Here is a 576,716-nt window from a genome sequence, read left to right as displayed (position 1 = left end):
CCAGATGAGAAGGCCATGGACACACGATTGCATTTTGGAAGTGGACAGGTTCAAAACAAAGATACGACGGCAGTCGCAGCAAAGGTTTCTTCCTTGATGTCTTCTACATTTTTTTCAAGTGCATGCTTTTTTTTTTTAAGACAAGGTTTCATTTACCTTAGGCTGACCTAAAACTCAGTAAGTAGCCAAGAAATTCAAGGATTACAGACCTGGGATTACAAATATAGGTTATCACACCCAATCAGATCAAAATCACAGATAGATGTGGAAGTTGACTAGAAGTGACCCCCATAGGCTCCTGTGTTTGGATGTTTGGTTCCCAGTTGGTAAAACTGTTTAGGAAGGATTAGAAGATCTGGCCTGGTTGGAAGAGGTGACATACAGGGGGTGGGCTTTGAGGTTTCAAAAGCCCACCTCAAGCCCAGTCTCTCTGTCTCCCTCCCTCCCTCCCTCCTTCCCTCCTCTCTCTCTTCCTCCTTCTCCCTTTTTCTGTCTCCAATTTTCAAATCAGATGTAGGCTCTCGGTGTCTGCTCTAACCACACCTGCCTGTCGACTGCCACGCTCCCCACCATGACGGGCATAGACTCACCCTCCGAAACTGTAAGCAAGCCCAGATTAAATGCTTTCTTTTATAAGCTGCCTTGGTCATGATCTCTCCTCACAGCAATAGAACAATGACTGAGACCGGAGACCGTGTGGTTTCATGTGCCCAATGCCAAAGGCTGGCAATCGCAAATGAGGCAAGATGGGAACACAACATGCTTAAGCAAAGGTGATGCGGACAATTGCTCCAGTTCAGCGGGGCAGGGCAGGGGATTCCAAGACGTTATTGCTGTGAGGTAAGGGAACTCCATACCAGAGACTGGGTGAGGCAGCCCCAATTGCCGTATAAGGGATGAGTCTGGCATTCAAAGGCAAATGTCACCAAAGAGGGACAAGATAGAGTAGGCAGCAGAGACTGGGATTTACGTGCACTGACCAGGCCAAGAGACCGACCCGGGCATAATCTCATCCGGTTAAATGCTGAGGTTGCAAATTCAGGAAACTAGAGATGCTTATATCGAAGCCTCCCTCCCGTGGTACCCAGTTATCCTCCTGGGAAAAGAGATGTGCCAGCGAGCTTTTACTTAGAAAAGGCTACATTAGCATCCCAACCACACACAAATTTAAAAAAAAACAAGTATTTACAACAAATAGTTCTTCCCTGGGTAACATGCTGGAGAGAATAAGGAATTCTTAGCAGAAACTGCTCTAATAGCAAAAAGAAATCAGCATCCAACTCACTGCTGCCCTCTGCCGGCGGACTATGGCGTGGCTGTGGCGCTGCTGCGCGCTCATCAGAATCTCTTTCCTCCTGGGACTTGGACAGCTGTGATTGAGTTCGTGCTGTTTGTGATAGAGGGCAACCTCAAGAGCAAGGACAGACCACATTACGGCTCCTAATTCTCTGCTCATAACTCCTCACTGACAGGGCCACTCGTATTTTATCCACCAAAAAATAAGTCCATGGTTTGGTCTGACATCCCTGGGATGGAGAAAAGACTGCCCAAGCCACAGGGCACCAGGAAGGGTGTGGAGTCCTCTTACCCAGAAGAGGAAATGAATTATTGAGAACAATAATTCAGTCTACGACTAGAGGCCTGGGGAGATGGGATAACAGCCCTAATAATGGGAAACCTGAATGTCAAGTTGATCAAACTTGGATCCTGAAGAGAAGAATTAGCTTTGAGAAACCACCAGGTAATGTGAATAGTCAAGACTGAGTGACCCCTGAACTCCACTCCAGTCTAAGGCTACTACTTGTTTACAGAGAGAAAAATAACAAGATCTTTGGAGAAAGTGGTGTCCACTGTACATCAAAGAGATCTGTGTAAAATTAAACTCTGTTTCTTCTTGTTTCCTGGGGAAGCAAGAACAGAGAAATTGCTGAAACAAAAAGTTAGGGTAGGGATGGGGAGCAAGGTCATCTGAACGGAAAGATGAGAGGGAATGGCAAAAAAAAATTCACAGTTTTGTTATCTGCACTTAAAGTGAACGCGTGGCAGAGAAATAGTCAGCCACCCACATTAACCACTGGGGGGACTGCTTTTATCTTTGCCGGCAGCTCATAGCTGGAAGATCAGGGCAGGCGGCTGTAGGGAGCAAGGGAGAGAAGAGAGGATGAGGGAGAGCTGTCTACAAAAGCCCCAGCCTCCGGAAAGAGAGAGGTGGTTTGCTGAAAGGCCATGCAGTAAAGACTGACTCCACACCTGGGCAGGGTGTGATCCTCTGGTTGTCAGACTACTTACTACATCTAGGGAAGAAATACATCTGGGGAGAAATGCACCAGACGTGGCTGTGGGACCCAGACAGCTCTACCTACCAGGTGACCCCAGGTTCAACTAAGGTTAAGAGCCCTAATCCATGAAATCTAAACCCACCTGAGAGATGATCCTCTGGGAATGCCATAAGGGATTATTTGACTATGTTCATTCATGTGGGAAGACAATTCTTAACTGGTGTTATCACCCACTGGCCTGCAATCTAGGCCCGTATGAATACAGAAAGATTAATAGTAAGACTTTTGGGAACTGTAGCTGAGTCCTTCCCCAAAGGGACCTGGCCTCCCCTCCATATGTGGCGCTCTGTTTCTCAGTGGTACCGGCATATCACCAGCTCCTGCAAACTTCTGCAACCTCCCTGCCACAGTGTGCTATCACCTGGAACTATGACCCACAATACGCCCTCTCTCCCTGAAGTTTATTTGGTCGGGGTATCCTATCATAACAGGAAAAGAAACTGTGGAAGTACCCACCCACCAGAGCTGGAAAAGGCTTCTCAGGAGCTTCCAACATCACCATGCCGCTCCAAGGGAGTCAGGTCCTGAACAAAATAAAACGATGCAGAGCTGGTGAGCAGCACAGCGTTCGGACTCGAAAGGCTCCAAATGTATACCTCGTTGTGCTCCCAATGGAAGATGGTAAACTAGCCTGAGGATTGTTGCTACAATGATGAGTAGACAGAGTCACACAAGAAATAACAAAGGGAAAAGCCGGGACTCTGAAAACAACACTTCCTGCCATGGCGTGTTCACAGACAACTTGTTTAAACTCTCTAGCCCTGAATCCATCTCAAATGAACTAAGGATAAAAACTGCAGTCTTCTAGATAAGACTTCTCCTTTACATAATCTGCAGAGTTCAGTACAAAGTAATTTTAGTGATTAGGCTCATTGCTCAAAAAACATCCTTATTTCTTTTAGTTTTCTTTTTATTTATTTCTTGCATCTTTTACATCATACATCTCAATCCCATTCATCTCCCCGTCCCTTCGTATCTGCCCACTGCCCTTGCAATCTCCCCTCCACAATAAAACTTAAGAGAAAATAAAGAGAGTGAGAAGAAAAAGGAAGAAACTCTCATCTCATCAAGGAAGCCGTAGTGTAACTCCCTGACTCACAGTGTACGCTTTTGTCTATATAGCTTCACTTGCAAGTGTTCATTGCAAAGAGTCAATGGTCTGGTTCAAGACCTCCGGTTTCTACTTCATCTAGATACTGGGCCCTCAAGGGGGGCTCCTCTAGAATATCCTGTTGTTGGCCTGTGTCGTGAGATCCTGCAGCTTTGGATCTACAGAGATGCATGTTCCAGCAGATCACAGATGGGGTGGATATTGGGGTGGGCCAACACATAACCCTGATTCTGGGCCTGGGTAGTTACAGGGTTGGTCAGCCAGCCAGCTCCCCACCCCACCCCCGTCCTCACCACCAGAGTGAGCTCTCCCGCATTGCCCCAGCTAGTTCGCCCTATGCAGCTATGCGCAAGGGGCAGGACGGGTTCTCCAACTTTCACGCCATCACGGTTGCCATCACCCACACCTGCACCAGCCGGGTCACACAGCTCTACTGTGTTGCCCAGATAAGGTGCAGGGCCTGCTCTCCCTAGTGCTGCAGTTGGTGAAGGGCAGGGACAGGTCTTCCACTCTTATGACCTCGGGGCCAGCTCTCTCAACTGCTACAGGCAGCAAGGTGGGGAGGACACCTCTCCCTTTCCAATGCCACCATAGGGCAGATGAGGGGTGGGGCCAGATCTCCCAGGCTCACCAGCACCCTATCAACAGGGTCAGCTCTATGGTGCCGCCCAGGTGAGGTGCAGGACTTGCTCTCCCAAGTCCTGGTGAGGGACAGGATCAGTTCTCCCTGGTATTGCAGCCAGTGAGGGGTGGGGCCAACTCTGTACAATTCTATCCTCTCTGCTTTTGGTGGTACCAGGAGCCATGGACATCACGACAATAGGGCCATGAACACAGACATGGGCCCAGACATCACCACAGCCCTGAGAGGCAATGAAGCCACCCATCTCAGGCCACTGTCACCTCTTGCAGATATGTCTCTGTTCACAGGACATGTTCTGTCTCTGTTTCCCATGCAACGCCGTAGATTTGCTCACCAGAGTAATGCCTGACTGCCCGGCATCACCAGGTAGGCGGGCCTACGATTTCTCCTTGGTGCTGGAGCAGACTGCCCTGGGCATGGCTGTGGGTCTCCTTGTCCTCCTCAGTCCATGATGGCACTGGCACTGAACAGAGCCGTGCTTAAATCATGGTGACTTTACGCATGACAGTAAAACTCCCAGGCAAGTGTGGAGCCCTTTAAGCCTTTCTGTATTGGGGGGACGACATTGAGTGTGTGAATGTGCTTCTGAGTGCACGAAAATGTGTGTGTGTGTGTGTGTGTGTGTGTGTGTGTGTGTGTGTGTAGTTGGAGGAGGGTTTGCAACCACTAAAGCCACCTAAACATTTGGATGCCATCTACAGTGAACTCAGAGCAAACAAAGCATTCACGGCACATGCAGTCCCACCTACCGGAGGCACTAAACACGCATACCCTCCTTTTTTACTCTAACCATGGCCTCTTACTCTTCACACTGCAATTTGAACATCACTCCCCAGAACAAATTTTCTGCCTCAATCTGAGCTACAATGGACCTGCTATGCTTCTTCAACCAAGGAACACATCATCTGGGTTTGGTTTGGTTTATCTCTCTCACTACAGTAAGAGCTGAGAGAAGACAGTTACAATCCCCACTAGAAAGGGGAAGGAGGGAGAGAAACAGAGAGAGAGAGAGAGAGAGAGAGAGAGAGAGAGAGAGAGAGAGCCTGCCCGAGGGTATCTTGCTCACCATTTTGAGTCCAGTGATGATTACACATTAGTGGTACACCGCCAGGGCTTAGTAGATATGAACTTCATGAATTAGAGACAAAATCTGATGGAGTCCTATCGGGGGGAGCCACTGGCTGTCTGCTGTAAGATTAAGAATGAATTGTGCCAGGCAGCAGGTTTGGAGACATGAGATGTAGTCTTCTCTGGTTTCCGCTGACAGCAGCAAACACCAAGAGAGAACAGAGATGGGATGAGATCTATGTCTTTCTCTGAAGGGGGAGGGAGTCTGAAAGCTTTGAGTCTGGGAAGTGAATTATCATTTCAGACCAGCTACATTTATATTTCAAAGACCTCGGTTCGAGATAAGAGAGGAGGCAAAGGAGAAAGCTGAGGCGCTGAGACTTTTATCTTATAAAGTTTCTTGGTTCTGCCTTACATAAGCATTTAGCATGAATGATTTTAGCCAGGGGAGCCTCGCTGTTTCCCATTCTCTACTGAGAATTCCCTTTTCATCAAAATACCCGCAGCGAGGAAGTCATAATAGCCCGCATCTAATCCTTTTAAAGTTAGATTTATGTATGCTCGCGGAGTCATCACCAATATTACTTATCAAAGCAAAGCAGGGAAGAAACAGACCACCCAGAGGCTGCACCTCTGATAAGGGCCAGCCTGCAGTAACACAGTAGGGAAGTCATCTCCAGCACTGAGCCCCTACCAGTGCAATAGACACAGCCTCGCAGGAGTACCCCCTGCTGACCGTCTGTCTGGACACAGAATGAGTTGATGTGGGCTTCCCCTCTGTATGCTGTGATTACCATTAATGAATAAAGAGAGACGCCATGTAGCCCCGCCGGAGACAGACATAGGAACTTTAGCCACATGGCCATACACAGATAAATAGAAATGGGTTAAATAACTATCTAAGAGTTAGCCAATAAGAAGCTAGAGCTAATGGGCCAAGCAGTGATTTAATTAATACAGTTTTTGTGTGTGTGTGATTATTTCGGGGCTAAGCAGCCAGGAACCAACAAGCGGCTCTCTCCTCCTACGATGAGTTGCTGTGGTCTGCAGTCCAATTCTGTACCTACTTCACGGTGAGAAAAAGAAATGCAGACCGTACTCTTAACATTGGCTTGGTTTTCAGTTCTTCCTTATGCCACTTCCATACGAGCACATCATGGTGCTTCGCCTACATTCATTGCCCATCATCCTTCCTTGCTCCCCCACTCCTCACACTGCTCCTTCCTGTCCCTCTATCTTCATGTCGTGTGTGTGTGTGTGTGTGTGCGTGCGTGCGTGTGTGTGTGTGTGTGTATGCGCTGTGTGTGCGCGCGCGCAGACGCTGGAGGGGAACATCATCGAGTGTCCTGCTCAACCACTCCCTGCCAATGCTCCTTTGAGACAGGGTCTCTCACTGAACCTGGAGCTAGGCTGGCAGCCAGCAAGCTCCAACAATCCTCCTGTCTCTCCCCTCCACAGTTCTGGGGTCACCAGTGCAAAGGGCCACACCCGACCCTTTACCTGCATACTGGAGATGCTAGCTCGGGTCCTCATACTTGCATACTCTCCACAGCTAAATAATACTCTTTAGTGCACGTATGCCACACTTTGTTTACCCATTCATCTCTTGACCAGCATCTGGAATGGTAGTTCCCAACCTTCCTAATGCTGTGGCCCTTTAATACAATTCCTCAAGCTGGGGTGACCCCCAATGGTCAGATTATCTCATTGCTACTTCAGAACTGTAATTCTGTTACCATTATGAATCGAATGCAAATATCTGATATGTGACCCCCAAAATGGGCCACGACCCACAGATTGAGAAACACTGATCAAGAAAGATAAACTACAACACTCACTTTATTGGAAGTGCTCTAGGAAAAAACTGCAGACAAGAAGACTCTATTATCATTGCCAGCTCCCTCTCCCCATCCAAAGCCTCCCAAACTTTGCTTCCATATGAGGCAGACACATCAGAGAAGCCACCCTGAAGCTCAGATCAACGATCCCGGCATAAGTGAGATTGATGGCGTCTACAGGGTGCATGATGGTTCATCTTGATTGTCAACTTCACAAGGATCTAAAATGAACTAAGAGACATACCAAATCTACAAGAGCATCTCCAGGAAGGATCAAGTGGGGAGAGAGGACCCTACCCCGTGTAGGTGACCTCCAAAGAGATGGCCCAGATCCAAAGGGATCTGAGGGGAAATTAACGCTGTTTGTTTGACTACCTTCACTTCTTGCTGTCAAATGCATCTGTCCTGTTGTTATTGTTGTTGTTGTTGTTGCTGCTGCTGCTGCTGAATCTTTGAGTGGTATCAGAGTCCAACCTTGTTAGCCTTGCAATTGGGCCTGGGCTAAGCAGCAGCCAGGTTCTTAGCCTCTGCAGCACGGTTAGATTATTCAACCCTGAATGTGTAGGTCTCCTTTTATAACATGTATACATTCTATTAGTTCTGTTCCCCTAGAAACCCTACCTGGTATAGTGTAGGACCTAAGAAAACAAACATCTGTCTTCCAGAAACTCCCCCCGTGGCATTTGTGCTAGGGGTGAAAATTCTACCCAAAACCTCCTTCTAAAAAAAAGGGTAGGTGTTCTGGAAGTCACAGCGTGGGGTGGCATAGAAACATAAAATATTTTCTGGCCAGCTCCATATCACCCTTGACCCTCTTCAAGCTGCCAACCCCCAGTTGTCCCTCTCTCTCTCTCTTTCTCTTTCTCTTTCTCTCTCTCTCTCTCTCTCTCTCTCTCTCTCTCTCTCTCTCTCTCTCTCTCTCCCTCTCCCTCTCTGTCTATCTGTGTGTGGGTATGTGTGTCCGTACTATTTCCCGCAGCAAGCTAAGTTCTCCTCGAGCATCCTGACAGCCACATGGACAAACACTAGGGTTATGGGGGAGCCAGAGTGTCACTGAATAAAGGGTATGTCAGTCAAGTATAGAACAAAAGCCATTCCATGGTTTCCATGTACGGAGAGTTTAAGGTAAGGAATTAGGGTAGATGAAAGATCTGTGGGAACAAAAGTCAGAAGTCATTGTTTAAAACCTCAGCCTACAGCACAGAACTGCACACCTTACGAGACACTCAAGATAACTTCGGGCTTCCCCATCTTCATCTGGCTCGGGTCTCCTGAGGAAAGCAATGGCTCCTCCCTCTTCTACCTTCCAGTCCTCCTCTCCCACAGAGTGCCACCCGGCTTCTTACAGAAGTGGGAAAAGGATTCTGGGAAACCTGTCATCTGTACCCACATGGAGACAGGGCTGGTTCCAACTTGACAACAGGCCATCGAGCAGGAAGGACAGAACCCAGGGCCCTCTCTTCATTCCCTTGTTTAAAAGCGTGTGTAATGGAAAGTATCCTCACCCATGCTTTTTGTTTTTCTTCACATCTCAAATGACGACCTTTGAAAGCCACCTCCCAGAGGGAGCTGACATCATCCCATCTTTGGCAGTTCTGATGAGAAAGTCCTCAGCTTCCTCTGCAGTCAAGACAAACATTCATAGACGACAGCACCCCCAAACCACCGTTTCAATAAAATGTTGGCTGTACATTCAAAACTGGGCTGGAGTGCTTGTGGAAAGCGGACCCATTCGGGATCGTTTCCACTAGCAAAGAGTTCCTCTGAAATCACAGAATTCAAACCATGAATATCAAATACCCTTTGATGTCTTCGGTTTTCATGACTGAAAAATTCTGTGCCTTTTCTGTGCTACATTAAATAAAAAATGGGAAGTAAAGTGGCTGGATGAATGGGTGCATGACGTTTTTCTTCACTCAGCACGAACCCACAGACACCCAGAAACATACTAAGTCCATCGGATTAAAAAGAGACTGACCTCATTAATGAGATGCTGAGTGACTGGCCAACTAGAAATTCACCTCTTAGATCTTGCAAAATAGAAGTTCACCTACAAGGTCTGCTTTTGAGCACAGTGTTTCCTCCACGGGATAAAATGAATGCCATTGAAACAAGGACATCTTCTTGCTGGGGTGCAGCCCTGACTTTAACGGTGACTCAGGGCAGAGGGTAAATAAACATCTGCCTGGAAGACAGACAGCAAAAATACAGATGATCCATGGAGCTCAAGGATGGAGCAGCCACCAGCCACCAGATGAGCCGATAGAATGGGAGAACTGAAACTAAGCCCATCATTTAATCTGTAAAGAGACCTCTAATTCATTCACACACACACACACACAGAGAGAGAGAGAGAGAGAGAGAGAGAGAGAGAGAGAGAGAGAGAGAGAGAGAGAGGAAGAAGAAGAAGAAGAAGAAGAAGAAGAAGAAGAAGAAGAAGAAGAAGAAGAAGAAGAAGAAGAAGAAGAAGAAGAAGAAGAAGAAGAAGAAATCACCCCTATGTGACCTCTGTCTGCTTACTTCCCCTCAAATAGGGAAAAAATCATAAGACAGTAATTGAAGCCGGACCTCCTGCGGTCTGCTACCTGCCTCTGGCGTTCCCTGACCACACTCCCCTTTTTCTCAATGAGAAGGTTCACTGTAAGCAGCAGCCAGCTCACCCGTCGTTCCATTCAACAAGTTTCTGTTGGCTGCTCCTCTGAAGCTGGTCCTTGTGTTGGCTTTAAGGGCACAGGTCAAATAAATCCCAGTCTTATTTCACAAAGCAAAAGAGAAAGCCTGAATCGGTGCCCACCTAGAATCTTAACCTCCTGGGGACAGTAGTGCTGCTTCTACATCCAAAAGACGCAGGGGCAAAGAATACAGCCTAGTTACTAGCGTGCTTGACTGGGGTTCACAAAGGCCTGGGTACACCTATAATCTCAGCACTCAAGAGATGAAAGGAAAAAGGAGGGAAAAAGACTCAGAAAATGCTCCTCTCCTCTCTATCACATGTTCTGCTGATTCTTATACCTCTGCCAGTCAATCCATCCAGGAGTGCTGGACACCTGGTCAACCCAAACCAACCAACTGACATCGTCTCTGTGGTCTTCCTCGCCGACATCAGAAAAACTCTAACCCTTCCTGAGAATAAAAGTGGTCAAATACTTCTTGAACTGTCAATAGCTGTGTTTCCCAATGCAGCTGGGAATGGTGAGGAAAAAAAAATAAAGTCACATTGGTAAGGAAACATTGGCTGGGCAGAGAGAAAAACATGGTCTTATGGTGTCTGTCTGTCTGTTCATCCGAAGGCTTTGGAGCACATGTGTTCTACAGTAGTGACAAGGATGGGGGAAGCAGGGGTCAAGCATGAAAGTCTTTATGTCTCGGCTAGGACTTGCCTTGTCTTAACTGGAAGGAAAGCAACACCCATCAGAAGGGAGGATCTGTCACAGCATTCTATTCCTGAAGTTTTGACCCTGGGAAGAACAGTGTTTACCTCTCCATTCGGCAGCTAACTCTGTCTCCACCTATTGTTACAGCTTGAGTATTGGCAGAGCTCACATTAATGCTTTTAGCCTGGCTGCATAGTAGGTCTTCTAGGCCTTCTGTTTTATCAACTCGTTGCTAAGACTGCACCAGCTGAGGCAGTTAGTAAACTGTAGAAGTAGACTATGTACCAGCAATCATGCTAAAATGCCCACTTTATTATCACTTAGCAGATAATTAACAGGACAATTGACATTTTTTTTCTCAAGCAACATTGCTTGCAAAAAATACCTCCAGCCCTCCTTCCCACCCACCCAACATCCTCTTTCTTCCAACTAGAAATCTGCCTCTGTGTAGAAAATCTAGAACTAAGAAGAAACAAGAGCTTCTCTTCGGTGTAGAATCTGGAGCCGGGGAGATGGCTCAGTAGGCAAAGCAATGCTGTGTGACTGTGAGGACCAGAGTCTGGGTCTCCAGAACTCACCTCCAGCCGGCACTGTAGCCTAGAATCCCAGCCCCCCTAGGACAAGATGATAGCAGCAAGAATCCTCAGAAGCCTGAAGGCCAAGGAGCCTAGTGAACACAGGTGTGAACAATAGAGAGCCCCTGACTCAAAGAAAGTGGAAGGCAGGCCCCATACCCTGCGCTGCCCTTTGACGCCCTCATTATTTAAATAGAATCAAATGCCTACATAATATCTTCTTTAGTCTGTGTGTCCATTAACATGTAAATAGGTAAAGAATATATGAGCCGGTGGTGGTGGCACAGCCTTTAATTCCAGCACTCAGGAGGCAGAGGCAGGCGGATCTCTGTGAGTTCGAGGCCAGCCTGGTATATGAAGTGAGTTCCAGGACAGACTCCAAAGTTACAGAAAAAACCCTGTCTTGATACAAACAAACAAAAAAAGAAAAAATAAAAAGAAAATATGGTTAGGCTGGGGAAAAGCTCAGTGGTAAAGCACTCATCTGGCATGAATGAAGAAATTTAGGCTTGAAATCAGCACTCTGGGACATTTTTGTGAATAAACTTTTATACCCATTGTGGTAGTTGGGGTTTCTATTGCTGCGAGGAGACACCATGACCACAGCGACTCTTATAAAGAAAGATTTAACCAGGGCTGGTTACAGTTCAGAGGGTTAGTCCATTATCGCCATAACAGGAAACATGGCAGCCCTCATGACAGACATGGTGGTGGAGAAGTAGCTGAGAGTTCTACATCCAGATCAGCAGGCAGCAGGAAGAGAGTGAGACACTGGGCCTGGCTTAAACACATGAAACCTCAAAGCCCAGCCCCTGTGACACTCACTCTGGCAAGGCCACACCTCCAACAATGCCCTAGAAGTGGGGGGGGGGGGGATTTTCATTCAAACCACCACAGCCATTCTCTCTCTATCAACATTATTAACCTCAGTGCTACACAGAGCAGGAAGGACACCAGCCATCTGTCCCATCATCAAACCTTGAAGAAGCATGGAGTAAACTTTATAAGTTTTTATTGTGTTTTTCCTGTAATTGAGAGCAATTTCCCACCCACGACCTGCGCTGTGCACCCTCAGTCCCTCGGGGATAATTTCAGGCTGGAAACAGAAAGCCACACCCAGCCCTGGCTCTAACAGCTTCCGCCTCCTGGCCTGTCCCCTCTGTCCTCTCCCTGTGGGAGTGCCATTCTGGGTGAGGTGTCTCTTGGCTCAGCTTCCTGACTTTTTTCCAAGGCTATAAAGAAATAGTCCCAGCTCCTGTTGGCACCCAGCCTTGCCTTCTCTTCCCCCACCCGCACCTCATTTTTCTGGGCACCTTCTTTTAAACTCTTACCCGAGGAATGACTGAAAATTCCTAAGAATGAAACTTATACAAAATGTGAACTGAAGGTTTGTGCAGAGCAGCTTCCTCTGATGGGGATAGGGGAGGATTCATAAGATTCCGGAGGTAAACAGTGCACTCCATCTGGCAAAGCAGAAACGTAGAGGGTTCTGGAAGGTTCCATCCAAGTTTTACAGATGAGTAAAGAACTGGTGGAGGAGGAAACTCTGACCAACCTCACTGTAGTGACATCTCTTGGGCCTCTTGAACTGCTTGCAAGCAATACAGAAAGCTCCAGGGACGCAGCTTTTGGGAGTAGCCATGGTGGGGTAGGCTTTTCACTGAGGCAGCTGCTCCTCTAAGGAAATCTTCCCCTACACACTTGCAAGTAAACGCAATAAAACTCTTTAGTTCACTAAGTTGGACTTTGGAACAATCATTACTTTGGTCTGTCATGGTTTTCTGGAGAGAGAGAGAGAGAGAGAGAGAGAGAGAGAGAGAGAGAGAGAGAGAGAGAGAGAGAGTGTTCATGGCCAGAAGAAGGCATCAGATCCTCTAGAACTGGAGTTCCAGATGACTGTGGACCTCCATGTTAAGTGCTGAAACTTGAACCTGAGTCCTCTGCAGACAAGCAAGGTGCTCTTAACCACGGAGCCATCTCCTCCACCTCCAGGCTCAGTCACTTCTCTGAGGAGCCCCGCAGAATCTGCGTGTCTTCTACTTCTCAAATAGAAATATAATTAAGTGTCCCCCAAAGCACTCAACACCAGCTAACATCTTTAACAGAGGGTAGCGAAAGAAGGTTCTAGTTCATTCATTAAAGTCGTGGTTGGGTTTTTCTATTATCAAGAATAAACGTTTGAACTAACATGTTTTATCTTCGTTTGAAATCATGGCTCCCGGAGGAATCAAGGAAGAGTTGGATGAGTAAACCCAGGCTTCCAAAACTTGCTGCTCGGGGGAAAGAGCCAGGCTCAGTTCATAACTCCATGGGCAATGAGAACAGCCTTAGCTTACCTAACAATCTTTCCCAGAAGACATATAAATGAGTTTTAATTCGTTAACTTACTAATTGCTCTTTGCCCTTGCTCCTGTTAAATCAAGATGTATGGATGGTATCAGCATTCCTCAACCCCAGCAGGGAACTTGTGCTAAGCCTGCTCTATGCCCAACACATGGCTACTAGAAAAAAGAAAGTACGGGATGACGGGATGGCTCAGCAGATAGAGGCGATTGCAGCTAAGACTGACACCCTGAGTTCGAAACCAACTCCCACTAGCTGTCCTCTGATCGCCACACACTCCCTGAGCACATGCACACATATGTGTGAGTGTATGCACATACACTACAAATAAATACATAAATAGCAAATGTAACACATAGAAAAATTAAAAGGAAGCAGGTCACGTGAACCAGAAATTCCCACCCAGCTTCAAAGCAAGGTTTTTCATAAATCTCAAGAAATTTCCCCAGAAGACAGTCTTTCATAGTCCTCTAAAATGTCACCATAGGTATCTCAGAGTCAGGCCACCTTGGCATTTAGAAAGTTACTATTATCTAGTGTGATGGTACACACCTTCACACCCAGCACTAGGAAGGCAGAGGCAGGCAGAGCTCTGTGAGTTTGAGGCCAGTGTGGTCTACAGAGTGAGTTCCAGGATAGCCATGGCTACAAAGTGAGTCCCTGCCTCAAAACAGAGAAAGCAATTTTTGAAAGGGTTGGAGGGAAGAAGTTACAGCCTGGAAGAAGTCAGCAAGTACTTGAACTTTGACGACAGCTCATCTGGAGGCTTGAATCCAGAACTTATGGATCGAGTTCTGGGATGAGTTGTCAAATTCCCGCACGCTTAGGTAGTTAAGACGGCCCCTCGGGTGAAAGCACTTGTCTCTCAAGCCTGATGACCCGAGTTTGAGCCCCGGAACCCACCTAGTGAGTCAGATGCGAGGCCGGGCATGGAGATGCAGGCTTTTAATCCCAGGACTCTGGAGTCAGAGACAGCAAATTCGAGGCCAGTTTTGTGTACATGGTGAGGCCCAGGACAGTCAGAGCTACATAGTGAGACCCAGTTTCAAAAAAAACAAAAAGTCAGAGGCAGTGGTGCACATCTGTAACACCAGCATGCTTGCGGCATCACTGGTCTCTCTCAGAAGAAGCTTCCAGATTGTTGGACTGAGCAGCTCCTGGGCTTCCTGGCTCCTTAGCTTCAGGTGACTGCTGGGAGACCACCTTTTGATCCTGACTAATGATTACATGAACATGTTTGGTTCTGTTCCGGTGGACAACCCTGATTAATAAATCCTCAAGAAGTTCATGCTGTAAAAGCACATGATATAAGGAGAAATATTTAAAGTGGGGGGGGGAGATGCTGTGTCTGACGCCACACTTAAGCCTTGGCCACAGAGAGTAGAGGATACCAGGCTTCATTCCACAGGCAGAGAAGGGTTTTGAGAATAAAAGGAGGTGACTGGAGAAAATGATGATGGAACAGTAGGAAAAGTCTAGAAACCAATCGTCTTGTTAGAAGGTTACGGCAGTGTGTCAAATGCAGGGTGATGTCGGTCTGCAGTGGATCAATGATAGCAGGAATGATTTGGAAAGAAAAGATTCATTTAGTGGTAAATATAAGGGTGTGGTAGAATGGTTTGAGAATTCTGGTCCAGGGCTGGGGATGGCTCAGCTAATAGAGTACTTGCTTAGCATGCACCAGGCCCTGGGTTTGATCCCCAGTACTGCCCAAAGTCAGGTGGGTATCAGAGTACTCAGGAAGGGGAAGCAGGAGGATCTGAAGTTCAAAGTTACCTCTAGCTACATACATACATAGTTCACAGTCAGCTTGGGCTCCATGAGACTCAGTCTCAAAGCAAGCAACCTTATTTCAGGTTCTGCTACCTATACTTTAGGGAGACTGTGTAAGAGAGACGCTGATCCATGAGCAACCTGTGGGATCTGAAGCATTGCAAGTTCAATCCCAGATCTGCCCTGTACTAGGAGTTTGAACTTGACCAAGTTACTTAATACTGTGTGCCTCTTGGGGTTTAAACAAGTCAATAAAAAAATAAGGAGACTAGAGGATAGCACCAGGTCAGTAGTGCTAGCTCTCTTCCATAGTGGGAGCATTATTATAGGTAGCCTCGCTAGTATCAATCCATTTGGAGAGACCTGAGATCATAGGAAATCCGTGCTCAGGGAAGATTGAGACAGAAATGGACAGTGATACACATGGTTGGCTGAGTATAACCAGAGAAAGGAGACTAGCCAAAGGTCGCTGTAATTTAAGGGAACACTTGAGGTCAGAGCTCTCAGCTAAGGCTTGAGGAGACGGATAGTCATGAGCGAAGACTCTGCAGAGACACAATGAGCCATTCATCCCCTGGCCCATGATGGCTGCATGACTCATAGGCTCTGTGCATGTCTGTCCAGGCACGGGGAGGCACCACCTCTGGATTCAGATTGTCTCTGCAGTTACATGCCCTCAAAGCCTAAGCCCTGTGGTTGTTCTGTGTGTAAGGGATTCACGGTGCTAGGTGGTTCTTCATCAATCACAATGTCGCATGAAACCAATCACTTCATCAATTCTGATTTCTTCATGACAGTGAACTGGGGTCCCCAGGGACCTGAACAGGCCAGATTTCAGCAGGTGAAAGTTGAGACTTAAGGTACTAGTGGGGAGTAAGTCACATGGTTTAGGATTGCAAAGCCCCGCCCCCCCCCCAATATTTCCTCTTAGAGTTTACGCCCTGCTCAGAGTTCCTCGGTCTCAGCACTATTTCCGACATTCAGACTGAGCAATTCTTTGTTGTGGGAGACAGTTATTCCACCTTAGACCATTCAGAATATCCCCTCCACTCGCTGCAAACAAGTTGACTCCCAACCCAACAGTGACACCCCAAAACATCAACAGACAATGCCTATCTTCTGTAGGGCCAAATTGCCCCCAGGATCTGAGCTATCATTACAACTGATTACAAATTTTATTGTTTTTCCATTCAGTGATAAACTCACTCAAAGTCCCAGGTTTTAAAACACAGGCTTGGGGGTAGGAAAGATGGCTCAGCAGTTAAAATCATGTGTAGCTTTTGCAAGGGACCCAGAGTTCAGTTCCGAGCACCCACATGATAGTGCACAACCATCTCTAACGCCAATTCCAGGGAATCCAATGCCCTCTTCTGCCCTCCACAGGTACCAGGCATGCACAGGGCGCGCTGACATGCATGCAAGCAAAATATTCACATACATAAAAATAAATACATCTTTTTAAAATGTCAGATGAATAGAATTAGATATTTCTCGCTTGGCTAATGATCATATAACAAATTTTATCTGCCTTTTCATTGGAAATGGAGCTAGCAACTAAGTACATGAAATCATAAGCTCATTTTATACCCTCCCACTTAAGGGCCCAATTGAGTGTTCTGAGCAGAAAGAGGAGATGTCTCCACTTTGTGTCTGCTTCTTCTAGTCTCCCATTCCCCTCCCCACTTCTTGCCCACAGCACAAAAGCCTCCACCTGCCCAGGCTTCAATCACAACCATCAAGGCAGCCTGTCTTTCGGGGAGGCCTTTGCGGTAAATCTTTCACCGTGGAAGTTAGCACTGATGTTTGGTCAGTGACTCCTAAGGAGTATCAGTTCATTTCATTATCGACTAAACATCATCCTTCTACGCCGACTCCCAAAACACAAGGGCAGAAGGGCAGAGAACTGTAAGATGTGAGACAGGAGGGAAAATGGCCTCCAAGAGACCTAAGTAAAGGGCCTGAGACACCATGTGGTTGCTGGGAATTGAACTCAGGACCTCTGGAAAAGCAGGCAGTGCTCTTAACCTCTGAGCCAACTCTCCAGCTCCCTTGGGGATTTGGGAATTTTTAAGATTTATTTTATTTTTTGTATATTAGTGTGTGTTTCTGTAAGTGAATGCATGTGCGTGCAGGTGACTGAGAAAACCAGAAGAGGCCATCGGATTCCCTGGAACTGGAGTTCCTGGTGGTCATGAGGTGTGAATGTGGGAGCCATACTTTGTTCCTCTGGGCCAGCAGCAAGCACTATAAACTGCTCTCCAGCCCTAGTTTGGGTTGAATTATTTGCCTCTTGAGTTCGTTGTGGCAAAAGTTACAATTTTACAGCAAAGAATGGAAGGAGGAAAACATAATTTTGAAGCGAGACTGCTGCTACTATATTCATTTTATGAAGGATGCCTTATGGCCATTTGCATTCTGGGGTGAAAAGCATGTGGCGTGTGAGCTTTATTTACTTAATATATTTTATTGTGCAGAAAAATGAAATTCAAATAAGAAACCACATCCCTTGAAAAAGGAGAACATGATGGAGATGGTGACATCTGATATTCATTCTGTGTGTGTGTGCGCGCATGTGTGTGTGTGTGTGTGTGCACACGTGTGTGCGCCTGTACATCATGCGTATAAATGCTCACATGGAGTCCAGTGGTGTCACTCTCCAGACAGGGTCTCACTAGCCTAGAACTCAGCAGCGATCTACTTCCGCCCCTTCTCCAGCACTGAGAATACAAACAGGCATCCATCTTGAGATCCCCAGGGAAATACCAACTTCCTGGTGTGCGTTGCTTCTGGAGGTCAAACTCCCGTCTTCATGCCTGCCTGGCAAACACTTCCCCGACGAAACTATTTCCCCAGCACCTGATACTCGCTTCTAAGGGTAACATTTAACTTAGTGTTCAAACTGCATAGAGCAACAAAGAGAATTGAGCAAACCCGCTCCCAGCTGTAAATCCAAACAGCGTGACCAAGTTCTAACCAGGTTCATTTAAATTAAGGGCTAGAGGTATACAAAGCTAAGCGGTAATGGACAAAACACACGGCCCAGGCATCTGGCTGGCACCAAGCACCCAGGTTTTCCCGTTTCCCAGCACGAGACTCCTGGAGATATTCCAGTTTCTTGCGGGTGCACTGATTCAATAGTCTGATAGCCAAAGGGAGGACCCCAAGTGTCTCTTTAGAGTATCTTCATTTCTGCCTCAGAATATCTTCATTTCTGCCATCACAGGTACAAGAGGAGAATTGCTGTCCACAAACCAGCTCAATTCCACTCAAATGGTTAAGAGAAAAGGAATATAGAACTAGAAACTCCTTCCTCCCCGCACCCCAACGTGGTTGGTAACATCTTTGGGATTATATGCAGGTCTACAGACTAACATCTGAAGACAGACTCTGAGAAGGCTGGGAAATAGATTTTAATATATGTGGTTTTTAAATCTACTTTAAAATTTGCACCAAGCAAACATTAAACAGCAAAGTAGAACTAGAGGTCATTTATAATCAAGGATATAGAACAGTTAACTACCAAAAAAAATGCATTTTAATTTGCCCTCCCTGTCACAATGAACAATAATGCAGGAAATCATCGTCTTCGGGTATTTTTTTTTGCGAGTTGAGTGGCTTACTAATGGAAATTATTCTTTCAGCCGCTGGCTGTCTCAACAGCATAACAACTATACATCGAATGAAAGACAAAGTTTCCTTGGTACTCAGCAAACGGCAGGAGATTTGGGCAATGCTGAAATGCTCCGATGCAATTGAGACTAATACTCGGATCCGCCAGTAGGGGGCGCGCAAACCAAATTTAGCAAGAGCTTCTGACAAGGGAGTTTATGGAAGGAATGGATTAGGAAACAGAAAAAAAATGAAGATCAAAGTCAAATATTCAGAGTAGAGTTTCTGTCGGTGCAAAAGTACGGACATCAAATGTTCAAAAAGAAACCTCCATGTCACATATTCTGGTAAAGCTTGTGTGGAAGAGCACGGACTTCAGGGGCAGTTGTGTGTAGAAGGAAGAGAATCCGTCTAACGCCTGTATAGTTATTTATCCCCTTATTTCTGCACTCCATTTTTGCTTGGGTTCTTTGTTTGTTTTGCTTTGCTTTTTGCATAATGCTGGGTGTCTGTTTAAAATACAAGTTAATAAGCACGTTCCTCATGTCTCCGTACACCGGACCGCGGTTCATGATTCCTAGAACTCTTTGTCCTCTGTCCCCTTCCCCTCCCCGCCATGTTGTTAACAATTAACTCATAAGCATGTTTACTTTTTTCTTTTTCAGGCAAGGTCTCCGGTACTGTGGGAAAGCTTCCAAGAATGACCCTGAATGTCTAAGCCTCCTGTCTTTGCCTCCAAAGTGTTAAAGTGTTTAGTTAGATTGCAGGATTGAAGGCTTCACCGTGGTGCTGGGGATGGAACCCAGGGCTTTGCGCATGCTCCATAAGCACTCTTGCGTTCCATTTCCCCACGCCCACTCTTGTAAAACTTTTTTAAAAAAAAATCTTTTGCTACCCAAATCATTTGAGTTTTACAGTAGGTGAAACGTGATGCTTCACCCTACTAGTCAAGTAGAGATTTCTTTCCCTTGAGATCCTCGAACTTCAATCTCATTTAAAAAAAAAAAAAAAAGACACCTTCCTCTGTCTACAAGTCACAAATCCCTGTTTTCAACAGAGTCCTTCCAAAATTCTGCACCAGCTTTTCTCCCAATAAACAACAGGGCTCGGTCTCTTAAAATAGTGTGGGACTGAGGGATGGCGCGCAGAGCGTACCAAATGCTGCTTTTGAAAATGCTCTTTTTGCATACCTGAGAACACAATGTTTAAGAACGGATGCTCTCTGAGATACCGCAGTATTTGTCTATTGTCAAGCCACAGAGAAAAACCTTCAGAATTGCTTGGAAACACTCTTCACACCCCCCAAATGCTAGGTTCTGATAATAACTCAAACTTGATGACTAAGTGACTTTAGAATTATCCTAATGTGTTGATGTATATCCTGTATAGAAAGGACTCATAGTTAACTACCTTTCTGAGTTGTTCAAGAGAAAGGGAAAAGAATAGGTCATCTTTACAGCATATAGAAAAATGCCTGGTAAACTGTTATTCATCATGAAATAGAAACTAAAGTTTATTTCATCATGGACATCCCTAACCCCTAAAAAAATACCTCAGCTAACATATCCCCATTGTACAGATGGTCAAGAGTCTTCTTTCTAAAGTTCAGAGTTCAGGGCTGTGCCATTCGGTCAGTCCTTGCCTGGAGGATACCGAGAGCTGGCTCTGTCGTCACCACCCTGCCAGAGAGCTGAAAAGCTGCTGTCTGGGTGCAGAAAAGATGAGACCAGGGAGAGAGTGGGCTCTGGGTGTCTGGAGCTGAAAACAGAACAGACTGAAAAGGTGGAGATGAGAGATCAAAATGAGCTAATAACAAACTCTAAGAGACACAGACGTCCTGGGGAAAAGAAAAGGCTTTGTTTTGATGCTCGTGGGTATCCACGACAGGCACGCGCACACACACACACACACACACACACACACGCAAGCTCTCTGAAAAGGGAGTGGCCAGAGAACAGAATCCCAATGCAGGAATAAAAGTCAATCTGTTCTTGTAAGAATATACTTGAAACTGGGTGTTGGTGACGTACGCCTTTAATCTCAACACCCAGGAGGTGGGTGGATCTCTGACTTCAAGGTTAGCCTGGTTTATAGACCCAGTTTCAGGACATCCAGGGCTACACAGAGAAACCCTGTTTTGAGAAACCAAAGTAAAAGAGAAAGAAAGAGAACTAGAACATTCATAGAGATAAAATGAAGGCATTCCATCTTTCTTATATATAACACACAGAAAAAGAAAGACAGTCCACAATACCAGAAAAAAACTGAGCTCCTATACAAGGAAGTCGCCAACTAAAGCACGACAGGCTTTGAGCCATCTCTCCTTTAGAGGGGAAAAGGAAAGAGATACCAATCGCCCTTTTGCTTTTTTGGGACAGGGCTTCTCTGTGTAGCCTTGGCTGTCCTGGAACTTGCACCGTAGACCAAGCTGGCCTCAAACTCAACAGAGATCTGCCTGCCTCTACCTCCCAAGTGCTGTGATTAAAGGTATGTGCCACCACTGCACCGTGGGACTTTTTTTACATTTGCTTACTTCATTGCCTCTGTCGTATGCGTGTGGGCATGCCCTGCACAGTACAGTCAGTGGATGGATTCGCTCCTTCCACCATGTGGAGCTCAGAAATGTAATTTGGGCTCCCCAGGCATGGTAGTGAGTGCCCACTGAACCATCTAGCAGCTCAATGTTTTTTTTTTTTTGAATGCTTTTATAATTGGATCAACACCTTGATTCTAGACTAGACAATTGATTGTATGTAACTACATATATGTTTTACAGCTTCAAAGTCATAGAGTTAGCCTACATAAAAAGAGTGAATACAATCCATAGTACAATCCAAGTATAATCCACAGAACAAAATGTAGTTATTAACTTTGTAAAATTAATGGAAAGATCTAGCTGACAGAGATTAAAAGTAAGAAGGCAGGAGCAGCAAGATGGCTTGGTGAGAAAAGGTACTTGCTGGCTGCCAAGACCGATGACAGCCGTTGGGACCCACGTGGTGGCAAGAGAGAACTGACTCCCACATGCTGCCCTCTGACTTCCACAGGAACACGCTGGAGTGCATGTGTGCCCACTCACACACACACACACACACACACGTGTACACAGCCCTCTGACTTCCACAGGAACACACTGGAGTGCATGTGTGCCCACTCACTTCCCCCCACACACGTATGTACACAATAAATAGATAAAAATATGACAAAAATTTTTGAAAGAAGAATAGTAAGTCATAGAGGATAGGAAATGTTTCTGGGTTCCCCTTACATAAAAAGTCACCCTGCCCAAGAGTCAAGGGTGAGATCCACCCCCAGAAACCACTTCTGAATTCCCAGTTCTCAGAAACTGGTGGCATAGAAGTTTGTTATTTCCAGCTTTTAAACTGTGGACTAATTTGTTATGCAGCGGTAGACAATTAATACAGCCTGCTCTCCCAAGAGAAATAAAAGCGGCTGAGAAACCATCTTTGCAACACTCAGAAACTGAAAATAGGAACTGAAAAGCCCAGGTTCTAATCTCAGGAGCACTCTGGCGACCGGTCCCTCTGATCTGTTAATTGTGTTTTCAATGACCCAGGGTTCAATCTGAATGAATGAGATGCCCCCTCGCCCAAGATTTTCTATTCCTCTTTATGGGTCACACCCTCTCTAACACACCCAAGTCTCACAAGTCTACTGTGGTTTGGATATGGCTGGTCTCATCAAAGATCACCCTGGTTCTTAATGTCCCAACGTTGTTGTGTTGTGATGTGGGGCCTTCTAAGACAGATTTGTGACCTTCTTTCAAGACTGGATAGGTTCCTTGGGGAATTCATTCACTCTGGAGAGCTCTGGTCATCTTGGAGTGGGCAGTGTCTTATCTTTAACACAGCGCTCCTTCTAACTTCCTCCGCCTTCTCTTCTGCTCTCCTGACACGCACAAAGCCATGTGAGCCCCTTATCAGAAGCCACAGAGGTACAAGAGTCATCATCTCAGAGTTTCAGAATCACAGCCAAAATAAACCTCTTAAGGTTGGCTTATCTCAGAGGCAAGCTCTTGCCTAGCAAGCAAAAAACCCTGGGTTCAGTCCCAGGCAGTGAAAATAAATTTAAAAAAGACAAAATAAACCTCTTTCACTTCTAGAGGAGGTGGAAATAGGAAGGCTGGAGAGATGACACTGTGGTTAAGAGTGTATATTGCTTTTGCAGAGGCCCGAGTTTATTTTCCAGTGCCCATGTCAGCTGGCTCACAACCATTTGTAACTTTAGATCCAGGAGATCCAATACTTCTGATCTTGGCCAACACTGCCCTCACATACACACGAACCCACACAGAGACACACACATACACAAGTAATTATAAAAAAAATCTTTAAAAAAATAAGTAAATTATAGTCATGGGGAAGCGCCCACATACTTGGGTAGATTCAACCAAATTTAGATTGAAAACATTTAGGAGAAGTGGATTGCCTCTGCCCTGAACAGCACACACGTTTTAGCCCTGCCATCATGCCTTAAACAGTATAACCTAACAGTTATTCACATAGCATTCACATTGCAGTACAGGCTTGTGTGTATTGAGAGTGACTTAACACAGAGGGGAGGAGATGTATAGGTTACATTAAACGTGCCACTTGATCTAAAGGACTTAAGCATCCACAGACTGTCGTATCTAAGGGTCTTTGCTACTTCCTCATCAGTGACACCAGATACCTGATAAGAAGCAACGTAAAGAAGGAGAATTTATTTTGTTCAAGGCTTGAGAGGACATCCTCCATTGTGGCAGGAAAGGAACGGCAGCAAAAAGCCCCTGGGTCCACCGCCGCCGGATGCTAGCATCAGCCAGAGAGCATAGAACTGATGTCTAGCTCTTCTTGCTATCCTCCGGTGAAGCCCCACCCCCTAAGGTCTCCTCCACCTCCCATAACTGCGCCACCCTCTGGGAACCAAGGGTTCAAACAGGAGGTGGGTTTTGCACTCAATCCATAAGACCATGGGTGGCCCTGCCAGCATTCTCCACGAGGTACTGAACTGGACCAGGTCCCAGATGCTCTGTTATAAGTATATGAAAATAGGCCTTCGCCTGGTTTACCCACAAAATAGAGCCCAATCACCACTCTGAAGTAGCCAGCTTATCAATGATCAAGAGCAAGAGAGGGCAGAGATGGCCACCAAGAACTCCACCAATCACATACATGATCACATGTTCCTCGGAACTCCCCCCGGGGGAAGAGAAAGAAGCAATTATCTGTTGGCTCCGCACAATGGGTCAAGAGCTGCCCAGTGGGGCATTAACTCGCCAGTGCCAAACAGAACCTCACAGGCAGGGAAACTACGGGAACTCCAGGCAGGAAGTGGGAAGTTCGCCGTGCTAGCCTAAGGGTGCTGTCAGGTGCAAACGGCTGGGCCGCACGAAGCCTGAGTGAGAGGAGCAGGCTGCCAATGCTCTGGCGAGAATGCCAGAGGTGGCCAGCGGGCTGGGAAGTCCGGTGTAAGAGGATGTGCTCAACACAACTCACACCCACCGCCTGCCAAAACCTGTTTTACAACCGTACTGCATCCATCTCCTCTTCTCCATTTTCACAGCCACTTCTCTGGGCGCTCATTGCCTCTTGCAACAGCGAACTGGTGAGTGTGTGTATGTGCATGTGTGTGTGTTGATATGTGTACACATATACATGTGTGTGTATGCAAGCTTTTGAAGGACTGAAGTCAACCTCGGATGTTCCTTGTGCACATTTTGAGACAGAATGGCTCACTGGCCTGGAATTTGTCTGGTAAACTTGGATGGATGGCCGTTGAACCTGGAGTGTCTGCCTGCCCCTACCTCCCCAGCTCTATGACGTCTCAGGTACATAGCACCATGCCCGGTCTTTTAACAGTCTCTGGGGCGCAAGCTCAATTCCTAGGGTCCACCAATCACTTGACAGACTGACGTCTCCAGAAGGCCAGACACCCAGATAGACGAGCTCCTGGTGTTAGTTCTCAGTCAATTCTAATCACTCCGGATCAGAAAGTAGTAATGAGATGACCATGGGGAGTGGCATGTGACTTTAATCCCGGCACTCCAGAGGCAGAGGTAGGCAGATCTCTGTGAGTTCAAGACCAGCCTGGTCTACATAGCGAGTTCCAGGATAGCCAGCGATACATAGAGAGATTTTTATCTCAAAAAGCAAAATAACAACAATGATAGTAATAATGATATGAAATTTTACAAAAGAAGGAAGCAATGGCTGTGCTCCCCGCCACCTCTCGATGATGCCACCCAGAGATGAGCTGCTCTGAGGACAAGGACAAGGAAAATGATTTTTCTCTCCTGGACCAGCCTGCCAAGAGATGGATGTACTATCATCTGCCTGTCTGTCCCTTCCGTGGCTACAGAGGTGAAACTTTTATACTTCTGGAACTAGAAAGAGACTTTGATGAATTTGGGTCAAATAGAGAATAGCTTTATCTCTAATTCACATGAGTTCAAAAGCATTTTAACGTTTCCAAAATATAATCTACTCTGTAACTTCAAAGTTAATTGATTCCGTGATTGGTTCTGCCTTGCCTGGGGAAATTCATCCCCTTACATACTCTGTGAATTAAAATACTAAGCAACTTTCCATGATGTAGTTTAAAAGCTGATGATGGATCATTAAAAAGAATTTTCACGGCAGATTTTTTGGCTCAGTCCGGGCTTATGTTATGAACACGTTCGCTGAGTCTGAGGCAGCTAGATCCAGGTTCCTGCCGAGGTTAGTCTCTGAATACCACAAAGCTCGTCTACCTTAATTACTTGTAATTAGTTGTATTGTAAGCTCATGTCTGTTTAATTCATCCTAATTAGCCTCATCATAAACAGAATGGGCGACTGTCACAGGTTGTCTTGTTACGCTGATGGAAACATCTGGAATGGATAATAGCTCCAACGACAAACGAACTTGGGCTACAGGCTGATGTGAGTAATCACTTAGCCCCCTTGCCTTTGGGAGAAGCCAGAGACTAAAGCATAACACAGGGTCAGAGTAAAGTCAAGTTGCCTCTTCTATATAGTATGATAATAGGAACGAGGTAGTTTTTGTCTTATTGATGCTATCCCTGAAGGGACAGATCTGGGTGTGTGTGTGTGTGTGTGTGTGTGTGTGTGTGTGTGTGTGTGTAAGAACATAGCCACATATACCCATTTATATTTCCATACATGTGTATTTGTGAATACACCATTTATGCATTTTTAATTGTTCTATTTTACTTATGAGCATGTGTGTGTGCATGCCTGCGTGTGTGTGTGTGTGTGTGTGTGTGTGTGTGTGTGTGTGTGTGTGTGTAAATACCTTTGGAGGCCAGAAGAGAATGTCTGATCCTCTGGAGCTGGAATGAGAGGCAGCTCTGGGAACAGAACCTGGATCCTCTGGGAAATGAGGTCTTAAGTTCTGAGCCCTCCCTCCAGAGCCCTTTTGCACACTTTTTAACTCCAGCCGTTACCTTTATTGACACCAAACTACACAAAGTTCACTGGTGCAATTAATAAGGGGTTACCAGGACCGACTAAGCCTCTAAAGAGGCATTCTTCCAATAACCTTGGGGTGGAAAGGGGTGAGTTTTGTTGTTTCTTCTTCATTTCTGAGAATGACTGTCCTTGGAGGCACAGACTTCCTTTCTGGGTAAGTTTTGGCCACTAAAATCCCACAGAGGGAGAAAGAGGACTTTAGAATGTTAAGTGGGAAAAGCAGAGCACAAAACCAGACTAACTGCAGCCCCTGCTATGTAAACAATATGTGGAAAGAATTGCCATGAAATCTGCAGCGGCATGAGAGTGCTCACTTCTGGAGGAGTTTTCCTTCAGCCATGGAAATCTTGATTACAGAGCCACTCTCTCAAAAGCCACATTGACGGGACGGAAAATGCCAAGGTTATCGCTTGAGAAGCATTCTTTGTCTCTGGGTGGAAAATTGGAAATTGGATTCATCTGTTGTTGTTGTGGAACCTGAAACCCTATTTGAAAGATAAGGATGCAGAATACGTGGCTTTGCACTTCTGCAAGAGCTACTTCAGCAACGAGGACGCCATTTCTTATTGGTGAGAGTCTTTGAGGTTTCGCAGCGTAAAGATCTGTAATGAATTGAGGCTTGAGGGGAGAAAACCTCAGAAACTGTCTGGTTTCCCTCCGCGGTGGTAGCAATAATAAACTTAAAAGCATTTTTATAAACTGGAAAATGTTCTTAAAATGTCGTGGTAAAGGATACAGGTGTATCACAGACATTTTCACTTTATTTTACAAATTGGGGAAGCCAAGGCGCACAAAACTTCTGTGATCACATCACTTACCTTGGAAAAAATTTGAAACGACCTATATATTCGCCATCAACAATAAGCAAATGAGTTATAAAAATAAAGCAAAGGATTGGAGAGATGGCTCAGTGGGTACGAGCACTTGCTCTTGCAGAAGACCCAGGTTTGGTTCCCAGCACCCACACAGTAGCTCACAACCACCTGTAACTCTATTTCCGGAGGATCTGACTCCCTCTTCTGGCCTAGACAGGCAGACTGCATGTATGTGGTATATAGACATGCATGTAGGCAAAACACTCAACACCATACATAAAATAAACTTTTCAAATAAGATACAGTAAAATGAATTAAAGCTGCAGAGATCAGCAAGAATAAGCTCCACACAGAGATTTTATTTATTTTTGATTTGCTGTTTTGGGTTTTTTTTTCTATATACGGGATTTCATGTAGCCTTTAATCCCAGCACTCAGGAGGCAGAGACAGGCGGATCTCCATGAGCTTGAGGCCAGCCTGGTCTACAAAGTGAGTTCTAGGACAGCTAGGGCTGTTACACAAAGAAATCGTGTCTCAAAAAACCAAAGAGAGAGAGAAAAACAGAAAGAGAAAGAAAAAGAGAAAGAGAGAGAAATATCTGAGGCTGTTTCTCTCAGTTTACTAACTTTTTTGCCTTTTCAACAAAGAAGGGAAAAAAACCTTGTGTTTCTGTTACTGCTTCCTAAGTCATGTTCCGATCAAGTCCAGGCAGCACGCATCCCCCCACAAGGAACAAGGCATAGCTGCATGTCTGTCCAGAAAGTGGCTACTTCTACAGATGGTCACAGCCTCCTCTCTTTGGTCAAGACTTTTTATCACACTACTCCCTGTCTGTGGTTTTGTATATTTTTGTTTATTTTGTTTGGTTGGGAGGAATGAATAACTGGCCTTGAAGTGGGGCGGGGGGGGGGGTGTAGACTGCATGACACGGTTCCATGTCTGGTTCATGACCTCAGCCTGGATCACACTGTCCTTTGAAGGACAGCAGATTTTAAGGGTCTGGAACCACAAAGACCAACAGTACAATTTATAAGTCCTTATCCTCCCCCATCACTTTGACCAGCCATTGGTTGGCCCTTCTAGGTCAGAAAGAACAGAGTTAGGTTTTATTGCTGCTGTGACATTACCACACAGAAGGCCTATTGTACAAGGGTGTCTGGTGAACTGGGAAGCCTGACTCCTACATAGCGAAGTCTTCTAACCACTCTGTTTTGACATTACTGAAATGCCATGGCTGGGCCCAGTGTGTTCAGAAGCTCTTTGGAACGCATGCCCACCACATCCCAACACACACGTCCTGTGATGGTACCCTTGGCTCTACCCCCTAGCGTTAGGTAAGTGTGAAGAAAGAAAGGCTAGCCCAGGCATTTCTCACATCGACAGCTGAGGGATCTTCATTGTGTGCTAGGTAGCAGGGTGGGCCCACCTCTCTGAAACACGGAAGGTGGTCAGGATGAGTAAGTCCATCCAGAGTTGGGGAATGAGACACACAGACATGGGTCAGCCTCCGCAGCAAGTGACCTCTGGAAATCAAAGTTCAAAGCAAGGGGAGTGGGGGTGTGGTTACCCCATCACTAAAACTATCAAGACATGGAATGATCGATCAGTGCCTCAAACATCCTCCCCTGGTGGGACCCAAGAGACCTTTATGTCACAATCATAGGCTGATCTGGGAGGCTCAGCACTTCTTAGGGCTCACATCTGTCAGGCGCTAAGCCTCATGGGACAAGAAAGTACTCTATCACAAACACTACTATCACTTCATTTCCTAGGAACCAATACGTGTAAAACGCAGCAGTCTTTACTTGTATATGTATGTGTGTGTGTGCTTATATGTGTGTGTGTGTGATTATGTGTGCATGTGAAATCCAGAAGACCTTGAGTATCATTCCTCGGGTGCCATTCATATTTTCTTTGCTTGGTGTGGGAGGTCCTTCTGTCTATGTGTTGCTTTAGTTGGTTAATGAATAAAGAACTGACTTGGCCTATAGCATGGGAGGAGGAAGGTGGAGTTAGACAGAGAAGCCATGGAGCTGCCCCTGGAGATACAGACATGCTGAAACTTTGCCGATAAGCCACAGTCATGTGGCGATACACAGATTAATAGAAGTTGGTTAAATTAATATGTAAGAGTTGGTCAATAAGAAACTAGAGCTAATGGGCCAAGCAGTGATTTAATTAACACAGTTTCTGTGTGATTATTTAAGGGCTGAGCAGCTTGGAACAAACAAGCAACCCTTCTCCCAATATTTGCTTTTCTTTTTTTTTCTTCTTCTTTTTCTGAGACAAAGCCTCTCACTGTCCTAGAACTTGGAAATAAGCTGACATGGCTGGACAGCAAGCCCCAGATAGCCACCTGTCTCTGCCTTCCCAGATAAGGGATGAAAAACACATGCCACTCTTTTTCTAGAGCAGGGACTGGGGGCAGAAATCAGGTCCTCATATTCACACATCAAACGCTTTGCCAACTAAACCAATCCCACCCCCACAGACTCAGCCCCTTTATGTTATTTTTAATCCCTCACAATTCATTCCTTTTACTTATCTTACAAGAAGGAAATTGCACCTCTGAGAGACTGGGCGCTGGCGTTGCCAGAAATGACTTCCTCACCTTGTCTCTGCGCCCGCTCTGTGAAAACACATCTGTGATATGCAGGCCTCTGAGCAACCTCCTCACCAACCGCGGGGATCCGTCCTGCCCCCTCCGCTTCCCAGGCGGCTCCCACACCTCCCTCATCACTGTTTGTCTTTGCTCACCTTCGCTCTCACCAAGCGCTTTATCCAGGTCACTAAAAGGCATTTCTCACTAAGAAGGCTGATCTTTATTTAACTACACACGGATCACAGAGAGAAAAAGAAAAAAAATCATACAAAAATATGGAAATCAACAATACGATGCAAGAAAGATCTCTTTGTATCACTGCAAAACCATTTTGCCATTAGGAAACTATTTTATTTCATTTTTGGCTTTTTTTCCATTTTGATAGTATATGTTCAAAATACATTGCATTGTATTTTGAATACGAGGACATTTTCACACACGTATACATTGTACACTGGGCACAATCCTCCTCATATCCTCTCTCCCTTCTATCAGTCGCCTTTAAGAAGCTTATTCTGATGGCAGTGGACAGATGGCTCAGTGGTTAGAAGCCAGTACTGCTCTTGCAGAAGCCTGGAGTCCAGTTCCCAGCAACTACAGTAAGGCAGCTCACAACCACCTGTAACTCTAGCTCTAGAGGGTCCACTGGCCTCCTCTGGTCTCTACAGGCACCGGTGTTAATGTGCACAAACCCACACACAAGCACACACATGAACACCATTGAAACAAAAGTAATAAGTGCTTACAAACAAACAGTTATGCACCTGAATTAAACAATATGCTGTGTACCATGTAGCAAGACCAATGAGTCGTATGTTTGGTCAATGGAACCCTTGATAAAACGTTCAGTGATGGAGAAATGAGTAAAGCGGTCCTCATCTTACTTCACTCCGACATTTGATTTTTGTATCTCACATAGCAGCAATGCAGAATGGAAGGAAGGCATCACTGGAGACCTGGTCTTACTTTCCAATTCCACATGTTAAACATGAAAGCACCATGCTGTGGAACAATCTTTTTATACACTATGAATATGTATTACTCTCATTGGCTAATAAAGAGCTCACTGGCCCGTAGCTGGGCAGGAGGGGGTTAGGCAGGAGAGCCGGACTAGGAAGATGCTGGAAAGGAGAAGGGCAGAGTCTGAGGAGTCACCAGCAGATGCAGAGAAAACAGGATGTGTAGAAAACGAGGTAATGAGCCATGAACCACATAGCAGAGGGTAGATAAGAAATACGGGTTAATTTAAATGTAAGAGTTAGCTAGTAACAAGCCTAAGCTATTGGCTGAAAAAATGTAATTTATTATAAATCTCAGTGTGTTTATTTGGGAACTGCTGGCAGGACACAGAAACTTCCTCCTATAACACCATTTATAAAATTTTCTTAGTAAATTTTTATCTTTTTTTTTTTGAGACAGTGTTTCTCTGCATAATAGCCCTGGCTATCCTGGAACTCATTCTGTAGATGAGACTGGCCTCAAACTCACAGACATCTGCCTGCCTCTACTTCTCAAGTGCCAGGATTAAAGCTGTGCACCACCACTGCCTGGCTTTAAACCATTTGTTGTTGTTGCTGCTGCTGTTTTTGGGTTGGGGGAGGGTTTTGTAAATTTTCATCGTTATGCCTCTCAGTTACCTCAAACTAATTGGGAAATGGCACATCTGTTTTTAAAATATGTATTTTTAATTATGTACATGTATGTGTTTCTGTATAGGGCAAATAAATGTGACACCCGAAAGAGGGTGTCAAGCTCCCCAGAGTTGGAGTTACAGATGGTTGTGAGCCACCTGACACGGATGCTAAGAACTGAACTCAGATTCTCTGAAAGAGCAGCGAGTGCTCTCAACCCTGAGCCATTGTGCCGCCCCCTCAGTGTGTATTTTTAATACACTGACTCATAAGATTTGTGAAAGTGTTCATTTGGACAATTACTTCACAGGCTAGAAATTTTTGTAAGTGGGGCTGCTGATGTGGCTGGGTTGGCAGAATAAAAGATCCAGAGTGGCTGGGACACGGCTCAGGTGGTAGAGCACTTGCCTAGCATGCACCAAGAAAGCCCTGGGTTCCGTTCCCAGTACTGCATAACCAGGCGGGGTGCAAACCAGACCTAGGGATGTAATCCCAGGCCTGGGGCAGGAGGAGGCGTGGAAGAGGAGTGGAGGCAGGAGGATTCAAATCTCAAGATCATCTCCAACTACATATTAAATTCAAGGCCAACCTGGACCACATGAGACTCAGATCTGGGCGGGGTGGGGGGCAGTGTGGAGGGAGAATGGGAGATGGGAGATGATCCCGCAGCTACAAGCACTTGCCACTAATCCAGCCAACCCTATTACACAGGGAAAAGAGAGACCTCACCCTCCAAAGTCGTCCTCTGACTAACTCAGGTCACATGGCATGTGCACTCACATACGTGCACACACAGGAAAGGAAGGATGGAAGAAAGGTTTGTTTTCAAGTTTAGGTGCACAGAAACTATAATTTTATTTCTTAAAAGTCTGATATTTGTTCACACTTGTGTGTGAGTGTGCACACAGTATGTGCACATGTATGTGTACAGGTGTATGCACCCTGAGAAGAGCAAAGGTGTCAGGCATCTCCTTTACCATTCTCTGCCAGTTTCCACTCAGTAGATCATGAGACAGCTGACCAATCCATTGTTTCTTTAAAAATCACAAAAACAAAATGGGTCTATAAAACGGTTCAGTGGGTAAAGGTGCTTGCTATGAAGACTAACAACCCGCATCCAATCTCTAGATCTTACAGGGTGGAAAGAGCGAACTAATTCCTGTAAATCTCCACATATGTGACACGCAACATATGCGCTGCATTCCCATATATACAAGTAAGAGAGAGAATCACAAAAAGGCCTCTATAGGAATCACACTCTTGTTTCCAAACAACAGATTAATAATAATAATTCTTCTTCTATATTCAAATGAGCATCTGCTGGCGGGAGAATAAAATGCAAACCGGATGTTGATACTCATTAACAGGGAAGACTAAAGTTTTGCTTTCAAGTATAAAAATGAACTTTAAAGGGAACAGAGCCTATCTTGACTATCAACCACCAAGCACTATAGAAATTACATTTTCTATGAGATCCCTTCTCACAGACTAGATACATAACCATGTCTCCAAGACACTGGGAAGGTCGCCACGCTGCTCCCTATGACCTTGTTCCCAAGGAGGTGCACCAGCATGAGTTCCTGTGAGATCTGCTCTGTACTGGCTCCGCACACCCTGGTCCCAGTCCTGTGGACCCATCATTACTACTTGGCAGCACTGGCATATAAACCTTCAGAGTCCCAGCAGTTTGGGCTGATCCCAAAGTTCACACCCTATCTGTAAGAGACAGCCATTCTGCAGGCTGCATTATAGACCGGTCCTTTCAGAGACAAAGTTTCCTTCCTCCATATCTAGAGACCATCTGAATCCAGGGGTACTACTTCCTCTGCTACCTCTTCACCCCCTGAACTATCTAGTTCCCAGCTCCCTCTTCTTCGTCTGTGACTGTGCAGGTGTGGCCAATCCATTTCTCCATCATTAGCATTCTAATCAAAATCATCTAGAAATATTCTCTCTGGTCCAACCAAGTGCATTATTATTGTATGATACACTACGTGGTCCTTGTCTTCATCCTTGGGGCCAGGACTGTGGTATACGCCCTACGTTCTGGCCATTGGATAGGTCTTTCCTATCAGTCAAGCTGTAGGGAACAGGAGATCCTAAATGCCAATGAAGGATTAGACATCATGGCACTGATGTGGATATCTACATGGTACCACTAGGTACCTAGAGAACCCAAAGTAAAGCAGTGGTGTGACCCGTTATGTATCTATTTTCAATAAACTGCCACTTTGGGGTGAGTTGTGTATAAATATGTCTTTGAGATCAGAGGCAGGTATCTCTTTGCTCTCATCTCTTGCTTTCTTCAATCGACCTGTGTACCAACCTACATGTGCATCTGTGCTTGCCTGTGTGCAGCCCGTGTGTACCAGTGTGTGCCTGGGTATCCCAGGTCAATGACAATAAAGTGGTTACCTTAACGTAGTGAAGATGGAATGGTATCTATTTTATTCACAATGTGAATTACTTTTTCTTGTTCTTCAGGATAGATATTAGGGCAATGAGAGAAGTCAGAGGAAATCAGTTCTCACTGACACAAGCAGCTCTTGCTGTTTTAGGATCCCCGAAAATGAGCTGAGAAAGAAAGTAGTCCTTGAAGTGGAAAAAAAAAAGGTAATAAAGTTGTACCTGTCTGAGACTCCGCTACTATTCCTCCCCAACTTCTCTGGCCCCTCTTCCCTCTCTTGGTTTGATCTCGTGTTTACAGACAAGCTTTCATCCAGCTCAGGCTTACTTCAAACTGGCTGCAAAGCCAAGGATGACCTAGAAGTCCCAACTCCCCTGCTTCTAACAGGTGTATACCATCTCCACTTTTAGGCAGATACTAGAGGTGAAACCCAGAGCTTCGTGTATGCTGAGCAAGCACCCTGCCTACTGAGCTGCCCACACTCAACGTCTCTGCAGTAGGGAATTCCTCTCCCTATCACAGTTGGGCTCTGCTCTACAGATGATTGCTAAGGCATGTTATCATGTTGTGGAGCAATGCCTGCACTACGGGACGGTTCGCAAGTTGGGCAAGGAGCTGGAGATTGAAACACATGCATACACAGACAGAGACACAGGTCATCCTTGAAACAAGAATGCCCCCTTTATTATGTTCCAGGGCAGCTTATATAGGGCTCTCCTTGATTAATGGCCATGCCCCAGCTCTCGGGACTTCTCAGCTGCAAGCCCACCAGAAACTCCCCTGCCATCAGGAACTCACGAGGGTCCGTGCTCAGAGCAGCTGCAAGCACAGGAAAACAAGTTGTTTACTCCGGCAGGCAAGGGGGTCACAGAAAATTCAGGGTCTAAGGGTCTGCAGGCCCCAACACATATTTCTATGCAAAGTTTTCCTGGAAGAATCCGAAGAACAGAACCCTACTGTGATCAGCTCCAGAGACAGAGGTTTTCTTCTCCCCGCTGGCCCAGACCCTGGTTCCTAAGGCTTAAGGATGTGAGTATCGGAGGAAGGACAACTGAGCAGTTGTTAAACCTCTGCTTAAAAGGCTTTAAGTCTCTGCTGTAGATGGGATAATGTTAAAGTCTTGACAACAAGGACATTTACCAAGACACTTGGGTGATATAGGTATGAATAATTTGCATTAGTATAGATTTTGCTTTATTTATGGAGATTTAAGGTCAATTTTGTTATATGTATAAATGTTTCTGATGTAACTTTTACTTGATAACTGTTTTGTTATATGTAATTTTGCTAGGTTGAAGTTAAAGCCTTTCTTTTTTGTTTAAACAGAAAAAGGGGAAGTGATGGGGGAGTGTCATATGTCAATCTGTTGATTTCATTGACTAAGCAATAAAGAAACTGCTAGGCCCATTGGATAGGCCCACCCTTAGGTGGGTGGAGTAAACAGAACAGAATGCCGGGAGGAAGAGGAAGTGAGCTCAGACTCCACAGCTCTGCTCTCCGGAGCAGATGCCTTCAGAGAGACGCAGGAGAGACGCCATGCTACCTGCTCCAGGGAAGACGCACGCTATGAAGCTCCAACCCAGGATGGACTTAGGCTAGAATCTTCCCGGTAAGCGCACCTAGGGGCGCTACACAGATGATTAGAAATGGGCCAGAGCAGTGTTTAAAAGAATACAGTGTCCGTGTAATTATTTCGGGTAAAGCTAGCCGGGCAAGGCAGGCGGCTGGGGTTTTGGGGACACAGCCCCGCTGCCGCTCCTTATTACTACAAATGGCGCCCAAGTGATGGGGGAGTGTCATATGTCAATCTGTTGATTTCATTGACTAAGCAATAAAGAAACTGCTAGGCCCATTGGATAGGCCCACCCTTAGGTGGGTGGAGTAAACAGAACAGAATGCCGGGAGGAAGAGGAAGTGAGCTCAGACTCCACAGCTCTGCTCTCCGGAGCAGATGCCTTCAGAGAGACGCAGGAGAGACGCCATGCTACCTGCTCCAGGGAAGACGCACGCTATGAAGCTCCAACCCAGGATGGACTTAGGCTAGAATCTTCCCGGTAAGCGCACCTAGGGGCGCTACACAGATGATTAGAAATGGGCCAGAGCAGTGTTTAAAAGAATACAGTGTCCGTGTAATTATTTCGGGCCATAAGCTAGCCGGGCAGGGCAGGCGGCTGGGGTGTTTGGGGACGCAGCCCCTCCGCCGTGCCCCATATTACTACAAATGACGCCCAGACGTGTGGCTAACTGAGTCCACAAAAAACTTGAGAAGGCTTAAAAATAAGGGAGAGAGAGTTTAACACAGATTTTTGCTGTTTGTTGGTGGCGTGCTGTAGAGAGATTTCCTGATTCGGCAACAGCAGCAGAAAAAACGCTGTGTCATTTCAAAGCGTGGCTTCCTGGGGCTGTGCCGCCAGTGCAAACTCTGGCTTTATGTTTGTGTTCCCGCTTGGGATCGGAAGGAGAGTGCTCTGAGACCTTGACGATGACTCAGAGCTCCCCACCTGCTCCTGGGCAGAAGGCAGAATCAGGCTTAGGCAGGCGGAAGAGCGTGGCGGATTCCTGCCGCCATACAGGGACGTGTTTTCAGACTGTGCAATGCTCTGCGTGTCAGATTTGGATGTAACTTGGATGAAAAGAATTTCTGTGCTGCACGCTCAGTCTCAGAATTAAAGTGCTGAGTGTCGCTCCTACCTGGTAGCCCCAAGAGGCTTCCTGACTCAGCTTTAGCTGCAAAAGCCTGCAGCTCATTAAGAGGTCCTGCCACGAAACACTTAAACGGTGTTGACGAAAAGCTGAACACATGCTTTTCGGTTTTCAGCCATAGCAGGAAAAAAGCTGCGCCGTTTAAAAATGCCGGCTTTCTGGGCCATCCTGCCAGGGCAAACTCTGACTGTTTGAGGCAGGAGGGCCGGCTACCGAGAGAGATTTTGAGTGTTGTCTGTTGTAGCTCTCTGGCTGGCAGGTACCTTGAAATGCCAGTTGTGGCTATAAACATGGCTGCAGCCTGTATATCAGCCATGAGGCTGGAAAGCTAAGGAATGGGCTACATCTAGCCCGCAAAGCCACGGCTTTAATTCTACTGATATTGCTTGCTAAATTAAGGACTCATGTGGTCAGAAAAAGAGAGATATACAGTAAAGAGAGATTCAAAGACAAAGAAAAATTTTAAATGATTTACAGTGTTAAAATATATGCAGACTAAAAGTTAAAATTCTTAAAGCAAACCTCTGTGACTTCAAGGTGTGGTAGCACACACCTTTAATCCCAGTGCTTAGAAGGCAGAGACAAACAGATCTCTGTGAGTTCAAGGTGTAGTAGTGTACGCCTTTAATCCCAGTGCCTAGAAGGCAGAGACGAACAGATCTCTGTGAGTTCAAGGTGTGGTAGCACACGCCTTTAATCCCAATGCCTGGGAGGCAGAGACAGGAGGATCTCTGAGAGTTCAAAGACAGCCTGGTCTACAGATGTACGCTCAAAAAGCAAAAAGTTAACTTAGGAATGTCACAGCTTAGATTCTTAAGCGTCTAGTGATTTAAAGGCGCAAATCAAAAGTGCTCCTGGATAGTAAAAAATTGCAGATTCACAATAGGACAGATTCAGACCACTAAATGAGACACACTGTTGGATGAATGTACGTAGGCTTGGGAGAGAGAAGAAAAAGAATATAGAAAATAAAGTTAATGTTAAAAAAAAAAAGTAAAGTCTTTAAAGAGACAGAGTACAGATAGTTATAGATATAAATAAAAATAAGCCGCGTAAAGATGGAAAATTCACAGAGAGTCTGGATTATGTACATTGTGTTTTCTTTAAAATTTTTGACTGTGAAGGAGCTAAGTACAGGGAGACATTTCATTACATGGGCTGTCAAGCTAAACCAGAATGGATATAAGGGTATTACGATTTCAGAATTTGGGTCTAAGGATATGATGCTTTGGAGAGAGTCTTCTTTTGTTTTCACAGAGGATGAGACTCTATGGATTTCTTCTATTCCGATTTGGTATGATGGACCACGTCCTCCTGAAGGGTTGCTGTGAACATCTTCAGAAAATTGCCTTGCTCAACTGCCAACTGAGATAAACCTGGCACACAGGTTACACCCTAAATAATCTGATTAACGACGCCCCCATTCAGCAGGAAGCAGTTTGGAGAGAAAAAACTGCGCCCATGTTCCCAAATATGGTTTATAAACGTTCTTTTACATTTAAAGGGGGATATGATATAGGTATGAATAATTTGCATTAGTATAGATTTTGCTTTATTTATGGAGATTTAAGGTCAATTTTGTTATATGTATAAATGTTTCTGATGTAACTTTTACTTGATAACTGTTTTGTTATATGTAATTTTGCTAGGTTGAAGTTAAAGCCTTTCTTTTTTGTTTAAACAGAAAAAGGGGAAGTGATGGGGGAGTGTCATATGTCAATCTGTTGATTTCATTGACTAAGCAATAAAGAAACTGCTAGGCCCATTGGATAGGCCCACCCTTAGGTGGGTGGAGTAAACAGAACAGAATGCCGGGAGGAAGAGGAAGTGAGCTCAGACTCCACAGCTCTGCTCTCCGGAGCAGATGCCTTCAGAGAGACGCAGGAGAGACGCCATGCTACCTGCTCCAGGGAAGACGCACGCTATGAAGCTCCAACCCAGGATGGACTTAGGCTAGAATCTTCCCGGTAAGCGCACCTAGGGGCGCTACACAGATGATTAGAAATGGGCCAGAGCAGTGTTTAAAAGAATACAGTGTCTGTGTAATTATTTCGGGCCATAAGCTAGCCGGGCAGGGCAGGCGGCTGGGGTGTTTGGGGACGCAGCCCCTCCGCCGTGCCCCATATTACTACACTTGGGAAGGAAAATTTACCAAAGGACCCGACTCATTGATATGAGAAAACTGGGAGTTCAGGGACTTAGCCAGAACACTGAGAAATCATGAACCATGCCCAGGACGTGAGAGCTGAATCTCCCATGGAAAAGGCACCCAAGCTCTTTCCAGCGTGGCAGATTAAAAATAGAGCATGCCCCCAGCCTCTCCTAGCCAAATTCACAGGGAAGATAGCCAGCAGTTACTACAGTATCGGGAAGGTCAGCCTCTGGGCACAGCCCAGGGCGAGACTGGGTGGTAAGAGAGGCCAAAAACAGTGCCTCATACCCGGAACCACCAAGCCAGCTGAGGGCCAGTCTTTGATGCTTTCATGGTTCCTCAGGCCAGTCTTTGTCCATGGCAGAAACAGAAGCCTCCTCACGGTTGGAGGGGTGGGCTACTCTCTCTACTAGCTCCAACATTTGTACAAAACTGCTTGCTTCCTATGTCCACAGGGAATTGCTCATGCTTCAATAAATTCATTTTAGCGGTGAAACCTGAATATACAAACACCATAATAATCTCTATTTTTTTCCATTTTTGAAATTCACCTACTCCAGAAAAGGAAACTCTGCCGATTCAAATGCAAATGTCATTGGTTTAAGACACGAATTATTTTAGAGAACATCAAAGTGGTATCAAGTACTCAGATGTTTTCAGCTCAATACCACAAATATTTATTGAGCAACCAATTGACTTTAAGGCTTTCTGGGAAATTCAAAGATAAATCACAGATGGTGTCTAGCCCTCCCCCCAGGAACGGTAAGACAGCTGTCTGAAGACAAACTGTGATATATGTTCTCATAAAGATTGCTTGGTTCTCAGAGATAGCCTCTGGGTACTTAGGAGAATTTGAATATGGGTAGAACTTGGATCAATGGAGTTCTAAAAGGAACGAGGAGCTGGAGGGGTACTTTATGTTGTGGTCTAAATGTTTGCCCTTTAACATTCGTGTTGACATTTGATTAGCGCTGTGACGGTATTAGAAAGATGTGCTGGCTAGTTTTACATCAACTTGGCACAAGCTACCGTCGCTGGAGAAGAGGAAGCCTCAATTGAGAAAATGCTTCCATAACATCAGGCTGCAGGCAAGCCTATAGAGTCGTTTATTAATTAGTAATTGATGTGGGAGGGCCCATGGTGGGTGGGGCCATCCCCGGTTGGTGGTCCTAGGTTCTATAAGAAAGCAGGCTGAGCAAGCCATGTAGAGCAAGCCAGTAAGCAGCTCCCCTCCGTGGCCTCTGCATCAGCTTCTGCCTCCAGACTCCTGTCCTGTTTGAGTCCTTGACCTGACTTCCTTTGATGACAAACAGTGATGTCCCGAAGTTGCTCTGGTCATGGTGTTTTCATCACAGCAATTGTCACCCTGACTAGGACAAAGGGGACACTTTGAATGATGATTGGTCCACAAGGACCCTGATGCTACAGCAAGAAGACTTTCATCAAATTCTGGCAACACTGATCTTGGATTTTTCCATTCTCTGGAACTGTGAGCCGATAAATTTCAGTTAATCACAAGGTATTCATCTGTGGTATTCTGTGTCTGATACACAAATTGACTGGACTTCAAGTACAGGAAATATCTCTCTAGTTAAACTGCCTTCTCAGATCAGGGTTTCTTAACTCAGTGACTTTAGCACTACTCAGATGCAAAATTTGAAAAAAGAAAAATGGCAAGTTCTTTTTAATTAATTTTTTATTATTTTTATTGCGCTATCCATAATATGGCAAATTCTAACTTACAACAGTGGCAGTATCTATCTCAGAATCTCAAATTAATAAGTACACCTCCCCCGGCAGAACTGCAATCGCAGCTCAGACTCAGTGTTCCTTGTCTAAAGTGTTCCCAGTGCCAAAGGCCTACATGACTCAGACACAGTTTTGAGCTGGCTTAAAACTTCTGAAAAAAAGAAAAAATCTTTCCTGAAAGACTTTCGCCATTGTGCAGAAAAAGGGGGAAATTGGGCAATTTCATTTATTTTAGCTCCAGCTCAACACTGCTCCAGGGGGCAAAATTGCAAAAATAGACAAGAGTGAGAATTGAAAGAATTGAATTTTCCATGATGGTTGTCAATCCTGTCATGAGAATTTATGGGAGAGTAAAAATTATTAAAGCCAAAGGGAGCACTTAGGAGGATGGAGTCTCTTTATTTCCATATGATATTGCCATTTCAAACAGTACCAAATGCAATCAGTGCCAAATGCGTGGTAATGAAAATGTAATTTTAAACATTTCTCTTCAATCTTCAATATTATGCTTCCAGACTGTTCCCTCGGGCATGGTCCCCTCCGAATGGTATCAGTTATTATACTGCAGGGCGCCCCTGCTGTGCACCAGCCGCCATCCTAAGTGCTTAGAGAAATCCTCCTCATCCCCCACTTAGCTGATGGGGAAACTGAGACACAGAGGAGAAACCTGTGTAAGGTCGCTCAGCATCTAGGCTGCTAGGATGGACAGACTAAACACAAAGTGCCCAGATGAATTTAAATTTCATGTAAATAACACATATAATTTTAGTATAAGCATTTTCCACAGTTTTTAGGGAATGCTTCGACTAAAAGGTGTTTGTGTGCTATTTGAAATTCAAATTCATCTAGGAAGTCTCTATTTTTACCTACTAAACCTGAGAAGTCGTAGCTAGCCACAAGCAGACTCAAAGGACATCTAACTAAGAGCATCAGGGAGCTCTTGAGGCCACGAACTTAGGGGCACATCATAGTGATGGTAAATAATGACATTAGTTTACTGAACACTTTCTTATCGTGTGTCCCCAATATAGACATTTCCCTCAACCCTACCAAACCGTGGGGATTAATCTCCATTGTCAACTCAGTGAAAACTAGAGTTACCTAGGAGAACAACCTCTGGGCATCCCTGTGGGAGACCCTCTCCCTTAGGTCAATAGAGTTGGGAAGACTTTCCCAATACAGTTAACACTGTCCCCCAGGCTGTATAAAAATGAGAAAAGAGGCAGGGCTTACTGGCACACATCTTTAATCCCAGCACTCAGGAGGCAGAGGCAGTTGGATCTCTGTGTATTTGTGGTCAGCTTGGTCAAGTTCAGCTTCGTGAGTTCCAGGACAGCCAGGTCCATACAGTGATATTCTGTCTCAAAAAAATAAATAAATAAGTAGTTAACTAATATTCAAAGCAAATCCAAAAAAAACCAATTTCTCTGCATCCATATTCTCGGTTATCCACCAGTCTTTCCATTTTCAGTGGACCAGAAACCTCGAAGCTTCTTTCTGGCTCTACTGTCTCATCTGTTGGACCAGATCTTGCTGTTTTGCTCCTGCAGATAATTTACAGATGGCATTCCATCCTCTCATTCCTGTTTCCTTTAAGTTCGTCCTGGCATAAATTACTCGAGTAGACTCTTAGCTGGCCTCCTTGTCTTCTGCACCCTCTTGGTTTTATCAGCAGTGAAAAGCCTTCCTTCTAGAGTAACTCACTGCACTTCTCCGCAGAGCTGGCAAGAGCATCCTCTCTGCCAGAACCTCCTCTGAGACCCTCCAATAAATCATGGAACTCACAAAGTAGGGTAAGCTTCCTTTTTAAAATATAACTTTTAATCTTTTATTTTGATGTGGCAGGGTGTTCTGCCTGCATTGTGTCTGGGCACCACATTCATGCAGTGCTCTCGGAGGATCTAAAATGGGTATCAGATCTCCTGTGACTGCAGTTACAGACAGCTGTGAGCTGCCATGTGGGTGCTGGGGATTAAACTCAGATCCTCTGGCTGAGTGGCTGGTGCTCTTAGCCAGTGAGCCATCTCTCCAGCTTCTAGTGTAAGCATCGTGAATAAATGAAAGTTGCTAAGGCCTGAAAAAAATTCTATGGAGGATGTAGTCACGAGGTCAGGGGTGTTTAGAGAAAGGAGAAACGTCAGCAGTGTGGAGAAAAGCATTCCAAGAGAATGAGAAAGGGAACCAGCCTGAGCGAAGACTGGAAACCTTCAGGGTATTTTCAAGACACGTGGGGAAGCTGGGCTGGCAAAGATGGAAGGGGGAAGCTGTGTAGACAAGCAGAGCAAGCCAGGAAGAAGTTAACTGCTGAGCTTAGAGAAGAAGGTCACAAGTCTAAAGCATGACAGGTAAAAAAGAGTACTTGAAGATGAAGTTGGCAATTTGGGTGAGTTCATAAGGAGCCACTGAAGACTTTGGAACAACACAAGGAAGCCGTCAAAGCACTGTTTTGGGGTTCTGAGGCCAAAGACCAGACTCGGCGTGCTACCCTAGTAGCACGTCAGAAGTCGTAAAGCATGCTGGTTAATGCTGTCCAGTCCTCGACAGGGAGGAAACAGAGGCAGGGAAGACAAATGGGAACGAAGCAGAGTGATAGAAGCAACAGACTGCATAGGAAAGGGCTCCGACAAGCAGGAGCTTGGCCAGGCCACATCCTCATCAGCACCTAGGCCGTTCTGCGGAGGAGAGCAAAAGCCGATGGGTGAAGATACACACACTAGTAATACGCCAGCCCTAGTCCTGTAAAATAATAACAGGGCTGGGGCGTTGATCGGTTGGTAGCATTCTTACTGAGCCTACGCAAAACCCTGCGTTCAACCCCAGCCCCGCAGGACCCCAGCTTGATAACAAACACCTGAGATCGCAGAGGCAGGAAGATCGAAACTTCAAGATCAAGGTTAGTTTTCTCTTGGTGGTGGCGTCAGGGGCGGGGCGGTATTTGACTCATGGTCTATCATGGTGAAGGCACGGTGACAGGAGGTGACATTGCATCTGTGGTCAGGAAGCTGAGACAGATGCTCAGTTCACGTTCTCCTTTTCATTATATCCAAGACCCCTCCCAGCCCAAAGGATGGTGCCACCCACAGTTAGGGTGGGTGCCCCACCTCAATAAACCCAATCTAAAAAAAAACGAAAGAAAGAAAGAAAGAAAGAAAGAAAGAAAGAAAGAAAGAAAAGAAAAATCCTCTCAGACATGCCCAGAGATTTATTTCCTTGGCAACGTTAAGCCTGTCAAGTTGACAGTATCATTATCAACTGTCAAATATCGCCGGCTACGCAGGGAGCTGAAGCCCAGCCTGGACCATGTGGAACTCTCTCTCAAAAATGAAAACAAACAATGACAATAGTAATACTAGCAGAAACAATCACTTACATCAGTCCTCTGCTTCTAGGGTGTCCTAAGCTACAATGAAACTCAGCTGTTAAACTACTGAAATTCACCTATGCGGACTGGCAAACAGCCAACTTCCTGCGCTCTCTTAGGGTTCCTAATGTCCTCTTCTAGAGGCTTTGGTGTCCTGCCCTCAAGAGCTAAAAGCACAAAAAGGGCCTTTAGGACTCCTGCCCTATGTTATAGTCAGTGCCACTGATCCCACTAAATATTTAGAACCTTGCCTCTTATCTCGTCCATTAGGCTACTTAAGTCTTACGCTATTCTTGTATTCTGGGAGAAAAGACTAAGACTCGAAAATGCCAGAGACTCCACCAAGGTTCCATCTCCCAGGCAGCTGGATACAGAGTTGATGGCCTACGGTCCAAACCCCTGGTCCTCCAGAAGGGGAGATTTTACGCTGTAGAGTGTGGGACCTAAGTTTGGATTAGCTGGCCACACTAAAGAAATCAACCCAGGAAGCAGAATCAGCAGAAACCTTCTGTTTTCATGGCAGAGAAATGTACTGAGGATGTTAGGCCTTTTAGTGTGCAGTCCATGCAGACTGCTGAGCATCTGCGGAGAGCAGCAAGTCAGAGGGGACATTTAGAGGGGACTGCCGTGGCTTCACCCTTCAGAAAACTCAGCTCCTTGCATTTAACGGATCCCATCCCAGATGCCATTGTTATTCGCCTCTAGCTTCCAGAACAAGAGCAACCCAGCTAAGCCATCTGTTCCCAAGATGCCGCATAAGAAGGTCAGCCTCCCCATCGCCTCTGCCCCTCCCAGCAGAAAGCTAACGAAACAGAAAGCGGTTGGTCGGGTAGAGGTTTGTTCACCTTCTGGTCACAAAAGCAGGGTCAGAAAACAGGATCCCACTTAGGTTGGTTCAACATATGACTAAACATCTAATAAAGGACTTAGAAAAAGAACAACTAAGGCCTAATGAAAATAAGAAAGGGGGCTGAAGAGATGGCTCGGAAGTTAAGAGCACTGGCTGCTCGTCATTCAGTTCCCAGCATCTCCATGGCTGCTCACAGCTGTCAGAAACTCCAGTGACACACCTACAGCCTCCAAAGGCACTGTAAGCTTGTGATTCCCAGACACCTATGTATGCAAAACACCCATACCAATAAAGTAAAATAATAGTGAGTCTTTTAATTTAAAAAAGGAGAGATAAAATAAGAAAAAAAGGCAGAAGTTAAGGAATTTTTAAAATAGATTGATAATAAACCTGGCAACAGTCTATATAGAGACCTATAAATGGGGGGAAACCAACAAAGGGTCTTTTCACCACTTCAATAGATCAATATAGAAGATTCTGAGCTGGGCGTGGTGGTGCACGCCTTTAATTCCAGCACTTGGGAGGCTGAGGCAGGTGAATCTCTGTGAGTTCGAGGCCAGCCTGGTCTACAAAGAGAAGTCCAGGATAGCCAGGGCTACAGAGAAACCCTGTCTTGAGAGAAAAGGAAGGAAGGAAGGAAGGAAGGAAGGAAGGAAGGAAGGAAGGAAGGAAGGAAGGAAGGAAGGAAAAAGCTCAGCGAGGGAGTAGGGGTGCTGACTGGGTCCCATCCCTTCCTGGAGATTTATTGGAAGCTCGTGTTTGATAAGAAGAGACTGAGAGTTTCTTGTGTGGCGGAACTGCTCCTGTGAACGACCATAAAGAAACTCATCGCGTCATTAAAGAGGGAACAAGATGACTCAGGGGGTAAAAGCACTGAGGTAAAGTTCCACTCTAGAAACCCCCATGGTGGCGGAGAAAGTGGATTCCAGTAAGTTGTTCTCTGACCTCCACGGGTGCTCCATGGGGCACACACCCCCAAAGCCTAAAATAAATAAATGTTAAAAAATGTCTTCAGACATGAAATAGAAGGGAGGTTAGTTGGAAAAAGGAGGTCAGTGGAGTGTGAGGGGGACCAAGGCAGGTGGTCAGTAATGTGATCAAAATGCCTTATGTCCATGCATACGTGTGTCAAATGAAACTCATTTTTATGTATGGTTAATATATGCTAAAAAAAAAAAAGCTTACAAAATGCTCATTGGGCCACATTCCAACAGGCACTGGAGAAAGTGTGGTGTTCATTCTTGCTTTTTTAGATAGATATTGATATATGTACAAATAAATAACCAAGAGGCTATTCATCAAAATGTGAGCCACATTTATGTCTGACTGACAGATTTGAGGCGCTTTTTTCTTCCATTTTTTGCACTTCTATACATTTCCTGAATTGTTCACGATGGGTATCTATCATTTTTATAGTCAGAATTAAAAAAAACTCTAAAGCCCTTTTCATTTTTCTGTCCTCATAATGATCAAATATGAGATGAATTAATGCACGAAGGAGCGGCATAAGATATGCTAAACAAATCAGAGCTACATTTGCTCAAGGGAGCATAAGCACCATGCGTCTCGTGCTACCATAGAAAAAACAGAATTTGCCAAGTTACCACTATTCTCCCGTCAGAGTGTGTCCAGAGTATCATCACTGTCGTTGCACGGCAGCCCCACCCCAGTAGGTGGGTGAGTTCAAGAGTGTGAGGAGCCAAACCAGGGATCCAACGTCCCAGTTAAAGCTGGAGGAAGCTCTGTCTGGGAGGCTTGACAAAGTTCTGTGGTTTCCGTTCAGTCGCAAACTGGCAGTCCCAGAACTGGGTTTGGCCCATAGAAATATGTTGTTTGGTCTGTATTCGGTTTCTGTAAAATTCTTTTAGAAGCTTGCATTTGAATGTCGTGAGCTGGGAATAATGCTGGCTGCAGCAGGTACAGGCTTTGCTTATTGGAATTCATTAATCCTCCAGAGAACACTTGTCAGGAGCTTACAATATGCCAAGCGCTATTTCAAGAACTTTATGTGCATCGGCTCACAAAATGCTTCCACAACCCAACCTTCACATTGTCTATGACCAAACCAAGGCAGAAAGCATGGAGAAATCTTCCTCACTGGGGTTCTGAAATTAGGGGATGGGAGGTCACTGGCTCAGTAAAGTGCCGGCCACACGATCATGCGGACCTTGGTTCGGATCCCCCAATGCTCCTGTAAAATCTGAGTGTGGTGGTGTCATTGCTGTAGAAGCAGAGGGACCTGGGAGAACGGAGCTAGTAGACGAGGCAGACTACAGTCTCATGCAATAGCCAACTTTAATACTTAGAGTATCGGACAATTTATATGCTGAGGGTTAAGCAAGGTCATATGAGCCAAGTTCACCTGAGTTCAAGCTGTATACCATCATATGGATAAGCCATGCATGGAACACTCTGCATGACAACAGTCAGTGACAATGGATAATCTGAATGAAGCAAACCCACTCCTATTTGCTACGCCTGGGAGGGGCACAAAAATACATCACAAGAACAATCCCATGATTTGGAGCAACTGAAGTCACAGGACTTTTGTCCTGCTTTCTTGGAGTTTTCTCACAAGAACTGAGAATTCTCTGTTGGGGACGCAGCCCCGCCGCTCTTATTACTACAAATGGTGCCCAGCGTGGGGCACGAACCCACGACCCTGAGATTAAGAGTCTCATGCTCTACCGCCGCTCTTATTACTACAATTCTCCTCACACAGTTCCATTCCCGGACCGTGTTCCGACATGGTGGCCTGTGCATCTTGACTCCAGCAAAGGAGTTGGCAGACACAGGAAGCTCCCTGGAGTTCACTGGCCAGCAAGTCTAACCTAAGTGTCAAGCCCTAGATCCAGGAGGAACCCCTGCTTGAAAAAAATCAGGTGGAAAATGACCAAGGAAGACACTAGTTGGCTTCGGGTCTCTGCGTACACTTTCACACCTGTAGGCGCATGTGCACATCCCCGCATGCACATCCATGACTTATACACAAAATAAATATGGATTATCTGAACTCAAGACTGCCCAGTAGCCATCGTGTCATAGTTGCGCCCCCAGCTGTTTCAAATGCAACTGAATCCACACGTCTGTACTTTCCTGCCCATTCTTGTCATTGCTGTGTGCAGGCATCATGAATCTGAGAATGGGATGTGTCTTCTGTTGGGTTTTAAGCAGCCTCCTTGGGACCAGAAGGTCAGATATCCTTCCCACGGCACTCAGAAGCCCTCATATCCATGTCTAGTTGTTACAGTGGGAGAAGAAGAGGCGCCCTATCGCTGACCACCTGACACTTCACACTCTGACAGGGTCGACACCTCACCGGACACTCAAAAGACATCTGCTTTACACAGGCAGTGAAAGGAAAGTAAACGGGGTCTCATCAAAACAGAAAGGTTGGGGCTAAGTAGCTCAGTGGGTAAGTGCTTGCCTAGCATGCCCTGAGTTGGTCCCCAGCACCACACAAACCCAGCATGGTGACACGTGCCTGCAGTTCCAGAACTGGGAGGTAGAAAGGGGAAGGTCAGAAATTCAGGTTAATCCTCAACTACCTAGCAAGTTTGAGGTCAGCCAGAGATATACTCCAGAACCTGACTCAAAAAGAAAAAAAAGTTTTAAGGTCTTATGGGCTTAGCCATATAGGTCTATGACAAAGTGGTTGGTTGCATACCAGACAGGAGGATGTAGCTTCCATTTCCAGAAGAGAAAGAAAAAGAGAAGTTTATGTGCTACTAAACAGGTTTTTTAAATCTCACAATTAATATCATTCTATTTAAATTGAAAACATATTTAAAGAAAAATAACACCAAATGAGAAAATGTTTGCAAATTCTATCTCTGATTTTAAAAAAATGCAAAGAATACATAACATAAAGAAAGAGCAACATCCCTGGATAAATGGTTCTGCACAGAGCCCCAGATAGCCAATGAGCCTGTGATGGGTGCCCAGCATCACTCTTCACTGGGAAGAAGCCAATCAGAATGAGACACTAGCTCACATGTGTTAGTCTGGCCACCGGCAAGCACAGAAGAGGATGTGCTGAACTGGAACCCTCGTGAATTGCTAGAGAAGATGTCAACAGGTGTGGTAGCAGGAAGGAATTTCATGATTCCTCAAGAAACTAAAACAGAGTGTCCATGTGGCCCAGCATTTCCGCCGTGTCAATACATACAAGGAGACACACCGAGCAGCTCCGGTACTTGAATACAAAGGAGCCATTCACAACAGCTGGAAGGTGGAACAACTCAAAAGTTTAGCCACAAAAGCAAGGGGAGAAAATACCCAAGTCTGTTTTTTCAAGGGGAAGTAAAGTAGCCTCATTCACATGGATCTAACCGAAGAACACAGTCCCCTAATCTTAATTTCAGCTAAAGTGTGTCCTGGGCAGCACAGTGTCCTTGGCAGCTCTGATCCTTTGCAGTGGGATGACGCAGAGACTGTAAAAATCTGACTCCGCTCCTGAAGCACCCATTAGAGAGCAATATATTTGAATGGAATGAGCTGCAGTTCCTTGGTGACACAGCAAGGTCCTGGGTTATGTATCGCTCCGTAGCTCCGTCTCCTCAACTGAAGCATTCCGAATCCTCCCAACCCGTTAGCTTGGCCCGCGTTAGGTTAATGGATGTCACGGGAGTCATGACACCATGGAAATAGTGGTTTATTAAGAAGGAAATGAGATCCAGTACCAGGATGTGTCATTAAGTTGCTGGATGAGAGCGGGCAAGCCCCTCAATCTCCCTGACCACCAATTTCTTTTGGTGAAATTAAAAGAATGGACAAAATACCCTCTGAGATCTCCTTAGCATGCTATAAGTCATTCTATTATGTTTTCTTCCAAGGCCTTTCTTTTTCTTTTGGCTTGGCTTGGTTTTGCTTTGACTTTTGGTTTTCTTTACCAAATATGTCAGTGAGTATTCAAATTGAAAGATGCATTTGGGTTTCTTTGTTGCTGCTTGTTTGTTTGTTTGTTTGTTTGTTTGGGGGTGGTTTTGTTGTTGTTGTTCTTGTTTTTATTTGGTTGGTTTGGTTTTGAGATATGGTCTTTCTATATAGCCCTGGCTGTCCTGGAACTCACTCTGTAGACCAGCCTGGCCTCAAACTAACAGTGATCTGCCTGCCTTTGCCTCCCAGGTGCTAGGAATAAAGGTGTGCACCACCATGTCTGGCCAAGATCCTGTTTTATACACCTTCTACTGCTATGACATTCATCCCATCTCACCAAACCTACCCGTCTCTCATCTCTGCTACCCACACTATCAAATGCAAAGGGGAATTCTAGTCCCTCTCTTTGCTGGTTTGTATGCATCATTTCAGGCCAGAAAGAATTTAAGATTATCTAATTCCAGCAAGACATGGTGATGCAAGTCTTTAATCCCTGCACTTAGGAGGCAGAGGCAAGTAGTTCTCTGTGAGTTCGAGGCCAGCCTGGTCTACAGATCAAGTTCCAGGACAGTCAGAGCTACACAGAGAAGACCTGTCTCAAGAAAAGAAAAGAAAAGAAAAGAAAAGAAAAGAAAAGGAAAGGAAAGGAAAGGAAAGGAAAGGAAAGGAAAGGAAAGAAAAGGAAACGAAAAGAAAAGAAAAGAAAAGAAAAGAAGGAGCTGGAGAAATGGATCAGTGTTTAAGAGCACTGACTGCTCTTCCAGAGGACCCAGGTTCAATTCCCATCACCCACATGGCAGCTCACAACTATCTGTAACTCCAAGATCTGACACCCTTACACAGACACATGCAGGCAAAGCAGCAATGAACATAAAATAAATAAATTTAAAAAAAAAGAAAAGAAAAAAAGATTATCTAATTTCACTCCTAGAAGAATTCAAATTTCTTCTGTACATATTCTATGTATGCATAATCATATTTTAAGACCAAGGTCTTTTCCAGAAGAACAAGAAAGAAAAGGAAAGAGAGCCATGCCTAACAATGTTTACCCGGGTATCTTTTCTTTTGAAACAGGACAGTGGCATATGTACGAAGGAGGCTAAAGACAGGAAGACAGGATGTGGGTTATGTCCAGCCAACTGCTGCCCTTTCTCTCCGGCTGCTCGGCCGGCCACAGAAATACGTCCCAGAGCTGTTCTCTCCAAGAATGCAGTAGTTGCTACCTCAGCCATCTTGGGTGGAGAAACCTGCGTCCCACCTACAGCAGCTCGAAAACAGAATCCAGAGGAGCAGAGAGGCTAAAGAAATAAATAAAAACGTGGGGATGAAAACCATCTTTCTCCAGTCTGAGCCTAAGAGGAAGCTCTGGGCATCCATCACTGGGAGGAAAGTCTATTCTTCCGTGTAAAAAAGAAAACAAAACAAACAAACAAGCAGTTGGATAGCTTTAGCTGTCTTCGGTTGGGAGTGAGCCATCCACTGTGGAATGCACTCCCTGGCACGGCTTCCATCACTGGTCAGGTCAGCAGCACAGAGGACGGACATGTGCCCTACAGAACTACATGTCTCCCTGGGTTTTCTTAATCTAAATGGGGTTTGTGTTTTATGAAACTTTAAAAATGTAAAGATCTCAGAGTTTTATGGGCATCCAGATTTTATAGAAAATTTCTTAAATGTACGTTCTAATCATTTTTCACATTTATTAATTGTGGTGTGTGTGTATGTGTGTGTGTGTGTGTGCACGCGCGCATGACGTGGCACACACATGGAAGTCAGAGAACAGCTTATGGGAACTGGGGCTTTTATTCTACTGTGTGGGACCTGAAGATCAATTCACTGCTGGGCCATCTCACATACCTTTCAATGGGGGTGGAGGACCTCATGTAGACCATGCTATCCTCAGACATACTGTGTCGCTGAAGATGACCTTGAACTTCTGATTCTCCTTCCTCTGCCTCGCATCGCTGGTGATCAAACCTGAGGCTTCATGAAGGCTGAGGAAGTACAGACCAAGTGGGCCATATCCCTAACCCTTGCAATAATATTTTAAATAGTGAAGACTGGAAAGCCAGGGCTATGGAAAGGGGAATGTGAGGCAAGCAGGGCTTGGACCACACTGAGACATCAAAGGTAAAAAGAAAACCCACTAATGTGACTCACACATGTATTCAAGAAGCATGAATAAGCAACATCTCTTAGAAATTATTCAGTGGTGGCCCACGCCCCTAATTCCAGCACTTGGGAAGCAGAGGCAGGAGGATCTTTGTGAGTTCAAGGCCAGCCTGGTCTATAGACCAAGTTCCAGGACAGCCAGGACTGTCACACCGAGTAACTCTGTCTCAAAAATTAAATTAAATAGGTAGTTAATTATTCGAGGCATTATGGGGGATCTACAAAGCTTAAAATGATCATACGCTGTGATCGTATAGAAAGTGTTACCAGAGAGACATGAAAGCACCGTCCTGTTCCCTCTGAGAAGAACAGAGCAGAGATTCTGGTGACCTGAGAAACAGAGATGATGTCATAACTCTACTCATGCCCTACGAGGTCAGGCCAAAGCAGTCTTTATGAGGTCTCAGACTCAGAGACAGATAATTTAGGGCTCTGGCACTCTGCCAGGTATGTGGCTGGAGGATAAGGTACACAGGACCTCTGCACACAGAATCAGTCTTTGGCTATCTGCTCCAATCTACCAAAAAGCCCCAGAAGCTGGGAAATGTGATAACCTCAGAGAAGTCACTAATAGAATCAAGACAAAGAGATTCAGAGCTGGGGAGATGGTTCAGTAAGAATGCTTACTCAACAAGCATGAGGACCTGAGTTCAAATCTCCTGCACCCATGTAAAAAGCCAGGCATGGCTTTGAGAACCTGCAATCCAGCACTGAGGGGTGGAGACAGGCAGATCCCAGGAGCTGGATAACCAGCCAAAGAGTTAAGGAGTTTCGGGTTCCCCAAGGTGTCCTGTCTCACATCTGTAGAACAGCAAGTAATAGAAGTGGGCACACATGGTAAATGCCATACACTTAAAAAAAAAGGAAAAGAAAATAATCTTCCTTTACCCTAATCAGGAGACTCTCAAGCCCCTCCCACTTCAGAAGCACGACGAGATCAGGGTGTAAACTGACCCTGAATTGAAGAAAAAGAGGAGCAGGGCCCTTGATGAGGGAGAAAAGCAGGAAGCATTGAAGGGAGCCGGTCTTCTAGAATATTCTGACTTGAACTGTGGAAAGAGCTACTACACACAGGAGAGGTAACAACCCACGATGCTCATGAGTGTATCAATAGCCAAGGACAGAACATGGATTTTTTCAGGCAAAGTCATGAACAAATGGCAAGCACACCCTCTTGCCCTCAGAGCCGAAGGATGTGTGAAAAAAAAATAACATTGAAAGGAAAGAAAGGCTTCCAAATACCCTGGAATCACAGACCCAAAGTCAGGATCACTGTGTCCCAAGGATCTGTGATGCTTGGCTAATACCACCAAATGGATCCGCAACCATCCATTCTAGGGAAGTAGATGATGTCTGTCTCCTGGGACATGACCCCGGCATAGATGCTCCCTGTGATCCAATCTTACTCACCCTTCCCACATCCCCACTCCTAAGTCTTTGATAGAATCACCAGAAAATGTTATCAAAATAAAATTCAAAAAAAATGTTTAAGATATGACTCAGACATGTATGCAGATAAAGAACAGATAAAGGTCAGAGGCATTGCTCGGCTCATAGGCTATCGTGCTTAGAGGAGCTGGGTCCTTCAAAGTAACTCAGTGTAAGATCACAATGACAGGCTATACCCCAGACTGGGTAATGGAACAGAACAAGATGCTATAGCCTTTAAGGTCTTTTTCTTCACTAAGCAAAATGTTTGGAAACAATATACATGTTGAAATATATCCTCCGTACACGTGGAAGTATTAATTAACAGCAGAGATTGTGCCTCACAAGGTTTATTCTCCTGCCTACATAATAAAGTACTCATTCGGGAGGCCTGTTAAAATAAACCCCATATGATTTTTAGGGGGAGTTTTGGTAATAAAACCCAGGGCTTTGGGCCTCATGTATCCCAGGTTAGCCTTCAACTTCAATATGGAGCCGAGGATGACCTTAAACTTGAACTTGGGAATGGACCACTAGCCCCACTGTGAGGTGCTGGAGGCTGAATTCAGAGCTTCGTAGACACTAGACACACACTCACTCCACAAACTGAGCCACATTTCCAGCCTTCTCCTCCATATAATCCTAAAAAAAGACATATTATCTGTTTTTATCTTATTTCCAAGTTCTAAATATATTCAAACACCTCAACACTTTGAAAGAGAGGTTAGGAAAAAAATCACGTTAATGACTTCAACTAGAGGGATGCGTCTTGTAAATGCTTGAAACAGGGACTTCTGCACACGCTGTTCACCTTGGCCTTGACCCACTGGCACAGAGGAATGGGATGTGAGGGAAGAAGGCATTGCTGGTTGGAAAGGTCATGCAGATGGTACCAGGGAACAGCAGAGTCCCTGCCAACCTCAGCCATCTGTCATGCCGCCAGCCCCGCCGACTGTCACAGTGAAGTCTGCTTTTCTCATCTCCCTGGGCCAAGTGAACCACCTGAGTGGAGTTTTCTGGAATGGGAATCACTGCCATTGGAAATCCAAAGGCACCCCATGAGGAGACAGAGCCTCCCCAGGCGCACGAAGGCACAGACTCCCCTCTAGGGCCCCTAAAAGACAACAAGAATCTGGAATAGTTGATGTGATGGCTAATCTCAGTTGTCATCTTAGTGAGACGGGGTCACCATGGAAACAAATCTCAGGGCCTACCTGTAAGGGATTACTTAGATCAGGTTAACTGAGGGAGAAGACTCACCCCGAATAAGGGCAGTACCATCCCATAGGCTAGATTAGACTGCATAAAATAGAGAACGCAAACTGAGTGCCAGTGTTCACCTCCCTATCCCCTGGCAGGGGTTGCAATGTGACCAGCCACGTCCTGATCCCACCACAGTCCCCTCCCTGGTGCAATGGACAGTGGGATGCCTATTCTTGGTTGTCAGCATGACTGTATCTGGAATGAACTACAGTCCAGAAATGGAGGGCGCACCTGTGATCCAGATCTCGAGGCTGGAAGACACAGACTTTTGATCCAGATCTTGAGGCAGGATGATGCATCTCTAATCTGGCCCACACCTTCTGCTGGGAGCCTATTTAAGGACATGGGAGAAAGAAGGGTGTGTTCTTTGCCTGCTTGCCCTCAACTTGCTAGCATGTCCATTCCTTCACTGGCCTTGAAGCCTATTTCTTCGGGATCCCAACATATACAGAACAGAAGACCAGCTGAGACACCCAGCCTCGTGGGACTGAGAAGCCACTAGATTCTTGGACCTTTCATTCCCAGCTAGCCATTGTTGGATTATTCAAGCTGCAGCCTATAAGTAATTTCAATAAATTCCCTTTATATATACATAGAGAGAGACTCACTCCATAAGCTCCGTGACTCTAGAGAAACCTGACTAATACAGACAGCATTCTCTGGAACCATAAGACAAAATAAACCTTTCTTCCCTCAATGACCTTTTGTCGAGTATTTATTTTACCAAAGCAATAAGACAAGTAACTAAGGTCAACAAGACGGTTCAGGTGATAAAGGCAAGTCTGACGACATGAGTTCGATCCCCGGGTCCCATGAGAAGAGAGAACCAACTCCCAAAAGCTGTCTTGGGCTTCCAAACACAAGTAGTAGCACACACACACAAACACACACACACCTACACTCATCACACACACTCACAATACCTTTTTCAAAGACAAGTAACTAATATGATTGGTGTGGCCTTCAGGAAAGGCTTGACCAAGAGGATGAAGCTGGCATATCCAGCCCCACAGAGAAGCAAAACCTCAGAAGGAACGATACAGCTCCTCTTGCTCTGTGACAATGAAAGCCATTTCTCTCCTTTAATCTTGACTTTCATATACTTTTTATAGCATGTGAAAAAATAGGGTCCCCTAAGAGAGAGTGAAGTGACTGAAATACTTACACCAAGGTTCTAAGTTGGACCCTAGGAATGGATTGAGACTGGCCAGGGGCACAGAGCGGGGAAGTAAGAGGAGAGCGACAGTTTGAATGGATTCTACTGAAGAAGTTATCTAGAATAAGTGCTGGCAAGGGTGGGGAGAGCTTGGAGCGGGCACAAGCTGCTGGCCGTGCAACTGCTATGGGAAATCAGTTGGGTGGTTTCTCGAGAAATTAAACCTCAAATTCCAAGCAACCTAGTTATTCTGCTTCTGGGGCATATACCCAGCTAAAGTCAGGCATTCAAAAACTTACTTATACATAAATATGAATGGTGGTCCTATTCATATACGCCTATTTACATAAGTGGAAACTACAAATCCATCAGCAGCTCAACGGATAGACTGTGATGTGCACTATACTATACTCACGGTATAGACCAGGCTGGCCTCGAATTCGCAGAAACCTACCTAGGTTTAGTGGTGCAAGCCACTACAGCCAGCTATCTAGATGCAATTTAATGGCATATTATTCAACTATAAGAAGCAATGAAGTACCAATACATGCTACAGGATGGATGAACTTTTCAAAACATCAGGCTAAAGTGAAAGCCCTCAGACACAAAAGGTCATAGTTAGATTACACTATAGAAATAGCGGGAAAGCCTGGTGGTGGTAGCACACACCTTTAATCCCAGCACTCAGGAGGCAGAGGCAGGAGGATCTCTGTGTGTTTGAGGCCAGCAGGGTCTACAGAGCAAGATCCAGGACAGCTAGAGCTACACAGGGAAACCATATCTCAAAAAAGAAAAAAATAAGAAGAAGGAGAAGAAAGAGAGGAAGGGAGGGAGGGAAGAAGGAAAGGAAGAAAAAAGAAAGGAAGAAAGGAAAAGTCAATTATTACAATTATTCCACAGATATGGAAAGATAACAGTGGCTGCTTGGGGCTGAAGGGAACTAGGAAGGGGCTTGTTGGGAGCAGGGTTCTGACACTTGACAGTTGCTGTAGTGAAGATCTTAAATGGCATGAATGATGCACTCAAAAATGATTGATTTTATGTAATGTAAACTCTACCTCAATTTTTAAAAAACGAGACAGAAAATATCAGCAATGGCAATAATAGTACCAGCTTCCCATAGCACTGGGTCTCACCACTGCCCCCTGGCCTTTGGAATGTGAGGAAGTCCACAGTAAGCCTGTTTAGAAAGAAGAAAGACTGGAAACACAGAAATGCAGACTTCATGCGGAAAGAAAACAGAGGTTTAAAAAGCACTCTGATTTTGTTTCGAGAATTATGTCACCATGCCTCTTCTTAGATGAGTTCCGTCTCTAAAAATAGAAAAGACTATTTTTAAGAAAAAAATCCCAGCAGTAAGGAAGGAGCAAAGAAGAGTGAGACTTCATAGTTTAAAGGCTTGACCTGAACATAAAGACCAGAGACTTGAGGGTATTCTCAACCTCACAGGTCTGAGCGGGAGTTAGCAGGAGCCTAGCTGATGAGGGAATGGTACCCACTGCAAAAAAGAGCTCTCTACTCCCTCTCTCTCCCTCTCTCTCCTCCTTCCTTCCCCTCCCCCCCTCAAATTAATCTTTTCCTATAAAATCACATATGTGTGCATATACCTAATTGTGTGTCACATTCGTACAGGTCCTTGTGGAAACCTGAAGCTGGAATCACAGGAGATTGTGAGCCACCCCTTGTGGGTGCTGAGATGGGAGCGGGGGACCTCTGTAAGAGCAGAACATGTGCTTGACCACCACCCCACCCCTCCAGCCACTCTAGCTGTATTCTCGTTGTTCTGCTTATTATGCTATTACTACTAGTCCTCCTGTTATTGCTGTTCCTTTCTTCTTGACTTACACAGCTAAAACAAATTCAGGTCTACAGCAAATCAGTTCTGCAAACCCCTCCTCAGCTTTTGAGCATCCACAGTCAAGGAAAACATGGTTAGAATAACATCACTATAGGAAGAGTTAAGAGAAGCTCCCCAGCTGAGCAGTGGTAATAAACGCCTTTAATCCCAGCACTCAGGAGGCGGAGGCAGGCAGATATCTGTGAGTTCGAGGCCAACCTTGGTCTATAAGAGCTAGTTCCAGGACAGGTTCCAAAGCTACAGAGAAACCCTGTCTCAAAATAAAGCAAAGAGAGAAAGAGGCATGCCACCCATGCAGTCTGGCATGCTCTAAAATCAGTAAAAGGAGGAGGCCTCGTCTTGGCTCCAGCTCTGGGACGTGATTCAAGAGACTGTACAGATAACCTGGGTATCCACTAATGTCAGCCCCTGGACCTGCACTCCTGTGAAGATGCCATCTTGCAGATCCTCCTTCCCAGTCTTGGTGCTCATCCTTCAGGTGCCAATCAGACCATTATCTCAACAAAGACCATCTCCACACCGTTAACTTTCCATATGCCATGTTCTCTAAGTAATGAACACAAAGAACATCCTCGTTATACTCTCCACTTCAGAAGGGAAGAAACCCAGGTCCAGGAAAGTCTAGTCTAGCAACTGTCTCTCATAACGAAGTGGTTGAGCCAGGCTATGAACTGGGCCATCCTACAGACAATTCCCTGATCTTTCTTCTGCATTAAGCATATCTTCAGGGCTTACCACAGGTATGCTTAAGGACTCAGCCCCTAAACAAGCCATTAACTCACCGGGAACAGCCTTACCAAGCTACCGTGGAAGGTGGGGGAGTACCTTAGGGGCAGAGGTCAGCAAGGTCAAGGCTCTGGGCCAGATTTCACCACTGCCTGTTCTTATGAATTCTTACTGGACCCCGGCCACACCCAATTACTTAGGTGTCATCTATGACCGTATGTTTGAGGTGGCTTTCACACTCCCTGGTAGAGTTGAGGAGTTGCGACAGGGATTGTAGGGTTTGCAGAACCTAAGCAATTTCATAGGTGGGGCTGGAAAGATGGCTCAGAGGTTAAGGACACTGACCGCTCTTCCAGAAGTCCTGAGTTCAATTCCCAGCTACCACATGGTGGCTCACAACCATCTACAATGAGATATGGTGCCCTCTTCTGACATGGAGGCAGAACACTGTATTGAATATGTAATAAATAAAATCTTTAAAAAAAAAGAATTTCATAGGTGACCCTTAGCAGGAAACCTGTCGCCTCCATAGATCCACACTGGTCTGGGAAAGCATCCCATTACCCCACGGGCAGCACTGGAATCACTGTGTGAGAGGAGCGAAGGAAATCGTATGTTTCTATAAATGCATATTCCTTACCACAGCTATAGCTTGCTGCTTTTCTCTCATTTGTCATAATCATCATCTCTAGATTGTGCTATCCCACCTCAGAGGCCCAGTAACCACTGTATGGTTCTCCATTGCGGGGTAGCAATTCCTCAGTCACTATAAGAGCTGCTGTATGGACACTGGTTTCTATTTTATCTGTATCCAGGGACATGACCACTCCCTAGGGTGCAATTAAATTTAGCAGGACTGTAGGTCAAGGTGCCCTGCCCTCCGTCAGCCAAGATGGCTTGAGAGGGGGACAGCTCAGTCTCCTCCCCCACAATTTCATGTCTAGCGTACAGCGATTCAGAGAGAGACGTTCCTAGGGGTCGGTGGATCCTTTAGCTCTGCCTTTTCAGACACTCTTTCTGCTCCTCTGATGATTGCCTGTTTCAAGTCACAGGTGAAGTCCCTGTTAAATCCCTTTGAAAGTGAAATAAGCCAAACCAGTGTCAACACTTGTAACCAGAGCCACCTGACAGATCTGACCCAGAAAAACCTACAAGCTGGGAGAGCTTGAACCTAAACCGTTTTATTCCTTCTGAACATACTGAGCTTAGGGGAGGAAGTTCTCAGCTGAAAGGATAAATCCTAGAAATTCGATGTTTTAATGCTGGAGATACGGCTCAGTTAGGAGGATTCTCGACTAGCATGCCCAAGGTCCTGGGTTTGATTCCAGCACCACATAAACTAAAAGGCAGAATCAGAAAGAAAACGTGTTTAAGGTCATCTTCCATTGTACAGCAAGTTCTAGAACAGCCTGAACAACCTAAGTCCCCATCTCAAAAGCAATACAGAAACATATACGTCCATAACAGAACAGCAGGATCACATCTTGCAGATTTGAAACTAGCGCCAATGACTGATGTCCCGTGGATTATTTTTGTTTGTCTGACCTTATTTCTCTAGTATCTTTTTTCTAAAGATACTAATGTGACAATATGCTACCTTTATCGTGAAACATTATTAGCCAAGCCCCCTTCCCCTACGCCCGCCGCTGCCCCACTCCTCGTGACTTCTGCCTAGCAGCATGTGTTAGTCTGTATTGAGGAAGGTACAGTGAAGTGCTCTGATGTCTCCAACAAAGAACTGACAAGCTAGCAAAGCCGAGCGTCTGACCTGGGACCTAGCAAACAAACCAGATGGTGCTGCGGAAACCTAGGAGCCAGAAACCCAGGCAACCAAGGAAAACAGTACAAGAACTCCGTTCTGGATGGATAAACCACAGTTGCAGGTCTCTCAACATCAAGTCATCCATCAGGCATGGAAAAGAAACGGTTCTCCTAAACCACAGAGGAAATGAAGCATACTCCTGCAGGGGCAGAACCATAGGTGAGAGAATCCTCAGCCACCGTGGACACCACCAGACATCCCGACAAACCCATGGCTCTCGGGATAATAGGCTGGATCCCCTTGGTGATAGTGAACTCTCGGGCAGCTCGCTTCACAGTTAGGCTAGTACCAGTTAGAAGTCTAGCAAGGCTCACCTGAATGAAGTTGAGGTAAGACAGAATGATTGGAAATTAAGGGGGCATGAAAAGGGAAAGTAATCCTTCACCCAGACCTTGTTGTCTTCCCTGCTGAGCAGGAGTCGGGAAACTTCAACACAACCATAGAACCCAAATGCCTACAGAGCTGTAGTTTCTGAAAGGCATCTCAAACAAGACGCTAAAAATATCTTAGGACCAGAAAGCCTATGATTGTGTCTTACTCTATTAGCCTTCCTCTCTCATCCCCAATCTGAATAATTTGCCTCCTAAGTTTCATTTACAAAACCCAGGCGCTGGAGTGATGGCTCAGTAATTTAGAGGACTTACTGCTCTTGCAGAGGACCCCAGTTCAGTTCCCAGCAGCAGTGCGCTGGGCAGTGACAACTGCTTCTAACTTCGGCTCCAGGGGATCTGATGCCCTCTTCTTGCCTGCCCTGGCACCCACACACACACATGTGCACATACATGCACACATACACACAAACATAACATAAATTTTTTTTTAATTTCATTTACAAAATAAAAAATCTTTAAGATAAGAAAAGTAAGCTGAGCCGGGCAGCGGTGTCGCACGCCTTTAATACCAGCACGAGAGAGACAGAGGCAGGCGGATCTCTGTGAATTCGAGGACAGCCTGGTCTACAGAGCACTTTCCAGGACAGCCAGGGTGACACAGAGAAATACTATCTCAAAAAAAAAAAAAAAAGTAAGCCAATTCCCACATTTTTACTTAGCTTTCAAACCTTGACCTAAATTCTAAGCTTGATTTTTAAATTTTGATACAAATTACATTGAGAAATTTAACTTAGACAGCCAAGGATCATATTTATAGCTAATAATGCAAAGATACCAAAGCAGGACTCTCCCACGTCTTGGAATGGTGCTTCCTTTCTATACAGGACTATCCATCTGAACGCTTACAATCACTGACTTTATTTCACGGTGACTCTTCTTATAATTCTTTTCTGTATAGTCAAGGACTCAAGTTTACAGAACAGAAGTCCCCAAGGAAGCAGGGAATGTCTCACTTTGGCTGCTTCTGTGCTAGACTGAAGGCTTCAACACCACCCACCACACGTCTCAGGCTTCCTGCGGCCATGCCTTTAATCCAGCTGAACTTGAGTTAGCCTGTTTCAAAGAAGTCACCTTGACCCTTGACCTAACACCCCCAAGTGTTCCAAATCATCTTTCGTGTGATTTGAGGGATTTTTATTTCCCATCTATAGATGTGTTAATTATGTCCTGGCAGGAAAGAGGTAATATCTGGCATTTTTTGGTGGCCACAGTAAAAAAAGAGACTACTTGCATAAGCGGGGTGTAGGGAAGCAGAGAACTGCACAATTCTGCAAGCTATTGCTGCTCTAGGCTTAAAGGAGCAAGGAAAGCAGTCAGTGGGGGCTTGGGAGGTGGCTTCTCAGTTAAGGGCACCAGTTGTTCTTCCAGAGAATTCAGGTTCAATTCACATCACCCACAGAGTGGCCCACAGCCGGCTGTAACTTCTGTCCCAGAGAATTTGTTGCCCTCTTCTGTCTTCTGGTGTCCCTGGGCATTTCATGCACAGACATACATGCAGGCAAAACATAAAATAAAAATAAAGTGAGAAAAATAGGGCTGAGTATGGTAGTGTGCACCTTTAATTACAGCACTCAGGAGGCAGAAGCAGTTTGGATCTCTGTAGTGCCAAGGTCAGAATGAACTACATACTTCCAGGACACCCAGGGCTACATCTAGAGAGACTCCGTTTCAAATGTGTGTGTGTGTGTGTGTGTGTGTGTGTGTGTGTGTGTGTGTGTGTGTGTGTTTAATTTTAAAAAGAAAGTAGTTAGCAGCATGGGGAACTGGGGGAGGACCCTGATAGAAGTCTCAACAAGCAGGAACACCAACTATGAAGAGATAAGAATGAAAACTCAGTTCAGATTGACTTCATCAACCTGGATCAAGACTTCAGGGAGTCTCAAGCTAGGTAGTTTGTTCCCAACAAATTTAAATACAGCATCATTTGGGGAAAAAACAGTTCCTGGTACAATACAATCCCCAGTACACAATGAAGCATAGGTACATCGAAACTTGATCAGAGTATTTGTCATTTCTTCCAAGAAGATGGCGACCATCTTCCATAGAAATAGACTACCTGTACTAGCTTAAAGGCCAAGGAAGGGTCTGACCTGATCTTGGTCATACAGATAGCATAAGATCATTTGAACTTCTAGCCACCTCTGGTCCTGGTTGTAGGAGCTTGGGTAGCCCCTGGCTATAAGGGTCATTTAGATTACTAGTCATCTTCAGTCCTGGTTGTAGAAGCTTAATATGGCCATGCCCAACAAGTAATGCAGATCACCAGGCTATTAATCACCTCCAATTTCCAGATTTCTAGATGGAAGAACAGATTTTTACATCTTTTCTACTAGAAAGACAATGCTGTATGCTAAACCTTCCAAGTCTCCCCAGACCTGGAGTTGTATGCACACAAGAACTTTCAAGCTATGCTCACAAACTGGGAACAAGCTGAACTGTGCACAGAGGGGTGCCTGGCAGGAACTGTGAGCTTCAGAGATGTGGGATGGCCTTACAGGAAAAGGCTGGTGGGGAGAGCAACACCCTTCCCTCACTCCTCTCCTTGACTTTAATCTGCCAGAACTCTCCATTGGTCAAATGTAGGTGGAAACCTGAAGAAAGGGAGCCAGTTACTGCAGCTTGTAATCCAGCCCGGAGGGGCATCCTGTCATGTCTGCCCAGGGAGCCTTCTAGTAACGGTGCTCAATTTTCTTCTGGGAACTGCTTTCCTTCTCTCCTGTCCTATGATTTAAGCAAGGGTGACTGCATCACCACCTTCGGGAAAAGTCATATGATTCAAGTCTGCCCGAAAGCCTCTGATTACAGTCACTGGTGCAGAGATGAACAACCGGTTAAGGACAATGAGGAGCAAGGGAGAGGCAGGATAGCTTCTAGCCTGAATGGAAGACATTTGCTGGAGCAGCTGGAAGCCACACTGCTCTCTAAGTGAAGAAAAAAGGGTTGGCTCAAGTAGAAGAAAAGCCAGCGGAGAAGAAAGCCACACCCTGCTGACACTCTGATCCTTATTACGCTGTCCTGAAACCCATGACAGCAACTCTGGCCTGAAATGGAAAGTGTATTGAAAATATGTTTCTACAAGATAAAGGGGGATGGAGAGATGGCCCTGGCTTTAAGAGCACTGGCTGCTCTTCCAGAGGACCCAAGTTCAATTCCTGGCACCCACATGGTAGCTCACGACTGTCCGTAACTCCATTTCTGGGGGGTTCTGACATCTTCACACAAGCATATATGCAGGCAAAACACTAATGCACATAAAATACACATAAATAAACATAAAATACAAATAAATATAATTCTACACGACAAAGACAACTGTTGGGGTGTAAGTTCAAACCCTGGCTCCTTTAGTTAGTTAACGGTTAGTTAACATTGGGAAATTGCTCCCCCTTATGAGAGTCGACCTTGAACCAGAAATTATAATGCCCTACCAGCCCTTCTGTAACCACTAAGGAAGACCACATAGTTTAAAATCCCTGAAAGGCATTATGCAAATGTCACAGATTCCTCCTTGGGTAATTCTCACCTTCGTATGTCCCACCATCAGGACAGCGTGTTCTACAGTCAGGAGCACACAACATTCTAAAATTACATCCAGGGTTGAGTAATGACAGATTGAAGAGCAGCTGTCAGGAGCCATGGCCATTTCGACATCGCCAAATGGAAAAAGAAAGAACGAGATTGACAAGATTGGCTTTATTTTAAAGAAACGGGACGGAATTCACATCTAAGAAACAGAATAACGAGAAAAAGGTTGCTAGATCAAAAGTGATACCCGAAACAATGTCAGGGCTAGAAGATAGGGGAAACTCAGAAACGGAGAGAAAAATAGCCCATGCTGGGGACACTGTGATTCAAGCCACAATGTCACAGCAGGGAAGCTGCAAGAGTTGGTGTGAAATACAAGATCCAGTGCTCCCTCCAGGGTGAGGAATGACTAGAAAAAATAGTCCAGGAGACACTGAGGAAAAATGAGAGCAAAGAAGCCTAGAGGAGAGCCGTCGGGCCAGGCTCAAAAACGCAGAAATAGTAAAGACCCTGGTGCTGACCCCGAGAGCAAGCAAGGAGCCAACACAATTTACCCAGTGGCCAAGCCCGTGTGGAAATTTCAGGACTGGAATGGGAAAAATCCACTGTGCAGCTAGGAAAATGTCTTACTGCGAGGCGGGGGAGAGAAACCCATGTGCAGAAGGCCTTGGCGTGCCTGTCAGAAGCTTGCCTTTCAGATACGAATCCCAGACTTGGATGGGCCACTGGGTTTTTTCCTGATCCAACAATTCAATTCTGCAACAGACAAGAGCCAAAGAGCAAAGGAAAAAGTGTTTTTGAATAAGTCATGGGCACGTAGAAAACCCTGGGTTCTGTAACACTCTGCTATGCTGCTGAGCACCGAACATTTTTATCTTACAATGTTTGCAGTGGTTTCAATGAGAAATACCCCCTATCGGCTCATGTATTTGAATTCTTCGTCCTCAGTTGGTGGAACCAGTTGAAAATGTTCTGGACATTGCTAGGGAACCGTCTCACTGGGGGATAGGCTTTGTTATAGCCTCACCTTACTTCCTGTTCATTCTCTCAGCTTCCTGTCCCAGCCACCTGCTGCAATGCTTCTCTCACCAGTACGGACTCTCCCTTGGAACCAGAAGCCCAAATAAACTCCTCCTCCTGTAAATTGATTCTGGTCACAATGCTTGCAATGGTTAGTTTTATGTCACATTGACCCAAACTAGAGTCGTCTGAGAGAAGGGAGCATCAGTTGAGAAAATGCCTCCATAAGATCCAACTGTAAGGCATTTTCTTAATTAGTGATTGAGGACCCAGCCCGCTGTGGGTGGTGCCATCTCTGGGCTGGTGGTCCTGGGCTCTATAAGAAAACAGGCTGAGCAAACCATGAGAAACAAATCAGTAAGCAGCTCCCCTCCATGGCCTCAGCATCACCTCCTGCCTCCAGGTTCCTGACCTGTTTGAGTTCCCATCCTGGCTTCCTCCAGCAATGACCAGTAATATGGAAGTGGAAGCCAAATAGACCCTTTTCTCCCTAATTTACTTTTTGTCGTGGTATTTCATCACAGCGACAGTAACCCTAACTAAGACAGTGTTTTAACACAAGCAACAGAAAAATAACTGATACACTGTTCAGTGTGTGTGATACTCTTCCCTCCCACACTGCACCTTCCTCTTACTCAGCCAATCAAGTCTTTGCATATGAACCCCTCCCCCCACAGAAGTCCTCCCCAGTTTCCAATAGAATTAAGTCTCAAAGCATCTTCAGTTTGCCTTTATTGTATCTGGTTATTTATCATGCACACTTGTTCCGTGCTGTTTAATGTCCCACTCCCTGTAACACTAAAGTGGGAAACTTCTCTTCCTTTCTCTGCTACACAGTCAAGTGAAGGAATATGCATGGTGTTGAAACAATGTACAAAAGAAAGCCTTTCTGCTCCAAACACCTCTGATCTAACAGACACAAATGAGTAAGAAACAGAATGAGTCAGATATAAAAAAAAAAATACTAGTGAGCCGGCAGTAGTGGCCCACACTTCAGCACTCGGGAGGCAGAGGCAGGTGGATCTCTGTGAGTTCGAGGCCAGCATGGTCTACAGAGCGAGTTCTAGGACAGGCTCCAAAGCTACACAGAGAAACTCTGCCTCAAGAAACCAAAAAACAGAAACAAAAACAACAAAAAAAAAACCAAAACCAAAAATAAACAAAAAAACCTACATGTGGAACTGGCAGGGATAGTGACACATACCTAAAATTCCAGCATTCTGAAGGCAGAGGCAGGCCTGTCTCTGAGAGTTCAAGGCTAGCTTGTTCTACAGAGTGAGTTCCAGGACAGCCAGGGTTACATAGTGAGATTCTGCACCCCCACCCACCAGAAAGAAAGAGAGAGAGAGAGAGAGAGAGAGGGAGGGAGGGAGGGAGGGAGGGAGGGAGGGAGGGAAGGAAGGAAGGAAAGAAAGAAAGAAAGAAAGAAAGAAAGAAAGAAAGAAAGAAAGAAAGAAAGAAAGAAAGAAAGAAAGAAAGAAGCAGGCTGGGTGTAGTGGCGTACTCTTTAAATCCCAGCACTCGGGAGGCAGAGGCAGACAGATCTCTGAGTCTGAGGCCAGCCTGGTCTACAAAGCTAGTTCCAGGATATCTAAAGCTATATAAAGAAATCCTATCTCAAAAATCCAACAAAGAAAGAAAGAGAGGAAGAGAGGGAAACAAGGAGAAGAGAGAGAGAGAGAGAGAGAGAGAGAGAGAGAGAGAGAGAGAGAGAGAGAGAGAGAGAAACAGTCTTAGGGTTTCTACTGCTGTGGAGAGACACCATGACACAGCAACTCTTACAAAGGAAAACACTTAATTGGAACTGGCTTACAGTTTCAGAGGTTTAGCCCATTATCATCATGGCAGTGTGCAGGTAGACATGGTGCTTGGGGAAGGGACCAAGAGTTCTAAATCCAGATCAGCAGGCAGCAGGAAGAGAGAGTGACACCGGACCTGGCTTGAGCATCTGAAACCTCAAAGCCCACCCCCAGTTTCACACTTCCTCCAACAAGGCCAGAATATCTAATCCTTTCAAATAAGACCACTCCCTATGACCATACGGGGGCCAATTTCATTCAGACCACCACAGAAGGAAGGAGGGAAGGAAAATAAGAGAAAGAAAAAAGGAAGAAAGGAATCACACATAGAGTAGATGGTAGCATGAGTGCCGTAGACTATTGAAACCAAAACCCAAGCACCATGGCTTACAGAACAGACAGAAGAGATGAGCAAGGATGTAACTCATTTGGAGAGCGCTTGCTGATTATCCATGAAGTCCTGGCTCATGCATTTTTCAATGAACAGTTTTTACAATAAATGGTTTTTGTTTCACAAAATACTTGCATAGCGAACAGAATCAAATTAAGTTGGTGGTTTTGATTGCTTCAATTGTTCCCTTATAACTAACATTAACAAAGAGCTTCTTAAAAAGGAGTAAGTCGGGGCTTTAATTTTATCTCAACAAAGCACTGGGAATTAGAGGTCTGCCGTGAAATAAAGCCGTGAAACGGCAGAGATTAGGTTTAAGGTAGTCTGCACTCGGATGTAGTGCACACTTGTGAGGTGAGCGGTCTGTCGGCTTCCTTAGGACAGGTGGTGAAGCGCTGGTGAGATGGTACTTGGCACCAAAGTTGACGGCTGGAGTTTGAACCTGAGAACCCACGTGGTGGAAGAAGAGAATTCTGGGAAGTTGTCCCTGATCTTCGGGATACCATGGCCTAAGTGCACACACACACACACACACACACACGCACGCACACACACACACATACACACATGCTCTCTCTCACACACACATGCTCACACACACACAAAGACACACACACGCACGCACACACACATACACACATGCTCTCTCTCTCTCACACACACACACATGCTCTCACACACATACACACATGCTCACACACACACGCTCACACATACACACACACAAACACACACACTAAATATTAGGAAAAAAAAAGTGGAACTTTTTAAATACAGAATCGCCCATGTTTAGTGACATGGAGCATCTCTGTCTATGTGATAATTTGCTCCTATAATCCTAAAAATGTCCTTAATTCAAAACACAAGCACCGTGGCTAAAAGCCTGGTTCCGTGACACGCCCTGTAAACAAACTGTCTTCAAAGACTGTGCGGGGACAGAGCATGGCCTCACTGCGGATGGGACTGTTGCCATGGTGTGACTTCACATGTTTCCACTTACAGAGAGGTCAGACTCTGAAAGACCACCCAGGAAATCTGGGGACTCTGAGGAGCAGCCTGCTGTTGGGGACGGGAAGGACAGACACACTGCTGTGTGTCTCGGGCAAGTCTCGGTTTTCTTCACGTCTCTAAAGTCCACAGCTGTGAGACACGCCATCCAATACATTACTCATGTCTTCTGTAGAACCCAGCCTGGGTCTGGACCTTGGGATCAGTTATACCTGCTTCCTTACAGACGCCCAATGCCAGTGGCAGCTGAGGTTGGGCATGGTGGCTCACACCTGCAATCCCAGCCCTCTGGAGGCTTAAGGCTACCCTGAATGCCAGCCAGGTCTCGCAGGGCACCGTGCTGCACACACTGCGGGCTGGGAGCCAAACTTAACGTTCTCTACAAGAGCAGCAAACGCTCTTAACCACAGATCCATCACTCTGTCCACCCCCAAGAAAAGACGCCTCAATAGAAGCCAGCATTTAGAAGGACACACAACCCGGCGTGTTTATACAGCTCGTAACAGGGACAGTGGCACCGTCCATGTAACCTTTGAAATACTATAAAGGTCAGTTTACCTGTTTGTTGATGACACTGTGGAAAGCCTGAGAACAGAGGCTAGAAAGGTTCTCATTCTCAAGTCTGGCACAGTGTCAGGAGCCATAATCAATAACAGCCATCACTCAGGACGGCAGGAACTCGACAGTTTTCCAGTCTTCTGGGGGACCTTTTTTTTTTTTTATTTTATTTATTTATTTATTTATTAAAGATTTCTGTCTCTTCCCTGCCACCGCCTCCCATTTCCCTCCCCCTCCCCCAATTAAGTCTCCCCACAGCCCGAAAAGCAATCAGGGTTCCCTGTCCTGTGGGAAGTCCAAGGAACCCCCACCTCCATCCAGGTCTAGTAAGTTGAGCATCCAACCTGCCTAGGCTCCCACAAAGCCAGTGCGTGCAGTAGGATCAGAAACCCATTGCCATTGTTCTTGAGTTCTCAGTAGTCCTCATTGTCCGCTATGTTTTAAAGCTATTTTGCACTTCCGACTCATCTCTAAATCATTCCCTTGGCAGCCAGAGGAGCTTTACTGACATTTCCTGAGCTTCTCTGAGCAAACTGAAGACCACGTGCGGTCGCCATGGTTTTTCACCTGACTGTAATGGGGCTTAATATTGTTTTGAAAAGTTTATCTGCATCTGCCCTACTTGCATTTACTGGGCTAACAGAAAGGCCCTCCGTGAAGACTCAGCTCTCGAAGTTAATTTGGTAAACATCTGTGCAAAGAAAACGGTCCAGATGGCTTCTGACACGGAGGGATAATAAATAAGGGAGCTTTTCCGCTCACTGTGTGGTGTTTGCTGTGGTTGCTGCAAAGAGATGAGGCTTTTACAGGACAAAAGAAAAAAATCACTCAATCCCATGGCCATCCAAGGCCCATGGGAACAAACACATGTGGCTCGTGTGTCTAAAAGCAGATCACTCTTTATAGGTTCAAAGGGGTCCTGGTGCTAGGGGTACCACTGGGGTGCTGACCTCTGACCATCCTATCTAATTTAATCTTTTCAACAAGCCTACATTGTGGGTATTATCATTATTCTTATATTCCACGTGAAGAAATAATTCAAGGACTCAGCAGTGTGGCTCCACAGGCAGAGTGCTGAACATGTGTGATGCCCTGGGTGCGGTCTTGTGATCCCAGAGCTCAGGAGGTAGAGGCAGGAGGAGCAGAAGTTCAGGATCATCCTAGCTACGTAGGGAGTTCGAGGCCAGCCTGAGATATGAGACCCTGGTGAGAGGAAGGAAGAACAGGGAGAAGAAAATTGGGGAAGTGAGAGAAGGTCCAAAATCATTATCTCTCTCTCTCTCTCTCTCTCAATCTCTCTCTCTCTCTCTCTCTCTCTGTGTGTGTGTGTGTGTGTGTGTGTGTGTGTGTGTGTGTGTGTGTTTTCAAGACAGAGTTTCTCTGTAGTTTTTGGAGCCTGTCCTGGAACTCACTCAGTAAACCAGGCTGGCCTCAGACCCACAGAGATCTGCCTGCCTCCGCCTCCCAAGTGCTGGGTTTAAAAGGCTTGTGTTTCTTACATTTACACTCTCCACCCCAATGGTTTGCAGGTGTCCACTACCGCATTTCGTTCCCAGCCTCTACTGTCCAGGCCTCCTTCACCTGCAGAGTTGTAAATGGGACTGACAGTCGCTGTCACTCATCTCAATGCTGCAGTGTGTTTGTCGCCTGCCTTCTAGTTCCCAGGTACTGTAACAACATAGAAAACTTCTACAGGCGTGACAAGGGTGCCTCCCCTAGCCTGTGTCCTTTGTCCCTATCATGCGTAATCTTCATGGTAGCTTGATGGGATTTAGAGACACCTAGGAGACACACGAATGGATATTGTCTGGGAGAGTTTCCAGAGAAGTTCAGCTGAGGGAGGAAGACCTACGCTGAGTATATGCAGAACCACAGGCTGGATCTAGGGCAGAATTGAAAGGATAAAGGGAACGTGAGTGAACACCAGCAGGCCTCTCTCTCTCTCTTTCTCTCCTCAGGTCCTTTTGCCATATCCTCTCCACCACGATAGGCTATCACCTTAAACTGTGACCAAAAGAACCCTTTCCTTCCCCACATTGGGTTTTTTGTCCCGAACAGAAAAGCTATCCCAATAATCGTTATCCCAACATCTCACAGAATGTCTCCCGAAACATCGTCATCTCTGCTTCTCACCTCTCTCTACCTGGGCTATTCCAGAAGACCACACTAAGATTCTCTGTTTCCCTCCGCAAGGGGCTGAGGTTTGCAGCATTCCTTTGTTCGATACCTACTAGCAACCCGATGTCTGCAAACTGAACCAGGGAAAGCAGGCTCCAACATACCAGAGAAATCATACTCAGATGCTGGGAAGCTGTGTTTATCAAAATCCTTTCCACGAAGGGTGTGCCGTGTGGTCGGGAGATAATAAGCCAGTCGGAGACTGTAAGCAAAGTTGTATGGGGCATGTAAAGGTAACCAGCAGAGATTGCTGAAGGATTCTGAGTCTGAATGGAGCCTGTGTATGCTTGGATGGGGAGTGGTCAAGGTTGGGGCTAGAGAAGAAGTACCCCAAATTGAAGAGACCTGTCTGGGCTGGCTCTGCCTCTCCCACAGCATGTTGAGACTTTCTCCTGCTGAAGAAGCACAGACAAGTCCTTACAGAGAACACCGATCACACTGCCCCAGAGCACAGACAAGTCCTTACAGAGAACACCGATCACACTGCCCCAGAGCACAGACAAGTCCTTACAGAGAACACCGATCACACTGCCCCAGAGCACAGACAAGTCCTTACAGAGAACACCGATCACACTGCCCCAGAGCACAGACAAGTCCTTACAGAGAACACCGTCACACTGCCCCAGAGCGTCTAACACAAGGCGCAGAGACAAGTCCTTACAGAGAACACCGTCACACTGCCCCAGAGCGTCTAACACAAGGCGCAGCCTGGCACTGCCTCCCATACAACTGTCTCAAGAAAAAATTAATTTTCCTGAGTTTAATTAGTTTCTGATTGTTAAGGTTTGACACCCCTACTTTAAATAGGACCTCAGGCACCGTTACTAGGCACACACACACAGAAAGCATCAAAATCAAGGAGGGGTTAAATGAAACCAAAGTCCTAAATACAAAGCCATTAAATTACATGTCTTTATGTAAGGGAAGGCTAAAGGACGTCCGTGGGAAGTTAAAGCACAATTGATAAAAACTCAGAGACAGAAATTGGGGTTCAACCTGAAAAACAAAACAGCCAGCTCCTGCCTCCAGGAATCTCAGAATGAGACTGCGCCTGAGAGCTGTCTCCTCCCCTTTTAAAATCCTCTCTAGTTCTGGGATTAAGGGTGTACACCACTACCGCCTGGTTTCCACGGCAACTAGTGTGGCTACTGGGATTAAAGGTGTGTGTCACTGCTGCCTGGTCTGTAAGGCTGGCCAGTATGACTGTTTTACTTTTCTGATTCTTAAGCAAGCTTTATTTATTAAAATACAAATGAAATGCCACTACAGGAAGTACATAAAATACACACGCAAACACACCACTTTGAGACAGTTCTTGGCATAATCCCCACCTTCCAGGTGAGGAATCTGAGACCTAGAGATGTTAAATAATTTACCCAAAGGCCCCAGTTCACAAGGGCAGAATTGTTCACTGTAAACCAATATGAGAAGCAGACGTTCCGGGAATATTTGGGTAAATGTGTCCAGGAGATACCAGTTAAGCAGGGGGTGAAAAGGGAGCCTCAGAGGTGAACAAAAAGAGCCTGCAGAGAAGGGGAAGAGTCACTAGAGGTAGTACAACCAGACAGAGACCAAGTTTAAAAAAAAAAAAAAGGTCTGGACCAGGCAGACCCATGGCACCTATAATTCCAAAAGTTGGAGAGTGGGGAGTTGAAGGCTTCACCACCAAATGGCCAGACTGGACTACGTGGGACTGATAATAACCAGTACCTATGAGGCACATCTAGCCCACCACCAGTTTTTATACAGCTTACTTTTACAAATTAAAAATGACTTTTACTGGGCCAGATAGATGGCTCGGTGGGTAAAGCCATCAGCTGCGGGGTCTGAAAATTTGAACTCGATCCCCAGGACCCACATGGTGGAAGAGAACTGATTCCCAGTTCCTACAGGCTGTCCTCTGTCCTACACACACACACAGACACACACACACACACACACACACACACGCATGCATGCACATACACACAGACACGCACATAATAAATGTAATAATAATCATTTCTAAATTTTACTGTTTCAAATGATTGGGGCAGAAATTAAAACAAGAAGATTGATGTCGTGACCCCATAAACCATACGTGTCTCAGCATCCATAGCTGAGGTTCTGGTGAAACCATAGGCATCTCAGCATCCACAGATGAGGTTCTGGTGAGTTACAGTTGTTTTTTCCCCTCACCACTGCCCATGAGTATCTCCATACCTCCAAGACAGACCCAAGAGCTATGATGGACACACAGACCAAATCCCAAGAGTTGTTTTCCCATCCTTTACCAAAATCTTAGTCAAGAGTTGGGCTGAAGTAGCTTTCTCTCTCAAACATCAGACAGTGATGAATTTGTTTGACCAGCTCACAGAAGAACACGAAAACCAAACCAAAAGCAGCATGACGTCTCCACGGGTTCGTATCCTTTAATGCTGGGGTACAGAGTAGCGCTGAGTCTTATCAACTGCTGTTAGCTTGGATTGAAGTCAAGTTTTTCTAGAGAGAAGCTGAGTTCATTCCTCAAATATGGCCCCAAACCATACAGAGACCACCTGGATTAAACTCTCTCCCTGACCTTTGATGAATCACTTGGTAGACTCAGATCCCAGTGACCACAAGAATGTGTTTGTGGTTCCAATTCAGGGAAGCTTTTCACTTATGACTCCCACCCAGAGCCATGTTGAAATCATCAAGGTTTCTTTCTGAATTGCTCTGCATAGACCCTTTCTTCAGGGCACCCACACAGCAGGTTACAACCATCTGTAACTCCAGTACCAAGAGATCCAACACCCTCTTCTGGCCTCCACAGGCACCACGCACACATGTAGTGCACATTCATACATACAGGCAAAACATTCATATGCATAAAATAAAAAATTAACAAACTTCTTTAAAAATAAAAAATATTCTTGAAGCATTTAATAAAAAAAAAAAAGAAGAAATCCTTGGTGAAGACTGGGGTGAGTGGCTGAGTAAGCGCTTGCCAAGCATTCACAAGGCTCTGGGGTCAATCCCCAATGCTGCGATAAATACATATCATTTGGTAATGTATGAAAATTTCACAATAAATTGCTAGTGAAAGGCCATCAAGATGGCTCAGCCGAGAAAGGGCCGGACAACCTAAGTTTGCTCCCTGAGACCCACGTGGTAGGAAGGAATTGACTCACAAAAGCTGTCTTCTGACCTCCATCCGTACACATGCTATGATGTGCTTGAGTGGTTAAGAGCGCTTTTTAGCCTTGCAGAAGACCTGGGTTTGGTTTCCAGCATCCATATTTGATGGCTCACAAGCACCTACAACTCCAGTTCCAAAGGATCTGATTCCTGTTTCGGCCTCTAATAGTACATATGTGTGTGTGTGGTACACACACATGTACTCAGGCACACATATATTAAATAAGTAAACAAATAAGCCAGTAATAGTGGCGCACCCCTTTAATCTCAGCACTCGGGAGGCAGAGGCAGGCGGATCTCTGTGAGTTTGAGGCCAGCCTAGTCTACAAAGCAAGTTCCAAGACAGCCACAGAGCAGTTACACAGAGAAGCTCTGTCTTAAAATAAATAAATAAATAAAATTTTAAAAGAACATTTAAATGTAGAAACTGCACTGGGGACATAGCATAGAAGGCTTACCTAGCACACATCGCATCCTGGCTTCAATCCCAAGAATTACATAACCTAGGCACGATGATACATACTTCTAATTCCAGTACCAGAGAAGTACAGTCAGGAGGATCAGAAGTTCAAGGTCATCCTTTGCTTCATCCCAGTTCTAGGACAGTTTGGGATGCACAAGACCCTATATCAAGACGGGGGGGGGGGCAACAAAAGAATAAGGCAAGGCCCCCTACTAACATCCTACTGTTTTGCTCTATTAGAAATTAAAAGAATGTTAAACTTAGCGTTTTCAAGTCCTCTGTATTTTATTCTTCAATTACATTCTCCTTGCCCTCTGTGAGAGTCTGCTTCACAACAGAGAGAGAGAGAGAGAGAGAGAGAGAGAGAGAGAGAGAGAGAGAATGCAGACATTTGAACTACACATGAGGTTATTTTCAACTTTAAGGGGTTAGGAGTGAGGAACAATCTTTAGAGAGTAGGGGTGCTTCTTCAAATCCTGACAACCTGAATTTGATTCTGGATCCCACAAGGTGGCAGGAGTGAACCAAGCTCCATGTGCTGTAGAACACACAACTGCATACACACACAATAAATAGGATGGATGGATAGAGAGAAGGGAGAGAGGGAGAGAGAAAGAGGAAGAAAGGGGAGGAGGGAGGAAGAGAGAGGGAGAGATGGGGAGAGAGAAGGGAGAGAAAGATGAAGAGAGGAGGAGAGAGGGGGAGAGAAGGGGGTGACAAAGCAAAACGAGGCTTCTGATCTTTCCAGAATGGTTCAATGCCCCTCCTGTCTCACCTCTCCTGCTCAATTAATCCTCCTCTGAAGCAGCAGGAACTAAAGACACTTCTTTACAAGTAAATATGAATGACAAGAGAGATGGCCTACAAAATGGCAGAAGGGAGAGTCAGCATGACGTGGCTGAACACAGCTGAGAGGAAAGGCGTGTCCCATCTGTTCCTCTACTGTGAAACAGTCAAACGAGGCAAAACACTACCGTTTAATAAAGCTTAGAGACTGAGGAGTAGCTAGCCTTAAAACCGGACCTCCTCTGACGAGCCTGCACAGTTCCCGTTCACAGTGGCCTGGATCTCTGTTGCCCTGGAGAAACAAGTCCAAGGAAAAGTTTACATGCTGAAAGACAGAGAATCTGGACAGCAGCAAACCTGCCTTCTCTGTGAGTCTAGAAACATCCTCCAGCCCCACAGAGCTCTGAGACAATGTGGCCCCATGCTACACACTTGAGTGGAGAACGAGGAGCTTCCTGGGTCCCATGGAACTGTCCTGATAGAAGATACTGTGGAAGAAAGACATTTGCCTGACTGTGATGGGGCACACCTTTAATTCTAACACTCACGAGGCAAACAGCAAGCTGATCTCCATGAGTTCAAGGCCAATCTGGTCTCTATATTGAGTCTGATGTCCGTGTCATTAGGTAACATTTCATCCTTCGGGGGTCTTTGATGAAATTGAAGACTAAGAGCCGGGCGGTGGTGGCGCACACCTTTAATCCCAGCACTTGGGAGGCAGAGGCAGGTGGATCTCTGTGAATTCGAGGCCAGCCTGGTCTACAGAGCTAGTTCCAGGACAGGCTCCAAAGCCACAGAGAAACCCTGTCTCGAAAAACCAAAAAGAAAAAAAAAGAAATTGAAGACTAAATAGTTACAATTACAGTTTTCCTTAGTTATGATAGAAAGTAAATTGGCTACAACACTTTGGACTCATCAAGGTAAGATAGATAATGGAGTATTTTCTCTGATTTTGTCAAATGCAAATAACACTGGGAATTGTTAATGTAATGTTAATGAAATTCTTGCCTTATATATTTGCATATAGTTTTACTATGTCAGCTAAAACCTTCACTTTTTATTTAGACAAAAAGGGGGAAATGGTGTGTGATATTTTGATTGTGTTCTGACAAATAAAGCTTGCTTGGAGCCATTGGAAAGAACCAGTCACTAGCTGACCACAGAGGTTTGGAAGACTGTAGAGAAGAGACAGGAAGTAGTTAGGTGAGGCTGAGACAGGATCTCGGCCCTTCTGGATGGAGGAACAGAAGAAGTTAGAAGTCACTGGTGGCTGCTCCCCTGCTTCTCTGATCTTTCAGGTTTTTACCCCAATATCTGATTCCTGATTTTTATTGATAAAGATTAATTCAATTAATGCTTCAAGTTCCAGACCAACCAGGGATACCCAGTGAGGCCCGGCAGGAGGGTAGGGGCGCTATCAGACAATTATTGATTGTCTCCAAGGAATCCCATGTGAGAGGAAGGGAAAAGCAAAAGCTGCAATACCACCCAGAAGAGGAAATTGCCTCCCAGGAAGAGATTTCACATAGTTTTGACAACTTGTCAGACCAGCTCGTAGGGACCAAGACAGTGGCGGGTTAGTGACTACAACTGCTTAGTTATAGATTCCTCTTGCCCGCTACATAAACCTAAACTTCACATCAGGATAAAGACAGACTCAGGGGTCACTGGACCTCTTCTTGGTTTGTTCCTCTTCCCCATATGGTCACAGTGAATAAACCTTCCTCAGCTTTTCAATAGTGCTCATCTCTTTAATCTGTTTTGGACCGGTGGCCCGGCCCAGTCTATTATAGAAACTGCCAGAAGTCAGGCTTGACTCTAGAAACTCTGGAGTCATGGACTGTGAGAGACAGAAATGTTTTCTGTTCATGCAGCTACATGTTTGAGACAGCTTGACCCACAACAATCCAGACGCCAGTGAGGACTGGCATACTTATTTGATGGATTAGTCTTCGTTTCCCCCGACTCTAACAAATCTCATAATAGCTTAATCATACGTCAAGGGCATTTTCTCATGTTCATCATCCGAAGCTCAGACAAAGGACCTTTCACCAACTTGCACGGTCAGAGACTTGGCTGCAAGATGACGTCTTGCCTTCCCCAGAGAAGACTTTCAAGATAAACGGTACCTTCAAAATGAGACATAGAAAGAAATCAGCTATTCTGAATCAAATTAGGAACATAACGTACTCAAAGGTTGCTGGTAAGGGAGCCAAAAGGTGCCACCTCAGAGAACCGGTTAATAGTGACAGAGACAAAGAAGGGCCAAGGGGGTGGGGGTGGGGGGAGCGGATGGGCCTCGACCTCTCCACAATGTGCCGTGCTGCCACTAGATGGCAATAAAGTTGTATCATGCAATTATCGTTTGCCGGTTGACGTTTACTTTCAATGAATGTCAAAAAAAAAAAAACTAAGGAAATTCTTACTTAATTGCTTAGTTGACATAATTTTTAAATTACTATTTCTATTTGGGAATTAAAATTAAGTTTAATGTATTGATTTGTGGCCAAAAGTCATTTTTGAAAAAAGGTGAGTGTTAATGTGTTTTTTATTTATCTTAAACATTGACAGCCTAGAGTCAGTGGGATGGCTCAATGGGCGGGCACCTGCCGTGCAAGTCTGGGGACTTAAATTCAATCCCTGGAACCCACATAAGTGTGGGAGTCGAGAACAAACTTCACAAAGCTTTCCTCTGGCCACATAAGCACATGCACCATAAACACCCCCCTCTCTCTCTCTCTCTCTCTCTCTCTCTCTCACACACACACACACACACACACACAAAATAATAAGAATTTAATAGCTTTAAAAATATCTGAATCTCTGCACTTCATAAGCATTCACCAGCTATCCACAATCTTTAATTTGGGGTAATTTTAAACGGAATGAGGCACATTCATTGTCACGGACAGGTCAAATTAGGAGAGTGTGCCCGTGATTTCAGCTCGCTTTTCCTCTCTTCCAATTGTCCTGGCTATGAGGTCATCTAGTTTAATAATTAAGCACCGGTCCTCAGGACGAGGTTGGGTAGCTTTAAATCCTATTTCCACTTCGAGCTGTGTCTCCTTATCCGACTCAAAAGCCAATGCGTTTTTAAAATGAGCTCGTATGCGTGCAGAAGTACCGGGAGTGACACTTGTTACTTGGACATGCGGTTTAAATAGTGAATGTTTTTATTTGCAAACCCAAGGTACCGGGTACTATGGAAATCTGTAATGAAAACTGCAAGCATGCACCAATCAACAGAATCAAAGTCCACAGATAAAGAGGCAAACCGAGTCGATGTGAATTGGCCCTTACTGTTGACAAAGAGGACACCCTCTCCAAGAATAAAGTAGAACACAGGCCTTCCAAATCTGAAGTCGGTGAACTTTCACCCCATAACGGCAAATCGCTCTTATTTATTGACTGAGGAAAACTCCCCCAGGACAAGCAAGTGGCAATATCAGCGCAGCTGAAATCCTGAACCATTAGCACACACCGCCATCCATCTATTTTATTCTGGTTATTGCCACCCAACAACTCAACAACTCAACCTTCACCACCCTAGAGAAGGAATGACCACCAAATTCGGGGGGGGGGGGGGTATCTTTGAAGCTTAGGCTCAGGGCAGTAAGATTTTGAGGTTTTGAGGGAAAGTTCACAGCTTCCTCTAGTCCCAAACAACTCAAAATCATTTTGCTATTGGAGAAAAACAAGGGGATTTGAAAGAAAAGCACAAAGGGGCTGTGTTCACCATGGTCTACCAGTCACCAGTAAGCTCCCAAGAATGGACTCTGAGCTCAGGGAAAGGGATAATAAAACGCCGGAGTACGCATGGAACTTCTAGAACAGAATATTCAGCCCCACTGCAGGTGGGAGCCGAACGCTAAAGGACTCCTGAGTTCAGCAGCTACCAGAGCAGACGGATATCAGCGTGGTGTACGGCGGCAGATGGCTCCGGGAGAGCGCCACAGAAGTTCCCGGAGCCACGAAGTAGTATGGTGGCGGCACATGACTGCCAGAAATACAAGATGAGCCCGGGTCTCTCCCGGTGCAGCTGGTGAAGAAACGGTAGAATTTTCCCAGCAAGAGAAATATCGCATCGGAGGCTGAGAGAAAAGCCGCAGACAGGGGGAAAAAAGGCTGGGCCCTGGGAACAAGGGAGGGTGGGGCTGGGAATACCCTGGAAAGTGGGTGTATCCTCCAGGAAGTGGTTTCGGCTGTTTTCAGAAAGATCAACCAAACGAGACAGAAACAAACGAGTCATTTCTATGACCTGGAAGTTCAATGCAGTAGGGGCCCAGCTATGGCCTAGTTTGCTTTTCTGAGTTAAACCCCTTGACCAAAAGTAACTTGGGGAAGGAAAGGGTTTCTTTCAGCTTACACTTCCAGGTCACAGACCATTCCTGAGGGAACTCCAGGCAGGAGCTCAAGCAGGAACTGGAGCAGAAAACTTAGAGGAGCCCTGCTCACTGGCTTGCTCCCAGATGTGGTCAACGACCTTTATTATCAGACCCAGGCCCATCTGCCTAGGGATGGCACCACCCACAGTAGCCTGGGCCCTCCCACAGTCACACCCAAGGGCCAATCTGACTGAGTCTTCAAAGAGACACTCTCTTCCCAAGTGTGCAAGTTGACAATCAAGATTAACCATCACAAAGGGCTAATGCTGCCCTGCTCCAGGACCCCAAGACATCCAGGAGCCCAGCCTGCTGATGCTTTACTCCTCTGGTCCAGAATATTACACTGCACCCTTTAGAAAATTAAGATGGTTCAGTATTGTCACAGCCCCATTCCAGCCTGGGAAGAAGAAGAAGAAGAAGGAAGAACGCAAAGCCAAGGACCGGCAGGAGCCATTTTATACTGTGACCATAAATACAGACTTAAAACACTAAAGTTGTAGTCCCTTATGAAATCTTAACAGATTTTGATTTTGCAATCGTTGCAATACAGCAAAATTTTAATAACATCGTCAGCTACATTTAAATTTTTTCAGTATTAAAAAGAGTTCTGGCACATATATTTATTCTTTTTTATTTCCAAATTCCTATGTAATTTATTCCCCAACTTCTTTCTCCAGATGGTTAAAAAATGGATACAGAGGGCTGGGGTGTAGCTCGGTTGGTATAAGCTCGCCTATATGCATGCTGTCCCGGGTTGAAGCCTTGGCACTGAACTAACCAGGCACAGAGGTGCATACCTGCAATCCCAGCACTTGGGAGGTAGGGGCAGGAAGACCATCCTTAGTTGTATATCCAGTTCAAGGCCAGCCTGGACTACAGAAGACTGGGTCTCAAACAGTAAAACCAAGGATTAGAGAGATGGCTCAGAAGTTAAGAGCACTGGCTCCTCTTCCAGAGGTCCTGAATTCAATTCCCAGCCTCCACATGGTGGCTCACAGCCATCTATAATGGGATCCCATGCCCTCTTTTGATGTGCAGATGTACATGTAGACAGAGCACTCATATACATAAAATACATAAATAAATCTTTAAGAAAGAAAAAAAAGCAAGATTAAAACAAGCAGAAGAAAGGTAGTGGTGGTGGAAACAGATTCACAAGGGCAGCCCATTCATACGTAGGTTATGGTCTATGAGATAGCTTGAAGTAAATACCTGGTTTAAACAGCAACAACGATGATAGGTTTACAAACAAAAAATAGGGGCTGGAGAGATGGCTCAGTGGTTAAGAGCGCTGGCTGCTCTTCCATAGGACCAGGATTCAATTTCCAGCAACCTATATGGCAGCTCACAACCGTCTGCAACTCCAGGGGATCTGACACCCTCACAGCAGTGGACATAAAATGAATTTTTAACAAAAAAATCAGTCAGATTATCCCTTGTATTTGTTCCTTGTCTGTTGCTGTATGACCAACACAACACAATGAGGCATCCATGTTGGCTTATGGCTCCAGAGAATTAGAATCCATAATAGCATGGCAGAGGCAACCGGCAGGTATGAAGCTGGACTAGGATGCTGAGAGCTCACATCTTGAACCAGAACCACAAAGCAGAGAGAGAGAGACATGCTGGAAATAGTGTAAGGCCTTTGGAACCTCAAAGCCCTCTCCCAATGACACACTTCCTCCAGCAATGCCTAGACCTCCCCAAAGAGCCCTACCAACTGGGAACCAAGTGTTCAGATGCCAGAGCCCATGGAAGGGATCTCTCACTTAAACCAACACATCCCTCTGAAACATCTGACCTAGAAATAGACCAGAGAGACTAGGCTAGGAGTAGAGAGGGAGAAGCAAAGGCAATCCCACTGCTGAGCTGTGAGTCAGTGGCCAAGGTCACCAGCAGGCTGCAGACTCTCGGTAATTGACTCTGCCGCACTGCCCCGTTTCGGTGAAGTCAGCCAGTTGTCTGTTCTCGCCAGTGAAGGTGAAAGAAAGGGCAAGCGAAAGTCAAGGTCGGTGAAACGGTCCTCTGGCAAGCTGCCAGCTTCTCAGACATTAGCATGGAGGTGCTGCAGATGGAGGAGTGTGGGGGCTCTGAGGGGGCGAGCATCCCTGCCGACTGAATACAAGGAAGAAATATATCTCATGCGTGAGTTTAGAGTTGGTCTATTGGGGCAGCTAGCGCTTAACTATATAACACAGCAACAAAACACTTTGGTGTCTGCAGACTGTAATTACTCTCATGATGGTAGCATGGTAACATGTAGTTAAAGAGAACCAGTCAGTCAGGAACTCTGTTTGTACCTGATGTTTGCCCAAACCCTGGCATTGCCCGCACCATCTCGTAGGATAAGCTTTTCACATCTTGCCTTGTTTAAGGAAAATTGCATATCTTAAGTCCTTCAACTTAACCACAAGTAACCGCTCTTAGAAGTATAAAATAGAAAGAGGCAAGAGAGATGGCTCAGTGGGTCAGGGCACTGCCACCAAGCCTGGTGACCTGAGCTTGATCCTGTGTACCCACACAGTGGAGAGAAAGAACCGAATCCCACCAAATGGTCCTCTGACCCCCTCACGTGGCCCACATGTAACACCTGCCCCCTTCCACATGCGCACAAAGGAATCAAACTGGAAGGAAAATTTTAAGTCAAACATATAAAGAAAGGGGTATAAAATGTAGTTTTAAAGATTCGCTTCTTTTATTTTATTTTCTGTGTATGTGTGTTTGCCTCCACATCTGTATCTGGTGCTCACAGGAGGTGGAGGTGGTCCCCTGGAGCTAGATGGAGTTACAAGTCATTGTGAGCCATCGGATATGGCTGCTGGAAACCAAACTCAGGCAAGGACAGCAAGTGACCTTAACAGCTAAGCTATCATTCCAGTCCATAAAAAATAAAAAAAAGTTTCTAGGTGATGCTTTTGTCTCTGCCTCCCATCCCTTCTCATTATAGGAGAGCTAGGATCGCTACTGCATCCTGCTTTTTTTTTTTTTTACAGGCTTTCTCTGTGTAGCTCTGACTGTCCTGGAGCTCACAGAGATCCACCTGTCTCTGCCTCCCCAGTGCTGGGATCAAAGACACCACCATAGCATTTTTTTCATTTACAGTGTGTGACTTCCAGGAATCAAATTCACCAGGGAAATATTTCTCTTTCTCATTCGCTGCTATTTATTCCCGGCTGAAGATCTATAATAAAAGTCAGGTCAACAAAAGAAAGGCATACAAACTGTGATTCCATTTTCTAGGTCTAAAGAAATGAGGCCGCTTATGAATTTTAAAGTTCGACAAAGTGACTGGTGGTGGAGAGATATGATTGAGTAAACAGGTTTGTCAGGATCCCATGACAACCTTCAGAGTATTTGGCCACACTGGCTAATCTGAACCCTTCTTTCTATCCTCAGCCGTCGGTGATAAGAATGTCCCTCTTCTCTTCAGTACAGGGGGAGCACCTTTCATGTAAGGATTTCATGACCTGCTTCAGAGGAAGGCCGGAGAATTCGCTCACGGCTTGCCTGAGAGATGGGGAGAAGGTCGGAGTCCTTCCCACTTCTGGTTTTTCAAATGACACCATGCTGCATATGGCCTCCATCATCAAAACCATTATATCAACAGATAAGATCCAAGAGGCTTGCTCTGTACTGGGAGCAAAAAAAGACGAGGCTGGGGAGGTAGCTCTGTTGGCACAGTGTTTACCACGCAGGCTAGAGGAGCTCGGTTATGTTTCCAGCTTGCACGTAAAAAGCTGGGCATGCTTGCCTATAACTTTGGCACTAGGCTAGCTAGCTAGGGAGCCCGGGTTCCAGTGAGAGATTGTTCTCAAAAAGAAGGGGGCCAGCACTCGTGTGCACATGCACGCAGGTGCGTGCGCGCGCGCGCACACACACACACACACACACACACGGGGGGGCGGGCAGGGGGGCAAGATTAAAAGCTTAAATATGGGAGAGTAAGACAAACTCTAGAAAAAAGAAAGTGGTAGTCTTTATGACTTAATTTCTAAGTTCAAGGAACAAAGAGAATTGTAATGTGTTTAAGCAGATGCTTTTACAGCTAGATATTACTTTGTTTCCCTTTGGTTTTGTTTGTTTGTTCTGTTTAAGATTTATTTTACGTGTATGGGTGTTTTGCCTGTGAGTATGTCTGTGTATCACATGTGTGTCTGGTTCCCGGAGGAATCCAGAAGATGGTATTAGATGTCCTGGGACTGGAAATACAGATGGGTGTGAATCACCATGTAGATGCCTGGAATCGAACCCAGATCCTCTGGAAGAACAGCCAGTGTTGTTTCTTAACCCACTGAGCCATCTCTTCTTTCCAGTTTGCTTACTTTGAATTACAGCATTTCAATCCAGAGGCTCATCTTCTTTCCTAAAAATTAATCATGCCTATTTTGACTTGCATGTCACTTGGGAAAATCTTTAATAATTGCAGTATATTTCATGTGTACTCCTGAAATTAAAATCTTCAGCTCTTTTTAAAAATATTTATTTATTTTTCATTTATGTGCATGTGCGGGTGTATGAGTTTATACATGTCACACATGTGTGAGTATCCATGTAGTCCAGTGGACATGGAATTCCTTGAAACTGGAGTTACAGGGAACCTCATAATGTGGATGCTAAGAACCAAACCTAGGTCCTCTGCAAGAGTTGTGGGCACTCTTAACCACCGAGCCATCTCTCAGCCATTATCATCATCATGTGTGTTTGTTTATATGGTGTGTGTGTGTGTGTGTGTGTGTGTGTGTGTGTGTGTGTGTGTGTGTATACATACTTCAGAGATCAATTTACAGGAGTCAGGTTCTCTCTTTCCACTATGAAATCAGGGCATCAGACGGGCATCTCACTGGCACAATGTGTATTTCTTACCCAGCTGAAAGAAGAAATTATGTAGTCACTAACCTGTATGTTTTTTGTTTATTTCTCTTAGGGGTTTAGCTTGTTTGATTTTTGAGACTGGGTTTCCTGTAGTTTAAGCTAGCTGTGTAACTGAGGATGACCTTGAACTTTTGATCTTCCTGACTCTTCCTGATGGGTCCATAGGTGTGTGTCACCCTGTCTGTTTTACACAGCACTAAATTCAAGCCCAGGGTGGAGGTCTCTGCATGCTAGGCAAGCTCTTGTCAGCTAAACTGCACCCTAACCACAACTTGCTTGTTTCAAAGTTGCAAATTCTGTCATTTTATTTGCTCTCTGTTTCAGGCTAAAGTTTCTCTTCTACTCTCTGTGGACTTACTGCAGTTCTTTTTGTTTGTTTGTTTTTTGATAAAAGGTTTCTCTGTGTAGCCCAGGCTGTCCTGGAATTTGCTCTGTAGCCCAGGCTGGCCTCAAACTCAGAGATCTATCTACCTCTGCCTCCTAGGGTCTGGGATTAAAGACATGCACTACCCACGCCCCAGCTATAATTCTTGTAGCATCATAGAAAACGTATGTTTCATTTTTTATAAATTCAAATGGCAGAAATAACTAGCCATTTATCTTCTCTTTAATTTTATTTTTATTTCATGTGCACTGGTGTTTTGCCCACATGTATGTCTGTGCAAAGGTGTCAGATCCCCTGGAACTGTAATTACAGAGAGTTGTGAACTACAATGTAGGCGCTGGGAACCAAACCTGGGTCCTCTGGAAGAGCAGCCAATCCTCTTAACCACTAAGCCACCTCTCTAGCCTCTCATCTACTTAGTTTAATATTCAGTTATATATAAAATACAGCCCTTATATTTAGTGCTAATCATAACACAAATGCTACTTTTGCTAAATAATAGAGTCCTGAAGCATAAATGTACCCTCTATTAGAGCTGCCTTCCCAAAAACTAAAGCCAGAAATCAAAAAAATAAAAAGTTTAACATGGCACTAGAAATTGTATTTTAACCAATAAAAGAGCAGAGCCACTAACTTCTAGGGCATGACTTGATCTGGAAGCTGAATGTGGGTCAAGGTATGCTCTTGAAATGGAACTCCCAGTACAGTGTTTTTATATTGAAAAATATGATTGAACAACCTATAAAGGTTCTATTTTTCCTGCCCATACAACACGTTTTTTTGCTTTGTTTTGTTTTGTGGCAAGGTCTCCTGCATCTCAGTGTCTTAGTCGGTGTTCTATTGCTGTGAAGAGACACCATAACCAGGGCAACTCTTATAAAAGAGCATTTAATTGGGACTGGCTTACAGTCTCAGAGTTTTAGTCCACTGTCATCATGGCAGGGAGCACAACAGCACGGAGGCAGAAATGACGCTGGAGAGGAAGCTTGGCGCTCCAGCTCCATCCTGATCTGCTCGCTGACACTATTCCTCAAAGCCCAGCCCCAGTGACACACATCCTCCAACAAGGCCACACTCCTAATCCTTTCAAATAATGCCACTCTCTGGTAACCAAGCATTTAAATCTATGAGCCTATGAGGGCCATTCTCATTCAAACTTACTAGATAGCCATAAGTGACCTTGAACTTCTAATCCTCCTGCCATCACCTCCCTAGTTCTGGAATTACTGTCCTCCACTATGCTCAGGTTGAATGCAGTGTTGCAAACGTATCCCAAGATTCCATGCACCATAAACTTGCACCCTACCCATCTAAAAACAGAAATTCTAACCTTCTTAAGGTCTATGAAACCCTAGCAACTGACCTGCTCGTTGAGTTCTGTCCTCAGAACTACTCAACTATTTGGTTAGACCAGAGTTGTTTATTATTATTATTACTTTTATCATTATCATCATCACCATCATTATCATTACTTATTGTCATAGTTCGGTTTCTATTGTTGCAATGAGACAGGATGACCGAAAAAACAAGTTGGAAAGGAAAGGGTTTATTTGGCTTATACTTCTGTTCATCACTGAAGGAAGTCAAGACAGGAACTCAAATAGATCAGGAACCTGGAGGTAGGAGCTGATGCAGAGACCATGAAGGAATGCTGTTTACTGGCTTGCTCTCTATGGCTTGCTCAACATGCTCTCTTATAGAACCTAGGGTCACTAGCGCGGCCCCACCCACAATGGACTGGGCCCTCCTATATTGCGAATTTAAAGAATGCACTAGAGCTGGATCTTATACCGTTCCATATATTCTCAATGGAGATTCCCTCCTTTCAAATGATTCTAGCTTGTGTCAAGTTGATATAATACTAGCCAGGACACTTACTAATCTTTAAAAGCATTAGAAAAAGCCAGGGGGTTGGTAGCACACGCCTTTAATCCCAGCACTTGAGAGGCAGAGGCCTATATGAATAAGTTCCAGGTCAGGCTCCAAAGCTACCTGACCCTCAACCCCAGTGGCAAATGGCTTGAGCTGTTTCATGTAGGACGAAGGTTAGCCATGATGCTTTCCAACTAGTATGCAAGGTCTAAGGTCACTAATGTTTAGTTGGAGCCTCAGGCTTGCCCCTGCATGGGTTCAGGAAGCTGTCTTTCTCTCCAAATCCCACCTGCTTGGAAAGTCTCAGAAGAAAGAAAAGGCACCAAAAAGCCAAGTTCTGAATTTGTGCCAAACGCCCAAGTCATCACCTAAACACTCAACTTTTGACCATACTTGGACACAAACCCATCCTGTGGCAGGCACATCACCTCTTGCCTACAACCTATAAAACTTTCCTGCCCTGGCCTGGGCCTGCAACTTCTCTGGCCTTGATCACCGGTGAGTTGCTTTGCTCAATATACCTGCTGTTATACTTTTTCAATTCGACTTGATCTAGCCTACTGCATCAGTGTAGAAACTTATTATTGGGTGGGGAGTGGGGGAGGGGGTGGAGAACAGAAAACCTATTAATTTGTTGTTGTTGTTGTTTTGGTTTTGGTTTGGTTTTTTCGAAACAGGGTTTCACTGGAGTAGCCCTGACTGTCCTGGAACTCACTCTAGAGACTATTGCTTTTATCTAAGTTGTTCTATTTACCAACAAAGACTCCTTGGGAGTCAGATGTTGGGGTGAAAACCTGCTAGCTCGGAGAACCTGAGAAGCAACCAGCTGACCTTCCTTTTTGGCCAGAGAGCCAGCAAGAGAATATCTCTCCAGCTATCCCAAACCAAAAAGGCCCAAGAATCTCTAAGTCCCTCCCTACCACTTCCTGTGCCACCACCACAAATCGATTTGTCTTCCTAGGTACCCCCTACTCTCTATGGCTAATCCTTCTCAACTAGTTGCTAGCTTCATTTGATCCAAGGTTAATTTTATTAACACTGTCTCGGAGTTTCATAGTGCCATCAAATACCATGAAAGAGTAGACCAGGCTGACCTCGAACTCACAGAAATCCACCTGCCTCTTCCTCCCAAGTGCTGGGTTTAAAGGCCTGTGCCACCACCACCCAGCAAAAACCTATTAATTAATCAATCGTGTTCTTTGATAATATGGTTGACTGACCTATGAGGTCTGTAGGGGAAAAAAGTCAGACCTTCACATACCCAGTCACCCCAGGAATGTCAAGAATGGATCATAAATAGGTGGGGTGAAGAAGTCATCCCAAGAATGGTGAGGATGGATCACATACTGGGGACAAATAGCTGAGATACCTATTAACATATCAAAGTGGACACTGGTGCCAGGTTCTACCAGCATCTCTTAGTCCCCACTTGTTACCGGGCCATCCTGCTGGTGTACCCAGGCCCCCAGCCCTAAACCTCTGCAGCCTAGGGACTGGGCTGTGCTTTCCCATCCCCAGCTTCTCTGGACCCTATATTTCAGTCATTTGGGCTACACCAGTCTCCTGGTCCAGGCTGCCCTACTTTTTCTTTTGTTATTTTTATTGATTTTTTTTGAGCTATACATTTTTTTCTGCTCTCTTCCCTTTCTCTCCCCTCCCAGGCTGCCTTTCTTGGTCGATGGTTTCTCTCTTGCTCTTCCTGCCCCCCCCACTCCGTGTCCTCACATGGCCCAGCTCAGTCTGTTCATGTTCACGCTGGACTTTTCCCAGATGCCTCTAGCTGTATTCTCCCTTATATTATTTATAATAAACCTTCACCATACCTAGGAGCATCATGTCCTCCTTTTATTTCTTCTTCAGAAATCACTCCTGGAACGGTAAGGATGAATCTCTCACAAATGAGATCATCCCAGGAATGGTGAGGGTGAATCACATATAGATGAGGTTACCCCAGGAATGGTGAGGTTGGGTCTCACATGGATGAGGTTACCCCAGGAACGGTAAGGATGCATCACACATAGATGATGTCACCCCAGGAATGGTGAGGATGGATCACACAGAGATGAACTCCCCCCAGGAAGGGTGAGGATGGGTCCTACCTAGAAGCAGCTTAGGGCATTTGCTGAAAACCCCTGTCAGTGAGATCAGAGAAAACGGAAAAGGTTAAATACAGAAAAGGCTTTCAAAGGTCACCTCCCTCCTTGCATGGAAGAGGAAGCCAAGGTCCCAGAAGGCTGAGTATCTCTCACGGAGAGCATTTACAGAGAAACACACAGCCAAGACTGCAGGCGCCTTCTGCAGTAACAGAAATGGGAAGAGAGAAAAGAAAAAAAAAAAAACCCACCACTGAGTGAGTCAGGCTAGTGGGGACACAGTCTCCCTTCCCCCTCCCCGGGCGCGGTGGCAGGCAGCCAACTGGAGCTTGCTGCATATTTAATTTAAACCTTTGTCTGCCCCAGCAAGGACAAAGAACAATCTGTTTTATGTAAAAAGTCTTCCCTGAGGAAAGCCTCAGCCTCCAGCTGCGAAACTGATTGATGTTCTTAAAACCCCCAGGAGCCTCTGCTGGGATCCGAGGTTGCAGTTTCCAAAAAAAAGAGTTGGGGAGGGGAGGGAGGATAGGAAAGCACTCCAAACAAATAAACAACAACAACAACAAAATTTCCTCCCTTTTGTTGTGTGACTCTCACCACGGGAGAATTAGCCAGAAACTGGAGGGAGAAGCACACAAACAAGGCCTATATTTTACCAGCGGATTTCAGAGCCCCAGATGGGAAGGGCTGAGAAGGCAGCCTGCTGGCGAGACTGAACTCAGCTTAGAAGCTTCCTGTGCATGACAAGCCGTCCCTTCGATTGCCTGATCCGATCAATGAAGACACCAAAACGTCCTAAAGATGGTTTGAAGCAAAAGCATTCGTGCCAAGGAATACCTCCGTCAGACAGATTCACAAAGTGTTTGATGGAGATTAAAAATCACCGTATTTTGAGAGGTTTTTTGGTGGGTTCCTGATAGCCTGTCTTCAGAGACCCTGATTTGGTGGGTCCACATATCTAGCAAGACCAAGGTTCGTAGTGTCATAACCGCAGTTTGGGGTCACTTCCAAGTGTTCCTGGACCTTCTGGACTTCTGCCGTAGCCCTTGTGACCTTGGCATCAGCTGGAGTCCAGTGCTCAAAGGTTAACACGGAGTACGTGGGCGAGGTGTGCCCGAGACCCAAAGAGGGCAGAACCGCTCCACCGGTTCAGGGTCGAACTCTGCTCCCTCCCACTGCCCCCCACCCAGACCCCGCCCTGTGTCTCCGATTGGAAGGAGAGTAGGGTTAAGGGCAAGGACCTGCCTTCCCCTTCTGGCTCAGGAGCCAAACTTCATCTTGGAGGCAGAACAAAGCCATGGCCGGATCAGACTGAGGAGCTCGAGCCTGCTTTGGGACAGAGCCAGGACCCAGAAACCATTGCCATGAGCCACCAGCTGGCTCTGGTCCCGGGAACATGTGTAGCCGCTGCACAGGCCAGACTGGGCCTGCACGCTGTCACTGCGCCAGCCCCTCCATTAGGCCTCACGGTCTCTGCTCTCACCAGGCTCACACCCAACGCCCTGTGTACTTTGGCATCTTCCTGCCTTGAGGTGTGTCCTGGGACAACTGAGGAGTCTTCAGAACCAGCGAGTGACCTGCCTTCTCTTATCTTTCTGGGCTTCACACAGTAGTTCGGAAACTCCTTGTCGAGGTCAGGGTAGATGGCTCCAGGCCCCTCTGAAGTTCATTGGTCTGATGGAAATGAGGACTGAGTCATTTCCCTTAACTCTGTGTGGTCTAATTTAAGTGCCTGTCATTAGTACTTCTAAGGAGAACACAGGCGCCCTGGCCCTGGAAACAGAAATCCCGCTCCATATGCCCTCATGGTGGGGGCAAAAATCAATGAATGGCCATATTCACAGCTGTCTCCAGAAGTGTTTCCTGGTTTCTTGGGCATTAAGCTTCGGTAATAAAGTTAACAGCGGTACAATCATACTGAGGAAAGGTCAAAGAAGGGAAATCGGTTTTGAAAAAGATCCTGCCGTTCCTTTTACACACCAGAGATTATCTCTGTGTGCACAGGGATTTCTCAGCAAATGTTCCCACTGACCCACGGTTATATGATCGGAAAGATCTGCCTTTTGCCCCAGTTGGGTTTTCTCCCAAACTTAGGAGTCCCTCTCCCCCTTGAGTATCAGCCCAAGCAATCTGATAGACTATAACATGTCATTTGTAAATGATTATCTTTACTTCCGTGCATGTGTGTATGCATGTGTACGTGACATGAGCACACACACACATGTGCACATGTACATGCAGGTACCAGCAGAGGTCGAAGGGAGTTGGAGTTCCTGCAGCTGGAGTTGCAGGCAGTTGTGAGCCACCTGGCATGGGTACTGGGAAATGAACTCGGGTCCCCAGCAAGAGTTCTTAACCACTGAGCCATCTTTCCAGCTCCCCAAGGCTACCTTTAGAATCTCCAGCCATCAGGCAAGGGTCCACAGGCATCCAGTAAGCCTTGATCTTAAGCATACTACCTGATATAGAATAAAAGTCAGAATGCCACAATGGAGCCAGCAGGATAGAGTCCCCATGGAGAGACACCCAGGAGGGCCGGAAGCACTAAGGACATGAAAGACAAGGTCCCTATGCTCAGGAAACTGGCAATGTAGGGAAGACCGTGGCTATGCTTCTTAACAAGGTGATAAGCACTTGCTAGCAGTGTGAACCAAGTGCCTTGGGAACCCAAAGGAAGCGATGATTAGTTAGGATGGGTATGTGGATTAGAGATCTGGAGTGCTTCCCAGAGAAAGTAACAGTTGAGTTGAAATGTAAAAGATGAGCGGGAGTCGGGCGATGGCGCACACCTTTAATCCCAGCACTTGGGAGGTACAGGCAGGCAGATCTCCGACTTGAAGGCCTGCCTGGTCTACAGAGTGAGTTCCAGGACAGCCAGAGCTACACAGAGCAACCCTATTTTGGAAAAAACAAAACAAAAACAAAATGAGCTGGATTCGATCTTGGGAGAAATTTAGTGGGCAGAGTTGTCGGCAAGATGCACTCAGGAAGAGGCAGGACGAAAAGCCTTCCAGATAGTGAAGTGCGATGAACCATGGCATGTTTGGAGCACAGCAGGTCCTCTGGAATAGCTGGGGTGCAGGAAATAACAGAGGGTGTGATATTTATCAGGCTACATGGTGACCGTCTTGGGAAACAAACCCCCTGGACCTCATCCTAGAGGCACTATTCAACCACATGGAGAATCTTAAGCAACGGACTAGGTCAAGGGATTTAAGCATGTTTGACAAACAAAACTGGCCACAAAGAACGCTGGAGGTCACTTGGCTGTGTGAACAAGCCAAGTGGAGCAAAGGCTTCCCATCTCCCACATGGGAGAGGCTTCCCTAAAGTGAGACTTCTACAGTGCTACCAGGTTTTCCCCAACCCAACCAGATAAACCACAATTCTCCCCAAATCTTGAGAGCTAGAAAGCTTGCTTTCACAGACAACTCCTCAAAAACAATTAACACCCAACTCACAGACTGCCTGGTGGTACCCTAACGTCTGTCTGTACCTATCCCCAGGGGTAACAAACTGTCTCCTCACACTCTTTCCATAGGGAAAGTGATAGAAGGCAGAAACCTACCCCTGGAGCACAACCTGCCTTGTTCTAGTAGATAACCTTGCTGGAGTGGCATTTCAATAGTATTTCAATAAATAAAGCTTGCCTGGGACGGAGAGAGTAAAACAGTCACACTGGTCAGCCTTACAGACCAGGCAGTGATAACACACATCTTTAATCCCATAGTCACACTAGCTGCCATAGAAACCGGGTAGTGCATGCCTTTAATCCCAGCAGTGAATGCCTTTGAGCCCAGAACTAGAGAGAAATATAAGACAGAAGGAGACAGCTCTCAGGCTCAGGCTCATTCTGAGATTCCTGGAGGCAGGATTGCCATTTTGGATTGAGGTAGAAGCAAGAGCCAGGGATTGCCTGCTTTGCTTTTCGGACCTTCAGACTGAACCCCAATTTCTCTCTCCAAGTTTTTATTAATCGTGTTTCACCTTGTCTTGCATTAATAAACAAGCTAGATTGTAGAAGATTTCTCATAGTTTCAGGTATTCAAGGAGGCCCTACGAGGGGCAATGGATCTCCTGGAGCTGCACTTAAAGGATATTGTGAGCCATCTGATATGGGTGCTGAAAACAGACCTGAAAAAGCAGTATGTACTTTTAACTGCTAATCCGTCTCTCCAGGACCCTGAACAGTTTTTTATTTTATTTTTTATTTTAATAAAACTGAATTCTCTGGGTTGTTTGTTTGTTTGTTTGGTTTCTGTTTTTGTTTAGAGACAGGATCTCTCTATGTAGCCCTGGCTATCCTGGGACTTGCTGTGTATACCAGGCTGGCCTCAAACTCAGAGATCTGCTTCCCTCTCTCTGCCTCTCTAGTTCTGGGATTAAGGGTATGCACCATTATGCCTGGGCTTCTCTCTCTCTCTCTCTCTTAGATTTTACTTTTAGTTGTGTGTGTGTGTGTGTGTGTGTGTGTGTGTGTGTGTGTGTAGTATGTGCACCTGTGTGCATGAGCCAGTGGAGACCAGAGGATTAAATCCCCTGCAGCTGGAGTTAGAGGCGGTTAGTTGTAAGCTACCCAGTGTGGGGGCTGGGAACTGAACCTGGGTCCTTTGGAAGAGTAGCGAGCACTCTTAACCGCTGAGTCAGCCTTTCTTCCAGCCCCAAATGGGTGTTCTTAATGAATGGGTATTCTCCTGGGAGCCAGAAGCTCCGGTGGTGGGAAACAGAAAAGAAAGTCTGCTGGAATCTGGAAGATTCAGAAGTACCTCACTTGGGGGTATCCAACTGCTCAGAACCCAGTTATCTGGCAGTTCCTTTGGCTCATCCATCCTACGTCCTCTTTTCAGTTAAAGTTAGATCAAAGGGACTTCTGCCGCTCACCATCAAAGCCACCTTAACTTACATAGCTTTGCCTTTCCCAGGATATGGCTCCGCTAGGAATAACTCTGTTTGGTCTGCCTTGGAAGACCCATATGTTTTCCGCTGAGTTCCTAGACTCGACTCTCACAGCAGGCGCACACTGAGCTTCGCTCCTATCTGGCACAGCATGACAAGGCCTTGGTACCGTGTTCTTACATTTTGTTGCATAGCTTGAAAATGCTGATGATTTTTCTAATAAATATTCTGGTTTGGGTTCCTTTTCTGCATATGAATTAATGTCTCTTTTAAAACATTTTTTTTTTGTAGTATTATACATGCCACAGTGTGTGGGGGGAAGTCAGAGGACAACTTTGGGACTTGGTCCTCTCCTTCTATCTTCATGTGGATTCGGGGACTCGAATTCAGGCCACCAAGCTTGTGCAGCAAGTGTTTCCCTCTGAGCCATATTGCTTATCCATTCATCCATACCACCCCTAATGAATCTGTGTGTGTGCACACGCACACGTGCGTGCACACTCATGCTTGCCCAGGTATGTGAGAGAGAGTCTCACAATGCAATCCTGACTTGGGCTGGCCTCAAACTCATAGAGATTCACCTGCCTCTGCCTCCCTAGTGCTGGGATTAAAGGCGTGCGCCACCAAGCCCAGTCTAATATGCCCTTTTCAGAAAAAGAAGTTCATATGTTCTCTTTAACTGTCTATTGTTCAATTAAAAACTATTTATTTGTATAAATGTTTTGCCTTTATGACCATATATGCACCACACATGTGCCGTGTCTAGCGCCTGCCCAAGGTCAGAGGAGAGAGTCAGATCCCTTGGAACTAGAGTCAACAGAAGGTTATGAGCCACCATGTAGGTGCAGGGAACTACACTCCTAATCTCTGCAAGAGTGAGAGGTCCTACCTGCTGAACAATCTCTTCAGCCTCCTCTTGTTCACTTCTTTCAAATGAAGTTGAGTTTTAAATATTTCTCCCCCCCCCCCAAACTGAATTACTGGGGCTGGAGGGATGGCTCAACGGTTAAGAGCACTGCCTGCTCTTCCAAAGGTCCTGAGTTCAATTCCCAGCAACCACATGGTGGCTCACAACCATCTGTAATGAGGTCTGGTGCCCTCTTCTGGTCTGTAGGCATACACACAGACAGAAGATTGTATACATAATAAATAAATAAATATTTTTTAAAAAAACTGAATTACTGAGGAAGCAATTTCTTTTCTTTGACATAAAATGTGCTTTCAGTCAAACGTTAGCTAATAGCTCCGCTATTTGGAAATTAACAGGCCTAATCAACAAGAACAACCATCCAAGCGTTTATCACTCATTTGCCCCTGCAAGTTCATTGTGACAAAAGCCAAGACTCTCTTTATTGGCCTAATTATGCATTACCGGGAGTGCTTCATCTTCATCTACAATAGTTTCCTTTTTTAAAAAAAGAAAAAGAAATCTTAATACTACCAAACAACGAGGGGGGGCAAGTCTTACATGGAACAAACATGACATCACACAGGGAAGTGAGTCACCGTGCATCACACTGGTGACTAAAATGACTCACGCCTTTCTGAGCCAAGAACCAATTCTAGGCCTATCTTTCTGGAAAATGACTCATTTACTACCTCGATTAGCTCCCCTCAAGATCAAATCAACTGCAAATTGAAGTAGGTCTCCTGAAACTCAAAGGGTTCAGCTTGAGCTAGCACACCCCGCCAGCACACAGCGATCTCTCGCTACAACTGGAGTTAACTGATTCTTTTGGCTGGAGAACGTAGGCTTAGCCTTGACAGCAGTGTGGTACCCTATCTAGGCAAACCACATCTCAACACTGGAGTTGCCATTATCTTGGTGGCCTCTATGCATAAGCACACAGTGTGGGGGAGACACAGGGCTGGTTATCTATCTATCATCGCTCCTGCTCTAATGACCACTGTTGACACTAATCTGAAAGACCAGACCCAGTAAGGACTTTTGTCAATAGAAAGCCAAAGTGCAGGACAGATAACAGGTCTCTCGTTTGCCCTAAGGTTACCTCTTCGAGCAAACAGCACAACAGACAAATGGCCTGGGAAAGGGGAAACTGGAAAAGATGCCAGACTGAGTTAGAGCCCCCAGCCCCTGGCGTGCGGCTCAGAACTTCTCAGAAAGCACTTTGATGAGGACGGCTGGGTCCTTAATACCTAGAAGTCTGCGGTGGATTCTTTTCAGTGCGGCTAACCAAGTCACAAACGAGGAGGACTGTCACATAAACACTCATAGTTTCTGACATAACTGGGGCCACCCTCTCGAATAACAAAAATCTGTTAGGAGAGAATCTCAAAGCATCAACCGCCCCCTTTAGGAGAGGACATTGAAATTCCTCTCCAGTATTTTTCAGGTCTCTACAGTCAAAATACTCCCATGTGACTTAATCAGGTTAATTTCACCTTGCTCATTTGATACTGATGGGCACCTGAATTTGCAACCTCTGATAAGTAGATTCCTAGGGGGGTTGGTTTTGGTGTGTGTGTGTGTGTGCGTGCATGCGCTATCTAAACACAGCACTCAAAAGTAGAAATGCTTTTAGTATAAATACATAAAAATCCTGCCAGTGTGGTGGTTCCCCGCTGTAATCTCAGCACAGGGAAGGTGGCAGTAGGAACATCAGGAATTCAGTGTCATCTCTGTGAACATAGGGAGTCAACCTGAGCCTCAAGACCTTGCCTTAGAAAGAAAGAAAAAAAGAAAAAGGAAAAAAAAATAAAACCAAAACCATTTTTTTTTCTTAATTTAGGTGTGTTGTGTATGCCATGTGTGCAGGCCCCACAAAGGCCAGAAGAGGGCATCAGATCCTACAGAGCTGGAGTTAAAGCAGTTGTGAGCTTTCTCATCGGGAGCCTAGGAACCCAGCACAGGTCCTCTGGAAGAGCAGCAAGGGCTCTCAATCACTCATCCACCCCCAAACAACATTTGGGGGGGCGGTTGAGACAGGGTTTCTCTGTAGCTTTGGGGCCTGTCCCGGAACTCACACTGTAGTCTGGGCTGGCCTGGAACTAGATCCGCTAGTCTCTGCCTCCTGAGTGCTGGGGCTAAAGGGGTGTGCCACCACCACTACCTGGCTCCCTTCCCCAAACAATTTTTTAAACTTAGTCACATTGTATATTCCTTGTTCCCAGTTTCTCAGAAAGGGCTCTCTCCACTAAACATGTGCTAAACACATTGTCTCTGGGCGAGGTGACACACTAGATGCTTACAGAGAAACATAAAACATTTCTGTCCTCCCATGGCCTGTGATGCAAATGAACAAGCCACAGAAGTAGGTTCCTTTCAAAACACACAAATAAGACCGAGGGACCTTCTATAACTTACCCCATGTCTACAGGAAGTAAAGCTTTATCTTTCTTAACCCGTGGACTTCTCGCTCACAGTCATAACCCTCAGCACCTAACGCTCAGGAACACTGTGTTCTGAGCACCACAGGGCACGATCATTAACCTCAGGAAATCTATAACTACAAAGTCACTGAGCCAATAATTCAAACCCTTGACCACACATGACAAAGCTTAGCAGCGCTCTGAGTGCCAAGTACTGTGCTCAGGGATCACTTCCTCTGTGGAACCTTGAGGCCGAAGAGATTCTTGGGTAGAAATAATCCCTGACTTAATGATTTTAAGCCTCCAGAGCTGAAGAAGAGTTGAGGCTTTCCCCCAGGAAACCCACAGCATTCTGACTAACGACAGCAGGGAAGTTGAAGCAGGGAAACTGGGGGGATGACAGGGTGGGCGTGGGGAGGGGAGAGCCCAAGAGGAAGGAAACCAGAAAGTCCCAAAGGGAGGCAAGCTTAAGCAGACACTGCAAGAGCTGAACTCTATCACGAATGAGCCTATCCCTGGGGTTGCTGCCCTTGCTCTCTGAGTCTGGCCTTGGGTTTTTGCCAGTAATGGATTAAGAGGACTCACTGTACAAGATGATGTGTGTATCCTGAGCCTTGTGGCTTCGTAATCCATTCCTCTCCTCACCCTTTATTGTGTGTGCCTGCCTTCACGGCCCTACTGTCTATCCCACGCCAGTCTCCTTCACCTCCTTCAAGGGGCTGCTGATCTCAAAAGTTTGTCCTTTCTTCATCTCCAGTGTCCATAATCATCCTTTGAGATGGGCCAGTGGGCTTGAGGATGGAGAGAGAGGAAAAATCAGGGCCATTTTGGGTTCGGGGCCTTATGTTCATCTTTCTGTTGAGGAGCCTCCGCCTCCCAACATCACCATCGTCATATACATAACTCCTGCATTGAATTGCTTCTCTGGTACACACTTAAAGAGGTTTCTCACTTGGTCTTGACTGATGAATATATACATGAAGAATTGATACGTTAAAATGGTGACTTTCTAAGTAGTACAGTCGTGACATTCAAGGGTGGAACACAAAGCCAGGCCGTGCTGGTGTGCAAGCCTTTAATCTCAGGACTCAGGAGGCAGAGGCAAGCAAATCTCTGTAAGTTCAAGGCCAGCCTGGTCTACAGAGGGAGTTCTGAGTTCCAGGACAGCTAGGGCTGTTACACAGAAAAACCCAGTCTTGAAAGAACAAAACAAAAAAGATTGGAACAGAAATGTTAAGTCTTGTCTCATCCCTACCCCAACAACGCAGGGATCGCATAGACGATGATCCAAAAAGACCTCTCTCTCTCTCTCTCTTCTTTTGTTTTGTTTTTATTTTGTTTTCATTTTCAAGACAGAGTTTCTCTGTAGCTTTGGATCCTGTCCTAGAACTCACTCTGTAAACCAGGCTGGCCTTGAACTAAAAAAAATCCGCCTGTCTCTGCTTCCTGAGTGCTGGGATTGAAGATGTTTGCCACCACTTCCCGGCCCAATTCAAAATTGTTCTAAGAAATTTTTTTATTTTTAGAGAGAAAAAAAGGAAGTCAGAAATGACAGAAAAGACAGAACAATAAGAGCCAGCTCATGGAGGTCACCAGTGTGACTGACAAAGTGATCAGTCCCCAAGATGAAACACAGCACAAACAGGAAAGGCAGAGGCAACCGAAGGCGGAAGCAAAAAAAGGCCGGTTCCCCTTAGTCAGGACTTTCTCATGGCTTCACAATACAGTGGAAATGCCCACTGTTTGGGAAATCAGGCACTCTCGGAAGAGTAAGAATTTAATATCGCGTTTCACAGTAAACAAAGCTGTACTCGCCAATTAACCTTTATAAACTCAAATTCAAATATGGAAAGGCTTTCTCTTAGTATGTAGAGCACTGGGTGTTCACGTGATATATTTCTTTCATCTCATGTAAAACAGGGTTTCTCCCTTTCCAGCCTCCATCCCGGACCCTGCAGCTGCTGCGATGTTGATGCCCAAGAAGAACCGGATTGCCATCTATGAACTCCTTTTTTAAGGAAGGAGTGATGGTTGTCCATATGCCCAAACACCCTGAGTTGGCAGACAAGAATGTGCCCAACCTTCATGGAATGAAGGCCATGCAGTCTCTGAAGTCTCGAGGCTATGCGAAGGAGCAGTTTGCCTGGAGACACTTCCATGGTCCCTTACGAATGAGGGCATCCAGTATCTCCGTGATTATCTCTACCTACCTCCGGAGATCGGAGATCGTTCCTGCCACCCTGCGCCGTAGCCGTCCCGAAACTGGCAGGCTTCGGCCCAAAGGGCCAGAGGGTGAGCGCCCAGCAAGATTCACAAGAGGGGAGGCAGACAGAGACACCTACAGGAGTGCTGGGCCCCCTGGTGCTGCAAGAAAGCTGAGCCAGGGTTGGCTCAGCCACCGAGTTCTAGTTTAGAGAAGGCTTTGGTGGTCAGCGACCACAGTGAGCTTGAAGACTGTTGTTTTGAATAAACTTTAAAGAAAAAAAAAGACAGGGTATCTGTGTAGCCCTAGCTGTCATGGAACTTGCTTTATAGACCAGGCTGGCCTTGAACTCACAGAGATCTGTCTCTCCCTCCAGAGTGCTGAAATTAAAAGTGTGCACCACCACAGCCGGGCTATCATCTCAGTATTATTGATGAAATCTTTCTTTATCTTGTTTTCTTTTTTTGAGATAGGACTTCTTTACATAGCCCTGGCTATCTCAGAACTAGATCTCTGTAGACCAGGCTGGCCTCAAACTCACAGAGATTTGTGGAATATTCCTTTAAACTGTGTGAATATACGTTGGCTATGATTGTTTTAATAAACAAGCTTGCCAATAGCTGAACAGGATAAAGTCAGGTGAGAAAGCCAAACTGAGAATGATAGGAAGAAGAAGGGTGGGGTCAGAGAAGTCGCCAGGAAACACAAAGGGAGCAAGACATGCTGGAGGACAGGTCAGCCACAAGCCATGTGGTGGCACATAGATGAATAGAAACTGGTTAATTTAAGTTGTAAGAGCTAGTTAGTAACAAGCCTGAGCTATCGGCTAAATATAATTTCTATGAAGTCTCTTGTGGTTCTTTGGGAGCTACTACCAGGACACAGAGAAACTCCACTTACAGAGAGCCACCTACGTCTGTCTCCTGAGGTGCTGGGATTAAAGGCATGTACCACCACTGCCCGGCTATTGATGAAATTTTTTTATAAATCATGTATATATGCATACAAAATACATGCATATATATAAAATTTATACTAACCATAAATTTTCTAAGTCATTAAAGCAATTCTTTTATGGTCCGTCTTTTCAGAACCTGTTATTTTATGACATATGCACTCACACATACACACGTACACACACTCTTTCTCAAGACACTTTTAAATAAGCCTACTTTATTGATAAGAATCTGGCTGAGTTTTTTAAAATCCTATATATTCTCCTTATCATTTCATGAAAAACAGAATAAAAATGTAGGCACTTGCTGGAAATGCAATAGAAAACAGCTGCTCCTTTTGCATGGCCCTGCCCTAAAAATAAAGGCTCTCAGGACAATTCCCACAGCTGGCACACTCCATGTGATGGGCTCATTACCACAAGTAAATAAAGTCAGTAAATTACTGGCAAAGCATGGGGCCATCATGAGTCTAGGAAACAGGCCTTCCATCAGACTCACTGCACTTTGTATACTGCCTGGGCGAAAAGCAAATAGTGATGATCAATGGGGAATTAATATTTTAGTCGAAGAGGAATGCAGATGAATGCATACTATAAATTATTAACCAGTACCTGAACTCTATCCGCTTGGCACAGCATGCAGAAGGCTTCTAAAGAGACAGGACCCATATCTTCTACCTGTCTTGTTATGTTTACTCTGACCCACAAATCATATCCATAAAGATACATTTCTCCAAGACATTCAAGAGGGAAATTTATACCCAAGTCTCTCTTTCTATAATAGAATGTAAGCAGAACATAAATATTTCTATGGTTATATTTACATAGACATACATGTTTCATGTTCTATGTCTATAACAACTATTTACCATGCAGTAGCAAGAAAGTGACTGATGGATCGGGAATGGAGATCCCTCAGTTATCACTTGACACTGACTGTGACCAGCATTGACACCTTAAACTCTCTGGCCTCAGTTTTGTTTTTTTTTTCAACTGTAAAATAAAGATCACTGGTGACCTTGAAGAGTACATTCAGAGGTAAAATTCTGCACAAGAACCTCACAACGAAGGGGATATAGAAAAGATGGGGGGGTGTTACGATCAGGGCTCTGACACAAAAATGAAAAATGAATATTAAAAATATGCTCTGTTCTCTTAATGACTAAAATATATAGTGATACAAGAGTGACCGTACGTGTCTATGATCGTATGCACATACCATCGTCTGTATCTATGAGTTGCTGCTCTCTTAATGAAAAACATAATTACTAACCAGCAACTGTACATGTGAGCAAGGAGCCTTACATCTGCACAGTAGCTTAGTGTACGAGTTACATAGGAAATTATTAAACAATTAGCATAGAAAATGTGCCACTGGAAATACTATATGATCGTAGACTCGCAATCCCCTGGTTTTGCAATTTTTATAAGCAGAAAGGAAGGCAGGCTCTTTTTCCAGTGCTCAGGGTTGAATTCAGGACCTGATGGATACATCCTACCACTGACCCACACCCTCAGTTTTCTCTACACACTCGAAGAGACCCTAAAATGAACAATTAGGTACCTCTTTGCCAAAAACCCACAAGAGGAAAGAAGAGAGCATTGCACCTTCATACTGAATGAATGAGGTCGGAATGAGGGAAGGCTGCATACAGGGAGGTGTTTGCAAGCCAACGGCAGCAGCACAGACCCAGGAGAGTTGGGAACTATACAGATGGAAAGGGCTACAGTCATTTGGAACTTGTTTTGAAGATGACAGAAGTTTCTGGCCTGGCTATGCACCTTTGGAAAGAACCTACTTAGAGCTCTCAGAGCTAAGAGAAGTTCTATTTCCTTACTTTGTAGATGAAGGAGACCAGACAGGGTTTGTACCTGGCCCTGGACCGAATACTTGTCAAGAGTCAGTTTTTAACTCCCAGCCCAGCCTGTGCTTCACTGCTTCCCAGTCCTGTGCAGGGATCCAAAACAAACCTTTCCCTCCCTGACTTTCCGTGCTGGTCCTCCAGGGGTGAATAAGAGCTTCTGTTACCTTGCCCTCCCTGAGAAGGTCCTCCAAAACCATAAAGTTTCTCCCAAGCTGACTCATGCTTTGCGACAGTCCAATGATGCTTTTTGAGCCATCATGCTAAATACCGACTCCCAGCTGAGCCCTCTAAGTGCCAAGTCAATGCTGCTATCCTGCAAGGAATGGACAGGAGGTGAGATTCAAATTTCTCTGTGATTTACTTGTTTCAACTGTTCCCTGGGCAGCTGGAGGGATGACTTAGCAGCTAAAAGTACTTACTGCTTTTCCAAAAGACCCAAATTTGATCCCTAGTACCCACTGCCAGGGGATTTACCACTCTCCTCTGGCCTCCAAGGGTACCCATATATACATGGCACAAACACACCCATACACACACACACACACACACACACACACACACATAAAGTCTTAAAAAATAAAAAGGAAATGAAACTGTTACTTAAGGGTAGGATTGTCTCTAAATTTCCAAGAGCACAAAATCCAGAAAGTTATCACCAGTATTTTTAAATCTTATTTCATACAAACAAATTCAATTCTACAAGGAGGGAGTAGGCATTCTGAATTATCTCTCCATTTAACAAGGATGGGGGAGGGAAGAACCAGAAAGATTCTGATATGCTCCATGTGCTCACCTAGATAGTTTCAGATTTGAAAGAAGAGGCACCCTTTCGCATGCTGCCTGCCACTTTTGTTCCTAGGCTGTGTTTGCCCTATTCTGAGTGCCACACGAATGTGACAGTCTAAAACATGCAAATTAAATCTGCCTAAGACACAAGATGGCAGGCTGCTACGCTGCCAAGACAGTGTAGCAATTAATTTTGTCCCATGTAAATTTCATGGGTAAAGCCTTACGGTGTAATTTCAGACACAAAGATGGCTTGAGAATCAACCTAACCATTTTGAGTCGATCAAGCTGGGTCATGAAGAAAGAGGAAGCCAGTAAAAGGAAGAGCTGACGGTCCAGAAAGTTGCTTTGAAGTGATAGAAGCTCCCCAGATGCACAGGAGTCTGAGCTCTTCCTCTCCCATCCCTCCATCTCCAAGGGAACCAGTCAACTCTGTTCTTTTCACTTCCACACAGGTCACCCTGACTTCGGGTGACTTTGTAGAGATTGAATTCTGCCCCTAATCACCCGGCAAGGCAGAGATGAAAACAGCGGTTCTCCATCGGCTCTCTCAGCACTGGGAAGTTTTTGATAGAGGCCCCGAGGGCTGCTTCCTTCTCAGTCACGGTTGCCACACTCTCTTGTGGTATTGCCTCTGTTCCACAAAACCCCACCATGCTCTGCAGGGAAGGAGCTTAAAATACTTCAAGTGGAAATCAATTCCAGAGGACACATGACCCAGCTGGGCTACTGGAGGGAGAGGGACAAAGAAGCTAGAAAGAGCAGGGTGGAGGCCTTCCTTGGTGTTTCTTGGAAGCCTAGACTGCATGAAGAAAGACCTTGAGAGAGACCAGGAAAAATTAAAACTTCTCCATCGTAAGCAGGGCTTAGAGGCCACTGGTGTCTCCTGGAGTCTTCCATGGACAAAATAACAGCACTTTTTTTTTTCAAAGTAGTGAAAAGTTTTTTTCCTTGAAGACGAGAGTTATTTCACAGACTCAAAATCAGACCACACTGAAGCTCTGCCTGCAAAAATAATGGTTTTTCCTGACATTTTAAAACAGCACAGTTTAACAACTCAATGTTTCATTTGACATTTAAGAAGTCATCCGTCTCCAAGAAGCTGATTGGCAAGTCTTCTCGGTTCCAGGAATTAGCAAATACATCGTGCATGAGAACAGAGCTACCAGGGTCCAAAACACTCTTCAAAAAGCAAGCCCAAGATGGGATGAAGAAGCCAATTATTACCCTACTCTGAGCTGGACCACTGCTTAGCTCGGGTCCTGCCAGCAAGCTCTCTGTAAGTAGTAATTCTGGAAGGACTGCACCATCATCTCAGGCAGCAGAAAACCAGGTATTCACGAGCAGGGCTGCCTGAGTTGGAATTGTGGCTCCTCTCTCCTAAGTATAAGCTGTGTGACTTGTCCACACCCCTTAACCTCATTAGTGGTTTCCTCGTTTCTACAGATTCAACAATGTTCCCTCTTATCCTGTTGGCGGGAGATAGTTGAGTGGGTAGGGTCTCAGGATGACCCAAAAAATTTGAAAGAAGGCACAGCGGAGATAGCGTGGTCAGTAAAGTGCTTGACGTGCAGGCATCAGGACGCGAGATCAATCCCCAGAACTGGAGTGAAAGAAAAGCTGGGCATGCTGGCACACACTTGTAATCCCAGGGTTAGAGAGGCCGAGAAAGGAGGCTCCTGCAGTTTATCGACTGGCCAGCCCAGCCAAACCCCTGAGTGCCAAGTGAAGGTGAAAGGATCCGGCTTCCTAAAACAAGGTAGGTGGTGTCTGAAGGAATAACACCCGAGGTTGGTCTGGCATGTGCGCACGAGCACACACACACACACGTGCAATAGTGGCATAAGCCTTTAATCCCAGCACTTGGGTGGCAGAGGCAGGCCGATCTCTGTGAGTTCGAGGCCAGCCTGGTCTACAGAATACACAGAGAAACCCTGACTCGAAAAAAAGAAAAGAAAGAAGAAATACACAGTTATTAACTTTTTTTCTAGATTGTCTAATACCGATTTTCTTTACACATGAGCCACATCAAAGCCTATCAATGTATCATACTTCTACTGATGCCTATGATACAGTTTCAGTTAGAGGCAGCAGGGCTCCAGGAGTTTGTTTCTGGGAAAGACATAAGTCTTTCCTTTCGGACCTGACTCCTAAAGGAGACAGCCTAGAACTTCTATGACCATCTCTCAAATCTCAGAGAAGACCCTGGATGAGAATAAACCAAGCAGAACAGACCCAGGGCAGAGAAGTCACATTCTGTTGACATTTTAATTCCTGGATCATGGAACTTCTGAAGCCGGGTCTCCTAGATTTCGCAATGGCATTGTTCATTTTTCTGCAATTACTTTAGACTCAGAGAGTTTGCTGTTTGCTTATGAATCGCTTACTGTGTTTCAACGCCCACAGTACATACGATGGTAGAAATGACCAACACAGTCTGCCCTGGGGAGTACAGAGCTGCCATTCCAGTAGCCATAATAATAATAATTAGTAATAATAACAATAAATAATAGCCCCATCCATATTGGAAAGGTCTAATTTGCATTATTAATTCTTGTCAAATCATTTTATTTTTACTTGTCTTTACAAAGTAGGATTCAATCAGGTTGTAATGCTTTATACCTTTAGTCCCAGCACTAGGGAGGCAGAGGCAGGTGGATCTCTATGAGTTCGAGGCCAGCCTGGTCTACAGGGCTAGTTCCAGGACAGCCAGAGCTATACCCTGTCTCAAAAAAAAAATCTTTTTGGACTCTAAAATTTTATGAGGATGCATAAAATTATCAGTTCCTTGGCTATCTTTAATCTGTCTCTCCCTAAAACAAGGTCTCATGTAGCCTAATCTGGCCTCAATCTTACTCTATCACAGAAGATGACTTTGAACTTGTGATTCTCCTGGCCACCCTTCCTGAGTTCTGGGGAAACAGACAAGCATCACCACAGTAAGGTACATTGCAGGGGTCGAACCCACGGCTGCATGCATGCTAGACAAGTATTCTACCAACTGAGCTACATTCCTAGCTGCCGGATTTCTCTTAAACTCACCTTCTTAGCTATCAGGCTAAGAAAAGTAATCTAAACTGAACGGCTGTTTTTGCTTGCTTATTTGCTTGTTTGTTTGCTCGCTCTACTTGTTGGGCATTTCAGGGCAGGATGGCGGAGCACTGATCTACTGCTGACTTCACATCCTTCAAACAGCTCCGCCTCACTTCGTACATCACAGCTATAGTTGTGTACACCTTCTTTGGTGTAGGAAAACCAGATTAGGTTTAAAGGCACTACAGAGGCCTTGTTAATCCAGAGGCGAGCAAGGTTCATGGCCATTCTCTGCTGGTGACACACTTCAGGCAGTATCTAGGTTCCTCTTCACCTTTGTCCAGCACACCCTATGCTGCCCCACAGTAACAGCTATTTCACGTAAGCATTTGCAGGGAATGGGGAGGGAAGGCCAGAAGGCTGTGCTACTCGTATAAAAGATACTTATAAACTAAAAGCCGGTGGAAATGCCGCTTTAGAGACCCCTTGGGTGCTGTCCTTAGTCACTCAGCACACGACGGAGGTAGAGGGGAGAGGACGGCCTCTGATCGAGCTAGGTGTCTCTTCAGTCAAAAACTAACCACCGTGCACATGGTCCATCAGAAAGATCTCTGAATCATCCCGTATGACTTCAGTCATGATTCTGATGAGTTGGTCTCTTCATTCCCCAGGAGTGGTCATTTCCTAGGGTGTGGGAGTGGGTAGCAGAAATGGAGCCAGTGGGCAGGCAGCGCAGAGGAGAAAGAAATCTAAAGACAACTTCAACAGTCCTCAGAGACGCTTGCTGGGTGAAGGTGGGGCGCACACTTTAATTCCAGCACTCGGGAGGCAGAGACCTGATCTCTGTGAGAATGAGGTTAGTGAGGGTAAATGGTGGGCACATAGTGTTTTATTTTTATTTTGTGTATGCATGCAGGTGCCTATTCCTCGTGTGTGTGTGTGTGTGTGTGTGTGTGTGTGTGTGTGTGTGTGTGTGTGTGTAGGTTGCAGCATTGGCTGTCATCTCCCAGACACCATTCATTTTGTTTTTTGAGACAAGGTCTCTCACTGGCCTAGAACTCATCAAGTAAGCTAAGCTGGTTGACCACAATGCCCGAGGGATCACCTTGTTTCCACTTCCCCAGGATAACTGTTCCAAGTGTATATCACCAAGCCTGGTTCTTTTCAGTTTTTTGTTTTTTAACTTGGGTCCTGAGGTTGATTAGTCAGGACTTTTTTTGTTTTGTTTTTGTTTAATGAGATGGGGTTTCTTTGTGTAGTCCTAGCTCTCCTGTAACTCACTTTGTAGTGGCCTCGAACTCACAGATATCAGCCTGACTCTGCCTCCCAAGCACTGGTACTTGATAGCAACGCTACTAATAGCATGCATCCTAATATTATTTGACCATTAAAAAAGATTAAGTCTCTGTGAGGAATATGCAGCCCAGTTGATAGAAAGCTTGCCTAGGCCCGGTGGTGGTGGCACACATCTTCAATCCCAGAACTTGGGAGGCAAAGGCCAGCGGATCTCTGTGAGTTCAAGGCCAGCCTGGTCTACAGAGTGAGTTCCAAAACAGCCAAGGCTACACAAAGAAACTCTGTCTCAAAAAATAAAAAAGAAAGGAAAGAAAAGAAAAAGAAAAGGCACCTAACTTGTACAAAGCCTTTGGTTGGACCCCCAGCACTGCAGAAAACTGAGCATGGGGTGTACATCTGTAATCCCAAAACTCAGGAGATGGAGCCAGGAGGATCAGAAGTTCAAGATCACACTTGGCTCCACACTGAGTCCCAAGCCAGCCTTCCATACATAAGATCCTGTCTCCAAATTAAAATAAATAAAGTAAAATCTTCGTAAATATAAGGGCACACACCTGAAATCCCAGACACTCTGAAGGACTTCGGGTTCAAAACCAGGCCAGGCTACTTAGCAAATCTGTCTCAACAAACAATGAACACGAACATAGAAAAAGCCTGATTCTCCCTTCGTATCAGATGAGGAAAACAGCAATGGTATGGTCCAGACCCCTTTTATTCTAAGATGCAAGCTTTATCTTGACTCCCTATTAGCCTGAGCTTACCCCAGAAAGCTAATAACAGTGGAACAAACCCCACAGACACTAAGTCTCACAAAAAGTTGCAACGAGTTTGGGACTCGTTCGTCTTCTGGTTATAGACTGATGGCCACCATCAGAAGTATTTTTCTAGATAAAATACTAAAGTCACCATATTTGGTAATACAAATCCTTAGGTTTGGAGTATGAGAATGGAGAAGATGATTTAAAAAAAACTTTTAAAAAAGTTTGGCTCTAGTCATCTATTTATGGAACAAATAACTTCTTGGAATTCTCTGGAACACTTTCATTGACATCATATTTACACCATCCCTTTTACTTCTGTATCGAATTTCAACCCGAAACCACTAATTGTGGGGTTGGCTTTATTCAAAGTAGGAATAGCTCGTGTGTGTGTGTGTGTGTGTGTGTGTGTGTGTGTACACAAGAGGGGGAAAAGGAGGGAAAGAGGGAGGAAGAGGTGGAAAGGGAGAAAGAGATGGAAAAGGAAAAAGAGGAGGAAGAAAGAAAAGAGGGGGAAAGAAACAGACAGAAGGGGGGGTTACATTGTGTGTGGCCAAAGCCAGAACCCTCTGCTTCCTTGAAGGGAATATCAACAGTGTGCCTGCCAAGACAGCAGCCAAAGGAAGCAGCCAGTACTGACTATAGACTCAAGCCAGAGAAAGCAGAGCCAAAGACAATCTGGCTGAAGGAGGAGAGTCGGGAAGATGATGAGGCTGGTGAGTGTCCAACACCAAGAACATTTAACCTTTCATTGTCGTCTCGTCACGTGTGGTTTTCCTGTGGACTCTTTTTTTTTCTTTAAATTTTTATTTACTTATTTTGAGTCAGGGTTCCAAGTAGCTCAGACAGGTTTTGAACTCAGGACTGCCATGTGGGTGCTGGGAATTGAATCAGGGTCCTCCAGAGGAGCAGCCAGCGTTCTTAACCATTGAGCCATCTCTCCAGTCCTGTGTTGATACTACTGTCAGTCTCTATTTTCTATATTTACTCTCTTTAAATTTTTATTTCTTTAATGTGTATAGATGTATAATTGTCTGTGTTTATGGCCCACATTCATGTCTGGTCCCAAGGACATTGGATTCCCTAAAACTGGAACATGGATAGCATATGCTACCATGTAGGTGCTGGTAATCAAACCTGGGTCCTCTGGAAGAGAAGCAGAGCTCTTAACTGGTGAGACATCTCTCTAGCACCCATACTGACTTGGTTTGTTTTGTGTTTTGTTTTTCGAGACAGGATTTCTCCATGTAACCTAGACTGTCCTGGAACTTACATTGTAGATCATGGTGGCCTTGAACTCCATGCGCGTACAGGAGACTTCAGAGGCCAGAAGGGGGCATCAGATACCCTGGAGCTGGGGTTAGAGGCCTTGTGAGCTGCCATTATGTACTGGAAACTGAATCCAGGTCTTAAGCAAGAGCAATAAACTTCTATAACCATTGAGCTATCTCTTTGACCTCTGAACTTTGAAGCCTTAACCTCAAGTGCAGAGAACTGACTTAATTATAGCTTTGGTTTCACATACCCTGAAACCATTAGCCCATGCACTGTGCTTCTAACCTCCCCCACCCCCTTTTCTCCTTAGTGTTCCACGTCCAATGCCAACCCCAACTGATTGCTTTGATAAACATATTTTGATGTCCACTTACTTCTGTGAATACATTGTTTGTGTGTATATTGTACATTGTGTTCATGTATACGTAGCATTTTTCTGTAAGACCACATTTTCCCCCACTAATATATTGTAAATGTCTATTCCCACTGCAGTATGTTCATGCAGCATTTAATAGTTGGGTTACCCACTCTTTGGGCCAGTCCCCAAGATTGCAACACCACTACTTTCTACAGCTATCACTTTAAACGAAGCCGAGATAAACATTCCCACCTTGAACTGAAGTTTCCACACAAAGCCACACCCATGTTAAAGGTTCTCCAAGACTGACAGATTAGAATGTGTGATTGTGGACCGTTGGAATGTTGCAGGTCCAGAGACAAATCACCCCAGGCTTATCTTTACTTCCCTTAACAACCACTTGTTGCCCACTTCAACGTCTAACCTAACATCTTCGTGGCTATTAGACAAATTATTTTGGAATGTGATAACAGACTCTTAACTTCCACACCCAAAAGTTAAGGGTGTCATCAGGCAGTGTCTGAAACGCACGGCAGAGAGCTCCCCTGATTTACCATAACCCACTATGATGGTTCAACTGTCAACCTGCCACAGCCTAGAGTCACAAAAGAAGGGAGTCTTCATTAGGAAAGATCTAGATTTGACTGACCCTTGAGCATGTTTGTGGGTGGTTGTCTTGGTTATTCATTGATAAAGAAGACCCAGCCCATCATTCCCTAGACACCATGGAATCCCAAACAGTATAAGAGAACCATCAAGCAAGCAATCAAACCATGCCTGTATCCTCTCTCTGCTTTTGACTGTGGCTATGATACCATGCCCCTGCCTTGACTTTCCTGCAATAATGGACCATGACCCAGCCAAATAAATCCAAATGAACCCAACTCCTTTCCTCTCCTATATTGCTTTTAGAAAGAATATTCATCACAGCAACAGAAATGAAACTTAGGACACCCACCCACCCGATGTTCTAACCAGTGTACTCGAAAAGTGATTTGCTTTCATACTTTCTTTTGTTCTGTGACTATAAAAACTTCATGAAAACATTTCCACATGGAACATGGTCTTTGGGATAATCTGAAACCATATTCTTGGGCAATGATTATGCATATTTGGCTGCAGAATAAATTATTGCTTATTTGTTTTAATGTAAGAATTGTGTTTTGTGCTTATCTGTTGTCTTTTAAAGTATCAAAGTAACTAACTATATATGTATATACATATATACAAACACACATAAATGCATAGACTATATACATCAACTATATACATAGCACTATATACATACATGTGTGTGTATAGTGCTATGTATATAGTTGTAGCTATGTTATTTACGCCCAGTCTTCATTTGGAGGTCACAGGACAATTTTCAGGAAACAGTCCTTTCACCATGTGGGTATCGGGGTTATACTGAGAAACAGCTTTTACCTGCGACCCACTGGGTTTCCTTAGGGTTACTCACCGGAGCATGAGTGACCTGCCAGTAGTCACACCACTGAAGAAGATGTCTCTTCCTCCTCCAGCATCCATTAACTGTCCATATTCTCAAGGAGAGGCAGGGTCTAGTGAGCTCCTCCTTCTCCATGACTTGTCCACGGTGAAACGTTGATGGGCAAACCCAGCCTTGCACAGGTACTCACAGCTACTGAGTAGTTAGGAATGCCACAGCTGTGCTTCTTCTTTGAGATGGGATATCCTGTAGCCCAGGCTGGCCTCAGAATCCTCTGTTCCATCTCGTTGGTCCTGGGATTAAAGGCAATACCACCATGCTCTGTTAATGGGTGCTAGGGCTCGAACCTGGGGCTTTGTGGTTGCTAGGCAAGCACTCTACCAACTGAGCCACATTCAGCTCCATCACAGACACTGTAAGTGGAGACTGAAGTGGCCAATTCAGATAATCCGATGAACTATTCCAGAAATCAAATTTCTGAACGTGTTACTAAGTTCTAGTAGATGATTTTTTTAAAGGTTAAAATTGCATCTAAGAGGAACTTGGCATCTCTGCACATAGACACACAGAGCATGTAGCTGGGTGGAGACTTGAAAGCCAGAATGTTGAGAAATAACCCACACTCACCTCAACCCAGTGATGTGCCTTCCTACTTTTGATAGTAGTCTCCAAAAGGACAGGACCAGTATCTTTAGGGAGATGTTCTCTGATTCTGAGCTCTATCACTGGGGAATGGCCCTATCTGCTGTTTGGTTTTGTTTTGAGGTTTGTTGTTTTTTATCTTCTGCTTTAGTTCTTGAAGAGGTTTTGGAAACCTTGGTGGGAGGTAAAGGTGATTGAATGCAAATATCTAGGTCCCATTGGGTAGGATACTTGACTCTGAAGAATCACACATTTCTTAATCAAAAACCAATGACCACTCTGGCATGTAACAGACAACAGGAAGAATATTAACTTGCCCTTGTTTTTAGCCGATGTCAATATATCTCATTACACATGATAAAAGTGATTTCAGTGTTTAATGCCACATAAATTACAAGCAATGAGGCATGTGTTTTATGTGCTATATGGGTTCATAGTTCACTATTTACTATTAGAACTTGAGAGACAGCGTGCATGACATTATGCAGACACAGGTTCACAAAGCTTAGGTAAGTTTTATGGTCAGTGGGAGTTATGGAATATCTTAGGTCATGTTAAGGCAAGCTTGGAAACGTTATTAAGTATATTTCTGGTAAACTGCTGAAAGAAATCTCAGAGCAAAAGAACAGGGATCTTTCAACTTCAATCACTTGCTGTCATTCTTTTTCGGTTCTAAATAAATAATCCATTTTCTATTTCATTTGAATCTGGACCTCTAGGGCAGGGGACGGAGATGGAGATAGGTGGATCCCTAGGCTGGCTAGGCAGCCTATCTCGACGTTCAGTGGTCAGCAGGTTCAAAACTAAGGTGGAAAGCGACATGGCGAAGACACTCAACATGGACACACAAGGGTGCAAGCATACACACGTGCCACAAATAAATATGCAACCACAAGTGGAAGTTTGAGCAGCTCTGAAAGATCCTTTCTAACTCTGAAAACCATTTCATCAAATCTATTTTGCCAGGGAGGGCTGGGATATGGTTCACTTGTCTAATGTGCACAAAGAAAGCCCTTGGTTCGATTCTCAGCACTGCACAATAGCACACATCTCTCATCTCAACACCCAAGAAGATGGGAGGATCAGGACAAGGTCATCCTTTGCTATACAGCCAAGGTGGGGTTAGCCTGAGTTACATGATACCCTGCTGAAACAAGAAAGAGAGGGGAGCTGAAGAGATGGCTCAGTAGTAAAGAGCACTGGGTGATCTTCCAGAGGTCCTGAGTTCAATCCCCAGCACCCACATGGCAGCACAGCACCCACATAGCAGCTCACAACTGCCTGTAATTCCAGTTCCAGAGGATCTGACACTGTCTCATAGACATACATGCAGGTAAAACACCAGTGCACTTAAAATAAAAATTTTGAAAGAAAGAACGCGAGGGAGGAAGAGAGGAGAGAGAGAGAGGGAGCTCATTATACAAAGAAAACTAAAATTAGGTCTTCAAAGCCAGGCGGTGGTGGTACACGCCTTTAATCCCAGCACTCGGGAGGCAGAGGCAGGCGGATCTCTGTGAGTTCGAGGCAGCCTGGTCTACAAGAGCTAGGTCCGGGACAGGCTCCAAAGCCACAGAGAAACCCTGTCTCAAAAAACCAAAATAAATAAATAAACAAATAACAAAATTAGGTCTTCAGTAATGTGAATAGTTGTGCACCCACCAGTCAACTAAGTATTTATTTTATGAATATAAATGAGTAAATAATGTCTTACCATTAGGTATGCTAGTATAATACCACTATAGACCTCAACTCCTTCATAAGGACATGACACCCACACAGATGTATGTATGTAGGCATTGATTAGTGTTTAGACATGCTGAACTTCACTATGTCAGTACCCAGAATCATCCATTCTGAAAGAGGAAGAGGCATTGTTACAGTCAGAAGGAGGCCAACTGAAATCTCTGTTCTAGAAAGTCTGAACAAACAAGGCTTTTCGGGGAAGTGGGCGAGAGCTGGTTTTCTCCTGAGCTTAGATGTTTGACAAAATTAGAGAATGTTTTAATTGTGTGGGGGGGGGATCACAATGCAGTTTAGTCTTCAAATACAAAAACAAATCAAAGACTGAACATGTTCTTCTTGTATAGTGAATTCCACAACCTGCCTTGGTCTATGGGACAGGGGAGTTGGGTGTTGGAAGTATGGTGAACTCAGGAGGAAGTCAGAATTCCCTGAATTCACAGGGACCCTAGGAAGCCATATGAATTCAAATTTATATGTTTTAATATGGTCAAGGGCCAGACCCTTGGTCCCATAACCAGATGGGGCAGAACCAGGGCTGGACCCTGTGACCACCAACCTGGCACAGGTTCTTCTGTACTAATTTGTGCTGTGGACCACCTAAATTCCTCCCTTCCTCAGGGCACAGCTGGAAGCTTATCCCACAAGATTAAACCCAATGACCCATTTGGTAATAAAGTTATTTCAATTGTAACTGTGGATGTTGATGCTAAGGGGCTCACTCTACTCCCCAGTTGCCAGAGGCTGCTCATTCATTTCTGACCACCTGACTCAAAATAACCACACAGAAAAATTAATTATTGTATTGTTTGGCCAATAGCTTAGGCATATTTCTGGCTAGCTCTTATATTTTAAACTAACCCGTTCTATTATTTTATATTTTACCATGAAGCTCATGGCCTACCAGCAAGGTTCCGACTAGTGGGCTTGGTCTTTCTCCTCTGGCAGCTCCCTGGCTTCTCTCTGCCTTCTTTCTCCCAGCATTCAGTTTGGTTTTCCCACTTAGCTCTATTCTGCTAAGCCACTGGCTAAAACAGCTTTCTTCATTAACCAATAAAAGCAACACACATACAGAAGTACTCTCCACACCACTCCCCAACAGCAGGAGCAGGAACCGCACTCTCTCCTGAAGCAGGTCACAGCGCCTTCATTCCAGAGGTGTCTTTCTTTTTTTTTTTTTTTTTAAATATTTATTTATTATGTACACAATATTCTGCCTCCGTGTGTGCCTGCAGGTCAGAAGAGGGCACCAGATCTCATTACAGATGGTTGTGAGCCACCATGTGGTTGCCGGGAATTGAACTCAGGACCTTTGGAAGAGCAGGCAATGCTCTTAACCACTGAGCCATCTCTCCAGCCCCCCAGAGGTGTCTTTCTTGTGCCCAAAGGAAAGGAGAATCCCTAGCTGTCAAGACGCAGACACTAACAAAAGTCTAAACAAGCAGGTCTGCTGCATTTCCCTTAGTTTGCAAAACTACATCAAACCTACTGAGCATTAAAACACAGAGGCTTACAGCTGGAGAGGCAGCTTAGCGGTTAAGAGCACTGGTTGGTCTTTTCAGAGGACTTGGTTCTGGTTTCCAGAGACCACATGGATCGCAACTCTCTGGATCCAATTCCCTCTTCTGAACTCCACAGGCATGCACATGGCGTTCAAATGTACATGCAGACAAAACACTCATACACATAAAATAAATAAACCTAATTTTTTTGCCATTTCTCCCGAGGCTCCTGTGTATGGGAAACACGTTAAATGGATGTATGGGCTTGTTTCCCATTTGTTTGGCTTTTGTTACAAGCGTCTCAGCCATGAAGCTTGAGAGAAACGATGCAAAGCGACTATCACCTTTTCTTCATCACATGCTAAGCTAGACAAAGTAATCCAGGGACTCCACTGAGGTGGGGAAATTAGATCCACACACATACGCAGTAGTAGAGTTCTTGCCTAACGTGAACAAGGCCCTGGATGGAATCACTAGGACCACACAAAAAGGAAGGGGGATGATTGGCAGGTCGGAGGTAATGATAACGTGCTTGAGCAGTGCTTGAAGGAATGGTTCTCTGTAAGGAACGGAATGGAACACTGCTGCAGACTCTCTGCACCTGCATGCACAAAACAGTCTCACATTCGTGAAGTGGAAACAGCTAAAGCTTTTCAGGGTATAGTGGCACATGCTTATAATACTAGCTTTTGGGAGATGGAGGCGGCAGGGACATCAGGACTTTAAGGGGTATCTGGGCTCCACGAAACTATGTCTCTAAAAACAAAAAAGAGAGAACAAATAAAGAACTAAAACTTTAGATGTTCAGAAGAAAAGTAAGGAAGTGTGTTCATGACATCGGGATGAGGAATGGATTCTTCAGCAAAACACACAATCAGAAATCACTAGGAAAAGATCTATCGATTAGCTGGTTGATTAATTGGTTTGAAACAAGGTTTGCTGTAGCCCAAGCTAATTTCTAACTTGTGATATAGCCGACAATGACCTAATTTCTCATCCTCCTACCTCCAGTCCCCAAACTCTGGGATTACAAGACTGCTGGAGAATCAAACCAAGGGCTTTGTATGTTCTAGGCAAGCGCTCTGCCCAGTGATCCATCCCAGCCCCAGGAAACGTTTATTAACTCCACTACATTTTAAAAATACATGGAAGGACACACACTTATATAATTATGTTCATTCACAAATATGTGCTGAATTGTCTCCTTAAGATTCATACCAACTCTGTGTGTCTACTCTACTTTCATTTAAAAACATAAAATAGACAAGGATATGAGCAGACAAGCCACAGAACAGGAAACCTGCATGGTCGCCGTTCAGTCTCGATGGTCACAGGCAAACAAAGTTGAAAATCACGAGGACGTGTTTTACACACATTTGATTAGCAAGCGTTAGCACGTCTGGCAAGACCAGAAACTGGTAAGAATCTGCAGTTCCGGGAACTTTCTACCTTAGTAGTAGAAGTCATAATTATTTAAGAAAAATTGGGTCAGGATAGCGGTGGTGGTGGTGCTTTAATTCCAGCACTCGGGAGATAGAGGCAGGCAGATCTCTGTGAGTTCAAGGCCAGCCTGCATATAGAGAGTTCCAGGACAACCAGGGCTGTTACACAGAGAAACCCTGTATCGGGGGGAAAAAAAATCAGATCAAAAAGTGATAGTGCAAACAATAGGATACTTTGTAGCTGAGAAAATAAATAAGCCAGACTAACAGCACCAGCATGCATTGCTTTCACAAAAATATTGTTAGGACTGGCAAAATGGCCCAGCAGGTAAAGGTGCTTGCTGCCAAGTCTGGCAACCTGACTTCAGCTACCATAACCTATGGTGAAAGGAGAAAATTGACTCCTGAAGTTTTCTCTGACTTGCACAGACTAAGCATAGCATGCAGCATGTGTGCCCTCCCCAATGCTCCCCTGTAATGCAATGTTTTACTATTTTGGCTTTTTGAGGGGCCCACCACCCAGCTCTCAGATAAATCAGACACAGAGACGTATTCTTAGCTATGAGTGCTCAGCCTTGGCTTGGTTTGTTTCTTGCCAACTTTTCTTTTCTTTTGGTTTTTAGAGACAGGGTTTCTCTGTAGCTTTGGAGCCTGTCCTGGAACTCGCTCTGTAGATTAGGCTGGCCTCAAACTCACAGAGATCCACCTGTCTCTGCCTCCTGAAAATGTTCGAATTAAAGGCTGGTGCCACCACTGCCCAGCTATTGGCAGCTTTTCTTAACTTAAATGATCCCAACTGCCTTCTGCCTCTGGGCTTTTCCTTTCTCTATTTCTGTAGATCTTACTTTCACTCTTATGCGCGGCTGGCCGAATGGCTGAGAGGTTGGTCCCTGATGCCCTACTTCCGTTCTCTCGTTGCTTGCTCCAGCCTCAGTTCTTCTATTTATACTCTCTACCTGCCAGCCCAACCTAGTTCTCTCTCCTGCCTCACTATTGGCCAGTCAGTTCTCTATTAGCCCATCAGATGTTTGAGACAGCTTCACAGAGTTAAACAAATGCAGCATAAGCAGAAGTCACCAGCTTAAAATAATACTCCACAACAGCCTGCAACTACCACCCACCCATCGCCCCTTCTCTCGCATTCTCTCTCTCTCTCTCTCTCTCTCTCTCTCTCTCACACACACACACACACACACACACACACACACGTACTATAATAACTGAACTTTAAAACCAGAAGAGAGGAAATTCCAAATCTGATTCTGGATTGTCTCCTGACTTTGCCTTCACTGGGAGTTTATCAGAACCCTTTTTTGGAGTCAGCCAGCCAGGATGTCACTGAGGAACATTGGGCTCTCAATGACTGGAACCTGGGCTGGACATGGGATAGGCTGGGTGATGGCCCTCAATCAGGAATGAGTTTATAGTCACTTGGTATTTCTATCCTCACCTGTCCTGCTGGGGGTCACGAGTAGGTCCTAGCAGAAGATACCTGCGGGAGAAATGAGTGTCCTCACATAACCCCACACTGAAGGGAAGAGCTCGGGGCCTCATCCACACTCGACTCATGAGATCCAAGTGCAAATCGACTTTGTGCCAGGCTCACCCAGTCATTTTTAGTTCAAAATGTTCATGACATATGTGTCCCTTGAGTCAGATTGTTCCAATCTGCGTTCCTACGGTTCAGGAACTCTTTTTATCATCTTGAAAGAGCAGTCAGGCTCCTGCTGTGCTCCGCGAGGACAACAGAGGTCACATCCTAGCAGTACAGACTATAAAAAGGACTTAAGGTATAGGCGGAGGCTGCTCATTCATTTCCTGGCCACCAGACCCAAAATAATTACACACAGACACTGTAATAATTGCAATACTGTTTGGCCAATAGCTTAAGCATATTTCTAGCTAGCTCCTACATCTTAAATTAACTCATTTCTATTAATCAGTGTATCGACACTTAGTTGTGGCCTACCAGTAAGATTTTGTCCAGTGTCTGTCTCCTGCAGTGGCTACATGACTTCTCTCTGACTCCACCTTCTCTCCCTTCCTCTGTCTGCTTGGAATTCCTGCCTTGCCCTATTCTGCCCTGCAAAGGCCCAAAGAAGCTTCTTTATTAACCAACAGTATTCACAGCACACAGAGGGGAATCCCACATCACTAAGGCTATCTTCTTACAAACCCTATTCAACTGTCAGCCAGTCTACTTCCATTCAGTCCTGATTGCTTTCTCTCCTTCATCCTCAAGACCACCAGTTCTGAGCAGTGTCTGGTATAAATCCAGCTGGTGAGTGATAGCTAATATTGGTGATCAGCTTCACAGGATCTAGAATCACCTAGTTATGTGTGTAAGGGAACTTCTAGACTGGGTTAACTGAGATAGAAAAACCCACCCTAAATAAGGGTGCACTATTCCATGGGCCGGAGCCTTGGACCAAATAAGGAGAAAGTAAACGGGGCACCAGTGTTTACCTTTCTTCTAGTCTATAGATGACAGGTGGCCAGCTACCTCTGTCTCTTTCTGGGCCATGACCTCTCCCTCCCCGAACCCCTTCCATGTGTTGTCCCTTCAAACTGTGAGCCAAAGCAAACCCTCCCTTCCTTAATTCCAAGAGTTTTCCCCCTCTATTGACATTCCAATTCTTTTGTCAGGCATTTTGTTACAGCAACAGGGAAGGTAAGACAGTGTACAACTTCCCCAGGCATCTAAGTAGGACTTGGCTTTCTTGGTTTTATTTATTCAGCCCCGTTCACACACATACATCAGTTTCAAAGATGCTGTTCTCATGGATTCCTGTTGGTGGTTGAGAAAACACAAACTAAGCCTAAATGATCAAAGAAACCAACTAGGAAGAGCCTGAAATTAGTATTTTTTCCCTTCGTGTATTTCAAGTGGGAAGATTTGAAGGGCTGAAGTTGTATTTATGTTCAAACCATAAATATGTTTACATTTAGTTCTTTATATTCCTTTGTTTTGTAAACATCACATGGTTGATGAAAAAGCTGAGATGCTGCTCTGTAAGGCCTCATTTTGCCTCTCATTAATTTTTTTTTTTACTATGGCTAAACATGGCAGAATTAAGTTTGGAAGCATTAAGTGAATCCCATCTCTTTCTCTTTTACTTTCAAGAACAAGATTCTCTCTGAGTGTGGTGGTGCACACCTTTAATGCCAGCACAGGGCAGACAGAGGCACACAGATCTCTATAAGTTCCAGGCCAACCCAGTCTACAGATGGAGTTCCAGGACAGACAAGGTTGTTATATAGAGAAACCAAGTCTTAAAAAACCAAAGGAAACTGGGGGAGGGGGAGGAAAATGGGAGGCGGTGGCGGGGAAGAGACAGAAATCTTTAATAAATAAATAAATTTAAAAAAAAAGGAAAAATAAAAGGACAACATTCTCTTCAGAGGGTTGATATGATTTGTTCATGAACACTGATAACAAAAGTATAATTATATATAAGGTGTGTGTGTGTGTGTGTGTGTGTGTGTGTGTGTGTGTGTGCGCGCGCGGGCGCTATGGTTTGAATAGGCATAGCCCCCATAGGCTTATATATTTCACTGTTTAGTCATTAGGAGTGGCCCTACTTGACAGGGATTAGGAGATGTGGCCTTGTTGAAGTAGGTGTGACCTTATTGGAGGAAGTGTGCCACTGTGTTTGGGCTTTGGGGTTTCCTTTTTTTTTTTTGTTTTGTGTAGCCCTGGCTCTCCTGGAACTCACTTTGTAAGTAGACCAGGCTGGCCTTAAACTCACAGAGATTCACCTGCCTCTGCCTCTACCTTCAGAGTTCTGCTCAAGCTAGTCCCAGTGCTTTTCTTTCCCTAAATGCCTGAAGATCTGGATATAGAATTCCCAAACCCCTCTCCAGTACCACATCTGCTGGTACGTCCTCATGCCCCCCACCATGATGACAATGGACTAAACCTCTGAAGTATAAGCCAGCCCAGTTAAATGCTTTCTTTGATAAGTGTTACCATGGTCATAGCATCTATTCACAACAATAGAATATTGACTAAGGCATTCTTTTGCTAAGAGACTTCAATCTTGGGCTGGAGAGATGGCTCAGCAGTTATGAGCACCAGCTGCTCTTGCAGAGGACCTGGGTTCAGTTCCCATCACCTATACGATAACTTAAAATCTTCTATAACTCCAGTTCCAGGGGATCTACAGCTGTCTTCTGATCTCTTTGGTCACAAGGTACATGCATGGTATACATACATACCTGCAGGCAAACATTTATACACACAAAATTAAGATAAATATTTATGACTTCAATCTCATGCTTTTTTTTTCATAGTTACACTAAACTATTTTCTCAAATAATAGTAATGTGTCTGGGTTTTTTCCTACTGCTGGCATTCAAATTTCTTTCATTTCTTTTTTTGTTTTTTGTTTTCTTTTTTGAAATATGGTTTCTCTGTATAGTCCTGAAACTCATTCTGTAGACCAGGCTGTCCTCAAACTCAGAGATCTGCCTGCCTCTGCCTCCTGAGTGCTGGAACTTAAGGCCTGAGCCACCACTGCCTACCATAGTCATCCCTATCAAGAGAAAAGGCGCGTACACACATAACTTAAGAGAGTCAACCAGCCTGAAACTAGATGTGAAAACTCTGTGCTGTAATAAGTGTCAAAATGAGAGGCCACAGGGCCGACTCTCCCTGGTGGGTTGACCTGACTCACTCAGGTGGCAGGGTCAGCAGCAGAGCGCAATTCGCAAAGAAGGTCCGGGTATGTCACCTCTCTGGATAATAGCTCTTCCGTTGTCTGCACTGTTCTTACAGATGTCTTCAATTTTCCACTCACTTACACATCCATTCCCCTGGGTGATGTGTGGCAATATCCCCTCTGATTTTCCTCAGCGCCTTGGGAACGTGGCCATTGCAAGGATACAGGAAGTGCACCCCCACAAAAGGACTGGTTGTGCAAGTTCATCTCCTTAGGCAGAGATGACACCCTTCTTTCCTAGCTGACCCATGTGCACAACAGCTCCTGAGGTGATTTTGCCTTCACTGTGAGACTTCAGGAACAGGGATTCGGGCAGAATTTTCAAAGCTAAATAACTAAATAGAAAAATATTGATGTTTTCATATCCCAGAGGTTTCTAACTCTGCCAAATAATTTCATTAAAATGGTCTCTCTCTCTCTCTCTCTCTCTCTCTCTCTCTCTCTCTCTCTCACACACACACACACACACACACACACACACACACAGAGAGAGAGAGAGAGAGAGAGAGAGAGAGAGAGAGAGAGAGAGAGAGAGAGAGAGAAATGTTCTGTTTCTGTTTTTAAGACAGGGTCTCACTGCAACCCAGGCCAACCTCTAACCCACTATGTAGCCAAGAACCACCTTCTCCTGATCCTCCTGTGTCTACCTCCTGAGATCACCAGCAAGGGCCACCCTATCTACTATACGCAGCGCTAGAAATGGCACGCAGGATTTCACGCATGCTAAGCGAAGCACTCTACCAACTGACGGGCATCTCCGGCCCTGAAAAACCACTGCGAGTAAACAAGTGTTGCAGGCTCGCTCCAGCTATTATCCTCTCTCTTTCACGCTGAAAAACACCGTAATGCTGCTTGCTCATTTTCACGCCAGAAATCCTGTAAATGCTTGCAATGTGAATGAGCAGAGAGAACAAACTGAGGCAGATTCCTTTTCTTTTCAAGACAGGATCTAACTAGGCATGGATGAGTTCCACTTTGACACTCAGCCAGAGTCACGCTAGCCTCAAATACACACCACTCTTTACCGACTGTAAGTAGACTTATATACGCACTGGGGCTGAGAATCCAGCTAGAACCGCAAAGAAAAGCCATAAGCCAAGTCGGGAAGGAACAGATGCTGAGTTCTGGGCTTTCTCTGCATGGTGTTCAGCACGACGCCCCAAACTCCATCCTTCTCCTGGGAATGGAGACAACATTGTTTTCACAGCAGCCTTAAACCCAGGGTAAAGGAAAAAGAAAACCGGTGGCCCACACCATGTGATGGAAACTGTATCTGAAACTCCTACGAGAACGCAAAAGTCGAGGGGAATACCTAACACCGTTATTCTGCTAAAGGAGCACAGCGATCAAATGACTCCTAATGAGACTGCTATACCTCATCAGTGCCTCACTCAGCCCGCCTCAGAGAAGCTTCTTCTTGCATTAGACAGAAACAACACAGAGGCCCAAAACTGGACAAGGAGAGGGAGAGATTTTTCTGGGTGCTCAGTCCTAAATGGAATGTGTTCATCAGACTCCTCCCCTCAAGGCTCAAGGATCTACCTAGAAGAGGAGGCAGAAAGATTGTAAGAGCCAGGGGTAGTAAATGACCCCTGGGAAACCCTGTTTTCCAGACACAAAAAGACCAGTACACACATGAACTCCAGGAGGCTGCAGCACTATGCATAAGACCTGAACAGGTTCAAGCCAGTGTCCCAGCACTGGAAGGGGACAGGAGACACAGGCTTCGATGCTTACCCAAGAACCTAACTGCAATAGGTACCCGCTAGCAAAGGGAAAATCAGTTTTCTCCAGTGGAGAGTCAATGGGTTTATTAGACACATTTCAGGGTAAGTCCCATGGACCAAAGTAGTTGGCCAATATGAAATGAACTCAGTGGAGTTTTCGTGGACATTTTTTTGTCTCATATTGCTTATTGCTTTATTTGGGCATTTTTTTTCTTTTGCCTGTTTGTTTTGATTTTCATTTTTGTGGTCTTGTAGGGTTAGGTTTTTTTTTTTTTTTGGTTTTTTTAGGTTTTTGCTTTTTTTAAGAGAAAGAGAAAAACAATAAAGGGTAAATAAGAAAGTGGGGAGAATCTGAGAGGAGTTGAGGGAGGGGAAATTACAATCAAAATATAACATATGAAAATATTTTAATTAGAAATAGTTTTAAATTGTTGGAAAAAAGAAAAGGAAAAAAAGACAAAATATGGAGTAGATCTGAGGATGTGGCTCAATGGCATAAAGCTTGCCTGGCTAGCACAAGGCCTTGGGACAGATTATTATCTTTAAAACAAGTTTATCTATTACATTAAAAAAAATATGTAGGAGTCGGGGGAGACACTTACCATGGCTGTAAATGGAGGTCAAAGGACAGCACGCAGCAGTCAGTTTTCTCTTTCTGCTGAGATGGAATTCGGGTTGTCAGGCCTGGCACCAGGCTCCTCCACCCACTAGGCCATTTCACGAATCCGGGTCATCCCCATTTAAAAATAAGGTCTTATATGGAAAGTTTCAAAAAGCATGGACACTCACAGGGACACTCTAGAGTGTGGAAAAAGCTGGCCACGTCAACTGCTTCCCATGGCCCTGCCAGAGTTAAACCTCTGGAAAGATACTGATAAACGTCTAGGTAATTCCTACGACGATTTCAATAACCCGGAAGGTGAGAAAGGCCAACTTCAGCAGCGTGAAGCGCGCAGTCCGCCTTAGAGACTCGCATACAATGCACCTTCATAGTGTCTTTATTTGGGTGCAGCTATAACCTTTTCTGTCAAAAGAAGCAAGGCGCCTCTAGACGCAGGTCCGTCCAGTCCACCACCTTTATGCTGCAAGCTGAGTAGGTCCGTATGCACGCCTGTCAGCCATCTTTGCTTCTTTTTCCTTTGTTTTTGGAGACAGGGCTTCTTTCTGTAGCTCTGGTTATCCCGGAACTAGCTCTTTAGACCATGCCGGCCTTGAATTTACAGAGATACACCTGCCTCTGCCTCCTGAGTGACAGGATTAAAGACACGCGACACCACGCCAGCCAGCCATCTTTGCTTCTTAAACTGAGCATGCGTGCAAGAACCCGCAGTCTGCCCCCCCCCCCCCCGCCCCCCAGCTTCCCTATGTGAACGTCTGTGAACTCCGTGCACAAAGCCCCCGAGCCTTTCTTTGTTCATGAGGACTCTGCTTTGGAAACGAGTCCTGCACCTCCTCACCTGCTACAGTTTCTCACTTTTTGATTTATTGGCTAGGCCTGTTTTAGCTTTGTACTGTGGAAGCTTGGTTTAAAAACCTTCATAGGTCGTGCGACAGACACTGTGTGACGCTTCTACAGAGATGGGTCGGCCACGATGTTGCAGTCTTACTGTGTTGAATAGCATTCTATCAGCAGTTTTGAAAACAAACCTAAAGCCCTGTTTAGTGTTTCTATGGCTACAATGAAACACCATGACCAAAGAGCAAGTTGGGGAGGAAAGAGTTTACTTGGCTCACACTTCCAAATTTTGTAGTCCATCACCAAAGGCAGTCAGAAAAGGAACTCAAACAGGGAAGGAAGCTGGAGGCAGGAGCTGATGCAGAGGCCATGGAGGGATGCTGCTTATTGGTTTGCTCCTCACTGTTTGCTCAGCCTGCTTTCTTATAGCACCAGGAGCGCCTACTCAGGAGTGGCTCCGTCCATATTGGGCTGGGCCCCATCAATCACTTATTAAGAAAAGGTTCTACATGCTTACCTACGGTCCCATACTACGGAGGCATTTTCTTAATTGAGGTTCCCTCATTTCCGATGACTTTAGTTTGTTGACATAACACTTGCCTGGGCAGGCCCAAAGTACACCCCTAATCCAACTGAAATGGATAGGGAAATGTGCCAAGTCACTTTTTGCAAAGAACACCGTGCACTGTGTAAGCAACACGGGTAAGTATCCATGCTTCCTCAATGTGTCTCCTGTTATTTTATAAGAACACGTTCTTGCGATTAGCATAACAAAACCCACTGCAAAGGACAGAGGAGGAGCCTAAGGAGCCCCAAGCTTTGGCTTCCTTTCTGCTCTCAGTAACACCAAGGCTGTGTGGACAAGCCCTTTATGCTCTGCATTTCTAAACTGGAGTTGCGGTTCCTCCCTCCAGAGAATTATGGGGCGATGAATATCGGTGGCAGCGCCTTGAGCCGCAACATAAAATCTGAGTTATTCTTATTTTTAGTTCAGAAAGCTTAGAAATAAATCCCATATTGTCCTAATAGTTCTATGACTATCATTGGCCCAAATTATTTTGTAGTGTGGGACTTTTATTGGGCTCTTTGTGCAAGAGGTAAACAATAAGAACCAAAAAAAAAAAGCCACGTGAAAAGAGAAACGGGGAGGAAATAAGGGAGACAACTCTGATTAATATATGATGCTAAAAATGACTTCAAGAAATGGAAGGGCGGTGCTAAGCCAGATCGTTCCAAGACGTGATGTTCCCTTCCCCAACCATTTCAGACCGAAGCTGCAGAGAATAGATCTAAACAAAGAGCACACGAGATTGTAGAAGTGAAGACACAGAAAGGCATAAGTCAGTGGACCCATTGTCTAGAGAGTCTAAGGGACCTCCCTCACGCTGTGGGACAATGCTTTTGTACCCTGTAAAGATTTGTCACTCGTATTGGTTTAATAAAATGCTGATTGACCAGTAGCAAAGCAGGAAGTATAGGTGGGGCAATCAGACTAAGATAATTCTGGGAAGAGGAAAGGCAGAGTCAATCACCAGCCAGACACAGAGAAAGCAAGATGAGAATGCCTCACTAAGCGAGGTAACCAAGTCACGTGGCTAAACATAGATAAGAATTATGGGTTAATTTAAGTTGTAAGAGCTAGTTAGTAATAAGTCTGAACTAATAGACCATCCAGTTTATAATTAATATAAGCCTCTATGTGTTTTGTTAGGACCGAACGGCTGCAGACAGGCAGGACAGAAACTTCTGTCTATACCCTTAGGCTGTTTTGCTCTCTCCTGATTCTCTGTCAGAGTAAGGTGCTAAGCAATACCAGAAATCTGTGTCCCTTAATCTAATTCTTAAATTTTTGGTGCCCTGGGTAACCACTGAATTCAATGGTCAGCTTCATTTTCTCTCTCAGTGGTTCTCAACCTTCCTAATGCTGCAACCCTTTAATACAGTTCTTCATGTTGTGATGACTGCAACCATGTTTCAGGGAATCCAGCACCTTCTTCTGATCCTCCACAGGCACAGGTGCATGTACACATACATGATAATAAAAACAAAATGAGCCAGGCAGTGGTGGCGCACGCCTTTAATCCCAGCACTTGGGAGGCAGAGGCAGGCGGATCTCTGTGAGTTTGAGACCAGCCTGGTCTACAAGAGCTAGTTCCAGGACAGGCTCCAAAACCACAGAGAAACCCTGTCTCGAAAAAGCAAAAAAAAACAAAAAAACAAAAAAAAAAAAAAAAAACAAAAAAAACAAAAACGAAGAGGAAGGGAGGAAGTGGGAGGAGTAGTGCATCCTTGAACGGGCAGGGAAGGCATTTCTAGACAGTTAGATTCCTCAGTTGTGACCCAGTGATTGGATTCATCAGATGAAGGCTGTGAAAGGTGGGGGAGGGGCCTAATTGGAGGTTGTAAGTACCCGGGAAACTATAGCTTGCGGTGTCCTCCTCTGGGACTCTGCTTCCCACCCACCAAGAAAGTGATAGCAGGCTCTCTGCCACATGCTCCAGCCACCACGTGCTCTGAAGACCGCCAGGCTGAGCGGCCACAAGCCCAGTCCTCTGAAAGCTGGAACTGAAGTGAGCACTGCTTTCCCTTCAGCTGTTACGTCAGGCATGTCGGTCCCTGCTGGGGGAAATAACTAACACAGCTGGAGGGTGGCTGCAGGGGTGGAAAAGGATTAGTCGGCAGTTTATTCTTAGACATTTGCGTGTGTCGGGCTCTTTCTCCTTAGAGCCAAGTGATAATCAGAACATCCACTTCAAACATGTTCTTAGAAGCAGGGTCTGTGGATCCAAGAGATGCATATTTGAAAACTTTTGATTCTATCCCAAATTGCCCTTCCAGAAAGATTGCGCCGACTTTGAGTCTTGCCGGCCATACACAGAGCCAGCTTTCCGGTACCCGTCCCTTTGTGGGGGGTGGGGAGTGTCATTTCCGTTCTCCATTCCGTCAGAAGTTTCCTAAATTGTGTCGAAAACAGTGTTCACTGTTGTTTTAATTGTCACTGGTACCATTACTAGTGAGACTGACTGTCTTTTGATGATAGTTGTCTGATGCTGTCAGGCTTCCCATACCTCTATAGCTAATGGCTGCTTCTTTAGAGGAGCTATATCTACTGATAATTTAATTTGGGGCTCACAGCTCCAGAGAGTTAGAACTCATGACCACCATGGTAGAGGGTTTAGAAGTAGGCAGGCAGGAATGGCGCTGGAGCAGAACCTGAGAGCTTACATCCTGCCCACAAACAGGAAGCAGGAAAACAGCTGAGAATGGCGTGGGCTTTTGAAACGCATAGCCCACCCTCAATGACACAGGCCACACCTCTTAATCCTTGCCAACAGTTCCACGAACTAGCGCCTATGCATTCGAACATATGAACCTGTGAGGGCCATTCTCATTCAAACCACCACAACTAGGAAGAGCAGATTGCTTGAGCCCAGAATCTGTGACCAGCCTAGGAAGCACAGTGGCCCTCTCCCTCTCTCCCTCCCCCTCTCCTCCATATGTCCAAAGTAGATTGCCATCCTTTTAAGGGAGTAATGTTCTGTGGGAAGTCTGGTGAGCAGGTTTCAAGTGGAGAGAGATTTTAGGTCAGACAGCATTTTCTAGTATCTAAGATCAATATGGTCTTAATTAAAACACCAGCCTCCCAAGAAGACTCTGAGAGGCAGTAAACAATACTAAACTCAGCTGGATCAGAGCCCAGAAAGTCAACCAGACTTGTGCAAATGAAGACACATACAAGCACACACACACTAAATTCACACACACAGAAAGATACACACATGCGCGCACACACACATGCATACCACATGCATCATACACATATAGTTAAAGCTTTTAAAAGCAACAAAGGACATAGAAGGGGGAAGGGCAGGGAAAGGAATGCAGGAACAAAAGAAAATTGCCAGTTTGCATCCTTTTGTGGGCCAGAAACCAGGCACAGCCACAGTGGAAGAATCCGTTCAGGGCCATTCTTCCAGCTGCACAGTTGAAAGTGAGCAGAGGTAAAACAAGGCAGTCTAGACAAAGCAGTCGCCTTGTCTGGCAATGAGAGCGCTTAAGGAGAACAGTCAGCTACAAAGCCACGGCAGCCAGACTCAACAGACTCTTTGGGGCTGTGACTGTCCCCAGCTTCCATGATAAATACAGAAGAGTTAAGTGGGGGGGGGGGGTGGCTCCACCCTTTGGATCTACTTCATCAGAATCCGATGCCAGTTGGAACTTGTGAGGCCTGTAAGGGGCTTGGCATTAGGCAACTGCAAACATGGAGAGGTAACAGAGAACTCAGTCCGGATTAGATTCAGCACACATTAAAGTGGCCAATCTTAAATCTGAGATTTGAGATTTATTAAAAGATAATTGGAGCTGAGAGATGGCTCCGCAGTTAAGAACACTGGCTTTGATTCCCCGGCAGCTCACAAGTGTCTGCAACTCCAGTTGCACGGGATCTGATGTCTTCCTCTGACTTCAGTGGGCACTTTACACACAAGACACACAGACATACATGCAGGGAAACCATCCAGACACACTCAGTTACAAACCACTACAGTAGGTACATCATAGAGATGGCTACAGCAAGATCGTGAATCTCTGGGCTGAGGAGATGGCTCAGTGGTTAAGAGTAGGGACTGCTCTTCCAGAGGACCCAGGTTCAATTCCTAGTACCCACATGGCAGCTCACAACTGTCTGTAACTCCAGCTCCAGGAGACCCAACACCCTCACATAGATATACATACAGGCAAAAAAAAAAGAAGAAGAAGAAGAAGAAGGAGGAGGAGGAGGAGGAGGAGGAGGAGGAGGAGGAGGAGGAGGAGGAGGAGAAGGAGGAGAAGGAGGAGAAGGAGGAGAAGGAGAAGAAGGAGAAGAAGGAGAAGAAGGAGAAGAAGGAGAACATAGTGGTACAAACATTTATCCCTAGGCTTGGGAGGCCTTGGGAGGTATATCTTTGTGAGTTCGAGATCAGCCTGGTCTACATATAAAGCTCTAGGCCAGGCAAAGCTACACAATGAGATCTTGTTTCAAAAACAAAAGAAACAAAATAAAGATGGTGGCTCTCCTATAGGCATCAGATTCTATCTGAAGAGATTAAGTCTCTCCGCAGGTGAGATAAAATCAGACCAGACCGAATTAAAAGTCCAGGTTTAAAGAGTAAAACAACTCCCAGGTGGTGGAGAGCGTGCGGGGGGGGGGGGGGGGGGGGGGAACGACACGGGGACAGGGACACGGACACGACCCACAAGGGAGAACCACTTGGCAGGTGGGGGGCGTGTCTTAAATACCTTGTAGGCGTGGTCTTGAGCATCTCAGATGGAAGAGCCACTGATTGGCACTCTTTCTCAGGGGCGGGGTCTAGAGTGGGAGGAGCAGGGCTGGGTGGAGCTTCCCAGCAATTTTTATCTGTTACAAGATGTTAATTCCAAAGTATAGGTGGGCAAGGCATAGCTGTTCAGGGAGCGAAAGCTAGCCGGAGATAAGAGTCTGGACCTGCATCACCGCAACCTCTCTGCATCACTGTGGTTCTAACCAGCCCATCAGTCTTTCCAAAGGTTCTTGTTCACAGAGCAAAACATCAGAATTGTTGTTTATTGCTCAGGCAAGGTGCCCCACTGAACCAGCAAATCTGCTCCACCCAGCTATGGAAGAACCGGGCTGCTGAAATCTCCATCGGGTTACAGCTGCCTTGTTGCAAACACGCGGCCTGGGGGGGGGGGGGTGGAAGGAGAGGGAGGCACCGGGAAATCCCACATGTGCCAGTTCAGCTCCTATTTCATCAGTCGGGCTGAATCCCTTGGCGCCTTCCGACCGCTGGAGGTGGAGAAGTTCTGTGTCAGTTGTGCCTGGAAGGGGAAAGAAACTGGATATGGAAATAATTTCTGCCACACCCCATTCCCAGTGATCTGGAACTTTGGATGATTTCCTAGAACAATGGAAGGCTCGGGAGAAACAGACTTCCAGAGGCAGAGCTAAGGCTTCATAACCGGAGGTGTAAGTCATGCGCTGAGGTCCGGTGCCAAGCCGGAGTCTCTGAGCAAGGAGGTTCAGAGAGGGCTGTAAACAAGTAAGAAAACTAGTGGCAGAGTCCTAAGAAAGTCCTCATGTGGCCGAGAAAACCTGTCAGAGTTTGCTTTAGTTGGCTTTGTTTTCCAAAGTAGCACCTTTTCCCCAGGGAATATTCCGTGTGTCCCTTGACATCTGACACCGCCCCGTCTGTTCTCCATAGCCTATAGTTCCTACATCACGGGGGAATAGAACTATCTCTGAGGGTTTCTCAGATAAATGCTTTACTGGGTCTCATCCAAGACTGGGGAGGTGGCTCCTTCAGCAACGTGCATGGAGCGCAAGTATGAGGACCTAAGTTCAAATCCCAGGTACTCAGAGAGAAACCAAGTGTGGTGACATCCCAAGCACTGAACAGGCAAATCCCTAGAACTCTCTAGCCGGTCAGCCTAGCCACATCAGTGAGCTCTAAGTTCAGGGAGAAAACCTATCTCAAAGAGTAGGGTGGAGAATGGTAGTGGAAGACACATGGCATTGACTTCTGGTTTTCTAGTTTATGTGTGCACACATTTGCACATATGCCTCACACACAACACTACCCATGTGGACACCATATCCAATACCATACACAAAACAGAATCTCTGAAAGATCCAGGATATTGATTCGTAATAAGGGTCTCTTAGGGGATTCTCCTGCAGTCTCGACTTGGGATCTGGTTTTAGACTTTCCAGGACCCAGGGTGGGTCTGAAATCTGGCCTGGGTTTGGGTCCCTGGTGAATCCCTGTAGCGGCTCATCATCAGATGGTCTGTGCTAGGACTCTAGAGGCATGTGGTAAGGTCAGAGCAAGGCTACATGGGGACTGTCTTCTGTGAGGAAGACTTGGAAGCTTGGACACTGGGCTGATTTTGAGATCCTGTCTACCAGTCCTGAGGAAGACTGGTGGAACACAGTTACTTGGAGCAGAACAGTTTGTCGGTAGTTAGCTATGGGGTTGGAAACAACAGGGATGGAGCTGAGCCCAGCCCCTGCTACTGAGCTTCTAACATCTTGTTTATAATCCTGGCTTAATTCTCTTCCCTTTATGGTGAGCCTGAGAGAAAGAACTTCTACCGACTACCATATGGAGTCCACCCCCTCATATGAACAAAACTGTGGCTGGAGTTGGTGGCACATGCCTTTCATCCCAGCACTCAGGAGGCAGAAGCAGACCAATCTCTGTGAGTTTGAAGCTAGCCTGGTCTACAGAGCTAGTTCCAGAACAGCCAGTGCCACACAGTAAAACCCTGTCTCAAAATCAAAAAACAAAATGAAACAAAAAAAAAACCCACAAACCATTGTGCTTTCTTCCTGTACTGTTTTCTGTCAATCTAAGATTTCCAGTATCCCCTTTATTTGGGTATTGGCATTTCAAATCAAATTTCTAGGAGAGGGGATTTTATCAGCTGGGTTCGTCATTCATTTTTATAAGCTGTGGTTGTTTTTAAACTCTCTGGCACACTCATGGCTGCCTTCCTTCCTTTCTTCTCTCCTGCCTCTTTATCAAGTGTTTTATAACTACCCTACCATCCCCTGGTATAGACCTTTCTTTCATTTAAAAAAAATGTTTCCAATAGCCGTGTCACCTCAAAGTTTACACTAAGAGAAGCTATCTAAATATAAACCAGATAAGTCACTGGCAAAATTAATTTACAAATACGGGATAGGATTAGAGCAGGCATATGCTTGTGTTTAAGAAAGTGTGTCTGTCCAAACACTTGGGGGAAGGCTGTGTAGAGAAGGGACAACTAACTATCCGTGAGCAGAAGAGGATTTTCCAGGTGTTACATAAGCAGCTGGAATTCTAGAATGACCTTCAACATCTTTGGCATACAGAATATCTTCGAGTAGACGCCTGGAGTTGTAAACAATTGGTGTGAGATGGGTAAAAGAGAAAATCAATGCCATTTAGTTTCCTACCTCATTTATTTCTGGAACACAGCAGACGAGTAAAAATAGTCCATGTGGTGTCTCAGCATGGGGGGTGGGCAGTGTCTTTATCTTTTCAAGGCTGTCTGTGGACATTGGTATCAAAAAATCTCAAAATCTGAGAGACTGTAACTTTTCTTCAAGGAATTATCATAAACTACATTAAAACCAGTGTAGAAAACAGATTGTTCTAAAACGTGATTTTGTTTGTGTATCTGCATGAGTAGATGTTCATGTGTGTATGTGGGTGCCTAAAGATGCCAGCAGAGGGCACCTGATCTCTCACAGCTAGAGTGGCAGGCATTTGTGAACTGTTCAGTGTGAGTATGGGGATCTGAACTTGAGTTGGGACTGAACAGTAACCACTGAGCCACCTCTTCATCCCTCCTGCCCTTGCCCTTCCTCCTCTCCTTTGAGACAGAGTTCTTACTCTGTAGGCCTGACAGGACTTGAACTTGTTATGTGCACCAGGAATGCTTAGCTCTTGTGGTGATGCTCTGGCCTCTTCCTCTCATATACTGGCATTAAAGGCCTTACCATCACACATACCAAATCATTACCATGCTTCAAACAAATAGAAAGGAAATATATACATATATTTATATATTATATATATTTATATATTATATATGTATTTATATATCTCATATATATAAGATCCCAAGCATGAGGTCTTGCATTAAAGCAAAAATCAGCCCTACTATGTTAAATAGCAGCCTCTCACATAGTTTCCCCCTTCTGTGAAGGTCACCATTTCCAGTTTGTCATCTCATCCATTGTGTTGATAATTACCTGAATTGTTTCTCTAATAAAGGGCAGTGAGTCCTCTTCATGCAAACTGCAGAGTCCTGGTTGGCTGGAGCTCTGCTGTCTGGAAGAGCTATAATGGAAATTGTGACCTCTGACCATGTTTGGAGAATGGCCAAATTAAGGCAGAAAAGTCTGATCTTGTTAAAGACCATAAGGAGAGTTCTTGGCAAAATCAGATGAGAAAACAGAGTTCACGAACTCCCGCTGGTGACGTCGTCTTTAACCTTTGCCCCTGTCCCTTATTTTGGAAACCCAATTGGAATTTGTATTTTTAAAAAAAGATTTATTTATTTTAATTTTTTAATGTATATATATGAGTGCTTTGCCTGCATGTATACCTGGGTTAGGTATGTGCCTACATGGTCAGATCCTCTGGAACTAGATGACTGTGAGCCACTTTGTGGGGTCTGGGAATATTCTTTTTTTTCAGTGTAGAAAATTTTGGACCTTTTTATGTTTTTTTTTCCCATGACTAATTTGATGGTAGAATAATTTCTCTACTAGGAGCCAGAGACTTACATCTTTTTTTTTAAGTAAATTAATAAAAATACTTTTTTTTATAATGGAAAATATTAATGACTCTTTTTGATATTCATCCAGCTTTGAGAATCCTAACCACATGAAGATGGTTACAGAAATACACAAGTGGTCAAAATGCAAAGAACAACTGGCTGAGGGGTTCCTATTCCCAACTGATACATCTACAACACAGTCCTTAGATCTAAGGCTCAGGGAGTATCAAGGACAACTAGAATAGTTACTTCAAGAAAGTCTAGGGAAAGAAAGAAAGATGAAGCCATGGAGCCATTGCCAGAAACAGACGTGCTGAAACCTTGCTGATAGGCCACAAGCCTCATGGTAGAATATAAAACAATGGGGATGGGTTAATTCTACATGTAAGTAAGAGTTAGCTAACAATACACTTAAGTAACTGGCCAAGCAGAGATTTAATTAACAGTTTCTGTGTGGTTATTTCGGGAGTCTTGGCAGCAGGGAAACCATCAAGCAGCCTCCTTACTACAAACGAAGGAAGGAAGGAAGGGAGGGAGGGAGGGAGGGAGGGAGGGAGGGAGGGAGGAAGGAAGCAGTTAAGAGCACTGTCTTCTCTTCCATAGGACAGTTCAACTCCCAGCACCCACATGGCAGCTCACAACCATCTATAACTCCAGTCCTAGAAGACCTAATGCCTCTCTGACCTCCACTCATGCACATAAAATAACATACAGATGTGTGTGTATATGTATATGTGCTCATATGTATATATGCCCACACAAAGCTTATGTATTTCAGTCTATTCTAGTTATTATCCTTGTGGTTGCTGCAGCCAATTCATCTTTTGCCTGTGGGAGGTGCTTCAAATTGGCCGCTGAATCCTTCTGATGTGCTCCTTGTAAACCTTTATATCTGATGTGGCAAGATATTCTGAACATATCATGTCTCAGTCTGGACTTGGAATTGGCCATCTTCCTAGGGACCTCTGATCCCTTTCCATGGGAAGCACTCCTCGAGATGACAGCCTGATTACTGCATGTTCACTGACACCAGTTGGGACGTTATTTTTAGGCCTTAAAGCAGACAGAGAAAGAAATGATTTTACGATAGAACATATTCCCAGCACAGAGAAGAGGGGCACTGGAGATGGCCAACTCCTTGGGCTACTGAGCCATTTGAGAAAAGATGGGCCACTCACACTTGAGGGCAACGGCACAGTGTCAAGTCAAGGTGCAAGTCCAGATCAGCCTGGAAGGACAAGATTGATGAGTGTCGGTTATACTCAGGGTATGGATTTCCAGACAGAATCACATCAGGTGAGAGGTGACAACAGGCATTTGCTGTTTCCTTCCTTCCTTCCTTCCTTCCTTCCTTCCTTCCTTCCTTCCTTCCTTCCTTCCTCCCTCCCTCCCTCCCTCCCTCCCTCTTTCTTTCTTTCTTTCTTTCTTTCTTTCTTTCTTTCTTTCTTTCTTTCTTTCTTTCACAAGGTCTTACTGTGTATCCCTGGCTGGCCTGGAACTCGCTTTGTAGGTGGCCTTATCGACATATCAGCTTACCTCTGTCTTCCAAGTGCTAGGATTAAAGATGTATACTTCCATTTCTTTGTTTTTTATTTAATCATGTTTATGTGTATGGGTGTTCTGCCTGTGTGTTTGTCTATGGCCCACATGTGAGCCTGGTGCCAGAGGAGGCCATAAGAGGCTCCCCTGAGAACGGAGTTAGACAGCGGTGAGCCACCCTGCTAGTGCTGAGAATCAAACCTAAGTCCTCCGGAAAAGCATTTCTTGAGCTCCTATTTCTCTTTTTGTTTGTTTGCTTTGCTTTTTGCTTGTGTTGTTGTTGTTTGAGAGACAGTCTCACTGTGTAGCTCTGGCTGGCCTGGAACTCAAGATGTAGAATAGCTGAGCCAAGAGCTGGAATCAAAGGCACACACCACCCTCCCTGTGGCATTTTTAGCTGAGACACCAAGAAGCGGTGAAAGCAGAGAGGGGGCACCAGGGTAGCGGATTTGATGGAAAAACAAGCAAGCAAACAAACAACAAAATGAGTATTCGTCTACTGTGCGTGAAGCTTCTGCCAAGGCCGCACTGTTTCTTGGAGAACCCAGCTCACTCCTTTATTTATAGCAATGTATCCTGCAGCTCCCAAAGTGCCTGGAAGGGAAGAGAAAGGCTGCTCAGAGATCCTGTTCTAGCCTTTGTCTCCTCCACCTTGACCTTCAGCAAACTTTTCAAGTGCAACCAAATGATTCTCATTTTCTGGAAATGTTTCCTCCCTCGTGTTTCCTTTGGCTTTCTCCTTGGAGCCTACTACAGATTCATGAGGCTTGTAAAGATGAGCACCAAAGAGCCCATCGGGTCGCGGAAGTGCTTCGTCTTTATAGCATTTTGACCCGTGAAGAGTCACTCACGGTGTCCCTTGGCAGTCTTTTGAAATCAGTGGAGCAGATCTCCACATAGGCAGGGAAGAATGGAGTTGCAAGAACCAAGAGAGTGCGTAAGAACACAGGAGTGGGAGGGGATGCTTCCATGTCCACTCAGTTACATTGTTTGCCGTACAGTGACAGAGAAGATGTCAAAGGTGACAAAGAAGCCCAGTGACCAAGCATCGCCGGACACACTCCAGTATGAATGCTCTTTCCCTTCTCCTGGTGGACACTGAGTCCTAGTTATGCCTTTGCAGAGCTGATTGGTTGACACCACGATCTTCCCAAATGTCATCTTCTGGCCGGTGGTCCACTCCTGGAGCAGGGTTGTGGGATCTCTCCCCTACCGTTCCATTCCCTAGAGAAAGAAGATGGCCCCCAGGTAGCTCTTGGCCTGGCCTCTGTCAGGGGCCAAGGCCCGGTGACTACCGTCTGACCAAAGAGTGGGCCTTCCCAGGCTCCGGAATCAGCCCAAATAAACACTGCGAATCGGGGTACAGTGCACCGCAAGTTCAATGGTGAATACATAATAAACCCTTTCCTCTAGTGCCAGAGAGCAGATGGTAGAATAAATAAATAAGATACAACCAAGACTGTCTCCATGTTATGACTGTGGAATTGCAGATAATTCCATTAATCAGCCATGCAAAGAGTTGTGTCTCCTTGGCGCCCTGACCCAGAAGTGGGTGTCTCTCTCCATGACTTTCAGAGTCCTCTGGTGATAAGAGGCTTCTGGTGTTGGGGAATATAAATTTACTTTTTATTACTGAATTTTCTGGCAACAAATTCATGAAGGCCTCTGGGTGTCATTTCACCGGGCCACCACCTGACATTTAAGGGTGGCTGGAGGACTTGGGAGAAATTAAAGGGGAAGAAAGGGAGTATCATTGTTTTAGTGAAACATATTTCTAAGTAAGCAAACTCATTAGAATTCAAAGGGAGCTCGACTTGGACTGCAGTCTTTTGCAGACTGCACAGCATTCTTTGTTTTCATTTCCCTGGCACAGTGGGATGGTTCAGCAGGTTGAGGTAACTGCTTGCCAGGTGATGACCTGGGTTGCAGTTCTAGGACCACATTGTAGGAGAGAGCCGACTGTTTCCAGTTTCCCTCTGACCTAACACACACACACACACACACTCTCTCTCTCACATTTGCTCATACACCTAAATAAATAAAATGTAAAAAAAAAAAGTGCTGGTTGGGCGGTGGTAGCTCATGCCTTTAACCCCTTTAACTTGGGAGGCAGAGGCAGGTGGAGCCTGGTCTACAGAGTGAATACCAGGACAGGCTCCAGAGCTAGACAGAGAACCCCTGTCTTGAAAAACAAAACAAAACAAAACACAGAAAAAAAAATGCACTACTTTGATAAAAACTCCGATTTAAGGACTCAAGGCTGAATTTAATCGAATGTACCATAATGTTTAGTTTGAAAATGGTAACAAAGACAGCCTTCTAAGGCCAAATAAGGCCATTAAAACAAGGAAGCTTATGGAGCATTCGCAATTGATGGGACTTTAGGATCCCCGGTTATTCAGTCAGCTGGCTCTTGAGGCAATAGTTAAGGAATGATCTAAGATCTTAGTATAATAAAGAGTGGTCAATTCTAGATCAGAGGTTTCAAACAGCAATACATTAAAATTTAAAATCGGGAGAGAGAGGAATAATTTTAACTTTTTGATGCTGCTGCCAGCCAGATGGCTTTGAGGGTAAAAACATTTGCAGAGCAAGCCTCGTGACCTGAGGTCCATCTTTAAACCCCAAATAAAGGTGGAAAGAGAAAACTGACTCCACGAAGATGTTCATAGCACACATGTCCACACCCACTCATCACATGCATGTGAGCGCGCGCGCGCGCGCGCACACACACACACACACACACACACACATAATGATGAATACAACAAATTTAAAATATTGATTTGATTTTAGCATTTACCGATCATGTGACCTTAAGCTTTCTGAGCCTTAATTTCTCCCTCAAATAATGGTTTGTTTTTTTTTTTTTTAGAGAATGAGATACAAAACTGAACGTAAGCTACCTTTCTTCTCTGCTCGGATGACAGCCAACCTTAAGAGCTAAAGAAAAGAAGGCTGGATTCACACAACCTTGTTAAATATGTTGATGAACCAAATAACACAGTTCTTTCCAACAGTCCACCAACTACTTTCATTCTCTCTACATATATTTCAATGATTAGCATGCCTTAGTAGGGTCTTTGGTGAGAGGACAGATGTGACAAAGGCCGGCCACACGGCAAGCACTCAGCTACAGTTTGCTGTTCGCAATGACCTACTGTGCTTTACTTAATATTGTCGAATGAAGCAGTTGAGACTCTTGTTTTTTTAGGGTAAGCAAATCGTGTTTTCATCCTACAGAGTTTGTATTGTGCGAAACGCTTTTCCATGGAATGCAAAGAGCTCCAGAGGGCATAATTAGTAATACTATAAATCTACCAGGCGATCTCTGTGTGTGGGAACAAAATTATTTGAAGGGCAGAAAACAATGGACTTAAACCCAAAGATACCCTGTATGTCACTAAGGAGGGAGGAAGGGAAGGACAGCGCCTTCTGTCAGTCAAGCAAAGGCATTGACAAGTTCCCTGGTTTCATATTTGATGCCAGCCTTCTTGTCTGCCCTCTGCATTCTTCAGACGCCATCCGGGAAAACATTCGGAAGATCAGGAGCGATATTAGCTGCAGGTCCACACTTCAGTTCCATTTCTGTTTTATTGCTGTAGAAGGTTGGATCAAGCCTACCCAGGAAAGAAACAAGCCGGAGTCCTTAGCCATCAGATCAGCGGACTTCCTGCCAAATGGATGTGACCAGAGGCCAAGGGGGAGCCTTCCGATGAGGAAGGCGGCAGAGGGCGAGATGACACCGGCTCTCTTTACAGGCTTGCACTTGATTAACAGCGCTGTTGGAGATGTAAAAAAGAAAAAAAAAAGAGGTTGACTGCTACAATGATGTCATCCACTTAGGAGTAAGAAGCAGCTTGCAGCCGTACCTGCGGTCAGATCAAGGGCACGGTGCACAAGGCAGATATCTTCTGTGACAAGGGAAACCTCACACTTCCCTCGAATATTTAATTGTGCAAAAAATTTAAAGCTATGTGGTCTCTGTTCTGTTTCTATGATTCTATAATCCCAACTGCTTGTCCCTTTTTGAGTTAATGAAATAAAATTTTTGAGAAAAGAAGGGATTTTATTTATTTTGTCTTATTTCTTTGTTTGAGGTAAGGTCTCATGTAGTCCAGGCTGGTCCCTAATTTACTACTTAGCCGAGGATGACCTTGAGCTCCCACCTCTAGCTTTCGGGTCTGGGGAACATAAGTGCATAAAAAGTGATTTTTTTTTTTTACTATATTCATTGATTCAGTCGCATCTCCTCCACCATCCAAACCTGGGTCTTTTAGACGGAGCTCGATGAGATCACACTTTATGGATCAGATGGCAGATGTCCAAAGATACCAGCTACATACTGAGCATACAGTTGGTGCTCAGGATGGCTTGAAGGTGTCTTCTAAAACTCCTGCACTGCGCATCTAATCCCATGTCCAACAGTATTGAGAAGTGGATCCTTCAAGAGACAAATAATACATGAGGTCTCTGTTCTTAAGGATTCGTGTCCATAAAGCAGACGTGGATTTGGTATGCAAAAGTAGATTTGTGGGGCAGGCGAGATGGCTCAATGATGTGGGAGTGATTTCTTTTTAATCTGTTGCTTTTGTTGGTTAATTAATAAAGAAACTGCCTAGGTCCATTTGATAGGCCAACCCTTAGGTGGGTGGAGTAAACAGAACAGAAGGCTGGGAGAAAAAAGCTGAGTCAGGGAGTCGCCATGATTCTCCCACTCCAGACAGACGCAGGTTAAGATCTTCCCTGGTAAGCCACCTCGTGGGCTATACAGATTATTAGAAATGGGTTAGATCAATATGTAAGAGCTAGCCAAAAAGAGGCTGGAACTAATGGACCAGTCAGTGTTTAAAAGAATACAGTTTCCGTGTAATTATTTTGGGTAAAGCTAGCCGGGTGGCGGGAAGCAGCCCCGCTGCTCCTATTACAACAGCTCAATGGGCAAAGGAACTTGTTACCAAGCCTGGTAGCCTGAGATGGAATTCCCAGGACCCACAGGTGGAAGGAGAGAACCAACTCCTGAAGGCTGTCCTCTGATCACCACATAGGGACTGTGGCTTGCGCACACACACATGCACACATACAATATAAAAATAAAAACAGGCTGGAGAGATGGCTCAGGGGTTAAGAGCACTGGCTGCTCTTCCAGAAGTCCTGAATTCAATTCCCAGCACCCACATGGTGGCTCACAACCATCTATAATAGGATCTGATCCCTTCTTCTGGCCTGTAGATATATATGCAGAACACTCAAACATAAAATATAAATCAATTTTTAAAAATGAAAACAAAGAGCAGATTTGTTCTAAATGCAGTCTGCATCCTCCTCTCGTTCTCCTCTTTCTCTTCTACCGTCGGAAAACACAACACTAAGGCCCTCAACAGAAGTGGGCCTTTGACCTTGGACTGCCTAGCTTCCAGAAGAGTACAAAATGAACCTCCATCACCTCACCCCGTCTCAGGTATCGTGCTATGTCAGTACAAAGCAGACAAAAGCCTAACACATTTGTTGGTGAATTAGCCCATAAGCAGACGAGGAGAATGATGTACCTATTGGTCGGTACTGATTACGAAAACACCCCAATCTCAGAGTCAGTGAGGGAACACATCTTGCAGACAGTTCTAATGATGAAAATGTATTTAAACCATCGTCTTTCTATGATTCAAACTGTTGTCCTAGATCTGCTCTCTGGGGAACATTTAGCTGCCATCTTATCCGACACAATCAGAGTTGGTATTTGCTCATTTAGGGGCCTGTGAGAAGGCTCAGTGGGTAAAGGTACTAACCACTAAGCTTAAAGACCTGGGTTCAATCCCTGGGACCTACATGGTGAAGGAGAGAACCGGTTCCTGTAAATTGCCCTCTGACCTCCACACATGTGCTGTGTCATGCATGTCCCCATACATAGCCGCACCTACACACAAACTAAAAGAGGAGCTGCATGAAACTTTTCAAAATTCCATTAGCAAGGTAGGTCTGGTAGCACAGGGCTTTAATCCCAGCACTCAGAAGGTGAAGGCAGGTAGATGTCCATGAATTCAAGGGCAGTCTTGTCTACACAGTGAGTTCCAGGCCAACAAGGGCTATATAGTGAGACCCTGTCTCAAAATAAACAACAACAACACAAATTCAGTTAGCAGAAAAGAATTCAGTCTACTAAAGAAAAAGGTCATGGGTTGAACATACAGCCCAATTAGCAGAGTGCTTGCCTAACGTGCACAAAACCATGGGTGTCATTCCTAAAGCGCATAAAGGGCCATGGTCTCCATAAATTGTGGCCATGTGACTATAATCTCAGTCCTTGGGAGATGGAGGCAAGAGGACCAGCAGTTTAGGGCAGTTGAAGTTTACTTAGCAGTTTTGATGCCAGCCTGGGTTACATAAGACCCTATCTTAAAAAAAGTATAAATAGCCTGCAGTGGTGGCGCACACCTTTAATTCCAGCACTTGGGAGGCAGAGGCAGGTGGATCTCTGTGAGTGTGAGACCAGTCTGGTGTATAGAGCGAGTTCTAGGACAGCCAAGACAACACAAAGAAATGTTGTCTGAACAACAACAAAAGACCTTGACCAAAGCGACTTGGGAACGGGTGTGTTCCAGTCTACAGTTCCAATAGAATGAATTAAGGCCTGAGGTCAGTAAATGAGATTTCTCCCGTTTACCGTATTGTCCAGTAACACCCAAACCTGTTGAGGGGAGACAGTATTGCTTTTGAGACAGACTCACTTTTCCTTCCGAGAGTGTGTCAAAGCCTGGAAGACTAAAGTGAAATCCAGTTCATTGGGAGGGTCTCGTTTTTCATTAGTTGCTTCTCTGGGATTTCAGAACCTCTCTGGAGTAGTTCTCCATTCCATCACAGAGCACCTTGAAGCTGGGATGGAGGACCCTTGTGTGACTCTGGTTAGCTTTGAGGGTTGGCGGAATTGAGGGATAGTGTCATTACTGGCTTGTGATAATGTCTCATTCTGTTAGCTCGGAGGACACATTAAAAATTAAAGGGCTATTTAAAAAGTCAACTCCATGAAACATCCCTATGTAGGTCAGTGAATAAATACAGGAGAATACAAAGGGGAAAAGATGTTCTTCTCGCCCGCCCTGATTCATTCCTGGATTTGGGTCAGTCCTCCTTAACAATGCTAATGACCTTTCTTGACACTCAAGGTGAGAAATTCAGAAATCAGAGGGAAAAGCATAAGAACAACCCTTGAACCATTTAGTGTGAATTTGATTTAAATTTGTTCCACCAAAGGGAAGCTCCCTTATTAGCAAAATGAACGAGCTGGACACCCCCCCCCCCCCCCCCCCCCCGCTTCAGAACCTTCATAAAGAACTTATCTCTTTACACCAAGTCTGGTAGCACACAGCTGGGAGAGAGGCAAAGGCAGGTAAATCCCTGTGAATTGGAGCATAGCCTGGTCTGTATTGCGGTCACCCAGTAAAAAAGACTGTCTCCAAAAATAAGCAAATGAATAGAATTCAGGCTAAAACATTATACCAATATTCAGGGCACTTTGTTTAGGCTGTTTTGGTTAAAACAGGGAGGGAGGGAGGCTCATTCTCTCTGATAATTACACCCCAAGGACTCAGTGACATGGTGGCATTTGCTGCTTTTCTCTTCCTTCCTTCCTTCCTTCCTTCCTTCCTTCCTTCCTTCCTTCCTTCCTTCCTTTTTGTTTTAAAGAATATTTACTTATTTTTATTTTATATGTGTGTTTTACCTGTATGCATGCATGTATGTACGTGTACCATGTGCATACCTGGTGCCCTTGGAGGTCAGAGCCCCTGAAACCAGAGTTATAGACAGTCATGACCTACATGTGGGTGCTGGGACTGAACCCCAGTCCTTTGAAAGAGTGCTCTTTTCTGCTGAAGGCTCTCTCCAGCCCTATTGGTTTCTTGAGATACTGAATTGCAGGATGGATAGAAAATAGAATGGAGAAAACTCCAAGAGAAAACAAGGTCCTAACCTAGAAGATTCTTGCATCCATCGCGCAGGTGAAGACCCGTGATACAGATTAAGATGCTAATGTTAGCAGTAGCCGAGGCAAAAGAATTTGCGCTAAACCTGGGAGTCAAATGGAGAGACTGGTCTGCTGTTGAATTCTGTTCAGGGGTTCGGGGAAAAAAGGAAATCAAACACGTTCTTGGGTCTTTACCAGAGCTACTGATCAAAGTTTAGAGAAAGAGAGAACTAGTATATGAGAGGGCTAGAGTTTTCTCTTTCTTTTCTCTTCTTCTTCTCCTGCTCCCCGCTTCCTTTTGAGATAGGGTCTCACATAACCCAGGCTAGCTTTGGCTTCAAATTTGATGCGTTACTGAAGGTGGCCTGCACTTGTGATCTTCCTTGTCTCTGCCTCTCAAGTTCCTCTTTATAGTGAGCTGGGGATCGAACTGAGGGCTGCATGCATACTAGGCAAGCACCCTACCACCTGGGCTACATCCCCAGCCCCTAGCTGTCAGTCATCCAGCTGAAGCTGGCTATTAGACTCGGCACTGGGGGCTGAAGGCTCAGCCACATTGAGCATGTAGACTCTCAGCACACATTCAAATCCTTATCCATGCCTTTGTGGCTCCGGAAGAGTCCTTCACACATGAGTGTTTGAGGTGCAGACAACAGGGCTAGTATTTCCTGTTTCTGACTGCCTACTTGCTCGCAAACCGCAAGACCTCTTAGAAACACCTGTCTGGGAATTCAGCCTGGCTGTGGGGTGTACCTAGATCCAACCCCCAGCTTCTCTGATGGAGGCTCTGGGTGCTATATAATTACCCAGAGAACTTGGATGTTTCCTGAGTCCGTGTCTGTGCTTCTCTTCCTCCCCTGGAAAGCAGGGGAAGCTGTCGGATCGCTCTGCACAGCAGTGTGTTTGCTTCCTTATCATTTGGATAACTAAAATTCACACCTCAGCCTACTCCTCAGGCAAGACTGTCCCCAGTGAGCATCCTCTCCATCTCCGTCAGCATTCCACCAAGGCTGAAGCTGCTACAAAACACCCAGAGTTACCGACAGCCATGGATGGGCTGACTTCTAGGGCTTATGTCCTGCTGGCGTGTCAGCTTCTACCCAGTGGTCCTTGGCCAAAGTAGGTCACCCAAACAATTCTGAAAAGTGATTGTGTGGGCAGGCATGGGAGTGCACACCTCGCCTTCAGTCCCAGCACTCCAGAGGCAGTGGCTGGCGGATCTCTGTGAGTTTGAGGCCAGCCTGGTTGGCTGTCCTGGAACCTGCTCTGTAGACTAGACTGGCCTGGAACTCACAGAAATCCTCCTGCCTCTGCTTTCTGAGTGTTGGGATTAACTGAGCTCAATGTCTTAAACCCACGTGGTAGAAGGTGAAGACCAGCTCCTGTAATTTGTCCTCTAACCATGACACTTGGGCTGCATACACACACACACCACACATTACACACACATCACACACACATCATACATAAACACACCTCACACATACACAACACACACATCACATACGCACATATCACACCACACACACACACACACACACATCAATAACATTTCTTTTAGGGAGACAGAATCTCACTATGTAGCCTTGTTGGCCTGGAACTGTCTACGTAGACCAGCCTGGCCTCAAACTCAGCGCTCTGCCCACCTCTGTCTGCCAAGTTCTAAGATTAAAGGTGTGTGTCCCCCCAACACCATTTAGATAAATACTTTCCTTTAAAAGAAGCCTCCCTTTGAGTTTTCCAGAAGAGAAGTCATTTATTTTCTAAAGGTTGATTTTATTTTTAATTATGTGTACGTATGTGGGTGGTGGTGGGTAGCAGTGTTTAGCTCCGTGAGGAGACCAGAGTCAATGGATCTCCTTGGAGCTGGACAGGCGGAAGCCGTGTGGGCTCTGAACCTCTGAACCATGTCTCCTGCCTCCAAAAAGACAAGATTTAAACAACCAAGCTATGGAATTCCCAATCTCTGTGTTAAGACCCTAATCAAACAAGAGTTAAGATGGTTTGTAGATGAAGAATCATTTCAATTAGTTATTGATAGTGTTCTAGGAACTCAGCCTACACGTCAAAACACAAAACATCTTTTGGATCTTAGTTTTCCTTTCACAAACTGTCCTGATGTTCTGGGGAAGGGACGCTGATGTTTCCTTTGTACCAAAGAGAGTAAATTCTGCAGCTTTATTCATCGGAGAACAGGAAATTACGTGATCACGAATTTCAAATACCAGGATATTCACAGCCAAAGCCTCCTAGGACCTAATGTCTAATAAAAAATTAATGTCTAATCAAAATGTGCCAGAAAGTTTTATGACGCCCTTCCCCATGTTTGCTCACTTCTACCAGGAATCCAGGTTGACAAAATTTAAATTATAAACTCATTTTCTGTGCGAGCACCCCAAGATATAAAATGTGATCCTCCTGTTGGCAATAGCTGAGAGCTCTTGGCCCTGCGTTGTACATTTCCAGCACTGGCGAGGCAGAGACGGGCGGCTCTGAGTTTGAAGCCAGCCTGGTCTACAGAGACAGTTCCAGGGCAGCTGAGGCTACATACTGAGATCCTGTTTCCAAAACAAATAAAAGACCAAACAATGAAGCGTTTGTGAAGGAATTAACAAGGAGGATACTTGTATCTTCTTTATCCACGTTGTGGGTGCATGTGGATGCATGTACGCCATGAACACGTGAAGAGCAGAGGACAAATTTCCGTTCTCTCTAAGGTGGGGTCTAGGGATTTAACTCAGGTCTTCAGGACTGTGCAGCAAGAGCCTTTATCCACTAAGCCATCTGCAGGCCTCAGGATCTAAATGGCCAATGGCATTCCTCTTTATTAAATTTTATTTTATATCTTTTGGGTGATTCTTTTGTTTTGTTTTATTTGTTTGTTTGTTTTATGACACAAGCTTTCTCTGTGTATCAGCCCTGGCTGTCCTAGAACTCACTTTGTAAACCTCAAACTCACTGAGATCCTCCTGCCTCTGCGTCCTGAGTGTTGGGATTAAAGGTGTGGGCCACTACTACCCGGCTCCTTTGTGTGATTCTTCAAACCTGTAAGTGTATAGTTCATTTCATTTTAATAGGTAAGATAATAGGGCCAGAGTAGTTCACCAGCCTTGTTTCTTTGAACAACTCAAAAAGCTACTTAATATATCCGAAAATAAGAGGGGCCTGTCATTTTCTGAGGTGAGGGGCAGACAATTTTCTGAGATCTCTCCCAGCTAAAAATCGTTTATTTCAAGGAATTGGAAAATGTAAATTATGGGGTGGAGGTTCAAGACAGGTTACTTTCTTTCTTTTTAATTTGATTTTATGTGTGTTGGTGTTTGCCTGCATGTATGTCTGTGTGAGGGTGTTAGATCCCTTGGAACTGGAGTTACAGACAGTTGTGAGTCACCATGTAGGTACTAGGACTTGAACTCTAGTCCTCTGGAAGAGCAGCCAGGGCTCTTAACTGCTGAGACATCTCCCCAGTCCCTTGTGCATCTTTTATGTGCTCTGAGCCCCCATCCCTTTATATGAACTGCCATGAAAGGTGGAACTTGACCTTGGTGAAGAACAGCTGGCGCTACGGCCTGCCTGCTGGATCCCTCCATCTGCGTGGGACTTGCATCTGTGGGCAGCTGATCCAACACCAACCCCTCTTCCTAGGAAGCAGCTCAGATTCAGCTGTCAAGTGTCGTGTTGTGAAGGACAGGCTTCTTGCCTCACTTTAGGAAAAAGATGAAGAACTATCTCAGCCCAAGGCTCCTCGTTGGGAGACAGCTGAGCCTTTGGGTAGAACTGCATTGAGGTCCAAATACCCACTCTTCCCAGCCTGAATCCCTTCCCACCTTCTAGATGCTGTTTCTGAGAAACTTCTCGCAGATTCTGCCTAAGAGTATTTTCTTGGAACTAAACCATCCTGTTGTAACACGAGAGGACAAGAGAGTAGATAAGAGGGGGCTGGAGAGATGGCACAGAGGTTAAGAGCACTGCCTGCTCTTCCAAAGGTCCTGAGTTCAGTTCCCAGCAACCACATGGTGGCTCACAACCACCTGTAATGAGGTCTGGTGTCCTCTTCTGGCCTTCAGGCATACACACAGACAGAATATTGTATATGTAATAAATAAAATATTAAAAAAAAGAGAGTAGATAAGAATGCTTTGAAAACTGCACAGTTCCAGGCAACATTGGATACTGTTTATTGTAGTATATTGAGAATTATCTAGACGCTACCTAAATTGAGTTCCTCCATAGTCAGCCATTCTACCACCACCGCCCCAGCAAAGGAGCTTGGAGACTGGTGTCTACTGCTTTCCCCTTCTGGGCATGCGATCTATGTAGGGAGGTGATGAAAACAGCCATATGGGAAACTAGGAACTTCGGGACTAGCAGGAGGTCCTCTGGGAACAGGCAGAGGGAAGCTGCAGGACAGAAGAAGGTCCTTTCGCCTCTTCTGGCTAGAAACAATGATCGATTGACTGGTCCCAAAAAGGAGCCCAGACACAAGAGCCTAGCTGGTATACCTTCTCTTTGGCTGATGCCTCGAGACACTGGGGTGGCTCAGGTACATCTCCCCTTCTTCCAACAAGTTAGAGAGCAGGATACCAAGGGAAGGGCCCTTTGCAGAAGCGGGGGTGGGGGTGGGGCAAGAACTCTGTAAGGGCAGCTGAGTACCAAAGCCTGCTGAAATAGAGTCAGCCTGGGAGAGGCACTGAACCTTGTGTGGTCAGGGAGGAGGAAAGCAATGGTTGAATGCAGCAATGTTAACACGTCTTATTTTTAAAAGCAATTAGTAAAACCGAGATTGATAAATAAGTGTGAAGTGATTTATATGTTGTTGTTGTTGTTTTGATACAGGGTCTCTTTATGTAGTCCTGGCTGGCTTGGAACTTGTTTTTTGTAGACCAGGCTGACCTTAAACGCAGAAAGATCTGCCTGCTGAGTGCTCAAATAAAGACACGTACCCAGACAACTAGCCTGATTTAAATGTTCTGTGATCTGTTCATGTTCATGTCTAGCCTGTGCTGGGGACCAAATGGAAGCCCTGGTTCATACTAGAGGACAGGTGTTCGAGTACAGTTCACCCCGGATTACATGAGACGCTGTTTCAATAACAGGGAGACTGGAGAAACGGCTCAGCAGGTGAAGGCACTCGCTGCTAAGTCTGAGCAATCTACGAACTCACTGGTTGGGAGGAGAGAACAAGAGGGCAGGTATCTCGATAGTTTGATATTTCATTGAGAACAATTTTTGAAAGCCTGCTTTAAAAAAATAACTACGGTAGTGATATTTTGTTTGTAATCTAACAAATAAAGCTTGCCTGAAGATCAGAGTGGTATATCTTCTGGTCATGGTGGTAATATCTTTCATCTTGGCACTCGGGGGAGGGGCAGAGAATGGAGGATCTCTATGAGTTCAAGGCCAGCCTGGTCTACACAGTAAGCTCCAGGCCAGCCAGGGCAAAGAGGAAGAAGGAGAAGAAGATGAAGACCAAGATGAAAGAAACAGTCAAATGAAACCATGAGGTCACACTGAGTCTTGACATGTACTTTCTATTTAAACATAAACTCAGTGAAAAAGTATTAGCTTTACTTAACGTCTCTCTAAGAATTTATTACGTGAAAAGCGTGTGTGCATGTATATGTGTATACCCGTGTGTGCCATGATTTCGGTGTGGAGGTCAGAGAATAAAGGAACCGTTTCTCTCTTTTCACTGTGGCTCCTGGGATCGAACTCAGGTCCTTAAACTTGGCAGCAAACTCCTTTAACCCCTAGACATGTCACCACCCTTTGAGAATCTAGACAAATGTGTAGAAAGTCACAGGAAAAACACATTACCAGAACAAAGTGCTCTCGGCAGAGCAAGAACCTAGGAGACTTGTTCCCTAGAGCTGGCTAATTTTTATTAGCCCTTTGTACTTTCTTTCTGTATCATCTAACTTTCCTAAAGGAAACATAACATAACCAAGATAACAAAGCAGGAATGTTGACGATGAGCTTGACATGAGCCGTCACCGTATGCACTTGGAGGAATTAATTTAGTAAGAGGACAGAAAGGCAGAGAGGAGGAGACATGGAGCCCTGCAGCCACAGCCAAGGTGGAGATCTCATCCTGGAGTTCTGTGGATTAAGAGAGATATCTGAGTCAACACAGATCCCTCTTTTGGCGATCACAGGCACCCAATCCGCTGAGCTCTGAAGGAGAAAACTGATGTGTAGCACAAATTATTCCTAATAAAAACCCGGAGTCAGATACTAGGGGAAAAGCTGAGAGATCAGAGAAGCAAAGCATCCAGCCACTAGAGAGACCTTTTACCTCTACTGATGCTCAGACGGAAGGGACGATCCTATCCTCAGATGGCAAGCTCGGACTGCACTCAGACTGGATCCTCAAACTGCAATGTCTCCTCCCACCTTATATTCCTCTCTCTGCCTAGCCATATCACTCCTGTCTCTACTTCCCTAGTGCTGGGATTAAAGGCATGGGATCCCAAGTGCTAACTCTGTTTTTCTTATAGACTGGATCAATTTCATGTAGCTCAGGGTAACCTTGAACTAACAGGGATCCTTCCACCTCTGTCTCCCAAATCCTTGGCCTCTAGTGGCTTAGCTCTGCACTCTGATCTTCAGGCAAGCTTTATTTGTTAAAACACAAACAAAATATCACTACAATTATGGCTATGATTATTTTGTCCACAGGGAGTCAATGTCTTGGGTCCCGTGATCACCTCCTTCTCTCTAGGTCAGAGCCAGATGTGTGCCAAGTTGTTTTTCATCTTCTGAAGTTGATGGCCACCCCACCCTGAAAGTGCTCCACTTCATCTGAAGTGAGATGAGGTATCGTATCTAGGGCATGGCATCGTGCCACAGCGAGAGAATATAAGCTCCAAGTTCAGGGACATTTGTTCTCTCTGGGGTCAAACTTCACCAATGGCAAATGGAGGCAGCAGAGAGGCAGTCAGAGCCACACACACACACCCTTGGATCTCTTTGGACTAATCTGAGTTTCATTTCCTCCTGGTAATCCTTCTAGGGAAACCCCCTGGCTGCTGGCTGCCCTGTTGTCTGGCAGACTGCACAGAGCAGCTGCTGGCGACAGTGTATCTTTCTTTCTGCACTCCGTCCTTACCCTCTGACCTCCAGGCTTAGACCTCCTTGGCAGAGTTTCCCACCTTCTGCATTTCACAATAGCTGAACCAAGGCCACCTTGATGAATATAAGGATATCACTGCTTGGCGGGGGTAGTGAGTAGAGATATTTAGAATATGATATTGGTCCCAATTTGGTGGCTGACCTAATATGTGAGGAGTGACTTAAACAATTTGATGGACACCCTCTTGTCACCCACCAGCACTTGTAACAAATATGACGGCCTCAGTGAATATTTTTAGAAGAATGTAGGATGGTTCCATCACAAAATGAAGACCACAGAAAGATTTGCTTGTGTATTTAGAGACAGGGTCTCATCGTGTAGCCCTGATCTGGCCTAAAACTAGACCAAGCTGACTTTGAACTCACAGGTGATTTTTTTTTTTTTCGTTTTTTCAAGACAGGGTTTCTCTCTGAAACAGTCCTGGCTGTCCTGGAACTCACTCTGTAGACCAAGTTGGCCTCAAATCCTTAGAGATCTGCCTGTCTCTGCCTTCTGAGTGCTGGGATTAAAGGCGTGTACCACTGCCCAGCTAAAAGTGTGTTTTTTTTTTTTTAAAGAACAACAACAAAATAAACAAAACAGGGTCTCTCTATGTAGTTCTGGCTGTCCTGGAATTTACTACGTAGACCATGTGATGATCTGTTCTGTCTCTTTAAGAGACAAGCCAAGTTCCCCTCCTCCACCCCCAGGAAGGCAGATCTTCCTTCCAGCTTGCAGCCTGAGTCTCTTCCTTTTCTGTCTCCCTCTGGAAGAAGCAGCTTCTGCCTCTCCCCATTTCTCTCCCCCGCCTCCCTCTCTGCCTCTTTGCTCTTGTCCCCTTCCCTTCCATAACCCACTAAATAAATATTCAACCTCACCCTGCATGGTATGCCTATCCTTCAGTCTCTCCCCTGCCGTGTGGTTCCCTGCCCGGGACCAACAGCCTTCAGAGACCTGCAGCATGGTCTTGTGGCATGCCCATCTGTCTGTCTCTCCTTGTGGCCTGCTGCAGCCGCTGGGGAACTGTGCTGTCCCTGCCTGGACTGGCTGCTCTCAGACCTGCTGCCTGCTGCCACATGGCCTGCTGCCACCGCTCAGGAACCTGCAACATTTTTTATTTAATCCATTTCAGACCAGACTAGCCTCAAAACGAAGAAGAAGAGGAGGAGGAGGAGGAGGAGGAGGAGGAGGAGGAGGAGATTGGATTGCTTCTCTTGTCTTTCTAGTATTGGCAATAAAGGCATAATCCAGCAGGCTGGAAGAGTTTTTTTGTTTTTTTGTTTGTTTTTGTTTTTTAAGGTTATCTATGTTGATGAACATCAAGGCTCCAGTGCAGGCTTGAGATTATAGTTCAGTTGCCATATTGCTTCCTGAATCGTGTGGTTTTTTTTTTTTTTTTTGTTGCCATTTTATGTTAACCACACTAGCTTAGCATTTCGGAGGATCAGGATTGAATCCCCAGTGCCACAGTCATCTGTACTCACAGGGCTCCTGAGGCAGAAGCAGAAAGAGCAAAAGTTCAAGCTAGATAGATAGCAAGTTCAAAGCCAGCCTGAGCTACAATGATTAAGGTCTTAGAAAGAACGGGGGAAAGTTTGGAAGAGTGGGGGACAGGCTGCCGTGCTAGAGTTCAAGGTAATTTTATTCTGGTCGAGTTTAAACACGAATTTGACTGTTGCAAATAACGCAATGGAGCTGCAAACCATTCTGGCGTGTGTGGGGGGGATTCAGAAGTAGCCAGGCACCTGGTGGGCACTGTGCTAAATTCTGAACCTCTCAATTTCGAGCCATTCTTATGCAAAGTCACAGTACCAGGCAGCTAAGAGGATCTTTCAGAGATTATCTGGCCCCTCTCCCCAGGTTCCAGGGATGATCTGGCACGTAGGTTTAGAAAAAGTGCTGGTATTTATTTTACTTCTTTTGTAGAGCCAACGTTCAACTACCAAATAACAATATTGTATTACAGAGCCGCCGGCCAAGAAAAGCTTTCGGAACTAAAAAGCAAGAAGCACCCTTTGTTCGGCTGTAATAAGGGGGTGACCTCTTGCAAATCTAGCTTTTTTTTTTTTTTTTTGGCAAAGCTAAGGATCTTTTAGCCCTAAACAGTATTTAGTGTTAAGCATACATGCTAAATCGGAAATAGCTGTAAAATAACTAGTATGCTTGGAGCTAAACGTGAGATGGGCTGGAAGCACATGAAAACACCATCGCATAGGAGAGACATAAGAAACTCAAGTTATAGCTGGAGCTGGAGGCGATGATAGCACATGCCTTTGATCCCAGTGTTTGGGAGGCAGATCTCTGAGTTCGTGGTCAGCCTGGTCCACAGAACAAATTCCAGGACAGCCAGGACTACACAGAGCAACCCTGTCTTGAAAAACCAAACCAAACCAAAAGAACAACAAAAGACCTTTTAAGCTATAATGTCGACAAGGGAGGAAAGTTAGGGCCAGTCGAATGGTTTAACAAAAGCCTCCTGACCTAAATTCCATCCCTAGAAGTCACAGTCCAGCTGACATTCTAAACTCCAGGCACATCCTATACGCACGATGCTAAATAATTTTTATGGAACTTAAGTACAGTCAAATTTGTTTCCTTCTCCCACTCCCTGAACCCCTCTAAGCCCAAGAGGGCCAGAAACTCTCTGTGTAGCTAGGGATAACTTGAACTGATCCTTCTGCCTCTAACGAGGATGTACTGAGATTACAGGACTGTGCCAAATCGGGGTTATGCAGTGCCGGGTACAGAACTCCAGGCTTTGTCGATCCAAGGTAAACTCTCTACCAACTGAGCCACATTTCCGGTCCCTCACCAGTTACATGTTAGAAATGGTGACAAGGAAGCATTAGTCAAATATTTGAACACTTAGTGCGGGTACTCAGGACTCTGGTTTTTTATTCTCATAGAAGCCAGGAAGACTTGGGACCTCTCCCAAGTTGGACACAATAAGCTTTGCTTGGTATCGGTTGGTGAATAGGTTAGCAGAAGACAGGGCCTATTTACCCTCCCTTCCCTGAAAGGGTGGGGTTGAGGGAAGGCCTTGCCTTAAAGACTGCATTAATCTGTCTGAACTAAAAAGGACCACCTTTTATCATTATTTTCTTCTTGGTTGTGATTTCAGTTTTGCCTTTCCGGCATCCATCCCCCCACCCTGCGACTCCTCTGATTGTCACATTTGCGCAATGACCAGGGATGTTATGTCACCCTTAAATAAAAATCTGAGGACAACTTTATGAAGGGCAGCTTAATCAAATCGAGTGGAAAAGATTTGTTCATATCGTAGCATCCGATAGACGCAGACTTTCCGGAACAGTTCAGAACCCTTGGCGAAAACAGTTGTAGAGCAGATCACCAAAACGGCTCACAAACGTCACAGGGGCGCGGCCACCCTCCCACGGCACACTTCTCCAGACAAGCTCAGGTTTCGGAGAAAATGGAGAGGCTGCTTGAAGTTCCTCCCTCTTTGGGTGATGGAAGGTTCAGGAGGAGAAGAGGACCTGGGACCAGAAAGGCCTGCCTTTGAAGCAGGAACCAGAGTGCAAAGGGAGGAGGGACTCAGCTCTGGTCTCAACCGGTCCACAGCGAGTCCTCCTCCCCTCCCCTTCCCAAGCGTCCCCGCCGGCCCCTCCCTCTGCCATCACCTCCCGGGGAACTAGGGTTGTTAAATCCCACGCGGTGGGCTGGTCTCCAGGGCAGCCTACCGGCACGACGCCATCACCCCAACCTCCCCAGGGCAGCTCCAGTTACTTCCCACCCCAGGGCCCGGGCCGCTTCAGATTGCTCCCAGAGGTGGGACGCCCAGAGCCTCAGGCATCTGGAACCCGGCTGCGAGATGAAGGGACGGCCTCTCCGGGAGCCCCACCCCCGGCCCTGGAACATCTGGGTGCGGGGTGGGTGGGGGTTTAGCACTCCAGATGTAGTTCGCAGGCCGCCAGCTGTGCGCGCTCCCAGTCTTGGGCAGGCGGCTGGCGAGTCAGGGTGGACGCGTGGGAGGGGCTGGGACTTTTCCCTGTTAACTGACTTAAACGGGGGGGGGGGGGGGGGGGGGATCTCAAGTCCTGTTCCCGGCGTGGGCCTACTAACTTTCACACACACTTGGTCTAACTGGCCTATCGTAGGAGTTTCTAACCAGCCCCCACCCCTCTCCGGGCACCTCTTTAAGCTTCCCAAACCAGCGCAGGAACTTTATTCCTATAAAATAAATCCATTATCTTCTTCTGCCGACCCCTGGAGCTGGCTTTGGAACTCCAGCTGTGCGCCAGGGAGCTCCATTTGGGTAGGTGGAGTGGGGTTGAGGGCTACACCTGGAGCTTGCCCTAAAGGGCCTTTTGACCCGAAGTGGATTCCACATTTGAAGTTGGGGGTCTGATCCACCCTACACTGGCAGTTCAAACCGGGAGAAAGTCCTGTTGAGCCTTGTGACTCAATCCCCCTGGAATGTGCCTGGAATAACAATGGGGACTTGAAAGCTTTTTATGGCCGAGGTATCTGGTGGAGAACAGGCTGGTTTGGCAGCGCTGGCAGACTGCCGAGGGGGCAGCCTTGCCTAACGCTGGGCTGCGCCCCCAGAGCATCTGGTTTGAATCAGCCCCAAAGTATTTCTATCGGCTTAATCCACCATCCCGCAGACCCGACAGAATAGGATAAGCCAAATATATTCCGGGCACTCCAGTAATAGCTAAACCCAATCACGTTTTACCGTTGGGATTTCCAACTGCCCCAACGTACAACTGTTATTTTATAGATGTTGCGAATTTAACTTCCTTTTCTGAGCTTGCGGGTGGGCATGTGCAAGCAGGGTTCTGTTACCCTTCTTTTTGTATGAGGCCTTGGAATAGTGAAAAGGGTCTGAGGCCAACATATGTGTTGTGTAGCACTAAATATATAGCCGCATTTCTCCTCAACGCCCTACTCAGAATTCCAAACGCAAGTTGGAACAAAGGCAAACGTGTCTGAGTGTAAAGGGTAAGTTTGTGCCAAGAACTACAGTCACAGGGGTAAATAACCTTGTTTTCTCCTTCAGCAGTGGCTACCAAACCCCGGTTCTTGGAAGGTGGCCAACTGTCTGTCGGGTGGAGGGTGCAGCTAATTAGAGAGTCCATAAACCTCTCTGTCAAAGAGGGCATGTGACCTTCCCCCCAAGTCTAAACAATAAAGGCAGCTAGCTGCAGGGATTCAGCACTGCAGCCCTGCGGGTTCCCTAAATAGGAACAGGATGAAGGCCGGACTGATGGGGTTACCGCGGCACTCCCGGCTCACACCAGGAGGAATCGGTCACTCCGCTTCCCAGTATAACTTGCTTCAATTACTCTCTCCAATCTATTTAGAGGATGCGGTTGCAGAGAGCACGTTGTCTAATCTAAATGAGGAAGCAATTATTCCTCGCTGCTGTCAGACGCGCTAGGAGACAGTTGGGTCAAAGAGCAACCTGCTGTCACGTGACCTTACTCCGCACTTGCGGAAGATCAACTCTTACAAGCTTTGCTTTTCTAAAGCGCATTTTCCCCTTCTCACTCCTTCTTGACTTTAAGTTATTCTAAAGTAAACACAATACCTCTGCACGTGGCTTAATGGTAAATATTAAACTTTTGTGCGGGTTTACAGGCGTTTTCTCAGAATATTGCAAAATGGGATTCTTTTGTCTTCCCGGCTTTGTCTAATTTCCCTTCCCGTGGGCCTCTTTGCTAGCTTGAGTTTTATGCAGTATGTTGTAAAAAGTATAAATAACACAGCTCTACTTTCCTAGAGCACAGCATAAGGAAACTGTCGCCTGCTGTGCGTCCCAACCGCAGTTTCAATTTAAAGACCGAATAAAGTTAACCCCCTGTGTGAAATGGCGTTGAACCGTTTGTGTGTGTGTGTTTTATTAGTTGAAACCGGGTATGGAGGAACACCAGGAATTCTTGGTGTTGGGAACAGGGCCCACAAAAAGGGTTTACAAGGTGTGGTTTGAAGGGAGGGAGGCCAGGAACAAACGCTGGCGGGAGGGCCTGGAGGAAGGAAAGCACTTCCTGAGAGGATGCTCCTCTCAAGTAGCCGCATCCTCTCTTCAGAGGCTTCCTGTTTGGTCTTAGCCAATAATTGATGTGAATTATTTTTCCTATTTACTTTAAAAGCATCTTCTCTCTCCTCCCTAAAGCGAAGAGCTAAATCAATGATTGAACCTAACAGCTGACTCCACTTAATCTTCCGATAAATATATGAAACTTCTGTTTTATAAAACCATGTCTAGGTTAACTATTTTCAGTATTGTGTGATTCCCAAAGTAAGTATAATGAAGTCCAAAATCCCAACTATAGGGCCTGGAGGTTATTCATGGGATTGGTTGATGGGTTGGCGAAGCAGGGTGGTACCTTGGCTGACAGCAAGAAACAAAGGGGCATCAGAAGCTAGCAAGGAGCTGCTCTTTTTCAGCATTGGTTACAGCATCCCCTTCTTTGTAGGCTAACCAGAGCTGAGACTTCTACAACCAGAAGCAAGGAAATGGCTTTTTATTTTAAGGTGCAATTCATTTTTAAATTTAATTATATTATGATGGCTACTTCAGGATGTCAAGTAAGGCTAGACCACTGTGCCTATTTAAGACTACTAAAATGTCTTTTCTGTCTATCCTTCCCTATTGCTTCCATTCTTATATCGACCAATTTTCTGTCTATCTATCCATCCGCCCACCCATCTATCTGTCTGTCTACCTACCTATCTATTTATAGGCAGAGTCTCACTCTATATCCCTGGCTGGTCCTGAACTTGCTATGTAGACCAGGCTGGCCCAGAACATCTAGAGATCTATCTGACGGTGCATCTTGGGTGCTGAGATTAAAGTCATGTACCACACTACTCCTGACTTCCATCCTTATTCTTAGCATGACGTTTGGAATCTTCAGACTCTCAGATTACACCCATGTGGGCGGGGCCTAATCCAAGTCAGATGAAAAGGGAATGTGGTTAGCACCATGCACCTGCACATGTCCAAAAAGTTAACTCTTCCATTGCCAGCCTACAGGGCTGCCTTGCAAAGTTTAATCTTGCCAATCTTCAGAATCGTTTTAGTCCATGATGTAAAACAATCAATTGATGGATCTATCTCTTCATTTTTCTAATGGTAGTGTTTTCCCGGTGAACTCTGACTACTCTTGATTCCTGGTGGAACCATGACTTTTTATATCACTCAAATTCTGAGTAACTTAAATGAGGTGTGGTACAGATGATTAATCCAACCCTTCTGAAGTAGTCTGCGACGGTACACCACAGGAGAAAAGAATCCAGCCATATTCTGTCCTCGCTTATTTTCTCTAAACCTTGGCAACTGGAAAAAAAAATAAACTACCACCCTGGTGCCCAAGATCTATCTCTGATCGTCACCCCCTCTTCCCACAGCCTTCTCTGTTAACAATCCCCAAAGGAATCAGTTGAAAACAACTGAAACTCACAGACTCGAGGACTCGACCATTGAGTGACAGGAGAGTGAAAACCTCCAACGTCACTGGAAACAATGAGATGGTTCCTCTGCTTTTGGGCCAGTCAGTAAATATGGCTTTCCCTGAGCCTAAGGACCTGGGTTCTGTTCACACCACCCACATGGTAGAGAGGACAGACTCTCACTATCTGTCCCCCCTCACATACACACACGAGAACTGAGTGAGATAGTCAGATTCAGAACATGTTTTGAAAAGTTAAAGGATTCATCACTGTGTTGGATGGTAAGAGGTAAAGGCAAGAAAAAAAAACCCACATAATTCTTTAATTTTTTTGGCCACACCAGACATGGTAGCACATGCCTTTAATCCCAGCACTTGGGAAGCAGAGAGGGCAGATCTTTGTGGGTTTGAGGTCAGCCTGGTTTACAAATCAAGTTCCAGGACAGCTAGGACTATTACAAGGAGAAAACCTATCACGGGGAAAAAAATTATTAAAGGATCTATTTACAAGAAACCCCAGAATAATACAGATATTTTGATAACAGTGATTCACTCTTTGAAAACAAGAACTCCCTTACATTGTTATTCTGTCTTCTTAGCTAGGCTGTGTTGAAAGATAACCATACTACGGTACAAACTGGGCAATTGATGCATGTTACTGGATCTATAAAAAGGGATGGTAACTTGATTAGCATACAACAACAAATACCCTACTTTATTTTGAGGGTCTTACCATGCAGTCCTGGCTGGCCTCTAGTTCACAAAGATCAACCCACTTCTGCTTTCCCAGTGCTGGGATTAAAGGTGTCTACCACTATGCCTGGCCTTCTTCCCTTTCTTAACATGACACCCCTGGGTAAGCAACGACCTGGCAACTTTTCTATTCTTTTTTAGAAAATTTACTTCATGTGTTTAATTGTTTAGCCTGCATGGACGTATGCACAGCACGCTGCATGCCTGCTGCCTGCAGCTCCTGCTGTCCAGCACAGTTCTTTAGTAACCCACAGACAGGCAAAAGTATCAAACTCGAGCTTTAAAACGACAACTTGAAGAATTGTCTTTAAAAATGCAATTTATTTATTTGGACGTGGCCCTGGCTGGTGTTGAACTCAGGGATCACCCTGCTTCTGCTTCCTGTGATGTAAGGGGATTAAAGGCATGTTCCACTTCCAATAGAAATTTAAAAAGATTACCTGCTCTGACGCATTCAGAGGAGGCTTCCAGACTCTCAGCTACACATACGCAGGTAAAAGAGCAGTGTTTTCCAGGAACAACACGTCTCTGGCATGGCTTTTGTTCCACACATCTCTGTAAGATCAGTTAACTACTACAAGGGTAAAATAAAACCCCGAGGAAAAAACAAGCAGCATTGAAGTCCTTCACAGGTTCACTGTGTTCTTTTGAGTTTCTAGCTAACTTTATAGCCCTGTTTGGTCACGGCAAGCATATGCCTCATCATCAGGCTGAAAACTGCAACTCCATTTCCAACGCTACCTTGAAACCGCTTTAACATACACTGCACCTCGTAAGGAAGCAATGGAAGGGAGCTTTTCAGGAGGGTTCATCTTTAAATGTGAAGCAGACAAACAGACTCTCAAACAGACGGAGCTCCAGAACACTTCCCCGATACAGAAATCGGAATTCTCTGTTAGACTCTACGCTGGAGACAGCCAGTCAGTCTATGGTGACAGAGTTCCTATGCCATTTTCCCTGCTTCTCTTCCTAGCATCCAAACTCCACAATCCGGGACACTATCCTCGCTGGTGACGAGCTTTACAGAAAGCAACAAGAGTTGTGACTTGCTCTGTTGACATGTCCGAGGGACATGTATGTTGTCTGGTACTAAATCAAGACATGTTGAGTAACAAAAAACATTCACAGAGTTCAACACAGGGATGCCCACACATAAAGAAATACCCAACTGCCCCTAATATAATGAGTTTATTTTATTGTAAAAATCCCCCAAATATACTTGCAGAGTCACCCACGTACAGGGCTTGAGGACAGCTTTAACAGAGATCTTACAGAGTTATTTTTGCTTAAAGTATTAAAGTACACAGAGTTAAAAAATATTACAAGAAAAAATTGTTAAGTCAGGGTCAATGCTAAAAAGGGTTGATATACAATATTAAAAAGGGGTCAATCTGCAGAACACCCCTAAAAGATTACAAAAGCACTTAGAGAAAGAGACTTTCTTTTCAGAAAACGTTAACCTTAGAGTATGTTTCTGTAGAACTGCTACAAACCACAAAGCAGCAATCTTCTCAAAATTTACCCAACTGTTTAACAAATAAATCAACCTAAAAAAGGAGAGGACAGAGGAAACAGCTTTGGAATCTGTATTCAGAGTTCTATATTTAGATCTATTAAGATCTCCTTAGTTTACCCAATGAAAACACTAAATCAAAAATTAGCCTATTCCAATTCAGAAAAAAAAAACATTTATAGTCAATGTAAGACATTATAGTAATACCATAAAGGTTCAGGCATCTCCCCAAAAGTACAGAAAAGGAAGTAGTAGAAGCATTTAACCAATGTTTGACATAATTTTCGAGTATTTACATGCTTTATAACACTGTGGAAGTCTTTGGTGGTGACACACGGAATAAGATCCCTGAAAACACGCGAGTAGTTAGTTCTGCTTCACCCATGCAGTGATCTTGCCAGCAGTGGTGGTCGGATCTCATTATTTGAGCCATAGAAAACACACAGCGATGTGTGTGTGTGGATGGCATCCGATGGGCGGAGTGGGGTGGGCTCATACAATTGTGCATTTAGCAATCAGATTATTTCTGGTTCGTTTTTGTTTTCCATAGGCTTTTCCTTATTATAAATTATGGCTATGTATGCATATCCATGTGCTGGTATGTTCACACATGGGTGCAGCTGCATCTGGACATCATAAAGGGTATCCCCAGGAGCTGGAGCTACAGGTACAGGGCTGAGAGCTGAACCTGGGTCTTCTGTAAGAGCAGTATGCATTCTTAAAACATTGAGCTGTCTGTCTCTCCAGCTGTACTTATGGCTCCTTTTAATACCATAAAGGAAAAAGAAAAGAGAGGCGTAGCAATTCTATAGAGAACTGCAGCAATTCTCATGCTTAAACAATAGTTAAGTGTGGGGATCAGTTTGGTATTAGTGATCACAGCGAATGACTGGATAGTCAGATAAGATACTAGTAGGCTGTGATTTTTGGACAAAAGCCAAAAGGCAGAGAAACAGTGCCCTAAACAGGTGTGTGCATTGCATGCGGGTGCCCCAGTCGGCAGTGGGGTTAAGTCAAGGCACTGTGGTTTAGGAAGAAATTTACATCTTTTAAAAAATCAGCAGATTCAAAAGCAGAGAGAGAAGTAAACCAGACCAGCTCCACCATCAAAGAAACAGAACAAAAAAAGCCCTTTAGCTCAGTATACAAAGTCTAAGGACAAGGTTGTACTATGTATGACGCATGACTGTGGAGGACAGAACCACAGCATGAGAGGCAGGACAGACGGCATCAAGTGCACGAAGCATGTCCACTGCTGTACTGTGCCCAAGTATGGGCTGGGAATGAGAAACACAGGACGGCCAGCATTAGATCGGAGTCACGGCGGCACCTTTGTTTGGGCATTCCGATTCTACAAGGTAGTAATTCTGCCAATTTGAAAAGCCCATGAAACATGGTGTGGTGGTGGCACACACCTGTAATCTCAGCACTTTGAAGGCTGAGGAGTGTCCACAAATTCGAGGCTAGCCTGGGCTATATAGTGAGTTTCAGGCTGGCTAGAGTAAAACTTGGTCTCAAAAAATAAAATAGAATAAAATAAAAGCAACCAACCAAACAAAAACCACAAGCTGGGTATGGTGGCTCCCACCTTTAATGTCAGCATGTGGAAGGCAGAGAAGGCAGAGGCAGGTGGATCTTGGGGAGCTTGTAAGCCAGCCTGGTCTAAATAGTGAGTTGTAGGACAGCCTGGTCTACACAGTGAGACTCTGTCTCACAAAACAAAACAAAAAAAATCAAAAGAGAAAACAAATAGTATATGAACTCCTTAAAGGATGGGTAAGTTTGTTCTAACTAATTGTTTTTTTTTTTTATTCTGGGATTGAACTCCAGGCCTTGCCTATGTTAAGCATGGCATCTACCAGTGGCTCCAAAGGGCAGGTTTAATGCAGACACTGGACTTTTAAAAGATAAGATGGTGCCAACCAGTCCCCATGGAGACAGAGTAACTTACTTATCCAATTGCCTTATCAGGTAAAACTGCTTCTGCCCGGGAAACCAAGCAGGAAGCATGGCGTTTATACAGAGCAGGACAGGGCCAGGCCAAATAAATAACACTCTTTCCAATAATTTATTATGTGATTTTATAGATGTTTGAATAGAAGTCTTCTGGTAACAAAGACGCTATGAGTCAAAGCAAAGTAAATTAAGTTTTGAAGAAAAACTGAATTTTATTTGGTGTTAAATATTTGGTGTTTAGGAAATACTCAGAGTAGCATCAAGAGGTCATGTATGAATGACACTCAGACACCCCCAAGTAAATATTGTTTGATTATTGAAATTTTGATTATCCATCATCCCAAATCTACTGATTTAAGGTTCATAGTGCAGTTAGTAGGGCAACCTGAAATGAACCTCAGAGTTCAATCCCTCTATATCTCTCATATTAAAAAGGTGATCTTTTTCTGGGAGCCTATGCTATGTAGCATCAACTGTTTATATTCTATCTTGACACTCATCTTCAGGGAGTAAACTCAGCCAGGAAGAAGATTCAAATGACTTTAGTCACCACCAGGTCTCTAAACCAGCATCTGCATCTGCCAAGCTTGAGAAAGGGGTGTGGTTACTGGGCAGTTCCATGAGTCAGAATACACTGAATGCAGTTGGGCGGTGGTGGCGCACACCTTTAATCCCAGCACTCAGGAGGTAGAGGCAGGTGGGTCTCTGTAAGTTCAAGGCCAGCCTGGTCTACAGAGCTAGTTCCAGGACAACAAAGGCTACACAAAGAAACCCTGTCACTAACTGCCCCCCCAACAGCCAAAAAAACAAAACAACCCCAAACAAACAAACAAACAAAGAAAAAAAAAGAAGAAAGCAAGAAAGCAAGCAAGCAAGCAAGAAAGAAGAAAACACTAAGTGCTATACTGGTCTTGACTCTCTTCCAAAAATCTACATTTTAAAACATAAAATAATATAATTGTTGCTGATAAAAACACATCCAATTCAACTATGGAAACTGGTTAATGTTAATAACTTCTTAGATGTCAAGAATATAATTAAAAAGCAGTTAAAATCAGTCAGGTGTGATAATATACACCTGTTATCCCATCAACAGTGTGGTGGAAGCAAGAATAGGACCGGGAGTTTAAGGCCACCCTTGGGTTACAAGAGACCTTATCTCAAAAGACAAAAATCAAAAAGAAAAAATTTAATGAGTGTTAGCTATGTGTCTCTACTATAAATCAAATGAATTTAACAAATAAAACAAACACATAGGAAAAGGAGATGATGCATTTGAAGGCATAATTTTGACATGTCAGAATATAAGACAACAACAACAAAAAGACAGCATCAATAAAATTTAAAGTAAATGTACAGTCATAAAATAAGTAAACAATTTTCAAGTGTGCAAAACCAGCCAGGAAAGTGCTGTGTGGACATCTGGTTTTCAAACATTTGTTTCAAAAACTTTGAACTCATGGTGGAACGATTCCAAGGCTTATGTAAAGGACATGTCACCACCTTACACTACGTCTTTGTCACGACACTGGCTGCTCAGTGGCTGTCACCACCCTCCCGTGACAGATGTGGGCGGCATGGATGGGTGGGTGTAAACATGATGCAACACTAGAAAGGCAAGTTGTATCCTGAAGGAGAGACTTTTCAAGTATACCCTGGGTCTGTGTTTTATCCTTAGATCCCAGACACTCAGTGTTGCTGATGAAATCAGATAATGTGATTCTCTGTAACTGCTGTTATAGACATGTACATCAATAAACCTTACATAACTACATTTAGCAGTTAATATCTAAAAGTAATTGTTAAAGAAACACAAACTCTTTAAAATTATTAAAGTAAATCCCGTCCTTGCTGCAATCAGAAGAATTAAAGTGTAAGTCCTGAATGCATCGAGTTAGAATATGATGTTGATTTGTTAGGGTTATTTGTCTGGAGATAGGTGAGGTGTAGACACTAAAAATACACCTGTGGTCTCTTCTTCACTTTATATTTGAGTGAACCATACCGCACCTGAAGAAAGAAAAGTGTTAGTATTAACAACAGGTAACCCAGTCAGGTAGTGGTGGTAGAGGTGGGCGGATCTTAGTGAGTTTGAGGCCAGTCTGGTCTACAAAGCGAGTCAGGACACAGAAAAACCCTGCCAGGAAACAAACAAAAACCACCACCACCAAAAACCCAAACCAAACAAAAGATAACCTAAAGTAACTACGTATTAAACTATGTATTAAAAATGCCATAAGGATATTTGTTATTTTGTATACTAGCTAAAACTAATCTAAACTAAAACAAGCAGAACTAAACAGTCTGACTGCTCTTTTAAACTAAGCAGGCTTTTTGTTTTTTCTTTATTTCTTTTTTTTTAAAGATAGGCTTCTCTGTGTTACAGCCATGGCTGTCCTGGAACTCACTCTGTAGACCAGGCTGGCCTCAAATTCACAGGGATCTGCTAGCCTCTGCCTCCCAAGTGCTGGAACTAAAAAGTGTGCGCCCCATTGCCCTGCTAACTAGGTAGGATTCAATACCTCATCATCATAATAATTGTTTTATTCTTCTGATATAAAAAGCCAACTATCTTAGAAGGCCAGACAGGAGGACTGTAAGTTCAAGCTCTACTCTGGCCACAGAAGGAGCTCTGGGTCAGTCTGGGCAACTTATTGAGACCCTGTCTAATATAAATGTGCTGGGAACGCAGCTCAAAAGTATGGTGGCTGCATTGCCTCCACGGGGCCCTTGGTTCAAAGGCCAGCAGAGCACCGAAAGCAATCGGTCATCGAAGCAACACTCTTGCCAGTTACAACCTTACTAAGAACACCCACAGAAATGGAGCTGGTGACACAACGGGTGTGCGCAGTACACAGGACATTCCCAATCCCAGATGAAAACACCGACTTACTATTTACGTCTTGCTGAGGACGCAGTCGGTCAGTGAGTCTTAGCACAACCACACCGTGTGACTGCAGGGAAATGTCTACTATTTACTCATCGTGTATGGCTCGCAGAAAGCAACACTATGTAGCTGATTCTGTTAGCAACTTTCCTTGCCCATGTAGAAGGCAGCAAGAGATAGAGAAACTGTGGGGTTTGCTAGACGGGAACGCCACTGTCTACAAAGAGCACAAAATAACTTTCCTATTTCAAAATTTCCCGTGTGGTGGTGGTGGTGGTGGGGATGCCCTTAGAGCCCCCACCACACCCGCTTTAATGACAGGTTTGAACTACCATGCTGCCCTCTCCCTCAAATCCTTCATTCACGGGTCGTTTTCTATCGGTAACGACAAAGCAGAAGGAAACCCCTCACACGGGATCATCAGGAAAACAATTACCCGATGCACACTGACCTCTTTGCGGCCTTTGATGGTCTTGACAGACTTCATGCTCTGGGACCGCCGCAGCCCCTTGTGAGTCACCATCTCGTCATCCGAGAACGGCCCCTCGGCCTCTTCGTCTGTTTGCTCACCTCCATCCTTCACTGGAATTCCGTAGGCTAAACAAATGGCCAAGAAGAGCATGCCTTAGACGGAGGCCACAATTAGCCTGCCTCTTCACCTGCCTGACATGAGGGTCTATCTGGGGTCGCTCTGCCTGCTGTCTGGAAAGTGCCCCCCGGCCCTTCTCAGTGAACTTTTGCTTTGTGCACGATTGCAGATAAGGATCAGAGGACTCATTTCTGCCATGAACTTCTCCCTGACAGCTTTTATTCATTTGCCTACTTTTTTTTTTTTTTAGATGAGTCTTGTTCTGTAGCGCAGGCTGGGCTGAAATTCACAGTCATGGCACCATGGCCAGCAGTCCATTCTCACTATGAACAATAAATCAGAGGGCTCGGGAGCCAGCTCAGTGAGTAAGAGCACTTATACAGAATACGGTGAGGAGAGAGGAGCGCCCACTACACAGTCAGACATGACACACACCGGTGGCATCAAGAACTCAGGAAGCAAAGAAGGACTGACCGTGTCTAAGATCTGCCTGAGCTAAAGGTAAGACCCCCTGTCAAAAGAGGATTGGCCAGGGGACTCAGCTTGAGTTTGAGAACGCACGGGAAAAGGCCCTTTGACCTCTAAGTGCACAATAATAATATCTAAGATTTTAAAGAGCCAAATCCAGGCAGGCTGTGGTGACACATGTCATACATCCTTAATCCCAGCACTTAGAAGGCAGGGGCAGGCGGATCTCGGAGTTTGAAGCTCGCCTCATCTACAGAATGGGCTCCAGGACAGCCAGAGTTACATAGAGAGACCCTGTCTCTGAAAAACCAGCCAACCAACCAACCAAACAAGCCAAACCCAAACAACAAGAACAAAGCCAAATAACACCAAAAAACCCTCGGCTCTCCTAAAAATTTCCAAACAATGAAATAACACCCACATCCTGTTAAAAAGAAAACAACCCCCCCCAAAAAAAAGGCCCTCAGTGAAAAATAATTAGATATGTTGTAAAGTTTCTTTTCACTCCCACATGAGTTGCATAAAACCCAAATGTTGTGTTTTAGGGTGTCATTTGTGCCTTTGATTTTTTTTTTTAAATATTTATTTATTTATTTATTTATTTATTTATTTATTTATTTATTATTTATACAGTTTTCTGTCTGCTTGTATGCCTGCAGTCCAGAAGAGGGCACCAGACCTCATTACAGATGGTTGTGAGCCACCATGTGGTTGCTGGGAATTGAACTCAGGACCTTCGGAAGAGCAGGCAATGCTCTTAACCGCTGAGCCATCTCTCCAGCCCCTGTGCCTTTGATTTTAATCAAAGCCCCTCCCCTACTTGTCACATTGTTGGTCAAATGATGAGGGAGCCCAGGAAAGATGCAAAGGGGCCGCAATCGGAAAGGTGAGTTCACTGGGGCAAGGTTACAGTGCTGATCAAGCCAGGACATTTCCGTTGACAGAAACCACCGGCCATGAGACAGGTGTTAAGAGGAGACCTTCAGCACAAGATCAGCCAGTGACCATAGGGCCAGCTAAGTGGCTGTCATGTGGCCCGATAAATACTCATTTCTGTTCACTATGCAGGCACCCAGGAGGGATGGCTATTATAAGAATCCTAGTAGTACTCCAGGTTAGGAGTCAGGAGCAAGAGCACCCCATCCCTGAAGGCAGGGCCCTCAGACTCTAGCGTGTTTAGCAGGATAACGTGTCAGTACACATCGCTGGGCCCCACCCGTGGAAGCTTGTGATTCAGCAGGCCTGGGGGGAGGGCAGAGATGAGCATCTCTAACAAGCCCTGGGAGATGATGACCATAGTTTTGAGAACCAAAACCCAAGGCTCCTGGCGAAAGCCAGACAAGGGCCAGTCTAAGGCAATGAAGACAGGGGTGGGGGTGTGTGCGCAGTTGCGTGGCCCTAAGCAGTTTTTTTTTTAATATTTATTTATTTATTATGTATACAATATTCTGTGTGTATGCCTGAAGGCCAGAAGAGGGCACCAGACCCCATTACAGATGGTTGTGAGCCACCATGTGGTTGCTGGGAATTGAACTCAGGACCTTTGGAAGAGCAGGCAATGCTCTTAACCACTGAGCCATCTCTCCAGCCCCCCTAAGCAGTTTTAAAGCCCTCTCTAATAAAGATAAGGAGCTCATGATAAGGGCCCAGGAGGAAGCACGGATGAAGTTTTCCATCAGGAAAATGGTGTGGAACAAATGTCTGTCAGTCAGCTCACCCAGGACACAAATAATTTGAGACTTACCATGCAAATTGTGAACAGTTGCTAATATGCTTTTCACTCTCATAATAACATAAATGACGTTAATTATATATTAGGCAATAACAATTTTAGGCTGCCAAACATCTAGGCTGGAAATCAGAAGGGATTTGGAAGCAGAATCAGACATTATTTTGGCCAGAATCCTTTGTTTTACTATAGTAGTCAAGAGTAGCACATTCCAGGCGGCACCGAGTGTGACCGTGGAGGGCTGGGGCAATGGAGGCCGGAGGCTGATGGGAGGAAATTAAAGGAAGTAGGGATATGTTCCTTATTTAGGGTAAAATGAAGCCATATTCTCTCTCTCTTGGAAGAGGTGTCAGGGGTATTTTGAAGGGATTTATGTTGTTGTTACTATTATCATCATTATTATTTTGGTTTTTCAAGATAGGGTTTCTCTGTATAATAGCCCCGGCTGTCCTGGAACTGGCTTTGTAGACCAGGTTGGCCTCGAACTCACAAAGATCCACTTGCCTCTGCCTCCCGAGTGCTGGGATTAAAGGCCTGGGCAACCATGCCCCAGCTATGCTATTTTATTTTTGGATTATTTTAATTTCATCATGTGTATGTGTACGTGCATGTACGTGCAGGTGTCCACAGACGCCAGAGGAGGGTCCCCAACCCTCTGGAACAGGAGTTACAGGATGCCTTGTATTGACCAACATGGATGCTGGGAACTAAACTGGGGTTCTTGGAAAGAGACGTATTTGCTTTTAACCATGAAATCATCTCCCTAGTCCTCTGCCTTCTCTAAAAAAAGTTAATTTATTTAAGTGTGCATGCCATGCACAGACACATGTGCTTTTCAAGGTCGCTCTTGCCTTCTATCACTTGGGTCCTGGAACTGGAACTAAGTCATCAAGCTTGGTGGCAAGCTCCTCTACTCACCCAACTGAGCTGTGCTGACAGCCTCCAGACCATTATATGTCACAGGAAGCAGGCTTTTATATAATTTCAATTTCTCCTTTTTTAAACTGCCAAGTAGCTTCTTAAAAAATTATTCTTGTATAATGAAGAAAATAAATCAGAAAAAAAATAGAGGCTGTCATTTCTTGAGTTTTCTATTGTATTTTTAATTTTTTTTCAAAATAAGAGTATTAGCCAGGTGGTGGTAGAGCACGCCTTTAATCCCAGCACTTGGGAGGCTGAGGCAGGTGGTCCTCTTTGAGTTTGGGCCCAGCCGGGTCTACAGAACTAGTTCCAGGATAGTGAAGGCTACAGAGAGAAAAACCTTTCTCAAAAACAAAAACAAACAAACAAAAACCAAAATAAGAATATTGTGTTATTTCTGATTGAGTAATGAATTAAAACTAAACAAACAGATAAACAACAACACCCTCCCAAGCAAACAATAGAACACACACAAAAGAAAAACAGAAAGCCCCACTACATAGAAGTAGACAGTGCTAACCTTTTAGAAGATCTCTGGATTTTCTAGCATGTAGAGACACCGAACAGCTTCACACCTCTTAATCCTGACCACCAACTACAACTGCCACGCCTCTCCACCCCGCTATCTCACTGACCTATTTCTCCCCCTCGGAATGGGACACCGTCAGTCTTCATGGTAATCAACTGTCACTGTAGGTGCTTGGCTTCTGTTATTGTGAAGGAGAGGAGAGGTCCTGGACAAACCTCTCTGAACACTTGTCTGGCAGATTGTCATCCAAAACGATCAGTTCATTTTGAACTCACAGAAAGTCCAAGAGGCTGGCTCAGGGCTTTCCCCCTCCCCTTCAACCTTCCAGGCTTTTGCAGTTGCCTCAGTCACCACCAACAGCGCAGTGAAGGCACCGAGTGGGATTTCTGCCAGTGACTTGTGGGAACCGCAGCTGCCAGGTGACTCCTGCGAGTCCACACAGAGGGGACACAGATTAACACCTGCTGCTTGGCTTTTCCAAGGCTCTGACAGGGACGCGTGCGAGCCCTTTGGGTGTGTGGCTCCAGTCCCAGCTGCTGTTGGAGCACAGCTGCATGGGACCCTGAACAGAATTACTTTGCTTTGCTGAGCCCAGTCACCCCTCATTCTGAACAAAGGGACTGTGATTGTTTGAGGAAACTGGAGGTTTTACAGTTGACAAGGGGAACTTTCTTGTTTGTTTGCCCCCGCCCTCCACTTCCTCCTCCTCCTCCTGACAGGGTTTCTATGTGCAGCTCTGGCTCTGCTGGAACTCACTTTATAGAGTGAGAGCAGGCTGGCCTTGAACTCAGAGGTCTGTCTGCCTCTGGAGTACCGAGATGAATGGCGTGTGCCACTCTGGCCAGATAATGAGAACATTTCTGATGGCTTCCTTTTGTCTTCTTTGGGATGCAAGATGTGTTCTTTTCCTTCCTGTACAGTAATTCTCATATTCTCTCTCTCTCATATTTTTTTTCTCTCTCTCCTGTTTTGACCCAAGGTCTCACATAGTTCAGGCTGACCAAAAACTGCTAGGTAGTTGAGGCTGGTCTTGAACTTCTGATCTTTCCCGCTTCCACCACTTTTCAAATCTGAGCGCTTGGGTTACAGGTATGTATCACCAAGCCCCGTTTATGAAATGCTGGGGATGGAACCCAGGACTTTCTGTATGCTAGGCAAGCACTCTACCCACTGAGCCACAGCCCAGCCTCAGGTCTTCATTCTTAAAAGTATTACATTAACCAATGGTTAGTTTGATTATAACCTTTTAGACACTGGCCACCATTTTAAATATTATTCATTCTGGGGAGAAAGTGGAAGAGTTACTTTTATTATTTTTAAGTACATGTATGTATACACATACATACATATCTGTATGTGGGCATGTGCACGTAGTCCAGGTGCTCACAGAGAGTGGCAGAGTTGGGAGTTATGGCAGCCGCGAATAAACACTGGAAACTGAACTTGGGTTCTTTCTAGGAGCAGTGTTCACTCTTAACCAACGAGACATCTCTCCAGCCCCTCTCTTTGAAGAGGAACTATGGCTAGGTGGGGAGCTAACATTTGGGAAGCTGAAGCAGGAGAACTGCCAAGAGTTCAAGGTCAGCCTAGGTTACAGTACAAAACTTGGGTCTTTAAAAAAGAAAGAAAAAAAGGAGGGGCTGTTACTTTATTTTAAAAATTAGCTTGAGCTATTATAATCATTTTCAGCCTGTCTCTTAAGAGAATGAAGTTTTTAAAAGACTGATTAACACCTTAATAAGGAATGTCCTCCAGAGGACCCGAGTTCAATTCCCAGCACCCACATAGCAGCTTACAACTGTCTGTAACTCCAGTTCCAAGGGATCCGACATCCTCACACAGACAAAAATGCAGCCAATAAGCAATGCACATAAGAAAAAGTTAAATAAATTAAAGAAAAAAAGTAATGTCCTCAGCATCTTAGCTTTCAGCCTGGATGTGAAGGAAGACTGCTACAGACGAGCCACGATGGTGAGAGGACTCTGCTTGTTTCACACCTGCTTCCAAGACCACACCGGTCCACTCCAGGCACAAGACACAGCAACTCCGACAGGCTCATCATCTCTGCAGAATATGCCGACAAGCTAGCTCTTGAACTGGAGTGTGCGATCTCACCACAGTGCCCACTGGAGTAATCTTATTTCGGTTTTGAGTCATAGCTCGTCATCCGCTTAAGCCTTCTCACCTGTGAGTCAACGTCCCCGCTTGTTCACAGACCTCGCAGAGTGCTGCTTACCCATGGAACTGCTCAGATGTCAGTCCACAGTCTGAACAGAGAGTGCTGGTGACCAGTCAGAACTAAAGCACGGGTTGAGCTCTGACCATGCCCACAGCCCCTAAAACCTCACAGGTGCTTTGGGAGGCCACAGCTCTGCTTTTAGTTGCACGATCAAATGATCAATCTTCCTTTCTTCCTTTTTTTCCCCCTCAGGGTTTTTCTGTGTAACTTTGGCTGTCCGGAACCTGCTCTGTAGACCAGGCTGGCCTCGAGATCACAGAGATCTACCTGCCTCTGCCTCCCAACTGCTGGTACTACCAGTGTGCACTACCATACCCCGCTGGCTTCATGAATTCTGTCGGCAGCAAAAGGCCAAGTAGCAGTTTGATTTAGAGAAAATTTGGAAAGAAAGGGCTAGGGGTAAAACCAAAGCTCAAACTGCACAGGAAAACAGACTCAAAAAGACATGCTTGGGCAGGGCATGTGGTTCGGTTGGCAAGAGAGTGCTTGTCCAAATCTCTGGATTCTCTCCCTAGGGTTGCATTATATCAGATGTGGGGCTGCACACCTGAGCCCAGCACTTGGCCGTTAGACACGAGAGGACCAGAAAGTTCATGGTCAGTCTTAGCAAGCTTGGGCTATGACACCCTGTCTGGAAAACAGAAAGACAACACACGAAATAATAAGCTCCAAAATATATGTTTAAGAAAAGTAAATTTTGCTGGATGTGGTCATTCACACCTATAGTCCTAGCACTGGGGCGGTGCAGGCAGGATCAAGAGGCTGAAGACAGCATAGGCTACACAAGACTCTGTCCTGACAAAAATGGTATCAATAGCCAAGTGAGCTCTGTCTCCGGACCCATGTGTTATATAGTAGCCACCCTGAACTCTAGCCCTTTTATGAAAGACCCGTGCATATTCCTACACATAAGCATACCTGCTGGTTCACTGGCTTGTTTGCTTCTCCTCTTTGCTTCTGGCAAAGTCTGGTAGGGTCTCTGTCCCACAGGCTCATCACCTTGGATGGCTGTCAAATCATGCATGCTGAAACTCCGCAAGCGCTCCGTTATTGCGCCTTGGCTCTATTTAACAGAGACGCGATAAGACCCGAGGAAAAAAAGATACTTTCAAATACTTAATATTCTTCTATTTGTCATGCAACATGCTACAACATTTAATTAAGAAACACAGTAATATTTTGTCATATATTAACATCCCTATACATCTTACTTTATATAAAAAAGCACTTGGAGCAGCTGACATCTAGGTGAATGCCACACACTGTTTATACCTGCTTTCTGATATCTATAGCAACATTAATCCATTTTCCTTTTTATGCATCTCAAAGTATGCCATTATATCAATACATTATATTCCAGGCATTTCAGCATTATACTAAACTTTAAGATATGTTTTTATTTTATTTTTTAATATAATGAAATTAACTTCAGAGCAAATAGCAATATAATTCTGAGTTGTGGCTCAGTATTCTGGATTAGTAATAGTAAAACTAGCCTGTTGGGGCTTAATACTTATGATGTAGAGAAGTTCTTCAAGGAAGGACAGTGTTTTAAAACAAGTGTAAGTCACGAATGGTAATAGCTCGAACTGGAGGTCGGTGGAAAGAGTTAGGAGGCAAAGAATTTTGGATATGCAAACATCTTCACACAATGAACAATCCGGCCAGACATGTTCATCACAGGATAGTTCATTTCGTCTTTATAAAAGGTATATTCACTTTTATTTTATGTATATGAGAAGGTGTCTGCATGTATGTATGTGTACTACAGGGATGCAGCGACCTGCCAGGCCAGAAGAGGCTGTCTGATCCCCTGGGACTGGAGGTAGAGGCAATGAGCTACCATGTGGAAGTTGGGAAGTAAACCAGGTTCTCTGCAAGAGCAATAAACACCTCTAACCACTGAGCCAGCTCTTAAGCTCCTACTGTTGTCCTAAAAATATGACAGACACAAGCAAATATTTAAATGCAAATTAATTAAAAAGGAAAACACATTTTTTTTTGAGACAGGATATCTCTGTGGAGCCCTCGCTGGCCTTGAACTTATAGAGATCCGCCTGCCTCTGCCTCCCCAGTGCTAGGATTCAAGGCGCGTACCACTGTTGCAGAGCTGAAATGAAGTTCCTTACTTTCACTAGCCACATCTAAGATGTCTCTGGCTGCCGGCGACTGCAGCGGAAAGAGTATGGCCAGCACGGAGAGCATCCCCATCACACACCGCATGCAATGGTTTTCATCACCACTTGGCTTTCATGGGGATATTCACCTGAACTTTTAAGACATGTCTCTCTAAACTGTGAAGCTTTGTAAAATGAAAAAAAAAATCCTAAATTTACCCACTTTAAATCTGCATAGCATACGGATGATTCATTGTTTTATTTATAGCTGGGCTAAAATTACTTGTCTCAAGGCGTTTACACTGATGATTTCTTCCCACACACGTGAATTTCGGATTGCCTCTACTTCTCACATCACCATGGAAACTCACCCGTCATGCTTCATCTCTAAACTTCAGCGTTAAAGGTGTTACAAACATTTGGGCGTTTCTTTTCACGTGTGTTTTACCCTGAAGAAACAGCTCGTCGATTCACAAGTCATGATTCAGTACTCTAGCTTACCGATACCATGTCAAACCACACGCTGTGTCTACTGCCTAGGTAAGGTTTGTATTTCTGCTACGCTTTGAATTGTGCGAGAACGCTTAAAGTTGGGGCTGGAGAGAAAGCCCAGTGGCTAAAAGTTCTCATTGCTCTTGTAGAGGACCTGGGTTCAATTCCCAGCACCCACACAGTATATATCATTTGCAATTCCAACTCCAGAGGACCCAATACCCTCTTCTGATCTCCTTGCATACCAAGTGTGCACATGGTACACATATATGAACATAAAGGCAAAACACTTTAACATAAGGAAATATATCCAAGGAAAAAAGGGAAAATGTTTAAAATCCATTTCCCCATTAAAATAGTGGATATTACACATTTAAAAATTATTTTTGGAGGGATGGTGGTGCACACCTTTAATTCCAGCATTTGGGAGTCAGAGGCAGGTGATCTCTTTGAGTTTGAGACCAGCCTCATTGACAGAGCAAGTTCCAGGACAGCCAGGGCTACACAAAGAAACCCTGCCTTGAAAAAACAAGCCAATCAACCAAAAAAAACAAAAAAACAAAAACAAAAAATTAGGTTTTGATCCAGGTGTAATGGCTCATATCTTTAATCTCAGCACTTGAGTTTGATCCCCATTCCCCATGTAGGAGTGGAGGGAGGGAGTCTACCTCACAGAGCTGTGGAGGGAGGGAGTCTACCTCACAGAGCTGTGGAGGGAGGGAGTCTACCTCACAGAGCTGTCCTCCGCACACTGCCTCTCCTCTATCATGCACACACAATAACACATTTAAAAAGACTCTTGACAAACGTAGCTCATCATATTATTTTCTGTTGAGCAGATACATAGCACTGACTTCCAGCAGAGATGGGAGTGAGACACTGTAGAGGTAAAGGTCACGGAAGGGCTGTGCTCATCTATCTCCTCAGAACTGCTCGTCATTTTCTTTACTGTGCCTTGCTCTTTCTGTAAATCCTCAATACTCCTGGCCTGTTCTTTCCATCCCATACCTACATACAAATGGCATGCAAGTCCACATTTTATGACTTGGGTTTTAAATAGATCTGTGTGTCTATCTAATCTATCTATCTATCTATCTATCTATCTATCTATCTATCTATCTATCTATCTATCTATCTATCTATCTATCTATCTATCTATCTATCTATCTATGCCACCTCTCCACCCCCTTGAATACAGTTTCCAGGGCTGGTTTTAATGAGGTACAATGGCACTGATTGTTGACTGGGTTAATAATTGTACCATTGCAAGTGGTTTTAATTGGTGCAATCAGTAGAGAAAGCTTACCTCAACAGTGAACCAGAGTGCTGTTGTTGCTGTATGATGTGTGTTTGCTATAGGAGCTAGGAGCAAGATTTTAGGAGACCAGAGACAGGGTGAATCTTAGGCTTCTGCCCTCCTAGACCATCTAGAATGGTCTTTTGTTGTTGTTGTTGGTTTTATCGAGACGGGGCTTCTCTGTGTAACAACCCTAGCTCTCCTGGCACTAGCTCTTGTAGACCAGGCTGGCCTCAAATTCACAGAGATCCGCCTGCCTCTGCCTCCTGAGCATTGGGATTAAAGGCATGTACCGCCTGGCTTAGAATGGTTTTATACTGAGCAGGTCATTAACATGCACACTTAGTATTCTTTTTATGACTATTCCCTGCCCCCAACCTGACATAAACCAGAGTTATCTGGGAAGAGAAACCTCAGTTGAGAAAATGCCTCTATCATATTGCCTGTAGGCAGATCTGTAGTGTATTTCCTTAATTAAAGATCAATGTGGGAAGGACCAGCCCACTGTGGGCGGTGCCACCCCTGGGCAGGTGGTCCTGAGTTGTATAAGAACTCAGGCTGAGCACACCACGGAGACAAAGCTGTAAGGAGTACTCTTCTATGGCCTCAGTTCCGGCCTTGGGTTCCTGCCCTGACTTCCCTCAGTGATGGCCTGTGGAAAAACAGAAAGTGGGGCTAAGGGCACAGCTCAGTGGGCAGAGCACTTGCTTAGCATGAGCCTGCAGGAAGTCCAGGATGCCATTCCAGCATGGACTGAACAGGGCCTAGTGATGCATGTCTGTCATCCCAGTGATCAGGAGATGAGGGCAGCAGGACCACAGGCTTAAAGTTGTCCTCAGCTACAGTGATTCTGAGGCCAGCTGGTGACACTTAGGGAAGACAAATGGGGGAATAGAAAGGGGGATATAAGCTGGGTTTTTTTTTTTTTTTTTTTTTTTTGAGGACTCTTGACACTTCAACAGTTCTTACTACCTTGGGAAACTGGATTTCCCACTATATAGTTTTTTTTTTAATAGACAAAACCACATCTAAAATGAGAACAGAGAATAAGTGTAGCACTGTAAAGTTGAAAACATTCAATATGTTGTAATTATCCAATGTAACTACTTCAAAGGAGAGAAGTAATTACAAAATAACCATATCCGAAGGGCAACTTGCTCACTCTGGTCCTGTTCACATCCATGATGAAGGGATTGCAAGCCTGCAGTATGTGGGGAAATATGCAAAATGAGGACAGTATAATTAATGTTTAGGTAGATGAGATGGGTGATTGATTTTCTAACCCTTCAAATTTTTCTCTAATATTCTGAATTAATGATTTTATTTAATAAAGTTTAAGAAAAATCTTTTTAAAAGTTAGCTTTAAAATCCGTATTCCAAGTGAAGGGTTTTGCTACAGCATTCTCAGCCACCTTTGTCCTTATCTGTCCTCACGCTGGCTTAATGGAGACCTGATTATAGTAACATGCTACACAATAACAATTTCTGCTCCACTGGTCACTAGGGTTTTTGTATCTAATGCTTCGCTTCCTATCATCAAAAGAAACACAGTTGCAGAGTGGCCAGGAGATGGAGGTAGGCCAGACATAGTGTGTGGCCTTGCCTCGAAAATGAAATAAACACAGAAGAATAAAAATAGTTTTTCTGCTATCTTGAAAAAAAAAGATTTGTTAAAAAAAGTTTTAAAAAAAATCTATTTTTACTTTTTAAAACTGTGCATGTGCCTGGGGGATGGGTGGGTGTGGGGGGGGGTTGGTGTGTGCATGTAAGTGTTGGGGCGTGCAGCAGCCAGAGGCTGTAGCTGGAGGTTGTAGCTAGAGGCACACAGTAGTGAGCCACCCAGTGTGGTGCTGGTAACTGAACTCCAGGCTTCTGCAAGAGTAGTACGTGTTCTTATCTGCCAAGCCATCTCACTAGCCCAGCTTCTGTTTTGAGGGCAAAGTAGCAAAGCCTACTCATTTATCACTAATAGGTATTTCTGCTTTGCTTCAGTTAAATGTGTGCCCCTCCTCCTCTATTTGGCTTGCACAATATTAAACAAAAGGATAAGACAATTGAGGCTAGTCTGTGTAGAGTATAGAAACAGCACTCCAGTCAGGAAGAAGGAAGGGGTCACCATTGGCAGGGTACTGCATACTCTAGCACTTAGAGTTCATTCATGTCAGAACTATATGGTAGCTCACGTTTGTAATCCCAGCCCTTGGGAAACTGAGGCAGGAAGGTTCTGGGTTCTAGGTCAGCCATACAGCGTTAGATCTATATATAGCCATACAGTGTTATCCTATCAAGCTTTATCACAGTCTATGCTTTTCTATGGTAATTCTTACTATCCCATTCCGTTATGACCGTCACTCAGCTCTACTTGTCATCTGGGACAGGTGTTACATTTAACAGTTGCTACATTTAGTTCTCATTGTTGAGGGATAGTCGATAAAAGCATCGATGAAGTCCAGGGTGGATCTAGATGTATTCCCACTAGGTGAATGATGTATCTTAGTGTTTAAGATTAGAGATGGAAGAATAATTACTATACATAAAAAATTTAAAAGGAACTAGAAGATCAAAATGACTTGTAATCATTTCCTAAACTTCTTATACATGTGTGTATGTTCTTTTAGTTTAGTCGTGTGTCCTCCCCTCCTCCGCCCCTGCCCAGATTCAGTACACCTTTGAAGCAGGGTCTCTCAACCTCAGTGCCACTGCTCTTCTGCACTGGAAAGGCTTTGCAGTGTTTCTGCCCTGCAGGACAGTAAGCTACATGCAGGACAGTAAAGCTGCATCCCTGACACCTACTTAGGTGTCAGGAGTGGGTCCTGGTCACTTGTGAGGACCTAAAACGGCCATTTTGGTGCGCGTTGGAGCATAAACCACTTCCAGTTGAGAGCTGCCGTTCTGGAGATGCAGCAGGTTTTAGATATCAATTGTCTGCCCTTCGCTTTACAGACAAGAAAAGTGCTTAATTCTTACATTAGTGTAGATGGTTTTTTATTTTTTTTTTATTTTTTTTTAATTCTTACATTAGTGTAGATGGTTTGCCTACAGTCTTGTGGACGATACATGGCAGAATCCAAACTTAAAGAGAAAAAAATCCAGACTAATTCGGGTGTTCTAGAACTCAGTGTCAGCTACGCTAACCTGCTCTGTGGACTGTAGGAAAATGGACTGGATTTTCTCTTCCCTACAGAAAAGGGGAAGAATCTGTAAATGAACATTCTCAAAATCCTTTCACAGAAAGCCATTAAAACAGATAGCAAGGGGTCAGGAATTTGAAGGTAATAATGGTGGCTTTAAAAGTCAATTAGATTTCAGCAGTTTTACCTGCAGAGCTCTAATTTCCTTAAGTTTTTTTGGGGGGGGGGGGTCTATTAAAGAGACGTAATGAGAAGAGGCTGCCAGAGTGAATGCTGAGGTGGCCCAAGGGGCCAGCGGCTCTGCTCTTCACCTGCCCTTCATCGCATGGGTGGCGGGCAGCCACAGCAATGCCACCTGCATCTCCGCCGTGGAAGCAGGGTTGCTTAGCATCCTCAGCAGAATCCTTGAAGGCCCTTCATGTATTTGTGCTTTGCTCAGCCAAAATAAACTCGTACACTGACCTTGTGAACAGATGCCTGGTAATGAGGCCAGAGGACTGAGTAACATTTTTCAGGGAATTGCTTTATGGTGTAATAAATGTTCTGATTAGATTCCTGTTTCCATCTCTTACACGCTCAGGTGGTTCAACCTGGGGATCCTAGGCAGAAAGTCGCCATCGCCTAAAGATCATACAACGAGTGCAATAACGTTTAGACTGAAAGATATTTCTAACAAACCATGCTTTCATATATATATATGTATATAAAAACAATGCATAAATTTTGCTATCGTTTTTCTTTCATTTTCTCTTTAATCCTGACCTATTTCCCAATTTGGCTCCAATTTACTTGAGTATGAAATGCCTGCTTCAGTGAGTTCTTTTGTGACAATACTTTTTTTTATTTTCTTTTTTTTTTTTGGTAAATGTCTCCAGAAATGAAACTGATTCCAGCCACTTAGAGAAAGCACAGTATACGTTGAGGCTAACAGAGCTAGCATTACATAGTACTCAACAGTTACTATTTCTAACAGACACAACAGCACCAGGAATCGAGTGTTCCAGCATTCTTAGAGTCATGAGAACATGATATGACCACACACACTGAGACTCTTTCGGTTAAACAACCACGACACCAGCAAGCAGGGCAGTGAGCTTCAGTGGTGGGCTGGTTTCCTGCCTGGGGGTGGGGAGTGGAAAGTTGGTTTTGAGTTGTTAAATATAAAAGTGAAATCCATGAATCACAAAGGAGGAAGTAGATACGGGATTATCTTTTGTGGCATTTTTTTTTTTATAGAAAAGTCTTGCTGTGAGATAACATTATTTAATATCAGAGGGTCTTAGCAACCAAAAGATACATTGGCTGCAGTTGGAAGGTAAGGCGCCTCCGAGGCCACAGGGCCAGACTATCTTAGACTGCATCTTAGACTAGGATAATGGAGAGACGTCAAGTGTGCAACAGATAGCGTGGTAGGCTGGTAAAAACTGATGAAGGCAAATATGAGATAAAATAAGGGAATAAGGATAAAATTATATTGTGAGGGTTGCTGACTTCCCATGAAGCAATAATAGGCTTAATAAATATAAGTCATGATACAGTAAATACCCCACAAATAGTTATATAACATGGTTAGGAGTTGGAGAGATGACTCAGCAGCTGAGAACACTTGCTGTTCTTACAAAAGAAATGAGTTCAGTCTCCAGCCCCCTTAGAGTTCACAACAACTATGGCTCTAACTACGGGGACCCAACACCTGCTTCTGGCCTTTGGGGCACCAGGCATGCATATGGTGCACATATACACAAGCCAGACAACACATTAGAAATATGTCTAAGTGTTAAACTGAGAACCACTGGGGTTTCTTTCTATGTTTACTAAAACAACATCCTCAAATGCGTTTTCAATGCACGTTCAAAGTTGAAATTGAATTTGCAGTTTTCTACACAGGATCACGTTAAATGATGCTTTTTAAATAAGACAAGTTCAGAAATGTCTTTGAGGTGTAAATGAATGTATTCACTTGGCCTGCATGGTCAAACAATGCTGAGCTTAAACGGGAAGGAGCAAACTCTTTGTGGTCACACCCCTCTACACGCAAGCACAATAAGATAAACCCTCTGACCTGTGCCCCGAGAGTGAGAGCTTTCTCTTCCACCTCCATCCCTCCTCCCCACCCCCACTTCTCAGCACAGCAAGAGGACAGTTGTTCAATTCTTTGTGTTCTTCTTACTGCCTGGCTGGGCCAGGTTCTGTTATTGTACATTGCTTCTTCTTGTTGTTTTGTTTTTTTGAGACAGGGTTTCTCTGTGCAGCTTTGGATTCTGTCCTGGAACTTGTTCTGAGGACCAGACTGGCTCTAACTCACACAGATCTGCTAGCCTCTGCCTCCTGAGTGTTGGAATTAAAGGTCTGTGCCACCACTGCCGAGCTGTACTTTGCTTCTAATAAAATTCTTGTTGTTTTTTTCCCCCAGAGTTAATAATTGCCTTTTTAGTTTTCATTTGCTTAGCTGTCCTACCCTGTGCATAATCCCCAATACACTTTTCACAGTGCTCAGGTCTGTGTGTATACAGGTACGCATGGTCTGCACCCAATAAGTTCAAAACGTTGCTGTTTTAGCGTCTATTCATCTATTTTAATGAAAGAAAAGCCCATTACAGGCCCAGGAAGAGGAAGGCTATATAGCAGTAAACACTGTAGTTTACTTCTCTACAGTAATCAACAGCCATTATCAATACAGTTATCTACATGTCTACGAATGACTTTCTGCTTAGCCCTCACTACAATATGGCCAGGAAGAACATCAGAGTTCTCACTTTTGCTTACATGGACTCTGAGGTGAGCCAGCCGAAGGCTCTGAGAAGTGAATGTGCTCTCAAGCGGCCTATAAAATCACCCCTAACTGAACTGCAGTCTTCCACAGCGCAGCGCAGCCACAAAGAGCCCGACCTGAGCTGGGGAGACGGCTCATAAGTCAGCAGCTCTTGCTGCTCTTGCAGACGACCCAATTTCGGTTCCTAGCATCCACATTAGGAGGTTCACATTGTCTGTAACCCTAGTACCAGGGAATCCTATGCTCTGGACTCCATGGGCACCCACACTCACAGGCATTATACCCACATCGATAGATACAGATATGCACGCTTGCGCGCGCATGTGCGCGCACACGCGCACACACACACACACACACACAAAATTAAAACAAAAATAAATCTTAACAACAAACAACAAAAGAGTCTGACTGGAAAGTAGAATACTAATTGCCCACATTTTATCTCATATTAGTAAACCATTTGCCTGAAATTGAGGATCCCTGGTTCCACTGTGAGCAAGCACAGTGCTCTCATTGTATGCTCAGAGACATGTCACCCTTATTCTACACACAAAGCAACCAAGGCACACACAAATTAGCAAACAGCTTATGGTGACTTCAAAAGTCACGGTCAGCACTTTTTGGTTGTGACGTCTGGTTTTTCTTTTTCCCATGTACCACACGCTAAAATCAGTTGTACTATGCTTTTGAAAATAAGCCACACCAACTACTACATGCAAAGGAGCCCAAGAGTCATGGCGTCAGTCTCCAGAGAAGGCTGTTCCATCAGTAACTCGGATGGAGAGAACAGCTATGACATTAGTGACTCAGCACAAACTTTTTACATGCTTTATTTTGAATAACCAGTTACCTCAAATTGGTTGAAGTAGAGGTGCAGAAGGAAGCCAGAAATCCTAGCAAGGCAATGCCAGAGAGAGAAAGAGGGGGGAGGGGGGAGACCAAAGACACAGAGAAAAGAATGGTCATCTTTACTTAATGTGATTTATCAAAACTATTTCAAGGTTAAAAGGGGGGGGGATTGTATCCCAAAATGAAATTTGCAGGTATGTTTTATTTATTAGCTACCTCTAATTTCATAATAAATTAAGAGCTTTGAACTCCCAAGTAGCATAGAAAATGAAGTGTTAAAATGTCATTAAATTACTTATTTGTTCATTCAAGTGCTAGGATAAATATAAAACAGAGTTCTGTCACCATTTTCTACTGACCTAAAAGGAAGGTGGCTACTTTTCTGTATGTGCTGACTGGAAAACCCAACACAGCAAAGGGAAACTCACCTTCACTGCTGCTGTGACAGCCGCTGCAGCCGCTAAATTCAAACCCTGCCGCCCGAAGTTCACCATCGTCTCATAGCCTCTTTCCTTTGCTTGGACAATATAGTCATCGATTTCCTGGGGGCAAAGAGCTCACAGTCAAATCAGGTGTGTGATCCCAGTAGTGAGGGAGGTAGGGGCAGAAAGAGCAGACGTTCAAGGTGATCTTCAGTTACAAAGTAAATTCAAAGCCAGTCTGGGCTACATGAGGCCCTGAGTAAAAAAATAAAGTAATCCAGAGGGATGTGGTAGTGAATGCCTTTAATCCCAACACTCTGGACAGGCAGATCTTTGTAAATTTGAGGCTAGCCTGGTCTACATAGGGAGTTCCAGGTCAGCCAGGATGATACTCTGAGATCCTGCCTTAAACACACACACACACACACACACACACACACACACACACACACACACACACACAAACTGGCCAACAGAAACAAGAACACATCCATAGATGTTAGTTTATTCAGGTTTTTGTTTTTTGAGATGAGGGTCTCACTATCTAGCCCTGGCTGGCCTGGAATTGGATAGGTAAACCAGGCTAGCCTAAAACTTAGAGATCTGCTTGCCTCTGCCTCCTGGGGTTGCACCATTATGCCCTGCTAGTTTGTTGTTGATTTTTTTTCCCTGTTAGTTTAAATTATAATCAATGTTAAAAGGCCTCTCTTCATAACCCCGGGTAGAGCATGCACTGACAGACGTTACCAAAAGACAGGGTGTGAAAATAACTGAGATACCTTACCCTTTCCTTTGAAGAGAGAAGAGGATGAAGGAACTTTCTGTATATTAAACTCGCCCCTCTGGTATAGGGGGACAGCAGCCAAATGACAAAGGCAATCTTCAGCTCATAGTACAGGGGAAACCTAACGAGAAGCAAAACAAAGAAATAATCAGAAAGAAATATGGTAAGAAGCAAAACAACAAATAACACAGATCGCAAACTTGCCATGTCTGTTTCCACGCGTGGAAGCTGCTGATGAGAGAAACGATCACGATGGAATTTATTGATGAGTTCATATCGGCTAAATCATAGATGAATTGACCAAGGACTGCAAGGGTCCTTGCAGACACCTTGCAAGAGACATCACCTGAACCGACTGCCGCGGCTCAGAAAGGATGGAACTAGCATGTAGCCAGGGCATCTAGGGACTGTCCCAGAAGTATGTGACACCTAGAGACACCAGGGGACACCTTCATCTGTCCCGTGACACATCAGTTTTCTCTCTAAATTCCAACTGCAGATGAGGGTATAAGGAATCGTCACAAAGGCAGACTGGAAACTAGTCAAGTGCCCATGTCCAATGTGGTCTTTTCTGTGGGTGGAGTTACTTCCCCAACCCGGGACCACGTGGTTTGACCGGTCAACACAAGTGAATGTGACAGAGTCCTAACGGCTCGGCTCTCTGACACTCTCGTCCAGTTTCCCCAAGCTTTTCCTAAAGCTTCTGCCATGAAAACACTTCCTTCCGCAGCCTTGGTTCTGAATGAAGACATTAGTGGAGCTGAGCCCAGCAAAGCAGCAGCCAAACCCCTGCCCTGAGGACAGGTAAGCAAGACGCGGACGTCTGCTGTTCTGATCCTCTGTGCTTTACAGGGCTACCTGCTGCCACACTAAGAGCTAATTCATACAGTGTGCGAGGACCACAGGGTGCCAGGATATAAGCCCTGTGTCTGAGTTTTTGTGGTAAGGCAGACAGGCAGGGGCCAGTGAGGAATGACGGCTGTATAGTCGGCAAATCATCTCTGCCACAGCGCAACTTTACTGAGTGCGTGGGCTCTCGGGATTGAACAACAGAAACAAAAACAAAACAAAACAAAAAAAACAAACTAGGATTGTGTGTATGCAGGCAAGTGTGGATGATGGATGGGTGGGTGCGAACGCCAATGACATGTGTGGAAGCCAGAGGACAACGTTTAGAAGTCAGTTCTCTCCATCCACGCTGAGACCCAGATTGAACTCTGGTTGTAAGGCTTGTGCGGCAAGTACCTTTTCAGAATGAATCACCTGGTCAGCCCAACCTTTAACATCTAGCATTTTCTACATTTTTCAATGCTGTATATAAACTATGTTTGAAATTAGAAAAAAAGTAAAACAGTAAAAAGAAAAAAAAAGAACTGTGGGGGCTGGGGATGTAGATCAGTTGGTGAAGGGTTTGCCTACTAATGCAATGAAGGTCTGATCCCCAGCAATGCAGAAACACACACACACACAAATGGTGGTTCATGCCTACAATTCTAGCACTTAGAAGGTAGAGGTAGGAGGATCAGGAGTTCAAGGTCAGCCTTAGCTCTAAGATCACGCCTCAAAATAGACAAAGACAGGCTAGGCGGTGGGGCAGCACTCGGGAGGCAGAGACAGGTGGATCTCTGTGAGCTCAAGGCCAGCCTGGTCTTCAAGAGCTAGTTCCAGGACAGGAATCAAAAGCTACTGAGAAACCCTGTCTCGAAAAAACGAAAAAAAAAAAAAAGGATGAAGAAGGAAGGAAGGACTTTGAAACTCAAGACCCCTCAAATGGCTAAGAATCTTTGTTTTGTCAGTTACAAGCTAAGAGAAGTTGGGAGGGAGTCGCGCACATCTTCAATCCCAGCACTCAGGAGGCAGAGGCAGGAGGATCTCTGTGAGTTAGAGGCCAGCCTGGTCTACAGAGTGAGTGCCAGGACAATCAGGGCTACACAGAGAAACCATGTTGTGTACTCCCCCCACCAAAAAAGCCAAGAGATAATTCTTCTCAAACATCTAGTCCAAAATCAACAGGAAAGGAATAGAGATAAAGAGAAGGAGATATTATGTGTGTGTATGTATGCATGTATGTGTGTGTACATTTGTGCACCTGTCAGCCTCAAGGAAAACATTTCAAATAAGAACAGAAAAATGGAGGAGGGCAGGGCCTGGGTTCAGAGTATGTATTGAGCACCTAGGAAGTCCTGGGCATGGTGGTGAGGGAGAAGAAAGGGAGAAAGAAGGAGGTAAGAAGAAAGCAGGGTAGGGGAAGGGAGGGAGAGAGACCAAGAAGTGGGGGAAGAAGATAGGGAAGGATAAGAGAAGGAGATGGGGGGATAGATACTGATTTGAACTAACTAGTGAATAAGGGATTAAAAATGTTTAAGTCTGGTCAGGTATGGTGAGACATGCACTCAGGAGTCAGCCAGGCTGACCTCTGTGAGTTCTAGGTTATCCTGGTTCACGAGCCAATTCCAGGCCAGCTAGTTATATAGTAAGACCTTGTCAAAAAAAAAAAAAAAGAAAAGAAAAAGAAAGAAAGAAAGCAAAATAATATTGAAGTTTGATGATGTATATTTTCCCTACAAACCAATGTGATGATATGATATAATGTTCTATGAGAATATAAGACTGGGAATGGTGTAAAGCAGGCATAAGAAGGAATAGATAGGGATGGACCGCCAGGTTCAAGTCAGTATCTCTAGGTACCGGTTTGATCTGTCTGTCTGTCTGTCTGTCTGTCTGTCTGCCTGCCTGCCTGCCTACCTACCTACCTACCTATCTATCTGGCTGCATTTAGTAGCTCAGGTAAAGAAAAGATAACTGAGATACCTGGGTTAATTTCAGCACCAGTCTATAATGCATGGGAAGTGGAAACACTGGCAAGATCTCAGGTTTCCATTTTTAACAAGGAGACTTCCCTGGTAGCACTGCTGGATGGGAAGGTACCCTGAAACACCCCACGAGGAGATCTGAGTCCTTAAGTATGGGTCCTCTATAAACTGTGAGCTCAATGAGGGAATGAACATGTTGTAATCACGCCCCGTGTTGCTTTGCTAGAGCCGCCAGGGAGCTGCTGCCGAGTGGGCGGGCGTCCACGTGGTTTCTGACGAGTAGTCTCAATGTGCCTGCCTCGGAGCTTTAGGGCTGGGAAAGTAGGGAGGGCCGCGACCAGATGCTGCCAATTGGAGAGGAGTCATTTCGGAAGCCATCGGGGAAACAGTCTGAAGTCATGAGTGTGGAAAGCAGATTATGACAGCCAGGTTCTCTATTTTAAGATGCTGGTGGGAGTGGGAGGTGGGCAGGGATGAGCACAGTGAGCTGCCTTCATGAGGGCGGGCTCCACAGAAAGCGCTGTTGTCACGGGGAAGACAGAGGAAGAAAAAGATGCGGGGAAGACAGAGGAAGAAAAAGATGCCGGGTAATTAAGTTGCTTGATGTATTTCTCATGGTGAAAAGCAAGAGCGGGGTAAGAACTCTGGATACCTGAAAATGCCCGAGTCCCTCGGAGGGGTGGAACTTACCATGCCAGGGTCTGATCGGACACTGTTTCAATCACAGTATAGAGGGCGAAGACGATCCAGTACATCATCCAGCGGACCTGGAAGCCATAAAAGCACTCATGAAACAACTGGCTATGACGACTGCAGGGCCTGGGGCCTCACACCTGAATCTCAGCATCTGGCACACTCAGACAGGAAGATCCTCCACAAGATTAAGGCTAGCCTGTGCTACACAGTGAACTGCATATCAGCCTGGGTTCCAGACTGAGACTATGTTTTTAAAAAAGAAATTACTTGTTCTGAGCAATTTTATATAAATACACGTGCATCTTGGGATATACACCACATAGGGTCCAATGTAGAGGACGATGGTCCAGTTCTCAAGGGGTTTTATGGATGGGTTAATGGGATGACTACAAGAGTCAACCACAAATCTCTGAGGTCTGATGGAATGTAACTCAGTAACCACAATCAAATAATCACGTAATAAAACAGCAATCACAAATAAAACAGCACAAAATACGACAACATCAAATGCTCATTGGTCTTTAGAATTTTGCATTTATTGGGGCTGGAGAGATGGCTCAGCGGTTAAGAGCACTGGCTATTCTTCTAGATGGGCTGGGTTCAATTCCCAGTACCCATGTGGCAGCTCACAACTGTCTCTAACTCCAGATCCAGGGGATCTGACACCCTTACATAGACACACATACAGGCAATACAGCAATGCACATAAAATAAAAATAAACTTAAAGAAACTGCTGTGGGACAATGCTCTTAGACACTCTAAAGATTTGGCACTCACATTAGTTTAATAAAATGCTGATTGACCAGCAGCCAGGCAGGAAGTATAGGAGGGACAATCAGGCTAGGAGAATTCTGGGAAGAGGAAAGGCAGAGATGTGGTCATCAGCCAGATGCAGAGGAAGCAAGAAAATAATGCCTTACTGAGAAAAGGTACCAGGCCGCAAGGCTAAACATAGGTAAGAAGTATTTAAGCTGGGTTTTTTTTTTTTTTTTTTTTTTTTTGGTTTTTCGAGACAGGGTTTCTCTGTGGCTTTGGAGCCTGTCCTGGAACTCCCTTTGTAGACCAGGCTGGTCTCGAACTCACAGAGATCCGCCTGCCTCTGCCTCCCGAGTGCTGGGATTAAAGGCATGCGCCACCATCGCCCAGCGAATTATTTAAGTTGTAAGAGCAAGCTAATACTAAGTCTGAGCTAAGAGGTAAAAAATTTATAATCACTATTATAATTATATATTATATAGTTATATATAATATATATAAATAAAAACATGTGTGTTTCTTTAGGACTGAATTGCTGCCAGACTGGGCAGGACAGTAACTTCTGCCTACAGAAATAAAAGAAATTAAAACAAAAAAATAAAAAGTTACATTTACAATTTTTTGTTTTGCATTTATCTGTGTGTGATGATGGATGTCTTTAGGGCTAGTACCAGCTAGTCCCTCACTCTCAGCTGTCTTTTGGTACTGCGTTCTTTTGTAGGCAGTTGCTAGATCAGTACCCTTAAACTCATTACCTCTCTCAGATTTACACCTTTTCTTCAGTGCCAGCAAACACTCTTTCACATAGGTCCAGTTTTTTTCTTTTTTCTTTCCCTGCTCAACAACATAAGCAAACAGACAACCCCACACTAACCACTGGACTTGGGACTGCTAAATACATAATACAGCAATAAAGCCTTTAACCCCTATAACAACACTATGAGTTGGGAAATGCAATTGCTTCTGCCTTAGGCAAGGGAATAGTGGCGGAAAGGTAAAAGGGCTTTCTCAAGGTCACTTTGCAGGAGTGTGGGTCCAGGCTATGATTCTGGGATAGGCTAGCCAGCTGTCCCATACACGGAAGGAAAACTGGAGGAGCTCAGGAAAACCACCATTTCCTTCCTTCTCATTCACATCAGTGTTTGGAGAGGCAGCTAGAATAGTGTACTATGTAAAAAACATTTTTAAAGTCAGCTCACACAGTAATGGGTCACACTCTGGCGTGGCCGGTCTAATATGTCCTCCTTAGCTATTTAGTTTTTAGACAGATGCTTGTTTGGCCATTTCACAGATATCAACCTGTGACTCAAGGCTAGGGATGCAGACAGTGGTAGGAGTCCTTGCTCGGATGTGCACACTACAAGCACAACAGTGTCTCTGGAGCTGGAGGTACAGAGAGCTGGTTGTAAGCCGCCTCGAGGGTGTCACCACTGAACCAGGTCCTCTGAAGGGAAGTAAGTGCTCTTATCCACTGGGTCACCTCTCCAGCTCTATGTCACTTTTTTTTAAAAGAGGAAGAAAGATATTTCTTTGTAGTTAAACTAAACTATCATCAAATGGCAAACTATGTCATCAATAGTATATCCCAGACATTTTCCCCTGTGGTACTGAATGGTGTTGTTGTTGTTCTTCTTCTCCTCCTCCTCCTCCTCCTCTTTATTATTACTACTGTATTACTAATTTTAGATCTCACTCTGTAGCCCAGCTTGGCTTCACATTGTGACAATCCTCCTGCCTGGGCTTTCTGAGATTACATGAGTCCTCATGCCTGGCACTGGCTATAATTTTATATACACAAAATCCCATGGTTTGAATTTGTCTTTTGAAAATAAATTCCTTTACAATCTGCTCTCTTGAATGTAAGAGGTTTTGATTCTTATTAGAAATATGGACCGTAAATGGAACCGAACTTAGGCAATAATTAAAAGTCATTCGATGAGCATGTGCCGTTCACGGGAGCAGCCACAGAGAAGGTTAACCTTGGAAATGTACTGTCTTACTTTAACGATAATGGATCTGGTTAGGATCTTACACGAAATGATGACTCAGAAAAGCTTCTGTTTAAGGTTTTTCCCAGAGGAACTACTAGAAGTCAAGGTTAAAAAAAAAAACCAACAGCTCATAAAATTGTAACTAAGGACACAGGAAGACAAAGACCCAAATAGTTTTCATATCAGATGAAAACACCAATAATAAAATGCAGCATTAGTATTAATATTGATGATTTCTGGGAGAACTATCACCTTGACAGTCCTATACGTGTAAACAGAACCTTCTGTGTCTGAAGGGATTGTCCCTCAAACCCTGCAACTACAAAGCCTGCCGTCACGCACGTCTCAACTATCCAGTGGCTTGATGTTTACCAGTAAGCAATGCACATCCTCCTGTATCCATTAAGTCACCCCTAGACGACTCATGTACCTAATGCGATGCAAATCCTTCCTTCCTCCACTTCTCCGCAGGCTCTTGAACTGCTGACCTTCCTGCTACATCCTTGCAAGTGCTGACATTATGGGTGTGTCATAATCACTTCTATATACCCCACTCACCACAAAAGGAACAAACTGTGTCTTTGATTCCTAAGAAATAAATTCATGCAATATAAGCACTTAGTTGAATACACACACACACACACACACACACACACACACACACAGATACACACCTCTGACTCTTCTTTCATATAAAACATAATGCAGTTAATTCTTAAGGACTGAGGTGCCATCATTAGCAATGACATGAACTGATGCAACTGTACCCAGTCTTACTACCTATTTGTCATGGGAAAAGGCTCAGGTGTGCGCTGGCGAGACGACTCAGGAGCTCAAGCCTGATGACCTGAGTTCGATCTCCGTATCCACATGGTAGAAGGAAGTGACTCCTTCCTGCAAGCTGTCCTGTCGCATGTGCTCTGTGGCACAAAAAGGAACAAGTACACACATATGCACATAAATAAATAAGTGAAATTAAAAAAAAAGACAAGAGCCAGGGGAGTGGTGGTGGTGGAGAACCCCTTTAATCCCAGCACTCTCCCTGAGACCTCTGTGAGTTCGAGGCCAGCCTTACATACAGGGTAAGTTCCAGGACAGCAAGGACTACAGAGAAACCCTGTCTCTAAAAACAACAAAAAACTTTTTTGTTTTTTTTAAAGCCACACACGACCACTCCTAACCAATGACCAGTCCTCGGCCATGAGCAGAGGAAATGCTCTCCTTCCTTAGCCCTCTTTCCTATTTCCCCACATCAAGACGACTTCTCCACACAGCCAAGTTTTCCCTTTGTCCTTAAACAGGATGCACGCTTGCTTCTTCCTTGGCAGCTTTTCTTATATTTACCGTCCTTAGATTATTATTGTCTTTCTCATCTGATACTGATATTCTCATAATTTCAATATCATTGTCATCTCATTAAAATCTTATAAACCTGTGGACCAAATCTGTATCTCTCTCTTTTTTCTTCCTCCCCCCCTTGCCCCCGCCTTTCAGTTTTTTAAGATAGGATTTCTGGCTGTCCTGGAATTCACTCTCTATGCAAGGCTGGCTTCGAACTCTCAAAGACCCACCTCTGCCTCTGCTTCCTGAGTGCTGGGATTAGAGGTGTGTGCCACCACTGCCTGGTTTAGAAAAGTTTTTTTTGGGGGGGGGGTAGGAAACGGTGCTACCTACGAAAGGCTGGATCAGATTTTGACCAACGATGCTTCATCTAAGTCGAGCATCAGACCAAGGATGCTGTGAGGTGTCTAGCGAATGAAGGGGAGGCTTAGTGGCTGAGTGTGAGCTGGAACAGTGGGTGTATACCGCCAGGCTTTCTCTTCTTCCTCCTAGTTAGCAGGGAGCTGAGCAGCCTTGGAGGCTGTGTGTTGAAGGTGAGCGGAGTTCTTAAACAATTGTAGGATGAAGGCTCCTTGCTGAAATAAAGGCCTTGTTTCATACTGAGCTGGCACAGGACAAATAAATCCCCATATTCCTTCTGTCACCACATTCTTTGTGGTGTGTTACTTACACTCACAGCAGCTGGCTCCCATTCTAATCTGTGGGAACTGGGAGGCTGGGGCCACCATAGAAATGGCTCTAGAATTAGCCATGCACCCACCAGGGAGCTATCATGGGTTAGCCGGGACACACCTAAAGCCTGGGTAGTGGTGGCTGGTGCAACCAGCTGCCGTGATGGAGACAGAGAGAAGTGTTTTCAGGGCTCTGCTTGAGATCTCACAGGGGCTAAGGAGGATTTGGGAAGCACCTGGAGGTAGGAAGAGTGACACAGCCAGAGGAAAGCAATCCTCCTGGTGACTTAATGCCCTGGAGGTGTGGCTGCTGACTTTGTTACCTTTCAGCTCACGTGACTGCAGCAGCATTGCCCTCCCCCCCCCGCCCCCCCCAGAGCCGTGTGAGTCTGCAATCCCAGAGCTGGCGAAGCAGACATAACCAGTTCCCTGGGTAGGCCAGCCAGTCTGCCTGAACTGGTGAGCTGTGGGTTTGGAGAGGGACCCTGTCTCTAAAATAATTTTTGAAAGGCAGAAAGGAACTGAGGAAGGCAAGCCTGCTAATCCTGAGCCACATCATCAGCCCAAACAGAACCTCAAAATCATCCAGATATCAAGGGAAAGTCATTTGCCAAGGAAATAAAGCCCCTAATTAGGCAAGTTCTTTCAAAGCTTAGAGAACCGCCTGTGACATGAAGCCACAGCAGCTAAAGTGACATTCTGGTTACACAGCGCACAGGCAGACGTCCCTTGTCAGCGAGCCAGCACTTGCTTTATCATTGCTCCAACTCCAGAAGGTTTTGATAAGCCTTAGCATTTCAGAAATCCAGACAGTCACGTGATGGGGAGCTCCGAGCTCCACTCCCCCAGAGGAATTAGAGGACATTTAAAGCCTGAGCAGTTTCGTAAAAGGAACATGCCCAGAGGCAAAGTGCACTACAGAGGGCCCAGCTCCATTTACTGGGAGCTCATTTGCATTATCCAGATGCCAAAGGAAAAGTGCGCTCATTTCATGGACCTTTTAACATTTTTCAACAAAAGAAGTTTTTATGTTCTACATCCTTAAAAAAAATATGATGATCCCAGGATAAACAAACACAGCAACTCTGAGTGTTGTGACTGTTTAGACCTCTCTCCCAGAGTTCCACGGTAAAAACCGATAGCAGGAATAACGAGACAGACACACAAGCATGGGCGTGGGGTGGAGATCACCTTCTGGCTCGCAAGCACACGCTGCGGGTGTTAAGAGCCATGGGTAATGGTGAGGGCACAGTCATTAAGAAATGTTTTCCCTAAATTGCTCCTTTACATAACCTGCTCTTGTTATGGCATTACTAAAGCGATACTATAATAGCAACGACGGTAGAATATGAAACGATACAACTGTACTAACTTACAGCGTGTGATTAGAGAAACCGACTTGATAGGTTAATTTGACAGATAATACCTAGGGCCTATTGTGCACAAAGCCTCTGACATAAAAGAGTCATAAACTTATGGCAAGGTTTTCCTGCTCCCAAGGTATGAATATAAGAAGATATATAATTAGGATAGGCAGTTTAATGCACATATAACTACTATAGCTTTATATACTATGTGTTATTCACTGTTTTATTTGAATGAAACTTACTTCTTAGGGAAAAAGCTTTCCTAGCTACTGCCCCCAACCCTGAGCAAAGGTCAAAGGTCGTACATGAATCTGTTCGTTGTGGTTGGTTATAAAACACCTGCTGCCTCAGCCATTTCTCTAAAACAGTGGGAGGCTGAAACCTGTCCTGCCCATCATGTTCCCAGTACCCTCTGCGGGGAAAGCAGGCGCAGAACAATCCTACTGGACAATCTCCATACTCTGGGGCACAGTCTGCAGGCCAGGCTGGCAAGGAGCTCTACTATGTGTACAAAGCCAAGGAGTAATGGCAGCCCTCCTGAACACTGGTATCACAGGAGCCACCAGGCCCGGTTACTTTATTTTCTATTTTTCTATTGTTTTTTCAAGACAGGCTTTCTCTGAGTAATAGCCCTGGCTGTCCTTGAACTCACAGAGATCTGCCTGCCTCTGCCTCCTGAGTGCTGGGATTAAAGATGTGCGCCACCACCGCCAGGCCTGGCCACTTTTCTAAAATGAACAGAACAGGAGTCCAGTAAGAAGGGAAGGCCAAGTGGGTACAGTACTTGCCTTGTAGTGCAAGTCTATTTAATGTCCTGAGTTCCACCCTGGGAATTCACACCACGGTGGAAGCAGACAACTGACTCTACAAAGTTGTCATCAGAACACCACATGTTCACTGAGGCACACACGCGTCCACAATACACAAATCATGTGTGTGCGTACAATAATAAGAAGCAATATTCAAAAGAAAGTAAGCTCTCAATGCATAAGGCTTAAACAATTAACTATCAGTTGCAAGTGGCAGTTTATAGCATACAGAAAGTCATTATTTTGTTATTTTCCACATTACCAAGACATTAGGAAACTTCCTAACCTTTCTCAACTACAGATTCATCGAATCACAAAGCTACTAATGCTGGTCTTAAAAAAAAATAATAACAGAAACACCAAACAAGCCATGAGCCTTTCCTCCACGTATGCCTAATGATTTCAATTATAACCACTGGGTAAAGCCAGATCATAGACGCTAAGATATGCTTCAGTGGGAGAGGGGGGGAGGGGGAGGGGGAGGGGAGGAGGGAGAGAGAGAGAGGGAGAGGGGAAGACAGAGAGGGAGAGAGAGAGAGAGGGAGAGAGAGAGGGAGAGAGAGAGAGAGGGAGAGGGAGAGAGGGAGAGGGAGAGAGAGGGGGAGAGAGAGGGTGAGAGAGAGGGAGAGGGAGAGGGGGAGAGAGAGGGTGAGAGAGAGGGAGAGGGAGAGGGGGAGAGAGAGAGAGAGGGAGAGAGAGAGACTTTGCTGAGTCTAAAAAGAAATAAACACTGCTGAATTTCAGACCACCCAAAGAGAGCTTTATTTTCTGGCCATTGTTGGCTGCTCGGTTGAGTCGAGTCTCCCAGATTCTCCCAGAGCACTGTGTACACCCCGTTTCAGAGGGGATGGAGAAATTCTAAGATCAGGATTCCTCGGAAAGCAGTATAGAGTTGAAAAAGATTTCTTCTGTTTCATGAACAATTATGCAATAATTTGGTTATTTCACAACAATTTTCTCCCCCCAGTAAAACAAAGAGGAACAAAATGTGAGAAATCAAACAGAGAAAACTCCCTCCTTTATTCAACCCAGATGGCTCTGCTATGGGGTTTTTCTCAGAGCTGTGCCAAGTTAGAGAGGCATGGTTGAGAATAAGCAGTTAGATTTTATGTGGGCAGAGTCTGAGCTGAAGACGTGGAGCCTGTCCTCTTCACTCCTTCACGTGGGCTCCCGCGATAGAGCTAAGTCACCTGCAAGGGCATTTACCTGCTGAGCCATGAACACCGTTTCTGAGCAGAATGCGGGTTTACAAAGGTTAGGGTTGACCTGGGCTCCGTCTGTTTAGAGGTGGATCTCTGCCTGTCCTGTCTCATGTGTGTGCTTTAATTGCCGCCGCTCACCTTGATTCCTGTGTTTCTCATTGAACTCAAGGCAGCAAGAGGAACCTGCAGTTTCTGGTTATCACTGCCCCAGCCTCACAGAAGCCCCTGATGATTTGAAAGATGAAGCTGCATGTAATACAGACGCATCTGGAGCCCAAGTGAATAAGACAGACCCAGACGTTTCTGTCATCCGATTGCACTGGCCTCTCCAGGTCCAGTGAATTACAGGACCCCTGTGTGCTTCATCCCCATCCCCTTAGAGTCTGAGAAACTCAAGAGCAGGAAAAGGTTTCAAAACTAGATGACAATTAATTTAAAAAGTGTTGAAAACAAGATGCAAACTTCAGAACGGCTTCAGGAACCTGCTCCCAGCAGCACATGGGAAGCGAAGGATGGCTTCTCAGCCCCAAGATAACTCGTTCCATCCACGCTGGCTGGGAATTCACACTTCACTTTTTTTCCCTTTGTTTAAAGTCTTCTTGACTTATTTGGAATAACATGTATTTATAAAAGCAGAGACACCGCTCTGTACAGAATTTCTTAGGGTTTTTAAATGGGGAGCAGCCAATCCCACAGAGAGGAGTGGAGAGAGCCATCTGGCCATTCCTGGCTCTCATGTAGGCTGTCACCCCGTGCTCCTCTCTTCCTTGGCATCCTAACATCTTGGACCACTACTCTTCTTATCTGAGTCAGCCGAAGGGGTGGGGGTACTCTATAGGCATTTGTAGCCCACAGAGATTCAAGGAGCACGCTGGAGCGGGGCCAAGACTCTAGAGCAGTGACTCTCAACCCTCCTCATGCTGTGACCCCTTAATATAGGTCTTCGTGTTGTAGTGACCCTCGACCATAAGATTATTTTCGTTGCTACTTCACAACTGTAATTTTGCTACTGTTATGAATCATAATATAAATATGCTTTCTGGAGACAGAAGCTTGTCAAAGGGGTTGTGACCCATGGTCTGGAGGCCACAAATGCACCCACAGACATTGAGGCCAGCCTCAAAACATGAAAACCAGGGGGAAGTCTGACTCAATTTGTACTGTGTGGTTAACTGTGTTAAAATAAGTTTATTATATTCCGAGTTGTTAATCTAGTCACACATTTGTAAAACAAATAATTCGTTAGTGCCCATTTGTACATATGAACTTATTATAGCTCTAAGAAGCGCAATTTGGGGACTGGCACGTGGTGGAAGGATGTCTACAGCAACACCCTTTTAAAAAACTGTTTCATTGAGATAGAAAACAATGGGCTCTACCATGACATTGTCATATACATGGGTATTGGGCTTTGTGCACAGACTCCTATCAGCTCTGTCTCCTCTCCCCTAACTTCCTTCCTCAAAAACTCCTTCTGTTTTCATCACTCCCACACAGCTAAATCTAGATTCCGCATATGAGAGAAAACATGCATAGCTACATGTCACATTTTAAAAATTAATAGTCCCCCCCTCCTCCTGCACTTTAGATTAGAATCTCTAGAGGAAGGGGTTGGAGAGATGGCTCAGCAGTTAACAGCACTGGCTGCTCTTCCAGCACCCACATGGCAGCTCACAACTGTCTGCAATTCCACTTCCAAGGGATCTGATACCTTCACACCAATGCACATAAAATAAATTTAAATAAATTACAACTAAAAAAAAAAGAACTTCCAAAGTGGATGGTGAGGTGGTTTAGAGGGTGAAAATGCTTGCCATGTAATTCCTAAGGCCTGACCTCAGTCCTAGAACCCATGTAAGAGACCAGATGTGGGCATGCACCTATAACTCAGACTTTCTAATGTCAGTTAGGAGTCAGAGATGGGAGAATAAGCCACAGAAGCTGACAGTCAAGGCCAGTTCACAGCTCAGTGATACAAACAAGAGACCCTACCTCAGGAACAAAGTGGAAAAAAAGAACCAAGCTAGAGAAATCCTCTGACCTCCACATGTCTCACTCACACCCTCCAGCCACGCAGACTTCTAGACCCTCCTCAGTACAATATGGGGGGGGGGGGGGAAGCGAGCGAGCCAGGTTTTAAAAAGCACAATCCACATATGCTTTGGACGTGGGGTCAGAGTTCAGCCTATGCACAGAGCCCTGGCTTTACTTGAGAGCTGGCTGGAAATGCAGAATCTCCAGTCTAGGCCAGAGCTACTGCATCTTAACAATGTCCCAGGGGGGATGCGTGCGGTCGTTGAAGCCTAACAGCACTACCGTGCGAGGCAGTTCTCAGAATACCAACTAGAGCAAAGGGCAAAGAACGCTCTCTGTAACACTGAAAGAAGGTTGGGAGAAAGGGGAACATCATTTGGAGAGGTAATTAATGCACTCATTTAAAACGCAAGCAGACTTTCAGAACATTATTTATGCATACCATCGTTAAAATAAAACGAAAAGCCAGGCAGGGTGACTCACACCTGCAACCCCAGACTCTGAAGCCTGAGGCAGAAGTATATCTCCGAGTTTGAGGCTAGCCTGGGCTACGTAGCTTACTATGCACACAGATTTGGCCTACAGGTTAGATCCTGTCTCAAGAAAAAAAAAAAAAAGAATTAAGATAACCACTGTTATAAGGCTCAAAAAAGTAGGAGAAGCCTTTAGCCTGCCGTCCAGTTCTCAGGGGGACTGTGCATGGCAGCAGTCAGCGGACAAGAGCTTTGCAGAGTGGGGGAAGGGCAGCCGGTCGGGTTTCTCTACTCCAAGTCCATTAAGAATATTCTATTGTCTCTTCAACTGAGAGACATCCGAGTAGTCCAGAGCTATTTGGAGGTAGACAATTGAAGAAGGTCCCTTCCCAGGGAGGAAGTCCAGGGCTGCAGACAGAACTTACTGGTACAGTGCTTGCCTAGCATGCATGAGGAAACCAGGAGTGTTGGCTTATGCCTGTGACCTCAGCACTTGGGAGGCAAAGGCAAAGTTCAAGGGCATCCTTGGCTGAGTTTCAGACTAGTCTGGGCTATTGAAGCCCTCTTCGTCCCCAAATAAATAAAACCTGCTGACATCAGATCTTCCTTTGAAAGAGACCTCTTGGAAACCTTTGGAAGCCACGGCGATTCAGTGAAACACAGATTTCTCAACTCAGTCCTTTTTGTCTTTTTTTTTTTTTTTTTTTTTTTTGTTTTTCGAGACAGGATTTCTCTGTGGCTTTGGAGCCTGTCCTGGAACTAGCTCTGTAGACCAGGCTGGTCTCGAACTCACAGAGATCCGCCTGCCTCTGCCTCCGGGCGGTGGTGGCTCAACTCAGTCCTTATCTGTAGCTTTCTCCTTTTACTTGTGAAGTCAGGATATGCGGTGTTTTTTTTTTTTGTTTATTTGCTCGTGTTTTTAAAGTGATTTCTTTGGTTTTACTTAACTTTTCTTTCTTTCTTTCTTTTTTTTTTTTGAGATAGGATTTCTCCATGTAATGTTTTGGCTGTCCTGGAACTCACTTTGTAGACCAGGCTGGTCTAGAACTCACTAAGATCTACCTGCCTCTGCTTCCCTAGTGCTGGGAGTAAAGGCGTGCGCCACCACCGCCAGTTCTTTTCTTTCTTTCCTCCTCCTCCTCCTCCTCCTCCTTTTTTTTTTTTTTTGTGTTACTCAACCATTCTGATTGCCAGAAGGACATGATTTAAGGAAAAACATATTTTGGTATGTTTGAGATTTTGGAACGGCTGTTCCAAAGGATTTCCTCTTCTGACTTTCCCATTCCCATGATGCCTCTCGTGTGTCCTAGAAGCCACACCAAGGACTTGGTCTTAGAAGCAGCTCAGGCTTTTGTGTTTTTTAAGGACCTTTTGCAACGTCAGGTCCATCTGGCTGAGAATCAGATTAACTGCAGTCATAGTTATAGACTTGGTATGGCTAAAAGAACAGAAGGAAGCCGGTGTCTTAGTATTCAAAACAGGATCTGGTGTTTGTGTAGAAAAAAGTTTTATCTCATAAATAATGTGACCTTCAGCTGAAAAAATAGAAGTCAGGTACATATAATGCAATTAGAAACTATCTCATTAAAAAATAGATTTATTTTTATTTTATGGGTTTGTATATTTTCCCAGCATGTCTGTGTTCCCCCATGCATACAGCACACACAGAAGCTAGAGGAGGTCCTTGGATCCCCTGAAACTGGAGTTATAGATGGTTGTAAGCTGCCACATGTATGCTGACTCTCTGGCGCCCACACATCTCAGCTTTTAGGAACAAAACATTTCTGTAATAAAAATTTTAAGCCGTTGAGTGTTTTCCAAATTTCGCACATCTTTTTTTTTTTTTTTTGGTTTTTCGAGACAGGATTTCTCTGTGGCTTTAGAGCCTGTCCTGGAACTAGCTCTGTAGACCAGGCTGGTCTTGAACTCACAGAGATCCGCCTGCCTCTGCCTCCCTAGTGCTGGGATTAAAGGCGTGCGCCACCACCGCCTGGCTTAATTTCGCACATCTTGCTTATGCTTCTTTGCTTTTTGTCAATCCTCTCCTGGTCTTTCTATCTCCCCTCTTGCAAGGGTTCTTCTTATTGTTTTGAGAGAAGGTCTAATTATGTAGCCAAAGCTGGTCTTGAACTCACGATTCTGCCTCAGCCTCCCAAGAATCACTTGGCACGTTCCGCTAACCCAGGTTCTGCTATTTGCTTTATTAAGCCTATGCAAGCCAACAATCCTTAGAAATATTAATTCCCCGGATTTTATTCTTTTGTTTTACTGTTTAGCAACAGCCCGCTTTCCTTACAGAGCCTTTTATTTGCTCATTTATTTATCTAATTAGAGACAGAAGGTTGCCATGTAGTGCAGGCTTTCCTCCTGCTGAGGGCTCCTGAGGGCTGGACAAGCATGAGGCTTGTCGTCAAAGGCATACCTTTTAATTTCTGATATTTTTTACTTTGTTAGTTGATATTTGTCTTTTTTTTTTAAAAAAAAAGTGTTTCAAAGTGATCATGCTGAAAAATAAAAACTTGTGATGTTTATTACCATTTCTGATTTTAACCAGTCTACTTCACTCCATCTTGTTCTCTCTCTCTCTCTCTCTCTCTCTCTCTCTCTCTCTCTCTCTCTCTCTCTGTCTCTCTCTCTCTCTGTCTCTCTCTCTCTGACTTATGGTCTTCTGGGGGGGAGAGAGAGAGACGGTTTCGGAACAGAGACTGGTAAGGCAGGACACTGGTTGCCTTTGAATCTATTTCTCCCCAAAGTGAGGGTGGAGGCAGAAGTTTCTTTGGTCGTTAGAGCTTTTGTGATTTGAAAGTATTCCATCACTGGGGATCAGGGTGGAGGTGGCTAGGCCTCTCTCCAACTTCTTAGCAACATTTCCTTTAATGGAAACAACTGTTTCTGTCTCTGCTCTAAAGTCCGTTTCCACTGACGGGACAGTCGGTAATGTCCTGCCTGCACAGCAGGGAAATGTGGCCCAGCCTCTAGTGCACAGTGGCTGTAGGCACTGATCTGCCCCGGCGCCCAAGAGCGAGGACAGTCTGCAGCCCAAAGGGCGTGGGAAAGCTCAGTTCACTTCACAAAGGCCAAGAGTTTCATTAATTGGCATTCGAAAACTGTAGGAGAAACTATCTTGGGTCTTCTGTGAGAGCAGTAAGTGTTCTTAACCTCGGAGCCAATGCTGCAGCTCCCGTTACAGAATCTTCACACTTACCAGTGGTCATGAGTATAAGACACTTGATTATGACAGTATCAGTGACATTAGCAGAGAAGCCACAAACACACACCTTCATATATAGATTAATATACATATTGATAAGTACTATACATAAGTAAACCTGACACACCAAAACTTGAGGTTTGAAAAGAATAACTGTCATATAATTTAAATAGATTTAATTCACTGAAGGATATTGGGCTGTAACAAGTTTACTGATACTGATTTATTTATAAAATCTTAGTTAATACAGCAGTGTGGTGGTGGCACATGCCTTTAATTCCAACACTTGGGAGGCAAAGGCAAGTGGCTCTCTGTGAGTTCGAGGCTAGCCTGGTCTACAGAGTGAGTTCCAGGACAGCCAGGGCTACACAGAGAAACTCTGTCTCAAAAACCCAACAAAACAAAACCTTAGGTGGTGTGGTGGCAGAGTTGCTCGTCTAGCATGTGTGAGACCATGGATTTGAGTCCCAGCACCGCAACCACAAACAAGCAAGCAAACAAAAAACTAGATTTACACACCAGTCACGGTTATGCACACTGTTAGTCCTAGCATTTGGGAGGCAGAGGCAGGCATGCCTCTATCAGTTTTGAGGCCAGCATGATCTAAAGAACGACTTCCAGGACAAGCAGGACTATACAGCGAGACTCTATATCAAAATGAAACCAAAACAAAGAACAAAACCCCCTAAAACTAGACTTACATCTAAAGATAGTCATTCTAATAGCTAATCTAAAATTTAAAATAATTTTCAAGGGTTGAAAAAATAGTATGTGTTAACTTTAGTCCAATTTCCTAACAATTGATACCTACAAGTGAAAGCTAAGGATGTGTCTTATTGGTTTACCACAGAGCAGTGGCTCTCAACCTTCCTAATGTTGAGACCTTTAATATGGTTCCTCATGTTGTGGTGACCCAAACATAGAATTATTTTCATTGCTACTTCATAACTATAGTTTTGCTGATGTTATGAATTGTAATGTAAATATCTGATACGTGACCTCCATGAAAGTGTTGCGACCCACAGGTTAAGGACCATTGTCAAAGAATAATACAACAGCAACAACTCAGTCACCAAGCCAACTTGAAAATCTGGGTCAAGATGTTAGAATATACATTTAATTCTCATCCCTCTGAAAAATCTTAATAAGAAAAAAAGGAACCATTTATTTATTTGTATGTGTGTGTATGTGTGTGTGTCTACCTGTCTGTACATGCATGTCTGCATGTGGAAGGCTGAGAACTGGCGGGAGCTGGAACTCCCCTCCCACAATGTGGGTCCTAGAAAAAGAATTCAGGTTGTCAGGCATGGCAGTGAGGGCCTTTACATGCTGAGCCTTCCTGTCACCTCCAGTGGACTAAAAGTAAGAACAAAAAGTAGATTAGACTGGGCCTGATAGGACATGTCTTTTGTTCTTGCTACTCAGGAAACTGAGGCAGGAGGATCAGAGTTAGAGGGCAGCCTGAACACAATTCTAGGAGCCCATGCCTCTCCTTCTCTGCCAAAAGGATACAACAGAATATAAACAGAGAAGCACGTGACTGATACAACCAATTTTCTCTTAAAAAAAGAAAAAAATCTGCCTTAATCAGTAGGCTAGTCTTGAAACTTTCAATACTCAAACCATTGAATCAAATGAGATATCAAATCCCGAGCTTTGTCCACGCCAGGAAAGCTGCATCCTTTCCCTCAAATGAACCTCTGGGCTCGCAGCGCGAGGCACCCAGCACACTTGAGTGGGTCAGTGGGATTGGTCTGTGCCTGCTTCACCAGGCAGAGCACCGGGAACGTGAGTGAAGGAGCTCTTGAGTATGTCTCCCCCTTTAATCTCTAGCCAAAACTACGAGGCAACTTCAGCTGTTACTGAGCTACAAGAACTCTCGAGCTGGCCCTTGGTCTTTCTTCATTTCTATCACCTAAGTATTCAGCTAAAAAATGAGGTCACTATCAACAACTCCATAGAACTTTAGAGTCGTTTCTGGGCCTTTTAATGAGTCATCTCCCACAGGAGTGTCCCTCCTTTGTTCCCGTCCACAATAAATCTCAGGACCAAACGTCTGATTTTAACTGTCAAGTATTGTTCAGCCTGTCTTTTCATTGCCGCTCTCTCCAACATTCTAAGAATAAGAACACTGGCTTCCTAGAAAAGCTACAGCAATTACACACAATTTGGACGTAAACAGTCTTATTTTCAAGTCTTAAGATGTATGAGCCTGGAAAACTTTGCAAAAAACCGTATTAAATCTCCGGTACGCTTGCATTTCAATTACTGCAAGACTGCGAGTGTCTAAGTAGGCCATATCAGCCACACCATACAGGAAATTATATCCCAGGAAAGCTCTGCTTTAAAAATAGGCAAAGGAAGACAGGAACGCTGCCAAAATCCACAGCGCTCTCCATTTGTTTTGATTTGCACACGGCATCTGTTTTATCAGGTGCAACCTGCCACTTGCAGGCTTTGGGGGAAGGGCAGCAGTTAGGGTGGGAAAAGTAAGTGAGCCTAAAATGTTTGCTTTTAGAAAATGCGTTTGAAGTAGATATCAGCAGAATTTAGGTCAGGACTAAGTATCACAAAGACACTGGGACTGGGGATAAGTGTTGAGAAGGAATAGGTTTGCACATGCCCTAACCCAGCAGCACCCAAACCGAGGAACCAGATCGGTCCACCTAGGAACACACAAGCTCTTGCAAGCACAATTTAGCATTTTGCAGGCACTGAGAAGCCAGCTTTTCTGTCACACAAGTTCATTTATTCAAAAGTTCTGAAGAGTTACTGTATACCAGCTAGGTACAGAATCGTACAACTGAAGTAACAAAACCGTTCCCTGAGGCGCTTCTTCCAGTTGGAGACAGACATTAAGGGATATAGCACCAGGTCGTATAAACAGGTATTGAGGTTATAACAGAGAAATGTAAATAAGGTTAACACTACCAGGAAACGTCCACACAAAGAGAAAAGTGAATTGGACAGGATTCCTTCCCAGTTTAAACAGATAGCTATGTTTGCTAAAATTCAGGTAAACACAAGAACACTGTATCAAGTCCCCTACATCCCCATAAGGAAATACTTAAAGGACTGTTAGGACTTTAAAAAATTTTTACAGGACTTCTCATTATTACGACTACTACTACTATTATTGTTGTTGCTGCTGTTTTTTCGAGATAGGTTTTCTCTGTAGTTCTGGAACTTACTCTGTAGACCAGGCTGGCCCTGAACTCAAGAGATCCACCTGCCTCTGCCTCCTGAGTGCTGGGATTAAAGATGTGCGCCACCACTGCCCGGTACTCTACAGTTCACAGTTGATTAAAGCAAGGACTACCTCACTGTCCTTGCTTTAAAAACAGCCAAATTGCTGTGGCCACCAAAGTGTAATCAATCACAAGAATATTAAGTGACAGCAGCCTCAATGTTTCTGTGAAGCTAGACTATCACCTATGTTTTAAAACAAAATTAAACCAATTTATTTACATGATTTTATGTGTATGGATGTTTTATCTGTATGTGTGTGCACCATATGTGCCTGATACTCTGGGAGCTCACAAGAAGGTATCGATCCTCTGGAACTGGAATTAGGGATGTGAGATGCCAAATGGCTGTGGGAAGAGAACTGAGGTCATTTCCAAGGGCAAGTGCTTTAAACCACTGAGCCACCTCCCTAGCCCCGTTGCCCGTGTTGTAACAGGAGCATTGTAGGGGCTGGGTGTGGTGTGTATGTCTTTAATCCTAGCTCTTGGGAGGCAGAGGCAGGTGGATCTCTATAAATTTGAGGCCAGTTAAGTATACACAGAAAGATCCAGGAAAGCCAGAACTACACAGAGACTGTTTCAAAAACAACAAAACAATAACAATAACAACAAGCACAACAACAATAGAATAAAGGAAGCATTGTGGAACTGATTGAACAGAATACTAGCAACCAAAATGCTTTGGTACCAATGCTGCATCCCAAGGGCCCTCACAGGTGAACTGACAGTAAGAATGAGTAGGGATATTACTACTGGGGTTGACAGAATCCTGCTTCCTTCCCTTGGAAAAGGTCCATGTTTTAATTCTGAGAAAGTAAGTATGTTAAGTTATACGATAAAGAGAAAACAAGGAGGCAGACAGAATTAAGGCCAAACTTCGGACAACCTTGAGGGGTGGGCCCAGTCATTCATAAAAGACCTTACAAGAGGAAGGTGGAGGCAGAAGGCCAACAGCCCAGTGCTGGCAGCATCCAAAGATCTCAGCCCTGAGCTGTTGGCTGTAAAGACACAGGGACTGAGCCTGAAGCCAAGGAATGTGGGCAGCTTCCAACTTGGAATGATGTGGATCTTCCATCAGATCAGAGTCTCCAGAGGGAACACAGCCAGGTGGACACGTTTTAAATTTCTGAACTCCAGGGATGTTTGAGAATAAACATTTTGTGACTTTATATCTAGAACAGTGTGGTAACTGGGAGGAGCAGAAAGCAGGCATGGTACTCTGAGATGCATGGGGAATAATGAGCTGTACATGCGTCGCTCTAAGGAGCACACACAACACCTCATACTTGGTTTCTCAGAGCCTTGCTGTTAGGTAAGTGGGTCCCTGGGAGGTCTACAGTGTTCTTAAATTCCCTCTCTCCTGGGTCAGTGCCTGCTCAGTTTTGATTTTAGCACTCAGTGTATTTTCAAAGTAGACTTGATTACAAAACGATCAATGATTAAACCTGACCCAAAAGAAAGCAAAACTGATGCATAGCGAAAGTGGACTAATCTTTTTTTTAATTATTAGATCGACATCTAAATAAATAAAATTTTCTTCTTTTTTTAAGCATTCATTTACAAATAGAGGTGATTTATTTATACTTAATACTTTTATATTCTTATTGCTGTCCATTTAGGTTGCTTGCATATCTGTTTGCCTGTGTGTATATATGATCTGTCTGTCTGTCTGTCTGTCTATCTATCTATCTATCTATCTATCTATCTATCTATCTATCTATCTATCTATCTGGGACAGGCTGTCTTCTGTCTGTCTGTCTATCTACCATCTGTTTATCTATCTCTGTCTATCTATCTATCTATCTATCTATCTATCTATCTATCTATCTATCGTCTGTCTATCTACCTACTCCCCTGTCTACTTGTCAATCTATTGATCTGGACAGGGCATCAATCTGTCTACCTACCTATCTATCTCCCATTTGGGACAGTATTTCTTTATTCTGTAGTTCAGGCTAACCTCAAGTCCTCAGTGATCCCCCTGCCCCATCCTCCCAAGTGCAAGCATGTCTACACTTGGCCCTGGAATGCTTTAGAGGTGACATGAGTGCCCAGCTGAAAGGCCTACCGTCCGGTTCTTCAACTGCACAGTCACTAGAGTAAGAAAAAGCCCACTGAATAGACACTGCCTTATTAAAGTCTGGCCGGCAGGACACTCCATGGCTCGTATTTTCATGCCATTTTAGAGATTATGGGTCATGCATATCTTTTTACCATTGGAAAGAGAATTCCAAGTAAAGAATCTCACAGTAGAGCAGTGTTGTCTAGGGAACTGTGCAAGGCTGTGGTATGCTTGGCTAAAAGCATTAAGTTGACGTTATTTCACGAAAAGCACTAAGTTGGTAGCATTTCATGTCTATGGAAACAAATAACAACTCTGGTGGTGTATTTCCCATGTCTCTGATGGGTTCAACATCTTTGTTTTACTAGTGGCTTGATTTCATTTTATTTTTACAAAAGTAATGGTAAATAACTCCCAGGAGAAACAAAGCAAAATCGCTCTACCCTCGGCACCACAGACACACAAAACAAACACAACCAAGCAGGGCCTTCACCGCAGGCAGCTTGAGAGGCGATGTAAGTGGAAAGCAAGTGTTGTTTTAAAAACTAACATACGCCAGCACTATAACACAGTACTTGAAATATTTATTACAGCATATATTGAAATATGTCCCTTCAAGCCACGTATAAAATGAATTTAAATTAGTATGACTTAATATGCTTCCATGTCTTAAGACTACTTTCCCAATCCTAGATCCAAGAGATCTGTATCATAAAAGGATTTAAAATGTCCGGAGTGCACCCAAGTAACTTCTCCACCTCTCATAAATGTATTTCACCATTATAACTGGGATGTGTGGGTCTATGCATACATACACTTCATTACAAAAATTGGCCTTATATGAAAGAGAAAAATGACTATAAAAGTTCAATAGGTTAATTGCCAAAGTTCCAGCCACTGCTCTATGCAAACTTAAATACCTGGAAACAGACTCTCAAGAAGAATCAAGATTGGATTTCTATCTTTGTGATCGCTTGAAGAGTTAGATGACAGGCCTGCCAAGCAAGGTCCCTTACAAAGAACCACACTTATACACCTCCAAGAGCCCAAAACAGGCACTTAAGCAGATGCTCATCCGGGCGTGTTTGTGCCAGCATTATTCATAACAGCCAAAAGACAGAAGCAGAACAATCGAAATGTCTGTCAGCGCACGAGCAGATAAACAACCCATTGTTTGGGTTTCCAGTACAATGGAGCATTGTTCCGGCCATCAAGAGGAACGAAGCACTGAAACATGTGAAAACATGGATGAACCTGAAACACATTACGGCAGGCAAAAGAAGCCAAACACAAAAGGTCACTTATGGCAGGATTCTGTTTATGGGACTGTCTCCAGCAGGAAGGCGTGGGGGAGGAGCACCGGCCTAATGAGCCTGGTTTCTCTTCAGATGGAGAGAGCTGGCAGGAGACGGATGGTGTCTGCTGTCTGCACAGCACTATGCAAGTACTAAACGCAACTGGATGGCCTGGATGGCTCATTGGGAAACGACGTTCTGGCTCCTGAGTGTCACCCCATTTATTATTGGTGTGAGTCATCTCAGTACTGTCTGTTAGTTTCTTTTCCTTAACTGCCCAGGGTATACTATTGTTATTCTCTGGAAATGTGCTCCAACGAAATAGGAAGCTACGCCAGGGCTCACAGGTAAGAGAGTGCTAGCTGGCAAGTGGGAGGACATGAGTTCAGAGCCCCCAGAAAACACAAGATGCTGGGCACTATGGTACATGCTTGTAACCCTGGGATGGGGAAGACTGGGAAGGATGGAGATCCTGGGCTCTTTGGCTCCCTAGCTTGATTGAACCAGTTAGCTTCAAGTTCCCAGAGACATCCTGTCCCTAAAATAAAAAGGGAATACATTCTACATACCTCTGGCCTCCATATAGGCGGGCACTAAGGTGTGCTCCCATGCACGTGAACACACACACACACACACACACACACACACACACACACACACAAACATGCGCGCGCAAAGCAAAAAAAGCCACAACAAAAAACCAAAACGTTGTAAAGTTTGCTTTGAGCCTGCCATTGAAGAGGAGGTTTTGTGCAGTAAGACATACTCTCAGCGTATCTGTAAAATCACAAGACTAGAAAACGACAGCCTGTCCTCAAAAGCTGCAAACAAACAAGCAGGCACACAGACCTTGGTCCACGGTGACTCAGACTGTCAGGTGCAGCCCATCACTCCTTCACGTGCCAGCGCTCAGCCAAGGCTATCTGAGGCTCTGGTGTCAGCTGTTTTCAAAGTCAGCTTTTAAACATGATTATTTTCATAACAACACTCCTATCACCTTTTGGCCCCAAACATCCATCCAGCTCTCTAAAATGGCAGCAGTTCCCCAGGGTTTGTGTACTGCTGCCATGCTAAAGGAGAATCACGGAAATCTACTTACATATTCCTTGACATTTTTCGTCTTCACAGCTTTGTAGGAGTAGTACGCCGGATAGAGCATTCCAAACACCAGCCTGGAAGGAAAGGGGTGGATTAATTCAACACGGAAGGCTTCTAACAGCTCTAGACTTAACTCAGGAAACACGTGACGATGGTGAATTAATGTGTCTATAAGTAGTGATATTTCATTTACATTTTAATAAATAAAGCTTGCCTGAAGATCAGAATGCAAAACAGCCACACTAGTTAGCCATAGAGGCTGGGCGGTGGTGGTGCATGCCTTTAATTCCAGCCCTAGAGAAGATTATAAAGTGGGATGAGACGGGAACTCACCCTCTTTTCAGTCTGAAGATTTCATAGAGGTAAAAGCTCTCTAGTGGTTGGCTGCTTTGCTTTTCTGATCTTCAGGTCGAATCCCATTATCTGTCTCTGTTTTTATTAGTTGCGCTACACTATAAAGTCATACAGAAACCAAACCTACTCTGAGAAACAAATTCCAAACATATTCTTACATAAAAAAGAGTATATTAGTACTTTAGATAGCAGCTTTATGGCAATGAAGCTTTTGTCTTTTGAAAAACACAGCCAACCAACCAACCAAACAAACAAAACAAAAACCAAAAAAAAAAAAAACGTTCCAAACTTTTAAGGTATCCTTTTTTCATTACCAAACAAGGTTTTATTTTTCTTTTCCTGAAGACTACAAAATAAAAAATAATAGGAAATCAAAAATAAACATTGTCCCAACTCTACCTGTTGTAGACAACCCCAAATAAATTTTAAAAATTATAATACAAAGATCCTATTCTTCCATTAGATAGCAAACTCAACACACAGACACAGACACACACACACACAGACACACAAATATATTGTGGTTAAAAAAAACCCTCAAAGTTTCACTCTCCAAATTACCATCCTGAGCAGCTGACTTCTACACATGACACGGCTGTGAAGTGGTACTCAATATTGCTATGATATACATTACAATAACTCTGAGCATGGGGAGAGGGATGGACCTGGGAGGAATCAAGAGGCAGAAGTGTGTGTGAGGGTGACAGGATCAAAATACATTATATACATGTATAGGAAATTCTCAAATATATATTAAATACAACTCTAAGCATTTATAAAATTACTTTAAATCACCAATAGGACTCGAATGTATATTCATTCATTCACTGTTTTTCAAGACAGGGTTTCTCTGTATAACAGTTCTGGATGTCCTGGAACTCACTCTATAGACCAGGCTGGCCTTGAACTCACAGAGAGCCCCCTGCCTCTGCCTCCCAAGTGCTGGGATTAAAAGCATGCGTCACTACCACCTGGCTTTGGATACATTTATTAACACCAGAACACAAATAAAGGATAGGAAGACACGTCACAACAGAACAGGGCTTACAGTTAATTTTTGTGTTTTAGATGGAATGTATGTCCTCAAATGTCACTCGACAGTACTATCCCCAAGGTCACAGATTCCCACAATATTTATACACTTTGGTTTCTCTCTGAGCATTGCTATTGCAGATAATAACACTGTGGGAAACAGTTCTCTGAAATTACCCTTCCAGAAGTAGCTTTCACCTACTTCAGCATCCCTCCAGAGAGATCGCTTCATTATGTTCCTACATATTCAAGTCATGCTTGATTAAAAATAGGCCATAAAAATAAGAAAATAATAATAACAACAGTAAATCTGATTTTTTTCAAGTGTTTACTAGCATTTTTTTTTCTTTACCCGAGATAGGGTTTTTCTGTGTAGCCCTGGCTGTCCTGGAACTAGCTCTGTGGGTCAGACTGGCCTTGAATTCAGAGATCCCACCAGTGTGCCACCACTGCCTCAAATTATCTCTATTGTTTTAAACGGTTGTTTTAGTTTGTAAGTTTTCAGAAAAGTTAGAAAGTGTATAGATAATTCCTATATATCCCACGCACAGTTCCCCATCATTATCTTACACCGGGAACATATACCTCAGCCCAGGCTTCCTTTGGACGCCCTCTGCTCCAGGCAACCAGCCGTACAACACAGGGTACTCACGTGTCTTTACAGTTTTCTTTGGCCTGTACATTTCCTACTTTCCTTGATCTTAAGGTCACTGTGACAGCTCTGAGTATTGGTTAAGTATTCGTAAGATATTTCTCTATTCAAGTTTGATGTTTTTTTTTCATGATTAGCCAGAGATATGGGTTTTGTGAAAGAGACTACAGAGGCTAGGTTTCATTGTTATCATATTATATCAAGGGTGCATATTATCAACAGAAATCATTAGTGTATATGTTAACCTTGATCAGTAGGCAATGGCACACATCTTTAATCCCAGTAGCTGCACTAGCTTGCCATAGAAACCAGGCGGTAGTGGTACAAGCCCTTAATCCCAGACCTAGAGAGGATTTTAAAAGAGGAGGAGACAGCTCTCAAATTCAGTCTCATTCCGAGATTCCTGGAGGCAGAATCACCATTTCAGAATGAGGTAGAGGTAAGAGCCAGTGGCTGGCTGTTTTGTTTTTCTAACCTTTAGGTTGAACCCCAATTTCTGTCTCTGAGTTTTTAATTAATCGTGCTTCAGTAACACAGAGAAACCCTGTCTTAAAAAACAAACAAACAAACAAACAAACAGATGGCGGTCTTGCTATGTGGCCCAGGCTGGTACACAGCAAGCAACTGAGCATGCAGTCTTGAGCCTCCGCCTCTGCCTCCCAAGGGCTGGCATTAGACGAGTGCTATCAAGCCTGGCTCAGACAGATGGCTGCTGTTCTTTATTCTTAGACTTATTTTATATCTAAGCACGTGCATGTGTGTGTAGGTGTATAGGGGTCAAAGTGTCCACTCAAGTCAGGAAAAGACACCAGGCACTGGGCACTCCAGAGCTGGACTGACAGAAATTGTGAGCTACCTGACAGGGGTGCTGGGAATTTGGGCCCTCTGCCAGAGCATAACAAGGCTCTACTATTGAGCCGTCTCTCCAGCCTGCCTTTCTTCTTCTCTTGTGATACTGTGGATTGAACCTGAGGCCTTTTGCAAGTGTCCCATTATTGAGCTATAGTCCTGGTGGCTAGATCTTTCTTTCTCTGAGTAAATATTTACATCTCTATTTTTAGCTCCCTCGCAGCTTTTATATGTATTTATTTTGAGCCGGGTGCTTTCCTGGTGGTTTCCTTAGGCCTTGGTTTGTGGCTTTATGTCCCCAGGTCGGAAGAGAAATGGCAGGTTCTCTCCTGTTGGGGATTTTTTTCTTCAGCAACTGGAAGCCACACCCCTGAGAATTTCTGCCTCACCCAGCAACAGAACCCCGTGATTGTCACCTACCAGTCGTACAGACCTCGTCTGTGGTTCTGGGACTTTTAGCTGTGCCAGAGTCCAGGGCTTTTAGTTTAGCAACAAACCTACAAAGTGGACCCAAGTATAAAACAGAGCTCGATTCCCAGGGGGCCCTGTGCAGATCCTCACTGTTCCCACGAGGCACACACCTGCAAATTACCAGCACAGCTGTCTTTTCCACAGTCACATAGACATGTTTAACCCATGTTGTATTTCTCTTCAGACAGTGCACAATATCACGGTGTTATCTTTCTCATTGCCACATAGTTCAGTATCACCAAACTGGAGCTTAATGCAGCAGTCTTGGTGCCTCTCTATGGGTCTGTCACCTCCTGCCCCTAGACCTTACGTACAATGCGTTCCCGGGCCTGTGGGCTCTTCCCTGGTGAGAGCAGATGCACCTACTTTTCCTGCTATGTTTTCAAGCTCATACTCAGGGCCAGAAAGATAGCTTAGTAAGTAAAGGCACTTGTCGCCAAGCCTGAATTCAATCCCTGAACCTACAGTACAAAGAAAGACATGATTTCAACAAGTGTTCTCTTACCTCCACACTCTCACTGTGACACACACACACACACACACACACACACACACACACACGGATACATATACAGACACACACACAGACATACCACCACCGCCACCGCCACCGCCACCACCACCACCAATCTCATGGCCAGAGTTCATGCCACCCAGCTGACATTCGGACCAGTCCCAGTACACTCCTGTGTGCTGGCAGGTTAGTTTCTGATGGACCTGCTGCGCCACTGTGCTCCAGGATGTCATTAGCTGGCTGCCCCAATCCCTTGCTGATCAGCCTCTGTGGGGACTCTTCAAAATATAATTTGGAAATCACTGCCTCGTACAAACCATCTGCTCCACTGTGGACCCTCACGATGCCTCTTAAGCTTCTATGGGTCCTGAGCATAGCTTCCTGCCTGGGGTTCATCCTTCTCTAACTTTGTCTTCCCAGATTTCTTTTCTTTCTGTTTTGTTCTTGCTTGATTACGTCACGCAATTCCCCCCAAGCTCTCATCTTCTTATATGGAACATCTGAATCACGGTCATTCTGAATTTTACAGAAATCTTAGTCTGCCTTAGTCATCCTGTATTTGGTATGATAATTTTAGATGGCTTAATGCATTATTTAGTATATAATTGGTTTCCAAAACAGATACTTTTCTCAAATATAGTAAAATTTGGTGTAGTCGACTCTTCGCATACAGGTGCTTTGCCCTTATTTAATTTTGTTTGTTTGAGACAGAGTCTCCTTATGTAAACCAGGTTGTCCTTTAAGTCAGATATCCTCTTCTCTGTGAGTGCTGGGATTAAAGGAAACTGATTTGTCCTTATTTTTAAATCTCTACATTGAACAGAGAAAAAAAAAATCAAACAAGTAGATGATCCCTAACGCTTTTCTCCTCATTGCTCCTCATTTGCAACTTGGGGAAAAAAGAGGAAGTATCTTTTTATAAGTAGTGGGGTGGGCTTTAGGGACTGAGTCTTTATTAACCTGGCAAGTTATTACTGTCCAATGTGGACATTGCTGGGTAACTAATCTATTAGTCACATTAGCGATGCTTTCTAGGGGCTGATTTTGCCCTTCAGTGGGGTCTACTGTGAATGTTTGTAACCAGGAGGTCGGGCATGGAGCCAAGGAGGGCAGTTATAAAACGAAACAGTGTTTTAGGAGGCCACCTACAAGATCCACTTAAGCTTTATAAAGGGAATATTTAACTCCAGATAAAATCTAACTAGAAATTTGAATTGTTTTGAAAGTTATACGGGCAGAAAGAAATAGTTACTCATTTCCTCTTTATCCTATTTCCACCTAAAGAAAGAGAACTTGGTCAAAAAAATTCAGGATAGCCTACACTTCTAGTAAAGCAAAATGGCTCCTTGAATTGTATGAACAGAAAAATGGACATGGTTAAATACCCCCCCCCCCTGAACACCAATATATTTAACTTACCAGAAATATATGAGAATACACATTGAATTGAAAGAACTGTTATTCCTAGCTATCCAGGGTGGTATATACTGGTGGTATATATTTCTTACTGAAAGTTTGAGGTCAGTCTGGGCTATCAGTCTCAAAAAAACAAAACAAAACAAAAAAACAACAACAAAAAACAAAACAAAACAAAACAAAAAAACCCACAACAGAACAACCAAACCAGCCAAACAAACAGGTATGAAAATAATTTTGAGATTAATGTTATGTATGTGCGTGCTTTGCCTGTGTGTATGTATGTGTACCATGTGCATGTCAGATGCCGTGAGAGCTCAGAAGAGGATGTTAGATTCTCTTGGGGGTGCAGTTAAGACTTGGTTGTGAGCTGACATGTGGGTGCTGGGAATTGAACCCAGGTCGTCTGCAAGAGCAACAAGGGCTCTTAACTGCCAAACCAAGTTTCCAGCCCCCAAAGAAGTAGTTTTTAAAACAAGATAAACAGGGTCTGGAGAGATAGTTCAGTGGTTATGAGCATTGGTTGCTCTTGCAAGAGGACCCAGGTTTAGTTCCCAGCAGCCACATGGCTCCAGTTCTAGGAGATCTGCCACGTTCTTCTGGCCTCCATGGGCACCAGGCATGCAAGTGGTATACATAATCAGGCAGGAAAATACTCATACATATTAAATTAAATAAAATAAATCTGAAATAATCTGAGGAGTAGGATAAATATATGGATTAAATAGTCATATAGTCACGTCTAAAAAAAGAGACCAATAAATATCACATATAACAGTTGCCTTCATCATTACATTCCATAATCTGACACTATAAAAAATTTGAGCCACAGACTGTTAAAACATATATAACACATAGTTAATCTAATAAGCCTACATATTTTCAATGTATATTTCTTGACAAATTCTTGTTTCACTCCTTTCAGAATCAAACAAACACATGGTTTCTTATTAAAGGACCAAACTAAACAAAAAAGGAAACCTCACTGAGACTAGAAGTAATGCCAAATAAATGAAATCAACTAGAGTATCAAAAATCAGAAGGACGGAAGACAGAAGCACCGGGTCTGGAGGAGTTGATACAATCAGCATCCCATGCTTAGAAGGCAACACAAAGTGAAGCACCCTACACCACTCTCAAAGAGGAATTAGTCTCCCAGAGATGTGATTTGCCTGAACACACGTGGGCTGGAGCAGGGATGACAAACTGCAGGGGTCCCTCCTCCAATAGACAGGCTGGAGCAGGCATGGCCAACCCACAGTGGTTCTTCCTCCAGCCCCATTCCTGTGGTAAAGACAGGCCACTAGTCATTCGCCACATTCAGTTCTGTGGTGCTGCCATGGCTTCTCAGCCTCACACCTAGCTTCTGAAGCTATAGAGAGCTGCCCGTGACCCTTAGTGCTTTGTTCTAAAATCTTTATTCCTCCAGGAATGGTCATCCTAACACTGGATCAAGTGTGATCACCAGGTTATACCCTAGGTTACTTAGCCCCTTTGGGAGAAAAAGTATAACTTTTTTTTTTGAAGCATAGAAATGGCTGTGCGCCGGAGGGACAGCGTCAAGGGCAGGTGCACTATGCTTGTACCCTTACATGTGAAATTTCATGTGTGAGGTTTACACAGGGAATTGGTACTACAACACAGTGCTTAGTGCTCCCCCTCTCTATTTTTCTCTCTTTCTCATAATGTTCTTAGCCGGGCAGTGGTGGTGCACGTTGTTAATCCCAGCACTCAGAGAGGCAGGAGGATCTCTGTGAGTTCAAGGCCAGCCTGGTCTACAAAGTGTGTGGAAACGGAGAAACCCTGCCTCAAAAAACAAAAACAAAAAAGAAAAGAAAAATCATATTCTTATTTCTATCTAATAAGACCATATCATGCCTTTCCTTTTCACAGATTGCCAGGAAACTAAGAATCAAATCTGTTGTGGTGGCACATAGTACTGACGTATTTGTATTTTATTCACGAAATTCCTTTGATTTGCCATTCTCTTCCGAATCCTCATATTTTTATTCAACATATCCACTTGGTAAAAAGATTACTCAAATCGTCCGAAAGAGCAGAGGAGAGCAATGCAGTCATAATGCGGCAGTTGGTGTGGTGAGGCACGGAACCGCTTTCAGGTGCTCAGGAGCAGAGGAAACAGACCAGAAGTAAGGTCCTTCCCTCACACTGCCTCTCAAGCAGAAGACCGACCTCTGATTCCCAGAACCCAGTGAACAGATGGGTGTGGTGGTCCGACTGTAATCTCAGCAATGGGGCGCTGGAGACAGGGGATTCCTAGGGTTCAATGGCCAGCCTTCCCAGCCTTCTTTGCAAATTCCAAACCAGTGGGCAACCCTGTTTTAACAAACAAGAACCACAACTACCATGATGACCACGACCACCATCATGACGACCACAACCATGGCTGCCACCGAGACTTTGGGCCTCCACACAACCACGACCACTGTCGTCAAGTCTTTTGGCCTCCACACACACCACGCACCCTTTCCTTCTGGCACGCACACACACAAACAGACAGGACACAGTTTCCATAATGGAACCATGAGTATATAACCTCAGCTTAACCACACGAGCATCACCGAAGAGCCTCCTTATAAACCATCGGACGTACTGTTGCTATACACTTAACATGAATGGGTATTTTAGGTAGAATTAGGTGGGCTGGAGAGGTGGCTCAACAGTGAGGAGCACGAACTATTTTCCGAGGACCTGGGTTGAGTTCCCAGCATCCACACGGTGGCTCTCAATTGTAACTCCAGCTCTAGGGGATCCAGTGTCCTCTCCTGACATCCGTGGGTACCAGCCACACGTGCAGGAAAACCACTCATTTACATAAAAAAGGATAGAATAGTTAAAATGCAAAGCAAAAGTCACTTTGAGCGTGCAGACAGTGTCTCGGATGCTCTTTTGTTTGTCATGGTGGAGGGAGCCCTGGAACTCACTTTGTACAGGAGTAGGTTAACACCATGACACCTGTGTGCTGCTCCCTGGCCACAAACACACACACACACATTTAAGAACTCCATTACTAATCTACTTTACGACAGTAGCTTTCAGATTTTTTTGTCTCCCAGGGAATAATCTTTTTGTAGAGTCCCTCCCCTAATCTTACACACACACACACACACACACACACCACTTTCTGAAGGCCCACTGAACTAGGAACGCGAGCTGAACTTCCGCATGCCGCGTCTTCGAAAGCAGCGTGCTCACTCTCATTGTGGATTAAAACTGATCATGTGGAAATTATAGGGTGTCAGCATGAGTTAAGTCCTAACTGGATTTACTATTAATTTTTTTGGGGGGAGGGGAGACAGAATCATGTAACATAACCAAAGCTGTCTTAAACTCATGACCTTTCTGCTCCAGATTTCCTATTCCTGGAACTTCAAGGGTATGATTACACCCCGAGTTTAACCCAGCGGTTCTCAACCTGTGGGTTGGGACCCCTTTGGCAACCGGCAACCTCCAAAAATATTTAAATTTTGATTCATAACTAGTGAAACTACAGTTATGAAGTAGCAACTAAAATAACTTTATGGTAGGGGTCACCACAGCATGAGGAACTGTATTAAAGGGTCGTACATTAGGGAGGTTGAGAACCACTGAGCTAACTAGATGTAAAAGTTTTCTTTTGAGTTTTTTTTTTTTTTATGTGTACGGGGATTTTGCCTGAATGCTCTTTATGGACCGCGTATGTGCAGTGCCCCTGCAGGCTAGAAGAGGGCATCAGTTGCCATATTCTGACCACAGCTTGAAGGAATCCTGAAAGGAATTTGTTATCTTGACTTTTGTAAAACTTGATTCTTGACTTAAGAGATTGTAATGAAGGGCTGGAGAGATGGCTCAGTGGTTAAGAGCACTCCCTGCTCTTCCAAAGGTCCTGAGTTCAATTCCCAGCAACCGCATGGTGGCTCACAACACTCTGTAGTGAGATCTGGTGCCCTCTTCTGGCCTGCAGGCAGACATGCAGACAGAATACTGTATACATAATAAAAAATAAAATCTTAAAAAAAAAAAAAGAGATTGTAATGAAGTAAGTTACATGGTTAAACCAAAATAGCAGCTTGCAAACTTTTAGGCAGGGTCTCAGTACCCCTCAGATTCACTCAGGGGTCAAGGATGACCCTCAAGACTGTGGTCTCCCTGCTCGCTGTAGTCCAGCGCCCAAGTGCTGGAATTACAGGTATTTGCCACCGTGACCGATTTTATGTGATGCTGAGGCTGGACCAGGGCTCTGTGGGCACTAGGTAAACACTCTGCTAGCTGAGCCACACTCTCAGCCCACAACTTCCCAATCTTTTAAAACAATCAATTTATGCTTTCCTAAGAACAGCATTCAATAACTAGTTCAAGGTCAAGTGATACAGTGTGCTTTGTTACAGTCCAGTGATGAACTTTGATCCCTGTCAAAGCAATGTGTGACTTCTATCCTTACAGAGGTTTGCTGATAAAAATCTCTGCTACAAGAGTTTCTACCAAGAGGCTATAGCCCAAAAGAAAAACAGCAAAGGAGAGAAATAGAGCCTGTGCAGAAAACATCCCCTAAATCCTGACTTCTAGAATGAAAGGCTCAGGTTTAAAACTGTCAGGGACAGAAAGAGACAGCACCATTCCTCGGGGAGCCTTCCTGCACATTATCCAAGCTGCGAAGCTTGGAATTTTCATGTTGCCAGAGCTAAACTCTAATTTTATGCAGAGCTCCAGATTTCTACTCTAAAAGGAAAGAGAAAGCTAGAGGGAAAAAGAAAAAAAAACCACACACAGCACATCACTTCTCACCTCCCCCACTGCCCACTCCCTCCCCACCCCCTCTCACTTCCCTAGCTATGCTGTGCTCTCACTCCTTCCTCAAGGGTCTACTGTTCGCAAGGGTCTACCATGCGGTAAACCCCAGCCCGCGGAAAATGCTTCTAAGAACACTGAGGACTTGGTAGTGTAGCTTAATGGGTAGAGAGCTTGTTAGCATGGATGAAGCCCTGGGTTCAATCTCCAGCACAGCATAAATGGGCATTGAGGGAAACCAGTACACACCCACAAACCTAGGACTGGAAGAGGCAGGAGAGTCAGAAGTTCAAGGTCATCCTTAGCTATTTATTAAGTTCTACACCAGCCTGAGGTACCTACAAGGGACCTCAAAGGGAAAAAAAAGGTAGGAAATATAAATGTTATTATGTTATTTCTACAAATGACAGAAGCAAGGTTCAGGGAGACTAAAGATTAAAGAGTTTAAGAATGACTCACTCGGGGCTAGAGAGATGGCTCAGTGGTTAAAAGCACGGGCTGTTCTTGGGGCCTGGGTTCAATTCCCAGCACCCACATGACAGCTCACAACTATCTGTAATTCCAGTTCCAGGAGATCTGATACCTTCACATCAATTCAGATAAAATAAAGTCAAATAATTAAAAAAAAAAGAATGACTCATTCAGCAAGGAAGAATTGAGTCTGAAACATAATAAACACAAGACTTCAAGACCTCTGCTTTTCTATACCCCAAACAAAACCCAGACAAAAGTTTGCATTACTTCCTACATTGTAGCTCACCTTTCCCATATTAGCAGATGAAATCAATATCTGGAAGATATATCTGAGTCATCACAGCTGTGATCTGCTAATAGAAAACTGTCCTAAAGAGACCTGATACCCATTCTTAAAGTGGTATACCCACAGCGCTGAAAGGACGGACCTAAACTTTAGCCATTATACATCACAGTCCCCGATTCCCATCGAACCCATGAGGGAGTTGGACTCAAAGTGGTCACGATTACTCATCATCTGGCTGACTCCTGACTCCTGAGTAACTTCCCTCAGGAACTGCAGGCTTTATTTAGCTTCTTAAGCACAGGATCTGTAAAACCACACTTACCATTATCCTCCCTGATTTACAGAGAAGTTAAGAGTTGTAACCCAAGATTAAAAAAAAAGAAAAAAAGAAAAAAAACAAAACACAGCTTCTGGTGAAGAAGAAAAATCACATACAAACCAGTTCTGAAAATGTTGAGAAAATTTCCTTTCCTAAAATATACCCGACTATGCAAATAAAAAGGAGCCTAGCGAGGCAAGCCATATGCAGGGATCGTGGTTTGCCGAGCAGGAGCTCCAGCTTCCCAGAATGAAGTCAAGTCTAAACCTTCTGCCAACACTTCCCAGAAAACACTCACTCCTACTGCCACCTAAGCTTTGGTCCCCTCCAGTCACCCCAGAAATCTCTGCAAGGGGTCAGCCAAGCTGAAGTGAACTTAGCAATTTGTTTTCCTTTATTATTATTATTGTTTTTTTTCTACTTCTGAGACAGGGGCTTCTCTGTGTAACAGCCCTGGCTGTCCTGGAACTCAGGCTGTAGACCTGACTGATCCTCCTGCCTCTGCCTCCTGAGTGCTGCTGGGATTAAAGGCATGTGCCACTATGCCTGGCTATTTTTGTGTTTCTTAAACTACTTCATTCATTTGCTTAGATCTGTCTAGGGCCTACAGTGTGTCTCCATCGTGGTAACTTTCCCATGCCACTGTCTTCATGTTGAGAGCATTTCTCCTCTCAAACTCTTTCATTGACAAGGTTGGAAGACTTAGGAGCCTCATTTCGTAGGGCAGACCATAGTACAAATTATGTTATCAAAATAAATAGTCAGACATAGTGATCAGACGCTGTGAAGGCATTTTAAAATGCTCTTGACATTTTCTTGAGCCAACCATCTAACAAAGGGATGCGTAAGCATCTCCTTTAGTACAGGAAAACTAGGGAGGTGGGTACATTCTTTTCTATCTTGGACAACTGAACAGAAAAAGACACGAACTGGCCGCAAGAACGAGCTTAGTCATTACAGAGATCAGCGTGCTGGCTGCTTGGCACCACCAAGTCCTCTCCTCTTGGGAAGCCCTGTTTATGTGTTAGGAGGGAAGTTTGGATGACACCACACCATGACCCTCTGAGGAGATGGGGCAGTCTCCCCCATTCCTGACCTTCCTGTAAGAACCCTAGAAAAGCAATTAAATAAATGGTAAAAGTAAGCCAAAATTCTTCCGTATGAGGGGTTGTTCCATGTTAATTCTCCAAGTATGAGATTTAGGCATTAATTTCACTTACTTAAAAAAAATGATTTTTTTTTTCTGAGCAGTGGTGGCACAGGCCTTTAATTCCAGCACATGGGAGACAGAGGCAGGTTGATCTCTGTGAGTCTGACACCAGTCTAGTCATAGTAAATTCCAGGACAGCCAGAGCTATGTAGAGAGACCCTGCCTCACCTCCCCCTGCAAAGATTTTGTGTATGTGTGTGTGTGTGTGTGTGTGTATCTGCTACAAGTAGGTACCAAGGTATCATAGAACCTATAGGCCACTCTGAATCACCACCTGTGGTGCTTAGAATCCAACTGGGTTCTCTGGAGGTGCAGCAAATGCTCTTAGCCACTGAGCCATCCCTCAGCACCGCCCCTTCCTCATCTACGTGTGTGTGTGTGTGTGTGTGTGTGTGTGTGTTTGCCTGTCCATCAATCAGTACCAGAGATTAAGGCATGGTAGGCCAATACTCTACAACTGGACTCTTTCCCCTGGCCTGTTACACATCAATTCTAGATATTTTATTTTGTAAGTTTTACAATTTTTAATGTTTTGAAACATACCTAATAATCTCTGCCTTACCTAATGATACCCTGTGGTTGCAATCTCTTCAGAAGCACTGGCTTCTGGGATTTTTATTTATTTGTCTATTTTTTTTTCTGTACTTAAAATATAATGACACCATTTTTCCCCAAACCCCTTACCCGTATTAGATAGTTGCTACTCAGCCTCTCTGAGCTAGCCTGGGTTCTGTTCCTGGTACCACATAATCAGGGTATGGTAGTGCATGCCTGGAATCCCAGAACTCACAGCACAGAGGAGGTAGAGGCCGGATAATCATGAGTGTAAAGTCATCCTGGGCAACACAGGGAGTCTGGAACCAGCCTGCGATACATGAGACCCTGACTCAAACATGCAAACTACACCAGCAAGATGTGGTGTGTTTTGCTCATTTTCGGTAAGGTCCACGAGCCACAGCTCTCCTTTTGTTTTCAAGGCTGCTGGAGACGGGTCTTTAAGCAGAGCTCTGTGTTTACATTTTCAGAAGCTCTGTTCTAAAAGAGACATGCAGAACGGTGTGAGTCAGTCTCTCACTTGGCACTTCCAGGGCTGGAGGTAGTTGAGAGCAGTTCAGAGCTCCCCACAGCTAATACAAACGGAGGTGTGCATCCCATAGACCACTGCTTGGACAGACAGAGCACCTAAGGCCTTCAAGTCTATGGTAAAAAGAATAAAAAACAAAAACAATCCCAAACCCCAAATTTTCATGCTCAAGAATATATATTTTTTTTCTTTAAAATGCACAGCCAATTATTTTTTGTTAAGGTCAACTTTGAACAATCTTGATTTCCACTTGATTGTAAAGATTTAATAGTTCGAAATAAGAACTCCGGAAGCTTTAATTCTTTCTCCAAATATATGAAGAGGGACTGAAATATGGTTTGGCATTACATAATGTTGCCACCTACTCCCGAAACAGAATTGAGCTCCTAGCAACAGCAGGGGGTCATCTCAGGAGAGCGCTGATTGCTCACTGGAGCATTCGAGACACAGATGCTTTCCTGAGCTTATCCTGCCCAACCCTGCGGAACACAGGCTGGGTAACCTGGGTCCCGGACTACCCTGTGAACACTATCTTCCAAAGGCAACAGATAACTGATATTCAGGGTGGGTCTTATCACATCTCCTTTACAAAAACTCCAAACAAACAGTGAGGCCTTTGAAGAAAATAGGCGTCCTTTACCCAGCATCTGTTTTCCCTCAGGGATATATTTTTAGATTTGTATTTATTATGGTTGTATGCACGACACGAGTGAGCGGGTGCATGAGTGTCACAGCACACGTGGAAGTCCGGTGGTGACTTTGAGTCTGTGCTCACCTTCCACCTTCAAAGGCTTTTCAGGTTGCCAGGCTTGCCCAGTAAGCCCCTCCCCCAGGCTGAGCCCTCTAGCTGGCCCCATTGGTCTGCCTTTCTTTCTCCTTTTCTCTCTTTGTAAAATGGTTTTTCTAGACAGGGTTTCTCTGTAGCTTTGGAGTCTGTCCCTGAACTCTCTCTGCAGACCAGGCTGCCCTCAAACTCACAGAAATCTACCTGTCTCTGCCTCCTGAGTGCTGGGATTAAAGGCGTGCACCACCACCAGCCTGGCTGGTATTTCAAAATGGGAAGGGTCACTACTTTTCTTGGTGTTAGTTTTCTGAGTCTAACAAATGCAACAAATTGAAGCATGACTCTTACACTAAGACACACTGAAAGTGCCCACATGTTGGAAGCTTTTCTTTTTCCTTCCTTCTTTCCTCGTTTTGGAGACAAGGTCTCACTGTACAGCCCCAGACCAGCTGATGGGTCCTGAGAGCTGGGATTAAAGGTGTGCACGCCCAACTTCAGATGCTTTTCTTAAACTTAAACTCATGCTCAAGACTAGACTAGAGACCCAGGGTGCTCTGGCTCCCTTTGCAAAGACATGGAGAGCAGGAACACATGTCAGACAGCACTGCCACCGTCTTAGAGAGGCACATGCTTCCTGTGCTCCTTGGCTGTCTTCACGCACATCACTCGGGATGTAAAATGCCCTGTCCATGTGTCTTTATGTGTTCTGAAAATGAGACATAGCTTTCTCTTTTTTTTGTTTTTAAGGTAGCAGCTTTTATTAGGTTTTATTTTGTACGCACATAGAGGTTTGTGAGCGCACATGCACCGTGGTGGAGGTCAGAGGTCAACTGCAGGAATTTGTTCTCTCCTATGACTTGGGTAACCGAGAACTGAACTCCAGTGGTTGGGCTTGGCGGGAAGTACCGTGACTATTGAGTGGTCGTTTTTTGCTTTGTTTTTTCTCCTTTTATATACTACTAATATTTTGTTCCACTCTGGTTTCTTTTCCACTCTCCACGGTGACAGAGAAATACACAACTGCAGTCTATGTCAACTTATCATCACCAGCCCTTCCCTTAGAATGAATGCTGCTGGCCCTGTTTGAGCGCCTTTCCCTGTCCTCAAGTCGTTAAAGACACTTTTCGATAACTAGATGCTTTACTGTTTTATTTTTGCAACCACACTGGAACTGGCTGTGTGTGGTCTGAGATGGAGGCTATGATCAGCAAGTCAGGGATATGTAATTAATATAGGGTATCATTATGAACCGCCATCTTTCCGTAGCGCTCTCTACGCTGCACTGCCCCCACCTCCGTGTCTGCTCCTGCCCCATGCCACACCGACTCCTGTAGAAGCAGCAGCTCTCATACTGGATTGCGTCCTTTCTCCCAGGGGTGTAACATGGTCAAAAGTGCCACTATCCTACCACCGTCATCCGCTTTCCTGCTGCCGGACTGCTCGGGTCGCCTTGACTTACACATCTCTTCATACTTAGATAAAACTTAGCACCTTTTCCTTGAAGTTGATGAATTCCCTACGTTATGACATCATGCAATTTGTTTATTCCGAACATCCACAGCCGACCAGTCAAACTGTCCTCTCGCTTTCTAATTCTAAAGAACAAATTCCAAGTCTAACCAACGCCGCCACCCTGGCCCACGGCACCATTCCTCTTTACTAGTTTATCACAGAGCCTAAATTGGGTGGTGGCGGCGCACACCTTTAATCCCAGCACTTGGGAGGCAGATGCAGACGGATCTCTGTGAGTTCAAGACCGCACTGGGTTATTCTAGATTGATCCAGTCTCAAAGAGAAACAGAGCTAGGCTGTGGTTGTTCATACCTTTAATCCCAGTACTTGGGAGTCATATGCCTTTAATACCAGCACTAGGGAGATAGAGACAGAAAGGGACATGGCTGGGCAAAGAGAGAAATATAAGGCGTGAGGAGACGGGAGCTCACTGGATTCAGTCACACACTGAGGCTAATTCTTAGTTAGCAATGCCTGACCTTAGCTTGCTTTGTTTCTTGCCTACTTCTCTTAAATTATCCCTGACTACCTTTTGCCTCTGTGCCTTTTCCTTTTCTTACTTCTGTATACCTTACTTTCACTCTTACTCCGTGGCTGTCTGGATGGCTGACTGGCCTGTGACGTCCTCCTCTCCTTGTTCTCTTACTGCGTGCTCCTTCTTCCTTCTTTTTCTTTCTAGTTATCCCCTCTGCCTGCCAGCCTGGCCTATTCTTGCTCTTGCCTCGCTGTTGGCCATTCAGCTCTTTATTAGACCATCACGTGTTTCAAAGTATCACAGCTTCTCAGAGTTAAACAAATGCGGCATAAACGAAGCAACACACCTTAAAACAATCCTCTACAATAATTCAGTCTGAGGATTCGTTGGGACAGGATTGCCTCTCTGGTCGGAGGATGCAGTAGAGGAAAGAAGCGGCTGCTCTCCTTCTCCGATCTTTCAGCATTAACCCCATATCTGACTCCAGGTTTTTATTTAATAAGACTAATTAGGATTGTGTTACAGTATGCTAAATACTACATAGTGACAGATGAAAGTCCTTTGCTGACCAGAGATCTGTTTTCTTTCTTTCCAGTGTGTGGAGGAGAACGATGTAAGTTAAGTGGCCTTGGCTCTAGTGAATTAATCTCAACAAATACTTACACAAGGGAAGGGCACAACTCCTTGGAATCTCAACATGTTGGGGTGCGTTCCTGTGGTTTTCGGACCGATGGTCATCTCTCCCATCAGTAGTTTGAGCAGAGACTACATTTAAGCATTTAACTTCTTCTAAGTTTCTTTGCTTCATTAAGACAATTCCTTCCTGGTTTCTCACTAAAGAAGATTTACCTTTTCCTGCTTCTCTTTTATTAGTTTCCATGACAACACATTGAACCACATTTTAAATACCATATAGCTTTTCTTAGACTCTAGGGGAAGGACATACAAGAGAAGTTGGACATAGTCCAGGAGTTTCTTTTAGGGCTGCACACACATACCAGCTACACAGAAATAGGATCTGGAAAATGAACACCCACTCCCAGTATCACTGGCCGAAACTAGCATCCCGGCAAGCTATGTGTGCTCCTAGCTGTCACTCAGAAAACTCACGACTCATGAGTCTACTCTCCCTTACCAAGTATTTGAACCTTGTAAGAGTTATTTCTTTAAAGATTTATTATTATTATTTACTTTTTCATTTAGCACAAGTCTGTGTCTGTGTGTGGTGATGCTGTGGATCCTGGAAGAAGGTGTTGGGTCTCTTGGAGCTGGAGTTTCAGTCAGCTGTGAGTCACCATGTAGGTGCTGGGGATCAGACCTGGGTCTTCTGCAAGAGTAGCAAGGGCTCCTAAGCACGGAGCCATCTATCTCTACAGCCTTGTAACTTACAGTTTTAAATTGTGGCTACTTTAACAGGGAGAAATTGTTTTGATGAATTTGCCTACGAGCATAAGGCTCCACACCCAGGCGTGTGTTACAGACGACCTCTTGGAGATGTGGCATAAATGTTACCGCAGCAGGTGGGCATGTAGAGGGTGAACAAGGCTAGGACATCTTTTAAGACAAATTCTCATATAGTCCAGGCAGGCCTGGAACTCCTGATCCTCCTGCCTCCGGCTCTCAAGTACTAGAACTACAAGCATGTGTGACCATGCCCCAGTTCAAGGTTGGGAAAATCTGTCTGCCGGAAAGTTTCAGACTTGGTTTCCTGGATTAACATGTTAGCAAAACATAAAGACTGACAAAACATAGCAAAGTAAGAATCCGACCAGCACTAGAGGGAATCTAGGTCATTCAGAGCCCATATGGAGACAAATTCTCTCCAAGCTGAAAAAGCTACATTTGCAATGTTGTGTTTACTTCTGAGTGACTGCTGCATGACTGGGGTGGGGGTGGAGTGTAGAGGTGACTTTTAAAACTCCAAACCAGCCATCCTCAAATTACACATCTTTCCAGAGAGAGTTGATGTCCCACATCCGGTCCTGGATCCTCTGATGCTCTCTGTATGTGTGTGTCATTCACTGACCAAATGAGCACAGCGCGGGGAAATGAACAAGATCAAGGGACCAGTCTAACAAGCCAAATAAATCCTGGCCACCAGAGAGTGACAGATGTCTTAGAGCATCCCTACAGCAATAGTGACCCCCGGGAAAGCACACACCCCTTCATGTTCTCTTTCTTTCAGATAGAGAAAGCTCAGGGTGGCCAGGGAGTGACTAGCTGCAAACCATGATTCCTATTTGTGTCAGATGCCTTCTTCCCCTGACAGTTCAGGGCCACCCAGAGCCCACTGCTAAGTCTTCCCTTTGGCATCCCGTGGGATTGCTCTAAAACACGTGTGCTATGTGGACTCCCTGCTTGCAGAGATGGGGACTGAACCCCAAGACTTCATGCATGCAAGGAAAGAACTCTAACACTGAGCCACATCTCCCACTCAAGGTAAACTACTTTTGTGGAAGCACTGGGTAGTCACAAGCAATATAAGATTTTTGGCTACAGTCAGTCAATCAAAACAGACCAGCCACAGCATTAAAACACAAAACGGCCACTGAGTGAAGAACATGAGTCTGCATTTTAGTATCCATATTATCTCTCAGGGCTGGCCACGGTAATTCACACACTTTTAAATGTGAAGTTACTTTTTATAGTATGTGCTACATATCAAAGAGGTAGACAAGAGGGTAACTCCTAGGGCTGGAGAGATGGTGCAGCGGTTGGAGGGCTTGAATGCATGGGTAGGGACTCGAGTTAGGATCCCATGTCTGCAATCCCATAACACCTACAGTGGGATGGGAGGCAGACACTTAAGTCCCAGAAGCCCAAAGATCTGTTAGAGCAAACAAGAGACCCTGTCTCAAACAAGGTGGAAGACAAGGACCGAAATCCATGTGATGTCCTCTCCCTTCTATACCGACGTTGTGACACTCATGTCCCCTCCTCAATATTTAAAAAAAAATTAAAAAGCACCCAACTCTGATCTGACAATCAATGGAAATAAACAGAGAGAACATTGAACTAGTCACTTATGCATCTACTTCTAGAACCTCAAAAACCCTTTGGATAAACTTGAAGTTGGACATCCTTCCCTGGACTTATACCAGCTTTGAGAAAAAGGACAAGAGACAGCCTGCTCGGCAGTTTCTCAAAGGTTCTGGCCTTCTGTTCAAAGACTCATGATGACAGGTGCGGCTCCTTCCCTACCTCCATCTGTGGCCTGGCGTGGCACTAGAACCGGCCCTTACACCAGCAAGAACATATGGGCTGGGCCAGGACCAGCCTCTCCTTCCCATGGTATCTGCTCCCCGCTTGCCTCAGCTTGTCCCTTCAGTTACCGCAAGTCGCTCCTAAATCACTTCAAGTGTCAAACGTGTATCCAACTTCTATGTTACATAGCACGATAAAGAGAATTACATGAATCTGTTGCGCTCAGGAGGAGAATGCTGTAATACCAACCTCGAAATCTCTTGCTGCGTTCACAGCTAACCCCTATCCTAAAGTTTGTGCCGAACACTCACTTTTCTGAGGTTGAAAAGAAAAAGACTTGGCACACACATGCAATTTAACTATCATAGTCTTGCCTATGTGGAGACATTTAAAGATGGTGTCATGCAATCCACAGTCAAAACTGGGTTGCTTCATACACAACACTGTAATTCTCTGAATACTCCCCCACAGGAAGGCTCACTCCACTCAGTTTCACAGTCAGCATAACACTCCATTGTGTAAATATGCATCTACTCATTCTTCCTGTCTATGGAAACTGCTATCTTCAGTCATTTTTTGCTTTACATAAGCATCCTTGAGATGTTTCTTGGTATACGTATTTAATTTTAGGGTATGGAACTAGCTATGGGATTGCTGGGTGATCAATGCTGTCAGTCAGGGCAACATCTTTTAAGTCCAGCTCCAGAATCTTCTGTTCTTATTGGCATTCTAAGGAAGACATGGCTGCTACACGCATCCTTGCCAACACTTGATATTTTCAGAGTTCTTAATTTTTGCAATCGAGTAGGTGCTAAACAGAATGTCAATATGGTCTCCATTTACATTTCTCTGTACATGAGTGAGTCCGTCCTTCTGTACATCTGTCCATCCATGCTGGTTCCTCCTAGGAGATGCCATGCATTTGCCCATCCTTCTCTTAGACTTAAGGAGCTCCTGGCAGATGCAGGACCATTACAAGATGTGCATTTACGTGTCAAAAACCCATAATTCGGTCTAGCACCAGCTTTTCCAGCACTACTTCCTCCCCTCTCCTAAGCTAGACAGGAATTGACAAAACTATGCTCCCAATTAGTTTAAAAAGTGTGTATACTTAAAAGGCTGCTGAAATGATCGCAGATTTTCCCACAGAGATTGGCAGAGATAAAAATTATTGTTAGGAATGGTGAATGAATGTAAAGTTACTTATTTTTGGACTTTTTTTTGTGTGTGTGAGATAACTAAGCCACCATAACAACATCTGTGAAATTCTATATACCTTCATTTTCCCGGTTGATCCTGCTTTAATTGAGACTGGGTATTGCTATACTGTCCTTCAATTCCTTGGCTCATAGGATACTCTTGTCAGCCTTTCAAGAAGCCTGGATTGGCAAGCATGTACCACTCTGGCTGGCTGACTTTCCCGTTCGTTTCTTACGGCATACTAATCTTTCCTGAGCGATTCCGGTGTGTGGCCTGCCAGCCAAGCACCCCCACTGACTCTGACTTCCTTCTCTGTCCCATTAGAGCTCCACACTTGCCTACAATAGCTTCTGTATTCTTTTTTGAGTTACATTAAGTCTAATGCCAGCCAATCACAGCAGGGTGAATCTTCCTTTTTCTCAGTGACCTTACCAATTCTTGGGCTACTCTGAACATGACACAGTCTACTAGGTTTGGTTACAGTTTGGGTCCCCAGTCTGTAGTGCTGTGGGTACGGCTCTTTGGGCCTATTGTTTAAATGGCCTGTGGGTTTTTCCAAGGATAAGAGTCAGTTTCCTCACTTTAGAGTTTTGAAGAAAGCACATTCCAACTTTTGGAATCCCCTAAAGTTTTGTAAAGTATTGTAGAATATTATTTTAAGGTGTGTTACATTTGTTTATGCTGTGGAACATTTGTTTAATGATGCAAAGATGTGTTGCATTCTTTTCTGCTGCACTGTTTTAACTCTGTGAAGCTGTGTTACTTTGTCTGTCTAAAATACCTGATGGTCTAATAAAGAGATGAACCACCAATGCCAATAGCAAGGCAGGAAAAGGGATAGGCGGGGCTGGCAAGCAGTGAGAATAAATAGGAGTAGAAAAGAGGGGGGAGGGGAGAGACAGAGAGAGAGAGAGAGAGAGAGAGAGAGAGAGAGAGAGAGAGAGAGAGAGAGAGAGAGAGAGATCAAGGAAAAAAGCCCAGAGGCAAAAGGATGGGGATAATTTAAGAAAAGCTGGCTAAAGGCAGGGCATTTAGAAGAAAGAATGAGCCTCCGTGTGTGATTTATCTGAGAGCTGGGTGGCAGGTCCCCCCAAAAGCCGAAAGAGTAAAACAACCAACAACAGCAAACTTTGGCCAGATGTGCTGGTGCATGCCAGCAGGAGGAAAGCAGTGGCAGGAAGATCTCTGTGAGTTCAAGGCCAACTTAGGTCTACACAGCAAGTTCTAGGACAGCCAGGGCTACTTAGAGAGACCTCATTTCAGCTCCACTCCCTAAAAAAGACTGGTTAAACTTGAAGATGAAAAGTTTCCTGTTATCAGTGTCTTTAGCATAAGACATGTCATTTTAATGTCAACAGTGATGATATTCTTGTAATAAAGCAGACAAACAGTACAGTCAAGCTCTTCACTGGGGCTCTCTACTGCCTTCTGGTCCCAGTGGGGGACCACACGCTTCTTTCACAAGGCCGGCAGTTAATGGTGAACAGTTTTAGAGGTTATAAAATTGCCCTTTACGGGCTGTCAAGTTGGTTCAGTGGGTGAAGCGCTACCAGTGCGAGCAAGCCTCATGACCCGAGATTGATCCCTGGTACCCACATAAAAATCTGGGTGTGTCATGGTGGTTCACGGCTAGCCGTAACTGGATCCAATGTCCTCTTTCGGCCTCTGTGGGCATTAGGCACACATGCACATGGTAAACAGACATGCATGAAGGCAAAACACGCATACGTATTTTTTTTTTTTTTTTTAAAAAAAGGCAAGCTGGATGTGGTGTGGAAACAGAATTGCCCGGGAGCTCTTGGATCAGCTAGCCTGGAGTACATAGTGCATGCAGCAGCAACCATGGAGACCCTGTGTCAACGAGGTGAAAGGTGAGATCACATACGCTTGTCGCCTACAGCTTCCCACACCCACTGTCAGTTCTGGCTCGGTGATTTCTCAGGAGAAAATTAGCACCCTTCCCCCTACAGACTAAAATCATATTGAGACAGCTATTTTGTTACATTTCCCCTTTAACCCAGGCCCTAAGATAGTTCTTATGTGGCTGCCTGTCACCCTCTCAATGCCTGGAGATCACTGTGCACCGCTGGGGACCAAAGCCCTACTTTAGAAGGTGACCTTATCTGGAGACAGGGTCTTTAGGGGGATAATCAAGTTAAAAGGAAGGCATCATAGCAGGCTATGACCCAGTGAGAGTTTGGACAGCACACCGACACGCATCTGTGTGAAGATGAAGGGATCCAAGATGGCTCGCAAACCACCAGGAAGCAGAAGCTCCACAGAGGCCGCCTCAGCCCTCGGGAGCTGACCTGTTGTCAGCTCCCATCTCAGGCTTCTGAAGTGACCTAGTTTGGTGCTCAGCTGCATCAGTGCCAGCGGGCCACACTTCCCGGAAATGTGACATGATAAAAGGTTAATGAAGCTGTCGACGGCAGAGCGATGGGTTTTACTTAAGCGTGCACATAATTACTTCCTAAGACGGGAACACCATTACCTGGGAAACATCAACACATTCTATATGAGGATATCTGAGTACTTCCTGAAATGACTTTCTGAATTACTACTGGTCAGCACAAACCTGTATCTAGATTCCTCCCTTGGCTTTCACTTACTCTTTCCTTGCCAGCTCTGGTTTTGCCATGTTGCTGACACTGGCAACATAACAGTAACCTTCAGCTTCATATTTCTATTTTTTGGGGGGAGTGGGGTGGGGACAGGGTTTCTCTGTGTAGCCCTGGCTGTCCTGGAACTAGCTCTTGTAGACCAGGGTGACTTCAACCTCACAGAGAACCTGCCTGCCTCTGCCTCCCAAGTGCTGGGGTTGAAGGTGTGCGCCATCTTATGTGGAAGGGAAGGAGGGAAAGGAAGAGGTAAGAAGGAAAGTACAGCACCATGAAGGGATGTTGTGAAATTATGTTTTAAGGGTGTGTAAGAAATCATAACACATGTGTATGCTTAGAAGAAACATCCGGCAGAGGGGTAAAACAGAACACGCTGGAAAGAGGAGGGGGCATTTCTAGAGCCTAGACAAAAAGTGTACAACTTTATCTCCAAAGATATATTCATGAAATATAAAAAAGATGATGAACAAGCTGATTAGCTTTAACAATCAACTTGGCCCAACCTTAAACCACTTGGAAAGAGCCTTCATAGGGCACGATCCACATCAGGTCGGCCTATGGACACGTCTATGGGCGGAATAGTCATGACTGTTAACTGGTGTAGGAAGAGCCAGTTCACAGCGGGTGGCACCATCCTCTAGGACCCGATCCCTCTAAGAGAAGAGAAAGCTAGAGGAAAGCAAGCCAGGACCAACCCCCACCCCAGCTGCGGATATGATGCCTATGTTCCTGTCCTCATGTCCATGCAGTAACGGACTGCCGCCTGGAATTCTGAATCAAAATAAACCCTTCCTTCCCTACGTAGCTTTCTGTCGGGATATTTGTCACGACAACAGAAATGAAACTAGAACAGAGTTAAAGGAAGAGGAGGGGAGTTTCCTCACTACTGCCATTTGATGCAATCATGGTAAAACAAAACATAAGAAAGGAGTTACTCATGAAAGAAGGAAATAGGGAACTCTCCATAATTCAATTCTATATGACAAAAAAAGTACTTATCAAATATCTGGATTTATATAAAGAAATCACAAAGTAAAAAAAAAAATCAAATTGTTTAAGAACTGGGGATGTAGTTCAGTGGTAGAACATCTGACTAGTGTGTACAAGGTCTTAGGTTTGTTCTGCAGCACTGCCCGAATAACCAAGGGCAAATAAAAACAAATGGGAACGTTACTATAGGGTGGGTAGATAGAGCACTTGCTCTGCAAGCATGAGGACCTGTGCCCAGACCTCCAGGACCATGGTAAGAATCTGGGCACAGCAGATGCACCCGTGGCTCTAGTGCTTGCACGTAGAGACAGGAGGATGAATCTCTGAGGTTGGCTGGCCAGCCAGACCAGCCAGGTGGTGAGCTCCAGGTTCAGAGAGGATAAGTGGAGAGCCACAGAGGAACACACTTGCCGTTGACCTCTAGCTCCACATACATGTGTTCCTGCCCACACATGCGCATACACATGTATACACACACACACACATACACATAACACTAAAACTATGAACTGTATAGCTAAAAATAACATCCGGAAGAGAAGTAAAACTAGATTAAAACATATTTCTAGCCAGTATGAAACAGTCTGAGTTTCCCTGTCCAGTAAGGAGTTTAGGGAAGACAAAGAAACATCCAGAGGTAGGGACTCGGACATGCAGAGTGTTTGCACAGACATTAATAAGTAAATAATTAGGAAACAAAACACCAGTATAAGTATGCCAGGCTGCATCTTCTTTCTTATTTGTGTGTTTTTTTTGAGACAGGGTTCCTCTGTGCAGGGAGCTCCAGCTGTGCTGGAACTGTCTCTGTATACCAAGTTGGCTTCAAACTCACAGACATCCTCCCGCCTCTGCCTCCCGAGTGCTGGGATTAAAGGCGTGCACCACCACCCTCCCGTATGCCGGGCTGCATATTGTGCTTGCACAGAAGACATTTGGAATAATTTTCTTTTTTTGGACAACAATTTGCTGTTTTGGACCAAGGATCATGAAAACATAAAAGTCTGATTCATATATACTTGTCATGTGCTTATCTTAAAGAAATCTTCAAGACAATATATGAAGGATATCTACTGCAGAACTGTACCTGCATTATAGCATCCCCTATAAAGTGATATAGTACAAACTTTTGTATGTATAGCTTTGTAATCTAAACACAGGCTCGGAGGGGGTTAGAAAAGGAAACATAAAATAGTCTAAAATTCAATATATTGGTACTGGGAGGGTAAGTGCTTCCTTGATGCAGCCTGGCATACTTACACTGGCGGTTTATTTACTAATTATTTACTGGCACTTATAGAATGATTACCACCCGTCACATGCTGCATGTGGGCATTATATGTAAGAACGCATCTTATCTTATGGGGTGAGTCACTGTCGCTAAGTGACAGAGCTAATATTTAAATTCAGATAAGCTGGTTTGAGGTTTGATTTTGTGGACAGTGCTATAGAACATGACCTAAGAAAAGTTAGGGAAAGGGGGTAGGTATTTCCCTCAATTCGTGAGTCATGCTTTCAGATTTTGAGGTATAGGAATTTAGTATTATGTGGTACACTCATGTTACCATCAAAAATTGCTAACCTGGGGAGCTGGCTCAGTGGTTAAGAGCACCCGGTGTCTCCTGTGGGGGGGGGGCAGGTTTGGTTCCAGCACCCACATGGAAGGGATATGACACTGTATTCTGACCTCCTTGGGCTCCTGCAGAAACATGGTACACATAATACATCCATGCACACATACACAAACAGATAAATAAACACATTAAAAATTGCTAATTTGTTGGTCTTGCAGCAACATTTAAGTGAGTCGATTTTTACAATAATCATGTTAAGATGAGGAGACCATACCTGCTGCTGAGTCTAAGTTCCTAGTTCAATCCCTGGGACTCACATGGTGGAAAGAAAGAACAGACTCCTGTAGGTTGTCCTTTGATGCATATCCCCAAGAATACCCCCCAAACAATAAATAAATCCTTTGTCCCTTACTGGTGCCACTAGAGAAAACTGTCAGATCTTGTGTAGGACCAGCTGGCTCTTTCAGTAGCCTAGGAAGAATGTACATAAAGAAATCCCACTGCATGGTTCAGAACATGTGCCTAGGTCTGTGTGGACAACGGGACTGCTTTCATGTTTAGAGACAAACTCAAGAGCAGAGGGAAGCACACAGACCACTCGGGGTCTCTTACCAAGTGTGCTTCCACTGTGCTGGGTCTAAAGCCCAGGAAATACATTTCCTCACTCTTGATTAACACCTCTCTGAAGAACCCCTTTCTCCTTCATCACATCTTCCTTCCATCCCACCGGGTGACAAAGCAGGTGTGCACGCTTTCTTCAGTGAGGTGCCCTCCTCCACTGGCTCCACTCACAGTCGCTGGGAATTACCAACTCTTGAGACAATGGTGACGCTTTCTCTCTCCCTGTAATCTACCTGGGCTCTGGTTTACAACAATCCGCCTATCAGAAATCTCTTTCCTTCTTCCTCTTTGGCTGTCTAGCTTAGGTTTGTTCTTTAAGATCTATTTTGAATGTAATCTCTCTTGCCTTCTTTGATGACTCTCCAACCGCATATAATCTCTTCCTTGTCTAACACTGGGTATTACCCTCATAAGGCTTGACATTCTGACCTGTACAGTAGATATCCGAGAATATGCAATGTCTGTTCCAGTAAGATCTCCTACATGGTACTGACCTTTGTGTTGGGGGCAGCACTAGGAACATATTCCTTTTTAAAAACAAAAACAAAACTTTCGTGAATGCAAAATCTGTCCCATAATTTTTCCATCAGTAGAAATGGTCAAAGAGATCAAAAGACAAATACTTTTTTTTTTTTAATGGGGAATTTAATTTCAGAGCTTGGGCAAAGCAGTTGAGAGACTTCTGGTAGCCTAGAGTCGACTATCCTTCCTTGGCAAAAAGTATGCCTGGATTATGTGGAAACCCAAAGATTGCCCTGGAAAAGGCTAAAAAACAATTTGAAGGCATCCGTGGTATAACTCTATTTATTTTGGGTTTTAAGATGAACGCAAAAAGTTCATAGACTTCAAAGCTTGAGGCGTTTTGCAAAATGACAAATTTTGAATGCATTGCAAATTAGGTTACCTAGCTCACTTCCAAATGAAATAAAGCCAAGCTAGATAATTTAGCTACTCCGTAGTGAAGAGAGGAAAAAAAGCCCAAGTAATGTTATTTTCTCCCTTCAAATTATAAGCTAATCAGCGAGGCCTGCTACCTCATATAAACATTTCATTAAGGTACTCAGATGACATTACTCCTACATGAATAATGAATCCCCATTCCCAGGCTCAACCTAAATTACCGCAGTTTACTTGGTGACTTTCTTTTAGAGCAGAGAGGGCTAAGGTGGAAGACGGGGGAAAGAACCGGTTTAACTTGTATTCAAATACCTTTGCAGATTAAACAACACAACTTCCAACTCCCTTCTTCCAGACCCGCAGTTCTGGCAGGTATCGCAATAAAGTGAAAAGATGTGAACAAAGGGGGACAGACACCTGCGCCTCCTCCATCGCAAATATTGCTTCCCAAACAGGGCCCGAGGGAGGGTTTGGCCGACCTTTCAAGTCTAGGATCCTTCCTGGGTTAGCGGTCTACCCTGGGACCCCTGAGCAGAGCTCCGCAGTCAGGGCTCTAACAGCCATCTCTCCTCCTACTACACGTGACCGCGGGGCGCACGGCCGCCGGGGACACAGACACCGCAACGCGGTAGACCTGGTGACAAAGGCTCGGGCGCATCCGGAGCCCCGCCGGCCTCCCGCGCTCAGCGTCGGCGGAGCCTGCGCAGGGCGGTGCCGCGCAGCGCGGGCCGCGGGAGCGGGAGCCGCAGCCGGGAGCGCGCCGCGGAGCCGAGCAGAGCCCGCCGCGCGCACCGCCGGGCAGTGGAGGAGCCGAGAAGCCGAGGAGGAGCCGAGCAGCGCCCGGCGCGCAGCCGACGAGCCCAGGAGCGGAGGAGAAGCCGAGCAGAGCCCGCCGAGCGCCACGGAGCCGCTCCACGGAGCAGAGCCCGCCGCCCGCCCGCGCTCTGCTCCCAGCGCCGCCGCCGCCCCGGAGCCCCGCAGCGACTCGGACACGGGTGAGCAGCAGGCCGCGCACGGCCCGTCGTGCTCGGCTCCTCAACCGGGCCACGAGCGCTTCTTTACCCCCCGACCCCCCAGTCCCCTCCGGCACTTACACCACGGCTCGGGAGATCATCCAGGACACCATCTTTCCGGCCGCTGGGCCGCTGACCGCAGGCCGCGCGCTCCCCGTTCGCGCTCCCCGGGGCCGCGCTGGAGCCCTCGGGAGCCGGCCCGGTGTGTGCGCGCGGCGCCCGGAGCCGCCCGGCGCCCGGTCCCCCGCCCGCCCCCGCCCGCGGCCCCGCGCCCCAGCCGGCCCCGCCCCTGCGCTCCGCTGATAGGCGGCGGCTCCGGGACCCCGACGGGCGCTGCGCTCCACCGACCTGCGCGGCTACCTCGCTTCCCTGCGTCGGGGGACACCGGTCGGGCGGTGAGACTGCGTGGGAGCCGAGGCCGGGCGCGGGGAGGAACCGGGCTGGGGAAGTGCCTGGCTAGGTGCGGCTCTGGCGCTCACGGAAGCCCGGCAGCCAGGGCCTAGCCCAGGTCTGGGTTGGGGATCTCGAGGCTCGTGGTGCAATGCAGGGGCCAAGGGAGAGCGTTTGGGGTCATGTTTGGAGTGCTGGGCAGCGGTGGTGGCGAGGCCGCGCTGGGCCCCCTGGGGCATCTTTTCCGTCGGCCACAGCCAACTCCTGAATTGCCTGCCACATAACCCGAGTAAAACGTGGACCCAGGATTTCCGACCGGTGGTGCTGTTTACAAGTGTCCTTATTTTTTTTTTCCTTTCCGGTGTGTGTGCGCGTGGGGGGAGGGGTAGATTACTGCTTACACGGTCTAAAATTTGAAACTCCTGAGTTTTGGGTGACAAGTATCAAATTGGGCAAATGACCTTTAAGTTACTGGTGGTGTTTTTCCCTTAGTCCCCCCGGTTGAAGCAGTAGTAAAAGTTCTACTAAAGCTGGGAAGTCTGTAATGTGGGCTTGGTGCCTTTAATTAAAGTGCTAGAAAATATGATGGCTCATTTTGTGACATACTGTAATTTAATCTTTTTGTTCCCCAGTTTCCCCATAATAAAAAGAGGCTAATAATACTGTAGCTTACCTCTTGCTTTTCAAGGGTGATGTAAGGTATCGCTAATTAATGTGTTTAGGAAGGTCTCGGATTTGCCTGGAATGGTATCAAGGGACAGGGGTAGATTATCCTCAGTTCCTTTTAATGAATGAGGTCTATAAATTAAGACTTTGGGTTAGTAAAGAAAGGCGCTGGCGAGGCCTGATGGCGAAGGCCTTGTGATCCCAGCACCCTAGAGGCCGAGGCCTGCCCCAGTCCATCCGCAGAACCAGGAAGCAGAGAATGCAAGCTGCCTTCTGCTCTTAGGTTCTTTCTGCTTATTTACATTTAAGAATATGGACTTTTGTTTCAGGGGCTGCAATGATAATTTGTGTTTGTCCTGAATATTTAGTTTGGCCATTATTCAGCGTTATTGGGGAGTCATGTTTGCATCTAAGCCCCAGGTTTCTGGTATACTCAGTGTCCTTGGTATCCTTCTGTGGGCACCGGTCCTGTAATGTCACGGCAGCCTTCATCCCTGACCCCTAATATGCCATCCCCCACCTCTCTTCTAGGAGCCAAGCCGTGTTTTCATGCCTTTGACTGCATTTTTTGTTCTTGAATGCTTTATTCCTATTCTCTACCTTCCTGACCTTGATTTTCCTGATACTTGTTCCCCCCACCCCCACCCCGTGAGCCCCTAGTAACTTATACCTTAAATTTCTGGACTTTTCTCACTTTTACTCATTTAGTTTCTTTTAGTACCTATCAGGCACTGATGTTTTTCTGTTCTTGTTTGCAGGATACAGCCCCCTTGTTCCTATTTCAAAAAGCCAGGGGTTGTAAACCACCTACCCTGTGCTGCTACAGTGTTGTTGAGTCATCCCCACACTCCAGACAGCCCTGGAGTGTTGATTCTCTTTGATACCATGGAAACGGAGGTTTAGAGAACTTAACTCATTAGCCAGTGATCGCATAGTTCATAGGTAATAGAGCTGGACTCCAATATTGTGATTCATACCTAAATTGGGTGGGAGCTAGTTGGTCCAGGGAGGTTGCTCTCTAGGGGGAAATTAGCAACCCCCCCCCCCCTTAGTGGTTTGTAATTGGGATTAACCACTAACATGTGGTGGATGGGGGCGGGGATGCTGTGTGCGGGACATGCTGAACAAAGAATGTTCCTGTGTCCTTCATGGCTTAGGAATATCATGCTTGACATTCCTGTAATATTTGTAACTATCTGAGCCTGAAGTTTCCACTTTATAAAGTCATCGTTTTAACCAAGAGTGAATTTTCTTGTATCTGTGTCTGTCCATTCCTGTTGTATAGATTAAAGGAAGGGTTGTTTTGTTCACAACTTGATGAGCAATTGTTTATAGTTTTGGATCATTGCATCATAAGCAGTTTTGCAGTGCAGTCATGTCCAGTTCCTAATTATTTTGTCCCAGCGTTCAAATGTTGACATGCATTTTTTTAATGTAACTTATTTTAATTTCCCCTTTTCATTTATCATTTTATTTAGGATAGATGGATTATGTTTGAAATTGTTGGTAGAGAGCTTACTCGTTTTCATTTCAGAGTGGTAGGTAGAGTAAAAATCGCAAAGTGTTTGACGGATGGGCCACATAGAAACTGATATGGTTGAGGACTATTGACCTAAATAAGCGTCAGAATATCCAAGGAGGAACCTCTTGTGGAAAGTGCCCAGCTTTTAGAGGTGGCTGTTTCGATTACTGAATCTCAGATCTGCTAATAGATGGCCATTAGATAATATGCTCCACTGTGTAAGATGAGGCTTTGGGACTGTGTGAGAAAAGGAAATACAGTATCTTCTGCCCAGATGCGTGCGTGTGTGTGTGTGTGTGTGTGTGTGTGTGTGTGTGTGCGCGCGCGCGCGCGTGTGCGTGTGCATGTACGTGTACATGTGCAGGCACACACGTGAATCCCAAGGCCAGAGAGTGGGGGGGGTGTCAGACCTCTGTGTTTGTCTTATCCTTGAGGCAGGGTCATTCTGGACTTGGAGAGTATATGTTTTCAGCTGTTCTGTTACCCAGCAAATCCTACTGATTCTCCTGTCATTGCCCCTTACCACACACTAAGGTTAAAGGAACATGGGTAACCAAGCCTGGCTTGTGGGGGTTGTGTGGGGGTGCTGGGATAGGAACTCTGGTCTTCTTGGCTGAGGATCAAGCACCCTTAACCACAGCCACCTCTCTAGCTCTGAGGAGCCTTTGACCATCTTCCTTGGCATGCTTGCCATCATTCCATATAGAACAAACTTAAAGCCCTTGTTTTTGTTTTTATACATCTCACCACTGTTTGTGTATTGTGCGTGGCATGCTTCCTGCCTTGGGTTACGCAAAGATACTTTTCTTCTGTGGCTATGGAGTTCCGTTTTGATGGGAGGCAGTGTATGTAGGGCAGAGGACACTTTTCTCAGGAGACCTGCTTCTCTTACCAGTACCGAGGTGTGGTGAGTCAGTGTGTTTTGTTCTGAAGGAATATGTTAATGGGTGGTGATTGAATGCAAAGGGTTTTAAGACCCACTTCAAAGACTTGCTTTCACTACCAGCATCTTCACTTAGTGGTCCTAGGAGATAGTGGAATGCACTAGGAGATAGTGGAATGCACGTCTTTTGCTTGTTAAGGGGGCTGATTTATTAGCAAACCAACAGAGGAGGAAAGTACCTCAGTCAGAGAGAGATCCCATTATATAGAGCAGAATTACAGGGTACAGAGAAGAGATAGTGTCTAGTCATGTAATTATTAATGAATATGCTAATGAGACTGAATACTAGGTCACCTTCCCATTTCTAATAGGAGAGTGTTTTTAAATAATTGAAAATACTTTCATTTGTAAAGAGTCTCAAATTACCAAATTACCTTCGCACTAATTTAGAGAACGGCAGTGGGGGAGACCGACTTGGAGGAAGAAACTTCATCTTGCTCTGTGCTGCAGATGGGCACCCACCTGCCTGCCCCTTTCTTCGCCAGTCTCTTTGGGTGTTAGATCTGCGGCAGAGGTAGAGTTTGGCATCCAGCATGGAAATTGGCTTATACAGAGCTGTTGCTGAAAGTCCGATGAGATCGAATTAGAATAGACAGATTAGATTTGGAGTTAGGTAATCAGGACAGGTATCGATAAGAGTCGCTTACCAGCTCACAATAGGGAAAGCAAAATGCATTGGATGGCTAGTTCTTGGAAGCCTCGCCGGGAGCTGGCATTGTTTCAGGTCTTTACATTTAGGAAAGAGCCTCACTTGAACCATGGATTAAGACCAAAGAGCTTTCTCTGTCTTCCTGGTTAAAAACAAACCCACTATGTTAAGTGGCAGAGACACATTTGATTGAGGCCCTCTCGGCGTTCCTTTGAAACACAGTAGATTAAATCACAGTCCCTCATTTTACCATTTAGATTTGTGATTTCAGAAAACTGGGGTTTGCAACCTAATTTTCAGAAAGCTAAAATACTGGACTATCCAATTCTATGGCTGTTTAGCCTTGAAACAGAAAATGTAAAAATATGTACTGATGTTGTTGTGTTGTAATTTGAAACATAGCAAGTGAAATTGAAAAGTGAAATGGAGAAAAATCGAGTCTTTTTGTGCCACTGTCTTCAACCATCATCTAATTCCCTTCAGAAAATCTAATTTTTGTTTAAGTTCTACCAAATACTAAAGGAACAAATTGCCATCTTTTTTCAGAAGATAGAGGGGCTTTTGTTATATCCGTCTTCTCTCTCTCTCGAGCACACATGCCAGATTTCTGAAATCCCTAACCTCCTTCTTGCTAATAGCTTGAGGACCATTCCTAGGTATAAAGTGATTTAACGGACAGCTGCCTGCCAAGAAAACATAAGGTAAACAAGAGACCACCATTTTGTAGACAGAGATGCAAAAATATTTAATAAGATACTAGCAAACGGAGCCCAGTAATATATGAAAAATTATACTTCGTAACAAAGTGGGGCATCCCAGGTGTGAAGGGCCGAATTGGCAGTTAGAATAATTTTATCACATCAACAGGCTAAGAAAGAAAAACAATATGGTCATATCAGCGCACACAAGAAAAGCGCTTGTCAAGCCCAAGACTAGTTCATTATGAAAAGTGTTCACCAAACAGGGATAAAGAGGGGCTTGGTTGGTTGGTGAAGAATGTCACCCAAACTGTAGATGATCGTAGTGCATGGTGAAGAATTGAATGCTTTCTTGCTAGGGTCAGGAGCGTGAGAGAGATGCCCCCATCAACATTGCTTTTTAGCAATGATTACAAACTAGGCCAAGGATCTCAAGTGATGCCTCTTCCGGAAGGAAGAATCTATGACAAGTAAGCACGTGGAAAGGGCCCAACCTCCATCTGTCACAGGTTGACAAGGTGGGGATGCATTCCACACGTGTTAGGGTGACTCAGTCCAGAGCACTGGGGCAGCAGTGCGGGCTGGGGTTCAGGGCACTAGGGGGGCAGTCTAGTGAGGATGTGCACAGAAGGCACGGCCAGATTGAAAGGCAGCTTCTCCCGACTCAAGCGTGTCCGTAACTGTTGAGCCCTGTGATCTCAGACCCTCCCGTGCTGGCTTAGGTTACAGGGAACCCTGCAGGCGTCTCTAGCAGCTTTATTCACATTCGTCAGAGTTCATGTGTGACCAAGATGTCCTGCAGTAGGGAGTAGATAAACTCTAATAAGCTTAGACAGCGCTGAAAGAGAGGAAGCAGTCAAGTCCAGGAAACCTCACCCTACATTCTTACGAAAGAAACACTTCCTGAAGAGTCCGAGCTCTGTGTGCACTGTGACTTCAAGCTTGTGACCTGAAAAGGCAGAACCGTGCACAGCAGAAAGTGACTCTCCTAGTTGTGGGGTGGGTGGAGTGGAGAGGCACCGAGCAGATCTGTAACACAATAAAGCGTCTCTGTCCTTGTCCTGCAGTGATTCACAGGAGGGAGTCATGATACACGTGTTAAAATCTGTAGGATGTACAAGCCCCGTGGGGAAGCTGTGGAGGGTGAGGAAAGCCAGTCTGTGTGGGGCGTTGATAGCACCAGTGCACCGCGTTAGCCACAAGGGTACTTCTTTCCTCCTCCTCCTCGTCCTTCTTGCTGCTCTCACAGGTCAGACCCAAGCTTTCTTCTTAAATCCCAGCCTTTAAACAAGAAAGTTACTTCTCATTCACGTTTCTCACTTTCCCCTACATGATGTTGACCAAACTAGCAAATCCTTGCTAAGAAGGGAAGTTGATGGGGCTGGTGAGGTGACTCAGCCGGTAGAGATGCTTGCCCCCAAGACCGACAACCTGGGTTTGATCCCCAGACACAAGTGGGAGGAGAGAACTGACTCCAAAGGGTCCTAGAGTCCTCGGGAGCGTGCTGAGGCTTGAACCTAGACACACAGCGTGGATGCACAACAAATAATGGTGGAAAGAAGGGGAAGTTGAGTGAAGGGTGGAACACTGCGTGTGCTCACGTGTTAGTGAACTTTGTCAGCTCATATGACAACTTTCCCCCTCCCTCCCTCCCCCCTCCTTCCCTCCCTCCCTCCCTCCTTCCCTCCCTCCCTCCTTCCTAAGACAGAGTCTCACTGTGTATCTCTGGCTGGCCTGGAACTCACTATGTAGACCACACTGGCCTCTAACTCAGTGAGATCTGCCTGCCTCTGTCTCCCGAGTGCTGGTGTTAAAGACTGGACCATTGTACTCTGCTCCAGTGTCTTGGTTATTAAGGAAACTAGATAAAAGTTGCTCAGCTGCCACTTTACCCCTCAAATAACTATATTGCTGAGAACGCTCTGATACTCACAAGTTGTTTGTAGACGATGAATTCAAGCATCTCAGAGGACAGCTTGCCCGCGTTTTCCCATTGCCATGGGTGCCAGGCCTGCAGTTGTGCACTCCTCTCTTGAGACGTGGTCTGGGCCTGTTGTTTCACACTGTGTCTCCTATTCTTGTGCCTCTCCTTTGCATTTTAAAAGCTGACTGTACTTGCTGTGTCTCAAACTCACCTGTGGTGCTGCCTGAATCCGTTCTGTGCCTGCTCTAGCTTTCTCATAGTTTCTAGTTTGGGTTCAGAAACTTTGGTTTTTCTCTGTGTGGCTTGGTGCCTGTCCTGGAACTCACTCTGTAGACCACGCTGACCTCGAACTCACAGAGAACTGCCTGCCCCTGCCTCCTGAGTGCTGGGATTAAAGGTGTGTGTTACCACCTCCTGGCAGGGGATTCAGAAACTTTGAAAGCCAGATCATTTTAATTAGAGTGTAGTTAGTTCTATCAGAGGATCATCGTGGTTACTATAGACTTTTAAGTTTGTGAACTTCTGTCGCTGCTGAAGTTGGCCGAGACCTTGACAAGGTTAGGACACCAGCCCGTGGTTCCTTGACTTTCCATTCTCCCTACCCTGAGACTTTGTGTTCGCACTCCCACCTGCCCATTCTGAGAATCCCTGCAGAGGCCTTTGATCTTTTGCACGCCTTTCTAGACGCTCTACACGCCTTCTTGTTTTCTTTACTTAATACTAGGTTTTTGAGGCTTATTTTTACTTGTAAGCCTGGCTCCTTGATTTCTTCTGCTGTGTAGGATTACCACTGTTTGAGTATATGTCAGTTTAGTTTCTCTTTTCACTCATTGATGTTTTGGATGTTTGGAGCATTTGTTTCTTTGTTCTGTTTTGCCTCAGCCAGATATGTGACTGTTTATGGTATGTAGCACATGTTCCAAAAGCTATAGGGGAGAGTCTAGTAGTAGACTCCACACTGAGCATGTCAAAGACCCCGTCTTAACTCCCAGAAACCCAGACATAAAAGAATAAAAATATACTGTCAACACCTTGAATGGTTGCCATCTGGGTTCCGCCAGCTGTCACTGTGACAAAATACTTGAAGAGTTACCTCAAAGGAAGGTGAGGGTCAGAGGTCTTAGCCAGGTCACTTGGCTAGGTGTTTTTCTGTGCCTGCCTGAGGCAGAGAGAGCGTCGTGGCTGGGCCCATGCTCCCAAGAGCTGTCATTCACTTTTCCACTTCTTGGGAGGAGGGGAAGAGGTAAGCCAGGGTCACAGTACCCTGCTCCTCAAGTTTTTACCGCCTCCCACTAGTACCAACAGCTGGAGATCAGGCTCCAACCTTGCTAGAACATTCCCGATCCAAACATAACACCATTCGTTCTAGCAGATGTTAGCCTTCGTGACAGCAGGATGTGGCGCACACACCCCAGCTTGCTTTGTTTAGCTGTCCTCACAGTGGGTCTCTAGGTGTCACTTCAGTTCCTCTTTCTGGAGATGAAAGCAGAACCCTTTGTCCGTTGTATAATGTTCATCTCATGTTTACGAGAAGCTCATCTCAGGTCTGGAGCAAAGGAATAATCAAATCAGCAAGTCCAGTGAAACGGAGAAAGGCAGTTATTCTTTGAAAGATTAAGAAGAGACGTTTTCTGGGACAGATCGGTGCTACTGTAGTGGGGCTCAGTGAGTGGTGTGCTGTTCTGAAAGGCTTCCCTAGTAGGGAGGGCTCCGGGTTGGAGTCCTACTTCTGGGTTAGCCTGGAAGGCTGGGCTTTTGATTACAGGTCCAGCACAGGGCTGGTGTGTCCTCAGCATAGGGAATTATTTATAAATCACCGAGAGAATTGAACACGGAAGTGTATGAAGTCTCTTCGTACGTGTTACACTGTCATGGAGACGTGTGAGATGTTTTTAGATTAGTAACGATCCGTCGCACATTTCCAGACAGCTTTTGCAGTGGAGAGACCATGGGATTCGGGAGACACATACTTTCACTATAGAGAAAAGAACATATGTGCAGCCAGTGACTACTGTTAGGATACTGTGCCACATATACTGATTAGAAGAAATTAAAACGGCAGGGAGAAATTGCTCTTTTTGAAGGAACAAACCTCAGCTGTTTCAAAAAGGTGACTCGCCGTCAGGTCTCCCACGGCAGATAAAGAGCACTGAAAAGCGTGGGAAGAGGGAAGGCACAAAGGCTAGACCCAGTCAGCTCTGCAGCAAACACAAGCCAGACGTCTGCTGGCTCAGTGCAATCATCGGATTGCACAGGTCACAGGCCCAGTGTTAAGATGCTCCCTTCACCCTTTCCGGTGCCAGTTGCAAGCCCCGGGTTCAGTTGCTCGTGTCCTTTCTTCCCTTTTTTTAAATCCTCTCTCTGCCTTCCTTCCCCTGCCTGTCTTGTGTTGGGGATTGAGTCCAGGGTCTTTTGCCTGCCTTTGTGGCTTATATACCCCCAAGATATGCCCCAGACTCTACCAGGTTTTTCCACGGCTCAGTAATTTGCTCTAAGATAGACGAAAAGAGGCATAGGGTAAGGTAAGGGAAAGGGCAGCAGCTTCCTGGCCCTTCTGGGGGTGTGCCAACTGAGGATCCTTGTGCCGACAATCTGGAAATTCTCAAGAGCTGTTCCCTTTGGCAACTTCTTTGCATCATCCTGTTAGAAGCATGGACAGCTATGTCAAGATGTGCTCACTCACACAGCCAGTTCCCTGGCAGTATACTGCGTGAGGACCCTGCAGGCCTGCCTGCTCCAGAGACTGTCTGCTTTAACCTTCTTGGCTGGCTGTGCTTTATTTCTTCTCAGGGTATGGGTGGGGCCTCTGCAGAGAGGAAGGCATTACTATCCACTGTAGGAAGGGGCAGGTGAGAGGATTTTATGAGCAGCTAAAGGCAGAAAGGAGAGGGAAAGATAGAGTTTCTGTGGTCTGCCTTGGGGCCAGAAACCATGGATGGAAAAAAACAAAATTATGTATCACGATGTGACATCATTTCTCGTTCTCTGTCATTAAGTTTTACCTTTCTGAATCAGTGCGGCTTCTCAACCACCACCTCCCTACTGCCTGGCTCAGCAAACAGCATGGAATTTCTGGTACCTAAGTGAGAAGACATTGCTGTTTACCCCTTTCCCCCTACCAGTGGCTTCTCCATGCTTTGTGTTAGATCCCACCTTGACCCACAGAGCCCTGTGTGCACTGATCTTTCCATGTTTCCAGAATTGATGTGTTACTATCTCTCTGTCCTTTTCCTGTTCCTTGTCAACATGGCATCCTATTATTTCCTCCCCTGGGGCCTTTGCCGTTCCCTGTCTCAGAATGAACACCTGGCAGGTTCAGCTGGAGACTCAGCGACTCAACATTGCTCCCCAGACTGCCTTCATAGTGTGGTCCGGATTCCAAGGCAGCTCTGTCATCTCTTACCCAATCTCACCTGGCCTGCCATGGATTGTTTTACTCTGCAGTAGTTACCGTTGGCTTCTGTCCTTAGTGTCAGTGTGCTGGTCCTCCAGGTATGCTGGAAGTTGTTAGTGCAGGAATGTCGTCTGTCCTGCTTCCCTGTTTCGCCCAGCCTTAGGATTTTGAGTGGCTAGTTAACACCTAAGAAGGCACAGAGACAGCTTGTTTGATCCCATAGTATTTGTTCTCAGGCTGCAATTTTTTTTAACCAACCAAAAAGTGTTGAAGAGACCTGAAATCAACCATCCTAGAATGACCAGTCTGTTGTTGTCTTGGTTTGTAGCAGTTCAAGTGGAACTTACCAAGGAGGTGTGCTAAGGAAACAGGCCTTAGCCTGGGAGCACCCCCTTAATCAATTTCATAATGATCTAGAGTTCAGAGAAGGAGAGTAAGTACTTCCTGGAGATGTTGATGAGGTTGAAGGAGCGAGAGGCCCAGCTGCTGGCTTGACAGAGGGCAAGTTAGTCAACAGATAACCTGAGAATTAGACTAAAGATGGGAGGAGCTGAGCGAGTGGGAGAAAGAACTGCTCTGGGTTGCGCCGAGCAGCCACACACCTTGCACACTGCCTTTGTCTTGATGGAAGTTGCCGAGAGTTAAGTTGCTTAGGCCCTCTGACCAGGAGGAGCGGTTGTGGCGTTGGAGCGTGGGGTGTGGGATGTGGAGGGCAGCTGAGGGTTTGAACAGGGACTGAAGGGCGGGTGGAGCACTGTTGGGCAGCACTCTGCTCATAGATCCCTGCACATCCCTGAGGTCATTCGGTCCATCGTCTTCCAGACTGCTCACAGAAAAGGTCTCCTAATTGTTCCCCGCTCTGAGCCCTGCATCACAAACATGCCTTTTTGTCAGAGACCTTTAATTATTAATGCTTTCCCTTTTGTAAGCCCAAGATTGCAATTAGAGTCCAGTTTGCTGTCTACACTGAACTGACCTAAGTTGAACTAAAAGCCCTAAGCCTAAACAGAACCCCGTTCTAGTTATGGCCTTTAGACAGCTAAATGGTTAGCTCGTGTGGACTTGTGAAGAGGTGGGTGTGGGCTTCCGGAGCGTGGCTGGTGAAGGCTCACACTCATTTCTCAGGCCCTCTGGCTTGAGTCGCTGCCATCTAGGAGCTGGGTTTGTTCATTTAGCTTTTCCGACCCAGTCCCATTTGCAAAATGCATGTAATGGCCCTGCTTCATTGAGTGACTTTGAGTTCTCGTTAGATAACAATGCCTTTTAGCTCTTGGCTTATTGCCTGATCCATAATCTGTGTGTAGTAATTATTGTCTTGTTCTCTGAATTATCTTACAGAATTTGGAATTGAACCTTTATTTAAAGTCTTACTTATTGCAGAGCATAGGATCAAACTCGGGGCCTTGCATATGCTAGACAGGAGGTCAATTGAGGTGAGATGGCTAGGAGGAGGTTAAGAGGTGGAAAGAGAAACAGGAGGAGCCCCTTTCTGGGGAGTTAGATTGGTTCCCCACCCCCCAGCTGAGAATCCAGTGCACTTACCAGCATTTGCTGTGGAGGTTGTCTGCAGCGACTTTTCAAGTCAGGATGTTGAAATAGCTACGAGCTATGCTCAGGGCCCCAGCGTTTGTGACCTTTGCTAGCTGTAAACCTACCGTCTTCTAGGAATCAAAAACTCTGTTTACTGTCTTGTGCTGTACGTGTGACCCTGGCTTTGCCTTATCAGGAGGCTAGCTGTAAACCTACCGTCTTCTAGGAATCAAAAACTCCGTTTACTGTCTTGTGCTGTATGTGTGACCCTGGCTTTGCCTTATCAGGAGGCTATTCTCTTCTGCACAACACCTCGGGCACCATCCTATGATCCCACTGGCCCACCAGGGGGAAACGTTTCTTCCCAACACTGTGGAGTTGTAACTTGAGAGCCAGAGCCGTCGGATCCTATGGGCGGCTACTGTTAGGACACTGAGATCCTTTGAGAAGCTCATAGCCACCCTTGGCTGTGATACATCTTTTTCTTACTATGAGCCTTTAAACTTAGATCAGTATTGAGTTCTCTTCCTGAAGAACATCTGCTTCTCTCAGTTTTATCCTGAAATTGTTTTCTGTAGTAAAGTCAAGAATCCCATCTTCACCTGACTGAAGTGTTTCTGCAAACAACTCCTTAGGCCATTGCCCATGAGCTGGTGGTAGCCTGTGATAGCTGGGGGTAGCCTGTGGTAAAACAGAGCTTCTTTGCCAGATACTGCCACTATCAAGTGAACATCCCAGACACTAATGTGTTTATTTCTAAAATTTGGTTCTCTTTCCTTGAACTCCAAAACAAAGTTTAGCAAAGATTGTTTGGGCAGCTGTGGGTGGAGGGAGCGCTGAAGGGCTGGCAGGCTGTGAACGCTGACGTCCTATGTTAAGAGCAGCGCTCTGTGTTCACTGTGCACGGGGTGCTGGAAGAGGCCTTCGGTAGTTGGTGGGGTGCTGATGTGTAGTAATGAGCTGCTAGTGGTGTTTCGGGGGCACCGTACATGGGTGTCTGGGGAAAAAGGGATGAAATTTACACTGTGATAAATGTATAACAGTGGTTCCGACCTTAAGTATCTTTATGTAGTTCACATTTTTCATTTTGTTTTCTTCGAGACAAAATGTTTCTCCGTCAAACAGTCTTGACTATCCTGGGACTCAGTAGGCCAGGCTGGCCTTGAACTCACGGAGATCCATCTGCCTCTGTCCCCGAGTGCTGGGATTAAAGGTGTGCGCCACCGTCACCTGGCGCAGTCCACATTTTTACAACACACTTCACAGTTCATGTTTATCTCAAAGTGAGTGTACATAAATGAATAAAATGTTCATTGGCAGGCATTGGCCTATTATTTCAACACAGGGAGTAAAACACTTCCCTTGGAAGGTATTGCTCACACTGCTTGCTATCTGTATTTCATTTCCTTCTCTTTGCCTTGTGTGCGCGCAGGCCGCTGCGCCACACTGTATCAGGACAGCTCGGAGACCCCTTCTCTCTTCCTACCATTTGGGTCCCAGGATCAAACTCGAGTGAGTCACCAGGCTTGGTGCTTTACCCTCTAAGCCATATCCGGGCTTCCTATTTAATTTTAGAAAGAAGATAAACTTGCCCTGGTGAGTAAGGCTCCATGGGTAAGTGTTTGCTGCTCAAGTGACGTGTGAGTCCGGGAACCCATGTGCAAAGAGAATGAACTCCTAGAAATTGCCCTCTGCCCTCCACATGCGTGTGCCGTACTCACACAGTACGCACACGTAGCAGTCATGTGAAGTTAACCACATTTGAAGTGCCAGTGCGCTTTCCCGTCTCCTGCTCCGGATGACCGCAAGTGTGTTAGCAGGTGATTTTGTTGGCAAGTGGAAATTTGATGGAAATGTACTCTCTGTAGGAAAATGAGTTAAGCTTGTATAAACCCCCAGATTTAGTGCCATTTAGAAGGAAATAAGATGGGCAGGAGAGATGGCTCAGTGATTAAGAGCACTTGCTGCTTTTGCAGAGGACCAGGTTCATATCCTAGCAGGGCATGGTAGCTCACAACCACCTATAACTCCGTTTCAGGAGATCTAACACTTTCCTCTGGCTTCTGTGGGGAGCCCCCATCAATAAAAAACAGAGTTTTGAAAAGAAAGATAAGAAGATGTGGGAGAAAAGTCTGAAAAAAAAATGTGACACAAGTTTTGGGCTTGATGGTACATACCTGCCTGTAATTCTAGTTTCCTCAGAAGCTGAGGCAGGAGGATTGCTGTGAGTTGGGAGGATAGCCTGTGGTCTCTTCAGAGTTCCTGGCTAGTCTGGCTTACAGAGTGAGACCCCGTCTCATCCATCCCCAAAGAGACACGGGTAGCAATAGAGTTCATTTTGTCAAGTTGTGAGTAGATGTAACCTTAAGTGAGAATTGTAGAGTCCAGTCTGCAAACTTGGAGCAATTTGGGTGAGTTTTCATCCTGACATACCATTCAGAGGGAATGTTATTTGATATGCATTCTCTCTCTCTCTCTCTCTCTCTCTCTCTCTCTCCCTCCCTCCCTCCCTCCCTCCCTCCCTCCCTCCCTCCTCCTCCCCCCCTCTCTTTTTCTGGTTTTTTCAAGACAGGGTTTCTCTGTAGCTTTGGAGCCTGTCCTGGAACTAGCTCTTGTAGACCAGGCTGGCTTCGAACTCACAGAAGAGATCCACCTGCCTCTGCCTCCCGAGTGCTGGGATTAAAGACGTGCTCCACCACCGCCTAGTGAGATACGTTCTCATAACTTGGCATCTGGTTTTTAAAATTAAGTTACCGCTTACAATTGCAGTATTCTTTGTTGTGGCACCCCAATGATGCACAAATTAAATGCCTCTCAGGGGATTATCTGCATTTGCTGTTAGTGAAACCTTAAAATAGGAGTAACCAGTCTACTGAATGAATGTTTAAAAACATCTCTGTTCAGGGTTGGAGAGATGGCTCAGTGGTTAAGGGCCCTGGCTGCCCTTGGAGAGGACCCAGGTTTGATTTCCAGCGCCCACGTGGTGGGCTCACAACTATAACTCCAGCTGCAGGGGACTCCTCTGACTCCCACAAGCACCAGGCACGCAGGTGCGGCATTTGAAGATATGCAGGCAAAACACCCATATAATAAGTACATTATGAATTTTAAAAACTATAATGTCATTTAAAAAAAATCTAGGTAGGGAGTAGACTGCAAAGCAGAAGTCCTTAAGTTCTTTGTGAAGGTAGGATGAGAGTCATGTTACAGCGCATAGCTCCTAAGACAAGCCGTTCAACAGTAGCTCCTCGGTGACAGTATTCCAACATCCCCCTTCCTCTCTAAATGCATTTCTAAGTTTGCTTTTTAAGCATTTTCATAAAATAGTAGCCCTGAGGTTCATGTGCATCATTGTCAGATGAACAAGACGAGTGTCTGAGATTCTTCCCTGGTTTTGATTTATTTTCCCCTCAGTATTTTCCCCAGTGTTTGGATACATGGTAGGCCTTATAGTGTGCCTAAAGAATTTCCTTTGATTTTTTTTTTTAAACTTATTTTTCCATTACACTTTCGCTCTTGAGGCTATTAAAAATGTGTTTTCATTTGATAGGAATGCTGTGATTTTCTTCAATAAATACCTTGGTCTTCTTGGTCTTTAATAAGTCTGTCTCACACATTTGACTTAAATTTAGGGTTGGGACTGGAGTTGATTGCCAGGGGCCAGGGTAGAGGAAATTCAGATTTAGCTAGGCAAGATGATTACTGCCCACGATTCATACATCAGGTGCTTAGCAGTAGGGCTGACGTGATACTGTATACTTAAACGTGTTGAGTAGGAGGTTTTCTTGTTTCATGAAGCTCGCTGGAGTTTGGCACACACAGTATCTCTGAGCCAGAATTGAAAGACCTTCACCTTGATGCTCAGCCTAATTTGCAAGCTACTTCTCCCGGATCAGAAGGTTTTCCTGGGCCATGTTCAAAAGCGAAAGTTTGTCTCTGGAGTCTACAGTGGCTTTTCAACCAGGCAGAAAGAACTCAGACGTTATTATCAGTGGAGAGAAAATGGCAGGCAAAATTGAGATATCCGTAAACAGAAGATATTTCTGGCTTGAAAGGAGGTGGTTATCTCAAGGGGAGATCAGAGTGAAGCAAGAGGCATGCCATGCCAGTGACCCTGCGTTTTCTTTGTGTATCTGCCCCAGATGGGATCCTCTGAGAATGCTAGAATAGGGGGTGGCGATGACAGTCAGTTGGGCCTGTAATCTCTTAGCCTCCCCCTTGTTCCTGTCACCATCGTCATGCAGTAGACTAGACTGTGCAACCGTCATTCTGAACAGTTACGTATGACGGGAGTTCTGGGATACGTTCTTCTACTTTGTGGTGTTGGGGAAATCTTCCACACTTGTCACCAGGGATCTGCCAGGGATGTGCAGTTCGAATGACTCCGTTCTACCGATTTGCTTTGGTTTGAGCTGAAGGCAGTAGTGAGTCTCAAGGATTCCTGTGTGCTTTGGAAGCTTCAGGCCTGAAATGATACACAGTAACTTGGAAGCATATAGACAGAAGTTTGAGTAGATTGGTTAGAATATAGAATAGATTTTCTGCCTTTCAGAAACTTGCAAATAAAAGGAAAAAGTATTTTAATTTTTAATAGCAAGTAAATGATAGAGGAACTGATTAAATTACATTTTTTTTTTTAAAGAAGGTAGATCTCATTTTCAGGGTTCTTACCACAATAAAAAGGAAAAATAAACTAGTAGCTTAAGCATTTAAGGGAATCTGAATAACATCTCTCTTTCAAAGTTTTAAGTCTCTATTAGCATATCCAACAGACACCCTGGGTGTGGACCAGCCTAGCTGCCCCACAGCCATTTTCTCTCTCCCCACGCTTCCCAGCTTCTCCTGATGATGATACTGTGTTGACGTCTGCTTTGTCAGGTTTCCATCAGTGAGAACACGCTGTGTCTTTCTTTCCGTGTCTAGCTTATTTCATTTGAAGTAGTGTGCTGCGGTTCCATCTGTCTTGCTGTTTGTGGCTGAGCACTTGAGTGTGCGCATTGATCACATTTTCCCGTTCGCTTATTCATACAGCTTAGCTGTTGTGGACAGTGCAGCAGCAGCAATGGGCTTGCAGATATTTTATTAGCAGTGGTTTTCAGGAACCTTCATGTTGTACACACATAGCACATTGTACTGATGTATAATTGGAATAGAAATCTCTTGATTATCGAATTGATACCTACACAGTGTACAGTCTGAGTCTGTGGCAATCTGATAAATTATGTGTTAGGACCTTTTCTACACTGGTCGTTACGGATGTCTATTGTGCTCAGTCTAACCATGGCTTCATGGTTATTTTTTTTTTTTGCCTCAGAAAAATGCTTGCTTTGCTATAAGCCTTATCAATTAAATATAGAACAGGGGCTTATGTGTATTAATTTAGAATTGTTAGTCAAAGAGGGTGTGGCATTTGTACGAGGCAGACAGAGCACCTCGGTGGATGTATCTGTCAGCTTATCTGTAGGTCCAGACAACCCCCGCTCGACCTCAGTAACTTTTCAAGGTGTTGCCATGCAGTTGAAAGTGATGGCTTGGTGAATTAAATGCACAGAAATATAGTTTATAGTCTTTCGGAAGGATTAAATGTTGGCATCCTTTATTTCAGTAGTGAAATTCTGCTTAATACTAATGGGGATTTCCCCACATATTTGAGGCCTGACTGAGGCTCTTGTCCTACGGATGAGAGATCAGAGGATCATGGTTGTTCGTCCTCCCCTCCCCCCCGTTTTCTGAGACGGGGTTTCTCTGTGTAGTTTTTAAGCCTGTCCTAGAACTCGCTTTGTAGACCATACTGGCCTCGAACTCACAGAGATCACCTGCTTCTGCCTCCTGAGTGCTGGGATTAAAGGCGTGCGCCACCACTGCCTGGCAAGGGTGCTCTTTTACACAGGCCTTGACCCTTCCACCTGCCTCAGACCTGGTGCCTGTAGCTTCGTTCTGAGTTTTCATCGGATTAAAGCCTTGCCGTGCGTCGGGTCATTTCATTGACATGTTGGAGGAACAGCCCCTAATGTTTCACTGTGCTTTGTACTTGTGGCATTTCCATTATGGAGACTTCATGCCTGTCTCCTTACACTGTGCTTTCAAATTCCATTGTCAACAGTGTACTTATGAGCCTGGCCTGTCAGACACGGGCCTTTAATCCCAGCAGAGGCAGGTTGACCTGAGTGTGAGGGCAGCATGGTCTACAGAGTGAGCTCCAAGATAGCCAGGGCTATATAGAAATACCCTGTCTCAAAACCCACCAGCACCACCACCACCATCAAAGTGGTTAAAGCAGCGTAGTTTAGAATATGAGGTTTTGGGAGTGGGACTTGAGCTGTTCCAGTCCACTTCCGCATGCTGATAATGGACACATGCTTTGCCATCAAGGGCTAGTTAGCTCCTTCTTGAATTAGTGTTTTAGTGGCTTTAGTGTAAGGCCTGGCAATGGTGTGTATGCTTTTTATTATTGCCAAACTTTGATTGTCTGGTTTCCTCAGTTACCTTGTAAACTTGGGCCTTGTTCTTGCGAGCCTAGCTCTTGTGCATGCAAAGTTATCTTTACTGAATTGATGCATTTATTTCAACTGCTTGAGGCCTAGAAGATACATGAGCTAGTCGTTTGGGCAGAAATTAGAATTTCTGTCGTGGGAAGCCAGGCGTGCCAGCGTGAGTCACTTTATTGGTGTCTTCAGAGTGCCTTGACTCTGCTCTCTTCACTCTTAGTTCAGTATGTCGCGTCCCTTCTCGTCTCCTTTCCTCTCCCTTTTCATCTTGTTTGGGTCTCCTGTATCCCAGGCTGGCCTCAAGCTGTTCCTGTCTCCACCCTGAGTCCCACGCTTACAGGTGTGAACCATCATAATAACTAGTGTATGTGGGGCTAGGGAGCGAACGCAAGATCCACCTGCCCCTTGCAGGCCTCCCTCCCAACCCCCTGCAATTAAAGATGTGCGCCTACCATAACCAGTTGTTCACACTGTATTTAAGTGTCTGTTAGACGGTTTCTTAGATCCAAAATAATGACTGTTTTTCTTTATTAAAATAATTTCTTCTTTGGTTTGGAGAGATGGCTCAGCGGTTAAGAGCGTAGGCTGTTCTTCGAGGACCCTGGTTCAGTTCCCAGCACCCACATGGCAGCTCACAACTGTTTTATGTAACTCCAGTTCCAGGGTACCCGGCCCCCTCATGTAGGCAAAACACCAATACACATTAAAATAATTTAAAAAAAGATTTCTTCTTTATACTTAATTACTAAATTTTTTTTTGTTTTGTTTTATTTATGTATTTTCTGACACGAGGTTTCTCTGTGTAACACCCTGGCTGTCCTGGAACTCAACTCAGTAGACCAGGTTGGCCTTGAACTCACAGAGATCCGCCTGCTGCTGCCTCTTGAGGACTAGGGTTAAACTTGGGCCACTACTGCTGGATAGTTTTTTTAGGTAGGGGAATTTTCTTTTCTTCTACACTGAGTCAGAATCCCCTCCCCCACTAAGGAGTAAAGGGTTTATTTTGGCTTCTAGTTCATTATGATAAGAACACGGCAGCAGGCACGGGAGGCACAGTGGCAGGAACAGGATGCAGAGTCCAAACAGGAAGGCCTACCCCCTGTGACTTACTTCCTCCAGCAAGGCTCCCCAAAACCTCCCCACACACAAACCACTACTAACTGTGGGTTAGGGGACATTTCACGTTCAGATCCCAACACTCTGCCTCTGACCCCATAGGCGTCCGACCCTCATGATGTGAAATGTGCTTACCAGCTTCAGAAGTCCTCATGATCTTTAGGGGAAGTCTTTTGAGGCTAAAGACGTTTTCTTCACTGTGACCCAAGTTCCAGCAGGAGTTCTGACCGTGATCATTGGGATAGACATGGCAGTAGACAGGAGGAGGGCATGGCTGTAGGAACCCAAAGCCATGTGTTTTTCTTTTGAGACAATCTCCTGTCTTATTAACTCTGCCATGTGGGATCAGGTTGGCTGGCATGGCAGTAAGTGCCTTTTTTATGTGTTGAGCCATCTCACTGGCCCGGAAAATACTCTTAGAGTTATCTAGGGGACATTTCTAGTCTTCCCATCCTTTTTCCTGTCTTTGTGTGAGTTTATCACTTCCATTTATAGTGACCCCTTATCAGGGCTATAAAAACGGCCGAGGCAGAAATTAATTTATATGTGAAAGTAGAACACGTTTCTCTCTCTCAGGTGCTGTTGAGGATTATTTTAATAGTATGCACCTTTTTTTCTCCTTAAAAATAGCCTCTAATTTGACCTAGATTTTAATAGTATCACTTAAGTTTTTCTGCTGTAAATACATTATTAAAAGGCTGGCGTAAGGTCATGAGTATAACCTCAGCAGAACTGCCATGACCTTAGGGCCAGGATGCACTGCATTGTGAGTTCCGAACCAGCTGAGACAACAGCAGATTAATGTATTACTTCATGTCTCCAGCCCACGAGGAGACGGTGAGGAAAGGAAGACCGGAGTTAAGAAAGAGAAACTGAGAGCATCGGCTTCCTTTTCTCTTCCGAAATAGAAAGCTAGCGCTCTTATGTATACCTGAAAGTGTGACCAGCTAGCCTGGCAGCAAGGGGCTTGTGACTGTTACGTCTTGGAGCTAGCTGTGCTGGGCTTTCTGGGTTGCTTCGCTCTCTTTCATCTTCCTCATATTGAATGTAGCACCTGGAATTTCTTGTAGTTTTCCTTCTTCTTACATTAAAAAAGGGTTATTTTATGTGTATGGGTATTTTGCCTAAATGTATATCTTGTGCACCACAGTGGTACAGTTTCCACGGAAGCCAGACGGGGGTGTCAGATCCCCTGGAGCTGGAGTTAAAAATGGTGATGAACTGCCATGTAGATGCTAGGATCCAAAGCTAGATCCTCTGGAAGAGCAGCCAGTGCCCCTAACCACTGAGCTGCCTCTCTGCCTCCCTTTCGTTACACTTTAAAGGATTATTTCTTATTTATCTCATTGCATTCTTAGCTTCGTTGTAGGTTAATGTTTTTCTTGACCATGACTAATTTGATCATGGTTTTGTGTCTGAAGGAGCCTCTGTTTGGACTCACTCACTCAGCTTGCCTCTCAAAGAAAACATGATAACTATTTTATACGGGACTTAAAAGAATCTCTACAAGGACAAGGAATTTCTGCTAGATTGGGTTCCCCTTATCCCATTTAGAGTGGATTCTCTCTTTGACAAATAGCTCGTTCTGAACTTGGCGATGCAACTTCCTCTTGGGACTCTTACAGAAGGGCTCTGGCGACTGATTGGTGCCTTGAGCTTTCTCCAAGTCGCCTTATTTGTCTTCAGAGTGTGGAGCCCCAACTTCCCTTGTCCCCTGAGGCTAGTGGTAACTAGAGTTGATCTGGGAACAAATCTGAAAGGCTCCCCAGTGACTGAAATAGAGCAGTGCCTGCATAGACATCTTGACTTTACTCTAAATCAGGGTTTTCTCTGCAGTAACGGGACTCTTTCCGGTGAAGATAGGTGTAAGTGCTGGGCCTGGTGACACATGCCTGTAATTACCTCCAGTACTTGAAAGGCTGAGGCAGAAGGATAGTGAAGTTGAGACCAGCGTGGATTACATTAAAATAACTCAGTGTTTTTTGGTTTTGTTTTAAAGGCTTGTGCAGCATTTATACCCCTTCTCCTCTGTAGGTGATGGAGACGAGAGGAAAGAGAAGCCCAGATGCTTTTCCTTTCTCCCTTTTCTGTTTATTCTGAACAGTTCTCCATCAAGTGAATGGCCCAAGTGACTGTACAAGAACAGAGAGACGCTCAAGACTGCAGTACAGGCTCCTGCTTATATGGGAGCATTGTAGCACTCTTTACCCTACATTAAAGCAGGAATATTAAATCGTTTTACTCCGAAGTTACTGTGAGTCAGATCAAGTGGAAAGGGAGGAAATAGTTAAAATAACTGAGGAGGGAGGGCGAAGGGAAAGTGGTGATGGAGGAGAAGGCGGTGCCAGCTGGGGGCTGTTGATGATGAGCTCTACTGGTCTGGGAGGCTGCCGCTCTGCTGTGCGAAACAGGGCTATTTCATCAAAGCAAAGGTTCTTGTATCCTGTCCTGGGCGGTGGCTGTAGAGTACTGGGACCATGTAGCCCGACTCATTCCTATCTCCCCATTTTTATAAAACTCACGGCCATTTATGCGTCAGTTCACAGAAGCAGGGCTTGGGAGTGAGATCATTCTGGAGTGCATCCCAGCTTTGCTGCCATTGTGTAACCTCACACGCTGTTTCACCCCTGTCTCGGTGTCTCCATGTTCTACATATCAGAATAGTAAACCTTTCTTATAAATGTCAAGCGTGGAAGAAATGAGACGATAAACGTGAAATATTCTAGATCCTGCTTCACTCTTAGGCATCTGCGGTGCTTGCCCCGGGGCAACAGTAAGAAGCTGCCAAGGTCTCTGTCTTCTGCTTCTGCCCTAATTCAGCTCAGCCGCTTGTCCTTTTGGATTTGTTTCCTTTCTGAAGCAGTACTTCCCTCCCTCGATATCCTTCATGTTTCTTGGCACGTAAGGCAGAAAGCCTGACCTAGCATGGGGGACTTTGGAGGTTGACCCATCTGTAGCCAGTGACTTCCCGGATGGGTGCACTTTGACTTTGCAGCCTGTCCGCTCAGCAGCAGTGCCCTCTCGCTGCTGAAGTGCCAGCCCTTTGGCAGCAGCAACACAGGGTCCACTTTGTCCTTGCTGATATATTAAATTTTTGCATTTTCTACCTTCATGGTCTGTTATTGTTATTCTGATGAGCATCTTTGGATCCCTCCTCCCTCTTGCCATGCTTGGGAATCCAACCTCAGTCACACCAGGTTTCTCTTTAGCACTGCTGGCGTCCAGGAGGAGGCTGTCCTTGACACTATGCGATGTTCTCCAGCATCCCGTCCACCATCTACCGATGCCTGTAGGCAGCCCTCGTTCTGAAGCCCATCCCTTGTTGAGGGCCGCTAGTCTGCACCGTCTTCGCCCTTTGCATCTGCTCCAAGCAAAGTTCACAGCTGGGTCACAGCTGTTATGAACACACCTATTTCTTTCTGTTTTAATGGGTCCCTAACTTTGCCTGGCAGTCCTTTAATATTTTATTGATTAATGCTTCTATTTTTCATGGGGTTATTTCAGTCTTCTCCTCAAAGTGTCAATTTCATTTTATTATATATTTGTAGTAGATGGCCTTTGCATCAAAGGTAAAATAGAGGCTATTATATCTAAACTTTGTGATACCAGCCATGAATTTGAATCTTTGGTTGGCATTTAAGACATTTTGTGGCCGTTAGCGAGTTAGCCTGTAGCCTCATTTTCTTTGTCTCTGTCATGACTATCACAACAGAAAAAGTGTAATGTGTGTAGTTTCTTGTTCATAGGGTCAGCTGGTGATGGGCACCGTGAATGGCAGAACTGACAGGAGGGAGGGGTGCTGCCTTGTGTAAAGTCAATCAGCCATGTTAGGGTAATCCTGAATTCGGGATCTGAAGAAACTGAGGCATGTGCCACACAAGTTATCTGGGGGGAAATGCTTTCAAGTAATGTGGTTATAATATAAACTAAGAGAAAGGAACTGTGTGGGACATACAGTGAAGGGGAGAGAAGATGGGCTTCATGTTTGCAGGCAGAGAGATGTGCACTCTTTGTTTTGTTGGATTTTTGAGACAGGGTTTCTCTGTGTACCCCTGGTTGTATTGGGACTCTGTAGACCAGGCTGGCCTTGAACTCACAGAGATCCCCCTGTCCCTGCCTGGGATTAAAGGTGTGCACCACCACTGCCCTGCAAATGTGGACTGTTTTTGAGACAGGGTCTCACTCTAGTCCTTGCTGCCCTAGGATTTGCTTTGTAGACCAGGCTGGCCTCAGCCTCACAGAGATGCATCTGTCTCTGCCTCCCGCCTCCTGAGTGCTGGGATTAAAGGTGTGCGCCACCATGCACAGACATGCACACAGTTTTAATTGGATGTGTAAATGCCATCACGGGGTGGTATTAAACTTGTAAAAGTGAGAGATTAAGTTAATTAATTTCAGCAACCTCTTCACTATTCCTCTTACTCATTTTTCATGCTGTAGGCAGATTTACTGTTCTAAGTGGGAATCTCATTCCTTTAGTTTCAATTGCTTCTGCCCTTAGTCTGGAGTTCAAGCTCGTGAGATTTGTTTAACTTTGTGATGATGCATCAGCACCAGCGACTGTGGCCATCTTCCTTCCCTTTTATTATCACTCTTACCTGTACCCTTTCTCCTGCGTCCTCAGGTCCCCTCTTAGCTCCTGTCCCACCAGCTGTCTCTCCTTCAGTCCTCCCCCTCAGTTTCCTGTCTTCAACATGGCTCTTCCTGGGGGCTGGAGAGGTTGCTTTCTGAGAGGGCTACCCTTAGGATCCTAGGACCCACACCACCTGGAGTTAACTCGCTGGGCCTCATGCAAATATTTGTAACCCCAGCCCCCAGGGATTCATTGCCTCCTCCTGGCTTCTGCCCAAGCATAGATGTGCCCCTCCCCCATGCGCATATCCTTTGACAGACATGAGCACAAGCATCAATACATTTTTAGAACAAAGCGAGCCAAGGCAGTGCTAATGAAACCTCCTGCTTGTTGCGTTTGCCTCATTTGCAGGCTTTAGCAAGACCGCAACTTCCCTTGTCCTGGGAGGCCAGAAGAGAAGGTGAAATCCCTTACCGCTGGAGTCCCAGGCAATTGTGACCTGCCTGGTAGGAGCCAAATTCAGGTCCTTTGGAAGAGAAGCAAGTGCTCTTACTCATTGAACTGTCTCCAGCCCCCTAAACATCCTTGACTACTAATATTCCATAGGTGTTTCTGGAAAAGTCTAAAAAGTAGGATGGTTTTGTCAGCAGGTCACTCTGGAGAGGAAATGTTTTTCCCCCGTGACATTACCAGTTATTTCACTGTTTTGCCCCCCAAATTCTACATATAGCAGTTTGATTGATTTCTTTTTTCTTCCCCTCTATATCCATGTTTTTGTGTGTGGTGGTGGGCCAGTCCTGTCTTTTCCAACTCAGTTTGTATTTCTTAGTGCTAGGTTCATTGTTCTCTGTTCATAACATAGGCTTCTGAGAGCCTGAGCTTCTGCTATAATGATGGTTTATATGTTGCATGGACTGCTTTTGATGAGATCACACAACCTGTTCATGCCATGTAGGACTTAGCGACAAGTAAGAAAGGTCTCCACCCAAGTGGAGTACCGGTATGGGTGCAGAAGAAGAAAAACTCTCCCGGTAACAGTTCACTGCCAGTAAACCCTGAGGATCTTGTCTGTCTTTCCCTCCCAGCATCTGCTAACCACCTCATATAACTGCTAACTGCTTATATATAAAGACCATGGGGTCTTGGTAGCTCCTTGCCCAGCATCCTCAATTGTCTTTAACTCCTTAGGGAGAAGAGGTCTGCTCCCCTCAGTTGTTAACCACCCATAAGTCCCTGTATGGAGTGGAGTTTGACGAGCCCCTTCCCCAGGTAGTGGGGAGCTTTGTGAGCATCTCCCTCCCAGCAACTGTTAACTGTCTACAGATCCTTGGTTATGGGCAGAGCCTCATGAACCCCACGTCCTAACCAGTTGTTAACTGTAAATCGTTGGGAAGGAGGGGGCTAAAGGATCCTCCCTACACCTTGGTGGGAAGTTCGCAGTGGACTTGGTCAGCTCCCCGATACAGTCCGTCTCCTCCCATCAGAGTCCAAGAGGGCAGCAGCCGTGCTATGAGAGGACAGCATTCCACAGCATTATCTTTTAAGTTTCAAAAGTCCTTAGTATCCAGGAATATGTCCAGAAAATCCTGAATATGTTATCACCGTGTTAATTTCCATAGACGTCAACAAGATAACATGGTTTAGTAGTATTGAGAGAGAAAAAGAAAGTGAGGTTGAGAAATAGACCTCAGCTTTGGAAGATGGCAGACCACCAGTTCATTATTCTGACATAAATAACAAGAAAGAATCAAAACCTTGTCCTGCTTCTCCTCTAAAAACTCATTTCAAGGTCAGCAGATGGCAGATTGGTGCTCTCATTCTTGCTGCATTTATTTTCAACAGTTGACTTCCTTCCTGTTATGACACTTGTTTTACCTAGTTTTGTCTCCTTGTTTCTATTTGATTGTGCTTATGATTCTGTGCCTGTTAGCATTCATAATTATTTTAAATTCCTTGACTGGTGACGCCAATATTTGGCTTGTCTCTGGGTCTGCCTGTTGGCCGTGTTTCTCCCCATGACGACTTGTCTTCATGGTTTGTTTTGGATTTCAGCCGTTCCGGGGGAGAATGAAGGAAAATGGTATTTATTCTGAGAAGTGGGTGTGGCTGTGACTATTGCTCAGGTTGTTGGGCTCACCTGGAGTCATGAGGGATGAGGGTCTCTGGGTTTGTTTTTATGGGTCTGGTTGACCATTGCCTCAGCAATGGGTGTTGATGTGCTAGAAGGTTCTGATGCAGCCCCTTTAGTCTTTCTTGAACTTGCTTGCTCATTGGTATGTCAGAAAGGCTCCCCCAGGTTTTGTTCCCTCCTCGTGGTAGAGTACCATTGCGTACTTGGAAATGTTTAGGTTTGCTGTGTGGAATTGAACCCTCTTGTTGCTCTCCACCAGTGTTGGATTTCTGCAGGCTGCATTCCTCTCTCTGGAGTCTGCTTCTCCTTTCTTTGTAGGAGACCTCTGTTCTTCCCTTCCCGGATAGTAGTTTCCCGCAGCAGTGGATATTAGTAATAATTTTGAAGGAATTTAATAAGAAGCATTTTTATATCCAGTATTAAAACTAATGGGTTCGGAATCTTTGACAACTACATGAACTTTTCCAAGTCGAGTTTATTACTTCCGTGAACTTCCTGACATTTCTTATTAACTACTAACAGTTTTCAGTTAAGAAAATGACTAAGAATGGCTATTTCTCTACTCTCAAGGAAGTTTGTCTTTAGGTGCGGGGTCGTGATAATAAGCCCCAAATCAGTTCTCCATGTAAAAAAGGTGTGATTGGATTGCGTTCTCGACTGCGTGATAGGAGGTCTAGTGTTAGAGGCGTAATGAAGCCAAGCCTCAGAGGTGGAGGTAATGAAAGCTCCCAGGTTGTAAGTGATATTCATACAGTTTTATTATAGTAGCAAGTGTGGCAAAGGAAAGAAAAATTGTTCAGAACTATGGGCACATTACAATATTCACAATTATTTTTGATTATTTCACACAAGTGAGCCATCACTTGTATAGGACATTTCCAGGGTCCTCACACCATAGCCCAGCGCTATCCCAGGTTTTATTCACGTTCGTTGCATTTATTGGCATTAGCCCATTTAATTCTTCACAGTTTCCTATGCCTTCCCTCTGCCTGTTTCTTTAGATCATTAGACGGCAGGCTGGCTTCACTGTCTGACCCCCAGCATCACCAGTCGCCATTTTCCATTTTGCTACAATTAAGACGTTATTTTCAGACTGTCCGTGATGGCGTGTCAGTCCCAGCACTGGGGAGACAGGCAGGCGGATCTCTGAAGCCTGGTCTACAGAGCGAGTTTCAGGACAGCAGGGCGGATAGGAGAGAGGCCCTGTCACAAACAGAAAACTGTTTTCAGCTGGGTCGGGTGCGATACACCTGTAATTCCAACTAGGAGAGGCAAGGTCAAGAGAATCTGAATTCCAGACCAGCCCAAGCTACACAGCTGGTCAACCTGTCTCTCTTCCTCCATTCCCTCAATCTCCCTTCCTCCCTTTTTCCAAGAAAAGAACCTTTATCCCTGCAGGCAGAAATGTAGAGTACAGCCACACAAGAACGGCATGGAGGTTCTTCAAAAAGTAAGACAGGACCACCATATAGTACAGCTCCCATGACTGGGTTTGTATCCAAGCAAAGTGAAGTAGACACACAGGTGAGATACCTGCATGACCAGGCTTATTCTCTCGCTTGTCACAGTTGCCATGTAGAATCAGTCTCGGGTCCTGGTAACAGAAGAACGGACAGAGAATGCGATATACTTGCTGGCATTAGTATTTGTCCATAAAGAATAATGAAGCCGGGCTGTTTGCAGGAGGGTGACTGGAACTGGAGCACCGTGTTCAGTGATCTAAGTCAGACTCAGAAAGACTGTGGAAACTGGAGGCAGAAAAAGGTGACTTGAGAGTGGGGAGTGAGACGAGCATGATTGTTATACAGTGGTATACGAATGTTTGGAAGTGCCTCAGACTCCCGCTAAGTTACAAGTCAATAGGCATCATTAATAAAAGACCTGCTTCTGGGCTGGCATCCGCCACTCCCAATAAGTAATACGTGCATTTTTAAAAAGTCTATGAAAAGAGCCTGTTTAGTTAGGAAGTGTGGGTCTCTGGTATTAGTATGAGCGTAGTAAGAATCGCTCTGTATCTTCTGTGAGCCACTTGAGAAGAACGGATTGGGCAAGTGTTACCTGGTTCACGGCGACTTTGACAGATGAGCAGGGTTACTTTGTCAGTTTGGGTTTGGAGTTGGCATGAGACAAGCGTATGCTTTGCAAATTGCTGAAGGGCCCAGAAGCCTGAGAAGTAAACTTTAGGGAATGTTGCAGATTCTTTCAGCCTGTGTTTAGAAGTGATGACCTCGAAGAGCAAGTTTCCAATAGCTGGTGACAGATGGGGTCCAGATTTCCTTGATTTCTATTCTTTCATTGTACAACATTATGTTAGTCTTGTTTCTAGTTTGCTGTACTTGGGATATACACCTTAAATATTACCTATCATCCATCCCTCCCACCATCCATTTATCCATCTGTCATCGATTCGTTCTTGAGGCAGTCTCTCTTTAAATAATCTGACCCTCCTGTATATAGATTAGGGTGGCCACAAACTCACAGAGATCCGCCTGCCTCTGCCTTTCAAGTGCTGGGATTAAAGCCTGCGCCACCACACCTGGCTACATCTTCAATATTTTTCTAAGTGACTACGGAATGAAGTGACCAGTTTTTCCTAATTGGAGGCATAGTTTCTTAAAGATGATACTGTCTATTTAATATTAAGTAATATCACAATGTGCTCCCTAGTAGCTAAATGTTAACACATATGTTGATTGGATTGAAAGTCTGTAGCAAAGGAAAAAAAAAATCTATTTTGAGGTCCAATAGTCATTCCATGCCAAAGCAGTCTAAAGTGAAACCCAGGCCTTCCAGGTCCTGGCTCCTGGAAACACAGGCTCTGGAGGTGAAGTCTTGTCTCCTCTCTTTAACTGGATAAATAAATAACCTGTAGTGGCAAAGCACACGTGGAGCTGGTAGACCCTGCTTTCCTTTATGTGGAGTAATTCATTTCTATTACATATTTGTGTTTTGCAAGAGGTTATAAATCTTACTGTATGTCATCACTTGGCTTTTTGGGACTGAACCGAAGGAAGGAAGGAATGGGTGAAAATGACCATATTTCACTGCTAGGTTTTGTTTCCTCGAACTGGGTGCCATTCATTTGAGCAGTGTACCTCAAAGTTTTGTGATCCTGAACACAAAGGGCCTTCGATATGTAAAATCCCATCTTATCTGGAGAAGAACATTGATGGGGTAGTTAATATGTTGAGATTTCTGAGTTATTGTAGATTTTTTTTAAAATTTAGATTTATTTTATGCGGGGCTGAAAGTTAAGAAAACCAGTGCTCTTCCAGGGGTGCTAAGTTCAATTACCAGCAAACACACTGACTCACAGCCATCTGTGGTGAGATCTGGCGCCCTCTCCTGGTGTGGAGTGCAGGTGTACATACAGGTAGAACAGTATACACATAATAAATAAATTTAAAAAAAGATTTATTTCATGGATATTTTGCCTGCATGTATACATGTGCATGACTGCTGTCCCCAGAGGCCAGAAGAGGGTGTTGTGTTCCCTGGAACTGGAGTTACGGATGGTTGTGAACCACAGTGTGTGAGCTGGGAATTGAACCTGGGTCCCTTAAACTGCTGAACTGTGTCTTCAGCTCTTTTATAGCTTTCCTATAAGCTCTCAATGCAGTGAATTCTCTAGTGTGGACAGAACGGGCTCAGGACTGTTACTAACACAGTCAGGTCAAGTGGAGCTTGTGGGTTCAATAGGAATAAGGCTCTGGTAGAACCTGACCTATTTGCAAAGTGAGAACTTGCATGTGGCTTGTTTAAGTGACAGTTAATAGTTTAAACATTTTTGAGAGGGGCAGTGGGCAGAGAACGTTAGAACGTTCTGGAAGACATCCTACATAATTGCTTAGTGTGGGCTAGAAGGCCACTTTCCATTTCTTTGTTTCTTGGGGTTTCTCACTGAGTAGGAATTTTGCCTTGTTATTTATATAGTCTAAATTTCTAGTGCTTTATTATTAAAAGGCAGATCTAAACGAGGAGAAAGTTGAGAAGCCGTGGGTTCCTATGGAGCCAGACTCTAAATATAAAGTGACCATCAGTATGCACAGTTAGAAGGTTTGGGAGAGATTGCTAGCTGGTGTTGTTCTTTCCTGCCCCCCTTTTCCTTTTCCTGGCATCATGAAGGCAGCGATGAGACTTGTATGTTGCCTCTGTCAGGTATGAGACTGTTGTCTTTGGAAGTCTAACACTAGGCAGGTGTTTTAGAGTTTGTATCAAATTGGTAGTTTGGTAATGAAATGACTGCTTTGCTTGGAAATTGTAAATCTTTATATTCGTTCTATAGAAATTCCCTTGGAAAAGCCTTGCTTTTCTTCTTTATCGTGTGATTGAAGACACTCAACACTGCAATCTGAGGAGAAATGGGATTCTGTTGCACGGCGTTACCATGAAGGCAACAACTGAGTGTGTAGGCAGAACAGGGACTGTGATTCATTACTCCTGATTTAGAAGTTCTAAGTTCCCTTCTCTTTGGAGTAAGAAAAGATAGCTGTGTGGGGTGGTATATTAACACTAAACCCAGTATTTAGGAGTCTGAAGCAGGGGAACCCCAAGTTGAGGCTAGACTGGGCTCCACAGAAGGAGCCCTTGTCTCCACAGAAGGAGGCACAGAAGGGGAAAATGCGTTCTCCTGTATTCTCCATTGCTCTTCTTACAGCAAGGGCTTGTGGGTGCGGGGAGCACAGGTACATGAGCATGGTGAGGGCAGACTGGCCCCGTCCTTGCCCTTCTGGAGCTTGTACCTCTCAGATGAGACAGGTATAGAACCATCAGTCACACGAGTGCTCAGACGCAGTTGTCCTAGGTGTTAGGATGAATAGGACACGTTTTGAGAATCTGTAGTTGAACAGTTTGTCTCAGTCTGGGAATAGGATTTGGATTTTTTTGAAGAACAAACATTGGAAGTTATTATTATAAGTATGATTAATTCCTTTTAAGTATATGCTTAGGAAGTTAGCTAAATACAAACCATTTAAAGTTTCATGATAAACATGATACTACCAGTTTACCCTGTGTTTTAGTTTTGGTTTTCCACTTGCATAGTTATTTGAAATTGTTGGTTCTCTTCCATATTGGTCTCCATGGTTTCTAGTTGTGTTTGTATAACCCCAAGTCTTTATGAATGAGTCCACTCTTAAATTTGACAGCTAATAAAAAAAATCCCAAGTTCAAACAGATGTGGAAGATGTGAAAAATGCATTAAATGTGTCTTGTATGACATTCTGTTGATACATCTTGGGTTTTTTCCCCCTTTAAAATTATTTTATGGGTATGGTTGTTTTTCTTGCATGTATGTCTGTCTGTACACCATGTACATTCTTGGTGGCCATGGAAGCCAGAAGTGGACATTGGATCCCCTGGAGAAGGGGTTACAGACAGCTGTGAACAACTGTGTGGGTGCAAAGAATTGAATCCTTAGTCCTAAGAATTGAACCCTGAGTTCTGGAAGAGCACCCAGTGCTCTTAACCTCTGAGCCATCTCTCTCTCGTCTTGAGTTTTCAGATAGGCTTTGAGCTTCTCAGACCAAGGGTGCTGTCTACAGAAGCTTTCAAGATGTGAGAGACATAATAATACTAAACAAATGTTGAACAAATTATGACTAGGCCATGCTACTAAAGAGTAATCAGCTGGTAAACCTTCCCATTTCTCTTAAAGTGTCTTTTTAGTTAATAGCAGGTTCCCTTTGATATTACAAACCTGGTTTTAAAAATTAGTTCCTTAGTCTGGTAGTCATGACACACACCTTTAATCCCAGCACTTGGGGGGCAGAGGCACGTGGAAATCTGTGAGTTCAAAGCCAGCCTGGTCTACAAAGTGAGTTCAATGACAATCAAAGCCGCACAGTGAGACCCTGTCCCAAAAAACAAACAAAAATTAGTTCCTTCACTACAGTCTTAGGCAAGCTTATGAAACCTCATTTTCCCCATCCTTAAAATAAGATTACATGTGTAAAGTGCTTAGCCTAGTGCCTGACGCAGCAGGTGTTCCATAATATAGTAGAAAAATGCCAAACATGTTTTTCTTTGATGTTACGTAGATTCCCAGGTATGTTTAAAGGTAGAATACTTACCTGCCTAGCCCCTGTCCTCCCAAAATGTGACAGACCTTTATAGTGGTATAGAATACTAATGTTTATGAAAGCAGATAATTTATCCTCTTGCTGATTATACCAAACCAAAAAGTTGAAAAGTGTTTGCTAATTGAAACATGACCTGCCAATCACCAATAATTGAGTAGATAATCATGGCTCCTATCATCGCAGTAATTCAATTTTCTTCCTTTATTTTAGTTTTTAAAATAAACCAAGTAAGGTGTTGCTTTGTTTGAGCCCAAGCGTGCCGCAGATTTGCTTTGTGTTCAAAGATAACCTTGAGTCCCCGATCCTGTTGCTTCCACCTTCTGTTTTGGAACCACAAGCAAGTCGCCATGACTTTAAAAAGCAGGTATAATCTCCTAGTGTGTCTTTTATTTGGATTAACATTTGTGTTTGATGTGTGAGGCTTGCTTGAATTGTTGTGTATGTGCAGACATATTTAAGGGGCGTATCTCCATGAATGATAGAGAAAGTATAGACGATCTGAGTGGTATTTCTAGTTTTCAGCTTAAGTACATATCTTCTGCTACCCTTTTTGCTGGCATTGTAAAAATTCTGGCACCTTTTCTTTACATTATTGATAGTGCTATTTTATGAACATCTTTCCTTTTTATTTTATTTTATTTTTTGAGTTGTAACCCTGGCTGCCCTGGAACTTGCTGCAGAGGCCAGGCTGGCCTTGAACTCAGATTAGCCTGCCTTTGCTACCCGGTGTTGGGATTAAAGGTGTGGCCACCTTGCTTGGCCTGCGCGTCTTTAAGTAGCGTACGGAAACTCACAAGTGAAACCTCTGGTACGCTGTTCCTTCTATTGCTATGACAAACACCAAGACAGAAGCTGTGTAAGGGAGACTGGAGGGGGGTGGAGACTGTTACGGGTACATAGTCCATGGCATGGTGGCCAAGAATGGCAGGAATGTCAGGCAGCCAGGCAAATACAGTGGCAGTGAATGACTTAACTCATCTCTCTTCCTTTGCTTGGGCTAAGACCCCAGTTTGTGGGATCCTACTGCCCACAGCGAAAATGGGTCTAATTACCTCAATCTAGTTAATCCCTCCCAGGCATGCCTCGAATCCATCCTGCTAAAGTGACAGTCAGTATTAACTGGTATACTAAGGTTCCAAATCTGATGCTAAAATTTCTTTCAATTCCATATTGTTTACAGTTAGGATTTGCTAGTAAAAATTAAACAATACAGATACTCCTTAACAAAATTAGATGACAGAAAAAAAAAAACCTAAAAAAAACCCAAAAGATAAAACAATAACAAAAACAAACCAAAAAACCAAGAAATCAAAAAGACTTCAGGGTCTTTTTCTTTTTTGAAGATGAATTTTTTACAAGTTTCTTCAAAGGCAAAATAGCCACAGCTTAGCACGAAGCCTAGATATTAGCTATAGCTTTGTGTTGTTGGAGACAGTTTGGGATATAATTCTAGAAATGCGTTAAAGCTGGATGTGGTGGCACACACTGTAATCCCAGCACTTGAGAAAAGCAAAAGGGCCCAGCAGTGGTGGTACACACCTTGAATCTCAGCAATTGGGAGGCAGAGACAGGGGGATCTCTGAGTTTCTGGACAGCCTGGTCTACACAGAGAAACCCTGTCTCAAAAGAAAAGCAAAAGGATGAGTTCAGAGTCAGTCCGTATTACTCAGCAAGAAAAACAGCTGTGGGGATACATGGCCCGTGAAAGCACTGTTTCTACCGGGAATGTGATTTTTGTTGTATTTCCATGCTTTTTATTGGACTGCTTTGCCTGCAGTAGGATATCATTGAGAGTTAGGAATCAGTTTTTTTTAAAAAGCAAAACCAAACCCTTCACCCACACTGGGGTCCCTCCAAGGTCTTTCTTTGGAGTAGCTAGACAGGTGCTTTGCCACCCATTCGCACCTTCTGTCCCCAGCCCCAATTTGTCCTTTGTACCCCAGGTTAAAAAGCAGATAGATCACTGATGGTTTGGTATTTGATATGAAACTCCTTTTAAAAATCTGTATATATGCTGTACTCTTTTCATTGGCTTATTAGGTTTGTTAACCCTAATGTGGGAATAAGTCCTGAGAAATCTGAGCCGCCAGCATGCAGTTTTGTGCATAATTTTCCTTTATGCATTACAGTTTTGCTTTTCTTTAGACAAGTAAAATTAGACTGCTCAATTCAACTCAGCCTTGTAGTTTCCATCGCTTATATACCCAGTGGCTGTTTGCCACTTTAACTGCTTGCTTCGAATGTTCTGTGGATGGGGAAGAGTCCTTTGTGTTTATTATGCACACGCAGCGCTACTATAAGGCTTTGCAGAAACCTTTTTTTTTTTTTTTTTTTTTTTTTTGCGGAGTAGTAGTTTAGGAAGAGATTTTTACTGGAATAGATACATTTTTGAAGTTGATAATCACTAAAAACGGCAGGTTGGATTTAGATTCAAAATTTCACAAACGTGCTTTAAATAAAATAAGCCTGTAAAGGATGTCCGTCTTCAAACTGCTCACTGGTGTCTGAAAGGGAGCTCTGATCCTGAGAATTGAGGCGCGACCAGAAGAGGAATTCCTAGCTGTCTTTGTCTGGGTTATAAAGTCCTGTTGTGATTGGACGGGAAGTAAACATCATTTATTTTCTTCAAGTGTGATTGGCCACGAATCTTTTCTTTCCATAGTCTTTTCCAGTAACTGACTCTGGAGCTTTCTGTTTTATTACTCGACTGTGTTCTAGTACGCTGAGTACTCGTCTTGGCGCCGAGACAGTTTGTGAAATTTAAGGACGTCGGTAACAGCCCGCGGTGGAGTGTCTGGCGTTCCTGTAAAAAGGCGGCACTAGGTGTAAATCTCCCAACAGCCCCAACGCGGAATTAGACTCGCAGCCGGGAGGAATGCTGCTTTAGAGCCGCGGGCCGCCGAGCGGGCACGGTGGGGTGGGCGGCGCGGCTCGCCGGGGACGCGCGGGGATTCGGGCTCCTTGACGACGGCGCTATGTGTCCGCAAGGACGTCGCTCCTGACATGCGGGCCACCGGGAGTTTGCTTTGCGGCCGCGCGTGGCAGCCGAGCCCTTCCCCGGCAGTCGCCCCTCGGAGGGGGCGAGGAAGGAGCGGCGGAAGCAGCTTAGCCTCTGCCCGCCGTCCCTCTGCAGCTGCCGCTCGGTGCCGCAGCGCAGCCGGTGGGGCGGTACTACTTGGCGGCGCCCGCCGACCCCCGCCCCCCCGCCCGCGGAAGGACACGCGCCGCGGCGCGGGCGGAGGGGTACTGGCCGCGGCGCGCCGCTCGCGCCGGCCGCGCGCACATTCCTGTCAGTTTGCCTGTGGGGCGCGCGGGAGGACGGGGCCGGCGCGGCTCCTGGTGCCGTAGCGTGCCGGGGCGCTCTCGCTCGCGGGCCGCATCGCCTGCGGTCGGCTCCTCGGCATGGGCGGCCGGTAGGAGCGGGCCGCGCTCGTTCCCGGCGCAGAGGCGGCCATGGCGGTGGAGACGCGGCCGGAGCTGGTGGGAAAGCGGTTCCTGTGCGTGGCGGCCGGCGAGGACGCGCGTCCCGAGCGCGGGCAGAGCGGCTGCGGGAGCGGCTGGCGGGCCGGTGTCATCCGAGCCGTGTCCCACCGCGACAGCGGCCACCCGGACCTGGCGGTAAGAGCGGCCGGCCGGGTGGCCCGGGGGCACGCCCCTCTGCGCGGGGCCGGGCGGGGAGCGCAGCTTGGGGGTGCGGGGCTGGCGGGCGCGCGGCAGGTGGGGCGGGCGGGCCAAGGACTCGCGCGGCAGGGCCCCAACTCCTGCGCTTTGCCGGTCGCAAACCCGTCCGGCTTTTGGCTTTGTAATCGGAAACGATGGGAATATTTTTGGTATGAGGAGTAATGGAAACCTTTCTCCATCACTTAGTACTTTTGTTATTGTTGTTCGAAATGAATAGTGCTTTAGGGTTCCCGTTCCTGAGTTTTATATGGCTTCACAAAGGGAGAGATAGAATAAATTAAGGTTTCGAAGGACATTTAACACTTCTAAGTAGCGCCCACCCCCATTTGCCACTTACACAGGACACGGTCAGTGTTATCGAATGTGTATGTATGATTTTGTGCCAGCCAGGAAATGCTCTGTTAGTTACGTATGCATTCTCATTAGGGAATGGGAAAGAGTAGAGGCAGGGAATTGACTAACCCTCCTTGCCTTGTTCAGTAAATACAGAATTTGTGAAGTTCATAGCGACTTGTGTGATTTATTTTCTCCTGTAAATTAAAAAAAAACTCCTTCGTATTTAGATTCAGTTTCAAATCCACCGAAACATGCAAAGTATTTACCATTTTGATAGAGGTGTTGGAAGACTCGATTGTGTTCTTGCAAACCATTCCTAGCTACAGTTACTGCATGTTACCTACACATGACATTTATTATTTAACTTAGTCGTGGAAAATGTGTTTAGTTTGCTAATAGTTACTTATGAAAGAAAGTAAGAATAGAGGCAATTTACAAAACTCTGCTTGGTTATTCTTTGTGTAAAAATTGAAAAAGAACCCTTTCTTCATCTTAGTGATTTCTTTTGGTAGTTTTACTTAGTCATTATTGTGTGTTTGTATAAAGATGTGCTGAACTAATTTCTCCTTTTTTCTGATATGAAAATTGAGGGTTTTACCTGGAGGATATTTGGGTAATGGTTTAGACACTAAAGCAAACATGGAGCAGAATTTTTGTACCATACTGTTACTAGTACATGAAAATTAGGAAATGATTTTAGGTTAGGTAGTATTAGAGATAGCCAAGGTCTATTGGAAATTGTCATACAGGGGGAAATAGCAAGATAGTAAGCTGGTTAATTAAAGGTAAAAATTGTCAGGCAGTCTTGGTTTGAATGCTTCTAGAAGTGATGGAGGAAGTTCAAGGTCAGGTGGGATTACCATCAAGATCCTCTACCACAGGTGTAGTAAGAATTAAGTTACCTGTAGATCAAAGCAATTGATTGGAAAGAAAAGAAGGAATTTTCAGGAGGTGATATTGTTTTTCTGTCTCCTGACTTGGTACACACATTCAACTTTACCTCTTAATTATTGGTTCATACAATATATATCTATAAATTAGTTGATATAAATTTTACTTAATGGATGAAAATTCACTCTGACCTGCAACAGTGTGACTTTTTGCCTTCCTTTAACAATTTGAGAATTCATTTGTTACTGTATAATTTCCCTTTTTTCATTCTAGAACCTACAGTTTTTATAATTTTCCCAGTGTTCCTTACATATTATTTGAAATGAATTTAGAATACTTTAGCAGCAATGTTGTATAATTTTACTTTCAGCTATATTAAAAAAAATGCTCACAGTTGGTCTCCATTATGGTGTACCTACTGTATGTTACTAAGGGAGCAGAACTGTCTGTGGTAAACACTGTGACTACTTTTATTTTAAACTTTGTTTACTCTTTGGGAGTTTCGCATCATGCACCCCAATTCTGCTCACCTCTGGGTTCTCCCATATTCTCCCGTCATCCTTGCCATGACCCCCCACAAAAGGAAGTCAAAGTAAGCAAGCAAACAAAAGCAAAACAAAACAAAAAAAAAACAAAGCAAAAAAGTTGCCGTTTCTCCAACACCTCTTCATTTGTCCTGGTAGCAGCGGAGGCTTCAGTGTTCTGTATGGTATACCTCTTTGTCCCATCAGTTTAACACTGACTTCTTCATAATGTTTTTTGGGGATGACAGAATACAGATTTTTTTTTCTGTTTTTAAAGATGAAATTTTGCCTAATTGTCTGTGCTGTTCTTGAACATCTGGACATGAAGAGCACTTCTTGTTTCCACCTCCTTAGCAGCAGGAATCACAAGCAGGACAGTGATATGATACTGCCTCCCTCTTGGGTTTTTGAGGTATAGGCTATGATATTACATCTCGAAATGATGGAGTATACATTTCTTTAATCACTTGAGGTTTTAGTCAGTAATTTAATTTTTTTGTGAGTGTCTAGTTCAAATGACTAAAAGTAAATCAAATAACTAAGTGATCATAATGTTTCTTAGCGTTTTGACCCAAAATGCAGGGAAGAATGCAGTTATGGTAGTGTGTCTATTTTAGCAGATACATCTGGAAAGGAATAGAGATATGCTTTCTTGTATGTCTGCTTCATTAAAAAGTGTATTATTGACCTAGGGTGATTAAATAAAGTCTTTAAAGTGCAGTTCATGCATGTAAATTGAAAACTTGAGTTTGATGCCCTCCGAATAGACCTAGGTAGAAACAGGTGTGGTGGGGGCACACTTGAAATTCTAGCTCTGAGGAGGCAGAGGCAGACATGCAGCCTAGCTAGCGCCACAAGTTCCAGGCCAGAGAGATTCTGTCTCAAAGGAATAAAAGAGAAAATGTGACCAAGGAGATCTCTGGATAGGCTAGGCTGCAAAAGCACTTGCTGTGCCAGTCTGACAACCTGAGTTTGGTCTTTGGTCCCAGGATAGAGGGAGAGGACCAACTCCTGTGAACTGTCTTGTGACCTCCATACAAATTCTCCCGTGCATGAGTGAATGTTTTTGAAAAGTCAAGACTTTAAAAACAAAAGATGTTATTCTTGAGGAATGACGAGTGGGGTTGTCCTCTGGCTTCCATTCATAATGCACACGTGTGCTGTCTGCACAGAAACGCACTTATTGAACTCTGGTGAGGTGATAGAAGTGTATTGTTGAGTTTTTTTTTGTTGTTAGTGATTGCTAATTTGACAGATGAGTGTCAGGTATGTGATCTTTAATGTTGCTGTGAGTTGGTTAGTGTCTATCTTTAAAGCGAAGCTTTTGTAAGAGTAACATGAATTACGTAATAAAAAATTACCTTAGTATACCAATTCTCTAGATTATTTCTTTAGATTCTCTATACGTGAGGAGTGTATTTGCTGTTAATTGGTATGTTCATTACTGTGTGTGTGTGTGTGTGTGTGTGTTATGGCATCTTTTTATGAACTCCTGACTGTTCTGGAACTCTCTGTAAAGACCAGGCTGTCCTTGAACTCAGAGAGATCCACTTGTCTCTGCCTCCTGAGTTAAACGATTTAGGAATTCTTATTCTACTAGATTAAATATCCTGTATAGATATTGTTGGGTTTTGCAGAGTCTCACTCAATCTCAGGCTTGCCTGGAGCTCACAATAACCCAGGCTGTTTTAGAACTCAATGCAGTTCTCCTGCTTCTGATTCCTCAAGTACTTGGATTACATAGATGAGCCACCATAGCAGATTTAGGTTGCCTTGTTTCCTTAGTTTTCACTTATGTGTGCATTTTTTTTTGTAGTTTTTGTATCTGCTCTTTGAAACTAGTGTCTAAGCACCCATTACTAAAATATTCATGTTTGGTTTATAAATGAGAGGCAAATCCTTATAAGTTATAATGATCTTAAAATTTATCTATAACTTCAATATTTTAACAGTGATGAGTCTGATCATTTTTTAGGTTTATCATCTAATGTGTTATGAACGATTCAGTCACCAGATTCAGAATTATTCAGAATATTTTAAGGATTTGGTTTTAGTTCAGTGGTAGGGATTGTGCTCCATATGTATGAGGCCCTGGGCTTACTCCCCAGCCCAGATAGAGTAGTTTAGAACTCAGCATTACTCTTGAGTAGAATGTGAGGTCAGAGTATCATACAGTTAGCACTTAGAGGAGATAGGAAGCTTAAGAATGATGAGGACCTCTCCTTCTCCTGTGCTTTTAATTAATGTTGTGGTTTCTTTTGGTTCATGTAAATGGTAAGTGGATTTAATCTTTCTATATGGGAAGAGAAACTACCTCCTCATGGAGAAAACCCTGGCTGTGCATCTTAACCGCTCACTAGAAATTTTCTAAATGTGTACATTGGGTATTTGCAGTCCTACAAACCTACTGAGAATGAAGCGTAATGTTCAATTTGTAGTCACAGCTCTGATTTTATGAACTGGGTAGAACATTTAGTTCTTAGATCTTGTAATGTTTGTTGAGCTTCACAGATAGTAATTTATTAGTCTACTAAATTGAAATGGTTAAGAGATAACGCTGTGAAAATGGTTGGTATTTTAAACTTTTGTTTTGAGACATGGTAACACTTAAAACTCCAATTACCCTGGAACACACTATGTAAACAAGGCTGGTCTGGAACTCATAGAGATGTACCTGCCTTCTGTTGTTAGGGAATATTATTTTAAGGTGTGTTATTTTTGTTTATGCTTCATTTGTTTAACACTGTGAAGCTATGATTCTTTGCCTGTCTAAAACACCTGATGGTCTAATAAAGAGCTAAATGGGCAATAGGGAGGCAGGAGAAAAATTAGGTGGGACTGGCAGGCAGAGAGGATAAATATAAATCTGGGAAGAGGGAGGAGCAGAAGAACAAGGAGAGGAGGACAGTAGGGGCCAGTCACCTAGCCAACCATGGATTAAGAGTGTAAATAAGATTATACAGAAGTAAAAAAAGGAAAAAGCCAGAGGCTGTAGTAGGAGGCCGCTTGTTAGTTCCTGGCTGCTCAGCCCCGAAATAAATCACACAGAAACTATATTATTTAAATTACTGCTTGGCCCATTAGCTCTAGCTTCTTATTTGCTAACTCTTACATCTTAATTTAACCCATCTCCATTAGTCTGTGCATCACCACGAGGTCGTGGCCCACCAGCAAAGTTTCAGCATGTCTTCTCTGTCAGCGGCTTAATGGCTTCTCTCTGCCTCCTTTCTCCCTTTCAGTTTTCCCCCACCCACCTAAATTCCCTGCCCAGGCACAAGACAGTTTCTTTAGTAAGCATACAAAGGGGGAATCCCACATCAAGAGGCAGAAGGTAGTCAGGATAACTTAGTTAAGAAAAGCTGGCAAGAAATTAGCCAAGCTAAGACCGGATATTCTTAACTAAGAATGAGCCTCCATGTGTGATTTATTTGGGAGCTGGGTGGTGGACCCCTCAAAAGAGTAAAACACATCAAACATCACTCTACCTACCAAGTACTGGGATTAGAGGTGTGCGCCACCATGCCTGGCATGATGTCTGTCTTTATTTTTTTTAAACCTCTCAAAAATAAAGGAATTTGAGAATTTTGAAACCCCCAAACCAGAAAGTGTCAGGGCAAGAATATGAATGTAGGTTTCTGATTTCATATCTACCATCCCTTGATACTTTGCCATACTGCTGTTTCAAATGGCTTGTAGTTTGTGAACTTTCAAAATAAAAACAAAACAGATCTTTTAATGTTAGTAAGTGTATGGGGATTTACACTGAGTCTTTTTAGACCTAGCTACTATTTTATTTTTATAAGTGTTTCCTTTGCCTGTGTTTGTGCATCATGTTTGTGTCTGGTGCTGCAGAATTCAGAGGAAGAGGGTGTTGGATCCCTTGGAACTGAAATTACAAATGGTTTGTGAGCCACCACATGGATGCTGAGAATTGAAGCTGTGTCCTGCAAGAGCAACAAATGCTTTTAACATCAAGTCATTTCTCCAGCCCTAAAACAGGAGGTTGATTAGTCTGGTTTAGAATTCATCATGTTTCATAGGCTGGCCTTGAATTCATGGCCAACCTTTCTGGATAACAGCTGTGAACCAAGGTGCTCAATGTCCTACATTATTTCTTAATCTTTGTTCCTAGATTCTGTAATGCCACAATTCAAGTCCTTTTGAACTGTTATTTTTTTCCTTAACTATAGTTCACTTTTAATTTGATAAGTGAGGTTAGTCCCTTGCCTGCTTAGTTTGGCTTTAAAGATTTGTTTTTGTTAATCTACCTTGTACTTTATGTAGGTTATAGATATGCCATTTAGACATTGGTCATTCTTCAGTCTCAATGTATTACTACCTCTTCCTTGCATTTGGATCTAATACCTGTTGTAATAGAATTTAATTTACTGTTCCATGAAATCAATTGCTTTTTGAGACTTCAGTTGAAGTAATTTGCAAGCTCACTCGACTGTTAGTATTTATTTGTTGCTGCACATCTCTTTCTCCAAATTGGGAGAGACCTTCAGTTTGTGCTACTGCTAGGTCCAGACCTTCCTTCTCCCCAGCGTTCACTAGAGTATTCACAAATCTGTCTATAACTGCTCCCCCCCCCCCTTTTTTTGCTTTGGTCTTCTGTTTTTTTTGTTTTGTTTTGTTTTGTTTTTTGAGAAAGGTTATCACTAAGTAGCCCTTCCTGGCTTGGAACTTACTATATAGACCAAGGCTGGCCTTGAGCTTGCAGAGCTCCAGAGCTTGGCTTAAAGGCATGAACCACCATGCCTAGCATTGTATGCACTACTTATGTTTGACTCCAAGGTCGATTTTTTACATGTTGTATCTGAAATTAAAAATTACCCTGTTAAAATGACATAAGTATCAGTAGGCAGATTATCAGTAACAATATACTGATGGGTAGTTTACCTGTAAAACTTTACATATGTGTAAGTTTTCATTATCCTTCTTTAAAATATTGAGGCTTCTTTTAGGCTTTGATATTTATGGACTACACCTCTTTATATTTAGTGTTTTAACCCTGCTTTTAAAGCATTAAAACATAGAAGTACATCTTTTCTTATCTATTGAAAGTGATACTAAACTATTGATATCTTGTGAAACTTTTATTCACAGAGAAGAGAATGAGTGAAAAATAAAATATCTTAATCTTAATGTTTTATTTAGATTTTACTTACCTACTTAATGACTTTTTTTGTTTCCAAAGGTCTGCGGTGTTAGTATCTATTATTAGGTGGAACTGTTTTACATTGGTATCAAATGATGAATGTTTGAGTTTGGCTTCTTTACCATCATCTCAAAGTTCTTTTATTTGCTATGTTAATGTATTGTTACAGAAATTATTATATCGACTGCAGAGAACTACTGCCCAAATGCCAGAGAGCTTTAGCATTGTAGTAGAAACAGCCAGCATTCCTAGAATAGATGGAGGTCTACATGACTAATTCCATCTTGTGAAAGATGTTCCTTAGCCTGCAACATCTGCTCCATCTGTGTAAGTATCTTCAAGTTCAGAGGAATAGCAGAGAAGGAAGCATAGTGTGAGTGTATGGATGCAGTTATGCACTGCCATTTAACATAAGACAGCTTTGAGGATATTTAGCATCGAATTTTTTATTTTGTTTTAATCCATAGGTAGAGCCCTAGCATCCAGACAGCACAGTATTCCCTGAAGGATTTGGGAGACATTTTAGAAGTGGCAAACTGTTCTCTTTTTAGTGTTTGTGCTAATTATACCCTACAATAATTTGGGTTGTTAAAATTCTTTTTTTTTTTTTTTTTTTGGTTTTTCGAGACAGAGTTTCTCTGTGGTTTTGGAGCCTGTCCTGGAACTAGCTCTTGTAGACCAGGCTGGTCTCGAACTCACAGAGATCCGCCTGCCTCTGCCTCCCGAGTGCTGGGATTAAAGGCGTGCGCCACCACCGCCCGGCGGTTGTTAAAATTCTTAACAGGCCTTAGAGACCATTTCTGTTGTATTCTAAAGTGTTTTATTGATTTAGCTTTTAATATATCTAATTGTAATGTTAAATTGAATTCTTTTAAGATAAGCCAATTTATTCAGCATTACCCATCTGAATAAAAACAGTGGTGGACGTCTTTAATCCCAGCACTCAGGAGACAGAGGCAGGTGGATCTCTGAATTCAAGGTGAATCTGATCTACATAGTGAATTCTAGGACAGCCCTGGCTACATAGTGAGACTTTGCCTCCAAAATAAGTAAATGAATGAAAGAATGAATAAATGAATAAATAATTTTTATCTTTGCAATAATTCTTAAGTATATAACCATATATACTCGAACAACAATAACAAACCCTAAATAAAATAAAATGCCCCTCCCTTTTTCCTATGTCTCACACCCAGATACTTTGTTATTGTTTAGTATGGAAGACCCAAGAATTGGTTTAAGATTTGCTAATTGGCTGGGCGGTGGTGGCACATGCTTTTAATCCCAGCGCTCTAGTGGCAGAGGCGAACGGATCTCTATGAGTTCAAGGCCAGCCTGGCCTACAAGAGCTAATTCTAGGACAGGCTCCAAAGCTACAGAAAAAACCTGTCACAAAAAACAAAACAAAACAAAAAAGTACCAAAAAAAAATGTGAAAAGGGTATATCTAGAATTATCTTTTTCTCTTCGTTTATTGGGCACTAGTGGGAATTGAACTTGGGTTTTATATAAGATAAGCAAGCATTTTACCAATGAATTATATCCCCATTTCCTTCCCTCCTCTCTCTCCCCCTCCCCTCCTCTGCCCTCCCCTTAATATGCAAGACATATTAAGCACATTCAGAAAGCAAATAGGACCACTACATGACGACCAGTAACCAAAGACAACATCAAAATGGAATATTGAGAAGTTTCAATGCTGCTCAAGCTACTATGAAGCCTCTACACTAAGTAGCTTAGAAGCCTTTGGAGACTTTCATCATAGAAAAGAAGGATTGCTATAGACACTACACACTTTTATGAGTAAGGGAAACTAGTTAGGCAGTTAGGTACCTACCTACTAGAAACTAATTAATGGGCTACTAGAACCAGTTAGAAAGATAATGGATGATCTAGGCAAAATATAATGGTGATATTAATTAGTATTGTAACAAAAAGGTATGATAAGATGGGATTGTCTATAGCAATAATTTTCTATGATCTTTTCTTGAATTCTTTGGGATACATTAATAACAAAAAACCTAATAAACTCAGTGAATTTTGTAATGTTCATGAATGAAATCAGGAAACTCAACTACATATCTATATATGTGTATATATATGTATATATATTTGTTTATTTTTAACAAAGCATGCTTGAAGATCAAAGTGCAGAGCTAAGCCACTATAGGCCAGGAAGTGGTGGCACACACCTTTAATCCCAGGGTTGGGAGACAGAGGCTGAGGGAATCTCTGTTAGTTCAAGGCCATCCTGGGCTATACAAGATGGAATCTATCTAACACAGAAACAGAGCTCTTACAAAGGTGATTTGAGCACTTGGGATCCCACGCCTTTAATCCCAGCACTAGGGAGGCAGAGACGGGAGTGATATGGGTGGGCGGAGAGAGGATATAAGACAGGAGACAGGAGCTCAGTGCAGTCTGAGGTTTAGTGGAGACAGTTGCAGTTTGAGGATGAAATCTGAGGACAGGATTGCTCCTTTGGTCTGACCAAAGGAGGTAATAGAATTCTCTAGTGGCTGGCATCTTTGCTTCTCTGATCTTCAGCATTAACCCCTATATCTGACTCTGGGTTTTTATTATTAAGACCAATTAGAATTTGTGCTATATATATTGAGTCTTAGTAAAGGTGTTTGAATATATAAATACTAAAAGTTATTAGTCAACAAAGTAAACTCTTCAGTGGTACTTAGAATGAAGAAAGATGATTAACATATTTAGCCAGTATCTACACAGTTGTGGCATAATAAATATATATATTTGTTGTTAGTGTTTCTAATGCAGAATACTGAATACTTTGGGCATTTCTTGAGATAAAATGGTTATAGGAGAATCTTGTTCTATGAGAAGACCCTTGGTAGGCTTCTACATAGTTTCAGGATAAGCATTGATCATCAGAAGAACCACACCTTGATTAGAAGTTCTACTCTGGGCTGGAGAGTTGGCTCAGAGGTTAAGAGCACTGACTGCTCTTTCAGAGGTCCTGAGTTCAATTCCCAGCAGCCACATGGTGGCTCCCAACCATCTGTAATGAGATCTGGTGCCTTCTTCTGGCCTGCAGGCATACATGCAGGCAGAACACTATATACATAATAAATATATATTTAAAAAAATAAAGTTTTTTTTTCAAAAGAAGTTGAACTCCCATTCTTACTTCATAATTCCTGAAGCATGGGAGAGGGGGTAGAGGTAGTTCATCCTCAATAGCCATAGTCTTGACCTGTGAGAAAGCTGCTCTTACAAACTTCTAGATGACAGGTGGGCTTGGGAAGCTCCATGTTGAAAAACCCAGTGTATTGAAAGGATGAGCATAATGGTGGAAGGCATGGAAATACTCCTTGTTCTTTGTTTCTTTTAGTTGACAGTTACTAGATTGTATTTTTTTGTAATAAATCAGTAATAGTAATTACTTTCCCAACTTTTGATAATTGTTCAGTAAATTAATAAGTAAATCAGAGAAGGGAGGTGGTTGTGGAATTTCTTATTTTTATAGCTAGTAATTGATTGCAGAGATGTTTGAGTAAATCTATACTTTCCTGTAGTATCTAAAGTGAGTACAGTACTATAGGAGTAAGCTCCCCCTATTTTGAATTGGAATATCAGTTTTATAAAAAGTTTCCTATACATGAAAATTCCATTGCATCCCTTTAAGATGTAAATGATAATTTTCACAAGACATTAGCATGAAGTTAGTCTTTCTACACAAACTCTCAATAGTGTGTGTGGTGAGGACTGAGCTTTTATCCAGTGGAGTCTATCCGTAATTCTCGATAGTTAATTGTCAGAGAGTAAAAGAAGTCATGTCAGAGAAGGTAGGAAATATTTTGTGGCAGGAATGGGAACCATCCCAAAATTAAAGGTTCTTACTACATAATAATATGTAGTTACACTTGTGCTGTAGCTATTAAAGGATAGTTAGAGAAGCATTGCACTACTTTTGCTGACAAGGTGACTTAATGGCCTAGCACATAAAGAGCAGGCAAGAGTTGGACCTATCTGTTGATTGGAAGTCCAGCCAAGACTGTTTGGCACTTCAAAAATTTCTGTGCCATTGCTTTCTTTTTACTCATCTATTTATTTTTGTGCCCCACCATATGTGTGGAGGTCAGAGGACAACATTTTGGAGATGGATCTTCTACAGTGTGTGTTCTGAGAGTCAGATTGTCAGTCTTGGCAGCAAGTGCCCTTACTATCTGAACCGTCTTGCTAGACTTGACATCGTTTTGTTTAAAGTCCTCTTTTTATTCTCTTTAGGTAACATTTGAGTTACAAAGCTCCTATTGATGTACATCTACGTATAGCATGCTACTAGATGATTAGAAGTTACAAATATCTTTTTAAAGAAAATTTAAATTTAATTGTTTCTTTTCATTAAATCCAAAAGAACAACATGAAATATAGTAGCACGTGCCTGTCATCAGCTCTTGGGGAGATGAAGAGGATTGAGAGCTCTAAAGAACCAATACAAATACATGTACACATAAAGCTGTCTTTATATATTTTATGTATGTGATCTAGCTGAAATCACATTGAATGTTTTCTGTGTCAGAGCTTTACTAAGAGGAACTGACAGTTTTATGCTTAGTGTGAGGGTAAAATTGGGAGGAAATTATATAGTTAGTCCTCAGATTGATTATTTCTCCCTGACGTCTTAGGATATGTTACCTTTTACTTGTTTGCTAGCAGACGAGCTCTTAATGAGACTAGTCCCTTGGATCATTAGTATTTTTGTTTGCTTTTTTCTTTTTCATCTAATTCTTTAAAATTATTTCTTCCTGTGAAATATCTTACCAGCTGAAGTGACCAGTCAGTCATTGTGCACATTTGTTATAACGTACAGGTAGCATTCAGAGCACTGCTTAATAAATAATAGGTGCTGTTAGAAAAAGTATTCTGGAATATATAAATATATAAATTTTGGAGACATTTCTGTATTTAAAATTTAGACTGTAGTTCTGGGTAGTTGCCCATACCTACTCAGGCATCACTAACTGAACTAAATGAATTTACCCCTCCAAAAAATGTAAAAAGAAGACAGGAAAGGGATGTGTTGAGAGTGATGAGGTGAGAGTGGGAAATGGATTTAATCAAAATGTATATGTATGAACTTGTCATATAATAAAATTATTTAATAAAAAATAGAAACACAATACTAAACATAAAAAGAAGTGAGTAGAGTAGAATATTAAGATTAAGGTGATAAATTATTTAGGTATAAATAATTTGAAGTGATTGAATATGATGCTGAAAACAAAGGAGTTAGGTGTGGTTATAAAAACGGTCAGTGCTCTGTCTTATTACCAGGGTATGTTGACATTAACTCTTTATTAACTAGCTACTGTGTGAATTTTGTGAATGATGATTAGAAAAGGAATATTGCATAAAAATGGGAGGAATGTATGAAAATAGAGTACTGACAGACATAAGAGAATACAAAATAAAATGATTAGGCAGAGGATTTACAGATGTAAGGTGAGAAGGCAGGGAAGGAGGGTCTGTGTATATAATATATAGAGCACAGTGGTAGAGTGCATTCATGCAGGGACCAGTCCCCAGTGCCAGTACCAGAAGAGGGAATAAGAGCAATAAATGCTTGTAAACGCCAAGCTACCTCTTCTCCAGCCCATCACCTTTCCTTCCTTCCTTCCTTCCTTCCTTCCTTCCTTCCTTCCTTCCTTCCTTCCTTCCTTCCTTCCTTCCTTCCTTTCTTTCTTTCTTCAAGGCAGGGTTTCTCTGTAGCTTTTGGTGCCTGTCCTGGAACTAGCTCTTGTAGACCAGGCTGGCCTCGAACTCACAGAGATCTGCTCTCCTCTGCCTCCTGAGTGCTGGGATTAAAGGCGTGCGCTACCACCGCCTGGCCCATCACCTTTTCTTTAGTGAGATTCCTATGTGAGAAAAACAGTTTGTGTTAATAATTATTATGAAAGTTTAACAGATGTACATGACATTTTGTGAGTCAGTTTAGATATTCAATGCCTGTGAATTTCTATTTGGAGATTAATCTAAAAGCTGTAAATACCAAAAAAAAAAAAAACTATGCTTATACCCATATGAGGCTTTTATTTTATTTTTGAGATAAGCTTTCTCTGTAACAGTCCCATCAATGCCCAGCGGAGCTTTGTAGTTTTAACTGTGTTATAAAAACTTGGATCTGATCGAAGTTTTCCTTTTGACTCACCTTTCTTTAGTTTATATGTTCAGGTATTAACATTTCTTCTTAAAGCATTTAGAGATATTTCAGTTAGAGATTGAGTATGAATGTATTTAATCCAAATTCTAAGTACAGTAGTTAAACGAGAGAAAATTTTTGTTGTCATAGAAAGTCCAGAAGTAAATAATTCAAAGAATTGGTTATGACAATGTTGTTCTCTTGGTCTGTCCTTAATAGTCAGTGACAGTATAGAACAATATAGCTTGTTTAGCTGTTCAGAAGAGAGGGATTAGAAAGGGACCGAAGCCTCACACTGTCTTTTGTTGCTAGCTAATGAGTGCTTTAAGAGTTTACCCAAAGTCATTTCCAGCATTATGTCTTCTCTATCTTTCAAACAGTGTTGGTTTGGTATAAAAGCAGGAACAAAGTTTCTCTGTGTAAGAGCCCTGGCAGTTCTGAAACTCAGTTTGTACATCAGACTGACCTCAAACTCACAGAATTCTAACTAGTCTTCCTCTTGATTAAAGGCATGTGCCACCACCGTCGTGAGTTCATAGTCAATTTTAAAAATTTTAAATGAGATACAGCATTCCTATATCACACAAATAAGATTAATATTGAGCCTGCCTGCCTTCCTTCCTTCCTTCCTTCCTTCCTTCCTTCCTTCCTTCCTTCCTTCCTTCCTTCTTCCTTCCTTCCTTCTTTTTTCCTTTCTTTTCTTTTTTGCTTTTGTTTTTTCGAGTTTCTTTGGAGCCTGTCCTGCAACTTGCTCTGTAGACCAGGGTGGCCTCGAACTCACAGAGATTGGATTAAAAGTGTGTACCACCATAACCCGGCTCTTTGTTTTCTTTTTAAAATTTATTTTTATGTACATGACTGTTTGGCCTGCATATGTTTAAGCACACCAGGTGCATACCTGGAAGTAAAAAGAGGGCACAGGATACCCTGGACTGGCGTTCAAAAATGGTTCTGAGCCAAGTTGTGGGTGCTGGGAATTGAACCAGGCTACTTAGCAAGAGCATCATGTGCTCTTAACTGCTGAGCAATCTCTCCAGCCCAAGCTTGGTCGCTTCCTCCTGAAGTTGCAAACAGTCACTTATTTCCTACTAATTGCTATTTGACATAGGGCCTTTATTTCGTTTTCATTATAAAAATATTGAAGGCTGGGGAGGTGACTCAGATGGATGAGTAAGAGCCTGGAACCTTAATAAAAGTTGAAAGCAGAGAACCAACTTCACAAAGCTGTTCTCTGTCCTCTACAGTTGCTCTGACAATCGCATTTATCGTCAGTCTTTTTTCTCCACAGTAAATACACATACACACACACACACAGTTGTGAAAATTGGTGTTGGCAATTAAGTTTAGTGCCTCACACATACTAAGTATGTGGACATTCTTATATAAAAAGACATTTCAACTCTTTTTTTTTTTTGCAAAACATACTTTTTATTTTGTTGATGGAGTTTAAAAATATAAACTATTTTACAATGACACATCAGTGGTATCTTCTGGAAGCAAAAGTACAATTAGATATTTGTTTATCTCAATACTTCTAATAGCATTAGAGAGCTAAAATCATTTAAAAGACATTTCAACTCTTTATAATTATTCTTGTAATATACTTACCAAACTTTTATGGCAGTATATTTAGCTATATATAGGGGATAGTTTGAAATGTATGTGAACTTTAAATTTTGTCTTTAATGTAACATCTTTAAAAAAAAAGAGCCAGAGGTATGGTAGAGCACACCTTTAATCTCAACATTCAGGAGGCAGAGTGAGGTAGACCTCAGTGTTTGAGGTTAGTCTGGTATATTAGAGGGTTCCAGGACGTTAGAGCTACACAATAGAGACCCTGTCTACAAACAAACGAACAAAAACAATAAACAGAAAAAGAACCAGGGGCAGTGATGCATGCCTTCATTCTTAGCACTTGGTAAGTCAGAAATGTGGTTCTTTGTGAGTTGGAGTGCTAGTGCACTGCAGAGTAGCCAAGGCTACATAGTGAAACCCTGTCTTAGGGGGTTGAGGAGGTCAGCCTATTCTGGGCTATATAGTGAGACCATGCCTCAAAACATACACACTCCCTGAACCTGTCTTAGATTGAACTTGAACTTTAGCTATTTGTGTTCATTCAGTTATCGTTTAAATAAATACTCAGATTTTCTGAGTATGGAATGTTTGTAGGTATTTTGAGCAATTTTTAAAAATTTGGGGACAGTCACATTAAAAATTATTATTTATGTGTTTGTGTGCTTATGTGTCTCATGTGCTTGCAGGAGCCCCCAGAGGCTAGAGTAGGGCATCAGCCTGAAACTTGAGTTGTGAGTGGTTGTGGGCCACCTGATAGTAGGTCTTAGGAACCAACCCAAGTCCTTTGCAAGAGCAGTAAGCTCTCCTAACCACTGCACTGTCTCACATCCCTAATGTCAGTCTCTGATCACAGAAAGAAATTATAACTGTTGCTGCAAAAAATTTACTTTTTTTTTTTTTTTTTGCTAATACTGCTTTCTAGAAATTCAGCAAATGTGAATGAGCTGCAGAATGCATTCCAGTACATTCAGGAACAAGCTATTAGCATGTATTCAAATTTGTAAAAACTATATTTATTGTTAAAATTGTCTTAAAATTTCATGAGGACCTATTGTACTTTTTGTAATATAAAAGTAAAAATCAGTTTTTACCAAAGAGAAAAGGTACAGTTTTTTATAATATTCATACTTTGTGAACACAGAAAACATAATTTTAACTTAAAATACAAATAGAAGTTCAGAAGTGTTCTCTAAATGTGTGAATTCTTTGCTGAGAAAGCATTAGATTTTGCTGTAATTTATTACAAAGCCAAGTATGCTCTGTCACTTACGTAAAATAGTGGTCTTTGTTTAGCTTCTTAGAATGCTAGGAGAACTGTGTAGTTCCATTGATTGGTTCCATGCAGTTGGAAATCTGACCTTTAGCAGATGTTTGAGAAATTGCCAGCACAGCATGATCAACCAGCTAGACAGTTTCCCCTTGTTTTTGACAGGCCTTTTATGGTTTAGTAACATGCCAAAGAATGTTCAAACTTTTTCTCATAATATCTAAAACTTTGTAAAATATTAACAAAACACTGTAAGATATGGATAAAATGAATTAGCCCCTCATAATGGATTAAATCCAGTAGCTTAAGAGACCACTGTTCAGAAATCTGTATAAAAATGTTGTTGAGTAGATAATATTTTGAGATGTTTTGGACTGTGAAATTGTTAAAGGTACCTGTATATGTCGCGTTTACCTTGCACAGTGTAGATATTATTTCAGGTTTCTTATATTTTAGTGTTAGTTTTAGGCACCTTCATTAGTTGAGTTTTTTAAAAATAGTAACTTTTCAATGGGGGTTGATTTTAACCACAGAGCAGATATTCTGTGTAAAACTTGAATCCACATTAAAACTTGTTCTCTGAAAGACTGTTTTTAGGCCAAGTAATAGGTTCAGCTGTGTAGTTGTGTGAGCTCAGCAAGAACACTGTAAGCTCTGTGTTCTTAAAGCACAGGAAGGGAGAGGAGGAGTGCTTTAGTGTTTGAGAACTGAGTGATGAATGAACAGGCCACTCTTGCCAAAATGCATCTTTTCCTGCAGGTGTTGATTTTCCATAGGGCTTTGCAGTTGCTTTTCATTGTGTTAGATATGGTAAGAAAGACTGTATTTTAAACAACATTTGAGGAATATATTCTTGTATGTTTTGCTGTATGGGTTTGTAGCCATTTTTGTATCTTTAGGCTTATAGAGGTAATTCTTCCAGAGAATTACAATTTACAGTGTTGGTATACATATGGACACCACTTTTCAGCAGTAAATGCTTAAATCAATATCAGGAATTATAAGAATATAAAATGGAAAAGATTGAACATGTTTAATACAGTTTTGCTAAATATACATTGACCAAATAAAGGCTGATAACCTATTGCTTACAAGTGAGAATGAGTTTTATATGTTCTTACATAAACTAAATAATTGCTGTGCTAATAATTATCCCATTATTAATCTTTCATATTAGTGTTTACAAAAGGTCCATGTAGCATTTTATTAGATGAGGAGGGTTATGTGATTTAGAAAACCTATGGCTTAAAAAAACATGAATAGGTTTAAGCCCCCACACAACAGTACAAAGAAAAAGTAGATAATGATAACAATTTATGTTAGATAGTTGCTTTTAAATAGATTGTTTAACAGAAAGGCTAGTTTTTTCCCTCTACCAGAGGCTATTGTTTTGGTTTTGTATTTTTATTGACACCAAGTTATTCTCTGAAAAAAAAATTCATTCTGAAGTAGGCGGGTTTTTGGAACTGTTTATTCAGTTGTTGTACCTTTTGATCACAAGTATTTCTGATGTCACAGTCATTCTTTTTGTTCTGTTGGGAGTTGCTTGACATGATAGCAAGATATGTATATAGAAAAATTTATAGGTCCAGTTTTTTTTTTTCTTTCAACACAGGGTCTATCCTTGGAGCCCAGGCTGTCCGGAACCTGGAACACTCTTTGTAGACCAGGCTGGCCTTGAATTCAGAAATCCACCCTCCTCTACCTCCCAAGTGTTGGGATTAAAGGCATGCGCGCCACGAGGCCCGACAGATTTTAAAGTAAAAAGGAGAAAACGCTAAGTGTAGAATCACAGATATTTTCACATATCCTTGCAGTGAATCACTACTAAGCTATTAAAATGATTTATTATAGGGCTGGAGATGACAGCGCTGGCTTTTCCTGGCAAGGACCCAGATTTGGTTCCCAGCACCTACAGCTCAATGCTGTATCTATCATCGGTTCTAGCAGATCTGCTGCCCTCTTCTGGCCTTTTTGGGTACCAGGCACAGATGGGATTCATGCAGATACATGCAGGCAAAACACGATGCAGTTAAAATGAAAAGGATCTTTTTTTTTCCCGTTTATTTATTTATTAAAGATTTCTGTCTCTTCCCCGCTACCTCCTCTCATTTCCCTCCTCCTCCCCCAATCAAGTTCCCCTCCCTTGTCAGCCCATAGAGCAATCAGGGTTCCCTGCCCAGTGGGAAGTCCAAGGACCACCCACCTCTATCCAGGTCTAGTAAGGTGAGCATCCAAACTGCCTAGGCTCCCACAAAGCCAGTACATGCAGTAGGATCAAAAACCCACTGCCATTTTTCTTGAGTTCTCAGTAGTCCTCATTGTCCGCTATGTTCAGCGAGTCCGGTTTTATCCCAGATTTTTTTAGACCCAGGCCAGCTGGCCTTGGTGAGTTCCCGATAGAACATCCCCATTGTCTCAGTGTGTGGGTGCACCCCTCGTGGTCCTGAGTTCCTTGCTCGTGCTCTCTCTCCTTCTGCTCCTGATTTGGACCTTGAGATTTCTGTCCGGTGCTCCAAATTGGGTCTCTGTCTTCTTTCATCGCCTGATGAAGGTTAATATTCAGGAGGATGCCTATATGTTTTTCTTTGGGTTCTCCTTATTTAGCTTCTCTAGGATCACTAATTATAGGCTCAATGTCCTTTGTTTATGGCTAGAAACCAAATATGAGTGAGTACATCCCATGTTCCTCTTTTTGGGTCTGGCTTACCTCACTCAGGATAGTGTTTTCTATTTCCATCCATTTGTATGCAAAATTCAAGAAGTCCTTGTTTTTTACTGCTGAGTAGTACTCTAATATGTATACATTCCATACTTTCGTCATCCATTCTTCCATTGAAGGGCATCTAGGTTGTTTCCAGGGAAAAGGATCTTTTAAAACATAAAATGGTTAGTTGATACTGTTTGTAGCATCTAATAGATACCCTATGAGAATAAATAGATCTATTAGAAATTTCCCAAACCCTGCAAATTAGACGAAAGACAAACGTCATAAGCAGTGTTATTTTGAACAGGCAATAGTTAAAAAGTTAATTTATCATTTCAACAAATTGAGTTTATGGTGTAATTAACTTTTCTTGTTTGTAACTCCCCCCACCCCCCACCCTTCGAGTTGGTTTAAAGCTGATCTTGCTTCCTCTATCCTCTGTAAACTAAAGAATCACAGATGTGTATCACATAACTTGATCATTATGATTGCTTTTCCGAACTTTTATGTCTTAGAATTTGACTTAGAATTTATGGGAAATGGAATTGGAGATTGGAGATTAAAAATTAAATTTCCTTATAGTTTTCAAAGCTTTATATATTACCTTTTAGAATTTGATTGGGAAGTTGTAGACAAACATGCCTGCATACCTTCCTGCTCCTCCCCAATTCCCCTCTTTCTTTTCCTCCTCTTTTTTTCCCCACCCCTCTGAGATACAGCTCAGTGTCAGAACACTTGATCTAAAATTCAAAGGCCCTGGGGTCAGTTCTCAGGCAAGCACTTTTGGGGTCTTTTGTTCATGCTTCGTTTCTAGACCTATGTTGATTTTTCATATATTGTACTTAACCTCTCAAGAGCTGCCTTTCCGTGTGCGCATTTCTGACTCTTAGTTCTGGAAGGTGTTTATTTGTTCTATGACCCCCCCCCCCCCCCGCCCCAACATGGCCTTTTCTGAAACTTGTATAGATTAATGAACCATTTTAACTAAAATGTTTTTCTCCTGGGTTTTTGTTGTTGTAGTTACTGTGAAGTTCTCAGTTTCCTTTTTAAAACCTTTTTCCATAATTCCTATCATAGTTTAATTTAAAGTCGACTTTAGTTTATTTTGATAGTGACTTTCTGTTGTTGATTGTGTTATTTTTCTCTGATCGCACCGACAGTATTAGGTGCATATTGCTTTTGACATTTTTGTGATGTGCTTTCTTCCTTTTTCTGTGCTTTCTTCCATGAAATAACTTGTAGATTTGACTACTTGCATTTAGTAGTAAAAAAGGCACATCATGAGCTCTGAGAATGCTGGAAGTTAGTGTGGTGATTTTTTTTTTTTAAATCTTGAAAACACTTAAAATTTCCCAGAGAAATCTACTGTTGTCTTGACAGAAGACTTGGAAATAAGCTGGGCAATGATGGCACAGGCCTTTAATCCCAGCACTAGGTAGGCAGAGGCAGGTTGGTCACTATGAGTTCAAGACCAGCCTGGTCTACAAAGTGAGTTCCAGGACAGCCGGGGCTACACAGAGAAACCCTGTTTCGAACCCCCTACCCCATCCCTTATCCCTAAAGACTTGGAAATAAGTTTTTGGATTTACTTTAGTTTTATGTGTATGACTGTTTTGCATAACACATGCATGTAGTGTCTACAGTTGCTGGTCCCTTTCCTTCCCAATTTTGAAAGTTGTAACCATTGATTAAAGATTGAACATGGGAACAGATGCTAATCCTGGATAGATTTTATTTTTGAAACTTGTCTAACTGTCCTTTTCAGGACACATTTTCCACCACTTCATTGACTATCTCTATTCTAGAGACCCACTGGTAAACTTCTCTAGGGAATGAATCTCTTTTAGCAGAATGAGAGTGTTAGTCTGGGATGGAAAAGGCACTGCTTAAACACTGCTGCTAGTATAAATTGTACTCGGTTTTTAATATCAGCTATACTTTACCCCAGACAGTTTTTTAACTTGGGGGTGTCTCTGTGGTAGATGGTTATTGGAATTTCCCAGCTCTGGGTTTAGCTTAACTTCCTTTATTTCATTAAACTATCATTGCTATTGTTGTGATTCTACTATCTAATTATATGCATTATACTTATTCATACATTATACTTATGCATTTATTAATATAGGATTCTAATATTCTAGTATCACTCAATTCTGTTCTTTTATCCAGTCTTATTTTTTTCATGGAATCTTTATAATCTATCAATTTTGTTCACTTTACAGTTTGGTGTATATCTAATGAGTCAGGATAGGGCTCTGTGGACTACATTGGAAGACATGGTGCTTTGGATTTGTTTTGGTTAAGACTGTTAAGAGGTTTATCTAGCTATTTGCTGTATTAATATGCTTACACCTAGACATTTTGCTCCTAAATATATTTTTAGTTTTTTTAATAATATTTTCTCTTTAAAAATGTAGATACTAGTTACCTTAATCACCTAAACAAAGGATTTTAATTGATAATGAAAATTTAACATTAATCCTAGTAAGATAAAATTAGCTCAATATAAACATTTTCAAAAATTTTTGTACATGTACACATGTTTCTCTATGTGTGTCTAAAGTTTAGATTCAGTGGCTCTTAACCTTCCTAATGCTGTGGCCTTTTAATAAATTTATTCATATTATGACCACAACTATAAAATTATTTCATTGCTGACTGTAATTTTGCTACTGTTACAAATTGCAAGATAAATGTCTGGTATATAATCCCCAAGTAGGTTGCAACCCATAGGTTGAGAATATTCTCTAGAAGAACCTTTTTCCAGACTCTAGAAGATAGCATTAGCATTGGATTCCCTGTGGATGTGAGTTGTGGGATGTGGGTACTCTGACCTGAGCTAGGTACCTCTACAGGAGAACTAGGCATTCTTAACCATCTTGCCAGCGCTAATGCAGTCCCTTAAAAAGCAATGGTAAGCTGCCTTGGAAATATTTTTTTAAACCGTTTAATTTTATGTGTAAGTGTTTTGTCTTCATCTATGTATGTTTATCATGTATATTCAGTGCCTGCAGAAGTCAGAAGAGGGCATCAGATACCCTGGAATTAGGTCTTAACAACGTATTAACCACCACAGCACACTCTTTATTTACAATTTACCTTCGTAATACACTATTTGGCACATGAGCCACATCTAAAAAAAAAAAATTGAGGGGAAAGGTGAGACAAGGTCTCACTGTATGGCCCTGGCTGCCTGGGACTTGATATGTAAAACAGGCTGGCCTCAAACTCAGAGAGATCTACCTGCCTCTGCTGAGTGCTGGACCTGAAGGCTAAGACCCATGTGGGTCTTGGGAATCAAAGATGGGTCCTTTGTAAGATCAATAAATGCTCTTAACTGCTGAGTCCTTTCCAGTTTTGAGTTTTTGGATGTCTGATGCGGTTTGATGGCCTTAGATCATTGTAAGCCTTCTCTCTCTCTCTCTCTCTCTCTCTCTCTCTCTCTCTCTCTCTCTCTCTCTCTGTCTTATGTACTTTTAAAATCTGAATCCAGACACTCTGAACCTCCATTTATTGTAAAGTCTTAGAGATTGAACCCAGGGACTTGAGCATGCCAGGCAAATGTTCTACCAGTGCACCATATTACCACCTATGTGCCTACATTTGTTTATTCACCTACTCATCTTTTCATTTATTCAGTTCACTAACATTTATAAAATTATTTACATATATGAGGCCCTAGAAAGCCAAATAGTGATATAACTTTTCCTATAGAGTTCATTCTTTAATAGGGAAGTTATTCTCCCACATGTTATTAGAATTGTTCACATCTGTATAATCAAAGTATAATTTTTGCATTTTGGTCTCTTAAACATATTAATGATTAATGCTTACTTTTAAACTTAATATGTGGCGTTATAAAAGTTGACTCCAGGCTGGGGGTAGTGGTGCACACTGTAATCCCAGCACTCAGGAGGCAGAGGCAGACAAATCTCTGTGAATTCAAGGCCAGCCTGGTCTACAGAGTGAATGCCAGGACACGCTCCAAAACTACAGAGACATTCTGTCTTGAAAATGGGGGGAAAGAAAGAAAAAGAAAAAAAAAAAAACCAAATTGATTCCAGCTTGGGTTTCGGCTCTGCCATGTATTAGTTATATAATGCTGCTGGGCAGATTGTATAACCTTTCTGGTTCTTAGCCTTCAGGTCCAGCACTCAGCAGAGGCAGGTAAATCTCTCTGAGTTTGAGGCCAGCCTGTTTTACATATCAAGTCCCAGGCAGCCAGGGCCATACAGTGAGACCTTGTCTCACCTTTCCCCTCAATTTTTTTTTTTTTAGATGTGGCTCATGTGCCAAATAGTGTATTAAGAAGGTAAATTGTAAATAAAGAGTGTGCTGTGGTGGTTAATACGTTGTTAAGTTAAAATATGGTACAGCTGGTAGATAAGACACACTGTGTCTAAATAGATCAGTGTGTGCTTGTGCTTCTGTTTTCCAACTTCTGTTTTTAAGAGGATGTCATTTAATAACATACTGAAAGTTCATAATTGTCTTTCCTCCAAATGCAAAGTATGGTGTGGAAGCATGCAGGGGCATGCCTTTTTATCTCAGCACTTAGGCAAAAGGGAGACAAAGCTCTGTGAATCCCAGGGAGGCGTAGTGGTCTGCATTAAAGTTCTAGGTCATCCAGGGATACATGCTGAGTCATTGTCTAAACAAATGAGAACCTACTTGTTATTCTGTATTCTAAGAAGTTGGGATATCAAGTTTATTTCAGAAACTCAAAAAAAAATCAATGATTCATCTTTTTTTATCCAGTTTTATGGAAACCAAGCATTAAATAAAGGGAATTTTCACTAAGTAGACCATAGTCTATATGATGATGAAGGAATGATATATTTAGAATATTGCCATTTTGTAGATTTGAGGGATGTATTGAGTTAAGATAATAATCATTGGCACAAATACATCATATGTATTCAGATAGTACATGTCTTTTTTTGAGAGGTGTGTTGATAGAAGATATTGCTGTATTAGCTAGGGTGGTCTTGAACTTGCCATCACCTGCCTCACCCTCCTGTGTGCTAGGACTGATGGAACTACAAGTGTCTGCCACTGTGACAAACTAGTGTGTATTAATATACAGTGCTTTTTGTTTGGTAGTTCTCTATTCATCCTGAATTTGAGTAAGACCATATTGAACAATTACAGGAGGTCAAGGACAGAGACACACAATTAAACAAAGCACATTGAGTAGTCAGCAAAATATAGATAAATGAAGACTATAAGGAACTAATGACTTGATTTCTTTAGTAATATAATCACAGCAGGAAAGCATTAGGTGGAAACCTTTAAACAAAGCTAACTTGAGAGGCATGTCAACTAGTTGGAGTGTGTGGACCTTTGAACAAATGAAAGTTAACGATAGTACGCACAGCAGTTACTGTCCCTCCCCACCCTTACCTTAGGTAGAGTACACGGCAATAAGACTGTGTGCCAGTGCCCTCTGTATGTTTGTGGGATGGTGCCAGTATAGCTGAGCATGGTAGTTCATGTCTGTAAGTTCAGCACTCAGCAACCTGAATCAGGAGATTGTGGGAAATTTAAGTCCAGACTGAGCTACCTTGTTAAGTACAAGCCCTCTAGGGCCAAGTAGCTAGATTTTATTTATCTGAGGGGAAAAAAAGTGTTCTTAGTTTATCTGAGGGCCTGGGCTGTTTTCTAGGATTTTATTATTATTATTATTAATAATAATAATAAAAAACTTTGAACTTGAAAAAAGTAGGTTTTATATCTGAAACTCCTAGAACACCAGATTGCCATTTAATTTTGGATCACTTCTGTTAATTGTCTTTCCACTTAATTTACAGTATTACCATTTAAATTTCATCTCCTTTGAGTCTGAGGATGAGTTTGTTCATTTGTAGAGTGTAGCTGACTTTCTTCAGTATCTGAGGTTCTGCATGCTTGAGTTCTGTGGTTCTTCATCACTAAAAGTACCTGTTCAAATTATTCACGTATGTTTCTGTGCTTCCTTTCCTTTTTTTTTTTGTTTTGTTTTGTTTTGTTTTTCGAGACAGGGTTTCTCTGTGGTTTTGGAGCCTGTCCTGGAACTAGCTCTTGTAGACCAGGCTGGTCTCGAACTCACAGAGATCCGCCTGCTTCTGCCTCCCGAGTGCTGGGATTAAAGGCGTGCGCCACCATCGCCCGGCTTGTGGCATTCTTTTATTGATTTTTGTCGTCTTTTTTTTTTAAACTTTGTTTTCAGTCTTTTATTACCATTTTGTGTGTGTGTGAGCGTGTGAGCATGTGCATTCGGGAGTATGTAATCGGTTGTTAGAGAGCAATTTCTGTAGTTGGTACCCTCCTTCTTCCACCCTTATGTGTGTTCCAGGTATTGAAGTCATGTTGCCAGGCTTGCTTGGTAAACACCTTTATCCAATGGAACATCTTACCAACCTGGTATTCAGCTTTAAATGAGGTAGTTTTAGAAGTCCAGTTTCTTTTTTTGAAATGGTTTTGGCTTTTCTGTTTCTTTGTACTACCCTGTGTATATTTTAGAATCTACGTAAAGAAAATACTGTTGGGATTGTGATTGGGATTATACTGAAGCTGTGAATCAATTTGGGGAGAATTAATTTTAATAACAAAACTGAAACTTTGAATTTATGAATGTAGTAGTTTTATTTATCCCGTGGAGCCTTGAGTTTTTCCATTATCATGCAGTGATTTTCACCATACATGGCTGTAAAAATATTTTGTAGCTGACTCCACTATGTTAGATTACTTCTTGTTTTCTACTTATTTTTATGTTCTTGTACTGCTTTCTCATTCTGCAATAAAATGCTTGACAAAATCAGCTATAAGGGAAGGAAGGGTTTATTCTGCCTCATAGTCTAATCCACCCTGGACGGGGAAGGCATAGTAGCATGAGAGTGAGGTTCACACTGCGTCCTCAGTCAGAAAACAGAGAGATAGCAGTGGTGCTGTCTACATTTACTGTGGCGTTTCCCACCTCAGTTAACCCATTCTGGAAACCCCTTAACAGTTTGCAGTCAATATTAGTCATCACAAGACAGCCTAGTGTTAGAAACAGAGCCTGGAATATACCCAATTAAATATGCTATTCCAACGCAGGCTTCAGAAATCAACACCTTTCTCTTGAAGGTCTAGCTTCTGCTGCAAATTATCGCTTGTGCAGATGCCAGTCTCTATTAGATCGGCCCACTGGCTCACCCAGCTGCAAATCGTTCTCTACATGTTAATAATTGACTCCTGTCAGGGTTTATAGATATGTCTATTCAGTACTTATAAACCAAAAGGTATAGATTGCTTTATGTTTAAATGAAGGCTATTTATGTACTTTTCCTTCAACTTTAAATTAGCTCATTCTTTTATACTTGATATTAATCAAAAGATGACTCTTTTGTCAACATAAAAATATTTTTAATTGCATTATTTTATCAGTATGGGTGTTTTGCCTGCCTGTATCTCGAGTCTTGTGCCTGGTTCCCATGGAGTACAGAGGAGGGTGTCTAATCCCTGGAACTGGAGCTACAGATGACCGTGTGCCTCCATGTTGATGTTGACAATCAAATCTGGGTCCTCTGGAAGAGCAGCAAGTGCTTTTAACTGCTTAAGCCATTTCTCCAGCCCCCATGGTCAACATTTTTAGAAAAAGATCATTTAAAATCACTACCAGAATGGAACGACTGTTTGTTTGTTTTTTCTTTTAATTTACTATCATCATGTTCCAAGGTATTAAGTACATCCTATTAATTGTGAGTTTTGGCAGTCTAACAGTATTCAGTATAGCTGTTCATGTCTGGATGGTTACATAAGAATTTCTCTATCCATCTAGGGTCTGCAGGCTCTGCATGTTAAGTGAGATGCCTTTCCGAGCACTATCATCATCTGAAGTTTTTTGTTATGGTACTAGTATATATACTATCTCAAAAAGTAAATTCATGCTAAATTGAACACTTTTTCTGAAGTGAATTTTAAAGATATATTCAGAAAGAAAATTGAAGTTCAAAAATCTTATCTATTAATTAAAAGTTGGAGCTTGCCATCCTTGTCAAGCATGCTACCCTAAGGTAAAAAAAAAATGTGGCAAACCAGATGTGGTGCATGCCTTTAACCCGAGCACTCAGGAGAATAGCCCTGTTTATGTAACAAATGCCAACTAAGTCTTTTTAAAGCTTATTGTAAGGGTGCCATGTTATTTGCCATTCCTCTCCTGTATTCCACCCAAGATTAATAAAGGTGATTTTAAGGGTCTGAAGAGATTACCCAGAGATTAAGAGCATTGGCTGCTCTTCCTGCCGTCCTGAGTTAAATTCCCAGCAACCACATGGTGGCTCACAACCACCTAAAATGAGATCTGGTGCCCTCTTCTGGCCTGTACACATGTATGCAGGCAAAAACACTGTATACATAATAAATAATGTTTAAAAAAGGTAACTTTTAAGGGTTATTGCAAACCCATTGTAGTTATGTTGCCCGTATATACCAATATATATTGTGTTCTATGAGAATTATGGCTTGGAGGTTGCAAATATCATTTGGACTTCATTTGAGCCTCAGTTCTTTTGATGTTTTGGTTAAGTACAAAAAAAATGTTCAAATGTTGAGATGCCAAATTATCCTGTTCTGCATGCATCTGTTCTCTGTCCTTTCCTTCTGCAGTGCTAGAGATCAGGTTCTTGGACATGCTAAACAAATGTTCATTACTGAGCTACATCCCTCGCTAGCTTGATTTGAATTTTTTGAGCATCTGTTCATAGCAGACCCTTTTTATTTCTTCTTATAAAATTATTTATGTAGATCAATACATAGATGAATCTTACAGCAACTATCTTTCATTGTTTTCTAAATTTCTTTCTAGAATATTTTTCTTAGTATTTCAGTAGCAAATCAGAGAAAACTTTATGGATAAACTCAGTGGTGGTGGTGATGATGTAGTACAATGAAACTACTAGTGAAGGAATTAGATAAAAGTTGGGTGTTTGTTACTTAACATTTCATGACTTAACATTTTCTGGTGTCTATTTTATAAATAAGAACATGAATATGATGATTAAATAACACATATATATAGAGGGGAATGGTAATATAGTCTAGCACATATATCATTGTATATCTATTTATTGAGATAAGGATCTCATTATATATCCCTGATTGTAGACCACATTGGTCCTTAACTCACAAAGATCTGCTTGCCTCTGCCTCCCAGTACCAGGCTTAAGGCTTGCTCCATGATACCAGGCACCTTATTTTTAGTATGAAGTATTTTTTGTGGTTAAACAGCATTAGGATGAGGTTGCTATTTGGTTTTGAATAAACCACAAGACAGATTTCTCAAAGCCATGCAGTTCATTTTCACTTCATGTAAATAAAGCAATATGAGGTCTATATTTATACCAAGTGGGTATAAAATACTTGCAGTTATTTACACTAAGTTTAAAAAAAATCACTAAATAGCAAGGTATGGTAGCTCATGCCTGTAATCCCAGAACCTGGGAGGCGAGGCTGGGGTTCCTGTGAGTTTCAAAGCTAGTGAGGTTAAATTACGAGACCTTGTCTCCAAAAATAACAAAAAGATTATTACAGCAGAGTGTAGTCATCTCAGTTACCAAGGGGCCAGATCTTAGAGTTCATTGTTCTGATATCTCAGGGTGTATTTCTTTTTTCTTTTTTTCTTTTTGGCTCCCCGTCAGGGAATCAAACCCTGGTCTTCCGCGTAACAGGCGGGGATACTCATCACTATACAAACGAGGATCAGGGTGTATTTAAAATATGTTCATTATGAAATAATTTCCAATTATTCTTTTATCTTTAATCTTGTCATCACATTAATAGGCATGATTGTTCAAGCAGCCCCCCAACCCAAGTTCTTCTGAATTCTTAGCATCCTAGTGATTAGTTTTTATAAAGTTGCAAATGTTTGTATAGAATGGAATCTTCTTTTTCATTTCTTATATAATCATGAACACAATGTTTAATCAGCAAAAAGAGCAGCTATATTTAAGCATACACATACTTATCTTTTCTTAGTCATTTATATTGTTGTGATATAGTTTACACAGAAAGTTAGTGACTGCTTTAGTTTGCAGGTGCAGCAATTAGGCAATATAAATTAAAACAAGTAAAAAAAGAAAACACACTAATTCTTGCCTCAAGGGGTCTTATAGTTAATAAAAAAAAAAAACAGCAATAGCCGTGAACAGAAAAAAAAAATCTAGCAAGCAAATGGAATGACCTAATTGCTCTTTAGCTTGCGGCTGCCCTGCCTCAGACTATAGAATATAGATATCATTGTATGTGCCACCACGATCTGCTGCTTTGTTGTTGCTGTTTTCCCATGAAAGATTATTAAGTTTTTCCAGATATGTTTTCTGTATCATTAAAAATGTATTTTTTCCATACTCTATTAATGTGGTTTATTATGTTGATTGACTTGTATATTATGAGCAATTTTCTACTAACTTTTGTGAATAATATTTTATGCCGATTTCAGTTTATATGTTATTTGTTTACCTCAAGGATAGGATGGTTTGCAAAGCCTAATGTATTTTGTTTGCCTTTTCTTCTTTCTAATGATGAGATTTCAGGGCCTTTTGTATTGAATTATATACTCTAAACTACTAAACTGTACCTCTAGCTGCCTGTTTATTTTGGAAAATGCTTCCCAAGCTGCACTATTAGAATGGTCAGTTACACATAGATATTTAGTGTGTATTTCAGATATGCTGGCTAATATGTGCTGATCAGCATTTTTGAATTACTTTTCTTACCATGTAGTCCTTTATGATTTATTTCCTTGTCAAAGTAATAAGTAGGATGCTTGCTCTAAGAGAACACTACAAAGCTCCCGCAGTTGGGAAGTAAAAACAGGAGGATAACAAGTTTGAGACCACTTTGCTCTATATTATACCAAAACCTCATGCCCCAAACCTCAAAAGTTATGTTAATAATGTCTTATCTAATTTTTTTTCATGGGTTAATGTCATTGCTGTATGTTGGTCATGAAATGGTATGTTCTTCTTTTTCCATAGGTGTATGTGGAATTTGATGACCTTGAATGGGATAAACGGGAGTGGGTTAAAGTTTATGAAGATTTTTCAACTTTCTTGGTGGAATACCACTTAATCTGGGCCAAAAGAAACGACCCTAGCCAGACTCAGGGATCAAAGAGCAGACAAATTCAGTGGCCTGCACTGGTAAGATATGTTCATGTTTTATTAAGTGTTTTCAATTGTTTGTTTAAGATGAATAAGCATCAAATGTAAATTGAGGTGTGTCTGGCCAGCTATAGTTTAAATTCCTGAAAATTTTTTGATCTGGCAGAAGTTTCAAAGCACTATTATAATTAACAGCTTTGTCAGTTTGATTAATATTTTTCAGCATATAGTTCATAGTTTGCTCTATCCAGTTAGGTAAAAATTAACTCAAATAGTTTATAGGCCACTTGAGAAATAGTCATCTAGATGTTTTCTGTGTACTGTTGAGTAGCCTTGGTGAAAGAAACTTCAAAGTGAAAGAGAGACACTTGAATTACAAAGCATTCAACGACACATAATTGTTCTTGTTTACAGTGATACATGTTTAGTTGGTGGGTTGAATTCATTTATATCTGGAATTGGTTTGTTTAAGAAAATATTTTAATAAAGTTCTTATTAGTTTAAAGATGTCTTAGGGTTTCTGTTGTTGTGAAGAGTCACTGTGATCACAGAAATGCTTATGAAGGAAAATATTTAGTTGTGACTTAAAATTTCAGAGGTTTAGTCTATTATCTTCATGGCAGTCATGGTGCAGAAGAAGAAGCTGAGAGTTCTGTCTTGATCCACAGGCAACAAAAGGAACCAGGCCACACACTGGGCATTGCTTGAATAAAGGAGATGTCAAAGCATACCCCCACAGTGGCACACGTCTTTCAACAAGGCCACACCTACTCCCACAAGATCACACCTCCTAAATAGCACCACTCTTTGTAGGCCATACCTGTTCAAACCATCACAGTTTTAGAAAACAAATATACGAACTAAACAAGATTACTAAATTCTGTTAGGAAAGCCAGGCATGGTTGTATCTAACACCAGCAATTTAAGAATTAAAGCGGGAGGATTGGGTCAGGAGTTCAAGATGAGCATCATCTACAGAGTGAGTTTTAGGCTAGTCTGACATCCTAGGAACAAAAGAAAATTCTTTTAGGAAAATAACTGTTAACAACTATTACTATTTACTGGCAAAATGTACAGCAAATAATGAGTAGGCAGTAATTCCTTTAAACTATCGTCATAGTAGCATTGTGGATATCCTTTAAAAATCATTAAACTGGGCTGGAAAGATGGCTTATTAGATAAGAGCCTCTTCTAGAGGACCTGAGATTTGTTCTGAACACCCATTTTGGGTTCTCAACTGCCTGTAACTCCAGCCCTAGGGGATCCAAAGGTCTCCTCTCACCCGTGGACACCTGCATGCGCATGGCATGTTCACATAGATATGCACACAAACACACATAAATAAAAAGAAAGCAAAATGTTAAAAAAAAATCAACAGTGATTTGGGTGTCTGATAATAACTGATGAATAAGCCATGTTAGGCACTTTCAATCCCAAACCCTAATATTGGGGATTGAATCTGGGGCCTCATCCACACTAGGCAAGTCTTACTAATGAGCCAGTCTCTAGCCTCTCAAGTTTTTAAAAGCATGATTTTCTTACATATTTTATAGCTAGTTAACTCTTTAATGCTTTTCTAAATGTAAAATAGAAATTTACTTCATCTCTTTTGACCACTGCTTTTAAACAGTTTGAAGACATAACATGATTTTAAAAATAGAGACTAGGATGTAACTCAGTAGTAGAATAATTGCGTAGCACCTACATGTTCCTGGATTCAGTGTGAATAGAATAAGTAAATAAGACAAAAGGAGTGAATGAAGTAAGTTGAGTCAATAGCATTATAAAAGAAAATAAAATACTGAAAATGATTTCTATGAACTATAGTTTTGGATAAAATCTTCAAGAAACAAAGATACTCATTTTGTTCACGGGCATAAACAAACTTATTAAATGAAGATGTCCCAGCATTAACAACAACAACAAAATAAACCAGGTATGTGTACTGATACACCTTTGATACCAACAGTTGAAGCTGGGTAAGTTCCAGGCCAGCCTGCTCTACATAGTGAATTTCTGGCCAGCCAGGACTACATATTGAGACCTTGACTAAACTAAGTTTCATAAAGTTAAATGTGGCACAAACATACTGACATGGATCAGCAACAACAAAAAAGCAATGCTAACATACTTGTAAAGGGTTTCTGTACCCCAATATTAAGTCTCTCCACTGACGCAGTAATATGAGTCAAGCCGAATTAAAAAAAAATTAGGTTTATTGGTAAAATGCTCTTGTGTAATTCTCTGGCCCCCAGAGAAGAGACCAAAAAGAAAACTACCTGGCACATCTCTGGAGGGCAGTTTAAACACCCCATAGGTGTGATTTGAGTATCTCTGGGAGAGGAGCTGCCTTTTTGTGGGGTTTCTGAGATGGGACATGATTTGGAGAGGGAGGGAGGGAGGGAGGGTGGGTGAGGTGGAGCTTCCCACCAGCAGTTAAATTACTTGTTTGTTTTTAGATTTATATCACTGATGTGTGTGACTCTAGAGATCATCTAGTTCCTCCTTCTGGGAATGTTGTAGTTTTTCAAGTACTTGTTATCTAATACACAATGTGATATACTAAGGTTAGATTTGGAATCCTGACTACTATTTACTATGGGTTTATGGGCTAATAATACCTACTTTTAAAAATTAAGCAAGAAAATATATAGCTCAAATTCAGAATATCATTGGAATGAGTTTTGCCTTACATAGTCTTTGAAGGGTGTCTTTACAAGAACATACTTGTTTCTTTTTTTTTTAAGGGGCTTACCAGAACCAGCTGGGGTTTGATAATTTCCTGAAACTCATAGAACTTACTGAAAATTAATAAAACACTTAAGCCTCAGGCCGGTGGTGGTGGTGGTGGCAAACACCTTTAATCCTAGCACTCGGGAGGAAGAGGCAGGCAGATCTCTGTGAGTTCGAGGCCAGCCTGGTCTACAAGAGCTAGTTCTAAGACAGGCTCCAAAGCCACAGAGAAATCCTGTCTCGAACCACCACCCACTTCACCCCACCCCATAAAAAACATTTAAGCCTACATTTGCTATTTGGAGATTTTCAGCTAGTTTGTACTCCTAATTAGCTAAAGAACTATTTCTTCAGGGAAAGTGAAGAGCCAGAGCAAGAAGGACAGAATGTCATAAAGTCCACATGGGCAGGCAGTTAGAAACCTGTCCAACCACCTCATGTAAAAGCAGTTTATTTTCTTGTAGTATGTGTGTGCATGTATGAATATGTATGTGCAGGTGAATGTGAAGGCCTAGAGCCTCAGACTCCCTGAAGCTGGAGTTGCAGGTGGTTGTGAGCCACCCGCATTGATGCTGGAAACTGAGCTCCGAGCCTTTGCAGAGAGCAGTTTGTATCTTAGTCTTCAGCCCTCTAAAGCAATTTCTAAACTGCTTTGTTTCTGTGTGTAAATGGGTACACACGTGTGTGGAAGTCAGAAGATAGTTGTCACAGTTCTCTCTATCTACTCTGTGGGTGCTGGGGGTCAAATTCATGTTGTCACACTTGGTAGCAAACACCTTCACCAGCTCAGCTGTCTCACAGGCTCTGATTGTGAGTTAAAAGCATTGCTATATTGGTAATAAACATTTATATGTGTTATAGGTGTTATATATGTATTTGTATTTTGTGTTTTCTTTTGATCTTTTAGAAACGTTTTAGTTATGTGATTATCTGTGTATAGATTTGTACATATGAGTACATATACCAAAGGACAGAAGTGGTCAAATCTGAGGTAGCTGTGACTTATAGGCAGCTGTGAACCACCAGCCATGGGTATTGGCAGCTGAATTCAGGTCTTCTAGAAGAGCAACTATGTGTGTGCTGCTGCGCCCCCCTCCCCCAATTTTTTTTAAAGGTCACGTGTTGCTGTGTAATACTGGCTTATAGCTCAAGGTCAGACTTTTAGTGGTCTCGTGTTCTAAGGAAATTGTGTTTATCAGTTTTCAGTGACTTCTACCAAGACATCTCAGAGATAGTCTTTTTGTCAAATGTCAAAACTTTGTGGCTTATTGATAACACTTAAGTGCTTTTTTATCATTGATAAGCATCTTTTGGCAAATGGATAGTAGATGGCTTGAGAAATGGCTCAGCAGTTTATAGCACTATTTGCTCTTGCAAAGGACCTGAGTTCAATTCCCAGCACATGAACGCGCGCGCGCGCGCACACACACACACACACACACACACACACACACACATACACACACACACACACACATTAGCTCTTTATTCATAATCCCAGGGGATCTGGCAACATCTTCTGGCCTCTTCTGACACCAGGTTCGCATGTGGTGCGCACACAAACATACACACACACGCAGGGAAAACACATACATATTAAAATTCCAAACTAAACAAAACATGGGTACTATAGTCATGTTCCATATATGACTTATTTACTGTGTGAATTTTCTATATTATAGTGGCCCACAGAGATTATAATGAAGCAGAAAAAGTCATGGCACTGTATAGTTTTGCTACACTTTTTCTGCATTTGTTTTTTTAAATTAAGGTGATTTTAAAAAGTAATTTATTTTATGTTCATTGGTGTGAAGGTGTCAAATTCCCTAGAACTGGAGTTGCAGACATTCGTGAGCTGCCATGAGTGTCCTAGGAATTGAACCCAGGTTCCCAGTCTTCTTAACCTCTGAGCCATCTAGCCCCTTTTCTGTTTTTTTATGTGCACAAATACTTAGCTTTTGTTTTAGTTGCCTGGGTAGTCAACGTCATAATATGCTTTATTGGTTTGTAGACTAGAAACTATAGTGGTATATTATTTGTGTTTTAATGAATAAAGCTTGGCCTGAAGATCAGTGGGAAAAGCAGCCATACTAGTCAGCCACACTGGCCAGGTCGTGGTGATACACACCTTTCATCCCAGGACTCGGGGAGACAGAAGCAGGTGGATTTCTGTGAGTTCAAGGCTACCCTGGGGTATACAAGATTGACTCTGTCTAAAAGAGAAACAGCCCATCTCTGTAAAGGTGATCCCAGCACTAGGGAGGTGGAGACAGGAGTGATGTGTCTGGGCAGAGAGGAATGTAAAGGGAAGAAACAGAAACTCAGTGGAGTGTGAGGATTGGTGGAGACAGGGTCTTGCCCCTTCTGTCTGAAGACTTGGTAGTGGTGACAGGTCTCTAGTGGTTGGCTGCTTTGCTTTTCTAATCTTCAGGTTGAACCTCAGTATCTGTCTCTGGGTTTTTATTATTCATGCTACAAGAAACAATGGTCTAGGCAAGTAGGCTTATACTTTCTAGAGTTGTGTAAATGTGTATTGTGTCATTTGTAAAAGACAGAATTGTCTACTGTTGACACTTGTTAGAACATGCCCTATAGTAAATTGATATACAACTGTACTTAGCACATGTTTAGCTTTTAATTTTTTTAAATTTTAATATAAAGTTATAATTGTTTGGGGCTAGAATTATGGTTTAGCAATTAAGAGCTCTTGTGGAAGACCCAGTTTGTTTCCATGAAACCAATGAAGTAGCTTAAAACCATATGTGACTCCAGTTTCTGCGGATCTGGTTCTGCCTTCTGACCTCTGTGGGCACCAGGCACAGAAGCAGTGCATAGACATGCTTCCAGACAAAAGACAAAAAATAAAAATAAAACGTATCTTTTTTTAAAGGTGAAATTGTTTTTGACACGAACTTTAGGATACCTATCTTAATTCATATTAGTAGTTACTTTATTGTTTTTAATGACTAAATTTATTTATTGAGAGTTTCATATATTCCAAGTTTCCCTGAAATTCACTGTTTAGGTGAGGATGGCTTTGAAGGTCTAATACTACCTCAGCCAGGATTACAGATGTGTCACCATATCAGTCAGTGATACTGGAGATGAAATCTAGGGAAACACCATTAGCAGCTGACTTAATTACTGTTCTGTTGCTGCCAAGAGACACCATAAGCAAGTCAACATATAGAGAAGGAAGTGTGAAACTGGGGTCTTGCTTACAGTTTCAAGCATGAGTCTATGACTATCATAGGGGGAACATGACGCTGGGAGGCAGAGTTGGCACAGGGCCAACAGCTGAGAGTTTACATCTGAATCAGAAGCATGAGGCAGAATATAAGAGACAGTAGGCCTGGTGTTAGCTTTTGAAACCTCAAAGCCCACCCCTACTCCTCAGTGACACACATCCTCTAACAAGGCAGGACCTCTCAATCTTTCCAAACCTTCAAATCCATGAACTCATGGAGCCATTCTCATTCAAACCTCATACTATCCTATGACTGAGTTTATAAGTAGAAGAAAAAGTGTAGAGTACAGATTTTAAGTACTCTGGAGGTAGAATCAGGAGGATCAGTGGAGATCAAGGTACCCCTGAGCTACATAGAGAGTTTGAGGGAAGGCGGTGTGATACCTTGTCTTAAAAAATGTTGTGCCAGATGGCTTGGGTAAGGCACTGGTCCCTAAGCCTAGTGACTTGAATTGTGTCGCCATAACCAAATGAAAGGAGATAATTGCCTTCTTCAAAGTGGCAAAGAAAATTGCCACTTGACTTTACCTGTGAATGATAGGGTTCACAGGAATGCCAACCTCCTTCTGAAAATATTAATAATGTAATTTAAATATTTAAATCCACAATCAAAGGCATTTTAATTAAACTAATTTATGTTATAATGTGGAATGATACTTTATTAAAGCTAGCTTCAGGGCTGGGGTATAGTTCAGTGCTCATGCTGGCTTCTTGTGCTAGAGACCGTGGGGTGTGGGGGCACTAGATGCAAAGGAGAGGAGAGATCAGAAGCTTACCTTGTCAGGTGTGTCTAGTGTAAACAAAACAAAACAAAACCCTATTCATACATCTTTTGGCACTGCAGCACAACGTCAGCCATAAATTCATGCTCTGTGTAGTTGTGTTACAAAAAAACCCAAAAGACAAAATAAGAACTCCTGCCCACAAAGCTTATATTTAATCAATTTTACAGTTTTATGTTTGGTTATTTTTATAGCTATCCTTCTTTAGTGGCATATCAGCTGTGGGCCACAGGTTATACACACAAATGTTATTTAATGCATAGACTAATTTATAAGAGATTATTTCTGGAATGTTGTTGATTTTGCACATTTGGAGAAAATCTATATTTACTGTACTGCCGGTCATGATCTCCCCCCATCAATATATGTCTCCATTTATTTATTTCTTAAGTTAAATCTCTAGATAAAGTTGAGTTTTTCTTCCCTACAGATTGAAAATCTTGTTCATTAATCTTGTATTCAGATGGCGTTAGTTATTTATTGCTGGTACAGGTAAAATCTTATAGAACACAGAGAAATACAGTTTTTTGTATAGTGAATTTTTTCTTTGCCAGTGATTTTTCTAATTTTTTCAAATGTTCACAATGTTGATTAAAACACAGATGAGTTTTGTTTATAGTCATTGAAGTCATCATTATGTTGCTGAAGGCAAAATAATAACTGCTTTGAAAGAATTTTCTAAATTAAAAAGTACACGGAAGGGATTGGAGGTGTCACCTTGGTAGGGTGTATGCTTAGCATACTTGAGGCTCTGGATTTAATATCTAGTACTAAAGAACAGGTCACTATGACAGTACCTTTTCAGTTTGTGCTGTAGCACACGGAAACTATAATAAGCATATGGCATAATTAATTAAATAAATAAAGGTGGCTTAGTAAGTATCTGGGGTTTCCTTGAGTGTTATGCCCTTCCCAGATACTGTAAAGCTACATAAGTAAAATTCTGGGACACTACCTTGTTCCCTATTGGATTCATACTAATTGGAATTAACTGGTGTTATGATTTACCTTTAAGAGTAATGTCATAAATTTTTCATAGCTTCTTAATTATAAAAAGTTTCAGCTTTTATTCTTATATAATACTGATTTTAAAACTAGATGGGCTTATCTCCTCAGTACAGACACTTGTCTGTGAATATACTTTACCTCATAATTATCTTTACAAGGGGAAAACAAAATAATTGAATCATTAGATGCAGATAATGAGTCCCTTTTAAATACTACTGAGGCATCTGGCAGATTTTTTAGTGTAGACCATATACTGAGTTCCTCAGAGAGGATAGGCCAGTCTCTAGATTTCTACCTCTGTCTTTTAGAAGTAAGGTCAAGCAAAACAGCTCTTTGGCATGAAGTACATTCTCTTAGTTGACTTGACACAAAATGGTGATCAAGCCCAGGACATTAAAAAAATCATCATAGATCCTTTCCTCTAAATAAAAAGATAGAGGCAGAGGAGAGTTTGTTTGTAACAGACCTTCGTGTATTTAGTGTTTGAGTCAGAATCTGGTTTGATTATTCTTTAGATCTGTTACAAGACTGTATGTAAACTTGAAGTTGTGTTTGTTTAATAAGTGGGGGTTCCTTAATTAACAACTATATCATTTGTTTCCTATATCCCTGGTGTTCCCACCTCTAGCTGTGCTCTGTCATTAGGTGGGACTGGCCATGAGATGCTTCTTGAGAAAGGATACTTGAATGGCACATTTTAAAAGTATGCATGTGGACTTAATACTTTGGAAATACAGCTTCTCTGATTTTAAATGTAAATCTTTGTGTTGGAATGCTTCCTAGCCTGCTAATCCAGAAACCCGATGACATTTTATTTTCTGACCACCCCCCCTTCTGTGGTTGTTGGTTTTGTTTTTTTGTTTGTTTGTTTTAAGATTGTCGAATGTTCTCTTTATACCCAAGTTTCTGAAATTTGATTGTTATGTCTCTTTGAATTGCAGTATTAAAGCTTAACTTTCTTCAGTCCTGGGAAATAATTCTCTTCTCTCCTTTCTGTTTTCTGTTTTCTCTGGTGATAGGCTCCCTGTTTTTTTTTTCCTCTCAGGAAAGAATCAGTCTCTGATCAGTCTGAGTCTGTCATGGTTCTGGGTACAAAGTAAGGGGGAAAGATTGAAAGTCTCAGTCTTTAGCTGTAAATCTGCAAATTTGTTTGATTTTGATCAAGCACAGAAGTGACTTTGGGTTATTCCCTAGAGGCCTTATTATTGTTGTTTTAAGTTATCTCTATGTATGTGTGAGTGTATAAATGATGGAACTTGAGCTTTAGACTACTAGCCTGACCTTCAACTTCCTTCTGCCTTCTCTGCCTTGAGTGCTGGTATTAAAGGCATGCACCACCACCACCTTGCCCAAGAGAGGTGGTCTAAAATACATATAATTACCTATCTAGGTGTTGTTTAAGCTTTGAAAAATAAGGTAGAATGCTTGACCACAGTGCGTCCTCATCTTGATGAATATGGTAGTTGTGATGAACGATCATCATTATCAGTTTGACTGGGCTTAGGATCACCTGGAAGATATACCCTGAGATTGTCAATGAATTTTTAGAGAGGTTTCACAGAGAAGGGAAGACCTGTCCTGCATATGGACAGCACTATTACATGGTCAGTGTCCAGGGGTGAATGAAAAGGGAAAAGAAGATAAATGGGTGAGCAGATCATTCACCTGCTTTCCTTCCCTATGGTTGTCATAGCTACCTCATACTCCTGCCACCACACCTTTCTATAGTTACAGAGGACTGTACCCTCAAACCAGGAGCCACAGCACACCTTTCCTTGAGTAGTTTTATTAAATATTTTGCCGCAGTAACAAGAAGAGCAATAAATCTAAAGGTGAGCCCTGTAGCAATTAATTATATTTACTCCAATGTTTAGGTAATATATTACTTCAATAGTAGTATGATATTAATAGTTATTATTATTTAACATTCTTACAATTCTATAGATTGAAAGATGGATTTAATAATTATTGAACTTGCATACATATTTTCAAAATACTTTGGATTTTGTTGTTGTTGTTGTTGCTTTTTTGTTTTTGGTTGGTTTTGGGTTTTTGAGACAGGGTTTCCCAGTAGCTATGGAGCCAGTCCTGGAGCTTGCTCTGTAGACCAGGCTGTCTTCGAACTCATAGAGATTCGTCTGCTACTGCCTCCTGTGTGCTGGGGTTAAAGGTGTGTGCCACCACTGCCCAGCTATATTTTAGAATTTTTAAGATAAAAATGCAGAATAAGCATTATGTATTAAGAAGAATATAGCCTCCTCTCACACATAACCAGTCTAAAGTTTGAAGATCAAAATGCAGAAGCTATAATGATCCAAGAATATCTAAAATTAGTGTCTCACATATATTTCAGTGTAGAGTTGGGAGCCGAACCCATTATCTTGCATATGTTAGGTAAATGCTCTACCACCAAATCATAGTCCCAGCCTTCATGGAGGTATGTGTGTGTGAAGTGCATTATTACCTGACCACTTACTGTTGAAACACCTAATGCTTTTTATATACCATTTGTATTGATGGTGTTCTCTGTTCTTTTTCGTCCTTACTCTTATTGGGGATCAAACCAGTGCTTGTTCCTGCCAGGCAACATTTCAACTACTTTGCTGCAATCCTAGCCTGTATATTATCTAGTTAAACATAGCCCATATACAGTCTGTTCATTATCTGAAACCGCATCACTATATGTATGAAAGAGGTAGTACTATAATAGCCTTAGTTTATGTTGAAAAATTGAAACAAAATGAAGCAGAACCTCTGTCCTTTTCCCTTCTACAATATAATTCTGTAACTGAATGCCCTACGTATTGGAAGCTAAGAATTGTTCAGTGTGAACTTTTTTTTTTTTTGACTTTTCGAGACAGGGTTTCTCCGTGGCTTTTGGTTCCCAGTGTGAACTTTTTTGACAGTGTGGGGAACCATCTCAAGATACTGATCACAGATGACACAATTCTTTAATAATCTATTCATTCATCGTTCATGCCTTTGTCTGTATGGGTTATCCAGGTTCACTAATCTTTTTGTATATAACTTTGATACAACTGCTTCTGAAATTACCATAGAGTAGATGGTGAGAATTTTTTACCTTACCCTATATTAAATATGCATTAAAGGTTTACAAATAAAATATTTAGTAATAAGGCTCAAAGAAATTTTCATTGAAACAGTTCTTTGGTTTACTTACAATTCTAACATTTTATTGAAGGGGAGTGTAATTGTTAATACTAATGATAAATGTTAATTTTTTACATTGTCATTAAAATACTCTCTGAATATTTGATACTGCCAGGCAAAGAGTATCCTCAGCATTTTTCAGAATTGTGATTGATATTTTGATGAGATGATTGTCAAGACTGAGAATGACACTTTTGAATAGATACATAATAACAAATGGAAGAAATATGTTTAGGGCCTTTTCAAAAATTACTGGAAATTCTGCCCGAACCCCAAGCCAAAGTCATCATATAACATCCAACTGAAACTCAAATGGCATTTTAGGGGGCAGGGATTCAAGACAGGGTTTCTCCATGCAGCCTTGGCTATCCTGGAATTTACTCTGTAGACCAGACTGGCCTTGCCTCTGTGAATTTGAGGCCAGCCTGGTCTACAGAGGACAGTTAGGGCTATGCAGAGAAACCCTGTCCCAAACAAGCCAATCAACAAATAGAAAAAAAAATGCTGTGTATACGGGGGGGGGGGGGGGGGAAGCTAAAAAGTAAAATAATTATTAAAACAAAATAATTATTAAAATCCACTTAAGTTTGATTATAGTCAGTATGAACTTATTTTCAGACATTGTCGGAAGCATGATTCTCAGAGGAAATCGTACTAAAAGTCTCAGGACTAGTCCATGGAAGAGTTATTTTTATGAAGGGGATCCTTTAAAGGACTCTTGATACATACCTTTATATGCTGTAGGATATGTAGCTAAAGAAATACACACATTTATGTATTTTAAAGTTTGGCAGTAACATATATTCTCAAATGGTGGAAGTGGATTTTGGTTTTGTTGTTGTTTAACAGATTAAAGGGACTAAGAAATTGCTGTCTATGATTTCTGGCTCTATTCCACCCATTCTAAATAAATTCTCAGTGGTCTTACTATATAGGCTAGCATCATAGTTAGTGTTCTTGTTGTAGCAAATGGTACCAATAATATGTTTATTTTGTATCTTAGTCAAAAGAACTTGACATTTAGTTTCCTGCACACCTAGGAAAAATCAGTTTACTAATACAAATGATTAATTAAAAATGCTATTTTTATTATTGAATGTTCCTATTTTGAAGTAAAGTAGGTGATTTCTTTTTCTTTATTTAAAAAAAAAACATTCTGGCTGTGGATCCTGAATTCTCATTCTCTCAAATGTAGCCAGCAGTCTGAGAACGTCTATGTCTGAAAAACAGAGACAGCCTTATGCCCAAACTTCTGTTACCAGTGCCTTTTGATATCCAGTATGAATTGTTTTGTTTAAATTTCTGACAGTGGCAAAGGCAATAGCTAAGTATTCACATTTTAAATAACTTTCAAAAGCTGGAAATCTGTGTAAACTTTTTTGTGGGGACTCTCTTTGGAGTCTTGAGAGAACTATTTGTCTCTGCCTCTCTATCGTTCTGTCACTGTGCATACTGAAGCAAGGAGGTTGAGAATTCAGCTTTCTGTAGTCTGCATAGCCAGTTCCAAGTCAATTCACGGAAAGTAAAGCTATAATAGAATATTATTTTTAAAATATCAGATATAAAAGTACTTGGGTTTGGTTTTCTTGAGTGAGTGTCTGACTTTCTGTCCCAGGGTGGTGTGGAGCTGGTGATGACTTTCTTTTTAGAGTCTGGTACAAGTGCTGGGGTTACAGTTGTGATCACCCTGTCCATCTTCAATGTAAATTTTCTTTTTCAGCCTTTCTTTGTTGGTTGTCTCATTTCTTTTTTTCTCCTGGTAAGGTTACTTGCCTGTGTAACTAAAACTGTAGTTGAAGTTTTTTCATCCCAATTTTACCTATCAAGTCTATAAACCGAGCTCCTTAACTGTTCAGATTTACAGTTCTGTTCAGCTTTTTTTCCTTTTTAAAATTTATTTATTTTTGCATGTAGCAGGATATAAGCATAGGCCAGTGGTCTAGTATTTTTAACTTTACAAAAAGATTACAATAATATACCTTTTGGGGAAATATTTGTCTTACTGAATTTTAGTTAGGCGTGGAGTTCTGTGCTGTTTTTTTTCTCAGTAAATGTTAACAAGCCAACAAAACGATTAAATAAGATTTAATCAAGAAAGGTGGAAATGGTGCTCAGTTGGTATAAACTTGCTGAGAGTGTACACAAAGCTCAGGATTCAATCTGCAATACCACATGAGTTAGTATGGTCGTGCATGTCTATAATTTCAACACTTGGGAGAGGGAAATAAGGGTTGTTGGAGGGTCCAGATCACCCTCAGCTACATAATGAATTCCAGGCCAACTTGGACTATATTAGACTCTTTCTCAAAATAAAAGAAAGTTTTGTTTGAGTATGGTGGTGTATACCTTTAATCCCAGCTTCAGAGGTAGAAGCAGGTGTATCTCAGTTCTAGGCCAGGCAAGGCTCCAAAGTGAGACTTTGTCTCAACAGCCCTCAAATCCCAACAAAGAAAAAGAAAAGCATCTATAAGAGAAATATATGAAAATGTTATGTATTGGGGTTTCTGACAACTTTTTAATCTTTTCCAGTTACATGTTAGATATGTCTATGATGCACCATGTAATCTCTCAGAACTTCTGTACACTGTAGTGTTCAAATCAGTGTAGCTTTATTTCATGTGATGAAAACTTCAAAAACCCTTCTAGCTGTTAAACAGTAATATATCTGGGCATGATGGCATACATTTAGTCCCAGGATTCAGCAGGGCAGGAAGGTGGATCTCCTGAGTTCAAGGTCTGTCTGGTCTACAGAGCAAATTTCGGGACAACTAGGGTTACACAGAGAAACCCTGTCTTAGGAGCAAAAACACAAAACAAAACAAAACAAGAATACATGGCATTAGCCTCATCTCTTGTCGCATTACTGTACCATAAGTCAGTCATCTGGATGTTTTATAAACTTTCCCACACTACACCTCCCCAGACTCCTATAACCACCATTTTTATTCTCAACTTTTGTGAGATCAGCGTTTTCTAGATTTTGTATCAGTTGAGATTTTGTAGTACTTCTTTTCATACTTCTTTTTCTGTGCCTGACTTGTTGAACTTACTGTAGTCATAATGACCTCTATTTCTGTCCGTGATAGAGCAAATGGTTAATCTTTAGTCACTCTTGTTTTTGTGGTTGAATAGTATTGTACTACTATATCTACACATCAGATCCCTTGGAACTGTAATTACAATGGTTGCGAGTTGCCACGTGGGTCCCAAGTATCACAATCAAATTCTCCAGAAGAGCAGCCAGAGGTCTTAGTCTGAGCCATCTTTCCAACCCCACCCTTATTTTTTTGGATGTATTCCTTTATCCTCTTAAGTCCCCTCTCTTGAGACAATCTCATTTTACCCAGTCTGGCCTCAACTCCCTGTGTGGTAGAGATAGTCTTGAACTCTTAATCCCCCTCCTTTCACCTGCCAAGGGTTTGGATTATACTGGGTCCTTTCCTTTTACACCACTATTTAAGCGGCACATCTCATTAATAGGTGACAGAATTCACAAGAATCTTTTAGTGGCAGTTATTCAAATTTTTCTCTTTGTAACTTGCATATGTTGGCTATTTTCCAGGAACTATTGACTGAATCTTTTTTTTTGATTGAAGAACTTAAAAACCTGATGGAAGCTACTTTTACTGACCGCCTTCTAGAAAAGAAAACACCCATGTTAAAGAAATGCTTGCAGATAATTACAGTGGGTTTCTGAATTTAAAACAACCTGTTTAAAAAATGTTGTGTGTGTTTGCATACACACATGTATTTGTGTCTCATGACAACTCAACAGTAGTTCTCTTTCGTTCCATGGCTTCTAGGCATTGGATACTGTGGTCAGGACTGGTGATAAACACCTTTATTTGCTGAACCATCTAGCACAGTGGTTCTCAAACTGGGTTGGGAACCCTTTCGTGGCCGAATGACCCTTTTACAGGGGTCACCTAAGAGCATATGCATATCAATTTCATTAGATTCATAACAGTGGCAAAATTACACTTAAGAAGCAGCACTTGGTAGGCAGAGCCAGGAGGATCTCTGTGAGTTCGAGGCCAGCCTGGTCTACAAAGGGAGTTCCAGGACAGGCTCCAAAGCAACAGAGAAACCCTGTCTCGAAAAACAAAACAAACAAAAAAAAAGAAGTAGCAATGAGGGACTGAAGAGATGGCTCAGAGGTTAAGAGTTAAGACTGTTTTCCAGAGGTCCTAAGTTCAATTCCCAGCAACCACACTATGGCACACGCAGCATACGTGCGACAGAACACTGTATACATAATTAATAAATAATAAATCTTACAAGAAGAAATAGCAATGAAATAATTTTATGGTTGGGGGTTTGTCTTAGTTAGGGCTTCTGTTGCTGAGGGACACATCATGACCAAAAAGTAAGTTTGGGAGAAAAGGTCTTACACTCCCATGTTGCTGTTCTTCACTGAATGAATTCAGGACAGGAACTTAAGCAGAGTAGGTTCCTGGAGGCAGGAGGTGATGCAAAGGCCTTGGAGGAGTGCTGCTTACTGGCTTGTTTTATATGACTTGTTCAGCCTGCTTTCTTACAGAACTCAGGACCACCAGCCCAAGCATAGCCCCACTAATCATGGCTCGGGCCCTCCTTTATTGGCCATTAATTGAGAAAATGTCCTACAGTTGGATCTCATGGAGGCATTTTTTCCACTTAAGGGTCCTCCCTCTCTGATGACTCTAGCTTGTGCCAAATTGTCAAGTTTACACACAAAACCAGCCAGTACAAGGGTTACCATGAATGACATGAGGAACTGTTTTAGTGGATCACAACATTAGGAAGGTTGAGAAACACTGATCTAGCAGGTTTTGTATACTTGGGGAGGAGGGGAGGTAGGAATGCTGTGTCCAAGAAGACCAGAAGAAGGTGTCAGGACCCCTCTCCCCCCACTAGAGTTACAGATAGTTATAAATACCTGGACTGGGTGTTGGGAACTAAAGTTGGTACCTTCTATAAGAGTAGTATGGGTTGAAACATCTCTCCAGCCACGTTTTTGTTTTTAAATCTGTGATGTAGAATAAAATGGATAAAAAATTTCCCAGTATATAAAGACATAATGAAAGCCTTAGTTGAAACATTCCTAGTTCTTTTAACTGTTTTATATATAAATGGATCTTTATTGTGTAAATCATTGTTTATATCCTAATGTCCTGGGATTAATTAATGAAGTTTTATTTTCATTTAAAATGTTTTCAATATTCTGTCATGTTATTTTACATAATTGAAATATATTATCTTTAACATTCACACCAGCCTGAGATTACAGTTAGTAGGAAAGCTGTTGCCCAGCATCTATGAGTTCACTGCCTATTATGGGGTGGAGTTGTGGCAGTTTATACCAAAGAAATTTTATCTTTTACATAATTTTTGGTTAGTTTCATTTTTGCATCATATATAATCTTTGTGCCAATGCTTTACAAGCTGTGGATGTCTCAGTTAATGTATGTTGGATGAATTGCTTCCTAATCCTTTTTTGCATCTGAAGCTGCCTAACAGGTTTGACCACCTCTTGTTCTAATGTGAGCCTGTGGGGGTGGGGTATTGCTCCATACTTGAGTAGTAATCTTTTGGAATCCAAACAGGACATTTGAGGGTTCTAGTGTTAAATTTAATTATACAAGAGCAGTTTTAGATAGTGCTTATCTTAAGATGACTCAGTCTACTTTTTCTAAACTTTATAATAATGTGAAAGCAATATGCATTCTGTGGAAAAAATATACTTTGAATTTTGAGTTTTGGTCTTTTCTTAGAGGCTAAGGATATATGTGGAAGAATACTCTTGGGATACTAGGCAATAGAAACAAGTAGCAACTCTATGTCAGCCTTGAATTCCAGTGGGTGAAGAGCCCAGTACTCCACGGAGACTGCCAACCACTAATGAAATTAGTTGAGATAACTGAAACTTTAGCATAATAATAGTTTGTATTAGATAATTTTGACCAACTTGTACATATTTCTGATTGCATTTAAGAAACACCAAGCAGTCAAGCATTGGTGGCGTACACCTTTAATCCCAGCACTCAGGAATCAGAGGCAAGCAGAGCTCTGAGTTTGAGGCCAGCTTGGTCTACAGAGCGAGTTCCAGGACAAGCAGGACTGTTTCACAGAGAAAAAAAAAACAACAACAAAACAAGCAAGAAAAGAACAATCTTCTGGGCATGGTGATACATGCTTTTAATCCCAAAATTTAAGGTAGGCAAATAGATCTCTGTGTGTTCAGACCAGATCTCAGTGCATCTAGAGCTATACTGTGAGACCCTGTCTCAAAAAAAGAATAAGTGGCTTTGGAGTTCTTCAGCACCATACATAAATTGTGATTTAGATAGATTCTTTTTCTTTATTTTTTTATTTTTATTATTTATTTATTTATTTATTTATTTATTTAAGATTTCTGTCTCTTCCCCGCCACCGCCTCCCATTTCCCTCCCCCTCCCCCAACTAGGTCCCCCCCCCAGCCCGAAAAGCAATCAGGGTTCCCTGTCCTGTGGGAAGTCCAAGGAACCCCCACCTCCATCCATGTCTAGTAAGTTGAGCATCCAAACTGCCTAGGCTCCCACAAAGCCAGTGCGTGCAGTAGGATCAGAAACCCATTGCCATTGTTCTTGAGTTCTCAGTAGTCCTCATTGTCCGCTATGTTCAGAGAGTCCGGATTTATCCCAGGCTTTTCCAGACCCAGGCCAGCTGGTCTTGGTGAGTTCCCAGTAGAACATCCCCATTGTCTCAGTGTGTGGGTGCACCCCTCGCGGTCCTGAGTTCCTTGCTCGCGCTCTCTCTCCTTCTGCTCCTGATTTGGACCTTGAGATTTCAGTCCTGTGCTCCAATGTGGGTCTCTGTCTCTGTCTCCTTTCATCGCTTGCTGAAGGTTAATATTCAGGAGGATGCCTATATGTTTTTCTTTGGGTTCTCCTTATTTAGCTTCTCTAGGATATGCAAAACCAAATAGCAATAAATTTTTTTTTCAAGCATATAACAGTGAGTAGTAAAATGGTTACTAACTAGTGTTGTTCTAGTATTTGAAAACTGGCTTTGTTGATGCTGAGTATTATTAAAAATCATAATGATCAGTAAATTAATATTATAAAGTACATATAATTAAATCAAATTATGTTAAATATATTTTGCAAGCATCAAAATCAGGATGCTTTCGTCTTTCAGTGATGGCTGTCTAAAATTTTGTCCATATGACTGAAAAACCTGGAAAACTGTTATTGCTATTGCTCTTTTCATACAAATAAATACACAGATACACTCAAATAATACATTATATATATTTGGGAACTTGCTCTGCTGTCAACTTTGGAATCTATCTTATTTTATGATGCTGAGTTGGCCTTGTTCAAAAAATGAAGTTGGTGTTCTAAAAACATTAACTTTTTATATGTTTTCCATTTGTACAGTAATATGCTGTTAAATGTAAGATCTTATCTCTGGGGTTGATATAGAAACTAATAAAGTATTCCCTAAATAATGGAAACAACAGTACAAACCTTTGGGTACATAGCAATTCTGGGGGTAACATGGGATGTATAAAGATTTGTCATGCTCATCCCCAACTCAATCCCCCCTCCCTCCCAAAAGGACTAGAGATGTTGCTTAATGGTAGAGATGAGTACTTAGTGGGCTAGCACTGCAAAAAATTATGCTAAATGAAATAAAACCTTACAAAGAAAGATAAATACTTTATTATTTCACATATGTGGAATTTCAAAATGTTGAACTCATATAAACATAGCAAAAAGGCTTGGAGAGTTGGCTCTGCAATTATGTTTTTTGTTGTTGTTGTTGTTGTTTTGTTTTTCGAGACAGGGTTTCTCTGTGGCTTTGGAGCCTGTCCCAGAACTAGCTCTGTAGACCAGGCTGGTCTCGAGCTCACAGATCCGCCTGCCTCTGCCTCCCGAGTGCTGGGATTAAAGGCGTGCGCCACCATCGCCTGGCTGGCTCTGCAATTATGAACTCTTACTGTCCTTGCTAAAGGGCCTGTGTTCAATTTCAGCACTCACCCACATTGGGCAGCTGACAACCTCTATCTGGTGCCCCCTTATGCATACATGTGCTATACACTCTCCTCTTCCCCATACATATGTACAATTCAACAACAACAAAAGAACCGGTATAGAATGGTGAATCCCATTCTGACAGATCTTAGTCAAGTTTAGATTTTCAGTTACCTTGAGTAAGTTGTAAGCAACTTCTTTATAGCCTGATGACCATAGTTAACAATACTATCATCTATCACATATATTTGTAACTTCCTAAGAAAAGTAGATTTAAATTTTTCTCCTCATACACAAAAAGTAGCTAGTTAAAGTGGTAGATGCTTAACGAACCTGATTGTGGCAGTCACTTTGCAATATGTGAAGTCATCACATTATACACCTTGAATTTATTTTGGTACTAATTACGTTTCAATAAAATGGAAAAAAAATGTGCTGCAGTTGGTAATACAAGATTAAATATTGTAGTTTTAGTGCTTCTTCTCCTTTGGCCACAGTCTTGAGCCAGCTTGTTCTGGGTTCATAGTTCATGTGACCTGAGAAATTTTTTTTGTAGCTTCACAAGCAGTTTAAATCAACCTTGAAATCTTTTCTTGAATGATTAACTATGCTTCTGGCTCTTCAAATCTTTTCTTGAAAAACTTCCTCTTTGTTCCACCTCAGATAGGGATCAGAGATAATTAAGTCCTCATCTGTTTAAAGCTTCCAGGGAAAACTACCTTTGTGTTCATAGTGTTTACAAATTGGTTTTAGGTTTTCTGTTCCTATGTAATTTGGGGGAGGAAGCATTGCCACTTCTCCAACCTGCTATTTCTGCCGCTCAGTATTTTAGGAAGGAGAGAGCTCTTTCTGAGAGGATATCTACCTGGGATCAGAGTTTCTCCTTTTGCCTTAGGGTTTTCACACTTGTTAGAGGACTTTTTCATGAGTCCCAGCTCTGCACAGACAATGGCTTGCTTTCTCATGTATGTGTATTTGTAATGTATTTGAAGATTTTTGTGGTTAATTAAGAAAGAAATTAGCCTGGCGGTGGTGGCGCACTCCTTTAATCCCAGCACTTGGGAGGCAGAGGCAGGCGGATCTCTGTGAGTTCGAGGCCAGCCTGGTCTAGAAGAGCTAGTTCCAGAACAGGAACCAAAAGCTACAGAGAAACCCTGTCTCGAAAATAAAAAAAAATAAAAAAAAAAAAAAGAAAAGAAAGAAAGGAATATTAACTAAGCAAAGTAACCACTGCCAAGAAAATGTCTTAAATCTTGGACCCTGGTGATCCGCTCTGAGATGTATTCTAGATCAAGTTTGTTCTTTAACTAATAAAAGTCACAAAAAGTTAGTTAAGAAAATTAGTGAGGGGGCTGGAGAGATGGCTCAGTGGTTAAGAGCATTGCCTGAGTTCAATTCCCGGCAACCACATGGTGGCTCACAACCATCTGTAATGAAGTCTGCTGCCCTCTTCTGGTCTGCAGACATACACACAGACAGAATATTGTATACTGTATACATAATAAATAAATAAATATTTAAGAAAAAAACTCTTTAAAAAAAAAGAAAGAAAATTAGTGAGGCCAGGCGGTGGTGGCACATGCCTTTAATCCCAGCACTCGGGAGGCAGAGGCAGAGGCAGGCCGATCTTTGTGAGTTCAAGGCCAGCCTGGTCTACAGAGGGAGTTCCAGGATAGGCTCCAAAGCTATAGAGAAACCCTGTCTCGAAAAAACCAAAAAAAAAAAAAAAATTAGTGAGGTTGATACCATGTCTAGTAAGTAGTCGGGGTGGCCAGAGCATTTGTGATAGAGTAAGTTTCCCCAGCTGACAGAGCCTTAGATTCAGCCATGGAATTTTTTTAAAAATAAGGATTCCTGGGCTCCTCATACTTACCATAAGTTGGGGAAAGACTTAGAAATATACATTATTTGAAGGTTTTCCATATAGTCGTGGAACTGGCTAAAGTTGTGTCTCAAAGTATTAAGTGTTGTGTATTTCTGGGAAAGCCATAAATAGAGTTTATCAAATTCTCAAAGGGTCAGTGTTGTCAATTACGCTAACATTAGAATTGCCTAAGGACTTGTTAAAGCTTAGGTGTCTGTGTCTCCCTTTTAGGTTCTGTGTCTGTAAGTCTATCGCATGCCCAGGAATTTGCATTTTTAACTATTAATAGTTCTTCAGTATGGTTGATGCTACTAGACACAGGAGACTGTTTTGAAAAACAAGTCTAGGCCTTGGCTAAGGGTATTGTTTCGGCCTTAAATTCTGCCGGCAGAGTAACCTTTCAGTATGCTTATCAATTAATAACAGTAATAAATAGAAACACAATCAACTCTAATTGTCACTGCATGAAGGTAAGGAAAACTTATTTTTGGCAAAGGAAAATCAGAACAAAAGGCCACAGGCAGTTTTCAGAGTTGACCCTGCTAACACACTTAAGCTTCATGAAGAATTACTTCTACATACATACTGTAGAAAGTGGTTTCCTGCTTTGTAAGCTTGAGGCCATCGGTTGGACCTCAACCTCAGCCAACACTCATGCTTTTGAGACCGATATAAGCAATATAGCATGTAGTCCCTCAACGTGTGTGTGTGTCTGTCTGTCTGTCTGTCTGTCTGTCTGTCTGGGGGGATGTAGGGGGAGAGGGGAAGGAATAGCTTTAAATCTACAGGAATCCTTGCCTAGTGTATCTTACAGGCTATCTGAAACTTTGAAGAAAACTAGAGCTATGGAACAAGTCTTTATTATAATCCATGAAATATATGATTGTGAAAATTTTCTCATTCACAGAGAAATAAACTGCATCATTAATCTCAACTTTCTCCTTTTCCACTTAGCTCTGAGGACCTACTTACTTAATCTCTTTACAAGGGAGTGTAGTTGCTGAAAGTGCTTAGGAAGCCAGGCATGGTGGTTGGTGCCTGTAATCCCATGACATGCAAGGCTGAAGTACGATAATTGCCAGGAGTGTGATGCTTGCCTGTCTGCCCACTAAGCTCAAGTCAACTGAGTTAGGGTGAGACTTTGTCTCAAGAAAAAGGAAAAGGAGTGAGGACGGGGTCAAGTTAATAAGTCCTTATTGCTTTGTGGCCTTTGTTTAAAGGAAATGAACCTTTTTTTTTTTTTAAAAAAAATGAGAGTTGAGATTCAACTTGTTTGTTTTTTCTGTGCTTTTTGTAGCACATTTCCTAATGTACAACGTGTTAGAAGGAAAGTAAAGGACATTTTACTTGAATCATTACTGTCTTATAATTGAAAGAATCAAGTGTCTATTTAGCTACATAAAGTACTTCTCTTTTCTGTTACTTTTGTATGTCAGGACTTGGAATTTCATGTTGTAGAAATATTGGCATAGGTGGTAAATTCTTAAAGGTACATCTTTAAATTTTGATAGCTTGTTATTTTTTTTTACTGTTTTCAATCTAAATACTGAAAATAGGCAATCAATGTCATCTTAAATTTACTCTTTTAAAATTAGAAATAACTACTGCGTCATATCATGAAATAGAAATTGTGAATTCTCTTTTCATTGAAAAGTTCAGCTTTGCAGACTGTTGCTAATATCAGTTTTTGACTATCCCAAGATGGGTAATAGGAAATAACTGTAAAGCCTTATTGGCTTTTACTGCATAGGAAACAAGTATTTGCCATGTGGAAAGGAATTAAACTGGTAAATAAATAGATGTCTTAATGCAAACCACAGTGAAATGATTGGGAAATTTGGAAAATGCACTTTAGTGATAGTTTTAGACTGAGAAGAACAATGAAATTAATCATATGTAAGCATAATGACAGATGTCCTCTTCTGAGGATGTATACTTGATAAGAATCATGGCCATTTATTTGAGATTAACTTCACTTTATTCTGATTTCGTAATTTTTTCCATTTTTAAGGATAATTTATTTATTTGTATTTTATGTACACTGGTGTTGTGCCTGCTTGTATGTCTGTGTGAGAGTGTTGGATCCCCTGGAACTGGAGTTACAGACAGTTGTGAGCGTCCGTGGGGGTACTGAGAATTGAACCTGGGTTCTCTGGAAGAGCAATCAGTGCTATTAACTGCTGAGCCATCTCTCCAGCCCCCTAATTATTACCATTTTAACATATGCTTTACACGTATGATTGTATTGATTTGTATAGATTTGTTATTCCTACAAATTATAATAGTTTTTCATTGCTAAGAGATGAAAGATGTGTGGATCATGGAGATCTCATCCTGCAAACTTTCCATGTGGTTTTGTGTCTGTTACTTGAAATAGCCTTTATTTAGCCTCTATTTATTAATACGTTTTGAAATAGGATTGTTCTACTTTGTGTTCTGCTACCATTGCAATATATGAACATGCAGCAACCTTTCCTGCTCATTTGCAGTAGCAGTACTTTTGCAACATTTGGTTTGATGTTAACTGTACTCTTAAAACATTATGGAATTTGAAGAAGAAAATAATAGAATCTTAAAATATTTTATAAACAAGTCCCCATCTGCATGAAAACTGTGATATCTTTTGACTTTTGAGATGAGGTCTTTCAGTGTAGCCCTGGCTGGTCTAGAACTGACTGCAGATTTGACTAGCCTCACACTCAAGAGATCCACCTTCCTCTGTTTCCTATTACTGGAATCAAACGTGTGATCCACCACACCCACTTTGTGTATGATTATTAATGATTTTAGAATTTGATTTTTTTCCTTCTGTCTCCTTCACTCACATCTATTGGGTTCTTAGTCTGGAAATCTAAGATTCTCTTGCCTTATACTTAGGTTTGTGAAATACGTAGGACGTAAGATTTTCTTCCTCCATTCCTCCTTTCCTTCCTCCCTCCCTAACTTTTTATTTTTACTTTTTTGAGACAGGGTCTCACTATATAGTGTTGGCTGGCCTGAAACTTGTTATGTATGTTAGACTGTCCTGTAACTCTTAGAGATCCACTTTCCTTTGCTTCCCATGTGCTGGAGTTAAAGGTGTATGCCATCTTGTCCTCAAGGTTTTCTTTCTTAAGTTTAGGTATTAATTCTTGTTCTAGTTATTCTGGTTTAGTTTTTGAGAAAGGTTACTACTATACTCATTCTGGCCTGGAACCTAATAAATATGAACTCAGAGTTCATACGCCCTCGTGTCCCATCCTTCCAGGTGCTGGGATATTCACAAGCATCTGATCCCATGCCCAGCTCTTAGCATTTGTTGGCTTGAAGATGGTTATGAGATTGATGAAGGGTGCACATCCCTTATTAACACTGCTGGTAGTCAGTACCTGTAGAACTGCCATGAAGCCCATAGTTCATTGACTTATCCTTTGCAAGATATGCTGATAAAAAATATGTTAAAGTCAGGCTTCCAGTATCTTAATATCATATTCCTCCATTTAAAGTTCAAAGGTTAAAGTTTAATACAACAAATGGCAGAATACTTTGCTCTCTGCCAGCCTATGCCAGCAATCATGAAAACAATATAATTTCATACTGTCTTACAGTGTAAAAACCACTCCACCTTCAGAGTACTGGAATTCTTACTGCCATAGCCTACAGAGATATAGTGAAAGGAAATTCGTAAAGATTCACATTAGGAGGCAAGTGGACTAATCTGGGTTAATTCTGAAAGAGCAGTCTCAGGTGAGAAACTTGTAAACAATTCTAGAGTTTTAGAGTGTGTCTCATCAGTATAAGAAAGTTTAGAAAGGACTGGGGATAGAGTTCAGTGAGAAAGTAAGAAGGTCTACGTTTGATTTTCCAGCATCTTAAAGAGAAACAGAAATTTAGATGGTAAAGATTTTTTAAAATTTTAAATTCAGCTGTAATTGTAGAATTTCAAAACATTAATTTAAGCAATTGACACAACATCTGCAAAATGCTGTTATCAAGAATATAATGAGAATGAGAGAGGGATACTAATTCTTCAAGTTAATTTTTAACAGTTAAAATTTTATGTTATAATAACCAAGGTTGTGTCTTCCCTAAAATACCATAAATTGTGCCAGGAAAATGGCTTGTCTTTAATTCATCTTTTTATCATCAGAGCAAGCAAACAAGACCCCACGTAGATTGCTTGACTGAGTGTGCTTCTACTTATGGGAGTGAGTGAAGTGAGCTTCTGTTTTGATTTTTAAATCTGTGTGTGTGTTCACATGCATGACTGTGTAGAGGTCTGGGGTTGGTGTAGGAAGTCTTCCTTGATTGCTTTTCTGCCTTATTCTTTGAATCAGGGTTTCAATCAAACCCAGAGCTCGCCAATATGGCTAGTTAGACTTCTCTAAGTATCTCATCTCCATCATCAGAGCTAGACTTACAGGGGAACTGCCACATCCTCCTGCCCTTTACTTACATGGGTTATAGAGATCTGAACTCAGTATCTCTTGATTTCTTAACAAGTGCTTTTTAAATAGCTGAGCTAACTCCCCCTCTAGAGAGAGGAAGCCAGAAGACGAATTTATATCTTCTAGAAATAAATGTAGAACTCAGTCTAAAGGCATAAAGCTATAATCTGCAGCCTTTGCAATGTATGCAGGATCTGTATATATTGAGTAATGAAATATTAGTCCTTTGGGTATTATCATGATGGAGGAATTTTGTACTTAAATATTTTCATAGATAATACAGAAAAAAGTTCACTATGCTATAAATATTTGCCAGAATCTAGTTAGACATATTAGGCCGTGTCTAATTGAGGTCTTATGAGTGTTTGTCTATTTTTTTTCCTGTTAGTATGTTTTTGTTTGTTTGATTTTTTTTTTAAATTTTTGTTTGTTTGTTTTGTTTGTTTTAGAGGCAGGGTCTCACTACATAGCTCCCTGTCCTGGAACTCACTACCTAGACTAAGCTAGCCTTGAGCTTACAGTGATCTACTAGTCTCTGCCTCCTGCTAGTATTATCTTTTAAAATAGTCTGTAAAAACTAGGCGATTGCACACAGGAAAGCTTTATTCCCTAGTATTTTCCCTTTGATTCTCTCCCTGACCGAAGTTTTTGTTTGTTGTTCTTGGAGTTTTTCTGGTCTTTATTGTTGGAAAGATCCCAAGGATTGCACTCTTCCATATGTGTAAAGGTGTAGGATTTACATTTATAAGCCAAACTAAAATATAACTAAAATGTCCATTTAACCCCTAATTGCATTTACACCTTTCTTACATTATTGGAAAGAACAAATTTTCTTTGGAAAGCCAGACAGTGTTGCCTTCCTTTTAGCTTCTGTTTACTTTCTCACCTCTGTTGATTTATTCAGCTTGTAACCTGGAAACCAGCTAAAAGGGAAGGAAGTAAGAGATGTGTATTTCTGGTCAGTAACTGGAGTAGTTTCCTCTTCCTCTAGCAGGATTGAGCAGCTAGCAAAGGCCTCTTAGCCTTCACCAGAGGGCAGGGCAGGGTGGGGGTTGATAAACTGCTCCCTTTCTCTGTCTAATCTGAGTTTCCCATTCCTGATAAGCTTTACTAATAAGAGAATTAAGAAGACTTGGTAAGACTTAGCAACTTTCTGTATCCTCACTACACTTTTTGTTTGTTTTTTTGAAACAAGGTTTCTCTTTGTAGGCCCTAGCTGTTCTGGAACTCTCCCAGTGGACCAGGCTGGCTTCAAAATCTCAGACCTGCCTACCGTGGCCTCCTGGGTACTAGGACAAAAGGTGTGCACCACCACCGCCTGGCTACTTCACTGTTTTTATGTGTTCGAAACTTGTTAGGATTACAATAGCAAATGTATTAATGTATTTACCAACATGTCAAAAGCCAGCTCAACATTTAAAAGTATCCTGTTGCATGTCACCAGCTGCTTGTATGTATCTCTATAAATCTTTGTTTTGCATCAAGAATTGTCTAGCTAAGTGTTCTACAGACACCTTTTTACTTTATTTCGGCATTGATATAGTTTGAAGTATGTTTAAGATGACTGTTTGGTTCCTCGCTAATGATCTTAGTTATTTTGATTTTATCTTAAGGCGCACGAATGGATGACTGTGACAGTTGGGTTGATCCTGTGGTTCTTTGTGCTGTTGCTTCTGTTGGAGTCTGATAGTACTTGAGCAGCATTTGAAAAGTCTGTTGCGTTTATAATCAATGCTAAGTATATGGTGCATTATTATAAGATTAATCTTGAAAAATACTAAACTTAGACTAATATGTATTGTACATTTAGAAATGTAGTATAAAAAGGTACTTAAAATTTGATACTTAAATCCTTAGGTATATGATACATTTGGTCCCTCAGAGTTATTTGGGACTCAGAAAGAGATTGATGTATGAGTCTATTGGTTGTCCTTTGTAACATATATATAACCGGTTTTCCCCTTCCTGCGTATTTTCTATGTTGTAGGAATGAGTTATTATGATTACATATTGTGATTTTTATTTTTTCTTGATAGCATTATTTAAAATATTTTATGCTAAAGCAACATTTTAGTACCATCCATTGCCTATAAATTATTTTATTTTAGTACCACCTATGCTCTATAAAATAAAACCAAATAAAAAAATAGAGTGTATTTACTTTTATACTTAGGATAATCATTGCCTATCACTTTATCTTTACTCCATGCCCATTCTTGGTTTTAGGGTACGGTTTCAGTCTAGCCCAGGCTGGTCCTAAGTTTATGCCAATCCTCCTGTACCAGCCTCCCAGTCATGAACCACCACACCCAGTAAAGCTTTATTTTCACATTTTTATTGCATGTGTTTATCATAAGTATGTTTCTTCATGTGATTTCTTAAATGGAACTGAAAGCATTCAGGTAAATATTAACACTGAGGTCTCTGTGTCAGGAGCTAGTGTTTTATGTTGTAAAGATTTAAAATTTGATTGTTCTGACAGATGAGTAGATATGACTTAATGTTTAGCATGAAGCCAGAAATCATGCTTTGCATCTCTGGCCCTTAGGTTGTTGAGTGGCTGAAGTTAATATTTCAGAATCACATAAGCCTCTATTTATAAAATAAGAAAACACTGTCTTGGTCTAGAAGAAATAAATGAGCAACACATGTAATATGAAGCCCTTTAGTACTTTCATTAAAAATTGAAAAGCAATACACAGGGGATTATAATATTAACCAATATAACCAAAATGTCATTTTGATTATAATCAGTGTGAATTTATGATCTATCTTAGCGTGCATTTGTTTTGTGCAGACAACATACATCCCACTTCAGAGAACTACATTTTAGATGCTACATAGCCACACACTTACTTCACTTAATATTGTGTAACATAACCCTCGAGTTATGACTAGCCTTCCTTTTGAATAGGGTGCTTCTGAGATGGTTGTTTATATCATTCTATTTTACTTTATTACACCTATTTAATTTTTAAAATTTTTGTTTTCTTGAGATAGCATTCTGCTAGCCCTGCTGGCCTTGAACTCACAGCAGTCCCCTCATCTCCACACGTGTTGATACTATAGGCTTACAGGCTTGTGTCAAATGAAGTGCTTCTCCCCTCCCCCGCTTTTGTTTTTGGAGAGACAGGGTCTTAGGCCAGGCTTTTCCTAAACCTCTAGGTAGCTGAAGATGATCTAGAACTCATTATATTTCTACTTTTCAAGGAAAGGAATGAACCATGACACTCAGCTTCACAATTTTTAAAATTGACTTTTCTCTTGAGTTTTTTTTAAAACACCTTAAGACAAAATAGCTTTTTACTTTTGAGATTATACTTATGTTTCTCTTTTCCCTTTTCATTCTCCAAACCCTCTCATATTCCATCCATCTTCCAAACCTTATTGCTATATTTCAAATTCACGACCTCTTTTTTAAAATTGTTTTTGCATGTGTGTATATATGCATATATATGTATTCCTAAGTATAATCTGCTCAGTCTCTATGTTACATAGCAAAATAATTTTTAAAAGCCCAAGCCACAGGTTTTAAAAATAGCTTAATGATACTCTTTATTTTTGCCAACTTGATATTATACATTTTTTAGATTCATTTGCTTTCTCGCCTTGTTAATTCTGGAAAACAAAAACTTTGTATTTGCTTTACGAAGGAGACAGTAAACTTGAGCTCTTCGTCTCGCCACTAGTCTGTCTTTGTTGTTAAAATTATGAGCCAGTCTCTATGGCCGCAGCCAAATGAGTAATCACCAGTAATGTGACTCGTGCTGGAAGTGACTCCATCAGCACCTGTGACGGGGGATTAGTTACAGTTTACAGAGCACCGCCTCTTCCCTTCTCTCAGTGCGCCTTAAGCCAAGTACTCGTTCTCATTTGGGTGTCTGTGCTGTTGGAAGCGACTGCAGTGTGTTTCCATGAAGACGGTACAGTGGGAAAGCTTCCTCTAGCTAATGGATGGCTGTTCTCTTTATTTGGAGTATCTTACTGGTTATGTAAGCGACCTCGGGAGAAATTATCCTGACCCAGATCGGAGGATGCAGTAGTGCTTCAGTTGCAGGATTTCTTCGAATCGTTAACACCACAGTGCTGATGACAAAGAGCAAGTTGTAATCCTCATCACTGCCAGGGCTGAGCCGGGCAGACAGAAAAATCGTCATTTGCTGCTCAGAGGCTTGTAAGTTACAGCCTCTGCTCGGGTTTGTGGTCTTGGCTTTTCTTCCTATACAATGACGGCGCTGCAAGTGAGCTCCGAAATGCTTAGTTTGAAAGCCATTTGCCTGTGATTGTTTTTGAAGACTAAAGAAGTATTTATGCTTGATTAAAAAAATACAGCTCAAGAACAGAATGAAATGTCAGCTATATTTACTGACCTTTAAAGCCTTGGCTTGGATTGCTGAGATTTAAAGATACTTTAAAATTCTCAGGAACTAAGTACGGTTTGTATTTTTCTGCTTCCTTTTTCTTTTGTCTTTATTACATTTGGTTTTGCTTCTTAGCCTTAGGAATTGAGGTCATTGCCTTTTATAGTTCTAGGCTCAGCGTTCTTAGTTTTAAGATTTCTAAAACTATTTAGAAAGAGGTTTACTGTGTCGCTGACAATTTAGTAACACTAAAAAAAATTAATTTAAAAACTAGAGTTCAAATGTTTTGAGTATTTGGGCAGACGTGTTTAGACGGCAGTGTTTTAAGGGAAGTAGGAGTATTTGTTTTGTGGGGGTTTTTGTGTTGTCTTTTTTTGTGTGTGTGGTGGTGATATATATTCCCTTCCCCACCCCCAGCTTGTTTTCTAACAGTATCATGTTTTCAATAGACCTGCTTGGGTGGGAATTTGGACTTTGTTCTTTCAAGCAGTTCCAGTCCTTTTTTTTTTTTTTTTTGAAATTTTGTAGGCTCAACCTTGACTTAAAATGTGGCCTAGATCATTTTCAGTTTCAGTATTTTCCTTTGTTGAGATTTAAACTTGTATATTTGTAGTTAATGAGCTTGGTTTTTTTTTTTTTACTTGAAAAAGGAATTGTTTAATGTTAACCGGAGATTGTTAGAAACTCTTGCTGCAGACATAAACCCCACGAATTTCCTGTTAAGTAGTAGATGGTGAGTTTAATGTGTTTGTCTGAGCAGCTGAGCTGTATTTGAGAACTGTAGATGATTTATTTAAAAATATTTTTCGGGGAGGGCTCATCTGTTGGCCTCTTCCTCATGTGAATGGAATGCAGTGCAGCATGGAGCCCCAAACAGGACACAGTTGTTCGAGCATTCTTCCTATAGCGTGGTAGGCCTTTCTAGAAATATAGGTTCTCAGCAGGGTTTATTTTGGCTTTAGACTATTTTTAAAGTTTGATTAACACTAACAGATGACATTAAGAGAGTTCTTAATCCACTAATAAAATGGAAAAAATGTTTTGTTTCAATTAAATGTTAAGTTTTAAGTTAGTGTCTTTCATTTGGGCTTCCAAAGATTCAAGTCCTTTGTGATTAAGGCCATATTCTACTGGGTTTGCTCCCCCTTAGGCTGAGGAAGTACCTCATAGAATGTCTTTAGAGTGTTGAATTAGTTATGCATGAGTTCTAGTTTCTGTACATTCCAGTGCATCTACAGCAGAGACTTTTGCTGTGGATTCATTATTAAAGCTACAGAATCCATTTGTTTACATTTTAATATGAACATGTTTAATTTTTGATGTATTAGATACATCAACTGATTTGACATCTTAAAAAAAGCATAGTATATATTTTAACTGTATTTTTCATGTTTGTATTTATATTTTTAATAAAGTATTAGCTTTAAACTGGCACAGTTGGTAATTTAATATTATTTAATATTTCTTTTACAAGCACTATAAAGTGTTTCTACTTGTTGAGGGTATATTTGTATTTTAAATGTAATTAGACATGGTATCATTTGTAAATGAGCCTTTCTATTGTCATACATTACTTGCCACCCACATTTTATCAAAGGTTTTCAATTAAATACCTTCAAATTTGGAGAAATTATTTTATCTAGAAATTGAACCCTTTTATAAGTTAACTGAAAGTAATTTGAATTATGTTAACTAGCTGTGTTTTATGTCAATACCTCTGGTCTACCTTTAAAATGAGAGCTCTTGAAGATCTTCTCAGGAATGTTTTTGATATTATAAAATGACTGGTTCTCAGGAAATGCAAAACACCTGTATTATTTGCCTAAGAAAGAGGCACTTAGGACTAAGTTTACTTGTGTCAGATCCTACTAAATTGAATTGTGTTTTCAGCCACTTAGTTAGTAATCTTTTGTGTATCTTTTTTTGTTAACCTTTATGGCTTGGCCTGAAGTGTTTGGAAAAGAAACAGATAATGTCCAAAGATTGAAAGTCCTCTTGAGAATGAGCCAGTGTTTGTTTATTTACCAAAGCTAAACTAATAGGACTATAACATGAAAACTTTTCTTTGTAGAAATAAGGTAAATTAATGGCTCTTCATGTTTACATATTTTATATAACCAGATAGCACATACTTTTTAAAAAGTGAGTAAATTCTATTAATAAGTAATGATAGGATTTTATGAAATAGTAGTTTTAGGAATCTAGGCCCAAGAAATTGAAAACAAATTGATTATCAGTGAACAGTGATAGATAACCAAGTAATGTGGAAATTTTTTTATTGTGAAAATGTATTTTCCCACACAAAATATTTTGATAAATATCTAATACTTGAAAGGCTAGGCTGGAACATAGTAGAACATTATTGTAATTAGATTTAATTATAACAAATGTTAAAAATAAGCCCAGTATGCAAGAGAGGGATTTTGTTTATTTTTATAGTTTTTGGATTCTTGTACATGCTAATAAATTAGCATATGCTGTTACCCCTTGTTCTGAAACTTTTCTGTATTATTTCAATTAAAGAAAATGTTACTTGCTCAAGTTCATTATAGTATAAAATAGAGTAGAAATGAGGTGTGCTTGAAATATTTGTTCTTGTGTCCTTAGCTAAAAGGTTGTAGATTGCAGTGAATCCAAAGTCCTGTTAGGGATTTCTTAAATGTAGAAATTAACTCTTTAGTTTTAATTTAGTTTGACTTTAAACTAAAAGTCTTGGCTTTTTCCCCTCAGAGTGTTTTGTGTTTAAGATTTAATGACCACAAGTGGATAAACACAAACACCAGCAGTTTTAGGGATGGGGAAACATTTATTTGTCTCTGGGAGAAAAAGCTTTGTTTTGTGTCCAAATGGTAACTCATATTGCCTTGTAATGTGAAAAAAATCCCCCCCCCCTCTCTCTGTCTCTCTCTCTCTCTCTCTGTTTAGAAGCCCAGTTGGTCAATTGCAGTTTTCAGATTTTTATTCTTTCATGGGAAAGCCACAGTATTTTTTTTAAGATTAGAATTCTGTTTTTATTGGAAAGTTTTGGCATAAACAGTAGTATAGATATAGATATATATAGTATATAGTATAGATATAGATATGTGAGTGCATTTCATTTTTATTGGAGCTGACTACTAAGAATGAGAGTGTGGTGATATCATTTAAGAAGACAAACACGGTGCTCTTCCTTCCTTCCTCTAGCTTTCCCACCTCCCTTACTGCAGTGTGGTCTCAACAGGAGACTGCTGCTGTGTAGACTGTGTGGCCTTTCTTGCTGACCTCTTCCCGCTGCCCTCTGTTTTCTCACTGAAGTAACTAGATCTGCACTTGTTCTTGGAGCAAGGCAGGGGTGGGGTTAGATCAGATGTTTCCTGATCAGTATTAAAATTAGATAACTTCTCTCTTGATGGTTTAGAAAAAAAAGAGGGTAAATGTGTTTGACTTCTTCAGAAGCAGTTTCATTTTTTTAGTGTTAAGCAGGAACATATACATGTATGTTTGGTAGACCCTTTTCAGAAATACATAATGGTTTAATTCAGGGTAATTTTTAGCTTATTTACACTGGTTGTACTTAATTCCTTTTTACTGAATACAAAATAGTCTGTGGTTTGAATAAAAAGCATTATACAATTGTGACAATGATATTTAAACATGTACTCATGTACCCTTTGAGTATACAACCAGAAAATAACCATTATTTTTTTTTCTTTTTGACAGACCTTCAAACCATTGGTTGAAAATAGTATACCTAGTTCGATCACTGCAGTAGAATTTCTTATAGATAAGCAACTGGATTTTTTAACAGAAGATAGTGCCTTTCAGCCATACCAGGTAAGAAACTGTACACTACTTTGGGGGAAAGTTACTTGTTCATTAAACTTCATTCATATTCAGGTATTCTTAAACTTAACATTCTAGGTATATAAGAAAGTGAATGCATTCAATATATTTTGATTATAACATAATTTATCAGTTACTATGTGCTGAGACTTTCCCATCAATCAGGAAGGTTCTTGCTGTTGCTAGGATTACCGGCATGAACACAGCAGTCGTTATATTCTGGATGTTAGAGAAGAACTGTCTAGACATTAGTGTTGCTTTTGTTCATCTCCAGTTCTCTAGAGCTGAGAGGCTAGGTCTATACATGTGTTTGAGATTAGTATTTACTATGTAAATACATCTCAGTTTTTTGTTATCTACCTTCTTTTGGGGGGTGGGGTTGTTTGGTTTTGCGTTATTTAGAATCAAGCCCTGGGCCGCGATGAGGATAGTCACTTGCTTTCCCTTGAACAATACCACCAGTTCTTTTTTTCTTAAGAGGAAATTTTAAGTTGTTATAACTGAATAATTCAATAGCTTAAGTAAATGCATTTTTAGGAAATATGTTTTCCAAAGGACAGATTTAAATTATGTGAGGTAACTCATTACATTTATTTACTGTTTGAGGTGATACATACCTATAATCCTACCACTTAGGAGGCTGAAGTAGGAGGATCTCTTCAGGGCCAGCCTGTGCAACATAGGAAAAACAGAAAAATATACTGTGGGGCGGGCAGTGGTGCTGTAGAGATGTGTCAGTAGCTAAGAGCACTTGGGACTCTTGGTGAGGACATTAGGCAGGCAGGGTCACAACTACCTGTAATCCCAGCTCTAGGGAATCTGATGTCCTGGTTTGACTTTTGCTGGTGTAGGCATTTGGAATATATACACAGAGGCATGCACATACAAAGATAGGTAAAAATTAAATCCTTTGTCTTTTAACAAAGGAAAAGAGAATAATGTAGTTTTTAATCTTCTAGCTTATTACAGTTTTTAAATTAAAAATGTTTATGTTTTCATAATTGGACTTTACTTTGAGTATTTTAAATATATACACACATTGGTTGCGATATTTTTTCTAATGAAATGTTTTAAGTAGTATTATAACTGCATTAAACAAAAAAATGAGGGAACTACGTTATTTTATTCCCCCCTGGGAAGTAGTAGAAAGTTAATTGCTGTTTCATTTCAGACTAGTTGCTGTTATTCAGTATATGAAGTATAGAGCTGATGTCTTGATGGGAAGAACAGGGTTTGCGTTACTGATCAGAGTTGTGCTGAAATTGTAACATTAAGGGAATTATTCGAGTAGTTCTTTTAAGTTTGTGAAAATGAGAGCTGTTCCATTTCTGTAAACATTGTTTTCTAATTTGAATCTTACATAAATTTACATTTGTCTTTTACTGTTATTTCTCTCTCTTACATAGAGTAGTTATTTTATTTTGTTGTTTGGTACTGTGAACTTTTATTCTTGGCTTACATTTATGGCTAAAATTCACAGCAAATCCCAATTTAGTGACAGAGGCATTGAAACTTTTCCCTTGGATTTTATTTTGTTTTTGTGTTGTTTACTGTAGGCCTCATTATCCTTTGTAAAGTCATTTAAATATCCATATAGGTGAGATAAAGGGTATCTCCAATTCATAGTGTTTTTGTCCTGATTGCTTTATTAGCACTATGGCAATTTAACTTGGATCTGAAGTGTAATAGTTATATACGTACTACTTTTAAAAATAAAGTCTCAGTGGTCTAACTGCAACATAATTGCTAAGAAGAGTGTGCTAACAGTGGAGGGTTGTGCTGCCCTGCTCCCTAACACTTGGAAACGTCTTTCAGATTCTGGAATTTTTTTTTTAATAACAAAAGCATAGGATCTAAAATTTTATGTAGTTTGTTGAATTGTGCTTGTTCACAAGTGATCTAGACTGCTTTTCTAATAGATATGTATGTAAATCAGCCTTTGGCCTAGACAGATCTTGTATCTCTGAGAAGTGAGGTGACTCGTTGAAGTGGTCCCTTAGTTGACATTTAATAATTTATGTTTGCAAAAAAGCAGATTTTAACCTAAGAACACTTCACTTTTAGAATTTCTTAGTTTATAAGAAAGTTATTATTTTACAAGCAAGTGTTTAATAAAATAAAAATGCATTCATTCATTCACTTATTTTGAGATAGGACCGTAACCAATACTGTCATACAACCTGTGAACCTCATGTTTTAGCCTCCCCAGTGCTGGTATTACAGGTTGTGTGCAACCTCACCTGATTACAAAACTTTTTTATATGTAGTTTTTTTTTTAAAAAAATTGTTATAAGTATCAACACGCTTCTTCCAGTTTTATATGTTTTTAGCATGCTGAATAGACATGTGACAGATGTGTAACGCGGTTTAACATCGTTTTTATAATTATTCAAATTAATATGAAATATAGACACATTTGGAGAAAAGAAAAAAATACTGGAGTTTCTTTGATCAAAGAGACTTAATTCCAGAATTCTTTTTGTATTCCATCGTCCAAGTAGTACCTTAAATTCCTTGGCATCTTAAACATGATATGTGTTATTTCCTTGACCTCTCAAGTGTAGAAGGTAAAATTGCATTAAGTCAAAGGAGTTCTGATACTTAAACTAGCCTTGCAATTTATTGCCACATCTTTTCATGCTCTAAATTTCATGTAGCAATTTCTTTGTAATCAGGTTGGTAATTGTCCCTTTAATAATGACTTACTTAGGTTTGTAGGACGGGCCTTATCTCTTTAGAAATTATTTTTTGCATGTAATTTTTAGCCTATAGTAATGAGACTTAAGTTTCATTTAAAAAAAATCCCCAGAAATGATACTCTGTCATCCCAATCTCTGAGTTCTCAGCATTCCATTCTGTAGCAGTATGCTTTGCAGTTGTACAATCTAATTTTTTTCAATTAGTTTTTTTTTTTTAAATAAGTATAGTGGTTGTTTTGCTTTCAGGTATGTATGCACCAGTGTTCATGCACTGCCTGTGGAGGCCAGACGGTGGTATTTGATTCCCTAGAACTAGAGTTAAAGAGAGTGCTGGCAATCGAACTTCTGCAAGAACACACAGTATCAACCACTGAGTCATCCTACCAGACCCTTTGAAACCATCACACACACACACACACACACACACATCAACTTTGAATGAGAACATAGATACAATATAAAGAAATGTTTCCGAAGTAGATGATTTCACACTTAATACAAGTTCTTTCACTTTAGGCCATTGGTTTACATTCTACCCTAATAAATGATTTCAGTGGATCTAATATCAGATTACATACATTAAGTTATTTGCTGTGATCAGTTTTTAGGTGACAGGAAATTGGATGTTTTCAGTATTTTGGAAAAAATTTTGACTGGGGAGAAGAATTGAACCAGTACTTTACACAGTACAATTAAATCGATTTTCATTAGGTTACTGTAGGAACGAGCACCTTTAGCATTGTTAATTTTGTTTTTCTTTTCCTATGCACACAAAGGAGTTGCTTCCTCTCCTTAGTTTTCCTGATTATGCTTAATTGCAGTTAATATTCTTTGAAGCAGAGATGGGGGAAGGGGACAGAGAAAGCAAATAGAGAACTCCATAACTCTACTGCTTTTTTTTTTTTTTTTTGCTGGGGATGAGGGTGTGGGGGGTGAGGATGAGGATGTCATGTCATTTCTTCTTTATTTGAAGCCTTTGGTAGTGTTATAGTTGATTTTGCTTCAATTGGGAATTTGACATAGAAGTAGATATTTTCCCCATTAAATTTGATTGATCAGAGTTTAAGTGATTAAAGTCAGAGCATTCAACTTTCAGCATGATTTTGAAATTGGCTTGTCCTGCATTTGGTGAGTAGCCATGCACACACCTGCAGTTTTCAGGTTGGTTGCTTCATACAGGATATAGAAGAGATTAGTTCTTGCCTGAAAATTATATATGACTCATCAGTTGTATATGGTTTGATCTGCTTCGATAGTCCAGTCTTTTCTAGGGAATCATAATCCTGTTTTTTTCTTTAATTGAAAATTTGTTTTGTTTCTTTTCTTTCTCACACAATATACCCTGATTACAGTTTCCTCTTCCTCTTTTCTTCCCAGTTTCTCCCTGCCCCCCAGCCCCCCAATCTGGATTTACTCCTTTTCTGTCTCATTAGAAAAATAAACAGGCTTCTAAAGGATAATAATAAAATAAAATATAACTGCCTCATCTTCCACCATGTTGCTTCCTGAACCCTGAGGGGAGGGATTTGATAAACAGCTCCTTTAGAGCTGAGTTTCCAAGGTCTCATTCTGCAGATTATATGTCAGTTCCCATCTACAACAGGAAGAAGATACTCTGGTGATGGCCAACTAGGGCATTGGTCTATGAGTACAGCAGAATGTCATTAGGAATTATTGCTGCTTTTTTATTTTTGGACTGTGGTATTTGGGTTTACCCTAGATCCCTGGACTATTTAGTCCAAGGTTCTTGGTCATATAAGCAGTGTCACAAGCAGTGCTGGGTATGAATTCCATCTTATGGGGTGGGTACTAAGGCAATTCATGTTGGTTGGTTGGTTGGTTACTCCCAGAAGCTTTGTGTCACCATTGCACTAGCTTATCTTACAGGCAGGATACTATTGTAGACTAAAGGATTTGTGGTTGGATTGGTTTAATGTCACTCTTTTGGTAGCATGCAATGTCCTTCCTGTGTGGGAGTGAAGCTCAATGTAGGAACCATCGTGACTTCTCCGGGTTCAATGAATGTATAGGTGTTGTCATCAGCAATGCTATCAGTTTGTGGAGAGCAACATATAGTCTTGACAACAGCCTGGGTTGGTTGGGGATTCCCATTGGACCCCTTTGGCCAGCAATTCAGTTAGATGCAACCCAGTCCCCAAACTGGAAGCTTCATTTGGTGACAAGAGATAGCTAGTTAGTTGGGGCTCTGACTCCCTCATTATTTGATGATTTTATTTAGATCACTTTCATAGCCATATATTTTGGAAAGCTGCTTTTATTAGGTTTCCATATTGTCTCTCAAATGGCCCTTATTTTTAGCTGTCTCTCCCCATATTCCTTCCGTTGCTCCTTCCTTCCCCCTCCCTACTTGTTTTCCCATTTGAGTCCCCCACCCCCAATCTATCCATAGCTGTCTATTCTATTTTCCTTTCATAGGGAGAGCTGTCTGTCCCCCTTACTCCCTCACTCTATATTTAGCCTGTGGTTCTGTGGGTTATAGCTTGGGTATCATTGACTTAACAGCTAATAGCCACATATAAGCAAATATATACCATATTTCTTTTTATGGGTCTGAATTACCTCCGTCTGGATGATCCCCCACACCTCTGGTTTCATCCATTTGTCTGCACATATCATTGTGTAGTACTCTGTTGTGTAAAGACACCACATTTTCTTTGTCCATTTTTTTTTTCTGTGGAGGGGAATCACATTTGCTCCCAACTTCTGCCTATTATGAGTAGAGCATCAGTGAACATGGTTGAACAAGTATCTTTGTGTGAGGATAAACTGTCCTTTGGGTACATGCACAAGGGTGGTATAGCTAGATCTTGATGAAGATCAATTGATCTTCCTGAGGAACTGCCATACTGATTTCTATAATGGCTGTACATGTTTCCAGTCCCACTTACTCCACATCCTCTCCAGCATGAACTGTCACTTGGGTGACATCTCAGCCATTCTGACATGTGTAATCTTGATTTGCATTTCCCTGATGACCAAGGATGCTGTATAGTGTGTGTGTGTGTGTGTGTGTGTGTGTGTGTGTTTCTCTCAGCCATTTGAATTTCCTCTTTTGAGAAAATTCTCTGTTTGATCTGGCCCCCATTTTCAATTGAGTTAATTTGTTTTCTTGATATCTAGTTTTTTGAGTTCTTTATATATTTTGGATATGATCCTCTTATTGGATTTATAGTTTCTGCAGGCTGCCATTTGTCCTATGACAGTGTCCTTTGCCTTACACATGCTTTTCAGTTTCATGAAGTTCAGTTATTAGTTCTTGATCTCAGTTTCTGTACCAGTGAGTTCAAGACTTATTCCTAACTTTATCTTCTATCATGTTTAGTGTATCTGGTTTTATGTTGAGGTCTTTGATAACCATATGGAGTCGAGTTATATGCAGGGTGATAAGTATGGATTTCTATGAATTCTTTTAATTGGTTTGAACAGCACCGTTTTTGCGAAGATGTTCTTTTTTCCCCAGTGTGTATTTCTGACTTTATAAAAAAAAAATAAGGTGTCTGTAAGTGTGTGGATTTATGTCTGGCTCTTCATTTGATTCCATTGATCAAAACACGTGTTTTTGTGTCGATAACTGTGATGTTTTTGTTGATATAGCTCTGTAATGCAACTTGACATTGGGGATGTTGATACCTCCAGCAGTTCTTTATTATTCAGGACAATCTTCTGCTTTTGAGTATAATAAAAGAAAATTAGACAAAGGATACCAGTTAAAATTCCTACATTTTTATAAATAATTTGCTTCTCCAAATTTATATACCATTTTTGTCTATTGATTTGAATATGTATTTTAATACTCAGATATTTTTCCTCGCATAAGGTATAGTCATCTTAGAATTTAATGGTTATGTTTGAATTTAAAGCTTGGATCATAATGAACTAAAAGTTAGTAATGAGAATTTTAGTGGCACTTTGTAGTGTATAAACATTGAATCATTGCACTCAGTAAGTAGAGAGAGTACTGCTGTGGGTGATTGGCTGGCTATAGCAAAGTACACTGGCTTGGGTAACCTGAGCACTTCCACAGATTTATTTGTTTGTTTGTTTGTTTTTTTTTTGTTTTTTTTCGAGACAGGGTTTCTCTGTAGCTTTGGAGCCTGTCCTGGAACTAGCTCTGTAGACCAGGCTGGTCTCGAACTCACAGAGATCCGCCTGCCTCTGCCTCCCGAGTGCTGGGATTAAAGGCATGCGCCACCACCGCCCGGCACTTCCACAGATTTAGAAGAGTATTTATGTGGTATTTATTATTTGTATGGGTGTGCATGAGCCATGTTATATGTGAAGGGCAGAGAAAGAGAAGTTGATTCTCTCCTTTCATCATGAGAGTCCTGGAATTTTTTTTTTCTTTCAGTGTGTGGAGGGATGAGTTCTGAGATAGGGTTTCTTTGTGTAGCTTTTGGAGCCTGTCCTGGAACTCTCTCTATAGACCAGGCTAACCTTGAACTCACAGAGATCTGCCTGCCTCTGCCTCCTGAGTGCTGGGATTAAAGGCATGTGCCACCACTTCCCAGCTGAGTTCTGGAATTCTAACTCAAATTGTCAAACATGGTGGCAAGTGTCTTTTATTGAGCCATCTTGTCATGAGTTTCCCACACTGGAATGCAAGTGTTTTTCTGTTTTATTCTTCTTTTATACATTACATCCCGGCCCCAATTTTCCCTCCCTCCTCTCCTTCCAGTCCATGCCCTTTTATCATATCTTTTTATGTTTGTTGGTGTTTTGCTTATATCTGTATGTACCACATGTGTACCTGGTTCTTCTGGAGGCCAGAGGAAAGCATCAGATCCCCTAGATCTGAAGTTAAAGAAGACTGTGAGCCACCATGTAGATACTCGGAATCAAATCTTAGTCTTCTGCAAGAGCTTTCCTTAACTGCTCAGCCACCACCCATCAAGAATCTACCTGCATATGTGTAATTGCTCTATTCCTTCAGTGTTTAAAATTATTTTCTCAGAAACTTGCAAATGCTAGGCAAGCACTGTCTACCAGTGAGCCTATAATTTCCCCACCATTGATTATATAAATATATTGACTGAGATTTTAGAAGAATCTTAAGGTAATTGTTACCCAGCACAATTGGTTTACGAAAAATAGCTCAAACAATTGGCTAGGATAAATTAGCATTAGTTGAGGATGTGTTGTATAGCAGAGACACACAGTTGTTTCTTAAGAATTTTTGTCACTGTCCTGTGGAGTTTGGTTTTGATTCATAACCAGGAGATAATTCAAATAAGGTAAAAAAAAATATATAGCCTCTGGTTAGCCAAGGGGAAAAGTTAGCTCGTGGTTTGGTTAAAACTAGGCATGCTATACTTTCTTGATTTAAATAATTAATATAAATGGTATACAGACAATGAAACTCTTAATAATTTGTTTATAAGCTGATCTTTCCCTCAACATCCTTTGGTTTTGTTAGTAGTTTACAAAAGAAAGTAAACAAAATGTTACTATTGCTTTAAATGGCTAAGGAAATGACATGCTTTTTCAAACTTAATTTTGTTTGTTTATAATAATAATAATTTTGTTTTTTCAAGATAGGGTTTCTCTGTGTTGCTTTGGCTGTTCTGGAACTCGCTCTGAAGTTTGTGGTTTCAAACTCAGAGATCTGCCTTCCTCTGCCCGGGTGCTGGGATCAGAGGTGTGCATCTGCATGCCTGGCATTCCTTTTTCAAACTTAAAAATACTGCTGGTCCGATTCATAGTACAGACATACTCTTTTGAGCAGTGGTTTTCAACTTTCCTAATGCTGTGACTCCTTAATACAGCTCCTCATATCGTGGTGACCCCCAACCATAAAATTCTGCTTGTTGCTACTCCATAACTGTAATTTTGCTGCTCTTATAGTTTAAGTATCTGATATGTAGGTGACCCCTGTTTAAAGGGTTGTTTAACCCCACAGGTTGAGAATTGTTGTTGCTTTTACAGTTTTGGGTTTTTTTTTGGGTTGTTGTTGTTTGTTTTAAACACTATAAACATTCCTGTGAGAAAGAGGATTTGATCTGGTGAGTGTGTGTGTTTGTGTTTGTGTGTGTGTGTGTGTGTGTGTGTGTGTGTGTGTAAAATTCATTTTAATATAATGACAATTAGAGTTGGGAGTTGGTATCAAAAGTTGTATTTTATTAAACTCACTCTTTCTGTTTTGTAGACTCTTGTTATGTTATCAAAGTTAACTTGGAATCTTCCCACCTTAGCTTTCAGAGTCCTGGGGTGGCAGGTATGCACCAGCACAGGTGTGAAGTTGAGACCATCCTGGGCAATAAGGAAGGCCTTGTCTCCCCAAATAAAAAGATATTCCTTGAAGTAGACTTGATTAAAAGCGCCAACAATTCCTAATGAAGGTTTCAGGAATATAAAGCCAGTAGAGACTAAAATGGTTTAAAGTCTCAGGGAGGAGGTGAAACTAAGGATGAAAGTAGACAATAGTGTCAAGATTCACCAAGTAATCAGTAATGTAGATTTTGGAAACATCCAGATATTACCAGCTTAGCTAGGAAAAAGGTTTGTGTTTTTAATAATAGACATAATACTAGATCAGATAAAGGAGGGAAAAGATTGTTAAGTACACTTAATCAGCAAGTATGTATGTAGTATAGAAAAATGTGTATTAGTGGTGGTATGCTGGTTGCAGTTTCATCAAAAGGAGCTGATTGACTGGCCCTAGAAATTGAATATAGGCACAAGTGATTAACAGCAATGATTTCTATGTCTTTCTTGTCTGTCATGATTTAAAATTTGACGTGGGAAATTAGAAATTTTTACATGAACAGCTTTTACATCTATAAAATACAGGCAGTTATATATACAGGTTGTTGGGGAGAGTAAAATGAAATGACCTATTAAACAGTTCTCACTTGCTTAGCAAGGCATTAGTTTCTCTCTTCTCATAGAATAGTGTGCTTAAGTCTTGTGAGTGGTTGTTTGTAACTCCTGCCATTCACACACTTGTTAGGTCTTCCTTCACCTGGGACTGTTCATATTTTAATATTTTGTCTTCTCTACCATTGTTTCTCCATCCAACAAATTCTTCAGCTGCTAGTATATACCCCTTTATAAGTGTCTAATTCTAAAACATATTTTCTACAGTTGTTTTTGTTTCCCCTTCTCTCCCACTTTCTTACAGAGGCATATTTAGGTAGGACTTCCTGACAACTACACAACAACCCCCCAGAGTGGGGAATCAAATTCTGTTTGCTGCTAATACTTGTTATCTTTCCAAAGTATGTTTTGTGCTTATCGGGTATTAAACAGTGCTCTGCCTTAAAAACAAGCCTGTTTGTGCATGTGGGTAGGCATCAAACCTCCCCCATCTTGTTCCAGTGTATGGGGAGCCTTTAGGAAGGTAATATCTTGGCCTGGGGAAATCCTTTAAATACTGGATGAAGTAGTTGTACTCTGACCTTTGGAGTTCCTTTCTAGCACTTCTGTCAGCTTCCTTAAGGTTAAAAAAAAAAAAAAAAAGGCAAGCAGCCATTTCTGAACAACAGTCTAGCAGTCAAGTTAAAAACCATAATTGGTTTAATCTGAGAGAAGAAGCATCTAATCTAAAACTGGGCTTATCTCAAGAAGGAACTTTTGAGTTAAGGAGTACTAGATACAAGTGAAATTATCTACCAAACTAGAAAACAAGACTGTTTGGATTAAATAGCACTTACAGAGAGCTTTTAACCCTGTTTTTCTGTGTCTGTTTCTAAATTATATTTAGGCATTTAGTACATTCCCTAAATTTTCTTAAGCAATTCCCCATGTTCATTTCCAGTGTGCATTCATGTTTGTTAAATTTCAAACCCGGGACTAAAGGCTGAGGTGCCAGGTTCCCCCAGCATTCCTCAGGCCTACCTGTTAGAAGGTATGGGTGGATAGCAGCACACCCACCCCATCCTCCACCCTGAACTCTCCAGCTCACCCCCTGCAATTTCCTGTATAATACAGAATTCCCTGCTCTCTGTACTTTTGACTTCCTGGCTGACACACCTAGTTCTTTTCTCTCCCTTCCCCCTCCCTCTCTCCCACAAGGCCCAGCTCAGCCTGGTCAAATCTACTCTGAACTCTCCCAGATGTCCTTGTCTTTGATTATGCCCTCCCACGTGTCTATAATAAACTTTGTCTTCCGCAGAGCTCAGGAGCAGTCATGTCCTGTCCTTTTTATTTCTTTTTCATTCAATGTTACCACTTGAATGAAATTTAGAAGTACTTTTCTAAAACAAAGTTAAGTTGAATCAGAACATTGAGGCTATGCATGCATATTGTGCCAAGAATGTGAAAGTTCAGGATCATAACAATAGCTGTGAAATGACTACTGGTGCATTATTGGCTTGGTAAAATGAGCATCCTTGAGGAGGCATGGCGGGGGGTTGGGGGGGGTGGGGGGTGGTTTGGATGAAGCCAAAGCAGGCAGCAGCTCTTCCTGTATAGTTCTTGGCTTTATCCCATTTCTACTCAAAAGTGACAGCTTGCGATACTAAAGCCAACCTGAAGCCTGGATAAAAATGGACCTTAAAAACAAGAGAACCAGCTACTAAAATGAATTATTGTACTTCCTTATCTAAATGGGGTATGTGTGTAAGAATTTTTATGTTTTAACATTAATTTTGGTATGCTATTTTTTTATCATCCACTTACCCAATTTTATAAAGTCCTAATTTCAATAGTATTTCTGAAATAGTAAATTTCAATAGTAATTATGCTTTTTAACGTCTCACAAGTCAATATCAAGTTAAAGCATGATTGTTTTAGTCTCTTAAGAGACATTAAGCCTAAAAATTCAGTTTATTTCAACCAGCTATTCTAATACATACATGCTGCCATTTAAAAGTTTATTTGTGACTGGGCAGTGGTGGCTCTCACCTTTAATCTAGCACTTGAGAGACAGATGCAGGTGGAGCTCATCTTGGTCTACAGATGTCTTTGGTCTTCCAGGACAGCTGGAGCTGTTATGCAGAGAAACCCTGTCTCAAAAAGCCACCACCACCAACAGAAAACCCCAAGTTTATTTGTGAAGACTGTAAAACATGGTTTGTTAAATATGCATCCATGGAGGCCAGGGACAGGTTTCTTGGAAAATAGCCCAGAGTGTGATGACCTGCAAACTGTAATACTTAGAAAACTAGTCACACTACAATAGCTCTCTCCAGGTCTTAAATATGTTATGGTTATCACGTCTCCTTTTATTTATTTTGTGGCTGCTGTAAAGAATTTAAAGTATATGAAATTATGCATGTAGGCATTGGATTCCAAAAATTCTACACCATCACTAGTTGGTGTTTGAGAAAGAATTTTCTGGTTTCTTTTGCCAGTCAAAATAGGATGATATTCTTTTTCCCTTATGCAAAGTTTTACTAAAAGCCAATTATATTCTTTAAAATCAGTTCATTTGTGATGTTTATATTTATAAATTTATATTTTTAAAAATTCGAAAGCATTTTTATGTAATATTTATGTTAGTCATATAAGAGACTTCAGATTCCATCCCCTGGGGAGAGGAGAAGAATATGTGGAATCAAGCATACAAAGAAAAGAATGGTGAGGGTCAGAAGTTTGTGACAGTGGTGTGTAGGCTCACACAGCTAGCAGAAGCAGAAACTCGCTCTAAGGCTCTGCTGTTTTCACTGCACCATAGTGAGCAGCCACATGGGAATTATCCTGCATTTACACCATTTTCTTATATTCCTTATAGCTGATTTCTTTCTTAATTAAAGACCGTCTCTTCCCCCCCCCCCCCCAGTTTTTGTCAGCACAATATCTCTAGACTTTCTACATAGACATAGTTATACTCTAAATCTGTGCTTTTTGTTGTTGTTAAGATTCATTTATTTTCCATGCAGAGAGCCTCACTGGGTTAAGATGTTTTGCATTTGTCCTACTTTTTTCCCAGCAGTTCAGTTTTCTTTGTGGTAATTGTATTATTTTGAAGACATAAAGTCTATAACTTAAGGAATTCAAAGGTGCATAAAGGCAAAACATTGTGCATACCACTAGACACCTGGGAAGTCAAAAGAAATTGTCTTCAGTTGTCTTTGTCTTAGGCGGAATGTAAATTAGCTAAGCCTGTATGTAGGACGTTAAAAGTTTGCTAAATGCAGGAAGTGGACCATTCAGTATGTGCATTCAGCCTGCTCATTTAACTTCCTGCATTTAACGTCCTCCTGTGGTGGTATAGTGGTGATGAGGGGGTTGTTTTATTTGAGACAAAAGTCTTACTGTGTAGTCTGGAACTCATCTTTGCAGACCAGACTGGCTCCAAAAGTTCACAGAGAACACCCTGCTTCTGCCATCTGAGTGTTGATGTTTACTGCCACCCTCAGCTGAAAGGGGATCTTTTTCAAGAAAGTTTCATTGAATCTGCCACCTTACTGGTTTCAACCTCTTTCCCCATTGCATTTGGTCAAAAGGACAAAAAGCAAAGCTTTTAACCATTAAGCACAAGATTCAGTGGTACTAAAGTACTTTAACAATATTGTACAGACATCACCACTGCCCAGTCTCACAACTTTTTCATCGTCCCTTAGAGAACTTATGTCAATTAAGAGTTAATTCCCTGTTTTCTAATTTCACCTGCTCCCTCCACCTTTTACTTTCTTTGTGTATTGCACATAAGAAAAATTATACAGTATCCTTTTTTAATGGCTTGTTTCACTTACTTCAGGTTTTACCCAAGTTTATAGTATGCTGGAATTTAATTTCTTTTTATGCATGAAAATCTCATTGTTTCATACATTTTATTTTTCATTTTCGGCGATATTTGGACTTCTCTCTTGGCAATGGTGAATAGTGCTACTGCGAATAATTTCTGTCTTCCCTTTTAGTTTTAGTTTTGTATATAATTATACATATATGTACATACTCACACACATGTGTGTGTGTGGAGTTGTGGAAACCTATGGAAATTTTATGTTTAAAATTTTTTGGAGCCAACCATGGTCATACACACCTGTGATGCCAGCCAGCATATTCCAGAATTTGGGAGACTGAAGCAGGAGGCTTGCAAGTTTGAGATTAGCTGGGTCTATACATTCAGTTCTCAGCTAGCCTGAGCTACTACAGAGTGAAACTGTGTCAAATATGTTCTCATTCATTCAAAAAAGAACAATACACACACACACGTACCACATTCACACCTACAACCAAATTGTTTGAGAAATAGCCAGCTCTTCCATGCTGGTGTCATTATTTCATTGTGTCTATCAAAAATGCACAAGAGTTCCAGTTTCTTTGAATTATCAATGCTTGTTATATTCCTTTCAGTTTGTATGGCAGCCATTCTAATGAATATAATGTGGTTTTCACCTGCATTTCCCTATGATTACTGACAGATAGCTTCTCATCGTTTGAATAAGAATCATTCTTTAATGTTCTTTGCTCACTAAAAAAAAAAATAAAAATCTTTTTTGTATCAGGAACATCCAGAGTACCTATTAGTCCTTATTTAAGTACATGGCTTGCAACTTCTTTCACCTTTCTGTTGATTTCTTCTCTCCTGATAGCATGCTGTGATGTACAAATGTTTTTATTTAATGAAATATGAGTGGTCTGCTTTTTGTTAGATGTGCTTTTGGAAAACAGATATTTATTATGTATACAGTGTTCTGTCTGCATGTATGCCTGCAGGCCAGAAGAGGGCACCAGACCTCATTACAGATGGTTGTAAGCCACCATGTGGTTGCTGGGAATTGAAATCAGGAAGAGCAGCCAGTGCTCTTAACCTCTGAGTCATCTCTCCAGCCCTTATTTATAGCTTTTAATTAAAGTGTTTGATCTCTTTTAATTTTAAGAAATGGTATCATCTAAGGGACCAAATACCTTATTTTATTCAGTATTATTCGAAAGATTATCTGTTACAGTGATTGTACTATAATTTGTTTCTGTAATTTTTATTCTAGTCCCTTGGCCTATATTTGTCCTTGACGACGGAAGTTACAAAATAATCCCACACTAGTTCAGAATTATGTATAATAAAGGGTTATTTATTTAGGGGAGACTCACAGATCACTGTCCTAGATCATAGTCCTCTGGACGAACGGGGAGCAGGAACAGAGTCTAGCACCTGGAAGTAAGAGAGTGAGTTTTTGCTTTACAGCTGCATTTATAGTATAAGAGATCACGCCCAAGTGGCTGGTATCTTAAAGGCTATTGGCTGAAGGAGCTGAAGGAACTTCCACAGCATGTCCTCATGCCAGTGCCATATAGTTTCATTCATTAAGGATTTAATTAGATAGGATACCAGTCTCTTTTGCTTACAGCTACATAATTTGTTCATTTTGATTGTCAAGTCCAAAATAACTCACGTAACTTATTTTGTTTTGTCATTGAAATTTTATTAATGTTCCATAACTCCTATGTAAGTTAGTGAGCAATAGACTAGAACTTCGCAGAAAATAGATGTTTGAAGTTTGAGTGAAGGAACGATCTGGTGGTTGCTGAGGTATATAACATGCAGCCATTTACTTGTTTGCTGGCCGCTCACTGGGATTGTAAGTTTGACAATACTAAAATAAATTTGAAAAATACTAAAATCTCTTTCAAGGTAGGGGAAGGGGTACACATCTAATTACAGAATCATACCAGTTCTAAAATAATAGTTTATTTATACTGTTTATAGACCACCAGATATGTGTGATTTAGAAATAGGATTCTACTAGAAATCAAATGGGGCACTAGAGATGTGCTTTGGTGGTAAAACATTGGTCCTAATGCTCAAGGTCTTGGATTTGATTTTCACAGCACTAAAAATAAACAGAAGTAAGATGGGAGAGAACATGTAAAAGACAGGAGTGTTTCCCAGTTGGGTCTAGTATTTTAGGGTTCCCCTAGGGACAGAACCAAAAGAGTGAGGGGGCATTGGCTCATGGAATTAGGGGATACTATAAAGTCTAGAATCTACCTAGTAGGCCAACCTTGAGCTCAAAGGCAGCTTGGAATAGAAGGACCAGTCTTCCTTAGAAGGCTTCCATCCTTCTTAAGACCTTGAGCTGACTGTGGTTAGTAATCTGGTACTCAAAATCTGAATACTTAATTAAATCCAAAAAGTACTTTGTGGAACCATGTAGACTGCATTTGACTCAACACCTGGACACCATAATGTAGCTGGATTCACATAAAATTGCCACTGGTACTGCTGATACTTTATTTTGTCTTAAAGGGCTGGTCACTGTGGCTCTGAATGTAGTGAATGCCTGTGTCAGTTTCTCTTCTCAATTGCCAAACCTTCTTTCTTCCTCTTTTACAATGTTCTCTAGTCCACAGCATGCTTAGATTGTAGGTTTTTTGTTTGTTTTGTTCTTTTGAGACAGGGTTTCTCTGTGTAACAATCCTGACTGTCCTAGAACTCAATTTGTAAACTAGCCTGGCCTTGAACCCACAGAGATCTGCCTGCCTTTTCTTCCCTCTGCCTCCCTAGTGCTGGGTTTAAAGGCATGCACCCCAATGTCAGGTAGCAATCTTGGACTGTAGTTATAAAATAGTTGAGAGAGTAGAAGCCTTTAAAACAGTATTGCCTGGTTAGTTTTGAAATTATCAGCTGATGATAAAGTATATGTCCTGTTAAGTGCTTCCAGAATTCTAAATGTGAGACAGTATATTTTTCTTTTCTTTTCTTTTCTTTTCTTTTCTTTTCTTTTCTTTTCTTTTCTTTTCTTTTTTTTTTTAACCCTCCTCTGTTTTTGGGATCATGCCCTGGGCCTTGTACTTACTTGCACTGCTGCTGAGCTCCATCCCCAGACCCTAATTTAGCTTTTGTGTATCTTGGTTCTCAGCCATTTCTCCTAGCTGCCTGAGTCTTATTATTATTACTTAGTCAGTTCAATTCTGTGACGCTTGCTTTACTCTCTGATTTCCTGGGATTGCTAGACCTAGCTGTTTGGTAGAGGCTACTTAGTATAATGTGCTATTATTTTTGTTCTTAAATAGGAGTTCTTATAACCCAGTAATCAATAATTGGTATAAAATAGTAAACTTTTGTTTTAAATGAACTATGTCCAGATGCTCTCTGGGAGGCAATCAGTACTACACCTAAGCCTGCTTCACACATTCTCATTATACAATGTTGAACGTTGAAGGAAAACACTAATGATACCCCACATTTCAGATGAGCCCTTAATTTCTTCTGCCATTCTGTTGTATGCTTCTGTGGACTTGTATTTCCTTACACGGTTACTCCATATTATCATCACTGTACTAAACTTCCTTCTTTTCTACTAGTAGATGACCTTTCTCCTACTGCACAGAGGAAATTGAGGTTACAAGCAGGAACCCCTTTAACTTCCTGTTCTTAGACCTATTTTTGTGCCTGCTTTTTTTTTCTTGTCTCAAAGATAAGTCCATTCGGTGTTTCTTTGGTTTTTCAAATACTTCTTGTTTGCTTTCTTTACTGCTTCTGAGTATGAGAAGGAGAGTGAAGGTGGGTGGGGTTGAGATTAGTAGGTTAGAAGAGGTCCGGTGAGATGGCTCAGCAGAGAAAGAATGAAAGAGCTGCTCTGATTGGAGTCTGATCCTCAGGAGAGAAATGACTCCTATAAGTTGCCCTCTGTCATCCACACGCAGGCACACCGAGTAAATATAATAAAGAATTTTCAAAAGCAAGTCTATGTAAAGTAAATGAAAGGAGCTAGAAATCATCAGCTGGAACAGAAAATGGAAAATCCATAAAGAACATTCAAAGAATTGAAGGTTAGAAAATAAGAGATAAGTTTTAAGGGTATTCTGATGGGGCTTAACAGGCTACGGTGAAGACTTAGTTTTCATTGTAATAAGTTATTTTATTCTGTTAAGTATATGGGTGTTTTGTCTGCATGTGGTGTTTGCACACCAGAAGAGGGCATCCTACGGGACTACAGTTACAGACAGTTGTGAGCCATTATGTGGGTGCTAGGGATTGAATTCAGGACCTGGAAGAACAGCTAGTGCTCCTATCTACTTACTGTTGAACAGTGAATCATTTCATGACCAATATTGTTTCATTTGTATTCACCTCCCATTTTAATGACTTTCTTAAGATTTATTTTTATTTTTACTTTGAATGTTTTGTTTGCATGTGTGCCTGGTGCCCTTCGCGGTCAGAATAGGGCTTTGGCTTGTCCAGAACAGGAGTTACTGGTGGTTTTGAGCACCATGTGGTGCTAGGAACCAGACTCAGGTCTTCTACAAGAATTGTAAGTGCCCTTCCAGTTGAGCCTTCCCTCCAGCCCCATTGTATTTTTTTGAGACCAGGTGTCATGTAGCCTAGAGTGTCTTGGGCTTGACTGTATCTTAAAGCTAGTCTTGAATTGATGATCCTCTTGACCCCATCCCCCAATTTCAGAATTAGTTCTTTTGAAAGTTTGTTGTATTTGCATAATCGTTCCTTTCTTTTTCTTCCATTTCCTCCCTTATACACACCATCTTCTCTCACCCCTCAAAAACATGTCTTTTCTAAATACATAAATAAAACCTTTTCAGTCTTAGTATTACTTGTATGTATATGATATCTGGGCTGAGCACCTGTATTGGATAGCTAACTTCAAGGTGCTTCCCCAATGAAGAACATCTTATCCACTCAGCACCCTTAATTGCCTATATATCATTGTCTAGGATTAAGGACCCATGAATATACCCCTTCAGTGCTAACATGTTCTTTTTGTGTTGCCATTGTTTAGGTCACTATCTTGATGAGACCTCATGGGTATAGCTTCTGATTTCTCTAGAAGACACAATCTCACAGTAAACTTCCTGTTCTCTGGCTCTTACAGTCTTTAAGACCCCTTCTTCTACTCTTGAATTGCTATAAAGAAAAATCTCATATGTCACATTTCATCTCTTTTTGTTGTTACTTTTGAGAAAGGGCTTCTTTGCGTATCCTTGACTGTCCTAGAACTTGATCTGTAGACCAGGTTACTCCTGTCTCCCAATTGCTGGGATTAAAGCATTTCACCACCACCGCCCAGCCTCTGTCCCTTTTTATACATGTGTATACTTATAAATACTAAATAAAATAACTGTATTTCTTGTTTGCATTAAACTATTTCTCCATTGTAGTTTTAATATTATGCGGCTTCCCAGTTTGGTTGCTTATTATTTTAAAACTTACCCTAAGTGATGTCAAGTTTCAACTGTTTTTTTCTGTGTTCTGAATAAAATTCTAGCTAAGACCTCATAGTCTAGCACTTAATTCATAACTTTATTTAGCCAATTAATTATATGTGCTTGGTACTTCCAAGATAAATTCTTGTTCTCATAGAGCTTAGGTTCTCTAGGAGCTATGGTGAATAATTATAATAAGCAAACTCCACCATGATAAACATCTTAATAACTTCTGTGACAAAATGAAAAAATCTTGAATTGTTAGAGTCGTTAGAAAATCCTGGATGGTGGCACAGTTTTGTAATCCTAGCACTATGAATGCAGAGAGGCAGAGGATTATGAAACAATATCGTGAGGGGGAGGGAGAGTCTAGAGAATTCAGTAGAATGACAAGGCTAGTTGGTATCATTGAAAAGATGAGAACTCTATTATACTGTCTAGTGTAGTTGGTTATTTTTTTACTCTTTGGCTCTTTTACTCTTTTGAGGGGGCCACTATCCAGCTTCCAAATAATTACATGGAGGCTTATTCTTACTTATGAATACTTGGCCTTAGAGCTTGGCTTATTTCTAGACAGCTTTTCTTAAATTATCCCATGTACCCTTTGCCTATAAGCTTTTATTTTTTCTTTACTTTTCTTCTTACTCCATGGCTGGCTTTGTAGTTCGGTGGCTGGCCCCTGATATCCTCCTCTCCTTTTGCTCCTTTTGCTTCTCTTGCCCTGATTTCTCCTCCTATTTATTCTCTGCGTGCCAGCCCCACCTATTCTTTTTTTCTGTCTTGCTATTGGCCATTCAGCTCTTTATTAGACCAACCAGGAGTTTTAGACAAGGCAAAGTAACACAGCTTCACAGAGTTAAATCAAATGGAACATAAAAGAATGCAACACATCTTTGCATTGTTAAACAAATATTTCACAGCATAAACGAATGTAACACATCTTCAGCTAATATTCCCCGTTGTGATTCCGCACTTTGTTTTCCTTTTTGATTGTTCTGAATTCAATTGCTGGTTCTTGACTCATTTTCATTTGGCTGCATTATTTAAAGAGCTCCCTATCTGCATTTAGCCCACACGGATGCACTTACAAGTTCTCTAAACATACCATACTGTTAGATTCTTCTGTGTTTGCATGTGTGTTTTAGTTTGGAAAGCTTTTTTTCTGCTTTCCTGTACCCAGGGCAAGTCCCTTTTTCATTTTTGAAGATCAACTTAAAAAACTCATTCTTTTTTCAGTTTATGAGAGAACCCTTCTCTCTTCTATGGTAACCTGTCCTGTTGTACCTAGTTAGCTCTCCTCCAATCCCTACTAAAATATTTTTTGAATTCTGTGTCCTAAATGAAACTTACTTTCATTATGTCTCTTCCATTGGACTTGCAAAGTTCTTGCAAGAATGCTGTCTTGTATGTGTGGTCAGTCCTTTGACATAGTCATCACTCATCACTAGGTTTTCAAATCTTGTGGAATAAAATATATAATAATAGTAAATTTTATCAGTAAGAGAACTTCATAGTACCACAGGCAAAGAGGCATTTTCAAACATAATTAGACAAGCTGTCTAATCCAGTCTCTTGTACTAAAGAATATATGAAGCCAAAGGAAAATGTTTTAAAAGTGGTAAGTTTGCAGCTTGATAGCACAAGAGGTTGTAGAAGAAAGTAAAAAACAAGTTACTACTTCATGATTGAACCCTGGCATAGTAATCAGCAGTAATGAGTCCTGTGAGTACTTATAAAAGCTTAAATTATGTTTAGTGACCTATTTAATGAAAAAGCTCACACTTCCATAGAATTAATATAGTTTGAGTAAATTCTAAAAATAGCTTATTAAAAAACTAGTATTGCTCTTTTCCATCTTCCTCTCGGAGAGGCAGCTTCACTTCTGCCTCTCTTCCCACTTCTCTGCTTCCCCCCTTCTCTGTCTCTTTCTCCTCTTCTCTCTCTCTCTCCCCCTTCTCTCTCTGTCCCCCCCTTCACCCTTCCTCCTCCATAACCCCCTGAATAAACATTCAACCTCACCCTGAAAAAAAAACAACTAGTATTTTCTCTGTGCTAGAGATGGAATGAATCCCTGTCCTCCTCTTACATGCTCGCATGTGTTCTGCCACTGAGCTATACCCTGAACCCAAATATATTTTCTTCCTAGAAAATTATACAAGCATTTTAACATGGTTTGGTCTTTTCTCCTCTATTTTCACCCACCACTTCAAACAGGATCTCATTGTTGTCCCTGTTTGGCCTGGAGCTCCCAATATTGATCATACTGGCGTCAAGTTTAGGGAGGTTTGCCTTCCTAGTGCTGGGATTAAGTTATACATCACCATGCCTCCCCCCCCCCCTTTTTTTTTCTTGAGACAGGGTTTTTCTGTGTAAATCTCTGGCTGTCCTGGAACTCACTTTGTAAACCAGGCTGGCCTTGAACTCACAAAGATCCTCCTGCCTCTCCCTTCTGAACGCTGGGATTACAGGCATGTGCCACCACTGCCTGACTCCCCCTTTTTGTTTTTAATAAAGGATTTCTTACCTATATTAAACACCACTTTAACAGTAGAAGTGTTGAAAATCATTGTCAAGTACATCGTGCATGCTATCATTCTTAATAAATACTGTGCTTTTGAATTGTTTTATGTTTCCCTAAAACTAGTTTTATGTCTCCCACACCACCATTTGTTTGTTGTTGTGTGTCTGTGTGCACGTGTTTGTGTTTTCCTAGTCCAGGTTGGAGTGGAATTTAAATTTAGCCCAACATGGCCTTTTATTATCTAATCCTCCTTCCTGCACCTGGGATTAGAGGTGTGTCCAACCCTTTGTTACTGATATTTTTATAACAGCACATCTCATGTATTTGAAATTTTTCCTTATAGGTATCAGCAAACAGATTTTTAATATGTTATAAAAGACTAACCCCAGGAATTGCTTATCATGCCAGTTTGAACTAGATTTCCCTTTTAAGATATATTTTTATTTTCTATATAAGTATTTTGCTAGCATGTTTACATGTATATTTACTATATGTATGTCTAATGCTCACACAGGCCAGAAGGTATCAGATTCCCTGGAACTGGAGTTATGGGCAGTTGTAAGCTACCATTTGGGTGCTGGGAATTGAGCCCAGGTCTGATGAAAAAGCAGCCAGTGATCTTAGTCATCTCTCCAGCTACTGTTATCATCCTTAAGAGGAACGGTGCAGTAGTTCTAAAGTTACATACATTTATCCTTTCCCTAGAAGTATGAAGAAAAAGTGAAAAAGCAGCTCTGGAAGTCTGTAGCATTGGATTAATTTAGAAATTATATTCATTATACTTTATATTTTAAATGAAATATTTTAAGTGAATGTTCATTTTATGCAAAAAGTATATTAAAATTTCAAATTTGGTATGTAAGAGTGAGGAAAGTCATAGGCAGAATTTTATATATACCATATACCTTAGTCTTTCTATTGTTTCAACAGAATACCATGACCATGAGGAAAGGGTTTATTTTGCTTACACTTCTACTGCACTGTTCATCATCAGAGAAAGTCAGGACAGGAACTCAAACAGGGCAAGACCTCGGAGGATGCAGAGGCCATGGAAGAAGAGTGCTGCTTCACATGGCTTGCTCAGCCTGCTTTCTTAGGAGAACCCAGGACCATGACCAGTTCAGGGTTACAACCACCTACAGTGGCCTGGGTCCTCCCCACTGATCACTAATTGAGAAATTGCCTTACAGCTGGATCTCACGGATATATTTGCTCAATTGAGTTCCTCCTTTCAGATAACTCTAGTTTGTGTCAAGTTGACAAAACTAGCCAGCACACCATCACTTACTGTAGTTTATATCCAGGAGGTTTTAGAAGACTACTTTATTCAGATTTACAGTTTTACTTAGGTTGAACTCCTGTCATGGATTTTTTTTCTTTTAAGCCTAAGGTGTTCTGTAAGAATATTTTCAGTTATGACTTTAAAAAGCAGTCAACTAGGTCTAGTTTGAGGAAGGTGCAGCAGATGATGTAAGCTGGTGACTCAGCTGTGTACAATACTTGTTAATAAATGGCTTGAAAGAAAATTGCCTCCTGACACACCACTATTCTCTCTCCCTCCCTTCCTCTCTCCTCTCCCCACCCCCTGCCCAGATTGTCTTCACTCTGGTAGACTAGACTGACCTTGAACTCAGAGATCTGCCTGCCTTGGCCTCCCTAGGGCTGGGATTAAAGATGTGCACCACCAACCAGTGGCCTTTTTAAAAAAGTTCACCAGTATTATTTAAGATAGCAAAAAGAATATTAGTGTTTTCCTTCTATTAGAAAGAAAGAAACACATTTTTTAATGACTTTTTTTTTTATGACAGGATCTCTTGCATAGCCCTGGCTGTCATAGAACTTACTCTATAGACCAGGGCAGTATCAAACTCACAGATATATCTGCCTCCCATAGTACTGGGATTAAAGGCTCACACTAGCTTTGGTTTTTAAATATTACTGTTTGCTCTGGTGACCTAGAAGGGAAAACTTTATTACTAATGATATTTGGCAAGTTGTTAAAGTGCAGAAGTATTACACATCTTTAAAATTTTCTTTTCAAAGGATTTCATTTTGAAGAGTAATTAAAAAAAACTGAAACAACAAAACAAAACTTCTGTGGATTATTTGTACTACTTACCTGGCTGCCTTCCTTCTTTTATTTTCAAGGCAGGATCTCACTCTGTAGCCCTGGCTAGTCTGGAACTCTAAATGTGGTTAGGCTGGCCTCCAAGTCACAGAGCTCTGCATGCATGCCTCTGCCTCTTGAGTGCTGGAAATAAAGGCAAGTACCACCACACCCAGCACTGCTGATACCTTCGAAGGAAGATATCATTGAACTGGGCACTAAGCCTATTTAGTTGTTTTGTTTTAATAAATTTCTATGTTCATACTAAATTGCTGAGGGTTATGTTAAATTCTATTTGTTAAATTATAATTTTCTTGATAATTAACTTAGAATTTTCCCATTTTATGAAACCATGATAAATTATTGTAACCTAGCAGAGATCTTTGAGAATTTTGATTCTACAAGTACATGAGTCATTGAAGGAAAGGTAGACAGTACTACATTGATTTAGTCTTGCTGATTTACTTTCCACCTGAACAGTTTGGGGAAAATGACTTAATTTGTGATTATGGCTTTTTCTGTGAAATAGAATGAATAATTATCACAGTTATTGCTAGGATTAACTGAGATTAACTGGCTGGGATGGTGTTCACTCTTAGAACAACATACTTAGCTGCATGAGGGGTCCTTGGATTCAATCCCTGGCAGGCCCTGTTCCCACCTCCTGAGATTATCCTTGGATGAAGGTTCTTGGGTTATGACAGGGGGCACACTCACATGCCAGAGCCAGCTTGTGGAGGTCAAAGAACAATTTAGGAGAGCTGCTTCTCCTTCTGGCATGTCAGTTCAAGTTGTCAGGCTTTGTGGTAAACACTTTCACTTGCCAGTCTGTCTCTATGGTACTTATTTTGATTTTTTAGAACATTTTTAGACAGAATTTTCTCTGTGTCAAATAGTGGGCAGCGTGTCAAAATAGCAATCTGTAAAGACTGGAAATTAGTTTATGCTTTGAATCACTTTCAGCTTAAGAGGCCGTATTTACATTGTGTTGAGATAAAAGTACTCATCTAGCGTAAATTTACAGTGATGACCCTAGTAGGTCCAGAGTGCTAAGCTTTTAGTGTTCATGGTGCTGCTGTCTTTGGAAAAGCCCAGCCAAATATCTTAGAGCCCCTGCTCAGGAGAGCTGTGTGTGTGTGTTTAAGCTTTCTGTTGATAATTGTAGATTGACTGCATGTTTTAAATATTGTTGGTGTGCGTGTGTGCACGAACATGTGTGTCATCAGGGCCTTGTGCTACCTGTACACCCCACCCTACCTTTTTTGTTAATATCCTACTTGACATACATATCAGTTGTGAAGTTTTGTCTGGCGTTTTGCAAGTTTAAAGTCAGTTATTTAAAAGTGTGTATGTATTTTCTTGTTTCAAGTAACTTTATCTTTGAAATAGTGAGTATATATTTTAGAATGTTGTGAGAATGTGGGCTTAACTCCCTTAAAAGTATATCATGAAATATACATGAAAAATTAAAAAATATAAAAAATCCATTGAACAGTAAAGAAAATAGAATTCCTCTAGCTTTGTTTTAAATTTTATCATTTAATGTTTATTTTTAAAATGTTACAAAATTAAACTTATTTTTGTGATTAGCAGTGTGGTTTTATAAGAACTTTATTTCAGTAGTACCCAGTACATTTGTTATTATATTATAGTAATAAAATAAGTTTTTGTAGTTCTTTTAACTCTGAGGATTTTTGTTTTATTTTGTTCTTTCATATGTATGATTTATCTTTTTATTTATTATTGTGTGTGCACATGTAGAAGCCTTTGGAGGCCAGAAGAGGGCTTTAGATTCCCTGGTGCTTGAGTTACAGGCTGTTGTCAGCTATTGATGTGGGTGCTGGAAATCATGGGGCTCTTCTTACCTGATTAGCCATTGCTCCAGTCCCTTGTGGGTTTATGTTTGTTCTGTTCTGTTCTGTTGGTACTGGAACTTGAACCCATGCTTCCAAAGCAAGCACTTTAACTCTGGGTTTAATGGAGTTTTTATAAATAAGTAGTTTTTATCCTAAGGGAAGTGTTAATGACACACAAAGGTGTTTTTAAGGGTTTCATCAACAAAATTTCTAAACTAGTTCATTGTTTTTTGTTAGCTAAATTTAAAGTTTCTTTTGGTATTTTATAATAAAGTAAGTTATTATTAGCCTTTTTGGCATCAAAGTTTTGTTCTTTACTTTTTCTAATATAAAAACAACATGTGGTCATTATAAAATAGTTAAAACCAGGGGTGGAAAGGTGGTTCAGTGGTTAAAACACTGGTTGCTGTTCCAGATGACCTGGGTTCAATTTCCAGTACCCACATGACAGCTCACGGCCATCTGTAACTCCAGCTTTAGCGGATCTGATGTCTTTCTTCTGGCCTCTGCAGGCATTGTACTTGTATAGTGCATAGATATACATGCAGGCAAAACAGCCTGCTCACATAAATGAAAACTAAGTATTAAAATAATAATTTTATATTTAAAAAGACCTATCATAAAACATGAAAAAGCATAGCAAAGTTAATTTATCTGTAGACTTTGAAGATGACTTGGAGGGTAAAGTTGTTTGCCACCATGCCTTATAACATGCGTTTAATTCCCTGGACCCATCCATGTGTTCGTCAGATTGTCTTAGCATCCACTTACACACACATACATATACACACACGCTTGCACATTTAAAACATGTAATTTGGTTGCCAATTAAATACGTTATGTTTTGCATGTATATTACACTTTTATTACTTATCTGAGTTTGGTTCATATTGTGGAGGGAGAGAACCAACTCCCACAAGTTGTCCTCCGACCTCTACATGTATACTGTGGCACAGATGGCTCTCATGTGCCCACACACACACACACACATAAATAAAAACATTCCAAAGCAAGAACATATTTAAGGACGGCAATAAGGTTGGAGTAGTAGTTTAGTGATAGAGCACTTTATATTGTTATCAGTCCTGGAGTCCTACTTAAGACAAAATAAGAGGGTGGGTAGTACTGTGGCAACTGAAGAAAGTTTGCCTTGAGAGCCAGATGACATTTGTTCATAACTGTTAGTGAATCTTCTCATACTTTGTACCTTATTTTTGTCATCTCTAAAGTTATTCTATGCTGCAGTGGTATATTGAGGATGAATTTCATAATAAAGGCAAAAGTTTTTGCACGGAATTTGTTCTATAAAACTCCTGTGATCACAAAATAAACTGCAGACAAGACTTTTGAGTGTGGTTTAGTAATTTTTTTGAGCTGGAAAAACAATGGTGTAAAAAAATGTGTTTGTTATCTTTTCAGCCAAGGTGCGGTGGGTTTTTGTTGTTTGTTCATTTGCGTTTTGAGCTGACTGCCTCTGACTGACCTGGAACTCACAGAGCTCCACTAGCCTCTGCCTCTCAAGTGCTGGGACTAACTGCATGAATGGCCAGGCCTGTCAAGACAAATATTTTCAAAAGTCATTGCTAAAGCAGCTTTCCTTTGGGGAAGGTATCTTATTTTCTAGATAAAAATTTTGACCTATGAGAGAAAATCATATTAAAGTGTTTGCATTTTTATCATTACCTTTTGTTGTTGTTGAGTTGTTGCATTTTCATTTCATTATGGTTGAGCTTAAAGTTTGGTTTATTTAGTTAAAGTTTGTGTCATTTATTAGTGTCTTTTTTTTTCCTGTGTCAGTAATCCAGTGTTTAAGAGTGGAAAGGTTTGTTGTATACAAGTAGAGTTTAAGGCAGTGATGCTGTTTCTGTTGTTCCACACCCTTTAAGGCATTCAGCATGACTGGAATGCCATTGCACAAACACTGTGATTATTCTGTTAACACTTCGAAGAGAACTTTAGATCAGAATCTCTTTTCTAAGCCATAATATCAAAGTTAGCTAAGAAAACAACTCAAAGTAGTTATTGAAAACTACGAATACTGTAGGGTGTTTTTTTTTTTTTGTTCCTTTTTCAGTTTATTACATAAAGTTTATAGTAACATGCTTTTCTGTTGTTGACATTGGTTTGTCAAATAAATACTTGAATAGTAGCAAAGTTTTAAAAGTAAATGCAAAAAAATAAAAGATGAACACTACAGTTTCTTCAGTAGTAAGTATGTTACGTGTATGTAAAAATCTCCTGATAAAAATGGGAATCGGGCTGGAGAGATGGCTCAGCCGTTAAAGACTAGGCTCACAACCAAAAATGGGAATGGGGGCTGCAGAGATGGCTCAGCAATTAAGAGCACTGGGTGCTCTTTCAGATGACTTGGTTGGGTTCAAGGCCCAGATGACCCAAAGCCCTCTTCTGGTGTCTGCAGGCACCAGACCCATATGTGGTACACATGCATGCAATACACATACACACAAAATGGGAAGCAGATGTTTCACGATGTCCTAGTTTATTTTGTACCACATAGGCAATTAGTTTGTTTCAAAGAAAGATAGTACTACAAGCCTGAGACTTTAGAAGTTAGAAAACATCCACTCAAGGTGCAGACCATGCTGTCCTTGAAATCAAAGAGGTCCACTTGTCTCTGCCTCTCAAGTGATTTCTTACATTACTAGATTAAATATCTTGTATAGATACTGATTTTGGCAGTCTCACTTAATCCCAGGCTTGCGTGGAGCTCACTGTAAATCAGGCTGTTTTAGAACTCATTGCTGTAGTTTTTTTTTTCCTCCTTTGTCTTTTTTTTTTTTTAACTCTTTGATTTTTGGGATCCTGCCACCCAACTCACAAATAAATGGAGATTTATTCTTACTGTTTCTAACCAGCTTTTTTTTGTTTGTTTTTGTTTTTCGAGACAGGGTTTCTCTGTGGTTTTGGAGCTTGTCCTGGAAGTAGCTCTTGTAGACCAGGCTGGTCTCGAACTCACAGAGATCCGCCTGCCTCTGCCTCCCAAGTGCTGGGATTAAAGGCGTGCGTCACCACTGCCCGGCTCTAACCAGCTTTTTTAAGTTTAGATTTATCCTACCTACATACTGTCTCTGGGCTTTTACCTTTCTCTATATGTCTGTCTTTACTTACTGCATTGCTAGATGGCTGACCCTCCTCCTTCTTTTCCTTTTCTTTTTCTCTTATCCATTCTCTCTGCCTGCCAGTCCTATCTAGTTCTCTCTCTCTGCCTAGCTATTGTCCGTTCGGCTCTTTATTAGACCAATGAGATGTTTTAGACAGACACAGTATGACAGCTTTACAGAGTTAAAAAAATGCAACACATCTTTGCATCATTATACAAATATTCCACAGCATAAAAGAATGTAACACATTTTAAGCTAATATTGCACATACAGAGTAGTTCTTCTGCCTCCATTTCCTTAGTACTTGGACTACATGGATGTGCCACCACAGCGGGTTTGAGGTTGGCATGCCAGGAAAGTGCTCTACCACTTTGATCTGTTCACTGCCTCGCTTCCATATTTTCTGTTTCTGTCTTAGTTCCTTTCTTGTTGCTGTGATATAGTGCCCTTGCAAAACTAACTTAAGGGAAAGGGGGCTTATTTCTTTCTGCTCATATTCCATGGCAGGGAAGCCAGAGTGCTTGAAATAGCTGGTCACATCACTTTTTTTTTTTTTTTTTGGTTTTTCGAGACAGGGTTTCTCTGTAGTTTTGGAGCCTGTCCTGGAACTAGCTCTTGTAGACCAGGCTGGTCTCGAACTCACAGAGATCCGCCTGCTTCTGCCTCCCGAGTGCTGGGATTAAAGGCGTGCGCCACCACCGCCTGGCTCACATCACTTTCATAATCAGAAATAGAGAACGAAGGGTATATGTTACTCTTCAGTTCACTTTTCTCCATTTAATACAATTCAAGATCTAGACAATCATATGGTACCCAGGACAGGGAGCTGATATTTTTTTTCCTTTGTTAATGCAGTCAAGATAAGTGCCCCAGGCATGCCCAGAGGCTACTCTCCAGGTAAATCATCTGTCGGGGTGACAGTAGTAACTTTCACTCTTCTTGGGAGAGTTTAATTCCTAGGGGTTATAACTGACATTAAACAAGATATAGGTTATAGAAAGGGGGTGGTCATCAAGAGTGTTTTTTAATACTCGAGTGACCTGCTTTTTGAAAAAATATATATTACATTAGCAAAAATGAAAATCTTATATATGTAATTTTAGTTGGTTTTTATAAGATATGAAAAGTAGGTTTTTTTTAAAAAAAAAATACTTTATTAGGCCAGATGATGGTGGTGCACGCCTTTAATCCCAGCAGTAGAGTCAGGTGCTAGTGTCAGGTAGATCTCTGTGAGTACAAGGCCAGCCTGTTTTACAGAGAAAGTTCTAGGACAGGCTCCAAAACTATGTAGAGAAACCCTATCTCGAAAAAAGAATTTTTTTTAATTATTATGTTGTGTGTGTGTGTGTGTGTGTGTGTGTGTGTGTGTGTGTGTGTGTGTGTGTGTGTATTTGCCTGCCTACCTACTTGCCTGTCTGTCCCGGATTCCTTATGCTCTGTAAGGTCAAAAAAAGACTTTGAGTCCCCTTGGAATGTAGTTGCAGGTGGTTGCAAGCCGCCATGTGGATGCTGGGAGTCCAACCTGTGCCTAGTCATCTCTCCAGCTTTCACTTTACCCCCCCTTTTCCCCTTTCTGCTTCCTTTCTTCTCAACTGTGCAGACCCAATTGGCCTATACTTTGGAACCATCTTTCTGCCTTAGCCTTCTAAGTGCTAGAATTGTGTGATTTACTACATCTGACTTTTGCTTGCTTCTGAGACTGGGTGTCTGATAGTTTTGGCTAGCTTTAAATGTTTTAATCTCTTGCCTCCTCTTGGGTGTTGGAATTGCATATATGTACCACCATTACTTTAAGAATAGAATGTTTTATGAAAAATAGTATCATTACTTTATAAAGCCTTATAAAAGTCTGTCAAGATAAGTGGCAGATATTAGAAACTGCCTTATAAATAAGGAAATTGATAAACAGAAATTTGAACTTTAGACAGTCTGAATAAAGAGATTCACAGCAGCGGTTTTTGTTATTTGGTGCCACTTTTGAATACGTGGTAGTAATTATCAAGGATCAAATTTCACTACAGAATAATATGCTGTATTGTTATAGTTGCTAAGGAAACTAGCTTATGAATTTATGCTTTTATATTAAGGAATTTACTAATGTGCTTAGAACATAGAAGACACTAAGTTACAGCACTGTTGTTGATGGGCTATTCTCTTTTTATTTGTAATTTCAGGACGACATTGACAGCCTAAAGCCTGTACTCAGGGACAACCCACAGCTGCATGCAGAAGTGAAAATCTGGGTGAAGGAACAGAAGGTTCAGGAGATTTTTATGCAAGGTACCTATTTTGAAGTTACACATCATTTTTGAAAATAAGCCAACTTATTTTCTATTTGATTGCTCAATTTTCTGCAATCTAATAGTTTTAAATGCAAGTAATATGACAGAGTATAATTGACAAACCATAGACATTTTGATAATGTTCTTAATTTCACTGATTTATTTACTGTACATGGAATTAAAGCTATAAGTTATTTTGTTGATAGGGAAATTTCCATAATGTGATGTATTCTTCCTGGAAAAAGAAGTACTGTTTGCAGTGGAGTGCTGCTGCCCAAAGTCTTAACTGATCTCCTTTGAAGAATGCTGTTGGTATCTGATAAGTGTCTGTGTACCTTCAACAGCATTTACCACAGTAAAGCTTCAGTTCTATTTCCTTTTTTTAGTAAGTTACAGAGTTGTCTATTAACATGTGATTTTCAAATCAGAGCTGCTTTGTAATTCCTAGTAATGTGTTTCAATGGCAGTAAAATCATATGATAGATGTAAAGATCTCTTGAAATTGAACTGAAGCTAAGATAGATGTCTTGGACTGTTGATAGGCTGCTGAATGCAAAGAATACAATTATGTTGTCAAGTTCCCATAATTATCTCAGTCTCTGAAATTCATGCACGTCTTTAATTCCATTACTTTGGAGTAATTTTGAGGCCAGCCCGGTCTACATATTAAGTTCCAGGACAGTCAGCACTACATAGTGGGACCCTGTCTCAAAAATAAGAAGAACCAAACAAACAAAAAATTCCTGTCATTAAGTATTAATAAGCAGTGCTCTTGAAGATGTAACTGTTTTGTTTTGTGTTCTTATGTGCAACATCAGATCATCTGGGTGTTAAACACTTAGTGTAGAGTGCTTTTTAAGCTCTTCTCAGAGAGACTTTCAACATAAAACTCAATAAATAAGCTGGACTTCACTTGTCTCCTAGCCAGTCATGATCAGACCTCTGCTAATCATGTCCTGTCCAGTAGTCATCACCTTTGTTCCATCCAGGTTTTTTATTTTTAATGAAGCTTCCATACTGTTGCTATCCTGGAATGGGTTGGGGAAGTTTCTTATTATTAAATGCAAGAAAGGAGATTTAAAATTCCATGTGTTTAGTAATGACATTTAAAGAGATTTTTAAAATATTTTTTAAAATTCAGAGATCCAGAAAAGATCAGTTGTGGTTAGATGATGTTTCTGTGATTTTTACTGTCCCTTCATACTTTATAGTTTGATGACATTAATTTTTTTTTAAATAACTTTTTATTTACTTGCATCCTTAGGGAAGAAAAGAGTAAAATATTAATATCCCTTTTTATCTTTGGCCGACTCCAGATTGTGTTCAGTGTGGGGTATGAGCCCATTGTTTACAGCTCAGTCTTTTCTAGCTGTACCTTTAATCAAGTTGTAAATTACTTTCCCATCTCCGGCATATAAACTCATTTTTCCAAAACTCGTTAACTAGTTTTGCACCCTTACCGAATTGTAGACCACTGTGGCTTTACATTGTGTTTATGATTGCAAAAATATTATATGTGTAGCAGTGTCTAATGGTTCATGTTCTGAGATAAAAGATACTTGTCTTCCAAGACATTTTTAAAACAGATTACATTTAACCCATCTGTCACAGAGCATTAATGCTTTTAAAAGGTAATTCCTATGTATACCTAAATAGGAAATGTCTTCATTTAAGATATCCCTTTTGGTTTTTTGTTTTTTGTTTTTGAAGGTCCTTATTCTTTAAATGGATACAGAGTGAGAGTATATAGACAAGATTCTGCCACCCAGTGGTTTACTGGCATAATTACTCATCATGATCTCTTCACCCGCACCATGATCGTTATGAATGATCAGGTAAATCATTACAGTTTTGGTGCTGGGGATCAAACTCAGGGCTTTGCACATATTAAATACACCTTCCGTGTGTTGAGTGCATGCTATTCCTACTCCCCAACCCCAGCTTCTCAGTTCTTTGGAAAAGATATTTTAATAGGTTAGTAAACACTATACCAGGTTTCTAATCATATAACTCTATTAAAGTTTAAATGTATATGATGTTATATAGAAACCACATTAGGTCAGGAAGTGATGGTGATGGATTCATTTCAGTACTGACAAAAATTGGTCCCTAATTGATTAGCTTCCCCCCCCCCCCAAATTTAGACTTAACTTTCTTAAACCTTCAGTTTTCCTTCTCTCTAACAATAAATATTTCCCAAGTAGTTTCTTTTACATTTTCAAAATAGATCATTCTCACATTACATTTCATTGTTGATATTTCAACATAATTTTAAGAATTATGATGATGAATGTAAAAGGGAAAAGGTAATTTTATCTTTTGCAGTTAAAATTGGTTATGTAAGCAGGTGGTATCTTACCAATTTGAATTCCAAAATTAATTTGTAAATATTTCAACTAAGTAAAAAAATTGTACTAATGTTATGCTGGTCAGTTTATTAGAGTTAATGTTTGTTTTGTGTCATGGATTAGGTACTAGAACCACAGAATGTCGATCCTTCTATGGTTCAAATGACCTTTCTAGATGATGTCGTTCACTCTTTGTTAAAAGGTGAAAATATTGGCATTACATCACGACGCAGGTCTCGTGCCACTCATAATACCAACACTGTTCACGTATGTATGTTATTAGTAATGGAGTTTTATAAAATACTTTTCCTTACACAATTCAAAATCAAATAGTAATATAATCATTGTTGATTTATTTTTAGGGTCATTATACACGTGCTCAAGCAAATAGTCCCAGACCAGCAATGAACTCTCAAGCTGCTGTACCAAAACAGAATACACACCAGCAACAGCAACAAAGAAATATTCGTCCAAATAAGAGAAAGGGCTCAGATAGCAGTATACCTGATGAAGAGAAGATGAAGGAAGAAAAATATGATTATATATCACGAGGAGGTAGGCAAAACTTTAAAAGAAAAGGATATTAAGATATCCTTTTCAAAGTATTACTTGAGAGGATGGGGTTGGGGGGTTAAAAAATTGATTTTGAATGAGAAATAGACAAGGTCTCACTGCACATCCCTGACTGTCTTGGAACTCACTGACCAGGCTGGTGTCGGACTCAGATCTGTGCGATGAGTGCTTGTAGGAAAGGCATGTGCCGTCATGCTGGCTGAAGCCGCACTATTTTCTCATAATTAAAACTACATTAAAGTGTGCTCATTGATCATGAAAAATAAAACTCTTCTTTCTCATCTCACAGAAAATCCTAAAGGTAAAAACAAACACGTGGTGAGTAAAAGAAGGAAGCCCGAGGAGGAGGAGAAGAGAGCTAACACAAAGAGGTTTCGGACTGACAACGCTTCAGATGTTTCTGAGAGCAGTGACTCAGAAAATTCAAATAAGAGAGTAAGTGAGAATTCCTCTGAGCACACACCAGAGCTGAAAACTAAAGTCACCTCAAAGGTAAATGGAGCAGAGGGAAAATCCCAGATTGTTGAGAAGACAGGAGGAGAGACCTTAATGGATACTCAGCCTTCCTGGGATCAGGTGCAAGAAGATAAAACCCGTGAAGAAGGGGAGAAGCTGAAGTCCATGGACAGCCACATTCAAGAAAAAATGACTCTCCGTTCATCAGAGCAGGCCACAGTTGCTGACCATAATCCTAATGATTCAGTTCTTCAAGAATGCAATATGGAAAACACACACACAGTGGAATTATTACCAAAGGAAAAGTTAGTATCCAGAACACCGACACCCAAATGTGCTGTGGATATCAAAAATGACACCCATCCAGAGAGGGTGGCTCAGGAAAACTCAAATACGTTTGGCCTCCAGACACTTGAGAACATGGATCCTAATGTCAGTGATTCTAAACATTCTAATACTAAATACCTAGAAACAGCAAAGCAAGATTCTGACCAAAGCTGGGTCAGTGATATAGTGAAAGTGGATTTAACTCAATCAAGTGTTATAAATGCTTCTTCAGGAAATGATCACCGAGATGTGGATAAAGAGAGAAATCACTATGTCTCTTACATGTCTTCATTAAGTACAGTTTCTGTCACAGAGGATCAGCTACATAAGAGAAGTCCACCCCCAGAAACTGTAAAATCTAAACTAACTACTTCAGTAGATACTCAGAAGACAAAATCCAATTCTTCTCCTGAAGTTGTTAAACCCAAGATTACTCATTCTCCTGATTCTATAAAGTCTAAGGCTCCTTACGTGAATAGTCAAGCTATTGGTGAGAGAAGGCTGGCAAGTAAAATAGAACATGAGTTATCCAGATGTACTTTTCACCCAGTTCCTACTCGAAGTGCCCTGGAAACTACAAAGAGCCCTCTAATCATTGACAAAAACGAGCACTTCACAGTTTATAGAGATCCTGCTCTTATTGGATCAGAAACAGGAACTAATCATATTTCACCATTTTTGAGCCAGCATCATTTCCCTCTTCCTTCGTCATCCCATAGAACCTGTTTAAACCCAGGTACCCATCACCCTGCCTTAACACCAGGATCCCACTTACTAGCGGGGTCATCTAGTCAAACTCCATTACCTACCCTTAACACTCACCCTCTCACTAGTGGTCCACACCATTCTGTCCATCACCCTCATTTACTTCCCACTGTGTTACCTGGAGTGCCTACTGCCTCCTTACTTGGTGGCCACCCACGCCTAGAGAGTGCGCATGCCAGCAGCTTGAGCCATTTAGCGCTAGCACACCAGCAGCAGCAACAGTTGTTACAACACCAGTCACCTCATCTTCTCGGACAAGCCCATCCTTCTGCTTCATATAATCAGCTTGGACTTTATCCAATTATTTGGCAATATCCAAATGGCGCACATGCATACTCAGGACTTGGTCTACCTTCTTCTAAGTGGGTTCACCCAGAAAATGCAGTTAATACTGAAGCTTCATTAAGGAGGGTAAGTGACACTGTTGTTTGCCGCAGAACATTATTGATTTGTTAATTAGCCTCTATAGGTACTTTAAAACTATTACAGATATTCAGTTGGTTATCTTTGTAGATGATTATTAACCTCACCAGACTAAATTTTTTTCAAGACAGGGTTTCTCTGTGGTTTTGGAGCCTGTCCTGGAACTAGCTCTTGTAGCCAGGCTGGCCTCGAACTCACAGAGATCCTTCTGCATCTGCCTCCTGAGTGCTGGGATTAAAGGTGTGCGCTACCACTGCCCGGCTAACATTTTTAGATCATAGTATCCATTTGACTTTGATTTTTGGTATATATGTTAGTAGTGAAAGTAGAGGCTTAAAATTTATGTGTTTTAAGTTTTTTTTAAAAAAAATACATTACTAAATTTTTCTTTAAATGAAATTATATTAGCCCTTGGATTATGTTCACTGGCTATTTCAGAGTATGACTTAAAGTGCCTTTTGTGCTTACAGCCATTCAAAGTTAGAGACTCCTGGTATTTGGCAAAGCTGTCAGTACGTAACATTGGAAAAGGTGGTGGGTTGGGACGCACTATTTCATGCAATTTTCTTTCACCAGCAAATGGCTGTGCACTAATAGTAGTGCCACATAATCAACAAGAAAGTAAAGGAATAGATAGTCCTGTTAAACTCCTGCCATGAAGCAACATTGGCCTTTGTGCTGCCCAACATACTCTTTAAGTATTGCCTCAGGACTGTTTTAAATACCACCTTGCTTGCTGTAAAAGCAGCATTAAATTTATCATTTTCAAGCTCTCAATTCAGTAAGTACTGTCACGGTTTTCAATCTTTTACATTCATTTATTTATCCATCTATCCATCCACCCGTCCTGTGAGATGGTAAGCCATCAAGTGGAGTTCACAGGACAATTTATTGTGGGTGTTGGCTCTCTTTCTGCCATGTGACATCTGGGGATCTAACTCAAGCAGCCAGGCATGAAGGCAGGTTTCCTGCAGAGCCTCTTTGCAGCATAGGTAGCTACATGTTTACTTTCAGGTTCTATGTTTTTTCTGCTTTTGACACTTGATATAAGTAGATTCACTTACTATTTTTCTTCTTATCTCTCTTACTTTGTTTAATATGACTTTGAAGTTTATCTATATTGGCACATGAGACAGACAGGTGCCCTTTTTATTTTATTTTTTTATTTGTTTGGTTTTTTAAGACAGGGTTTCTTTAACAGTCCTGGCTCTCCTGGAACTCACAGAGATCCACTCCCTCTGCCTCTCCAAGTGCTGCGACTAAAGGTGTGTGCCTCCACTGCACAACTATTAGGTGGCCTTTTTAAAGGCACCATTCTATTTTATTTCATGTGAACATAGGTAGACAAACCATTCATTCATGCTGGGACCTTATCCATGCTAGTCAAGAGCTTTACCACTAAGCCTGCCACATTTTATCCATTCATTGTTAGTGGACATTTGAGGTATTTTCACTACTTAGCTTTTGAGAATAGTGCTGCCATGAAGATGGGATGTACTTAACACTTTCCATGCCATGTTCTGAGCAAGATCCAAAATATGTTGGGAGTCATATTTGGTGCTGCTTGACTTCTCATTTATTTCAGGATTAGTATTATGTATATTTAGCATCGCATTGGAAATGACAGTAGACATGGGTTGTCGTCATGGTGTCAGAAGTTGGTTAGAAAAGCTGTTGTAATTTTAGGTGGCAGTAATGAGGTCACCAAAACAACACTGGCACATTTAGTATTGGTAAGATTTTGATTCTAGAGTTGTGTTTCCATAATCACAAGTATGGATGTCTTGTTTTTGCTTCTGAGATGATGGGGTTCTGAATCTATTTGCGTCTTTGATCATGTATTATTGATCATGTATTCTATTAAGTCCTATTAAAATGTAGAAATTACATAATCTAATTCAAGGAAGATTGCTAACCACATTTTTCACTTCAGAATTTAAAGCAAGCCTGGTGATCCATGTGCCCATTGCACTCACACTTCACTCTTGTTTGTGTGTCATAAATAGAGTTAGAACTGCACAAATAGGCTAGAAGAACACAGAATCCAAGAGGCAGCAGATGGGTTTGACTCTTCTTCCATAAATTCCAAACTCTGTAAAACAGATCTAAGGACTTTACAAACTGTTCATAAAACCATAAAATTATGTAATGCTAGTCAGGTTTTTATTTATTTATGTAAAAATATAATGCAAAATAGTAAACTAAAATAACATTTTAAGCAAAAGAAAGATCTCTTAACATGTCTGTGATTAGGTGATGAGACAGTGCAAGCCAAAGCCGCTAGGTCAGGAGATAACTTTACTTCATAAGGTGGAAGCTCCCATCACTGTCACAATACTGTGACTCCAGACTTCTGAGTCTTGTATAATTACGGCCTTCTCTGTCATTTTATATTTAGTGTTCTGTCTGTGCATCATTTTGTCCATTATTCTCCTGTGAGATTTAGAGCTATAGCTTACCATTAAGCTATCTTCATGATACATGCTACCCTTATGTTATTGTTGTGAGTTAAAAGATTGATTCCTTTTAGTCAAAATAACTATGGTTTGAATTTTCCTGGTATATGACTCACCCTGATGACAGATTTACAGAGTTATATTGAGTCACAGTATAGAAAACAGCTTTTAAACATGTAATCAGATGTATGGGATATAACGTGTATGTTGCTGTCACCGTATAAACACCAACTTACCAGAAGGCAACATACTGTCGTGGAAGACTATGTTATGCTTCCACACCTTCAACTATAGTGGACTAACAGTATCAAGCTTATAGAATACAGTGGAACACATTTAGACCTTAAATGTAATGATCTGGGAGTTGTGCAGAAACTCTTACGGAGTTTTTATTCTTTGGAAAAATTGACAGACAAACTTGATTATAATTTCTACTTCTAGTAGAATAATGTTTTAGGGCTAACATTCTGGTTTTTCTGTGAACAGCAAATTCTGTTGTTGGGATTATAGGAAGTCAAAATTAGGTCTGTGAACATCATTTACAGTCAACTGATGGTAGTTTTAATATCTGCTTTTCGTGAAGAAATATTTCTAGATGTTACTAGTTTAATGCTATTTGGTTTTCAACAGAATATGAAAAGTTTGTATGCTTAATGTTGGCTAAAGAATTGAGTATTTCTCACCAGATTCCTTTTCAAAAATGTCAGGCTTCACATAAAAATGCAGCGGTCAGAAGTTCTATGAAACTGAGTACTGGAATTAAGTGCATGATACCATACTCAGCACAAGAATTTAGCTTTTTTTTTTTAATAACTAAAATCTAGGCCTTTTGTTTTTGTTTTTTAATAGAATTCTCCCAGTCCTTGGTTACATCAACCTACTCCTGTGACCTCAACAGATGGTATTGGATTACTTAGTCACATTCCTGTCAGACCTTCTAGTGCAGAGCCTCATCGACCTCATAAAATGACAGTGCATTCCAGTTCACCAGTGGCAAAAACCTTAGTAGATCACCACAAAGAGTAAGTTCACCAATGTTTAAAACTTAACAAAATGGTTTTGACTATCATGAGTTTTCTTAGTTCACTTATTTAGATAGTTTCTAAAATTGGTATCAAAACTAGACTTTGAAGAGATAATTTTCATTTTGTTTTGGCTTGTTGAATCAGTTTACCATCAAACTCATGCAATCCTCCTGCCTCAGCCTTCCAGGTAGTCTACTATATGGGGCTGTGTTCTTTTCATACTGGTCTACCTTCCAATTTTAAAGAATGAACAAAGCTGTTTTCATAATAGAATAACATTTGATTAAAAACTTTCTTGTGTTTTGTATGAAAAAGTGATTATAGAAATCTTTTCTGTATTTTCTTTGTAGAGAATTGGAGAGGAAAGCTTTCATGGAACCATTACGGTGTAATGCATCCACATCAGTGAAAAGTGACCTGGATCTTAATAGGTCACAGGGAGGAAAGGATTGTCACTTGCATAGGCATTTTGTGGGTCCGAGGCCACCTCAGGAGACTGGAGAGAGACTGAACAAATACAAGGAGGAACATCGTCGGATTCTTCAAGAGAGTATTGATGTTGCCCCTTTTACAACCAAAATCAAGGGGCCTGAGGTTGAAAGAGAGAATTACTCCAGGGTAGCATCATCATCTTCTAGTCCTAAAAGCCATGCCATCAAACAAGATAAAGATGTGGAACGCTCGGTATCAGAGCTTTATAAGATGAAGCACTCAGTGCCTCAGAGTTTGCCCCAAAGTAACTATTTCACTACATTATCTAATAGTGTGGTCAATGAGCCACCAAGGTCCTACCCGTCCAAAGAAGTTTCAAATATTTACACTGAAAAACAGAATAACCTTTCTGCAGCAGCCAATCCGCAATCTCTTTCATTTATACCATCTCTTTCAAAGCCTCCACCTTTGATTAAACACCAACCAGAAAGTGAAACTTTAGTAAGCAAGATACCAGACCATCTTCCCCATCAGATTGCATCTCACTCAGTAACAACATTCAGAAGTGATTGTAGAAGTCCCACCCATTTGACTGTCTCTTCTACAAATGCACTTCGCAGTATGCCTGCTTTGCATAGGGCACCAGTGTTCCACCCACCAATCCATCACAGTTTGGAAAGAAAGGAAAGTAGCTACAGTAGCCTTTCCCCTCCAACTCTGACCCCAGTGATGCCGGTAAACGCTGGCACCAAAGTTCAAGAATCCCAGAAGCCTCCAACTCTAATTCCTGAGCCAAAAGACTCCCAAGCAAATTTTAAGAGTTCTTCTGATCAGAATTTAACAGAAATGTGGAAGTCTAACAACAACCTCAGCAAGGAGAAGGCTGAGTGGCCTGTGGAAAAAAGCAATGGAAAGTCACAGGCTGCCGTGGCATCTGTCATTGTCCGTCCACCATCTAGTACAAAAGTTGATAGTGTTCCATCAATACCATTAGCTTCTAAAGATAGAGTTTGTGAAAGATCTTCATCTGGGGCAAGTAAAACAGATTACCTCAAACCAGAATCCGGAGAGACTGGAAGAGTCATTCTGCCAAATGTGAATTTAGAAAATGCTCATGTGAAATCTGAAAAAAATGTTGAGGCTGTCTCCCAGGGCAGTGTTCCTATTTCAGTCATGTCTGCTGTAAATGTGGTCTGTAATACCAAAACAGACGTATTCACATCTGCTGCCACTACCACCAGTGTTTCCAGCTTGGGTGGTTCAGAAACAGTTTATTCTTTATCAAATACCGTTTTGGCCTCTACATCCTTAGAATGTACTCCTTCAAAAAGTGTTACTCAAGCACTGGCCCAAACAAAGGAATGCAAAGTCAGCACCCCGGGGCCAGTCACTGTGGCCTGTAGTAGGGCAGGGAGTGGTAGTGGTGGTCAGCCTAGCTCTGGCTTCTCAGGCACAACTGATTTTATTCATTTAAAAAAGCACAAGGCAGCATTGGCTGCAGCTCAGTATAAAAATAGTAATGTCAGTGAGGCTGAACTTAATACTGTGAGAAATCAGACAGCAGCAGCCTCTTTTCCCCTGGATAGCACCATGATTTGTGGTGCAAGTAACAAAGCAATCTCTGTAGGAAATGGGCCAGCAGCCCAGACCAGTCAGCCCAACTACCACACTAAACTGAAGAAGGCCTGGCTCACCAGACATTCAGAAGAAGATAAAAATACTAACAAAATGGAAAGTTCAGGGAATTCTGTATCAGAAATTATTAAGCCATGTTCTGTCAATTTAATAGCTTCTACATCTAATGATATACAAAATAGTGTAGATAGCAGAGTCACAGGAGATAAGTATGGAAGAGATGACAAAGCCAGCAGGAGAAAAACCAAAAGAACTTACGAATCTGGCTCTGAAAGTGGAGACTCAGATGAGAGTGAGAGCAAGTCAGAGCAAAGGACTAAACGGCAGCCTAAGCCAACTTATAAAAAGAAGCAGAACGATCTGCAGAGAAGGAAAGGCGAGGTTGAAGAAGACTTGAAACCGAATGGCGTTCTCAGCAGGAGTGCCAAGGAGAAAAGTAAGCTGAAGTTGCAGAGCAGTAATGGTGAGTAATTGTTTGTTTATCACAGTTAGAATGGGCTTTAACTGCGTGTCCTTGCAGTAATGATGCGGCTCCTAGGTCTTGTTTTTAAACTTCATTTCTGCGTTTCCTATGTGTCCTGCAAAAGGAAAGAGAGAAGACTCAGATCTCCATTCATTTTTAGGAGATGTTTTTCCTGGCAGTTGTCATAGGTGATGCATGCAATCCAATGTGTAATTTAGGAATTGTTCATAATGTTTGATTTTTCTCAGACATGTCAAACTATATCTTTGATTATTACACTACAAAAATGTACTCCTGATAATAAACTGCTTAGCTGTGGCATAATTTAGTTAGAAAATAATTCATACTTAGCCTGTGCACACAGTACTTAGTAGTAGTGTGAATGTGGAAATTCCCATTGGTAACAGTGGGTGAAGTTAAAAATAGAAACTTGTGATTATTCCAATAAGCACTTCCACAATAAATAATATTTGCAATAACATGTAATAATAATAATAATTTACAGTGAATTTGCCAGAATTTTGGTTTCCTTTGTGGCTGCAGCTGGACAAAGTAAAGAATGATTACCGGCAATAGTCATTATAAAATGTTTCTTTATGTCTTTTGAAGTAATTTTCCTCATTTTGCTTATTTATTTGTAGATTTGTTTCATAATGCAGAAAGCACTTAACAGTTTCACTCTGTCTGTGTAATCAATCCCATATACAAAGCATTTGTGACAGTGTGGATCCGCAAGCAGTACTCCCATAATTGCTTGGGTGCTTGAAGCCCCCCTCCCCCATTTGTGTCTGAATTCAGAGTGAAGTTTTCTCACATGACTGTGTGGAACCAAAGGCAAAGTGAAGTAGAGAGAAACATAAGGATAGAATCATAGAAAAGAACAAGCTCAGCTAGATCCTACAGTCAGAAGGCAGAGAGGGACTGGCAACAAAGGACACCTGCATTGATTTGAATATCAGATTATAATGTTTCTTTTTCTTTCTCCTGTTTCTCCTTATTCCCTAAGACTAGTTCACAGGAAGCTTAGTGGCCAGCAGTTGTTTTAATCCGTGTATTTCTTTTGAGTTGGGCATTTAGATTTTTTTAAGCTTCAAGAAAATAGCTTGAAACAATTGGAAAATGCTTTTGAAGTTAAATTCATAAAATTATTTTTTAGAGGGCTGGAGAGATGGCTCAGTGGTTAAGAGCGTTGCCTGCTCTTCCAACGGTCGTGAGTTCAATTCCCGGCAACCACATGGTGGCTCGCAACCATCTGTAATGAGGTCTGGTGCCCTCTTCTGGCCTGCAGGCATACACGCAGACAGAATATTGTACACATAATAAATAAATTAAAAAAAATAAAATTATTTTTTAATGTTTTGTTTATTCTTTTTATATCAATACTAAGTATATATGCTTCCAAGTGATGCTCTCAGATAGTGGCCAGAATGAGTGTTCAGTACCCCAGGTTATAATGCTTAGTAAGTCTCCTAATTTGCTGACAAATATTTAGTTTCAGACCAGGTACTTTAAATCCCATTTGTTTGAAAGTTACGTTGATTCTATTAACAGTTTATTAATTAAAGGTAGGGCTAGTTTGCATCTGACCCATCCAGAAAAATTGCTTAGCATAGGATATTTTCACAAGCCAGAATTTTAAAATCTGGATATATACTTCTTTGATGAAATTTGGCTTTTTTTCTCCTCATCGTTTAATGGAATTATTTTTAGTCATGATCAGCTTAAAGAACGAGTTAGACTTACATGTTAGAGAATTTCACATGATTGGTATAATATCATACATTATACTTATAGTTATAACTAATTATAATTAACTTGATTACAATTTTAAGTTTTATAACTAATAATATATTTTAAATACCCATACAAATAAATCTTAGTACCTTCTATAGGCAGCTATAGAAGTTTTACTTTACTTTACTTTAGTGTTTTGGCATACATCTGCCTTTCATTTTAATTGAAAATTGCCTTTCCCAAATAATATTTACTTTATGTGCTAAAACTGTCAATAAATTTGAGTATATTTACAATATACTTATTGATGTATCTAAATGTGACTCACCTACAATCTGAATTAATTTCTGTATCCAAAAATACATTTATAGTGTTGGTATTTAAGAACTCAATGGTTAGCATGTATTTATTTATCTCTCATTTTCTTCTTCCCCAGTTTTCTTCAGTAGGCAGGTGTCTGAATTTAATAAAAACCTAGGTCTTCAAGGTTCTGACTGTTAGACAGATTATCAGGACATTTAGAGTTAAAGGATGATGCCGTATTTTAAGCAAATGCTACTGTTAAGTTCCAAAAAGAAGTTCAGTATTGTCTTGTTTGGCTTAGCATAGAAGAATTATAGTAACAAAAGCCTTTATACTTTATTCATTTTTTTTTAAATTAAAAGGTGCCTGTTTTAGTATCACATAATTAAGAACTGCTTTCAAGTGTCTTTTTAAAAAATCATGGTACTGTTTAAATTTTTACAATGAATGTTAACAGGGTTTCACATTCTAAACTGTTCCATCATCTAGAGTTAAAGTATATTAATTAATGTTAATTTCTAGTACAAAGAATAGAAACATAGATTACATTCAGTTTACTCTAGTGTAATCAACTTAAAAGTAAGCAAATGGTTGAATTCTGACACCTTTAATAAAGTCCATAAGATCTCTCTTAATCCATTGAAGAAGAAATACCGTTAGGGGGGAAAGGATTTATTTATTTATTTACTTACTTACTTATTTATTTATTTATTTATTTATTTTGGTTTTTCAAGACAGGGTTTCTCTGTAGCTTTGGTGCCTGTCCTGGAACTAGCTCTTGTAGACCAGGCTGGCCTCGAACTCCCAGAGATCCACCTGCTTCTGCCTCCCGAGTGCTGGGATTAAAGGCGTGCGCCACCACCGCCCGGCTAAAGGATTTAGTTTTATTTTATGTGTATGCGTGTTTTCCTGCCTGAATATTTGTGCACTGCATGTGTGTCTGGTTCCTGTGGAGCCCAGAAAATAGCACTGGATCCCATGGAAGTAGAATTGAAGTTTGTGAAATTCCATGTGGGTGCTGGGAATTCAACCTTCCCAGTCTTCTGGGAAGAACTGCCAATGCTCTTGACTGGAGAGCCATCTCTGTAGCCCTGGAAACGTCTTTATACCATGTCAGTAACTATCATGTGCTATATACATGAGCGTATTGTGTACTGGGCTAATGACTTCTGGCCCTAAGATAAAGACTAAAAAGAGGGAAATGAGAAATAAGCAGCAATCTTAAAAAGACCTTAGTACTTTAATCCAGCTTTAAACATTGTACCTATGCGAGAGTGATTGTGTATGTGTGTATAATTACATTGTTTACACTATCAATAAATAGATATCAGTAGGACTTCTAGACAGGAGTTTTCTAGAAGACATTTCTGGTTTCAAAAGAGTAGTTTTGTTGGCAACAAAACTTGCTCTTAAATGGCTATCTTTTAGATTTTTATGGGTAGAATTATAGTTTTGTACGTACTTTATGGATTCTTCTGGACTGCAGCTTGCTCCTGGTATACAGATGACTGATTGTTGTAGCTAATGCTCCTTTACTTACTAATTCCTGTTAATAAACAGGAACAGTGGTGCTGAATGTGGTAAATAAATCTTTTACCTACAAATATTAGACTGTACTCAACTTGAGAAGTTGTTTTGTTTTTCCTTTTTTTTTTTTTTTGTTGTTGTTATTGTTTTAGTTTTTTTGAGACAGGTTTTCTGTAGCTTTGGAGCCAGTCCTGGAACTAGCTCTCCTAGACCAGGCTGGCCTCTAACTCACAGAGATCCACCTGCCTCTGTCTCCCGAGTGCTGGGATTAAAGGTGTGCGTCACCACCGCCCGGCTTGTTTTTCCTTTTTACACTTGAGAAGGGATCTCACTGTGTTTGCAAAGATTGCCTTCACGCCTGCGCTTTAGAATACTCGTAATGGGGACCAGTTTGATTGCTTTGTGTATTCATTTTATTTTTTAATTATTTCCAGTTCATATTATGGACCTCGTCTTTCTTCAAACCTTTTTTTCCCCGAAAGATACTGTTCTCATCGATATATTGATGTCAAATACAATTTTCTTGTTACAAGCTAAAGATGGTGACTGTGTTTTGGTGATGGTAGTGTTTTTTTGAGACACTCACTAGATATCTCAGGCTGGCCTTGCATATGTGCTCATCCTGCCCTGGCTTCCCAAGTGCTAGAGCTAGAGGCATGACCTCCACACATGCTGACAAGCTTCTTTTAAGCTAAGTGTGTATTAGTGTGGATGATTCTTGTATTTGGTATTATATTTATCTGAATATGAAATGCTTAAAGATTTCCTATCACCAGAGGGTATGCTGCCTTCCTTTCCTGTCTGGTTAGAATGGGTGAGCAGGTAAACAAAGGATGTTGTAGACTTGAGCAGTTGTCCATCAGGTAACTGAAATTGAGTGTAATCAACTAGGATTTAATCCCAAAGAGTATTCCTTTTTGTAAAGCATAATCCTGCTAATAATTTCCTTCTAATGTTACAGCTGGTATTCCTCGTTCAGTGCTGAAAGACTGGCGAAAAGTCAAAAAGCTGAAGCAAACTGGAGAATCCTTTTTGCAAGATGACTCTTGCTGTGAGATAGGGCCCAATTTACAAAAGTGCCGAGAATGTAGACTTATTCGTAGTAAAAAAGGAGAAGAATCAACTCACTCACCAGTATTTTGTAGATTTTACTACTTTAGAAGGTAAGTCAAAATACAGGAAGTGGCAGGGTAAGGGTATTGGAAATTGTGCTGGGATTTTAAGAGCCCCTTCTGGATCTGGGAGTGGGTCTTAGTTGTGACCTAGTGTGAACAGTGCTAGTCATGCTGCTGACTGTAGCCTCGTCACATTATTGCTCAGCCACTGTGTGCCTGCATCGTCCTTCTGGAAGATTAATTCTTCCTTAGTCAGAAATGGCAAGAAAATATCCAGTTCTTGACTTTAAAATTTTCTTTAAAAGGTATTTGCTTTTGCCAAAATTGTTTAACATACTACTTTAAGTAAACATTGTTCTCTGTAAATGCAGATAAAAACTGTCTTGGCTATGAAAACATGTCATTGTCTTCTTACATAGGAGTGCTCATAACTTTTGTTAAATATACACTTACATATTATAGCTAATGTGCCTGGAGGTGGTGGCACATGCCTTTAATCCCAGCACTTGGGAGGCAGAGGCAGGCAGATCTCTGAGTTCGAGGCCAGCCTGGGCTACAGAGTGAGTTCCAGGACAGGCTCCAAAGCTACACAGGGAAAGCCTGGCTCTAAAAACAAAGACCAAAACAAAACATATTATAGCTAATGTATACTGTCATAGTTCACAAGTTTGCTAGTAGAATATAAAAATAATTATAGATTAATTTATTAGTTTAATATAAATATTGCTAAGTACTTTAAATGTAAAACCTCATTCATAAACTTGATTAAAAAACAGAGATCTAGGGCTGGAGAGATGGCTCAGTGGTTAAGAGCACTGACTCTTCTTCCAGAGGTCCTGAGTTCAATTCCCAGCAACCACATGGTGGCTCACAACCATCTATAATGAGATCTGGTGCCCTCTTCAGGGGTGCAGGTACACAAGCAGGTAGAATATATACATAATAAATAAATAAATCTTAAAAAAAAAACAAAACAGAGATTTAGGTAATTCCACCAGTGAAAACTCCCATTCTAAAATCTGTTGTTCTTGTTCTTGAATATCGTCTTTGGTCCTCGGTGCCTCTGTGAAGTTTAAACCTGTCAAGGATTACAGCAAAGCTGTTTGATTTGAAAAATGTGTGCATACTTAACGAACGTTAAAGAGATAAGGTAGTTAGTTGCACATAGTTCTTACTGTAGTTCCACAGATGTACCAGAAGCAGTCTGATCTCTGTGGGTTTCATTTCAACCTGGGCTATGTAGAGAGACCTTATCTCAAAACAAAACAAAAACCATGCGTTCTTTTTTTTTTTTTCCACTTTAGTTCGGAGTCTGTGGCCAGCAGTCCCTAAAGGCAAGGCAGACTAGGAAGATGTTACAGTTACAGGAAGTGGTGCTCAAACAAGTGTGGAAGAAATTGCAGTGGTGTCGAGGGAGTAGTTTTGAGGAAGATGAGAAAGCCTTGGATTTGACAAAAAGAAATGTTCTGATAAAGACAAAGCTGGTTGACGATAATTCAAATAACCTAAAATCAGTGATGCTTATCAGAGAAAAGGAATAAGGGTTTAGAAGTTTAAGGCTTATCTCAAAAACTAAACATCTCACTAAAGTAAAAAGCTGTATATGATGATAAACTAAAAATTCCAAGATGATTACAGACATTTTTAACTTTCTCAATTTTAGACTAAAAAAGGATAGTTGAAAAAAATCACACATCAGGCAGGCATGGTGGTATATGCTTATAATTCCAGAACTCAGGAAGCTTTCACAGGAAAATTGGTTCTGCTTCAAAGCCAGGCTGGGTTGCAATGTGTATCATTGCGTGGGTGCGAAAGAGAAAGCAAAAAATAACAATACTGCTTTGATAACATTGGGCAGACATATTGACTCTCTTACTCATATACTGTTTGGACAGTGTTCCCAATAATTAACAGCTGACTGTAGTTACCTAATAATAAATGGTTGGTGTTGCCCTATTGAAAATTGGAAATCAGGCCATTGTGCCTGCTGGGTAATTGCTATACCAGTGAGCTTTAGATTCCCTAACTTTCATCTCTTGAAATAATGTAAAGTCAGTTCTGCTTACCATGCCTCTAAATAGTGCCCGAGGCTTGTAATTGATTAATAACTTACGTACTTGTGAGAAGCCATTCTATTTCATGGTTTTAAATTATAACATTTATAATGTAGAAACATAAAAGTTAGTTCTAATCTTAGTATCTAATGGTTTTATGTTTTATTGTTTCAGATTGTCATTTAGTAAAAATGGAGTGGTCAGGATAGATGGTTTCTCTTCTCCTGACCAATATGATGATGAAGCCATGAGTTTGTGGACACCTGAAAATTATGAAGATGATGAAATAGATGTTGAAACCTCTAAATATATCTTGGATATAATAGGTGATAAGTTCTGTCAGTTAGTAACATCTGAGAAAACAGCTTTGTCCTGGGTGAAAAAGGATGGTAAGGAAGTTAATATAACATACACTCTACAGATTTCCTTTAAAGAATTCTCTCTGTATTGTGCTTAATCTATAAGTCCCATCTTACCTAATTTTATTGGTATTTATTTGGGCTGTGATAATGCCACCTCTTACATACTTGAATTACAGATAATTCCCTTTTGAAATTGAACCGATTATTCATGAAATCACAATGTTTTTATAACTGCTACAACATGAACTAGTATGACAATGTTTTTACATTTACATGAAAAGTTGTACAGTATCATTTTTGTGTATACATGATCAGTTTTTTATATTTGAATCTCCACTTCTTGTTTAACTATAACTGTTTGCAGATGTCTTTAAATATCAGACCTGTAAAAAGAAAAGTTAAACTACTTGTTTACACATTAATTCCATGGATTCTGTTCACTTGAACGTAAAGCACTTGGCATTAGTGAGCTCTAGTGTGGCATATGCTCTCAGTGTACACTTTTCCCTCTTATCTTTTTTCCCCTAAAATCAGTGGATTGTTTGCAAAAGTACATCTGGCAATAATTAGAAACATTGTATTTTTGTGTCATGACTGAAAAGAGGGCTATGAGTGCTTACTATCCGATGTTAAGGTCAAAGAGCCCACCAGCCATGCAGTACTACACACGTGGTAGTGACCCTGTTTCGGGTATAAGCCAGCCATTTAAATATTTACTTAGGATTCTTTCTGGGTCTTGTAAAGAATTGTGCTCATTTCAGGATACCTGCTTTTGAGTATACTCCTCATACTCATTAAGTGGAAGCAGGAGGACAGTTGGTTTGTGGCTGTCCTAGAATAGAAACAAGGATCTACTCTGTTTTTACATGAAGATAGCCATAGACATTATTGATGTATTGTCACATCTTTATTTTTGTTGTATTTTATACAAAAGTGCACCAGACAACATGCTTGCCTTAAATTGCTGCTTTCTCCATATTTCAGCCAAAATTGCCTGGAAAAGAGCAGTGCGAGGTGTCCGGGAGATGTGTGACGCGTGTGAAGCGACACTGTTTAATGTCCACTGGGTCTGCCGCAAGTGTGGGTTCGTGGCTTGCTTGGATTGTTACAAGGCCAAGGAAAGGAAGAGTTCTAGAGGTTGGCACATAGCTTAATGGGATTAAGTGGAGATACTCTATTACTCATGTCCTTCCTTAGTTGTGGGTTTGTTGCATTGTGGGTAGTCATAACATTTGGGTAAGGAAGAGGAACTGCCTTGCTTTGGTAGTGTCTGCATTTGGAATGAAGCTTCCTGTCTTCATCTTTTACCCTCTGGGAAGAGCCATTATGAGGCATAATTTCTTAAGTCAATAAGTTCAAATTTAGCCGAGGTCTTTTTGCTTTCATAATCCATTTCACAGTTCCTGATATCTTTCAAAAATCTTCTAATTGAGAAGTCATTCCTGTTAAGTCACTTATCAGTCTTTAATGTTTAAACAACTTTTTCAAGAATATACCGCCTTTAGTGCCCTTTATCAAATCTTTTTGTTGTTGTTGGTTGGTTTTTGATGTTTGGAGACAGTCTTTGTGTAGCCTTGGCTGTCCTGGAACTTTTTGTAGACCCTGTTTATCATTATATATTTTTCAAAAAGAGAACAATGGTGCTCTGTAAGACTGTTTAGGAAGTAGCTATTCAGTCATGGTATCCATTAGTTAGTTATAGGCAAAATTAGGATGAAGTGTAGGGATTAGAAACTGTCAAAGGGATAAATGCTGTGTCATTCCAGTGTTCTAGGCTTGGTTGTTAGGAAGAACCATGGCTTAGCATCAGTGTCTTTTCCCGTTGGTGGAATTGCCTGACTTTCTCAACCTTTCTCTCTCTTTTTTTTTAAAAAAATATTTATTTATTTATTTATTTATTTATTTATTTATTTATTTATTATGTATACAGTATTCTGTCTGTGTGTATGCCTGAGGGCCAGAAGAGGGCACCAGACCTCTTTACAGATGGTTGTGAACCACCATGTGGTTGCTGGGAATTGAACTCAGGACCTTTTGGAAGAGCAGGCAATGCTCTTAACCACTGAGCCATCTCTCCAGCCCCTCAACCTTTTTCTTATATGTTGTTTACTACCAATAAGACCTAAGTATATATAGGCATTTCTGAAAATTTTGAACTGTATTTTCCTGGGCTATGAGAGTAAAAGTGAATAAAATTTTACAACCATGTTAAGAATTACACCTTGGCATTTAAATAGCTTCTTTGGGTCTGGTGGTGTAGCTTAGAGGTAGGGCACATGTTCTTTTTGTCCAGTTCATGGGACTTTTGTTTCTCCTTTGTCAGATATTAAAGGCTTATTTTATATTGTTATAGTGTATACTCCATAACAGTTTCTCCCCCCCCCCTTTTAAACATGGTGGAATGTTTATAATAAATAAGATTGCTGTTAGCTTCCATTTTACTGTCTAGTTGGGAGCTATAAAGCTTGTTAGAGACCCTATTAGTCTTTCAGGCATATAACCTGTGCCCTGAGTGCATGTCCTTGTATATTGTTTGACTTTTCCATTAAAAGCTTTTTTAAAACTCAGAGAGGGTAGGTTCAATATGTACTGTTAACATAATGCGAATCAACTTAAGTAACTAATGTAAACACAAGCTACAGGTTCCCTTTCGGCCTTGTGAAGGAATGCTTCTGGAGTCTATTTACTAAAAATTAATCTCAGTTATTTAATCTAGGATTTTAATGAAGCAGTTCTAGGATTTATGCTGAATTGCTTGAGCTTTGTGGGTTTTTTTTTTATTTGTTTTGTTTCATTTTGTTTTGAAGCTCTTAGATCCACATTGTAAGTAGTTGCCTGTGTCAGTAAATTCATAAAGCTCTCTGAGGCATATGTAATGTCCATGCTATACCTCACATTGCAGCTCGATGTAGGAAGCCTGTTTTGAGATCAGTAATAGCAATTAATACTGGCTTTATAGAGTGTTAATCTTTTTTGTGTCTTAAAACTTTGTTTGTTTTGCTTGCATGTTGGTAGTTATTTCATCCATAGCCCTGTACATATTAGATAAGGGCTCATCCCAAGACTCATATCAGTGTTTATTGAACAGTAGCAAAATAAGGTAGCAGTGTCCTTAAACCTGTATCAGTATAAGTAGTCTAAGACAGTATAAGTAGTCTAGAATAATCTCTTATGCATAGAAAATAACTAAGAGTCAAAAGAAGAGCAACTACAGTTTGGAATCAGAAATTAGAAGTGACCTTTACATTAACAATAGCAAAGAATAGTCATTTTAGAAAGTGTTACTACACACAACCCCTTTCCTATGTCAATCGGTGCTTTTATCAAGATTCATCAGGTGGTTAAGTATCTTTTCTGAGTTATTTAAAAATAGAACAAAGCAAAATAGAAGACTGCCACTGCAATTTTATGCAACTCTAAAACCACTTTTATACTTAAAAAAGAATTTCCTTGAAAACAAGGTATCTTATCTTACAGATAAAGAGTTGTATGCTTGGATGAAGTGTGTGAAAGGACAGCCTCACGATCATAAACATTTAATGCCGACTCAAATTATACCTGGTTCTGGTAAGTCTAGATCTCCAGCTATGTCTACTGGGCATAGTGATGAGTACATGTAAGCTCAGCATTTCAGAGGCTGTGGTTGCCATGTGTTTGAGGACAACCTTGGTTATGCACACAACAAGTGTTAGGGTCAACCCCCAACCCACCCACCCCAAAAGCAAGTATTTTTTTGGAAAAGTATGGCTTAACTAATTGAACTGTCTTCAAAATTATAGCAACTCTTATATTTAATAAAGACAGGAAAAGTCCTTTCTTAGACTCAGAATAGAAAACCACACAGAAATAATGGAAGAGGGAAATTGAATAATGATAAAGTTTGGATATAGTGAAGCTTCCTACAAGTTTTGAGCATACCAATACCTTAATAATGAGACTATAAGAAATTAATGCAAATTTGGGTGGTGGTAGTTTTGTGTTATTTGGAAGGGTATTACTGAATAATAGATACTTGTGAGAAATCACAAGTACTCTGCTGTTCCAGGTCCTCGAGCATACCAAGGAAAGTGTGTGCTCTTAACAGCCAGTGGTATTCTTTACTAACTGCTGTTCTGTTTTACAGTGTTGACAGATCTTCTTGATGCCATGCATGTACTTAGGGAAAAATATGGCATTAAATCCCATTGTCACTGTACTAACAAACAGAACATACAAGTTGGAAATTTTCCTACAATAAATGGTGTGTCTCAAGTAAGTACAAAAGTATTCATATACAGTCTATAGTTAAATGACACAGCTTTCGGTGTTTGAAACTCAGTTAAATGACCCACCATGGCAGAATTGCTTTGAATTCAAGGCTAGCTGTAGCTGCACAAATGAGTTCTAGGCTAACCTGGGATATGCTGTGGGACTATCTCAAAAGAAAGCCAAAAAAGTTTTGCTCTAGGTTTGTGTTTCTTTAATTGTGTAGATGTCTTTTAATGACTGCTTTTAACTCTGAATAATTGGGGAAATAGTGTTTGAAAATTCAACTGTCTCACCCTTATAGGTTTTACAGAATGTTCTTAACCACAGTAATAAAAGTTCTCTGTGCATGCCCGAGTCTCAGCAGCAGACCACTCCCCAGAAATCTCAGAGTAATGGCGATAGCAGCCCTGGAAGTGTAAGCACAGACAGCAGGTTGACCCCTCCAGAGTCCCAGTCACCGCTGCACTGGCTAGCTGATCTTGCTGAACAAAAAGCCAGAGAGGAAAAACAAGGTAACGAACTGTTGAAGTTTGTATTCAAAGGCTGAGGTATACCAGTGTGCTTACTGTGCATGAACTGTAAATAATTTGCTTTATAGCTTAGGATCAAGAAAGTATTTGCCCTCTTTAATAAGAACCAGCCCTCCCTAAGATTGATGATATCAAAATTAGTTATGTGCTCATTTATGAAGTTTTCAAAACCAACAGAACACTCTGTTTCTAAATTAATTGTATTTTCTGCTCGTGCTTGACTGTTTTCATCCGCAGCAGGTAGACACTCAGCTACAAATCTGAGATACCGAGGAAGACCTTTTCATCCAAAGTTAGTCTTCTGAGGGATTTAACTCATCTGCTTTGTGGTCGGGTGAATGAACTGGTGCCACAGCAGGTTTTCACTCTTCACTCTATAGTGCAGGGTACCTGGTTTTCCTATACTTTACTATTAAATATTTGCGCAATTTTTGTTAAACTATATTTCAGAAAACAACGAATTTGCTCTTGAAAAGGAAATTAAAGAAGAGGGAGAACAAGATGCCTCTGACTCTCCAAATGACAGTGCATCACCTCCAGCTTCCCAGAACAACGAACAGGGTTCAACCCTGCGTGATTTGCTGACTACTACAGCTGGCAAGCTTCGAGTGGGCTCCACAGACGCTGGCATTGCCTTTGCTCCAGTGTATTCAATGGGAGCCTCAGTGAGTATAACAACTACTTATTGTTTGTTAGACTTGGGGTTTTTCGCACATGCTATGCAGGTGCCATTTCATTTAGCTATCCCTCCAGCCTCTGGTTTTAAATTTGGGCTTTAAATTTGTATAGAGATTTGATGGTTAGTTGTGTTCTAACAGAAAAGATGCAGATGAAGTAAATAGCTAGGTCTGGTCTCATTCTAATTCAAAATTTAAAGCTGGAGTCTTCCATCTTTTCTCGGGTGGAATGTTGGGAGTGCAGGAGAGCTCTAAGATAACTCTTGACAACTGGAAGGTTACATGTGTAGTGGAGGAAAGCAGACCTATACGAAAATATCTGTAAAACTTGCAAGTTTTAATTATTCATCAAGTGAAAGGAAAAATAAAATAATTACCAAAGAGATCAAATGTTGTAGTTGCTTTTCTTTAAAAGCAGGAGGTTTTAACCCTTTGGAGGGTTTAGCCTTACTCCCTCTGCCTGAGTTCACACTAATTTGTAAAACAGAATGATTACTTCTAATTCCCTCAGAGCCGAAACTTCTTGCATTGCCAAACTTAGAGTCCTCAATGTTTTCAGAAATTGTTCGTTTTTTTAATAGAGTGGCAAAAGTGGACGGACTATGCCTAACATTCTTGATGACATCATTGCTTCAGTTGTTGAAAACAAAATTCCACCAAATAAAACCGCCAAGATTAATGTAAAATCAGAGCCTAATGAAGAACCTAAAGAAAGCCGAAAATCTGCCATGAATGAAAGCAATAAATTATATAGTGATATACCACATTCTTGGATCTGTGACCAGCATATTATATGGCTTAAGGATTATAAGAATAGTAATAACTGGAAACTTTTCAAAGAGTGTTGGAAACAAGGACAGGTAAGTGTGCTACAGTGATTAACACTTTCCATGCACCTGAGCAGGAGTAAAGAGGAAACCTACTTCAGATTACCAGAATTTTTATTTTCTGGATTTCTGGTTTTTCCAGATATATATAATTGTACAATAAGTAGATTATTTAACAGACAGCTTTAGTTTTAGTTAATGAGTAGAAATGCATTAGTAATAGATTTAAAATTAAGTTAAACAAAATTTAATTCTTTGTTCTGATTTATGTTTTGTCTTTTACTAATTTGTAATGTGAAAAGCAATTGTATTAAACTGATGAAAACATAGATGTGTTTCCTTTAAATGTTTATTAAACATTTTAAAAATACTCATTTTTTTTAACCTTCTATAGGCTGTGATAAGCCCAGGGTCTGCCCAATGTAAAGCATGCACTTTTCCACTGACTGCACACCCTGACTTAATTCATCAGATGTTTTGAATTTTTGTGACGGGTTCTTCTATGTAGCTTTGGCTGTCCTGGAAGTCACTATTTAAACAAGGTTGACCTTAAACTTACAGAAATCCAACTGCTTCTGCCTCCCCAAGTGTTGGGATAAAAGGCAAGCACCACCATGCCTTGCCTTCATTTTATCTAATATTCAGTAGAGTTTCTTTTATTTCTGCCCAAATAAAATAGATTTTCCTGATAATCAGAGTTCTGGCTAATGCTTAATATGACTTAGATATTAAGCAATATAAATATGTAGATTAATAGAAAAATCATGAACAGAATTAATTACCTGCCTAATGGTATTATATTGTTGAATTTGTTTCCTCCTCCTTGGAACACATTACTACACTTATATTTTTTTTAACTTCAAATATTATGCTTATGTTTCTGTGCTGTGTGCATGTGAATGTTAGTGGACAATTTCAGGGAGTTCTTCCACCACTGGGGGGGCTTCTAGGGATTGAGATCAGGGCATCAGGCTTGGCTATAAGTGCTTATACCAGCTAAACCATCTTACCAGCCCAACTATTGAAATGAACATCTCAAAACCTAAAACTAAGTAGGCTTTGTGAAATGAGTGGAGAATCATTTTATGACAGCAATTCTCCACCTTTAAGTCACCTATCCCATTTGGTGAAAATGGTCACTCAGCCCAAAACAACCCCAGTGTACCCCATCTAGGTTTTGCATATGCACAAGACTGGTGTCATGTATCTTTGAGTCTCTTTGAATCTGCTACCATTGCTGAACTGAAATTTTGAACACTTCATTTTATGTTGGGACTTTTTGATAGGAAACAATCATGAATTTTTATGAATGTGTTAAAGATTTTTAAGGACTTTATGAAATGTGCTGTGAAAGTGAAAAGAGAATGGCTAAGCCAAGGTGCTAATTCAAACAGGTGATTGTGAATTACTTATGAGTTGAGTGAGATTTTGCTAGTTAGTATGGAAGGAATTGACATATACTAGTTACTGCAGAAGTCTGTAACTAGGTTGGCTTGTTCTGAACCTAGAAGAGAGGGGTAAAGAAATACACAGCTTAAAGAAATCACAATGAAAGGCTCTTAAATATCAAGGAATTTTAACATACATTGTAAGGGATAGCTACAACTGGCAATTTAATTGCCAGTGCAGCAGATTTACAGGAAAATCATACCAGAGATATGAGGTCTGATTGGGAAGTCAGATGATAATAGCATTAGAATTCTACTTGGACTTATTTTACTATACCAGCTAGCTATCTTTCTAAAGATTCGTAAAAGGCTTAATGAGAGTGCTTTTGTATAGAAACTAGTGTATGAATTGCCAGCAGTAATTAATATCTGGGCCTATTTTAAGAACATATTATTAACTGATTGAAAAAACAATTAATGGAGCTGGAGAGATAGCTCAGAGGTTAAGAACACTGGCTGTTCTTCCTGAGGTCCTGAGTTCAATTCCCAGCAAGCACATGATGGCTCATAATCATCTGTAATGAGGTTTGGTGCCCTCTTCTGGCATGAAGGTGTACATGCGAAGGAACATTGTATACATAATAAAATAAATCTTTTTAAAAAAAAAACCATATTAAAAAAAGAGAAAACAATTAATGGGACATTCAACTAGATATCATCGTGGATTTGTTTTGTTTTACATTTTATATATGTGGGTGTTTTTCTTGCATGTGTGTCTATGCACCACTTGCATGGCTGTTGCCTGTGAAGGCCAGCAGAGGGCATTGGATCTCTTGGAACTAGAGTTGCAGATGTTTGTGAACCACTGCTTAAGTGCTGGGAATCAAACTCAATGTAGCCTCAACTGGCCTGAAACTCATTTTATAGACCAGGTTCTAAGAGACATGACTCAGGGCAGTTTTTTAAAACAATATTCTGTAGTTAAAAATTCTAAATTGAGGCTTTTATTTTATGATTAATTTTAAGTGTCTTAGTTAATATCTTTTAGAGACTCTTAAGTCATAGTTTCATAATTTCTCTATATTATAGAACTGTATTTTATTATTTGGAATAAAAACTGAATAATTTATCAGTCAAACAAATATATTTTTATAGTTTATTTGATTTTTAGAAGTAGTAAATCTTTAGTTACTGGTCTCTCAGTTCAACAATGTTGTAAAATCTGAATTCATGAGATCTAAAAGACAAGATTCATTTATAGTCAATCGTTAGCCTTAAATTGTGGTATCATGCCTGTGCTCAGTTATCAGGACTCTTGAAGAGGTGAAAGAAATGTGTTTTAAATGTTAGAAATTCAGTGCATACAGTGTTGCAATCTTGACTTTTAAGTGTTAATGTGTTTCTTGCATACTTACAGTAGATTAGTACCTATAAAAAGTTTGCCTATAGATATTAGTCTCCGAAAATATTTCTGCTACTTATAATTGCAATCTTCAGACTTCTTTTCTGAAAATTATCAATCAAAATTTCTATACAAATATGCCATGTTATTGGGTGTGATGGCAGATGTGATAGTTCCTGCACTCAGAAAACTGAAGCTTGAGAACAGCTTGTGTTGCATTGCAAACATCCTGTGTCAAAACAAGAAAAGAGCCAAATAAATAGATAAGTGTCACCATTCTTGCCATGGTGTTCTCTCATTATTGTTCTCACTCAACATTTAAACATCTTTCCAAGTCCAGAACTATTTGTAAATAGCCTTCTTTATATTCACAAATTTGCCAGAGGGCCTGCAACTTAATAATGCATGTACACTTAAGCTTTGAAGTGTCCAGGCGTCTTTTAACTGTTACCTATTTGTGTTTATTCATAAGCCTGCAGTGGTGTCCGGTGTGCATAAGAAAATGAACATGAGCTTGTGGAAGGCAGAGTCAATTAGTCTGGATTTTGGAGACCACCAAGCTGATCTCCTGAACTGCAAAGACAGCATTATTTCAAATGCCAACGTTAAGGAGTTCTGGGATGGTTTTGAAGAAATTTCAAGTATGTTATTTTGTTCACTGTTGTCTTACTCATAACCCTAAGATGATAAATTGCTAAAACAACTTGAATTCTTCACCTGTGAAGTATCAATATTTATCTTGTTCTTCAGTTTATAAAAAGAGAGAACCCTGGCCAGTTTAACTAAAATAAGACCCTGTCTGTAAAAGACAAAAAAATAAGCACGCAGAAACAAAATAATGGTTCATAATCCTAACTGTAGTCCTAACTAATTTCCTTATTTTTGACATAATTTAAACTGTGTTTCCTAATATGGACTTTTGGTAACCCTTAAAAATTGTGGACATTAAATTATATAGTGTATGTTAAACACTTTGAAAATTAAAAACTATAAATGCAAGACTAATATTAACAAATATAAGTAATTTTAAAGAGCAATTTCTTTTAGATGATTAATGCCATGTATCCCATAATAAGGTCTTGAGGCAGGAGAAATAGTTCGGCAGCTCTTCAAAGGACCCGAGTTTGGTCACTTTGGATAGTTCACAGCTGCCTGTAATTTCAGCTCCAGGAGATCCAAGCCTCCTTGGACACACACATACAATCTAAAATGTGTCAGTGCTGCACTAATACATGAAGAAAAAGACCATGAAGCATCTGTGTACAGCCATTTACATTTCTTTCACGAATAAAATGGCCTACATTATAGCTCATATAACTAACTACTATTTTTGTAGAACGGCAGAAAAACAAAAGTGGAGAAACGGTTGTTTTAAAGTTGAAAGACTGCCCATCTGGAGAAGACTTCAAGACCATGATGCCAGCAAGGTATGACTTGGGAAGATGAACTGGGCTTTTTCCTAGTATAAATAACTATTACTATAAGCAGTAAGGTTGATTGTTTGTTTTTCTCCATAAAAATAAAAACTAAAAAGCAAAAACTAAGTTCTCTGTAGTTTCATCCATGGGTAAGACTTTGTCCTGAAGAAATACTTGGTTTAGGGTACTGTAGTGTCTTGTAGGCCTCCTCTTGCTGGAGCTTTTAATTTGCTATGTTTAGGGAGGTATAATTGAAACATTAGTATCATGTATATTTTATGCCTGCCTTGTACTGTAATCCAGTTCAGACTCTAAAGGGATTGGTTCTAGAATGGTGTTGTATAGTTTAAGGGAAGGATATTGCAGTCTTCTTCACAAATTAAGAATTTGTACTTCTTGGTGGGCAGTACACAAGGAAGCTGAGGTAGGAAGGTGGATCTCTATGCCAGGCTTGTTTGCAGAGTGAGCTTCAGGACAGCAAGGGCTGTACAAAGAAACTCTTGCTACCTGTCTCTGTTTCCCTGAGGGGGGCGGCATTTTATACTTCAGAATACTTGAAACTCAAGTCTGTATTTAAAAAAAATTAAAGCTGTGCTGTTTGTTATGTTGTTGTCTTTAGATATGAAGACTTTTTGAGAAGTCTGCCATTACCAGAATATTGCAGCCCAGAAGGGAAGTTCAATTTGGCCTCCCATTTGCCAGGGTTTTTTGTGCGCCCTGATCTAGGACCCAGGTTGTGCAGTGCCTATGGTAAGTATGTTTATATTTCTCTTTAAGTTGGGATTCTATGGGAGTTTAGCAGATTTTAGCCTAAATGCAAATTGCCCAATGATTTTTACCTATTAGTAAGCCTGTTTTTTAAATAATGCTATTGAAACCCTTTTTAATATTAAGTAGTAGTATAGGAATTAACAACCAGTATATTTAAGTAGTACTTCTTAATAATTCCTTATAACATGTCTGTGTATTTTTATTGTGTTGTTTTGTGTGTGGCATTTCTATTGATAGATTTTAGTGACTAGATTTTATAGATGCATATAGTACTCTGGAATAAAAGGCCTCATTTCTCACACAGGTGTTGCTGCTGCTAAGGATCATGATATAGGAACCACAAATCTCCACGTCGAAGCTTCTGATGTTGTAAATATTCTGGTCTATGTTGGTGTAGCAAAAGGAAATGGTGTCCTCTCAAAAGCAGGTAAAGATGCTTAAAGAGCAGCCATGGTTTCCATGGGATTATAGTAGTTTGGGGGTGGGGAGCTCTAGCATTTGTTATCTGAAAACTGCTTTTCTTGTTTATTATGTAGAAGAGTCATTTTAAAAGTAAATATTTTTATTTGAGCCTTTGCTTTTTAAGTATTATATTTATGAATCCATTTTATTAAACTCACTTGGGATCATGTGCTGCCTAAGCACCAGGTTTTGAGGGTGTGAGGTACCGTTTGTGATTCTAACATGATTCAGAAGAATAAAAACATTTTTCTTTTCTTTTTTTTTTTTTAAAGATTTATTTATTTATTATACAACTTTCTGCCTTGATGTATGCCCGCACACCAGAGCAGGGCGCCAGATCTCAGTACAGATGGTTGTGAGCCACCATGTGGTTGCTGGGAATTGAACTCAGGACCTCTGGATGAGCAGCCAGTGCTCTTAAACCTCTGAGCCATCTCTCCAGCCCCCTAAAAACATTTTTCTATGTTCATATATTTTACTTTTCACTGTCTAGTTCTCTGTGAAACTTGGTCAGTCACTTACTCCTTTTTTAAACAATTCTTTTTTTTTCTTTCTTTTTTTAAATATTTATTTTATTTTATTTATTATGTATACAATATTCTGTCTGTGTGTATGCCTGCAGACCTCTTTACAGATGGTTGTGAGCCACCATGTGGTTGCCGGGAATTGAAGTCATAGCTCTTTCACTTTTCTCCATGACTTCTGTTTAAAGTAGGTGATTTGCTCAATTGATGATGCTGCAGTTAGGTAAGAATAAGAGCAGACTCTCAAGCTTTTTCTTCTGAGAAGTAAACTGCCTCAATAATTTCAGTTGTTCTGCTACTGCTACCCTCAGAACACTTTCTTTGCCCTGTTGGGCACTCTCTGTCTCTTGCTTTCACTGACACATATTTGGAAAATTCAGTCATTTCTTTCTGGACCAGTAGTAAAGAAACCCCTGTTTCTTCACAGTTTGGACTTGGTTGTGAATAGACTTGTGCTGTAGTCACAGACGTACCTTTTTTTTAGTTTGGTTTTCAATTCTGTCTATAGCTCAGACTAGATCTGCAGTTGAGTGACTGAGCTGTTGGAGGTAGGGAAGTCAATCTTATATGCACTGTATTTTTGTGTGCATTTGACAGCAATATAAGATCTCAGCTTACTCAACACTGTAAGGCTTTGATTACTTAAGTCCTCAATGAGTATTTCTGACTTATCATGAAGTACCCCCAACCCAGTTCTGCATAGAACTAGAGAGTCATTGGCACATTTAAGTTGTAGTCCCAGCTCTAATACAGAAAACGGTAGCTTTTGGTTTAGATTACATATGCGTTCTAAATCTGTGACACTGCACTCAGTTGCTTCTTTTGTGTGTCATTCTCATTTATTATTTATTTATCTATTTACTTGCTCATTTGTGTATGAGTGTTTTGCTTCCCTTTTTATAAGTGTACCATGTCATGCATGGAAGTACCCAGAGAGGCCAAAAGAATACATGGATCCACTGAAACTGGAGGTAAAAGTGGCCATGTGGGTGCTGGGAAGAGAAACAAACCTAGGTCCTCTGCTAGAAAGGAAAGTACTCTTAGCTGTGGAAACAGCGGCCCCTCTACTGTGTTTAAATGTCCTCTTCAGCACTTTTTCTCTGTGAGGAGCTTAAAGTCTGCTGTTTAAGGTACTGTTTGTTCATGGCCTAAAGAACATGATTCTGTTACTCATCCTTATCCCTATCTCCCTGTTCTTAACATTTTCACTCTTGAAAAAAAAAAACCCTTAAAAAATAATTCTGAGGGTTTTAATCATTATTTTATAGGTCTCACAAAGAAATGTTTTAGGATTATATTCATAATTAAGCATCTCAGGAAACAGAAGTAAATAAAATTTGAAATTAAAATAGAGTTGTAAAATTTAAGTGGGAATATTAAGAATACCAATCCATTAATTGAAATTTGTAATTTTGTGTATTGTGTTACGGGGTTGTTGTGGTGGTGGTTTGAGGTAAATAATGTCTTGCTTACATTGTTCTTTCTAGTTTTGTGCTTGCTGTATAGCCCAGACTGGTCTTCAGTTCATGTCAGTCCTTCTGCCTTCACCTCACAAGTGCTGGAATTACAAGAATGTACCACTAATCATGGCCCAACCTATAATTTTATTGAGAACACCTTTAAAATACACTTTTAAAGTAACCTTAAGAAGAAAAAATTTGATAATAAACTTGTAATTTTATTCTTTATTTTTTTATTAATGGGGGGAACTTTGTATTACCCAACATCAAAAACTGAACTAGTCTTTTGATGCCTTTATTTATTTATTAGATGACTTTAATTTATGTAGATTTATTAAGACCTTCATGAAGTACTGAATTTTTAACCCTCCCCCAAGAAAAAGGGCCCCATTGTTAACTCTTTTGAGTGTCTAATAAATATTTGAGTTAGGATACCTTTGCAGCCAAATTTGAATATTATATTTCGCTGTCAGAGGTGTTAGGAAACATCTGATATATCCTTTTATTAAGACTTTCCAGAATTCCATGAAATCCTGAATTTTTAACCCTGCCCCCCGAACATGAACTTGTTAATCCGCTAAATGTCTAATAAATGCTTGAATTAATGAACCATTGCAGTCAAATTTGAATATTATGAAGATTTTTGCCGTCACAGATTTTAGGAAACATCTGATACATCCTTTGGAGTCGACAATATTTAAAATATAGAAAACAGATTGGAGAGATGGCTCAGTTTTTAAGAGTACTTACTCGTTGCTCCAGAAGACCCAACTTCAGTTCCCAGCAACCACATGGCAGCTTACAACTGTCTGTTAACTTCGGTTCCAGCAGCTCCGATGCCCTCTTAACTTCCGAGGCAATGGGCACACACATTAAAATAAACCAAAATTTTTTTTTGACCAACACGGACAATTTTTCTGTAATCTTTACACTTAAAATGACTAGAATTGATACTTTTATTTGTGTTCTTCCAAATTTCCTTACACAGTGATTTCCCATGTGCCAACATTTGACAAGGATTATCTGATATTTCCTTAGAATCATAGCTTTTTGAATCAATCTGTTTGTGTATGATAACAGATTAACCATAATTAGGATAGAGGTCCCACTGAAATTAACCAGAATGCTTCTCATTAGTAGCCAGTATTAAGCAAACCCACTCATATAACTAAGCCTTTTTACTCATTTCACTCAAACTTTTAGCTCAAACATAAAATTAAGGCAGTGGTTCCTATCGGTCTTAGTAGTTAGAGAAGCTAAATAATAAATGTCAAAAATAACTTTGTAGATTAAGATATGCCTTGAGTTTATATTGTTCAGACCACCACTGAGACAGGGAAGATGTTGTTTATTTTGAAACTAATTTTTTAGCTCTAAAGTAGAGATTCTCTGATTCAGAAACAAACTCATGGGAAATCAGTTTCTCTTCTTGTGGACACAGGAGTTTCAAACTCGGGGCTCTGCTCCCCCAACAGTTTTGGATATATAACTGGTTTTAAAGAGTGCTGGTCTTAGCCCCTCAGTGGGATCACATGCTTTTATCTAGAAGCAGAGACAAGAGAATATTGAGTTGCAATCCAGACTTTGTTGAATAGCAAGTAGCTTGGGCTGCATATTGAGACACCCTGCTCCATGACCCCCCCCCCCGCACCCATTAAAAAAAATGAGGCAAGGCAAAAGATCTCCTGCTCTGATAATCAGCCTTAGCAAGTCCTGCTCTCTGTCTTTACTGACCAATCGAAAATAATTCCCTGTGTTTCAGGAATACTTAAGAAATTCGAAGAAGAAGAATTGGATGATGTTTTAAGGAAAAGATTAAAGGATTCGAGTGAACTGCCTGGTGCTCTGTGGCATATTTATGCTGGAAAAGATCTTGACACGATAAGGGAATTTCTTCAAAAGGTATAATTGAGGTTCCAGAGAATCCTACCTTTACTTTGAATAGGAACTAATTATTTATCTACTTTTTTTTTTTGCATTCTGCAGTATAAGATCCTTTTTAGTGTTTTATTGATTCCAAAAGCTCCTTTATGTTGGGCTGAAGAGATGGCTCAACAATTAAGATCATTTGGTGCTTTTGCAGAGGACCCAGGTTATTCCCACCACCCACATGGCATCTCATAATCATCCAAAAACCTCTTTCTGGCCTCTGAGCGCCGACACACATGTGGTACACAACTGTACATACGGGAGAACACCCATACAGATTTAATCTTTGAAAATTTCATATATAAATATCCACCCCCTTCCATCTCCTCCCTTTCCACCACATATCTCCCTCCTTAGCTGCCTTTTGTGGGTGGCCATTTAAGACAGGGTTTTCCCTGTGTAATCCTGGTTGTCTTGGAACTCACTCTGTAGACCAGGCTGACCTTGAGCTCAGAGATCCACCTGCCTCTGCCTCCTGAGTGCTGGAATTAAAGGTGTGCATCACCACTGTTGACTCTTCTTTTTTATAACCCAGCAACTCTAGTTCATGCTACACACATTTGTATGGGTATAATGTTATGCAATAGGCCATGAGCATCCCACCAGTGACCACCACTAAAGACAAGTGACTCTTCCCAAAAAGCCATCAGCTGCTAATAGCTCCTTGCTAGGAGTGCCCTTGACTAAAATAAGTAATAAAATGATATTTGGTGGTTTGAAGGATTTAAGGAATCACTATTGTTGCTTATTTTTTTCATCTTCTTGAAAAGATTTAAATAATGTTTCTGTGATCTATGTGAAGCGAAGAGTCCTTGCAAATTGCCACTATATACTAGAATGCCTAAAAGTGCTTTAACTTGATACATGATAATTGTGCCTTTTAAATCCAGCTTTTTAGTAACTTTTAACAGTTCTTTGAACTAGATTCTTGAAGGGTTAGGTTGTTAAGTCTAAAACTTTGTACGTGTCCTTAAGGGGTTACGAAATTCATACACATGATTGGTTTGACTTTAGAGAGAAAAAAGACAAGTAGTTTTCTTCATCTATGTGACTAGGAAACAAATGTAAGGAAGAAACCGAATAGGTAAGAGCCTCCCAGCAGAAAACAGTGTTGAAAAGGGACGTGAGCACTACCAACAGCTATGGTGTTTTAATAGCCTTGAGTTTTTTTTAATAATTGTAGGATGTTTTAGTGTTGCTGTTGTTTTGAGACAGATTCTTATTCTACCTCTGACTGGCCTGGACTCATTATTTGGAACAGGTGGGCCTCTCTAACCCAAAGAGATCCAGCTGCTTCGGCCTCTAGAATAAATGCTAAGCTAAAAGATACTTCTGACCACCACAGCCCAGCCTTTTTTTTTTCTTCTTCTTCTTCTTAGAATTATGAACAGTCATTGGTGTTTTTGGTTTGCCTGGGGACACCAAAAGAAAAACATTGGCCTCTCTGGAACTGGAGTTACAGATGGTTGTTAACTGCCATGTGGATATTGGGAAACAAACACATGTCCTCTGCAAAAGTAGCCAGTGCCTTTGTTTTCTAAGAGTATGCAAGCACAAGACCAATATAAGTTTAACTCAGATTTTTCAATTCCATTAAGTTGGTATGCATATTTTCATTTTATCAGATTTCAAAAGAACAAGGCCTTGAAGTTCTACCTGAGCATGATCCAATCCGGGACCAAAGCTGGTATGTGAATAGAAAGCTCCGCCAGAGGCTGCTTGAGGAGCATGGAGTGAGAGCCTGCACTCTGATTCAGTTTCTTGGTGATGCCATCGTTTTGCCAGCAGGAACACTTCATCAGGTACACATTTATGTAATTCTAATACTCCTGTCCTCGGAAGGACTTAATTTTGGAAAAGAATTGTTCTGTGTATAGGTAAAAATAAAAGATGTAAAGTAGGGAAATGACCAGCACCATTGTATTTCCATTGAAATGGTATTTATAGTGTTTGAAATCTAAAGTAATTAATTACTTTTCTACTATAACTTCCTAGAAAATTTACTGAATGGTTATATTTCTTATAGTCTTCTGTTCATTTTAGAGATATTAATCCCAGTTGCTTCTGATTGGGATTCCAAGCCCTATATGCCATTTATTTGTTCTAGCCTCATCAGACAATAGCTAACTTGTACTCAAATGTAAATTATTTTAAGAAAACTGTCTGTGGTAGAATAGTGTAAGACTTGTGTTTGATTATAGAGACTAGGACTTGCCGGTCCTTGTTTACACTTTTAGTTTGCTAAGGGTGGTAGTGCTGTTTTCAGTCATTTGAGACACACTTGCCTTTGTCAGCCTTCCAAGTTCTGGGGTATCTAATGGAGTCTTGCTTTGCAAACCAGATTCCACTTGAACTGGAAGTGGTGTTGCCGCCTCTGGCTCCAAGCACTGGTATTACAGGGGTGTGTGATCACACCTGTTTTCAATGTTAAGTTTTCTTAAAGTGGCCACTGCAGATGGTTATGATACAACTTTTAATATCTATAGTATACATTTCTGTGTAATTGTATAAGCAGGTGAGAACAGGTGCCGTGGAAGCAGGGCTAGAGTTACAAGTGGTTGTAAGCTACGGTTGGGGCTGGGAACTAAACTCAGGTCCTCCAGAGAGCAGCAAAGCAGCTGCTCTTAATTGTCCAAACTTCTTTCCAGCTCTTTCCTGTTGTAATAAGGAGCAGTGGGCTGTGTCCCGCCACCCAGCTAGCTTTACCCAAAATAATTACACGGAAACTGTATTCTTTTAAACACCGCTTGGCCCATTATATCTAGCCTTTTCTCGGCTAACTCTCGCACCTGGACTAGCCCATTTCTTATAATCTGTGTAGCCCATGAGCTGGCTTACCAGGAATGATCTTAACCTGCATCTGCCTGGAATGGGAGAGTCGTCATGGTGACTCCCTGACTCAGCTTCTTTCTCCCAGCATTCTGTTCTGTTTACTCCACCTATGTTTTAACCTATGAGGGCCAAGCAGTTTCTTTTTTTTTTTTTTTTTTTTTTTTCTTTTTTTTTTTTTTTTTTGGTTTTTCGAGACAGGGTTTCTCTGTGGTTTTTGGAGCCTGTCCTGGAACTAGCTCTTGTAGACCAGGCTGGTCTTGAACTCACAGAGATCCGCCTGCCTCTGCCTCCCGAGTGCTGGGATTAAAGGCGTGCGCCACCACTGCCCGGCTCCAAGCAGTTTCTTTATTGCTTAACCAATGAAATCAACAGATAGAAAGATGACCCTACTCCATCATTTCCCCTTTTTCTGTTTAAACAAAAAAGAAAGGCTTTAACTTTAACATAGTAAAATTACATATAGCAAAACAGTTATTAAGCAAGAATCACAGTTACAATATTTATATCTATTTTATCTTTTATCATAACAATGGAAAACGATAACTACCTATCCATTCTTCAACTCCATCAAAGACTCCAGAAGGATATAATATTACCTAAGTAAACAAGAAATCCAAAGCTCTAGAAATGACAGAGACATCTCGCTGCCTGTACAGTCACCCAAAGTTCCTCTGTACCGTTGGGGCATCCATCTTCAGCCTTCAGGCCCATAGTATCCAGCAGACATTTCCATGAAGCAGGAAATTTCAAAGACAGTTCAGTCACTATCTGCTTTGTCCTGCAGAATGTCTCTCAGACTCTTTCATGAGTCATGAACCCCAAAAGACCGTCTCACCTTTAGGCAAGTTCAGCAGTCCTCTCTCTGCGGGTTCTCTGTGTCCATTTTATGCAACAGTCCAGGCAAGAGCAGTTTCTTGCCCAAATGGCCATCAAACTCCATAACGAGCCTCTTCGATGCCCATCTTCCTCTTGAAGTAGATTGGTGCCGCCAGGAGCAGACATGTCTCATTGTCATGAAAAGTCCTAAGTTATTAAAATATTTTAAATGCCATATTCTGCAGCCTTTGAGAGATATGAAGAATGCCTATCTGAAATATATCTCTGTATATCTAGAAAATCTAAGTAACATGACTACAAACTTGACTATTAGTTATGATTATCCATCAACAACCTATATTTCCTAATTATACATTACATTTTAAAAATGAACTACACAATCACAATACCTTAATCAAGATCAGAAATACATATACATATAACAAAATTGACCTTAAAATCCATATCAATGCAAATTATTCATACCTATATCACTTCCCCGCCTCCTTTTTGGGGGACATGGTTTCATGTAGCCTAGGCTAGCCTGGAACTTACTGTGTAGCTTACTGCATATGACCTGGAACTTGTGCTCCTTCTGCCTCTACCTTCTGCTTTTCTGAGGATGCCATTTCATTGTACTCAGACCGGCTGTGATGTCCACACCTGTCAGGCTTGCATTCTGAAAGTGAAAGGAGGATTCTATCATTTCCTTTCCTGCCTGGACTAAAGTCAGACCTCTTCTGATAGATCAATAGTAATGGAGTCATTGTGTGTGTTTTATAAACTGTGGATATGTGAGTATAGGCACCCACAAGGCCAGAGGCATCAGTTCTTCTTGGAGCTGGGATTACAGGTTACTAGTAGGCTTACACTAACCTAGTCACCTGACATGGGTGTTAGAAAGTGACCTCACATCTTCTTTAAGAGCAGTATATGTTTCTAACTGCTGAGCTACCTTTCTTGCCCTAAGCGTGTACTCTTTAAGTCTGGCTTTTCTTTTTGGATTTTTGAGACACGGTTTCTCTTTGTAGCCTTAGCTGTGCTAGAAGTAGCTCTATAGACCAAGCTGGCCTTGAATTTACAGAGATCTGCCTGCCTCTGCCTTCCGAGTGCTGGGATTGAACCACCACCGCCCAGCTTAAATCTGGCTTTTCTTTACAATGTATTTCAGATTCATCCATAGTGTATAGAGCAAGTGGTCCGTTTTTGTTGCTAGTGAACTATGCTGACATAGGAAATATTTTTTAAGTCTTATCTCTCCAACTGGAATACGTTTAGGTTGTTTCTAGTTTGGGCAATTGATACATGTAAACATTTACATACAGGCTTCTGTGTGAACATTCCCTTTCCCCATTAGGTCAGTACTGGCAAATCGCATTTGCCTGGGCAGGCGAAAAAGGTATGGCTAAATTTAAGAAACTCCCGTTGTTCTATAAAGAGGCAGTAACTTCCCTCACATTGATGCTATGTTCATTTTATTTTCTCTGCTTCCTCTCTTGCCCTTGCTACTTCCAGGTGTTTGTTGTTGTCTTTATAAGAGGGTAGCTGTGGGGTATAAAGGAAAGGACAGAGTTGAGGTAGCATTTTGTTGTTTAGACGGGCTGGCTTCAGATGTACAATGATTTCCTGCCCAGTTCCCAGAGTGCTTTCTTACTGGACCATACCCCAGCCCTAGTTTTTCTGATTCTTTAGAAGACAGGTAGAAGAGGAACATGAACTTCCACATTTCCAACAATCGATAGTGATGGTGCTGTAGTCTAGGGACTACACTTTGATAGATGGAGCACTGCTGGGAAGGAAGCAGCATATTGTGCTGGCCTCAGCAGTGAGTGGGACAGACACTAGGAGACATCAGCATGTAAACAGTGCAGGGCAGTTTCAGTGTTTATCTCAGCAACTGCAAGTGTGATGGCCACAGTTCCTTTGTAAAGCCCACTCAAAAATGCTAAGTTGTTTGTGTTTGTAAACCAAACAAAGTATGTGAAATTCTGTCTATGCACCTACCTAGACAGAGCTGTTAGAGCTTCATCTCTAGTGCTCACTTTTCTCCATTGTAGTGTTCTGAATGGCCTTTAAAATTGAGACTAGAGCTGGGGCAGCAGAGCAGTGGCCTAGATTATGAGGCTCAGTCTTCCATCCCCAATACTACAGGGAGAAAGAAACAAAAGAAAAAAGCTGAACAGAAAATCTTTATTAATAAGTTTGCCCTAACATGCTTAGCTTATTAGACTGTTGTAGCATTTATAGTGAGTGATTTCATGGTGTCTTTAAGAGTTACAATTTGTCAGCCATGCTGGATAGTGGTGCCGCACATCTTTAATTCCGGCACTCAGGAGGCAGAGGCAGATGAATCTATGTGAGTTCGAGGCCAGCCTGGTCTATGGAGTGAGTTCCAGGACAGCAGGGCTACACAGAGAAAACCTGTGTGGTGTTTTTTTTTGGGGGGGGGGGTGTGCAAATTACCTGCATTTGAATGACCAGAAGAAATGTGTGGCAAAACCTCACATAACATTTTCAGAAACAACCAAATAATGATAATGAATCCTTTCTTAAAAGATAACATTTGGAGTATAAACATGAGAAGCTCATGATTAATGACTCAGACAGCAAACAAAAGGCATAAGTGGAATGGGAAACTCTTTTGTATTCTGCTTTAAAATTGGATCCTCTTTAACCCTCAAGCTTTCAGCAAAATACACCACATAGGGTTGTTCAGAAACACATGCGATCCTGTAGGCATTAGTAAAAGTTGGCAGTCTGAAAACATTCTAAAGCAGCCATAAATTGGCAAAGCTGACATAGCCCTTTCAAGCTCTGGGAGGTTACACAGCTCAGAAGAGCCAAGAGGCTGTTTTAAGAAGAAAGTCTCTATAAGGAAATCTCTGTCAGCACACAGCTGGCCACTGAAAAAAAAAAACAGGACAGAGACTTCCTGACCATGCGCAACAAGAAATAGAGCCTTCTCAGAAACTCTGCCGAGTGGCTAAAGAATGGCTGCAGTCCTCAGTGACCCGTGACACCAAACCTTGAGGCAAGGGAATCACATGGTAATGTTCAGATGCCCAGTTTTCAGCCTAGCGTGGTAAACACGTGCACAGAACCAGAAAAGGATAGCCTGTTCAGAGGAGAGACGGATTGGCAGAAGTGTCCCCAAGGAAGCCCAGAACTTGGACTAATAATGCAAAGAACTCAAGGAAATGCCATGGGTAAAAAATATCTAAAGGAGAAACCACAAGGATGATGGATGAAGAGACTGAAAAGAACAAGATGTTGAACAAAGGATCTGAATGAGAATTTGGGAGCTGCAAGGGATTTTAGGTCATGCTAGAGCTAAACATACCAAAAGGTAACATGCTAAGACTCCTGAAGGACTCACTCACCCCACAGCATGCCCAGATAAGACATGGGAGACTCAAGGCATTGGAGACGATAGAGCTGGTATGAGAGTTAATGTAACAGTGTAAATCATCTGTTAGACAAGACAGCACAGGAGTTGGGCTCCTGTTGACTTGCCATTTCTTGGCTGATTTGTCTTGGGACAGGAGCTGAGCATCTCATCCATAGTCCACTGTTCTGAATAGAGCATCTGTTCTGCAGACAATAGGAAGACCCAGTGAGACTGTACAGACACGCTGCACTTGTGAGGCTCCCACTGTTACTCCAGAGGAACCAGCAGCCTAATGAGCACAGAAACAGAGCGCTTACTTTATGGTGCTACCAACTTGTCAATAGAGGCACAGTCCTTGAGTTAAACAACTCTGCAGACTTCAGCAGCTGTTCAGGTGGTCATACGTCCAGAGGAGGAATTCTAGCCCCTCTGGAACCCCATCACCCTGCCATCAATTAGATTCTCTCCCACAGTCTCCATCTCCCACTTACTGTCGGCTTCATCTCACTCTTCCAATTAAATTTGTTTTGCAAACTTAAAAATTAGAGTAAATGTAAATGCTTAGTTTTTCAGTTATTCCTTCTTTCCCAGGAATTTTTATGGCATTTTAAAACCTCTTTTGAAGACAACTAAAGACAATTTTAAAAAATTCAAATTAGATCCACGTGGGCCTTCTCTGTTATACAGATCATTGAGAGAAAGCAGTTGTTAGGAACAAGGACATGCAGAAGGTGTGACTGCTAAGCAAATGATTCAGTGCTGACCGGCTCCTGAAGAGTACCATGTAGTCAAACAAGAGAAACTGTTTTGAAAAACTTAAAGTCACATGAGATCAGAGGGTCTTATTAATTGGCTAATTTTTTAAACAAAGGCACAAATAACAAAAAATCTAGATCAGTTCTAAAACTAAAGTTCCGACCCCAGTGCCTAGCAAATGAAGTAAAGTTGCATTTCCTTTTCTTTATTCGCTGATCTAAGAACTAATACTGATGGGAGTAACAAAGGAATAGCAACCGCACAGATCGAGTGCTTCTCACAGCCTCTCCTTAGCAGGGTTTTAACATAATGCATTTGGAAAGCCCATCTAGACAATATTGATAATTTAGGATCATATTAGCCTCTCCAAAGGATTCCTGGAAAAGTCATTTGTTTTTATCATTTAAAAATACTTCATTTACAAAGTCACTTCACATGAAGCTTTTTGGTGACATAACTTTCTCATTAAAGTGTGGTCTTAAGCTCTGAAATCCATTTGATGTTTTGGGAAAACTCTCTGGCAGAAATGTCTTTTGTATTTATTCATTTTAGACAGCCTGGCTTTTCTTTGCTTCCATTCTGACCTTCTATTCTAAGATTTGTATTTCACTTTTTTTTTTTTGTTTCGAAATAGGTACAGAATTTTCACAGCTGTATTCAGGTAACTGAAGACTTTGTCTCCCCAGAACATCTTGTACAGTCATTTCATTTAACGCAGGAACTGAGGCTTTTGAAAGAGGAAATCAATTATGATGATAAACTACAGGTAAGGAGTGATTGTTCCAAGGAGATCCAGATTTTTGTTTGGTTTTTTGTTTTGTTAGTTTTTTGTTGTTGTTGCCTTTTCATGTTGAGAAAACAGGATGTATGCACCCCAGCTTAGGCAGCTGCTGCCTGCTTAACACACTAAGATACCCCAGTCAACATCAGCATGTGTTTCACTGAGCTCACTGATTGGTGTTGAAATCTGGACTCATGGCACATTGATGCTCCTCAGTTCCCTTCAAATTAAAGTTATCACTTTGCTTTTTAAGCAAGCACGTAGTGCATGCTCTATATTCCCAGCACTAGGGAGGCTGCAGCAAGAGGATTGCTCTTGAGTTTGAGGCTCACTTGGGCGATAGTGAAATCCTGTCTTGAAATATATATGTAATTTTGTTTTTAATCCAGCAGCTGTCCTTTGTGAATTCTTCCCCAGTTCACGTGATTGCAAATACCATCTCTTTCAGGTTAAGAATATCTTATATCATGCCGTCAAAGAAATGGTGAGAACTTTGAAGATGCATGAAGATGAAGTAGAGGACATGGAGGACACTTAAGTGTGGTTGGAACCCCTTGAGTGACAATAGGTCTGACTTGAGCTCCATTAAACCATCAGTGCCAAGAAATTCTCTTTGTAGTAATTACTTGCTACTGACACCATACCAGTATAGCATTATGTCACAGCCCCTGTGATTCAGTGCTAGCTATAAAACAAGCTAAACTTAAAGGCAGCCCAGTACAGCTGCCCCTGTATCATAGTGTATATGATGTTTGTGAAGATGCCAGATTTAAAATGATGTATTTATTTTTGGTAAAAAAGAAAACAAAAAAAATCTATGCTATATTGTTGATCAAGTGTAAATGTGCTCTTGTACAGTTTAATAAAATAACTGATATTTTTCACTACATTGAGACAGTTACTGTGAGACTAGGACATAAACACCAGCTGTTGCCTGCGTTTGGAAAATTGCTGGATTGCACAGCAGTCATGTCATAATCAGAAAATTACTGCCAAATAATTGTAAAATGTGTAAAATAGAAAGTATATAAAGTAGATACTAAACTCAGACACTTCAATATTTTGTTGAAGCTATTGACTGTACAATTAAACATTTTCAAAAGGTGTAATTTATTTAAAATTGTCTCATTTTGGTAAAATTTATGTGAAGTTTTAAAGCTAAATATTAAACTTAATATGCTATGTAAATATATACATATATACATTTAAGGATGTATTTTTTTAAAACATTGGCTTGCTTTTGTTAAAGTGCAAGTGTTACATATGGCTTTGTACATTACAGTTGAAAGGGGTTTTACATTTTCCATTAAAAGACTTTATCAAGAAGCCTGTTGTTCTGGTTCTCCTTCTCTGGCCTGACACTGCTGGGATAAAGCAAAGTTTGCAGCCACAGGCTGTGACTAAGACCTCTGCCCCTTATTGTGTGGCCCTGCCAGATTTGTTTTGTTTCTGTAGTTCTTTACTGTCCCAACTGGTTGCTTGATGCTAGACTTTGCTGCTGGAATATGTAGTTCTCCATGAGAAGAAAGCTTAATGTGGTCTGCTTATGACACACTTTTTACCCAGGTAAAAAGGGCCAGCAGGAGTCTGAGCAACTCATTTCACATTAGGTACCTATTTCTGGCCGTAGATGGAAGTTTCTGTCCCTCCTGGTCCCACAGCCATTCATTCAGTCCAAAAGAAACACAGAAAGGCTTATCTTCATTCTAAACTGTTTGGCCTGATAGCTCAGGCTTATTACCTAGCTCGTACAACTTATACTAGTAATTTTTTTTTGAATGTATAGCCCAGGCTGGCCTTGAACTTGTGATCCTCCTGCCTCTGCCTCCTTCAGCAAATCCTACCGGCATGCGCCACCTCAACCGGCTAACTAGTAATTCTTACCTATTTAGCCACGTCACTTGGTGTCTTTTCTCAGTAAGGCATTCTCATCTTGCTTCCTCTCCATCTGGCTGATAAATTGACTCTCTGCCTTTCCTCTTCCCAGAATTCTCCTAGTCTGGCGGCCCTGCCTGCCTACTGGCCAATCAGTGTTTTATTAAACTAATACAAGTGACAAATCTTTACAGTATACAAGAGCATTCTCACACAGCATCTGATACAAGAACCAGTGAGATAGAAGTTAGGAGGAAAATGTACTGAAGACTATTTTACATGTGAGCTTTGTACTTACATCATTTTCTCAAATGTGCCTCAATTCCATTAGTTTTTGCCCCCACCCCTTTTTCTCTTCAGTTATGTTCTCTTACTGAGACCTGGGTGTGACATTTTGGGCAAGCATGGCTGACCAGGAAGCCTCAAGGGTCCATCTTCATCTCTGTCTCCCAGGACGGCCCCACCACTTAGCTTGTTATGAGCGAGATTTATATTTAGTGCCCTCAGGTCCTCGTGCTGGCCTAGCAGCTTGACGAACAGAACTATCTCCCTAGCATCTCAAGCAGCAATACCACATTTCAACTCTAGCCTTCTGGTTGGCTCTGTTCCTCATATATATCTTACAGTGTCCATTTCCTATGTAAAGTGATGGTGAGGATTTTCTAAATATACAAACTGGAGACCTAGATTAGCAGTTAAGAAAAACCCTGCTCTGTAATCATGGAAACTGTTTCAGCTCATCCCAGCACCGTGGGTATCATGGTGAGGTATCCCTACAAATAAAGCCTCCTAGCAATTGAAGACAGGATCACTTCAGGTTGTTAGTCTCCGGGAACTGGGGAAATGGCTTAAAGGTTAAGAGCACATACTGCTTTGCAGAGGATCCAAGTTCAGTTCCCAGGATCCACATAGATGGCTCACAACCAGCTATAACTCTAGCTCCAGGGGATCTTACAGTTTCTTCTGGCCTCTGTGTACCTGCACTTACACATACACACAAAAGAAAAAGAAATCTTAAACATGTTCCATGTTCAGGTAGCAACCCTGCCTCAAAGGAGTATCTGAGACAGTTGGCCTCGGCAAACACGGTATGAACATGTGTGCACAAGTATCTTTAAAAGAAAAAACATCAAGGCCAGGAGGCTTTTATAAAAGTGATCACATCCATATGGTAGTTGTTACCCTGAGACTTCAGCGCGGGTGCTTATCTTCGCTGCCATGTATTCTGAGGTTGCAGCACCCTTTTGTCAGTATGCTGTCTTCTAGCTCATGAAATACAGGTTTAAATGTATCTAATTAAGATCTGGGGGGCAAGCACTCTTAAATATTTGACTTGATGAGTGTATCCCATATGCCAAGCCAGTTATTAAAGGGAAAGGAATGCAAGTTAGCTACCATTCTGTAGTTAACTCAATCCTCTGCACCATGCATTGGGTTATAGCAAGCCAGATAGGACACAAAGCCATGTGTGCCACTCATCTCGTTAAAGATTTAGAAGTTATGTAATTGCAAAAGTTAAGACATGGATTTATACAAATAGATGACAGTGCCATAGTGAACAATATTCAGAGTACTTTGGTTCTCCTAAGTCCAGGCTGGCCTCAAAACGTCTGTGCAGACTACAATGACCCTGAGCTTGTAATTTTCCTGCTAGGCCCTGGTGTGAGTGGTGGGTGTAGGCTTGTACCACCACCACACTAGGCTTATGTGGTACTAGGGTGGGAGCTCAAGGTGTACTGGCCTTCATCTCATGCCCTTAGGGGATTTAAACAAATTGCCAGTCACTAGCTGCATTGAAAGTTGAATTTCCAATCTTGGCTAGGGAAGTTTTCTCAGCTGACATCAGCTGTTGAGTCAGATCTCAGTTGTGTGGTGACTCCCGCACCACAAAAAAAGCCGTCATTCACGAGCTATCCTAGATGCATCCTTTGTGTGTGTGTTGTCTTAGAGCTCATTCCTGGGGCCAAAGGCAGCTACACCCCCGCCCCCATGGGCTCCGCGTGGGGAAGGTCAAAGCTGCTTCTTAGGATAAGTCTCACACCACCCCCCTTGTCCTGTCTTCAGGGGTGGAAGTCAGAGGCCAAGTGGTGGGAGTTTTCTCCTTCCGCCATGAGTTAGACACCCAACTAGGATCATGAGGGGCGGCAAGCACCCTTACCCACTGAACCACCTTGCTGTCCTGGGACCTTGTTTTGTTGTTGTTGTTGGGGTGTGTGTATTTTCTGAGACAGGCTTTCTCTGTAGATTTGGAGCCTGTTCTAGAACTAGCTCTTGTAGACCAGGCTGGCCTCGAACTCACAGAGATCCGCCTGCCTCTGCCTCCCAAGTGCTGAGATTAAAGGCATGTGCCACTACTGCCCAGTGTTGGACCTTGTTTTTAAACGAAAGGTCACATACGCACACACACTTTATCCCCCCAGGTACCTTGAGATTCAATTGAGGCAGCAAAACTTCAAAGTTCAGGTTGCCAGGAATTGATGGCACACACCTTTAGTCTCATTACCCGAAAAAGAGGCAGGCATCCGAGTTGAGGCCCACCTGGTCTAGAGGGAGTTCTAGGACAGCCAGGACTACAAAGAAACCCTGTCTCAGGCCCTCCTCCCGTTCAAAATAGGTCCAGGTCAATGGAAAGATAGAAGACTCAATCTTTAAAGCACTGGTTTTTCTTTTTAAATTTTACATACTAGTCCCAGTTCCCTCTCCTGCCCTACCCCCATCCACTCCTCTGGCATATGAAGCCCCTCCCCCTGTATCAAGGCTGAGCACGGGATTCCACCATAGGGAATGGGCTCCAAAAGGCCAGTTCATGCACCAGGGATAAGTCAAGTCTTAGTGCCACTGCCAGCCATCCCCCACCTTCAACAGATGGAGCCACACAACTGTCACTTACATTCAGAGGGCTTAGTAAGGTCCCATGCGGGAGTTCCAGCTGTCAGTCCAGAGTCCCTGAGTTCCCACTAGCTCAGGTCAACTGTTTCTGTCATTTTTCCCAACCATAACCTGACCTCCTCTTGCTCGTATAATCCCTCCTCCCTTTCTTCAACTAAAGCTCCAGAAGCTCCGCCCAGTAGCGCTGTTTTTTTCTCCCAGAAGACCCTGCATTTACTTACCAGCACCCACACCGTAGTTCACAACCTTTTGTAACTCCAATTCCAGGGGATCCAACATCCTCTTCTGGCTTCCATCGGCACCGGGCAAACAAATGGTGCAGACAAATATGCAGGCAAAATCCCCGTGTACATAAACAGAAGTCAGAGGGGACGAGCCCTCAGTTCCTGCTGGTGCCTCACATTCCTTTTTTAAATTATACTGTTTGTGTGTATGGTCAGAGGACAATTTGTACAAATTGGTTCTTGTAGCACCACGAGGTGGTTTACCGGGAAAGATTCAGAATGTCTGACCTGGCGGCTGGCTCCTTGGCGGCTGCCTCACTTCCCTTCTTCTGCGCTCTATGCGCTAGAACCCAGTTCGCGAGCTTCGGGCAAGGGGCTGGAGGTTGAGAACAGACCGACACACGACCTCCAAACGCTGGTTCAGAAAGCCCCAAGAATGCTCTATTGTGTTCAGGGGCAGCTTATATAGAGATAGCCACGCCCCAGCCAAACCCACCAGAAACCACTCTCCTGCCATCAGGAACTCCTGAGGGTCTCGTGCTCAGAGCAGCTGTAGGCACTCAGATCAGGGAAAACAAGTTGTTTACAAGAAACTCAGGATCTGGGGTCTCACTGCTCGCAACAAATGTATTTGTCAATCTGGGACTTTACCCACTGAGCCAACTCACCAGCCCCCATTTCGTTCTTAAACTTATCCGTTCTAAACTAGGAAGCAAGACTTGGGGGAGGGGGGGTAGTGGTACAGTTAGTGGCAGAGGGCTTGCCTAGCATACCAGGCCTTGTGTCCTACCCCAAGATTGCCAAGGCCTCAGACCCTTTGCATGCTGGAAGACACAAAACTAGTTTTGTCCACCAGATGGCACTATTGGCCACCGGTGGTTTCTAAAGGGAAGACCTAAAGCATGACCTAGTGCTATTACAGGACTCACTTCCTGAGGTCACCAGTTACACTGAAGGATTACGACAGGGATCATCTTTCACTGCAACCATCTACAACAGTGATTCTCAACCTGTGGGTCGTGACCCCTTTAGGGGTTGCCTATCAGACATTTAAGACGTTACAATTCATAACATTAGGAAGATTACACTTACGCAGTAATTTTATGACTGGGGTCACCACAACATGAGGAACTAGATTAAATATGGTGGCAGCATTGCGGAGGTTGTTCTGAGAACCACTGCTCTAGAATGATTTAGTGAACAACCTCTAGCCCACACTGTGCCTCACGCTACCTAGCAGCATTCAACCTAGCAATTAAAATATGTGTCTTAGCAACTACCCACAAGAGACCACCACCAGTCTGGAACCCCAGTGCCGATTCTTTCCCAGAGCAAAGCCGACAGACAGCTCAGGGTCAGCCAAGCTAGCTGATCTGGAGAGCTCCGGCTCACGCGTACTTGACTCTTTCCGGGAAGCACACCATGTCCTTCAGCAGACAGCTGAGTGAAGGCCAGCTGGTTTTCCTCGTCTTCACTTTCCACTTCTTACATAGACACCAAGTGTGTGGGTTCTCCACTCACCTGGTAGTCTTTTGGGGCAGAGACTAGCCAATCAGATGTCCTTCAGCTCCCTTCAGTTCCGATGCATACCTGTATGTGGTGCTGGATCCCACAACTGAGTGTGCACCTCGGGCCAAAACTCAAGCCCCGAGGTTTGACTTCTGCTTGCCAACTGGAGGTTAGTCCTTTGGCAGTTTGGATTACTCTGCTAGAATAAGTCAGGTAAACCAAACCCATTTTATAAAAATGAAACTCACGAGGTACTGAGGGATCTAGGAGTGGCATACCTCTCTCACACACTGAGTTGAGCATGGTGACACAACACACAGATGTGAAGCACAAAGCTCCAACGGAGCCAGGCTATGCAAGAGCACTGAGCAGTGTGCACAGAGCATCAACAAAAGAGAAAAAGATCTAAGAAAATGGCAAACCAGTAAGAGTGATGGGAAGGAAGAGCACAAGGAGCAGAAGTGGTGCGAAGCGCTCACCTCGTACACCTAGCGCTGAACTACACCCCAGTCTACACAGCTCATTGTAAAAAGGGGGGCGAGATCACAAGTCTGAGACCACCATGGACTGCTTACTTCATAGCAGGGTCTCATGAAGAGAAAAAGTGGGAACACAGGGAGAAGCCACTGAGCGCCGTGTTTGTTAACCACCAGCCATATTCAACAAGGGTATGAAACACAATTACTTTATTGATGTCTTACAATCAAATACTGCTAACTAGCATTACTTTCACACATGCATCATTCAGAACAAAGGAAGAGTTCCTCAGTATTTTCAAATGATGCATCATATAACACAAAGTTAGAACTTAAAATGCACCCTGATTAATTATGTAAACTGGTAATTTTTTTAAAAAAGCATAACTAATAATTTGGTTCCTTTCTTCATAAAATGGAAATTTAAATATTTCTCCTGATAATCTTGAGGTTATCATTATGTTACGAGTAGTGCAAACTGTGGCACATACAGTTCCATCTGGAAGGGTGTATCTTACACACCGTATCTCAACAAACAAAATGTGCATAAAATGCATACAGTCAATGCATGATAGAAAGCATGTTCCAAATACAAGTGAGCCTCTCAGGCCACCATATTTAGCTTTTGCATTATCATTTATGGCATTATAGATTAATTACACAAGACATACTTTTATACATTTAACCCTGAAGATAAGAAAAATAACTGTTTGAAAAATTATTCCAGGTAGCCATTTGGTTTGTATCATAAGAAAGCGAACCTCCATCCAGAGTTCAGTGTCTGCCAAGTCGGAATCACGAGCTTTAGTCGTAAGATAAGTGATGTTTCACAGTGACATTCCCAGGTCCTGGCACCGCCTCTTCTCCCACAGTACACCAGATGAAGGAGCATTTCTGGGATTCCCCTGGGCGTGGCTTTCCCTCTGTATTCTTATCTGGATTAACTGTCACCAGCCTCTCCAATGCCTTCCGTTTTAATCATTCATGAATCCTTTCAGAATGTCCTCAGAGAGCTCCATAAGAGGAAGTTCTGGAGAAGGAAAATCCAGAGGCGGGAGATTGGGTATCGGAATGTCCTTGCCTTTCCCAGTATTTGCAGCAAACTTCTGCCACGTTGAAGAGGCTGTGGCAGTGTCCGAGTGTGGTGGCAAGCTCCACAGCTCTGACTTTTCTACAAAGTCGGCATCAACGTCCAGCTCCTTCTCTGTTGGTCCTTTCAGGAGTCTGGCCTTCTCAGCCTTTAGTTGTTTATTTTCTTTTCTTAACCTTTCATTCTCAGCCACGAGGAACTCCACATGCCTCTTCAAATCTGCAATTTTGGTTGCCTGCTCCTCTATTATTGTTTTATCATCTTTTGGGGCTTTGCTTCCAATACATGGCTCTGTTGGTTCATTCTTTTGCTGAAGTAAATATAGCAGTGTGTCTGGATCCCTGTCGAAGACCCCCTGAAGCTCAGGGAGGCGCTTCTCTGTGGAAGGGATGTACGTCTGACAAAGAAGAGGGTTCTGACCGTCCATGTCCTCAGAGGGCTTGTGAGATGCCTGCAGGTGGGGGGTTCCGTCCCTGTCCGTGCTGTGCTGTGCTTTCAACCGCTCCTCGCGCTTGGCTCTCTTCCACCTCTCCTGGATGAGGAGAAGCTGTTTCATATGGCTGTCCCGTTGCAATTCCAGTGATAGGTGAGCCTGTGACATGGAAGAGAAGGTCAGTGTAAAGAACTTAACATCAGAAAGCTCCCAGGCTTATGTGCTTGAACACCTGCTTGACTGGCTGTGCAATCTTCAGGAAGTGTGGTCTATAAGTGGCCTGCCCATGCCTTGAGGTTCATAGCCAGTTTTCTGCTTCCTGATCTAGAGAGATTAACAAGCCATGCCTTGGGCTGTCACTGTGAACTGAGTTCCAAGTGTCATGCTTCCTTACGATGATGGACTGTATTGTATCGCCTTCATCTATGACCTTCCAATGCTCAGGGTATTTGGAAAGCTTGATGCACACCATATGACAGCTATCACAAGCTCTACACTATCAGCTGTGGGCTGGTTCAATCAATCTGAGTTAAGCGTTTTTACTTTGCCAATGCCACAGCTTACAGAACCCATGTCCTTAGTTCAGTCACCAATCCTCTTAGGTACCCATCATTATAAATCAAGACATTGTCTTTACAGCTAGGGGGTGTAGCTCAGTGCAATGATGTTCGCTAGCATGTACAGAGACCCAGGCTTGAACCTAGAGCACTGAAAAAAGGGAAAAACCTTGGATAAAGATTTTCTAAAAAATATTTTGTATATGTACAGGAAGGTTAGAAGAGGCAAAAGATCCCCTGGAACTGGAGAAGCAGAATGTTACGAGACCCTGCCGTGACCCACATGGAATCCTGACTTGGGTGGCAAGACAATGAAGAAAGGCAAATGTCCAGAAGGAATGATGGGGCCATAACAACTGTCATTGCAACCTGGATCTCAGCGTGTCTGTTTACCATGGACAGCACAGGGATGGGGCTAGCTGGTCTCTGGAGACAGAAATATGGTCTCAAGCTCTAACTAACTGGGAGCACAAAGCAGCAGCAGCTAGTTTTTACACACATCAGCATTCAAACTTGAACCAAGGAAGAAGGCTTTGCCAGTTCTGAGATGGATGCACATGGAGAAAGGTTTTGCCAACTTCCCATGGTTCTGAAGCTATGGTCTTTGTCATGGCTGTGCCCAAGTAAATAAGCTGAGCTTCCTCTGCTAACTACAAACTGGTAAGTGGGTGATGGGGACCAAACTCATGTCCTCTAGAAGAGCACTCAGTGCTTTTATCCTCTCCAGCCCCGGAATGAAGGTATGTTGAAGACATTTAAGTATCTTATGCTTAAGCACAGGCCTTCCCTAAACATATTAAGACACTATGAAGTCATCCTGAAACAGATCTCAAAGTGCAGGAATCATCTAAGTATCAAAGAAGCAAACAGGAGATTATTCAGATTTAAACTGCCGTTGACAAGCAAAGCGTTGTCCATCCAGTTCCCCTGGGCCATCCCTGCTTCCTCAGTGTTAGCCACTGGAGCATGAGACCTGGGAGTAACAACAGGAAACAGGAAGGCAGGCTGGAAGGCTAATGGCAGCTAACATAGCTTTCATTTCTTTCCCAAAATACATCCGTATATTTTTTTAATGTTTTGAGAAAGACATAAAACTTTAGGTTTTACCCAATTCAAATCTCCACAATCTTTTTCAGCTGGACATGGTAGCACACCCTTTAGTCCCGACACTGGGGAGACAGAGCTGGACGCATTTTGGATTTCAGGGCTACCCTGCTCTACACAGTGTGTTCCAGGCCAGAAAGGACTATATAGTGAGTCCCTGATCTAAATAAATAAATGATAAAAGACTTTTTGTTTGCTTGTTTTGGTAATGGGGCAAGCAGTACATGTGAGCGCAGTGCCAGTGGAGGCCAGAGGAGGGCACCAGATCCCTTTGCACTGAAGGTGTTTGTGTGCTGCCTGGCACAATTACTGGGAACCATACTGGGCTCTCTTAACTGCTAAGTCATCTCTCCAGCCCCCCAAACATTTCTGCAAATACTACTAGCATGTCTCACCTGCTCAGACTGTGTCAACTTCATGGCTTCAGAGAGATAAGCTGGTTTAAAAAAAAAGCAGCAAATTAATATATGCACATCATTATTTTGTAACTTATAGGCTAATAATGGAAGAATTTACCCCCAGAATACAGAACTTGGTCTTCTAAGCAATTGTGCTAAAAAGGCAAATTTGAAAACAGTATTAACTTCTCCCCAAAAGAATGTCACTGGTAAATACGTATTCCCTAGCCCATCTTAAAAACTGGAGGCTTTAAACTTCTAAAGTTGGCAGGTTGGGGACCTAGCTGTAGTGGCATTACATTTGTATTTTAATAAATAAAACTTGCCTGAAGGTCAGAGAGTAAAACAGCCCCACTGGTCAGCCTTACAAACCAGGCGCTAGTAACACACACCTTTAACTCAAGTTAAACTTGAGTTTAACTCTAGTTGCCATAGAAACCAAACCAGGCAGTGCATGCTTTTAATCCCAGCCTTAGAGAGGAATGTAAAATGGAGGAGACACTCACAGACTGAATCTCATCCTGAGATTCTTGGAAGCAAGATCACCATTTTCGGACTTAGGTCGAAGTAAGAGCATATGACTGGCTGTTTTACTTTTCTAACCTTCAGGTTGAACCCCAGTTTCAGTCTCCTAGCCACGGCAGAGTGCATGCCTAACACATACTGGGCCCAACAATGCAGAGCAAAAATATTTGTAGATTGTATGATAAAGGAACTGAAGATTTAATTAGAAAAACTGTTTATTGAGAATCAAATTAAGTAGGAATTTACTGAGGCCTTATGCTCAACAGATATTTATGAGTGCCCATTTGAGTATCTGCTACTACACCATTGTAGTCTCCTATAAGAACTATTTTTATCAATTGTTTCTGAGCTTCACCAACACAATACCAACAGCCAACCACTAGTTAGGTACTTAACCCTAAGCTGAACACAGTGACACACATGTAATTTCAGCGTTTGGGAGGTTGACAAAGGAGAATCACAAATTCAATTCAGACAACAAAACCTTAGAATATGATTATATATAATATATATGATAATATACTGTGTGAAGACAGAATAATGCGATTTATGAAGACAGTCAAGCTTTTCTTATCTTGATCAAATTCTGGGTTGCTTAACCTGTTGAATTTTAATAGGCAATCTGAAATCCTTACATTTTCTCTTTGGGCTAAGAGAAAGCTGACATGATTTGGATGTATCTTTGTTTAAAGTACGGTCTCAGGGGCTGAAGAAATAGATGGCTTAGTGGTTATAAGCACTGGCTGTTCATCCAGGAGTCAGGTTCAAGTCACAGTATCCACTTGCTAGCTCACAATTTTAACTCCAATCTCAGAATATCCAATGTCCTCTTCTGACCTTTTTGGGCTCCAGGGATAAACATTATGCACAAATATGTACAGCCTACACACACATGCACTATGGCACAAGTGTACACCCCACACATAGATGCACTATGACGCAAGTGTACACCCCCCCACACGCACTATGGCACAAGTGTACACCCCCCACACATGCACTATGACGCAAGTGTACACCCCCCACACGCACTATGGCACAAGTGTACACCCACACACACACGCACTATGGCACAAGTGTACACCCCACACACACACGCACTATGGCACAAGTGTACACCCACACACACACGTACTATGGCACAAGTGTACACCCACACACACATGCACTATGGCACAAGTGTACACCCCCACACATGCACTATGGCACAAGTGTACACCCCACACACACATGCACTATGGCACAAGTGTACACCCACACACACACGCACTATGGTGCAAGTGTACACCCCCCCACACACGCACTATGGCACAAGTGTACACCCCCCCACACGCACTATGGCACAAGTGTACACCCACACACACACGCACTATGGTGCAAGTGTACACCCCCCCCCACACGCACTATGGCACAAGTGTACACCCCTCCCACACGCACTATGGCACGAGTGTACACCCCACACATACACGCACTATGACACAAGTGTACACCCCCCCACACGCACTATGGCACAAGTGTACACCCCCACACATGCACTATGGTACAAGTGTACACCCACACACACACGCACTATGGCACAAGTGTACACCCCCACACATGCACTATGGCACAAGTGTACACCCCCACACATGCACTATGGTACAAGTGTACACCCACACACACACGTACTATGGTGCAAGTGTACACCCCCCACACATGCACTATGGTACAAGTGTACACCCACACACACACGTACTATGGTGCAAGTGTACACCCCCACACATGCACTATGGTACAAGTGTACACCCACACACACACGTACTATGGTGCAAGTGTACACCCCCCCACACGCACTATGGCACAAGTGTACACCCCCACACATGCACTATGGCACAAGTGTACACCCCCACACATGCACTATGGTACAAGTGTACACCCACACACACACGTACTATGGTGCAAGTGTACACCCCCCACACATGCACTATGGTACAAGTGTACACCCACACACACACATACTATGGTGCAAGTGTACACCCCCCACACATGCACTATGGTACAAGTGTACACCCACACACACACGTACTATGGTGCAAGTGTACACCCACACACATGCACTATGGTACAAGTGTACACCCCCACACATGCACTATGGCACAAGTGTACACCCCCACACATGCACTATGGTACAAGTGTACACCCCACACACACACGTACTATGGTGCAAGTGTACACCCCCCACACATGCACTATGGTACAAGTGTACACCCCCACACATGCACTATGGCACAAGTGTACACCCCCACACATGCACTATGGTACAAGTGTACACCCACACACACACGTACTATGGTGCAAGTGTACACCCCCCACACATGCACTATGGTACAAGTGTACACCCACACACACACGTACTATGGTGCAAGTGTACACCCCCCACACATGCACTATGGTACAAGTGTACACCCACACACACATGTACTATGGTGCAAGTGTACACCCCCCACACATGCACTATGGTGCAAGTGTACACCCCCACACAAACATGCACTATGGCCAAGTGTACACCCCCACACAAACATGCACTATGGTGCAAGTGTATAGACCCCCCCACAAATAAAGTTAATTTTCCTTAGATATTTCTGTCACAGTTATGAAAACCCAGAAAACTAGAGCCAAGTGGGGTCACTGTGATTCTGCCTGACTGTACTGTTTAAAGGTCATTGGTACTCCTCTACAAAAGTTCAGAAGTGTAGAAAGGGAGGCCAGCCAAGACATCTTAAAAGGCTGTACGTGGAGTTTAATGGGCAATTTTAGCGAGAGCACAGCAAACCAGAATGCTGACCAGAATGCAGGGAGTAATGGCCAGGCTCAGGATTGCAGGCAAAACTGTAACCCTGACTGATATAAACCAAGAGCAAGTTCTATAATACTCAGGAACTTGAAATTCCTTTGAGTCATACTTTAGTTCTTTTGTTTTTGCTTTTTATGTCTTTCCCTATCTATTTCTTTTTAGCGTCTGTATTCTGCTATACGTTCCTCTGTACAGCATTTTACAGTTTTTCTGGAATAATCAGAATAAAATAACAAGTATCACTAATAATGGATCAAGCTCTTACTGACTGTCAACTTTTTGGAACTTCTGTTTTTTTACACTAACTTCCCTTTACAGATATTACAACACTGATGTCTGGTTGCATTCCAAATACTTTAGAGATTTTTTTATTTTACAACTTAAAATTTCCTGTCTGCTAGGTTCTACCAACCTTGAGATTCAAATTAGATGCTTCTTCTCCAGAAAGAGAGAGAGAGAGAGAGAGAGAGAGAGAGAGAGAGAGAGAGAGAGAGAGAAAGAGAGAGAGAGAGAGAGAGAAAAGCTATCATCTTTGTTCCAGCCATACTGGCCAGGCTTACATACATCTCTTCAACTTCTCAGTGCTAGGTCTGTCAAGCTGCATTGTTTGCAAACCTGTAGTGACATTCCATCCAGAGCTCTGTTACTGCTTACATACACCATGGAATTTCTTACGACATCCCTCTCATATTGTCCGCACACACGTCTCCTCTGAACAACAGTTTACTTTAAACCACCCTCTTAACAATGAGAACAGCTTTCACAAAACCAAGTTTAGAACTGGAAACGCTGACTTTGGGAGCTCTCTGAAACTGAATATAACATGGTAGGGTACCCACAGATAATCCAGAACTGCAAATAATTCATCAAGGGCCACACTACCACTTTGGAGATTTATCACAACAAGGTCTTACAACTGGAACAAAAAAGGGGGGGGGGAGTTGTTTTAAAAGAAAGGGGGGACTAGAGAGATGGCTGGGCTCTATTGCTCTTTAAAAGGACCCAGATTTGGTTTCTAGCACCCACATAGCGTTGTATTCCAATTCCAGGGGATCCAATGTCCTCTCACCTCCATGAGCACCTGCACGAATGTGGTACACATAAACAGGCAGGCATGCACATGCACATAAATAAGTATCATTCTGAAACTTAAAAAAGAAAAATTGAGCGCACGGCATGGTTGTCTCATAAAATCACTGTGATAATCTCCTAATACTGAAATTTATGAAAGGACGATCTCAAAAAAACCTTTTTTTACTTCAATTTTTTTTCATAAACTATATTCTGATCATATTCTTTCCCTTCCCAACTCCTCCCAGATCCTTTCCACCTCCCTACCCACCCAACTTCATGTTTTCACTCTTGGAGGGGGGGGGGGGATCAAAACAAAAACCAGCAAAGCAAAGCAAAACAAACAAACAAACAAACAAACAAAAGACCAAAATGTTCATCCCCCCCACCCAAAAAACCATGAGGTCTGTTTTATGTAGGCCAGCTACTCCTTGTGCAGGGGGACGATATTCTCAGTGACTCTCCACTGGAGAAAACGTATTCCCTTCTCCAGCAGGTTATCAGCTGCAATTAGCTTCTTGGTTAGGGGTGGGACTTGCTCACTACCCTTTTTCAGTCCTGAAATTTTCTGGTCTGAATCCCTACAAGTTTTATGCACGCTCTGTGAATTCATATGTCTGTCAGTCCTACTGTGCTCAGAAAAATCTTACCAATACTGGCAATTACTTCTTCCAATTATAATGTAAGGCTAATATTTAAAGTAGATGTTGAGGAGGATTAACAACCCCAACCTACTTCTTTCAACTTCTCTACCACTGAGTACACTTCCTAGTGTCACATAGCTGTTTAAGTCTTCAAAGACAAAAGACCTTAGGGATGATTTTTTTCTCTTTCATGTTCTTCAGACTATCGTGCACTTAGTATACACATAACCATATGGTGATTCGCTCCACTTTAACCCATGGCATACACAGGAAACCTAACTCACTACAGTTAATGCACCCGGGCTCTCATCCACGTCATGGTTTTCATAAACATGGCGTACTCTCACAGGAGTTAATACAAATCAACAATCTGGTCAATAATATGGTTGAGGAGAGATTTAAAGACCACTGGTTTCATGTTGTAGAAAACTGCACCAGACATAAAAATACTATTATGAGGAACCTAGTTATGTACGCAAGACCTACAGCAGACACATGGGCACACTTATGATAAAACTGGTTCCTGCTGGTGTTTTTTTAGGAAAAAGACTGGCTATATAGTGTGGTTGGTGACAAATGTTGTGACGTTCTCACCTCTCACCCAAAGTGTGAGGATTACAGGTGTGAGCCACTCGCTAACTACAACTAATTAATTTTTTTCCAGCTGGGCATGACCAGCACATACCTGTAATCCAAGGACTTGGGGAGGCTGAGGCAGGAGGAGTGTCCAAGTCTGGGAAGGAACCGGGGCTATAATGAGTACTAGGCCATCAAGGGTTAGATAAACAAGATCCTGAATCAAAAAATATTTTTTCTCTTGATAATTACTTACAGGAAGAACGTACTGAAAATTTAGTCAAAGCATTGCCCACTGTAAGTTTGTATTTCAACAGTATAGTAACATTCCATTCCCTGCCAGGAAAGAATTCTGTTCTTGTGAGAAGGGAAGGAATAGCGCTTCCTAGCAGAAAGACTGCGGACCTTGTTCTAAAACAGACGCGACACCCATTCTAGATGGAACTCGAATGTTGGAAAACAGAGCCCTCAGATCTATTTATAAGGCTAATTCAGAAATTTGGGTCTCTGATAAGAAACCAACACATGCCAAGTGTGTAATTACACTAAGCTCCATCTCCAGCACCAGAAAGTCAGTAAACTAAATGACATTTAGCAGTAGTTGCTACAATATAATATATATACATATTATATAATATATGTTATATATATATATATATAAAACATATATTAGTCATCGCTAAATGACAACTACCAATAACAAAGTATTCTTGTTCTTTTTGTTTTGTGACAGGATTTCTCTTGGTAATCTAAGCTGGCCTCCAACTCATAGCAATACTCCAGCCTCAACCTGCCAACAGCTCTATCCAGTATTTCTTAAGAAAAATACTTACCTGTAGCCTTTTTGTGACAAGAAATCGCTTCTTCGTATTTCCCAGCAGCTAACAAACGGTCTGCACGTCGGCTCTGTTGGTGAGCCTAGAAAACAAACATTCTGAGTTACTCCACATTACAAAACAAGTCTTTAAAAGTCAAGCTTAGAACCACATCATCTGATAAAAACTGGCAACTCCTCTCTACCCATAATCCTCTCCAGTTATCAGGTTCTAACTGCTAAGTGACCTCTATTCTTCCACAGATCGGAGTAACAAAAGACTTACAATCCCAGGTATTACTCAGAACATGCTTTCTCGATATTTAACTAGATATTTCAAAGAGACATCTTGTAGGTATTTTCAAAAGTTTATATAGTCTAAAGACTTTAATCAGGAAATGTATCATAAAAAAATCCAAACTTCTCTTATAGCTGTTCATTCTTCCCTTTAAACATTAAAATTACTACTTACCTTAAAATTTTAAAAAACACGCAGTGAGGGATTCTAATATTTAATATTACTATCTCTTCATATACAATTCATCAAAAAGAGAAAGGCTAAGTTAGAGGTTCTAAAGAGCAAAGGGTTTAGATGTCCCTACTGTAAAGGTATATAGCTAAATAGTGCCACCCTTCTTACATTTCCCAAAGCCTCCAGCCATGGAGTCACACACCTGTAATGCTGGCTCTCAGGAGAAGGAGGAGGAGCCAAGCCATCTCCTAGCTCAGGTTAGCCTCATCAACAGACCAAGTCAAAGACCAAAGGCTACAAGGTGTAGTCAGTGGTAAAACAGATCTGTCTAGTATGACAAGGCGCAAGCTTTCAGTTCAATTGCCAAAATGCCAGTAAGCAATCAATCAATCAAACAAAGAAATAAACAAATCCTCCAAAGGCTGGAGATAAACACACAGCTCAGAATAGAGCACCTGGCTGACTCTTACAAGGTTGTTAGATGACAAACCTTCAACAGCAACAAATAAAGAACTTGAATACACATTATTTCACTTACAGCTTTGTCAACCTGTTTCCTTCTCTTATGTAACAAGGCCAGTAACTTATGTTAAGATTAGAACATTTTAGCCCTGTGGTGGTGGTGGTACATGCCTTTAATCCCAGCACTTGGGAGGCAAAGGAAGGCACCTCTCTGTGAGTTCAAGGCCAGCCTGGGCTAAAAGAACTAGTTCCAGGACAGAATCAAAAGCTACAGAGAAACCCTGTCTCGAAAAACCGGGGGGAATGGGTGGGTTAATTTTAACCATGGAGGCTTGGACTGAGCAAAAAGTATGTTCTGAACACCTAGATATTTTCTAGTATCCATATAAAATATTTGGGGTAGGATGGAGCAGATTTCTGAGTTGGACCCCATGTCTGGCCTTGAAGCCCTGTTCCTTTTGCTCTACCTCTTCTTACCTGCTGGGAGTATGCACACGTACCACCCTCGGGGTGAAAGGCAGACCTTTTGAGAAGACAGTATCAACAAAGAATCTGGCAGATCATCTGAATGAACAGTGGTATTCAACAAGGTCTTAGGCAGTAAGAGAACAGAAAAGTGAATGAAGGGGTCATATGTAGGTGCTTTCACCTTTTTTGAGCTCTAAAAATATAAAAAAGCCCACACTTTTTCTCTCACAAAAGAAAACTTCTGTGAAACCCCATAGCCCTTCATAACAAGGACAAAGCAGCACGAGAGTCTCTGTCTCTCCAAGTTCTGACTCTCACTCTAAACCAGCTAAACTGCCCCACTCTGCTGGGGCTGTTTTCTCACTGTCAATAAAATTTCAACCAGGTCACTATTTTAGGAGTTGTAAAGAGAACTCACACCATTCAGGCAGATCTGGGTAAAATGCAGATTTTCAGTCTGTAGTTTTGCAATAGTCTGCAAATCTACTGAGGTGAGGCTGTGTCTGAGGCTCCTGGACACATTTTAAGAAAGAATCAAAGACAAGCCAGGAGTGGCAGCATACAATTTTAATCCCAGCATTTGCGAGGCAGAGGCAGGCAGATCTCTTGAGTTAGAGACCACTCTGTTCTATAGAGCAAGTTCCAGGACAGCCAGGGATCTATAGAGAAACTTTGTCTCAAAACAAACAAACAAAAACAAAACACACACACACAAAAGAAGGAAGAGGTCAGGAAGGAGGGACAGGAAGGAAAAAAGGAAAAAAGGAGAAAGAAAGAAGAAAGGGAGGGAAGGGAGGAAGGAAGGGACGGAGGGAAGTTAGGAACAAGGGCAAAGTACAATCTGAGACATCACAGATGACAGCTCACACCTCTAAACCCAACCCTAAGGAGGCTGAAGCAGGATCACAAGTCAGAGGCCAACTGTAATGTAGGACACGGTCTTAGCTTGACGTCTGCCAGGCATGGTGGTGCACACCTAAAATCCTAGTCCTTGGCAGGTGGTGAAGGATGAAGATTTTTATTTTTTTTTTTATTTTATTTTTTTTTTTTTCGAGACAGGGTTTGTGGTTTTGGAACCTGTCCTGGAACTAGCTCTTATAGACCAGGCTGGTCTCGAACTCAGAGATCCGCCTGCCTCTGCCTCCCGAGTGCTAGGATTAAAGGAGTGTGCCACAACCGCCAGGCAAGGATGAAGATTTCAAAGTCATCCCTAGCTACATAATGAGTTTGAGATCAGTCTGTGCTGCATGAAACCCTGTCTCTAAACAAACGGTAATAAAACGATAGACAATACTATAGAAACCTATTTTGATTGTTAATGTTATTTTTTTAAAGGACTCTTTAGGATTCCCACTTAAAACTGATCTGTTTAAATAAATGCAAAGTAAAAACCAGAAAACTCAAAAAACAGTTTACCCCTTTCTATATAACTTTCCTCAACAACTATGATTCCTATGACAGGTGCCGCATTCTCATATTGCCTGGCTTTTCAAACCTGGGATCAGGAAGCAAGAATAGCAATAAAACTTGAAGTGGTTTTAACTACAAGAGAGTGGCCAGGCAGAAACAAAGGCCTGAAGGAAGTGAGACAGCCCAAAGCCCATCACAGGACTCCTACTCCTGAGTTCCAATCTGCACAGGCTCTCAGACACTGTGGTGTGGGAAGTCCTTCTGTGTGTGTTGCTTTTACTAAATCCTTCCTTTTTCTTTAAACAGAAAAGGGGAAATGGTGTGGGAAGTCCTTCTGTATATGTGTTGCTTTTATTGGTTAATGAATAAAGAAGCTGTCTTTGCCTGTAATAGGGTAGAATAGAGCTGGGGACAACTAAGCTGAATTCCAGGAGAAAGAAGGCGGGCTTAGGAGAAGCCATGTAGCTCCGCCAGAGCCAGACGCCAGTTGGAACTTTATCCAGTAAGCCACAGCCATGTGGCAATGCAAAGATTAATAGAATGGGTTAATTTACTAGCAATATACTTAAGAGTTTGGACAAGAAGTGACTTAAATGATATCGTTTGAGTGATTATTTCACGGTCTGGGCAGCTGGGAACAAACAAGAAGCCTCCCTCTACAGACACTGTACACTGGTCTTCCTGCTCCTTCTTTGGGTAATATCTCTTTGGCCTTAAGCTAATAGAAGTGAGTTCCCATTATCTAAAACCAACAAACATCCTAGTGACTACAATTAGGCTACTAAGTCAATGAATTTACGCTCAAGGACTTTTTCCTTTTGCCTATTGGCTATTTCCTTTTGGCTATTTTAAAACTGCAAGTGCAAGGCCACTTTTCTCAGCATGGTGGTGCTTGCCTGTAGTACTAGCATTCAGAAGGCAGAGAGAGGCGGAGCTCTGTCAACTGGAGGCCAGCCTGGTCTACCCAGGACACAGAGAAATTTTGTCTCAAAACAAAACACCTCCAAAATTATAAATAACAGTGTCTTCCGTATCTTTCAATTTACTAAGTTCTGACCTGAAGGAAGTGCTATATCGAGACAGAAAAAAAAAGACAACCCCACCATTCCAAATATTAGAAAGAAGGCAGAGGATATAAACTATATTCCTGACTGGTATGGCATTCAACTGGGAACAAAGGAGAAATATTAGCCTTACGCCCCTGTCCCAGTTCACTGGACAAACAAGTGTGAAGCAGTACCTCCATGCACGTGCACCCAGTCGACTGTATAATCAACACAACAGTTCAACTGAAGGTAACTAACTGCTCCAGTGAACGTGAGGACCTCATTCCAACTCTGAAGACCACCTCTCTCCTTGTGCTATTTTGTCTATAAACTTTTTATGCCCGTCAGTTTCTAGCTGAGCTTGTTCTTGTTTTTCCAAAGCTGTCACCACCTGCTGTGTAGACAGTGAGAATCTAGTATAGGATTCATATATGAAAACAATGTGGTCAATTCTGGTAGTATTAAGAAAAAATCCATAGGCTAGAGAGATGGCTAAGCAGTAGGAGCACAGGCTGCTCTTCCAGAGGACCTAGTAAGTTTGATTCCCAGCACCCTGATGGTATCTCACTGAAACTCCACTTCCTGGGGGCCCAATGACCTCTTCTGGCCCAAGGGGCATCAAGCACATATATGGTGTACAAATGTACATGAAGGCAAAGCACTAACATACACACACAACCGTAAATATTACAGTACCTCATATTCAGTAAAAAGTTATAGTTTGGCTTTATTTTGTGTGAAATGTTTCTGCAGAAGCACAAGATATATTCCATGACACAGCAGCTTGGCAGTACTACACCCAAAACTGACTTACCAATCTGTAAGGATTTCTCATGCAGATCACAGTTAAAGCAGATGGGTAAATAATGCTCTAATACAAAGCTCAATGATTTATTTTAGATTCTGACTTCCAAACCCCACTATCTCAACTTATTCTGCATTTAATGTCATAATCTATGAAACTGGCAGAATAGCACATCTGGATATTAAGACAAGATAAATAAGAGACACAATGATGCCCTATCATTTTACTAATTGTTGGCTATAAGCCAGCACTCCATGCTCCTCACCCAGAGTGCTCCCAAGTAATTCCAACTATACCTATGGCATAGGATTATTTTCCTTAGGTTATTTGTAGAGCAACACAAAGGGGATTGAAATAGCCTCCTTTTTCTTTAAAGATTTTAATTCTACTATCACTAGTTTTCAAACTAGTTACAAAGACTTCAGCTACATAAAAGACAGCCGCTCTTTAGCCCATGATATGACTCTTTTTCTTGCATGAGATGCCTGAAAACATTAACCACTTCAGGCAGCGGTTAAGAACTAAACACTCCAGAAGGAAGCTCAGTTATTTAACCAACACTCCCAGCACTCTTTTTTTTTTTTTTTGAGACAGGGTTTCTCTGTAGCTTTGGAACCCGTCCTAGAACTAGCTCTTGTAGACCAGGCTGGCCTTGAACTCACAGAGATTCACCTGCCTCTGCTGGGATTAAAGGCGTGCACCACCACCGCCCAGCTATGCCCAGCCCTCTTAAGCATAAACAGAGAGAAAATTGGGTGACTGAAGGATAAACACATAAAAAGCAAAACAACAACAAAGCAAGTGTGGCTGAGTAGTCCCACGGGTATTGCCTGCAGCAGCCTAGGCAAGTAAATCATAAACAAAAGTCACGGACACTAAGACTGACATCACTACCCACGCTGCAACACTAGAAATGATCTCACGCAAGATTGGCCAGTCATTTGCTACCAGCCAAATGCCAGAATTTAATGCATGGCAAGAAATACCTAATAGACACTAAGTGATTTGGTAAGTTACAATTTTTCCATATTTAAAGTTAACAAGCTGTGTGGTGGTGCAGGCTTGTCATCACAGCACTCAGGAAACTGAGGCAGGAGGATCACAAGGTTAAAGCTAGCCTGAACTGTATACACTGTGGCCTAGTCTTATGACCCTACCTCAAACAGGCAAATAACAAAAAGGAAAACATTTGATAGGACAAATTGATCCAGAATTGAAAGACTATTTTTCATTCAAAGGACATAAAACTTCTCTTGACTAACTCTGAACATCAAAGAGCTAGCACATCTGTCATACTTACATATTAAAATATTGTAATAATTTAGCCAGGCGGTGGTAGGGCACACCTTTAATCCCAGCACTTGGGAGGCAGAGGCAGGCAGATCTCTGTGAGTTCAAGGCCAACCTGGTCTACAAGAGCTAGTTCCACAACAGGTTCCAAAGCCACAGAGAAACCCTGTCTCAACCCCCCCCCAATAATAATAATAATTCAAACTAGTCTCTTCCATGTCCTGAAAATCTCACTGTGAGAAATTAATCTTGCTATAACACTAACAATAAAACTCCAGCAGAGGCAATATAAAGACCAAGGAAAATGAAAAGTACATGAATATGGAAGCCTTCTTAGGAGCAGGTCATAATGAGTTGAAATGCAAAATGCACTTAAGTCACTGACCCAAGCTATTATTTAACTTCCCTCAAGTTAGACTTGTTCATCAGCAAATATCTCAAACAGGTCTTACTAAATTCTAAGGATGCTCTGAGGACATAAAACCCACGCACAGAGTGAAGTCCTTATCTTATGAATCTGGAGTACACTCCAGTGATAAACTTGTAGTTTACTAGAATTTTCAAAGATACCCATTAAGTCAGAATTTAGAGCTACCTTTTTTTAAATATTCATTTTTATTATGTATAAAATATTCTGTCTGCATGTATGCCTCAAGGCCAGAAGAGGGCATCAGATCTCATTACAGATGGTTGTGAGCCACCATGTGGTTGCTGGCAATTGAACTCAGGACCTTTGGAAGAACCATCTCTCTAGCCCCTAAAGCTACCTTTAAAGTTGAGTAAAGAAGATACCATGGTGTATTCACAAATGCCCTATCCCCTCAAAAGAGAGTATCTTCAAAAAACTTTTAAGTCTAGGGCTCAGGGGATAGATACTCGCTACCAACCTGGTTACATGAGTTCACTTTCCAAGCCCATATGGAGAACTGACACTCCCGAGTTATCCTGATTTCACATATGTGAAACACACACACACACACAAACCCAAGTCTTCTACAGCTCTGACTGAGGCTTACCACTGCTACTTTGTCATACGCTTCTTTCAAGTTGACATCCAGCTGTTATTGAGTAAAGAGCTAGGCTGGAAGTCAGCAATCTTCAAAATCTCAAAAGGCTCAAAAATTCAAGCTGCCACATTTCTGAAGCTTGTCACATAAATGTTAAGACCAGAGAAAATGAAACTGTATGAGCCTCCTAATGTACCTATTTAAAAACTTACCAGGGCATGGAAGCACAGGCATTTAGAGTAATAATGGAAGTCCAGCATTTAGAAAGCAGAAGCAGGATGACCCAGTGCCTAAGACCAGCCTAGGCGACAGAGTGACAGAGAAGCCGGCATGGCTCAAACAAGCAGGAGATAAACCTAAGTTCTGTCGCCATCGTTTACCTCATTTTTCCTAGACTGAGCACCTGGTGCTCCACCTACCACTGAAAGCCAGGTTCAGTCTTCTCACAAGCACAACACACCAGTGGAGCTGGAGTCATGCTACACCCTGGTGCCAAATAAAGCCACCTGGAACAGAACCAGTGATGGTTCTGCAAGGACACTTGAACTTTGAAGCACTTTGTAAACAGCTGGCTACCACTCCTAATATTCCTGTGGACTTTCGGGATTGAGCCATCCACACTTCATTGCAAACTATATTGAACCTCGCAAGTTCTCTAAAAAACCAGAGAGGGGCAAGGTATTCCCCTGGCTTTCAAAACCTCACCGGTGTGGTCATCCTTAAGTGTAAACAACTGAGGAATAGAGGCAAGGCGTAACTTAGTAACCCTGAGATAGGATTCTAGGAGCTGCTAACCTGGCTCCAGCGTTCAAGATCAACCACTCCAAATAAAGCTCGTTAAAGGAAATGTCAAGGGCTTATGGACTCATTAGACCAGCGGCTAAATCCTCGAACGTTCTAGTTATAAAGCACGGTTCTCCGTGCCCTTTATCTGTTTACTCCTTTAATCCTCACAAAGAACCTGAAAAAGAAAATGAGGTGAATTTTTTTTTTTTGCTCCAGGTCCCGAAGCTATTAGGTGACTAAGCCAGAGTTCAAATCCGAGAAGATTTTTGGCTCCAGAAATCTATACTCTCAAACCACAGGCTCTGGCTTCTCTGCCCAGCATGGCCAAGGCTCTTCCAAGTCAGCAGGGCTGGGTTCCAAAGGCAGAACTCAATCCTCCCCGGTCCTGTTCCCAATCCCACCACATCACAAACCACCTACAGACTCGGGACTTCAAAGTCCTAGACCGCAACGCTGAGAAATCAAACGTCTGTAGCGAATGAAACCCAAAGACGCCTTGTGACCACTTTGGGAAAAATACGAACTCCCAAAACCAAAAAACTCTGTGGCTAAGTCCCCCCGGACTAAAACAGACCGGGCTCCCTGTGCGAACGTCTCTGGTACTTTCGACAGGACTAAAGCAATGGGATTGGGATGCGGGGAGGGGGCTGAGGTTCGTGCCCAACTGTCTCCAAGGAGCCTCCGTTGACGCAGCTGTGAGGGCAGCCTGGGGATGGGGGGTGTGAGAGGTGCGGCCCGGACACCCCGACTTTGCCCGCGGCCTGCAGGCGGCTACGTGGCGCTGGGACGCGGTCCCAGCAGGGCAGAAGCGACGGGCCCCGAGGGAGAGGCCTGGGTACCAGGGGTCGAGGTTCCCCTCCGCTCGCGGTTTCCCCGGTCAATCCGGGTTGTCCCTCAGCCCGCGTTCCCCCTCATCCTTGACCGTCACCCCCCCCCCCCGTAGCCGCGCGTTTGCCCTCAGCCCCGCCACTACTCACAAGGTTGAGGGGTCCTTCCATCACTTCCATAGACCCCGGGGTGAGCGGCGGCCCGAGGCGAAACGGCGGCGCCCGGGCACATGGAGGGGCGGCGAGAGCAGGAGACGCGGCGGCTGGAGAACGGCTCCTCGCAACACCCGGAGCCGGCAGTGAGCGCCCGAGAGCGACGGCCGCGCCACTTCCGCCTCCGACGCCGCGCCGTGGGGCCGTCCTTGCGCCGTCGCGCAGGACGTCGTGACGTCATGCGCCTGCGGGGGCGGAGCCTGCGCGTGGGAGGGGAGGTCGGGAGGGGCGGGGCTGAGGGCGGGGCATTCAGCTAACTGACGCGGGCTCCCTCTCCTCGCGAGAGTCAGAGTTTAGGGTCAGAGTTTAGGTGCTTGACTTCTGCCACCGCGTCACGTGAGGAGCTGGGTCAGGGTAGGAGTTGTGAGGCTTCTTTGCACAGTTTATCTTTCTTGCTTCCTTCCGGCAGCAGACTTTCTCGGTCCTCTCTTCCGGCCTCCAACCCTCCTTTCCTGTTTCTTTTCTAACTATTGACTTTTTGTTTTTCTCTGTAGCTTTGGAGCCTGTCCTGGAACTAGCTCTTGTAGCCCAAGTTGGCCTCGAACTCACAGAGATCCACCTGCCTCTGCCTTCCGAGTGCGTGCGCCAGCACCGCCCGGCCCTACTGACTTTTTCAAGAAGCGCTAAGATTACGTCATGCTCCGGGTCAATTTATAGGCGGTGTCAACACTTTTACCTTTTGAGAAAGAAACTGTGTAGCCCTGACTTTGAACCTGTATCAACCCTTGAACCTCAGCTTCCAGGGGCAGCCACATCTCTACTCTATCTTGGGGATTGACAGATAAATGACCTCAGGTTTAGACTTAGAAATTTGCTCACAAACAGGTCAGGTGGTGGTGGCACACACTTTTAATCCCAGCACATGGGAGGCAGTGGCAGGTGGATCTCTGGTGCGTTCAAGGCCAGCCTGGCATCAGAATTCCAGGACAGGCTCCAAAGCTACAGAGAAACCCTGTCACAAAAACCAAAACAACCAAAACAAAAAACAAAAAAAAAAAAACATTGCTACGTTGCTCACAAACTTTTAAAATCAGAAGGATGGCAAACAGCCAGTTATAACTATTCTTCAGCAACTCTACAACTATGTACTAAGTCACTGTGCTAGGACCTTTCTGTTCCAGAATCCACTGGCAAGTAGATATGGAAAAGGGAGATACAGAAGAGCTGAGAGAGAACAGCCAAAATACTGTTGGATGAAGGAAACGGGGCTTATCTGGAGATTTTACAGGACCATAAAGAGAAAAGTCAAAGAAGTGTGTAAAAGTACTGTATGGGATAGCAAACAGACCTGCCTTTCAAGCTCCTGACTCCTCTCTCAGTGATGGACTGAAACCTGGAACTGTAAGCCAAATAAACCTTTCTCCCGGGTGTGGGCAAGCTGTTTTATCAGAGCAACAGGACAGAAGGTCATAGGAAAGTCTTTCAGACTCTCAAGTTGATAAAACCAAAGAGCAAGCCAGGTGGTGGGGGCGCATACCTTTGATCCCAGCACTCAGGAGGCAGAGGAAGGCAGACCTCTGTGAGTTCAAGACCAGCCTGGTCTACAAGAGCTAGTTCCAGGACAGGCTCTAAAACTACAGCGAAACCCTGTCTCAAAAAACAACAACAACAAAAAGCAGAACTTGTTAAAAATAAGTAATAGTCAAGAGTCGTGAATCTGTGCCCCTGCAACGTTCACTCCGCAGTGACTGGCTGCCTAGTGGACAGGGTCAGTAACTCTAAACCAAACCTCAGTAGCTGGACGAGGAAGGAGCATGTGGTCCATTCAAGTGCTTATGCTGGCAAGCACCTTTATCTATATCAGAGAGAGGGAAAAAAAAGGTCCAAACCTTGGCCGTGAACATCCTGTCCACCAGTCCCATCGCAGGCTGTGAGAACATGCTGCGAGTGGCCAGAACCCTGTCCAGACTCGGCTACAGAGAGTGCCCATCATTCTCAGGCTACAGACGATGGTACTGCCATCCCTGGACCGTTCCAGCCGGGAGCATGCTGGACATATCTATCACTGAATAAATCAAAACATCTCATTTGCTGCACTGGGCTAGAGATTTTTGAAAGAGCTGGTCTTACAAAGCCTCCAGTACTTTCAGCTCCCTAGGGAAATACAGCCTAGGTGACAAAGTCCAACCCTGAGGCTTGTCACATTGGGAGGGTTCCTGATGATTTATAGAGTGTACCAAAGCCTCACTTTCTGAGATTCTTTAGATTGTAACCACTCTAGTCTCACACACAATATTGCTTTTCTTCAGCGTCTATGTAGTGCAGTCTTACAGGACACAGCTCAAAGGAGACTGGCTCACTCATTGTGAGGGACTCTTAGCTATTAAGGAACTGTCCCCTTGTTTGAACTGGACTTTTTTTTTTGCTTGAGTCCTACACCAGAATTTTGTGTTACTCACTGTAATATGTACAGACACCCATGTGTGCAACCTGTTTGCTCCTGCTGACATGGACAGTGTGCCTACCCTTGACTCGGCAATTCCTGTTCTAGGAATCCTCTGCAGAAATACTAACATGTTCAGAGTCAAGGTAGAGGAGGGTGTCAATGGCCACAGAACTGTGCTCTTCTTTCCTCTGAAAGTGTTCACACAACACTAGGCCTCTCTCTACAGAGGACCCGCAAAATGGGACCTTGATAACCCAGTCTACTGATAATCTCCTGCCCCAGGAGGAAGATGCTTCTGGTCTTGACTCCTATCTCCACCCACCCCCCTCCCCAACCCAGCGCTCAGTGGAAAAGATTGGCGTATTGTCAGTATCAGACCCCTTCCATGAGCATAGTATAGAAGGGGTCCAGTATACTTACAAACAAGACTGTAGGCCAGGACATAGACTTGGATCTAGGACTTACAGATGTCGAGAGCAGTCAACACAGTCGTGAAGAGCCAACATATCCATGGAGGAACTACCAGTATGTCCTTAGTGATAGAAGAGTGACAGCTGGCATTGCCAACACCTATCGGTAGGTCTTTGGACAGTACTTCCAGTGAGCTGGCCGAAACTTCCAGATGCCCCCAGAAGGCAGAATGAGACTACTTGTAAGCCATTGTGGAAACAACAAAATGCCCAGTAGGGAGCTCTCTTCGCTTAGCTCTGCAGAGCAAAAGCAACATAGTTAGGGAGTTTCCCAGGGCAATGCTAAAACCCAGATGGAAAGGTAGGAAGGAAGGGGAAGGTGCATAGCCCAGAACTCTCAATTAAAGAGGACTCCTCTGATGTAGGAGGGTCTTCTATCTATCTGTTGCTTTCATTGGTTAATTAATACAGAAAACTGCTTGGCCTGATAGGTCAGAACATAGGTAGGCAGGGAAGACAGAACAGAATTGTGGGAGGAAGAAAGCAGAGACAGGCAGACGCCATGCTTCTCCTAACCAAGATAGACAGTGGTTAGACTCATGCCAGTAAGCCACAGTCAAGTGGTGATACACATTAATAGAAATGGGTTAATCAAGATGTGAGAGTTAGCCAGTAAGAGGCTAGAACTAATGGGCTAGGCAATGTTTAAATGAATACAGTATCTGTGTTATTATTTCCAGGGCTAAGCTAGCCGTGTGGGAGCCGGGTGGGACGAAAAGCAGGCCTGCTCGCCTCTTCACTACACTCTTCCACCATGCCTAAGTGAATGTCACAGTGGAGAAATGAAGATGACAATCTGAAGATAACCTTCCTGCCCGTTGTTAGTCAGTCCTGAGATCATTACAAATGAAAGAAGGGGGCAGAAGAAGGCTGGTGTAGCTCAGGCGGCAATAGACCTAATACCTCCATTGATAAAGTTCAATCAGAGTCTCACCATAAAGGTTTTTAGGACATGCCACAGTGATGTGAAGAAGCTGCCCCACAACTGGTTTCATTTCTGAAAGTAAGACACAGCACATTGGGCTCTTTGTGAAGTAGCTACAAATGCATTCTTACTAGCAAGTGTGAGGACCTGCTAGATTTTAAAATAAGAGAGAGAGAGGTTAACATTGTGATTAAGAGCCGGGCGGTGGTAGCGCACGCCTTTAATCCCAGCACTCGGGAGGCAGAGGCAGGAGGATCTCTGTGAGTTCGAGGCCAGCCTGGTCTACAAGACCTAGTTCCAGGATAGGCTCCAAAGCTACAGAGAAACCCTAAACACTGTGACTGAGACCATGTGAAAGGGCAGCGTCGGGCCATCATGGAGACAGCAGAGGGTGCCAGGGCCTGGAGATGGATAAATAGCACCATTACACAGCAGCAGGTAGAGCAACTTTGCCCCAGGCATGGTGGCACACACTTGTGAATCCCACCACGAAGGAGGTAGAGGCATGAGGATCAAGTGTTTTAAGTTTTTTACCTTCGGCTTCGTAGCAAGTTAGAGGCCAGCCTGGGCTACACAAGATCCTTCCTTAAAAGAAGAGGAGGAAGCAGCAGCAGGACTTAAAAGAATAAAATAAAGATTCTAGGTGGCAAACTGACCTCCACGGAAAGACAATGCTAGTCTACCCGATGCACAGACAATGATGGTCTTCCCTGTACTCCACAGCTAGGAGGGCTTGTTCACCTGCCCTGCTGTTTCTTGACGTAAAACGTTCTGCCTGGTCCTCATCCCTAACTTCACCATGAACGAAAGGAAAGACGGTCTTTAGACTGAAATAGGTTATAGTTCTAGTTGTTTTCTGAGACCACACATGTGTCGACGTGTGTGCAGAGAACAGCCCCCATTTCTCTTCAGGCTTATTCAATGTAAAGTAACTTCCCAAGGCTTTCCTTCCGTCTTCATTTCCTGACATGGTGGCTTAACTGCGTAGCGTGCTTTGTAGGCTCCTAAGCACTCATTTATATGTGCACCCTTTCGATTCCCAACAGGCTCAAATTAGTGCCTGGCCTGATGTCATGAAACTAAACAGCCTCGTGAGGTCTCAAATCCAGGTCTGACTGGCTTTCGACCTGGTTCTCTTCCCACCAGCCGCGGCTGAATATCTGCCGGAATAACACGCAATGCTGGCAAGGCAATGCTGTTAGGGTAACCCAGTGCAATCGCTTAGGTTATTTTTGGTTTTTACAAGCTCGCAATCCTGAGTACTATGAGATTCAAGCTAAAAAGAGAGTTGCTATTGTTAGTGACTGTGTTCTCCTCTAGGGTATGTGCCAAGAACTATTTACAAACCAGACTGGGGCAGGACCCAGCTTGCAGGGGGTGGGGGGTAGGGGGTGCAGTGGGGGCAGTGCTAAAGCCAGCAGGCTGGAGCTCCTTGGACTCTGAGCCAAGTGGTCCAATTGCTCCAGCAAGAGCCTGGATGCACAAAGCCAAGTTAAACAGCAGCTCGGCATTGTGTTCCACAAAGTTCAACAGAGGGGAAGCCAAGGAAAGGAGGATTGCATACTTTTAGTCAATAAAGTGAAACCTGGGAAAGTCAGTCAAGGGTAGCTAGGTCTGGTTCCATCGGCTTGGCCCCGGCTTTCTCAGACAAGAGGCAAAAACAGTCCCTTGAAAACCACACATGTCTTTGGACCTCACAGCTGGTGGCGCATCCCAGGGCTTCCTTGTTTCCACCTGTGTACAATTCACCTGTTGGCTTAGCACCATCACATGGGAAGCCCCTTTTAGCAACACCTTCTTTTTCATATGTTTTTAGCGCTGGATTTTTTTTTTTATTTGAGTCTGGCTGTCACTATGTTGCCTATGCTGACTTCAGACTCCGGAGCTCAAGCGATACTCCTGCCTCAGCCTCCTCAGAAACTGAGACCATCCATATGTACCACCATGCAGGCTGCCTTTCATTTCCATTTTTGTTGACTGCTTTGTGGAACACCGAGGTACCCCAAACAAACCCTCCTCAAGATTGGAGAGATGGCTCAGTGTGTAAAGTGTCCACCACAAAAGATTGAGGTCCTGAGTTCAGATCCCCAGCATTCACACAAAATCTAAATGTAGTCGCCTGCACTCGTAACCCCAGCGCTGGGAGGGAGGAGGTCAACTGGAAGATCCCCAGAGCTCAACAGACAGCCAGTCCATCTCCTAAGAAAACAAACAAGCAAACAAAAAACAACAACAACAAAAAGAACTAAAAACAACTGAGGAAGACATCTGATACCCACTCAGGCATGCACTTGTACATGCACTCACACGAACACATACATGCAACACACACACACACATACACACCTCTGCAGCCATTATACTTTTGATCATTTGGTTTCTTGATATGAGGTCTTACTAAGTAGCCCAGGATGCTCCAAACTTAGGACACTTTTATTCCTTCAACCTCCTGAACAGGAGGGATAGAGGACATGTATGCTCAGCCTCCTGAGCAGTGGGGGTAGAAGACACGTGTGGTCAGCCTCCTGAGCAGTGGGGGTAGAAGACACGTGTGGTCAGCCTCCTGAGCAGTGGGGGTAGAAGACACGTGTGGTCAGCCTCCTGAGCAGTGGGGGTAGAAGACACGTGTGGTCAGCCTCCTGAGCAGTGGGGGTAGAAGACGCGTGTGGTCAGCCTCCTGAGCAGTGGGGGTAGAAGACACGTGTGGTCAGCCTCCTGAGCAGTGGGGGTAGAAGACACGTGTGGTCAGCCTCCTGAGCAGTGGGGGTAGAAGACGCGTGTGGTCAGCCTCCTGAGCAGTGGGGGTAGAAGACGCGTGTGGTCAGCCTCCTGAGCAGTGGGGGTAGAAGACGCGTGTGGTCAGCCTCCTGAGCAGTGGGGGTAGAAGACGCGTGTGGTCAGCCTCCTGAGCAGTGGGGGTAGAAGACGCGTGTGGTCAGCCTCCTGAGCAGTGGGGGTAGAAGACGCGTGTGGTCAGCCTCCTGAGCAGTGGGGGTAGAAGACGCGTGTGGTCAGCCTCCTGAGCAGTGGGGGTAGAAGACATGTATGGTCAGCCTCCTGAGCAGTGGGGGTAGAAGACGCGTGTGGTCAGCCTCCTGAGCAGTGGGGGTAGAAGACGCGTGTGGTCAGCCTCCTGAGCAGCAAAGATAGAGGACGTGTCTGGCTACCACCTTTATGAGTCCCACCCTCAACTTCCCAGGTCTACCTCTTGCTCTGGTCTTTGGGTACAAAGATCTGGACTGTCTCAAGCCAATTGACCACATGCTTGGCAGGCATGATGAGAATCATGAGATATTTATTGAAAGATGATAACCCTTAAAAGATGAGAAAATGTTTAGAAACGGAATGGTAAGGAAGTAAGGTTGTCTAGACTGAAGTCCCATAATCGTTCTGAAATTGTCCTGTTTTTTGTTTCCTTTCCCTTCTCTTCCCTTCCCTTCCATTCCCTTCCCTCTCCTTCCCTTCCGTGCCTTTTTTTCCTTTTCTTTCCTTGAAGCAGTGTCTTGTTATGTAGTCTAGGTGGCCTCAAACTGTCAATCCTTCTGCCTCTGCCAGCCAAGTGCTAAGATTGCAGTTTACCGTTCTTCTAGGCTTTTTGTTGTTGTTGTTGTTGTTTAGACAGGATCTGAGTGTACCCACTCACCAACTTACTAGGCAACCAAGGATGATTTTGAACTTCTGATACTGCCTCCAGCTCCCAAGGGCGGTTTTTGTGATGCCAGTGATCAAACTTAGGGTTCCCTGCATGCTGCATGACAAATAAACACTCCCATCTGAACCACATCCCTAGCCGTGTCCTCAAGTTTTCCAAGTTTGTTTGCCCCTGACTTCATTTAAAAAGTATTTTCCCTTCCATTGCCTGATGAAGGTTAATATTCATGAGGATGCCTATGTGTTTGTCTTTGGATTCACCTTCTTATTTAGCTTCTCTAGGAACATGAATTATAAGCTCAATGTCCTTTATTTATGGCTAGAAACCAAGTATGAGTGAGTACATCCCATGTTCCTCTTTTTGGGTCTGGCTTACCTCACTCAGGATAGTGTTTTCTATTTCCATCCATTTGTATGCAAAAATTCAAGAAGTCCTTGTTTTTTACTGCTGAGTAATACTCTAATATGTATATATTCCATACTTTCTTCATCCATTCTTCCGTTGAAGGGCATCTAGGTTGTTTCCAGGTTCTGGCTATTACAAACAATGCTGCCATGAACATGACAGAGACAGAGGAGCACCGGACAGAAATCTCAAGGTCCAAATCAGGAGCAGAAGGAGATGGAGCACGAGCAAGGAACTCAGGACCGCGAGAGGTGCACCCACACACTGAGACAATGGGTATGTTCTATCGGGAACTCACCAAGGCCAGCTGGGCTGGGTCTGAAAAAGCATGGGATAAATCCGGACTAGCTGAACATAGCGGACAATGAGGAATACTGAGAACTCAAGAACAATCGCAGTGGGTTTTTGATCCTACTGCACGTACTGGCTTTGTGGGAGCCTAGGCAGTTTGGATGCTCACCTTAGGAGACCTGGATAGAGGTGGGCAGTCCTAGGGCTTCCCACAGGTCAGGGAACCCTGATTGCTCTTCGAGCACATGAGGGAGGGGGACTTGATCGGGGGAGGGGGAGGGAAATGGGAGGCGGTAGGGGGGAGGAGGCATAAATCCTTAATAAATAAATAAATTTAAAAAAAAAGTATTTTCCCATAGTCATCATGAGTTTTAAGTACACCGGTAATCAATTCAGTTCCTCTGTGTCCCAAACTCCTGGCTGGCATTCTATCTATACACCACTGGCACAGAGGGCAGCTGTTATTCAGTCCTGAGAATCCAGGCTTCAGGGACTGGGCGTCATAGCAATGAGTTGATTCTTGCAGGGGAGAGGGATAGTTGTAGGGATGAAACTGGGAACTTTGAAAATGCTATGCCAAGTATTCTACCAGTGAGAGAAATCTTCAGCCCTGTTTTGTTTCTTTGAGACAGTTTATGTAGCCTGAAATGGCCTTTGTCTTAGTGTTCCATTGCTGTGAAGAGACACCATGACCACGGCAACTTTCATAAAGGAAAGCACTTAACGGGGGCTGGCTTACAGTGCAGAGGTTTAGTCTGTTATCGTCATGGTGAGAAGCATGGTGGTGTGCAGACAGGCATGGTGCTGCGGGAGCTGGGAGCTCTACATCCAGATCTGAAGGCAGCAGGGTGGGAGTGAGACTGGGCCTGGCTCAAGCATCCGAAACCTCAAAGCCCACCCCCAGATACCCATTTCCTCCAACAAGGCCCCACCTCCCCATAGTGCCACTCCCTATGAGCCTATGGAGACCATTTTCAGTCAAACCACCTCAGCCTTGAACTAAAAAGCCTCCTACCTCAGCCTCTCGAGTGCTGGCCTTAGCGGCATGCACTTCTGATTGAATGTTCTAGTTGGTGGCCATCCATACCACACTGAGTATGTCTGACCTCATCTGACCTTACAGTTTCTACCCAGTATCTTTCATTTTCACCAAACCCTCCACCTCCTCCTCTTCTCTCATCTCTCTTTTTCTATATTTTTATTTTTGAGACAGGGTCTTTCATAACCCAGCCTAACCTCAAACTCATCACGTAGCTGAGGATGATCTTGAACTCCTGATTCTCCCTGCCTCTATCTCCCAAGCACTAGAATTATAGGCCAATGTTACTACCCCTGGCTTGTGTACTTCCCTTCTGAGATAATCTTTTAAAATATTTTCTCTACTTTCTAGGGAAAGAAAAAAAAAACCTTCAAGGATTTGGGTGCATGATTCGTATGATTCTGAAACTAGGTGGCTTAGGATTCAAAACGAAAAACTAAGGCGGCAGGATGGGGAGAGGGATGGCTGGCACTGGGTACCTCTGCCGTGCCATGTTCCCGTCATCTGCTGCTGACATTTGTTCCAGGGGCATCGGGGGAAAGATGATGCAACCTCAGCTGTTAGGACAGCAGGGCCGTGACCAAGAGCGTTCACAGACACGTGGAGGCCAGCCAGAACTGGCTTTGGGAGGCACAGGTTTTTCCAAGCTCAGTTCTCGCTCTCCTCTTCCTCGGTTTGCAGGGCTCTGCTTGGCTCTCTCCTATAAGGTACCACCATCTTTCTATTTCTGGGAAAGAAAGCAGAGTCATTAGAGCAACTGGCTGGTTGAATTTTTAAAAATCATAGTGTTAAAGTGATTTTTTCAGAACTTTTTTGAGTTTCTCATGGTCACAGAGCAAATATCCCGAATTCAGAGAAATAATAATTATTGACTGAGTTTTATAGGACAAGAATTTTGGAAACGTATAAATAATTGGAGTATTTGGGGTAGGTGTGAGTCTTTGGCAACTCTTGTCATTCCCGTTAGCATGCTATGTGCCCCTCAGAATGATCTCAGTGCACAAATCTGAACAAGTCACAAACAATCCTGATTCCCTGGCTGGCTGCCATTAGAATTCCATGCATGGCACCTTTCGTTTATTGTTAATGAATTTGATTTACAATATAATGAATATCCATGAACCTTTCATAATCAGCATTTTAGGGAAAAAAAATCCTCAGCTCTGGGCTCATCTACTGACCCAATAATCAATTAAAAAGATTAGCATGATGGAAAAGCAGGGAAAGGAGATTTAACCAAGGGGGCCACACTGAGAACAGTTAGTGGGGTCCTGAACTGTCACGAGACTATTCATAAACTTCTCTCGCCTAGGTGAGTTCACAGGGTTCCCTGGAGATTCATCAGTGTTCGATTATGAGGTTCTGCCAGCACCGTATACAAGTGAGGGAGGACAGACTCATTACCAGAAACCCTCAGGAGTCCTCTTAGAGTCACCACATGTTAGGGGGACATCGGGACCTCCTTCCTCTTGGGAGTCTTCGTGTTACTGACAAAGCGAAGCAAGGAAGAAGGAAGAAGATGGAAGGGAGAAAGGGGGAAAGTCACGTGGTCTGAGTTAAGCTGGCATGGAGGGCAGCCACATGTTGGACAAGCAACCACACGGCAGAGAAGAGAGCTTTAGAGGAAGAGTGAAGCCGCGAGTGTTGGGAAAGCGTGCTTGGAACAGAGAGAAAGACGGAAAGGTACCGAGTCATAATACAGAAAAGCAGGCTGCTGACTATGGAAGCTGCTGCGGCGGCGGCTATCTAAGCAAATGCAGACAGCAGGGATTCCGGGATGGAAAAGTACATCATCTCATTAAAATGCTAATTATTCCTCCTATCTTTTAGCATATGTTAAAGGGAATGTGCTTTTCCGATGAGTGGGCCAGCCTCCCTTGCAGGAGGTCCCTCAGTTAAGTGACTGGGACTGGAAAGTTACATCTCTTTTTTGTCATTGTTACTTTTCTGTTTCATAATCAACACTGTACTGGCTGTTTCTGTGTGTCAACCTGACACAAGCTAGAGTCATCAGAGAGGAAGGAGCCTCAGCTGAGGAAATGCCTCCATGAGATCCAACAGTAAAGCGTTTTCTCAATTAGTGATCAATGGGGGAGGGTCCAGCCCATTGTGGACGGTGCCATCCCTGGGCTGGTGGCCCTGGGTTCCATAAGAAAGCAGGATGACAAAGCCATGAGGGCAAGCCAGTCAGCAGCTCCCCTCCATGGCCTCTGCATCAGCTCCTGCCTCCAAGGTCCTGCCCTGTTTCAGTTCCTGTCCTGACTTCTTCGGTGATAAACAACGGCATGGAAGTGTCAGCCCAATAAACCCTTTACATCGTCCCAACTTGCTTTATGGCCATGGTGTTTGCTATAGCACTAGACACCCTAAGACAAACTGGTGCCTCTGCATAGGACACTGCTATTTTAGGGAGGATTGTGAAAGGGCTTTGGAACTCTGGGCCAGAAGGGCCATTGAGTGTTAAGAGCTCCGTGGGGTGTTCTGTGGGAGCTTGGATGGTAAGGATACTGAGAGCCGTGCAGAAGATGGGGGCCTGGCGTGTGAAGCTTCAGAGGGAAGTTTTAAAACTTCACTGGGCCTTTGTTTGTTTGTTTTTTTATTTTTTAATGATTATTCTGAATTAAGATTCTATGATTGTGGTGAGCTGGGGCTGAAAAATCAGCTGTAATTAACAAGAGACCAGAACTATTAAAGCAAAACTTTGCATGGCTACTTGATGCTGGTCAACTGGCGCTAGGAAATTAGCGGGGGTTAAGTAGAGACCGACATCGCTGAGGTGAAATCTTCTGGGATGTGTTTCCTGAGAACACAGAGAAGCTGTGTTCCAGAGGTGGTCATGGTTGCATCTCGTGCTGGCAGCCGGACTTGGTAATGTAAGAGACACCCAGGTGGTTCTGAAGGCATGAAGGGATTGTGGAGAGCAGCTGAGACTTGGCACTGTGAGAGGCCAGGAGAGGCCATCGGCAAAGGTGTAGCTGCAGGGGCAGTTAAGGCCCAGGACCGAATGGGGTCATGCAATGAAGTTAGGGCTTGGTACCATGAAGAGAGCTTATGAGAGGCCATTGGTGAAAGTGCAGCCCAGTTGCAGCAGAAGGCCCCAGCATTTTGGAGATGCCAGTTCCATGGGATGATCGCCAAGATCAGCAGCAGCAGTGGAGTGGAGCCAGCTGGAGCCTAGAAGACTGTGTGCTGCAGAGGGCAGAGCTGGAGAAGTGACCCAAGCCCTTTGGAGGAGTCCCCAGATGGTGAGTGGATCCCAGGCATCGGACAGGTGGAATTTGGCTTTGCTTTAATTGTGACCCTGCCATGGAATTTCCCTCTTGCAATGAGAAAGTATTCTACTGGGGCCCACAGTTGACTTTGAATTTTAAAAAACTTTGGATTTAAAAAAATTATTTTAAAAGGATGAAATCTTAATGTGTTTGAATTTGTAGAGACGGTGGGACTTGTAAAGCTATGTGTTTTTAATGTGAGATCTTGGGGATGAACAAAAAAGGAAGGGGTGTGGCTTAATGGCAGTGCGCCTGTGTGTCAGGTTGACAAGGGGTCAGTCGTACTGGCTGGTTTTGTGTGTTAACTTGACACACACTGGAGTCATGAGAGGAATGAGCCTCAGCTGAGAAAATGCCCCATGAGATCCAGCTAGAAGGCATTTTCTCAATTAGTGATCAATGGGGGAGGGCCCTGCCCATGGTGGGTGCTGCTACCCTTGGTCAATAAAGAAAATGCTCCACGAACTTGCCTACAGGCTCATCTGATGGAAGCATTTTCTTAATTGCAGTTTCACATTCCCATATGATGTTTGTATCAATTTGAGAAAAATCACAGTCTCTGCCCAGGACAGACATTACTTTTATTCTCTTGACCAGAAGCAAAAACTTTCCTTTAATGGACTTTCAATACTACTATAACAGAAAGACCGGGGAAATTCAGGGGCCAACAAAAGGGAAAGGAACTGGTCACTCTGGAGTCTCATTGCAATCTCTGACCCCAACCAAGAGTCAAGAATTTCATCACGGTCACCATTTGCTGCAAAGGTTGCCTGTATTGAGGCAATGCTCCTTATTTTCTAGAGACATCTCCAAATATATTAAAATAGCAATGAGCCGTGCTTAAGAACGAAACATGTATGACTGCGAGCCAGAGCTTAGTGAAACCACAGAACTAGACCACTCTGTGGGCAGAAAGAAAGGTTTATTAGGGGATCAAACCGCCAAGACTGTCCCCTGGGGGCAGAGAGAACCCCAACACAGTGGAAAAGCAGGCACTTCTTTAGGGCTCAGAATCCAGAGCGGGCTAGGGCTGTAGCTCAGCAGCAGAGAAACTGCCTCCTGTGTGTGCAGTGACCCAGGCCCGGTATTCAGCACTCTAAGAAGCAGAGTGCTGTATTTAACAGAGTCTAGAGGAAAATCTGGGGAACTCATTTTGTTTGTTTTTTAATGGATGTGAGTGTTTTGCTTGCCTGATGTATGCGCTGCATATGAACACCTGGTATTGCTGGAAACCAGAAGCATCAAATCACCCGGAGCTTGAGTTAGGACTGTGAATAGCCCTGTGGTCGCTGGACCCAAACCTTCTGCGAGATTGGCCAATGTTGCTGACTGCTGAGGCATCTCTCCAGCCCATGCCCTCCCCCTTTTTAAAATACAGATGGTGGCTTCAAATTAATATATCTGGGAGTGGGTGACCCATGTCACTTCTCTTTGGGTACTTTTTTTTTGGTATTACTACAGCCACACACATACTAGGCAGCCTCTCATAGAACCATATCCCCAGTCTTTTTTTATTATTATTTTTCTTCATCTCCTTTAAAATATTTTCTTAGATTTATTGTACTTTATGAGTGTTTTGCCTGCATATGTGTATGTACACAATGTGTATGCCTTAGAGGTCAAAGAGGGCAATCTGGAGTTAGAGTTACCTGCTATGTGGATGCTGGAAATGACACCAGGGTCCCCTGGAAAAACAGCCATTATTCTTACCCACTGAGCCATCTCTCCAATCCCCTTAATTTCTTCTTGAGATAGGCTGTCCCTAAATTGTCCAGGCTGCCTTGAATTTGATATCCTCTTGCTTCCTCCTCTCAGATAGCTAAGGACCATAAGCCGCCACTTCTCTAAGTTTTAGTTGGTGTTGAATTTTAATCTGTAAACCAAGGATCAAAATAGCGAGCTGATAAGACCATGAACATCTTTAATTTCATGACTCATGGGTCTGAAACTCAATATATTAAAAACCAAGCTTCCCCTGCCCCACCATCTGCTTCTTTGTTTCCTGTCTCGGGGCATGGCACCAGCTTCCCACCCATGCGCATTTGCATGACACAGAAACCTAAATTTATTCCCAGTCCATTAAGCATTCTATCAATCCTGAAGTGTCAACACTCACTTGTACCCTCACTCACTCATACTCTGTCTCAATGCAAGGGCAGCCCATGTTTGATCATTCATGTAGCACATGGGATCAGTTCCCTGATTGGATGAGTCACATTTGATCACTGCTCTCATTGGGCTGAGGGAGCATGCAGAGGGTGTGATGACCCTCACTGGTTCAGCTGAGGATATGCTAAACATTGACCTGTTGTGATAAATTGAAATAAAAATAAAGTGACCAGTCTGCTGTGGGACAATGATCTTTTACCCTGTAAAGATTTGTCACTTGTATTGGTTTAACAAAATGCTGATTGGCCAGTAGCCAGACGGGAAGTATAGGTGGTGCGACCATAACAGGAGAATTCTGGGAAGAGGAAAGTCTCAGTCTGCAGTTGTCACCCAGACACAGAGGAAACAAGATGAGAATGCCTCACTGATAAAGGTACTAAGCCACGTGGCTAACACAGACAAGAATTACAACTTAATGTAAGATATAAGAGTTAGTTAAAGGCTGGAGAGATGACTCAGTGGTTAAGAGCACTGGCTGCTCTTCCAGAGGCCCTGAGTTCAATTCCCAGCAACCACATGGTGGCTCACAACCATCTGTAATGAGATCTGACACCCTCTTCTGGCAGGCATACATGGAAGCAGAATGTTGTCTGCATAATAAATTAATTAATTTAAAAAAAAGAGTTAATAAGAAAGCCTGAACTAATAGGCCAACCAGCTTGTAATTAATGTAGGCCTCTGTGTGTTTCTTTGGGATTTAACGGCTGTGGGACCAGGAGGGACAGAAACCTCCATCAATACCAGTCTCCATAGAATTCCCACCAGAGAACCCATAAAAGACCAGCAGGCAGGGCAACATAGAGGTTTACTCCTTTCTTTCCATTCCTTCAGTGGCCTTATTTGCAGATCAAAATGTAATCACTTCTCCATGTTCTCGCAGAGGACTGTACCTCCACTAGACCCAGCATGGCATGACTTTGTAGTTACAGTAAGGTGTTATTGGAGACTCCTGCTATGTGCCCAAAATCATGCTTAGTACTGATGTTATGTGTATGTTATGTTTTTTTCCTCTGCATATACATCTATGACAAAGTTTATATGAGGCACAAGAGATTGGCAACATAGTGAAAAACAAGATAGAGTAATTGTAAGAAAATATTCTAATAAAAAGTTATATATGTTTTCTCTTCCTTTGCATGGTACCACACTCACCTTTTTGTGACAGTGCTAGATAATATAATGTCCATGCAAGGAGACGAAGTGAAGGAAAGGAATGCTATGGTCATTGTGACGTGGCATTAGGCTACGGCATACGCTCCACTGGAACCTAATTCCGCCAGCATAGGCAGCTAGGATGTTATAGGTAGCCCATGGGTGGGTAGCAAACCAGGAGTGAAAATAATGCACTGACTGGGGTGGTGAGGGGTGGCTCAGGATTTTATCATGTTTCTCAGACAGGCAAGAAAAATAAAACATAGGAATTGCTTATTTATGGAATTCTCCATTTGGTATTTTCAAACTTTGGTTGACCATTGAAACTTTGTGGATGAGTAAGGTGACTCTTACGCTCTTTTCCCCACCAACTAGTTTTAGATCAGCAGTTGCGCAAGGACTTGTCTTTCTCATTTCCCACAAAGCCTGCGCCACGGTGGGTGTTTTTCTTCTTCTCTATATTAGCTGGTTTTCTTACGCTGTGACAAACACTTAGAAGCAATCTAAGAAAGGGAAGGATATTTTAGCTTTGAGCTACGGCCCATTATAGCAGGGGAGGCACGAGACCGAAGGTCACATTGCAGCCACAGTCAGAAAGCAAAAGGAAAGGTGAATTCTGGAGTTTAGCTTGCTTTCTCCCTTTCTCTCTTCTTATTCAGCCCAGGACTCCAGACCACTGATTGGGTGGTGCTGCCTACATTCAGCATCTTCCTTCTGCAGTTAAAACTCTCTGGAAAGGTGTTTCTCCCTGAATCCAGCCAAGATGACAATGAAGATTAATCCTTACACCCTTGAGTCACACTCAAGACAGAGTATTTTCACGACCAGATGTGTGAAGGCTTCCCCCCAGGCATCGAGTAATTCTCCAGCAGATACCAACTGGTTGTCCTATAGTTTAATTCAGTTCTGACAATTTTGAGAGCCCTCAGGGGAAGGGCTCAGTCCTCTAAGACTGCTGGGCCTGAGAGAGCAGGTTCACACGCCAGGCTATGGTCCATGCTTCAGACTGGCTATAAATTGACTCCGGTTTGATAATTTGTTAGGCGCACGGGACTCGGGAATACTTGATCACTGTTGTGCTATAAAAGGCTACTGGAAAAGCCCTTAAGGGGACGCACAGGGCCAAGGTGTCAGGGAGGTCACAGAGCAGCTGCCCCTACTCACGTGTTCAGTGACCTGGAAGATCATCAAATCTGACCCAAGAGTCTTTACAGAGCAGTGGGGCTTGAGGCAGAGCTCATTGGCAGAACATGTGCTACTCCCTGAGTAGGAACGCCAGCATTGCCAAAGGAGACTGTGGGGAGGGAGGAGAAAGAGAAGACAAAAAAGGAGAAAGACAAGCGAGAGGAAGCAGAACGAGTCCTTCCAGAACTCTGTCATGAGTCTTCCTCTCTTTCCTGGAAGTAGGTAGACAGGGATAAGCTTCCAACTCCCTGTCACTTGGTTTTTCTCATCAGCAGCCCCATCCTGCGACTGTCTAGGGGCCCCATGTAATCGCCTCATTAGCATAAGCAGGTGTAAGTAAAAGAGCTAAGCTCCAAAGGTTTCAAGAGCTCAGCGCAGAAACTCTGGACAAAATTTATAGTTAATTTAATATGCTAATTAAATATAGTGAATAAATAATTTAATATATTTATATTACATTACTATATATTTTATATTAAAGTTGCAGGCAGAGAGAGCAAGCAAAAGACTGGGACTGGTGTGGGCTTTTAAAACCTCAAAGCCATTTGTGGATCACGTGAGCTCTCAGATACCGCTCTAGTGCAATGCCCACCTCCTGCCAGGCTCCCCGCGGTGACGGTCATGGACTCACGGTCTGAAACTGTGAACAAGCCCCCCGTCAAATGCTTTTCTTGGGGGCTGGAGAGATGGCTCAGTGGTTAAGAGCACTGCTTGATCTTCCAAAGGTCCTGAGTTCAGTTCCCAGCAACCACATGGTGGCTCACAACCATCTGTAATAGGATTTGGTGCCCTCTTCTGGCCTGCAGGCATACATGCAGACTACTAAGAATACTGTATACATAATAAATAAATAAATCTTTAAAAAAATGCTTTTCTTGGTCATGGTGTCTCCTCACAGCAATACTGCAGTAACTAAGCACCTTTTCCCTATGCTGCGAATTAAATGTATGTTGGGACCTGGGGAGGGGGCGGGTCTAAGCATGTCCAGATATGTCTACTAGGTGGATTCTCCCCCCACACAGCATTTCTTGTTTGTAGACAAGGCTGGCCTTGGATTTGTGGCAATCCTCTAAGCTCTGCCTCCAGCATGCTGGCTTACACCCCTACAACTGGCTGTTTGTTTGTTGAAACAGGGCTTCTCTATGTAGACGAGGCTGACCTCAAACTCAGGATTCCCTATACTCCTGAATACTGGGACTGAAGACATACACCATGACACTCAGCACCCTCCCCTACCACCTGCCATTTCTGTGGCTGAGTGGTTCCTGAGAGTCCAGACACGGAGGTTTGACCTAGGAGTGACAAGCCTTGGCGGCTGTGGAGAGAAGCCACAGTGTAGGATGGTGTCTGTTCTTGAAACCCCGTCCCTGCTTCCTTTCTGACATCAGCCAGCTCCAAATGGGATCCGGTTTACTTGCTACTGTTGCTGAATTGAAGTATTACAGGCTAAATGAGATAACACACAGAAATTTATTCCTCAAAGATTCTGGAGGCCAGAAGTCAGGTGAGGTGTGAGGAAGGGTTTCTTGGGAAGCCTCTCTCCTTGACTGCTTGTGGGGTTCTTGTTGCTGTGTCTTCATGTGGTCCTTTCCTATCCATGTCTGTTTCCTCCTCTTAGGAGGACTGTTCCATTGGATTAATGTCTATCCATGCGTCATTTTACCTTTATTTTCATGTTAAAAGCCTCCTTTCCAGCCAGTCGATGGTGGTCCATACCTTTGATCCCAGCACTTGGGAGGCAGAGGCAGGTGGATCTCTGAGTTCAAGGCCAGCCTGGTCTACAGAGCGAGTTCCAGGACAGGTAGGGGCTGTTACACAGAGAAAACCTGTCTTGAAAAACCAAACAAGGGAAAAAAAAACCCTCCTTTCTAAATAAGTGTACATTTGGAGGCAATAGGGGGCTTAGAACTTGGAATTATCAGGGATTTTTGTTGTTGTTGTTTTTTGTTTTGTTTTGTTTTTCTTTGCTTTAGCTGTGACTGGAATCAACCTCATACATTAAAAAGTGATAAATATTGCTGACTTCTGCTTAAAACTTGGGTTTGGGGCCAGATATCACGGCCCACTGCTTTAATTCCTGCACTTGGGAGGCAGAGTAAAAAAAAAAAATGCAAATTCAAGGCTAGCCTCGGCAACATGAGTTCCAGTCCATCCTGAGCTCCATAGCAAAACTCTCTCTCAAAAATAATATAAGATTTTGAGAAGGTTAGAGGTCAGAAAACCTAAGTTCAAGGTTTGGAGTGGCTCTCCATGTCAGAGGCCGTAGAGATGCAGGGGCACTTTGGAGGTCTTTAGCCTCGATGTTTGCAATGGCTTACCTTCAGTGAGAGCCAAACACCCCTGTTGATCCAGAAGAACCAGGAGAAACTACTCTCTGCCCTACAGCAGCGTTAGGACACTGCCTCTCTGGGAGAGGTGCTGCCTTTGACCTTCTCTTAGCTGGTGAGTTGGAGGACACCCACTTTTTCACTGTGCTTTCTCCACGTGTTCTCTTAATCTCTTGTTTGCTCTTCAGTGGCCCCTGGATCAGCTCTTCTCACTCTTATTTCCTGACGGAGAAGGTTGAGCTAACCACTTGGGAACTGCCCTTTCTTCCTCGACCGACTGTGCCAGCATGCCCGCAGCTGTCCACTCCTCCCCCTTCTGCAGTCACGTCAAGCCTAGATTTCAGCTGTTCTTTCATAACCTCCGTGTATTTCTAGTCTGGTCCCTGTTCTGTCTCATATTGAAAGAGCTGCCTCAAACCAGACTCTATAAAATCCCATGAACCCTGGGACTTGGTGCTCTCCTTGCTGAGGTTCTGATGGTAAAGATAGGGCACACCATGCCACAGGGAGAAATGCGTTCAGCCTCACCTCACCAATGATCAGCTCTTACCCAGGGCAACAGGTTTGTTTTGTGCTTCACATCAGGAACTTGGAGCTCACAATGAGCTCTCCTGCCATCTGGGTGATATCGCAAAGACACCTCAATAGAGCACACCTTGCTCGTCATCCCTTCTGCTTCTCCAGCTCCAAGTCACATACACCACTTCCCATTCCTTCAAAACCAAACTCTGGGGCCAGAGAGTTGGCTTAGTGGTTAAGAGCTCTTGCTTTTCTTCCAGAGGACCTGAATCCAGTTCCTGGAACCAGGGGGCTCTGATGCCCTCTTCTAACCTCTACGGGCATTTCACATACATGGTGTGCACTCATACACATAAAAATAAATAGATCTCAAAAACAGTATAAACAACCCAACCCAGTTTCTCACGGCTAAATTTCAGAAGGTCTTTTGTTTGTGCTCTCTTTCCTTTTTTTGAGACAGGTCTCACTGTGTTTCTCAGGCTGACCTTGAACCGACTGATAATCCTCCTGGCATTACAGAATTGCATCACCTGCCTGGCTCCAGTAACCTGCATGGAGTTACCTGGCTACCTGAAAGATATCTCAAGGGGAATAACTTCCAAACAAGAGGCTTGATACTCAGTGACGCAAGCAAACAAACAAACAAAAAACCCTCCAAATTCCCCTCATTTACCAACATAGGAATCGGAGCCAACAATTGCACAATTGCTAATGTCAAAACTGATGAAAGTGAACTGTTACCGGTTACAGAATGTGCTGGCACCTTGATCTTGGCCTCCCCAAACTCCAGAACTGTGAGGAAGAAAGTTCTGTTCCTTATCAATAAAAACAAAACTAAGTCCATTGTCATTCACCCTTGACTTCCTGTCCCACACTCACTCCAGGCCATTACTGATCCTGTCACCCCTTCTGTCTAATTCTTGAAGTTGCACGTGATGTCATGATGTCAACTTGATAGAACCTAGAGTCACCTGGGAAGATTCTCAATGATGGATTGTCTACTTTGGGTTGGTCTGGGGGAAGGTCTGCGAGGGATTGTCTTAAGCTAATATGGGAAGACCCAGTCTACCGTGGGCAGCGCCATTCCCTACACAGGAGGTCTGGGACTGTACAAGAGTAAAGACAGCAAGTGGAATACGAGTAAGCAAAGCGAGCATTAATATGTTAACGTCTCTCCGCTCTTGACTGTAAATGTGACGTGACCAGTTCCCTCAAGCCTCCACTGCTGTGACTTCCGGGCAGTGATGGGCTGTAGTGTGGAGATTTTAGATAAAACCTTCTTCCTTAGGTTGTTTGTTGCTGGGGGGTGGGTGTTCCATCACACCAACAGAAATGAAACTAAGACACTGCTCCCCCTTCTCCACCCTGGACCATGCTACTCTTTTCCCTTGAGTGCCCGGAGCCTCTCAACTGACTCCCTTGCCTCTTCTCTCACCATTTACTGTTCACAGCTACATAACTACCAAAGTTAAAGTAATAAACTTTGTTTTTCCTGGCTTAATAATTCTTTTCTTTTGGACTAGGTAGGACCCAGGGTGTTGTGCATGGCAGGCATAGACTAGAGTATATGCCACTGAGCTTCATCCCCAGACCTTTTTTTTTTCTGTTTATTTTGAAAAAAGAATCTCATTAAATGACCTAAACTGGTCTTTAGCCCTTTGTTACCCAGGCAGGCCTTGAACTTGTGATCCTTTTGTCTTAGTCTCCCAAGTAGTTAGGATTACAGGATTGCGGTATTACGTTCAGCTTCAGATTCCTTCTTGGCAAGTGCCTTCCAGATTTTTACTTTGTCCCGTAAGGCGTGTCATGGTATGGCATCTGTCTTCTTTTTCAAGGCCTTTCCCATATCATCACTAAGTGCGCTCTGGGCCCACCAGTCTCTCTGTGAAGTGTCCAAGCTTCTCGAACCACTGCCATGACTGCCCCATGGACAGGGTAGAGCAGGTCTTTCATTTTGGTCATCTGGTACTCAGCTTGAAGAGCAGTTCCTGTGTGAGCCCTTCCTAGTTAGCTGAGACAGCCTCCTGTGGGTGTCAGGAAGATCTAAGAGAGCATCTCTCCACAGTGATTGAGGTACCCTTGGCATTTAGTGGCAGAGTGGAAGAGCAGGTAGCAAGCATAAGGGTACCAAGCACTATATAGTAAGGCTCTAGGCAAATCCTAGCGAAAGACTGTCCTTCCATATTGCCCAACTTTGAATGTCATGCTGGACAGCCACACAGGGAAAAACCTATGCCAAGAATCCTTCCATAGAACCACAGACACCTAGTGGCTAGGCAGTCTTTGCTGAGTTTTAACATCTGTTGACATTTCTGGAGATGATGTGGTAGTTATATGAACTGATGAAAGGCCATTTTTGTTTGGTCCGAAGCATTGCCCAAGAGTTGTTCACTATTTAGGTAACTCTGTCATCAAGGGCCACACTTCCTACTGGCCTTCAAGCTGCTTGTGGCATGCCTATAATCAGTGGGTGAGTGTGATTCACGTTGCTGGTGATTCAATGTATGGAAGAAAACATCAAACAGCGTCATTCTGACCTCAGGGATAGTCATGCCCAGTCATGTGCCTATTGAAACGCATCTTCTATGACTGTCTCCCACTTCCCCCTTTTATTACAGGTGGGAATGTGATGTGCCTATGTATATGTGCATATACATATGTATCTGTATAAACACATGCAAGGATTCAAATTATGGGTGTAGGAAAAGTGTATCATTTATGAGTTTATCCCATTCTGTAGGCTGTTGTTTTGTCTTGTTGACCGTGTCCTTTGCTCTACAGAAGCCTTTCAGTTTCAGGAGGTCCCATTTATTAATTGTTTCTCTCAGTGTCTGTGCTACTGGGGTTCTATTTAGGAAGTGGTCTCCTGTGCCAATGTGTTCAAGTGTACTTCCCACTTTCTCTTCTATGAGGTTCAGTGTGGCTGGCTTTATGTTGAGGTCTTTAATCCATTTGGACTTGAGTTTTGTGCATGGTGATAGATATGGGTCTATTTTCATTCTTCTACATGTTGATATCCAGTTATGCCAGCACCATATGTTAAATATGCTTTCTTTTTTTCCATTTAATATTTTTTTGCTTCTTTGTCAACAATCAGGTATTCAAAGATGTGTGGATTAATATCCGGGTCTTCGATTTGGTTCCGTTGGTCCTCCTGTCTGCTACCTGCTGATCCGGATATAGAACTCTCAGCTCTACCACCGGTACCATGCCTGCCTGAGTACCACCATGCTTCCCACCATAACAATAATGGACTAAACCTCTGAAACCTCTTGATCCAGGCGCCCCCAGTTCAAATCTCCCTCAGCACCACTCTCTTCCACGCTCCTACAGAATGGCCCATTAAGCCGTGCTTAAAGTATTCTGCTGCTTTCTTAATCTAAAGTCCCAAAACCCACAGTCCTCTAAACAGAAACAATCAGGCCATCACAGCAGTACTGGTGCCAAATTCTGTCTCAGTTGGAATCACGATTGCTGTGAAGAGCCACCATGGGCACAGCACCTTTGTTATTTATTTATTTATTTATTTATTTATTTATTTATTTATTTCGGCAGCGTTTCTCTGTGTAACCCTGAAACTTGCTCTGTAGACCAGGCTAGCCTTGAACTCAGAGATCTACCTTCTTCGACCTTCTAAGTTGCTGTCAGCCACCACCACCTGGCTCCCAGCAACTCTCATAAAGGAAAACATTTAAGTGGCCCTGGCTTCACAGTGTCAGAGGCTTAGTCCATTATTGTTATGGTGAGAAACACGGAGGCATGAGCAGACATGGTGCTAGAGAGGAGCCGAGAGTTCTATATCCGGATTGGCAGGCAACAGAAGAGAAGGCCACACTGGACCTGACTTGAGCATCCTGGGAATTGATCTCAGGTTGTCAGTCTTGCCTGGCTACTGTTTTATCCATTTCTCATGGCCTAGTCTCAGCTTTTTTTTTCTTTTTAAAACTCTGAGTCACAGCCTCTTATAGAATCAAATAATTGAATGGGGGGATCTGTCATGAAAACTTTGCTAATAGTGAAGGGTTTTTAGACACTCAATGAACAAAACTTGATTAAGAATAAAATCCAGGGCTGGAGAGATGGCTCAGAGGTTAAGAACACTGATTGTTCTTCCAGAGGTCCTGAGTTCAATTCCCAGCAACCACATGGTGGCTCACAACCATCTGTAAAGAAATCTGGTGCCCTCTTCTGGCCTGCAGGCACACATGCAGACAGAACACTGCAAACAAAATAAATAAATAAATCTTTTTTTTTTTTTTTTAAAGAATAAAATCCTTAGTGAATCCAGGGTGTTTCTGGTGACGCTTGCTCATGTCACATCACGAAACTGATGCATCCTTGACTCTGCACACAGCATGTATGTATGCATGTGCTGGCTGTGCTGTCTTAACACACGTGTCTCTTGTCCCCCAGCTCAGAGCTGAACCGGCTGTAGGTTATTACAGTGTTTTCACTGCACATGCAAAGTTTTCTGCTTTTTATGGAGACGTAGTGGTTTAGTTACACAAAACAAACATTTAACATGTTCCCCTATGGTCATTCCCTGGCATGGAAATACTGTACTCTTATTGTATAAGATTGTCTTCTGTTAGAATGTTTGGTCTTTAATGAAGGAAAGTCAGGGATGAAACCTGGAGGCCAGAACTGAAGCGGAGACCATGGAGGTAGGTTGTTTACTGGCCTACTCCTTTAGGCTTGCTCGGCCTGCTTGGCCATCTGCCCAGAGATGGGGACATGGTTTGTGTCAAGCTGACCAAAAATAAAATAATAAAATAAAATAAATAAAAAACCAAAAAATCAACAACAACAACAAATGAACAAGAAAACAAAACAAAAATAAAAATATTAGGACATCTTCTCCTCATGAGTGAAACACATAACAGAGACATACATATATACATACTATATCCAAAACGATGCTTAAACATTGAAAGCTATTTTAAAAATTGCTGTTTCAGTTGCTGACTTGAGTGTTATAAAAATTCCCTTAGTGGGGGCTGAGAGATGGCCAGGCTGTGAGGACCAGCAGAGTTCAGCTCCCAGCCCCCACAGTGCAGAAACTGTGACAGAACATTAAGTTTGATTTAGCTATTTGTTTCTTCCACCTTTATGTACTTTCTGATCCAGTTCTTACATTAAATATTACAGGAGTGGCCACTTGGTTCCACTTTAATCTAAAAGCATCTTTTAACATCATCTGCCATTGATTAACTCCCCCGATCATTTGACCACGCTTATTTTCCACATGCTGAAATGAAACAGGCCTTTCAAGACTCACTCGGAGACCTGCATGGGAATCGCCTTACTGACTTCTGCCTGCACACGTAGGCATTCAGTAGCAATGCTACCATCCCCGTCTATACTGGACGTTCATTCTGACCTTGGAGAAATCCACAGGCCTATTCATTGTCTTCCTCCTTGAAGGAGAAATTAAAAAACTGCTAAATACACATTTTTTCCCCCTTCCCAGTTCCAAGTCTGCTTTCAACCACACCCTGTCTGGACATAAAAATGCAATCTCAGATTTGAGTTTGTTATTGGTAAGGACTTCCAGACACCAAGAAGCAACTCCTTCCTGCCATGATCCCCACCCCAATAGAGAGAAGAAAAGAATCAGGCCAAAGATTTCAAATGGCTCTTACAAAAAAAAAGAAAGGTCCAAGTACCTTACATCCATTATCAATACGTGAGAGGCCCTCTCTATAGCAAAGGAAAAGGGACATTTCCTGTAAGGCTGTATTACGTCCGCAGGAGGGATCTGGTTATACTCCAGAATTAAAGATGGCTAGACATGCAGTTACACTGGAATAAAGATTACTTCAGATTCTAAAACTTTTCTCCGGTCCAGGGACTTGCCGGTTACAGCCAGCTGTTTTCTGTCACAGCTGTCTGTGCGCCGTCATCCATCGCTACCCTCACTGTGGTTGTGATATGTCGCTACCGCCCCGCCCTGGCCTGTGAGAGTCAAGTCACTGTCTTCATCAGCTCGCTGTGAAGTGAAAAGCATAAACGAGGAGTTGACAGGGCAAAGAGATAAGAGGGCAATCTCTACTGTCTGACAAAGGCCATTGGCAGGCGGAGGGGAAGTTTTCATTGTCTTTAAAATAACATTAAAGAATCGGAGGACCAGGATGCCTGTGTGAGATAGCTGTCTTCTAGACACGACTGGGGTGTACATCCATGAGATCTCAAGAATGTATTTGCCTAAAGAAGACTTGCATAATGGCCACAGCAGTTGACATGCCAACGTGGAGGGAGGGCACGTCACAAAACCTCACTATCAGAGATTTTGTCCACATGACCCAAACCTAGACAGAGCTGGGAAGAGAGAAGAAGGACCTCCATCCGATTGGCCTGTGGGCCTGTCTGTGGGCATTTCCTTAATTGGTGATTGATGTAGGAGGGTTTAGCCCACTGTGGGTTGTGCCGTCCCTGGGCAGGTGGTCCTGGCAGCTGAACTTGAAATAAGCGAGCACGCAGCCTTCCTCCATGGTCTTTGCTTCAAATTCTGCACTAGATTCCTGCCTCGGTATCCTCAATGATAGTGAGCTGTGACACGAAGTAAGTCTCCTGCTCCCAAGCTGCTTTTGGTTCGGATGTTTAATGACAGCAACCGGAAAGCAAGTGAGAACACCCCTACCTAGATGAAAAGCTGCAGGCCGCTAGCGGTTGCTGAGGGAGGGAGAACCGCTTTTCTCCAGGGACGAGCGCCATGAGAGGTTATTAGTCCCAAGTGGTCAGTCCTCAACACATGTACATGCGAGCGACACTAACTGAACCCAGTGGGGTGTGTGTGCATGCATGTGTGTGTGTCTGTGTGTACATACATATTTATGTAACAATAATAAATATAGAAGCGGAGGCCATGAGTTCTAGAGGGAGGGGGCATGGGACGAATAGGAAGGAGGTTGAAATTATGTTAAAAAGATGATCGTATATGAAATTCTCAAAAAATAAAATACTCAAAAACAAAAAAACCCACTAGTTTCCAGATGCAAGGAGTACTAAGCAATTCAAAAACCAACAAGGTGCAGAGGAAGTAGCTTCACACTGAGCAAGGGAGAATTTTTTTTTCTGGTCATTTGGTTCAGCATCAGCCCAGTGCAGACTTTCCCGACGGCCTTCAATTAGCCAACGATACGCCTGCAAAGCGTGCTCTTCCAGGGTTAATGAAGTCTATTAGAGATTGTGTGCCGAGAAGGTGATTTTCTAGTTTTGGGGGTTAACGGCCTGCCTCGTGTCCTACTGGATGTTCTGAACCCTCACACCTATCCTGAAAGAGGACAGGAACCACTGAATCCCTGAAGTCCCATTCTCAAGCAGTTCCTCAACATGTCCTCTAGGTGTCTCCAGTGACCACCATTCGTGACGAGCTCTGTTCTCTGGCCCGCAGGCGAAGTAGACCTCAGGTTTCTAAGAACAACTAGTACACATTCCTTTAAGCTTGGGATGATCTGTTGAGCTATGTGCAGACACATGTAAAAATATTCATCTCAGGTCTTATCTCCTTTCTTTTCCCTCTCCACCTCCTTCCTTCTCTGCCCCCTTCTCCCCACCTCTCTCCTTCTGTCCTCTCCAAGGTCTCCTGTGTTCCTAGATAACCTTGAATTTGCTAGGTGGTCAAGGGTGACCTTGAACTCTTGATTCTTCTGGACCCACCTCCGGAATGTTGGCCTGGCAACTATACACCACTGCCCTGGTTTTGTGTGGTGCTGGGGATCAAATCCAGGACTTCATCCTTGCTAGGAACGCACTCCCACAGCTGAGCTACACTCACAGCTCCAGGAACCGTTTTCTAAATGGTTGAGGTTAAATTAAAAGGAAAAGAGAAGAAGAAGAAGAAAAGAGCACTGGGAACCAATCAAGAGAAACCTTGCTATTCCTGAAAACTGAATCTGGTTTTATTATGACAATGACACAGAGGATGGGCACCTAAGATTGACACCGTTATGGATGTGGACAGAGTCGGTGTCCATCAAACTAGGGGAGTCTTGGCTTTTGACAAGATGATCTTTTGAACTCTTCTACCAAGCTCCACAACCCCGGGTCAGATTCCAATGACCTGGAAGAAGTTTTCACATTGAGAAAAACGTCATTTTCAATAGCTTGAGGTTTACATTCAAGTAAGTGGGCGAAGCAAATAATCTGCAGCGATAATGGAAGGACAAAGCATGGAATGAATTATTTCCTGGGGCTGTGAAGTGTTAGTTTTCTCCCCCATCCCCATTCCATTTCTTCGAATCAGGATCTCATTAGGCTGGTCTCGAACTCGCAGTGATCCTCCTGCCTCTGCCTTACCAGTCCTCTTGCTTTTTAAAACCGTCTTGTGCTGGCCTGGAACCCATGATCCTCGAGGCCCAGCCTTCCAAGTTGCAAGAATTACAAGTGTGCACTATCCAGGGTGAAAGCCTTTCCTTCTTTTTAAGGCTCTTTATTTGGACGTAGTTTTACACTGAACAAAACACTGCCATTTGGCCTTCTGCCTTCAACCATGGGCAAAGCTTCTGCTCTGCCCTTTTCACCATCATCTCTCTAGTTTTGTGCTTTATTTTGCAGGCCAGTCTGGCCTAGAACTCCCTGCGTAGCCCAGGCTCTCATCAAACTAACAGAAAGCCACCTGTTCACCACACCCAGCTTTCTTTCAGTGTTTATGATTCATGATTAGTCTGGGACATTCGCTATTTCGCTTGCTTTGGCCAAGAACAGCCTATTTGAGTTGGCTCTGTGTCCTCCTTGTTGTCTTGAACATGTTCCGTACTTTCAGGCACAGCGCGGTCTACACCTCCTACTCCATCGGAGGAGAATCTAAGGTCTAGGTTATACTGGGTTTTCGTTTTTTGTCTTTTAGCCCCTTTACTGTGGAGAACTAGGAGATACGTGCATACATATTTATTCACAAACGTATATGTCACATACACACAGATGCATGTGAGTACTTACAGTATACACACATGCAAAGATATGTCCATGTACACAGCATACATATTTAGAGAGCCTGCTTTTCACCTCCAAACCCAGCATCCACCTCAAGGGGTCTTTCTTGCTTTCTTCATTACATTTGTTTGTGTGTGTGATCTTCCGGGGTGGGGCCATGGCTCTCAGGCATGAATGTAAGCACATTTTCAAAGGACTTCATATCCAGTTTCCCGGTCAGGAGACAGTTTTGGGGTTTGCTTTATGGATGGCATCATCATCATCATCATCATCATCATTATTAGAGTCTTTCTGTGTATCCCGGTCATCCTCTAACTCATGACCTTCCTGCCTCAGTCTCCCTGGTGCTAGGGCTCCAGACGTGAGCAAACGCACCTGGCTCAGGCAGCTCCTCCCAGAGAGCTTGCTTTGCATCCTAGACCAAATAGTGCCGATGCCATCTTCGCCCCACTTAACAAAGACTGCAAATTATCGGCCATTTCCAGGACGATGTTCTTTCTGCATGAAGGACTTTATGTATCTGAAGCGGTTCTCACATGATTTCACAACACCTGGGCGTGGGTTCCGTGGGACACAAACTTTGAATGGAACGGCAGGTTACCCATTCCCAGAACTGTGGAGCGCTGGGGAGCATTTTAGTTTCTGTCCCTTGTGGCTCCTCAGCCATCAGTGTTTTCTCATCTTGACTCGGGTCAGGAGGAAGACCTGAGGGGCCAGCGCCTGGGTTCTCACGCTTATGCAGCAGGCACTTTATGGGCTAAACCGCTCTCCAGCCTGTCACTGGGTTTTGTGACTTCAGCTTCCTCCCTTCTCACTCATGCCACCCTCAAACGCCCTCATTTCCCATGGTCTCACCACGGACAAAGCCTTCCATGATCTTGTCTATTTCTGCATTGAATTTTTTTTGGGGGGGGGGCAGGTCTTGGAGGCAGGGGCCTTGTCGTGCGTTTGCTTTGGTGTGCAGCCATTGTTGGGCTAATATGCATGAGCCGAGGATGTCCAACTGCTGTAGGTTTTGCAAAGAGCAATTTTATGGCCAGTAGGGCCTTGTTATACACCTCAAATTATGCCACGTAGGTGTTTGCTGGTCTTCCTACACAGAAGTCTGGCACTGCGCTGAGTTCACCAGCCTAAAAAAAAAAAAAAAAAAAGGCTTCATCCAGAAGGCAGCTCCTGCCAGAATTTTCTACTCCAGTTATACTCTGGCTGGTGATAGACCAACACCCCTAAACCACAGTTCGTCTGATGACATCGCGGCGCGAGTATGCATTGCCTCTTTCTTTTCTCCTTGCTGGGAAGCCAGCTCTCGGCTGCATAATAAACATGGAAACACTCTTGTGGAAGTGGGATAAGGACTATTTCACCTCGCTACAAAAAGAAGTAACTAGAAAAGAAGCCTGGTAGGCAAGGCGAAATTTTTCTACAGATCACACAGCACAGGAGACAGGTGCCATTGGCGAATACCAACACCCCTGGTTGCAGAGGTAGTATCCTAAATAGCTTCGGGTGGATGAACCACTTATCAAAGCCGAGGCAGGTTTTATTTCAGGGAATCATTCTTTGCACTATATATTTAATCAGAATTTATTTTAACTTTGTATGTGTATGTGCATGTGTACAGGCATTGCATGTGTGCTGACCTGAGCATGGGCACTTGGAAATCAGGCTCACACTACCTGTCTCCTTCCATCACTGGCCACCTAATTTCTTTATTCATTCTTTTAAGAGTTTATTGATGTGTGTGCACATGCGCTTGCTTGTTTGTAAGTTCACCGTGTGTGTCCAGTGCTCATGGAGGCCAGAGAGGGTATTGGATCCCCCGGAACTGAAATTAGAGACAGCTGTGAGCTGTCTGATGTGGGTGCTGGGAATCAAACCCTGGTCCTCTGCAGAAAGCAGCAAATGCTTTAGCCCACTGAGCCAGCTCTACAGCCCCTGCCGTGTTTATTTTTAAAAATATTTTTATTGCAGTTTGATTTATTTGTGTATGTGGATTAGTGGGTGTGTCCGGGTGGGTACATATACTCGGGCGTATCTGGAAGCCAAAGGATGGCTTTTGGGGTCTCTGTTCTACTCTCTCACCACATAGTGTCAGGGGATTGAATGCAGTTCATCGGGCTTGGGGTTGGCACGATTACCACTGTGCCATCTTGGTGGCGTTAACTTTTGAGAATGGTCTCTCACTGAACCTGGAGTAGAGCAGCTGCCCAAACATTCCCCTGGGACCCATCTGTCTCCAGTTTCACCATGTTCAGTGCTGGGGTTACAGACATGTGCCTTCATGCAGGATCTTCCTGGGGATGCTGGGACTCCCATCTCAGGTCCTCAAGCCTGCAGAACAAACACTTTATGTGTGGTGCCATCTCCAGCTCCCACAGTGGATTTGGAAGGTAAGCCACAGGGCGATCGCTGCAGACAAACCATCCTTGTGTTCATCCGCGCACTGACCAGGCATTCCTACACCCTCTTCTGTGCCTTCTTGTTTCTCCGAACTCCACAGCCTTTGAACACTCCTCTTAGCTTTACTTATCTTATCCTCCACTGTCTGATACAAATGGCCAAATTTGGCATTCATTGTCCTGTCGTAGCTGACAGATTCCTATGGTCTATTTATTCATGGGATTTTAGGTGGTTTCACTCTTTGCCTACAGGAGATCACTTTAGCTGTGCAGAAGATACACTTTGTGTATGTAAAGCTTGTGTGTGTGTGTGTGTGTGTCTGACGTATGTGCAGGTGGGGTAGGGTTCGACCAAGTTTGCTTATAATAAATATGTAGTCACTGCAGCTTGACGCAGTCATGGCTGTTGGATAACTGACATTTCACCGAAAACAAAAGAAGACATAAACGCCAGTGTTGGGAGGGAGAAGTGACAGTTTTCCTCTGTCCCTTCCTGGAATCGCTCTGGGCTGGCGCCTGACACACTAAGAGGCCTGTGGGTTTCCCTGAAAAGAGCCGGGAATGGAGCTGCTGGTGGATGAGGCTCCCGCAGCACCCGAGCTTCCAGTGTGGAATCTGAGTGGGAGGGAAGCGTCTCATTGCTATTTACCTGCAGAACACGGCCTTTGACACCCGCGATGAGCCAGCGCTTTTGACTGTCACCTCCCGAGGAGGCAGCATTCTTCAGCCCACACTCGGCTCTGTGCTGACTTCTCTGAGCATGCTTTGTATCTGTATCTTTTTTTAAAACCCAGACTCTGCATTTTGAGGGAAGCACCAATCCAAGGTTCTTTTTTTTTTCTTCTTTTTCTTTCTTTCTTTTTTTTTGTCGTTGCAGGGAGACCCACAGAGCCACCCACACAGGGACATCCTCAAAGGGAGTCAGAGATGCTGATTCCTTTGAAGAAACTGTGGAGAAACAAAAGGGATTCCCCTATGTGCTTGTGTGCCTGCAGCTCCTTCCTTTCCCACCACTCCGTACAGAACTCACAGACAAAATGTCCATTTGCAGGCTCTCAGGCCATGCACTGGCCAGTCAATAAGGGAGCGAGGCCCCGAATCTCTAGCTCTGGTTTCAATGCATGCCCAAGTTCGGGTTGCAAGGATGCAAGAACGTATCTACAAACACACTATGTTTTAGAACTGAGGTAGATGGACTCGCTACAGTGACTGTGGCTCTTTTATTATCATCAGTTCACTCAGATAACCTGTGGCTCAAAACACCTGTCCCCTGAAACAGAACAGTCAAAGCAGAAGCCAGTGTAGGGGCCCGGTTCACTAACACAGCGCCTACGTGTCAGTCAGGAGACCTCCATCCCTGAGGAGCGGTGGGGACAGAGGGTAGACCCGAACTGGCAAACCTCTCTCAGGATTAGCCTATTCTCAGAGGGTCTCTCAGAATGGGAAAGCCCATGCTAGGTCTGCCAGGGCCTCTGTGACCTGGGTTAGAGGTTAGGATCCTGACTAAGACAAGTAGCCTGTGACCCCTAGGCCAGGCAGGAACCAGTTCTCCTGGGAGGTGAGTGTCAAAGGGGGAAGCCGTGGCTCTTGAGGTATTCTGGCAAGCCAGCCCACATCCTTCTGGCTCCCCTCTCTTGAGAGCCTCTACCACACAGGCTGAGACAATGGGAAGCCCAACCTATATGCCCAGCAGCTCCCACCAAGCTCTCAAGGTGCTGGGAGAGTCCCCCAGGGCCTGGTTGGAAATTTTGGCTGCCCTGGCAGGTCCCAACACTAGCTTGGGAGGGGTTAGGCCAATCCCAGGGGGTTCTCCAGCACTAGACAGCACTGCCTCCACTTGTTGGTTCTTTTATCTTCTTCTCATACCCCCCCCCCAGTTTGGCCTATCCTCCCCCTTTGTGTCCAACTCACTTGAAAATTCAAAGTTGCCTGGCTTATACAGCTCTAATTAGAAGGACTCTGGGCTTCCAAGTGGAACGTCAAACCAGTAGGGTTTTTCCATTCTTTGAAAAATCCCTTTAAGGGAACTTTTCTAGATCCCTCTGTTTCTTCCCGCCCTCTTCCTCTTCCCTCTCATTTCTTTCTACTCTTCTTCCTTTCTTCCTAAGCCTCTTCCATCATCTTTGACTTCCTCTGCTCCTCTTCCTCCTCCTCCCTTCTCCCCTCTCCCTTTTCCTCCTCCTTGTCTTCCTGGTAGACGTGTGAGTTCAGAGATGCTATCTATAGGTGATGGCAGCCTGTAGGCCCTTCCATGCATGCTGTAGCCCTGAGTCCTACCCTGAGATGCCTCGGTGATTGGGCCAGTCTCCCATGCTCTGGACTAGGTTGGTATCTAATGAAGGGAGAGCAATGCCATATTCTCAGACTTCCTTCCTCCTCCTCCTCCTCCCTTTGTTTGACTGTTGGAAGAAGTCTGTAGAATGAAGAGCTCTGGAATCGCTATTGGCAGAAAGGAGACAGGCTGAACCCCGGCCAGTGCCAGGGATGAACTACATGCTAAGGGACGAGGCGATGGTATGGCTGTGTTGCTGAGAGAGCTGCAACCTCTTTTTATAGAAGATAAGAACCAGAATTTATGACTTCTCATGAGCCAAACTCAGGCAAGAGGTTGGGGAAACGATGAGACAAACAAGAGGACACCTTTGGCTAAACACAGCAGAACACGGAGTCAGTGAAAGCAACATTGAAGCAGTCTTAGGAGGTCTGAACAGGGCAAGTTGCTCACACATTGCGCTAAGCACCTAAACATGTGGGAGGCCAGATCAATCTACCTATCTCTGCATTTTAACTGCGTTTCACCAGAGAACCCAGGTGCTCAGACGGCACCCGAAACCCTGGCAGGGGGCCAGGCTAAACACAACAGCAATGTCTGGGCAGGAGAGACTCAGTCCTTGCCCAGGGTTCTGGGCCTCCACCTCTTCCTCCTGCCAGCCCAAAGCAGAAGTTTCCCTTATGGGCTCAACCAAACAATCAGGTCAGCTCATGATGATAAGACCCGAGGATCTAAGAAGAGAAGAAAGAGATGACGTGGGTTATTAGGCCATGTTCCTAGCTCCGTCTGGCAACCTCTATAATCTTACTAGTAGCTTCTTCGTAACACAGGCCAGGAGACCATCTGTGCCCGGGCTGCAGGGAGGGCAGCCCCGCCCTTGCGGTATTGGTACCAGTTCTGTAGAGGCTCCCCTCCAGGGCTGAGGATCTCTCTGTGGGCTCAGCTTCAGTTTTACTTCCTGACTTCTGCCATACCCACCCATAAGCTAGCACCCCAGGATATTTGCTAGTTTCCAAAACTGCCCATTTTAAAACAACCATGTTTCCTTTAGCATTGCTCTAAGGAATAGTATCCATGACCTCAGAGGTTTGATATGACTCCAATATGTTCTCCAATCAATATGAACCGGGTTTAAAACAGTCAGTCTTGAAATGCCCAAGATTCTTTTGAGTACTGCAGTCGTGGGCTGGAGAGATGGCTCAGTGGCTGGAGAGCCTGCGGTGTAAGCAAGAGGACCAGAGTTCAGATCCCCAGAACCCGTGCAAAAGTCAGGTAGTGGGCAGTAGCTCTCCTGTAACTCCAGACTGTAATCTGGTAAGCTCTGAGGTTAACCGGAAGACCCTGCCTCAAAGAATAAGGTCAGGAAAGCAGTAGCAGAAGATTCTTGACATCAGCCTTGGAACTAAACACACACACACACACACACGCACACACACACACACGCACACAGAGAGAGAGAGAGAGAGAGAACATATATATATATATATATATATATATATATATAGAGAGAGAGAGAGAGAGAGAGAGAGAGAGAGAGAGAAAGAGAGAGAGAGAGAAGAGAGAAAAAAGGGAATCTGCCAACTTGACCTTGGAGGATGAAAAATGCTTGGTTGAGAACATTACCCTGTGTCAGTGTGAGGAGGGTGTGAATGAACCGATTATTCTAGGCTTTTCTCCACTGCAAGATTCCTTCCCATTTACCTCAAGGCAAGACAAAGAAATGGCCAGATGTGATGGCCTACTCTGTAATCCTAGCACTCGGGAGGTAGAGGTTTGAGGGTCTGGAGTGCAGACTTAACTTTATCCATGGATACATAGTGGGTTTGGAGCCAGTCTGAGCTCTGAGAGATGGCGGAGCGAAGGGCTGGGAAGGGGGACTGTATATTATCTTACAGACCAGTGTTGCAGCACTGGCTTTGCTGGATCCCAGCCAACCACCACCCAGTCTATTAGGTAATCCGGGTGGGCAAGCATGAAGTGACAGAAACCTTCCAAGTCCCCATGGCTTGATACTCAGTAGCTCACTTCCGGCCTGCACAAAGCCTGCTGTGGGTTGAGTGGCCTCCAGAAGGCTCCCCCTTTCCAAGGGTGATTCATAGATTCCTGCTCATGTCCTCACTGTCTCCGTATGAGCTTGCCAGAGCTCTGCCATCAGGAAGAATGGCTGCTCATTGCCTGAGACCCAGAGGGTTTGAGTGGGTCATGTAGTCCTGTTTGGTAGCAAGAAGGGCAGAAGCGTTTTCCTCTGGGAGTCCAGAAAACTGGGAGAATGAGACATGAGGAGAGAGAATGTCTTTTCCCTAAGTAAGAGAAATGTAGCTTTTATAGAAGTTGATACTACATTTTCTATTCACCAGATAACGTGTCTCTTCCTATACCCAGCAGCCCAGAGTAAGGATTCCTGCCTGGGATTTTGTTAGGAGGCTAAGTGAGCATCCTCATGCCCCCTGCTTTACTGTGCCCATAGACTGGGATGCAACAGACTGCTCAAGGCTGCTTCCAGGTTCTGGAAACTCAAGTAGGATATCATCCCACACCCAAGACTGAGGCTGCTGCTGTTAGACCTGTGCTCTACATACACAGGATGTTTGTTGCCTGGGCCTATCAGTCAGCAAATGATAGCTCCATTCTTTCCTCGGCAGAGTGGAAAAGAACCCGTGTTTGGCTTAAGTTCTATTTAAAATGCAAAAGCTATTTTGGAAAAAAAAAGTTGTTGAAATGTATATAACTTAATATTTATTATTATAATCTCTATCTATCTATCTATCTATCTATCTATCTATCTATCTATCTATCTATCTATCTCTATCATCTATCTATCTATCTATCTATCTATCTATCTATCTATCTATCTATCATCTATCTTTCATCTCTGTTTATTTTGTTTAGCATGCATGTGGAGGTCAGAGGACAACGTGCAGGAATGAGTTCTTTTCTTCTACTATGTGAGAGCTGAACTCAGACTGTCAGGTTTGGTGGCCAGTATCTTACCAGCTGAGATGTCTTTGCCAACAACTTCCCTCCCCACCCCATTTTATTTTGAGACAAATGTTACTAGGTAGCCCAGCTGGTTTCAAACTTGAGACATTCTTCCTGCCCTAGCCCCCAAATTGCTGGGCTAGCAGGGGCGCACACCCTTCGCAGCTACAGTAGCCTTCTTGAAGTGGGCAATTCTATAAATCAGCAGGGCATTTCCGCTGCTGGGCAGCAGATCCGGAGAGCTTTGCCGTTGGGCGTAATAGAAACTGTGCCATGAATCGATGTCCCACTTCCCGGGTAGCCAACGCTTTACTTTGTGTCTTTGACTCGATTATTTTAATGGCCTCACACGAGTGGATAATGTAAAACTTTTATCTGTGAAGTGTGTGAGGAGTGACCCCGCATAAGAACAGACTCTCGCTTCTTGCCAGTTTTTGAGACAGGGGGGCACTGTGAGCTCCACATGATGGGACTCTGCTCTTGGTGGTTGTGGAGCAATTAAAAAAACACAACTGTGGAAGTTCAGATACTTAGATTTCCTCATAAAATCCACTTCTTGGGCTTCATCCGTTACCCTCCAGACTGAAGTTTCAGCGCCATCAATATGACAGGCGGGCGATATTGCCTCATCCGTCATGATTTACTTAATGTTTTCTGAATTTAGTAATATTTGATTAAAATTTAATGTGAACATATCATACTATGCCATATATATTATTGCAACCATTAATCAGGTAACGATCATAATGAAATACCGGAAGGTTGGATGAAAAAGGAGCTGAATTCTTGATGTATGTTTGACACAATTCTGTGAGTGATTAACCAAAAATAAGAGTCAGTCTTACAAAAACTCATTAATATATATTACTTCTATAATCATCTATGTATCATCAGATATTTTTAACCTTTGTTAAGCTTGATTTTTTAATTTACCAAAAGACAATAAATATTAATAACCGTGAAAGATATACATTATCCTATTGAAACACAAGTTGACAGAATGAATCATTGTTTATTCTAATATTTTTGGGTATAATGATGTGTGTTAAAACATTAACTAAGTTATTTAATCAGTTAGCTGCGGGGGAAACGACGTACAGTTAACATAAGGCTGAGTAAGACACTAATTTAAATAACACATCATAGTTCTATCATCTTCAACTTCCATGTCATTGAACATCACAGATAGCCAGTATGACAATGTGTAATTGATGTTCAGCACAGGCTGGCTTTCGTGTGTAAGTATCCCCCTTTTGTCCTATTTAAACAGGGAGTTGGTCATCACTTGTTCTTTTTACTGAGCTGTTTTAATCAGCTAACTCAGGAGGGACCAATTGGAGTTCAAACGCCTATCAGTCCTGGCCATCAGAATAGTTGAAGAGGGCTGTGCGTTTGGGGAAGCAATTGAGCCAGGGTAATACGTTCAACACAAGACAGTTTAATTGTGCCTTGATGGAGGAACATTGATTATCTAAACACAATTATCCTCCTAGTTGCTTGTCTCTTAGATTGTATCGAGATGTTCATCATTCACTCATCCGTCATCTCTTGGTTTTGAATTGGCCTTGTCTCATGACCGGTTCATGTTGGGTTCTGGGGTACAGGATGCAGGGCCGACCTACTAATGGGTGGAAGTATAAACACGTGTTAGCCTTGGTAGGTGCCAGAAAGGAGTCCGAGAAAGTGATGTGGGGCACAGTGAGGACTTTCCAAGTCTGGGAGTGTCTGGGAGGACCTCATGGGAGCTGATTTTTTGAGTCAGGTGTGAAAATGGCTCCAGGTCAGACGCATGCAGTGGTGGTGTGCAGATGTTTACAGAGAATGAATAGCATGTGCAAGCTCCAAGGCATGATAAAGAATGTTCTGGAAGAAGAGAAATCCACTCCCGTGTCAATGGCTATGCACTGAAAAGGGGTGATGCAAATGTCAGGCTTTTTTTTTTTCCGGGTTCTGCCTCCTGAGAGGACTTTGAAGCGCATGGCAAAAACAGCTGTGTTCAGTCTTCTTGAGTTTTGTGTTTGCTTTTGAAACAGTGTCTTTATGTAGTTTTTCCTGGTCCGGGACTCAATGTATAGCCAAGGCTGGGTTTGAACTTGTAATCTTGCTGTCTCCAGAAGGGTTTGGTAACAGAGGACCTTTGAGAAAGACAAAGCTAGGGGGAGGTGAGAAGGGCTGACTCACAAATGCACATTCTGTGACCGTGGCGGGGACATTGCCCTACAGAAGTGTCATTCAAAAAACAGTTTCCAAAATTAACTTTAAATTTTTTAAATGTTCAAACAGAGCAACCATAAGCAGAAGTAGGGGGCCGAAAGTCCTGTGTTAATGGGGGAGTGCTTCCCACAGGGGTTAAGAATGGCTTAGAAAGCTGGCCATGTTTATACGCTGTAATCCTCACACTCAGGACGGTTTGGAAGGAGGATCGTCATATGTCATAAGCCAGCTAGCGTTATCTATCAAGACCCTGCCTTAAACTAACCCGGGGCTCACTTCACCTTTCTTTGGAAAGTGCTATTTAAATGGAAGTGTGAGCTGAAAGGGGGTTGATACAAGCAACATTATCAGGACTTGGGATAACATCTCAGAAGATATTCAACAAATGTTTCCTTCATATTAAAAAAATGGCTTAAGGAAAACCAATAATTTGACTGTTAGGTTATTGGGAAAGGAATCTTCTCAAAGGTGAGACTGTTTTAGAGGGAGGAGGCACCAGATCTAGGAAGAAAGGAAAGTGGCATCCATATTGGGAAGGGAAGATGAGTCCCTACCTGTCACTTGTAGCTGATGGACTTGACCCTGTCCTCCAAGTGGGAAGTGGCTCCTGATTGGTGCTGTCCACGGGCGGATGGGTCCAGCCTGCCAAGGGGTCAAGCATCATTTCAGGGACTTGTTGCAGGACTCATGATTCATGTTGATGGATCATTCCATCACTGCGTTATGTAAATGGGTGGCATCTTTTCTGTATGCGTCTTGGGGTTTAATTGAGTTTGGGGCTGGGGGGAGGAGGTGGGAGGTTCCAGGGCTAATACTGTTAGCTTCTTCCTCAGTTGTAAACACTTCTCATGATGGATGGAACAGGAGCCATAATCGCAGCAGCCAAACTGTTAATGGGATTCCGTGTGGGGAGGAGGAGGGTGATTATTCCAGCAATCTTTCTGACAGTAACACAGAAGGATCCGTAAACTAAAGCAGTCACTTAGAAATGTGACCATGAATCAAAAATTGTAACGAGGTATGCTAATTTGCTGGCTTCTCAGCTACTCAAATTTTATTATTTAGCAGAAGAGTAAACGTTCCTCTCTGTCTCTCTGTCTCTCTCTGTCTCTCTCTCTGTCTCTCTCTCTGTCTCTCTCTCTGTCTCTGTCTCTGTCTCTCTCTCTCTCTCTCTCTCTCTCTCTCTCTCTCTCTCTCACACACACACACACACACACCATTAGAACCAGAAAGAAACCTTCATATTTTTTTAAACGGTTGTCATTGCCAAATGGGAAAACTCGTAGGTATGATTTTTATAATGAAAATGGAATGGTTTCATAATTGTAAAAAACTTTAATTAAACCCAAATCAAGTCAGTCTTTAAGTATCTAACTTACCATCTAACAGTTTCTATTGGAGATTTGAAAGCCAAAGCAAAAACCACTCTCCCATTCCTGAGGAGAACTCTCGCTACTGCGGTTGACTCCATGCCGAACACCACAAGCTTTGAAACAAGAAATCTCTTATCGAAAGGGCCTAAGTCTCTGAATGGATACCTGAGCTCTAAAGACAGAGGAATCTTTACCCCAACCTCCCTTCCCCTGCGGAGCTCCAAATACAAAGGTGTGTGGGAGGCAGTGGGAACGCAAACCCTCCTCCATTGTTATCAGAGAGCTGCTCACCGAGAGGCCTGGTCGGAGTTGGCCACATAGAAAGCGCGACCCACACAGCCCCATTATTCATCCTTCCAGCTTAAGGCTTGTTTTGCACAGATGTGCCCTTCCTGTTTGGCATCCATAGCTGGGGACTGTTTGTTGCTCGCCTCAAGAGGATGCGTCACCTCAGTGCCAAGTGAGATTTCGTGAACACCTTTCGTGAAGCGTAGCATGAAGAGGGGTGCGCTTGCCAAGAGTGAGGTAGGCACCCCAGCAGGGTGACGCTGAGGCATTCTCCCCTGGTAGTCAAAGAGAGAGAAGGGCACTTTGCAGTGTGTAAGCTACAGCAAACGTGGTAAGAGATGTCCTAGCAGGGATAAGGAGAACATGTGTGGACGTCCAGTATGCTTGTGTGCACACGGCATTTCTCGCAAAGCTGGGGCATTAGTTCTTTAAAAACAACTCTCCAATTCATTCTTAAAAGTAAATTAACTTTCCTCCCACCCTTGGATTCAGACATTAGTTTCAGGGACTGCTCTATCTATTGGCGCTAGAAGGAGACAGGAGTCGCTGACTTAGACAAAATGGCAGGAGAATATGTTCACTAACAGTTATTGAGCGCCTACTGTTAGCTCGGTGGTGGGTGCAGCGACTGGCCCCAGACTTGATTTCTTATCACTGCCATAGCTCTTCAAACTGTCATCTCAGGAAAGTTAAACTAAGTTGATTTAAACAGCTTCAGGCCTGCTGCTTCTCATTGCCATGAATTCTACCAGCCACTTTCTTCATCTAGGGGAAGGAGGAAAGGGGTGAGAACAGGAAGGGGTGGGAAGATGAAAGGAAGAGGGGAGGAGGGACAGAATAATTAGTGCACGAGGAATATGCTTGCCAGAGTCAGGTGTACAGGTTTATTAGCTCATACGCAGGAGGCTGAAGAGGGAGGATCCTGAGTTGGAGGCCATCCTGGGCTACATGGGAGGATGTTGGGTTGGAAGCCAGCCTGTGCCACATGAATGAAGCTCTATCTCAGAACAAATGAACAGCGACAAAGCCGCGAAGCAAAGGGACAACTTGTCGGGTGAAAATTGTTCAATTTAATTGAAAGGCTTAATTTTTTTTCCCACTTAATTAGCAGGCAGCTTCCTGCCAAATTCTGAGACCGAATTAATTATTAGCTAATGCCTAACCTCCACCCGAGAATGTAGCTATCACTGGTGAAATGTAAATACGTCTGAATTAGACGTTAGTCATTTACACCTTAGTGTAATAAAAAAGGAGTCGGTTTAAGGGCAGAGTAAGGAAACGTGAGTGCCGAAGGGATGCACAGTGGTGAAGAGCAAACGGTGAGACCTGAGATTTAGTCTGAGCAGCACACCACCACCTGTAGTCCCAGCTCCGGGGTGAACTGGTACCTGCAGCCTTCCCAGGCACCTACGCTCATGTGCACATACCCACCACACATATACACATAATCGAAAGTAATAAGAATAAATCTTCTTTTAAAAAAATGCATGAGCATCGTCTGTCTAAAGAACTTTGCCAGCAGGAGACTGGGATGCTGGGAAAGATGCCCATTTTCTTGCCGCGGTGGTGGCGCACGCCTTTAATCCCCGTACTTGGGATGCAGAGGCAGGTGGATCTCTGTGAGTGTGAGGCTGGCCTGGTCTACAGAGTGAGTTCCAGGACACCCAGGACTGTTTCACAGAGAAACTCTGGCTCAAGACAAAACAAAACAAAAAACAAAAAGACCCCCCAAAAACAACCACAAAAACCCCCAAACAACAATAAAAGCCCATTCTTATTAAATTGCAATTTGAAAATGCCCAAAGTATTCCTTTCTTTTTCTTTAAGTGTGTGTGTGTCTTTGCCTGCATGTGGAAATCAGAGGGTTAACTCAGATGTCAATATATCTCAGGAGCTGCCCACCTCTTTTGTTTTTATTTTGAGGCAGAGTCTCTCCCTGGTCCTGGGGCTAGGAATCCACCCATCTCTACCTCCCTAGCCCTGGAATTACAAGTGTGAGCCACCATGCCCAGCTATTTTGATGTGAGTTCTCGGGAGCTCAGACTCAGGTATGCATGTTTGCACGGCAGGCACTTTACCGGCTGAACCGACTCCACAGCCCACAAGATTTCTTCTGTAACGCGTTTCGTAACCAAACCTGACTTGACCTGAACTCACTTGGCAGGCAAACTTGCCGTCGGTGGATAGGAGCCCATTTAGGTCCCACATGGAACCCCAGGGTAGCCGTATTTATAGCCTGGCTGCTGAACGGTAATAATTTTGAGAATACAAAACTTCATTCCAGGTCTTGCTGGGGGATCCAGTAGGTTGCCCAACAGGGAACTGAGAAAGAACACTGCCTGTCCGGTGACTGTGGTTGACCCTCCACCAATGCCCTTGACACTTCAGAATTATTTTCATCTGACCTATCAGCACAGGAAATCACCGAAGGCTGTGGTTCCAGCTTCAGCCCCCAGAAGGGATCCTGAACTGGCACTGCTATCACCTGCATCACCAGTGTAGGATCCGAGGGCGGGAGGGCAAACTTCCTGCCTTGGAAGTTAGTTTCCATGGAGGAGTTCCCAAATATTCAAAATTGGCAGTTTAAAGTAAAATAAACGGGTATTGTGGTTAAGTTTGACATGAAAATCTGTCCCATTCCCCTTTCCTCAGAATTAGGAAGCAGACAGCCTTTCAGAGTTCTTCTCTTCCTCCTAAGCATCTCATTTCCCATAGAGCCTGGAGTCTCTCTGTGCTTGGACTGTGGGTTTTGCTTTACATGCATAGACTGGGTGAGCTTATTGAAAATAAATGATAACACACACACACGCACAGGAACACACACACACACACGCACACACACACACACACACACACACACACAATCTATAGGCAACTGACTTTAGGATCCTCTCCCCTTGTTCATACCCAAATCTGAGACTGCTCAAGTCCCTTGTAGAAAATAGCATGCTATTCGTACACAGCCCACACATGCTCCCTGGGCTCAAATCCCCTCTAAATTACTTAAAATTCCTCACACAACATAAATGCCATGTAGTTGTCACACTCTGTTGCTTACCGGTTACCGACACAGACAAAATGTCTGTGTGTGTTTGCGTAGGTGTAACTGTTTTTCTGAACACTTTTAAGTTTATGGTTGGTTGAAGCTGCGGGTATGGAACCTGTGGATGCAGAGTGGATTGTATAACAATACTACGTGTTCGTTCTGTCTGTCTGTCTGTCTGTCTGTCTGTCTCTTCTTTTTAAAGGCAGAGTCTGGCCTGTCTCAGCCCAGGCTGGCCTCAACTCAACTTCATTATGTAGCCAAGAATAACCTTGAACGCCTGATCTTCCTGCCTCTATCCTTCCGAGTGTTGGGATGAAAGATTTATGGCATTATGCCCCATTAATGTGGTGCTAGGGCTAACCACCTCAGCTCTGTGTTTGTGAGGCAAACTCTCTGCTAACTGAGCCGTACTCCCCACCCTGCCCTGCTACTTATCGATTTGATTATCTGAGCTTGGGATCAAGCCCAGGACCTTGTATATGCAACGAGTTCTTTTGCTTTTGTTTCTTCAAGACTGTCTCAATTGTATGTAGTCCAGGCTGGTCTGGAACTTGTGGTAATCCTCCTGTGTCAGTCTCTCGGGGTAGGGGATTACAGGTTCAAGCTAGCATACCTGGCTTTGAAGCCTGTTCTGACAAAGGACTTAAAGAAGTTAAAATTAGTCCTTCCTTTACTCCTATTTTTTAATAAAATTTTCCCCAAAAGGAATAATTTAAATAATAATTTATTTTAAAAATTGATCATTTCTCTGAATTATAAGGGAATTTAAAAATATTTATCTTAAAATAGGCAGTATCTTCTTCCACAGCTAACTGGTTTTAAGGTTCAGAATCACTAGTTTGTGTAGCTACAAATATTCTTCATTTCGCTGGTCCCCCTGGACCTGTCTCTTTCCACCCACCAGGTCTAACTCCCTAGCTCCTGCAGCCGCTTATGAAATAACCACTCTGAGGCTTTATATTAATTACATACTCTTTGGCCTATTAGCTCAAGCTTCTTACTAACTAATTCTTAGTTCTTAAATGAACCCATTTCTATTATTTTATATTTTACCATGAGGCTCCTGGTTTGTTACCTCTTGCTTCTTGGGCAGCTACATGGCCCCTCCCTGACTATGCCTTCTTTCTCCCTGCATTCAGTCTAGTTTTTCTGCCTAGCTCTATTCTGCCCTGCCATAGGCCAAAGCAGCTTCTTTATTAACCAATGGTAATAAAATATATTCACAGCGTAGAGAGGGGAATCGTACATCAAGTTTGTTCTCAGCACTTACTACAATCCCTTCAGGAAGTCACTAGTAACAACTCTAGTATAACCAACAGGCTTTATAAAAAAAAAACTGGCAAAGAGTCTTAAAACAAAAACCCAGGGTATCACTATGTAGCTCAGGCTAGCCCGGAACTCATTATCCTGCCATCTGACCCTCCTGAGTGCTGAAATTACAAGTTGTGCTTCCTTAGAGTCTAAAAAGAGGCGCCAAAGTGGCTATGCTAGCAAATCATCATGAAGAGAGGAATACAAGCCTACAGGGAGCTGAGGGAAAGGCAGAGAAGCCAGCTAGTTAGGGGCAGGAATAGGTGGAAGGTAAGCATGGATTTCTACAGAAAAACTTCTAGCTATGGTAAAATTATTCATTCCTGTGCGGATGGTTTGCCTCACACTTTATGCTACACCATTTCCACGATGACCGGTGGAAAAGTCCAGAAAGACCCTTTGGCGGACTGCTTTATCTCAGGATTTCCAAGTGGGCAAATGCATGTGATCCCCTTTCCAGTAGCAGACACTCTCCGGCACTCGGCTGCTTGCAGAGCCAGAGGCCCTCTGGAGGACGGTGCCAGTGTGGTCTTCAAAGATGGGGCCTTCCTCTTTCAAGACGGACAGAGATGAAAAGGAAGGAAGGCAGGCGTGGGAGGACCCTAAAGACCCACAGTGGGAGGCCAGAGGCCACAGTTTCAATGGGGGCAACTCTGAAAATAAGACTTTTCATGGCCCCTCACAGAAACCGAAGACCTGTGATACACGTGTTGCATTTATCACACGCATCAATAAGACAGCTCTGCTCATCGGAAAAGCAACTGAAGTGGGTAGCCATAGCAGGGGTCAAGGAGTCAGGAAACCTTACTTCCGGCTTGACATCCCCCACTGTGGGTGACTTAGGCTCTCCTGTCCATTGGTGGTCACTTTTACATCATTTCTGCACAGGTGAGCAGGACCGAACATTCTAAAAGGTCTTTAAATTCTCCCACCGAGACTTTGGTTTTAAGCCCAAGACACTATAGAGTCCTATGAAAATCTGGGAGGTGGGAGAGAAGCAGGGCTCCCCCCGGGGCGGCTGCTTCTAATTTATCTGGGAGTTTTTAACCAGATGATGACAAGTACTTCCCCATCATCACCAGAACCGGTGTTATTCGTAGAGAAATAAATCATTAGCTTATTGTTGAGGCTAATCCTAAAATGTAGTTGCTTTTGTATGATGCAGGGAAAATTTATGGACCAGCCTCTGTAAACAGAAGCATTTCAATGATCTCCTCTTTAAGCATTTTAAATAAAAACAGATTGGGAAGGCGAAATTTCTATGCCCACGAAGTACTAGAAAAGATCCAGAGACTATACTATTTGACTTGAAATTGAGTCTCATTATAAACCAGTTTCTCACCCAAACCAGGACCAGTTTGGAGTCTGAGATGCAGCATAGCCTTGTATTTATACGGCAGGAACAATTGAACATTCAGAGGGTGGCCCAGGGCTCTGAGAGCTCTTTTTCTCTCTGTGAAAGCCTGCTGGTCAGGCTGTGTGGGAAATTGACAAGGCAGCCACTCTCTTCTGATCCTGGAGAGAGTCAGCATTAGGAGGGCCCTTGGGCAATCTTTGAGTGAGCCTGGTCATGGGCTCTTCAAAAACAGAACTGTTTTGGGACTGTGAACTTGTTCATCTCTTATATATTGCTGCTCCCCCGCCCCCGCCCCATTTCTCCCAATAAACACGGAGCTTAAAAGATGTTTAAGGCAAAAAGCAGGAGAGATTTAACTCAAGTAAGATGAGCTGTATGAGAACTTCCTGCTGGAAGGTTCTTTGCCTAAGTCTCAAGGACTCCTCTAGGAAGAAAAAGACCCCATTCCTTGCGAGATGTGTTTGCTGACTCCTCAGAGCTTACTGTGGAAGAAGCTCTCTGGATGGCCCCACATGGCAAGGACGCCCTAGGCCCTACCAGAACAAATACAAGGCAGAGCACGTGGCCTTCTGGCCACTGGGCATTGTGCCTGGTTTCTAGGGACGGGGTTAAAGTGAAAAGGACTGTCAGTGTCTGAGAACTTTGTGAGGTCCTTTGGGAGCCAAGGACTTCAGGATTCCTGTGCCAGAGAGAGTTTGGGTGACAGTGAGAGCTTGCTTACGGCTCCTCTGACAAGGCGAACCCTCAGTGAAGGAAGATTTTTAATGGGGGAACAGTTGCTGCCAATGGGACCTTCATAGCCTTCACAAGCTTGGGCCTCACCTGACAGCTCAGAAGCCAGGTTGGCTTGGTTTGCGTAATGAAGCAACCAGAGACCTCATGGTTTATCTAGCAGGCCTTGATTTTCCACAGTTCCGAAGGCCAAGAGTCTAAGATCAAATTCGTCTCCTGGTGATGGTACTTCTCGTTTACAAGAGAATATCATCGTTTTTTCCTTTCCTCTTTCTTCCCTCCATCTCCTTTCCCTCCGTGCTCCAGCATTTGTGTAGGCTTTGCTTGCTTCCCCCCCCTCCTTCTTATTAAGGAGCTCTGCACCTCATGTCTGGTGTTGAAATGAAGTTAGCTGTTTATTTAAGAGACCCAGAGAGTAAACAGACAACCTTGGCATGGAAAGAAACTGTGTTTGAAAGATGACTGTAGGGGTCTAGCGAGGTGGCGCAATGGTGAAGAGCATTTGTTGATTTTGAAGAGTTCCTGGGTTCAGTTCCCAACACCCACACGGTGGCTCACAGCTCCCCTAACTCCAGTGCCCGGCGATCTGAATCATCTTCTGGATTCTTTGGGCTCTTTCACCCACAAGGGGTACGTAGACTCATTCAAGCACACACATACAATTAAAAACCTACCAAATAAACACATAAAGCTAGATGTTGTAAAAATGTAAAATTTCACAAAAATTATTGAAACTCTAGGGTTAGTAAGCATTAAATAAAACTCGGGAAAGGTTTTATTTATACTAGCAGGCCTGGAAATGGCTGTGTAGACCGGGTTAGCTGTGAACTCACAGAGATCTGCTTACCTCTGCCTCCAAAGTACTGGGACTACAGGCATGCACCGTCTCACCTGGCAAGTCTATGATTCTATTAGAAAAGACAGATATGGGATGTGTACAGAAAAGGCATTTGGGAGGTTTTTATTCTAACTCCCCCCTCCCCCCCAGGAGTGTGGATGCTGTCCTCGGAGGTAATGTAGCTCTTTTTTGACCACGAGGACTACAGTATCTGATGAGGCCAGATGGAAGGATGGTTTTAGAGGCATGAGCGGCACTCTGGGTGCTGCAGAGATTTACTGCCTGTGTCTGGACAGCATGTCGTTTGACAAAGCAATAACTTAAGAAATAAACAGAGCTGTATTTGGTGCAGTCTCTGCAGCTGGAGGATACTGATGATGTTTAAGGTATGGGGTGTTGTTTCTTTTCTCTTGCTGTAATAAAACACCATGACCAATGCAATGGCATACAGAAGGGGTTATTTTGTGCTCAGGGTTCTAGAGGGATGAGAGTCCTCGTCGGCAGGGCACAGAAGCGTGGCAGTGGGCAGGTTCGGCAGCTGGAGCACCAAGCTGAGAGCTGGTGTCTTAAACCGCAAGCAGGAAGCAGAGAATGCAATCGGAATGACGTGAAGCTTTTGGAACATGGGAGACATTCTCCCAGTGACGTTCTTCCTCCCGAAAACCCATTCACCGAAGTCTACCCAAACAGAACTGGGGACCAAGCATCCAAATGCCTGAGAGACTGTGGGGGGACATCTGTCTTTTAAGCCACCACACATTGTCAAATCGTGCTTCCTTCCACACCCTGCTGTCACCAGGATTTTATCTCCTTCCTAGGAAGCTCCTTGGGAGCAAACTGTCATCCTTGCATCCCAGGTATTTTGAACAGCTCTGGCAAAAGCCAGCACTGCATAAACCCTGGGAGCACAAGGGTGTGGACCTTGTATCAGACACACTCTGCAGGGCCTCATGGCCGCGAGCATGCTTAGAGTAATATTTAGGAGATGAAATAGATGGACCGTTGATGGGATACAGGGAGAAGAGAAAAAGAAAAAGAGACCAAGGATGAGGCCCTGAGGTCTGGACCGAACAGTCACAAAGGAGTTGAATGACATTCTCCAGCCAGGAAATACTAAGGAAGCAGTACACTTGGGAAGACAATGGGCTTCATTGTTCTCTTCGAGATAAGGAAAATAAGAAGGAGAGAAACAAAATCTTGCCCAAGATCAAACCACTTGGTGGAAGAACCAGGTTTGGGCAACTTCGTGACTGCCTTGACAAGCAATGGTATCTGCCCAACAGCTGAGGTTGCACTCTTGGGGACACTCTTTTTTCTTTGTTCATTTCTTCCCTCCCTTCCTCCTTCCCTCCCTCCCTGCCTCCTTGCCTCCCTTCCTTCCACCCTTCCCCCATCCCTCCCTGTACTGGAAATCAAACTTAGAGTGTTTCACATGTTAGGCAAATTCCCTACCACTGAGCTCCAGCGCCACCCTCCCCAGCTCTTTCTAGCCCCAGTGAAGACTTTAAAGACATTTTTAAAAATTCTTTTGTGTGTGTATAAGTGTGATGTGCTTGCCATGATGGGCTGGGACAGTCTGAGGACAACTTTCAGGAGTTAATTCTCGTCTTCCACCGTGGGATCCAGAGATCAAGCCCAGGTTATCTGACTTGGCAGCAGGCAATTGCCTTCACTCTTTGAACCATCTTGCCAGCCCCCCAGCCCTTAAAATCTTTTAAAAACATTTTTTAAAGGATTAATATCTTTAGAAAATTAGAAGTGCCCAAGTAACAGAAGCTGTATTTCCAGTCTGAAATATACTACATCCATGTAAATACACTTAAGGGTGTGCTCATTGTACTGTTTTCTTTTTAATATTTATTTATTTATTATGTATACAACGTTCTGTCTGTATGCCTGCAGGCCAGAAGAGGGCACCAGACCCCATTACAGATGGTTGTGAGCCACCATGTGGTTGCTGGGAATTGAACTCAGGACCTTTGGAAGAGCAGGCAATGCTCTTAACCACTGAGCCATCTCTCCAGCCCTCATTGTACTGTTTTCATTGCACTCATCAAGTTTTTCTTTTTTAAAAATAAGCAATCATTACTTTATTATTATTATGTGTGGGAGCGATAGAGAGTACGTTTGCACAAATGTCACGATGCATGCGTTGAGTTCAGAGGATAGCTTTTGAGAGTCAGCTCAATCTTTCTACCTTGTTGAGGTGGAGTCTCGTTTCTACCACACTGCATACTCTAGGCTAGCTGAACTTCTGGATGGTTCTCTTGTCTCTGCTTCCCATCTCATCACAGGAATGCTGGGATTACAGATGTATACCACCACACTTGGCTTTTATTGTGAATTCTGGGTATCAAACTCAGGATAGTGTGGCAAGTGCTTCTACCTGCTGAGCCATTTCAATGGCCCCCAATTTTTCTTTATTAGCTTTATGGGGAGTACTTCACATTTTAGGGTCTATATTTGTATTTGTAAGCGGTTCAAAGGTTTGCCAAACTCATGGTGACTCAAAGAACTATTTCAGCAGTATACATCTACTTACCATCCATACCCATCCACCCACATATCCGTCTGTCCGTCCGTCCATCCATCCATCCATCCATCCACCATTCGTCCGTCCATCCATCCATCCATCCATCCATCCATCCATCCATCCATCCACCCACCTATCCATCCATCCATCCATCCATCCATCCATCCATCCATCCATCCACCCACCTATCCATCCATCCATCCATCCATCCATCCATCCATCCATCCATCCACCTATCCATCCGTCCGTCCATCCATCCACCCACCTATCCATCCATCCATCCATCCACCCACCTATCCATCCATCCATCCATCCATCCATCCATCCATCCATCCACCCACCTATCCATCCATCCATCCACCCACCTATCCATCCATCCATCCATCCATCCACCCACCTATCCATCCATCCATCCATCCATCCATCCATCCATCCACCTATCCATCCATCCATCCACCTATCCATCCGTCCATCCATCCATCCACCACCCATCCACCACCCATCCATCCATCCATCCATCCACCCATCCACCCATCCTCCCACGCATTTATTAATCCATTCATCCGTATACCTAGCTACCAACCATCCATCCATACGTACATCCATACATCTATCCATCTCTTTTTATCATCTACAAAGGAAGAGATTATTTAATATTCTTTAATTAAAAAATAAATGAACTGATATATTCCAAGTATGCAAAACCATCTGGAACACAGTACAATATTATAAATATTACCTACTATAATTTTTCGGTTTTTCAAGACAGACTTTCTCTGTGTAGCTTTGGAGCCTGTCTTGGAACTAGTTCTGTAGACCAGACTGGCCTTAGATTCACAGAGACCCACCTGCCTCTGCCTCCCTAGTTCTGGGATTCAAGGCGTGTGTCACCACCAACTGGCTTCTACTACTTATTTTTTTAATTTAAAATTTATTTTACATGTATGGGCATTTTGGCTGCAGGCGTGTTTGTACATCACATGTGTGCAGTGGCCAGAAGACAATGTCAGATTCCTAGGAACTGAAGTTACAGATGGTTGTGAGCCACTATATGGGCCCTAGGAATTGAACCCAGGTCGTCTAGAAGGGAAACGAGTGCTCTTAACCACTGAACCATCTTTCCGGCCCCTTTGATGCTATGATTGATGATGATTTGGAGTCTACCTCTCAAGAACTCTTTCGGAGTAACAGCTTTATTCCAAGCATATAGAGACCCAAAATTCTGCCGCATTTAAAAACAGACTAACATATGTCATCCTTTCATGTGATTTATGAAAAAGATTTTAAAAATTGCTAGCATTAGGATTACAAGAAAAAATGCTTCTCTCTAAGCTGTATTTAAGTTCTAATTTCCTATCAAACATAGCCAAACTTATACTGTAATTGAATAAAATTTGCTTAAGATGTATATGTAACAGTACACTTTAACAGGCTGGGAATCCCGAATTTGCTTAAACAATGGAAAACTTTAGAAATTTCTTGTATTTAAGATATTACTTTTTAATATCTTTGCATTAAAATGAAAAAGATTACTTTTTAATATTGCTGGAAACAACCCTATCCCCAACTGTAAAGATATATTTCTTGTGTGATTTTATTATATGCTTAATAATAGTACCTGTGAGCTCAGATTTCTTTTGAATAAAATTGATTGGAAACTATATCCACCCTAAAGCATCTTTAATGTCATTACAGGCGGGTTGGAGTAAATTAAGCGGTATTTAGGCACCAAAGTCTTTAATTCCATCGAGTTTGAGTAGGAGGTAGACATTATGAGGTCCAATTAAAAAAGTCGCTAATGTTTTTACATCTGAGTAGGAGTAAATTAAACAAAATCACTCCTGAGCTGCTAATATCATTTTAATTGAATGTCATTCGGTTTCTAAGTGCTGTTACCACACTCCTGGTAATGAAGCTGCTTCTGCAATGTCTGTGATGGGAGTGGGGGTGGGCACGAAACGTAAGGCCATAGGCTAGGACGTGATGGGGCTGACCAGTGCAGGAAGACGGCAGCCATGGCTAAGTGCACTAACATTCACTAGAGCTTGGTTCTGGAGAGGGAGCTAGCCAGCTCAGTGTTTCTCTTGCCGAGGACCTGAGTTCAGTTCCACCCATGCTCGGTGGCTAACAAACCACTAGTAACTCCAGTGTTAGGAAATCCATGCTTTCTTTTGGCTTCTGTAGGCATCTAACACTCAGGTGCACACACCCACACAATCACATACACACACAAGTATGTGTAATTAAACATAAAATAAATCTTTAAGACTGTTGGATCCTCATGGGCTCACGTAGGGAGGGACAAGAGCGTCACAAAGAAAAAGGCATGACTCTGGGAAAGGGACCTGTGGGTGGGGGCAGGGGATAACTTGGGTGGGAGGGAATTAAAAAGAGTGGGGGGCAGGAATAGATGGAATGCATTATACACATGAGTGAAGTATTTGAAGACCAAACAAATTATAGAAGTGGGGGACACAACTGTGGATCGCAGAGTCTGGAAAATACCCCCTTGCTGCAGTTTGCATCTCTGTTCCTGAGGGACTGGTGTGGGAAGTGTGTATTGTTCCTGAGGAGGGAATTCAGAGACCCTACCTACTTTACCACAATGAAGTATCCATGGAACTGGGATCCCTGGGAAATTTGATATTGAGACCCAAGAGAGCAATGGGAACTGAACATTCAAAGACACACGAACACTGAGTAATATTTCTTTTGTACACCCACCCATATGAAGCCATATATGATTGTAACATGTGGAGGAAGAAAATCTAGAAGACAATATCCAGGATGGGAACACCAACATTGAGGTGTCGTTGCTGTTACTTGTGTGATTTCTGCCAAGTTTATAAAGTCCTGGCTAGGAAAGCCGTAATAAATGAACGCTGCCCTTCTGCTGTTTGTTTTGTTGTTGTTTGAAACAAGGCCTTAATATTTAGCCCAGGTTGGCCTTGAACTCATGATCTTCCTGACTCATCTCTCATGCACTTTGATGACAAGCGTGCACCACATGTCGCCTTTGAAGGTCTTTTTTAAAACAGAGACACAATTCATGTAGCAGAGAATTCATTATTTAAACATCCCCAGGAGGTCTTTAGTATCCTCCCAAGACTGTGGAACCAATCACTGTAGCTACAATTTCCATCTTCCCAGAGGAAATCTTGTACCTGTGAACATCTCTCCCAGTTTTGTTTTTGACTTCCCCAGAAGAATCCCAATTCTCATTTTCATGCTCGTGTACCCATTCCAAATATTTAATACCAGTAGAGGCATATGGTACTTGTCCTCTTGCCTCTAAGTCCATTCATGCTTAGCATGTTTATTTCCTTTTAAAGAATGTTATTATTGTTGTTGTTGCTATTTGCATGCATGATATACCTATGAGCACGCACATGTCACAATGCATATGTGGAGGTCACAGGACAACTTTGTGGGGTTGATTTTTCTCTTTGTACCTTTTTGTAGGTCTAAGGATTGATTTTGTAGGTCTATGTTCATCAGGTTTGCAGAGCAAGTAGCTCTACCACTGAACCATCTAGCCAGGCCCAGTTCTCCATTTCTTTTTCATAGCCAAGTAATATTTCATTCTGTGGGTATACCAACTTTTTACTTATCCAGTCATCAACTGATGGATCTTTGGAGTATTTTCTGCCTCTTGGCTACTATGAATAATGCTGCCATTACCACTGGGCATTTATTTTGGTTCTCTCAGGTACATGATGGAGATAGAGTTGCTGGCTCAGATAGTTAATTGCATATTAGCTGAACCGTTTCACTTTTTGCAGTGGACAAGAATCCCAGCGTCTCCATTTGGAATCGAATGTTAGTTGGTAATGTTGTGTTGTATTTGGGATTACAGCCTTCCTGGTGGGTGTGGAGGAGTATTGTACTGTGGTTTTCAGTTGCAATTCCCTGATGACTAATGCCATTGAATACCTTACTGTGTGCCTGTGGCCATTTCTATCTCTTCCTTGTAAGAATGCCTATGCCAGGCTCCGGAGGTTTGAATGTTCTTACCAAAATGCGTGATGAAATGTAATCCCCACTGGGAGGCATTGAGAAGTAAGACAAGGACCCTTCTTGAGGTGACTGGGTCACGAGGACTCATAAGTGGATGAATTTATTCACTGATTAATGAACTAATCAATTATCTCTAGAGCAGACCTGTATTGAAAGCCAGTGTGGGCGTCATGTCTTGCATGCATCCTTCCTGCATGTGTGGTGATGTCATACCCTACACCATCTGCAGAGTTATTGCTGTTAAGGGGACCTTCACCAAAGCAGCCCTGTGACCTACTTCAAAACCATAAACTAAATCAACCTTTATTCTTCATGAATTAATCATCCAGTCCATGCTTTCCATGTACGACAACAGAAAACGAACTCAGAAAGTCTGTTCTTTGGAGTTAATCCAATCTTTTTTTTGCTATTGAATCCTTAGAGTTCTTTATATGTTGTGTGTAGGGTAAAGGTCCAAGCCCACTTCTGGGTTTGAAAACCTACCTAAACCCACTAATCCCCTGGCATGAAATCCCACCAGTCACTGGGCTTAGCTTGAAATCTTACCAATCCCCCTGGAAATCTCCAACCTGGCTAACTCCTCTCTCAAGAAACCCATACAAGGCTGTCTCCTGCTCAGTTCCCGGCTGCTTCTCACTCCAGTGGAGGCAGCCATCTCTTGTGTCTTTCCCAATAAATCTCTCGTGTAAGGTTTGTTGTGTGGTATGATTTTGTGATCATCCTTGGCTCCTCCTCAGAGCTGTAACACTTACACTGTATGCCAAACCCTTGTCAGAGATGTAACTTCCAAGTGCTCCTACGAATTGTCTTTTTACTTTCTTCGTTATGCCTTTTGTCACACAACTTAAAATTTTGACCAAATCACGAATCTATTTGTGCATGTATGTGTGTGCGCGTGTGTGTGCATGTGTGTGCATGTGTGTGTATGTGCATGTGTGTGTGTGCATGTATGTGTGTGCCTGTATACTGTTTAAGAAACTGCTAATCTAAAGCCTCGCAGACTTACGCTGTAATTTTTTTACCTCCATGTTTTGGTCCTTACAGTTGAGTCTAAAACACATTTGAAATTATATAAACACCACCGCCCAACTTAACATGTGATATGTTAAGAAAGATGTCATTGTCTTATCTGATCTCCAAGGGACACTTTTGTCTCTTATAAGTATGACGTTAGTTATGGTATTTTACTAAACCATTTTTCAGCTTATTTTCCTTTATCCCTGGTTAGGTTGTATCGTGAACACCCTTTCTCCCTCCCACCCCACTCCCTGCACCTAGTCAAGTGGCTGCTGCCCTTCTGCCCTGTAGCCCTGGTTCTTCAGCTCCATCTTTTCTGTCCCTGTATCTTTTGTCACCTGGCTTGGCAGAAGCACCGCCCCCTCAATCCTTTCCCTTATTGGGAAGGGAGTGAATAGCCCACCAGCAGCTTTCTGCCTGAGCCCTCCGTGTTCTTCAAGCCTGCAACCCTTCTGAACCCTTGGGTGAGGCAAAGTGTCAGGGCTCCACAACCTTTCCACTATGCCTTTGGCAAATCCTGCTTCTGTGGTCTAGTGCTCAGTTTGGAATGGCACTTTGACCATCAGGCCTCATTGCACACCAAGGTAGGCACCGACTCATTTTAACTTGCTGTTGCATTGGCTGCACCGTTGCAAAGGATGGCACTGCTGAGGACAAACAAGAACGCATCACACCTGTTGCGCCTGCTAGTCCACCAGGAGGTGTCATATCATCTCAGAGAATAAAGCATTTTCACTTACTTCAGAAAACAACCTCCTAGGTATCTTTGCTTTGGAAAAATGGTTCCCTCTGTTCTACAGGAAGAAGCTGAAACAAAGCAGGGTGATTTGTTGTGCCCGATAGATGAGGAGGATTCTTGAGTTTCCCAGGAGATGGGGGCCTGAGGGGACCTGGGGGAACTCAGTGGGGAGCTACTGAGTGCTCTGGAGGGGAGAGAGGGCCTATCAGGAGGTCAGGGCCCAAAGAGAAAGAATGATTAATGACGAGGTTTGCCAGGGCAATTTTGAAACAAGTATGCCTAACATGAACTGTTGAAGTGTTTACCTCCAAATCTTTTATTAAAACAGTGCTCTGGACAGTAACCCTGTGTTACTGGGAGCTTGGGGGGACAACTAACACCAAAAAGGAAAAAGTAATAAAGCAACAACTTGGGTGAAGGGTGGGGGGGAAACTCGGCAGTGGTGCTGATAGTGATAACCAGAGAAGGCAAAACTCACCGAGGAAGACCAGAACCGCTGGGAGCCAGAAGGAAAGCTCTTCCCACAGTGTGTGTAGACCGAAGGGTCTGGTACTTAAAATCTGCCATTATGAGAAACATAATGCAAACACCAAGGGAAAAGCTGTCCTACAGTCTTAGGTACCATCACTTAGTTTTGTGCAGCCTTTAGAAATATTTTACCATGTGTTAATCATTTAAAACATTAATCATACAGAATAACGAACTTCATTTAGACATTTCCATGTATGTACAGGGTGTGTTTTAATGGTATTCACCCCCCAAACGCCTGTCTTGTCCCCCTCCTATTCTACTGATCTTCACCAAACAGACAATTTAAAAAAAAAAAACAACAACAAACCCAACAACTTTTAAGGCAACTATGTATTTAGAGGGATAGAAGATTTATCCAGCTTCCAGTATTAATAGGAGTGACAGGGAGGCTTTGATAAAGGGATGGTGTAAGATCCTTCACCTCAGGGACTTTTCCGGAAGGTGACCCATCATCCCTACAGGATAACACCACATATCTTTCCCCATGAAGAAAGCATTCAATGTCCCTTCTGTCTTTTCCTCATACTCAGAGATTACGTGAGAAGCGGGTGTTCCTGGCTAGTGTGCTGCTGTGTGGGAGTTGTAAGGGGATCCATGTACTTGTTAAGGCCTCACGAAAGTACAGAACAGTCTTGAGAAGTCACTCAGTTTTCTCCAGGCATCTGGACATCTGGGGAAACATGGTGAACTTTCTAGACTTCTGGAGTAGTTGTGGGGTTGATAGTGTGGTTCTGTGGTATTGTTTAAGGCCTAGGTTCATTCTGTCCTGTCTTGGTGCTGGCTTGTCCTTAGCTCGGCTCTCATACTGACAATATAGATGCCACAGATCCAAGGCTTGCACCTCATGGATCACCAGAATCCATGTAGGAAGAGGCAGTGAGATTTTTTTTCTTTCTCTTTTATATCTTTACTAGAGAAGACACCATTCACAGACCTCCCCAGCTTATTGCCACCAGATTCTATCAGCGATTGAGTCACATTTTCAGGCCCTAACTACATAAAGTTGGATAAACATTTTTTGTAAACTTCTTTAACTAGAACTACCAAATATTTTCCCCCACTAGGTATAATTTTATATTATTTCAACTAGGTATGATTATCCCATTGCATGGACAACCCATTTTCCTTTTCTTTCTAAGGAAACCAATTTTTATCATAGAGTTTGACCTTACAGAATCAAGTCAATTGCATATTTGGACATTGAACTCAGGACCTTGCAGATGTGAGGTAAGCACTCTACCACTGGGCTACAGTCCTGACTCCTTTTTATTTTTATGTATCTCAGGCTGGGAATCAGAGGGCAAGAGGAAAGAAAGAAGGAGGGAGCAAGAAAGAGGAAAGAAGAGAAGGAGCTCTTACCTATCAAATGGATTTTCTCTCAATAGTTTTCTTCTAACTCTTCAGAAAGGAATATAAGATATCACCAACTTTTAAAATGTCATAATTGGTTATTTGAAGCTAGAGTCATGTTTAATTATGCAAATGTCACTAATTTAACCTTCCAAACTATTTATAAAAAGGAATTCCATATTTTTTTCTGTTTTTTAAAATTCTTTTTCCTTCACTGCAGAAGGCTACTTAAACTCCTCAGAATCACTTTGATCTTACACCTACAGTTGGTATCCTAACATCTCCATTTTCGACACTTATAAATGCTTTAATAGATACATGGACAGTAATTTAGTTTGACTTAAATGTAATAATCAGGCCCATTTATCTAGGCTGACAAGATTTCATTTCCTAATGATCTTTTATTGTAAATTTATTTGATTTCCTCTAATATATTGTCTCATTTCTCATCGCCTTTTCTTTAGAAAAAATATGAATAATTTTGTATGGAATTATGAAGGCTTGGCTCAGGGCTGGCGGCTCTGAGCAACAATGACTATTCCCCACTCTTAAACAGATTAGATAGTTTGATAACTAAGTCCCAAGACGAAAGGAGGGTTAGTTTATCTAGAAGATATTCTAGAAGACCCTAAGAATTGTACCTCTAGGGGCCCCTGTTTCCTTTGGACAACCAGGAACTAAAATAGTAAGGTCAACCCACCTCCAATTCTGAGTTCTGTATTTTCAATGCCCTACCCTACCTCAACCTCTTCATACTCAGCCAATCCAGTTGGTCAACTGATTATAAAACAAAACCTTACAAGTTGGTTAGTATTTTTTTTTTAGTTTTTAAGAATTCATTTTAATGCATTTAGGTATTTTACTGCCTGTGTATAGTGTCCACCGTGGCCAGAGAAGGGAGTGGATACCCCAGAAATGGAGGTACAGATAGGTGTAAGCTGCCATATGGGTGTTGGGAAAGGAACTTGGGTCCTCTGGAAGAGCAGTGAGCCCTCTTAACCCCTAAGCTGTCTCACCAGCCCCATGTGTTTGTTAGTTTGGACAGTCATCTTGATGCAACCTAGAATCACCTGGGAGGACAGTCTTAATGTGGTATGATTACAGCAGGTTGGCTTGTGGGCACGTATGTGTGGCACTGTCTGGATTATTAATTGACCCATTCCATTGTGGGCAGCCCCATTCCCTAGGCTGTGCCCTGAACTGTGTAAGAGGAAGAAAGCTGTCTTAGCATAAGGGGCAATGAAGCAGAGATTCATGTTTATTCTCTTTGCTCTTGGCTGTGGATGTGATGTGAAAACTGCTGGAGCTCCTGCCTTGAGTCCCTGAAACAATGGATAGTGGCCTAGAGTTGTCCCTGAGTCCTTTCTTCTCTTCTTCTGCTTTTGGTCAGGGCAACAGAAATGACTAGAACCCCTTCTTTTCTCCAGAACAGCTCCTTCTTTCCACAGTTTTGTTTCCATTGATTTATTTCACAGTCCCCTCCATGAAGATGAAAACTTGAAAACACGGAGACTGTCAGTGGGGTATAATGTCTGCACCCTTGCTGCTCCCCCCACAGTCTCCAGCACCACTCCATTTTGCTGGAGGAGAGCAGATGAGAACTTTCAGGAATCTCTTCTCTCCTATCACCTTTGTATAGGTTCTGGGACCTTGTGTGACAAGCATTTTACTAATTAAACCATCTCACCAGCCCTGCTTTATATTTTTATTTGAAGCCTTTATATGCAAGAAATAAGATTTTTGGATGTCTTTTCTTTCTTTTCTTTCTTTCTTTCTTTCTTTCTTTCTTTCTTTCTTTCTTTCTTTCTTCTTGTGGGGGGCTTTTTGAGACAGGGTTTCCCTGTACAGCCCTAGTTGTCCTGGAACTCACTCTGTAGATCAGACCACTCCAACTCGGAGATCTGCCTGCCTCTACCTCCTGAGTGCTGGGATTAAAGGGATATGCCACCACTGCCTGGCAACTGTTTTTTGATATAAAATACATTGCAATGTAGTATCCCAGAAGATGATTTGAGGATTTGGAGGAAAGAGAGTAATTACATGATGTCTCCAATGTTGTAGCATGATTTAAAGCTGGTGAGAACTCCCTTCGATCTCATGGTTGTACTAATACATATTGTATATGAACTTATTTGGAGATGGCTTGGGAACTGTAGGCTGGAAGTGGTCTTAAGCCTTATGGCCCACATGTCTGCCTCACAGGACTGGGAGACCCTGCCTCTGGGCCTTCTTGTGCAGCTGCTTTTGGAGCCTCTGTATGTCTGGCTCTCTGTTGCAGACTTTACATCATTTTGAAGCCTTAGAGAAATCTCTAAGATGCCATTGTTACATTGTTACAGGGTGAAAAGATGCCCCCCCCCCCCAAGCTTCTCATCAACTACGTCCTTAAGGGTTTGGAGTGATGGGAGATTTTAGGCTAAAAAGGACACTAAACAGCAAAGGAGTGACGAGGAAAGGAGCCCTGTGATGCTCCACTGCCCATGGCTAGCCTCTTCTCTGGATAATAAGACTAGGTTCATCCTTAAAGTCCAATCTCAGGAGTTCCTGTGTGTGCTAGACAGGCCTAAATCGGAGGCCTTTGCAAACCTCTCACCTAGAGGGGTGGGAGGCAAGCTGTAGCCCATGCCTTGCATGGTAGCACCGCCTCCTAGCTACAAATTACTTCCTTCAAACCCTGCATTAGGCGGGTGCCTGCTTACCAAAGGAACTCTTGGACTTTTATTCTCCTCTATGTATATGCTCTTTATGTCTATAAAGTCGTGTTTTGTTTTGTGACTGTAAATTGGAGCCAGGGGAGTTTCTTTTTTCTCTATGACTGCACCCACAGCGAGGCTTTCTCTACAACCCGGTACTTTGCGCCCTTGCGCGTGTGTGGGCAGAGAGCAGGGAGGAAGGATCTCTCGATGGAGCCGTTCACCTGGTCTGAACAAGGGCTTTTGTTTTCTTTTCTTTTTTTCCCTTTCCCTTGTCTTTAATCATATGGGGTGCGAGTTGAAAGCAGGATTTGTAGAGGGGCTATTTTCCTTTAAACTCTGTTTTGAGTTATAGAATGCCTTATTTTTTTTTAATACGTAGGTTATCGCTGAAACAATCCTGCAGACTTCTAGAATATGGTAGAATGTACTGGATGGCTTTCTGCCCTTTTCAAATGCACCTCTCCACATAAGCTAAGTATAGAAGCCAACGGAATACTTTCTTCACCAAACCAGGGTGGACCGCAAAGGACTTCCTTGCTCACATGTTCATTTAACCAACCTTTTTTGAATTGTCTTTTTAAATCTCTTTCTCTGGTGCTTGTGTATATGTGTGTCTTCCACACCACTGCATGCAAGTGGAGGTCAGAGGGCAACTTTCAGGAGTCGGTTCTTTACTACCACAAGGATCATGGGAATCAAACCTGGCTTGCCAATCAGTGCCTTTACCCACTGAGTCATCTCAGCCGTCCATTTAACTTACATTTTTGAAATCTCTGCTATGTGCTTGTGCTTGGAGATGAGGCTCCAAAGGCAAATGACCTTAGGTCCTTGCTCTCAAGTGGCCCAAGGTTAAGAGGTTAAGATGAGGAGTCAAAATAGGCAGAGGCAATCTGCTGAGGAGGGGACCCTGGCTGCATCTTGACGGAAGTGGGCAAACCTGATGAAGGCGATGAGAATGTGATGTTGCTGTTTTATAGATTTAATTGTGTGTGTGTGTGTGTGTGTGTGTGTGTGTGTGTGTGTGAGAGAGAGAGAGAGAGAGAGAGAGAGAGAGAGAGAGAGAGAGAGAGAGAGAGGGAGGGAGAAGAGACTGTGTGTGCACGTAGGTTGGAGCCAGGGTCTCTCTCTGGCCTGCAACTCACCACTTATGCCAGGCTAGTAAGCTTCCAGGATCCTTCTGTGTCCGCCTCCGCTGGTGCTGGGGTTATAATCACACATCCCCACACTTGGGTTTGTGCCTGGGTTCCAGAGATCAAACTCAAGCCCTCAAGCCTCCACCTTTCCAAGACAAGCACTTTACTAAATGGGCCATCTGCGCAGCAGACTTTAGTCAACTTAAGTTTTAATATTTATTTATTTATTCAACGTAGGTTTTTAAAGAAGTCTTGGGTTCATGGCACTATTGGGTAAAAGGGTTTTCTAATCTATCCCCTGGCCAGTCTCCCATTGCCTTAGTCAGGGTTTCCATTGCTCTGACGAAACACCATGACCAAAAAGCAAGTTAAAGAGTAAAGGATTTCTTTGATTTACAGTTCCACAGCACTGTTCATTAAAGGAAGTCAGGAACTCAAACAGGCCAGGATCCTGGAGGCAAGAGTTGATGCAGAAGCCATGGAGGGGTGCTACTTACTGGCTTGCTTCACATGACTTGCTCAGCCTGCTTTCTCATAGAACCCAAGACCACCAACCCAGGGGTGACGCCATTCATCATAGGGTGGACCCTTCCCCACTGATCACTAATTGAGAAAACGCCATACAGCTGGATCTCATGAAGGCATTTCTTCAACGAGGCTCCTTCCTCTCTGATGGCCCCAACCTGGGTCAAGTTGACACAAACCCAGTCAGTCCACCCATTACCCATATTCCACATCAGAGGGATGGGTCTTTGTTCCCGTTAGTGGATCTACACAGGCACGCCCTCATCACTGGTGTCTAGTTTACCTTAGATTCACTCTTACTGTTGTATGTTCGGTGGCTTGGACCAGTGTTCAGTGCCACAGGTCCCTGGAGGATGATGCAGAGCAATTCAACTGCCATGGAGTCCTCTGTACCCACCGGGTCATCCTTCCTTCCCTGTAACCTTTGGTAGCCCCTGTTCTTCTCTAAAGCTCTGACCTGTTCAGCATGTCATGTAGCTGGAATCGTAGTTTTTTTTTTTTTTCTGTTTGGTTTCTTTCACTTAATGTTATACTCAGCACCTCTCATATCTTTTCATTATTTGTTAGCTCTTGTTTTGAAGCGACAGGGCCCTAGTCTGGCTTCAAACCCAGGATCTTCTTGCCTCAGGCCCTCTAGTACTTAAACTGCAGATGTGTGCTAACAAGCCTGGCAACTCTTGCTACTCAAAACGTGGAATAACATTCTAGTGTGGATGTGCTATAGTTTATTATCCATTCACCTACCACAGGACATCGTGGGTCCTTCCAAGTTCTGATAAAGCTGGCTACTTAAGCAGGTCGAGAGGGCCTTGTAAAGACACAGGGAAATGGGATCAAGGCCTTTGTGAAGATTGCTATTTGATGTATAGAATGTGTATATGGAGGGACCCGTAACAGAGAGGGCTCATTTCACTTAGGGGATCATTCTAAACCACAATGCTTATCTCATGACAATGGCACTCTGCTGTTACTATTGTGTCTGGAAACAGGCATAGGAAAAAGCTGATTCACACACACACACACACACACACACACACACACACACACGCACACGCATGTGCGCGCACGCACCCATGCATGCATGCTAAGTGGGCTAATGAGATAGTTTAGTGGGAGCTTGTTGCTAAGCTCAATGATGACCTGAGTTTGGTCCCTGGGACCCAAATGGTGAAAAGAGACACCTGACTCTGACCTCCATATGCATAGTGTGGTACTCACTTGAGTGTGCATACACACACATCATAATAATAAATAAATGTAAAACATAGTAAGTTTTTCCGGGATGAATTTAAGTTATGGGTGTTGCTCTGAAAGTCAGGGGGAGGGAACCCAGGCTGTGGGCCTGTGGGCTTGAGCGCTGTTTGCTCCTTATGACTCACAGAACTGTGTGGCTTGTGCTTTTGGAAGAGCTTCGCTGCATGCTTTGGAAGGAAGCCCAACATTGGAGGTGGTGGTAACGGTGGTGATGTGGCAAACTGTCCAATTTGTCTGAACACAGGGAGCCACCCTCAATTTCTAAATAAACTCAGAGTGAGTCACGCCGGGAACAGAGTCCACAGCCTCATTATAGGAGAACAATTATCACCTCTATTCAATGCTTGATGAACTCAGTGGGGTTTGTCTACATAATGATGCCGTCTGTGCTTGTGACCAGTCAGGTCAATATGTCACATAGAGGATCTAATGGCACCTATGTCCCCCCCCTTGGCAGATCTTATTTCATCTGTTAAAGTGACACACACTGGTGCTGTGGAGACGGCTCAGTGGATACGGCATCTGCCAGGCAAACGTAAGAATTGGAGTTCGGGTCCCCAGAGCCCACACGAGTCTCAGGTGGTGTAGTGGCCTGCCTGTGATTCCAATACTCAGAAGATGGAGGCAGGGCATCTCCAGAGCAAGCAGATGGGACAGATTAGTCATTTTGGTGAGCTCTGGGAGAGCCTGACTCAGCGAACAGGATGGAGGTGAGTGAGATCCAGGAAGGTTCTCAACATGAGCCTCGTGCCTGCACACCCCCCCGCATGCACACGCATACTAACACATATACACATACACACACAGGAGCAGCACGCACACGTGTGCCCACTCACTCACATGGAAAGTACACATGCATACATGCCCACATACTGTATACACATACATGTAAAAAAGTAACACATCGGTAGACCTCATGAATTGTCTCTTGGATGCACTAACATTGTTAATATCTCTGCCAGGATCAGTGTCTCTGAGAATGTCATGGGTTTACAGTCTGGAGAGCTCATATTTCACCCATCTTAATTCTCTCTCCTCCTGTCTAATGCTTCACTTGCTGTCTAACCTCTGTGGTTATGCAGATTGTAGCATGTCCATCTAAGGCTTAAAAGATGCTTCCACATCTAAAAGGAAACACACCTATTGTAGACTTTATGGGTCCGAGTTATCTCAGTCAGGATGTTTTTTTTTCTAGATTCATCCATTCACTTACAAATTTCATAATCTTTTTTTGTTTGCTTGTTTTGCTTTGTTTTTGTTTTTCAAGTTTCTCTGCGTAGCCCTGGATGTCTTGGAACTTGCTCTATAGACCAGGCCAGTCTTGAACACACAGAAATCCACCTGCTTCTGCCTTCCAAGTGCCCAACATTTTGTAATTTTTTTTTACAGCCGAATAATACTTAATTGTGTAAATGTACCACATTTACATTATCTGTTCATTTTCCTAATCAGTTGATGGACATCTAAGCTGTTTCCAACTTCTGGCTACTATGAACAGAGCAGCAACGGAAATAGATGAGCAAGGTTCTCTGTAGTAAGATGTAGAGTCCTTTGTGTAGATGCCCAAGAGTGGTATATCTTTCCGAGCAACTGCCACGCTGAGTTCCACAGTGGCTGTACCAGGTTGCCCTCCCACCATGGAAGAGTGTTCCCCTTTCCCCACATCCTCACCAGTATGAGCTGTGATTTGCTTTATTGATCTTGGCCATTCTGATTGGTTTAAGATGAAATCTCCAAGTAGTTTTGACTTGCAGTTTGCAGAAGCACATTGAAAGTGTGAGTCCTGGGAGGTAGGTGTTAATCTGTGTTCAGCCGCACTCTTTCTCAGGCCCAACAGCTCAATGTGGGGATCTCTTCTAAAGTATTGAGCTATTGAGAAATCTTGCTACAGCAATGCCCATTCTTTGGGAGTAAAAATACTCACATATCTAGGGAGGAATCCTTAAGTAAGCAAACCTGCAGGAATTAAAGGCTTGGTCATTGCAGAGTTACTTACGATAAAGAGAAAGCTTCGTTCAGCTTCTTAGCAAACAAAGTTGAAATATGTAATATTAGAATACTGCTTACTAACCAAATGTCCGAGGAAGCAATGCTAGGAATTAACCTGCTAATTCTGGATGTTGGCAGAGGAAAATGGAAAGATACCCAAGGCAGAGTGTATGAAAAAGCAGCTATGAATAGACCTGTGTACCCAGCTACATGAAATGAATTTACCTAAGGAAACGGGCAATGACGTCAGAATTTGAGGCAAGGGCTAGGAAAATAGAATTAATTTATTTGTTGAAACCCTTCTTAATATTACTAATATCTTGTTAATGACTTCTTATTAAATATTTTATTTAATCTTCATGCATGCCTATAATGTATGTGGATCCAATTCACCCCCATTCTTTCCCCTTCAATTGCTCATTTTTCTCTCTCAGCTCTCGCTGTCTTATGAGACAGGGTCTCACTATGTAGCTCTCTTCCTCTCTTTTTAACTTAATACTCACCAAGTCCATTTAGCGTTTCATATATGTGCATGACTGTGGGACCATTTATTACAGCAGTTCCCAGCCTCCCCAATGCTGCAACCCTTTAATACCGTTCTTCATATTTAATACCATAAAATTACTTTTGTTGCTAGTTCATAGTGTAATTCTGCTACTGTTATGACTCTTAATGTAAATATCTGCTACGCAGAATATCTGATATGCAAACCCTTCAGAAGGGTCATTCAACACCCCAAAGGGGTCACGGACCATAGGTTGAGAACTCCTGTATTAGAACAGACGTAGCTTCTCAGGCCCTGTATCCCTGAAGAAAACTCCTTCTCCTTCTCCCAGTAGCCACCAACTGCCAGGGGCTCCTCAGCTAAGGGTGGAATCTCATGTACCCCTCCACCACCCATGTTGGGATTTTGACTGGCTTGATGTTGTATAGGTCTTATGCGTTCAGTCGCAACCACTGTGAGTTCATGTTGGCCAAGGTGCTGCCCTTTCTGACAAACACTTTTCCACTAAAGACATTCACCCTCTCTGGCTCTTGCAATGTTTTGGCCCCCTCTTCCAAGATTACCCTGTGCCTTGAGGTGGTGGTGGTGGTGGTGGTAGTATAGAGGTCTCATTTAGAGCTGAGCATTCCAGTCTCTTATTCTGTGTGTTGACCAGTTGTTGGCCGCTGTATTAATTACTTTTCCCTGCAAAAGGAAGCTTCCCCAATGAAGGTTGAGAGATGCATTAATCTATGGGTATAAAGATAAAAGCGTGGGGCAGCTTATCACTGGGTCCATTTAGCAGGATAAGAGGTTCTTCCCTAGGGCTTATGACCTAGCTAACCAAAAGTTGGATTACTTTTAAATCAAGGTTTTATAGCATTTTTTATGAAGATTCATAAAATTAAAATGTCCATAATATTATATATTTTGTGGCAAGATTTAGAATAAATTCTTTAAAATGTCAGTTCTAGAATTGCTCTGGGATCATGAGAGAGAAGAAAAGAAGGGAAAACAATTTCTTTAGTGTTATCAAAGGCATCGTCAGGGGCTGGAGAGGTAGCTCCATGCTTGCTGTGCAAGCATGAGGCCATGAGTTCAAATCCACAACAACCATGTCAAAAGGCCAAGCTCAAAGACTCCGGCATTATGGGAGGAGGAGGAAGGGGACGTACTAAGGCATGCTGTTCCATGTTCATTGAGAGACTCTGCCTCAAGGGAATAAGGTAGAAAGTGATAAAGACATTAGGTGCCTTCTTCTGGCTCCATACATGTGCACAGGCAATCAAACCCACATTACAGGAGCATCTACACCACACACATACACCATACACACATGTGCACAGACAAACACCATGACATTCAAAGCATATTTCTTGGACGTCCTCGGCTTATGATTGAAAGTTAATACTGGCCCTCTAGTGGCTTAAACCTGTAACCAGACAACTTTTGTGGCTTCCCCTAAAGCCTCTGCTATTGGAGATAATGGTACCATTAAATAAAAGCACACGTGGGGAGTGCAAAAAGCATCAATGAGCAACCTTTTGTATCCTAAATTGGCCCTTGGCTTTTCTTCCATGTTTCCAAAGCAGAGCCAAAAAGAAACTGGAGCCCAGGCTGCGAAATGGAAATAGTTAGATTTCAAGGCAGTAGTGAGCCTGTGATCCTGCTGCCTAGGTGTCTCAAATGCTGGGGCCAAAATGCACTGCCACATCTGGATTCCACGAATCCTTCATTATGGTTAGGGTGGAGGGGACTCACTCCTGGGGGCACTTTTCTTTTTCTAACTTTTTATTTTGAAATAATTCTTGACTTATAGAATGTTTGTAAAGATGAAATGGCACATTCCAATATCACCGTCTCCTTGCTGAAATGGTTGCCCCTTACCATGACACAGTTATCAAAACTAAGGTCTTAGCATTGACTCTCAGAATACCGTTTGCTGAGCTGTTGTTTGGATTCCCTTACTTTCTCTCTAAATTTCCTTTTTATTCCCCTGATTATCTTCATTACATTTCCAGAGGGAACATACAAATTTGTGTAGTGTTTTCTCACTAACGAAAGGAATCTAAAGCATATTCCTGGAGAACTGCTGATTTTTGGGAGAAAAAACCGTAACAAGCACTATCTATAACAGAGATCTTAATATCATTGAAGTTGGTAGGAAAAATGGTGGTGAGTGGGGAATTCTCTCTCTCTCTGTCTGTCTCTGTCCTCTCTCTGTCTCTGTCTGTCTCTGTCTCTCTGTCTCTCTGTCTCTCTGTCTCTCTGTCTCTCTCTCTCTCTCTCTCTCTCTCTCTCATGGAGGCCAGAAGAGGGCATCAGATCCCATGCAGCTGGAGTTACAGGCAGCTGTGAGCCTCCTGATGTGGATGCTGGGAACTGAACTTGCATCCTCCACAAGATGGACAAGTGCTCTTACCTGCTGAGTCATCTCTCCAGCCTTAGAACCTAGAATGGCGAGTGAACGTTTCTAAGAACAGACCTACTGCCGTCAGCACTCAGTGAGATTTGAACGATCCCCCATCTCAGCTGAAAGTGGAAAGCCTCACCTGAAGTTGACTCTGAGTCACAGAGAGCTTGAAGAGGACCATTTTCCAGATCTTGGAAACAGGCACCTACAAGCGCTCTTGCCTGGCTCTCAGCGATCTGTCCTTGGTCACAGGTTTTCTCTAAGTGATGGATGCTAGTGGGGTGAACTCAAATCACTGTTTCAGATTTAGGACGGGCGAGTTGGCCACCTTTAGTACTAGCTGATAAACATACCGTGAATATGGAGCCACAGGGAAGCGCTCCATTCTACCGATCCCGGTACGTGTGAGCTGTAAGTAATTGCAGGTTCTTGGTATCGTTTGTGGCCCAGCCATTTCTCAGTAAAGTAAACTTGATTCGGGAGCCGATCAATGCCATGGAACCCGTTTTGTCTTCTTTTAGGCCGTAGAATTTCAAAGATGCTTAAGTCAATATTCCTCTTACTAATGTGTCTTACGGATATGCCTGGGTCCCCCCTTCTTCTCATAGAATTAATTGACCTGCCTGCCACCCACGAGGTATAGTTGTTGTTGCCTATAATTCTCCCTTGGTCTAATTGCCATTCTCTTTTCAGTTCTATTTGTCTTTAGATAGTTCTTTTCTCCCCCGGTCGTATGGGGCATATGTTGTACTTAGTTTTATCTTTCTGTGCGTTTGCTTCTGCATGTCAGCATAATTTTTCTACCTTATAATATCGGAGATGCTATAAGCATCCATCAGCTCAGTAGAAGAGCAGGAGAGATTAGACATCATTTATCTGTATTGGTTGTTCATCGTAATGACCCGCTGGACAACACGAACAGATAATCTGTTGCTTTGATGGAAACTAATTATTCTTGAGCATGACAGTCTCGAAATAGCTTTTGTGACATTGTTTTTAAAAATGACGGCTACCTAGCCATTATTAGTGCAAGCGACGGCTCAACCATGTTCGCTGATGATTTCCCTATGTAAGTACCATGGCACTTTGGATTTGTCTTTTTTTGCTGTTTTTTTTTTTTTGAGAGAAGTGGAATTAAGATTTAAGAGCTTTAAATTTTCAATTGTCATAATAAGGCCTAATAAAAGTGTATTTACTATTTGATATTTAATATTTTATCACATATCTTTATTTTGTGTGGGTATGTACATGTGTGTGTGTACCTGATTGTGTGTGTGTGCGTGTGTGCACATGTGTGCGTACATGTGTGTGTGTACGTGTGTGTTTAGGTCAGAGGATACTTTGCAGGAGTCTCTTCTCCCTTTTCACCATGGTTCCTGGAATTGAGCATGTAGACACACATATATACACATAGATATTCTACATATCATTCAGTACCTTACTTTAATCACACACAATTTGATTTCCCCTTCCACGATGTACACATATTCTTTATACGACCAGCGCATCTATTTAAGTTGTTAAATAATCCTATGAAACGGGGTGTGTTTCCCCCGGTTGCCTCTAGTCTAGAATAACTTTCCTCAGGCACAGGCCGACGGGAGGAAGATATTCTCTGGAGCCCTGCCTAGTTCCATGGGTGGTTTAGGTTGAGCCCTTTGCAGTACTGAGAGACACATCTTGGGGAGAAAAGGTGCGCGCCTTGGATGCAGGGGACTGCATAGACTCTGCCTCCGGCTCAGCTCTGTGTTTCAGGTTCCTCGTATGAAATGGGAGTGCTAGTAGATTGGGCAGTGTCTTGTCTCCATGTAAATACTAATAGTCAAGATCCTCCTGCACAGAGAGAGCCAGGATCACAGGAGTGCTCTATCGTATCTGTGAAACTTCACTCTTTTTAACCCCTTCTCCCTCTATACTCACATGTATTCATGTATGTGAAACAGATGTGTCCATGCCATAGTATGACGGAGACAGGAGGACAGCCTTGGATAATAGTTCTTGCCTTCACCTTTGCGACTGACTGTATTGTTTTCCACTGTGAGGGTCAGGCCAGTTCGAATGGCCCTCAGACCCCTAGGCATCCTCCCGTGGCTGCTTCCCATGCCCTCACAGGGATACAATGCTTTGAGATACTCTGACTTTCTCTGTGTTCTGGGGTTTGTAATCATGTCCTCGCGTTTCTACAGCGAGGGCTTCCATCCACCAAGCCATCTCCCCAGCCCTCAGGTATTCTTAACCTGTGTTTGCTGAGATAAAAGTCTTCATCTTGACAGGCAATCTTTCTTTCCAGGGTTAATGATAATTGCATGCTGGCGACACAATGTTTATCCTGCCAGTAGTTTTTCTCTTTGAAAACACTGCTTGGGACACCTTTATCACCAGAGAAGTATGCTGATGCTCACTGATGGAGGGAGAGAAGACACTGGCCAATCCTGGACTCACCTAGCAAGACTGCATTGGAACCCTTGCTCCTAGAACCTTCTGTTGCTGATATACTGCCTCTGAGCCCATGGCTAACCACTGCATGACTGCAGCCTACACACTCCATTCTTGTGTTCTTGTTGACTCTGAGAGAGGTGAGTTGCAACATTATGATGTCATTCACCATTGCCACTGATGTTAGCTGTAGCTAACGCAAATGGGCAAATACTGTGTATAGTCTGAGCATTTTGTAAGGCACTCACTCGCAACATTGTAGACGAGCAAACCAACTCAGCCTCTGTAAGTTTCCCAGAGACTCGGCTGGTGGTGTGATTAGGTGGAGGGAAGAATTGGTTCAGTAGAGAGAGTCCAGCATGTCGCACGGCCACAGATCTGGTCACAGGCAGAAGGTGAATGCTGCCGCTTTCCCTCTAAGGAGGGTGCTATTAGGTGTCCTAACTGGACGACAGTTCCCCATTCTCAAGCACTCCCAGAGTCCTGCCTCTGATGCCTGGTCCTTAAAAATAAAGGTAAACAAAGCCATTCCTTGTGTCTTCCCAGCAGCCGGAGCTCTCTCGTGCTGACATCTGCAAAGGTCCTGGGCTGGAATCTGCAGGGTTGGTGATTAGTGCCAGCAGCCTGGCCTGCGTCTACAGGACATCTTGTAGCACAATCAGGCCCCACTTCATCATGCTTGGTGACAAGACTTTTCCCGAGGAAGTCGCCGTCAGGGACCAGCTCAGTAGCTAATTAGACAAGGGGACTTACACGGCAAGTACAGGCCCACTTCAATAGGCTGGAAAGGGCGGGCCTGGCAAGCCCCTCTTGGCGGCCCTGTGCTTTATGTCTGTCCCTGTACTGGTTGAACATTAACACCCAGAAATCTGCTGATTTTCTCCCATCCCTCAGCCCATGCAGAGAAGGAGCGGCGACTGATCGGTACGCCTTAAAGGTGGCCCCGGGGTTCATTCTCCACGAAAGCATCAATCTTCAACTCATTGTGATAGAAGCGTCACAAGATGTGGCTCCTGGGAGAGACGGGCAGAGGTGCCGCGTGTGGGTTTTCTAGTGTTCGCTATGATTTCTTCCTTTTCCTAGGATGTTTGCTTTGAGAGGAGAAAAAGCCAAAGCCTTTAACAAAAGTCTAAAAGGTTTCCCCGTGGAGACAAAAGCTAAGGAATTGCAAGTGTTTCTTTCCTTTTGACTGTGGTCATTTACTCGATGGTTGAAGACAATTTTAGATGTATGTGTTTACCAAATTGTCAAAATAGAGAAGTAGACAGCAAAAGAATTTTGCAAAAAAAAATGATTAGAGATATGTTTGATATTTTAGAATGTAAAACAATATAAACACAAAACAGCACCAGCAGTGACAACAGAAAAAAAATAGCTTATATCAGGATAGGATGTCTTCTTGACAGCTTACTCAATTAAGTCAATAGAATATGAAAGTCTTTAAAGATGCTCTGTGTGTGTGTGTGTGTGTGTGTGTGTGTGTGTGTGTGTGTGTGTGCATGCACATGTGATCAGAACATCTCAATTCTCCTTCCACCACCTGTGGCAAATGAAGAAGATGCTAGAACTCTTAAGAAAACTCTCAGAGATACCTCGTTCAGTCCTGTCAGGCTCCAGATGAGATGAAAACCCAGGGTGAGCATCCCATGGTCTCTCTGCCTTGCACTTTCTACAACATCATGAGATCTGATGTTGAAAGAATCTGGAGCAGTTGGGGTAGAACGTGTTTCTGTTTTCTTTTCTTTTCCTTTTTTTCCTCTTTTTTAAAAATTTTTATTGAGCTATACATTTCTCTCTGCTCCCCTCCCTTCCTCTCCCCTCCCCTTCTACCCTCTCCCGTGGCCCCCACGCTCCCAATTTACTCAGGAGATCTTGTCTTTTTCTACTTCCCTAGAATGTGTTTCTTTAGACTGATAACTGGGATGGAGTCCACCTCACAACCTGGAAAGCCAGTGACTGTGAGCTACCCAGAAGCTTCCCTGTAAGAGTCTGTCCATGGGGATTATTTACCTGTGTCTTCCTGAAAGTGAGATGCTGTCATCTTGTGACTGAACTTCAGGGGAAGAGCGTCCCTGGCGTTGAGTCATTCTATACAATACTAATTTGTACACTACATCAGAATGCCAGTCACAGGGGGAGAGTGGGGTCTCTTTACCTGCTAGGTGAACAGGAAGGAGTAACAATCGTGACCGTGAGAGCTATGGTGATATACCATCCGAGAGGCGAGTCTGTGTGGCTTACACAGTTTCTGCTCATTTAGTTGGCTCCAGTCGTTCAAGCAATGTTGTTAAAGTAGTGAATAAATCCATATTGGAAACTAGAGGCTTGGGTATGAAACACAACTTCTGTCTGGTAGAAGATTTATGACTTTCCCAGAACACTGAAACTTTTGGGGTCTTCAGATACACAAAGAACAAAGTGAATATATGTCTAAGGAGATTTCTTATTTTTCTTTTTCTTAAAAAATTATGTCTATCTATCTATCTATTATTTATTTTGTGCGGGTTGGGGGAAGGCACGAAGGCATATAATACGGCTGATGTACAGAGGGCAGAAGAAGGCAGGCAGGAGTTGATTGTCTCCTTCTGCTATGTGTGTTCTGAGGACCAAACTCAGTTATCAGGTTTGGCAGGAAGCCCCTTTACCTGCTAAGCCAACTAGTTGGAGGGTGGGGGCTGGGTGAGGGCGTGAAGGCTGAAGGCTGCTTCAGGGAGGTGCAGGGAAGGAGGAAGCAGGAGGGTGGGGGCTGGGTGAGGGCCTGAAGGCAGAACAGCATATTTTATGTGTTAAGTCTAGTGTTACACATCTTTAAAAAAAAATTTACTTATTTGTTGGAGACAGAGTTTCTCTTTGTAGACCAGGCTGTCCTGGAACTCACAGACATCCACCTGCCTCTGCCTCTAGAGCACTGGGATTAAGGTCGTGCACCATCACACCTGGCTGCACAAAGCATTCTTGGTTTATTGATTCTTTCTTTGGGATGGGGATCTCATGTATACCAGGCTGGTCTTGAACTTGCTATGTAGCTGATGATGACCTTCAGCTTCTGACTCTCTTACCTCCACCTTTCAAATGCTGGGATTACATTAGTTCACTTCCGAACCTGGTTTATGCCACAGTGGAGACTAAACCCAGGACTTCCAGCATCCTAGGGGAGGATTCTATCAGCAGAGTTCCAGCCACAGCCTCGGGCCCAGCCCTGCTTTATTAGTTCTCTGTTGACTTGTTTATTTGTTTGTACTTTGGTTCACACCATGTTCATAGGACCAGCAGGTCTTAAGGAAGCAAAAAAATAGAACCCAGAATGCCTTGCCAGCACGAGGACGGTTCCGAGTTCAGCTTCTCTTGAAACCTCTTGTTTTGGTACCCTTAGAGTCGAGCCTGGCAACACCTGTCATGACAAGGCTCCTCATGATCCCATTTTCCACATACCCGACTGCCACCGCAGAGGCCTTGGTGTCTTTTACCATATATCATCATGTTCTGAGTTTTATTACTGACTTAAGGTGAAGACAACCTCTACCGCATTACCATAACCTCTCCAAACATGAGAAAGCAAAGCCGGCCTGTATTACATACGCGCTTCTCACACCCAGTCTGCCATGTGCCGGCATTATGTGGCTTTCTTCGGAAAACATCTGAGTCTCCAGGCTCTCCCCAGCTTAAGCCCTGTCCTTGACTTAAGTATGTGTGTGGGGGGGAGGGGGATGGAGCTGAAATCAAGTCTTGTCCCGATCCTCTCTCCACCTGTGTCATGCCAACGATTTGTGTCACTGCTGACCAGAAGCCCCTTAAGGTACCAAAGGTTTGTGTTGGCTCACAGGTTGTGGGGAAGTCACGGCTGCAGGAGTGTTAAGTGACTGAGCTGCTGTTCAGCTCCCCTTGTCATTTCTGTTCTGTCTGGGATCTCAGGGGGGTGGTGCTGTCTATATTTAGGGCTGGTCTTCCCATCTCACTTAACTTGAAAATGAAATTAATGCCCTGGCAATGCTGAAGCATGCACGGGTAGCCCATATATTGCGGTTCTGTTGAACTTGTCCATATTGGGTTTCATGGTCTAAGTGATGAGGATGGCTGACCAGGTCTCTTCTTCAGGAGGGCACTAGATCTCATTACAGATGGTTGTGAGCCATCAGGTGGTTGCTGGGAATTGAACTCAGGACCTTTGGAAGAACAGGCAGTGCTCTTAGCCGATGAGCCAGCTTTCAATTAACTCGATCTAAAATAACAAACAAAGGAATGAATGAATGAATAAATGAATAAAACCCCTCACAGACATGCCCTGGAGCTTTGTTTCCATGGTGATTACAATTCCTGTCAGACGGAGAATCAAGATTACTCATCATACTGTCCTGTAAGACGTTGGGTTTCGTTGTAATTCTTTGTTAGATTTTTAAAAAAGTGGTGTGTGTGTGTGTGTGTGTGTGTGTGTGTGTGTGTGTGTGAGAGAGAGAGAGAGGGGGGGGGGAGAGATCCACATGTGTGGGTGCCCTTGGAGGCTTGAAGAAGGCATCAGCTCTCCTGGACTAGGAGTTACAGGCATTGTGGACCACCTGACATAGATGCTGGGAATTGAACTTTGATCTGAACAGAAAGTGCTTTTAATTTCTGAGCCATCTCTTCAGACATTGCTCATAAATTAAAAACAAACAAACAAACAAACAAAAAACCAAACAAGCAAGCAAGCAAAAACTAGTTCGAAGTGACCCAGGCTGCAATTCCAACATTCCTCTCCTATTTTGGAAGTGTGTGTGTCGGGCGGGCATGGTTTGGGGTAGAAAAACGCAAGGAGGAGACAGGCAAACGCCTGAGATTTTCCTTTTGCCCTCCCTTGCCTGCCCAGCAGCAAACTCAGCATGCAAGCCCTGGGTTCCCTTGTGGTGAGTTGGACAGAACAGCTACTGTCGACAAGTCGGCCTGTCGTGATTACTCATTAGTGGTCTCCAGTTGAACCAGGAAATCTCTCTCGGGATAGACTCTGGGGTTGAGGTTTTCCTCCCTCAAATTCTAGAGAACTTGGAAAGGGTGTTACCGCCGTCTTTAGATCAGATCCGCCCCAGCCAGACTGGAATGCCTTTCCACACTGGAGGAGATACCTGGAAGGTATAGCCAATTAAACACCCGGTTCCCCAACAGTTTTGTTCTCGCATGACCTTCTTTCCCCCACCTCACCTGTTGTGTTCCTCAGACCTTTAATTAACGAGACTATGAAAATTTCAAAGGGACTACACAGATGTGGCGCCGTTTAAGTGCTAGTATAGACTTGAAATCCGATTATGAAATTGAGAGCAAAGACAAGTTAGCACCTAAATTCCAAGAGCAATTTTGAAAATCTATTTTCTTTTCTTCAGCGGCTCATTTCTTCCACTGAGTAGAAACAAAGTCCCAAGAGATGTCAGGGCGATTTGTTCAGTGGTACAAATACTGGCTTGTTTTCTGGGACTCTTGTAGAGACACGAAAATACAGCGTGTGTGTGTGTGTGTGTGTGTGTGTGTGTGTGTGTGTGTGTGTGCATGCACATGCGTGCCCGTGCACTCTAGTGTTCCACCACGTAAGAACTTGAACTTGATAACGTATTTAAGTGGGAAAAAGTCAACTCAGGACTGAGATAAGCATCCTGACATGGCCTTTCTCACCCAGGTCTTAGAGGATTCTTTGCCGTTGGGAATCAAAATGAGAAGGGCCTGTGTTTTTATATTCCAGGTCATTACTGGCGAGATGTTAGCCAACTAGCAAATGCTGTCAGAACAGCTTCAGAGTCCAGACGATCACCACGTTGTTTCTTATTTTAGGTAAACTGGTTGGGCCTTTCCTCCTTCAGAGAACCGGAGTGGGTTTCCCCTGATGAGCCTAATTGAAGGAACTTGCTTCCACTTGAAGGATGGGGTAAACATCTGGCACAGAGGTGTGTGTTTAGAGAGCAGTGTAGAAATCTTGGAAGAGACCAGGAGCCTCGGGCATAGCTAGCAAGCCAGGGTCACCAGTTTCACGCCCCGACTCCTTTATTCCTTTAGCTCCGACCTTGAATGGGACTTGGCTGAGTGCTTCCCCCTCTGCTGTACGGGAATGGCGAGGGAGGTGCTGAGTCAGAACTAAGGCTGGGATGCGTCGCTGTGAATAACTGGAAATCACTTTTTCGGCAAGGGCTTGCTTCCATGGGGGCCTTTGCGTGAACACTGTTGGGGAATATGGACACGTACGCATTTCAAGGCATGGACAATCCAAGTTCGGATGCATACAGAAGCATAGTTAGAGTTCCAGGACCATTGTGAATTGTTATGCGAGGAAACTACAGCGGAGCAAGGAGGGAGTTTTCACTCATGTACACTCTCAACATGCATCTCCCAAGTTCTTCCCTTACACTGGATTGCAGACAGTCACTCGGTGTAATTGTAGCAACATACACACGCTGAGGTCCCTAATTTTCTTTTCTCTCACGGAACTCACTGGGGATTCAGAAAAAAAAAATTAGCAGGACTCAGAAATTCTAATCTAGTGGTATTAAGAAAATAACTTCCGTGTCTAAATTTGTAATTCTAAAATTAAGGACTCCACTTACCTGGAGGATGGGGTGGGGAGGTGCACATAAGATATTTAGTACACGCTTAAGGACATTCAGACTACTGGTGTAATAGTTGTTGCAACCACATCAAAACAAAATGAAACAAAGCCCACTAAATCTGCATGGTTAATCATGGAGAGGGATTGTTAAGTATAGGGAGGTATAGGCTTGGGTAGGGGAAAAAGGACTTAGACTCGTCAATAGTTTTACATTGTCAAAGAATCATTATGGTAAGGGTACAAGGAAGGGGGTTGGAGGACTTGTCTTCTTTTTCAGCTTGCCCGCGGGATACTGGAAAAAACCACGATGCATTTTAACTTCTTTATCCATAAAGCAAGCTGATGGTTGTATTTACATTTGGGACCCAGTCCCATTCCAAGCCTGATTTTTCTTTAACAAGGAACTGTAACAGTGAGCGAAATAATCTTTTAGGTTGGAGGTAAGGCGTGAGCCTATGCCGTTAAGTATGTCTACAGAAGGAGAACGATAGTATAATAACCAAGTTCCAGTCTAGACTGACTCCTTGAGAGAAAGATTCATCTGTGCGGACAGAGATATCCGTCAGTGTCATGGGTTACTGCAGTGTTGCTTGAGAACAAACTAGACCATTGACCAAGAACGTGCTTGAGAAGAGTGGGCAGTGCACACAGAATCCTTACATGACTTAACTGGCCGTTAGAATGCAGGCTGGTTTCCTCGCAGCCCTGCTGTGTGACACATTTGAGGGTCTCAGGGTAGTTTCTGGACCAGCCATCACCTGGGTCCTTGTTAAAAACGCAATTACTGGGGCACACTCCAGGCATACTAAGTAAGAGGCTCCAGCAGGGTTTGAACATATCTCCAAGTGTTTGCGATGCTTGGTCAGGACTGAGAACCACCAAAACAGACTTCATCCTAACACGTGATTAAGAAAGTACAGGATAGTTAAAAACTAAAGAAAACCAAGTTCTAGATTTGTTCATTAATTTGTTCTTGTATTTTTTGAGGAGTATTTGCTTTCTTTTATAAAACAGTTCCAAGATATGCCCAGAGGCCCGGGGAGATTGTTCACTGAGTAAAATGCCGTCTGCCGGTCTAAGGACTTGAGTCCCATCTTTGAGGTCTGCCCACCGGGTGGGAGGAGAAAACTGACTCCTGACAGTTGTCCTCTGACCACCACACATGCGCACTGTGGAAGTCTGGACAATTCTGCCCAGTGTCTCCTGCTGAACTACAGCCGTGCCTTCGCATCCAGAGGTCAGTTAAGCATATCAGAATCTTCTAGAAGTTTCTATAAGAAAGCTTCTTTCCCCACTATGTCCTAGGGTATGTGCTGTAGCCTCTGGAGGGGCCGAGGGAAGGAAAACGTAATCAGAAAACAAAAAAGTCTACCAGTTGGGGAGTTTTGGTAGACTTTGAAAGTTTAGGTGGAGCGACCTGGGGAACGAGGCCATGTTTAGATTAAAAAGAAAAAAAAATCAGCTCAGGACATTTCTCAATGGCCAAGAGTGGCTTCGTAGGGACCAGGTGCTCCGCGGTCATCGTATTAATGAGCCACACTGTACTCCCTCCGAGGATCTGATCCCCATTGTCTCTTTCATTTTCTGGGCCTCTCCGTGAGATAGGCGTGGGTGGGTGCTATTGCCCCATCTCCTCGTAAACGAGAACACCAGGAAAACCAATGCCTTCGATCAGAGCGAGCTCATCCAGTCAACAAATGTTTATGAAGTTTCTGACATTCTTTCCTGGCAGTTGGTCTCTGAAGGATCCGGGTGGGGATGGGTCTTCATTTGGTGACATCGAGGAGACTTAGCGAGCTAAGGGAAAACTGGACCACGTGACTTGTCTACAGTTCCTGGGGGTGCAGGCAGGTACCTCTTCTCTAAGTGAAGTTTCCCACCCGTGACTCATCCGTCCCTTCGTGGCAGCTCTCCATGCAGCCTACCAGGAATCGGCTGTGAGGTTAGAGAATAGAAAGGCAAGGACTCCATTGACCGGCAAAGTGTGTTAAACTGTTTTCCTGTTAACTAAACCCCGGAACACACTTTGTCCCAACCTTATTTGTTTGGAATCAGTGAACACTTTTGCAACAATGGAAATGTGTGTTCACAGGGTTCAAATAGGGTGAAGAGACCTCTGTCCTGGCCACATCTTCCAGGGATTTTAAGATTTATGATGTCACCAACACGCTTTCTGGCCTCTGCTTTCTCATCTGGACCAGGAAGGGGTAGTTTCAAGTGGATTTTGTGACTTCCTTTGAGGCTAACTAAATATGCCTGCTTTCTGACAGCCAGAGCCTCACCCCAACATTGTGAGCAGTGGAGGGAGGGAAAGAAATTGGACTTAGGGGCCTCTAGAGCTGGCTCATCAGCTAAGAGCAGCTACCGCTCTGGCAGGGGACCTGAGTTTGCTTTGCAGTACCCAAGTTGAGAAACACATAATCATCTGTAACTCCAGCTCCAGGGGCTCCAACATATTCACATGCACATGCCAAAACACATGTATGTACACACACACACACACACACACACACACACTCACACACACACACACATGTACACGCTCTAAAATCAATAAATGTTTTTTAAAAAGAAAGAAAAAGGGTCCAGTCTGCTCTGGTAATAAGAAAAATAGTTTAGAGTTATATTTTTGAGGGAAAGGTTTCCACCTGTCTTGTTTGTATTTTCAGTGTTTCATTTGAACATATTTGGCTTGGGTTCGTTTAGATACATTTGCAAATAAACACATATTAAATCGCTGGGTGGTGGTGGCACACACCTTTAATCCTAACACTCAGGAGGCAGAGGCAGGTAGATCTCTGTGAGTTCGAGGACAGCCTGGTCTCCAGAGTGAGTTCCAGCACAGCCAGGACTACACAGAGAAACCCTGTCTCAAAATAAACAAGCAAACAAACTATGTATGTTAGATCTACCTATAAATTCAATCACTTCAAAGTAATAAGGCACTAGGTGATTTTGATTTTGCCCTTCATAGATTATTTGTTGTATCTGTGTGATGAAGTTCGTAGATCTTGTCTGATCCACCCAGTTTTCATATTGGAACACTGAGGAGCGGAGAGCTAACTGATGTGTGGCTCCAGCTCCCTAAACCCCTTTGAAACTCTGTGGCTGTTAACTTTCTAGTTTTCTAGCCCAGCACACAGTCACACATGCACAAACATGCACACACACACACACACACACACACACACACACTTTATTTTATGTGTGTGGTAGTTTTATCACATGTGTTCCTGGTGCCCCAAAAGCCCTGAAGTGGAATGTCAAATCCCTTGGAACTAGAATTACAGACATTTGTAGCCACTGTGGGGATGCTGAGAATCGAACCTGTGTCCTCTAGAATAGCAGCTAGTGCTCTCAGCCCCTGAGCCACCTCTCCATCGTCTCCTCATTAGGGTGCTTTCTTCACTCTAGTGCACCTGTCTTATTCCCCGTCTCCCTTGCCAGTTCTTCCTTCTCTTTCCTTTGCCTCATTCCTTCTCTTCCTCCCCCCATCCCTTCTTCACAAGAGCCTGTCACTCAATTGCTCCAGTACTGAATTGTTGCCAGATTTTTCTGTCCTGCCTCCCAGCTCCCAAAGAACCACATGGAAACTTCTTATTCATTATGAAAGCTTGGCTGATAGCTTAGGCTTGTTCCTAACTAGCTCCTATCACTTAAATTAACCCATATTTTTATTGATCTACTTCTACCACATAGCTTTTTACTGATATGAGATGTCCTTCTGTGTACATGTTGCTTTTATTGGTTGATGAATAAAACCGTTTTGGCCAATGGCTTAGCAGAGTACAGCCAACTGGGAAATCCAAACAGAGATAAGAGAAAGAGTAGGCGAAGTCAGGAAGACACCACGTAGCTGCCAAAGAAGAAGGGCACCAGAACTTTACCAGCAGGCCACTGCCTTGTGGTGATACACAGATCAATAGAAATGAGTTAATTCAAGATGCAAGAGCGAACCAGAAATACGCCTGAGTCATTGACCAAGCAGTGCTGTAATTAATATCGTTTCTGTGTGATTATTCAGGTCTGGGCAGCCAGGAAATGAAAAAGCAGTCTCCGTTTACATTTTACCTCTATCCCATTTTGTGTTCGACTTGTTCTGAGTCTGTCTGGCCTCTCTGCTCTTCTTCCTAGTGTTCTCCTTGCTCCCCAATATCTTGCTGAGCTATTGGCCATTCAACTTTTTATTAAACCAATCAGAGCGACACATATTCACAGTGTACAAAAAGATTATTCCACAAGACTGAATTATACCTTCTAGTTTTTTCTTCCTTTAGGGTTGAGGATATAGAGTCCTTAGTTATTGTCAAGAAAGCCTTGGGTTTGATCTCCAGCACTTTGTAAACCAGGCGGGTTGGCTCTGGTTTATAATTCTAGTGCTTGGATGGTAGAAGCAGGAAAATCAGAAGCTCACTGATATATAGGGAGTAGAAATACAGCCTGGGACACTAGCAGACAATGAAGCAAAACAGAACCGAGAGAAACTGGGCATCTTGTTACTTGGATTGTTTTAATCAAGACCTTGTGAGCCCAGCGCCCACCTAGCAGTGACATTGAACCTTTTGGGTTGATGGATTGAAATCTAAGCCTTACCAAGTTTCACCCGCACTGCTGTAGGATGAGTCCCACCTCCATTTCTGCATGGGACATTCTGCAGAGACACCAGTGTGGCGTCCATGCCCCTTGTCTCTCCTGTGCACATGGTAGGAGTGTTTGACACGAAGCCTTTCACAGCCATCCCTGGGTTCACTAGCAATCGGTTCAGAAAACAAACTAAGAGAAGAACACAGTGGGGAGGGATGGAGAGCTGCGTGACGTGAGAGCTAGCTTCGGGCTGCCCCACCCGTGCCATTGGCAGATGTGCTGGGTGGGAAAGCCCAGCACCTTGGGTTTTGGTCACTGCCCCCCTCCCCCCCAGATTCTGGAGATTTCAGTGTGTGAGAGAGAGACTCATTTTGCTAGTTTACACTTAGCTAATATATCCAATCTGATTGCATAATTACCCCAACCAGGAGAAGCTTCTTGGATAACAAGTGACAAGCAGATAGTCCACACAAACGAGTGTGGCAGGAGCTGTCTTTACCATGGATATCGAGTCAGTGGAGGACTTTTGGCTTACACTGTGAACAGGTGCCTAAAAAAAAAAAAGCTTATTTTTTTCTAATCTCCATATGTAATTTCTACTAATAAATATTTCTTCACCTTCACATCTACATGGAAAAATTGCCTCCTACACCAGCTCCACCTTCCAGCCAGGTCCAAACCCCTTTCTCCCAACGTTATCATTAGACCCAGGATTCCAGCTGCCTTTGGTTATGAAGGCTTCACGCAAATACGGACCAAAGGGCGTGAATCATGAAATGCTGCCACTTTCCCCTTCCCATTTCCCCCAAGTGAAATAACAGTTTATTCTGCAGCCTTTCAAATCACTCCCACAAAATTGGCAAGCCAATACAATCGACGCATTCCTGCTAATCCACCCTGAAGTAAATACACGGTGGCAAAGCTGCCACATTCGCCAAGACCATAGCTCCCCAATTACTGAAGAATTAACTAGGGATATAATGAGGGAGGGCTAAGTGTAACTCAGTGCGGAGGGAAGCAGCCTTGCCCTTCTGTGTCTAACCCGCCAACGGAAACTTTCTATACATTCGAGAACGTGGAAGTACAGTTAACTCCCATGTTTGCTTAAAAAAAAAAATCGCACCACGTTTTTTTGAGTTCAGTCTAAGAACGGACAAAATGTCCCCAAGAGATGCTAGCTTGAGGGCTTTTCTGGACTAAGCCAATTTCCTGGCATGCTTGAAGAACCCCTGTGGGAGTGTCTGTTGTGAACCCACACAGCCTGGAGTTTGAGCTTTGCTGGGTGTTCATGGAAAGCAAAAGGAAGTTAGCTGTCTGGCTGTCTATGCATGCTGAAATGGGGGTCAAAAAACCTGGGTTTAGGTCCCAACTTTACGCTAGAAGCAATAATAGCACTAGGAACAACCAATTTGTTTAATGTTTTACATCATATCCCTGGAGGTTTTTAATATGCATTTTAGCCTTACAGTGATCCTGGGAGGCAAGGAATGCACGTCTCAAGGGCCCTGATGAGGAAACACAGGCTCAGAAAGGTGTTAATTGCCGGTTGCCTTGTGGTGATCTCTTCTACCATATAGCTAAAGCCCAGGTCTAGGTCCAGAGGAAGCAGGTGCTTCGCTTTGTACACAGCAAGGTTGATCTGAAAAGGGCATAATTAGTCTAGAATTTCCAGCCCATTGCTTAGGTCGTTGGACCATGATGTCTCCGAGCACCCGAGCTGGCTTGGGAGGTGAACCATTTCGCATTTCATCCCTTTGGCCAGGAAACCACTTCGGCGCTCTGATTGGATCCCAGCAACCGCGATCGCTATAGATGGGCAGTCAGGAGAGGAAAGGAAATGCTAATCTCGTCTTTGGCTGTTCCAGAAGTATCTTTCAGCCTATAAACGGACATATTGCAGAGACTCTTTAGTGGTTATGATTAGTAAAGAATTGCCACCACTTTAATCTCTGAGCCCAGTCCACCCACAGGCCTCTAGAAAATGCCTGATTGATCAGACAGCATCGCCTATTTCAGCTCCTTGTCTTTTGGAAGGGGAAGAACCTTTCGGAAGCGTGGGCACCCTGGAAAAAGGCTCTCTCTGTTCCTGGATCACACGGAGACAGTCTAGAGTCAAGGTTATGCTTTAAGTGAGCTTGGGACCACCAGAGCCCCATAGAGGGGGACACAGGAACATTTTTTTTTCATTCAATAGACATTTAAGTATAACAGAGTGGATTTTATTGCGAGTATACTCTGTAAAGGAACAACTGAAAATATCTAAAGAGCTCTGCAAAGCTCTGTGTGCTGAATCTTCTTGTTAAAAATGCAAAATCTAAGTTTAATTTTAATAAGAATAGAAATGTAGTTTTTGAAGACAAAGAGAAGCAAATGAAAGCGTTACAGAAAGAAGTCACGCCACACCCATTAATGGCGCCATTTGTAAATTTCAATTCAGTTGACTTAAGAGCATACAGCTCTTTTTTTTTTTTGGTAATTTGGTTTGTTTATAAAACAGTCCTATTTTGTGAGTTCTTGAATATTGAGATCTAAAAGTAAAAACAAAACAAAACTTTTAGCAAGATATGGGACATAGCTCCTTCCAGAATATTCTTCAGAAACAAGAGCCCTCCTCTTTATAAGTATAATTTATTCTTTTTCTGTAGTTACTAATTAACTGTAACAAAGTTGTTGCCAGCAAGGCTACAGTGACTGGCGAGAAGAAAAGCTCAGTAAAACAAGGCAAGAGCCCCATCTCTCCAAACAAAACCAACAAAACAAAACAGCAGAGAACTCTCAAACTGGCAGCTTTTTACATAAATTCTTCTATCCCAAATTTAGATGGCCCCCTCCCCAGCTCACCTCAGACTATTCTTCCTCTTCCCCCATTTCTGATTTCTTGCCCTTCATTTAATTATTATTTATCAAATGACTTAGGGGTTTCTATGGTAATTTTCCACTTAAGAAATCAGTTTCTTTTTGGCTCCAAGAACCGTGTTTGTGCTTTCCTTAGTTGCCTTCTGGGAGCTGTCTGTGGTCCTGGTAGGGGCCCAAACCCAGGCCCTCCCATCAAGCTAGGCAAGGGCCTTGCCCAGCTACACCCAGCCCCTCCCTTGCTGGCCGTAAGCCTCCCTTTTTCTGTGAGAAGTGCTCAGTGCGTGAGCTCAGGCCTCATTGGTGTCTTGGATACATTTATTCTTCTCAGTCGAAAGAACATTTTTGAGTTTCTTTCCTAGGCAGTGAAAATAGATTTGTGGGAGGAAGAAAGACGGAAAAAAAAAAAAGGAAGTCTGCATTAGTGCCCCTGCAATGAATACTGTTTGCGTAGATAAACACTCCTTAAGAGAGGAGAAGATGGTGAGAGGGGTCAGCAGATAAAGACTCTTGCCGACAGCTGGGAGATCTGTGAGTCCTGGGACCCACATGGTGGATGGAACAGACTTGCAAATCATCCTCTGAGTGATGAAGCACACCCTTCACCCACTTCACGTGATTAGTCAGACAGACAGACAGAATAAGAAATACCCAGACTGACATTTACTAGATTAAGAAAAACATTTGCGTCCCTCCTGTGCACACTATCACTCAGCGTTGAGTGAACATTTGCTGGACCCCGGGTATGGCCAGGCCCAAGGCTTTGACTTAACCGGAGAATGAATGAGACTGTCTTTGCTCATATTTGGCTCCAAGGTAAGAGATGCCTCTAAAAGATTATTCATGCCCAAAGCAGTAGTGAGAACAGCAAAGCTCTCAGAAAGAAGGTTTGTTTCTTTACTATTCATTTGTTTTTAGATGGGGGGTTCTCTGTGTAGCCCTGGCTATCCTGAAACTCACTTTGCAGACTGCCTTGCCTCTGCCTTCTGAGTGCTGGGATTAGAGGTGTGTACCACCACACCTGGCAGGTACGAATGTTAACTGATGCTTGACGGTCTCTCTCATTTGACCCCACAGATATATGAGCAGGTGTCTTGTAAGGGAGAAATCCTAAGTCCACAAAATGAGGAGGTGGTAGAAGCAGGAAGCCAGTTCAGGTCTACTTGGATCCAAGACTCCATGGATTTTTTTTTATCTTATTTACTTATTTGAGTGCGAGTGTGTGTGTTATATACACATGTTTGGGTGCAAATACACATGTGTGTACAGAGTCTATGGAAGCCAGAGGTTGACATCAGGCGTCATCCTCCATCCTCCACCACTGATTGGCTAAATTGGCTGGCCAGCAAGCTCCAGGGACCAGGCTACTGCTACCCTGCATCCCCCCCCACCAACCCTCCTCTCCAGTGTAGGAGTTACAAATGTGTGCTACTGCGTGTCTCCTTTGCTAAGTCCTCTCCCTGACCCCAGGGGCCTAAGGTGCTGTTTTAAGATTGTTTTTATACATACAAGTGTTTTATCTGCAAATACTCTGGTGCTCAAGGAAGCCAGAAATGGGCGTTGGATCTCCTGAAATTTGAGTTATGAGTGATTGTGGGCCACCATGCCTGTGCTGAGAGCTGAGCCTGGGTCCTCCGCAAAAGCAGTATACATTCTTAATCACCGAGTCATCTTTCCGCCCCAAGAGTCTATGGTTTTAACCACCAATTCCTCCCAGCAGTTTGCGCTAGTCATCTGTGGTCTTTGGTAAGGATGCGAATCCCTCATCACCATCCTAGAACGGTGGAGTCTGATTCTCTGCAGAGCAGGCCCAGGGATTTCCATTTATCCAAAAACACTGGTGTGCTATCCTAGGCATTTTTGAGATTCGTCCATATTGTCCCAACTTTCCCGCATCTCTCCTGCCTAGAGAGGGAAGATTCCAGGGAGACTGGAGGAGAAAGTGGGAGGGATCCCAGTGTCGCAGGATGGCAAGTGGTACCGCCAACATTTTGGCTTTTCCAGGTTTTTTTCTTTCCTTGTAAGGAAGCTGTTGGCAGCTTTTCAAACAGCAAGGTGTAGCAACATGGAAACGCATGTGCTATAATAAGTAGAAAGAGGCGGTGGGGGGAGGCAGAACACAGAATTGCGCGGCTGCTGCTATTCAACAGCGTAATAGCACGTCTGCCTGTGAGCTGGGAACATCCACACAAAACGAGAGCGCAACGGGCTGCCCTAGTGGGTTACAGGCAACTGTAAAACAAACAAACACATCGACTTAAGACAGCAATTTTCACTATTAACGCCGGAATGTTTATGCAGTGAAAGCTTTAAAAGCCACCAAATGGCTCATGGGGAGAAAGGAACAGCCCACTGTTCTCTTGCTGTAGGGGCAAAACGTCTTGTGGAACAGTTGCTTTTGGCTCTGGAAACCAATACAGCACGCTCGCAGGGGTCCGCTCTCCTCGCTCTGCTTCCAGAGGCATCCGGAGCTGGACGCGTGTACACAGAAGGGCTGCAGTGGATGGTGGTGCCCAGGAGATGGGCAGCTCTTGGCTTCTGAGTCACTGTCCAAAGCAGGGCTGGTGGGACCACAGAACCCTGAAAGGACAGACGCAGGGAAGGCATCAGGACCCCATGTGTTTAATTTATTTCCATAAACCTGGTTCATTGCATATTCTATATTGTTTGAGAGGTTGTACAAAATGCCTGTCAGGAAGAAAGCTGGTACTCCTGATCCAATAATGCTCTGCCGTCAAATGCATAGCAACAGTGATAACATTAGCCAAGGGTTGCCCAGTATCTAGGGCAGGCATCTCTCATACCTTATCTCATTTTTTTTTCTGATAACACCCAAAGTACAGATTTACTTTCCCATTCCCCAGATGTGGAAATGGTCCTGGAGAATTGAAGTAACTCGTCTCAGGTCATGTTAGGATGAAATGGAATGGGGGCCATGGTGCCAAATCCCACCCCCCTCTGATGTACAAGAAGGGTGGTCACAGCCTCCTGAAAGAGCCGCTGGAAGATGATGAGATCTAAGAGGAGAGGGATGGGGTAGGAGAGGACCAAGTTGATGTGTAGAGAAGTGGAAAGAGAGATCCAATCTGTGGGCGTAAAGGGCGGAGTCAGTATTAGAAGACTTTGGCAAAGGAGATGATGGACTCAACTCAAGACTGATGTGTTTGAATTGAAGGCATGTTCTGAACATGAGATTAAATTTTCTAGCCATGGGAGAGAAGATTTTTATAGGAAAAGTCAAAGCCACCAGAACCTTAGTGTAAGTGTTGAGAAGGGGGTTTGTCTGGGATTGGTGTAGACGCTCTATGGCCAGTCATCCATCTCCATATTCTCTACTCTGTCAAGGGGATCACTTCCCTTGGGTCTTGATGGTGCTCACACATGCCTGAGAGGCTCTCTTAGGTGGAGTTTGCAATCTATCAAATGTAAGGCCCTCTTCTCTGTGGAGTAGAGAGAAAGGGTAAAGACATAGTCAGCAAAGAGGAGACTGCAGCCAAACACCCACAATCTACAAATGCATGTTTTCAGGTGTGGCTGAGGACAAACTATAATGCAGAAAAAAATGTACCCAGTTCACATGTATGAGGGTGCGTGTGGGCATGCATGCATGCATGTGTGTGTAGGTGTGTAGGCTTAAAGTTGGTTCTGATGCCTTCCTCGATTGTTCACTTCTTTTTTTACTGAGTCCAGGGACAGGTGGGAAAGGACTGGGGTGGGGGAGTATGAGAATGAAGAATCGGAAAGTTGTCAGCCAGATAAGAGGAAACAGAACAAGTATAAGATGAGTTAACAAGCCATGAACTACACGGCAACATGTAAATTAATGAATATGGGTTAATTTAAGCTGTAAGAGCTTGTTAGTGGTAAGCCTAAATTATTGGCTTTTATAATAAATAAGTCTCCATGTAGTTTATTGGTGAAGCTGGTGGTCCCTATGAAAAACCCCACTACAGAATTAGGGACGGTGGGGGGGGGGGCTGAAACAAGATGGAGTGCTTTTTGAATAAGAGATTTATTAGTAGAGTTCTTTTTTTGTTGTTTTGCTTTGAGACAAGGTCTCACTAATAGGTGCTGGCTGGCTTGGAACTCTTTACCTCCCAAGTGCTGGGATTAAAGTCATGCACCACCATCCTGAAACACTGGAGCTCTTAATGTCACAGAATGGCAGCATGGCTGGGGCTCTCAGTGGAGGTCAGGTCCAAAAGATAAATAGGCATCCCCTCTTGAAGACTAGAGAGAGAGAGAGAAAGACAGACAGAGAGAGAGAGAGAGAGAGAGAGAGAGAGAGAGAGAGAGAGAGAGAGGAGGTCCCATTCCATGTAATTGTTGAGTTCCTGGTACTTGGTAGTCATATTGGCTCTAACTTTTAGGTGGCAGGGGACAGGGAAAGGTTCAGCACTTTGCTTAATGCAAGTCCATCGCATGGGGGTGTGGCACTTCCAGCTCCAGGTTGCTAGGGTGAACTTACTTTGGCAGACCCTGTCACCCCTCCCCCAAGGAGTGACAATCACAGAGTCAGCCATGAGGGTGGAGAAAGAGGTTGCCACAGGTGAATGTGGCCCGAGTTAGCCCAACCCTAACAAGGACCAATAGGAAAATGGGTATGAACCGCTTTCGTGAGCTTAAGGTTCTGTGCCGTGCGGTGAAGACGAGAGGCGGATGATGAAGGTGCCAAGGCGAGGAAGCTGAGGGTGCTGATGCTGTGAGATAAGGAGGGCGGAAAACCGACGGTATCCGAGGGACATCCCTGCCATGCACACCGCTTTCTCATTTCTTATAAATCTCTTCTCGTGCTAATAAACTTTGACTAGTGGAATTCCTTGAGGGCAAGGGAGTGCGTATCCCAGAAAGAAATATTGAAAAATTAGAGAGGCATTCTCATCGCTAATGACTTGGTCAACTGAGATGGAGCATTAGACCTCATTTCTGTTTTGTTATTAGGCGGAACGGGCTTTATTCCTTGGTGTCGAAAATATGAGCTTTTGATATTGCTGCGGAGTGTAATTGACTCTTCTGAGCCCTGTTTGAACTCAGTGATTCATCATTTTTCAAATTAGTAAGGACAGCATTAGGGTAATCTGAAGTGATCATGAGTGAAAACTTCCCAGCGCCTTCCACAACAATGGAGGAAGCTGCCACCCGCATGTCTCTTACCCCGTTGCCATTTAGGTTTAACGTCCAATTGGAACCCCTTCCTTTAATTTCTTTTCCCCTTGAGGTGTTTCTCTCCTTGCTCCTGGCAGCCGCAGGAAGTGTGTCCATGCGACACGCGCAGCTTGGTTGGTTGAACTGGGTAGAAGTGACCACCCTTGTGAAAGACAAGACACTGAAGAGTCAGGCCCTTTCTGAGCCATCCATCTTTAGAGCTTTCTCCACCCACGGGGCTGGGCTGTAGGCACCCACGGCTGGCCGAGCCCTGGCTCTCCGCTTTCTCTTTGTCATTATGCCATTGTCAGTTCTGCCGTGTATTCAGTGATTAATCATCATTTGGAAGGGGCTGCCGGGAGCCCATAGAAAAGAGGCAGTTCCTGCGGGTGGCTCCCCTGGGATTAGTCAAAAATGGGAATGGCTTGCCGCTGAGGCTTTGTTGGGAGAGGCAGGGATGTCACCTCGGTTTCTTTGGCGGGAAAGGAATTGAGTTGTATAAACCTGGGAAATCAACCCAGTCACACAAAAATTAAATAAATAAACAAACAAACAAATAAAATAAACCTTCATTCAGAAGGAGTCATTTGAAGGTGTCCCCTAGGGGTGCTGTTTACCGTTAAAGCACACGTGCAGTTACAACTTGTTCACGCGATTGCTTTCAAGTTTCTTTCTTTTTTTTTTTTAAATTCGGGGTATTCATATGCATATCCCTGTCAACATAACAACTTAAAAATAACTCTGAGGGGGATGAGGCACCTGACGTTTCACCAACAACTGCTTCTTACCTGAGTAAAATATCCAAGATGCTTTTTACCCGCAATAGCCACAACGATGGTCATGTGGATCTTTAAGTTGACATTATACTTATAATAATAATAATAATAATAAACTACTATTGATATTATTTAGGAAAAAAGAACCTGGCAACAAAGGCTTTGGTTCTATGAAATTTAGAGGTTTAAAGATGATGGTTTCCATGGAAATACGTAAAGGATGGGCAATGAGCTCCCGAGATAGAAATTAGGGTAACTTAGTGTTGCCAGATGAGGAAATGAGGTGTCTGGGTGGGGAAGGGAGATAAACCCAGGGAGAGGACAGGGAGGAGCTTGGGAACACCACCCAGCCTCCTGCCGCCTGCCCAGCCTGCCCCATTATCATCCATGTGACTTCTAAGTAAGAAGGTGGGTTTCTAGAACAGGGCGAGTGAGTCATCAGTGGAAAGTAAAAAAGATTCTGTGTGTGCATGGACGTGTGCGCGCCTGTTTCTTTTACTTCTCTCTTGATTGATGTGGTCGTGGGGGATGGTCCCCCAGAAAATGTCTCCTTTCAGTGGGATAGCTGGGATCCCAAACGGGTTCTGCACACTGAACTCATTTTCATTGTAACCAGAATGTGAGTTTCAGTGAGCCAGTGAAAAACATATAAAGGAAATTGGCATTTAGTTTGAGAAGCAAATCGACCCCTTGTCCTGCGCCTCCTCTTTTTACCCAGCTTTGCCTGAGAGGCGATGCTCCCTTGTGTCTCTGCTTGCTTGGTCTCAGCTTGGTCTCTGAAGTCCAGATGCCCTCTTGAAGGGATGCCCAGGGTGTGTGTGGGGGGGGGCAAAGGAGGGGATCCCTCCCCCAGAACAACTGCTACTTAGGCTTGAGCCCTAGTGGGGTGCACTGCAAGGGACAGCTGAGGGCCACAGTTATTCCTTGATGGGCAGTTGCCTGGGGCTGGAAGCAGCTGCTGCCTGGCAGGGACATAGGCCAGAGTAATAGGGAAGCTGGCAGCCTGGGAGGTGGAGGAAGAGGTCCTGGAGAAGATGATCAAGAGGAAGGGAGGCAGGTGATGGAGGCAGGAGAAGGGTGGAGTTGGTGAGCATCCCAAAGTCTTCTTCTAGAAAAAGACTGAGATCCTGAACCCAGGCCTCAATTCCACCCCCACCACAATGTAAACCATTTTGGCATTTCAACCCCACTCCTGGCCGTTAGAGGCTGCCAGAAGACAGCAGAGACAGAATCTCTCTCAGGTATGGCGTTGCCTCTGAACAGGCATCTCTGTTCAGAGCCGTGGGTCCTTAACTGTGGTCCCTGGAGCAGCAGTGTTGGCATTGCCTGACAACTTCTTAAAAACATTCTTCCTTCTAACCAGAGCAGAATCTCAGCAGTGTTTGTGAGTGTGTGTGCCTGTGAATGTGTGTAAGTGAATGTGTGTGTGTGTGTGTGTGTGTGTGAGAGAGAGAGAGAGAGAGAGAGAGAGAGAGAGAGAGAGAGAGAGAGAGAGAGAGTTGGCAGGGCAGCAAGCTCTTAACAAGCCTTCTGGGTAAATCTGTATTATAAAAACCACAGACCTAAACGTAGAGATTTAGAGAACAGACGAACAAGAGTGTTTTTGCTTTGTTTGTTCGTCTGAGATAGAGTCTTGCTATGTGATCTAAGATTAGCCTGGGACTTACTGGATAACCAACAAGGACCTTGAACTCCCTCTCCCACCGATTCCTGTGCTGGCCACCATAGCCACCTCATTTGGAGCCATTTATCAGTGGATTGGGGCAATTGGATGAAGGCAAACAGGGCCTTTCTAGTCCTGCCCCTCTTACAGGGGCAGAAGGCGCCTACCCCACTTGGAACTGAAGTTCTCCAGCCAAGATCACTGAGCCACTGAATATAAGGATGGAAATAGATGCTAGGGGAATTTCAGCTCTAGACATAGACTCCTGGAAAGATGAAGAGGCGGTATCCTTCCTCCCTCCCTCCCTCCCTCCCTCCCTCCCTCCCTCCCTCCCTCCCTCCCTCCCTTCCTCCCTTTCTCCCTCCCTCCCTCCCTCCCTCCTTCCCTCTCCCCCTTTGTTCCTTCTTTCTTTCCCTTTCTCCCTTTCCCTTTCTCTCTCTCCCTCCCTCCCTCCCTCTTTTCCTCTCTTTGGAGCTGAGAATGGCCTTGAACTCCAGTCTCTCGTGCCTCTACCTCCCAGGTGCGAGGCTTGCAGGTGATGGCTATGTCCGGCCTTTTTCTCCCTTTCCCCACAACTCTACTGCTGTGTCTGCGTGAGGAGGAAAGGAGGTCTTTATTACTTTAAGATCTGGCTTTATTACTTTAAGATTTGGCATGTGCATTGTGTTACAAAAGAGGGTAAGGACATGAGGATTTCTCTATCTGAAGTCCTCCTTCAGCGTTACCAAGGACATTTGATGGGAGAGAACAGGTCTGTTCTTAGGGTTCAATGATTGGGCTACTTGAGTTCCAAACAGTTGTGAGTGGGCTAGAACTTGACAGATCCTATATCCCTTAGTCCCTTTGGTCCTAATCCACTGATAAACAATGATTCACAAAAGAAAAACAAACAAACAGAAAAACAAAACCAAGCTGTCCTGGTGTTGTCCCAAATAAACAAGGTTCATCGATCCAACCTTCTTGAACCCACTTTTTCGTCTGCTTTATATAGGTTCTTGCAGTGACGAGCTCCAGATGACGCAATTCGTTAGCTACCCACAGACTAAAAGAATCTGTGCTTTTAATTATCCCAACATGACCTCTTCCAAGTTTCAAGAGCGCTTATCTGAAATCTTGATTTTTGGGTTTGGGTGTTGATGCTTCCGAGTCTGAGACAGTCTCTGTCAGTTGTGCAAGCATGAGTCAGTGGCATTGATCAGCAGGGCCCCGCCACACGGCGGAAGAAACCTCAGGTGGAAGTCTCATGTGATCTCGGGCCATGCTGGCTCACCTCTATGGCATGGTTTGAGGAGCTCTCAAAGACCCTGTCACATTCTTCTGAAACCAACGAGCAAACCTGAGCCATTAGAAACTGGCTTCGGGGCTGAGGCGGTAGCTCAGTCCTTAAAGCACTGGCACTGTGAGCATGAGCTCCTGGGTGAAAGGCCCCAGAGTCAACATGAAAGAGCTGGATACCAGGGCCAGTGAGCTGGCTCGGTGAGCAATGGCACTTGCTACCAAGCCTGATAACCCGTGGTTGATCTGTGGGGCAGGATAGAACTAACTCCCAAAGTACACAGAGGCACACACACACACACACACACACACACACACACACACACACAAACTCACACATATGCACTCAGGCATGACTGTAAAGACATACAAAAAACCCAACCAAATTAATTAGTGTAAAAATGTTTTTGAATACCACATGTGGTTTATCATGCTTGCAATCCCAGTGCTGCGGAGGTAGAGACAGGTTGCTTGGCGGGGCTTCTTGCCCAGCCAGCTTAGCTTCACGCACACACATATGTGTGCGCATGCACTTTTGATCATGGCCACATAGCTTTGGTATAGCATTGCATTTGCAAGTATTTTCTGTAGCAGATTTAGCTTTCAAGAAGGCAAAGAACGTCCTTCCGCTACCTCGGTACTTGTCAGAGAGACTAAAACAACAGACTGGCCAGCTCTTTGGGGATTCATGTATCTGGACGGAGTCTTGACACTAGCTTACCTCCAAGTGTCACTAGGGTGTGAGAATGAATTTGGCTTTACGTTTGGTGACAAATGCCCGAGGCATGCTCCATGCACTCATGAAAGTTCAGTCTACTGAGAGAACGTACCCCTCCCTCTCTACGTGAATTTCCATTGGTAAAGTTTAGGGTTGCAGGTCTGGCCAGACACGTTACCTTCTGCCCTCTCTCCTCCTTGTGATATCTGAGAGCTATCTGGTTTCAGAGGAATCTTGCTTTCTATTCCTGGAACCAAGAAGACCGGGGAAGCATGTAATGTTGAAATAATGGGCTGGTGTTTACTGAACATTTACTACTATGTCCCAGGGAATCTTTAATACCCTCACCCTGATTCAGCATTGTGTAATTTGTATGAAGTAGGCACCCAGCCTCTCTCTGCTGCAGAAGAGGACAGCGACAGGAAAGTAAAGGACAAGGACATCACCTAGGGATCCAAAGAATCTGAACTCAATGCAAAGCAGGGTGAAGTCAAGGCTTAGGTTGGATACTCTGCATACTGTTTCCTGCTGGAGGACAAAGCACACTGCAAAACAGAATCCGGTCTCAAGAGAATCATTCTGTTGCACCATGGAGTGTCTGTGTATGAGTGTGTGTGTGTGATCACAGGAGAACCCAAAGGGACACGTACAATGTTCTGGAGAACCAGATTGAACATTGCCAAGGATTCTGGGAGGGAAATCTTGAAACAAATGCCTGACAAGATCTCTCTCTTTTTTTTTTGGAGGGGGTGGGATGGGGTGGAGGGGTATAACAGGAGAAGGAAAGAATTGCACAGTGTGGAACAAAGCTTCCTTCCTGCTCTGGTGGTGACCTCCCTGCTTCTGTTCACCCTTTCCTAATAATTTGTCAATTCTCCCTGAAAAGCACTTAGTTGTTATGGTAATGAACATTCTAAAAATATTAACAGAATGATATAGAATACCAGTTCGTAACAGAATTAGCAGGATGCCAGTCTCTGAACGCAGAACCTCTTAGTATTTGCTTTGAACCTTGGGGTCTAATGGTGGGACCCTAAGCCATTTGACTTAAAATCCCACTGCACACATGTACAAATTCTGGACGTCACAGACCACTTTCGGAGCTCAGAGGTGGCTCCCACTGCAGTGTTTTCCAGGCCCTGCTCCCCTCTTCTCAAGGGCTGTGCACAGCACAATTCATGGTTGCATCTTTCTCTAAAGTGAGATTTAATAGAAACAGCTGCTTCTCTCATTAGTCAACAATTACAGCATTAAAGACGTAAGGATTTGTCAGTTTCGAGCAGGAACAGGTCTGAAGGTTAGCCTCTGTTGAAGTCTCAAACTCCGTGCCTACAGGTAAAGTCAGAAAAAGACCAAAGAGAGAGGCAGCCTGTGAACAGGGTAAGTATTAGAAGTCACCATGGTAGGCCTGGAACTTGGAATCTTCTAGATGGTAGATGTTTGTTTAGCCTCAGGATTTAAAATTATGTAAGGAAATGCAACAGAAAGAAATAGGGAAAAGGGTATGGGGAGGAAATGATGATGGGGGAAAACTAAAACTAAGGACAAGTTTAAACAAGATGTCTATCAAGTTTAGTTGCTTGCTGTATGTCCCAGCAGTCAATGTAATGAAAGAATCACAAACACACATTCAGGAGATGCACAGATGACTTTCGGCCGTGAAGCCTTTGACGCTTCTGGGCTTTTTTGAAATCCTGCGGTCTTTCGGTCTTGAATGCTCTTCCATTTCTCACATAATCAATCCTACCTGAACACCTTTTGGAGATAGCAGAAGCAAAGATGATGGTCAAGGTTTCAGTTATACAAGGAGGACAAGTCCTGCAAGGGGACTGTTGACACTACTGTCTACTTGGAAGTTGCTGAGGCGGTAGATGTGACTTCTTTGTTGTGTGTACACGTGTGTGCCCCATGTGACTATGGTGGGGGAAAGGACAATTTTCAGGTGTTAGCTCTTGTTTCCCACCTTGCTGGAGCAGGGTCTCTCCTGTTTCTGCACTGTACAGCATACTCCAGGCTAGATAGCCCGAGAGCTTCCAGTCTCTATGTAAAGGACCTGGCTTATGGATGCATGCTAATAAATTTGTTTTTTATGTGCATTCCGAGGTTAGACTTTCAGAACTTCTGATGTTACCCACCGAGCTATCTCCTCAGCCCGGAGAGCATAGATGATGTCTCTCCTGAGTCCCTCTTTTTCCCAACACCCCCACCATGCCCCCATAGACTCATATACAAGATAAGTTGGCGAGGTGACAGATGTATTGGAGTGACTGATTATGATGACGATTTCACCGTGTATATAGGTATTGGCACCCTTTAGTTGTACACACACAGTCTAAAAGCTGGGAATGAAAAGAGCTGCAACAGGTACAATCTGCACGAGTTTAGTTCAGCAGGGTTTGCCTCTGTCTTCAGTGAAATTGAGTCATTATCTCTTAAAGTAGCATTGTTTACAGAAAACAAATAAAATCCTCCGCTCGTCTTTCATTTTGACAGTCCAAGTAAACATGGGGTTTGTTTTTATCCAGGATGGAATTGATTATTGTATTAGCGATCTCTTGCTGTCTGACAGATCACCAAAATCTCAGTGACTGCAAACAAGCACGTATCATCGCACACGGTGTGGGTTGGGGATTTGGAGGCAGCGGAGAGATGTTGCCCACACTGTCGGTCATGGGAGAGAGCAGCGGGAGGATCCTATTCCAAGATGGCAAGCTCAAACCGTTGGCAAGGGACTGAACTCTTCACTTAATAGACCCCCTGCCCCCATAAGGCTCCTAGAGTGTCCCCGTGACACAGCAGCAGACTTCTCTCATATAGACATCAAAAGCAAAGACAGGTGGGGGAGACGCAACGTCCCTCCCATCCAAGCCATGGGAGTTATATACCTCCCCCTCCTGGGATAATGGTTAGATACACTGCTCTTCAGTGTGGGAGAGGTGTCTGCAAGCCCCTGAACGCTATGAGGTGTGAATGTTGAAGCCTACTCCCGAGGCTGAGTCAGAAGTGAGCCGCTTAATAACTCCTAATGAATATTCGCTTGTCAGTGTGAGAAGAAGGAAGAAATGCCGTGGAGGAGGAGGAGGGTGGGGGAGGAGGAACGCTCGCCGGTTCTTTTTATTTCCTTCTGTGAGCGACTGCCCATTTCTCAAGCAAAGCATCAAATGATATCAGGTGTAACTCTTTGGTTGTGGACACATCGGGTAAGTCTGGCCAACTCAGCAGGGGAACATGAGTCATTAAAGCACCCTGGGGTTCCTCACAGGAGGTGAGGACAGATGAATGACGAGGTTAATTGAGAGCAAATATCTCTACAGCCCAAGACCGCAGCAGCAGGAATACAAAGCAAGAGCTTCAGAGTCCTTCAGTGGCGGGATCCGCTCCGCAGACCCTCTGAGTGCCCAGAAGAGAGAGTTTCACTGGCCTCGTCTGTATCTCGTGGCTAGATTTGTAGCCTCTCGGAACTGCAAGGAGTGGGGCTGACTTTCCCGTGAAAGAAACTGTACACCAGACCCTCATTTGCAGACCGAATGGCTCTGTGTATAATAAAGAAAGTTGGTCTTTTGTTTTGAAGCAAGAAGCCTATTGAATGTCAGGCACTATTGTGTTAGTTGCTAGCTCTCTACACTGACAGCGTTGAAGGGGAGAGGCCATATTTTAGAAGGTAAACAGCAGAACAGTTGCCCCAGGCACCGAATTATTTTCAACCTGGAAAGGCACTCATTAATCTTGGGTATCTAGTATATCTAATGAACTTGCCTGAGATTTTCCTAAAGGTTGTCTTCTGGACAAGATGAATTGTCCTTTCCTGTCCAGAAGGAGGGATGCACTTGGGATTTCCCAACAGCGATTCCATTTGTTCTTTCATGCCGCATGCCAAAGTTGATAATTATTATTTATTGCTATCTGCAATAATTCACCTCTTTCTTATTTCTCTGACGTATTTATCCCCATCACTGAACTTCCAAGGCATAGCCCGGCATGGTGGCGCACATCTGTAATCCCAGCATTTGGGAGCTGGAGGCAGGCGGGAGTTTGGGGGTTTAAGATCTCTAAGATTCCTTACATAGTGAATCGAAGCTGGCCTGGCTACTTGAGACCCTGTTCCAAAGAATCAAAATCAAAACAACATGAAATACAACAACAATCTTATTGAACACAGTTTCTCTACCCAACTCCGGTTAAATTTTGGATAACTCTTGTGATGGGTGTGACCAAAGAATTATCAGTAATGCATTCATCTGCGCTGAAGAGTGCCTGCCATCATTTTAGGGGTCTTCTCCATCATGGTAACCACATGTCTCCAGATGTTTCTGCAGAGTTCAAAATAATCCCTAGTGATTGAGCCAATTAATTAGAAGTCTCATTCAGAAACTCAATAGAACTTCCAAACCCTTGAACGTGACAGAGGAACATTTACCTATTCGGTTATTCTGATTCTTTTATTGGTCTCTCCATTTACCAAACCTTCTCCGAGGGTCTGTATAGGAAGAGGTTGGAGTATTGATTAACCATCTTTCAAGGTTCAGGAGCCGTATTGGGCATCATGGAGTAAACATTGAAAAACAAAAACAAAATCGAAATTGCCCTCTGCTTACCATGTTCCAGGGAGGATGGTAGTTCGAACAGCACCCTGTCTGCCATCCATTCCTGCCTCTTTCCTGCTTTCTGCATCTTAACCATCCTTCCCAAGTTCAGCCAATGGGGTCTAGGCTTAGCGTTCTGTCCTATAGCTTGGCCAATGCTCCATGTATTAATCATTTACTCTTCGCCTCTACCACTGCTATATTGTAGATCTTATAAACACATCTAGACTTCCTAAATAAATTTTTGGGAGAAGTTTATTAGAATTGAAAACCCCTTAGATAGCCGGGCGATGGTGGCGCACGCCCTTAATCCCAGCACTCGGGAGGCAGAGGCAGGTGGATCTCTGTGAGTTCGAGACCAGCCTGGTCTACAGAGCGAGTTCCAGGACAGGCTCCAAAGCTACAGAGAAACCCTGTCTCGAAAAACCAAAAAAAAAAAAAAAAAGAAAACCCCTTAGATAAAAATGCACCTACAATCTTACCCTTGCCAACCCTAGGTAGGTTTCCAAGCTGCCAGGCTCTCCTTTGTCTAGGAAATGGGAATGGTTCCACCTGTCCTCAGTCACCAGCATGAGGCTAGTGAGGGTGTTAAATGAAATGATAGACACAAGCGTATTTTTGCAAATTGAAATTGTAGACCGTATCGGTGTGATTCAAAGGATTGATAATACAGATTTCTTGAGGCAGAGGGCTGTGTTTCATGTCCTTGTATCTCAAAGCTCAGTGTGTATCTGTGTATGTAAGAGCGGGCTCTGGGAATGATGATGAGGCTGCCGTGGTGTCTTGTGAAGTGCGGATCTCGTTCATTATAAACTTGTTATCTGATTATACGCTAGTCAATAAATAGTTGTAGAGTCAAATTGAATTTCAGATAATCACCCAAGAAGTCTTTATTATTGCTCATGCATATGTATGCTGGCACCTTCTGAAGCTCTGAGTTGTAAATATTCCATGGGAAACATATTTTAAGAATAGAATGGTATCTTGTGAATTTTTTATGAAGAACTTTAAAGATATTTTATTTGATACAGAAATACATTGCATAAGGTGTAGATTCTGAAAGATTTTATTCCAAGGCAATATTAAAATGAAAAGCGATGATCTATGATCTATTTCCAGCCTTAGATAGATTTGTTTGTTGTTTTATTTTTATTATACAGGAAAGTGACAAATACTTTAGAGTCTAATAACAGATTAATCTACCAAAAATACTCATGCTGCCCAGCTCTTTCCCGGGTTTAAAAAATTATTTTGACCAATGTGTAAATTTAGTAGACTAAAATTTGTTATGGTTAAGCTCACAGTGGGTTTAGCAAGTATATTGTGGTGATGCTAAAACTGAACACCATAGCAACAAATTTGTTTTACTAAAAATGTTGCGATAACACAAATAAGACATTAAGGAAGCTCACGCATTAGCTAGTTGACCTTTCTTGAAAAGTAAATACTAAGGAAATATTTCAAGGGAGTTCCTTCTTGTTTTCTTGACCTAAGGTTCATTTCCAGTCAAACACTGCTGTTGTTTAAAAAGAATTAGGTTAATCCGTGTGAAATGTGGCAGAAAAGTTTTACTACCTATAATTAAGTCGTAAAACTAAATGGGCTTTATAGGCAAAGTTTCTAACCTAGGCTTTCTGTATTTTAAAGAAAAATAACTGATATTGGTCAAGGTACTAGATACCATACTCGCTACAGAGCTTTGAAAATATTTAGTTTATTTTCCTAAAGTGGGAAATTTCAACTCGGCCTCTTAAGTCTGTAAAGAAGACCCATGGATGTTGCATTTAATGAATATTGCACTGAACTTTTTATAAATCTGGATTTGGAGGACATTTAGCGACTGTCTTCTATGGGCTGAATGTGGCACTAGGTGCCTTTCCCCACACTGCCGTGCTGTGCTGAGGACTGCTGACCTCCCTCAGGATGAGCAGACAGAGGCGTCAGAGCCCTTCACTTCTATGCAGTGTCTCCAAACTTTACAAAGTAACAGTTACTGACAGCACTCGTTTTGAAGATGTCTGCTGGTTACTATTGTATTTCAAGGCAGTAGGCTCCTAATAAAAATTGCGTTAATTGGTTCTTTCCTAAGTTATAGTGTAGAAGACACACAGGAAGTGATCAATGCTTGGGCAAAAGCCACAACTTCACTTCAGTCAACACTAACTTCATTCAGCCACATGCTTCTGTTTCTAAATGCTTATTTGTCTGTCTGGTTCTGTCGAAAGACTAAGGAGGCCTTTCCACAGGACTGAACCTGCTTCTTTAACAGAGATGAGTGGGTTTCTTTCTTTCTTTCTTTCTTTCTTTCTTTCTTTCTTTCTTTCTTTCTTTCTTTCTTTGTCCTTCACTTTGTTGTTAAAACCAGCTAATCCTGGAACACAAAAATATGCTCAGACAAGGTTAGGGAAGGCAAGGTAGTGAACTGATTGGGCAGATTTAGACTGATGCTACAATCTTATTCTGAGGGATTTAAAAAAAATATAGTCCAGTACAAACGCATTAAATTCAAGAAGAGTCAGGGTCAGTGATGGCATCTTTTAGCCAAGGCCAGCTTTCACATCTGATAGCTGGCCCAGTGGTGAAGGAGATCATACTAAGTACTATTCAATTCTTAGCCAATCTTTATTCTATCTCTTACAACTGTTGACAGAAATTTATCTTTTCCAAAGTGAATTTCTTTCTCTTTTAGAATGGGGGTTCTATATTTATCTATATAAATATTCTATATTTAATGGTCACTTAGAATTTATTTCTCAGCTTCCCTTGCAGCTAGGAGCCACACAATGGTTGCAGACAGTGGCACATGAGGCTTTCAGGAAGTACTTATCTGCTGGTTAGTTGGATTGTAGCTAGTTAGGTCAGAATAATTGTAACCACTAACACCCATGATGTGGAAGTTCCATACAGTCTTCCAAACCAGTCCTAATCTGCCTACATGAGCATGAAGTTAAACCTCGCTTACATACTATGTGATCTCTATTCTATTGGCAGTGATGAGGTAGTCAATATTATGATTATATGCTCTCATGTTTTTTGAAACTATATATGAAATGTACTTTCATTCCAGACATTGAAATGAATAGAATCTGTGCAGGAATTCTGAAGATATTTCCATATGTCTTTGACTCTTTCTTCTTGTTGTCTGGAAAATAGTGATGGGTGGATCTCCAGAAGTATAATATTTTGGAACAAAACATATACCCTTCTCTCTTTGGGACAGAAAATGTAGCATTCCATAAGCATCAGCTGAAGACCAAGCAGGCAGCTTACTTGCTGGTGTTCAGAGAGACTTCTAGAGAGTCTGACTCAGGGAGGCAGTCCACTTCTGAGTATAGAGACAGGTCTGCAAGCTAGAATTTAGAAAACTGGAAGTTTGTATGGGAACTGTCAGGCTAACATGTTTATAATGAAGAATGCCTGTGGGACAGATGGATACTGAAAGTATAAAGCACTACATAGATGGTTCCAAGGTCCCTGAGGGAAGGACTAAAGCCATCATTACTTTCTCATTGCTACCAAGACCACAAGATTCCAACCCTTTTAACGGGCTCAACCACGGATTGCCTGCTAATTAATTTCTTCTCATAAAGGCTGCTTTGGGGAGTTCATATATTTACTAAGATCCCACAGGTTTTGAAAAATTTGCAGACAGAGGCAATTGTTTGCCTCAGAACCTCCACCTTTCCACAGATGACTTGTTCAAAATATTACTGCTTACTGTGGAGCAATCTTTGTACTGTAAATATGTATTTTCTCTTTGGTTAATGAAGAGCTGGCTGGTCAATAGCTGAACAGAATAAGGTTATTTGGGAGAGCCAAACTGAGAATGCTGGGAAGGAGAAGGGGCAGAGTCTATAATTGCAAGCAGATATAGAGAGAAGCCAGATGGGCATGCCATACTGGGAAAAGGTACCAAGCCACATGACAAAATAAAGATAAAAAATATCAGTTAATTTAAAAGTAAGAGTTAGCTAGTAATAAGCCTGAGCTATTGGTTGAGCATTTAAAATTAATATTTAAGACTCTGTGTTGATTATTTGAGAACTAGTAGGCAAGAAAGAAACTTCTGCCAACAAATGGCACTCATTGTGGGGTGCTAGATGAAAATGATTCTTTTACCATTCATTAATAAACAAATTCCCATATTGAAGCAGTTTCCCTGTTCTTCTTCTCTTTGGAGGAGGGCCATGAATACACCCAGAAGAGCAGTGCAGAGACTTTTGAAGGAGAAGTGTGAAGTAGATGGAAAATACTTGTCAAGTCTGACCAATGAGGTAGAACAAGCAGAAATTTGAGCAGTGTTAAGAGGAAAGTTTATAGCACTAAATGCCTACATAAAGAAGCTGGATTATAGGTATATACCACCACATTTGACATCTGCTATTACTATGAGTTATATAAATAGTAATAAGTATAGATAACTACACGGGTTAAACAAAACCAAGCTGGAAAAATGTTGTGGCGTGTGTGGGCCTCTGAGCAGAAAGCTTTCCAGGTACGAGTGCCTTGGTTGGGGGAGCTGTCTTATGGATCACCGATAAATAGTGCACATAATAGGAAATAATTTTGCCTCTGTCCAAGCTTGTCTCTTCAAATGCTTTACACATGGCTGGGGATGGCCCAGAACAAGGCACAAGATGATACAATGATTCTTTATGGCTGTGGCTGTGCTGTAGTCTGATGATGATGATGATGATGTATGTGTGTATTCCCATAGCACCCTTGCTTTCTGTCCTTCCCACCTGCTCTGAGAGCATCTTTCCAAACCGTCTATGCTCTCCTTCTCCTTAGGTGACATGACATAGGTCCTGTTGTCCATAGCCCTGGGCGTGAACTGTTGCAGAACTGAAGTGGGTTCTTCTTAATATGCTATTTGTGTTGTGATTCCCCCAAAATGTGAAACTTACTTTTACGCTCCCCTTGCTCAACTCTACTTTGTTTTCCCCCCAAATCTCTTGGGGTTGGTCTTCTACGGAAACATGGGAGGAATGCTGCTTTAGTTAAGCCAGGAAATATTTTGCTGGTGCAGGGTGCTTCATTTAACTAAAATAAGGTGAGCGGTTTTCTCCATGCTCTGTAACAAACCCAAGATCTCATAATAGGTTATGGTCTTATGATGGCCTTATCATGAGCTGTTCTCGAGACAGCTCCAATGGTTTCCTGTATCCTTCCATAAGCATCCTCTAAGCTGGCAGCCAGAGCCAGGGACCACCACGGAGCCTCTTGGAACACAGTGGAAACCAGATTACATTTTATTTTTACCCGACACATTACATCCGCTAATGACTTAGGTCAAGTGGGTAAGCAATATGGTCATTCCTAATTAATTTTGCAGTCCATTATAGCCAATTATTTTAACCACTGGATCATTTGTATTTTTATATTATCTCTGGTCTTCCAGGAACGTACAAAAGGCTTAATGGGCTGTATAATGTTCAATCCCTGATCCACAATTAACATACTGTTTAATGAGTACAATTCTAAAGGAAGCTTGAAATTTGCAGGTCCCTGGCTTCTTCCACAAAGTCAGACAATGGAATGAAAAGTTTGAACCAATAATGGGTTTTGAATGGAAGGTTATCCTTCCGCAAATGAGATTCTTCATGCAACTTGGGAGCATGCTGCCCTCAGAGAGCGAGTATGCGATGCTGAGCATGTTGACAGTTCTAAGTTCTGGCTTCCGGTTTTGGTCTTTTGGGCTCATGGGTCCAGAGTAGCTGACATATGAGGTTTTGCTGCAGTTGTGACAAAGAGGTTTCTAGTTCATGGTTTCAACCCACTGTTTGGAAACAATTTTTCCATGTTTCTTGAGTGTATAAGAAACTGAGTTGGGGCTCGGGGAGGATGGCTCAGTGGATAGAGCTTCTATGCAAGCTTGAGGACCGGAGTCTGGATGCTCAGCATCCACATACAACCCGGGCACAATAACACATACCTGTAATTCCAGCACTGAGGACTGAGGTGGGGATCTGAGATAAGTGAGTCCTGGGGTCTCATTGGTCAACCCAGATGCCTGAGATGGCAAACATCTGGTTCGGTGAGAAACCCTACCTCAAAATAGAATAAGATAAGGTGGAGAATCCACAGAGGAAAGATATCTGCACTCCTATTCTCATGGGTGAGTGCACTGTACACGCATGCCCACTGCATCCTTCGTGTGCATATACCACACAAACACAAATTTAAAAAAAAGAGTCAAGAGCATGTGAAATTTGTAGAGCTTCCCTAACTGTCGAAATTTACAGAGCTTCCCTAACTGCAGGCATACAGAGCATGCTAGTAGAAGTTTGTCAGGAATCTTGGGTCTAGAATGTTGTAGCAAAGCTGAGATCTCTATGCTTTATGAATCTTATTTTCTATACAAGAAGTCTCCATGACCTGGCCATGTCTCCTCTTGAGCAGATTCAAAGCTTGAAGAAACTGAACTGTGATACGCTGTGCTGGCTTCCGTCTGCACGACGGCCATCAGAGTTCCAGTGATGTTCTTGTCCTTGTCTCCATACATGGAGCATGTACAGACGTGTGTGTGTGTGTGTGTGTGTGTGTGTGTGTGCGCCCACTGAAGTACCATGGTGAGCACTGATGGTCACTGATAAGCGTCACTTACTTAATCTAACAATTTCTGAGCATTTACCTTTGCTTCTCAGGGCAACTACGAGCAGTTACTCAACAGTCACTGTTTCCCCGAGTGTTACCTAACCCACTAAGTGTTTTCCTTTTGGTAGGATTAGATAAAGCGTATAAACTATTTAATGTGTTTCCTGGCATAGAGAAACCAAAACCAGCTTTCTCCTTTCCCTTCTCTGTCTTCTCTTCTCCTGGGTCCTCTTCTCCTCACTTCCTGACCCCCTTCTCCCAAGTGACAGGCAAGCTGTGTAATTTATGGTTAGGAAGGAAGTTTAGGTCACATAATCAGATGCATAAGTAAAGAGGAATGAACTACGTAACTCTCTTACGACCAAGTTAGCTATGTCATCTTCTCTTGGCCACATGTTTCTTGGGTAATTGAGGATGGGTAGTGTGACACCCACAGACATTCCATGGCACGATCAGATACTATGTTATGATGTTTGGAAAGGAACACAAATGATGGGAACCTCTCCCCAATGAGTGGAATTTATGGTTTGATTGTCTGTCTAACTGTATTAGTTACTTTACACTGTGATAAAACACCAACCAGAACGCCTAAGAGAGGGGTGGGTTTATTTAAACTTGTGATTTCAAAGAGAACAGCCTATCACGTGGGAAAGACACAGCAGCGTTCATAGTGGCAGAGTGGGTGGTAGTGGAGACGCCATCCATCTTGGTAGACAGCACACGGAGAACTCAGACCAGACCCAGAAGTAGGTATCCCTTTGGAGGTCTACCTCCAGAGTCCTACTTCGGCGAACTGGGTCACTGTTCTAAAATGTCTACAGCTTCTCAAAACAGCACCACTCTCTGGGGAACCAACTGTTCAAACGCATGAACCCGAGGGGGCTGTTTGCACATTCAAAACATGGTGTCTGTCCCTGGTCCCCATAGACTCATGGCTGTAACACAGAACGCTTCAGTGTGACTGCAAGAGTCCTCATTGTTCTAACAGATGCAACACTGTTAAAAAAAAAAAAAGTCCAGCCTCTCAGCAGCAAGGTACCTTTGCAAAGTGCAATTTCTCTCTTTGGTAGCTCTTACCTCATAAGTGATAAAAGCTGTGCTGCCTGCACCTACTTTGCCCACAGCTTCAAATGCACGTGTGCTTCCAAACCGCACAACTTCAAATGCACGTGTGCTCCCAAACAGCACAGCTTCTCACATCTTTTGCTCCACTTTCTTCTCTCTCTTCATTCCAACTGTAAATCTGGCTAAAGGAAGTGATCGGTAAGTGAAATTTCCACTGCTAAACAAGTTTGTTAATTTTGAATTCAGCCTCACTCAGCTTCTTAAGAGACAAGAAGAATTCAACTTGTTTGTTTCCCAGAATGTAACAAAAATAACTTTTACCCTAATTTCCAATACAATCACTGTTTTTTGCCTGAAGCCTCATGAGAATTGTCTCTATTGTACACTATTCTGCTCTGTCACAGTTTTGAACTTCAGAATGCTCAGAAAAATGACCCATCAAATTCTGCTCACAAAATTCTAGGACTTCCCCAGCATGCAGCCCCAAATCCTTCTAAATTGACCATTTCCAAGCCTAAGAATTGCACGGCCAAGCTTATCACAGTGAAGACCCCACTCCTGGTATCAATTCTCTGTATTCTTTCCTTTTTATTTTCTGTCACTGTGACAAGACACCTAGAATGGAGTGATTTTTAGTCCCCTACGTTTGTGAAGGATCCAGCGGGGCTTCACAGTGACTGGAGTCTGTGGTAAAGGTTCCTCACATCTTTCTGGATCTGGGAGAGAGATCAGGTAGAATCACAGCAAGGCTATATCTCGCTATGGCCTCTCACCAGCCATGCCTGCTACACCAGTGTTTCTACAGTCTCCAAAAGTGATACCAGCAACTGGGGGGGGGAGCCTAAAGTGTCACGTTCATGCATATGAGTTGGTGGGAAGCCATTTCACAATCAAATCATAATACCACAGAATAAGCCAACTAATGTGACTTACATTAGATCAGAGGTGCCCATTGTCTGTGGCAGAGAAGAGGGAGCAATTAATTACTGGGTGATATGTTATTTCTAGATTCAGACTCAGAAGAAAGGATTTGCCTGTCTGCTAAAAATAGTGATACAGCCATGTATTCATTGCATCTGGTGGGTTATTAGGGAGAATACAAGCAAAGACAATACTGTAAATATCAAAGCCTACCTACAGGACCAGGAAGAAAGCGGCAGCGGAGTGGATCTGAGGAACATAGTCCCTCCAGCGGAGTTCTATGTTCACACACAGAGACCTGTCAGGGGAGTGCTGCTCCCAGGAGGAAGTGGGGAAGGAGAAGTTGAGAGATACCAGGGGAGCCAGTCTTTGCCTGGAGTTGTAGGTAATAAATTGTGTGGGAAATGCCAATTTTCAGAATTCCTCCTTTCTGTGTGATTCAGTGTGAGTGAGACAGAATCGTTGTCGGCGACTATAAAATCCATCTCAGAGACTCAAAAATCATTAGCGTCCAATAATACTGATTAGTTTTGTGTTAAATCTGAGTCTTGTGGGTTCTATAACTCTCTCCTTTGGCAGAAAATTCAATAATTTATTATCACTGAAGGTAAAAGTAGTCTTAGAAATATTTAGCTTAGTTTCTATCCTGTTCCCTTTCACTCCATAAAATGCTAGTCGTGTCCCATAATTCCCTGCTGCAGAGGTAATTAAGTTTCGTGTCTCTGCATTTGCAACTCGACTAGGAGGATTTTGCTAGAGGTCTGCTAGGAATTCTCATTATTTTCAGGCTTCACTTTATGGGTGCAATCTATGTTTAAAAATTACAAAATGGAGACTCATAGGCCAGTAATGTAATTTGGTAATAAGTTTTTACTAGCTTACTCATTTTAATGAAAACAAGACTGGCAAAATTGATATCTGACAATTGTTTTAAAAAAGTCTGTTTCCTGAAAGTTTTCAACTTAAAAAAATTAGTTGTGCTAATTTTAAGACATGAGTCTTATATTTGAGCATCTGCTTTCTGGAAGAATAGACTATGTACTTGTCCAGCAGTGAGAAATCCCACGATGCAAGCAAACCCACTTGGGAAGGTTCAGGACAGCAGAAGCAGGAAGTTCCTCTCCGGTTCTGGTGGCACAGGCTGGTAGGATTTGCTGAAGGAGGCAGAGGCAGGAGGAAATTGCATTTTTAATGGGCTTGGAACACAAAGAGAAGATGAGCTCATTAGTTTAAGAGACTAGTCCAACTTGGACAAACACTTTGAGTTTACTTTAATGTAGAATATTTTAAAACCATTTATTCCATTATATATTTCTGTGTGAATGTATGTGGGTTTGTGTACATGTATGCAGAGGACCATGGAGTCTGGAAGAGAGTCTTGGGTCTGCAAGGATGGGCTATAGTGAGCTGCCTGACATGGATGGAGCTGGGTATTGTCCTTAGGTCTGCCGGAAGATCAGTACATGCTCTTAACTGAGGAACCATCTACCCAGTCCCGGATGCAGAGGGTTTTTGTTTGTTTGTTTGTTTTTGTTTTTTAAAGGATAGGTACGAGAAGATATCTGATGGTGTGGTTTTAGATTGACACCATGCACCCAGCCTAACCCAGGTGGGCTCCAGATTGCAGATTTCCTTTTGTTCGTGAACTTTGAAATCAGGGGCAATGTTTGTGACAACAGCATATTGGTAAAGCAGCTGTTAAATCGGACAGAGCTAATGGCTCGTTTTAAATGTGCTGTAAATGGTGATAAATATTGCCATAGAGACCAGACCTTAGGCTTCTGTCACAGTCCCTTAGTTAGAGTCTTTCCTCAGGTCCCACACCATCCCCTACCTTGTCCTGTTAATACTTTAGATCTCCTTATTCTCTATTGGACTCCCAACGAAAGGAAACCCAGCTACAGCCTGGCTAGGTCAGATTGTCTCTCTTAAGATTTAGATTTGATTTCCTCCCCTCTCCTCCCTCTCCTCTCTCCCCTCTCCTCCCTTCCCTCTCCTCCCCTCCCCTCCCCTCCCTTTCTCTCCTCTCCTCCTCTCTCTTCTTCTCTCCTCTTCCCTCTCTTCCTCTCTTCTATCCTCTCTCCTTCCTTCGCTTCTCTTCCCCTCCTTCCTTTTTAGAGACAGTCTTCCTAAGTATCCCTAGTACTCACTGGGCAGACAGATTGGCCTTGAACACATAGCAATCCTCCTGCTGTAGCCTATTTAATGCTGTTTACATGTACTACAGTCCTTCTCCCCTTCCCTTCCTTCTTTCATTCCTTGCTCCCACCTTTTTGGGGGATGAAACCCAGGGTCTCAAGAATGCCAGGTGAGCACCCTACCGACGACCGGCTCCCCTCTGCACCTCTTAAGCTAAGAACAGAAGGACTTGATGGGGATTGCTGCTGTACTGAAAGGAGAGGTTCCGAAGGATGGAAGTGGCAGAAAGACATAACATCTAGAGATGACGGCTGTGTTAAGTAGGCATGCTCACTGCCAGGATGAGATACTCGACACAAACAGCTTAAGGAAGGAAGAGTTCATTTTGGGCTCGTGGTTTCAGAGGTGTCAGCCCATCATGCTGAGGCTGAGGGCGGGGTGGCAAAATGAAGTAGAGCGGCTCACAACATAGAGGAGAAGGAGCAAGGATCCATTGATGCAGAGAGCCAGAAACTGAGAGGAAGGGAAGGGTGGGACACACACACACACACACACACACACACACACACACACACACACACACACACACACAGAGAGAGAGAGAGAGAGAGAGAGAGAGAGAGAGAGAGAGAGAGAGAGAGAGAGCTTGCGAGCTGTGCTTGCTAAGCCATCTTCCACTCAGGCAAGTCTTTTACCTCTTAGCAGAACCTTGCAGGCACCCCTGCATTTCTCACTTCCCAGGACCTTCTCAATCCAATTAAGGTGACAGACAAGATCAGTAGCTGCAGCCAGAGTCAGGACATCAAGAGGAAGCAGGGAAAGTTAGAAGCAGCCAGGAGGCAGGAATGGGGCTGATCTTTGACCTGGTTTAAAGAACTGACTCACTTCAGCTGCTCTCAGGAAAAAGGCTGGCATCGTGGTCTCTTGACTACTTTTCCAGTTTTGAGGGGTTTCATGGGCATTTGCTTGGCCCCCTAGATTTTGGTGGGTCTCTCCATGTTCTCATAAATGTTCATGCTGTGTGCTTGCCTGGAATGGAGCTCTTTCTATGACTCACGGCTACAACAATCTGGTCAAGATGGAAGTGGGGTCAATAGCACTTTGGCTTCCTTCGTAAAATCATACTGTTTCAAACAGACCCATGGCATTAGTAACAGCTATTTGGAGCAGATGAATATGAGGGCAGGGTTGGCAAAACACAAAAAGGAAATGCTTTTGGAAGAGATTCACCCAAATGACTGACCAAAAGAAACCCAGACTCCTGCTTCTGTCCAGAAATGCTGCGGTTCAGTCTGTCATTTCTATGAGCTGTGGCTTGGTCAGGGGAGGAAGACAGTAGCTCATGTATGGCTGGAGGAAAAGCTAGACAGGGCTACTTACACACTGTCTCACCTGGCACTGGCTAGATCTGCCATAGCTCAGGGGAGAGCATTAGAACAGACCTGAGCTGTTAGGAATGACAGAAAGTGGCTGAGGGGCCATAGCTGCCAAGGCAGAAGGCACAGGCTCCAGGATGAGTGTGGGACTCGGGTGGAGGAATGCACTGGCAAGGGAGGGGAGGTAGGGAGGAGTCTCAGGTCCAAGGGCTGAATGCCTCTGTGGGTGCAGGAGGGATCCCCTCCCCTGAGCTGCTAGGCGGGGAAGATGCACAGAGACGAAAGCTCCGAGAAGGCAAGGCACATGCATGTGTAAAGGTTGTTGTAAAATAGAGGCTGGAGAGGGGAGAATTGGTTATACCTCCTGGAACAGGAAAGATGCAATGAGAACCTGTGGGTACAAGGAGTGGTTTGGGGTCAAGGCTGGCCCAGTCCTTGCCCTGGATGATATAAGCACGAAGCTGGGCTCGCCTTGAGGAGAGGGAACTGAAATGGCTTCCAGGCTTTAAGAGGGCAGGAGCTTTTCTTTCCTTGATCTTTTTTTTTTTTTTAAATTTTTTATCCTCTCCCTAGTGGAAATTGTAAACAAAAGCGCAGGGATAAAAGCAAAAGAGCAGCTTTGTTCTGAGTGAAGTCGAAAGAGAGATGAGGATGTATGTCTCTGCTTCCATCCTCACCACGCTCCCTGAGACCAGTCAACAGCACTGAACTGGGCATTTGGGTGGAGAGCCAAAGAGGAAGGAAGTCATGAGCTGGAGAGGAAGGAAACAGGAAGTTGTGGACTCTGGATGGTGGATGATGAGAAGCTCATTGCAAGGTGAACTGACCCAAGGAAGGGACAAGGAAAAGAATCAGACGCGAGATGCTAAGGCAGTGAATCTCAACCTTGGTGGGGGCTAAATAGCCCTTTCCCTGGGGCCGCTAAATACCATCTGCATATCAGATATTTGTATTATGATCCATAACAGTAGCAAAACTACAGTTATGAAGTAGCAATGAAAATCATTTTATGGTTGGGGGTCACCGCAACAGGAGGAACCGCATTAAAGGATCTCAGCATTAGGAAGGTTGAGAACCACTGTCCTAAGGGATAGGAGCAAAACCTGGGAATGAGACAACCAGGATCTTGCCTCCTGGGTCTTAGTGAGCCCAGGCCACCATGCCTTTCTGTTGGCCCTCAGGTTTGATCTCCAGCCCTGGAACATCTTTGGAACAGTGAGTGCGGACTTCCCAGCGTATTCCATAGGTCCCAGCTTCGCAGCGGCCATGTAGGACATTCATAGGTGAGCTGCACAGGGTCTTGTTCTCGTCTGACTCAGGGGCATTCTTTCTTGATGAGCACCTGTCCTGCCCCGTCCTGACCTAAGTCACCTTCTACACGTTTCTGACATTTGCGATTTCTTGCTTAGGAAGGCAGTGTGCCTCCCGAGGGGCTGCATTAAACTGAACTGACTGTCAGACATCAAAGAGCAACAACAAGAAAGAAGGCGGACCGTGTTCATCTCCCTGGTTCTTTGTGTGCAGGTGCAGCTTTGTTCTCAGGCTGCAAATTAAGTCTCTGCTGGTTTGGTATGGTCAACCCAGTTTCCTGTCCTAAAAAACGCTAAGCAGCTGAAGTTGATTGAGGAGCGTTGAGGCTTCAGCAGCCTCGAGGCTGGCCCGGAAGGAGTCTCCCGCTCATCAGCATCCACATTTTTTCTCGAGGCAAACCAAGCTTATTCAAATATATAACCGCAGCCCGCCTTTGCTGTTCGTGGGCGATTCGGTGGATTGGAAAATGACAGTGGACTATAGTGAAGCTGAATGCATGAGTTTCAAATTGCGAGTTTATATGCAGGCAGATTGTTGTCGTTAAGCACCCATTTGAGGAAACCCCAAATCCTAAAAAGTTGAAGAGAGAGAAAATGCTCTTCTTTGAAGATGGACATTATTTGCTATTCCAAGATCCAAGGTCTCTTATGAATGAAATGTGGAAAACCCATGAGTTAGACCAAATGACTTTTAGAAACGTATTTACTTTATTTTCAATTAAGTGGATATGCACAGTGTGTTTGTGTGTACAGGCACTCGTGGAGGTGAGCTGTGTTGGACCTCTTGGAGTTAGAGGTTCAAGTGATTGTGAGCTACCTGACCTGGATGCTGGGATCTCAACTCAGGCCTCTACAACAGCAGTGTGTGCTTTTAACAACTGAGCCATCTAGCCTCGTGAAGCAAATGCTTTAAAGTAAACTCTAGAATATAATTATGACTGTATATGTTTGCTCAGGCATACCAGTCAGATAAATCCGGGTCTCTGGGTAGCTTAGCTGTCTCCACCTGTGCTTCTGGTAACTATAGGCCCTGCCTAATCATCATGATCTCCTGTGCCCAGCTCGGTCTCTTTCTTCTTTTCTGTTACAATTTGCCAGAATGCTTTCAATATCGCTGTGCCTGGAAGATGATCAGAACTCTGTGGCCTGGGCTATGTATCATACATGTTCACACATGTGGAAGCCCGAGGTCAACTTCAGGCGTCGCTCTTGACACACCATCAGCCTGGAGACAGCATCTCTCCTGGGTCCTGGAAGTCATTGGTATTGCTGGCCAGTTAGCCCTAAGGATCCACCTCTTTTTGCCTTTCAAGTGCTGCGATGGAATATAATTTTATGTGTTTGGTTTTGGCCATACGGTTTATTAATATAGTTAAGCTCAACTTTAGATTTTTTTTATATTACAGTTAGACTTCAAGGTTTCTTTGGGCTTTTTGTTTGTTTGTTTGTTTTTGTATTTTTGTTTTTTGAGTCAGGGTTTCTCTGTCACTTTGGAGCCTGTCCTGGAACTAGCTCTTGTAGATCAGGCTGGCCTCAAACTCAGAGATCCACCTGCCTCTGCCACCCGAGTGCTGGGATAAAAGGCGTGTGCCACCACCACCCGGCCGACTTCAAGGTTTCTATTTTGTCTGATTTACCTGGCTTTGATACTGTTAACCATAAACTTTTTTTTTTTTTTTGGATTGAACTCAGGGCCCTGTACTTGCTAGGCAAGCACTCCGCCACTCAGCTACATACCCAGGCCCCGCTGACTGCACAGGGCGCAGTCCCAGGCCTGGTGAGTCAGGCAGAAGGGTGAGAAGAGAGAGCTCCCGTCTCTTGTCAAGAGAAGACTGACACACAAATAGAAAATGGAAAACGGGAAGCCGTGTCTGTGGTTATTTCCTTGGCATCTGTAATATCTACCAGAACATTTGATAACACGAAAGGATTATTTCTCAGTGGGGAAAAAATGGCCATCAAGAGCACATAGAAAGGCAGCTTTTGTATATATGGCTGGTGTGGAGGCAATGTCGGAATGCAAGTGGAATTTAGAAAGCAGCCAGGGCCTGCTTCTGTGATTATGACCTCGCAGAAGTGATGGGGATGTAGCTTTCACTGACTTAGAAACTTCCGGGTAAAATAAGAAGGGAGTTCCTACTTCCCTTCAGACTGACTGCGTGTTGTGGATTGACTATGAAATGGCTCCCACAGGCTCACGTGTTTGAACATTTGATCTCTAGGAAAGTTAAGGGACCTTCAGAAGGTGGAGCCTGGTGGAAGGAAGGACATCATGGGGAGGAGAGTAAGACTTGGAATTGCATAGCCTGGCCCCACTTTCTATTTCCAGTTTTCTTCAGGGTGGCTGATGGAATATGCTGGGCTGGCCTCACATTCCATGCTCTTCCCATCCTGATTGGCTGTATTCCTCTGGAACTGTAAGTGAAAACAAACCCTTTCTCCTTACCTTGCTTTGGTCATGGTATTGCATCGAGGCAACAGAAATGAAATAAAGATACTACATCACAAGACATGATTAACCCAGTCAGATTACGGGGAAGAGAGATGTGTGGACAGACGGCTTCTGAGAAGCCTCTGTAGCTGACCTTGCAGGATGGAGAGAATCCCATAATGTCGAGGAGAGGCACAGGGTGGCAAAAGTACAAAATCGGTGCTTACTTCACAGAAAAAGATGTTGAGTTCTCCCTAAACTGCACGCCACCAACATGTATGGTGCTAAGTTGAGTCCTGAAACGTGGCCATCTTCAGTAAGACTTACTTTTAGCTGTCCAAGTTCTGGCCATTTTAAAGATGCTCATCAGTTTTCTGCATGTTTGTATTAACTATTTTCTGTCCTGTTGGGCAGTCTTACTTGTCCATGGAAACAGTACAAAGACTGCTCCTGACCATTCCCAGGTTCCAGTTCCCAGAGTTACAGCCTCTCCGCCAGCTAAATGAGGGTTTCAGTAGAGAGGATTGGTTTAATTTAAGTCACAGAGTGTTAGAAGGTCTCCTCCCCCACTGCAATTACAAGAATTATATTTAATATGTGTGTAACCGATATTCACATCTTGTTGGGAAAACAATTCCCTCTGCATGGGATAAAAAATGACTGCAAATATTTTATTATGCTGGCTATTTATCCTTCCTCAAATCCCTGTAGTATCCCGTTCCTCAAAAATAATCCTGCTTATCACTAAATATTCTTTACTTATTGGATTCTCAGCCACTTGATACAACTTCTGATTATGTTTGACTTTGCGTCTAAGCGGGCTTAGGTGCAATCATAAATCCCGAATCCTTTTAGACGATAGAATTTTCAAGACCGTTGTCAGAGATCCAGTTAGTGGAGCATCTGGAGATGTCACCGCACAAAAAGGTCTGGACAACAGATGCAGTTACGTGTGAGAAACTGGATCTAGACCTAAACGCACAACAGTGACCTAATATCTTTTTATACTAAGGTAATGTTTGGATGAAATAAATAGGACTCTATCATGTTTGCCAAGGCTGATCTCCTGGATGTATCAGTTTTCTTTTCACTCATGCAACGTGATGGTTACCTTTAATAGTCCATTTGGTGCAACCCGAATCACCTGGGGAGACAGTTTCAATTCGGGGTTGTCTACACTGGGTAGGCTTACCGGTTAGTGATTGGCTTGGTTGATTTAATTGATTTGAGAAGATGTAGCCTACCGTGGGTGGCGCTATTCCCTAGGGCAGGAGGTGCTGAACTGGGTAAACGTAGCGAAGGAAGCAAGCGTGGACACACTCATTACTCTTTCTTCTCATGGATACCATGTGACCAGTTATCTCAAGATCTCAGTGCCGTGATTTCCCCCAAAGGGATGGTCAACAGCCTGGCATTGTGAGCTAAGTCAACCTCATCTCCCCTAATTCGGACTGGTTCTGTTCTGGGTGCTAATGTGTCTGCCCTAAAGAGAAAGTCCAAGAAGTAAGCATGACCCCATTGTGCCTAGAGAAGTGGGGGTCCTCAGTGAGACACTATCATTTTGTTGTTCAAGGGGACACACTCAACCAGCAGACTTTTTCCCCCTTCCCTTTCTTCCTGCCCGAGTTACGTATGTGCAGCTGCTTTGGACCGCTAGACAACATGCACAAGGCTGTATGAAGAAAGATGGGAAAATGGAGAGGGCCGATGGCGCTGGGTTTTCTGCGCCAACGTAGAGAGGATTCCCAGTGGATTTACCGCTGTAAGAAACGGAGTGAATTTTACTTATTTAATCCATTATTTGCTAAGTACTGTGCTACACAGATACAAATCTATTCATGCCTGACAAATTCTTGACATTTCTCACGTGAAAATTTGTGCTCTGACCACTTAGTGTTCCAGTACTGAGAAGCTGTAGCTCTTAGTTTACCAGAGCTGCTTCCTTTTCTATATCCAGGTTCTTGGTGTTTTCTTGGATCAAATAAGAGCTTCTCTAACTGGGACTCTGTTCTGACTACCTCATAGAGTGTTGCAATCTGAGATATGGAAGAAAAGAAACTCTGGAGAAGCCTCTCTCAATGAGTTGTTTGACCAGGTTTGCTAATGCAGGGTAAGACAAATCCCTCTGCTGTGAGTCAAGTTTATTTTTTATAAGCTTTCTGATACAATTCCTGAAAACATATTATAAAAGAAACAAGGGCTTTCCCAGACCGGGGAGCTTCAGTATTCTGCCTGAGTTAAGACCTCAAGGCATTTGCTCTCCCTCGTTAACTGACATCAGGAGTAAAGTATTGCAATTAGGGCCATGCTGAAACTCTCAGCACTCGGGAGGTGGAAACAGGAGGATCCTGATTTCAAGATCAGCCCAAGCTATATGGATTATGTCTCAAAGCATTGGCAACGCTTGCTAGATAGCCCTGGCCAACTCTCTTGGGTACTAAGAAATCCCACCAAGTTAGAGATCTGAAGAAGAAACATGCTTACCATGTCTTATTGAGTGAGTGGGAAAATAATAATTTAGTACACTCGTTTTCTTAAAGATTGATTTTTATTTTTGTGTGTGTATGTATGTCTGTGTGATAGTGTATGTTAATGTGAGTGCAGGTGCCCTCAGGGGCCAGAAGAGGGCATCAGATCCTCTGCATTTGAAGTTACAGGCATTTGTGAATTTCCCTACCTGAAAGCTTTTGCTTTGGCAAAAGCAGCAAGTTCTCAACTCCTGAGCTGTTTCTGAAGCCCCTGACTCTAGTTTTCATAGTGGATAAAAAAAGCAGTTATGATTTAGCTGTTCTTGCCTTGAGGTCAAGTTTCCTTTTCCTGATGCTTTGATGTTTGCCAGTAGTGACACCTCTTTATAGTTTGCTGCTGCGGATGTGGGATGCCCTTCTGAATGCTGCAAATATGGGTTGCTTCTATTGGCTAATGGATAAAACTGCTTTGGTCTATGGCAGGGCAGAATATCACTAGGCAGGAAAGCCAAACTGAATACAGGGAGAAAGAAGGCGGAGTCGAGGAGTTGCCAGCAGCTACTAGGGAAACAAGATGTGAGGTAATAAGCCACAAGCCTCGTGGTGAAATATATAATGATAAAAGTGGGTTAATTTAAGTTGCAACAGCAAGTTACTAAGAAGCCTTAGCTAATATGCCAAACAGTTTTTAATTAATATTAAGCCTCAGAGTGGTTATTTGGGAACTGGTAGGTGGGAGAGAAACATGATACTTCTAACCTGAGACTGGAAGACAACTGTATTTTTTTTTTAAATTGTGAGTAAAATATAATATAATAAGCTTTGGTCAAGGGCCCTGGCTTGGTGGCAGTACAAGATCAAGGAAGATAAACCAAACTGGGAATATTAAACCAGCTAAGTGTACGGCTCAGTGTTGGTCCTGTATCTGGGCTAATTTTTGTGTCTCATAGAACCTGTAGTTTTTTGGGGTTCTGAATGAAAGGGACTCAGCCCTGAAGCTTCACCCAGGAAGTACTAACTTTGGCTATATGTTTCCTCCCGCCAAATGAATAAAAGGAAGCCAGCATGGTCCCTGCCCACAAATCCATGAAGCAATTCAGTTCATATTTTCATATTAATAAAATGGAGAGAAAGTAATTTACTCCAGGACAGAAAAAAAAGTCAAGCAAGAATATAGTTTATTTGTATACTAGCCCGCTAGAACACACCCAACTAAAAAAAACACTCAAATCATATTAGCTCCAACTTTCCCAAGTGAAGAGCTGATCGGTGAAGAATATTCGAACAAGCCAGCTCATGCTGGGTCATAAGAAGTCAGTAACAACACAGATGAGCTGGCTAGGACACTGAACGAAATAAGTTAGAGCACAGAGACATGCATGAATCCCACGGGGTTTTGGTCACGTGACATCAGAGATACCACTGTATAGATGTAGACATAAGACTATTAGTTTCTGGAAGCTTGGCAGGTTGGGTAAAGAGAATCTAGTTTGGGGGTCTACATTTACAGCTAGATGGGAGAAATAGGTTTTAGAGTTTTATGTAGTATAGTAGTGACTGTAGTTAATGTCTTTGTATATTTCAAAATAGCTAGAAACAGAATTTTAGACATCCTCAATGCAGAGAAAAGGTAAAGTATTTAAGGTAATGGTCATACTATTAGCTGGATTTGACCACTACATACTGTGTTCATGTATGGAAAGATTATCTTACAAATCTAAAGTGATAATAGGCTAATTAATATATTTAAAAGGATGACCCCTGTGTAATGTCTAAAATTGATGAAATAAGAGATCATGTACTACTTAAATTATGTAAGGTTTTAGGGTGAGTTATAAAAAAAAAGAATTCCATCAGAGATGAACTGGTTATGTCTGGGTGGGTGGAAGGCGGGGCAGAAACTGTGCTTTTTAGAGTTAAGCATTTTAGGCCGTTTGACTTTTGAGCTTTGATAAACTCGCAAGCCAAAAACATTAATTTAAAATTATGTTTTGGACAGAACAAAAAGGGGGATTGAAGAGGGAGAGATCAAGAGGGAGCGGTTCCTGGGGGGGCAGCAGTTGACAAAGCGAATTACAGAATATACTCAGCGAGACGCAGATGAAACACGGGAGATAAAAGGCGGCAGACCGAGGGGTCCCAGCGAGGCATTCAGAGGAGACCCGTTGCAACCAGGAAGTCCGCACACTCACAGCTGCTTCCGGGCCCCCGTGCTCCCCCATAACAAAGCGGCTTCTGTCTGGAGAAACCACAAGAGCAAGGCAAGCGGTAGAAAGCCTTTAATTGGGGTGGAGAACTGGTGGCCCTGTGAACTCTAGATGCCTCCAACAGGCTAGGGCACGCTTTGCCCTTCCTGCCTTCTTGGCCACCAGCTGATGACCGTGTTCTCCAGGGCTCTCAACAGCCATTGTTGGCTGCTTGCCTCTTCCCCCGCTCCAACTCTGGGACCATCCTTCCTCCTTTCTCGGCTCCATCCCGAGCTCCCGATGGCCCAGTTTTCCATGCTCCCAACCACCGTCATCTCCTGTCTGACAGGGTGTTTCTAGCTGGCTGCTGGGTTCTGTGACCTCAGAACCAGTATAGTGACTAATTGACTAATTAACAACCCAATAATTAAATTGGTGGTAACTTGACAGTCAAACACACAAACCCTCCAGTGAACATCTTCCTTTAATAGTGGCAGTCAAGAGTTGGTAGGATCGCTTATCCCGGCAGTCACCCCTGGGAGGGAGGAACCTCATGAGGTATTTTCCCTTTGGTTTCCTGAATATTCTTCTCTATAAAAACTACACATGCATAAGCTTTAGTTCACAATCTTGGTATGGATCTGACCCCACGTTTAACTCATCTTCACAGCATGTGAGTATCCAGTCTCTTCTGAGGTATTTTGTGTTTCTTTATAGGTTACGTTTTTTTAAAGGTCACATGTGTTCTTTATACTTCCTGACTGGCCTGGGACCTCCTGAGGGATGATGTCGTATTTTCAAACCATTTCTTCACAGAGGCAACCTTTTTTGGCTAAGAAATCCATTGCAAGCCGAGTAGTGGTGACACATGCCTTTAATCCCATCACTTTGGAAGTAGAGGTAGGGTATCTCTGTGAGTTCTGAGTTCAAGGGCAGCCTGGTCTACAGAGCGAGTTCCAGGGCAGCTAGGGCTACACAGAGAAACCTTGTCTTGAGAAATGAGAGAGAGAGAGAGAGAGAGAGAGAGAGAGAGAGAGAGAGAGAGAGAGAGAGAGAAGAAAGGAAGGAAGGAAGGAAGGAAGACAGGAAGGAAGGAAGGAAGGAAGGAAGGAAGGAAGGAAGGAAGGAAGGAAGGAAGGAAGGAAGGAAGGAAGGAAGGAAGGATTAAGTCCTGAGCTGGACAAGGTGGCGCATGCCTGTAGTCCCAGTCCTTGGGAGGAGAAGCAGGTGGATTGCAACAACTTTGAGGCCAGGTTTATATACATACTGAGTTCTAGGCTACAAAGTGAGACTCCGTCTCCCAAAAGACAAGCAAACAATGATGGCAAACAGAAAGGTCTTCCCATGAAACAGAAAGACAGCTTTGCCAACACCTAGCACCCCAATGCCCAGCAAGAGACTTCTTCATGATAGAAATGACACCAGAAGGGAAGCAGACATTTACATGGAGTTCTGGGTACTTAGTTACTTTATGTAACATCTTTGGACTTTTATTCTTTTTTATCTATCTATCTATCTATCTATCTATCTATCTATCTATCTATCTATGTATCTATCTATCTATTTAATATTTCTATCTATTTTGAGCCCAGGTCTTTTAGGTAGCTGCGGCTATCTTGACTGTCTGTGTAGCTCAGGCTGGTTTCAAACATTCAATCCTCCTACCTCAGTCTTCTTCAGTTCTGAGATTAAGGGGTGTGTTACCACACCTGACTTTCATCTTTTTTTTTTCTCACTTTTTTCTTTGACTGGACAAAATGAGCCCAGGAAAGGCCAAAGTATTGGGAAATAGACCTGATACCTGTGATTCCCAGAATCTTCTGTCACAGAGTGTGCTTGTCATGACTCTGAACAAACCCCACTGACAAAAACACGGATGAAAATACAGAACAAATGCGACAGGAAGAAGAAGAGGGAGGGTGGCTCTGTGGCGCCGTTTCACAATGAATGGCGATAACAGTTTGCTATTTTTTTTTGTCTGTGAAATAATCTTTAAGGTGTTTTCTTTTTTTCCCTCTCTTGCTCCTATTCTTGGGATCTCAATCTGTTCTGTGGTCCAAGCTGAGATGTGACCTGTGGCTATCCTCTCCCATCAGATTTTAACGTTCTGGGATTGCAGACATGAGCCACCATGTATGAGTTAAAAGAGTTCTTAGAAAACAAACAAACATAATATTATTTTATGTGCATGAATGTTTTGTCTGCATGTACGTCTGTGCACCACATGCATGCCTGGTAACTGTGGAGGCCAGAAGAGTGTACATCAGATGCCCTGGGACTAGAGTTACAGCTGCTTCTGAGTCACCGCGTGAATGCTGGGAATTGAACCAGGGTCCTCTGCCAGAGCAGCCTGTCCTCTTAACTGCTAAGTCCTCTCTATAACCCTAAAACATTTCTTTCTAACAGCGAAAGTAAAATAAAATAAATATAGCAAATAAAGCAAAACAAATTGATTCAGTAAAATGTTCAACGAAGTATTTTACTTATTATTTACTTATTTGCTTGCTTGCCTTTTTTTTTTTTTTTAGACATGCTCTCACTATGTGGCTCAGTCTCAAATTCCTCATCGTGCTCCTCTGTAACCTGGGTGCCGGGCTCCCAGGGAAGCCTCACCATGCATGGCTAAATAGCTAATAGGGTACCGTAAACACTTCCAGAGAAGAGCTGAGCTATGCTGTTGGCTGGTTATAAAGCTGCCTGGTGTCTGATGCACACACATATACCATGCAAATAGACGATGGGAGAAAGTTGTATTTCAATTATTGACATCTCAGTGGAAAGTTTTGATTAACCACAACTGAAGAATCACAAGAAATTAATTCCTCCAAAAATGGCCCAAATGTGAATTTTCAGTTATCCAAAAAGCAAACAATTGATTTGAAGCTTGAAAGCTCAACACTCAAGAACATTTTTTAGTTCACTTGACTTGTATCACACATGTCTTGTATCATATCAGATTAATAATTTAGGGACTGGAAAGAGGGCTCAGTATTGAGAAGAACTTGCTGCTCTGGCAAAGAACCAGAGTTTAGTGCCCGCACCCACATTGAGCTGTACAAAACCATTTATAACTCTAGCTCCAGGGGATCCAACGCCCTCTCCTGGCCTCTGGAGGCACCTACATGCATGTGCACACACACATGCACACACATGCGATACACACACATGCATGTAAACAAAATTTAAAACATCTTAATTTCTTTCATTGTATTTTTCTCAAAGGACTTCCCTATTTGTAAAGAAATGTTGATTCATGGCTCTAAGTTAAATGCACTGTGTGCATTCATGGCTGTAAGTTAAATGCACTGTGTGCATTTTTGCATCTCTTACGTTTTTCAAAGACACAGGCTGAATTTCATTAAAACGCAGGGTTCAATGGTGCCAAGCCAAGATTCAAATTTATTAGAATTTAGAGGTTTATGACATTGTCTCCCTTACATGATATGTATTGAAAATTCTTTTTGCTCAGTTTGCTGGTGCGTATTCTGCAGACACATTATGATGGAGTTGCTAAGGTCCTCTGATATGTTTGTGCTGATGCCATGAGGCGATTTAGAGAAACATTGGAAGAAGCTGAAGACAGTGCCGATGGCGCGGCCTTCGGGAAGGCTCCCTGACTGAGCTGGGGAGCTCTGCAGTCATGGTGCACCCTGTACTGCTAACTTGGATTTTATTCTGAGAACAAGAAGAATGCATGCTGCATTTTCAGCTATCAGAGGCAGATATGGAAGTGAGATGGACACTTGCTTGATGACATCACACTGCATAGAAGTGAGCTAGATTTGAAGCTTCAGGAAATAGCTTCTTTGTGGCTTAGCTAGGCAGAACAATTTATATTGAAATTGAAACGTTGATAATAAAACACAATGATTTTATACGTTATTATAATACAGATAAATAGAAAGAATGTTTTCATGAAAATTGGCCACCAAAAGCACAAGGGAAAATTTAAAGTCGGCTAATGTTGATAGATTTAACACTGTTTGCATTTTATTAAGTACCTCAACACTTGGCGTTAATGGTCGTGAATGAACACGGAAGAGAATAAATTTATCTAATCTGAACAGAAGCAATTTTGAAATTGGCAATGAGTTGTTTTAAAGCCAAAACCATTTTGTTTGTATAATGACCTCCTTTGTGAAGGTAGGTGAAAACATTTAAGGCTCATGTAATCCCATATGGGAAACCTTGGTGTCTTTGAAACAGCTTGGGTATAAGAATCTATTATTTTTCCATGTGCATGGATGTGCGTGACATGTAGGTGTGCACAGGTCGGCGTGTGTGAGTCCGTGCATGCCATGGCACGCATGTGGAGGTCAGAGTCGGTCTCCACCTTCCGCACTGCTTGAGGCCGAGTCTCTCTGGGGCTTGCTGTAACCAAGCCAACCCCTCCACAGCTTCTGTGTACTCTCCTTTTCCACCTTTGGGACTCCCAAAGCGAGGCACTGCACCCACTTTTAGGTAGTTTTAGGGGATTTGAACTCAAGTCCTCACACTTGGTCAGTGAACACTTTACCCACGAATCCATCTTTCCAGTCCCCCAAAGCTGGTTTTTAAACTATCAATTTTATGGAATATAAATCAGAGAAAATATATCAGAAAGTACTCCTGAGCATATAACCTGAGATATTTATCTATTCATGTTAGATTTTGAGGGTATAACTAAAAGAGTATAAATTATCATGGTAACTTTTAAATTAAATTTTAGTTTGGCATGCAAAGTAATCTGTAATTTTTTTAAAATGCTGATTATGTGTTGAAATTATATTTTGAACATACTGAGCTAAATGCAATATACAAAAGTGGATTTCACCTCCTTCTTTTTGAAACATTTAAGATGTGAAAACCAGAAAAACTTAAGTCATTTGTGTAGCTGGTGTTATATTTCTGTTGACTTGCCTTAAAGCACTAGCATCCTGAGTTTCTAGCTACAAATGAAATTCTCTGAATCATCACCCATTGCTATGGGATGCCACATTTTCTGTCAATCGCTTGCATCCTTTTGCTGTTATAAAGCGGGGCATCAATTGATGAAATGCCCAATCTCAGCTCAAGGGTTTAGTCTGGTCACATAAGATCAAAGCTGGATTCCTTGTCCAAGTGCCTAGGAGAGACCATAGCCCACCAACTGGGACCATGCTGTTCTGAGTGGCAAAGGAGAGATTGTGACTGCCTACAGTTCAGAGGAAAGAAGAATTTGGAAGCTTCTGTCTTCCCCAGTCACTTTTCTCATATACTCTTTTCATCTGTGATGTCTTATACAGAGAATTTTTGGGGACTTGGTTGGGTTGATCTTGATAAGTGGTTCAGTTGCTTTCTATGTACAGGACTTTGCTAAAGTACTCAGTCTCCCAGTCCTACAATGTGAATTAGATCAGCTGATCCCAATATCCTTCAAGAACCATGGGTCTACATTTCCATGTTGCCCTAGCATCATCTGAGACTTCAGGAAATACACTGAAAAATGCCAACCACATTCTTTTCATTATTGAGAATTTCATAATGCATATTAATACATTTTGACCAAGCCCCCGTTCCTCCTCCTCCAATTCCTGCCCCATCTCCCCACCACTTTTCTTCAAAATTTTCTTCTTTCGATATCGTTGTTGTTTTTTAAAATCACCAAGTTTTTTTGGTGCTACCTGAATGTACATGGCATGGGACCGTCCACTGGCGGAGAGCTAGCTCCTCTGGGACTGCATCATTGAAGAAGACAGACCCTCCCATCAGCCATCGATTGCCAGTAGCTCCTCAGCCAGAGGAATGGGGTTTGAAACTGTTATTTCTCTCTTGACTGAGGAAGAAGAGTGGAATATGGTTGCAGTTCGCTCTGTACAGGCAGCTGCTGTTGTATTTTTCTCTTACCAGAGCTAACGTGGCCAGAAGGAGGCTTCAGGAATGCTATCATGCTGCTGTCTGAGCTCATTTGTAAGTGTGGACCTTAGCTAAGGGGTCTACATAAAGCCCGTGCAGCAACATAATGGGGCGTCTGATAAAAAAGCCATCAAATGCATCTGCGATAACTTTCAGTAGTGTTTGAAGCGGAAACTCTCTCTCCAGGGTGGATAGCGTTTATGCTAATTTCCTGCACCTCGCTGTACACAATTATTACAGGGCATGAGGATGATCCACGGCTGCAATGAAGAAAAATTATTCCAAATGATTATTGATGAGTTAATCAAGATAACCACGTCAACTTTCTTTACCCACTAATGGTCACATCGGCAGCGGTCCGCAGTCATCAGAATAAAAGAGGCAAATGCTAATGGGCCAGGTAATCAGATCTTAATGAAGAACAGTGAAAAATCTGCTTTTTAAAAACAGTTCACAGTTTCCGTAATCACTGAAGTGGTCAGTGAATCCCAGGATCGCTCATATTTCATAATGTGCATTTGCTATTCCTTCTCCGTTTGGTTGGAGTTGGGTTTTCCTAATAGGGGACAGAGCAGAAATAAATGAAGAGGAACTTTTCTTTCAGCTACTACTCATTTGACAGGTATTCTATACTTTCAACAGTTCGCCTAGGGGGAGAGATGGCTCGGGAGCTAAGAGCACTCACTACCTGAATATGAGGACCAGAATTTGGACCCCAGTGCTGCCCAGCGTAGCTGTGCGTGTACACCCTTGCCACCTCAGTGACATAAAGACAGGAGTGTCACTGGGGTTTTGTAGCTGACCGCCTTGCCAAGAATCGGATGTTCCAAGTTCAACGAGAGGCTCTCCCTCAAAAGGACATGGCAGAGAGTGATAGAGGAAGACTCTGAATGTCCTTGTGCATAGGGGCATGTGCGCCTTCACACACACACACACACACACACACACACACACACGGAAAAGCCCCAATTTAAAATAAGTCCTTTATGCTTTCTCTCTTATCTATTATTTCAGTTGAATTTAATAAATTTATTTTTTACTATAATATTTTCTATTTATTCTTTGACACTTCTGTACATGTGTTTTGATCATATGAACCCTCCATTTTTCTCTTCTAACTCTCTGGCCTTTTCCCAACACATCCCCTCTCCAAACATCATTCATGTCCCTTTGTGTGTGTGTGTGTGTGTGTGTGTGTGTGTGTGTATAATAGCTTCCTAAGTCTAGTTAGTGCCACCTGCACGTTCACGCCTGTGGGGCCATCCTCTGGAGCACGGGCAATACCCTCAAGGAGAAAGACCTCTCCCTCTCCCTTCTTCACCCTCTCTCTATCTGCCTGGTCTCTCAGGAGCCATCAACTGCAGGCAGTTCCTCAGCTGGGGTGGGACCTAATAAACCCCTCCCCTATGCCTGCTGGAATCTTGACTGCTTGATCATGTTCCAGTAAACACAGCTACCATGAGTTCATGAACGCAATCAGGATGTCATGCCCAGTACCCAGCATCTCACAGCACTCTTCCCCACCCTTGGGTTCTTACATTGTTTCTGTGTCTTTTCCCATGATGCTCTCTGAACCTTGCCGGAGGGGGAGATTGAAGGAGATGCGCCATTTATGTCTGAGCACTCAAAGCCACTCAGAGCAGCTATGAGCCTCTGTGTTAATCACTATAATTTCAGTCATGGACGCTAAGGTTGGCTTTGCAGTATTGCTGTTACTATTTATCACGTATTGAATTTGAAGTTTGTATAGATCTTTTGATTTGGCTACCCTAAATGGACCGGCACGATGACATGAGGATGTGACGTTAGAAAACCAGTTTGCACTTGTTCCTTTTGGCTATGTCATCATGATCTGTAGCATGTGCCCGTGTTGCTCTGATACCATAACCTGTTCTGGGGCATGGCAACTGATTTGAAAATATTCAAGTGTTAGAAGTTGGCCTTGTAACACGCAAGATAGCAACAAAAGAGGACCGCCCTCCAAGTCACACTGTGCCATGATCAGATTCTTTGGGCACCCGAATGTGAGATATATCGAGAGACATGGGACTGGAAGAGAGGAAAGGCCATGTGCATAACTCACGGGGCGGCACAGTCTTCAATAAACAAGAGGCAAGGCACGTGTGGTAGACATGGAAGGCAGGCCGTGTCTAGTGACAGGAGCAAGTCTTTCTGCCAAGCCACAAGAATGGGAGCCTTGCTGTCTGGTGAATCATGTGGGTTCTCTTAGAGTTGCTATGGGAGACAGCATCCCCTTTTGTTGGACAGATGCTCAGTGGTTAAGTGAGCTTGCTGCTCTTCCAGAGGCCCGGGTTTAGTTCTCAGCTCTCACAGCAGCAGATGGCTCACGATATTTGAAAGTTAGCATCTGGGCTACCGACACCCTGTACAAACAAAGCATTCTCCCCCCCCCCCCCAATGTGTGTGTGTGCCCCTGGAGGCCAGAGAGAGCATTAGATCCTCTGGAGTGGGAGCTCCATTCAGCTGTGAGCTGCCGGACATAGATGCTGGGAATCAAACTCGGGTCTTCCACAAGAGATGTATGCCCTCTTAATTGCTAAGCCATCTCTCTAGCTTCTTGCAATGTTTCATTTTTAAATCGGTGTCTTTTTAAGTGTGTCAAGACGTTTTTGTGAGTTCAAAAGGTCCTCCACAAAAAAAAAATACCAGTGGATAATACAGAGTATTCCGTGGTCCCCATCACCAGCCAAAGGAGTATTTCCGTATGTGAAGTGGGCCTTTTAGTGAACAGTTCAAAGTCTATAGACCGTTGTAGTTCCAAGGATTAACATTTGCATGCTTAAAACAAATCCATTGTAGCATTTGTTAAATATCACCTTAAAATACACGGAGATGATGATGTCTTCCCACCTTCAAGACTCTCTCCCTTGCATCTTGGTAAGCTACTTCTGAGCTGAAATGTGAATTGCATGCATGTGCAAGTCCTTGCCATCTTGATTCATGAGACCTCTTCTCACCAACTCCAAACCAGCTGCTGCTGAGAAACTCCAGGGAAGCTCTATGCAGAGTGAATCCTGTCACCTCAGAGTCAGCCCAGAATCGGCTTCCGGGGAAGTCTGTCTTTCCCCAGAAATCTGGGAGGGCTCACTCAACAATTCTCCAATCAAGCACCAACACCTTAACTCATTAGACAAAGAAGGCTCTGATTGCCTGTTAAGCCTGAGGCTATGAGAAACAGGCAGATCGGGTAGTGCGGGATTCCAGAGGATAGGATGCTCCTTCCTCATTGACGCTACTGTCTATGGTTGACTCTGTTAAGCGGAAGCATTCTTACACCATGCTCACAGAGCTGAGATTTTTGCAGGCTAAATTCAAATGGTAGGGAGGCTGGAGAGATGGGCCTGAGGTTAAAAGCACTGATGTTCTTGCTGGAGATGCGGGTCCAGACCTTAGATCCCACATGGTGGCTCACAGCTGTCTGTAACTCCAGTTCCAGGACATCTGACGCTCACATCTGTCCTCCATGAGTACAAGGCAATGCCTAGGGTACACATAGACACTGAGAAACACAAACAAACCAAAAAGTAACGTAGAACAACTATAAAGGACATACACAAAAAATAATAAGTAAATTTTTTTTTTAAAAAAAACTAAGAACAACAACAACAAAAAAGGAAGTGATGAGGTTAATTAGCTTGGCTGGGGTAATATTTCAATGAACACAAATCCCCGCAGTGATGTGCTTTCTCTAGCAAGGCTGAACCTCCCCATAACCTCTCCAAACAGCTTCACCAGCTGGGGACCAAAAGTTCAAATGCCTGATCCTATGGGGGGCATTTCTCATTCAAACCACTGCGTTCTCCTCCCTGGCCCCTCTAGACCACTCACTCCGGCTTTCAAAATTCTGAGTCTTTCACGCTCTCACCACTGTTTAAAGCCTAAAGTTCAAATCTTTTCTGAGACTCGAGGCATTCTCTTCATTGTAACCCCTTGTAAAATAAAAAAAAAGCCAATTATATACTTTTAACATACAATGGCAGAGATTATGTCTTACCATTCCTAACGGGAGGAATAGGGGAACGATGAGAAAACAGTGAACCAAAGCGAGATAGACCCAGCAGGGCAAATGCCAGATCCCGTAGCTCCATGTCGCTTGCCTGGGACTTTAATGTCACAGGCTAAGACCCTTCCAGCTTTGTTGCTTGCAGGATGTGGCAAGGATTTACCTAGAGAGCCGTTTCCCTGGTTCAAAAAGTATGCCTTTTGTTGTTGTTATTTTTTGTTTTGTTTCTTCTGTGTATTTATTTAGTTTGCGTGTGCATGTGTGTCACGAATGTGCCTTGTTGCACATATAGAGATCAAAGAAAAATTTGGGGGGTGGGGGCAGTCATTTCTCTTCTGCTGTGTGGGGTACGGTTAGAGAACTCCGGTGTCATTAGGATCGGTGGCAAGTGCCTCTACCGGCTGAGCCATCACACCAGCCCCTCCGCTACCTCTTCATGCAGTCCGCGCAGCTCTTGAAGCAGAAGTTTTCGGTGTTAACTACTTTCCAAATTGCAAACGCTGTGAGTTTTCACAGTCGACGGGCGGACTCCGTGGGAGACGTCAGCTCGGAGCTGCCTCAACAGTAAAAGTCTTCCAAGCTTGTCTGAGACTAAGTGCACGCTCACTTCTCCAGCGGCAAGGCTATCAAGGCCCTTCAGTGTGCTTAGAGAGAAAGCAGTGAAACTGAGGTGACAAGGATTGAGGAACAGTCACAAAAGATGGAAATTAGCACGGGGAAATCAGTCAGGCCCTCAGAGGACAAAGCCGTGCTGGGTGTCACACTTTATAAATGCTAACTAGCTCGTCCCCTGACACCAGGAATCTGATGACTCTAAGCTAGGTAGAGCAAAAGGAACAGGGAATTTATGCTAGCTCCGAAATCCCCTCCATTTAGCAGGTGGCTTATTATCAAAGTTCCTTTCTCTCAGACTTGATATCTGTATGGTCAGTAGGTCTTCTTCTGTCCCATGGCCTCATCTTGGCTCTTACCCTGGAACTTGGGGACCAAAGGAGAAAGAATGGATGCTTCCGGCAATCAATAGTGTGCCAATTCCAGCAAAGAAGGCCCTTGTGCAAATGAGTCAGAAGGGCAATTGTCTATGTGAGAAAACTAGCAAGCACAGGATGGCCGCCGGCGATATATGTCTTCCAAAGACCTGTGACATGAACTGTTAGGGAAGGACACCAAACTCAACCCCTTCCAAGGCCAGGTTGGAGGAGATGGAACTTTTGCACCTTCAAAAATACTCTATCTAAGTCTGTTGGCTGTTCTCTCTTTTCAGACCACAAGTAGGCACTCCCTGCCAGAGGTGGTATCCATAGTGTGTTCTCAGGACCAGTTGCTCCCAAGCGAGGGATGCGAGCAGAGCTGGAAATTCTCAAGGAGAAATGTTCAGGACTTGTTTCTCTTTCTACTGCATCCAGCACAAGGGAGCCAGTGTCTTAGCCGGCAAAGCTAGGGATTAGGTGTATAGATCTGGATCAAGATTTTCCCTGGGACGAGCCTCTTAGGGGAGAGCTTGTATCTGATTAATGGAGGAAAACACATCCCATGTAATTAGGAGGTGGAATGTCCCTATTTGAGAGCCCTTGGCTTCTGGGAACTCCCATAGTGCTCCTAAACTTGAACTCCTTCCTTGTCACCCACACTGGGACTTGGTCCTCAGGAAAACAGTGAAGTTCAAAGGTGCCTGCTCCAGGCAGTCAATAAGTCTCCTAGTCTTTCTGCATTACTCAGACTTAGTCACCGGGCATTCACTAAGCATCCACTGTGAGCATCAACAAGGCTGTTGGCTTGTGTCAGCGATGGGCCTGCCCTCTTCGACTGCCACGACTTCCAATGTCTATATCGTGTTTTGTAGATCCCGACAATGCAACAGGGCTGGGCACTAACAGTGAAGGCCAGAATGAGCTCAAGGGTATTGCATTATTGCTGGAAGAGTGCTCCCATTAATAAAAGCGGGCATTGTGTAATGTCATTCACTCATTACTGTACCCGAGATGATGCAATGTAACACTGGCCCTTGGTTCACCCATACTAAATGGGAGAAACGAGGCTGATCCATTGAACCCCATGCAGCCTTACAATCGAGAATCATAAAATATCAGAGCTGGATAGGGGATGAGAAAGTATCTCACCACGTTGTCTTTGTTCCGACAATGGAGAATCCGAGGCTCATGCTCTTCTTCCTTGAATCTACCAGTTGGAATTTGGCCAAAGTGCTTGTTTCTGCTCACAGATGCAATGTTTGGAGACAGATTGGGTCCGGTGCCATCTGCTCCCACTCTCGATAGACTAGAATCTAGAACAGTTCCCAGTCATCTAGTGCAAACGATCCGTATTATCATCATACTAGATCCAGAAATCCTCTCCCTGGGGATACAGGCATGTGGGACAAAGGTGGGTAAAAGAAAAATAATCATTGTTTTCTTATAATTTTTTCTGATTCATCATTGCATTAAGATAAACTCTCTAATCTCAGATATCAGACCTCCAGGGTGTAGGCCCAGCCCAATTGTTGGATACTGAGCTATGAATGTTGTCCAGCTTTGTAACAAGCTGAAAGGCATGTTGATGTTGGACCATTTGACAATGACATAGTCCCCACCAGGGCTTGCACCTGTGTGTTTATCTGCCTTCTGCCTCATCTCCTTATAGGGGCAGCAGGCAGGTCTGATCAGCTATACACAGTGAACTCAGGCTACACGATGCATCATCAAGACATTGATTATGTTGTTCATAGTTCACTTTTAAAAGTTTAGGGTTTATTGGAGTATTTGCAATTGCGCGCGCGCGTGTGTGTGTGCGTGTGTTGGCACTCGCGTGTGTGCATGGGTGTATGTTCTGGTGCTCTCAGAGGCCAGAGACCTCAGACCTATCAGAGCTGAAGTTACAGATCCTTGTGAGCTGCCTGATACAGGTGCCAGGAACCAAACTCAGGCCCTCCGCAAAGGCAGTATGTGCTCTTAACCATGGAGCCATCTCTCTGGCTCCAACAACTCACTTTTGTCTGAATTATTTGAGTCACTGTGGGATTGACTATACATAAGAACTTCCCAATGAGTTATTTTTGGCTTTGTCCAATGAAGACACACTTGGTTCTGCTGGAGATAGCCTAAGAAGACAAAGACGGTGGCAATGACACCTGTCTCTAGTGATGCTCTCAACTAATGACTACTGAAAACATCCTGGGTACCCAGAGCCAAATGGATCTGCTGACCCAAAGTTGGCCACCCCAAGTATACTGGAGTGAGATCTATTTTCTTGGGACCAAAACGTTTAACAGGACCGTGGAGAGTGCCGGAAGGGACACTGGAATTTACCAGAGGTGGCTCTTGTTTTGGAAAAGGGCCTCCTGTGTTTATGTAATACAAAGTTTTGAAAATAGAAAACTCTGGTCAGAAAGTTAGAGGCTACGGGAAGAAATAGAAATGAAACGCTTCCTCTTGCCTCCCCCTCAGTCTTGTAAAAATAGTCAGGCTTCCTTTTCCACTTATAGATGGACAGAGCTGCCAGGCAGCTGGCGGGGAATCGTGAGGTTGAGGGGAGCACAGGCAGGGCTGGCAACCGAGTTACCATCTCCTGAATGCAAGCTCACCTTCAAGGGAGGCTTTGGTTCATGAAATGGTGTGATCGCCAAGGCCGAATATGGGAAAAGGAGTGCTTGGCTCAACGCTAGAACTCTGTTAGACTCCGCTCCAGCATCTCTGGCCAAGGGGATGGAATTCATAGCTTCTGCTCACTACACAAGAGCGTGTCAGAATGGGATTGTGAGGGTTCTGTAGGGGTGTCTCTGTGTGTGTGTGTGTGTGTGTGTGTGAGAGAGAGAGAGAGAGAGAGAGAGAGAGAGAGAGAGAGAGAGAGGGAGAGAGAGAGAGAGAGGGAGAGAGAGAGAGAGAGTAGCCTTATTTCATCCTTTCATGTTTTAAATAAACACATATTTAACTTTTGCTTCTAACCTGTGCAATTTGTTATGCTTCTTGGGAATATAATGTGGGATGGCTGTTTGGCCCATCCTTGAGCTTCACAATTGACAGAGATACAAGACAGACTGAATAATAATAATAATAATAATAATAATAATAATAATAATAATAATAATAATAATAACAAAGTTGGGCTATCACCAGCTCCCTGAAGAAAGACAGGAATAGAAAGTCAGAGGAACGTAGATCAGGGAAGGAGTTGGCTGAGCTCTGGAGAGTGGAGTGGGGCTCCACCTGGGGAGTGGGAGGAAAGGTGAGGGTGAGCATTCTGGGCACAGGGAGCAGCATGTACAAAGGCATGAAGCCCCAAAGCACGGAGGCACGTTTGGAAAACTGGGGTCTGCTAGTTGTAGGCAATGGAAGCAACGAGCTGAGCAAACAGGAAGCGAAGCAGAGAGGAAGGTCTGAAACACCAGGCAAAGACTCTGGTCTAAGCAGACATGAAGAATCACTGCCAATTTCATGGCAGGAAAATGAACTTCAGTAGAAAAGTTTTTCCTTCAGACAGGTTTAGGAAGACAAGAAGGAGGAAGCTGTTTAGGAAACCATGATACCAATCCAGGCCGCAGGAAAATAAGAGCCCAGAAGGAGGAAACAGGAAGAGAAAGGCCGTACACTGAGTGAGATGTGGATGCAGGAGATTGCCGGATGGAAAAGGTTAGACATGGGGTTGGTCAGGCAGAACAGTTTGTGGTCACAACCACTCTGTTGAGTAAGAAGGGTTAAAAGAAGACTCATTGTCATGAAGAACTTCTCCAGAGCCCCTGGAGAATTGATCCCTAGAGCAGTCTGAGAGAAAACTATCGGTGAAAAGGCCTTTTGAAGGTGACAGATATGAGGCTATGTGAAGTAGAGACCTTCTATGAGAGAAGTTATAGTTGGGTGTGGGGGGGGGGTCTTAATCACTCTTCCTGTCACCGTGATAACTGTGACCAAAGCAGCTTCAGAGAGAAGGCGTTCATTTGTGCTCACAGTCCAAGGGCGTTGTCCCTTACAATAAGGAACTCATAGGTGTGGGAGCTTGAGGCCGCTGGTCACCTAGCATTTGTATTCAGGAAGCTGAAAGTGTTTGCATGCTCCAGTTCAGTTCAGGAGTTGAGGACCCAGATCCAGGGAGCAGTGTAACCCTCCTTCAGGATGGGTCTGCTCATTTCAGTTAACCTGGTCTAGATAATCCCTCTCAGACACACCCAGAGGTTAACCTGGTCTAGATAACCCCTCTCAGGCATGCCTAGAGGTTAACTTTATTTAGATAAAGTATGCCCAAAGGTTTGTGTTCTAGCTGATTCCAGACCCTGTCAAGTTGACAGTCAGCCCTAGTCATCCAGGGAGACGAGAATAATGAGGAAAGAATACGAACCACAATGAAGAAGTAAGACAATGAAAGGATCGGTTGTGTGGTCCAGATTGTAACTACAGAGGCTCTCAGAAGCAAGAGAGCAAGGATGAGTCTCCAGAGAAAGCCATGTATGAGGGGTTTTTAGTCTGAGGTTTGGAAGGTTGGGAGACAGAAACGTGGATGTCAACCCAGAGATGGACAGTCATGTCTGTAAGGGAAGAGAGACTCATGTGGAGCTCAGCAAAAGTCCTAGCACCAGGCCAGGCGGTGGTGGCGTATGCCTTGAATCCTACTAGGGAGGCAGAGGCAGGCGGATCTTTGTGAGTTCGAGGCCAGCCTGGTCTACAAGAGCTAGTTCCAGGACAGGCTTCAAAGCTACAGAGAAACCCTGTCTCGAAAAACCAGAGAGAGAGAGAGAGAGAGAGAGAGAGAGAGAGAGAGAGAGAGAGAGAGAGAGAAAGAGAGAGAGAGAGAAAGAAGAACCTGGGCATGACACACAGTCTACTTTGTTTTAGGGTCTCCCATGTTTAAATGATGTCTCTTCTATAGAAGAATAGTTTTCTTGTGACTACAACTGACCACCACATTTCTTGGTTTATTTTGAACACGATCTCCTTCCAGTTTCTCTCTATGCCCTCTACTCAACCTTCCTCCAAAAGACACACACACAAACACACATACACACACAAACACACATACACACACGCACACACACAAACAAAGGTCTTTATCCTTTCTAGATCTGGGAGAAGACAGTCAGGGGCCTGCTCCAGAATTCATTCCCAGCTCTGCCCCTTTACAACAGAGCCCTCGAAGGGCTTCTTCCAGGACAAAGCAGTGTGGGCAGTCTGGGTGGGAAATCTATAAAACAGAGGCTCAAACATACCCTGAATGTGACCCCCTTGGCCCAGCCCTCTCCTTGAAAATTTTCCTGCTCTCCGCTGATAGGATCTGCTGGGAAAAGCAAAGATCTTTCTTCCTCTCCTCTCTCCCTCTTGCAACATTCCATCTCCCATCCCTAGCCCTGGCATGGAGTCTACAAAGCAACTTTATCTCTTGCAGATCCGCCAGACGTGGGGTCTTCTGATAGGCTAGTTCGTGATCCAAGGCCCCAGGCACTCAGGTGGCCACCTGCCTTTATCTGACTCCTTCCTAGCCAACAGTCACTGATAAGTGAGGCATACATATTCATCAATAACTAAGAGCCGAGCTCTTCGTTTGTGAATGGCATTCTTCTGTATCTCCAAGAGCTGCTGAGAATTTAGGAACCAAACTCTTGTTAGCACTCAGGCTTCACCTAGGGTGCGTCTCTGATGCTGATGGAGCACCTAGGTCTTTTCTTGTTAGTGGAGCTATTCAAGCCAGAGCCTGGGTTTTGTTAGCCCCGGCAATCTAAGCACATCATCCACTTACCAATTAAATAGGCAATATTAACTAATTACAATTAAATAGTCAGGAAAAGCCGACTTATTCAATGTAGTGACATTGGGTAAAGGATGGAAGAGGCCTAGCGAGCAACCCCTTCCCAAGTCCATGTTCAGGACCATGTTATGAGGCTTTGATCTAAGCAATAGCTAAGCAGTCCTGGTCAAGGTGTACTTGAACTCACCATTGATCCATCATTGTCTCAACTTTCAGGCTCTCACGCAAGGTGGCCTGGCAAGTTGTCAAAACTGTGTGAAAACTCTCTCCAGGAGATAAGCTCTCCATTGGCTGATACCAGGGCTCTCGGCCTTTTCTTCCCCAAAATGAGACAGCTAGCGAAATCCCAATTTCATGGGGTCCGTTGTCTCCAATAGTCTTAAAGACCAAGGGAGGGCACAAGATCCTCTTAGAATTTTTCCATTTCCTTCCAGGATGGTTAGAACCCCATCTTCAGACAAAGGTGTGATGGGGCAGGGACAAAATGCTCACAGCGGTCTCGGGGTGACAGGCATTTTTACTTTGCTTAGTGTTCTGGTAGAGCACGGGAAGGAGGCAGGGGCAGCCCCTGAGCCCTCAGGTAGATGGATGCGCAGGGAAGAGGCTGCAGTAGAGAGACGTCCTGTCTCACTAGCTGGGTTGTCCCTTGCTTCCGGGATCTCTCTCTTCTTGTTATAGTTGATTCTGGCAGTGCTAAGAGTAGTACAGTCAGAGGAAGCAGGCACTTCCTGTAATATCTGCCCTAGGCCCTTGAGACAGGGTCTCTCACTTCCAGTGAACCCCAGAATCCTCCTGTCTCCACCAACACCCAAGGCTAGGATTACAGAGGTGCGTACGGCCATGTCTATCTTTTTCTGGGGATTCAAATACAGATGCTATGCTTTCACAGAAAACATCCCCAACCTCTTTTCATTTCTCTTTTCTATTACTTCTACTCCCTTGTCCCCTTCTTTCTCCTTTCCTTGCTCCTCATCTTACCCGCCACCCTCATCATTATCCCAATGCTGGCCACACCACCTTTGTCATCCTCTTCCTCCATTTTCTCCTTCGCTCCATCTGCCCGTTGAGGGGGAAAAGAACAGTTTAGAATGTTCTATGGTGTCTGTTGTGGTTTGAAATAGGAATGCCCCACATAGGCTTCTGGGTTTGAACACTTGGTTCCCTGTAGGTGGCACTGTTTGGGGAGGTTCTAGAACCCGTAGGTGGTGGAGCCTTGCTGGAAGATGTCCATCACTGGGGGGAGGCTTTGAGGGTTCATAACCTGGTCCTACTTCACGTTCTCTCTCTGTCTCTCATCTGTGGATGAAAATGTGATGGCCAGCTTCCTACGGCTGGCACCATGCCAGGCTTTCCTTGCCGTGATGGACTCTTCCTCCAGAGTCATGAAGCAGAAGACAGTCTTTCTTCTACAAGTTGTTTTTAGTCCCGGCATTTTGACCCAGCAGCAGGAAAGTAACTGGTACAGTGTCCTAATTATCTCTAACTCTCAACTTGACACAGCCTAGAGTCACCCGAGGGATTGCCCAAATCAAACTGACCTGTGGATGACCGTAGGGTATTGTCTTGATTGCTAACTGATGGAGGAGGGCCCAGCCCACTGTGGGTAGCACCATTCCCTGGGCAGATGGTCCCAGACTTTCTAAGAAAGCTGGCTAAGCATGAGCCTGGGAGAGAGCTAGCAAGCTGTGTTCCTCCATGGTTTCTGCTTCAAGTTCTTGCTCTAGTTCCTGCCCTGACTTCCCTCGGTGGTGGACGATGACCTGGTACTGGTAGTCAAAATCCTTCCTCCACTACGTTGCTTTTGGCCACAGTGTTTTATCACAGCAACAGAAAGGGAACTAGAACGCATGGTAGCCTTTCATATTTATTGTTCATTTGAAGGCCGAGCTGCCAGCTTTTCTGTAACTCGGATTGGCGTCCTGGACCTGAGCACACATACAGTTCGCTTAGTGGCTTTTTGCGCTGGAGACGATTATGTTCCGGCCCCAATATGATGCCTACAGCTTTATAAACTTGGGAAAGTCAGTGACCTTCTCAATGCTACAGTTTTCCAGAATTACCTGGAGAGTAAGAACACGTTTTGTAAAATCAATGGAAAGCAAGTGGTGTGTGCAGTCCAAAGCCTGATACCGTAAGCATGTGGTCAGTGGTGCCTTAGGTTCCAATAGGGTGAGCTGCTTTTAAGACTCCCAAATGGGAATATTAACAAACTCATGAACATTCTTCCCTGGTCCTCTGGCATACTTTGCACCCCCCCCCCCCACTGAATTGACTCAATTAGAAGAAATGCCGAATCAACACCAAAAGGGCTTTGGTGAAATTTTTATAGACATATTATTTCCAGTCATCTCCAAAGTGAAGTGCCGTAATGCTGGAGATAAATATCTGATCTTTAAAATTTTTCCTTGGCTTAGTGGGTAAGGGTGAACTCTGTCAAGTCTGACAACTTGAGTTTAATCTCTGGGACCTGCATAGTGGAAGGGCGAATCAACTCCTGAAAGTTGTCCTCTGGCCTTCATAGTTGTACCATGGTGTGTGTGTGTGTGTGTGTGTGTGTGTGTGCACGTGTGTCTGCTCATGTTCACACACTTGAGCATCCCACCATATAAGAACTCTGTAACATTTAAGTGGGAAAAATTTATACATACACATACATACACATGCACACACACACATGCACAGTCATACACACACACACACACACAGGTTTGATTTTGTGCAGGGATTGTGTTGGTTCCCTTAGTTGTGAGCCCATGAGCACAATGACTGCATCATGCCCAGAAAACAGTATCTCATAGCGTTGCTCCCGGGCCTCCAGCTCTGACATCCTTCCTGCGCCTTCCTTTGGGATGTTCCGAGTCTTCGGAGCTTGGTATAGATTTCTCATTTGAGGCTGAGCTCTCGCAGTCACTCAGTCTCAGCACTTTGACAAGTTATGAGTCTGCGTATCGACAGCTGCCCACTGCGAAAAGAAGCCTCCTTGAGCGGTTTTGTGAGCAGCACCCTCTATGAGTTTAAGCATGAATCTTCAGAAGGCAGTTTGACAAGTCCAGTCGACAAAACACTTCTTTTTTCTAATATACACGGCGCTACTATACTAATATACACAGTAATGCATGTATGTATGCAAATGGTACTGCACAATGAAAGGACATTTTCATATTTCATACAAGTACATGTTGTATGTTGAGTGTACCGCCACACACCCTACCCCCTTCTCGCCTCTCCTCCCTCCTGTTAGTCCCTTTATTCTCTAGATGGTTTCGCTTGAACATTTCTGTAATATATTCATGCATGATTTTATGTATCTTTATAAACCTTGGAGCTATAAATGAGAGAAAAAATTACAGTATTTTCCTGAGATTGACTTAATTTGCTTAATATGATAATCTCTATTTGCATTCATTTTTTTTCCTTGAAAGAGCATTACTTTGTTCTGTTTTATGGTTGAACAATTGACATATACATATATATGTGTGTGCATATATATCACATTTTCTTTCTTTTTGTGTATTGTGGGAGCACGTTCGTGTGTGGAGGGTACACACGTGCACGGGTGTGGAGGCCAGGATTCAACCTTGAGGGTCATTTCTCTGGAATCATCCTCTTTGTTTTTTAGAGACAGAATTCCTTACTGGGACTGGGGATTCACTGATTATACTAGGCTGGCCGGCCAGAGATTCCCAGGGACCTCCCTGTCTCCACTGTCCCAATGCTGGCATTACAAGTGGGTGCAACCACACTGTTATAGAACTTAGAGTCGTGTCTAAGAAGAAGTCAGTTTTGGCCAACCATCCTTGATAAGCCAATTAAAAGTCAAGCTAGTAATAAGAAGCCGAAAAGTATTTATTCAACGTGACCCCATTGGGAGGAGAGACAAAGAGACCCAGTGACCCTTTTAGTCCATCTTCAGGGTTCTGAAGTAAGGTTAAATATATATATGAGATCCAAGCATTCCCTGTCAAGGTGTGGTTCTACTCACCATTGACCCATTATTATCTCTGCAAGATAATATTTCATTCCTGATATAAGAATTTCTGGGAGAAGTTTCTTGAGCCATTGTTCTACTAGTCTGGTAGCCAAAGAGTCTCTCCAGAATACATACATTTCTGCTGGTTACAGCACCGGGCTGTTTTCCACGGGCATTGACTCTAACTCGGGACGTTATGCAAAACAACACCTTACTAACTGAGCCTTTTTCTTAGACCCCATATTCCACATTCCCTTCCATCCTTCCTCTGTGGGACACCTAGGCTATTTCTATGACTTGGTGAACGGAGCTGCAGTAAACACTGTTGTGTATCACTGTGATGTGTTCACTTGGAATCCTTTGCAGGGAAAACCCAAGAGTGGCTGAGCTGGGTCCTGTAATAGAGCTTTGTTTGGGTTTTTAGAGGAACCTCCAGCCTCCCTGCTTACCACTACCCAGATAGCCTTTCTGAACCCTGAAAGTTCTCAGTTTTTGCCCCGCCAGGCAAAAATATTGAAATAAGGTGCTTATGAGCATCCAATGAGCAAGTGTTCATTTGTTTGTTTATGTGTGTGTTATATGCTTGTGTCTGTGCACACATACGTGTGTGTGTGTTCACCTATGTGCTTGTGGAGGCCAGAGGTTGGCACCACGGTATGATTCTCTACAATTTTCTACATTATTATTGAGACAGGGTGTCACTGAGCTGGAGTAGGCCATTTCAACTAGACTGGCTCTGCAGATGGAGGCTCCTGTAATCTATCAGTCTCTACCCCCAATAATGGTATTACAGGTGCCCAGGGAGATGCCAGGCTTGATGTGGGTGCCGAAATCCAATCTCAGGTTCTCAGGATAGGCATCAAGCACTTGATCCACCAAGTCATCTGCCCAGTGCTAAAGGAAAAATAAATTATGAATTAATGTGTCCAGTTCCTGAAAAACAGTGAGAAATGAGAACAATTTTTGGCCACTTTTAATTGCCACTATTATCCCCATTTTACTGATAAGCTTGTAGATAGATTGAGTGGAGAGACAGGTGGAAGAAGGACATTCTCTATAGGTGAGGCAAGATGTCACAATGAGTTAGAAAAGTATTGTCCCAACTTTAGGATCTGCCAAGTCTCTAAACTGGAATCAGCAGCTGGGGATTTCCAGGGTTTTAAGGCCCCGCCTCTTCTCTCAGGTCTGTTCTGATCTTTCCTACGATTGTTGAAGTTGTTCTGAGAATTGACACATGACTCTTCCTGACTCTTCTCTGGAGCAAAAGCTCAGCTTCTGCTGGTAGACTATCGCCAACAGCAATATTATTTCTAGAAGGATAGTCCTTATCTCCGTGGCTGCTTTCTAAAGTAAACAGAGAGGAGAAAATAAAAGAGCACCCTTTCCACGCCGTGTCATGGAGACACAAACAGAGATGGCGCTTGTCTCTGCGGTCCCAAGAGCTTTTTGCACGCTCCATTACCCGCAGCAGCGGCTGGCTGGGTTCCTCTCGTGTGGCCTGACCTTTAGACCGGAGCCTTTAAAATACAAGCCCAGCACCTTCCACGGCCAGGCTGCTTAGGAACAGACTCACGGACACGCCGAGTCTGCCTGCTTATGCATGTGCAAAGGGAGATTAAGAGTCCTCTTTGACATCAGCAGGCTGGGAGCACAGTCGGTTATGGCCCCTCTATAGATTAGGACCTCCCTATGGACTGATGGCCTCAAATGACATTAGAGTACCAGGCGCCTCCTTCTCTAGCGACCACATGTGATGATGTTTCTGTGGTAGAGAGGTTCTCTGCCTTGGATGGAGTCCTGGCTGAATAATTAACAGAAAAAAAGTGGGGGCCTGGCACTGGCTTGCACACTTCTGTGACATCTGTGTCTTATACTTTATGTTTTGTTTAGAGCCTCATAGAACCCAGGCTGGTCTTGAACTTGCACTATAGCCTAAACCAGCCTTAACTTTCTGTTCCTTCTGCTTCCATTTCCCCAGTCCTGGAATCTCAGGTGTATCTTACCACACCTGGTTTTATACAATGCTGGGAACCAAACCCAGGACCTTGTGCTTGCCAGGCATGCGCTAGACTAACTAAGCCACAGCGCTGGCCCATTGCATCATGCTTGGTTCTATTTGAATCTAGACACTGGCATGTCTGCTTTAAGAACAAAGAACTCTTTGCCCAGCCCTGCCCTCCTCTCTTCTAGAAAGGAAGCAAGATTATAAACTTGCCACGAATTCTTATGCTAAAAAACCATGATGTCCAGATAAGAACAGCCCTACAGTGTGTGGGGGGGAGCAGGTACTCACAGAGAGATCCATTCATTCAGACACTTTTCAGTTTATTATTTTATACTCTGTTTTACTGTCGTAACTTTTTAGAGGCCAAGTCTTGCTATGCCTTGAATTTATCAGCTTCCTGCTCAGCCTTCCCACCAAGTACCTGGAGGACAGGTCTTTGCAGTCACACCTGGTTTGGCTACATTTTAAATAGCATGTTTACCTTCATTTATTTCTTTCCATTTATGATAAACATCGGCAAGAGAAACATTTCATTAGGATAAATGAATATAAGGCATGTTGCAGCGGCCTGAGGAAAGAGATCGTCATGGGACGTAGCATATCGTGGCCGATGTTAGGTTTCACAGGGAAGATAACACTTGATCTGTGTTTTACAGGAAGAGAGAGTTTGGTGCGTAGAACTGATGTCGCCCACAAGTGAGTGTGTCATTCACACAGTGGCTAGGCCACTTTGTAATTATGGTATGGCTGGCCCACGTAGGACATCTTAAACACGGCCTAGAAACTGACGTCACCGGCAGATCTAGGTGAGAGAGGTTGTGATAATGTTTTCAGAGGTCTCTGCTCTCCACAAGCCCACAAAGCTGTTACTCCCAGCCCTGCGTCTGTGGGATGGAGACGAGAGATCTTCCTTCTCAGCCTCATTCTGATCCCCACCTTTTCTTTCTTTCTTTTTCATCTTTAAAATTTTCTCCTGTCTTCATTTGATCCATCTTT

At 43.2% G+C, this 576,716-nt stretch overlaps 3 protein-coding genes, 1 long non-coding RNA gene and 1 pseudogene across 12 annotated transcripts; 3 read left to right on the top strand and 2 right to left on the bottom strand.

The window, feature by feature from the left end:
- Positions 1-98,779: 98,779 nt before the first annotated feature.
- LOC142853660 (small ribosomal subunit protein eS10 pseudogene) lies at positions 98,780-99,274 on the top strand (annotated as a pseudogene).
- Positions 99,275-103,313: 4,039 nt separating this feature from the next.
- On the top strand, positions 103,314-110,436 carry LOC142853658 (uncharacterized). 2 transcript variants are annotated; one of them, XR_012911230.1, is made up of 5 exons: positions 103,314-103,971; positions 104,085-104,397; positions 105,505-105,582; positions 108,309-108,441; positions 108,962-110,436. It is a non-coding gene; the product is annotated as an uncharacterized LOC142853658 (long non-coding RNA). The 2 variants fall into 2 exon arrangements; XR_012911231.1 differs by lacking the exon at positions 105,505-105,582.
- A 48,840-nt stretch (positions 110,437-159,276) lies between these two features.
- Positions 159,277-236,409, bottom strand: Reep3 (receptor accessory protein 3). Its single transcript, XM_075980079.1, has 8 exons — positions 236,284-236,409; positions 207,867-207,939; positions 186,304-186,380; positions 182,801-182,921; positions 182,023-182,136; positions 171,854-171,998; positions 164,912-165,057; positions 159,277-163,583 (listed from the first exon to the last, which is right to left on the bottom strand). The coding sequence occupies exons 1-8, from the start codon at positions 236,313-236,315 to the stop codon at positions 163,527-163,529; spliced, it is 765 nt and encodes a 254-aa protein (XP_075836194.1). The 5' UTR covers positions 236,316-236,409; the 3' UTR covers positions 159,277-163,526.
- On the top strand, positions 235,927-409,339 carry Jmjd1c (jumonji domain containing 1C). 7 transcript variants are annotated; one of them, XM_075980072.1, is made up of 26 exons: positions 235,927-236,184; positions 301,614-301,778; positions 335,029-335,142; positions 365,699-365,804; positions 367,517-367,641; positions 368,278-368,421; positions 368,517-368,709; positions 369,017-370,686; positions 374,004-374,176; positions 374,530-376,709; positions 381,235-381,436; positions 383,617-383,831; positions 384,789-384,941; positions 387,282-387,371; positions 387,928-388,055; positions 388,354-388,564; positions 389,033-389,247; positions 389,841-390,119; positions 393,349-393,517; positions 394,213-394,303; positions 394,914-395,044; positions 395,370-395,492; positions 399,274-399,413; positions 401,066-401,242; positions 407,867-407,998; positions 408,462-409,339. In XM_075980072.1, exons 4-26 carry the CDS (start codon positions 365,798-365,800, stop codon positions 408,549-408,551), a joined length of 7,038 nt encoding a protein of 2,345 aa, XP_075836187.1. In that variant the 5' UTR covers positions 235,927-236,184; positions 301,614-301,778; positions 335,029-335,142; positions 365,699-365,797; the 3' UTR covers positions 408,552-409,339. The 7 variants fall into 7 exon arrangements, with proteins under 7 accessions (XP_075836187.1, XP_075836189.1, XP_075836186.1 ...); XM_075980074.1 differs by lacking the exon at positions 235,927-236,184 and adding an exon at positions 236,510-236,597; XM_075980071.1 differs by lacking the exon at positions 235,927-236,184 and adding an exon at positions 271,714-271,924.
- A 5,840-nt stretch (positions 409,340-415,179) lies between these two features.
- Nrbf2 (nuclear receptor binding factor 2) lies at positions 415,180-433,966 on the bottom strand. Of its 2 annotated transcripts, XM_075980069.1 has the most exons (4): positions 433,752-433,921; positions 425,048-425,132; positions 418,566-418,606; positions 415,180-416,668 (listed from the first exon to the last, which is right to left on the bottom strand). In XM_075980069.1, exons 1-4 carry the CDS (start codon positions 433,779-433,781, stop codon positions 415,961-415,963), a joined length of 864 nt encoding a protein of 287 aa, XP_075836184.1. In that variant the 5' UTR covers positions 433,782-433,921; the 3' UTR covers positions 415,180-415,960. The 2 variants fall into 2 exon arrangements, with proteins under 2 accessions (XP_075836184.1, XP_075836185.1); XM_075980070.1 differs by lacking the exon at positions 425,048-425,132 and having other exon boundaries at positions 415,817-416,668; positions 433,752-433,966.
- Between the last annotated feature and the right edge of the window lie 142,750 nt (positions 433,967-576,716).

This window comes from Microtus pennsylvanicus, chromosome 7, assembly GCF_037038515.1.
Source record: "Microtus pennsylvanicus isolate mMicPen1 chromosome 7, mMicPen1.hap1, whole genome shotgun sequence".
In the NCBI taxonomy this organism is placed as follows: domain Eukaryota; kingdom Metazoa; phylum Chordata; class Mammalia; order Rodentia; family Cricetidae; genus Microtus; species Microtus pennsylvanicus.
This window is presented reverse-complemented; position numbering and strand designations above follow the sequence as displayed.

Coding starts and splice junctions, on each gene's coding strand:
- Reep3 (XM_075980079.1), bottom strand. CDS start 236,315: ATGGTGTCCTGGATGATCTCCCGAGCCGTGGT. Junction 207,940..236,283: donor ATGATCTCCCGAGCCGTGGT/GTAAGTGCCGGA, acceptor CTTTCCTTCCAG/GCTGGTGTTTGGAATGCTCT. Junction 163,584..164,911: donor CCATCAAAGGCCGCAAAGAG/GTCAGTGTGCAT, acceptor TTCTTTCTTCAG/GTGCGGTATGGTTCACTCAA.
- Jmjd1c (XM_075980071.1), top strand. CDS start 271,760: ATGGCGGTGGAGACGCGGCCGGAGCTGGTGGGAAAGCGGTTCCTGTGC. Junction 381,437..383,616: donor AGATTTTACTACTTTAGAAG/GTAAGTCAAAAT, acceptor TTATTGTTTCAG/ATTGTCATTTAGTAAAAATG. Junction 395,045..395,369: donor CAGGTTGTGCAGTGCCTATG/GTAAGTATGTTT, acceptor TTTCTCACACAG/GTGTTGCTGCTGCTAAGGAT.
- Nrbf2 (XM_075980069.1), bottom strand. CDS start 433,781: ATGGAAGTGATGGAAGGACCCCTCAACCTT. Junction 425,133..433,751: donor TGGAAGGACCCCTCAACCTT/GTGAGTAGTGGC, acceptor TTTGTTTTCTAG/GCTCACCAACAGAGCCGACG. Junction 416,669..418,565: donor AGTTGACACAGTCTGAGCAG/GTGAGACATGCT, acceptor TCCATGTCACAG/GCTCACCTATCACTGGAATT.